The sequence below is a fragment of the Thermobia domestica genome, chromosome 8 (assembly GCF_964235325.1).
Source record: "Thermobia domestica chromosome 8, izTheDome1.hap1.1, whole genome shotgun sequence".
NCBI lineage: Eukaryota > Metazoa > Arthropoda > Insecta > Zygentoma > Lepismatidae > Thermobia > Thermobia domestica.
In genome coordinates, this window is record NC_137461.1 from 43,176,605 (window position 1) to 43,693,674 (window position 517,070).

At 35.7% G+C, this 517,070-nt stretch overlaps 6 protein-coding genes and 1 pseudogene across 14 annotated transcripts; 3 read left to right on the plus strand and 4 right to left on the minus strand.

Annotated features, from left to right (window-relative positions):
* Nucleotides 1–7,143: 7,143 nt before the first annotated feature.
* LOC145692112 (odorant receptor coreceptor-like) lies at nt 7,144–41,450 on the minus strand. Its single transcript, XM_081767405.1, has 6 exons — nt 41,327–41,450; nt 21,095–21,456; nt 16,383–16,482; nt 9,935–10,039; nt 8,462–8,617; nt 7,144–7,185 (listed from the first exon to the last, which is right to left on the minus strand). Exons 2-6 carry the CDS (start codon nt 21,409–21,411, stop codon nt 7,144–7,146), a joined length of 720 nt encoding a protein of 239 aa, XP_081623531.1. The 5' UTR covers nt 21,412–21,456; nt 41,327–41,450.
* An 18,294-nt stretch (nt 41,451–59,744) lies between these two features.
* LOC145691702 (uncharacterized) lies at nt 59,745–61,126 on the minus strand. Its single transcript, XM_081767041.1, has one exon. The coding sequence runs from the start codon at nt 61,092–61,094 to the stop codon at nt 59,772–59,774; it is 1,323 nt and encodes a 440-aa protein (XP_081623167.1). The 5' UTR covers nt 61,095–61,126; the 3' UTR covers nt 59,745–59,771.
* Nucleotides 61,127–84,047: 22,921 nt separating this feature from the next.
* Nucleotides 84,048–164,003, plus strand: LOC145692844 (uncharacterized). Its single transcript, XM_081768353.1, has 11 exons — nt 84,048–84,232; nt 100,313–100,394; nt 108,194–108,501; nt 118,313–118,475; nt 121,824–122,872; nt 125,687–125,777; nt 135,368–135,468; nt 146,553–146,724; nt 149,941–150,039; nt 153,960–154,049; nt 163,617–164,003. The coding sequence occupies exons 1-11, from the start codon at nt 84,212–84,214 to the stop codon at nt 163,679–163,681; spliced, it is 2,241 nt and encodes a 746-aa protein (XP_081624479.1). The 5' UTR covers nt 84,048–84,211; the 3' UTR covers nt 163,682–164,003.
* A 25,828-nt stretch (nt 164,004–189,831) lies between these two features.
* On the plus strand, nt 189,832–258,773 carry LOC145692845 (retinol-binding protein pinta-like). Of its 5 annotated transcripts, none has more exons than XM_081768355.1 (7): nt 189,832–189,943; nt 221,211–221,364; nt 223,682–223,841; nt 232,679–232,937; nt 237,962–238,072; nt 255,341–255,446; nt 258,541–258,773. In XM_081768355.1, the coding sequence occupies exons 2-7, from the start codon at nt 221,226–221,228 to the stop codon at nt 258,690–258,692; spliced, it is 927 nt and encodes a 308-aa protein (XP_081624481.1). In that variant the 5' UTR covers nt 189,832–189,943; nt 221,211–221,225; the 3' UTR covers nt 258,693–258,773. The 5 variants fall into 5 exon arrangements, with proteins under 5 accessions (XP_081624481.1, XP_081624480.1, XP_081624484.1 ...); XM_081768354.1 differs by lacking the exon at nt 189,832–189,943 and adding an exon at nt 212,003–212,184; XM_081768358.1 differs by lacking the exon at nt 189,832–189,943 and adding an exon at nt 214,819–214,867.
* Nucleotides 258,774–268,030: 9,257 nt separating this feature from the next.
* Nucleotides 268,031–306,058, minus strand: LOC145691703 (retinol-binding protein pinta-like). 2 transcript variants are annotated; one of them, XM_081767043.1, is made up of 7 exons: nt 305,995–306,058; nt 285,856–286,001; nt 284,239–284,398; nt 280,246–280,504; nt 277,658–277,768; nt 268,325–268,430; nt 268,031–268,202 (listed from the first exon to the last, which is right to left on the minus strand). In XM_081767043.1, exons 2-7 carry the CDS (start codon nt 285,992–285,994, stop codon nt 268,051–268,053), a joined length of 927 nt encoding a protein of 308 aa, XP_081623169.1. In that variant the 5' UTR covers nt 285,995–286,001; nt 305,995–306,058; the 3' UTR covers nt 268,031–268,050. The 2 variants fall into 2 exon arrangements, with proteins under 2 accessions (XP_081623169.1, XP_081623170.1); XM_081767044.1 differs by having other exon boundaries at nt 285,856–286,015.
* Nucleotides 306,059–318,925: 12,867 nt separating this feature from the next.
* On the minus strand, nt 318,926–370,078 carry LOC145691705 (uncharacterized). Its single transcript, XM_081767045.1, has 7 exons — nt 369,966–370,078; nt 354,401–354,479; nt 347,208–347,269; nt 335,272–335,307; nt 327,950–328,073; nt 320,487–320,551; nt 318,926–319,104 (listed from the first exon to the last, which is right to left on the minus strand). The coding sequence occupies exons 1-7, from the start codon at nt 370,029–370,031 to the stop codon at nt 319,069–319,071; spliced, it is 468 nt and encodes a 155-aa protein (XP_081623171.1). The 5' UTR covers nt 370,032–370,078; the 3' UTR covers nt 318,926–319,068.
* Nucleotides 321,538–480,322, plus strand: LOC145691704 (glucose dehydrogenase [FAD, quinone] pseudogene; annotated as a pseudogene). 3 transcript variants are annotated; one of them, XR_014132501.1, is made up of 3 exons: nt 321,538–321,666; nt 459,593–459,667; nt 478,221–480,322. The product of XR_014132501.1 is annotated as a glucose dehydrogenase [FAD, quinone] pseudogene, transcript variant X2 (transcript). The 3 variants fall into 3 exon arrangements; XR_014132502.1 differs by lacking the exon at nt 321,538–321,666 and adding an exon at nt 394,026–394,172; XR_014132500.1 differs by lacking the exon at nt 321,538–321,666 and adding an exon at nt 438,907–439,036.
* Nucleotides 480,323–517,070: the final 36,748 nt, after the last annotated feature.

Consider the following 517,070-nt stretch of genomic DNA (forward strand, 5'->3'; position numbering starts at 1 on the left):
AAGGAGGTGAAACAGTTCGTGACAAAGTGGCTGAACATGGTAGGACAGAAGTTTTAGCACAAGGGAAGTTCAAACTAATTCCACGATGCAATAAGTACCTCAACCGAAATAAAGACTATATCGAAGAGTAACCTAATGTATGTACTATCTGTTGGCTGTATTGGTTGTATGAAATAATATATACATGTTTCACTGCAGGATTTGTAACCTTACTTTTTGGTCATCCCTCGTATATTCAATTGAATATTGTATGAATAGTTTACGTACCGTCCTTCTTTGATATTTTTAAACAAATCTTTATTTAAATTCTCTTCCGAAAATCTCACTAAGCCCATATCTCGGGCAAGGGCGCCTATCCTGGGGGATCCGGGCCTCCCCAATGCATATGTGAACCACAACATTGTATTTATGAATATACAATATTTGGCATAATTTGAATTCAATTTGTCTTAAAAATTACTCATATATGCCTCATTCTGCAAACAAATATATATCTGAATGCCCCCGAAAAGTTACAAGGAAATCGGTGTCCTTGATCTCGGGAACCAAAAGCTCTCACGCATTTATATAACAGACCAAGATCTACGATCATGCTAAGTTTCATCCAGATCGGATGAGTTCGGATGAACTCGTAAGATACAGTAGATCATGTCCTTGGTTTCCAAGGAAAAATCAATGAAAAACAAACAATATATATATATATATATATATATATATATATATATATATATATATATATATATATATATATATATATGAAGTTATAAGAGAGAAATGACTTCACATCAAGTATATTAATTGTTAATTCAATATGTAAGTTTGGAATACTTACCTTAGAATCAGTTGATGTTGCTGCACGCAATAAGAAAGGACATCGTCAACATCTTTGTTGCTATTATTATTGCTTCTAGGACCAGAAAATATCTCATTTGCCCTTACATTCACTCTTGTATCGTCTCGATATAATGAATTTCTTACGTTATCTGTATTTTCTGAATGATCTTCTGTTTTAATATTCTCATCAACCTTACTTAGTTCAACCAGTTGACCGAGTGACCATCGCAGATGCTGCATTAGTGCAACAATGTAGATAAGAATAGCAACAAAGTGGCTTTCGTAAGTTGCTAATTGAAATGCTGAATACACGGCTCCAATCGTCTGAAAAAATGCTAATATTTCGTACACCGGTGTTTTCATGGTATCGAAAGGATACCACGCGTTTGCTGGCAACACTCTAAAAACTACTTCTTCAGTTGAATTAGGAGCAATATCTGGTTTCCAATCAGGAGGGGGTTGCGTTACTGTCAACGGGAAAAAGCACCACTTGCCAACTAGAAGCAGTGATGACGTCACAATTGCTGAACCAATAATTTTACTATGCTTATGAGCGGTTGCAATTGTTTTGCGTTTAGCGTCTCGGATGTCATTTAGACGATGAAGTTCTTCAATTTCTTGATTGAAGTTTTCTATTAACTCTTCGAATTGTCGTCGACGAAAGGTATAATATACCATTTTGACAAAGGCATTTGTGTTATAGAGAACAATTACTATATTTCCTGTTGCTGCTTCAATGTCAGTGATATTCAAAAGAAATTCAATAAAGCATGTTATGCTGTGGATATCGGAGAACACTCTGATAAAACATCTATACAGGGTGAACCACACTTTCTTTTTGGTAAACCACTTGTGATGGGGCTCTAATCTTAGCCAATGACCCGATATGGTCATAAATATGATATGAAACGCTAAGAAATTGGCAAAACTAATAACAGTATTATCTTTGTTTATAGCTACCATGTTAATCCCGACTGGACAAAAGATTCTGCTGACTTCACTTTGAAAGGACTCCGATCGCTTCCGTCAAGTGTTATTTGCTTTAGTATTACTAACACACAGGATGGTTCTCTTCACGTTACTATTTCAAATATTTGAATACAAACATAATAAAATATTAAATACTATGACGTCACGAAATCAATACACAACTGACTCCTTTATGTAGTTGGTCAAATCATTATCAAATACTGGTGTTCCTTAATCAATGACCAAGGCAAATTAAAATACATCATTAAACAGGAGAAAGACAAACATTTTCTGGACAACCAAAACCGTTTAATCGTAGTTTAGTTAAAGGATTGTACTCAGTTACTAGAACTCAAATAAAACTTTTTCTTTAAAAAGAAAACTCTTAGGTTTGTCAATTATTAAATATTTCCGTTTCTTGTAACGTAAGTATTATCAATGTATAAGAGCCAATGTAATGAATGATATGGAAGACTTGTTACCTAAAAGGGCCAATATAAAAGAATTGATAACTATACTTTAAAACAGCGTTTCCCAACCTTCTTCAACTTGCGGCACACTACAGATGTAACTTGAATTCTCGCGTCACACTCATGTATTATTATTATTATTATTATTATTATTATTATTATTATTATTATTATTATTATTATTATTATTATTATTATTATTTGTAAATATAAAATACCGTGGTAATTTTTTTTCTGTGATTACTGATATCCTTTTCACAGAGAAGAAAGCTCGATCACTTGTTTTCCTCCGTGGTAAATCATTATGCTTATTTTTCATTCTAATTTAAAAATGGAAAACAATTACAATGAATTATAGCACTCAGGTTTTTTAAAAATATGCTTTCTTTTTCGAAAACTCTATCCAAACTTTCATTAAGAAGGAACATCATTAAAGAACAAAGAAACAAATCTCTTGTACTTTTAAAACACAAATGTAGGTCATTTGTATCCATGTTTGCTTTGTCGTCGAAAGGATTGAATGATATTTTAAAGTTTCAAGTTCCGAAATAATCTGCAACAATAAAGAAGCAATAATGGTGATAACAACGATAACAAATACTTTTCTGACATTAAAAATGTACAGAATACTAACAGAGTATGAAACTTAAAATTGTAGATTCATAGTAGAGGTTCATAGTAATGTGAAACACAGATATACATTTTTCCTCATAAATATAATGTGAGACTCAATGTCTTTCAATTTGATTGTAATAGAATTAATAATTTTGTTTCGATTTCCTCGCGGCACACCAGGGGCCCATTCGCGGCACACCGGTTGGGAAACGCTGCTTTAAAACGTAAAAAAAAACTTCATTGCGACCCTAGATGCCGACGTTCACGTAAAACTCAATCAATCAATCAAAACATGAAAGTACAAGAGATAACGGTGGTTTAGTAATGCCGGTTTAATAATGCATTACAATTATCTGAGGCGTTAGTCTGATAATGTGAATCCATTGCTGATTCGAATCGGGGGTATGGTTACTTAAGTGGTAAAGCGTTTACTTCGTGTGTGGGGGTCATTGGTTTGATCCCTGGTCAAGTAAGTTTTAGGTGGACAACATCATGTCCGTGAGTTTTCTCGTGGTTTATCTCGTATCCTCCCACTTTCTCGTTCCACTAATCCTTCCATCATCGTTCACGTGCCTTAATCATCCGTCCCCCTTAGTGTAAAGGGCATAATCATGGGACGTTAAACTGAAAGATTCATTTCATATTATTTTGCTGATTCGAATCTTCACTTTAAGCATAAATCGGATATTTATTTATTTATTTATTTATTTATTTATTTTATTTATTTATTTATTTATTTATTTATTTATTTATTTATTCTTGAAGTTTCCGTGTTTGTATGCCTGTCGTGATGGATAAAGAAGATAAGAGGACAAGACGAAAAAGACTAATGTGCCTGTTGATGCGAATTTAAAAAGAAAAAAACAAATGGTAGAGCGTTTATCTCAAATGCGAGGATTCCCTGGTTCAATCCCCAACCACAAAAGATTGTGGTGGACAATACCTTTACTGTGGGATCTTTCAGAATTTTCTCGTTTCTCTCACATTCTTTTTCTTCTCCCACAATTATTTTGTAATTCTTCACTTGCCATAATCATCCGTCTTTTTTTTTTTTTTCGTTTAAAGGCCATAAGATCGAAGTGTAAAATAACAGTTTATTTTTAATTTTTTTTCATTGAAGTACAATACAGAGGTCCTTGAATTATGACCGCATCAAAATACAGGGTGTTTGAAAAAGAACTCCCTAGTTTTAAGTATAAATTTAATTGGGAAATGAATGAAAACTTACATCAATGAGTACATATCATGAAAGAGAATTCCTTCAAAGTTTGTTCTTCGGGCTCCGAACCCAAGAAACACAGATATGCTCAACAACATCTTCAGAAGTTCTCGGTCTACCTGATGATTTTGCTTTTAAAACACTACCGGTTTCCTTGTAAGACTTTAGCCAATGACGGATAGTTTTTGCTGTAGGTGTTTCATACTGACGTCTAAAATTACGTTGCACTGTTATAACTGACTCAGTTTTCACAAGCCAAATAACACACTGCGCTTTCTGTTGGGGAGTACACATTGTTGCTGAGTTGCTCTGTACTGCACGCCTGCCTGGACTGAACTGAGGAAACAGAGGAAAAACAGCACTTGTGCCGTCTCAAGGTCAAGCAGACCTGCCAACTGCAGGGGAGCCAAACTTGGAGAGTTGATGAATCAAACACCACAAACTAGAATAGTGTATGTCACTTTGTACAGATTCTAGGACACATTAAAACTACGGAGTTCTTTTCAAAACACACTGTACTAAGTTTCGTGTTTATGACTCTCACTTCCATAAAAATCTTGAAAAAAAATGACACGTGAATTTTTTGGCTTACCATATTAGTTTCACACTTATGGACTACCTGATTCAGTACTTCCATTCAGTATTCTAGAGGTTCTTCTGACTATTCAGTTCCTTCTCCCGATAAGTCACTTTCTTTCATATTCAATGTGCAATCAACCACATAAATACGAATTCTTTACGGAAAGAAGCAGTACTACCGTTTGTAGTTGTTATTCAGATTTTTTGTTCTTCAAACTAGTTCTCGCCATTATTAATATATCGTTCCCAGCGCGTCCCCACTGCTGGAATGCAACCTGGAACGCAATTTTCAGAATAGTCTGTATGCCTCGTGGCGAATTCTTCATTATTTCTTCAAGGGACTGGAAACGGGAAACTTCCAGGGTAGATTTTAATTTGGGAATATAAAGAAGTCTGCAGGTGTTAGTCAGGTAAGTATGATGCTTGGGGGTACAATCCGCAGTAAAAAAAAAAAAAAAAAGAAAAAAAGAAAAGAAAAGAAAAGAAAAAAAACCTGCAACATGAGCATGCAAGTTTATTGTGAAACTACGCCTAACAGCGCAGGGAATCAATATAACGTCCAAGTGGCACGAATCATGCCAGAAGAAACCTCGGCGTCCTCACCTGCACACTTATTTTGGAGCCAAAGTTTTCGTCGCTTCACAATAAACTTACATGCTCATGTTACAGGTTTTTTTTGCTGCGGACTGTACAACAGTCATATTGCTTTGCCAAAGACAACCTAATGAGGAGAGCCGAATGATTATAAGCATTGTCATGGTGGAGCATCTATGTTCGGTTTTTCCAAGCTTCCGGTCTCCTTCGTCACTTCTAAATATTATTCTTTATTGATGCTTTAACTACGTAGGGTGTATTTATATTGAACATTATTATTTAATTAAACAACGCTATTTTCAAAAATCATTTATTTTGTATTAATGTGTACAACACATAACTCCTTCTATCCAAGATTGTTTGGTTTCCAAGCCTCTCTGGAATTGTTTATTTAAACTGAACTAAAAATATGTAGTATGACATTACAGCACCCATAAACTGCAAAGAAAAAATGATATATGTTTCGGTTAACATACGTATTGTAAGACCTAACACAAAACCTACAAAGAAAATTGCATACTATAGTATCTTAGATGAAAGTGCAGCAGTAGAAATATTTAAAAACATAAATATTAGGATAGCTAATTAATGGATTAGAAATATAACTAAAAAGAGTAATTGTAACTAAACTAAATCTACAACTTATTTTTTTTCTAAATGACTGCTTATCTTATATGATAGCTTTTAAATCAGTGGCGGATCTATCCAGGGGCCTAGGTCCGTCCCCCCTTGCTTTTGAGTAACAAAAATTATTTAAGATATTATTTATATATTTTAAAAGTGTTTAGTAAACTCATAATCTATCTATCATAGTTTGTGATCTGGCTGCCCCCCTTATTTCTTATCTTCTAGATCCGCCACTGTTTTAAGCATTGTTTGAATAGGATTAGAAGATAGTGCTTTAATCCAGTGGTTCCCAACCTTTTTAACTGATTACACACTTTACCGTACGCCAACGACAGTGCGACATACTTGTTGATTGTTTAAATTAAAATCACATATAAATTATAATAGTCAGTGGCGTACACAGAGTTTCATCAAGGGGGGTTCAAGCGCTCAATCTCATATTCTCTTAGGACATGCATGATTTTGTATATATCCTAACACAACCTTGAAATATCTTCCTCTAAAGGGTGGTTAAAGTCCCGAAACCACACTTATGTACGCCACTTATAATAGAGCAAGATTAAATATCTCTACCTAGGTATAAAATAGTGACTCTATGTAATACTGTGGGCTCGGTGGCTCAGTGGTAGAGCGTTCACCTCCGGTGCTTGTGGTCCCTGGTTCGATCCCAGCTCGCGCCCTATGGACTTTGTGGTGGACAAACACCGTGCTCGCGAGTTTTCTCGGGGTTCTCTCGTTTCCTCCCACTTTCTTCATTCCACCATTTCATTCATTTCTCATAATTACCGTCTCCTTTAGCCTAACCGGCATAACCATGGGACGTAAAACAAAGATTTCATTTCATTTTCTATGTAATACTGGACATTGTTGCTGCCGTTAGAGGCATTAACTGGTACAGCCTACTTCAAAATTGATTCTAATTGATCAGTTCATTAAATTACTCAAACAGCATATCTCATGACGACACGAATAATCAACAAACATGTAGCCCAGCCAATAATCAACAAACATGTAGCCAAAGGAAATGGGTTCGCTACGAAGTATTGCAAATATTGAATCTTACGTATCAATGATGTTTTCTCTTTTGTCAAATTTCGCGCCGTTTTCGTGAAGTAAACTTATTTAGGCTTATTTATATGCGTGTGTGTGACAAATCCTTGTTTGTACGTACAAACGAACATATGATATAAGTAAAATATCCTTGAATTAAGGACAAAAAAGTTTAGAAAGAACATTTCACAGCTGTATGAACATATTTACTCCACTAAATGTTACACTCTGAAAAAACACAATCTCATTACCATTGTTTAATTGAAAAGAGAATCAGCTACATATCTCATCATCTTTGAAGATATTTACTGTGGAATCTACAATTAAATAACTAAATCATTATGTTTTGTCTTAATCAAGATAGAATTTATAACGTTAATTCGCTGCTTGAATAACCAAAAGTAGTCATTGTAAGTATTCAAATTACACAATAATTAAATAACAATGCCTACCAGGGCCGCCCACAGGGGGGATGTATGGCGCAAGCTGCGCCATTGAGAAAAATTTTGGGGGGGATTTTACTCTACTTTCGAACTAGCAATTTTAATGTCGGAATAGCATTAAAACACGATTTTGAGAAGTTAATTTTCAAAAATTTTCCGGGGTGAACCCCCGTACCCCCTGTTTCCATACTCGATGAATGAAGTACCGCGCAAGTAGCCGTATGAAAGGTTGGTTCGTTTTAAGAGAGAAGAGCCGACCACAGGAGGGATGAATGGCGCAAGTTGCGCCATCGAGTAAAAATTGGGGTTAATAAAAAAAATTGGGGAAGAATTTTACTCTAATGTCGAATAAGTAATTTTGCTGTCGACAGAATAACATTGGAACACGATGCGATTTTTTTTAATCTCGAGAATGAATCCCCAAAGTAGTTTGACATAATTGTGAGCTAGTGGTAACAATACAGACAACAGCCAAGTTTGAAATCTAAATTTGAAGTGAGCCAGTGAGTGTTTGTAACTGTTGTCCACCAGAACTTGGCGCCTATTTTTGTGATTTCAATTCTTTTTAAGGCCACTCATACTTGTACTTGGCTCTTTTACAGGAATGTTTTTTGTTGGATATCACTTCTTTTTGTAGGCTAATTTCGAGGATAACATTTTCTTTTGGTATCAAACTCAATAACTTGTAACTTGCGTCTTACTTTTCATGTACAAAAGAATGTAAAAAAAAGAATACCTGTGCCATACACGGTGTGTAGAAGTTTTTATACCCTTCAATATCCTTATAGAACATATTTAGTATTGTACACTACCAAGACTACTAATAAAGTAATGCCATTTTTATAATTACTACTGCCCCTACTGCTACTACAAGCATTCTATAATACTACTACATTAAATGAAAACAACAACAAAAATAACAATTACTAGTACTATAAAAACTACTGCTACACTGGGCAATTGTTTTTAGAGGACTTGAGTTTTGAGGAGGGAAGAGATTATTAGTTTTGGGGGGGAGTGCGCCATCAGCTTTGGGGGGGATGGGCACCCCTGATGCCTACCGTGCCAAGAAAGTCAAAAGAAAGAGTAAAGAACTTGTAACCAGTGAGTTTTAACGGTCTCTGACATTGGACGTAGACAATCTTTATAAACATTTGTGTATCTGCGTTCGCATCGTCCCAAGATGTCTCGTACAAATCTTGCATTATGTTTACACTCTGTAAAGAAATAAAACAAATTATTGTTTTTTTTTTTTTGTTTTTTTTTTTTACTTTAACCTTCCTATTACGTAAGAGAAGTGCAGGATAAGTGTGTCAAAATTGGTAAAAGAAATTCTGGTTTTTCTTTTAGTCAGTTGATATGATAATTTCATATGCAAAGCTTGTAACAACTAATATATGTAATGTGTTTTGACCATTTGCGGTGAAGATTTAGCTTTTGATGTTATAAATCATCATAACATGTATTTACATCATATTTCTCATAGTTAGCCGATTATAAAAATATTCATGGTAATCATCACCCTAGGTAAATTTTAGTCTTTGTTTCTTTTAAAATATCAAATCACAAGAACAGTATATACAAGATTTACAGGTCACCCGATCTTGACCAAACTTGGCATGAAGAAAAATTTTGATTTGCATCGTAAATATGAGAAAGCTGGATTTCACTATGCAGATCTTTAGTTCCCACGTTACAAGTCATCAAAATTATTGTTTGAATTTAAGAGTATATAAGGTACGTGATCTAGTTAGTTCATTCGATGTTGATCAAACGTTGCATTGACATAATTATGACTTGCTTACCATGCATTTCCTGTTCTGATTTTCAGTTTCTAAGTTATTGGTCATCATATTCCCTATTTTGGATCTATACTTAGTCAAGTTTTCGCAAAAATGATAGTAGACCTTAATAACAATCCTAATTATAAAAACAAAAGGTCTTAGCATGGGCGAACCCACGGGGGTAAACAATGCTTCTTTCGTATGTAACCCTATATTACCGCTTTCAATCAAAATTGGACGTATTATCTGGCACAATTATCAAAAAAGGAAAGTTTTCCACTTATTTATACCAATGTTGGAAAATAAATATCGATACTAATAGTGTTTAACCCAAGGATGAAAATAACTGCTCGCCCACTCGCCCGGGGCGAATGGTTCATCGGCGCGGGCGAGTATTTAATGTCATACCGAAGGTAAGTAAATGATTTCTATTGTGGGATTTGGGCTAGTAGTTTTTTTTTTTTTTCTTGGGCGAGTACAATTTTGTTGCTTATTTGCATCCCTGGTTTAACCTGTCACTTTAAACTTTTCTATAATTCTATGAAAATATTTACATCACTTTTTCCTAAACAGTTAACCAGAATAACAAAAATTTAACACAATTTTAAATAAAATATTTGGTGAATACTTTCCTTATTACAAACCCACTTCAAAGACTGTTAGATACATTTTTAAGTTAATTACTAATAGACAATATAGTTTTGAAACACACTTGTAGCGTTGGGTGGGATGATTTTCCGTTATACTTACGGACTGCATAAGTATATCTCCGTAATAACAGAATAAGAAAACTTGTCCTATAGAATGGAGCAGGTAACCTAAAATATTTCCAACCTGAATACCGAGGGTTTCTTCCTGTAAACAAAAGAAAGTTTAATTATTAGTAATTAGTACAAGTAGCGTGCAAACTCTAGTGTATTTTACAATTAAATCACCTAATTACCATATATTTGGTCTAGGAATTAATTCGTGCGGTTCGACAAGAGATGGCGCAACGAACGGAGCGTCCCACAGTTCCGTGTACCCACACATGTGTTGCAAACCCCTGTCATCGCGTATCGTTCGTAGTATAGGGCAGTGGATTAAAGCGTCAACAACACCAGTTTGTAGTTAAGTGAACATGGCGCAATTTGTGCCTGATAAAGTGTTTTTGCGGGGTGTCCACCTGCATTACTTTAACATGCAGAAAAGTGCGACTGAAAGTCATCGTATTTTGGTGGAAGTGTATGGTGACAATGCTCTAGCTGAGCGAACGTGTCAGAAGTGGTTTAGAAGTGGTGATTTCGGCTTGGCAGACCAAGAGCGAGCTGGACAGCCAAACAAATTTCAAGACGAAGAATTGACAGCATTGCTCGAGCAGGATTCGTGTCAAACGCAGGAACAACTTGCAGCAGCATTAGGCGTTGATCAAACAACAGTCTCCAAACGCTTGAAAGCCATGGGAATGATTCAAAAGATGTCACATTGGGTTCCACATGAATTGAAAGACAGAGACGTTGAAAGACGAAAAACCATTTGCGAATTGCTGCTTCAACGACAGAGCAAAAAGGGGTTTCTGCATCGAATTGTTACGGGTGATGAGAAGTGGATCCATTACGAGAACCCGAAACGAAAAAAGGCCTGGGTAAAACCAGGTGAACCAGGTCCATCACAACCAAAACGAGATATTCACTGTGCAAAGGTTATGCTGTGCATATGGAGGGATATGAAAGGTGTGGTGTACTATGAGCTGCTGCAACCGGGTGAAACTATGAATGGAGAACGTTATCGACGACAATTAATGCGTTTGAAGCAAGCTCTGGCCAGAACACGACCAGAATGGGAGAACAGACATGATAAACTTATTGTTCAACATGTTAACGCTCGCCCACATGTCGCAAAACCGGTCAAAACCTATTTAGAAAATGTCGGATAGGAAGTTTTACCCCACCCGCCGTATTCACCAGACGTTGCTCCTTCGGACTACTACTTGTTCGATTGCATGAACAACGATTTGATTGGACAGCGGTTTACTTCTTCAGAAGATATCGAAACATGGGTCTCTGACTGGATCGCTTCCAAGGATGAGGACTTCTTTCGCCACGGAATCCGTACATTGCCTGACAGATGGGCGAAAGTGGTGGCTAGCGATGGACAATATTTTTCTTAAGGTATTTATGTATTTTGTGTTTGTACTACAGCTTCAATGTGTGCGTACCAACCGCACGAATTAATTCCTAGACCAAATATTTTCTTGTACTTGAAAAAGTTAGTAAGGAAATTGCAAGTAATTTGGAAAATAATATAACCTAATTATTTATATTTATAAATTCCTCCTCGATTATTATCTGTTATGTATAAGTGAATATTATTTTCACTTGTTGCCATGAGTTTCAACTTGTCCACATTTGATCGGACCAATTTCTTCACAAAAACAATATTTCACATTACCTTGTATTGATTATGTATCGTAACCTATCAAGGCCCTTTAATCCACGTATACAAGAACATGATCAGTCCAATTAACAGTAAATTCAGTTATTATCTTGTTTTCCTAATCGCATACTCTAAATAAACCCCCCTCAACTGTATTGCGTTGTTGCTATCTTTGGCTTTCTTAATCGCTCATTCTAAACCAAAACCTACTGATCAGTATTCCTCTGTCGCTATCTTTAAATTTCCTATTCGCCTATTCTAAAGCCTATTCTATTCAAATGTAGTCCTCTGTTTCTATCTTTAATTTTTCAATCACTCATTCTAACACAATGGGGCCGCGGTGGCTCAGTGGTAGAGCGTTCACCTCTGGTGCTTGGGGTCCCGGGTTCGATCTCAGCCCCCACCAAGTGAACTTTGTGGTGCACAAACACCGTGTGCGTGGGTTTTCTCGGGGTTCTCCCGTTTCCTCCCACTTTCTTCATTCCACCATTTCATTCATCACTCATCATCACCGTCACCTTTAGCCTAACCGGCATAAGCGTGGGACGTAAAACTCAAAGATTTCAATTTTTCATTCTAACACAAATTTCGTTCAACTCTATTTCTTTGTTTCTATTTTTAATTTCCCTAATCGTGTATCCTAAAGTCGAATCTATTCAACTGTATCCATCTTGATATTTCTAATTTTCCTAATTGCATATTCTAAACCAAAGCTCGTTCAACTATAGGCTTTTGTTACTATCTTCATTTTTCTAATCACCCATTCAACTGTATTCCGTGTTACTTTTCCTAATTGCATATTCTATAGCCATGCACACTCAACTGTACTCCTCAGTTGCTATCTCTAATATTCTTCATTGCGTATTCTAAACCAAGCTAACTCAACTGTAGTCTTCTGTTGCTAGCTTTAATTTTCCTAACAGCCTATTCTAAAGCCTACTCCATTCAAATGTAGTATTCTGTTGTTATCTTTAATTTTCCTTATCTTCCATTCTAAAGTTAAGCCTATTCAATTGTAGTACGCTGTAGCTATCTTTAATTTTCATTCTTCTGCATTCTAGAAAGAAGCCCGTTCAACATTAGTCCTCTGTTGATGTTGTATCATTAGTTTTCCCGATCAGGTACTCAAAAGTAACTGGCATGAGGCTTTCCCTTGTTACACGTTGTTATTAATCCGGAAAAGCTCAGACAACTTCCTTCCTCTCTGTACCTTACCTTTTTTATTCCTTAAGACCTTGCAAGTAATCATTGACTAGGGTCATCAAGTCTAAGAGGCTTAGGTGAGTAAGTCACGTTGCTAGGAAGGAAGAAAGTAGAAATTCTTTCAAAATCTTGACTGGAAGACCAATCGGAAAACGGTCATTACGAAGACCTAGGCACAGATGGGAGGACAATATTAAGATGGATCTCGCCATCTCACAGAAATAGGAATACAAAGTAGAAACTGGATCCACTTGGCTAAGGATAGAAGTCAGTGGAGAGCCTTACTGAACGCGATAGTGAACCTTCGGGTTCCATAGACCATAGAGTTATTCGGTTAGTTTAAGACATAGCAATCATTTTGGAAAAGTCCTAATTGCTCGAAGATATTACGCATATAGCCTATCTCTTATAACTGAATCACATACTTCCTTAAAATCTACGAGTAGTTAGTGAACTGCACAGCCGAGTTCCCATTTTGTTCCTATTATCCGTCCTAACCTATGTCTGAAGACACAAATTTCCAATCTCCCATCATATGGTCTTTATGAGAGTTAACTGCAGTAAATAGAAATTAGTAAAGTTCTTGTAGTTAAGTTAGTTGTAGCGATGTTTCTTAATAAGTGTACCCAAATTCGTTTCATTGCATTTTAAATATATGTACTATTACAGTTTCTTTCTATTTTGGGAGAGTTTTTTTCGATCTATCATACGAAGCAGAGTATTCGTGAGTTCATTTAAATTAATAAGGATTTTTCTACCTCTAGTAGTTTGACTGGAATAGAATCAGAGATTTGTGCTCTTTTAAAAATGTAAAAATACATTCAGTCTTTCGGAGAGACAGCTCCTTAATCCGTGATTACACTTTATGTATTCCCCGTTGTTGTTTCCAATTCTTTTCATGTGTATTTTAACAATTTTAACAAGCTATCGAAATAGAGCTTTCGCCTATCCAGAAGATTTTCCGAAATTACCTACGACTTTTTCATTTCAGGTTGCACCTCATTAAATCTGAACCGATACCCTTTTCAGAGTTCATGTACATCTTACAAGGTATATTCGCGAAGTGTCCCCTCGGGATTCATCTAAAATTGATTTAAATGCAAAGTTCTCCGCGGCCCAAAGTGTATTGTACTAATTTTGGCGGCCCATACGAGTAATTTGCATATTTACGGGCCTTCATATATCCGGAATTCATACACTACTATAACGCTTTGTCACAAAATTGCTTTCAGAGTCTTTAGATATAACTGAACATGAATGTGGGTATATGCAAAACAAATTGCATCAAGTACTGCTTCTCTGACACGTGTTATCCATACCAGCCGCCATTTTGAATTCAACTTTCAGTTTTTCAAATGGGAATAGGTGCATGTGATACATCAAATTCATACAAAATTTTCTTGTAAATTCATTGATGTAGTGAGTTTTACGGTAGTTTGTACCATTTGCAAGATATTGCATGTTAAATGTGAGGCACTTCACAAATTCAACCATTAAAAGGTTGTACAGGGCCCCGTATGTGATCTTTTACGTGACTTATTGTTGACGAAATGATTTCTGAACGTACATACATACAGACACATAGACGTAAATAGGATATGGTAGATCTTCACCAAAATCTGGTTGTATCTAGATTTACATTAGACATTTTGTTCGTAATACGATACTTCCTTGTTATAGTATAACATGGAAGTAATAACAATAACTCACAGAAATGTTGTAAGATTATGACACCAATGCTGTAGAGAGTTTGTTTATACCTACAGCACTTTTCCAGTTAGAAATTATTTTGGTTTCTCTACATCAAAAACGTAAGCGTAACTGATATTACTCTGCAATGTCTATTCGCGAAGTGTCTAGAGGGATTTAACATGTAATATCTCGCAAAAAGTACAAGCTACCGTAAAACTCACTACACCAATGAATTTCCGAGAACATGTTATATAAATTTCATGTATCACATGCACCTATTCCCGTTTGAAAAATCGAAAGTTGATTCCAATATGACGGATCCAAGATGTCGGCTGGTGTGGGTAATACGTGTCAAAGAAGCAGTACTTGATCCAATTTGTTTTGCATATGCCCATATTCATGTTCAGTTACATGTAAAGAAACTAAAAGCAATTTTGTGAACGAGTGTTATAGTAGTGTATGATTGAATTCCGGGTATATGAAGGCTCATAAATATGCAAATTACCCATATGGGCCGCTAAAATTAGTACAATACACATTGAGCCATAGAGAACTTTGCATTTAAATCAGTTTTAAATGAATCCCCAGGAGACACTTCGCGAATGTACCTTGTTGGTACAATCCGCGGCAAAAAACCTGCAACATGAGGATGTAAGTTTATTGTGAAACTACGCCTAACAGCACAGGGAATGAACATAACCTCTAAGTGAAACGAATTACGCCAGGATAAACCTCGGCCTCCTCCCGTGCACACTTATTTTGGAGCAAAAGACTTCGTCATTTCGCAATAAACTTATATGCTCATGTTGCAGGTTTTTTGCCGCGGATTGTACAAATTCCTTATCATTCTTATATTTTCTTCAACATCAACAATCTTTTATATATATATATATATTGTAAAAACGCCTTGCTAAGGTAGAGAAATTGGCACACAAGATTTTGAACTTTCTCCCACAACAATTTAGTACAAAAACCCTGTTATATACAAATATAATAAGAGTCATTATAATTGAGGTCCAAAGACCAATACAATGTTCACTATGCAGATTCCTGTTTGTTAAACGCCTCGTTCATAGGCTCAGTTAACCAAGGTAAGGATACTCCGGAGAGCCAAGCATGTTAGGAAGTCAGGTTAAGAGACCACAGAACTGCAAACAAATAAGTGATTGCGGTTAGGTTCTCCCAGTGCTCCGGGCAAACAAAGAGAGTGGTTTAGGTTTTACATAGCTCGAAGCAAACTAGTTGTGCAAGGAACCTCAGAGCTCCAGTCAGGGTAAGAGGTTTGAGTTAGGTTAATACTCTCAGAGCTCCAGGAAAGCTAAGAGAGGGGAGATGCCAGTCGAAACTGATGTCTTTGGAAGTCGTACGGCTACTTTTATATCCTTTTCGTGGGTGGTGGCGGCTAATGTTCCTCTTCGGTCACGTGTCCTGTTGGTGACGATGATACCTGTCGTCTGTTTACTTGCAGTAGTTGTTAAAAAGCAAGTAGTCTTATTTACAAATATGGAGCGCGTGTATATTTCTTCTTATTCCTTTTCGAATTAGTGCCAATAACTTTCTTACTATCGTGTCATTTCTGTGTTTTTGTTGCTTGGATTATGAAGCTATTGAATCTAATCGTTTCTTTGTTTATTAAAGTGTATACATTTCTCGTTATACCACGGTTTACTCTGACAGGCTTTTCTCGATTACTATTTTCCATTTTCACATCTGTCTCTTCCGCACATTTCGCCAACGCTAACATATCACCACCATTTCCATCTTTGTTATGGTTTTCGCGTTCTATTAACTTCAAATATCGTAACATTCAGCGAAAAATTGCGACTTTTAGGAGGTAGTTCTAAATCCTAATATTCCCTGGATAAGTAATAATGTTTTGACTACTTACCATACTAGCCTCGTAAGCCAGAACGCTGAGAGTCAACGTTGCCACTAGCATATGTAAAGCCAAAGAAATCCCATAAGTGTACTCAACTATGTCCACAAATCTAGAAGAGAAATTACACATCAGCTTTGACAGAACAACACGTTAACAATGAATTTGTACAAAATGTACATGAAACACTTACTAAACTCCACACAAATATATGTTAACTGCAATGAGAACATTAGTAAACAGTAGGGTCAAAAACAATGTCTATGGCTCGTTTCTATAGTATTACGGTTGTGGTTAGATTGGAATGTAGCGTTCCTTTTTGCACCGGGACTATATGAGATGCTGACTTATAGTTTAACGCGGGAACCCAACCACATGAACTTCTACCGGAGTTCAAACCATTGTCTTCACGCTAACTATACATGATAGCTACAAGTGGTTGTTTCGGAATATTATAGTTTGTTATATATGATATAGAGCTAGCGTGAAAATAGAAAAGTTAACTTAAGTATGCTTGTATGATTGTGCGTCATTCTTGTAGGATGTTACATTACAAAGATTTTCATAAAATTTTTTCCATAATATGGAAATAATTTGAACAAGAATAAATGGTTATTGAAACTCTATACCAATACAATTATATTGTAGTACTTTCGACCACATCCTCGAACTATATTTGGTATGGTCGTAGTAGTTTTAAATACTATCGCCAGATGTCAGAGTGATAAGTTGCAATATGGCTGCTTCTGGTGCAGATAAAGCACCTGCAGTCCTACAATTTCACATTAGTTGAACTGTTCTGAATGTTCAAAATGAGTTTTGTAAACAAAAATGTAAAAATCCGCCATCGTAAAGCTCCATTTGCAGGTCGAATCGACAATTCAAGATCACAGGATTCATTTGCAAAGGAAAATCGTCTGGTAAGCCTTCCACGTCTGAGGGAGATGTCGAGAAAGTTTGAGCTTGTTTCCATCGCAGCTCTTAAAAGTCCATAGCATTAGGTAGTCGAGAAGTTCAAATATCTCAAACAACTGTGTGGTGTGTAGTGCACAACCCCTTGCTAAACTATTCTTATCGAGGGTAGTTGTTAAAAATGATTCACAAAATTAAACGTATTTTGCCGCATTTAATCTGCAAAGTGTTCAGACTGTTCTTATTTCCCGAACAAACTGACTACAAGAACATTTGCACACATACTTACAATGTGGCTTATGCCACAGCTTGAACATAACAGTATAGACGTTATTTATCAACAGGATGCAATCTTTGCCACTTTCATCACAATGTTAAGAATTACCTTAATGAGAAAGTATGACACGATTGGATTGGACGAACTGCACACAACGGTCAACAGGTTTTACGTTGGTCACTAAGATCACCGGACATAACCTCCTGCGAGTTTTTTTTTTCCCTGTGGACATCTCAAAGACATTGTGTATAAAAAAGGCACTTTTACCCCTGTAAACTGCAACATTGCATTACTACTGCAGTACGAATTGTTGATCAAAACATGCTGAAATGGAACTAGCGGGAATACGATTGAACGGAATAATGTATGCTGCGTAACAAAGAGGGGTTATATAGAACATTTAAAGTTAGTGTAGTGCATATTTTACCACTGAAACTTGAATAGTTATAGTGCATACATGTAAAATTTTAAATAATTTGCGTTATTAATAAAAAAAATTATAAGAAGTTGAAATCGATCAAATTATTTTCAAAGACTCTATTAGCTATATAGTCGATAAGAATTGCAGGATTTCTAGTACTCACTGATTTAAAAATTGGGTAAGATTCGATAAGTTTATATGATTGCTCCATCCTGCCATTTTTGCCAAGACGATAAAGCCACAAATTGAGAATATTCCATGTATTACGGTCATTAGCTAACCTGTTTCTATCGGCGTAAAAGTCATCTATCTCAATACCAACCCTTCTATTTTTCCTTCCACCATATTTCTATCTAGTTGCTTATGATACAGGTCTTCCCAATCCTCTCCAGTTCGATGTTGTTAATTTTTTTTAATTTTAATTACTTCCAGTGTCACTCTTTTTCTTCCTTACTATTCTTAGATCTTGGTTTTCAGTTTAGCTCATCTAATTTTCCTTCTTCATTCCTACATCTATATTTCCATAGTCTCTTGTTATTTTTCATCGCTTTACCTTGTAGAGTACAATACATTTGAGGATTATTTTTGTTAATGTGTTCATTCAAAGCCATCAATTGTAATTTTTCCCCTAAAGGCTTCTTTCGACATTTATATGCTTTTCTTTCACGGTTGATCTTCATTTGTTCGCTGATAATATTACTTTGGTAACAAATATTATAGTTAACTGTTCAACTTCATCCCCTCACATTATACATTTGAAACAGACCGCTTAAGTTCTATCATCATCATCATAATCACTAGAAAGAGGCAGAATATAAAATTTCATACTTTAAACCATTATTTGTACGGCAATGAAAACAAGGATTTTAATATCTCATGATACTTAGAATCGAAGAAACGTCCTATAAATCCCCATATTTCGTAAATATTTTGTCAAAGGTTTCGTATATAAATAGAAAAAATAATCATATTTCTTGGTATGCTGTACGAGTTTTACGCCTCAATTGAATCTCTAACTTTGTTGCAACAGTGACTTCACATCATGTTCAAGGTTATGGCACTCCACCACCCTGTAAAGGGGTTATTTTCTTATCACCGGGTTATTTTCTTATGGAACGAAGCCAGTTTCCCAGTTACCTCTACTGATGAAGGTAACTTCCCTAGAGAGTGGAAATGTACCTAGATCTCAAGTGTCGGTACCTGAAGAACATCAGACAGTGTGAAACTCTCTTTCGGTGCCAGCAGGCGTCACAATACCACAAGGTATCGAATCCTCCAAAAGTACAAGCTGGCAGAGTTCACAAATGTCAACAAGCCAGCAGAGTCCGACTCATCATCTGGGAGCTCTCCAGAAACCAGCTGGGACTATAATTTCAGCCATGCCTACCTCAGATTATAGTCGAGATACCACCCACAGCACCCATGGGCGTCCGAAGAAAATTGTCTAGGGATCATCTCCCTCTTTCCTATATTACGTATGGTATTTTTTCTTATTTGCATTAAGAAAATTTTAAGAAATTTGAGTTGCTTTCGTGAGCTAGGGAGGGCCGAGTTTCCCTGGTTCCCACCCCCCTTTCGGGCGCCCATGACAGCAGTGAAATCAATGATTTGTGCAATCTTTTCAATTAGGAGTAGGACAAACCTCTTCTTTTCTGGGAGGGTGTTTCTTTCTATTTGCCTCAACTTTCTTTATGATAAAGAAAGGTAATGGATTTATTTCTAACCCAACATATTTAACTTACCAAAATTTACTCCACTGTATAAAATGAGGGACAAAGCTGTGTTATGTTAACGCAAAATTGGGGAACTGGGATGGTGACAGTTGAGCATTTCATAATTTGCGTCCCCTTGTTTTATTCTTGTTCTGAGTTCTCTTATTCTTTAAGGTACAGTATTATTAACTACACCAATTGTTAGCCGTAAGCTTTTATTATTAAAATAATATTGTAAAATTTCTTCTGGAATGTTTCAAAAGGTGGAGATAAAGGAGATCAGGATAAAGACATAAAAGTCTTTATCCAGAAGATTCTTCTCTTTTACTTTAGTCTTATAATCATCAACAAATTCTACCCTCATTACCTCCAGTTTTAGCTACTTACCCAAAATGGCGCCCACACCATTACCGCTTCCTTTTACATAAACTGAATAAACCATCCCACGACCTTTGATTGCCACCTCTTCATTACCTTAACTTCATACCGTATCTTCATAAATTTATATCAAACCCAGAGTGTTTTGTTTCATCAAAATTCATCAAATATTTCTCTCTTTTTTTTGTTTCATTAATATTCTTAAAATTTTACTTTTTTGTTTCATCAAAATTTCTAAAACTTTCATTTTTAGTTTAAGCAAGATTCCTAAAATTTTTCTTTTTTGTTTCATCAAGATTTTTAAAAATTCCCATTTTTGTTTCATCATAATTCCTAAAACGTTTCATTTTCGTTTCATCAAGATTCCTAAAACTTTCATTTTTTCTTTTATCAATATTCCTAAAACTTTCATTTTTAGTTTCATCAAGATTCCTAAAAATTTTCAAATTTTGCTTCATCAAAATTCCTAAAATTTTCCGTTTTGTTTCATCAAGATTCCTAAAGTTTTCCAATTTTGTTTCATCAAGATTCCTAAAACTTTTCTTTTTTGTTTCATCAAGATTCCTAAATTTTCTCATTTTGTTTCATCATGATCCCAAAAAATTCCTTTTTTGTTTCACCAAGATTCCTAAAATTTTCCCATTTCGTTTCATCAAAATTCCTGAAATTTTCCAATTTTCTTTCATCAAGATTCCTAAAACTTTCCTTTTTTGTTTCATCAAGATTTCTAAAATCTTCCGCTTTTGTTTCATCAGAATTCCTAAAATTTTTCCATTTTGTTTCATCAAGATTCCTAGAACTTTCCTTGTTTGTTTCATTAAGATTCCTAAAACTTTCCTTTTTTGTTTCATCAAGATTCCTAAAATTTTCCTTTTTTGTTTCATCGGTATTCCTAAAATTTTCCTTGCTATTACATGATATTAACGTTCCATGTTTCTACGCGGTTATTATTTTCTAAACAATTTTCAGTAGCATTAAAATATCTACCATGCAATTATCTCAATGCTATATGTAAGGAACTTACCTTATAATATCAGTATGTCGAACTACCCAACTTTTAATTAGGCTAAACACCAACTTGTTTCTCTCATCGGAATCTGCATTTCCAATTAAGCCAAGTTCAGCACTTGCTGGAGATGTAGAAATCAACTGTTGTGTTCCTTGACTTGATGGCTGTTGAAGCTGAGAGAACTCTTTTCTGTAACGATAAGCTAATTCTTCCAAGAAAAAGTTGTTCTTTTGCTGTGGATATTTTGTAGAGAAATTAACTACAATTCTGGCAGCGTTCCTTAGATGTTCAATTTGTTCAATTGCGTGGATTACCATACAACACAAAAGCATATCCAATGACGTTACCTGCGTAACACAAAGATATATCCAAACAACCTGTAAAGAGCGATGACGTATTAGTTGCAAGATCAATTAAAGTAAAGTAATTAACATAAAGTTGCTAGACTAATTAATATAAAGATGATTAAATTTATTGGATTTCTTTTTCTTTCTTGATTTTCTCTCCCCCGTTTTTTTATTAGAATAAAACCAACCAATTGTGTTGTTTTCGCTTCGTGTGCAGTTGCAGACTTCATCTGGGTGATAACAAGAAATAACACATCCGAGATCGTCCTGTAATCCAGTTTCTGGGAAATGAAATTCAGTATAACGCCCCATGATTATCCCTTTAGGCTAAGAAGCACGAAAATTAATGCTAGTGAGTGGTGATGAAATAATCGGTGGAATGACAATGTACGAGAAAATAGGATTACTTCGAGAAAACTCACGGACATGATGTTGTCCACCACAAACTTACTTGGCCGGGGATAGAACCAGGAACCCAACGCACCAGAGATACGTGTTCTACCACTAAGCTATAGTGACCCCTATCTTAACAATGAGATAGCTTGTGCGGAATGACCAATAACATAAGGGTTAAATCATGATTGTACACCCACAAGCTGCACCAATACAAGCCCTGTGGGAACGGATCTGGGAAGAATTATATTACCGAATTGGTGTATGCAGAGTAACAAAAGGGGATCACTTTGAATATTTGTGAGTTACTCTATTACAGTTTTTAACACTGAAATTTGGACAGTTAAAGTACTTATGGGTAAAACTTTAAGTAATTTGCACAATTAATAAACAATTATAAGTTTAAATCGTTTAAGTAATTTTGAGACATCCTATATTACACAATTTCTTTGAATGCTCGAATGTCATACATGATGAGCCATTTTATTCTCATGTTATGTTTTATGTGTAACATGAATGCTTCAATCACTTAAGACAAATATTAAATCTGGCCTCTATGCTAATTCTACCTAGAATCTAAGGAGAAGCGCTAGGTGATGCCATCGATTGTACTCTACTTGACACCATTACTATGAACTATCGCTCGACATCAAAGTTTTCATGTCCGGTGAAGTACTTGCAAGTGAATTATGTCCTACTCCGTCTCGCAACTGGGTGCGCTGACGCAACGTTAGAGATGTCTCCTCAACAGGCGAAAGGTGAAGAAGTTCATTGGATTGGCATCAGGACTGTTCACATGTGTATCTTAAAACGAAATGGCAAGAACTCTTAATTCTAATTCCATTTCCTGATTTAGTAAAACGCAGAAATGTTCACGTAGTATGACTTCTGAAGCCTTGTCTAAATAGATTCTCATCGGTTGGCCAAAGCACCATAAAACTCTAGAAATTCCTGTATTCGTTTTTATGTTTCAATCATCCTTGCTTATCAGCAGATTCCCTGCATTGCTGAATCTCATAACAACGAAGAATACCCAACACACGCAGGAAACTTACTCGAAACTATCGAACAAACTTGCAGTGAAACTTTTCATCGCTATCTGGTATGTCAACAGCTAGACGTGACCACCAACCAGTGAGATGGATGTACTCTATGGATCATACATTGTGACTACTGTCTGCACTTTCACCCCATCAGGTTCTCTTCATACATTTCCTAGTGTTCGTTTTTAGTTCTGCAATGTGCTGTAGGAGCAGGTAGTGTACGCAAGTTTTACAGGCACACCCAAGTTGCAACCGCTTACGAATGGCTGTGCGTATATATTGAAGGTGCCATATTGAATTGCTGGCTCATTACACGTTGAGTCAGTGGATTTTTCTGGCACGCCAACCGACTGGTCTCTTGCAGAATTGCGGGGAACGCCTTCATTGGAGTTCTTATATATATATATATATATATATATATATATAGGCAAATGGTTCACTATAGGATTCTAGGTTTGTGTAATGGTCCATAATAGCATTTGCGGTATAACCACTTAGAGTGTAAACTCATTCCACGGACATTGTTTCACTATGCATACACTAAAAATACTAATATTGGAAAGTTAATAGTCTCTCTTGATCTATTAGTGGAACACATAAACAAGTAAAGAAGCAAGTAACGTAATTAATATAACCGTTAGTGGTTCTTTCGTTAGCGCTGTCTGTAGTACACATATAAATAGCACTTCTTCCTGGAATTCACCATTAAATTTATAAATAACATTAATTAAGATTTTTTATCTTCTAAATATCATATTGACGGTACCATCTCTAGTTAACGGTATTGAATACCAAACGTCTTTATATGGAGAAGCATTTATGTTTTACTTGAAATAGACGGTGACTTTAATTATGTAATACTAAACATTTCTTTTTCAAGTATATATATATTTAAATGTCCTTTTGCTTTTATAAAAATGAATTTACATTATATATAAGGTGAATATTACTGATTTCAATTTTTAATAAAGATTGATTTGTAGCAGGAATCACTAGATTCAGGCCATGAAAATTCCACATCATTTCAAAAAAACCAGAAAAATAATTCCCCACATAAATCAATGAACTAGAAAAATAATTTCCCACACAAATTTATGAACTTAAAAAATAATTCGCAATACAAATCATTGAAATTGAAAAGTAATTCGCAACACAAATCAATGAATTAGAAAAATAATTCCCAATACAAATCAATTAACTAGAAGAATAATTCTGCACACAAATCAATAAACTAGAAAAATAATCTCCACACAAATCAATGCACTAGAAAAATAATCTCCACACAAGTCAATGAACTAGAAAAATAATCTCTACACAAATCAATGAACTAGAAAAATAATTCCTCACACAAATCAATGAACTAGAAAAATATTTCCCAACACAAATCAATAAACTAGAGAAATAATTCCTCACACAAATCTATGAACTAGAAAAAGAATTCCTCACACAAATCTATGAACTAGAAAAATAATTCCCAACACAAATCAATGAACTATAAAAATTATCTCCACACAAATCAATGAACTAGAAAAATAATTCCCCACACAAATCTATGAACTAGAAAAATAATTCCTCACACAAATCTATGAACTAGAAGAATAATTCCCAACACAAATCAATGAACTAGAAAAATAATTCCCAACACAAATCAATGAACTAGAAAAATAATTCCCCCACACAAATCTATGAACTAGAAAAATAATTCCTCACACAAATCTATGAACTAGAAAAATAATTCCCAACACAAATCAATGAACTAGAAAAATAATTCCTCACACAAACCGATGAATTAGAAACAATTCCCCACACAGATCAATGGACTAGAAAAATAATTCCCCACACAAATCAATGAACTAGAAAAATAATCTCCACACAAATCAATGAACTAGAAAAATAATTCCCAACACAAATCTATGAACTAGAAAAATAATTCCCAATACAAATCAATGAACTAGAAAAATAATTCCTCACACAAATCAATGAACTAGAAAAATAATTCCCCACACAAATCTATGAACTAGAAAAATAATTCCCAACACAAATCAATGAACTAGAAAAATAATTCCCAACACAAATCAATGAAGTAGAAAAATAATTCCTCACACAAATCTATGAACTAGAAAAATAATCTCCACACAAATCTATGAACTAGAAAAATAATTCCCAACACAAATCAATGAACTAGAAAAAATAGTTCCCCACATAAATCAATGAACTAGAAAAATAATTCCCCACACAAATCAATGAACTACAAAATAATTCCCCATACAAATCAATAGGCTATAAAAATGAACATGAAGTAGGTATTCAATATCGTTAATTGTTTTACTCTCTCTCTCTTTCTTTCTTTCTTTCTTTCTTTTTCTTTCTTCCTTCCTTTCTTTCTTTCTTTCTTTCTTTCTCTCTCTCTCTCTTTCTCTCTCTCTTGTTACTTAGTTAACTCATATAAAACATTCTTTCTCCCTTGTTGCCTGATTAAAACCATTATTTGCTTTAAAATTGTTACATATCCCCTAATTAAAAATCATTAACTTTCATTAACTTAGCAAACCTTTACATCTCACTCTCTTTTTAATTAAATTTTTGTACTCTCTCTCAATTTTATTAAGTGAGCATTTACTTACTCTTTCACCCTCTATTTCACTATAATACTTCTATTTCTTGTCACTTTTATTAACAACTTACCATCTCCATAAATAAGCTGAATATATGTTATAAGTCCTATCTTTATACTGTTTCATTTGCCTTTCTACTTTTTTCGTCTTTTTCTGGTCAGGACAACATTAAATTTGGTTGGTTGATTCGGAGTCTAAAAGTTAATGTAAGTATCGAGTTTATATATACAAGGTGTCTCAAAAGTCCTCTGACATAGGGTATCTCTGTTATTATCAGAGTTAAAACAAAATGTAAGAGGAGAAACCGTCTCAAAATATGATGTTTTCGATCTAAAGTGAAGGAATGTTTTAAATCGGACGAGCCGTTTGGGCTGTACATTCTTTATGCGCCCAATGTTAAATGAGAATGCAACGTCACCATTTACCTGGACCCACAACATCAACACTTTAGTGTATATATATGGAATACACCACTGTCAACCATAGAATGAGAAAAGTGAGTCCTACTTTGATTACGTAGGCAATTAAAGCATTTATCGTTCAAAATATTTCTTACAAAGATATGAGTGCCTAAGGTTTCTTCCACATTACTATACTTAGATGTAGTAATATTTAAACTTACCTGAAACATATAAGCAGCCAGGAAATTTATACTACTCTCAGCTGGATCGAAGGGGTACCACGACTCAACGATTAATCTTTTCTCTTTTACAATAATAGTTTCGTTACCTTCCGTCAGCTCTTTCTCTTTATATTCAAGAAGTGGCTTTATAGCCCAAAATGTTGCATCAAGAACAATAAGCGTAAATACAAGAGTCACGATCTTTTTGGCTCTCACATAAGCTGCTCTATCACAGCTCTCATTGTCAACAGCAAACAGAGGATGTGTCTGAACATGGTCCCAGCAGTGCAGTAGATTTTGAAATGACTTGGGTCTAAAAGCTAAATATAACATTTTGGAGACGCCTTGGAAAGCATACGTTGTGGTAGCTATTGCGTTAATCATTCGACGAAAGTCTGCTCTTTTGTTAACGATATCTACAGTGCAGAAGATTAAATGAAGTGAAGATACAGTAATGCTAAATATGGAGTATATGATTCGGTAAAGCATTCTCCAGAAACCATAATTTTGATGGTAATCATAGAAGAAATGTCCTGCTAGTTGTATTAGATAAATACCACGCCAATATAAACCAGCTAACCCAGGTCGTGTCTTGTAATCGGTATTTTTCTTCATGTTGTTCCTATAAAAATAAGTTATAGACTAGCAGATTATTAACACCATCTTTCCTATCACCGTGTGAAGAAAATATTTAACATCAATACTTCAAACAATTTGATTGAGAGATTCTACAATCGCTTCTAACACTTTTAATAAAAGGTTTCCCAAAATTAGGGAGTATCATAGTCTATAATTAGAGTTTATGATGTGTCGCTTTTAATGCCGATAAACGGGAAATGTTTAATTTAATATGAGAGGAAAGATCCGAGAAGGAGATTAAAAAATCGTTTAGTTGTTGTTTACGTGACAAGGTTGAAGCATAAAAAATGATGGAAGCACCACATTGACCAATCACACAACAAAGCGTTCAGCACCCTCTCTACGAATGCACGGGAAAATCAAGATGGTGGACTTAATAATGCATGATCTTGAGAATACTGACTTGATAAGTATCGCCATCTTTTTTCTAAAATGAAAACCTTAATTAAACTTTTGTTTAAACAAAGAGTAGATTCACCGAGATTCATTCGTCATCTTTAAGCCATTGTTCATTATTTTCGTTAACATTAAATTATTATATAAATAAATAATTATTTAAAACAAATCTCATGATATGGTTGACTGGAACCTAAGTCTGTATCTTAAGAGAAAGGAAGAAAACGAAGGGTAAAAAATAATTTAAGAATATGATCAATTTGTTTATTTTAATATATTTTAAAAGGATGTTATAAATAGAGGATCTGCCCATATGTATCTTCATCCTATTAAATCGCTGAAGCCAAAAAGTAACCGAGCATCGACACGTCTGATTGGCTACTCTCGTTTCTACCATCGTCTGATTGGCTACTTTCGTTTCCGCCATGATTGTTGGCTCAAAACATTGCGATCCTATTGGGCGTAGTGGGCAGAGTAGGGGTGGAGAAACTTTGACGTATGGCTTCAAGATTTTGTTGTAAGAGCACATCCTCTATTTTATAAGATCCTTGATATTTTAGTAATTTCTTATTTTTCAGTGTTTGAAGAACATAGTAAATACGATGTACACTTTGTTTCTCTTTCTTTTTCATTAATTCCAAGTCTACCGTGATAAATGAAATGAAATGAAATCTGTAGTTTTACGTCCCACGGTTATGCCGGTTAGGCTAAAGGAGACGGTGATAATGAGAGATGAATGAGATGGTGGAATGAAGAAAGTGGGAGGAAACGGGAGAACCCCGAGAAAACCCACGAGCACGGTGTTTGTCCACCACAAAGTCCACACGGCGCGAGCTGGGATCGAACCAGGGACCCCAAGCACCGGAGGTGAACGCTCTACCACTGAGCCACCGCGCCCCCCTCTACCGTGATAGTTATGTGTCTGTTTATGACCCAATTACTCTTTTGTTGACATTATATATATTGATATTGTAAAACTCTGTCCCATATAGGTTGTAGGTAGAGCGAGGTAATAAAATGAGTGTCCGGAATTGACTCCCACGACCGGCTTTTATTTTAAAATTCACTGAATAAGAGTATTTACAAAAATACTATAAAGTTGTTGTCCTCAAAATTTGTTAGGTTAGAAATGTGTAGTCCTTGACCGTGAGGTCGTGGACAGGATTTCTACAGAGCCCCGTGGCAGGATAAACAGAGTGGCGATAAGAATCCCCAAAGCTCCGTGGCAAGCAGTGAGGAGGTTAGTAGTCACGGAACCCCGTAGCAGGCTAAGCAACTGAGGAAGGATTCCCAACAGAGCCCCGTAGCATGCTAAGCAGAGTGGCGAAAAGAATCCCCAAAGCTCCTTGGCAAGTAGTGAGGAGGTTTAGTAGTCACGGAGCCCCGTAGCAGGCTAAACAACTGGGGAAGGATTCCCAACAGAGCCCCGTAGCAGGCTAAGCCAGGAGCAAGCGAAAGCTAAGAGTCCTGTAGCAGACTAGAGGCTTGGATTTAGGTTACTCCTAATGTTCCGTGGCAAACGGTAGAAGAGACACCAGAGAAATAGTCCGTTGGTTGCTGCCGAATAGACCTCCAGACGTATAGTCATCGTCTGTTTCGTAATAGGAGCCAGAAGTCGGTCGTCTGCTAGTTGTAGTGGATCTACGTGGTGCGTAGTATCTTGTGGTGGTGTTTGTAAACACAAGTGTGAAGTATTGTTTATACACAATACCACGTGGGATATTAGAACATATATTGTTTGTGTTGCAGTGCTAGAACTCGTAAAGTCGCTACGGAAACGTGTGTAAGGAAACATGAAGCAAACCGACATTAAAAACAATGTTGCCAAACTTTTGAAACATTATATAGTTGAAATGAACATTCAAAGGAAACACAAATTTCTCACCATAAATAATAAACATTACAAAAATACACAAATAGAATAAGAAAAAATATGAAAAGTAGAGACAAGTGAAGCTCTTGCGATATTAGTCCAGAACACCCTCAATATATGCCGAGTCTCCCCAAAGTAAATCTACATGGATCACGTGCGAATTTTATATCAGATGGAACTTAAATTAATATTTTCGTAGCAGCCGTTTGGAGGGGGAGAAGTATCTAGGAATTGCTTCGGACATCTTTATTGATTAACAGTCTCTTTCTGCGTCTGTTTGGCCAATCCATTCTCAATTGGAAAACATGTTTGCAGTACTAGTACAAATCCCATCTATTCTGGTCGTCATAAATACTACTAAATCCTAGGGGCTGGTTGTCTACCACTGAGGTTTTGAACCAAATAGTAAAAATGAATCTACTGATAGCACTAAACCTAGAAAGAATAAATGGATAAAATCTTGTAATCTTGGTGTCCATTTTAGACTAACCTCACTCAAACTCACGCTCACAACATATTTTTGATCTCACACTCACATCGTCAACCTGACATCAAACTCACTCGAACTTAAGCTCACAGCACCCTTTCGACATCACGTTCACTCAACTTCTCGCTTATAACATCATCTCGACATTACACTCACTGCAAATCACATGATCTCGACATCACGCTCAATCGATCTCATGTTTATAACATCTTTTCGACCTCTCGCTCACTCGATCTCATACTCATAACACCATTTCGACATCACGTTCACTCAACTTCACACTTACAACACCATCTCGACATTACTCTCACTAGAAATTACAACATGATCTCGACATCGCGCTCAATCGATCTCACGTTTACATCCTTTCGACCTCACGCTCACATCTTTCTCTCGATCTCTCGCTCACTCGACTTCACACTCATAACACCCTTTCGACATCACGTTCACTCAACTTCACGCTTATAACATCGTCTCGACATTACGCTCACTCCACATCACAACAAGATCTCAATATCACGCTTACTCGACCTCTTGCTCACATCCTTTCAACCTCTCCTCACTAGATCTCGCACTCACATCATTCCGACATCACGCTGACTCGACCTCACACTCACATCATTCCGACATCACGTTCACTCGACCTCACGCTCATAACATCATTTCGGCATCAAGCTCACTCGATTTCATGCTCATAACATCCTTGCGACCTCACCCTCCACTCGACTTCACATTCACACTATTCCGACATCATGCTCACATCTTGATTTGGAGCACGCACTCACTCATCCTAACACTCACTTCGTGAGAGTGAGGTAGAGTGAACGTCAACTCCGAACTCATGAGCGCCTACATAATGAGTTCGAGCACCTTTGACAAAGGTGCCCATTTTGGACTGGCCTCACTCAAACTCACGCTCACAACAACATTTCAAACTCACACATCGTCAACCCAACATCACACAAACTGAACCTCACGCTGAAAACATCATCTCGACATTATGCTCACTTGACCTCACACTCAACATTATCTTGACATCAGGCTCACAACATCCTTTCGACCTCACATTCACAACATCACCTCGGAGCCTCGTTCACTCAACCTTACGCTCACTGTGAGGGTAAGGTCGAATGAGCGTGAGTTCCGAACTCATGAGCTCGAGCACTTTAACAGTGTATTATTTCCTTAACCGTTTATCGGATTAATCGTTCATCTTCCAAGAATTACAAGAACCTTTCATTAACTGTTGCGCTCGGGGCTCCAGAACAATATGTTTTCCTTTGCTTTTTCAGTTTTGTCTTCTTGAAATGAAATCTTTACGTACCATGGATATGCCTCCTAGGCTAAAGAAAACGCTGATGATGAGAACTGAAAAAAGGGTGGAATGAAGAAAGTGGGAGGAGACGGGAGAATTCCGAGAAAACCCACGCACATTGTGTTTGTCCCTCACAAAGTTCACTTGCGCGATATATTTTTTAATATACAGTACTTCGTTCAATTGAGTGTCACTGTAGCAGCTTGTGGTCGAAACTTCGGTACTTTAGAAGTTAAATTATTCAATTAGAGTACTATAAATAATTTCGAAACTACTGTGGAGATGCTATACATTTTTCAGGCACAGTGTAATGGTGATTTTCGTTTTACCCGACTTTTCCGTTATCCGACCAGGGCCCGGTCCCGTAATGCTCGGTTAACAGAGTATCTACTGCACTGCCAAACCAAATGGAGAACTGGCAAAACCTAATCCAACTCTAGTGGTCTTTTGATCTTGTTAGCAAAGGTCCTTACAGAGAATAACCACACACATATACATACATATATATAAAAGGAACTGTTTTAAAAATTGTTGTGCAGTTAAACCTCTGAACTCTCACTGAAAGAAGTTGGGATTCAACTAAATGTCATATTATTGGAAAGGAACTAATTCTCTTTCTTTCATCCTTTGTAGTTCTAACCAATAATTGGTTACGATATCATTAAAAGCTATTTACAAAATTAGTTTTTAGGTTGAAATGTAAACAGAACAAGAATATAGAAAAGAAGTTTGTTTGCTTTTTCATATTGTTGTGAAGCACGACACGGAATGCCATTTCGTTGTTAATGCCTTGTATGAAATAACAATAGCAACGGTAATTGTTGTTTGTAGGAACTGAATTGAAGCATATTCCGACTTCCAACCGAGTGCTTTGATCTTGTTTAAGGGGGCAGCCTACTAAAACTGATACCAAAGCTAATCATTTTTCTTCTGAACGATTTTCGTAAGTGAAAAGAGATAATGAAATGTAACTTACCACAATAATAGATAATGTTATTCTACACCTGAAAATATGAATCAAAAGAATTTTTAGTGTTGCCATCCATAGAAATTACAGTGTGGTCAGAATATAAATTGCCCAAAAATCTAAGTTAAGGCAACGACTAGAAAAATGAAGTCAACGGTAATTGATGACTTATCATGTTGTCTTGGTTCCCTGTTAACTATTTTTTAAATAATATTTGTATTTATTTTGTAAACACTACAAAATAAATAATTTTGTAAGAAACAGTACAAAATAAATACAGGTATGCCCAATTTCGCCACTGTGCTAGTTATCATACGGTCAAACTTACAACATATCCCACAATTCAAACCGTTCCCGACCCAAACTATTAAATCAAGTCACAAGAAAGAAAAACCATGACTACTCTTCATTCCTGCTTAATGTCTTCCCCTGGTCTAGTACATCAATATAAGTAACATGCATAGGTGGCATAATAACACCTTTTGACTCATCATTTATCAGACTTACGCAATTGTGGCGGATGTCAGAGATTTCGTGGGTCAATGAAAACTGGACCCACGACCCACTGTAACCTACTCTAATCCACGACCCACCATGGACCACTTTGACCCACTGTGATCCACTCCTATCCGCCAAAGCCATCGTCATCAACTCTAACCCATGATCAACTCCCTCGTCTCCACTGACTTAAGGATATTACACTTGTAATAAAACAAGATTGTGAAATTATCACTAATCGGAGTTTGAATTTCTACTTTCAATCGCTCAAACACCACTCTGTTAAAACATCAGAAGATCTAACCTTTACGATATAAAATTGTTAAGTGTTTATCATGGTCCAAATTATGATGAATTTCAATTTAATTATCATACATAATTATTTTCTTGTACAGATACTTTTCACTGGAAAAAAGAATGAAATTTGAAAGTCTCAAATCAATGTAAAGTAGACCAACGTAAAGGGAAAAAGATTGTAAGCTTAGCCTACAAACTTAAACTTTCCTGAAAATATGCTTACAGTATAAATTTTATGTCCATTTTTCTCACAACTCTATATAATAAACACAAGCTTCAGCAATTATTATAATAGAAAGCAGTGGATATAAAATACAAAGCACTGTAGTTGTTTCTCAATTAATAATTGTTTTTCAATTACTTTCTCAACTAATAGTGATCTTTTTCAATTACTTTTACAAATCAGCTCACTACCAATTTCCCTTATATAGGAAGCGCTTCCCCCTCATAAGAGAGAGAATTCTAAAAAATGATAGGACACGTTCTGTTTTTTTTTTTTTTTTTTTAATAAAGAATAATATACTGAATTTCAGCTCCCTAAGCTCTTGAGATACGCAATTTTTCGCAAAAATTCGGACCACCACTCCCCCCTTAGGATATGATAATGAAAACGATATGAATGATGAAAACATACCAGTTGGGATTGGGGACTATCTATATACCAAAAGTCATTTCATTTGATTTTGCAATTTAGCTATGATGATCACGCACACATATTTACATTCAATTACAAGTGATTCAATCTTTTTTCAGTAGTTAACTCCTCTAAAATCTCACAGGCTATCTCTCGAAAGCCAAATTGTAAGTCCTATTGCTATTATTGCAATTACAAATATCAATATCCAAAAGTGCCCTGAGCAGAATGGATCGATGAGTCGTAGCGGGTCAGTGGGCTCAGTGTGTCTGAATGAGTCATTATGGGTGGTGGGTCGCAGTGGGTCACGTCATGTTGACCCACGATCCACTGACCCACTCACAAATCTTGACTTACTGACCTACTTCGTTTCTGATACTGACCTCAATAGTCCTGATGAATTTTGTTCAGGCAAAAAGTTATCATTTAAAAATACTAAGAAGTGAGTATGTCGCTCTCAGCTCCGATAAAATAAAATACTTTACTAGTGTATCTCAAGATCAAGGTAGTTTTGCATTTGTTGAAGAACTGTATTCTCAATTTCAAACGTTACAGTTGTAGCTTTACATTTGTTGAAGATTTGAATTCTCCAAGTCAATCGTTACGGTTATACCTTTGCATTTGTTGAGGAATTGGATTCGCAAGGTTAAACTTGACGGTTGTAGCTGCATTTGTTGAAGAATTGGATTCTCAAAGTAAAAATGTTATGGTTACAGCTTTGCATTCGTAGAAAAATTTAATTCTCAAGGTCAAACTTACTGTTGTAGCTTTGCATTCGTTAAAGAATTGGTTTCCCAAGGTCAAACGTTATGGCTACAGCTCTGCATTCGTAGAGGAATTGTATTCTCAAGGTCAAAATGTACAGTTGTAGCCAGAGATAGCATGATCAATAAAAACGTGACTCTCGATCCAATGACCTACCACCCATCTTGACCCACGACACACTAACTTACGACCCACTGTGACCAGGACACACCATGAACCACTCTGACCCACTTCGACTAACCAAAACCAACAGTTAACAACTCTGACCCATGATGCACGTCCTCGTCTCCACTGACTGAAGGGTATTACACTTGTAATAAAACAGGACTGTGACATTATGACTAATCGGGATTTGAAATTCTACGGTCAATCGCTCAAGTATAGGGATGGGCACGAGTCGAGTCAAAGGTAATTTTCTCGAGTTGAGTTCCGAGCCGAGTCACTCTTTTTGAGGTCGAGTTTTGAGCCGAGTCGAGTTTGATAATGCCTCGCTCGTTCAGCTCGTTTTAACTCATTTTGTAATCATGATTAAGTGATTAGACTGGAAAGCGAAAGCTATGAGAAATGTAAGCAATAATATGGAATACTTTTAGTGTTGCTCACGAGATGAGACACTTCTCGCATCTCGCCACAATAACGAGACGACAATAGATTTTTATAACGAGACAGCCTCAAATGTAGTGAGCACCTGTATAGTTCTTAACATCAAGGCTGAGAGTGCACGGTCGAAGTTTCGAGACCAAGCAAAATTCTAACCCGGGTAGTGATGTTAACCGGCTCGGCTTGCTTCAACTGACTGAACAGCTCGAGCCTGCTCGGTTAGGATGAGCCATCGGCTCGGCTCAATTGAGCCGAAGGCTTGAGCTAGTTCGGTTGGGATGAGCTATTGACTGGGCTGAAATGAGCCGATAGCTCGAGTTGGCTCGGTTGGGATGAGCCATCGACACAGTTTGACTTGGCTTAGGTGAGCCATCGGCTCAAGAGGGCTCGATTGAAACGAGTTTACCGACTCAGCTCAACTCAACTCAACTCAATTTCTTTGCCTATTTTCGATGAATTTAATGTATACATATCTTCTGGAATTGCATATATATGTTGTTTCAACCAGACATATAAACAAGACTTTTCTGAACAATGAATCTGTAAATCTAATGATTTTACATTACTTGCTCCTGGAAGGTTGGAGGAGGTTGGAAGTACAAATTTTCGCATCCCCTTTAAATACTCATGATTTGATGTAACTAAATATGTTCGTCTTCTGTTAGGGTTGCCGTATTTGAAAATTAGAAAAGCAGGAGATTCTAAACCGTATGTACAAATGTGAACTTGTATATTACAAATACTGAATTGGATCCTTCGGACGTTTTTTTAAAGTGATTTCTTTGTTTAGTGTAATTTCCAACGCACTTTTCTAACAAAACTAAAGTAAATCAAATTTAGTTTTTGCCTTTAATATTTGTACCTGAGAACATGAAGTGCGTAAGTCACAAAGTGTTGTTTTCCAGAAAACCGCAAAAGCACTTACTTAAGCATTAAATACATACTGGACATACTACATTATATACTTGATTAATTACTTCATCAACACGTATAGAACAAAACATAACCAATATTTGTTGCAGATTTCCGAAAGATATACAAAACTGGTTTTAATTCATTTTTGCCAAAATTGGACTTACGCACTTCATCCTCACAGGTACAGATATTTTCTTAAGTTCATAACACGTGAACTACACAAAGAAAACCACTGTGTATTACAGCAAATTTCTTATTAGCAAACGGCTCTGCGCACGCGCTCTGGGCAAATAGCGCATACATATTTTTGTCATTTTTATCTGTAATAACTGTTATTACCTTCCATAATTTACTAATATTTTAATTACATAATGTAATTTGTTTTCTATAGTAGTCATTTTTAACTTCTTTTATTAATTCTGTAAGTTTATTTCTATACCTTCTGTAAGATTCCTTAAATTCTAAATCGTTTTGTTTTTTATTACTAAACGACTTAATCTATCTCTTTCTCTTATAGAGTTTACTAATCCTTTTGTTATCCATGGTTTTATTTTGCGATATTTACTACTTACGTTTTTATTGTTATTGTTAATACGTGAATTACGTATACAATTTTTCATCATTTGGATGAAATTCGAAGTGGCAATATTAACACAATTACTCTGTATTACCTGCTTCCAGTTACATTTTCTCAATTCTTCATTTAATAAAGTATAATCTATAATTGTTGTTTCATATGACATTTTCCCCTCTTTTGCATTGTAATGGGAACATTTATACTAGTGAGAAATTGGTCAGTTATACTTGTTTGCAGCACAGCTGATGTGACATTCACTGGACTTTGATGTTTTAAAAATATATGATCTATAGAAGTCTTACTATATTCTGTAACTCTAGTGTGTTTATTTATGCATGAAACATAACCATGACTGTATAGTAAGTTTAAATACGTATCTATATTTTCACAGTGTTTGTCACTTAATATATCTAGATTTACATCACCTAAAAGCAAAGAGCAAGTTGATGAATTTTTAAGCTCATCATTAGTGATTGTAGAAATGCTTTCTCATCACCTCTTGGAGTGTGATATATAGCTATTATATACAACCTTCTTCATTGTTTAAATGTAAGCGCATTCCAGTGGCGTCAGCAAGGTTCAGTTCCGTTATCTTGTGAATGTCAACTTGCTCGTTTACAAATATCATGACTCTATCTGCACGTGTTAAAGACCTATTTGTATAATAACAGCGATATCCATTTATGTTAATGTTACAAGTTGCTTCATTTTCCATATTTCTGTTAAGACACTTATATCTACATTTATAGCAATATTTTGTAACAATATTAAAAATTCATTTAATTTTTTTTAACAATTGTAATATTCAATTGAATAATCGAAATCCTCTTTTATCACTAAATAATTCATTAAAAGAGTCTATATTATTACAAATGTTAGTGTTTATATTTTGATATAAGAAAGTTTCATTAATTACCTGTTCCATCTTGAGTTAAGTTGAGATCCTGTTGAGCCACTTAGGTTTGCATGTTTTGCAGATCTTCTAGCTCTTTAATATATTTCACTTTCGTCTTTCCTTAGAAGCACTTTTTCATCACGCACCCAAACAAATCGGAAACTTCTGTTCCTGGCGAATTGTTTTGTTTCGTATAGCACTTTTTGATTGTTTGGTGTTAATTGTTCATTAACAAAAACTCGATTGTTCTGTAATTCAGGTTTGACTTCTGACGCTAGATTGAGGTGATTGCGAGCCCGAGTGATCGCGAGCCCAGTTGAAAGAAATGAGGTCGAGCGCGAGCGAGCCTAGTGCAAAATGTTCATCTACGGTTCTTGCCCATGGGCTGTTTTCGCTCACGCGGTATTTGCATGCACTGTTTCTGTCCTTGCGCGATTTTTGTTCATGCGCTGTTTTTGTCCCCGCGGAATTTGCATGCTCTGTTTTGGTCCTTGCGCAGTTTTTGTTAATGCGTTGTTTTGTACTTGCGCGTGTTTTGTCCATGCGCTGTTTTTGTAAATGTGGTATTTACATGCGCTGTTTTGTACTTGCCCGGTTTCTGTTCATGCGCTGTTTTTGTGCACACGGTATTTGCATGCGCTGTTTATACCCTTGCACAGTTTTTGTCCATTCGCTGTTTATGTCCCCGCGGAATTTGCATGCTCTGTTTTTGTCCTTGCGCGGTTATTGTTAATGCGCTGTTTTGCCCTTGCGCGGTTTTTATCCATGTGCTATTTTTGTCCATGCGTTGTTTTTGTCCTTGCGCTGTTTTGACTGGATACCGTTAAAGTGATGGAGCTACATTCCATGTGGCGGGAAGAGTGAGCAAACTAAACTTTTGTATCTGAGACTCAAGAGCTTCATAAAATTATTGAAATTGCGCACTTTCAAAAAAGTATTTTGAACAAATTTAATCTTCCAAAGTGTTCAGTCCAAGTTTCTTCTCTCCCGAAGAAATTAACTGCAGGAACATTTGCACACTTGCTTACTATGAGGCTCATACCAAAGCTTGAATATGACAATGCGGACGTTATTTATCAACAGCACGCAATCTCTTTCAACTTTCATCACAATGTTAAGAATTGCCTTGATGAGATACTGTCACATCACTAGTTTGGGCGAGCTGCTCACAATGGTCAACAGTTTTTTTTACGTTGGACGCTAGGATCACAGAACATACCCTCCTGCGAGTTTTTTTTTTTCGGACATCTCAAAGACATTGTGTTCAAAAAAGACCGTTTTACCCCAGTAAACTCCAAGAGTGCATTAGTGGTGCAATACGAATTGGTGATCAAAACATGCTGAAATGGATTTGGCGGGAATAGGATTTATTGAAGTGCAGAGTAACAAAGAGTGGTATGCAGAGTAACAAAGGATGGTTATATTGGGCAATTGCAAGTTAGTGTGTTGTAATTTTTACCACTAAAAATTGAGTAGTTATAGTACTTATATGTAAATTGTTAAGTAATTTAAGTAATTCTTTAAAAGAATAAGGAGTTGAAATATTTTAAATTCTTTTAAAACACTTCTGTTAGGAATATAGTCGATAATTTGCAAGGTTTCTTGTATTCACTAATTTAAAAATTTCATAAGGTTGGATAAGCTAATTTGCAAAAATAGTTTTTTTTTCACTTTTAATTACATCCAATGTCACTTTCTTCTTACTTACTATTCTAGATCTTGGTTTTCAGTTTATCCCACCTAATTTTCCTTATTCTTTGCTACATCTATATTTCGATAGTCTCTTGTTGTTGTTTTTTTCATAGCCTATTACACAATGCTTATATTCCTGCCTTGTAGAGTACAATACATTTGAGGATTATTTGATTAACGTGTTCATTCGAGCACATGAATTGTTTTTATTATTTTATTTTCCCATAGAGGCTTCTTTTCACATTCATATGCTTTTCTTTCATGCTTGCACTTTATTTCTTCGCTGATAACATTACTTTTGAACCAACAATGAGTTAACTGCCCAACTTCCTTCCCTCATACCTTCCTCTTAAGTCCCATCATCATCATCATCATCATCACTAGAAAGAGAGAATATGAAATTTCATACTTTAAACCATTACTTGTACGGCAATGGGAACAAGGATTTTAATATCTCACGATACTTAGAATCGAAAAAAACGTCCTTTAAATTTCCATTCTTCATAATATTTTGACATTTTCATTAGTTAGTAAAGAAAATAATTTATCTTGATAAGCTGTGTGTGTTGTGTTCCTCAATTGAATCTCTATCTTCGTTGTAGCCAATGATCTTACATCACTTTCAAGGTTAAGCCAACTCCTTCTCCCCTGTAAAAGAGTTAAATCTTTTTCTTATCAGGTCAACAGCAATGGAACGAAGCCAAATTCCCAGTTATTCGTATTAATGGAGGTAACTCCTTCAGCGAGTGGAAATGTACACACATCTCAAGTATTGGTACCTGTAGGACATTAGTAGTGTTAAATGTCGTTTTGATGCCAGGACATGTCACAATATCACAAAGTTTCGAATCCTCCAAATCATAATCACATGCTGACAGAGTCCACAGTATGACCACAATCCGATTCATGATCTGGTAGCTTCCTGGAAATCAGTTGGGATAGAGCCCTGTCTACCTCGGATTATAGCTGAGATACCTCCCACAGCACCGAAATCAATAATTTATGCAATCCTTTCAATAAGTAGTAGGGCGAACCTCTCCTCTTCTGGGAGAGTGTTTCTTTGTATTTGGCTCAGCTTACTTTATGATTTTAAAACATTTTTCTGACCAGAACAAAATGAATTATTTAATAACTATACTATTTTTGTTACAGTTTCAAGGACCTAACGTCCTCTTCATCAGACATTGAGAAAAGATATGGAGTATATTTATTACTTTATGATAAAGGAAGACAATGTATTTCATCATAGAATATACTTAACTCAACAAAATTTACTTCACTGCATACTAAAAGGGACGGAGCTGTGTTACGTTCACGTGAAATTGGGAGAATTGAGATGGTGACAGGTGAGCATTCCCAGACTTCTGTCCCTTTTTAATAAAATTCTTGCTGTTGTATATTCCTTTATCCTTTAAGGCATCGTACTCGTATTATTTATTAATCGTAACCTTTTATTATTAAAATAATATTGTAAGCCTACTTCTGACATATTAAAAAAGGTGGACATAAAGAAGGACAAATTCTTCTCTTTTACATTAGTCTTGTAATTATCAGCAAATTCTACTCTCATTACCTTCACTTTGAGCTACTTATCCAAAATCGCCTCTAAACAATTACAGCTTTCATAACATGAACAACCCATCCCATTACCTTTGCTTGTCAGCTCTCCATTACCTTCCCACGAATCTTCACAAATATATTCCAATTCAGATTGTTTTGTTTCATCAAGATTCCTAAAATTTTCCTTTTTTTATTTCATGAAGTTTTCTAACAATTTTTCTTTTTGTTTCATCAAGATTCCTAAAATTTTTCTTTTTTTTCATCGAGATTCCTAAAATTTTCCTTTTTTGTTTCATGAAGTTTCCTAAAAAATTTTCTTTTTGATTCATCAAGTTTTATAAAACTTACCTTTTTTTGTTTCAATCAAGATTTCTAAAATTTCCCTTTTTAGTTTCGTGAAGATTCCTAAAATTTTCCTTTTTTGTTTCATCAAAATTCCTAAAATTTTCCTTTTTGTTTAATAAAGATTCCTAAAATTTTCCGTTTTTGCTTCATCAAATTTTCTAAAACTTTTCTTTTTTGTTTCATCAACATTCCTAAAATTTTCCTTTTTCGTTTCATCAAGATTCCTAAACCTTTCTTTTTTGTTTCATCAAATTTTCTAAAATGTTCCTGTTTTGTTTCATCAAGTTTTCTAAAACATTCCTTTTTATGCCATCAAAATTCCTAAAACTTTCCTTTATGTTTCATCAAAATTCCTAAAATTTCACTTTTTTCTTTCATCAAGACCAAAATTTTTCCTTTTTGTTTCAAGACTTCTAAAATTTTCCTTTTTTGTTTTCCTTTCTTGTTACATAAGTTTCCAAAAATTTTCCTTTTGTTTCATACGTTTTATTAAAATTTTCCTGTTTTGTATCGCCAAGTTTCCTAAAACTTTCCTTTTTGTTTCATCTAAATTCCTAACATTTTCCTTTTTTTTGTTTCATCAAGTTTTCTAAAAATTTTCCTTTTTTTGTTTCATTAAGATTCCTAAAATGTTTGTTCCTGTTACATGTTGTTAACGTTTCATGTTTACACATGGATATTATTTTCTAACCTACTTTTAATATCATTAAAATATCTACATGATGGTTAGCACCAAATGTAATTATATCAGGGTCATATGTAAAGAACTTACCTTATAATATCAGTGTGTCGAACTACCCAACTTTTAATTAGACTAAACACCAACTTGTTTCTCTCATCGGAATCTGAATTTCCAATTAAGCCAAGTTCAGCACTTGCTGGAGATGTAGAAATTAACTGTTGGGTTCCTTGACTTGATGACTGATGATGATTGATGATGAGAGAATTCTTTTCTGTAACGATAAGCTAATTCTTCAGGAAATAGTTGTCCTCTTGCTGTGATGGATAGTTCGATTTAATAGAGAAGCCAACTACAATCCTGGCAGTGTTCCTTAAATGTTTAATTTGATGATAGCATGGAATATCAAAAAACACAGAAGCATATCCAATGACGTTACTTGCGTGACACACACATATAACCAGGTAACCTGTAAAGAGCGATGAGGTATTAGTTGCAAGATCAATTAAAATAAAGTAATTGGTATAAACGTGTTAGACTAATTAACATAAAGATAATTAAATTAAATGAATTTATTTTTCTCTTTCTTTTCTTTCTTTTTTTTTATTATTATAAAACAACCAATTGTGTTGTTGGTTTCAAAGAAGTCGCAAACTTCATCTAGTGACAGCAAGAAATAACACATTCGGGATCATCCTGTAATCCAGTCTCTTGGAAATGAAATTCAATTTAACGTCTCACGTTATGCCCTTTAGGTTAAGACTGAAGGATGACTAAGGCAAGTGAATAATGAGGGAATAATCGTTGGAATGATAATGTGGGAGGAAATGAAATTAAATCTTTTAAGTTGTACATTCCACGATTATGCTGACTAGTTTAAAGGAGACGATAATGATGAGAATGAATGAAATGGTGGAATGAAAAAATAGGAGGAAACGGGCGAACCCAAGCACATGAAATATTGCTCTCTTCATGGTGTGGGAAGGTTAGGACCTAATTCCGTTGCTTGTTCTTCACTCGAGCTTGCTTCAATGAAAACTTTGATGTCGAATGATAGTCCATACTAATGGTATCAAGTAGAATACAATCTGTGGCGGCGGCTAGCACTTCTTTTTAGATTCCAAGTTGCACTTACGGAATTAACATAGAAGCTAAATTTAATATTCGTATTAAATGACTGAAACATTCATGTCGGACATAAAAGATACCGTGAGAATAAAATGACTCGTAATGTATGACATTCGAGCATACAAAAAAGTTGTGTAATACCGGGTGTCACAAAAAGATTTAAACGATATCAGCTTAATATTTCTTTTATTAAGTGTGCAAATTGTTTAAAGTTTTACCCATAAGTATTTTACCTGCCCAAATTTCAGTGGCAAAAATGTAATATAACTCACAAATACTCAAAGTGAGCTTTTTTTGTTACCTTGCTTATATCAATTCGGTAATATAATTCTTCCCAGGTGCGTTCTCACAGGGCTTATATTGGTGCATTTTGTGGGTGCACAATCATGGTACAAGGTCGACCCCTATTTTATTGGTCATTCCCCACAATCTATCTCATTGCCAAGATAGAGGGTACGGTATCTCTGTGGTAGATCACTTACCTGTAGTATGTGAGGTCCCTGGTTCATCCCCGACCAAGGAAGTTTATGGTGGACAATATCGTATTTGTTAGTTTTTCGGGATACTCTTATTTCTTCCTGGGGCCATGGTGGCTCAGTGATAGAGCGTTCATCTCTGGTGTCTGAGGTATTTGGTTTGAGCTGAGCTTTGTGGTGGTTATTGCACCGTACAATTACAGGATGTCGATCCAAAAAATAATTTATTTCTGGAAATGTCTTCAATTGTCATGTTCATGTTTCAATCGTGCTTCACTATCAGATGATTCCCTGCATAACTGAATCCGATAACAACGATAAACACACAATATACGTAGAAAACTTCCTCGCAAGTATCGAACAAACTTACAGTAAAATTTGACATCCCTATCATGGTATGTCAGCTGCCAGATGTGACCACTAATAGTGAAATCGATGTATGGTTCATCCATTGTGACTATTGTCTGCCACTTTCATTCCATCAGATGCTTTTTCATACTCGTTCTGCAATATACTGCAGGAGCAAGTGGTGTACGTAAGCTTTACAGACACACATCAGTTCCATCCGCTTACCAACGGCAGTGCACACAATTGAACGTGTTATATTGAATTGCTGCCTCGTCGTACGTTGAGTCAGTGGATTTTTCTGGCACGCCATGACTGATCTCTTGTAGCACTGCATGTGTCACCTTCACTGGAATTCTCTTATTGGTAGACAAGTTTCACCACGAGTTTATAGGTTTCTGTAAGGGTCTATAATAGCAAAATGGCAATGAAATCTTTAAGTTTTACATTCCACGGTTACGTCGGCTAGGCTAAAGGTGACGGTGATGATGCGAAATAAATAAAATGCTACAATGAAGAAAGTAGGAGGAAACATGAGAATCCCGAGAAAATTCAAGCATATGGTGTTTGTCAACTCAAAGTTCATTTGGTGCGAGCTGGGAGCGAACCAAGGACCCTATGCACCAGAGGTAAACGTTCTACCACGGAGTAGCCACTCAGAGTGTAGTAAACCCATTCCTCTGATATTGTTTCACTATGCATAGGTAGGAAATATTAACATGGAAAAGTTGCTATCTATTGTTGGAACACATAAACAAGTAAATAAGCTAGGGATGCACACGAGACGAGACGAGACAGAATTTTCCTGATAAAATTCGAGTCGAGACACAGCTCTTCCAATAGGGAAATATACATTTTTCAAATCGAGACATCACTTTTACAGCACATTTTTGAGACGATACATCCTCAAATCTTGTCTGGTGTGCATCTCCAAAATAAGCAAACAACATAATTAATATAACGGTTAATGGCTGTTCCGTTAGCACTCTCTATAGTACACCATAAAACGTCACTACTCCCTGGAATTTGCCATTATATATGTCAATAACATCAACCCCTTGCTTCTCAGTGGCATTCATGTGGTTGTAATTTCATTTCCCTTTTTCAATTCAAATATTCTCCAATGCAAATGCATTTTATCAGTAATATGAATGTCATTCTCGTGCTTGCACAATAACTATGCCCTATATTATCGGTGTAGGCAGTCTTTTAACGGTAACTGAAACACTGCTATTAAAGCTCGCACATAGGAATATGACACCTGGAACGCAAGGATTTAATTAAGATTTTTTTAATCTTCCCAATATCATCATCATAGAATGGAAAATTATGTAAATTTAACTTATGTAAATTTAACAAGATTTGACCTAAACTTTTAAATGGAATAAAATTATATTTAAGCAACTAAAATACTTTGCGAACATCAACTCGTAAAGGTAAATAAAACCAATTGCTCCTCCGCATTCGATAATGGTGTTACGAAAAGGTAAAATCCATACGAGACACTCAACTGTTAATCCGAGAAATAACCGAGCACAAAAACGAAAATCGTGTCAAATGATCAATATTTGGTTTTGTTGAAACTGAAAGTAAAAGATTATTTGACTCTCGATGAGGACGATGTTAAATACTATACTGAACAAATTAGTCAATTAGAACAAGAAAAAGCTGATTTTCTAAAATTGAGTAAAGAACAGATTATTGTAGACAAAAGTTCATTGTAAACTTTAAATAATACTTTATCTACCATCCAATAAAATGAATGAATGAATGAATCTTTGAGTTTTACGTCCCACGATTATGCCGGTTAGGCTAAAGGAGACGGTGATGATGAGTAATGAATGAAAATGGTGGAACGAAGAAAGCGGGAGGAAACGGGAGAACCCCGAGGAAACCCACGCACACGGTGTTTTGCCCACCACAAAGTTCACTTGGCGGGGGCTGGGATCGAATCCGGGACCCCAAGCACCAGAGGTGAACGCTCTACCACTGAGCCACCGCCCCCTTCCTAAGAAAATGAGCAACAACTCAAAATTGGTCTATAATATTTAACCCGAGAAATAGACAAAACAGAAAAGAAATTAGCTGAAGCTTATATGACATTAGAAATGAAAGTTACACTAAATGAACATATCGAAAAAATAGGTAAACTGTTAAAAGAAATTAGACAAAATTTCGAATTAATCCTTCAAGCAATAATAAACGCCCAAAAAGGATTGATTAATTGATTCATTTTGAGTTTAGCGTCCTGTTCAGAAGCGAGGGTATGTGAGACGTGGACCTACTGATTAACGTGGAATTCAAACCACGAGCTTCCACCGGGAATCGAACCCGGGTCTCCCACGCCAAAGGCACGTACGCTAACCACTTAGTGCCCAAAAAGAAATTGTAATCCCCACATTATTACACCTACCGAAATCTTTCGACACTTCTGAAAAAACTATGTAACCTTGCCATAGGGGAATTCACTAACATTCCCGACCAGTGTCTCTTATGGATACCTTTTGATAAAAATTATGACATTGGATTGGATTTTGAGTTTAACGTCCCGTTCAGCAGCGAAGCTATATGAGAGTGGACCTACTGATTAACGTGGAATCCGAACCACATGAGCTCCCGCCGGGCATCGTACCCGGGTCACCCACGCCACAGGCCGTACGCTAACCGCTTAGCCACGAAGGAGCTCCAAAAATTATGACATTAAATGTATTTATACATAAAAATGTAGAATATGTGATCAGTATACACTTAACTGAACAATTAAAATTTGATGCATATCATGTTTTACCCTTGCTAATTCAATTATCAAATTCTACTTCCAAATACATATATATTCAACCTGAAGAGGAATATATTGTAATAAACAGCACTATACAATATTATGCAAAGTTAACTGAGCATGAATTTTTATCTTGTGAGCAATTAAAAACAAATTGGTATATATGTAAACAAACATTCCCAATCTTGTTTACCATTTGCACGATAAGTGTGAAGCAAGGTTGTTAAAATATATTTAATACATGAAGTGTACCAGAGGATTGTAACAAACGGATTGTTCATCTTGAACAAACCCTTTGGACCCAACTAGATAATAATGAATGGTTGTTTTTTTTTTCAACCCGGAAGAAAAACTAACAATTTTATGTCAAAATCAAGAGCCCTATGATATAATATTATCAGGTTCTGGTAAATTACATCCAAATAAAAAAATGTAAGGGTTACAGAATTCGAAGTCTGATACAGTCGCAAAATGTGTACACTATGAATATCACGAATAAAGCTATTATTCCAAAAATAAATTTAACATATGAGTGTTGTGAGGTACATAGAAAATCTATTAGTATTGACAATATCCAATTATAAATAGATATCTCTCAAAAACATATCATAAACAATTTAAACGATTTGCAACTAACCTCACATAAAATAGAGAAATAGAAAGGGCAATTAGCAAACAAAAGTGGAAACTACATAATTCAAATCAGGTAAATAAACTATCTATATTTGCTTATATTGGTGCATCTTTAATTGTTATAGTTATTATACTATGTTGTTGTAAAAGAAGTTAATGGTGCAAGATCATCAAAAGATGGTGTATCGATGATGATTGTTGTAAATCAATATTTTCCAATCAGCGATCATTAATCGAATACATTCTGACAGAAAAGAAACACAGGTAACACCAATAAACTATGAGTCAGTTAACGCAAATTAAAACCAGTCTTGATGAAGAGGAGGATGCAGCTGAAACCACAACGGGAATCAAACCCAGAAAAGCGTTGCCAATCACAAGAAGAAGCTAACGAATCGCCTGAATGTTGTACCAAATAAGAGAAAAAATCTAATAATACTAGGTTTATTTTCCTTTTTCTTTATGGATGGAGATGATGTACCCCCTGGTGATGTACACCTTAATGTTTTTTATTCATTAATACTGTAATCACCAGGTATGTGCAGTCTTTTGTAAGCCCTGTATATTCCTTTCTTGAACATTTAGTAGTTGTATTACATAACATTATATTGCGTTACATTTTTCTCCTCAAATTTAAAATCCTCGTGTATAAATTGTTGCCAACAAAATATTTATTCTAATTGAAGTTAGTGTGAAAGGTCAAGCTATAATTTGTCAGATAAATTGAAATTCGCGTTCAACCAGAAAACAAGGGCAAAGGATCATTGTGGCAAAGGTGACGCAAACTCGTAATACATCTGCTGATGATCGAATGATGTTAACGTCAGTAAATGTGTTCATCACGAATTAACTACATACAATCATAACCAAATCATGTGCCAATCATGCAATGTATAATGGGATCATGCTGTGAGAGAATGATTACTCAGTAGAATATAACTATAGAAAAAACCTCCTTTCTCAAATAGTAATGAGTTCAATTCCACATCAGTCAATGTTGGAGACTCCCCATGTGTCCCGTCGCTGAGTCACTTTCCACCAAGTTTCAGTATCTAACTCCGTAAAATTAATTCACAGCTTTCTCCGATTTTCAGAGTTCGATTCTCTTAATAATTGGACTGTAATTCTCAAAGTTCGAAGACAATAAACTCTTCAAACTTCAGTGTGATCTTATCGAGAATTTTATATTAGAAGCCTTTTGGTTTACGAACCAAACGTCCTCACGTCTTTTTCCAAAGCGCCCCTAAGATTCTTACCTGCGGTAGACAAGCTCCTTCCCAGGGTGCAACAGTGGGTCGATGAGACGTAGTGGGTATGTGGGTCACTGGGTCTGAGTGAGTTACGTTTGGTTGGTGGGTCTTAGTGAGTCACATCCTGTTAACCCACAACATACTCGTAAATCTTGACCCACTGACCTACACCATCTCTGACACTGGCCTCAATAACCCTGAAGCATTTTGTTCAGACACAAAGTTACCATTCAAAAATACTAAGGAATATGTCGCTATCTGCTCTTGTAAAACAAAATGCTTTACTAATGTGACTCAAGATCAAAGTAGCTTTGTTTTCGTTGAAGAATTGTATTCTCAAGATCTAAGTTACGGTTATAGGTTTATATTTGTAGAATAATTATATTCTCAAGATCAAACGTTAGTGTTGTAGCTTTGCATTTGTTGAAGAATTCAATTCTCAAGGTCAAACGTTACGATTGCAACTTTGCATTCGTTGAAGAATAGGATTCTCAAGGTCAAAGATATGGTTGCAAGTTTGTATTCGTTGAAGAATTGGATTCTCAAGGTCAAAGTTATGGTTGTAGCTTTGCATTGGTTGAAGAGTTAGATTCTCAAGGTCAAAGTTACGATTGTGGCTTTGCATTTGTTGAAGAATTGGATTCTCAAGGTCAAATGCAATAGTTGTGGCTTTGCATTTGTTCAAGAATAGGTAGTGTTGTAAAAAAACGTTTTTTTTTCTGTGAAGTTTTTTTTCAATAAAAAACATCGTTCTTTTTCATGTTTTTTTTTCAAAAGTCTGTTTTTTTTCTAACAACTATTATTTATTGATTTCTGTGGCAGATTATTGAAATAATCAACAGAACTTGAGTCGAAGCCCTCGTAACTTACAAATCATTTGTTTCTTTGTACCTATACGAGCAAAATTGTGCGATTATTCCTTTCGGCCCCAGGTCATTTTTGGCGTTTTCCTACATTTTCAGTTAGTGACTTATTGCTCAAAAACTATTCATTTGATTGATATGGTTAAGGTCTTGTTTTTTAGAAAATAGAAGTGGGTATTTTTTGGTGTAAGTTGCATTGCATTGTTGCCAACGGGTGGGAAATTATTGAGGGAAATGTAGGGGTGAAAATTTACAAAAAATTCCCTAACCGAATTTAAAAATTTTTTGTATCTAGCACCACTGCTGCTATATGAGTTCAAGTCACCTAAACAAATCTTTGGTGTGTTGACAAGGTACAGTGAAATCCTGAAGTCGCTGGCTTCCATTCAAAGAGGGGGGAAAAATTCTGTCATACACATGAAATTTTGACACTTTTTAGGCCTCAGAAGCAAAAGTCAAATATGCCGAGGCTACAGCTTCTCTAATATCCTATTGAAACTTTTTATGGTGCGTTCTGTAGGAAAAAGAGGAAGCTTTCAGGTAGTGATACGTTTTGTTTCCATGTAGCCAGTAAGAGGGTAATAATAGAGGGGAAAAGGGAATTTTTTCGAATTTTTCACCTAATAGTGGGAATTAATTGTTTTGGCTGGAAACGCTGCCATCAGACAGACGAAAACTATCTGGAAATAAACCGTAGTACTCCAAGAATATATCCTACAAGTATCATGGCGATATATAACAAAATAAGCATGAAATTAAAAAAAAATCTCATTCTACCTCACAAATTCACCATTTTCTTACCATTTCCAGAAAATGGTTTATTATAAACCTCAACTGTACTTCCCCTAATTATTCTAGTGAATCTTTTTGTGGTGCGCTGTGTAGGATAAGGATGAGGCTATTATACACTTGTACGTTTGTTCGAATGTAGCCAACAAGAAGGAAATAATAGAAATAAAAAAGGGATTTTTTTTTCAAAATTTGCCCCTAAAATCTGGAATTAAAATTGTCTGTAGTTGGCAACACTGCTACCAGACAGACGTAAATTATCTTAAATTAAACATTGGTTCACCACTAATATATCCTACAAGTATGATGACGATATTTGAGGAATAAAGTTTCTAATTACCAAAAATATATTACGGTAAACAGAAAAGTAGGCAAAAACTAGAAAAATCAAGGGTTAGAACCTAAATACGAATTTTACGTACGCCCCCTAATTGCCCCATTGTAACGATCTGTACTTGCGTTTGTTAAGTAAGGACAAATTTTCTATTGGCGTAAGTTGACTTGCACTCGGACGTATAAATACCGATTTATAAACAAAAATTTCTATTTTTTTTGCCCAAATATAGGAGAATTTAAATTTCCCTAATTGGCAACACTGCACGCAGGCCCGTCCAATTGATGTCAACAGTTAGGTATCCATCCGAGGTATCTCCCTGGCAAGTCTTAAGGATGTCTTTCTATAACTAAGGAAGCTACAGGGAAAAAAGAAGTAAAGGAAATTCGAAATTAGAAAATTCTCGAATTTTTGACTGGGGTGAAATTTGAAAAGGAAATTCGATACCAGAAGAAAAAGAAATTAATATGATAAACTATAGTCCAGCCATATTTTGCAAGAATAATATCCCGATATCTTAATTAGTGTCCACACAGGAGCGGATTAAACAAGTGACACACCCGTGTGTGCCACTTTGGCCACCTGGGCCACCGAATATACATTTGATTAATTTTTTGACTACTAACTCATGTTGTTTTGTAGTTATAGTCTCGACTAATAATAATATCGTTGTAAATAATAACTTTAAGGAAAATTTTCTCTCCTTTTTACATCTTAGTTCCAACACTGTTGGTGAGAAATGCAGGGTGTTTCAAAATAAATTTTGGGGCTTTAAGTCTTCGTAGTACTTATTACATTTTATGTACAATTATAAGCAATGCATGAAGTAAAAGAGCACCTCAAACAGTCTTTGCTACAAGTGTTCGATGTGAGATTCATTCGTCACACGGCACCCATCTTGTCGATAGGCGAGAAAGGCCCATAAAGTTCCTGCCATATGGCACAAAACACATTCAATTTAGGGGAGTCTCGTTTCAACTGTACTATCTCCTGAGGATTTGCTGACGGCCAGATGCAAACATTATGAGTTGAGTTGATTTTAGTTTAGCGTCCCGTTCGGTAGCGAGGCTATATGAGACGTGGACCAATTGATTAACGTGGAATCCAAACCACATGAGCTCCCGCCGGGAATCGAACCCGGGTCTCCCACGCCGAAGGCGCGTACGCTAACCGCTTAGCCACGAGGGAGCTCGCAAACATTATGAGTGTTCACATTAGCTCTTAGGTGAAAGGTCGATTTATCACTGAAGACGACACGATCCAGAAAATCTTCATTGTTATGCAGGAATATTTCACTTGCGAAATTGGCACGTAAACCGTAGTCTGTAGACTTTAGACCTGTAGCAACTGCAAACGATAAGGACGTAGTTGCAAGCGTCTCCTTAATATTCTTCACACAAACGGTTGCACTGTAACTACAGATTCAGTCTTTATTAAAACACAAAAAGCTTTCTGCTCTCTAGTCTCTATCTTTGCTACTTGCTCTTTCTAACGGCAGACAGAAGAAACAATGCATGTACATGCGTGAATTGTAATAGATACTACAAAGTTTCAAAACCCTAATATTAATTTTGAAACACCCTGCATTACTTCAAATTGAGTCATCCTATATTCATGTCTTTTATATACATATCATCAGGGCCGGTCCTAGTCAATTTGTCGCCTCGTGCAATGCCATAATTTGCCGCCTCCCCCTTTCTCCAGAAAGAACAAATCTTAAAAGTCATGATTTTAAGTATGCTACTCCAGCATGAACAACAAAGGTGAGGGTAAGTGCAGTCGCACTCAGAAAGGCTTAAATACTTACTAAAAACGCAATCCCGTCGTGTCTGTTTATTTTTTTTAAATATTAATCTATTATGTTAGTGAAAGATAAAGCAAACACACCTGCAGAGGAAAGATGGTAATCCTTTTTATAGAATTCACTATCGAGCTTCAATCTCAATGTATAAGTTTGCAATTCCAGAGCAACTAGCCCTTTTATCTTTATTTCTTGATTTTTCTTCTATATCTTCTAACATTAAACAAAAAACTTGTTTCTATCTTCAATGATAAGGAACTTGTTTCTGACAAAAACAAGACTAGTTTCATATCAAAACTGTGATAACGTACTACATGGAACAGATATTCACTACTATTCGAGAATTGAATTCTTGCATTTGAAACAATCAAGCAATTTGTGCTCGGATTTATTCGGCCATTTGCTTTAGCATTGTCCATAAAGCCTTAAACTAATGCAACCTAAACTTAATTTATGATTGTAGTATTCAAATAGACGGTTAGCTTAGTAAATGTAACTACCATCCTCATGAAGTCTGTTTCCAACAAGAAATATTTAATTTAAATAATATTGTAAAACTTTGTCTCATATAGGATCTTTGGGTAGAGGAGTTAATAAAAAGAGCGTCCGGAATCGACTCTCCACTACCAGTTTTTATTATAAAAAGTTTCCTCTATAAAAGTATTTTCACAAAATACTATACAAATTGATCTCTCTAGAATCAAGGTGAGTTATAGGTGGTCTTTGACCGTAAGGTCGCAGACAGGATCACCAACAGAGCCCCGTAGCAGGCTAAGAGGAGTGGATTTAAGGAACCAATGCTCCGTAGCAAGCAGAGGCGGGTTAAGTGGCCAACAGAGCCCCGTAGCAGGCTAAGCCAGGAGATGGGATAGGCGTAGTCCCATAGCAGACTAGAGGCCTGGGGTTAGGTTACTCCAAGAGTCCTGTAGCAGACTAAAGGAGGGTCTCCAGAAAACTGGTATCGAGTTGCCTTCGTCCATCCAATTTATAGGGTCCTTTGGGTGGCGGTGGCGCTCTGCTCCGATGTCGTCTTCTGCTCCGTGGGAGGGGCCAGAAGCCGTTGTCTGCATGTGATTACAGGTCCCTCTGGTGGAAGATCCTCTTTGCCGAACTATGTGGAGGTGTTTGTAAACATTGATGTGGAATTGCTTGTTTACCACATCGCATAGGATATTACAATATACTTATGACAGATTTTGCCGGACCATCCAAGCTTGCCGCTCCACGCAAATGCACGTGTTGCATATATGATAGAGTCGGCTCTGCATATCATATATATCTAGTCGACAAATTATTTATATATGACATTTAGAAAAATACTATTAGGGAAATTAGTATTAGTTTTTACCTTTAGACAAGTTATTGGATACTGTTCGTGACATTATTTTTGTACTTATTAAAGGCCTGCTTTCACGAAAAAACAAAATTTCATTTCAACTTTTATTTCTTCGTTGATAGTGATGAAAACTGCTGAAACCCGAATTGTTAATAGGTATGATATTCATGTAAATTGTAAAATATTTGTAGCGTATCAGTATCTAGCGTATAATTTATGTTGCATTTTACGGTAATTACACCTACATAAAAATATTTCATACTTAAATTGACGTAAGATGCATTACAAATGACTATTTGAAAAAAAACGAAATTTAGAAAAAAAACGAGAGGCAATGTTTTTTTCTAAAAAAAACGTAAATTTCTGAAAAAAAACGAACCGTTTTTTTTTTTATTTACAACACTAAGAATAGGTTTCTCAAGGTCAAAGTTATGGTTGCAGGTTTTGCATTTGTTGAAAAAGTGGATTCTCAAGGACAAGTGTACGTTTGTAGCATTGCATTCGTTGAAAAATAGGATTCTCAAGGTCAAACGTTACGATTGCAACTTTGCATTGGTTGAAGAGTTGGATTCTCAAGGTCAAAGTTACGGTTGTGGCTTTGCATTTGTTGAAGAATTGGATTCTCAAGATCAAATGTAATGGTTGTGGCTTTGCATTTGTTGAAGAATAGGTTTCTCAAGGTCAAAGTTATGGTTGCAGTTTTTGCATTTATTCAAAAATTGGATTCTTAAGGACAAATGTACGGTTGTGGTTTTGCATTTGTTGAAGAATAGGATTCTCAAGGAGAAAACGTTATGGTTGCAGGTTTGTATTCGTTGAAGAATTGAATTCTCAAGGTCAACGTTACGGTTGTAGCTTTGCATTCGTTGAAGAATTGGCTTCTCAAGGTCAAATGTTACGATTGCAGCATTGCATTCGTTGAAAAATTGTATTCTGAAGGTCAAAGTTATGGTTGTAATTTTGCATTTGTTGAAGAATTGGATTCTCAAGGAGAAAACGTTATGGTTGCAGGTTTGTATTTGTTGAAGAATTGGATTCTCAAAATCATAGTTATGGTTGTATCTTTGCATTTGTTTAAGAACTGGATTCTCAACGAGAATCGTTATGGTTGCAAGTTTGCATTCGTTGAAGAATTGGATTCTTAAGGTCAAAGTTACGGTTGTAATCTTGGATTTGTTGAAGAATTGTATTCTCGAAGTCAAAAGTTACAGTTGTAGCCGGAGATGGCATGGGTCAATGAAGACTGACTCACGACCCACTAACTTACCACCCATCGTGACCCACAACCCACTATGAACCAGTCTGACCCATCAAAACCAATAGTCATCAACTCTGGCCCATGATCCACGCCCTCGTTTCCATTGACTCAATACTAATTCAAACTCCATGATCACTAGTCGGAGTTTGAATTTCTACGGTCAATCGCTCAAGTATAGCTCTGTTGTAATAGCGGGAATCTGACCTTTACGGTATAAAATGGTAGTGTTTGTCATAGGTCAAATCACGAAGAATTTCAACTTAATTATCATATATAATTATTCCCTTGTTAAATTAGACACTTTAAAGTTAAATATAGAATGACAGTCTCAAATCAAGGTAAAGTAGACTAACATGAAGGCGAAGAAAGGTGTAAAATTTTCCATAGAATTAAGCATACCGCACAAACTTAAAATTTCCATCAAATTAAGCTTACAGTCAAATTTTATGTATATTTCCCTCACAACTTTATGTCTTGATTGCCTTATGCTCTGAACGCTTCATATAATAGACACAAGCTTCAGCAATAATTATAATAGAAAGCAGTGAATGTAAAATGCCAAGCACTATAGTTGTTTATCAATTAATAATTTTCAATTTGTTTCTCAACTACTGTCGATCATTTTGATTATTTTTACAAATCAATCCATTTCCCCAATATAAAAGTTGCCCCCCATAATAGAAAATTTTAAAAATGCTAGGACACATTTTGTTTATTTTTAATAGAGTTAATATTCTGAATTTCAGCTGCCTGAGCTCGTGAGGTACTCAATTTTTCGCAAAAATTCGGACCCCCACTCTTACCTTAGGATATGTATTATAATGAAAACGATTTGGTAACATACAAGTTAGGATTTGGGCCTAATTATATACCAAAAGTCATTTCATTTGACTGTAATTTGGCTGTGATATAATAATTCATATATTACGCGTGCTTAAAATATTTTTCCAGTAGGTCAATATTGACCACGTCAATCTATTCAGCTGTTGGGCTGTGATGCAATCAGAACCAATATTAACCCGTAAGTGCTCGCGTGGAGGTCTCCTGGACCCCCAGCAAGTTTTCTTAGTGATTTTCTTGAAAATGGAGTTGGTTATACTGCTGCCACTTACAGTACGTTCCTGAGAAACATCAATATTTTGCCTTTTATTAATCATTCAGTCGAAAAGAAAGGTTATGAGGAATGTCTCTAGCAATTCTCACCGCAATATTTTAATTAACAGCTAAAAAACAACAAAAAATATGGGGGTCTGTGGCATCCCCACGCGAGTACTTACATTACAAAAAATGGCGCGACTACTTACGGGTTAATACTTTCTGACCCTTAGTTCTCTCACTTATCAGTTTATAGATAATAACGTTTTCCGTAATTATCTAATTCCGTAACTTTTCCGTGAAGCAACTAGCTAACCCTATTATAACTTATAGTTTGCTTAAACAAGTAAAAATAAAGGTAACTGCAAATTTCACACTTCCAGTGTTACAAATAATGTACTTCTTTTATGTAATGCAAGTATGCAAAAGTGACCGCGAAGACTAGGATCTACACCAATCATAGAAAAGCTTTGCACTATGTGTGTCGCATCGGAAGAATTCGGCACGATTCGTGGAGTTGTCTTCCGAACGCACACTTGAGAAAACGTGAAACAGCCAAAGTGCACCAAGAATGTAGCCAAACATAGAAAACATGGCGACGAATGATACAAAAACAGCTCTTGAAGAACTATAACACGAACACTATTACTAGAATTAAACGATAACGATAATAATATCGCAAATATAAAACAAAACAACAACAATAAACAAAACGAAACTTAGCGCCAATAGGAGGGACAACACTGCACCCTCAAGAAATGGTTCTCACTAGAGCATGAGAAACAACACCGACAAAATGTCATGGAAGAGGGCTATCGACCGGGACACACTCTCGTGTTCTATTGTGTGCTGAAGTTCGTATATCTAGATCAAGCTTCACGACTATTTCCGGTCACTATAGTCTGTGTATTTTGTACTATGGTAGAATTATCTCGGGTAGCATCAGCTTGGAATTTGAGTTTTTCTTTTTCGTCCTTGTCCAACATCGAGGAGGTTATGAAGGACGGGGTCTATTGTTAATAGCTTCGCACCAAGACTAAAGCTTGAATTCGGAGCAGTTGGGGAAAGTAGACAATTGAAGAGACCATGGGGAAAAGGGGAGATGTCCATTTTTGGGCAAAATTTAGATTTTCATGCTATCTTGTAGAGTCTGTATATCAAAAAGTTGAGAAAGGTTTACGGTTAGCCTGCTATAGTCGTTTGAAAAAATCCTTGTAAAATGGAAGGAGGGGATATCGTCATCACTTACAGTGGAAAAGGGGGGATGTCCACTTTTGGACAACATTTAGATTTTCATGCATCTTGTTCTGTCACGGATATGTGTGCAATACAGGTATATTCAATGAATTATTATATACTAAATGAGTTAAAAATATATCACTTGCCCAGAACCTGATTTTTGACATTCAAATCTCGTCAAACTTGCTTAAGCAACTGCACTTTTCGGTAATCAATGTCAGGTAGTCATTTATACGATGTTGACTATCAAGTCAACAAAGTCAATGAACCTTTATCCCCCATACTTGTTCTTGCCCCACTCTCCCATACTTATTACTGATTCGAGAATAAAAGTACATTTCCAAAATTTCCGTTGTACATTAAGGTACCAGATTTCATCGGTTGGGAATAGTTAGATATTATGCTATGATCAACATGATAATTGTTGGTAATTTATAAGATTTTTTCCACTTTTTTAAAGGAAGTTGCCTATGTCAGAAAAAAAAATAAGTGGCAGGATCAGCAAGCTCTGAAGCAGGCCTGTAGCCAGCCCAAAAATGTAAGGGGGGCCGGTTGAAGTTAGGGGGGCACGATACAACCATAGTATAGTTCATCACCATATATAGTTCATTTACAAGCCTACGGTGAAAATTGTAGGGGGGGCAGCAAAAATTTAGGGGTGCCCGGCACCCCTATCCCCCGTGGATACTGGCCTGCTTTGAAGGTCTTATGCAACCCAGATGTTCAAACTTTCCATAAAAATATATATGGAACTCCGAAAGAAGTAAAAATGAAATGAAATCTTCGAGTTTTACGTCCCACGGTTATGCCGGTTAGGCTAAAGGAGACGGTGATGATGAGTAATGAATGAAATGGTGGAATGAAGAAAGTGGGAGGAAACGGAGGAACCCCGAGAAAACCCACGCACACGGTGTTTGTCCACCACAAAGCTCACTTGGCGAGGGCTGGGATCGAACCCGGGACCCCAAGCACCAGAGGTGAACACTCTACCACTGAGCCACCGCGGCCCCACTCCGAAAGAAGTAGTTAGCGGAGTAATGGAGAAATATAACCACAAAGGAAGAAAACAATCGATTTTCAATAATATCGTTTAAATTTCTGAGAAACAATCGTCTCTTTTTTCCATTGTTTTGCCTTCAATAGATCCCATTTTCCCCAGTACAAATCAACCTTATGTCAGATTTTTAAGTATTCTTTACCTTACAATAATATACGTTGTGCATAATATTTTGCAAGCTAGTTTCCCATATAATAAAGAACTTATATAACAAATTTGAAGCATTTTCCACGATTAGTTTCGGAATTAAAATGTTTTGAATTTTAAAAATCGTTTCCTGAAAAATTAGTAAAAATGGACATCCCCTCCCTTGTCCTCCAGGACTCTTCAATTATAGAAGATGAATCTTTGCAGTACAGGCCGTTTCCCACCACACTACCTCGACTACAAATGAGCTGTATCACAGGACTATACGACCGGTTCCACGGTCGTGGTGACTTAGTTGTAGAGTACTCACCCTAAGTACTTGAGTCCCAGCTTTGATTCAAAGTTCACCCTAAGTAAACTATGCGAAATGCGAACACCGTGTGGATGAGTTTTCTTGGAGTTATTTCCTTCATTCTCTTCATCACCATCTTTCTTAGGCTTAGAGCGTAATCGAAAGACATTAAGTAACCAAAAGAGAAAAAAAGCGGCCCTAGCACTTTAGTTTTTAGAACAGTGACTCGCGTAGTCCCGTAGTAAGTGTGGCGAAATTTTAGAATTTAAAAATGATAAAGCATTTAATAATAATTAGTTAAAATCAATTGGAGACAGTGTGTATCAATCAACACTTCCAGTGGCACTACTAGCAAAATACTCGTTCTTCGCACGGGAAGAACACGCTTCATCTTGGACATAAAGGGCTGAATTTGAATTTAAAGTGCAACGGAAGTGTCACTATTCGCCTCAGCAATCCCGAAATGTATGGATGTTTACACTAATATCGATCTTTTTCGATCATTTGTATTTATCTTCATCTCCTTCAAGTTGCGGGTATAAATTTGGATTTAAACGGCATCTGAAGTTTCACTGTTCATCTCGTCGACCCAGAAAACTATGGATTTGACACTAATATCCGTACTTTTCGATCATTTTTAAATAACTCCCCTCCACTAAATAGCACCGTCAAAGTGAAATTATGAAAACCATTCCAGACCCGAACCTTATCTATGTTGAAAATTTGATCGAAATCGTACGGGTGGTTCAAGAGTTACTAAGTAAGTCACAATTATAATAACTTTCATTTTTTATATATTTTTACATATCCCCTCCCCCTCCCCTAAGTTGCATCGTCAAAGTAAAATGATAAAAAATACTCCTAGGGCTGAATTTCATTTCTGTGGCACATTTGATCGAGATTGGTCACATAGTTGAAGGGTTATTGAATTTTATTTATTTTTATATACGCTCCTCTTCTCTACGTTGCACCGTCAAAGTGAAATGATAAAAGCCATCCCAAGCCTGAATTTCATCTATGTTGAAAATTTGATCGAGATTGGTCGCGTAGTTCAAGAGTTATGTAGTTACAAACGTAGTCACTTTCATTTTTATATAGACAGATAAAAAGCAAAGGTGTCACGATGTAGAGGACGTTCAGTGGAAAACGTTGGGAACCACTGGTTTAGAGACTAGCCTGTTATAGCAAGAAATCATTTCCTAAGTAATTTGGTTATTCAAAGGAAAAATCTCTATTGGCTGTTTCATTTAAATCTTTTTAAAACCTTTCCTTTAAAAAAAATACCTAAGAGTCCCTATCACTGCTAAATTAAAATACCGCTAATTTTACAGTAATTATGTGATATCTTCAAATAGATAAAATATAATCGAAAAGTGGATCAAGACCTCCCTAGATGATGTTATTTTGCATGACGTACTGTTATCACGAGTCACCTAGTAGCTTTCCGTTTGCAGTTGTTTAGAAACGCGAAAATAAATGCCGATTTTCTAAATGTCTGGAAATCGAAAGCAGATAAATGAGTCTTGATAACGGTATCTCAAGCAGAATAATATTGTCTAGGGAGGTCTTGTTCCACTTTTTGATTATCTTCTATCTATTTGAAGATATCACATAATTACTGTAAAATTAGCGGTATTTTAATTTCGCAGTGATGAGGCCTCTCAATGTCTCATCTAGAGTACAAAGAACTACAACGAGTACTTTTTTATTAGACAATCAAGCCAAACAAGTAAATGGAGATATCTTTTTCAAGAAAAATTCAAAAACAATTATTGAAGACAGCACACGAATATCTTCAAATTCATGAATTAAGAAAGATTGTAAAATGTCTAGTCCACCACAATTTTTGATTATGGATATGGTTGATTCCAATTGGTTTAGTTTCCTTGATGCTGTCAAAATATTTCTGATAATGCATAATACGTCAAAGGCCGCATCCCATTGTTTAACACAAAATATCTTTAGTTCTATTTCCAGAAGCTCTTTATCTTTCTTGTTTGCCGATGCTGTTCCTAGAAGAGGAAGATTCTCTGTGGGAAATATATCAGCTATGATCTTTCCTGGTTGGAGTAAACTCCGTGTTTCACAAGCTCGCAGAATTTGGATTATGTTTCTCAGTACATCCGATCTAATTAATGATTTTACTTGTTCCACTGAGCCTTCACTTATCTTGCGAATCAAATATGTACATCCTCTAACAATACCAAGCATCGAGTGTTTTGTCAATTTAAGCGCATAATACGTAACATTTGACTGTACAAGAATAGCCCTGTGCTCATCGTTACCAGAAGCAATGCTAACAACTGCTATCAGTGTTGCTTCAAGAACTTTTGTGTCTTTGCTGCCGAGTAGTTTTATCAGTTTGGGAGCCAATCCGGCATCAACAATTACTTGAATCCTCTCACTGTTGCCAAATGTCAGATAGAAAATAGTCCAACACACTGCTGTCACAATATCTTTGTCATGATAGTGAATTAACTTTGCTAGAGCTGGTACACATTGTCGTACGCGATGAAACTGTGGTGGAGAATCGTGGATTTGGCACAAATTTCTAATTGTCCACGAAATAGTTTTTAATGTAAATAAATTAGGGTTTTGGTATATTAGTTGTACTAATTGAGACATCCCCTGTGCTTCTAATACAAGATCTCTAGCATACGCACTGCCTTCCGTGATATTTTTTAAAGCCGTAACAATAAACAAAGTAACATCTTCGTACGGAGACTCCAGAAGTTTAATAAATTTTGGAATGACTCCAGATTCAATAACTATTCTTCTCTGTTCTGACGTTCCAGCAGTTATTCTACTTAAAATTCTAACAGCATTAACTTGAGCGTAAGGTCTATAGTACTGGTTTAAGAGTTTCACACATTTCGGCACAATTCCTAACGATATCAAATCTCCAATGGCTCTTGAATCGCTTTCTACAAGTTTTCTAGCTGTTTCTGTAGCAGCTGCTTGAAGCTTAATATTATCGCTTGACATTTGTTGAATAATTTCTGCATAGTCCTGAAGATATGATGAAAAATGTGTACCCATGATTTTGAATTGCGTTCAGAATCGTATCTCGTTACGTCATAACATAGAGTATCTATAGATACAAAAAAAATCATTAAAAATAATCGCTAATTTGTTCTGTAATTACATATATTGTTAAAATTCCAAAACTATCGAAACGAAGATTTGATGCACTTCGATGGTAGTTTTACAAGTATAAAATGATATTATTTATTTATTGTGTTGGAAGAACAACAACGTGCTTATTCTGAATAATTATTTTCAAGGACTTTTGAATAAAAATACGAGGGTAAATCAAAAATTATGCACTATATATATATATATACAGGGTGGGCCATTTTAATTAATCCACGGAAATATCTGAAAAATGATAAAACATAGAAGAAATTTTTGAAGTACACGTTATATATTGCTAAGGGGGAAAACCAATTCCGCCAAAAGTACCCCTCCTCGCCCCCTCTAAATGGGGGTAACGGGGGGTAACTTTGAAATGTCAAATGGGAACATGGGTCGAGTAATACCTCGTTCGAAAGGTCTTGGAAAACTAAGTAACGCTGTACCAAAAGATGTTTCATATTGTGCACCAGTTTCAAAATGGCCGCCATGATATGGTTCGGAAACTCCAGTACCCGTAGTATGAAAACCATGGAAGGTAAATGAATGGAACATAATTGAAATACGTAAATATCATAGGGCATATCGAATGATGTAATCCCTGTGATCCCAGTGGCCTCCCTAAAGGGGTCTTGTGGGCTAACTTCAAAATTTCAATGTCCGACCGGACAACGGTTCGGGCGTACGCTTGACCTACCCAATGCTGTTTGGAAGGCAGACTTCATGCATAGAGAATTGGTGCACTAAGTTAACGCTAATGGCCACAGTTACATTTTGATTAACTATTAGCATTCATGTCATATTGTGAGCTTGAGGGACGAAACGGTGTGTACGTATATCCCCGAAATGCTTTCTGAATAACCAGCACGCATTGCATAAAAGTTTCTCTTTTTTTAGTCACTACAGCGTCATCCCTACAAACAAATGTTTCAACCACACCATACCTATTTGTAAGGTTAGCCTTAATTTACGAATTAAAGTAGAGTTCTCGTTTGAACTTTCACTTTACTTTCCACCCCACTCACATACAGAGTGCAGGGAGAGATTATTTTGCAGGACTTGGATTTCTCTCTATACATTATGGCAATTTTACTCTAATATTTTTATCTCTGTTGTATTATTCTCGAGCCTTGGAACGCCTCCGTGGTTTTCCTATTTAATTTTCGTTATTTTCATTTATGTCTAACAGTATTCATACTATGGGCACTAGACGTTTTCTTAGACACAGTCACCATGTCTTTGCGATCATTTTGAAAACGGTGTCTCATGTCGAAAATTTTCTTACAGAAGCTGTTTGATATTAATTTGTCTATGTAACGTGATGTTACTCGCTTCAAGCTGCTATTTGAAATTTTCAAGTTGGCCCCGGATACCTTTCAGTTGGCCCTTGGAGTCACCCCGACAACACCTCTCGATGTGCCTTACGTCAGTTAGCTACTCCAGTTTTTCTTTTGTCGATTTATCTCCAATCGCTTTCATACTACGGGTACTAAACCTTTTCTCTGACACGAATACTATGTTTTGGCGGCCTTTTGAGAACACTGCCATTTCACATCAATCGTTTTCTCCTGCAATATGTTAGATTTTGCAAGATTTATCGAACGAGGTGCCACTCGACTCATGTTACTATTTGAAATTTTGAAGTTGAGCCCCCAAGACCCCTTTAGGGAGGCCACTGGGATCACAGGGACCACACCGTTCGATATGCTCTATGATATTTACGTATTTTAAATATTTCAATTTTGTTCCATTCATTTACCTTCAATGGTTTTCACACTACGGGTACTTTAGTTTCCGAACCATATTATGGCGGCCATTTTGAAACCGGTGCACAATATGGAACATCTTTTGGTACAGCGTTACTCAGTTTTCCAAGACCTTTCGAACGAGGTATTACTCGACCCATGTTCCCATTTGACATTTCAAAGTTACCCCCCGTTACCCCCATTTAGGGGGGCGGGGAGGGGTACTTTTGGCGGAATTGGGTTTCCCCTTTAGCAATATATAACGTGTGATTGAAACATTTCTTCTATGTTTTATCATTTTTCAGATATTTCCGTGGATTAATTAAAATGGCCCACCCTGTATATATATATTACATTGTTCATACTGTCATACTCACCGCTGTCCTCGTTTATTTTATTGTTATGCTGTTGTGGTCATGCTATGAAACTTTCATCCTAATTCCTCCATTTGTCTTCTTTTTGCTGCAGGTAGATCATGGTAGCTGCATTAGAAGTTTGGTGATCCAAATTTTGTGGCCGAAAGATGTGCTCGTATCAGAGGCCGCAATCCATTCAAGAAATCCATGAAAAGATCAAAAATAGTCGCACAAGGAAGGAACCGGACGACCATCTACGGCTCCTTCCTCATGCGTAACACTTGTATGACCACTTTTTAGAATTTTGCAATCCCTTCGTAGACACTCCATTGCGGTGAGACACTGTTTCTGTGTTGTGCCGAAAGATTTTGATGGATTGCGGAACCTGATACACGTTCCGACCACAAAAATTGGATCACTGCTCGTTGTTCCTCTTTGGTTTAAGTACCCGTCTATTTGAAGCGATCGTAATGCGTTATTTTTATTTTTTATTTATTTTACTTTATTTATTTATTTATTTATTTATTTATTGTTCATGCGTACTCTTGGAATACGCTGACCATGTATTTAAATGTGGATGGCTAATCACAAATGCGAAAGCAATAAAAACGCGGAGAAAACGTCAGCTCGAGTGTGTTTGGTGCAGTTCGAAACAATAGACCGCCTGCTGTTTAAAAGATGTCAAAAGGAAAGGGAGAAAAAGGAAAGACGTGTTGCCAGGCAGCTGCTTTGAAGATGTTTTGTGCAGAGTACTGGAACTCTGTTATTATAGATCTGGACTTGGCAAAACAAGACCTGGAAACCCTGACTATCTCACAGTATGATTTATAACTCTGGCGAAAGTAATACTCACCTTCATCGCGTTCGCTCTAGGGGCTAACGCTTCGAAAACGCATTCTCAAATAGGCATACGCTAAACTTCCAATGGAGTGGCCATGATCCACCTGTAACAAAAGGAAGACAAATGGAGGAATTAGGATCAAACTTTCATAACATGACCACAGCAGCATAACAATAAAATAAACGAGGAGAAAGGTCAGTATTAAGAATGTTAGAAAAGTTATGGCTACATTGCGGATAATTTTTTACTCACCCTCGTATATTCAACAGTATTGAGTACCTATAGCAGTTTTATTTTTTAGCAGAGTACACGGTGACTCAGTGGTAAAGCGCTTACCTCTGGTGCGTGGAGTCCCTTGTTCGGTCCCCCGCCAAGTAAGTTTATGGTAGAAGACATCATGTTCATGGCTTTTCTCAGGATGTGCCCGTTTCCTCGCACATTTCCATTCCATTCCACCAATTCTTCCATCATCATTCATTTGTCTAGATCATCCATCTTCCTTAGCCTAACGTGCACAATCGTGCGATATTAAACTGAAAGTTTATATATACTATATGATCAAAAGTATCCGGACACCTGGATGAAATGACTTACAAGTTCGTGGTGCCCTCCATCGGTACTGCTGGAATTCAATATGTTGTTGGCTCACCCTTAACCTTGATGACAGCTTCCACTCTCGGAGGCATACTTTCAATCAGGTGCTGAGGTTGCTTGAGGAATGACAGCTCATTCTTCACGAAGTGCTGAGCTGACGAGAGGTATCGATGTAGGTCGGTAAGGCCTGGCACGAAGTCGGTGTTCCAAAATATTCCAAAGGTGTTCTATACGATTCAAGTCAGGACTCTGTGCAGGCCAGTCCATTACAGGGGTGTTATGGTCGTGTAACCACTCCGCCACAGGCGGTGCAGTATGAACAGGTGCTCGATCGTGTTGAAAGATGCAATCCCCATCCCCGAATTGCTCTTCAACAGTGTGAAGTAAGAAGGTGCTTAAAACATTAATGTAGGCCTGCGCTGTGAGAGTGTCACGCAAAACAAGGGGTGCAAGCCCCCTCCAAGAAAAATACGACCACACCACAACACCACCACCTCCAAATTTTACTGTTGGCACTACACACACTGATAGATGACGTTCACCGGGCATTCGCCATACCCACACTCTGCCATCGGATCGTCACATTGTGTACCGTGATTAGTCACTCCACACTACCTTTTACCACTGTTCAGTCGTCCAATATTTACGCTCCCTACACCAAGCGAGGCGTTGTTTGGCATTTACCTGCGTGATGTGTGGCTTATGAGCAGCCGCTCTACCATAAAATCCAAGTTTTCTCACCTCACGCCTAACTGTCATAGTACTTGGAGTGGATCTTGATGCAGTTTGGAATTTCTGTGTGATGGTTTGGATAGATGTCTGCCTATTACACTATACGACCCTCTTCAACTGTCTTCGGTCTCTGTCAGTCAACAGACGAGGTCGGCCTGTACGCTTTTGGTGCTGTACGTGTCCTTCACGATTCCACTTCACTATCACATCAGACACAGTGGACTTACGGATGTTTAAGAGTGTGGAAATCTCGCGTACAGACTTCTGACACGAGTGACACCCAATCTCCTGACCACGTTCGAAGTCCGTGAGTTCCGCGGAGCGCCCCATTCTGCTTTCTCACGATGTCTAATCACTACTGACGTCGCTGATAATGAGTACCTGGCAGTAGGTGGCAGCACAATGCACCTAATATGAAAAACACGTGTTTTGGGAGGTATCCGGATACTTTTGATCAGGTCACGTAGCCAGGATGGAAGAAAGTAGGGAAGCTTTCAAAGTCTTGACTGGAAGACCAACCGAAAAACGACGACCATTAGGAAGACCTAGGCGCAGATGGGAGGACAATATTAAGATAGATCTCGCAGAAATGGGAATACAAAGTAGAAATTGGATCCAGTTGACTAAGGATAGAAGTCAATGGAGAGCTTTTGTGAACGCGGCATTGAACCTTCGGGTTCCATAGGCCATATATATATACAGTATTATATGTATTAACCAGTTGAGAATGCTCCAAGAGCATTGACAGAAGAAATTTAAAAAGAATGGAGAGATTTAGCGGGAAGGATAACTGTGACTGTTCCTACATATAAAAGTAATATTTTTATCCGCACTTTCTTCTCTTTCTCGCAAAATACCATCTCTCTATGACTTACGGCTCCCAAGATAGCTCTTTAAATCTCCCGAAATTCATTTTTGTTTTCAATATCTGGGGAACGGTGGCCAGCTAGCCAGTAGTAAGTTGGCCAGTGGCCACCGGTTACTGTTCGGTACCAAAATATTCACTATCCTTTTAGGTATTGATAACACCAAAATGCTCTCTCTATGACTTACGGTTTTCGAGACATGGTTCCTTAAATCTCCGGAAATCGGAATTATTTTTTGACCAATATCTCGGGAATGATTAAGTCATAGAGAGATATATTGGTGTTAATCTCTACCCAGGAGGATTGTATACATTTTAGTACCGGTATTAACTGGGATGGTATACATTTTAGTACCGGTATTGGCCAGTGGCTAGTTACACAGTTGCCACCAGTTACTATTTGATACCAAAATATTCACCATCCTTTAAGTTTTCATCAACACCAATATCATCTTTCTATAACTTATGACTCCTTAAATCTCCGGAAATCGGCCATTTTTGGCCAATATCTGTGGAACGATAGCCTGTTGACCAGTAGCCTCCAGTTAGTATTTGATACCAAAATGTTTACCATTCTCTTAGGTATTGATCAACACCAATATCATCTCTCTATAACTTATGGTTCCCAAGATATTGCTCCTTAAATCTCCGGAAATCGGCCATTTCGGCCCAATATCTTGGGAAGGGTAAGAGTGACTCGAAAAATTCCATCTCTTTCTCAGATAGTTTTTGATGGTCTATCGAATGGAGGCCTCAAAATTTTAAAAAATCAGAAATTATAGACAGACACACAGATATAGAGAATTCAGTAACGCCTGTTTTAAGTTCGTTGAATATTAAAATTGTTTATAGGAAATTTTAACATTAGTTTTTAATAAATAAGAGACATTAAAATAAATTCGAAGAAATCAATAACATCAAAGCATTAAGAAAAGCAACCAATTACAAAGAAAAAAGAAAAAATCCGTTATAAATCAATGGCATAAAAGAAATGAAGATGACATAGGAATCCAGCCCCGTTAAATGAAATTATATGCAAATACATTAATAAATTAAATAAAACAATTATAAAATAAATTAAGAAATAAATCGAGTTTAAGTATTATTTTAAACAGTTTAGTTTATTCCAGAAACTTCACGATATAATCCTTTCTAATCTATGATTCTCATATTTCTAATCTGTTTTTAATGTCCTTTTTACTTCGGTAAATGTATTCGTGTCTGAAGAAATGTTTTGCAAGTAAGAGATGGTTTGCAAGAACGAAAGTTTTTAATAGCATTTGGTATTCTCTTCTCTGGGACCTAATGATATACAGGGTTAGCTTAAATGATTTATTCGTTTTGAGAAGGCTATGTTTTCAAAAGTATTACACATACACACATGAAAGGTACACACCCAAAAAAAGAAGCACAAACTGACCAAGTTTATACACCCTCTACAATTGTTCAATATGTGCCCCTTTGATGATACAACACACGTCCAGACAACGTCCTTTCCTTGACGCCCTCCATTTTCGACAGGTACTAACCTCCTACTGCCACACGCGATCCGAAAGACAATGGGATCGTGCTGCCACCTGCAATTCCCAATTTTAAATTTGCTGAATTTATGGTTCTTTTCATATATCTTTCATGTATGTATACGTGAAATACTTTCGAAAATACTCAAGACGAATCAATCGTTTATGTTAACTTTGTACTCATGTTTTGTCTAAAGCGATAAGGCGTTTTATATATATCGTACGGTTTCATTAAACTTCAGTTTTCTTCTCTTTCTTGTTAAAGGGACAGGGCAAAAACAGAACTTTCTATCCTCCAAAAAATCTAAGGTTAGTGAGTCAGAATGAAATATTGTTTTATCTTTGGGCCAAAAAAAAAATCCAATTGCACTACTATATTTTGGGTACGGGAAAGGCAGAGGTACATTTATCATGCGACTCCTGTAGAAGCAGGCTTCTCTTAGTGTTTTAGGACTGCAGTAACATTTTTTTTTAATGTGCCACGATTATGCTCTGAGCCTAAGAGGGACGGTGAATATGAAATGAATGAGAAGTGTGGATTAAAGAAAGTGAGAAAAATATGCGAACTCTGACAAAATTCACACATATAGTGTCTGTCCATTACAAAATGTACTTGGCTTGAGTTTGGGTCGAATCCAGGGGCGGTCCAGGACCGACTTCTGGGGGGGGCGGTGGGTTGTCATACTGCTACTTAGAGCTACTTTTTAAGAACTTAAAACTCTGAGATGGCTTTTATTTATATATATATAAAATAAGAAAGTTTCCTCTTCTGCGGGAGGTATTGCCCTGATCGCCCCCTTGAATCCGCCAGTGATCGAATCAGAGACCTGACGAACAAAAGATGACCGCTCTACCGCTCAGCCACTGCGAACTTTTATGGTCCTGTTTCTTGTGATTAGCACTTAGCAGAGTACTTGAAAGTTATACAAGTAATGACATAGTAGCCATTTTGGAAGCATCTGGAAATTGTTCCCGATGTTGATTGGGTAGTCGTTCATTGATCCTTTTATTATCGATTCGAAAACTAGTTGTACAGTCACGAACATTAATAAATGGAGGTTGGGGCCATAAGAAATAATGGCTTCAGCCTCCATTTATTAATGTTCGTGACTGTACAACTTGCATTTACTTTGGAATTTAACTGTTTTGAGAACCACCTGCAGTTTACAGTATAACCTGTGGGGAATTACTGCCTATTAACTACACTATGGTCTAATAGTCCCAGGTAGCACACTGACGTATACTATACGTAATATTAAGGGGTCGTTTGTGGAAATGACGTCTTGCAAGATATTCTGACGTTGTTTGTACGCAGCGAATATGGCAGAAGAATGACGTTAACCTTGAGACAAAAGAATGAAAATACACTGTACGGACCATAATAGTGACAAAAATGACTTCAAAAGTGGGATCAACAATAAACGTACACAATACGAACCATAATAGTGACAGAAGTGTCGTCGTAAGAGGGACCAAACTAGTTAATGGAACACGCATGTGCAAAACTCGAGCTTGGCGCCCGCCATTAGAACGGTCGTGTTTGTTTGCATGTTGTGTGTTTTTGTTGTCATTGAATTCTTATGAAGGGTTACAACATTTATTTTAATGTGAAGAAACATGTATGCTGTAGTTGAAGAAGAGACACCTATAGGAGACACCAATCCGATTGTAGTTATTAATGTGGGATTGTTAACGCCGCGAAAATCGGAAGCATTCTGGCCGCCTTAAAAGTCATCATTGAAATTCCAATCAGCTATACAAAACAGCGAACCTCCAAATGAAGAAACGTGGAAATTTTTTGTAGTAAAAAAGATACAATACCATACAGGTAACTAATATATATTAGCTATATTATATATAGTACTAGCAATAGAGTTGTTATGATTCAACTAACTGGTAAGCTATTAATACATTTCGGTAGGCCATGTCTGTAATGAAGAAATAGGCAATCGTACCCTTGGAGATAATATCGTACCTAAATGCCCATAGTATGACGTCCAGATCACGTGCTATTTGGTGACATCATGACGTACCATTGACGTTATTCATGACCTTCATAAATGACGTCCGGTGCTACCTGGGGTATAATCTGTCTTTTGGACTGTTATAAATTAATCTCTTCTTATTTAGTACATCAGCATTAATTATTACCATTATCGTGTTCCCATTTATGTGATAATCAATCATTGGCCAGAAGGTACACTCACGTCCAAAATGATTGTCGCATATCTATAACTGTCTCCTTGTAAGAATACAATTTGATAATGATTTTGCAGGGTACGTTTAATACTGATACTATGTGTATAATCGGGAAATGTATATTTGTGGTAAATTTCATGGGAAAAGAATTATAAATACGAAAATTAGGATGAGTAAAGCAAAATGTTGCTAAATGAACAAGAAAGTTTTATTTTCGTTTTATTGTTCTTATTTGCTGCTCTTTTGACATGAAATTTGCCACATACATATCTTTACCGATTATACACATACTAACATTAAAAGAAATACCGGGCGAATTCGTTATCAAATTATATTCCTACAATAACATTAGGGATGCGCACGAGACAAGATTTGTGGCTGTCTCGTCTCGAAAATGTGCTGTAAAAGTGATGTCTCGACCCGAAAAATGTATATTTCACTATTGGAAGAGCCGTGTCTCGACTCGAATATTGTCAAGAAAATCCTGTCTCGACTTGTCTCGTGCGCATCCCTAAATAACATATTTCTAGACACGCGACAATAATTTGGGGCATGAGTGTACATCTACAGATACGGAGGACAACATCTTATTATCATCGTCTGCCATAGCCTTGATGCATAATCAGAAGGCGTTAAACAAAATACGTGTAGTTTAAACACTTCTTCATTAATTAAGAGTTAGTATGTATCATCCTCGTACTTTTTGTTACTCAGCAACCAGGCAATAGATTACGCATGCACGATAATATTTCGTAAAGGTATCTACAAAGCAACAGAAAAAAAGTAGTGGCGGCATAGTGTACACCACGTTAAAGAGTTTGGTTTATTATAGTGTACACAACGTTAAAATTGAAGTTTGAGTTGTTGCATTACCCTCACTCTTCATTGCCCACTCAAAAATATTTAGTAGGATGAATGAACACAAAAAATACTTGTCTTTACATATATCGAGTAGAAAGTAGTCTAGTTTCATTTTAGCTTTGTGTTCTACGGAAAATTAGTATTTTGTATCCTGAAATTATACTGACTCCCCTAATTATAAGAATACTGCGGGTAATATATGGAAACAGGTGTAAGATTTCTATAATTACTTCAATATGAAAACATTATTTTTTATTGTCTATATCATTGGGGGGGGGGGGGCAGTTCAATGGTTCGTCTGCATCAAAGAATTCGATCCTAACTTTTGACGTTCTACGGTGCCTTCACACTAGGATCCTGTGAGGCGCTCGCGTGAGCTGCAGCTGATAGCTTCACATTGTCTTAAATGTACGCCTTCACACATGCGATTCGGTGCAAGTAAGCCCCGGCTCTGAGCTGCTATGAAGATCACCCCACCAGTAGCTGGCTCGAGTTTACGAAACAAACTGTAAAATGAACATTCTTGAAATCTTGACCGATTTATTGTATGAATCCACGTTGTTCTATATTTTCTTTTCCTTTTCTTCTTGCAAATTATTGCCAAGATTAAAGCTGCAACTTCTTCTGGCTCTAGGATTCGCTGCCATTTTGGCATCATGATCTTTTGATTGGTTCAGAAGTTTCGATGCCTTCACACAACAGGTTCACAATAGCGTCTCACAAGATCCTTGTGTGAAGGCAGCCTACATTCTTGCCAAAACAGAACATTTCTTGAGATTTTTTTTGGTCTCCTGGGTGGTCACACAGACAGACACATAAAGCAAATAAAGACTTTTCTGGTAAACTAATCTATGTAATAATATGAGATTGTATATTAGAAACACAACTAATAATAATAAATTTGGACATTAAGAAAAAAAGAACTGCATTGGATCCTTTGGGCACATTTGTGGTCACTTGCTGTATGTGTCCAAGAAATCGATTTAAAAAAAAAAATACTGTTATTCGGAAGATTGTTTAGAATTATGCTGTGAAAGAGTGATTAAAAAAACAAAATAAAATTAAACTTTAAATGTAAAAATACCTAATTTATGTTTGGAGAATGAAACTAAACATAATATTAGTTAAATGCATTGGATTATTGAAAAATAATTTTGTGTTTCTTTTAGGTGAACTAGGATATACTAGCTACACACAAGGTTTTCTAATTTCTTTTTTCTAAAATTCTTTCTTTCTTTCTTTTTTTCTCTCTTTAGGATCCACAAGGTCTTATATTGTCTCGATGAACGATCGAATAAATTATAAACAAAAGACACTGCGTTTGTAGGCCATAAGTGAATGTTTAAAAATTCATACACGTGAAGATTAAAGACTTTTCTAACGTAATTAATTCTCTTTGAAGTAAGAACGTACTAATTAACCCAATGTTCTGTCTAATTTACAACCATTGCATGCGGACATTTCTTCACAAGTTTTTTTTTTTTTTTTTAGGGGAGAGGGGTGTCTACTACTATAAGGTGTTCTTATAAACATGTCAATGAATATTGCATATATGTTTAATTATTTCTTCTTTATTCATAAAATATTGAATTTATTTACTTATAACTGAGACCCGGATTTAAACGTAAAACATATTTATTTCCAAACACACACAAGCCCAAAACAATGTTTATTATCCCAATTACAAGTGTAAATTACAAGTTTTATTTTTACATAAAAATACATATTTTCTGACAAAAGTTATGTAAATAAATATTTTAGATATTTTTTGTAATAAATACAAATTTTTAATAATTTTCAGTTATTTTATTCTAAATTTCACAATGAATTGTTCTTTTCTTTCTATCGAAAGAAATTAACATCGAGAAAAGAATAAGCTACATAATGATATACTGACACATCCCTATATAAACAGTCCCGAACTCCGAAATGTTCTTACCAAATGTACGAACTAAAGTCCTCCAGATGAGTCAACGCTTCCGAAAAACTATCTACCCAAGTGCTATGAAGAAACATTAACATACATTAGGTCCGTATGTGAAAATGGAAAAATTTGGGTGAGCATTGATGCAACTAGCGATTCTTGTGAATATTAGAAAAGTGGGAAATGTTATAGTACGTGTACTGGAAAATGATGAAATAATTTCCAGACAACATTTCTTCTAAAGCTAGCTTCTAAAGAACTTTCAGTTACGAATCACGTGACGATTGCCAGGCTGTTCAATGAATCTCTGCACATTTTGGTGGCCGAATGCTGTAAAATATGACAATGTTTTCCTTTCTCTGATGGTGCTATACGGAGGAAAGCTGAATCACATTCTATATGCTATCCTAATATGACTCACGTGACATGTATCGTTCATGTCCTACATCAATTGTGTGAAAAAAATCCTAACCCTTTATCATAAAGTAGACATGTTAGTGTCAAATGGGAAAAAAATTTTCGTAAAATTGCCAACTAAAATTCAACCTTTCAAACAAACAAATTGCAATCTTTCACTTTCTCCAACACCTGTAATCACACAAGGGCGTGCCTGGCTTAATGCCGTACTATTTTATGCGAAACATTTTGAAGCATTTCTACCTGTAGTAACTAAATTAAACCCAGACAATGCTTCATCCATTGAAATTGTTCAAACTTTAGTAAGTGATAGTGGTTTGAAATTTGATATGACTTTCACATCTGTTGATTTCGGTTTCTTGACTCATTCTATAAAGGAACTAGAAACTACGGTAGATTTATTGAGTACTTCGGTTAAAGAAGTACAGTGCGTTGAAAGAAAGCAGAATGTTTTTTTTTTCTGCTTCGAGATCTGAAGTCGTAAGAAAAAATTAAGGATTTGTTTGAGAAAAAGATTGGCTATAAAACCCTATGTAAAATATCTGAAGTATTGGGAAAGAAAACACAAGTGAAGCTGATGGTGTGAATATTCTAACATCATATGCTGTTGAACGTTCTTTTTCTCAATATAAGGCATTATTCGGTGACAATAGATATGGCTTTACGATGGACTATCTGGAGAAAACGTTAGTTATTCACTGTAGTGTCCATGGAATTTCGACACCTGAAGAATATTGGCTATTAGTGAAAACCAGTATTTATTTTTCTTATTTTGGGCGTTTTTCCATACTTTTCCTTGATATTTTTGATTTGTTTTTATTTTTAGCACATAAAAAATAAATCTTTTAAAGCTTTTTAGCATATAGAAATTAGGGCCCTGCTTATAACAATTATTCCATACATAATATTCACATCCTACCTGCGTGTTTCACATATTAACTAACTAACTAACTAACTCTATGGTTTATGGAACCCGGAGGTTCAATGCCGCGTTCACAAAAGCTCTCCACTGACTTCTATCCTTAGCTAATTGCATCCAGTTTCTACTTCGTATTCCAGTCTCTGCGAGATCCATCTTAATATTGTCTTCCCATCTGCGCCTAGGTCTTACTAATGGTCGTTTTCCGATTGGTCTTCCAGTCAAGACTTTGAAAACGTTTCTACTTTCTTCCATTCTAGCTACATGACCCGCCCACCTAAGCCTCCTAGACTTAACGACCCTAACAATGTTGGGTAGACCATATAAATTATGTAGTTCCTCGTTATGAAGTTTCCGCCATTCCCCATTGCCGTTCCTCTTGGGTCAGAATATTCGTCTCAGGATCTTGTTTTCAAATACTTTCAGTCTATGTTCTTCCCTCAGAGTAAGCGACCATGTTTCACAGCCATACAGAACAACAGGCATGATTATCGTTTAGTATATTTTAAGCTTCACATTCCTTGACAGAATTCGCGACAAGAGATTTTGAAACGAATAGTAACACTAATTCCCTGCTTTTAGTCGACATTTAATTTCGTCGTGAATATGATTTTCCTCTGTTAATACTGATCCTAGATATTTGAAACTATCCACTTTATCAAAAGTATTATTTAATATTTTAACGCATTTATAATTTGCTGTATTACGGTCCCGACGCACTTCCATGTATTTAGTTTTCTCTGCATTTACTTCTAAACCCATGTCCCTGCAAGCGTTTAATAAGATTTCTACATTTCTTTCAATTGTTCTCCTGTCATCCCCTATTAAATTTACATCATCAGCATATGCCATAACTTGGTGAATACCGTTCAAATCTAGGCCCTGGTTGCTATCTTTGATTTTCCTTATGGCGTATTCCAGAACGAAGTTAAATAATAATGGCGACAACGCATCTCCTTGTTTCTGGCTATTTTCGACGTGAAAGCTTGTGGCCAAAAATTTTCCTACCCGGACTTTACTTTGGGATTCATTTAAACATATTTTAATTAATCTAATTAGCTTTCTCGGTATTCCAAGTTCTATAAGAACGTTGCATAATGTTTCACATATAGTAGTATTTAAATCTGATTTAAACCACTCATTGAGCAAAACAATACCTTTACTGTAAAAAAAATAGTAATATGTAACAGGCCAACCATCGACTTTGGCTTCATCAGACACTTATGAATGCACAGGTAATGATAAGAGACAGCGAAAAATTCCCTGATTTCTGATTGGCTACTAGAGCTAATCTGCTTTCACTAGAAACCAAAATATAAAAGAGAAAGACGAGTGTGAACTTAGCAGGACCACTTTTGAAAATTATAAATGTTTGCACACCATACGTTTGTACTGCGTTTGTACCGGTTTGTACCGTAAAAATTTTCGTTTGTACCGGTCTCAAATTCGAAAAAATCAAAAAATAAAGTGGTCCTGCTAAGTTCACGTGAACTTAGCAGGACCAGAATAAAAATTTCTGCAATTCTTAAGATTTCTCTGTTTGAATCGTTTGTTCTACGTTTGTACCGGATTGTACCGTAAAAATTTTCGTTTGTACCGGTCCCAAATTCGAAAAAATCGAAAAATAAAGTGGTCCTGCTAAGTTCACGTGAACTTAGCAGGACCAGAATAAAAATTTCTGCAATTCTTAAGATTTCTCTGTTTGAATCGTTTGTTCTACGTTTGTACCGGATTGTACCGTAAAAATTTTCGTTTGTACCGGTCCCAAATTCGAAAAAATCGAAAAATAAAGTGGTCTTGCTAAGTTCACGTGAACTTAGCAGGACCACTGAAATATTTCTACAAATTTGATGATTTTTCTGTACGATTCGTTTGTACTGCGTTTGTACCGGATTGTACCGTAAAAATTTTCGTTTGTACCGTAAGTTCACGTGAACTTAGCAGGACCACTGATAAATTTTTACAAATTTGATGATTTTTCTGTACGATTCGTTTGTACTGCGTTTGTACCGGATTGTACCGTAAAAATTTTCGTTTGTACCGGTCTCAAATTCGAAAAAATCGAAAAATAAAGTGGTCCTGCTAAGTTCACGTGAACATAGCAGGACCAGAATACAAATTTCTGCAATTCTTAAGATTTCTCTGTTTGAATCGTTTGTTCTACGTTTGTACCGGATCGTACCGTAAAACTTTTCGTTTGTACCGGTCCCAAATTCGAAAAAATCAAAAAATAAAGTGGTGAACTTAGTAGGACCACTGATAAATTTCTACAAATTTGATGATTTTTCTATACGATTCGTTTGTACTGCGTTTGTACCGGATTGTACCGTAAAAATTTTCGTTTGTACCGGTCTCAAATTCGAAGAAATCGAAAAATAAAGTGATCCTGCTAACGTCAGGTTGCGGGTTAGGTTGAGCATTAACTGAGACAGAAACACGGTCAGTGATACTTCTACAGCCCAAAGTCAACAAAACACTGGTCTTGTAAGATCTTGAGGTTAAAATCTACTAAAACAATAATTGAGCTAGTATCAAACGTTTTAGTTTCAGTAAAACTATTGTTCATTGTGAATAGGATACTAAACAAACAAAATTTTTATTGTATAATATAAATTTGTGATTCCAAATATAAAAATAAGAAAGTAGAGTATTTTTTGAGTTAAACTGGCAGATAATTGCAAGTAGCCGAGAACGTAATGGGTCGCCCAATTTGAAATTTTGGTAGGAACTTTTGGATCAAAAATTGCCCAATACGCTTCTTGTAGCCCAATCTGCCTACACTGCTGAGAAGGCGCACGAATCATTGAAACCACCTTTCCAAAAAAAGCAACTGATTGGACCACGAAGATCGAGAAGCAAGAGGCGATTCGCGAATTAGCAACATTCAGTTAGAAAAATTTAAGGTATAGGTTGGAGGGACCAGTATAAAGAAAAAAAGCTCCAATCTATACTTAATATTGTTACTGACTGTACAAGATTTATATGCTACAAATATTGTCAATCCCAAACTACCGTGTCTTCCTCAAAACCCGTACTCCTATAGAAACCTAACTGCCAAAGACCATAACCCTAGAAGAACCACGTCTCCTTAGAAACTACGACTCCTGAAAATACACGAATCACGAAGAAACAGGACTCATAAAGTACAGTCGATCATTCCTAGTCAGAGACGACAAACTCACTCATCCAAAAAAGTAGTCAAAAGATTCGGCTCAATCGCGAGCGACACATTATTAATTAATCTTTAAATTCGTACCATAGTTTGACACCTAGCGTTTTAGCAACAGATAATGCTATAGAATATAATGAAAATTGTTTCAAAAACTATTACACGAATGTCTCATTTTGTTTTAGCAGAACACTTTCCTTTCCGAGTTTTTGAATTTCACGCCGATACAAACGAAACGCACTACAAACGATTTGTTAAGAAAAAATCCTCAGATTTCTAGAAATTTGTATTCTTGTTCTGATACGTTCACGTGAACGTAGCAGGATCACATTGTTTTTCGATTTTTTCGAATTTCAGACCGGAACAAATGAAATTTTTTAAGGTACAATCCGGTACAAACTCAGTACCAACGATTTGTTAAGGAAAATCTTCAAATTCGTAGAAATTTATCAGTGTTCACGTGAATTTAGAAGGATCATTAATTTTTCGATTTTGTCGAATTTGAGACCAGTACAAACGAACATTTTTATGGTACAATCCGGTACAAACGCAGTACAAACGAATCGTACAGAAAAATCATCAAATTTGTAGAAATTTAGCAGTGGTCCTGCTAAGTTCACGTGAACTTAGCAAGACCACTTTATTTTTCGATTTTTTCGAATTTGGGACCGGTACAAACAAAAATTTTTACTGTACAATCCGGTACAAACGTAGAACAAACGATTCAAACAGAGAAATCTTAAGAATTGCAGAAATTTGTATTCTGGTCCTGCTATGTTCACGTGAACTTAGCAGGACCACTTTATTTTTCGATTTTTTCGAATTTGAGACCGGTACAAACGAAAATTTTTACGGTACAATCCGGTACAAACGCAGTACAAACGAATCGTACAGAAAAATCATCAAATTTGTAGAAATTTATCAGTGGTCCTGCTAAGTTCACGTGAACTTAGCAAGACCACTTTATTTTTCGATTTTTTCGAATTTGGGACCGGTACAAACAAAAATTTTTACTGTACAATCCGGTACAAACGTAGAACAAACGATTCAAACAGAGAAATCTTAAGAATTGCAGAAATTTGTATTCTGGTCCTGCTATGTTCACGTGAACTTAGCAGGACCACTTTATTTTTCGATTTTTTCGAATTTGAGACCGGTACAAACGAAAATTTTTACGGTACAATCCGGTACAAACGCAGTACAAACGAATCGTACAGAAAAATCATCAAATTTGTAGAAATTTATCAGTGGTCCTGCTAAGTTCACGTGAACTTAGCAGGACCACTTTATTTTTCGATTTTTTCGAATTTGAGACCGGTACAAACGAAAATTTTTACGGTACAAACCGGTACAAACGCAGTACAAACGTATGGTGTGCAAACATTTATAATTTTCAAAAGTGGTCCTGCTAAGTTCACACTCGTAAGAGAAAGTGGATTGATTGTAGTAGCCTATAGTAGCCAATCAGAAACCAGGGATTTTTTTTCGCTGTCTCTTATATTAAATCTATCACCACTGTTGCCACACTTGGTACAATTGTGCCAAATTCAGCCCTTTTTGTAATTCATCGGCCTGTTGGTACCACGCTGGCATTTTCAGCCCCTTTTGTGAAAAAGTTGGTACAATTCTATCAAATTCAGCACCATTTAACAAATACTTGTCACATTTTCAAAAGTGTCAGTAAGACTTTTCGTACACCTCACGTTACTCATACTACGTGTTGGACTCTTAAAAAAATGCTGTTGAATATTCATTCTGTGACGTTGCACTGCATAACGCTTCGAACTATACCGGTAAACAAATTACGCTAAATCAGTTCATCCATTGTGACCTAAAATTATTAATATTGTGTTGTGATGTCTTTCAGGGAAGATTCTAGGATCCTGGACCGGTTTTATATTGTTTGTTTACAAATGTCAATTTATTAACCTTCTTTGGTCATGAAATAAGCCTGAATAAAGTGCAATAATTTATATTTTAATATTTTTATTATAACGTAGTTTACACACTAACTCGGAGCAGTGTTAAATTCAGACATTTTCACCCGGGGGGAATGTGAACTCCTCGGGGGACAGGGTTGTTGTTGTCGTTTTTTTTTTTTTTTTTTTTTTTGCATTTTTGCGAGAAAGCAGCATATTTAGCAATTCTGTTTAATGTACTTAACACTAAATCCTTATTTCCTGCTATGGTTCCAGCGTCCAAATACCAAATGTTTAGCTCTGTATTAATATCACTTACAATGGGTTGGAGAGTCAAAGCAAACAGAGCCGGGCCTAGCGGATCGCCCTGTTGCACTCCGCGTTCAAGGGCGCCCATCAGGGGGGCAAGGTGGGGTGCTCGCCCCCCTAAGAGAAAATGGTACTTGGGAATATTGAAAGCCCAATAGAATGTTTACATTAGTTATAGCAAAATTTGAAACAATATTTGAAATCTCGCTTATATCCCCCCCTTGGAAACCACAACATGGGCGCCCTTCGTTATTTCAGTTGATCTCAAAAATGAAAAGGACAGTATCATTCGTTATTATTTAAATTAAATCAGTTTGTTTTAAATTATTTTAAAGTTTTAACATATTATCAATATCTGCAGATTCAATTTATCATGAACATAGTCGAGACTTTTAGAATTGACAACTCTTCAGGTGAAACCACCGTTAATCAGGAAGATAGCAATGAGACTGAGCTTGTGGACTCCAATAACATCTGTGTCTGTGATTCAGATACGTTTAAGCCTAGCTCTGCACTGGAAGTTTCTGACACATCAAACGAAGTGCAATGACAACATTGCAATAAATATTTTCTCAATCAAAGGGATTTGTCCGTTCAGATTGGCAAGTGCCATCGCGATATATTCAAAAATAAACGAATCATCGCAAAATCAAACCACCTCGTCAATTATTTATCAAATTTATTATATTACACGAAGTTCTGGATATCAATTCGCAAGAATCATCAGCCAAACTAGGCGATCTTCTTTGTCACTTAAAGGCCAACATTCCGATCCTTGGTCGAGTTTCACGAGGCGCCCGTTCATCTGTAGAATACTAGTACTAGAAATATACATTTTAGAAAAGATAAGAATAAGCCTAATTGTTTTGCTATTTTATTAAGTCTATTTGGTTAAATACTAATGCATGAACCAAACACTTTTTCTTCAAATGAAGAACAGTCTCTCCTGAAGATAAAATCTGTAAATGATAAACTATTTTGCTTATTCTCAGCCTCATATCATATTTATATTATCATTTAATATTGTAATCTGTTAGTTTTCCAGTTTTCTATCTGGGTAGAAATATAGTGGGAAGCTATTTTAAATTGCGGGATCATCATAATTCACGCAAAGACGATCTCATGAGCTTAAAAACGTGAAACTGAAGATATAAGTTTCTTAAGCAAACAAAAGAGAAAGAAAAGGAAAAAATATTTATTCAGAATAAAAGGTATGGAAAAAGGTGGAAATTATATCTTTCTGGTTAAAAGAAAAATGATAATATGTTGTTAAGGTGTTTTCAAAACCTTAAAATTTAAATTTTCAAGCACAAAATTTCATTCTAAATCTTCAAAGAAGGACAAATTACTTAATTCGTATTTGTTTATGAAAGTCAAAATTCATATTATAAAAGGCAAAACCTTCTGTGAACGTTGGTTATGACACAAAGATTCATGCCCGTTCTGCACAAAGACCCTCCTGCACTTTGTAGAAAATATTTTCAATGATCTTACCCTTAGGAAATTCGTGTTCTTCCTAATCTTTCGAGATAGGCAATTTTATGCAGGAAGGGATTGTTTGGGGGAAAAATGCAGCTTCGAACTACCTGCCTCCTTATATGTTTTCATGCAGATCGGAATCCAATATTTTTTTAAATGGATGTAAAAAGCAGTTTAGTGACTCGAACAGATCCTGTAGGAAAAAAAGGTATTTCTTCAAGTTCCGTGATAAATTTTGATGTTTCCTACTTGTGCTTCACGGAAAAATGACTAGGATACTGTTCTGCTGTTAGCAGTGCTATTCACAGGTACTTTTCTAAAAATGGGTGTGATTTTTTTATTTTTAAATACCTGCAGAGAAATGGAATATTGGTTGACTCAGTTCCAAGGAAGTTGTTTGACATTGCAACTGACACCACCACAAAACAAACTACTTCGGTCTAATATCAAGTCATTTTACAACAAAATTTTACTTAGATTTCCAGTAGTTTATTTACAGCATGCTAAGGCTGGCAGTACTTAAAAGGTGCCACAGCTTACATCTTCAACACATATTTTGCCAAATACTGAATAAACAATGCAAGATGATGCATAAGGCGACGTTTGAAAAAGAGCCTTTGTCTTTTACATCACATCTCCTTTCTCAGTATTATCTTATTAGGTGATTTGTCTTCTGTATGATTTATATTACATGCAATAGTATCATATATACTTCTGTTGTCAATGACATTGCTAATGGTCTAAACATCCATCACCAAACGGTGCTAAACCAGTTAGAGAAAGCTGACTACCAGAAGAAGCTCACGTTTGGGTGCCACATAATCTGACTTTAAAATTTTTACTCGATCGAATGCGTATCTGATAATTTCTACTGAAACGTAACGAACTTGAACCATTTCTGAAGGAATTGATCACGAGCGATTAAAAGTGAATAATCTTCGACAACAACGTATTTTCAAAAAATCGTCTTCGAAGCGAGGAGAATCTACACGATCTGTGGAAAAACCCTACACTGACTCCCAGGAGGGTTACACATATGTTTGATGGGATTAGAAAGGCATCGTTTATTACGACCTGCTGCCGCCAAGCAGAACGATAGACTCAGACCTATACTGTTGACAAGTAGCGCTAGTGCGCCTAGCAATTCAAAAGAAACGGCTGTAACTGGTCAATAGAAAGTTGTCGTATATCACCTGACAATTTCAGACCGCATATACTTGTATCTCTATCGGTCCGCAAGAAATTAAGACAACTTGGCTGGGAGGCTTTAAAGTATCCACCGTATAGCCCAGACCTGTAACCGTCAGACTATCATTTGTTTCGGTCTCTGCAGATCTGCCTGAATGGTCTTAAGAGGCCTTATCCCGGCGAAATTAAAATACCGCTAATTTTACCGTAATTATGTGATACCTTCAAATAGATAAAACATAAAAGATAATTGAAATGTGGAACAAGAGCACCCTAGACAATATTATTTTGCGTGAGGTACCGTTATCATAAGTTGCCTAGTGGCTTTCCACTTTCAGCCGTTTCCAAACGCGAAAACAAATGCCGATTTTCAAAATGGCTCGAAATCGAAAACAGATAAGTGAGTCGTGATAACGGTGGCTCATGTAAGATTATATTGTCTAGGGCGGTCTTGTTCCAAATTTCGATTATTTTTTTATCTATTTGAAAATATCACATTATTACTGTAAAATTAGCGATATTTTAATTTCGCCGGGATGAAGACTCTTAAGTTAGTTTCTAAGGAGGCCTGAGATAACCAGATTAAAAAAAATACAGAAGTTCTACTGGGATGGGATTATGATGTTGAAGGAAAAATGTCAGAAGGTTATTGAAAGAGGTTGTATGTATGTGATTTTTTATCATGTTATTTTGAAGTAACAACAAATGTACAGGGTGACCACAAAGTCCAGTTAGCCCTGAAAATAAGTAACATAAACCACTAAACTACGTAAATAACTACATGGAAAGAACTGAAAGACATGAACAACAACGCCTTCGAGAAGTTTTATTGAGATAGAAAATATTAAGTGTCCAAAGGATCAGTCTGTCGACCGTCATTCTCATGACAAATGATAATACGCCGCCAGGTTCTGTGCGACATTTTGCGGAGCATTGCAGGTGTAACTTGAGTGAAAGCTTGTTTCACAGCTTCTGTCAATTCGGCAGTGGTGTCGTAACGGTTTTGTGCAAAGATGCCCTTTAAGAACCTCCATAGCGTATTATCACAGGTGGTGAGGTCTGAGCTCCGTGTGCGGTTTCTCACATTCTCCAAACAACTTGCAGTAACACGTTCATCAATACCGAAAGTACCAGCCATCGTTCCCACTATCTGAGACAATGGAAAACCTTATAAAGGGGTAACGGGAAAACTTACATTACCATTTATCAAGGGCTAACGGGACTATGTGGCCACCCTGTAGGATTAGATTATAGTGCTGAAGGAAAACGGCACAAGGTTATCGACCAAAGTTCTGTTATATGTGATTTTATAATGTTACTATGAAGTAACAACAAATGTATTCTCAATTTCGACCCAGGCCGGTAGCCAGACCAAAAATGTAGGGGGATCGGTAGAAATTAAGAAAGCCCGATCCAACCATATTATAGTTCATTTGCAAGACTATAGTGAAAATTTTAGGGGGGTCAGTAACAATTTAGGGGAGTCTGGCTTCCCCTAGATCCTCCTTGGATACGGGCCTGTTTCGGCCTCCAAAGGCTCAGTACGTTTTAGCCAGCCTGATATTTGCCTTTAAAAACTGATTCAATACTGTTGTTTAAATAAAAAAGCATTTACAAAGCATGTATGTATATGTAGATAGATATAGATATAGATAGATATTCCAATAGTTTTCAACTCGAAACTATATTCTACTCGTATATCCAGTGATTGCTTTGCTTTAAACAGTTACTTTTACAAAGAGCTATCAAAGAGTGAATGATTTGAAAATCAAAGTTAATGTTTACATTACTTCCGCCAAACCTAACCAATAAACATCTATGCATTTAGATATTTAAAACAGGTTTGGATTAAAGTAGACGAAATTCAAAACAAGAGAATATTGGTGTTACCATGGAATTTAAATAGCTAATAATCATAATTTAGAAATGAATATGTTGTGTTACGAATATTTAGCGTTTAAAGGTTTCTGAAGATTTGTTAAAGTGCATGGTAATTGACAACACGATGGTATGTATTTGGAAAGATATTTTCTTAAAATTATAAACATTTATTTGTAATTTTGTAAATAGTGTGGTTACTTGAGTCTTCCAAAAGTACAAAGGGACGGTATAATTTAATTCATCTAGTAGCCTGTATACTAATATACCTAAGTTGCAAAATAATATTTAAAGCATTTTATACGTTACTGATACAGAATAATCCGTCATAAAAATGGTAATTTTACGTGAAAATAAGTTAGTGTATATGAGATCCTGAGAAAATAAGTTAGTGTTGCTCGAATCCGTTAGAGTAGCTTACGTCCACTTTAGTTCCAATATCAGCGGAGGAGAGAGCCCAAAAGCAAGCCAATGAGGAAGTAATTAATAGAACGAAGCAAAAAGGAATCGATTTCAGCAGAGAAAGCACTTAGAAACAGCAACGAAGGGCAACACATTTGATGGGTTAAGTTTAGAGTTACCCCTCCGCTTTTTATAAAAATCAGGAAAATTTACAAGAGAAATGAGGTAAGAAATGATAATTTGAAGTTTTTATTTGATGTTTAGGAATGTAAGTTCGGCAGGATAGTTATGTTTAATACGAGAAAAGATATGTGGAAGTTAGTACTATTTGCCGGATGCGGAAGCATTCGCAGAAGGTTTCAGCAGCATGATGCTTGTAAAATATGGCGAATATGGCGAACAGGTGTAACGGATGCGCAAGAATAATGAAGAAGACCTTTTAAATTTTTGTGAAGCCCACGGAGTACTGAAGTCAAGTGAAATGTAAAAATTTTTGGCTTGTGTATAGCCCGCTCCCCCCAGTTCTTTGTCACCGGAACTGGAAGAGTAACTAGTACTACTACTGCTGCTGCTGCTACTACTACTACTATTACTACTACTACTACTACTACTACTACTACTACTACTACTACTACTATTACTACTACTACTACTACCGCTACTACTACTACTACTACTACTTATATTGAGAACAGAACCCAACCAACCCCTGCGGGGCTTCTAACCCGTTCCTACTACTACTACTACTACTACTATTGCTACTAACTACTACTACTACTATTGCTACTAACTACTACTGCTACTGCAACTATTACTACTACTACCGCTACTACTACTATTACTACTACTACTTATACTAAAGCTTCCTTACCGCAAGATTTATATCTTACATCTTTATAACATGTGATTCCGGTTCATTATGAACTAGTATGAATCGTTAGAATCACTATGATTCGTTAAAAATCACTGGGGGGAGCGAGCTATACTCAATCCTACTTTGAGCACTGTTTTTTGTATGTTGCAAAGTCCAAGGGCACCTTCAGACTGGAGGGGCAACTCTAAACTTAAGCCCATTTGATTGCAATATGTGTTTGTGCACCTGCTTCAACTGGCTCACTTTTCTATATCGCAGAATGGTTGTTCATTTTGGAGTCGTTGCTAAAATCACAATAAAGGCGTTTTGCTCTATTGACTGTGCATGATTGAGATGAAATTGATAAGTTCACTAACAAATCAGTCATAAATCTTGATGTACTAAATGGGGAGTGGACACAAGCAACAAGATGTGTGCATCCTACTCAACATCCAGGATTATAAAACGAAGGCCTATGGAATGCTTTCTTCGCTTCCTCGACTTTGCCGGGATAAATGCTCAGGTATTTTTTTTTTTTTTTTTTTTACAGTAACCAGACAGATAAGGTAGTTCGAAGGAGATGTTTTCTAAGCATGAACGAACCTTCATAAATGTGCCATGATGAAACACCTTCCTAAGGATGTTACCTTGTCCCTCGCAAAATATAGGGAAGACCCTCCTCCCAATCAAGCAGCTGAGAGAAAAATTGGATCGCGTTATCTATGTGGAAGTCATAAATGCAGGGCTCATGGCGAGTCACTTTTTTTAGTAAAAGTTACTTTTTTTTTCAAGTTGGCCACTAAAAGTTTTTTTTTTTCAAATTTGTCACTAAAAGTTACTTTTTTGGGAGGTAAAGTGACTTTTTCGTGTGATTTATGTTTTGCATTGGCAGTTTTCTAAGAAAATTATTATAAACATAAATGGAAAAAGGCAGAAACCTGTTACTCATTACTCTTCTGAAAGCTTCAGTACTTGCTGCCACATGTGAAACAGTCAGCATTGTTCTCACTTCAGCTTTTATTCTTTCTAAAGCACAGCGGACGATTGGTGGATGCTTAAGCTCTCAAGGTGGGGTTGAGAATCCTTCTGTGTCTATTCTTTCTTCGACCATAATAATCTTTTAGTTTTCTCTCTCGTAATAGTTAACGCTCCGCTCAACGTTGTGTGTGTGTGTGTGTGTGTGCGTTGGTGAACCCGCCAATCTTTGTAGGTCGATCGGCTACAGAGCAGCACTCTGAGCAATTTTTGCAAAGCGAGCATTTTTTAGTGGTTGCTCGAAAAGTTTTTTACTTTTAACGCGTGCAGGACCATTATAGGGGTCCCCCCGCGAGTTCTTTTGCCTCCGCTCGTTTATACGGATACAGCCAGTTTGTGTGTGTAAAGTGTGTGCTCAGACTGAAAAATTTCGTTTCTCGATCGGTGTGTATTCCGACGCAGTGCCATCTACGTGTGTATTCCAAGCAGGAACTAGAGCAATTCAAACTCCCAACGGCTGCGTTCACCATTGTTGCCAATCAAGTATTTGTTGAAACCTTAAAGAAAAATAGCAACTATAGCAAGGAATTTTTCACAGTAAGAAATCGGATATGAATATTACGTAAAAATAACCCTATGCCTAAAATGAGAGGGAGAGGGGAGCTGAGGAGAGGGAGAGGGGAGGGAGACGTGTGTATATAAAAATATATCTATATATATAAAATTGAAAATCACTATGTTTATGATTTTAAATCTGCTGAACCGCTTGATCGATCTCGATCAAATTTGTAACATGGATGAGGTTCAAGGCCGGGCTGGTTTTAGGCTATTCACTTGGATGGTAAAAGTGAGGGGGGAGGGGGAATGGGTATAAAAATAAATAAAACTTAATAACTCCCGAACCACTCAACCGATCTTGATCAAATTTTCAACATAGATTAGGTTTAGGCCTGGGATTTTTTCTATAATTTTAAATTGACTGTGCAACGTATGGGAGGAGAAGGAGGGGGAGGTATATAAAAATCAATTTATATAAGACTGAAAGTGACTATTTTTGTAACTTAATAAATCTTGAACTATCCGACCGATCTCATTCAGAGTTTCAACATACATGAGATTCGGATCTGGAAATATTTTTGTAATTTCACTTTAACGGTAGATTCTAGGGAAGGGGTGGGGAGCGGGACATGACTAAAAATTAATAAAACTAATAACTTTTGAACCACACAACCAATCTCGATCAAATTTTCAACATGTATGAGGGTCAAGCCTTGGGTGCTTTTTATCGTTTCACTATGACGAGCCAGTATAGAGGAGGGGGAGGGGGAGATATATGTAAAAAAATAAAAATGACTGTGTTTGTGACTTCATCACTCTTGAATCACCCGAACAATCTCAATCAAATTTTCAACATGCATAAGGTTCGGATGTGGAAACATTTTTGTAATTTCACTTTAACGGTAGATCCTAGGAAAGGGGGTTGGGAGGGGGACATGAATAAAAACTAATAACTTTTGAACCACCCAACCAATCTCGATCAAATTTTCAACATGTATGAGGGTCGGGCCTTGGGTGCTTTTTATCGTTTCACTATGACGAGCAAGTATAGAGGAGGGGAAGGGGGAGATATATGTAAAAAAAATAAAAATGACTGTCTTTGTGACTTCATCACTCTTGAACCACCCGACCAATCTAAATCAAATTTTCAACATACATGAGTTTTCGGGCAGGGATTAAGGATACTCACTTTGACGATGCAACGTAGGGGAGGGGGAAGGAGGAGAAATTTAAAAATGATCAAAATGACCAATATTAGTGTTGAATCCATAGTTTTCGGGATCGATGAGAGAAACAGTGACACTTCTGATGCTGTAACAATCCAAGTTCAGCCCTGATAATTGAGGAGGGGGAAGTTGCAACGTAGGGGAGGGGAATAAACATTAAAAATGATCGGAAATGGCTAATATTAGTGTCGAATCCATAGTTTTAGGATTTGCTGAGATTAACAGTGACAATTTTGACGCCGTGTGCTGTAGCACGGTTGAGGGGAGGAGGAGTTGTACATAATAATGATTGAAAATGACCAATATTAGTGTCTAATCCATAGTTTTCGGGATCATTATGATGAACAGAGACATTTCCGATCCGGTTTAAATCCAAAATCAGATCCACAAGTTGAAGAAGGGGGAGAAAGTGATATATTAAAAATGGTCGAATATGTCCACTATCAGTAGAATTTATAGTTTTCTGGGTCGCTTAGATGAGCAGTGATACTTTCGATCCCGTTTAAATTCAGATTCAAACCTTCAACTTGGTTGAGGGGAAGTAAAACGTTTAAAAATGGTCGAAAATGACAGATATTAGTGCTCAATCCACATTTTTGGGGTCGCTCAGATGGACAGTGATACTTCCGATGACATAGGCCGCAACAAGGGGGAGGGGGATATAATGATTCGAAATTAGTGTTGAATCTATAGTTTCTGGGATCGCCGAGATGAACAATGACACTTCGTATGGTGTTAATTTCAAATTCAGCCGCGCGTCTTCTGAGAGGGGGAGAGGGAAATAAAAAATAACCCATATTAGTGTCGAATCCATAGTTTCCTGGGTCACTGAGATGACCGGTAACACATCCAATGCCGTGCCGCACAACATGAAAGAAGAGGAGGGGGATATATATATATATATATATATATATATATATATATATATATATATATATATATATATATATAAATGTTCAAAATTATCCGACACTAGTGTCTGATCCGTAGTTTTTAGGGTCGCTGAGATGAAGCATGACACTTCCGATCCCGTTTGAAACCACTCAGCCCCGTAGCTTGGGAGATAATGAAATGATTGAAAATGATTAATATTAGCGTCGAATACGTGGTATTCGGGATCGCCGAGATGATCAATAATCTTTCCGATGCCGTTTAATTCGATGCCATTAAAAACGAAAACAGCATATTTCACGGGTACAGAACACATGAGACACGGAATTGTGCATTTAAATTTTCATTTCACCCAGCGAAGCGGGTATATACTAGTAAAACCTCATAACTTTGGAATCACCAAACCGATCTCATTCAAATTTTCAACATGGATGAAGTTCGGACCTGGGATGACTTTTATCATTTTAGTTTGACGGTCCAATGTAGGGAGGGGAAGAGGGTGTATCAGACCACCAGTCTTAGACATTTTTCTCAGCTTCTAGTGCACGTAGACGCTGGAAACAAAAAATGAATGACCAAATGGTACATGAAGAATCAAATGGTGATACTTCCATATCCAGTGGCGTAGCGGGAATACACCAAGGGGGTCAACACCAAAATTTTTAATGGAAAATGGTATCAATTTCGATTTTTAGAAGTAATATTGAAAAAGAATTAACTTTTACGGGAAACACTTTTCGTCATAATCTACGGTTTGGTATCTACTTATGTTATTTGTTGAATTGCCACTTCAGACCAATTGCCATCTCAGTCATTTTCCTCTGTTCGTAGTACACGCAGACACTTCAAACAACAAAAAACTGAATGACCAAATCGTACGTGAAGAATCAATGGTGATGCTTCTATATCAATTGGCGTAGCGGGGATACATCCACGGTGGTCAACTCCAAAATTTCAAATGGAAATTGGTATCAATTTCGATTTCTTTGGAAGTATTATAGAAATAGAAACAACTTTAACGGGAAACACTTATCGTTAAATTCTGCGGTTTGGGATCTACGTCTGTTATTTGAAGTTGAATTGCTACTATCAGTCCACCGGTACAGGCATTTTTCTCTGTTCGTAGTGCACGTAGACACTTGAAAAAAAAAGGATTCAAACTGGACCAGTAGTGTGCGTTGTATATGCTGACATCTCCATTACTCTTGAAGGTTGCTACATCCGTCCACAGAATGTCCCGGGGGAAACATGGGTTTCCTGGCACTCATCCACTGACAAAACTAGACGGATATGTAAATCTTTTTCTCGGAGTTCCTGATTCAGATGAACATGGTCAAAATGGAGCACGTTGTTGAGCAGAATCCTCCAAACCGTCATGTTGCTTATCGCAGCATCCCTGGCGAATCGTGTTTTCGAGATTTGGGGAACCACATGGACTGCAGCAAGGATGCCGGGAGACCGTTTATCCTAAACACGGCGCCTGATCTGCTGACGTCTTTTGTGTTGAGAAGGGACATGCCCAGTCCTCTGCACACCAAGTGCAAGACGAAGCGCTTTCCTCGACTGCCCAGCACGATTGAGAAACCGTTGATCATATAGCCGCGCAGCCTCGCGATAATTCTCCCGACTTCACTCAATACTATTAACATATCAAAAGCTACGATATTCGAAAACATCGTTTGAGTTCCCACAAGCACACGAAATAATAGGCAATAGGAGCCGAAATCAACAAACATTCAACACTTTATCTTTCAACTACAAACAACAAATATTCAACTGTTTTATATCAGAACTTTTTTCCTTTTTCTTCTCTTCTTCTACTTTGTCAGATGGCACTTCATTAATGTATTTTTCGCTACTAATAACCATCATACAAAAATTTCTCCCTTTTCACTTCTTTTTGCAGCTTCTTTCCCTCTTAACCCCCGTCTTCACCTGTATCTCATTCTTATGTGCAGGTGTAGCTTTGGCGCACGACACTTTGAACTATTTACATGTAAAATTTAATTCTTTGTATGGATAGGCATGTTTATAAGGAACAAATGGCGACAGAATGAAATACAAAGTAATACTCTGTATTATAGGTTTACAAGTGTAGTGTTCTAGTATAAAATGATCACAAGTGATTTACGCCGGATATAATAAGTGAGTGTATATAAAAGATGGCACTATTAGATGTTATTTTCCACTGGCAGCATATTTTTGCACAATGTAAAAAACCTGTATTTTATATGTTCAAGTGCAACGTTACTGGAAAAAAATTACAAGTGCTATTGAAATTCGTACTATTGACAAAACCCATTCCTTTTCATCTTGGCTTGCGCACATATCCCCGACTGCTGACAGACTTGTTCCTTTCGGACGCACTCCCGCGCTAGCGTACGGACCCACCAGCTTTATTCTTCCCTGACCTGAGTGGATAGCATTCGTGTTTTAATGGCCACCTAAGGCAGGTTGGTTTGAGTTTTTGCACTATAATATTTAATTATTCATCCCTGTATTTTATCTATGCCAAGTGAGATATTTTCATGTCGCCAAGGGAAACCTTTTAGGGGATAATAATAAGGAAATTAGTAAAAGAATTATAAGTTTTAACAATTGTTTCTAGTGGTGCGCCAAAAGTAAACTTGTACGTATTCCTTTTCTCTCTGGCTCTCTTTTTCACCTGTGTCTCAACGGTTTGCTTTAATTCTTCAGACTTCCATCCATCATCTTTTTGTATCATTTCTTTATACTTATCCTCTACATCTTTTTTCTTGACTAATCCCTTTATATCTTCTCCCTCTCTTTTATTTTTACACATTCTTATTATTTTACTATCTACATTTCTGTATTGTTTTCTTCTGTTTCTTTCTTTCGTAACTTTATTTTCTGTTCTCACCTGTTTACCATATTTGTTTTGGATTTCTATTATTTGTATTCTTTCCTTCTATTATTGTTGACCTTGTACGTATTCCCTGACTCATACTAAGGTATTCCATTTCTACTACCTGTTTGTCGGTGTGTCTACAGACCTGATTCCTCTGTTATCGATTTTCTGGTTCAAGATTCTCGTGTTTAACCTCTGAATTTCGTTTTACCAATTAAATTCGATTAATTACTAGTGAACATATTTTCTTCTCTGTATTGGCTACCTGAATGGAGCTTAACATAAAATCTCCACTGAACTAAAATTTCGTTCATCTTCCACATTCGTATTTGCTTCTGTCATCTAATTCTTCTGTAATTCAGTAAGGATGAAGATCTTGTCTTCCTTCTGAATATCTTCACCAGGCAACTCACTGATTCTTCTTATGTACCTATTTGTATACCTTTTGGACAATATTGTGCAAAATGATTATATTCGTTGCAATTTCTACATTGTGCACTCCTAGCTGAACATTGATATTCAAAATGTTTCCCACATACTAGTCAACCATATTGATAACATCCATGTTTTCCTGTGATTGTTTCAGAACGAAACCTATTGATTTTATGTAGTTTGTCTTGGTAGATTTTTGTACCTTTCGTTGGTCTGTTGCGGCATTCAGTTGTAGCGAAAAAAAAAATGCTTTTGTACACTGATTTAACAATGCACATCGAATAGATATAGCAAATCATGTAGCATTGCTGGAAAGGGAAGTAACCTTGTTTTGTGAATTTTATCCAAGAGTAGAAAAAATGAATCTAGCTGCTCTCACTCTATTATTGATCTTCATTTGGGCCTAATTATCTGTTCTATACTAGCAGCCTGTGTTAAATGGATACAAAATCTTTGAAAACATGGTCGTCCCTGCATCAGGAATCATAAAATTCGTAGTGGCGTTACAAGACGGAAGAGTGATGTAAGGGAGCACTGCCTCCTCCAATTTCAGGAGGGGAGTTGACTGGAGTCCAACTTTTTGTTTTGCACAAATTAGTACCTAACTCAAGAGTGCTAAGTATTTTCTGAAAGTAAACCTGGCAAGATAAACATGTATTAGTTTACATTTTTATGGGAAAGGAGGTAGCCCCAGACATTTTAACACATTGAAGTGCCTCTTGGTAAAAAGATATAAAATTGCCACGAAATAACCCTGAAATATGGAATGTGAACTTTATTAACAAACTGAAGATATCGGCATAAATGCCAAAATAATGAAATAAACAAATGACAACACAGATCGCTAAATTTAACATATTTGGAATATTGGCGAGCACTAACGAACACGTAAGATAATTGAAAAACATCATATTCTACACATAGAAGGAACAATAAGAAAACCTATCCACGAAGCTAACAATGGTAACGTGTGTAATGATATCTGTTGATTTAATTGAGGTGCCGTTTCATGTACCCAGCCATCGCAGAATTCACACTACACCCAGCCTTCATTGAACGTTTCACCACAAATTATGAATTCAGTGATGCTTTCCTGTTAATATTTTCTCGTAGTCCGTGTGGTGGTTCATTAGCTTCTTGTTACGTTACTTTGCTACTTCGTTTGCTGAAGTCACTTTTTCTTTCAATTTGCCTCATATGGTATCGAAATCTACCCAGTTCTGGTGCGTGACGCTAAATGCCTCTTGCGATTTACCGGCAATGATTATAACTGTTCACTAATGCAGAGCACTTTACTAGTTGATGAACGATAAGATTGATTTCTCGGGCATATGTGGAGAACATAGATTCCCTGCAGACGATAAACAACAAGTACCCCCCTTTTCCTCAACCCCTACCGAAGTTGAACATTGTGGGTGTTCACAGGTAGGTCTAGTGTATCACCTTACGACACGAATCAAGTTTCTGGACAGATAGTTGTGTCTGTAAATATCTGAGGGTTAAGTAAATATATTCCGGTGCACGCAAATCTATTGAGAGCAGTGTCCATGCGACCCACGTTTCAATATGCCTCTGAAACAAGTTTAAAGCCGTAAATTAGTTTGAAATAAATAATTGCTAGCTTATTCTCAGATCAGTGCTATGGTTGCAACGAAAGTAATGTTTTTGCCTCTACCGAAATCGTTGGTGATAAGTAGCTTAAGATTAAAAGATAAAATCTTCTATCCCACAACGGCCTAGGGTGGTGATTTAAAGGATATCTTTCTTACTCATCGTAGTTTCAGGAGATAGTGTAGTTGTATCTCTTTGTTTATTGCAGCCTCTAGGGTAGGTAGTTAAAGAAATACTCCTTTGCCTATTACGGCTTCAGAAGTTGGATTTGAGGAAATCTCCGTAACAAAAAACGATCTCAGGAATAGTTTAAGAAGATTAGCGACAAGCACTGGAATTTATTCTGTCCATTTGAGATCTTCTTTTATGGCTGTCCTCTGAAGGGGAAGTTCGTGAGGAGAGGGTTGACCATCTTCGATTTCCTTCGGAACAACTTCGCGTCTTTCTTGTATCCTCTTTCCACCGTCTGTTGGTGATTATGTTTTCAACAGGAAACACGTGCTCTTTAATGAAGCAGGCTTTATGGAAGTTGCCTACACCTGAGGCACGGAACCTTACAGCTCCAACACCAGGAACAGAATCCATAAGATCATTTGAAAAATACAAATATTGCTATGGAAACATTTGTTAAAAAGATTCTATTTTCATGGCAAAATCCTTGTGCCAGTAAGTAGGAGCATAAGCCCGTAAAACTTTGCAAAATTCTCTTTTGGTGGAATCTTGAATGCTGCTTTTTGGTTTCTTGGAGAGATTTTAATAGAATTGCCTGATACTAAATATCCGAGAGCATTCAGCTCTGACTAAAATAAATTTGTCTTAAGTGAAGCACAAATATTTCTTAATTTTTAAAATAAAATTGCGATAGCTATTGTTGAAAACTAGCCTCTTAGCACGATGTTATCGACAACAAGATCTTATTCGTTAATCAACATAAAATCATCCTAGTTGCAATTAAGAGAACTTGCGTGCTAGTTTTATGACCCATCACACATATGAGAATTTTGTAAGATTTTCTTGTGTGATTGACCTCGAAGGTCATGTATCAGGGGCTTTTCGGATGGAGCAAGATTTGGTGGTAGCTCGAGGAGAGATCTAAGGTCGTTATGTGTTTTTGCCTTTCAAAGTGTTTAACACATATTCAGTTTGGCATGGCACCCATAGATATGTATGTTTTACGCTGCTGTAAATTCAAAAAAAATCTAAAGGCGTTCGTATTTAGTTTCTTGAAAATATTCTGTGGCGAGGTGAAGTTATTATCAACTGTGGGTCGTATAATTCTAGTATTAATGAGTTCTTGAATTTGTCTGCCTGATCTCGAACATGCATTGGAACATGGAGATTTGTTCTGGAACACTGCCGATTTAGGAATTCTTATTTTGTGATTGTAGCCCCTTTAATATCCAATGCCGTTCGGAGTGTATAAAATATTTTTATATTTGTATAATAACTCGTGAATGGCCTGTTTCTGCGACTGGTCTAAATTAGGATATCAAAAACACCAATTTAATTTTATCTATACTTCAAAGAATTGTCAACATCCTCTTTTTCTGTACATTTATCCTTCTATAGAACTCGCTTCCATTGTTGCAAAATATTAGTCCTGACATGCCACAAGATCCACCATTGCCGTACTTTTCCTCCTGTAATTATTCAAGAGACTGAGCTAATATATTTATGTATACACAAGTACAGTGCGACAATAATATACGGAATTGAAGTTTTTGCAAAATAGAAATGAAAACTGCACCGAAAGCAAATATGTCTATGAGTTTCTTCGTGGCTAAGCGGTTATTGCGCGCGCCTTTGGAGTTGGAGACCCGGGTCCGATTCCCGGCAGGAGAACATGTGGTTCGGATTCCACGTTAAGCAGTAGGTTCCGTCTCATATATCCTCGCTGCTGAACTCTAAATCAACTCAAATGAAAGTATATGTCTATCAAGTGCATAGCGCAAATGTCAGTGGTCCAGCAGTAACAGAGTTACACATTATTATTATTATCATTATTATTATTATCATTATTATTATTATCATTATTATTATTATCATTATTATTATTATTGAATAGAATGTTACAGTTGGGTTTTGTTCCCTGAAGTTGGGAAAGTCAACTACGAAATTTCATAGGTAGTTATATAATGCTTATATGAAGCATTGTGTAGCATTTGAGTTCCGCAATACCTGGTAAGGTCAGTGATTGTTTGAAGCATGCCCGTAAGACAGAAAACCGAGAGAAGAATGGTGCACACGTAGAAGGCACGGATCAAGTTTTGTTAGTCACTAATTTTGGATTCAAATCGTCCCGCTATTCTCTCATTAAATTAACAGTTGAATCCTTTGGGAGCAAATGTATGGATTTTATGGAGAGATCGAAGTAGAAAAAATTCTGTAAGAGTACTGTAAGTATGTCAAGACAAACGGATGAGAAAGTTATCAAAAAAGTGAAGGCACAGATTATTGCTAACCATTCGCATTAAAATTGACAACATTGAATATTAGTATAAACTATGGTTTGTTTCATAGTTACTACGGCTAAAACAGTAAAATAGATAAATTGATTGGATTAGTCAAATATGTTACAATATTTCAGAGAAACAGAAATTTTAAGTGATACAAGATTACGACGTTCAATAGTATATTAGTCATAGTATATGAACTAATAGTATATTAGTTCAATAGTATAATAGTATATTTGTGTGTTGTTGCTAAGTGTTAACGCAAGTAACATGATAATGTCTTAACCTTTTAAAATCCTTTCCTTGACAATTTTAAACTTACTGCCTTTTATTGTTTTATATTCTATCTTGTTTTGCAGTATTCTTGTCGTTTAGTACTTCATTTTCCACGTTATAACAAAAATATTAAATTCGATGGTACGAATAATTGAGTTGATTTTGAATTTAACGTCCCTTTCAGCAGCAAGGCTATATGAGACTTGACCTACTCATTAACATTGAATCCAAACCACATGAGCTCCCGCCGGGAATTGAATCCGGGTCTCCCACCTGGTTTGAAGAATGTATCTTGTTTCGTGTTTCTTGTAGGCATATAATATTTTCTCCCGCTGGTCTTGTAGCTAGCATGACCTTCTTTGGTCACATAGTCTCATGGTAGCATTAATAAAATATGAACTATTATTGTGGTTCTGATTCCACCTTCACCTATAAGTCTTCGTCTATTACAGCCTCGGTGCTGAAAAGAAACACTAACCTTCATCGAACAAACAAACAAATATAACCCTACTTTAGTCTCGCCATTCCATTTCAAATGAAATGAAATCTTACAGTTTAACGTCCCACGTTATGCCGTTAGGTTAAGGGAGGCGGTGATTAAGATAAGTGAATGACGATGGAAGAATTAGTGGAATGAGAATGTGGAAGGAAATGGGAGTACTCCGAGAAAACCCATGGAAACGATGTTGTCCACCACAAACTAACTTCTCCGGGGATTGAATCAATGTGCTATTTCATTTGAAATCAAATGAAATTTCTAGTTTTATATCCCTTGATTATACTTTATAGCTTATAACAGACGGGTGATTAATGATACTGAATGATTATGAAATAATTGGTGGAAAGGAAATGTGGAAAGAAACTGGAAGACCCAAGAAAGCCAACAGCATTAATCCATGTGTTTCATTTGCTACAAAGTTAACTAGTGTTTAAAGCAATTGCTCTAATCGCACTGCTCACGTTTACTCACTGAACTCACATTTTACACATTTTACACACATTATCTTTGTTTGTTTGTTAGTGTCTTCGTTTGTTACAGTTACTCGTTTTGCAAATACCCAGTTGGTTTGGATGCTCATTAGTACGCATCCAGTCATGGACGAGATATTGCATTCTGATGCCTCTGGGAACGTAGCTCTATTGCCGACGCAACTTTTGGAAACGTATCAGGAAAGTAGCTTCAATACTAAAGTAGATATGAATGCATTCTCGGTTTTCCTATGGCCCAGCTCGCATACGCCTTTTGTAGGGTAGACAAACAGGGGTGTGTGTGTGTGTGTGTGTGTGTGTGTGTGTGTGTGTGTGTGTGTGTGTGTGTGTGTGTGTGTGTGTTTGTATGGTTCATCATGTTCGTCTTGTGTTATGCTTCTTGTGTGTTCTTCTTACGGGTAGGTGATAAATTTGAATATTTCATGGCTTTGAGAACTGTCAATGCGAAGTTAAATATAATGTCTGGGATGAAGAAATTCGGAAATATGCCAGAACTAGTACCACTTACACAGAAGCTTCATACATCTATTAAGTCTACTTACCGTAAATACAAAGCATACTTAGAAAATCTAAGAAAGGAGAAAGCTCAAAAAGAAGAAGTAAAGAAGAAACAAAACAACAAAGAGAGAGGTGATGGAGAAACTGACAAAGGAAAAAAAGGGGCATGATGAGATTTTGGTTACTTTTTCGTGTGCTTTTGGTCACTTTTTGGTCACTTTTTCATGTACTTTTGGTCACTTTTCAACTATTTACAAGAGACCAGATCACTATGAGCCCTGTAAATGGAATAACACAACAGCCAAATGCAGCAAATATGCCAAGCACAATAGGAAAAACCGTTCTGTTAGGGAAATTTTATGCCAAAACTACATTGAACCCGCAAATGTTGATGACCATGAGGATGTGGTTCATGGACAGCATTGAGGCAGATCATGAACACGTCTTTGTCATGTGAACGAATTACATTTCAAGTTTACTGTATTTCCTTTTTATTTCAATAATCTCTTTTTAAATTTCAATCTGTTCTATTTTTAAATGTTTTTGTTTCAAAGCTACAGTTGTTACACCTTGATCTTGTGCAACACTACTTATTCTATATTGTGTGATACTTGCAGTTATTTTACAGTTTACTTCCTATATTTCATGATTTCATGGTGCTATATGTCATGTATTTTAAAACTTTTCTTAAACGTTTGTAAATTGCATCTTTCAGTCAATAGCTGTGCCACTCAATGTCAGAAAAGTATTCTGATAATCTGTGATGGTAACTAATAGTTTGATAATACGTAATGAATATTACACTAAAGAACTGCGAGTTTCTTATTTATTTATTTATTTATTTTTGTATTTTTTTTTTTTTTTGGTTAAAAATAGTATATCTTGTTTATTTAATCTGAAATCAAAGCAATCTTTCTTTTTTTGTTAAAATTCAGTTGTACAGGGTGATTATAATTACAAGTCTCACTTCCAAAATGCTGTGAAAAAATAAAAAGACAACCAATTGTCAGAATGACTTCAAATTTGAACAGAATATACTTGAAGTAGGGGGAAACGGTATGATATAAGATCAAAAAAGTTCCAAAGTGTATCTATAGATGGAGCTGTAAACGGTCTCCGTATGCAGTTTTTGATCTAAGGATAAAAACCTGAATCATTATATGTTTTTATGCGGTTTTTGGCACAAGGATAATTAAAAACCATTTTTTTCCACCCAATGTGTACGAGTTTGCCGTGGTGGATGGACTTTCCAAGAACAGTGCCACAACTGTTGAATGACTTGGAAGTCATTTTGTCGGTGTAGTAAAAAACCGAAACAATCATGCACATTGAACAGTACGGTTGGTTTAATGTGCAACGCATGCCAAAGCTATATCGATGGCGCTGTATTTCGATTCAAAATGCTACTTGTAGCCGAATCCATTTTCGTTATGCTTCTTATAGCGCCTCACCAGAATTGTGCATCAGCCAACAAACTCGCAGTGCGGTGTTACTAAACCGTCAGGGATGAATCTAATCATCCATAATTTATTTTGTTCGTATTCGTGGACAATTATGAATGATTAAATTTATCACTGAAGGTTTAATAACAGCACATTGCGAGCTTATTGGCTGATGCCACACGCCAATTCGGTGACGCGGACTATAATATATTTTGGAACTTTTTTCTTATGCCATACGTTTACCCCTTCTTCAAGTATATTCAGTTCAAATTTCAAGTCATTCTGAAAACTGATCTTTTTTCTTTACTCAGACTGTATATTGAAACTTTAATTGCATTTTAAAGATCAGACTTTAATTATAATCACCCTGTATATTGCATTGTGACAGTTGAAGCAGCAAATTAAATGTGCAATTATAATAAAGAACCTAATTTCTTCTCTTTAATCGCTTTCTACGAACAAAGAAACAATTTTTTTGCAGTTAATGCGTGCCGCGTCCGCTCGTGTGACCGAAAACGGCGCGCTGGCGGGAAGGTTAAATAGAAGATGACATTATTTAGGAGTAAACTTCTTTTTAATTAAGCAAGAACTGATTTCCAGTGTTATTCAAACTTCGATAAAACGTTTTATTTGTGTTAGTTGAGAAATAAATAGTTCATTGCTCGTGGAATGACTCATCCATTACACATGTTATTAGGAAACAAATTTATTTATCAACATAATTTTCTTTACAGATTCTATCAAGAATTTTGATGACTTTGGGATTTCTCCTGCTATGTCAGGAATATGGGCATTCTCTCTATGTTCAAATCCCAGGTATGTTCTGGCTGGTTGATATAAGAATAAAGTATTGTAACGAGGGTTATCATACGTTCGCGTTTGGAGAGTAAAAAAAAATATGTCTGTTTATACTTTGCGAACATACTGTATATTGCTTTGTTCATATATTATTTTTAAATGGTTAAATATAGGCACATCGTAATTCTGTTTCTTATTATATGCTTTCGATATATCAGTCAGGAAAGGAGAATACTATATTTTAAATAGAATTAGCTAGGTAGAAATGTGACCGGATTTTGGCATTTCAGAATATGATAATCCTAATTGCGCTAGAAAAAATGTTTAAGGGGCAGACTATTAAATATTTTTCAAAAGCCAACAATTTTTCTTTGCCAGTTTTTCGTAAATGAAAAGAGATAATGAAATGTAACTTACCTCAATAATAGATAATGTTATTTTACACCCGAAAATACGAATCGGAAAAATTTTCAGTGTTGCCATCCATAGAAATTACAATGTGACCAGAATTTGAATTATCCAAAAATCTAGGTTAAGGCAACGACTAAAAAAATGAACTCAACGGTAATTGATAACTTATCATGCTATCTTTGTTCCTTGTTAACTACCTTTTAAATAATATTTGTATTTATTCTATAATAACTTATATACGTTACTACAAAATAAAAAAGTTATTACAAAATAAATACAAATATTATTTTAAAAATAGTTAAAAGGGAACACAGACAGTACGATAAATTATCAATTACCGATGACTTCATTTTTCTAGTTGTTGTCTTAACCTATATTTTTGGGTAATTCAAATTTTTGTCGCACTGTAATTTCTATGGATGGCAACACTGAAAATTCTTCCGATTTGTATTTTCGGGTGTAAAATTACATTATCTCTTATTGAGGTAAGTTACATTTCATTATCTCTTTTCATTTTCGAAAAACTGAAAAAAAAATAAAAATTGTTAGCTTTTGAAAAATATTCAGTAGTCTGCCCCCTTAATTTTCATTCATAAAAAGCAACGAAATTCTCTTCTAACTTTGAATATTCGATAAATTTTATTTAAAATGAACTACGAATAATGATCAGAAAATAAAGTTACAAAGCCTGCAGTGAAACGTGTATATATTTCATACAACCAATATAGAAAACAGATAGTATACACACACATTGGGTTATTTTTCACATTGGGTTAGTCTCCATCAGTGGCGGCTAATATTAGTGTTGCAGCGTTGCGCAACGACCAAAGTATTTCAAGAAAAAAATATTATCATCAATAGTAGTAAAGAACAGAAAAAATACTTTTTAATACTCGCATATATACACTTTAAATAACACTTTTTTTTTTTTTTTTTACTTCTGTAACTGTCCGTTCCGTTAATCCGTTTTAAAAAGCGAAAAATAATCCGTCACAGAGTCTCTAATTTATATTGCGTTGCAGCGAGCATACAACGACCAGATTCCTTCAGCGCGGCAATTGGAACGAATGTTAAGTCTCCTTTCCCCTATCCCAGAAGTTAAAGGGACTGGTCGTTGCAGTGCTTCTGCAACACAGCACGGTTTCCAGTGAACGAGAAGGTTTTTCGCGCTAAATAAGATTTCTGAATTTTATTTCGCTAGCAACTAACAAATGGAATTTGTTTTTATGCATTCATATTTTTAAATTACGGGACCATACTGAAGCAAATCAATATAGAGACAATTTTTTAAAAAAGTTATTGCAGAATTACAAAATAAAAAAGAAAATATCTAGTAGAGGAGAAAACAAATGAAAGTAGACCCGCATTTACAAGTTAATTCTTAGCTTATATTGATAATGAAGGCTTCTTCTACAGTAATTTTTGAATCAAGTATTAATAAGTCAGTATGTAGAATCGCTCCCCTCCCCTCTGTAGATAGTATTTTAGTATAAACATATTTCTTTTATAAAATAAGTATATTTTATACTCTTGATAATTTCAACATAAAACTGTATGATGAGGAATGTCACATTGAATTTGGGACTAATTAGCAATGCTCAGGGGCGTAGTCACGAGGGGGGTGCATCGGGTTCGGACCTCCCAAAAATTTCGAAACTTGACTAACATGTGTAGACTTTCTTAACGAACTATACTTGTTTAACAGAGAAACGATTGATGTAGGCTAAATATTTTATTTTACGCCTCATCATGTACTCTTCTTATAGAAATAATCGTTCTATCATTTTTTCTAAAAAAAATATAGGTGACAGTAAGTAAGAATTACTTATTGTGTTTTCGGGTGCAGTATATGACAGGTTCCATATTATGTAGACGTATTGGATTTCCCTCAAATACTTTGGACCCCTCCCAGTTAACATTTCTGGGTGTAGAACTGGCAGTGCTGTTTTGATGTTTTTTGATTTTTGGCTTCTGTTACATGCTGATCCTTCATCTGGCGGGTTTCGAGGTTTCCTTTCCAAAACATATCACATTGGTAAGCATTGTTTCGCCTCATGTGGAAGTATATTGTGTTCATCGTGCATTGCGTAACAACCAAGACGGATGATTTGGAATGTAGTTTTTTTCTTTTACACACATGTGTGTGTTTTGATATATGAATATGTGATATTCGGAATTCATATACCAGTACCTGTTTTGGTTTTTAGTTATTAGGTTTAATTTTATTGTGTGTGCTTTAATTCTGTAAATAACTCACCAAAAACATTGACCAGCTTTCAACTGAGGAAAAACTTGCAATTAAAGCTTAGACAAAACAAGCAAAGGGCAATTAAGGAGAGTGTTCGAAAAAAAAAATCCAGTATAAATTTATAGGATATCTTACCACAGTAGTGTTGTTTGCACCAGAGAATATATTGTATTTTCTCAATTTATTTTAAATTTTCCTGGATAAACTGTGAATAAAGTGTGTTCAATGTACATTTTTTTTTACAAAACTAATCTCTGCTACCAACTTGGTTCAGTCAACGCTGAAGAGGAATTCGGATCACTGTCAGGGACTGAGTTTCCAGAATGAATCGTTCGCAATAATCTAGAAAAAATATTTAGTGAATCTACAAAGCTTCTGAAATTAATATTAACTGTACCTATGGCGTCAGCGAAAGACGAAAAGTGTTCTTTTTTTTTTTCACATGAGAAAGAATTGACACTTTCAAGGAATTGAATGTCCCAAGAAAGGTTATCACCATTGGTTATGCTTTCCATCGAAAAAGACCTGACAATAAGAATACCAGAGTTCAACCAGCATCTATTAGACAGATTTGCTCCAGTCAAGGAGAGGAGAATGAACTTACTAATTAATTAAGGTGATTAATCGGATAAAATGTTCTGCATTTTTTATTATTTAAAAACAGAATTTTATTTAACATGTCACATAGCATTTGCATCTAAAGTTATGCTGATTAGTCAATGCGTCAACTTTATATCTCCTTTCTCTTATCGTTTGTACTGCAACACCCGAAACCACAATCCACCGGCCGCCACTGGTCTCCATATCAGTTGAAGCGCTTGTCGCATCGTGGAATAAGTTTGAAGATTCTCATCTGGTAAAAAAAATGTGTCCTTGTGTGTTCAGCAACGTTATCACGAAGTGTTTCACCTCCTCATCTGAAACGGAGCGATGGCCTCGTAGGCGTACCTTCTAAGTGCGAGAACAGGTGAAAGTCGCTTGGAGCGAGGTCCGGGCTGTAGGAAGCGTGGTCGATGATGTCCCAGCGAAACTTGCTTCAACAGCGTGGTGGTCTTCAAGGGCTGTATGCGGGCTCACGTTTGTCGTGGAAGACATGCTGACAAGACGTAACAGTCTCTTCGTAAACCTCTACCGGTGAATTTCAGTCCCCATTACGTGTTTCGTCGACAGAAATCGTCACTGTATAGATGCAGCAGGAGAAAATTTGATGGCACAAGCATGAATAAAGATGGTAAGTTGTCCTTGTAATTTTTTTTACATCATCATTCCAAAAATTAAATGAAGATCCCTTCTGTGATACTTGATCTGAATTGTTTGAAGAAATATTTTTTTTTTCTTTTTTAAAAAGGAAGTAGAACAAAATCCTTCGAGAATTAATTATTCTTCGTATGTTCAGAAATTAATATTCTTGGATAACCGATGCATTTACATAGAAATGTGTGTGCAGTAAGCTTAGTAACTTAAGAGAATGTTGCCTGTGTAATGGCGCCGACTTTCCAAAATGTATGTGGGTGCGTATCAATGGCGGGACGTGTTATATGTTTCCAAGAGAGTTCCAATATTTTTTGATTGATTTCCTTTTAGTTAAAATATTTTATGAACACTGTCATAAAAGGCTGTGCTGTGGCGCAAACCGAAAATATGCGATTCTATTCACAGTATAGGTCCATTTTTTTTATTGTGGGGACTGCCTTTGACTAGGCCAGAGACAGGCAAGGAAAGGGGAGTGCGTTGCTTGGTTACCTTCGCAGAAACACATTTGAAACAAACAATTATGTTTTAGAGGTTATAAATTATAACTTCCACCTCAATGTTTTAATTGCTTATTATTTTTTGATAGTGGCAAATAAGAAATATTTATTTTATTTTCTGCGGTTGCTGGAGTCCCGGAGCACCTACATAGTCGGTGCGCATGTGCCTATGCTTCCAATAAGAATAGTAACAATTTGTGAAAATATGAGAAGTTGTTTAGAGATTATCGAAGTGTATCCATATTGCAGATATCTCGATTTTTATCTTTTTAAATCTGATGTTATGACAATATATTTAACTATATATGCGAAAACGTTCGTATTGTCACGATAATAAGATTTTGCTTTTCATTAATTGGTTATAAAAGACTTCTATTGATATTCCTCGTGAGGAAATGTTTTGCCTTTACGTAAAGAGATCTACAATAGACTTCTTTCAAAATTCATATAGGAAGCTCAAGATTGTGAATAGCAGACTTCAAGTGCAGGGTTTTTCTAACAACTTTGGGACAATAAATGTAAATTCAGCGTTCAATGAGTAAGTATTGTCTCGACTTTTTATCCTTCTATTCAAATTGGAAATGGTAGTAATTTACGATTTCCGGATTTCAACATTGCTGGTCATACTGAAAAACCAGCAATATACGGGGTGAACCTGAAAGATGTGCACAAACTCCAGGAGGTGATTCATGACATCAAAAGAAGACAAAAAGTCCTCTTGCATGTTGTCGAATGTTTCGTCGTGTACGAGTGACAGGTGTGTCAATTGACAATCGAATCTTGACAATTTGAACGGAACAGAAAGATGTGCACAAACTATCTCTGTCTACTCAACTGCCTAATGTACCATTTTGCTGAGGTTCATAGCCACTCAGGATCAGGGGCGGATCCAGGACAGATTTCTGGGGGGGCGATGGGTTGTAATACTGCTACTTAGAGCTACTTTTAACAGCTCCAAACTCTGGGATATATAAAATAAAAGAAAAGATTCCTCTTTTGGGGGGCGATCGCCCCCTGGATCCGCCACTGGTCAGGATTTGATTGTCGATTCCAAGTTGGCACTTCTGTTACTCGTACACGACGCAGAATTTGACAACGTACAACAGGACTTTTTTGTCTTCTTTTGGTGTCACAAATCACCTCCCGGAGTTTGTGCACATCTTTCAGGATCACCCTGTATATAACGAGAAGTAGTTTTTAAAGTGGATTCAGCACCGTTAAGCTGTCGGTTTCGACTTGATTCCTCCTTTACGAACAGATCGTGGTAGCAATCTAATAGTATTTTCAGTTCCAATATTATTTTCATAGAATGGAAACGGTAACTGTTTCTTGATATGGATTCAGAATCTCAAGAAAATATTTCATCCCAGTTTTTTATTACTCCTGAAACCAAAACTAGCAAAAACTAGTACAATTTCTGATTTCAAAATTCATTCCTATATAGTAATACTTGAAAGAAACAGGAGAAAATGTTCTTAATATGAATTCAGCGTCCAAAATACTAGTCTTATCTCTAAACTTACCTCTCTATTGCAACCAGAAGTTATGTCTACTACTTCCGGTTTCAGTATTGAATTCTCGTGGATAGGACGTAGCATAAGTTCACGCTGTGAAACGAAACTCATTTGCTATAAATAAGGATTTGTTTGGAATAAAGTTATCTAAATATTCAGGTTATGTTTAGATGTGGGGCCCAAAAGTAAGTAAACAACAGAAGATTTACAGGAGAAATGACTTGATGTTATATAAGAACAACTGATTCGTGTGTAATTTGTGAGATCAATGGAATAAAAATACACTGTATAAAAGTGAGATACGCAAAAGGCAGTAGGTACTATTAATAGTTAACGGAAGCGTACGTAAGAGCGTAAATTCTTATTAAACCTAACCTAACCTAACCCGAAGGAACCTAAAATCAGCATAATTTTAATTTTTTTTTAAAGAAAAGGCCCCCCCAAAACAACATATGACAAATATTCAAATAATATTGATACTAATATTATGTTGTCACTAGCAGATTACCCGTTCTTCGCACGGGGAGAATATGTTTCATTTTGGAAATAAAGAGCAACGGGGCTGAATTTGGATTTAAACGGCGTCGGGAGTGTCACTGTTTGTTTCAGGGACCACGAAAACTATGGATTCGACACTAATATCGGTCAATTTCGATCATTTTTATGTATCTACCCCTCCTCGTCTCCAAACGGCGAGGCTAAATTTGGATTTAAACGACATCGGAAGTGTCACTGTTCGTCACAGCGACATTGGAAACTATGGATTCGGCATTAACAATAATTATTTCGATCATTTTTATGTATCTCTCCCACCTCTCCCTCAAAGTTGCACCGTCAAAATCGAATGTTAAAAACCATCTCAGGACTGAACCTCATCTATTTTGAAAATTTGATCGAGATCGGTCAAGTGGTTCAAGAATTATTAAGTTTCATTTATTTTTATATATATCTCACCCTCCCTCTCCCTTCCCAACATTGTACCGTCAAAGTGAAATGATTTAAGCCATCCCATGCCCGTACCTTATATACCGGTACCTAGATATGTTGAAAATCTGATCGAAATTGGTTGAGTTTTTCAAGAGTTAGAAGTCACAAACATAGTCACTTTGCTATATTAATCAATAATATTTTATTATGCAACAAATAGATCATTTGATACATTGAATTGATATATTAAATTGCTGGTATAGATTTTATGAACAAAAGATCAATACATTTAAGGAAAGTAGATAATAACACAATAGAATTAAACTTGTATTCATTTTTGAACAAAGATATGCAGTATGGTAGTAACAAGCTTGACTGCAGATAAACTTAATATTTCTTCAACACTAAAAGGATTAATTATTTGAGTTGAATGGAAAAACAATAAATACGGTACCTGATTTCAATTCACTGAAATTTTTTATCATTGTTCACATTATTAACAACGACTAAGTTAAAAATGAAATGAAATTTTTAGTTTTACGTCCCACTTTTATGCCGGCTAGGCTAAATAAGACGGTGATGATGAGAAATGAATGAAATGGTGGAATGAAGAAAGTGAGAGAAAACGGGAGAATCCGGAGGAAACCGACGCACACGGTGTTTGTCCACCACAAAGTTTACTGCCGTGAGTTGGGATCGAACAAGGAACTCCAGGCTCCAGAAGTGAACGCGCTACCACTGAGCCGCCGCGACCCACGACTAAGTTAAGATATTGGCGGTGTTCTCATTGAAATTTCTTTCAGTGTTGCCAGCACATACCAATAAAATTTCTTAGCTCTTCAGCTTCGTCCCTGCAGAATGTGTTTTAAGAAAACCCAATCGTAAATCGTGTATTCTAAAATATTTAATCAATATTTTAACAGACTTGTAGTCTGTAACTTACTACATTTTCTTTTCTTTTAATAGATCAACTCTTAGTTATTAAAAACGAAGATGAACTACGCAATGATAAAGGTTCTAAGGTGATGGTTGAAACAGCGCGGGAGCCGGAATACATCAGCAAAAACAAACATAAAATTTCCTTTCCACCTGGACTTTTCAAAACTCTTCCAAGGATTATCACCTATCATTATAATTTGGGACATGACTCTGAAACTAAGCGTCCTTTGAATATTATATTGTTTGTTGGAGGACGAAGAAACACAATCTGTAAGGGTCCCAACTTAGATCCGACTAACTCAACTCTGAAAATGATGAACAAAGGTTATGTAAAGGTAAGAACACGTTTCAGTTAGAATTTTAAGGTAACATTTCACTTTACGATATTGGTTGTTTGTAGGCTAAGGTTTTACTCATGTAAACTTATTTGTCTAAATAGTTGACACACATTGATCACCAGAGACGTCACTTAGCGAAACATGGGACACTTGCGTCCCTTTCAAGAAATTTATGTTGGAACATAATCACGTGTTGTATGTGAAGTAAAGTTAAATGGTTGGATTAAACTTATAGTGGGTCAGCCATATTTTCTTTGCTTTTCAAAAATTAACGCAATAGGTACTGCAATAGATTCGAGCAACAAAACATCTGTTTCCTTTATCACTAGAGCTGTCACTGACATCTGTTGGAAGTTGAAAGAAGCTCAGACTTAGATCTTCTATTAACAAATTGACTTATCTAGTTCTGGTTTCTGTGTTTAAGTCTTTCTTTTTGAGAATATAGCTTACATCACCGTAAGTTTAACTTGTCCTAGTGACAGTTTTTTCTCTCTCTTTCTCAGGGTTGAATAATAACTAATGACATATAGGGTGGTTTTTAAGAGTCGTATCAACATGAATTATAAGGTAAACATAATAATTTAAAATTTTGGAATTGACAGCACTGTGACGTCAACGTCTCATAAGCGGAAAACACTCAGTTGATAATAAAATACCGAAGGAATTCCTGATGAGGGCACTCGGTCGAAAAAGTGTAAAACGCTTTTTTCATTCTAGCCATCCTGAATGTGGTTTTCCTCATTCACACCAGGCAAATGCCGGGATGATACTTAACATATAAGTCCCAGGCCGCTTTCTTCCTTCCATTTCCTCGAATAGTGTGCTCACAGAGGGACGTCATCCCTCAAACGTGACATTCTAACATGGACATACATGCCAAAAGCCCAGAAATCTCAATCCTAAATCCCCCCCTACCCCCTAAAATAGCGAGGGTTTAGGGAAAACTGTACTGTGTTCTGTGAATTAAACTTAAGTCGTGTTTCTTGCAGTGTGAAGACAGTTCTAAACGTTTTACAAAAAGAAAGCTCCGGACGACAATAGTCCTAACATACTACAGGATGTCTTATAAGTTCCCATATATAGAAAAGTAAACTTTTCTTTATGAAAATATATATATATATATATATATATATACTTTTATTTAACAATGTTATATTCTTCAGCAGTGGAGAACATACATCGAAAGGTATTTTCAAAACAATGGTAGTCACACAGAGCATATTATATAGATGAAAATAGTTTTCATACAAAAGCACTTCGTATATATAGAAACTTATGGGACAACCTGTATTTGTAAAATATGGTTTAAACTACTGGTTGCACCATACCTATTGTGCCGGTGATGTGCCATCAGTCGTAGTTCAGAATAATCTTTAAAATATTCATTAAATGAATGCAACAAATTGGAGATGAAACTGATGCACAACACGGTACTTAACTGTAAGAGTTATGATTGAATATAAATAAAATTCAAAAGTTTCAATTTTGAGAATGACTAGTTGGGGAAAAGGTGAGAAAGAGAAATAGGATGAGCACTAGCCTGACAGATCCGATGAGACTGGTGTCGTCCTGGTCATCTGGATGATGAATGGTTTTCCCTGGAGGAGTCTGGATGTACTGGAGTCAGCCAACAACTGGATCTTAATCCTGCTGGACTGCCAGGGGCGTCGAATCCTCTTGTCTCGATACGTCTCCAATGATGTTCTCCTACACCTTCATTCCACTAGTCAGATATTGGACTCTATTGAATCTGTGGCGATGAACTAACAGAATGGTACTCCCAAGACATGGAGTTGGTTGTTCTCCAATGGAGCGACGTGCCTCTCACGACGATCCTGCACCTTCCTAAACCTTGTGGCGAATACCCCCTGTCGATGTGTTCTCCGTGGTTTTGCTTAATCGAAAATGATGAGTCTGACATACAGTGAATTAGGAAGTGTCATCTGGACGGAAAGAAGCGCGGAAAAGCAAGAAGGAAACTAGTCGCGTTTATTGACAATTTCAAAAGTGACAATTAACAAATACATGGTTATACAAGCTGTTTGGCAATGTACAACATTAATAAAAGTTTTGTTCCGTTGGATTTTAAATGTTCATAATTCTGTCATTGATAAATTTAATTTAATAAAGTAATTGAATTTAGCGAATTAAGTTAAGAGTTTATACAGTTATCACATGGTCACTTCACATCTAGTACACAGCTACTTCACACTATTATAGATACGTGGACGACGTACTTTTCTTGTACAAGGATAATTTACAGCTAGATTTTTTTACTGAATGAATTGAATTGTATTCATAGTAATTTGAGATTTACATTTGAGAAAGAAAAGCAAAGTAGACTTATTTATTTAGATCTCAATATAAAAAGATATAACAATAAGTCCATTACTAGTCCTCACCACAGGATTACAGCCAGTACACAGTACATATATTATAAATCTGCTCATTCTCCATGTACCAAAGCAAATATCTGGAAGAATTTCTTTTCTTTTTACTTTCTATTCGACTTATCCCTCTAAAATCAAATTTACAGATAGTGATTGACCATTTAATGAAACTAGATAATTTGAATGGGTACCCAGTCCCATTACTACGTAATTAATTGGTATAATCAGGTAAAAAAGGATTTACTTTACGATAGACCTAACCTGACACGAAAGACAAAAAATAGGTAGGATAGCCTGTTTTTCACAGATTGACAACTGCATTGAAAAGATCTATACACAATACGGTTTACATACCCTCCCCCCTTTCCCACAAAGAAAGAAAAAATTAAGAAAGAACATTACCTAATGTAAGAATGATTACACAAATCTCAATAAAAAACCGAGTATTTATGAAATAAAGTACAATTGTAAAACGAAATCTAAAAGTCCGTGTCAAGGAGCATATTAGGGATTCAAAAGCGGAAAATCCCTTGTCAGGTCTGTCGAAATATCTACAAGGAACATAACACAAGGTAGAATATTCAAAAGTTTTCTTCAGGACCAGAAATGAAGTAGAGACTCGTATTCGAAAATTTATTTATTCATTTAAAAACAACAAACTTAAATTTGGACAAGGGATGGTTAAATGATGATTGGGAACCGGTAACTATGAAATTTCCACAGCATTGACACAACAACGAAAATAACAGCATGAGCTGGCAACCTTTCACCAAAGAACAAATGAGTGTACAAATCGACTCTGTCATATTGTAGCTTACATCATCACCATTTGATCTTCAACTGTTGTACCTGACAATGTGTTTTCCAGCACACTCCTTCTCTTGGTATGTCTGTACCATTTTATTCGTTGGTGTTTTTATTTTTCTGCTTCCTGTTTTTATCCTCTGTGACCAAGACTCCAGCGGAGAGTGGAAAGCTCGGAAGTACAAATAATACAGGGTGGCCCAAACAACCCTGCATTGATCAAATGTAACATTCTAGTTTATGGCTTTATTTGTTTCGGCTCTTCCGAGCTTAAGATGTAAGTAAAAATACATTAAGAACAAATAATAAAGAAACTAAGTCTACCTGATAGATAACAATAAGAAATTATATAAAATGCAATGAGGTGATCATTACGGTACTGTATACCTACTTTTGAGCCACCATGTATTCAGAAATTACAGAAATCTGTATGCAGAATGATTGTTAGAATTTCTGAGCGTAGTTTTACATTGTCTGAAGTTAAGCAATTAATTTTTTCCTTACAATAATCGTAAGGCGTCTTCGCGAATTGTGACTACTACGAATTTGCAATGATGATTTCTTTCATCCGTGTAAATAATGTTCCGAGACACGATTTTACCTAGGTATTCTTCATGAATAATCTGTTCTCCGTTTGCTTTCTGGCGTGGAAGTTTAGTTTATTTTCACGATAGTGTTCGTTACTGAAAAGTAGAATTTTGTAAATATCTATAATTATGAACCTAATAATCAATACAAAGTAATAATGACAATATTACAAGAAATTTCAAATCAATGAATAGCAACCTTAGAGTGATTGTATATGCTTTATTATAGTGTGCTAAGTGAGCGATCGTGTTTCATTGTATACCTGTTTTAGTTCAGCATTTTCATTTTTTATCTCGGAAGCCTTAACAACAGTGGTCGAAGTGAGACGGTATGCGGTGGTATGCCATACCGCCTCTGGTTTTCCAGTGATGAAGCATACCGCCTCTGGTTTTGCGGTGATCAAGACATACCGTCACTGGAGAGTAGATGCTAAATGCCTTTAATAAATCTATTTTATACACAGGAATTGATGAATAGCTTTGCACGTAAAAAGATTGTATTTCTTATGTAGAAATAAGTTCTAAGTTGACAACACCGGCATTTTTGTTATCTTTTTCCTACTTTTTTTTTTTTTTTTTTTTAATGAGGTGTCTTAAAGAAGTTTATCTAGTTTATAGTTTGTTGTGCCATATTAAATTGTTTTTTTCGTATGTATGTATGTGTCTTCTTGTCTTAATTTATATAAACGTCGTGTTTTGAGCATGGGCAGATTTAGAGGTTGTCTGCTGTGGAGGCGGATCTTCCGGGGATTTGAAATACCTCCTCATTCGAGTAGGCGGATCCGGAAGTTTTCCGACAGGAAATTGTTAATATAAAAACTCGGTTTCTGAGCATTTTCCTGTATGATACAACACAATGGGATATTTTTAATTTTTTTCCGAAAGTTGTTGGCGAAGGATCAGTCTTTCCATGCCCCAAGTAACTAAAGAGAAGCTCTCCAGTCATTATGTAAATACAAATGTAATCTTTTAGGCAACATTTAGATAGCCGGTACGTCGAGTCAAGAACATAATAAAACATACCGCCTCTGCTTTTTTCCACTTGGAACACCGCTTAACAATACTTAAACTCTTAGACTAAACACAAACACTGGCTGTAATCCAAAAAGGAAAATAAGCAGTCACTTTAAGTGTATTTGATGCAGCAATTGAGGCCGTGTATGTTGCAGAAGATGTATATATATATTTAAAGTTTTGCATATACAGGACAGAGCTAGAGCAAATTATACTCGGGAATCGTTTTCTCTCACTATAAAGTTTTATTTAAAAAATTTCCTTTTTATAAACAGTATGATACAAAATCACTATAATGTAAAAAAAAAAAAAAAGTGTCCTAAGGTCTGAGCAGCCTAAGGAAGGATCTCCACAGCATTCTGAGCAAACTAAGTGGAATGAAGTTAAAATCTTCAATGCTCCACGCAAGCAGAAAGGGAGTAGAAAGCCACAAAGCTCCGAGCAAACTAAGTGGGCAAGATAGGAGGCCTGGAACTAAAGGCTTTGGGTTAGGTACCTCTCAAAGCTCCAGGCAAGCTGGGGGAGTAAAGTTGACCAATCGAAGAATGATACCAGATATAGAGGTCTTCCTGGTTTTGTAGCTACTCCAATGTGGCGATGACGCTGATGGTTCTTAATCACATGTCTAGTGATGTCATTGGTGTTTTAGTCGTCTGCGACTGTAGTAGTTTATAGTAGGACGCACGTGGTGTTGCTTATAAATATAAACATGTGTTGATTGTTTGTAAACACAGTCATGTGCGAGTTATTACTGTATATATAATAGTCAACAATAGGCTTTTATTTACAACAAAAGACGTTCGAGAAGTGGAGGGAAATAGAGTATAGTAACAGCTTTCTGCTAGTTTAGCGTGGTTGTTCAAGCTACAGAGGCAGGATTGTAAGTGAAGGAGTACTGTAGTTGTAGTGTTCGATATTCGTTGTATCCAGTATTTCTGGAACATATAACAACCATGTTAGTTTCCAAGTATTTCAAGACTACGTTCAATCCTTCCTGGTTTTTTAGATAGTTGTTTTTCCATGGTTTCAGAAAGTACTAGGTGACTAATTTTCTGCCCGCTACAACATTTGCCAGAGACTCTTTTAGCTTTGTAACATGTGACAGGACGCGGTAACAAGTCGCATGAAAGATAAAAAACATATTCATGTGTCCGCATGCATCTCAATATTAGGAACAGTTAGTGCCTTTGTGAATCAAGAAAACAAGTCATTACCTTCTGACTTGGATTGTAATCTTGTTTATACCTTACCTAAATAAAACTTAAAGGTTTCTTGTGATGTATGCTCAAATATGGGTTCTACGATGCAAATTGGTACGACTTCGGGAACGAAATAAAGTATTTTACAGAGATTCTTAGTGAAAGATAGCATTAAAAATGCAGAATTATTATTGTGTGTTTAAAATGTAATGACATATATCAATGTGTACTGCTGCTATACTTGTGAAAGTATCGGTTGTGTTCTCAGACAGTGATATTGTCGGAAAAATGCAGCTGTAACGTAATAAAATAGCATACACTTTAGTTATAGTTTATCACCATACTTTAGAAATGAACTAATCTATTTGTTGAAGAAGACACTAATGTGTAATTCTGAAGTACCTTAAAAGGGCAAGTGTGTACGCGTTATTTGACGTGGGCGTTTTTATGGAATTTTATAACTTCTGATTTTTAATCGCTTTCAAAGAGACGCTTTCACCCTTGACCTTAAGAAAGATGATTCAAATTACACTGGGTGGCCTCAGTGTAAAGTTTGCATTTCTGCATATCTTCGAGTCAGATATCAAGATGTCGCTAAATAATCCTGTAATACTGGATATAGGAAGCATTTATATCCTGTGAGTTATATACTTACATGAAACATTTAAAGCTGCAAGTGAAATAACAAACTGGAAAATCGTTGAATTTCTAAGAGCCCCGCATAACTTATTTAAGTTCCAGCACTCCGTACCAAGTATGCTCCTATAGAAGTTCAGAAATGTTTCCAGTGAAGTTTTGTTCTGGGCTGGCTTAAAAATAGTAGTATTGTCCAGCGAACCATTGACATTTATCCTTAGCTTGTGTTGTATATTCAAGGCGTCAGGAAGGACAAGAAAGTTCCCAACTCTTCGAGCCATCAGATCGTTTCAAGTATATTGAAAGAAGGAAAATTACTCATTCCTAACCCTACGATTCTTTAAAGCACTTGCTTCAGAAGTAGAACCTTTCCTTATTGAATTTCAGACTGACTCTCCTTTCAGTCCATTTCTTCACTTTATCGGATGTAATAAAAAAAAATGTGTTGCGAAACAAGTTTGTAAACTCAGAAGCTTTTAGTTCTTCGACTTCAAGAATTTGGATACTTCAGAGTAAAAGGATTTAAGGAATGTTGTTGAAAATGCACTTCGTTTTCTTTCATGGAAACTCAAATCTAGAAAGAGGATTTTTCAATTAATGCAGAATGTGTAGCAGATAATTTAAAAGAACGAACTTTATTACCTATTTGGTACGATTAAGTGGCTTCCTTTGCTAGTCTTAAGAATCTATGTACAAGGAAATCCATGATTCATTTCATACTCGTTTGGCAGAAAAAACAAATCAACAACGAGACGAACAGAAAAAAGAAGCTGAAAATACGAAAATAGCAATCATTCTGAACGAGCTTGATGCTAGGATGACTAAAATAATGGAAGATATGCACAGTATTGATAAGGAAATAAAGCATTTGGAGAAGTGAAATGAACTACATAATACTGTTGATTTTTTTTTCCTAAAGAAATGTTAATATACCGCAGCCAGTTATATACGTCCTCTCTTTTTTGGTGAGTATCCCACTGACTTTGTCCTTACAAAATCACAGGTCAAGTTTTAGGAAAAATGCTTAATTTCTTGCTTTGTGTAGGAATCTTTATTAAGTAAGTGTTCTCTTATTTCGTATCAAAATATATTTGTTTTTATATTGTTCATTTTTTTAGTTGATTAGGAAAAAATATAATACTTATGTATCATCCTTGTCATGCTTTCTTGGTCTTTATTTCCCATGAATATGCGAAAATCTGTATGGATAATTACACATCGGGGAAAATATTAAAAAATGTTCTAGAAAACCGAGAAAAGTCAAGGAATTCTTTCCTGTGATTTTTGTCACCGCCCTGATTTAGCGTCTACGATTATGGACCGACGCTAAGGAAGATAGTGATGATGACTCTGAATAAAATGGTGAGATGGTGATAGAATGAAAAAAAAAATGTGAGGAAATGTAAGAACCTCGGGAAAACCCATTCACACGATGTTTGTCCACTTGGAAGTTCACATGGAACGAGCTGGGATCGAATAAGAAACATCATTCACCGAAGCTAAGCGCTCTAATACGGAACCAATTGTCCTTTCGTACAAACTTGTAGAAATTGTGCTGCAAAAAAGCTCATGTTACTTTAGTTTTTTCCTCATCGAATATTTTTGATCAACCATGTCGTTCACAGTCTTTTACCAGTCCAGTCTTCGTAAATGTTTTACATTATGTCGATTAGAAGAAGGTGTTCTACCTTCCATGTTTCTTCTCTTTTTCTCACTATTGTGGATTCTACCAACAGTCGTATTTTTAGCATACGTCGCTTCAATCTTGATACAATCCAGTCTGTCATCCCTAATTTGCTGGCGCAACCTTTCAGATCTCCTTTGTAAAGTGAAAGAGGAAAATCGCATTTTGGTTAATTTTTCGATTGAAGATCGTGAGTAAGCGATTTTTAGGGACTACGGAAACGGCTGCAAGAATTATTTGTATATCAGTGGAGGACAGATAGAGATCTTGCTTTCAAGAGGTGCACATATCTGTCAAAAATTGAAATTCAAGGGTGAATAACAAATTAGTATGTATTGATTCAACTTTGTGTTTGGAACCTATGTCACTTTCAAATCAGGAAGAATTCAAAGAACACTCACTCTCTATTGCATTAATATGACAAATATTTTTATTTATTTATTTTTATTTATTTATTTTTATTTATTTATTTTCTACCATATGTCGTCAAAATTTCGCCTTCCTATGTTTTAATGTAATACGAGATGCCTCATAACAGTTTTACATAACCTTAAAATCGTAATTCCTGCCGTTTAAATATAGCAGAACACTGTTTTGTCTGAAAGTAAAAGCCTACATAAATAAATAAATAAATAAATGCATTTTGCAAGTTCTATAACTTCAAAATGAATATATGTGATAACGAAGGAAAAGGAATCGGTATGTTGAAAAACAATAGAAACTTTGTGCATGTGCCTTTGTATACAAGTATTTTTGTAAATAAAACTAAATCATTCTATACCTAACATTTCAATCTTAACAAAAATAAACTACTTCAATTAAATTTACACAAATATTCACTTCTTATCTCAAGTTTAATGTAGTATGTTGTACTTGTTCCTTGTTCCTTCTTGTTTCTAGTTATTGACTCCGCGTTAAGTAAATTCGATATACGTAAATTCATACTTATGTAAAAAACAAAAAAAGAAAGAAAGAAAAGAAAAGAAAAGAAGAGGAAAATGTACAAATGGTATTTACATCTGAAGTAAGAAGTATTATTAAATTTCTAAATTCTATTCTGAGAGCCATGTTGTAAATGAGGTACCAACGAATTAGGTAATTAACTATTCTTAACTTCTTATTATTTGTTTAATAATTTCATCATCGGCGTCAAGATTCTCTACCGTATTTTATAAAGCATAGTTATTATGTAATTGAGCTTTTGCATTGCAGTATTATTAAACCGATTTTTTTTTCTATTTTTCGTATGTGTTCATACTTGTTTGTGACAAATATATTAGGTTATGGTGAAAATTATAAACATACATACATTTTGACTTTCGAGGATTTTCTATATTATTTTTCCAAATTTCAATTCTAACTAGACAGTACAGGTGTAAGTGTTAAGCAATTAACCTTCTAGTGTTAAATGATACGATTTAAATATAAAGGTTGGTGTTCAGAAATTTTAAAATGTGTATGTACTATCAATTTTTTTTCTCCTTCTTCTTTCAGGCATGCGATCCCAAAGCCTGGAAACCATCAAAACCTACATTTAGAGAATCTTGCATCACTGTTACGGAAGCTTTTCCCCAGTGTTTTTGGAATTGTAAGGAAGCAATGGAACCTGGGATTTTTATGCTATATTGGCTTGCTCGCTCAAGGAACATGTCTAAAGGTATATTTTCATTACTGTGTAGTATTTGGTTTTATTCATACTTAACGCGGAAGAAAGTTTACTCTGACTTCAGTGATCACTTTTCTATTACGCAGTCATTTTACTTACTTGGAATTCTGATTTCTGAAAATATTTAATATTTTTTTACCTTTCGACTGATTCTTTGGGCCTTGTTCACGGAGGATAAAAGTAGAAAAAGTAATAAAAAACATTAAAAAACGTTCTTTGCATTGCTCTACCCTGGTAGATATAAAACAACATATAGGGAAGAAGAGCTACAAATAAATGATAAATATGGTTCAGGATAGAAGAGGATGACTCTGGTAAATCCGTTTTGTTTTTATTTCCTTAATATTTTCATTACATTTTCTCCTTTTAAGTGGTTTGATGTATCAAAATTCCTTTATATATTTACCCTGTCTGTCCGTGTGTCCGTCCGGAAGACTAAAAATTATCAAGAAGTACTTGATGGACCACCATCAGAGGAATCGAGTTTGGTCATGGATGTGATATTCATACTGGAAATGGTAGAAATAAACAATTTCCAGTTTTTATGTTGATCACTATAGAGTAAAAATCGTAATAGATAGTAAGATGAGGTTTTCTGCAATCGATTAAGATTTCCAAGATTTCATCCTCATCACTACTAAAACCGGAAGTTAAAGAAAGTCACTAAAACTTCCGGTCGCAATATTAATTTACGTAAACCAGAAACAATAAGGGAGAGCGAAAAGAGGTTTCTGGAGGATCGATTTACCGTTCTAAGAATATTTTCTCGTAACTCTTCATTCAAACCGAAAGGGACACAAATCAACTACTTCCGGTTTTATTGTAGATCACTATAGAGCGAAGGCGATAATAAATGGAGAGCAGCTATTTTTTGTAATCAAGTAAGCATTGCAGTTACAAATTTCATTTCCATTATAATCTCTGTACTAAAGCCGGAAGTGGTAAAAATCTACTACCACTTCCGGTTTCAATAATAATTGAGAAAATATCACTCTATACAAATCAAACTTCTTCACGTGGTGTACAAGTGACTCAGTTTTGTTTGTTATTATCCGTGAACAAAGCTCCAGAGTAAAGCCGAATAATAAAAGATGTAAGATATTTTCAGAAATCAAAATATCAAGTAAGCACAAGTGCAGTATACGAAAATACTGTTAATCATTTGTACTTGTAGCAATGTCGTAAATTCATGCTATGTACTTCCTAAGGTAGTTGGTGACTATATGACGTATCCAAATCATATGTATAGTACGTATTCTTGTACTTAATGTATGAAAAAAGGATGAAAATAAAATACAAATACAGATCGTTAAAATTCCAGAACACGTTAACATCATATCTGAAAACTTTTAGAACATAGTTGCAGTTCTCAGAAGCAAAGGACTCCTATCAAAAATATTCTAGTAACGCCCCTACAACCCATTCATTTATTTTTCAATTTTAACATTTTGGCATCCTCGTTCAATGTCAAAGTTAATGAAACGTCAATCCATAACTTATCATGGGCTTGGAATCACATGTTGTCCCACTGAGTTGTAATACTATTATAGTATGTACGATGTATTGAATAATTATCAAGAATATTGTCATAGGGATTCTATCTAAGCTTACCGAATAGGTGTTCATTCGTCATAGTTGAGGGATATCACATACACTTCCTACGTGACGACCCCAGTTATAAGAGGAGAATATGAATGAACCTTAACATAGCAATATCATTTTGTTCGTTGAAGTTTATCATTCCTTTTCAACAATGAGGCTATATGAAACATGACCTAGAGTTTAAGAGGAAATCCAAATCAGCATAATGCTATATGATAGGGATCACGTACACCAAAGGCGCTCTGGAAGACTAACAGGGAAAGCTAGTAATACCTTACAGCAAAAAAGGCTGGAATTTAACCAGAAATTATAGAAAAGTTCTAGCGGGAAAGCGATGAGTTGTGAATCTAGCAATACTCAACGGTTATCATTATTTACTCAACGATCCTCTTAATTGTTTCGTAATCAGACATGTTGCATAATGTCTGTTTCTGTTAGACTTACGATTAAGGAAACTGTCGTATGGCAAATAACTCCCGATCAACCCTGATCGGGGGAGGAACCGGGTTCTATTCACGTTGAGAGCTCATGTGGTTTTCATTCCATATTAAGCTGTAGATCCATGCCTCCGTGCTGAAAAGGGAAGCTTAACTCAAATCCAATCCAAAATCCCTTTTAACTCTAGTAAAATTTTGCATACAGAACATTCACTAACTTTAGAGTTGCCCAGGAAAACAGACGAAACTGAATTTTTATAAGAGATGCCAGCAGAAATAGAGTTCTCCCAATACATATAGTCACACTTTCCAAGACATCACTTTCACAATACCTTTTGTCTTGTATAGGGTGTCCGGGAAATAGGGACGAATATTAAAGTGCTATAAAACTAATATAAAATATGTCGAAAAAGTTTTTTTTTTTTTTTTTTTTTTTTTTTTTTAATAAACACATTGAGTAACTTCTCCCATTTATGTATACATACACATTAGGTAATTTTCTCACATTTATGTATGAAAAATTGTATCCGGCATATGACCACCCAAGGCTCGTTCTCGTTCTACGCTTGTCGAGCCAATATCCATTGAACAAATCGATGTCTCTTTTCATGATCTGTAGGCTTCAACTCTTGTGTAAGTTGAATCTTGTATGCATGCATTATAAGATCTTTCGACAGGATTTCATGCAGTAAACTTGGTGATAAATTCAATTGTTGAGCTCGTCGGCGAACTGATTTCATGGGCTTACGGTCACACTCGGTCACACTGTCACGCACGACAGCAATGTATTCTTCTCTTCGAACAGAACACGGTCTACCAGTTTGATTAACATTTAACACTGACCGTGGCCTCAAACTTAAGGACCAACTTCCGAACTGATGATTCAGTAAGAGCAACATTGCGTCCAAGTGTCACACGCAAATCTCGAACGGTTGCCGTGGGACTTTCCTTATTTTTGTAATAACTTTTAATCACTTAGATGCGTTGCTTTGTTGTCAAATGCTCCATACCGAAATAAACACCAACCAACAATTCTCACCACACAGGCTACTAATCGGAAGAATAGAGGATAACAAACATGGTAAAACCACGACTGCCAACCGTCATATGACAAAATGGTGCGAAATTCCAATTCGTCCTTATTTCCCGGACATCCGCTAGTAAGTGTAAATCATCCTAGACTGCGCAAAACAGATAGTATTATACTGTATAAGTATTGTAGTATTATAGAAGAGATTCCATAATATTTTAAGTGTTCACAACATTTATCTCCCACTTCTGTTTCTTTTCTTGTCCCTAGGCTTAATCGTAGCAAAATGGTCTGGAAATGGAACTTTGAAAAACGCAGCTACTACAGAGTCAAACGTAGTTATTAATCAAACAACACCTCTGGTAAACAACGGATCTACTTCAACATCAGGAGATGATAATAAAGCAACTAAAACAACTAATCACATCACCTCTGAACCAATGTTTAATGTTAAGGTTGCTGAGTTTGATCCCCAAACGCCAGTATTAGGATTAAAGATGAAACTCAAACTCTGTTTTGACCACTTTGTTCCATCACTTGACAGTTCGGCAAGAAGACTTAACTCAGACTTCATCCACATGTTTGGGAACTTACTGAAGAAACCATATAATGATTTACCAATTGCTGAAACCATACCTAGATCAAGGATTTCTGAAGAACAACTGAGGTCTGAAACGTCAAAACTAAATGAGAAAAATCTGATTGATGTAGAAGTATCAAAGCGTTTTATGTGGATAAATGAAACTTCATCTGATTCTAAAGCAAATAGCACGTCAACACATGAAAATACTAACGCACAAGAACAGAAAGTGACTGGCGTAGCAAACGAAAATTCATCTGCAGACAATACAAACAGCACATCAATACATGAAGATACAAACACACAAATAACTGATAGTAAGACGCTTGATATAGAAGATGGCGTTGCTAAAAAAGAGGCTACTCCAAAAATCGAAATAACTTCTCAAACAGGATCTCCATCTGAACAATCAACTACCAAATTCATACACCTCAATTTTAGTCTGGACAAAAAATCAACAAATGAAACATCGACGAAATCATCAACAGTTGCTCCATCCTCGACAGCAGCTGTCACTGCCTTTGAGGAGCAACTGCGTCACTTCAAAGCACAAATGGAAGAACTTCCGAGTACATATCCTTTAAGTTCTTATGCCAAAATTTTAAATCGTTTTGCTTTCGAAAATTACTACGAGGTTGTTGTGGATGAAGTAAAGGAGGCCAAGGAATCAGATCATACAAAGAAATCAAATCTGAAGATAAATGGTTCTTCGGAAAGAAATTTCTCGGACAAATCACAGGTATACTCCTTTATTTACGTAAAATAGTAGAAATAAAGTTGCCTCTTTAAGAGTACATATTTTTTTTCCCCTTTAAGCTTATCATTTTATTTCTCAACCTTTTATTTTTTTATTTTATTCATTTAACAATCACCAGATACAGCTCAGAGACCATTTTATACTGGATATCCAACAACAACAACAACAAGGGAAAGGATTTGGGAAGTTGTCGGCCAGGGTCTGTTTAGTAGGTACCATCCCGGCATTTGATTGGTAGGGCTGAAGAAAACCCTGGAAAACCTCAGTCAGGTTGGTCGGCAGCGGGAATCTAACCCAGGACCTCCCGAATGCGAAGCCAATGCTCTACCACTTGAGCTACTTCGCTCGATTTTAAAATCAAGAATCACCTGAAACCATATTACAATTCATGGGAACCAGAAGTATAAAAAAATATGAGGAGCAGTTTTTCAGAACTCTATAGAGCACAAAACATCATTCTTACAGGAATTGTATTTTTATTATTATACATAACCCTTCATTACAGAAACGTAATTGTAGGTAGGTAGGTAACTATGAAATTTGTAGGTAGGTAGGTAATTGTAGGTAGATAACTCTCAAATTTGCAAGCTTGATTAGTGAAAATAATAAATGTTTCATGATACATCTTGTTTTGCACAGTAGAAAGTTAGATTTTTTTTTTTTTAATGGACAGAATTTATGAAATTTGTAATCTTCTGAGCATCTATATAACTTTAAAAAAGCACAAAGGATATTTTCTGTCCGAACTTTATAAAAGGTTTAAAGTTTTATATTTAGTGGTTTTGAAAGTAAAGTCTGGATTTTAACTACAGACATAGGAAATACCAGCAACAGAAGTATATAAAGTTTGAGATTTCTGACTCGATCATAATGTGGGTTCCACGAACCAACAACCACTTTGTATATACAAAAAAAAAAGTGCTTATTAAACGATAAATGAAATTAGTTTAGAAGTACAGTGGAAGGTAGTTTCGTAAATGTGTGTGTCTATTACCAGTTTTAATTGTTTTAACAAGTATTATTTGTTCAATTAGTCTGCCACAATGTTAATTAGACAAATGTAAATATTTCAGTTATTGAGGATTATATTACACACATACAGTATATTATAGTTATCCCTGTGTAGGGGTACATAGAGCTTGGTATAGTGAATTATAGCCCGGAATCTTCACCCACTACCGGCTTTTATAATAAAAATCCACTTTAACTATGTCGGTCCCGGCGTCCCCCACAGGGACATAAAATATGACGACATTATTATTGCTTTACAACTTTAAAATCCGACTTGGAACACAGAAAACTATTTACTAGGGATGATCCATATATGATTATCCCCTGCAAACAGTATTCAATGTTGCCAATCTGATTTTAAAGCTGTAAAGTAATAATAATAATGTCATATTTTATGTTCCCTGTGGGGAACGCCAGGACGGACATGGTTAAACAGTATTTTACAGAAATACTAGAATGATGTAACTTCTCTAATATAAGGTAGGGAAAGGTGACCCAAGGCCCAAGCACCCTAGAGCAGGATCTCCACAGAGCTCCGAAGCAAGCTAGATGGAGTGGATTACGAATCCCCAATGCTTCGAATCAAGGAGAGAGGGGATTAAGAGTCAAGAGCTCGAAGCAAGCTAATCGACTGAGGTTAGAAATCTCTACAGAGCTCCGAAGCAAGCTAAGCGACTGAGGTTAGGAGTCTCTACAGAGCTCCGGAGCAAGGTAAGCGACTGAGGTTAGAAATCTCTACAGAGCTCCGAAGCAAGCTAAGCGACTGAGGTTAGAAATCTCTACAGAGCTCCGAAGCAAGCTAAGCGACTGAGATTAGGAATATCTACAGAGCTCCGAAACAAGCTAAGCGACTGAGGTTAGGAAACTCTACAGAGCTCCGAAGCAAGCTAGGCGGAGTGGATTAGGAATCCCCAATGCTCCGAATCAAGCAGAGAGGGAGTTAAGAGCCACAGAGCTTCAAGCAAGCTAAGTGACTGAGGTTGAGAATCCCGACAGGGCTCCGAGCAAGTTAAATGGGAGGAAAGGAAGCCTAAAGTTCCAAAGCAAACTAGAAGCCTTCGGTTGGGTATCTCCTAGAGCTCCGAAGCAAGCTAAAGGAGGGATTGGCCAGCCGAGACTGACAGCTGTCCATAGAATCCTATCAGTTATATAGGCGCTCCACGTAAGGTGATGTCACTGCTGTTCCCTCGTCGTCATGTGAATGGTGGTGTCGCTTCTGCCTTCGTCGTCTGCATCTATAGTACTCCATAGTATTGTGCATGTAGTTGTTGTTTATAAATAGGAGTACATGTTGGGTGTTTGTAAACACAAGTATGTGGGACATTACAATATATTCTTGCTTTAAGTTTCATTCAAAACAAAAGTTTTATAAGAGAACAAAATTTGAAAGAATAATGACTGAACTTGTTTCTATTTTTCCACGCTGAAACATTCATTATAAAGAATTTAGTAAGACCAGCAGTGTTTTTTTTTATTATTATTATTGTTAGTGTACCAGATCCTAGCTAAACTAATCTTAAGTACATAACATTGCAAAGTTCAGATGTTGCCGGTAAATGTTGTGTATTCCTCCTTCAATTTGTTACTAGCAAAGCATTTGTTTTTATCCTGCCAGATAAGTATTTACTCTTTACGATAAGTTATGTTATTATAATGAATCGTTTAACAACTTTGCAACTATAAAAATAACGCACAGCATTTGTCAAGATAAGCAAACTAGAAAGTGACTATAGCGTTGATTATAAAAATACTTAACTTATTTGTTATTTCTACTTTCATTTTCAGGGGAAAAGCATTAATTATCCTGATTTTAAAAGGCTAATGGAAGATTTTGACAAATATTTTAAAGGAATGGGTGATTTCATTAACCCCTTTGGTAAGTATAACATATTGAAGGTTCCTATGCTCTTGTACACTAACTAACTGCATTTAAAATTCATAGACGTTAATCAGTATAGAGTTTTCCAAATAATAACAAGCAAGAATTAGATAAAATTAATCATGATTAGTGTTATTATTATTAAATGATTTTAAGATATAAAAGACTTTGTTAATGGGTTCCACTGCTCGTTTCAGAAAGCCCTAGGGTTTTATTACCATTATTAGCTTATTAATATTTACGAAAACATTCAAATTTCTAGAAGTTAATGATGTGATTTACTTCAATAAATTTCCTTAACTTTAAGTTTCGTACTGGTAACATATTTAATTATTATACTGCCATATTACTTATTACTTGCTACAATAGGCAGGAAGCTTTCTTTTTTCGCCTCCAAAAGGAAACTTCAGACTGGCAACCTTTTATTTGTTGTATTTTCATACTTCTTGACAGGAATTTATTACACTTCCATGTTTCCTGAGATTGGAAAGAAATTGCATGATCTTACATTTCCCATTTCTGACCAGTAGATATAAACTTATAATTTTTCTTTCTCTTTCTTTCTTTCTTTTTTTTTTTTTTCGAAATGGACGCTTTAAATTGGCAACATTTTATTGTCATTATCTTCCAAGAGAAGTTTCATATATTTCTTTTTCCATTTTCCTAATTCCTTGTCAGAATAGGAAATTCTCTACAATTATAGAATTGGGGAATTCTTTGCCTATTTCTTTGAAACTTCCATCATCATCTCTTATTCCTTATTTCTTCAGAGGGAAGTTTGAGATCGCCATCGTTGTATTTGTATGCTTCCATATTTTTTGCCTCAATATTTAAGAATGTTTACGACTTTTCTTAATTCTTCAAAAGAAACCTTCAGATTGTCAATCTCTTATTTGTTTTATTTATTATTTATTTATCAACACAATAAGCAGGTGCCAATTAGAGGGTTGAAATACTACAATATATTTTTTACAATAGTTTTTTTAGTCCCTTACAGGACATTGTGCATATAATTTTATCATGTTTTTGACATAATTTATTGTAGATTGAAAATATTATCTAGATTGGTGACTTCAACATTATGTTGGTTCTAGCCTTTCTGCAGTAGATGGGCAATATTACGCGTTTGTTGTAATAGGTAAATTTTAAAAATGTCTACCAGTGTATTATGGTTTTCAAGTGATGGTTCAATTCCAGTTACTTTGTATATCAAATGCCTAAGAAATTTTGATTCAACTTTTGAAATTTATTGGCGATACTTTTGTTACGAGGGGTTCCAAATTACAATAGCATATTCCAATTTAAAGTGTACATATGAGAATACATTTTTAAAAGTGTTCCAATATTACTGAAGTCCTTACCACTTTTAATTATGAATTCTAAAATTTAAAAGCATCATGAGTAACATTTTCAATGTGTTTCATGAACGTTAATTTCGGGTCAAATGTAACACCTAAATATTTAACTGTAGTAGGTCTGCTTATAGAAGCATTATTAAATTTATAATCATATTTAATGATATTTTTCTTTCTGCTGTTCATATATCAATTTTATCATGTTTTTGACATAATTTATTGAAAACAGAACATATTCTCCAAATTGTCCTGACTTCAGCATTGGTGGTTTCTGCTGAACAATGATAAGTTACATTCGTTTATGTTTACTCCAAGTTTATTGACTGAACATCAGTTTGCAATACTCTCTAAGTCGTATTGTAAATCAAGACAATTATGGACAGAGTTCATCTCAGAGATCATCAGCGAACAATAATTTTTCACTGTTGATATGTGATCTGGAAGATCATTGACAAAAATAATAGAAATAGTAAAGGGCCTAGGTTGGAGCCCTGTGAAACTCCTAATAACGCAAAATACTTGTCCGATTTAAATTCTTTATAGACTACTGTGTACTTACGTACACTTAAATATGATGAAAAGAATTATTTCGTACTGTTGGTCAAAATAGGCAGAAACTTGTACGACCTTTTCCTTCTTTCTTAATTCTTTAAAGAAAAGCTTCAGATTTCCAATGTTTCAATTCTTTACACTTCCCTAATTCTTTGTCGGAATAATGAGTAACTTGTGTAATCGTTTTTCTTTCTTCTTTCTCCATGTGAAAACTTCACATTAGCAACGTTCTGTTTGTTATGATTGCACACTCCTTGCCTTAATATGCAGGAACATTGACGATTATTTTCATATTTTTTTTTTTTATTCACTTTCCTTTGGCCCCAACGAGCTAATGCTCACATTAAGGGGCAGTACAATCCACTACGTACATACTTCAATAATAATATAACATGACAATATATGTTTGTCATAGACTAAAAAGAGACAAATAAAAGAAAGAAAAAAATAAAGAAACAATAATGGAAATAAAGTACAATTATATATATATATATATATATAAGAAAAGGAAATACATGGTAACTACTAATACACGGAACAATAATAGAAATTCAAAATATTGCATAAGATGTTAACTTGAATAACAATATCTGAAATACATGAACAGAAACTTTTATAGTTATGGATTATATATGTAATTTACATTAACAACAAATTTAGGGAAATATCATATAGCGTGACAGTTATTCACAATGATCTATAAACTGCTCCCAGTAATGCTGTGTCACCTGTTTCTTAAATATATACTCACTACAACAATTTTTAAGTTTATCTGGAAGGTCGTTATACGTTTTGAGTAGACTGTATTTGACAGTCCTTGTGCCATAGTTAGTTGAGTTCGTTCGTTCTTATATGTAGTGCATTTCTACGTCTAGTATTGTATTTATGAATATTGTTATTTTTTTGAAGCTTGAGATTAATATGTGTCTGGGAATTTATAATTTTGTAGATTAAAATACTTGATTGAACTTTTGCAATTAAATTTAGTGGTAATAATTTAGTGGTAATATAGTGGCACCTGAGGTCATGTGCAAACTATTGCTGGAATATCTGGGAGGTAATCCATACATTGACTTTATTGCTTTCTTTTGGAGAATTGCTAATCTCTTTATATCTGATTGCCTACCATTCTGCCAGATAACCGATAAGTAAGATAGGTGGGATTGTATGAGTGAATAGTATACTGCTCTAACACTTGAATTTGGTACGATATTACGTAAACGACTGAGAACTTCCACAACTGGTGATATCTTCTGTGTTAACATTAATGTATGTTTGTCCCATTTCATATTTTCATCCAGTACCAGACCTAAGTATTTTACAGTACGTGCTCTGAATATAGTCAATTCATCTATCTGTAGTTTGCCAGGGATCCGTGTTTTAAATGAAGGCTTATGAAACACTAGAAACACTGTTTTGGAGGGATTAAGTACCAATTTGTTTTCACAAAGCCACCGACTTAAAATGTTTAAATCGTATTTTGTATTACACAATAGTTCTTGGACAGAGTTTTCAACATAAAGTATTGTTTTGTCATCTGCAAATAAAGCAACTTTGCCTTTGAGGTTTAACTCTTTTATGTCATTTATATAAATCAAAAATAATAGTGGACCTAAAACTGACCCTTGTGACACACCATGAAGAACTGGTAATGCAATGCTCTCTTGACCATTAACATACACATATTGTGTTCTATTGTTCAGGTAACTTTTAAACCATTTCAGAGTCACTCCTCTTATTCCAGTTTTTTCCAATTTTTTAAGCAAGATTGCATTGTCAACTGTATCGAAGGCCTTTTTTAAGTCAATAAATAACCCTGCTGCTAGTTTATTGTTGTCTAAAGCCTCTTCTACTTCAATTACTAAATCAAAAGTTGCATTTAATGTACTGCATTTTTTCCTGAATCCATATTGGTGTTTGTAAAAGAAGTTAAATGATTCCAGATACCTAATTACCTTATTGTATACACACTTTTCTATTATTTTTGACATACAATTTAGAATGGAAATAGGTCTGTAGTTACCTGGTTGTAATTTATCACCCCCTTTAAAAACTGGTACAACTTTTGCTACTTTACACAAAGCCGGAAATGAACCAAGCTCAAAAGAAAGATTAATGAAATCAGCTAAACAGTACTTTAATGTACTTTTACATTTTTTAAAAATTTCATTGGTAAGATTATCTTTTACCGTATTTCTTTTCATCTTTAGTGAGTTAATAACAGCTAAAACTTCATCAGCAGTCACAGGCTCGAAGTAAAACGAATTAACTCTGCTTTGATTACCGTACTCTTCGTCATGTACTTTAGAGATTTGAGATACCAAGTCTACTCCTACATTTGTGAAATATTTATTAAGTGCGTTAGGTACTTCTTGGTCAACTATTTCTATTTCACCAATACGTAATTTAGCCACTTCTGATTTTTTATGCTGGGTTGTGTTTATTAAAATCTCATTAACTACTAACCAAAATTTTCGAGGGTCATTTATATTATTCATAATTCGTTCGTGATAAAACGCATTTTTTAGATTTCGTTTCTCTTTCGTAACTAAATTTCTCACGTTCTTGTACTCTTCACGTATGAAATTATTATTATTTATTTATTTATTTATTATTATTATTTAGTTATTTATTTATTATTATTATTTAGTTATTCTCCAAAGAGAAGCTTCAGATTCACACTCATTTATTTGTTACTTTCCACACTTCTTGCACCAATAGATAGAAACTCGAACGATTGTTTCTTCCTCTTAATTCTCTAAAAAGAAACAGACTTGAAACATTTTACATTTTAGAATTTTCTAATTCTCTGCCAGTAGCAGGAAACTTACGAAATGTGTCTTTCTTTGCTTGTCTTTCTTTCTTTCTTTCTTGTTTTCCCAAAGGGTAGCTTAAAATCAGCAATCTGTAGCTTAGTTTAGTTGTTGCACTTCCCAATTTCTTGCCCAAGTATGTGAGTCCGTTTTAATTTTATTATTCAATCTTTTTTAATTTTCTACAAAGAATCTTTAGATTGCCACTTTTATTTGCTACCACCCATATTTCTGACCAAAATAGGCAGAATCTTCGTACAACATGTTACGATGAAAAGTAATAAATAGTTAGTTGATCAGAAATGTTTCATAAGTAAGTGCAGTGGCGGCGGTTGGACGTTAAAAGTGGGGAGCAAGACATGATCTTAACAATTGTATATCAATGTTAGATTTCCTGCTTGTTTCTAACACTGTTTGATGAAAGTTGTATAACTAATAGGATATTATCTTTTTTCACTTAAAATGCCGTATATCGTATTTCTATTTTATTAAGTAAATTCATAAGAGTAACACAGGTAGGTACTAGCTCTTTATACTCTTAAACAATGAAAGTGTAAGAAGAGATTTGAGTTCTTGCTCATGAACATCTCAAAATTCTGTCTGGAAAATTGTGTGATCAGATTATTTAATAAATTTGCAAAACAAATAAATAGAAGGGATAATATTAATCATAGTAATGAATAATGACGCTTGTTTTGCAGAAGTTATATTGAAACTGGGAATTAATGAACAACTTATACTTTTAATTCCACACATGCCAATAAATTAATGTTTGTATTCTTAGAAAATGAAATACAGTAAGTACTGTAAGTTTATGCTATGATATTTAAAGAAATATGCAATTGCAATATTAATTACCTTGAATTGCAATTAAAACGCAATTCCTGTAGCTTTCTTAACTTCACGGGGAGACAAATAACTAATATGTACTCACGCGACGGCAAATATCATATGGCACCATTTTTTTTTTTTTCCATGAAACAGTAATACATACAAAACCTTTACCAGGATGTCCACATTCTGGAAAATAAGTGAAAGTCATGGAAAGGTCAGGGAAGTAAAAATGTATCAGGTGAAGTCAGGGAAATGGCAGATTGGTCAGGGAAAGTCAGGGAAAAATCAATTTAGGTCCATTGTTCAATTACTGAATTTATGAAATAGTGTTGATTTCTTTACTGTTACTGGATGCAAAATGTGGGTTCATAATGATGATATTGAGGGAGTCAGTGTTTTCTGATATAGTTGTTGAAACTAATTTTCTGCGAAAATACATATAACTGCATCCTGGCATATTTGCTCAAAAGAGTAGACGCTGTTCTAGAAGAATTGCATGGTGCCAAGAGGATATCTGGACAAATGGCTGAGAACATGAAGAAATAGTATCTCCAGCTCACAGTGAAAGCTCAGACTGAAGAATTTAAGGAACACTCGAATGAATTCATAGCCAATGATAGAGATGGTATTGGACTTGATGAGATTTTTACTTAGTCTTAGGAAATGGGAAGAACTTCGTTGATTATGGTCGTTATGAAATTGTGTTTTATCTTCTTTCACGGAAACGCATTTTTTTGAAAGTGGTTTCACAATAAATAAAATTCTCATTGTTGAGAACTTACAAGAAGAATCTCTTGTGGCTCAATGAATCATATATGATTCTGTGATGAGAATAGGTGGATCATCAGGATTAATAATTACAAGAGGTATGATAAATTCAGTGAGAAGTTCAATGAGACAATATCAGGTGTATTTGGAAAAGAAAAGAGAAATAAATGCTGGAGACGAGAAGAGGAGAAAGAAACGGAAGATTCGGCAACAGCTAAAGGAGCTGGAGGAAGAAGAGAAGAAAATTAAGCTGCAGAGACAACAAGAAGGATATTCAGATCAATGAGAAGAAAACTATGCGAGAAAGGATGGAAACAAATTTCTAAGTGGGTTGCATTTAACAACTGCACCAGTAAAAGTACGTAATGTTTTTTTTAATAATCAGTAAAATCATGTATGACCTGTTTATTACTATAGCCAATATTATAATGCTGTGTAATTGGTATTATAATGTGTAGGCATATAATGTGTAATTTATTTTTATATCTTAAGTACTCTGTATACTGCACACTTTTGTTTGTAACTTTACATTTTGTGTAATAGGTAGGCCTAATCAATATCGGCCTAATGCACATATTTGTAAATTTACATTCCTTTGGAAAGAAGATTGAAAAAAGAAAGAAACAGAAGCGGAAGAGAACAAGGCCAACTATGGGGGGTGTGGAGGCTGGAGTTTCTTTCTTTTTTTCTATATTTTTAAGTTATTCAGAGGTCAGAGAAATCTGGAACTTTCGTCATGGAAAGTGAGGGAAACGTCAGAGATCTTTTCTCCAAATTGTGTGGACACCCTGTTTCTATTTCCAAATGAAATTATATAAGAGCATCACTTAAAAAAAGTGTGGGACAACTCCCCTCTCTTGCCCCCTCTAATCGCCGCCCATGAGTAAGGGTCATGTCTTTGATGGTTAAGATTAGAAGAAGTTTAAAAGAAACACTGTGGTTACATCTTGCGCTGGAATGAGGATTTGTATAATTTATATGTATTCGTTTATTTGTATAGATTTTAACTTTTAAAATACAACAAATATATTGTGACAAGAATACATAATGTTTTATATATATTATATTTTGCTTCTACATTATATTATAGATAAATACACATGGTTAATTAAGTAGTACATGTTATGCCTAACCCATCATACATCTTCATTGGCACAGTTTAATTTTTGACTATCTAACACAACCTTTATTTTTCATTTATTTATTTAGTTTGTTTTGCAAAAGAAAGCATCTAATTAGCAAGATTTTGTTTGTAATAATTTTCATTGCTTAGCTTTCGTATTAACTTAACAACATAACGAAAGAGAGAATTCTAATTGTGATTTAAATGAAAATAAATGTGAACCAACCTTTACGTAGCATCCATACTGCTTGCAACCGAGGATGTAACTTTTAGAACCTTGCACTTTCATTGTCGTCACAAGTGACATCGCTAGCCCTTCCATAGACAGGAACTCACATATTATTATTATTATTATTATTATTATTATTATTATTATTATTATTATTATTATTATTATTATTATTATTATTATTATTATTATTAATAGCAGCAGCAGCAGCAGTAATAGTAGTATTAATAGTAGTATAGTAGTAATAGTAGCAGAGTAGTAGTAGTAGTAGTAGTAGTACAGGATGTCCAATATACAATGCAACCCGGAGTTTATGATAGAACTTTTGAACCTGAAGTGATACACTAATAATGGTTATACCAAAATGAAGCCTTGTTCATGCATATATTTTTAAACTAGGAAGCAACGATTGAAGTACACTAGGAACCACACAGTGTTGCCAGATGTAACCGAAGGTGTAAATCAATTTTTTTGCGAAACATGTAAATCGACTCATAACTCATACGTATGAATGTTCTGTCGTTAACTTCCAGTTTGTTTAGTTGGAGGAGCTTAAAAACTATAGAGCAGAAAAAAGAATTTTTCATTTCCACCGATAACTAATCGGATGAGGCCCCTGTAAGGGGGAACTAGGGAAATCGTAGTTTTCATAAATTACCACTCTGAATTGGCAACTTTGCTGATGTTTCAGTGCATCAAAAGGTGTGTTAAGGATCTGTCTACATTATGCAATTCCTGAAAAGAATGAAAAACAAACTTTGAAATTATCATGATAAAATTTTTACTTACATGCACCCGGCAACACTGCTATTCATTTCTATGGGACTATTTAAAGCAAGAGGTATACAAGAACAATTCTCGAACTATTCAAGACCTGGAAACGACCATTCGCAGTGCCATTGAGAAAATTAACACTTCTAATCTTCGTAAAGTTGCTGCTAACCTGGTGAAACGTGTGAACCAGTGTTTGAATCAAAACAGGGGACATTCTCAGCATCCACTGTAGAGCTGGTAACCCATTTCTGATAGTAGCAGTGTTGCCGGGTGCATGCAAGTAAACGTTTTATCATGATAATTTCAAAGTTTGTTTTTCATTCTTTTCAGGAATTGCATAATGTAGACAGATCCTTAACACACTTTCGATGCACTGAAACACCAGCAAAGTTGCCAATTCAGAGTGGTAATTTAGGAAAACTATGATTTCCCTAGTTCCTCCTTACAGAGGCTTCATCCGATTAGTTATCGGTTGAAATGAAAGATTCTTTTCTCTGCTCTATAGTTTTCAAGCTCCTCCAACTAAACAAACTGAAAATTAACTACAGAACATTCATACGTATGAGTTATGAGTCAATTTACATGTTTTGCAAAAAAAAAAAAAAAAAATGATTTACACCTTCGGTTACATCTGGCAACACTGTGTTGTTCCTAGTGTACTTCAATCGTTGCTTCCTAGTTTAAAAATATATGCATGAACAAGGCTTTATTTTGATATAACCATTATTAGTGTATCACTTCAGGTTCAAAAGTTCTACTATCCCAAACTCCGGGTTGCATTGTATATTGGACACCCTGTAGTAGTAGTAGTGGCGTTAGTGATGTGGTAATTGATTTATTTGTTATATTTCCATACTTGCATGATATTTTTCTTATTAATTTTCCAAATAGGTAGGAATTCTTTTCCCAATAGGAAAGAAGTTATTTATGGTAACTTTTTTTTTTCTTGTTCTTCTTTCTTCCTTAATTCTCCGAAAGGCAGCTTCACATTGAGAGCTTCTTAATATAATTTCATACTTCTTAACTCTAACAATAGAGAGGAACTTGCAAGGGTATAATTTTTATTCTTTCCTGTGATTTACAAGAAGCTTCTGCTATTACTAGTTTTTTTTTTAAAATTATTATTATTATTGTTTCAGACCATGAAAAAGGAAGAGACAAGGTCGATGGGCCATTAACTGCTGCAACTCGAAAAGCAATCAGCAAAATGAAAAACAGTCCCAATGGATTTTTCCTAGTTGTAAGTATTAAAAAAGTTATTTAAGAAGCCAAATTAAAGTTGGTCATTAGTCCCGACCCCATTTTTCATTTGTTTTTAAAAATATTGCAGTAATCGTGTTGCTGTTAATTGTGATGTCACTAGACTTCGGTTAGTGCGTGGTGCTAACAGTAGCATTGTGAAGTACGTATGCATCGTCTCTCTGAGTATTCGGTACAGTATTGTAAACTATCTCGAATACTCAGATCTCAGAGAACATTTTAGACTACTTAAAAATCCTAATCAGATTTTTGGAGGATAATGATCTTTAGTTTCCGTATTCTTATCCTTATTAGTGAAATCGGAATACTTAGCGTTTTCTAAGGTTTTCGTTTTTCAGTTTTTTTGTTGTGTTACTACATATTATTACTGCTTTTCAGTAATTTTATTGTTACATATTTATCGGTGTTTTTTCACAATATACATTTTGTGTAACAAATTGTGATACAAATTTCAATTTTTCTATTGCAATTTGTAAATTTTGTATCGCATTTTCTTACTATAGTGAGTAAATATAGAATAATTTATAGAGTCCTTTTGTTCGGGATGTATTTTGAGGTTTGTGGCGTCTCGCAAAGAGAAATCTTGAAAATACTACTGTATATTGGTTTTTTACAAGGGACGTTAATGGGAATCTGGCATATCAGTACTTCAAATGGAAAGCGAAACGAAAAGTGAGAGAAAGACGAGAATATTTTTTCTATATTTCCGGCGCTGAAAAATGCCGGTACTGTTTCAGTGATCTACTGTACGCACTTTGCGTTTTAGTAACCATATGCAAGCCCCATTCATGCTATACCACATGTCGGCTAGGTCCAGTATAGTTTGAACTTATTCTCTCTGCTGCCAATGCACCATTTTCTTTTTCAAGAGACATTTTTTATATTACTCATTCAGAAACAAAGATAGGATGACCCGAAATCTGAGGATGACCCACTAGCAACAAACCGACAAAGAGAAGGAAGGACAGAATGAAAAACGCTTTTGTAACTCAAAGTCGAGTCATTTTTTTCTTGCAGCAGCTGACCTTTCAAAGGAAAGTTTCTTGAAATAATAGTAATACTTTTTCAGCTTGCTCTTTATTTTAGCTTGTGTGGTAATAAGAAAGATGCATCACAATTTGCAATACATTTTTCAATTGTATATATTGTTACTTATTCTTTTAACCATTTCTCATTTTTCGCTTTACATATATATTAGTCTGAACTGAAGAAAATTTACTTTGATTCTTTAATATGCAACATTTATTGGTCATTGGATTTAACGTGACGGAAAGAAATAACCTCGCTGTTGACGTCTCCATTAACCCATAATCAATCAATCAATCAAGTCAGGCCTAGATGACAGACTGAGCAAATATGAAGACCATCTTGAAAGAAATTTAGCTAGTTTATTTGCTTATTTTGCTACCATATGAGAAGGATCTCGCACTTCGCATTCAATGATTTTATTTGATTTATTTTTGTCGTCAAATATGTTATGAGAATAAAGGTAATAGGTAAAGATGTTCGCAATTATTCTACACAGAAGAATTGCTTTGTGTTAATTTGTTGAATATTATTTCCGGGTGAGTGAATGAAAATTATGTTATTAAGCTGAGTAGTATGAGTAGTTATTAATCTGTGATGATCCACCTTTGAAGTAATACTTCAGCAAACTATCAAACGTTCGGCAATTCCGGATTGTTATTTATTCTCAAACACCAAACATAAAATATCTGGGAAAACTTTGATAAACTGAAGTTAGTAGAGAAAGAAGTTCGTTTAATCTAGTTTAGTTTATTGTCATCTTTTTAGTGCATAATGATTACATATTGGTCTCATGTCACAATACTGGTAACAGGAGACTAAGTACTTAGGAGTAGTTGTGCTACCGAGCCGGTTCGCTAGAACCAGTTGCTAAAATATTTTCAGTTCGCAGAATCATCTTTTATACCCAGACGTAACAGTACATTTTACGCAGTTATACCCAGTAACAGTGAATTTTAGTTTAACTATCTTTATTTTTTGAAGTTCTTACAGCTACAGGGTTAAACATATGATCTCTGAGAACAAGGTATAAGCGTTTATTTCTTAATCTCAAGTGCTCAGGTAGGGCCGCGGTGGCTCAGTGGTAGAGCGTTCACCTCTGGTGCTAGGGGTCTCGGGTTCAAACCCTGCTCCCGCCAAGTGAACTTTGTGGTGGACAAACACCGTGTGCGTGGGTTTTCTCGGGGTTCTCCCGTTTCCTCCCACGTTCTTCATTCCACCATTTCATTCATCTCTCATCATCACCGTCTCCTTTAGCCTAACAGGCATAACCGTGGGACGTAAAACTCAAAAATGTCAATGTCATGTCAAGTGCTCAGATATCAAGAATGAGAACTGAGATTACATGAGTGTAGTGGTGAGAGTTATTTATATCTGAAACGTATACATACCATTATCAACAACTGTTGATCCATTCCTGGATTAAGGTCTTTCCAATATTTTTGAGAACCATTTATCTTGGATAATTCGTTTCCAAGATATTCGCAGTGTTATCTAATTTCGCCATACCACCTTCTATTAGGATACTGTGTATGTCACTACTTACCACTTGTGATATCCAGTAAAACATTTGCTTTCTTCTACCTTGTGTATGGTTTGTTTCCTAAGAGAACTATATCTATTCATCTACTATCTCTCTCTCTTTATATATATGTATATATATATATATATATCTATATATATAAAAGAGAACGTACAAATCCTTTGTGAACTCATCACGCTAATACGGCTGAACCGATTTCTTTCATTTTTGGGGGGTTGTTAGGATTTGGACCCTAGATGGTTTTTATCATATCACTTTAATTTTTAATTACCAGTGTCTTGAGATAATGGACCATTCAAGTCTCCATAGTTCATCATAGGTAAAAATAAACGTATGTATATGCAACCCGCATGACCACGTGACTCGGCGGGTTAACATAAATGACAGGCGCTTGCAATTTGAAAGCGAAAAAGTAAAAATTATCTAAGTAACAAAGTTTATTGCGTTCCGGGGTGACCGCAGCGAAGCGGGGTGAACGCTGCTAGTATATATATATATATATATATTATTACCAAAATACAAATAAAAATCCTTAACTTATCAATTGTAGAATATACCGGAAAGAATTAGATTACAAGCTCAGCATGAACTAATGCACATACGGAACCCACTACCTTCCAAATTACAAAACTATCTTTTCCTTTTAAACTATCATTCTCAGCTTTGACGTTAAATATGAACACCATTAAATTTTGAAATTTAAATATATAATTATAACGTCAAAAGAAAAACTATTGTTCAGGGACTAATACATATAAAACTATTCTTATTAGAGTACAATCACCTCATCCAGTTACTTTCCAGGTGGTAAAATGCCAAGGACCGACGAGATGTTACCACGTTGGATAAAAAACAGATATGCGCTGTATTAGATAAGGTGTGGAGCGAACTTCGCCGGAAACACAAGAAATGCGTCTTCCTACCTCCCTAATGAATTCAAGAATTCTTGCACCCCAAGCATCACTGGTTTCAATAGCGATTGGAGTGAAAATAAAATTTTCGAGAAGGTTGTTGTATTTTCTTTGCTTTTCAGCTTCTCTGCGATTAGCAACACCTCCAGCTTTCATTACCGACGGAGGGAGACTTGAATGAGCGTATGTATCAACACATGTGAAGTCCCACAATAAACATTTACCTCTCATTCATTGAACCAGTATCATCCCATCCGGTCGCTTAAAGCCTTTCCATCTGAACGACAGCAACCAGAAGGTTCCCGTATTGAAGGAATTCCAGCTGTGTTAAGGGCTCGTAGTATTACATCATTGACGTAGGAGTGTCGGGCGAATCTAGAATCTACCAACGCTCTTCATACATGAAAGGCCGTGCAGGCCACGTTGGTTAACCTCATCTCCACAAGCTGGACAGCGATGAGGCTCACAAACAGCTAAACCTAAACGTAAGGCAACAGCAATTCGAAAGATTTTATTTGACAAATGAAGCCTAAAGGCGGAGAAGGTATCGCCATCAACCATGTACCCGCTTCGGAAGATGAGGCAACAAGAAGCCTAACTTTATCTTTCGAAACAACAGAAAAGCTAAAATAATATATATAATATATATATATAATATATATATATATATATATATATATATATATATATATATATATATATATATATATATATATTTAGAGAGAGAGAGAGAGAACCGGTTGTTAAAAAACTGCTTAGGAGATGTTAGAAATATATCGGAGATGTTAGGAATTACAAAGCATAAAATGGAAATATATGGTAGTAGGGAAAAATATGAATTTAAAAAAAAAATAATAAAATAATACCAGCATAGATTACACTAGAAATGCGTGCACACTTTATGACTTACTATCTAGATATTCAAAAATGTTTGAGTAACCTTTACCTACAAAAATGTCCATGTCTCATTCTTGAACTTTTTTGTGTTCTCGACGTCCTTTAGATGTCGTGTTAAGTGATTATAGAATCTTGTACAAATGAGTGCACACTGGTTTTTGTTAAGGTATAATTTTGTTGTGAAACATGCACATCCGCAGCTTACCTTGTGAAAGAAAAGAAAAAAAAAAAAAGAAATGAAATCTTCAAGTTTAGACTTCCACGATTATGTCCTTTAGGCTAAGGGGAACAATAATTAAGGCAAGTGAATAGTGATGGAAGAATTGATGGAATGATAATGTAAGAGAAAGCAGGAGTAACTCGAGAAAACCCACGGATACGATGTCCGCCATACACTTATTTGGCCGAGAATCGAACCAAGGACCCCATGCACCATAGGTAAGCGCTCTACCACTCAGCCACCGTGCCCCCTTCCCTGTCTTGTAAATGTGTGTTAGATGTAACGATGAGGGTGGACCTCCTGCCCGTAGCAACGCGGAGGTGAGTTGGTGTCGTATGCCCGGTGCAGCGCGGAAGCGAAAGGAACCTCGTACCCAGTGCAACGTGGAGATAGGGTAGGAAGCTCTCGCCCAGAGCAGAGCAGAAATGATATTAGGGATTCCTTCCTGCCCAGACCAGCGCGAAGAGAAATGTAGAAATATGATCAGCAGCTGGAACTGATAACTTCTGTCTCTCGAGGTGCTCTTTTTTAGCCGACTTTGTAGGCAGAGTCTGTGAAGGAGTTGTAGGGTTCTTCGTGACTCTCCGTGTCTTTCTTCGTACTTCTACGTAGGTGGCTTCTGTAGGCTGCTTGACGATCCTCGTGGAGAATTCCATTTTGTTGCTTACAAATACGTATGAGTGGATATCGCAATATAAAGCAAAATTTAAACTGTATATTTTGTGGTTTTAAGTTTAAAGTATGTTCTTCCAAGATTAGTCTATTTTGAATAATTGATTTTAAGAATTCTGGTAAATATGAATAATTTAAGACTAGAAAATTGTTCTTTATGGATGGTATTTTCGTCATTCTGGATGACAGATAAAAATACAGCGCCTCAGATTTTTCTACATTTATCTTTTAAGTTGTTACTTGGTGCCCATGTTGTAAAACTTTCAACAATAAGTTTAAAATTATTTTCTGATAGCAATATTGTATCTCTTTTCACTAAAATAGTACACAAAAGTGGCCGCGGGTGTGTTTATCATAATCTCAACACGATACGTCAATTTAATATCCATATCAGGTAATTTTGCAAGATAAATTTTACAGTTAAATTCTAACTGTAATAAAAGCTGAAGTAAAGATTGCGAAGTACTTACGCTCTCTTGTTGTGGTTTGATGGTTGTCACTATTGCCGATTTTTGGCTTAAAAGATCCAACATATTTCAACAAAAAAAATTCTTGTAGTCCTTATATCTGAAGAACTACATATAATGTAGCCAAACCCAAACTATCAGTTAACTCACAAAGGAACATCTTATATTGATAGTAGCATTGCCCAATCAAATAATGTGTAATCGATAGACGATTGAAGAAAAGTGAGAAATCAAAAGTTTTACCGGCCGACACCCAAAAACACAGGAGATACAAAGGAAAAAAGGATCTAGAATCATGTGAAGATAGCAATGCAAAAGATACACTGATACAGAAAGAACTTCAAAATCATTAAAGTAATCAAAAAGACATTTACACAGCAGTATAGTAAGTAACTATTGTACCCACAGACATGCTCAATAACATCATATGTAGAGCTCCTCCGTGGCTAAGCGGTTAGCGTACGCGCCTTTGGCGCGGTAGACCCGGGTTCGATTCCCGGCGGGAGCTCATGTGGTTCGGATTCCACCTTAATCAGTAGGTCCACGTCTCACATAGCCTCACTGCTGAAAGGGACGCTAAACTGTAATTCAATTCAATTCAATTCAACATCATATGTAATTCAGTGTTGAAAACTGAGCACAAAATTAAGATTTGTTAAATGGCACGGAACACAAATTATAACATGTATAAAATCTAACTATGGGTATGGTTCTATAAGTATGATCTAAGTATGGTTCTACACATAATTAGATTTTATTCACGTTATAATTTGTGTTCCGTGCCATTTAACAAAACTTCATTTTGTGCTCAGTTGGCAACACTGAATTACATATGATGTTATTGAGCATATTTGTGGGTACAATAGTTGCTTACTATACTGTCGTGTAAATGTCTTTTTGATTACTTTAATGATTTTGAAGTTCTTTCTGTGTCAGTGTATCTTTTGCATTGTTATCTTCACAAGATTCTAGATCCTTCTTTCCTTTGTATCTCCTGTGTTTTTGGGTGTCGGCCCGTAAAATTTCGGATTTCTTACTTTTTTTCACTCCTCTATTAATTGCACATTGTTTGATTGGGCAATGCTACTATCAATATAAGATGTTCCCTTATCAGCATGATGGGCTTATTCCGCAGAAAATACGAAAACTCGATTTAAGGGCCGTTCAAAAATTTTGTGGTTCCTCTGATCCAAAAACTAATTCTTGGCCAAGATCGCAATCTTCTGATCCATTTTTGGTTTTCCTAATTTTCTTGTTATCGAGTTTAGATCAGAGCATAACAGAATTTTGAATTTATCAGATATCTACGGGCAAAAATTTTAGTATTGTTACTTAGTTTCTGTAATATTTTGATAACAGTATTACCGTGAGAACAGAACTTATAAGCGCTTTTAAGATGATCGGAAAAGCTTAAGGTGGAAACACATTTCCATTATCTTTCCATGTAGTTTTCTCAGAGCATAATATTTCACAAGAATTCAGTCCCATTCAAAAATGAACGTTCAAACTTCCCTCAAACACAAATTAAATCAATAATGAGAGTTCAATCCATTTATTTAAAAATAAATAACTTCCTTGTTCAAATGCACTCCAGTTGCAGTAAATTGTTTCAGCAAAACTTGTTGCCTTCGTCGGTATCTGTAGGAAGCTTTAATGAGTTTTTTCGCTTCTCGGAATTTAATTTTCCTCTTTTTCTCGTGCATTTTATCGTATTGTTTTTATTATTATTATTATTATTATTATTATTATTATTATTATTATTATTATTATTATTATTATTATTATTATTATTATTATTATCATTATTATTATTATTTAAAATTCCACTTAGTTTCACACCTCATATTTCTTCCCAGTAATAGAACTCCTTTAATAATAATTGAGAAAGTTTTACTATTGATCTTGAGATAACGGTGCACTTCCAGTGTGCCCATCAAATAATCCTTTAAAAATCTTCTGATACCTCAAATTCCTGGATAAACAAAGATATAACCTTCCGATCGCGTCCATCTTTTTGTGTAAAGGAAGAGAGGGGTTTTAGAAAAGGAAACTTAATAGTGTGTGAAGCAAATATTTAGAAACTTCACGGATTATTATTTAATTATTGACTCCGTTTCTCTGCCCATAACGATTCAATATTCATCTCTTGAAGATATTATCCGATGTAGAAAAAAAAAATACTTTACACACACATACACACTTGCATTTAATCATCATATTCTCATAACCGTTTCTAGGACATTTTAATAATTTTGCTTTGCCACATTTGTTTAAATTTCGCTTATGGATTACAATGCATGATTTTGCAAAGAAAAATATAGATGCTGGCCATGCTTTTTGATCATAAAATATGATAAATAGGAGAAATGCAATGGCATCTAGTGGCAATTAGATCATCTTTATATCTTAACTAGTAAATATTTATTTAGTATTTGCTTTTCTTTATTCAATAACATTAGACAATGTTTCTGACTAAACTCAATGTTATTTTATGTATGTATTTATTTATTTATTTATTTATTTATTTTTTATTTTATTTTTTGTCGCTAACATTACTATATAATCTGTTATTTTCTGTTAAGGGCAATACTGTGGGTCAATACTTGAGTGCTAAAGTTTGACTTTAGGTTATTGAGCTCAGGGTATTTGCCAGAAATTTTCTTCAAGCGGGGTGTAATGAATTCGAGAGGGGGTGTAGATTGTAACGATGTGTTTTATGTTTTAAAAAGGAAGTTCTTAAGCGTATCTTTTCTCAATACTACATACACATTACAAATTACCTCAGCAAAGGATTGCATTATTTGCTTTAATTATGAATAGGAGAAAAGAAAAATACTTTCCTTTCATTTTTATTTGCTATTGTAGGAACACATTTTGTTATTCTTACCCTCACGCACGCACAGACATATACTTACCCTCATGCATGTCTTTTGTACTACCAAAGTTGCGCCACGTTCATTCATTCCTCACGTATCTTTGTGCACAGTAGTTATCTACACATTTCTGTGAGATTCCTTTAACCAGATGTGCAAGCTTTATCTATCAGTTTTTTAGCCTTTGTTTTGCTGAAGGGGGCCTTAAACTCAAAATCAATCAATCAGTAACTTAGTTCAGAGAGAAAATGCAATAAGTTATGTTTCTATCTCCTGTCTAACCAACATCATAGCCTTAAGAATTATTTGGTTTTTGCATCTTAAACCTTCGTCTATCATCCCCGTCTCCACTATATCGCGGTTTCCATCTTGCAAGAATTTTTTGAACATATAGAAAAGAATTTGGGACTCTTAAGATATGCAAAATTTTAAAAGATATCGAAAAGCAATTAAAATACTACAAGGATTTGAGTAGCTTGCTTGGTTTGCTCGATTTGAATTTATCAGTCCTTTCTGCATCGAGGCCATACGAGACGAAGGCCTACAACTTAATGTGGGATCCGAGCAACGTAAGCTACTACCTGGAATTGTAATATACAAGAAATGTTGCCTAATAATTGTGTTTTATTTGCTGATGACACCAATGTTATTATTACAGGTAAGTCATGACATTATATTGAAAATAAACTAAACACTGCATTTTCTCGATTAAGTAATTGGTTAAGTAGCAATAAATTAGTTTTAAACAACGATAAAACTTCCTGGCTAAATTTCTATTATCCTCTTCAAAATAAATTTATTCCTTAGGTAATGATAAATGCCAAAAAAAAAAAAAAAAAAAAAAAAAAAGTAGACTTTTCAATTTCAACTAAATTTCTTGGTGTTACCATTAGTTCGAAACTAACTTAAAATGATCGTATTTCACAACTCAAAAATAAAATAAATTAACTTATCATTATTTCTCAACTCAACTCAACAATAATATTTGTTTTGGCCTTCGTAGACTAAGAGGTAATGTCACAACACAGGCTTTAGTTTCAGTATATTATGAAGAAGTCCATTCTTTAATAAGTTACGGTGTTATTTTTGGGGGTTATTCTACTGAATGTATTGGCACATTTCACTTACAAAAGAAAGCACTAAGAATTGTGTTTGTATTTTTACCAAAGACTTCTTGCAAGCCCATCTTTCAAGGGCAAAAGGTATTACCATTACCTTGTGTGTATCTATATAAAATTATCTTGTTTACCGTAAGTAATAAACACTTGTTTATTGAAAACAATAATGTCCATAAATACAATACTCGATATGTTAATACTTTGCATGTTATCCCCCAAAATTTTTCGTTTTTTTTTTTTCAAAAAGGCGTATATATATATATATATTAACTGTACAAAAATTTCAATAAGTAACCTCACTGTCTAAAGCAAAATAAATCATATTTTGGTTTTAAGTCTGTGCTTCATAAGTTCTTAGTAAATAAATGTTATTACATCGGTAAATGTATTTTCTGAAGGCAATGTATAAATGTCTTTCTCGTTAATTGTACTGTGAATGTGTGTATTTGAAAAAAGACATCGTTATTTAGGTATTTCTTTCATTTGAAAATGTCTTTTTTTATAGCATATATATGATTATTTTGTATTCTGACAACTGTATGCGTAGTCGAGAATACTCTTATTTGTATGCAAAACAGGCAAATAAATAAATATATTGTTTTTTGTTTTATGTGCTACAATTACTTTTAATAAGATTGCCTCAACTTCCAATAAAAATTATTCTTCATTCCTATTTGAAACTATATATATATGATCTTATGTATATCGACAATAAATCGATTTCTGAAAACTAAATTTCTATACCTTTTACCGTTCCTTCTCTGTGGAAATCAGTATTGAAACCGGAAGTAATATTAAATTGGAACCACTTCCGGTGTTGGAACAGTATTCGAGGTAGATATCTGTGGTATCTTTGCCTTGAGACGCTAAATCGTTTGCAAAAGAACGCTTCTCGCTATCTGTTACCGTTTGCGTTCTGTCGTGATAAACATTGAAACCGGAAATGACTAATTTGAACCACTTTCGGTTTGGATAGAAAGTTAACGGAGGAGTTGGAACCTATTCTTAGGATGGTGAATAGATTGTAAAAAACAACATCTTGATATCTCTTACTGTTTTTGCTCTGATGCCTATCGACAGATTCACGGACTGACAAAACCGTTGTGTAACGTTTCTGATACTTATGCATAGCATAGTTTGGAAGTCTAAAAAGGGAACTAGTACATCTCCGCCCATATCTTCTATTGACACCGGAAGTAGTACACTGAAATTGAAATTGAAGTTTCAATACTGGATTTCTTGGAAGTCAACTGTAGTTTTACAATGCAAAATGAAACTCTTCCTTTTAGTTTCTTTTTATTATTAATTAGTAATTGTTTGTTTTTAATTTATTATAGGTAGATGCAGGCATTGTAAAGAGCGTTTCAGATACTAACTGTCCAAATGACAAATATACTGAGGATTTCATACAGGCTATCAACGCAGCTAAGGCGCAGGAAACAACTAAGGATAATACGTTGATTGTTGTTATGGAAAACTGTCCATTGATTGATGTTATACGCGAAAAAGGTAAATTATGCTTTACTGAATAGAAAATAGATACATATTTCAATGGGTAATTTATATTTTTTTAAAGAATTAATTCGATAATTCTTTGTAACCAAGTAAAGTAAGGAAGTTTCAACTTTGTTCAATGTAGTTCCAATAGGCACAGAACAATTAAATATTTAAATGTGACAGTATTACAATTACTCTTAAAAAAATGCCCTGTTCCCTCAAATTACCATATTAACGATTCCCGTATAACACATTCTGCTAGTCATAATAATCTTGGTGTCATCTTTGATTCGAAACTCATATTCTCTGATGACATCTTCTTAATAGTCAAGAAATCAATGCGTATGTTGGGGCTCCTTTATCTATTCACTGAACTATGCGCCGTGGCATCATTAGCAACTTTCTATAAAACTCTAATAGCGCCCAACATCAAATACTGCTCTCCTATATGGCCCATGGCCGCACCTACACACTCTCTCTAGGCTTGATTCTAGTTTTAATTTCTTTATTGCAATAGGACGTTTTCGTGTTCGCACACTTCGAATATTAGCTAAGGAGGAACTCTTGCGACATTTTAATATCCAGACTCCGGAAGTACGTAGAAATAACTCTGACCTGAAATATCTTCATAAGATAGTTAGTGGGAACTTAAGATCTGAAACCCTACTTCAAGAACTATCTTTACGTGTCCTTTCCCGCAAAACATGGAATACTCATCTATCCTATCTTGCCTACCCTAGGTTAGTAATTATACAGAGGTCTCTTTTTCATAGAATACCAAACTATTACAATTATCTAGCAACAGATGTGGACATTTTTTGAGTTACCCAGTGTTTGACAGATCAATTAAACACATACTGGGCAAACAATATTACTTTTGCACTCTTTGTTGACATTGTTGGTGTTGTTGTTGTTGATATTTATTGTTAGTCTCTCTCTCTCTCTCTCTCTCTCTCTCTCTCTCTCTCTCTCTCTTTCTTTCTTTCTTTCTTTCTTTCTTTTCTGCTTGTTAACATTTCCCTATGTAAAATGGCAAACTTATGCTGTATCTGGGAATTTGTTCAATAAATAAATAAATATTTGAAAATCTCAAATGCTAGAGAACAAACAAATATTGATCCATAACTTTTAGGAACATTTAGGCGTACATCAAGTGGCGAAGATATGAGTACATCTTTATTGTCAATATACAACTGGAATTCTCTGCCATGCAAAGAACCGAAACATGATAAACCAAAAATGTAGCATGTAGCATTTCTTTCTCCTTATTTCAACAACAGGTTGGATTAACAATGATGGCTCAGTCATAGAGCACTCAATTCTTATTCAACGGCAATGTGACATTGTGTAGCAGACGACACAGTGCCCGTGAGATCTCTCTGCTTATAAGTTAGTCAAGTAAATAGGTACTTATACCATAATAAATTACTTTCTACTAATGTACTTTAGCCAAGTTTTCTCCCAATATTTCGAGTACTACACTCGGGCACTCATCCTCGAAAACAAACAAAATAAGATTTTTTATAACAGTGGAAATTTGAGAATTCTGTAAATTTTATCAACTATTGGTAGTCATTTGCCGCTCTCAGTAAACAGTTTGCTACTTCTATTATATTACTATATACAACAATTTTTGAATATATGTACAAAGATTACAAGAGAGCACCAGTACTGATAAAATTTACGTAATTCTTCTTAAAATTCCATTGTTGATACACACACACACATAAATATACATAACTCCTAATATTAATCATAAGGTCTAGTATTTCTGCTAAATCAATATATCTTCGGCTAGTTATGCCACAGAGTGATACATAAATTAAATTACATTGATCTTGTATGAGGCGTTCAGCGCACGGAGGATTCAAGTTCACTTTTAATCGTACTGGACACTTTTCTTGTTTAACATTTCTACCAGAAGTTTCATTTCATTCATTTGCCTGTTTCATTAGCTTACAAGAAGCAAGAAATTCTGATGTAAACATTACAGTTGTCAATGAAATACATACAAAATATCTGGTAGCAGAAGGTACACATAATATTATACTTATGCATCCTGCTAAAATATAAAACCGTAAAGAAGAAGATATTATTAAGTATACAAACATGACCATTTACACGTTAATTAGGAAACCATTTATACCACAACTGGCATGTACTGAGCAGTAGTTTCTATTGCCAGTTTTTCATGTAATGAACCATTTAAATATTCCTTAATAGTATAATGGCACTTTACAGCAAGTAGGTTAAATAATGTCTTACGAAAAGCGGTAACTTTAGTCATATTCTATAAGTATATAGGAAGTTTATTATACAACCTAACACAATTCATATACACATTTTGGCTTATATTAGCATATTTTTGATGCATCACAAATATGTCACTGTCTTGTCTTGTATTATTGCTATGAACATTTTTGTTAAAGGTAAAAAGATACCTGTTTTTCACAGTAAAAATAATAGATTTATAGATATATAAGCTGGGAAGTGTTAAAATTGTTGCTTCTATGAAAACCTTTTTACATGACGATTTTGTGGGTAATCCGAAAATTATTCTAATCGCTTTCTTTTGCAATCGGAAAGTGCTTAAACTATTTTCAGCAATTCCCCAATGTATTATTCCGAAGCTAATTAGTGAATTAAACTTGGCAAAGTAAAAGCTAAGAAGTGCTTCTCTTGACACCGTACCTTGAAGTTTATATAAGGCAAAACACACGCTACTTAGCTTTTTGTTTAAAGTGAAGATAAGAGCAGACCATGAGAGATCGTCATTTATGATTACACCTAAAAGCTTTGTTCAGCAAGAATATTGGAGGGAATGAGAACATATTTTTATTCTATGTGATACACGCGGTTTCCTTGGAAAATGAAAATGTAAGAGAATTGATTTGTCATATCTCTTGTAATTAATCTTCTTTTCAGTGCCTAAAAGATCCATGTCCAAATATTTGTAAATAACTTTTATAATGTAAAAAGAAATTTTAAAAAGTTGACTTTCTAGTGTATAATAAAAAGTTGTATTTAAAATACGTGTACAAAATTTATGTCTCTTTTTCTCGGAACTTTGCTAATTGGACTTGAATTGCTTTGCTCTGAATTCCCCATTTGTAAAATATACTTCACGACATAACACGTGATGGCATTTCTAAGTATGGCACTCTATTCTTGAGATTTCAGGTTTAGCATTCAAATTGTGTAATATTATTATTGTTCTGATCATTTCAGACTTCCCAGTTCATCAGCCACCAATGATGGTTAATTACGGAGATTTCGATGAAGTGGACCCGTTAGCCCATCCAGAACTAGTACCTTTCTATGCTACAGGTAAAATAAACATAACTTATTAATGGTATTAAAGTGCAAAATAGAATTAAGTGAATTTATCAGTAGTATGGGTGTAATACACGAATTGCAATTAGCTAATGATAAATTTAATGGAGAGATCATTGGCTGTCATTTCTTATGCACTCAGTTAACACTCATTTAACATAAATCTTAAAGTATAAATGTAATTAACATGAAACCTTAATTTTGTGTCCACGTGGGTCTGTTTCATATTATTTTTACCTTGTAAGCTATAGATGATACATTTCGCGAAATGACGAATCTCCATTTTGCTTCATTTAACCGGTTGTTTTCGATTTCTACATTGATTATGGGAGTATATTCATAGTAATTAACCCCTTAACATTCATGTGGATGTCATGAAAACGTATCCCTTATAAAGGGTCGTATTCATCCTGGAGATGATGAAATTTGTTAGTGGATGCAAGGCAAGACTTAGTTCTACTATTTCTTCTTAGGTGACACCAGCTTACTGATAGAAAAGACAAAAAATGTGTTGTCTCAGTAGATGGCAGGCCTAGGGAAGCATTCCATTAATACTTATAACGACGATGAGTAATTAGCAACTTCGAGATTATTTCAAGATCAGAAAAGGAAAAGCTTTGTCTTTGATCTCCTGTCAGTGTTGCCAATTTGAAGTAGTATAAAATCTCTTCAGAACATCAGAATTTCTCTTTTTCAGTCCAATTGTTCCTCAATGCAAATAATTGTTTTTAACAGTATTACGAATGCTCTCCTCACTCTCGCACAATAACTATGACCTATAAAACGGTCTAGACAATCATTTAACAGTAAATGGTATTACAGGATACACATAGAAAAATGATTTGAAACTCAAGGGATTAAATGTAAACACAATCTGTTACACAATGGTTTGAAAGTGGTTTCGGTTTTTATCAATACTACCAAGGTATTTACTGTATGTAGGGCCGGATTTACGCCAATTGGATCAACTGCTTCGAATCGGGCCCCGTACTAGAATGTAATTCATTCTCAGTTGTCGAACAACACAAGAATACTTTGCAGTATATGCTTTTTTTCACGATCCCAGTAACCATGGCACCTGAAGAAAGTTGTATTTCCAAGTTTAAACTGATCTAAACTTCATTGAAATCAGCAAGAATATTTAAACAGTTTGGTAACTTTGTCCATTGAATTTGAAATTAGCAGGAATTCGAAAAAATCTATAATTTGCAGAAAACAAGAAATAAGAACTTATAACTTTAATAAAAAGAAATGATAATGATTCATTTATAGTTTATCAATGTTAAATGATTTTCAGAAGTTCAAAAATATAATTTTGGGGAAACAGTATTTTCCTGAAGAAAAATACTTTTTTTTTGTCAAAAAATCATTTCAGTCACTAAAAATGTGATATTGAGACTATGTACTTTTCAGGGGTGGTATACAAATATTGTTAGGTACTTGCGACTTATATGTAGGAAGTTGTATAGTTCATTTCAAAACATGACGTCCTCAGCACCAACAAATATTTATAGCACTCATCCGTTGGCATGCCCTTAACATCGAATTAAGTACGGAAGTTTGAAGATCGACCGTTACTTGAAGACCAATGAATATCTTACAATTATATTTCCAACGCTAATATAGCTTCTTTCAGAAGAAGGTTTGTGACGAGGACTTTATGTTTTGGAATAGACTATATATTAAAATTTAGTTTACATCTGTTTGATCTATTAACGCGTTTTCACATTTCAAGCGTATATTTCGATTTTTTTCATTCTACCACAGAGAAATAAAGTATATTCGGTTTTTCTTATTTATATGGAGAAAGATAAATTTAGGAATTCCCTTGAACGGACCCCCTAAAATGTTTCCATATGGAACCAAATTAAGCCAGAAGAAAAATTAGATCCATTGAATAATTTTAAATGGTGCCTCAAGCAATCTAGAGTTTTGAATGTGTTTACAATACATAGTATATGGAGAAAATCTAGAATAAACCCTTTAATTTAGAAACGGCTTAAGGCAATGAGAAGATATCTTGGATAACGGCCGCGTTGGCTCAGTGGTAGAGCGTTCACCTCTGGTGCTTGGGGTCCCAGGTTCAAACCCTGCTCCCGCCAAGTGAACTTTGTGCTGGAAAAACACCGTGTACGTGGGTTTCCTCGGGGTTCTCCCGTTTCCTCCCACTTTCTTCATTCCACCATTTCATTCATTACTCATCATCACCGTCTCCTTTAACCTCACCGGCATAATCGTGGGACGTAAAACTCAAAGATTTCATATTTTTTCAATACCTATTGATTTTCTTCATTTTGCACATTTTTTATTTTACACTTACGGTAATTTCCTTCGTTACTACGCAAAATTGTTACAAATTCCAACATCAGTCATGATCTCGGAAATATCTACATGAAACACGCTTACATATGTTTCAAGTCTCAGGTCTTTATCGTTCTTGATTCAAAAGAAATACGCAATCAAACTTTGGGTTGCGTAACTTTACGGACACACTGTATAAAGTCAATTTATCATTAACGAATAATAACAGATCTTTTGAAATAATTGCATTAATGTATAGTATGGAAATTATCAATAGCATGGATTGTTAAATAAATTAACCAATTCCGGTTTCCTGGCTGCAAACTATTACCAATGTCTACCCTATAAATGGGTTTGAATTTTACTGTATCCAATTAAATTTTGGGGGTGATTTTCGTACATTTCTTTTGGGACGACAGTTGATTACCGTTTCCATTAATTATGCATGGTTACATTTCTGTAGCATTACCATAAGCTTAGCGGTGCCTCAAGACTAGAATTACAGAATTGCTTGCGTTTATGAAAGGAGCTGTTGTTGCATGTTAACATTGCTATGATTTACACTATGATAAAGAGTTTGCTCAGAAATGACTTCCATGTAGTTGTATTCTGTTTCATACTAAGAATATACATTTACATAGGGAGTGATTATGAAATATACATAATAAAAGAAAGATGATAATGAAATAATATTTTATTATCATATTCACCAAACTAAACAATACATACAGTAAGTTTATAAATAATAAACCATATTTTAAATATAACATAATTAATAATAATACATAATGAATACATATGTTGTCTACGATAAAATAAACTAATGAAGGTATCTTATTAATAATATAATAAGCAATTAATAATAATTAATAGCCAAGTTACACGAGTGCATATTAGAATTATTTCTTACGACCCTACATACATTCAACATACAACATGGTAGTTATCACAATTAATACTTAATTCTAAGTAAGATGTATAATATTTACAAATTATTTCTACATGCTTATTAATAATACATATAAATAGTCATCTTACCTACTAAAGCAAGCCAACTAAGATACCGCTAGCTAGCTAACCTGTAAGTAAAGGCACTACCACGGCACTACCACTACGTTACTTTACTAACTAGGACAATTAGCTACACGCTATGTGTCATTACAACTACCTGGTGAAGTAAAGAAATAAAACTTCACATTCCTGGATAAAACCAACACATCAGATGGAATTAGGAGTCTACCTCTGAAAGAATCAAAGAAAATATGTTGTTATAAATATTTATGAAGATCTTTTATACTAAATAATTATGCAATATGTCCTAATCTATTTTGTTTCGTGTATTGATTTGAAAATATAATACTCTAAAAAAAAAAAAAAATAGGTATTTTGTCATCCTTTCAGTTGGCATATTGGCAACACTGCCTCGTAGAAAAACCACGGAGTCAGTCAGCGAATTTCAGTTGGTGATAAAAATAACTTAATAGTTTAAACCTGGAATATGGGAGTTTTAATAAACAACTTGTTATTTATCTATGTTTAAGTGTATTTGAATTTAAGAAACTTACTTCATGTAATGAAACACTTTCTATTGATTGACTGTTATGATTTTGCAGGTCCTCATGTTGATGAATTTCTCGGAGTAAATACTCTTGCCTCGATTCCGGATGTGATTGTCAAAATTATGAAGCAATACGAGAAAGAGAGTAAGTTAAACTCTTCGAAAACATTTATATTTAGATCATTCATTTCCAACTGATACGAGAAAAAGAGTAAGTTAAACTCTTCGAAAACATTTATATTTAGATCATTCATTTCCAACTGATACGAGAAAAAGAGTAAGTTAAACTCCTCGAAAACATTTATATTTAGATCATTCATTTCCAACTGATACGAGAAAAAGAGTAAGTTAAACTCCTCGAAAACATTTACATTTAGATCTTTCATTTCCAACTGGAACCTCTGTGATGTTACAGTTCGCTACTTCCATTCTCAGCAAAGCACACAGAAGACAAGGAGTGAATGAGAAACTTAGCTTTGAAAAAAGACAGTGACTACAGGTTAACAAAGCAGAATGGATAATTTTCCAAATATACTAATTGTATTTCCATCCAGGGCCGGCTCTACCATATGTGTTACACGTGCACTTGCATGGGGCGGCAAAATCTGTCATAACTATATTACTTAAAATAAATTTTTCTTATTGGAAACAGGCTTCATGATGATGGTAGTTAGATTTACTAAGCTGACCTTCTATTTGAATATACATTCATGAATCATATTTAGGCCGCATTCATTTAAGGTCACACTGGCAGTGTTAAAGAAAATTATCAAACAAATCTAGCATAAATTGCTTGATTGTAGTCAAATACAAGAATTCAATTCTCGAACAATAGCAAACACCTGTTCCAATTAGTTATCACAGTTTTGATATGAAAACCAGTCTTGTCGTCGTAAAAGTTTCTAATCATTGAAGGTAGAAACAAGTTTTTTTTATTTTTTATTTTTTTTAAGAGATGCAGAAGGAAAATCTAGAAATAAAGAAAAAACAGCTGGAATTGGTATCGCAAACATATATATATATTTAGATTGAAGCTCGATATTGAATTATATAAAAAAGGATTACCATCTTTCCTCTGCAGGTGTGTTTGCTTTATCTTTCACTAACATAATAGATTAATATTTAAAATAACACACACACACAATGAGATTGTATTTGTAGTTTTTAGGCTTTTTTGAGTGAGAGTACTTTGTCTCTCCTCTTCATTGTTTATTATGGATAGCATACTTAAAATCCTGGCTTTTAAAATTTATTCTTTTTGGAGAATTCGGGGGGGGGGGGATGATGTCATTGCACGGGGCAGCAAATTACCTAGGACCGGCTCTGCTCCATCTCATCACACGTTTTATTCCTTTCTTCTTCATCTCCTCCCTTCCTTTGCTCTCTCTGTCCTAATTCTTATTGTAAAAGCATGCTCGTACGTCATACTGCGGTCAATTGAAAATGACTGATGTACATCATAAGGACGATTTAATATATTTTTGTGCGTGTACCAATAAGAAATTCGAATAACCTAGTTTCATAATATTATCAGTTTATCCTGTCTGGCTGTCTGTTCATTTGGGAGACACAAAATATCAAGAACTTGTTGCTGGATCACCATCATTTTTTTACCAGGATGTAGAGGTTTAAAAGGTATGAATCGAATTTGTTGATGGAGTGTTTCTTCCACCGGAAGTGCTAGAAATCAAACATTTTCGGTTTTAACGTTGATCACTATGGAGGGAAAACAGTAGTAGATAGAAGTGGTTTCATGCAGTCGATTCAACGTCCCAGGAATATATTTCATCTCCCTCCTTAACTCTCTACTAAAACCGGAAGTGATAGAAATCTACTACAACTTCCGGTTTCAATATTGATCTAGAGCAGAGTTACCGAGAAGCAGCTTTATGAAGTCGATTTAACGTTCTAAGAATAGTTACCATCTTCCCTCTTAACCCTGTATTCAAACCGGAAGCGGAATAAATCAACCATTTCCCGTTTTAACGTTGGTTACTATAGAATAAAAGCTGTAATACAGTAGACAGCGAAAAGCGGTCTTCTGAAATCAATTAAGCATACCAAGAATATATCACGTCTTCACTCTAATTTCTCTACTAAAACCAAAAGAGATAAATCTACTAGTACTTTCAATTCCAATATTAATTTGAGAAAATATAATGTCATACAAATGAAACTCCTTCACGTTCTGACTGACCAAAGAAAACTGTCGAAAGCAGTAAATATACTGAACATTAATAAAACGAACATGGATTTGATAAAGTATGTGGCGAAAGCAATAAGACATTGTCAAAACTTCTGTACAGTCCGGTCACGTGAGTTCTCGTAGGTCAGGCTACTAAAAGTAAACTTTAATCTGTTGTAGATTTAGAACTGACAGGCCGTCCCAGGATTTTACAAATTAAATCTTGTAGAGTAAAAGATAATAAGATTTGGACCTGGGTTGCACTGAAAGTGAAACAGTACGCATTTAAAATTGAGAGCAGTTTGTGATGTTAAGGGGATGAAAAAGAATGGATCAAAGTAAGGATATTTGTAGGATAGGTATAACTTACGAAGCATTTGCCTGACGTTTTTGGTGGTCTTTTAACTATGACTCCTCTGATAGATAGTTATTTTTCTACTGTTTTTATCTTTTTTTAGATAATTGGTAGTCAGGGGGATTGACTATTAGTTTGGCGTAGATATACAGAAAACACGCGTTCTAGTGGCGATGAGCTTTGCTAAAATATTTATGCTCTTTTAAATGTTGTGACATTTTCGCCAAATATTTAACAACGTAAGAAGCAGATGTTACCCTTTGTCATTAGGAGTAAAATTCGGACTTTTGTAACTTAAAATTGTGGCCCGCGCGATTATGTCCTCCTTGTAGCAAATTTTGTCTTGAACTTTTCTTTTGTTTCCACTTAATTTTGTTGCTTTTGTTTGGCGTTTTCGGTCATTCGCTTTTAAGTTTTATGAATTACTGCGTGGAAACATAAGCTATGTAGATTAACATTAAATAAGGTGATCGTTGGAACACGTGGATAAAGAAAACAATTTGCAGTTTTATTGATTGAGAAATATATACATACAGAAACAAGTCAACAAAAAATAGAAATTCTTTTGTGCTTGCAATGTAATTGAACAGTTGGTTGCACTGAAAGGAAATAGAAACCAGTTGAGAATGCTCCAAGAGCATTGCAAGAACGAACTTAAAAAGAATTAATTTTTCTTATTAACTTCTACCGGTTTTATACCAATTGTTCTATGTACTTTATTATTACACTCATTAAACACTCCTTGTAATATATCTATCTATTTATAATTTTCTTGGGTACTAAATTTTTTCCACATGTTTTGTTGTTGTGTTACGAAGACACATGCTCAAAGTTGAGGAATTCGCAAAATATCTAGGACTTACAGTTCCCGAGATGTGCTCCTTAAATCTCTCGAAATCGGAACTTTTTTTTTTTTTTTTTTTTTGGCCAATATCTCGGAAACGGTAAGCGTAACGCAAAAAATTCCATCACTTTTTTTAGATAGTTTTTGATGCTGTATCGAATGGAGGGCTCAAAATTCAGAGAGAGAGAGAGAGAGAGAGAGAGAGAGAGAGAGAGAGAGAGAGAGAGAGATAATTCAGCAACAAACTTTTTAAGTTCGTTGATAAAACATAACTTTGACATTGATTTGATGATGAGAATTCAGAGTTTATAATTTTAAATAAATAATGCTTATCATTTTTAGCAGAATTTAAGTTTAATGTGATTTGTGTTAAAAATTTGTAATTATTATTGCTATTGTTATACACAATTTATTGTGAGGTCAGGATACCTGAACACCTCTTTCCAAGTTGTATTAATGTATATTTAGTGCTTTCGGGCAGTTTTGTTTTGTTTTATTAATTCATATTAAATATTTCCAAAACTATAGTGAGTAATATACAGCTTGAAATACTTCTGATTTTGAAAAGAAGAGGAAAACAGTGGAAGGGCAGGAGAAGATAGGAGATATCTAGCATAACATGTCTAATGAAGACGGTGTTACATTGCCGAATTAGTGCTTTTTGTCAGTTTTGTTTTATTAATAGAGCGCTTACCTCTGGTGCATGGGGTCCCTGGTTCGATCCCCCGATCAACTAAGTTTGTGGTGGACAACATCGTGTCCGTGGTTTTTTTCCTCGGGGTACTCTCGTTTCCTTCCACTTTTCATTCCATCAATTCTTCATCATCATTCACTTGCCTTAAACGTCTTTCTCCCTTAGCCTAAAGGTCATAGACTAATTGTGACATATGAAACTAAAAGATTTAATTTAATGTCATTATTTTAATAGTACATGTTCAAAATTTCCAAAACTATATTCAACAATCAAGGGCCGCGGTGGCTCAGTAGTAGAGTGTTCACCTCTGGTGCTTGAGGTCCCGGGTTCGATCCCAACCCCTGCCAAGTGAACTTTGTGGTGGACAAACACCGTGTGCGTGGGTTTCCTCGGGGTTCTCCCGTTTCCTCCCACTTTCTTCATTCCACCATTTCATTCATTACTCATTATCACCGTCTCCTTTAGCCTAACCGGCATAACCATGGGACGTAAAACTCAAAGATTTCATTTCATTTTTTAATTCAACAATCAAAGCTGTATTTAATTAAAATATATCGCTTTCAGTTTCAATGTTGGATTTTCATCAATTAAAAACGGCGAAACCGAGAAATTGTTTTCCTGGTATACAGGGTGTTTCAAAACAACACCGACAAAGTTTGGGAGTTGATTCCTGACACCAGATAAGACAAAAAGTATAGACCAATTTGGGTGCGCAAATGCTTCCTTTCGGAGTTACACGTTCCCAAAAACATGAAAAATGAACTTTAAAGGTTCATAGCTCTAAAACTATTGGACTACTGTAATCGGCTCAAGACTTCACTTAGGAAATAGTATGTGCGCTATCCAAATATCCATGTTTCAGAATCCTATGGTACTTCCGCAACAATTTTTACAGAGGTACTTGTTGAGTACTTCAAATTATATGCGCGTAACCAAACTCCCTCTATAAAAATCGTTGCGTGAGTACCTTAGGATACTGAAACATGTATTTTTGGATAGTGCACATATTAGTTTCTAAGTGAAGTCTTGACTCGACTACAATATGTCCCATAGTTTTAGAGCTATGGACCTTTAAAGTTCATTTTTTCATGTTTTCACCAGCCTATAACTCCGAAAGGAAGTACTTGTGCACCCAAGTTGATCTATACTTTTTGTCTTATCTTTGTGTCAGGAATCACCTTCCAAACATTATCGGTGTTGTTTTGAAACACCCTGTAGATTTAACGTCGTAGAGTGCTTAGGTGCAATCCCTCAAGTACCCTTCTATCCGAGAAAAAGAATTGTGACAAACCAATAATAACTTGTTTTATAATCTAAATTTCATTCAGTTTAGATTTCTTAAAGACAACATTATAATTATTGTTTTATGCAGTGTCGGGGCTAAAAGGTAAAAAGCGGGGAGCCCAGCAAGATATAGGTATATCATGAGTTTAGAAAAGAGTTTCAAAAATATATAAATAATAGCTTGAATTATTTTTGTTGCTCAAAAAGCTCAGGGGAGGCCCCCCCCCCGGATCCGGGCTAGATCCACCACTGGCTTTATCTTATCTCCATTTCAGGGAGGAGGATCTAAGCTCTAGGGGAGACTATATTTATCATCTACATACTGTACCTGTATCTTCAAAACTTTGGGCGGGGGGTTCTAAAGCTTTAGGAGAAAGGATATAATTATATTCTGATTATGCGATTTTTAATGAAAATTATACCCTCAAAAAATCTGTCATGGGTGCAACAGGCTAAAAATCGCCTGTCGGCACCCCTGATTTCTGTTTAGAATGTCATGTATGACTTTCAACGGAAGCATTCCATGAATGATAAATGGACCAATACATATTTAGTTTGCTGTAACAATGTATATAATAATTAATAATTAAAGAATGAGTCAGAAAAAACCTGGCCACTTTCCTCCCTCCATATTTTCTAGTATATAAGATGAACATTGGCAGCACTGTGCATAAGCAAGGGCAGACTGTCGATCTTACTCACGAATAGATTGTCAGTTGTGAAGTGTGCATACTGTGGTAAAGAACGATGAGTCAGTTAGAAAAACGAAAACTAATTGTGAACAAATACCTCGAAAATCCAGGTATGTCCTTAAATAAATTAAGCAAACTCGTAAAATATCCTCGGTCTACTGTGCAAAATGTAATTAAAAAGTACGCACAAGATTTAACTGTTGAAAGAAAACCTGGCTCAGGTAGAAAACCGGGGACTAGCCAACCGAAGCTGGAGAAAAGGGTTACTGCATTGCTGCGTCAAAATCCTTATTTATCGGAAAGAGCAGTTGCTGGTGTGGTCAAAGCGTCCCAATCTACACGATCTTTCAAAGTCCAAAAGGTACCTAACCGAGACGAAAAGCAAAAAGTGACGGCAAAATCCAGAGCAAGAAAACTCTATGATCAGTACCTTACTCAATATGGATGTTGCATTATGGACGACGAAACCTATTGTGTCGCTGATTTCAGTCAAATTCCCGGAAAGGAGTAGTACGTGGCACTGAAGAGGGGAGATTTGCAGGATAAATTTAAACAACGGAAGGCATCCAAATATCCCAAACAATATTTGATTTGGCAAGCTATTTGTTCATGCGGTAAAAAAAGCAAAGCGTTCATCACAACAGGGACAATTAACGGCGAAATTTATACGAAGGAGTGTTTACAAAAACGCTTGTATCCATTTGTGATGTCATACAGTAACTCTGTTTTCTTTTGGCCAGATCTTGCTACCTCTCACTACTCTAAAGCAGCCACTGATTGTTATAAAGAAAAGGGTATCGTCGCAGTTCGAAGAGAGGCAAATTCACCAAATTGCCCTGAACTTAGGCCAATTGAAAAATATTGGGCCCACATTAAAAGAACATTGAAAACATCAAAAGGGAAGGCGGCTGACTTGAAAACTTTTCGTCGCAAGTGGACTGCAGCTGCCAATCAAATAACAGAAGAAGATGTGCGAACTCTTATGAAGCGGATTAAGAGTAATGTACGAGCATTTTTCCATAATTAGTTCTTTATAATATATTTTGTGTGTTTATTTTTTTAAACTTTATAGTCAACTAAAATATGCAAACGACCTTTCTTCTTTTCATTTCTTTACCTACTTTTTTGGTCAAAGTTACTGGCCAAGTTTTTTCTGACTCATTCTTTATGTGAGTAACGAAAAATATGTTTTTGGTTTGCGCCGGGTTCGAACATAGAACCCTTGGATCATAAACCACAATGTTACCTGTGTAGCCACGGTGCCAGTTTTGGCAAGGGCGATTTTTATTATATATGATATGGTTTGCAAACTTTAAGGCGCATATTCTGGAACGCTTGTGGCTAGTGCGTTCTAGACCTTCCCAAATGAACACTACATGTTTGCGTGTAACACTTCAAACAGATAACACAGGCACTGACAACATTTGTAACTTACTGGCATTTCACCTGCAAAATCTATTCCAGTGAATTGTAGGTAATTTTCATGCGAAACCACCTGTTTACAGTGGATATTTTATATGCGTATTTCGCTTCTATCTTGGATACACAAATAGAAATTGTGATCCATTTGTATTATTTTCCTCACCTACTAGTGGTAATGGACCTTTACACCAAATTTCCTTTTTGTACTGCGAGCTGTTTGGTTCAGGATTTTGTTCGGCCATATTGGTTTTTAGATGGCGATATTTTGAACCGTTTAATGCTTTACGTACACGTCTAGTGATACTGTACTTCCAAAGTACAATTCGTTTTCCAGACAGGAGTCGTTGACATACTGATCAGCCATATTGTGTTCAATACGTCAACGTCTTCGAAATTTCAAACCAATAGATGTGCAGTGTTCATAGATATATCAATCTGCAAAACATTAAGTCAATCTGCCCATGGGAAGTGGATGAGAGGTTGCTTACAAAAGTCGATTGGTATGACCTTCGGGCGGCCATATTGGATTTATCCTTTGCTGTCGGCCCGGCATATTTCACCAGTAATCCTTCGTGGCCCTCCTCTATCTAAATATATGCGCAGTTTCCGGATCCCCGATTCTTGGGAGAGAACCTTTACTTGTGAGACATAGCCTCTGACGTGAGAACAGTGTTGCCATATCCAACCTATAAAATACACTGTTAACTAGAAAGTTCTATGTATTTGTGTATGCTCTTTACTGGAATTACACGTATTCTTTACGCACATACAACTTTTTAAATACAGAAAATGATGCATTTGTGAAGGAATGGATTTGCGTGGATAATATTTATTAAGAATACTCATATTTGAATATTTTCACGTAGATATTTGTGCAGATAATAAGTTTTTAATATTTTGTGGTTTACATACCGGCGTTTCACTAAACGTGGCTTTATTAATGAATAGGATATGAATAGCCACTGTTACCACTAAAGATGCTAACGGGTTGACGCTGTTAACCAGTGGTGCCCACCCCCCTTATGTCCATGACGCACCCCCCACAATTGTCTATCCATAGGTATTCTTCCATGAAAAAAAATCTTTTCGATTAATTTTACCCCCCCCCCGCCAAACATATTTATACAGATTTTTAACCCCCCCAAATATTTCAATGACGCAGTTTGCGTCATAGCCCCCTTGTGGGCACCCCTGTGTTAACGAACTCGGCCGAGACAATCGTTCTAGCTATCTATTACAAAAGACAATTTGCTTTCGATTAAGAGTTATTGTGTGGATTAACGGACAGACGGAATAACGTTATAAGCTTATCAGACCCACTAGCGTGATCTAATAACATTACAGTCTTATAAGTCTCTTTAGCGTGATTCTAATAACAGTACAATCTCATAAGGCCTACTAGCGTGATCCTAATAACATTACAATCTTATAAGTCCCTTTAGCGTGATTCTAATAACATTACAGTCTTAGAAGTCCCACTAGCGTGATCTAATAACATTACAATCTTATAAGGTTCACTAGCGTGATCTTAATAACATTACAGTCTTACAAGGGCCACTAGCGTGATCCTAATAACATTACAATCTTACAAGCCACACTAGCGTGATTTTAATAACATTACAGTCTTAGAAGTCCCACTAGCGTGATCTAATAACATTACAATCTTATAAGGTTCACTAGCGTGATCTTAATAACATTACAGTCTTACAAGGGCCACTAGCGTGATCCTAATAACATTACAATCTTACAAGCCACTCTAGCGTGATTTTAATAACATTACAGTCTTAGAAGTCCCACTAGCGTGATCTAATAACATTACAATCTTATAAGGTTCACTAGCGCAATCTTAATAACATTACAGTCTTACAAGGGCCACTAGCATGATCCTAATAACATTACAATCTTACAAGCCACACTAGCGTGATTCTAATAACATTACAGTCTTAGAAATACCACTAGCGTGATTCTATTAACTTTACAATCTTATAAGCGCCACTAGCGTAATCTTAATAATATTACAATCTTATAAATCCCACTAGCGTCACTCTAATAACATTATAATCTTATAATGCCTACTAGTATAATGCCTAATAACATTACAATATTATAAGCCCCATTAGCGTGATCCTAATAACATTACAATCTTATAAATCCCACTAGCGTGACCCTAATAAATTTTATTTTTTGCTTTGAAAAAACTTACAAAATTATCTTTGTTTCTTTTTCTTTCTTTCAGGATCCATGGGACATCGTCGTAAAGGAAAACTTAATGTGTTTTCTCTTCCAGATGTATTTCCTTAACAAGATAATTGTGGAACAGGAATGCAAATTATTTTAGTTTATTTTTTTGAAGATTCTCCTTTCAAAGATGTTTCCTTGTGATAGTTATCCCTTTCTCATACAAAGAAACTACCAACGTGCATTTAATAGAAATTCATTTGTCTTTTTTTCTTTGTAATAGAACATACTTGTAGAGTAGAAGTATTTAGTTCGAACTCTTTAATGTATATGAATAAAATTGTGTAGTTAATTAAAACACATCTATTAAAACTTTAAAAATCAGAAAATATTTACATAAAATTGTATTAGAAATAAATTGTGCTATGTACGTCATGAATGAATTAAATATGAATTTAAATCTTTTAAATTATTATTGTAATTATTTGTGTATATCAGTTGCGAATATAGACCAGAACAGCAGCTCCATTAACTTGGAACGCCACCATCCTAAAATTAATTGTTTTATATCTCATCGTTTTGCACCCATTTTGCACCGTTTTGCACCTTGCTTTAAAAATTTTGTATCCTCACCATTACTGAGAAATTCAAAATTCAAAATGGTGTTCCAAGTTAATGGTATTTCAGCCACTAACTCATTTCCAAGATTAAACAATACCATCATCATCTAGTAGTTTTGCACCGTTTTGCACCCTCTTTCAAAAATTTTGTACCATCACCCTAACCGAGAAAATAATATTTCAAAATTCAAAATTCAAAATTCGAAATTTGCCACAAAAGCAAAATTTAAGTTTCAACCTACCATAAGATAGAGTACGTTTTGCACCTTCCGAAAATATCAATATTTCATTTTGTACCCCCACAGTTACCGAGAAATTTAAAATTCAAAATGCCGAATTACCATTAACTTGGAACGCCACTATTTTGTTCTGAAGAATTAAGAACACCAGCGTCTTCTACGAGTTTTGCACCCTCAGAAAATGTCAATATTTCATTTTGTACCCTCGCCGTTAATGAGAAATTCTGAATTCAAAATGCCGAATTACCATTAACTTGGAACACCACTATTTTGTACTGAAAAATTAAGAACACCAGCGTCTTCTATGAGTTTTGCACCCTCAGAAAATGTCGATATTTCATTTTGTACCCTCACCGTTAATGAGAAATTCCGAATTCAAAATGCCGAATTTCCATTAACTTGGAACGCCACTATTTTGTACTGAAGAATTAAGAACACCAGCGTCTTCTACGAGTTTTGCACCCTCAGAAAATGTCAATATTTCATTTTGTACCCTCACCGTTAATGAGAAATTCTGAATTCAAAATGCCGAATTACCATTAACTTGGAACACCACTGTTCTGTACTGAAGAATTAATAACACCAGCGTCTTCTACGAGTTTTGCACCCTCAGAAAATGTCAATATTTCATTTTGTACCCTCACCGTTAATGAGAAATTCCGAATTCAAAATGCCGAATTTTCATTAACCTGGAACGCCACTATTTTGTACTGAAGCATTAAGAACACCAGCGTCTTCTACGAGTTTTGCACCCTCAGAAAATCTCAATATTTCGTTTTGTACCCTCCCAGTTCATGAGAAATTCGAAATTCAAAATGCGGAATTACCATTAACTTAGAACTGTCCCAACTCATATTGAAGAATTAACATAAGCGTGTTATATGATTTTTACACCCTTAGAGAAGATGTCGATATTTCATTTTATACCCTCACAGAAATTCAAAATTGAAAAAATGTCGAATTATCATTAACTTGGAATGTCACGAACACATTTTGAAGAAATAATAACAGCGGCGTTTCCAATGATTTCTGCTCCGTCAGAATATGCTGACATTTTGTTTGGTACCCTCACAGTTAACAACTAATCATAATTCAACATGCCAAAAGTAATGGTGATTCTACAGTAAAATCTCATATTACAAAAACGGGATAGTTTAGTAGTGAATAATAAATTAAACTGTGCTAATAGGTAGTGCTTGGAGTCCCTGATTCGACCCCACCTCGCTCCAAGTGAACTTTGTGGTGGACAAACACCGTGTGCGTGGATTTCCTTGGGATTCTCCCGTTTCTTCCCACTTTCTTCATTTCACCATTTCATTCATTATTTCATCATCATTGTCTCCTTTAACCTAACCGACATAGCGTGGGACGTAAAGCTCAAATATTTAATTTTTTTCTTTTCTTTTTCTTTTTCTTTTTCTTTTTTTTTTTTTTTTTTTTTGCTAATAGATAATCGTAGACACCTCCGAAAATATTTAATAATATGATACTTGAATATAATCTGTTAAAATGTGACTAAGTATACTGATGATGTACATTATTTCTATATTAGGAGTAAATAGTTGACATTAATGTGGAAATTTGTAGTCAGAAATGGGAGGGGTAAAGTAATGAAACGATATAGGAAACACAATCAAAATGCTGATAATATATTATTATTTGTGTGCAAATACATTACATTAACAATCCATACTCAGCAATAGTAAATAAAATAATACACAACAACTTTGTTTTGGGTAACATTTGAACAAATTGCGAACAACATTCAATAGTTGTTGCAGATAGTAAAACAAGGAATTTTAGCCTCTATTCAAGAATGAAAACAGTTTAATCGAGTTCCTACTTCCTTTGTAAAATAAGATAAAAAGGGTGAGGAGAAAATTGCTGGAGAATTAAAAAATGGAAATGATGCTAAAAAAATAAAAATTATTGAAAAGGGAGCTAATGTGTTAACCTGACTAAAAAGTATGCAAAAGTGCAATACTATGTATTCATTTTGCTTCACTTTCAGACACAAAACGCATACCTTGAAATCTTGCTATGGAAATATGCATACCCTTGGGGAAGGTTTGCATCTTAAAATAACTCTTATCACTTTGTGTTAATATTTTTATTGAGACAATAACCCCTGTTTATTGCATGGGTATATGGAACCATAGCCCATAACATCACTGACAAAATCAAAATTACACTCAAAGCTCTTAGCGCCCTTAATACACATCGAATAGAGGTTAGGGTGAGTAGTATGTAATAAATTTGCTTCTAAAAGCTATTTTTTATAACCGAAAAAATAAAGAAAAGTAAACTTTTTGTTCAAAGCCATGCACTGTTGCATTTACTGTAATTATTTGCTTCTTCTTAACAGCCTAATAGTTAGTTCTAATAACTGTGAGGGTACAAAATTGAATATATAAATTAATTGAGGGTGCAAAACTCGTAGAAGACGCTGGTGTTCTTAATCCTTCAGTACGAAATAGTGGCGTTCCAAGTTAATGGGAATTCGGCATTTTGAATTAAAAATTTCCCATTAACGTCGAGGGTATAAAATAAAATAACGACATTTTCTGAGGTTGCAAAACTCGTATTAGATGCTGGTGTTCTTAATCCTTCAGTACAAAACCCTGACGTTCCAAGTTAATGGAAATTCCACATTTTGAATTAGGAATTTCTCATTAATGGCGGGAGCACAAAATGAAATATTGACATTTTCTGAGGGTGCAAAACTCGTAGAAGACGCTGGTGTTCTTAATTCTTCAGTACAAAATAGTGGCGTTCCAAGTTAACGGTAATTCGGCATTTTGAATTCGGAATTTCTCATTAACGGTGAGGGTACAAAATGAAATATTGACATTTTCTGAGGGTGCAAAACTCGTAGAAGACGCTGGTGTTCTTAATTCTTCAGTACAAAATAGTGGCGTTCCAAGTTAATGGAAATTCGGCATTTTGAATTCGAAATTTCTCATTAACGGTGAGGGTACAAAATGAAATATTGACATTCTCTGAGGGTGCAAAACGCGTAGAAGACGCTGGTGTTATTAATTCTTCAGTACAAAACAATGGCGTTCCAAGTTAATGGTAATTCGGCATTTTGAATTCGAAATTTCTCATTAACAGTGAGGGTACAAAATGAAATATTGACATTCTCTGAGGGTGCAAAACGCGTAGAAGACGCTGGTGTTATTAATTCTTCAGTACAAAACAATGGCGTTCCAAGTTAATGGTAATTCGGCATTTTGAATTCGAAATTTCTCATTAACAGTGAGGGTACAAAATGAAATATTGACATTTTCTGAGGGTGCAAAACTCGTAGAAGACGCTGGTGTTATTAATTCTTCAGTACAAAACAATTGCGTTCCAAGTTAATGGTAATTCCCCACCCAACACAAGTACATACTGGTCATGTGTAAAGAATGTTCCTCGAGGTACATTGGAATGTACATGATAGGTACGTGAATAGAGCAATCATGTGAAATACACATGTAAGGAATAAGGTTACTTCCGCCCAAAAGTACGTGCATGACACATACCGAGGAATGTATCTATTATGTGTATATCACGTACCGTGTATGTACTTGACACATTTACTTGGCATTGGCATGTGCCAGGAATGTACTAGGCATGTCAGTAATGTTCCTTAGGGCAGTGCTATGCAACTGGGGGTGCGAGTACTTAAATACTAAAACCTTAACGCTTCATTTTTACGTTCGAATTTATACTTGTACTTTTAAAAAAAGCCCAGCAACTAACTCTGAAAACATATGCCCTCCTCCGACATCTGTGTGGCAATTTAACTATCTATTAAAATACTACAGTAATATTTACGAGCGACCGAGCTCTAACCTATAATCTTAGCATTCAAACCTTTGATTTACGGTTATTTGTGATTTCACGTTTATAACAAAGACAAATATTTTTAAAAGAGTGTAGTTTAAATAAATTACTGAAATAAATATTTTTCACAAAGTTTATCCTTTTAAATTATTGTTCAAAGGGCTTTGCCTTTAGTAAGCCTTCTCCGAAATACATGCAAATGAATTGTGCTGCCATCTTTGGAGCTCTTTTAAAATACACATACATGTTTCTCGACAATGAGATCTCAGAAACTACAGGCTCTAGAAAGATGACGTTTTCACTGATCGATTGCAAATTTCATGTAGATTGTCCAGTTCTAATTGAATATTTAAAAAACATGGGCACTATTTCTTTAGTACATTTTTACGGGTACATTGGAAGTGTTGAAATTAAAAAAAAAAAAACCATCACATCCTAATCATTATACATTCCAACACCACACTGTTGTATATAGGGGTTGTATATGTCTCCGGCATTTGTTTCATAGCCAAATAATAATGGAAAAGGAAGGATAACCATTTCTCCAGTCTAAGATGAACCTTTCTTGGGAGTGTTTTGCCCAATGAACACCATATATAACTGACATTATATTAATTTTGTATGTAATGTATTTGCTTATTACATACTGCATGCAAGAAGAAAGAAAACACTGGTCATACATGAATTAGAAACTCCAACCGGAAGTAGGCTCAAATCTTGCAAACGGTGCGAGATATTCAGAAAACTAATCGAAAAAGCTCCCCTTTATGATACCCCTTGGCTATTTTTTAATCAATATGTCTTTAACTTGTGTCTGTAAAGAGACATGTACAGATGTTGTAAAGAATGATAAGGCGATTTATGCTCATATGTGAATATCTACATCTACATCTGCATCTATCTACAGGTTTTGAGCTAATTCTCTGCTGTCTAACGTCACAATATAACCATTAATGCTAATTTTATGAGGACAATTCTGACACTGGGGTTTAGAATGTTACAGCCTAGAGAACGCATCAAACGTCAGAAAATTGAAAAATGACACACAGAATATATTAAAATGTGGCTAAACTCAGAAAGTGGCTATAGAAGTGAAAAGCATATGGCTAAAAAAGCCACTATTGGCTCTTTGGAAATTTTGTGACTAACGACGTTCTCAAAATGGCCAGATCTAGTCACAAAGTGGCTAAATTGGCAACCCTAGTCGCAATACGAAGCAACTTACGCACAACCATGCCATGGTACATGGGGTATGTGCCATTCACATTCCTCACATTCCAGTGAAGCATGTAAAAGTACCTTTCAAGTGTCAGAAATTTCTCGAAAGGCACGTACCTAGCGACACATGCTATGTATATGAAATGTACATTTCTCAAGTACCAGGTACGTAAACGATACATATGGAACTTAAATGGCACGTTCCTAGAATGTACCTGGTTGGGTGGGTCGGCATTTTGAATTCGGAATTTCTCATTAACGGTGAGGGTACAAAATGAAATATTGACATTTTCTGAGGGTGCAAAACTCGTAGAAGACGCTGGTGTTATTAATTCTTCAGTACAAAATAGTGAAGTTCTAAGTTAATGGTAATTCGGCATTTTGAATTCGAAATTTCTCATTAACGGTGAGGTTACAAAATGAAATATTGACATTTTCTGAGGGTGCAAAACTCGTAGAAGACGCTGGTGTTCTTAATTCTTCAGTACAAAATAGTGGCGTTCCAAGTTAATGGTAATTCGGCATTTTGAATTCAGAATTTCTCATTAACGGTGAGGGTACAAAATGAAATATTGACATTTTCTGAGGGTGCAAAACTCGTAGAAGACGCTGGTGTTCTTAATTCTTCAGTACAAAATAGTGGCGTTCCAAGTTAATGGTAATTCGGCATTTTGAATTTTAAATTTCTCGGTAACTGTGGGGGTACAAAATGAAATATTGACATTTTCTGAGGGTGCAAAACTCGTAGAAGACGCTGGTGTTCTTAATTCTTCAGTACAAAATAGTGGCGTTCCAAGTTAATGGTAATTCGGCATTTTGAATTTTAAATTTCTCGGTAACTGTGGGGGTACAAAATGAAATATTGACATTTTCTGAGGGTGCAAAACTCGTAGAAGACGCTGGTGTTCTTAATGCTTCAGTACAAAACAATGGCTTTCCAAGTTAATGGTAATTCGGCATTTTGAATTCAGAATTTCTCATTAACGGTGAGGGTACAAAATGAAATATTGACATTTTCTGAGGGTGAAAAACTCGTAGAAGACGCTGGTGTTCTTAATTCTTCAGTACAAAATAGTGGCGTTCCAAGTTAATGGTAATTCGGCATTTTGAATTCAGAATTTCTCATTAACGGTGAGGGTACAAAATGAAATATTGACATTTTCTGAGGGTGCAAAACTCGTAGAAGACGCTGGTGTTCTTAATTCTTCAGTACAAAATAGTGGCGTTCCAAGTTAATGGTAATTCGGCATTTTGAATTTTAAATTTCTCGGTAACTGTGGGGGTACAAAATGAAATATTGATATTTTCGGAAGGTGCAAAACGTACTCTATCTTATGGTAGGTTGAAACTTAAATTTTGCTTTTGTGGCAAATTTCGAATTTTGAATTTTGAATTTTGAAATATTATTTTCTCGGTTAGGGTGATGGTACAAAATTTCTGAAAGAGGGTGCAAAACGGTGCAAAACTACTAGATGATGATGGTATTGTTTAATCTTGGAAATGAGTTAGTGGCTGAAATACCATTAATTTGGAACACCATTTTGAATTTTTAATTTCTCAGTAATGGTGAGGATACAAAATTTTTAAAGCAAGGTGCAAAACGGTGCAAAATGGGTGCAAAACGATGAGATATAAAACAATTAATTTTAGGATGGTGGCGTTCCAAGTTAATGGAGCTCAGAACAGCCAGCTTCGTGTCGGTCCAAGCCCACTGAACCCTTTCATTTGACCCACTTGACCTATTGTTGAAAATTATTTCTGACATAATCTCTTAAACTGAACTGCATTTTGTTTCCCCCTAGATAACTGATGTCCATCTTGAAGATATCCATCGCTTTGCCACATCCAGTGTACCACAGAACACTGAGAAATTAGTTTAGATCATAAAGGGTCAAGTTCCCACTAAAATAGTAAATAAATATATTTTTTCTGGTTTTCTTTAGTAAGTAAATATTTTGGTTACAATAGGCCATAATTTAGTTTTGATGAAGAGTGAATTCCGACTAAAGAGGAAATGAGTGGTAGCACCAAACAAAAGATGGAACATAATCAAGCTAAGAAGAGATGAAAACATGAAAAGGGAATCTGCAAAAGGTAGCTTTAGCACGTGATGACATTGACTCGAAATGGGAAGCCATGAAAGCAGGGATTACAAAAGCTGCCGACGAGCACATAGGAAGAGAAACGAGAACCCAATATAAACCCTGGATAACAGCAGAAATATTGGAAGTGATGGAGCAACGAAGTCAGTTCAAGAAAGAAGAGAAATACAGAAGGTGTAGAAATCACATCAACAGAGATATAAAGGCCAGAGAAAACTGGATAAACAATTTATGCAAAAAAAATTGAGGAAAATGTAGTCAAAGGCAATACAGAAACGGCATATAGAAAGGTTAGAAAACAGTTCGGTGAGAAAAAGAAACGCACAGACATTATCATAGACAAGGACGGATCAACGCTAATAGAAGAGGAGCAGATAACAAGAAGATGGAAGGAATACATTGAAGAACTACAAAGGAGACAGCGTGAACGAAGAAGAGATAGAGAAGGAAGAAGACGTCGATGAAAACGAACTAGGACCATCAATTTTACAGTGCGAATTCGACAATGCTTTGTAGAAAATGCAACATGGTAAAGCCCCAGGAATAGATCAAATACCAACGGAAGTGATTAAGAATCTCGGAACAGCAACAAAGAAGGAACTATTTAATCTCATTATTGAAATGTATACTTCGGGAAAAATACTAAGAGATTTCGAGAAAAGCATATTGGTACCTATCCTGAAGAGGAAAGGCGCACGGAAATGCGAAGAACACAGAAAGTTAAGTTTGCTTTCCCATGCATCAAAAATACTGTGCAAAATTATCGTACAATGAATAGAGAAGAAAATCGAAGAAAGGTTATTGGAGGACCAGTTTGGATTTAGGAGGAAAAGGGGAACAAGGGAAGCAATACTGAGTCTATTGTTGATCATGGAACAGCACATCAGAATAAACAAACCAATCGTGATGGCATTTGTAGATATAGAGAAAGCTTTTGACAACGTAAATTGGAATATCATATTCAGAGCGTTGAAGAAGCTGAGAGTAGATTACAGAAACAGAATAATATACCAACTTTATAGAAACCAGACAGCTGTTATAGGAAGAGATCAGAAGGAAGCAAGAATAAATAAAGGGGTGAGGCAAGGATGTGGACTTTCACCTCTCCTGTTCAACGTCTATATAGAAGAGGCTATGAAAAAATTCTTTAAGAAAAACGAGAAAGGCGTAAAAGTAAATGGTCAGGTTTTCAACACAATAAGGTTTGCTGATGACATAGCATTGATAGCGGAGAACAATGAGGACATGCAGGAAGCTCTTTCAAACTTGAACAACCAACTAGAGAAAACATGCAAAATGAAGATGGTAAGAAGAAAACGAAAGTGATAAAGTGCACAAGAACACACGCACACGTATGGCTATATGAAGAGAAAATCGAAGACGTTAAGACGTTCCCCTATTTAGGAAGTCTAATGTCCTCGGACGGAAGAAGTGAAAAAGACATAAGTTCCAGAATAACACAGGCTAAACAAGAATTCAATAGGAAAAGAGGACTGACTACTAACATCAAGAAATGTGTCGCTGGACGTTCGTAAACGATTTATTAAGACACTGGTATGGAGCGTGGCGCTTTACGGACCAGAGACGTGGACATTGAGAAAAGCTGAAATATCCAAGCTGGAAGCATTTGAAATGTGGTGTTGGCGCAGAATGCTGCACATATCATAGACCGAAAGGAAAAGAAATGAAGATGTACTAAAGGAAGCTAATGAAAGACGACAGATCGTAAAGATAATAGGGAAAAGAAGAAACAGCATCCTTGGCCACCTTATTCGGCACTCCGATTGGATCACCATGCTGATAGAGGGAAAGGCAGAAGAAAAACCAGGAAGAGGAAGACCAAGGATAAAATATCTAGATGCAGTTACGAAGAAGAGGCCTTATCAAAGTATAAAACAGCTCTCCCAAGCGAGATAAGAGAAAAAATTTAAATTAGCTCTCCTAAGCGAGAGAAAAGTTTTAAAATTTCCATGTTGCCCACCAATCTATGGTTGAGGTGAATAAGAAGACAGTATTAAAGTGTCAGACAAACTTGGCGTTCGAAAGCAGTGCTTCGAGTTTCCTGTAAACGGTGTTAGCAAAGGAGAGGACTGCGACGTTGCCACCTCTTTGTATACATCCACGTCAGTCTATTTATACCTTGTTAACCTGTTCGTACTGTAGTTCGTGTACTTAGCCACATCCATTTATTGCATGGCAAGGACACATCACAACCTTGGTTTCATTCGCTTAGACTACGCATCATCAAGTTTGTCCAACACTTTAAATTTTTGTGAAGATGTTATGCAATGCCACGTACAACTCTTAATGCCAGTGCATATACAGAGTTTACCGGTAAAGTAATTAGACTGGGTCTCGTAAAAAGAATTTATCGATCTGATCGGTATATATTGCTAAAAATTCTTCAAAATAGTCTTCTTGAACGTCGATATACCGCTACCAACGCGTTTCCCACACTGCAAGGGCTCCCTGGAAGTCAGCTGCCGTAACCTCTTTCACAGACCCTGTGACAGGCTGTTGGATGACGAGAACATCGTCGAAACGGTGACCTTTCAGGCTTGTCTAGAGCCTTGGAAACAGAAAAGTTTAGTGAGCTGATATCAAGGTTGTACGATGGCTGCGCCAAGGTTGCAACCCGTATCCGGGCCGAGTAGGTTACGACGAAGGGTGTGGGCTGTCGTCTTGCACATGTTGTGGTCTTCGGTGATTAATCTTACACTCAAACGACGGTCGGGGTCCAGGGGATCTTTCACTTTGGCCATACGTTTTCCAAACCACTCGTTGAAGGGCCCCCAGATCTCTCCGTGTCTTCAACCGTCTCCCGTCCATTCTTGAACTCACTGAAACACTGAAAAACCTGAGCCCTTGATAGGGCGTCATCTTTGTAAGCCTCGTTGACCAAGGCAAACGTCTCGGAAGCGCTTTTGCCCAGATGAAAGCAAAATTTAATCATGTAGGACTGCTCCAGCGAATACTGCATTTTACGCGTTTTCTGCTGTGACAAAAACTCAAAAACAGCTTTTGCGTCACGCGTTTTTTTCACTGCGTCAGAGCTCGGACGCGAGTGCCACCTAGTGTATTGGTTAGCTTAGAGCCCCCACCTACCAGGGAGCGCGCTGATGGCAACTGGAGCGCAGAGCGGTGGCCAGTCTCATTACGGACAAATCCTGTGCATGCACTGGAACTCTCTGATTGACCCACCCACTGTTCAGACATACACATGACTGGATAGAACATACCAACTGTTAGAGTGAGTATAGGGAAAGCAATGCTCTTCACCGTATTTTTGAAACATTTTATCAAGATATAGCCCAACATTATCATACATAAAATTTATGTTTAAAACAATGTCAAAAATTGATATGTAGTACATCAGTCGATAGATGGCATGAAGCTGAAAAACAAAATTCTTGTTTGAAGTAAATTGTCATGCGTAGTTTTCGAAAAAAACTAATTTTTATGGCGCTGTAGAAGTGACGTTCATTGCCAATAGTAATTGGAATTTTATTTTGCTAGAAAATATTGTATATTTATTTACAAGGGATGGATAAAAAGTAATGGCACAATTGTTATAATTTACAAATGACTGTATTAGAAGGGAAAATACGTTCTACATTCCTTCAATGTAATCACCCCCCATGTCCACAACCTTCTCCCACACGTATGGAAAGCGCCGTACTCCGTCAGCACGTTGTTCTCTGGCTATGTCTCGCAGCGACCGCCCTACGGCATTGAGGATGGCCTGTCTGGTGTTGTATCGTTGTCCGCGAAGTGGTTGCTTCATCTTGGAAAACAGGTCATAATCGCACGAACTCATATCCGGCGAATATGGTGGATGTTCCAGAATCTCCCAGTTCCAGGCACGTAAAAGGCCCGTCACGGCGGTAGCTGTGTGACAGCGTGCATTGTCGTGCAATATGTACTATCTGAAATGCCCGTTTTTCGCACGGGGAGGATAAGATTTATGCAGTTTATCATATTGAAGATAAATAAATGAGTGAAATAAATAAGAATGAATAACACCTTTCGTCGTTGTTAAATAATTCTCTAACGCAATCATTTTATGTGTATACGTATGTATTCAATACTAAATATTACTACCAATACATTTTTTTTCTAAGAAACAATGTAATCAAAAATTTATCTTCACGGTTTAAATCTTATCAGTGGTTTAAATCATAGCATGTAAGCTATTTGTTAATGGTTCCATTTCTGCTATAATTTTTGGACTTTATATCTCAATCTGTTTCACACTGTTTGGTTTCTCTTCTGTTTTAAGGCGTGTTATTCCACTTGTAACTAGTTAATTTCTATTATTATTTTTCCATTTCAATTACATTGCTCGGTTTCTTACATGTTTAGAACTAAACTAAGTTTCTCGTCTAGTTACCATAGGTTTGACGGAGACATTAACATCATTAGCAGTCTTAGTACCTGTCACGGCAATTGATACATGATCTGCTATTACCGAATAAAGAACACTGACTGATTACCAAAGAAAAAAAAATTCTGGCAATATTTAAGAAAACTCGCGCTGAAGAAAAAACGGAAAAATGCTAGTGACAATCTGACTATAAAAGATTCTAATATCTGAGTATAAGGAAAAAAGGGGATGGGCACAAAAGTAACTCGTGACAGATTTTAGAAATATTTTGTTAAGGGCTTCTCTGAGGAATACTTCATGTTTAGAAATCACAAAATTTTAGGGGGAAGGACTTGAGGGTTGAGTAACATTTGATTTGTTTTATATCTATCTATTAAAATGCTACAATTGCAATTAAGAGCGACTGAGCTCCAACCTATAACTTTAGCTTTCAAAGCTTTGATTTACGGTTATTTGTGATTTCACGTTTATAACAAAGACAAATATTATTTAAAAGTTGTACTTTAAATAAATTACTTAAAGAGATCTTTTTCACAAAGTTTATCCTTTTAAATTATTGTTCAAAGCCTTTGCATTTTAATAAGCCTTCTCCAAAATGAATGCAAATGAATTGTGCTGCCATCTCTGGAGTTTTTAAACTATAGGTTTGTAGACGTTTATATGTTTGTGACAAATCCTTTCGACAGTGAGATCTCGGAAACTACAAGCTCTAGAAAGATGACGTTTTCACTGATCGATTGCAAATTTTGCGTAGATTGTCCAGTTCTAACTCAATATTTAAAAAAAAAAACATGGCCATTATTTATTTATTACATTTTTACGGGTACACTGGAAATGTTGAAATTTAAAAAAGAGCATCATATCCTACATATTATACATTCCAACACCATATAATTGTATATAGGGGCTGCATATCTCTCAGGTGTTTGTTTCATGGCCAAATTATAATGAAAAACGAAGGATAACCATTTATCCATCTAAGTTGAATCTTTATTGTTTGGAGTGTTTTGCCCAATGAACACCATATATCAGTGACATTATAATTGATTGTATGTGTAATGTATTAGCTAATTTTAAAATGTATAAAACGATAATCATGCCTGTTGTTCTGTATGGTTGCAAAATATAGTCTCTTACTCGGAACGAAGAACATAGATTGAAAGTATTTGAGAACAAGATCCTGAGACGAATATTCGGATCCAAGAGAAACGGGAATAGGGAATGGCGGAATCTTCATAACGACGAACTACATAATTTATACGGTTTATCCAACGTTGTTAGGGTCATCAAATCTAGGAGGCTCAGGTGGGCAGGTCATGTAGCCAGGATGGAAGAAAGAACGAACGCTTTCAAAATCTTAACTGGAAGACCAGCCAGAAAACGACCATTAGGAAGACCTAGGTGCAGATGGGAGGACAACATTAAGATAAATTTCGTAGAGATAGGAATACAAAGTAGAAACTGGATCCAATTGGCTAAGGATAGAAGTCAGTGGAGAGCTTTTGTGAACGCGGCATTGAACCTCCAGGTTCCATAGGCCATAGAGTTACTTAGTTTATGCATTTGCTTATTACATAAAAACACAGATCATACAAAAATTAAAAACTGCAACCGGAAGTAGGCTCAAATCTTGCAAACGGGGCGAGGTATTGAAAAAAGTAATAATAAAAAATCTCCCCTTTACGGTATCTCTTGCCGATTTTTTCCAATACTTCTTTCACTTGTGTCTGCAAAAGGGACATGTACAGATGTGAGGAGTAACAAGGAGATTCATGCTTATATATGAATGATGCGCTGTGTAAAGAGTGCAGGCTCAACTAGTAGAAATCTTAAAATTTTGGAGGAGCTCAGCCCCTTCGCTGCCGGCTGAAGGTAACAGTGCAATAACGAGAGTCAAAAATAGTGCTTTGTGCTTAATGTACAATCCATTACTTTTTCGTACAAGTTTGTGCCATCTATTAATTATATCAGAAAATTTGCCTGAACAAATCTCAATTACCGATATTGCCCATAACTGACACTAAATATTTGGTTGCCAGGAAATGTTAGGTCAGGATAAAACAGGTTAGGTTAAAGAGAACAATCTTTGAGAAGACTGAAATTGGGCTATAATGAGAATTGGGAATCTCTGGAAAGCAAACCAAGTAAATCAAGTAATTTATTGTTCAAACATTATTCTAGTAGTTTAAAGATTTATGCATTGCACTAGGTATCCAAATTGCTGGGCCTGGGTATCCAAATGCTAGACCTGGGTATCCATTTGGATACAAAAAGGTAGCTTTAAAATGCCCTGTACTATTGTACTAACAAAAAAGTGAACCTCCTATGTCGGTGGACAATCTTGCCTCCTCCTAGCAAAATCTGAAATTACGGTACTGAATTTGACCCCCCATGGCGAAATTTAAAAAATAGCTTCGTAGGAGATTAGATCTGGTGAAAATGCATTCTGTACCAGATATGGTGGCTCTAGGCCATTCCCTTCTATGTAAAATGCTGATGACAGACACACACACACACATACATACATTATTTTATTACCTTTGTTATTAAAAACGTTCTGTACATAGTATGTAAAATTACACAATTGAATAACGTATGCATGGGCGTCTCTGGCGGGGGGACGAGGGAATGGGTTTCTCCCAATATTTTGAAGTACAAAATATTCAATATTTTGTTGTAATTTAATTTATTTGCTAACGACAGAATAATATAAATAATGCTTATTATATTTATTTGGAAGATAATATTCAGACTGTGCAACGGGTTCTTGATATACCTCACGGGTGTTTATGAAAGTAAGCAGAAAGGTAAGAAATGAAATCGAAGATAATACACAGGTTTGGCTAGGTAATACCATTTAAATAACTTTTTTATGTCTCCCCCAAATTTTACATACCAGAGACGCCAATGATTGTATGTACTTATGTTCTCCCGACACTGACACACATTCACTAACAATCATTTGGGGACGACAGGAGGTGCAATTTCTTCCCTGAATTTGAGAAGTCCATACTTTTTTAAAAAAATCAATTTTGTGTATTAATACAGTAACATAAAACGAGAAATTCTCACTTCGGTGGAGCATTTTGCACCACCCCTGGCGAAATCTGAAACGACGCTACTGTAACAGTTATGCACACTTTACTTGTAATTATTTTGGATCAAGAATACAAGAGGACATGTTGCATCAAAACAGTGTACATGTTAAGAAAAATTCCCTCAACTGACTCAAAATTTCTCCTTTTCTTATTAAAATTTCCTTAATTTGTTAAGTAATTCCTATGACAGAATCCAATTCCTATGACAGAAGCTATGTGATAAGATTAATTTAGCTATATTAAAGGAAGTACCAACCTCGTTTTGTTTTATTCATTTGCTTTTTGTTTCTATTTTCAACCTTTTCATTCACTTTTTTACAAAAAAAAAAAAATACACAATACACCTAGCCAATAATGGTGCAAATTATGCTACTTTGAACACATACACGAACTATTGCTATTACATTGTTTTTTTCTCTCTGAAGAACAAAAAAAAAAAAAAAAAAAGCATTTGGTCAATCAGTCAGCACGAGAATGTCTCTGTATTTTCATGTTTTATTGAAAAATTCCCTTTCCCCTTTTTGCTAAATTTCCCTAGATTAGTTAAATTTCCCTCAAACTATGAACATTGCCTGTAAACTACTTTGGCGTTCGATCGGAGCGAGTCATGTGTAGATCGTATAACGTCACTAATAGAGCCTGCGATTGGGAGATTGCGTAGAATGTTACTTGTTTTATTAGTTTGTGTGTGTGTGTTTTCTTTTTGTTGTATATTTAGGGAAGTTCTGATTCCTTGTTCTTGTATTTATATCTTGAAAACACGTGATATATAAAAGAACTCGCGATACACACTTAAATTGGGGCCATAAATACGAGACACACACAGATAAAAAAGAATAATCGATTTTTAAATCCACAAATTGAATGAAAAGTTAATAAATAATTTTTGTTTAAAAATTTTGGTTCATCGTATATTCACCAGTAGTAAAACGAATATTATACGAAGAACTTTCCTAAAGTACCAGATATAGTGAATTGTTAATCTTATTTCTGCGAGAACTGAAATTATGGAAGGTCAACATGTAAGTCTATTAAGTGAGGACTACAATGAAAACAAAACTAGTAAAGATAGTGCCATACATTTTTGTCTATTTTCTCTGTACATATTAAGCTACTTTCTACATAGTTACCACCAGGGGCGGATCCAGGGGGGGGGGCGATCGGGGCGATCGCTCCCCCAGAAGAGGAAACTTTCTTATTTTATATATATATATAAAACCCATCCCAAAGTTTGGAGTCCTTAAAAGTAGTAGAATGACAACCCACCGCCCCCCCCCCAGAAGTCGGTCCTGGATCCGCCCCTGGTTACCACATTTGTTTAAACATTTATCATGGCGTTCGACAAGTGTTTGCATGTCCATGTCGTAGAAATCATCCGACTATGACTAGAAGAAATACAATCTCTAATAATATGTTAACCTAAGCATATCTAGTACTATTTCTGCAAAATCTATTTTCTAAATTGTTAAAAGCTAATTAATTATTCTTCAAATCGGATTAGGGGTTAAATACTGTATTGCCGGACAAATTTTAGGAAACTTACCGAGTGAATAGGAGAATTTATTTTGGTTTGTAAGGAAGAGTCAGTGAAAGTCACGTGAGGGGGAAATAGTTAAAGTTAAGAAAGTAGTTCTTGTTGGTGGTGGTGGTTGTTTTTGATGTTGTGAACGGCACTGAATGTGGAAGTGGAAGGGACTATTTGACGGAGAGGTACACTTGTTATGATTTACTGGCAGGAGAGGAAATTAATGTGGAAATGACGCGTATATTTCCAAGCCATTGTTCACTGGTTTTCTACTCGAAATTGGAAAAGTTTGCACTTCTCTGTTTCGAAGGTCTAACGTGACCTAATCTAATTTAGTGCATTTCTTAACTAATTTAGTACATTTTGGTACTTTTTCTCCATTTCTCGGAAAAGTTTACACGCCTCTGTTTTGAAGGTCTAGCCTAACCTAATATAACCTAATTTAGTACATTTTGGTACTTTTTCGATATTGATGTGGTCCGGCGATACAACATTAATGCCTTATTAATTACTACTTATTCTATTGAGAGTACAAACTTCCCTTGATACTTACATCATCTGAAGCCTTTTCGTCTGACCTACTAGAAATATTCTATCTATGAAAACTCCTGATATCCAAGCAATATCTGAAAAAAAGGAGACATAATTAATAAGGTCATGTCATAAGGTGGTCATGTGTCCAGTTTGGAAATGCCATTTCCGCTTAAATAACATCTCATAGGATGGGCTTTCTTCCCCATAGACTTTTTTTTTTTTTTAATTTTCATGGATTTGCTTTGCTGATTTTGCTCGAAGACAGGAGAATTTAATGACGCTCCTTGCCTTAACATACAAGGACTTAACTATAAACTATATATCCGAGGGGGTCGTAGTTCGTCACCTTCTAGGTAATTGCAGGAACTTTTCGATACCTCTTCGTAATAATAATAACGTACAATCTTTATAGTCTTATGATGATACGTATACAGTACATTATTGCTGATAGGGCAGGTTGCATTGCTATCACTAATACAATATAAAACAGAAGGTTCTCAGAATAACACAAATTAAGGACATTATTGTAACTGATAAGATGATTCAGAGGTAGCTGACTGTTAGTCTTTAAGCTCTAATGACTTAAATGTCCCATGATTGATATTATTTGCACGAGCTATTATGATTAGACTTTAGTCTTTATATTATCGTTTGAGATAAACTCGTCATTTCTCTCCATATCTTGATCAATATGATGGAAACTACAAACTGAGAATTACATAATCATTTTTTTCTCAAAAAGTATATTATACTGTGTAGCTCAAAACTAAATGCGCTTGAATCTGACTCAAATGCTTTCTTCTCAGTTCTTATCCAGTATCAAGACATAACTGGGAAGAGATTTTTACTTAAAATATAGTGAATTTCTGCTTAGAAAACCAGGAATAAAGCCGGATGTATATTGACCGAAAGCAGCACATTCTAGCCGAGGTTCAGTACTGTGCATAATACAAGAAATGCCTAGTTTCGTATATTCACTTGAGCACATGCTAGGCAAAGGCCTATGCAACGTTGTGACTATGACACATACTCAGGCCTCTCAGCATCCTCTCTTCCTTCCCTCTGCCTCCATTTGGCTGGCCTTTCTCTATTCAATATGCGGCCAGCCTAACAGTTTCGATGTGCTGATCACACTTGATACAACTAAAACCCACCTCAAGAACTATAAAGTTGTAGTTTGTTCCAGTTCAATTTTAGTACGTTATCACGTAACTTCTCTTGCAAGTAAAACTCTTTTTAGAATTTATTGTGGCTAAAGCAAAGCAACATATTAACAGAATGCAACGGCGCAAATATGTTTTCAACATTGGAGGGAGGGGGAGGAGACAGGTAAGACCGTTCCCATGTGTTTTTAAAGCAATTGAAAATATTTATGAAGTTGAAAACCAATGCTGTGGAGGATCAGGGGATGCAGAGTTGTCTTCAACATTGGGAGGCAGGCAGATTTGAGGCTTCTTCTGGGGGTACATCAATTTCATCTCACTTTCCTTTGTGGCAATCGGACACAAATCATCACTTTCTCCCGCTTACCCCTTAAAAAACACATTTCAATCCCGCGGGAATGCGGTGAAGGGGCGAAGTGGCGTAACTTAAAAAATTACGTTTTTGAGTTATGACTACCATTCATATAGGACTAACCACCTCTGTTACCTGTCAAAATTTCGTAGCTGAATTTCTACTGGTTCCGGAGATAAAGCACCTAGCACTTGGCGTATCTTGAAATTTTCGATATAAAAAGAATCTGCGAAGGGGCGTAAATAAGATAAGCCCGTTCGCCATTTTTTGTTTCTTCAGTAGCTGCTAAGAAATAAAACCGCGTACGGGCGTAAGCTTATATTGGTAAAGTCTTTGTCGGCAATGCCGCCACAGAAAGAGAAAAAAACATATTTTTCAAGCTTTGTTGACAATCCGCCAAGGTTTCTTTTGTTTAAAAGTGCGGAAACAATTCAATCAAAGTAACAATAGAATATTTACGTAGTGGTTTTCTTCAGTTTTCTGTACTGATGTATGATCGTATTCCAGTTTTCTTAACTTAGAATATAGAATAATAGCATTGTGCAGCTGGCTTTTGTTGGAGGAAGTTGTTACCAAGATGGATGTGCTAGAAGAGTGGGATACTGAAGGACTGAATGTTGCAGCAAATAAGGAATTGGTGTGTGTTTCAGGGAAGGAAATTACTGTTGGTTGTCGTGTGAAAATGTATTGGTTACCGGATAGAAAGTGGTATTGTGGAATAGTGAAAGACACAGAGTGTTCCGAAGTGTCAATGAGGAAAAATGAAACTGCAACAAGTGGTAACACTGAAAGTGAGAATTCTGAAGATGATGTTCCCCTTATACAATTAATACAAGGAAAGAAAGTAAACGAAAATTTAAGTTTAAATCCCACTGATATTCTATATTGTGATGGGGACGACTCTGACCTTGATCCAACATATAAAGCGGAGTGTGAAGTACGAGGTTGTGAAAAGGAAGTGTTCAGTGCATGTCCATTGTGCAGTATGTTGTTGTGCTGGAGACATTTCGACAAACCATTGCATTGTGAAAATCAGCATAAACTCTTTGAACATTCGTGTAATGTGAAGACACAAGTGAGAAAGAAATGCGGAGGTGATGTAAATGTGGATCCACAGCCAGAAAGTTACGAAATGGAAGGTTCTCTTAGAGAAGAGGAGCATTTATTGAGTGAAGAAAAAGGTTGTCGGAAGAGAAAGAGAAGTATTGCCAAGGATTTGCGAAGCAAGGGTGAATCGTATGTTGGCCCATACACAAAAAAGTTAGTTCCGGGAAGAAATGTGAAAGAAGATGTGAAGAAAAATGTGAAAAGTTTGGTAAAGAATGCTTTAAAATCACAGATGCGGAAAGACAAAAAAATTTGCAGGACTTTTATGCGAGTGGTGACCTTCAACTTCAGCGAGCATTTATCAACAGATATGTAAAGATTTCTGACGTTAAACACAAAACTACGCAAAATGAAGAATCTCGAAGATCAAAAACAAATTATTACTTTTTACCAAAGAAGGAAGAAGAAGTGTCCGTGTGTAAAACCATGTTTTTAAACACAATTTCAGTATCAGAGAAAACTGTGCGAACTGCTCTAGCTAAAAGAAGAGACTCAGGTATCATTGAGAAAGAAGAGAGAGGAGGAAGACGTCAGAGCCAACTGGAAAGGGATAAACTAATAGAGAAAATGATAACAGAACACACAAAAAGATTTCCGAAAGTCGAATTTCACTACTGCAGGAAAGATACGAAAAGACAGTATTTAGATTTGACAAAAAGTAAAATGTATAGAATGTTCATTCAGGATCATAAAGATGAAATCACACAGAAAAATCTTCAAAAGCATGAACCTTTCTTTTCATCGACCGAAAAAGGATACATGTGGTCTGTGTAGCAACTTTCTGGAAGGAGATGAACAGAAGAAAAGTGAACTAGCTGACAAATATCAAAAACATATCGCCGAGAAAGATGCAGTAAGAAGGAAGAAAATGGAAGCTAAATATTCACCGGACTTCCAATGTAAGACTGTTGCTGCAGTGTTTGATTTGCAACAAGTCATTTATCTTCCAATTTCAAATGAAAGCAAACTATTTTATAAAAGACGACTATCAACATACAATTTGACTGTGTATGATCTAAAGACAAGGGAATGTCAATGTTTTGTTTGGCAGGAAGGAGCAAGCCACAGAGGTGCATGCGAAATCTCCACTTGCCTACACAATTTTCTTCGTGAATTGGATGAAAAGCAAGTTGAAGAAGTTTACTTGTTTGCTGATGGTTGTACAGGGCAGAACAAAAATTCAATAGTTGCAGCCATGATGCTCTACACTTACTACAGCGCAGCATATCAGAGTAATAACTCTAAATTTCTTTGAGTCGTACCACGGACAGAATGAAGGAGACTCTGTTCATTCAACCATTTCGACGGCACTAAAAACAGCTGGAAATGTCTTCATTCCAGCACAACTACTATCAATTTTTAGACTTGCACGATCTGCTAAACCATATACTGTGCATTCTCTTGGATACAATGATTTCTTGGATTTCCGAGATGTCGTTTCTAATCTGAGGATCCTATCTGTAAGGAAGGATGATAATGGTGAAGGAATTGACTGGACAGACATACGAGAACTAATGGTGAACAAGGATCAACCAGACAAGATTTATTTCAAAGACAGCCATTTAAATATGGTTTATCGAAGCATCTCGCTACCAAGGAACGTTATATTTACCAAAACTTCAAAGTGTCTTCACTCATATCCCTCCAAGATTCCACCACAGAAGTATGCTGATTTAATGTCTTTGTGTGAAGGAGATACGCCTCTAGTGAGAGTCTTTCTACAAAAATCTTCCACATTGAAAGTTATTTTCAAAAAAACTCTTTAAAATTTGCTATTGTAACAGACTTTACAGTAATATAGTTTTTCTCAGTTTTCATGTTACAATTGTACTAGTGTTATTATATCTTGAATTTCGTTATCCATTTTTCATTTCTGTAGTTTATTCATTTATTTCAAATACTATGTTCAGCAGCACTGGTAATAGATATGATTGTATGAATCGCCAATAAATAAATGTGTGAATTTAATAGAGTTATTATAATAGTTATTACAATAACAATTATAATAAAAAGTTATAATAATAGTAAAAATATATTATTATATTATAATAATTATCAAATGCTTCTTATTAACGGAGAAATTTTAGAAAAAATATCTCTACATGCCAGACCAATCTTATTTTTCACATTATTTGTGGGGCGTAACTTTAATCTTGATCTTTAAAATGAAAAGGCGAAAGGGCGTAAATGATTCCAGCACATTCCAGCAGAGTTTTCCAGTAGAAATTAAAACATTTTTAGCACGTAACTTTTTCCTTAGATGTAACAATAATCATACTCTTATTGTACAAAATTTGAAATTTATATAATAAAAATCAAATGAACACGAAGGTATTACGTTCAACAAAAAACTTTAAATCGTTCTCCTGAAAAATCGTAAAAATCAAGATACGCCACTTCGCCCCTTCACCGACGATATGTCCCCTCCAAATCTTGGAACTGGAGGAATGTCCCCCGAATAATCCGGTTTGAAATGTGTTTTTTGGGGGGAAATGTGATTATTTGTGTCCGATTACCAGAAAGAAAAATGAGATGAAGTTGATGTCCCCCCAGAATAAGCCTAAAATCTGCTCGCCTTCCAATGTTGAAGATAACTCTGCTCCCCTGATCCTCGACAGCACTGTTTTTCAACTTGATAAATATTTTGAACATCGCTTTAAAAAATATGGGAACGGTCTTACCCCCCTCCCCCAATGTTTAAGTCAGATTTGCGCCGCTGGCCAATGCCACACGGTTCCGGAGTGCAAGGAGACCCAACTATTCAAAGCTTACAATGACATTAGAAATATAGCCAAGGTTGAGAGATCAGCACGTTCAGTCCAGTGGAATTTGCATATTACGGAAACATCGCTAAAATTCCTTTGCATACGAAACCACACATGGCACGGAGACACAATTAGGCCACCTTCATTAGCAACAAGCCACAGCACGTTTGGAACCATTTTGCGTTTTCGGGTGAAACAAAATTTTCCAATATCTGAGAGCGTTTGACACTAGATACTTTATAGAAGCGATCTACAGACTACGATTCATCTCAATTTCACCACCTAGTGCTGAAACACTGTACGGTATCGTCGTAAAAGTCATAGCGTAACGTGCAGTTTAGAAAGGTGGTCCTAACAACCTTTCTTTTTTGTCTTTTTTTTTTCTTTTATGAGCATATTAATGCTACCAAACACATCGAGATATTGTGAAATGGAGCGATAGATTACTACCCTTCTTTGAAGCAGGTTAACTGTTACGGGACACCACACAATTCATGCTAACACGGTGCTATGTCACAAGGTAATATTGACGAGAAACAGGTCAGTGCGTAAATTAGTCCTGTTTACCTTAGCAAAACTAATACAGTACTTGTATATTGTAATATAACATAAGACATATAAGCTATAAAATATAAACAGCACTAAACATACAATATAGTAGAGCATGATGATGGTGGCGTTTGCTCCTTTGCTCTAGCTCGAATCCTTGATGTTACATTGAGTAAGAAGTTGACTCTTGAACTGAACAATACCAGAAGTATTTCTCAGAAGAGCCAATCTTCTTGAGAATAGCTTTATTTATTCTTCACTAGTTTTTCGTAAAATTCACTCAGTTTTCTGTGAACTTTACTCATACCAATAACATAGATTTCATTGTTGCAACGTGTAAGGAAGATTTTTCACTTACTCATATGTTATTCATGCTTGAAAAAAACACGCTCGACAGGAGTGGATGTACCAGGCAGGCACAACACCAATTTTACAGCTTTCAATCAAATATCAAACTTTACAATTCGAGCAGTACTGCGAACTATATGAGATTATACCGGCATTTTGTAGGGAACTTGAGTTCAATTCTTGCCTCTTTGTTATTATTAATTATTAATATCTTTATAAGGAGTAAAGGTACTGGGTTTGTTATTTACTTCTTTCACTTGCATTAAAACGGGACAAATAATACTTTTTTTTATCTACTGACGGGATGGCCGGGACTCGCCCCTAAAACGGGACTGTCCGGGTCAAAACGGGACGTATGGTCGCCCTACTCACACACAGGACAAGGTAAAATGAAGTATATACTCCGTTTGTCCCGGACAATCTCCGATCATAAATCCTATAGAAAATGTTTGGCATCATCAACCAAAATTTCATAAATGGATACAAATAACTGGAAACAAACACTAGTTATTTGGAGCGCTATTGAACGAATGATATGATCTCCTGTAGCAGGATGTTATCAAAATCTTACTGAATAGCATATTATGTAGGGTTGAAACTTTATGTAATCCAACACGTACTAACTCCAGCATTGGGCATGATTTCTTCCTTGCACTGGTACTGGTACCAAATTTCACAATAGTAAATCCCCACGTTAAGCGGGTTTGCATATCCAGGCTGCTAACTATGAAAACATTTAAGATCACTCCAACCCCAATGATTTCACAGATTCAACCTGGTGTCTATTTGTTTACGTCAGAGGAGTGTAATTGAAGGGATTTAGGGTTTAGATTTTTCAGCTTTCGGCATCAATGGCTATTTAGCCCGTCACATATGAGGAATGACCCCGCTTCTTGACGACCCGCTCGGGAGAGTAATACTCCTGGAAGTACGTTTTTCCGCGCGCTACTCTAGCCAGCTGTTTTACGCGCTATCTTAGCCAGTTGTTTTAAGTTGGTCACAAAATTTATATCATGAAGTACAAGGGGAACAAAACGAGCCCTATATCATGGAGTACAAGGGCATAAGTACTACAACTACTTATCTGCACAAAAGTAAATATATCACTTTTTTAAGTATTATTTTCATATTATTTTAATTTAATAAGTGCTATAAAAATGTAAAAAAAAAAATTAAAAAACTTTCCTCGGGCCGGGTTTGACCTCACGCCAAAAGGTAATTTTATTACTAGCATATAGCGCTAGCCCACTCGGCCACCAAGGCCGACAACAACAAGTGTTTGATTTCTGCTATTTTAATGCAACGTGGCAAGAAGTAGATAACGCCAACCAATCAGAACTGTGTTCCTCGTTTCTACTTCCGGGAGCATTACTCTCCCGAGCTAATCCTGCTTCTTGCCATATTTTTATCTTTTTTTTTTTTTTTTAAGAACGCTTCTTGCCATATTTTTATCGTTTTTCCTCTATGTAGATTAATGTTGAAACCGGAAGTAGTAGATTTCTATCACTTCCCGTTTAAGTGGAGAATTAAGGTACCATTTCTCGCTACCTGTTACTGTTCTTGCTGTATAATGATAAACTTTAAAACCGGAAGTAGTCAGTTTCTATCATATCCGGTAGATGGATCATCTCCATGAACGAATTCAGTTCCTAACCTTTATCTCCCTCTACATAAAAACCACTTGGCGTAGCAGTCTGTTTGAGGGCCTGAGCCGCTCCAACGCCATCTGTCAGCGACCGGAAAGGAGCTAGCGACCTGCACGGTGCACGTGGTCAGCATGCTGCATCGCCTGTCACTAACTGCCTGCCTATCGGGAGCTTTCTAGACCTAGTGGTAGTCACGTCTTTCATTCACGTGATTCCCCAGTTTGCCTCACAACGCTGGGTAGGAAGCACCGGCCGGGAATCGAGCCCAAGACCACGTGGACATGAGTCCAACACACTAACCAGTACACTATAGTATCTCCCTTAACCATCTACATTCTAATCAAAATTAATGGTTATCCACTATGTAGTTTTTTTTTTATCTCCCGAACGCTCGTACAGACAGGACAAAGGATTTGGCAAACATTAAAAATTGAAACTGTTCTAATCAATTATTGTGATAAAGAATGATTTATTTTTCTTTTTCCTCACGGACTCTCTCCTACTCTGTGTATATATATATATATATAATATGCTTATGATTACGAGAACTTGAACATCTGGTTGCTAAAAACCACGCGGCCTTGAGTGTATGTTCTGCGAAAATGCAACATCAACATCATAAGGTAGATTTCAACAAAGTTATCTGAATCAAGTCCTAGAATTAAGATATACATGATTTTAAAATACTGTCTCTTATCTTGTTATCTTCCATTGCCACAATCCAATATATATATAATCTGCACATTGAAATGTTATAATTTATCAGTATTGTATGTGTACTAACTTACGATAAGGTAATCTCAACATAGTACGTGCTTCGTTGACACAAGCAATCCTGATCGGTCATTTCGTTTTGTGTGAAGCTATCAATACAAGTCGTATTTTTAGCAGACAATTCCTGCAGGTAAGCTACTATGTTAATTTATTTTACCAGAAACAACTAAAGCATTTTTTATTGTAAATCTTTGAGCTTTATGTCCTATGGTTATGTTGTGTGAGCTAAAGAAGACTGTGATGACGAAAAATCAATGAAATACGAAATGAAGAAAGGGTGAGAAAACGGATGAACCCCGAGACAAGCCACGCACACGGTGTGTGTCCACCACAAAGCTCACTTGGCGCGAGCTGGGACCGAACCTGAGAACCCACGCACCAGAAGTGAACGCTCTACCACTCAACCGCCGCGACCATCAAGTGGCATATCTAGAAGGTAAAACCTGGGGCTTACAGAACCCAAACTATGATACGTATATCATAAGTTTACTATAAACTTTCAATAATATATAAACAACAATTTTAGGAATTATCCAAAAAATGGATCAAAAGATTGCGATTTTGACCAAGAATTTTGTGAATGATCAAAAAATGTATCAAAAGCTTATAATGTTGGCCAATAATTAGTTTTTGAATCAGGGACCACAAAATTTTTGAACGGTCCTTAAATCGAGTTTTGGTATTTAATACGGAATAAACACACCATACTGACAAGGGACACCACCCAATTGTCCGTCCCCGATTTCAATGAATATTTTTCTGATAGAGGGCATGCATGCATTATTTATGATGACAGAAATTTTTGCCATGGTGCATGTTTTCTATATTTTTATAGTTTTTAAGAGTTGTGATGTGGTTATTAGAGATTACTGCAAAGGTCCCTTACTACCCTTTGTAAACGGAGTGTTAATGAAAGAACAACCATTAGGATACATATAACGCCTAGGGGGAAGTCGTATGGTAGGTATGACTTTGACGGCAGCCATCTTAAAATCCGCCATTTTGAATTAAGGTCAAGTTTTTAAAATAGGAATAGGGTAATATGATACATAATTTCGGGCTAGAATTTAATCAGAATAAAAAATGGTGAAGTTAGTTTTAAGATACGTACATTTGTGGAAAAGGTAAGGCATATTAATTGTTTATACTTACTATGAACGTAAGTCCCTTACTTCCGCTTCTAACCAGTGTATTAATGACAATAAGTCGCTAAAACTTTCGGTAATACATATTATGCCTAGAGGCAAATGGTACGGTAAGAGTAACCTTGACTGCTGCCATCTTGAAATCCGCCATTTTGAATTAAAGTTTAGAAAAATTAAAATCATAGCATATGACACCTCATTTTAATAGCAAATTTCCCTCCAAAAAAACCAATGGTATGCTTATTTTTGTTCTATAGTTAACCAGTATGAACTTAGGACTACTTCTAATGTGCACCAAACGTCTATTATTCGATCATTCAAATTAGCAATACTCATAATTTTCACCTCATGTTTTAAAATTCCAACTGGCACTTTGGAATTGTTGCCATGGCTCATGTTTTCTAAATTTATTACATTTTTTAATAGTCACGATTTGTCAGTTCATGAACAGTGTTGGGATAAGCATCCAGCAATCTTTCTGAATTTTTGAGGACTCATGCTGGTAGGAATTCCCCTAAGGCAGAGTGGGATATAGGATAGACGCTCGAGCTCCCAGCGAAGTAGCTAACCTCCTAGGTATATGAAACTGAACCTGCTGTTGAAAATGGAGGTCCGGACAACTACTCAGGAAAATTACTTCCGAGTTAAATATACGTATATAGAGGCGCCTAATTAGGGAAGTCATATCAGTAGAAGATAAATATTTTTTGTTTGAAATGAAACCTGAAATCTTTAAGTTTTACGTTGTACGCTTATGCCATGTAGACTAAAGGAGACGGTGATGATAAAAAATAGATGAAATGGTGAAATGAAGAAAGTAGAAGGAAACGGGAGAACCCCGAGATAACCGACGCAGACGGTGTTTGTCCACCACAAATCCCACTTGGCGCGAGCTGAAATCAAACCAGGGACTCTGAGCATCGTTTGAAACTAAGAGAGGAAAATTTTCTTAGTGTACTTATTGTTGTGTATAACAATTAATACGTTAGGTAACCTTTATTTCCTTAATTTCAAACGATAAAATTTTAACTTTTGAATTTTTTATTCTACCATTATTATTTTTTACCAATGAGACTTTCGTTACGAATCGCTTCTGAGTACATCTTACCATGGACACAACACGAGATAACTCGCAATTTAAAAAAAAATAAAATAAAAAAAATTGAACAGTATGGCCTCCACGGATGAAAAACGCACAGACATAGGTTCAAATATCAAATACTACCATATATTACCCGCTTCGCTGGGTTCAAATAAATAATTTAAATGCACATTGATATTGCTGATTTTCAATCATTTTAATGTATGTCCCCTCCCCCATGTTTCGAGCCATGGCACCGGAAGTATCACCGTTCATCTCAGCGACCCCCAAAAAATGTGGATTCAGCACTAATAACGGTCATTTTCTATGATTTTTAAATATCTCTTTCTCCCCTCCTCCAAATTCCGGGTTTGAATTTGAATTTAAACGGGGTCGAAAGTATCACTGTTCATTTAAGGCACCCAGAAAACTATAAATTCGACACTGATAGTGGCCATTTTTGATCATTTTTATATATCTCTTTCTCCCCCTCCCCCAAGTGGCGGAGCTGATTTTAAACTGGATCGGAAATGTCACTGTTCATCTGAATGATCCCAAAAACTATGGATTAGACACTAATATTGATCATTTTTTATCATTATTATATATAGGTCCCCCTTCCCCACCTCCGCGCGGCGGCACAAGGCATCAGAATCGTCACTGTTAATCTCAGCTACTCCTAAAACTTATAGATTCGGCACTAATTTAGTCATTTTTGATCATTTTTAAATGTTCATCCCCCTCCCCTACGTTGTACCCTCCACCTCCCCAACTATCAGATCTGAACTTGGACTGAAACAGCATCAGAAGTGTCACTGTTTCTCTCATCGACCCCGAAAACTATGGATTCAACATTAATATTGGTCATTTTCATCATTTTTAAAATTTCTCTACCCCTCCCCCTCTCCTACGTTGCATGGTCAAAGTGAATCCTTGCCCCCAAACTCATGTATGTTGAAAATTTGATTGAGATCGGTCTGGTGGTTCAAGAGTGATGAAGTCACAAAGACAGTCATTTTTATTTTGATTTTTTTTACATATATCTCACCCTCCCCCTCCTCTACGTTGGCTTGTCAAAGTGAAACGATAAAAAAAAACACCCAAGGCCTGACCCTCATCTATGTTGAAAATTTGATTGAGATCGGTTGGATGGTTCAAGAGTTATTAAGTTTTATATATTTTTATATATCTGCCCCCTCCCCTCCCCCCTAAGATCTACCGTGAAAGTTATATGGTAAGAACCACCCCAGGTCCGAACTTCATCCATATTGAAATTTTTTTAAAGATCGGTCGGGTGGTTTAAGCGTGATGAATGTCAGAAACACGGACACTTTTGTTTTCATTCTTTTTTACATATATATCTCCCCTCCCCTCCCCTAGGTTGTACCGTAAAAGTGAAATAACGAACACATCCCAGGCCCGAACCTTATCTATGATCAAGATAGGTCTGGTATATAGATTTATCCACTCCACTCCCCCTCCCCTAAGTTCTACAGTTAAAGTGATATGATAAAAACCACCCCAGGCCCGAACATGATCCATATCTGATTATCTGAATGAAAATCTGATTAAGATAAGTCAAGTGGTTAAAGCGTGATGAAGTAACAAAGACAGCCACTTTTATTTTAATTCTTTTTACATATAGGCCTACTGTGCCTACTGTATCTCCCCCTATCCCTTCCCTAGGTTGAACCGTGAAAGTGAAATTAAAACATCCCAGGCCCGAACCTTATATATGTTGCAAGTTTGATCGAGATCGGTCGGGTGGTTCAAGAGTTACCAAATTTATTTATTTTTATAGATTTATCCCCTCCCCTAAGTTCTACAGTTAAAGTGATGTGATAAAAACCACATCATATCTGAACCTCATCTATGTTGAAAATTTGGTTAAGATCGGTCGGGTGGTTTAAGCGTGATGAAGTCACAAAGACAGTAACTTTTATTTTTAGATTTTTGACATATATCTCCCCCTCCCCCTCCCCTTCATTGCACTGTAAAAGTGAAATGAAGAAAACATCCCAGGCCCGAACCTTATCTATGTTGAAAGTTTGATCGAGATCGGTCGGGTGGTTCAAGAGTTATTAAGTTTAATTCATTTTCAAAAATTTTCCCTCCTCTCCTCCCCCTCCCCTAAGATCTACTGTCAAAATGAAATGATAGAAAACTTTTCAGGTTTGAACTTCATATATGTTGAAAATATGATTGGGATCGATCAGGTGGTTCAAGAGTTATTAATTCATAAACATAGTCACTTTTATTTTTATATTTATTGATTTTTGTATATTTCCCCCTCCACCTCCTCTCCGACGTTGCTCCGTCAAGGTCAAATGATAAAAAGCATCCCAGTCCCAAACCTCACCTACATTGAAAATTTGATCAAGATCGGTCGGGTGGTTCAAGAGTTATTTAGTTTTTTCTACATCACCCTCCCCCCTTTCCTAAGCTCTACCGTCAAAGTAAATAGCTAAAAACACTCCCAGGCCAGAACCGCATCTACGTTGAAAATTTGATAGAGATCTGTCGGGCGGTTCAAGAGATTTAGAGTCACAAACATAGTTTCAATTTTATAATATAGGTTTGGTGTGTTGTGGTCACGGAACTTGTAAATCCCTCGAAATCTGGAATTCGCTTTCTTTCATGTTTACCATAATATTTTTCTTCTATTGTCGTTCGAAACTGAAAAGAATCTTTTCAAGAAATATTCCTAAAACTTTATTTCCTACAAAATTTCTCTCAGATTTCTCTCAGAACTCACTAGTAAAGGTTCGAGTTTCGGGAATCGAGTTTCGGGATGAGACCTAGTGAACCTGTTAGAAGATGTGAAAATATGTATCTGTGCAAAGTTATAGCGGCTGAGCGCCATAAGAAACGTAGGGGGAGGGGTCAATGTTGGTGGGAAAAGGGCTATGCTATATTATAGAAATATATCAAATAAACTGTTGAATCGTAAAAATAGTGAAAGATAGACAATGTAAACGGTGGTAGTTTCTCATATTGACAAAAGAAGAATGGACAGAGCGAACCTCCGCCGCCGTCTTGAAAATCATTTTGAAATGTGTAATATTTTTTAGAAATGTGTAATATTTTGAAATGTGTAATATTTTTTAGAAATGGAAAGGTAGTCATGTGACATATGAATTAGGGCCAACATGTTCTCAAAAAGTCAATTATTAAGTTTTTTGGTCGCTATCTGTACTTACTTGGAAGATTTAGGATAATCTTTATAGTTATTTACGAAAATCTAGGAGATTAATACTCTTATGTTGAAAGTTTGGACTATCACGAAAACAAATGTACGATTGGGCAGAAGCGAGTTCGAGCGAGTTTTCATTGAAACTCGACTCGACTCGAAACAGACATCTTTGAGCTCGACTCGAAAACTTTCTTCCAACTCGACTCGAATTTGACTCGACTTGATTCTAGTTTATTATTAATATTATTATTATTATTATAACAACACCGTGTAGGAAAATCGGAAAGCAAAATCATAATAAACTAGACAATATTATTTTGCATGTGATACCGTTATCACAACTCATCTATCTGCTCTCTATTTGCAACTGGCGGTAGATTTAGCATTTTTTGCGGATTCTGTCAACACCGGCACACCAAAAGCAGATAGGTGAGTTCTGGTAAAGGCACCACATGCAAAATCATATTGTCTAGTACACTACGTGTTTGCTTTTCGATTATTTTTATTTGTTTTGAAGATATCGCTGAAAAAACTCTAAAATTTGTGGTAGTTTAATTTTTCTATAGTGTAAAAACTCTTAACATACATATTTCAATGAAAGTGTAATTGTAAAATTCAATAAAATAATTTGTTTTGGGGGATAAATTTTAAATCCCCTACTTCCCTTACGATTTCCTTTAATCAGACTTACGTGACTAAAACCCAGCTTGAGACAGATATACTTAATATGTTCCAGAATTCATTTCAAACGTCAAATGGGTCAGCTTTTTTCCGGTTACGTGATCACAAACAACGGATAACGTGAATTTTGGATATTTTATTTTTCATACCCTTCTTATACCCCATGCCAATGGTGTTAAACTTGGACTTCAGCGGTATCAAGAGAATTACTATTCATCTCAGCGACCACGAAAACTATAGATTGAACGCTATCAGTCCTTTTCGTTTATTTCTACATGTAACCCGTTCCTGTCTCACTTTACATCATGAGGGGGATGAACCTGGAATTAAATGGTATCGGGGAGTCATTATTCCTCTCAGAGACCCTGAAAACTATGCATTGGACACTATATGTCGTTTTCGATTTTTTTATTTTTTTTATTACATGCCATCCCCTTGTCCTCAGGAGTGCTGTCGGTGTCTTACTCCCACAAATTATGGGTGTTTTATCCACACAGTACTTTCTTGCAAATTGTGAGCTTTACGAATACATCATTGGTTGAAATTTCTCGAACGTTATGCTGGGACACATAATTTTTTCTCCGCCTATATTTTTCCATAGATACTACACACTGTAACGTAAATTTTCCGTTACATCCCCTGGTTCCAAATATTGAATATTTATAAAGTACACGAGATTACAATGAATCATACAATACAGTTATGTACTTTTGGATACGCGGCGTGGATATTAAATTTTGATTTCTACGCCATATGTATGTAATAGCATACACACCTATAGAGCGAACGTGAAAAAAAGTGCAATATATATATATATATATATATATGTGTGTGTGTGTGTGTGTGTGTATGGAAAACCATACACGAGGCGCTGCATGAAGAAGCCGTGTGTATGGAAATCCATACACATGTCAGCCAACGTTTAAAATCTGTATAAACCTTAAGCTCAGGAAAGGTATGTGTCCCCTGGAGCTCTAATGACTTCCCTAGTTTAACAGTTTCATTGTTTCGCATTTTCAATTGTACTTTCCGATACTGTGGTTCATTTACTTTGTATTAAAGTATTAATTGTTATTCTTGACTGTTTATTTACGCACAAAACATACAATTTTCTGGAGTTTTCTCTTTGAGGTATTGGGAGCAACAGTGTTATTTCAAATTTTGCTTTGAGAAGGGGGGGGGGGTGAGAAAATCTCTACCGACAAAACACTTCTATGTTTTCTTTATTAGTATGTTAGAATACAGTAGATTAAAATATATGTAGGCTATTTCTCAAATACAGGGGAGCTTGATGATTCCGCAAATGACACCACTGATTTCAGGCCAAGAGTCGGCTTGCGAGCTGGACTAGTGTTGTTAAAATTATTCGAACATTTGTTTCTAATTGGAACAGTTATTCGTTATTCGAACAATTGTTCGGTTATTCATAATTGGAAATGTTCGAAGTATAATGAATATAAAAAGAATCCGTTATTCGAATAAAGAACAACTCTGGGCTGCACACTCCGTAGAGCTGGCTGGAAAGGTGCATTTTTTTTTTCTCATCAAAGTACAAAGGGTACGAGGAAAGTTTTACAATACGACGCAACAGCGTGTCGCAGGTGTCTGCTCCTTGGTGCATGCTGAGACATATTCATACTTGCACAATAATCACTGTGCCTTGTCGATGGCTAAGTTATTTATTAGTAGTGATAGTCCAAAATGCTTGCTATGGCATCTTGATCACGAAATGAGATAAACCAGTTTAGGGGTATAACTTCTCGTGTGGTTCAAACGTAGACCCAGGCCCGTAGCCAGCCCCAAAATGTAGGGGGAGGCCGGCTGAAGTTAGGGGGGCGCGATCCGATCATACGATAGTTCATCACCATATTATAGTTCATTTGCAAGCCTACCGTGAAAATTTTAGGAGGGGAACCAAAAATTTAGAGGGCCGGCCCCCTAGACCCCTCCTGGACATGGGCCTGCGTAGATCAGTGCTCTTGCACGGGTGATATCTGTCTACATCGTATGACTATCTTCAGGTGGTACAGAGAATTCCAAAGGGGAAATTTCACTCTGGAGGGCGACTAGAGGGGGGAATCTACTAGGGATGCGCACGAGACAAGTCGAAACAGTATTATCATGACAAAATTCGAGTCGAGACATCACTTTTACAGCACATTTTTAAGACGAGACAGCCACAAATCTTGTCTCGTGCGCATCCCTAAAAGCTACGAATGTCTATTACGGAGGAAAACATTACTGCTGTTAGGAAAATGCTTGACGAAGACAATCGAGTGTTCTACCAGCATATTGAGGATACCTTAGGCCTAAATGCACCAGCAGTTCGTTACGTGGAAAACTTTGTTGTCTTTGAGTGCCGCATAGTCTGACTGAAGAGCAAATGACACAATGTGGGGCATGGTGTGAGATGTTGGAAATATTTGATAAGGGACAATCTCGATATGTAAACAACATTGCGACAGGTGACGAGACTTGGTTGTGCGACTGTTATGATGTACCGACCATACTCAGAACAAAGTTTGTGTTTTTGAAGATAAGGATACACCTGTAGCTGTTAACAAATTCCGATCAACAAAGAAGAAAATGATAACTAATTGTTCAAAATCGAGAGGCATTTTGGAGTGTGTCGTTTTGGACACACGAAAGACAGTCACATCTAAGTGGTATACTGAACAGTGTCTGTATAAATTCATCGAATCTATGAAGAACCAACGACCAAATTTAAGAATGGATACCTGGTTGCTCAATCATGACAATGTTCCAGGTCACCGCGCGAAAACCTGCACCGAATATTTGTCCACTACAGGGCTGAAACTTCGTGAGCACCATCCTTACAATCCAAACCTTGCTCCCTGCGACTTTGCACTGTTCCCATTATGCGAGAATGAAGCTGAATAGGATGCGGTTTTCCAGTGATGAAGATCATCTGGGGGCCTGGGACAACGAGTGTGCCTTACTCCCAAGCAGTAGCGTAGCCAGGATGTGTGTTTGGAGGGGTGGGGGCAAGTGCTGTTATAGGCACATATAGAAAAATTACAAACATAAAAATATATATAAAAAATTACAAACATCAAAGTAGCAAAGTACATTGCCGGACCTCTTTGGCGGAGCCCGGCCCCTCTGCTCCCCCCCTTCTCTACGCCACTGCTCTCAAGTGTAACTCGGCAGATCTGGTTTCAGAGGATGGAGTGGTGTATTCAAGGTGGTGAAATTTATTTTGAAAAAAAAAAAAAATGAATAAAACTGTATTGCAAAACTTTCCTAGTGCATTTTGTATTTACAACGTTGTCCAAGAGATGTCTCTATTTCCACTATCTAGTACTTCTGCCATCTAGTAAGTAATTGTAGAACTGCTTACTGGAGGGGAGTGAATTCATAGAGGACATTTTAGCAACGACAGCAAACGAAAAGTTGCTCTGCTAGTGTGTTTTCGTATGTATGTTCTAGTCTTGAGAACTTATGCTAATAAGAGATTTTATTTATTTATTTTCTTTCTTTCTTTCTTTTTCTTTTTTTTTTACCACGAGTCTTATTTAGGAGACTTGAGGCGTAACAAATGAACACGAAAAGCCACTTTTCTGCTCGCTTTTTTTTTATGACACTCTTCACGGTGTCACGTCAGAAGGGCCCGGACAAAAGGGCGAGGACAAAAAGGCCCGAGTCAAAACGGCCCCGCGTCAAAAGGGCCCCGGTCATAAGGGCCCGAGTCAAAAGGGCCCCACGTCAAAAAGGCCCCGCGTCAAAAGGGCCCGGGTCAAAAGGGCCCCGCGTCAAAAGGGCCCCGGTCATAAGGGCCCGAGTCAAAAGGGCCCCGCGTCAAAAGGGCCCGGGTCAAAAGGGCCCCGCGACAAAAGGGCCCGAGTCAAAAGGGCCCCGGTCATAAGGGCCCGAGTCAAAAGGGCCCCACGTCAAAAGGGCCCGGGTCAAAAGGGCCCCGCGACAAAAGGGCCCGAGTCAAAAGGGCCCCGCGTCAAAAGGGCCCGAGTCAAAAGGGCCCGGGTCAAAAGGGCCCCGCGTCAAAAGGGCCCCGGTCATAAGGGTCCGAGTCAAAAGGGCCCTGCGTCCAAAGATGCCGGGTCAAAAGGGTCCCCGGCAAAAGGGCGCGAGTCAAAAAGGCCCTGAGCCAAAAGGGGCCCCGAGTCAAAGGACCCCGCGATCAAAGGGCCTCACATCAAAAAAGCCTGAGATATAGCGTGAAAGACATGAGGAATATAAAATTGCTTATTAGATTAAAAGTATTCAGTGGACACCACCTGCTTTGTGTTGAAAGAACGTACATGTGGATCTGTATACAGTGTTAGTCAAAGTTATTACGACAGCCCAGTTACGATTCATGTGAACAGAGAAAAGTGTTGCAGGTAGGTATTGATCAGTGCCGTGTCATGGTGCGGGTGAGCGGGGCAACGACCCTGGCTGCCGAAGTAAGGTGGCGAAAAATTCGGGAGTAAGAAATAAAAGGAAAGAAGGAAAGAAAGAGAAAGAGGAAAAATTACTTGGAATATTTTAGATCAATAGCAGATAGTGTTACTCGTGTTAGGAAAATCTATGTACACCCAACAACAAAAGTCTCTCCACCCTAAGTGCTCTAATTCCATAACTTGGGGTCCAGGTAATTTGCAGTTGTGAGAACGCCTGGACAGATGCAACCCAATTTACACGTAACTTTTCTCGGCACTGACAACAGTTGGTAGCACTGAATCCAGTCTTTATGCAAGTAAAATTGTGAGTAGATGACGCACGAAACATTTCTCCATTCTGAGATGAACCTCTCTGTTTTAGAGCGTGTTGTCCAATGAACATCATATGTTAATCTCAATATTGTTGTGTATGTAATGTATTATTTCACTATATACTGTATATTCAAAGAAATAAAAACACTGATCACACATAAATCAGAAACTGCTTGAAAGTAGACGAAAATATCAAATCTAGAACAACTGCTGGAAATAAGTTAGTAAATGATTGCCTTCATTGAGAGACATTCTCCAATTCTCCTCATTCCAATATTTTTTCTTTCTGGAGGAGAGAAAATCTTGGTTGTCACACTATGTATTGAAATTGAAATTGAAACATTTGAAAACGTAAGAAAATGACCGGGATTTGAACGCGGGTCCGCCGAATATAAGTTCAATGCGCTAAAAACTTACCCACCTCGTCACTTCATCTTCCGCCTAAACTATTAGCTAGTTAAAAGCATTGCATGTAAGACTATACACAAAATACCCGTATAAGGAGATGTTCCTTATGAGTGTCACAATGACTTACTCAAGGTTTCCTTCTTTAACTCAAAAACAAGTGATATAGACCTTCGTCAATGAGGAAAATATCGCGAAGCGTTCTTCAAAATGAGGCTACCTCATTGTTTTTAACTGGTCCCGATTTATATTACTGCAATTCTTCCTCACCGTGACTTCTAATTTCTAAAGAAGAAAAGCCGGCAGACATTATTTTCGCATTCTTTGAATTGCATCAACACGTGTAGAAATAGTGTGTGCTATGTTTATGTAACATAGCTACTAGTTTATTTTCTTATCTTTGTATCAAGTGTGAAAGCAGAGAACTGCCATTTCAGTGACTCGGGTTCCAATCCCAGCGTGACAGTTATTTTTCTTTATTCGAAGGTATTGTTTATGTAATTGATATTGTAATTCTGTTATTATTATTATTATTATTATTATTATTATTATTATTATTATTATTATTATTATTATTATTATTATTATTATTATTATTATTATTATTATTATTATTTTGCGTATAACTGTATGAATTTCAATGGCAACTGTCGCCGAATATTAAAAAGTGAATATGGTAGAACTATGAAATAAAGTAAAGAGATGCGCGTAATTTTATCATAAAATTATATGGCGCAACGAATTTTATCTTATCGTAAACGGTTATCGTCCAATATACACGGTTAAAGGAGCACTCTGTTGATCAAATTAAGTATTGACCACCGGCAGAAAAAATACAGAGTAACTGCAAGTCGAGTACGTACTATTGTACAGGAGTATACTCAAAGACCTTTAGAGAACTATCTTCGTGGCTTGGTTCACAATTTTAATTTGCAATCCACGCAAGCAGTTTGAGACAAATGTCAATCGTATTTGGCATTTGGAAAGTTAAGCAAAAATGATAATAAACTTATGTCCAATATAAGTTGGAAGAATTTCAAAACATATTAAAGTAACCAGAATTTTTCAATGTAAGTTCACATACTTTATATATCTGCGACTTGGGACTAAAAGGGCTAATGTCAACACGAAGTAGTTTGGAGTATATATACTATTCATATTAACATTTGCTTTTCTTGCAAAAGAAAATATCCATTTATAGGCGTTAAAATTTGACGAACATCTCATTTTTTTGCCAAAAAGTGACACTGGCCCTTTTAGACCCAATTTAATCGACAAGATATGAAGATTTTTCTTTCTAAGGATTCATGTTAAGTAAGTAATTTTCAAATATAATAAATGTAATGTTTATCTCAAAAATACTTTTTGTTAGTAATGTCTTTTTTCACTCTTTTTATCTTACTGTAAGGCTTTATGCAAGATTGGTACTTCTAAAATATAATGATCATAGTGTAATGTTAATCAAAGTCAAGTTGTTCAAAAAATATACTGTAATGTAAAACAATTATATACGTATAAAATCTGATCAGATACAACAGAAAATACAAACAAATGCTATTTGTTTGTAATGTTTGTCATTTGTCTTTCAGCTGTTTTTAAATCCTTATTATAAGGCTTCGTGTAAGGTTAGCACCGTTAATATATAATAAGAATAATGTAATGTTCACCGAAGTCAAGTTGTTAATATTATATATATATATATATATATATATATATATATATATATATATATATATATATATATATATATATATAATTTGATGAGATTTAGTGGAGAATATATATATAATAGTTTTAGTAAGGATTTTTTGTTTATAATATACTTCTTGTTTCATTATTTTTTATTTGATTCCATGTCAGTAAGGCCTAGACAAAGAACGACGTATAGAGAAGGGGTCCTCCTCAATGCAATATCGTATATCAGTGGCTCCCAATCATGTTTACCTGGCACCCTCAATGCAAGCCCTTAATACTTCACACATTTCTTACCGCTTGTTGGCTACACGTACTTTTTCTGATCTTTTACCTGATTTTAGATACACCATTGAATTTTCAATTCGATAATAATAATAATAATAATAATAATAATAATAATAATCTCAATATATTTATATTTCCTCTAGCAAGACTTCTGAATACCTTTGTAGTCCAATATTATTATTTACCAGCTGTATTCCTAATTAAACCACAGTTCGTATTCAAAAAAATATTTTGCATTCCTACTTTTAATTTAACATATCTCTTATATCATTCGTAATATTTCTAATTAAGAATGTAGTTTATTTCTGTCAGTAGCTTCTGCACTTCTGTTCTTCGAAATAACATCCCATCAATGTGGGTTTTCATCGCTCCAATAGTGATAATTTTTTCGGTTCATCAGACCATATAAGGTAAATATCACTTCATCAAAGAATACCGGAGGGAGGGGCACGGTGGTTCAGTGGTAGAACGCTTAGCTCTGGTGTGTAGGACTACTGGTTCGATTCCCGGCCAAGTAAGGTTGTGGTGGACAATATTGTATAGGTCCACTCCGAATCCACTCCGAAGAGAATCCACTCCGAAATTAGGGCAAAATGTAGGATACGGTGGCTTTTGGAAACCAAAATTAGAAAGATTAAAAAAATTGGTAAAAGCAAGAGAAAAAGTTATCAGGCAACCCTAGAACCGAGGCTCAAAAATATTAGGCTCCAAAATTATAGAAAGATAAAGGATGAATATGAACAGGCGGTATTACTGGAGAAAAAAACGAAGTTGGGAATTGTTTCTGGCGAAAAACATAGAAATGGATCCTTGGGGTTTTCCATATAAATTAATTATGCAAGAGATTAATCCTACAACATTATGCACAATTAAAAATGCAGATGGAACGTATACAAAAACAAGAGAAGAAACACTAGACAAATTAATGCAGAATTTTTTTCCTAAGGATACGGTGGAAGATGATACAATAAGACAGATGCAGCTAAGAAGAAATCATGCAAGAGAAGCAACAGTAGTAGATGTGGACGACTCCGAATTGGTATCAAATGATGAAGTAGAAAAAATTATAAAGAAACTAAAAACAGGTAAGGCCCCAGGCCTCGATGAAATAACAAATGAAATATATAAAAGGAATAAAGATATATGGGTCCCTTACTTAACAAGATTTTACAACATATTGTTAAAGAAACAAACATTCCCAAATGAATGGAAAATTTCGAAGTTAATTATACTACTTAAGAGCCTGGACAGAGACCCCTTAGAAACTGGTGCCTACAGACCAATATGTTTACTAAAGAACATAAGCAAAATTTATGAGAGAATTATAGCTAATAGGATAAACAAGTATAGAAATACACAGAATGACACCCTACAATATGGTTTTAGAGCGGGAAGATCGACTGAGGATGCACTGAATGTTTTTAAAGAACAAATACAAAATAGTAGCTACCAAAAGAAATATGCTCTAGCGTTGTTTGTTGACATTGAGGGAGCATTCGATAATCTATGGATACCAGCGTTATTAGAGAATTTGAAGAAATTAAGGCTTCCACAATATTTGCAAAACGTAATAAAAGATTATTTCCAACACAGAAAAATAGTTATACAAACAGAAATGGGAGATAAAGAAATACAAAATGAAAAGGGCTGTCCACAAGGTTCAATCTTGGGACCCCTGATGTGGGATATACAACTACAGCCTTGCCTGGAGAAAATGGCAAAGAATGAGTTAATAGATAGAATCATAGCCTTTGCTGATGATATTGTAATAATAACCTCGGCAAATTCCAGAAGAGAAATAGAAACAAAAACTAACCAAGTAGTGGAAAGTCTATATAACTGGTGCTCTGAAAATAAATTAAAGCTATCAGCGAAAAAAAACAAAGTTTATGCTTTTTGGAACCAAATTAACTAGGGAACCACAAATAAAAATATTAAATCAAAAAATAAAAAGAGTAACAGAATTTAAATACTTAGGCGTAACAATAGATGAAAATTTAAACTTTGAGAAACATGTACAATATATAGTTGAAAAAAGTAATAAAATTGCCAACAAACTAATGACAACTGGCAAAAATACATACAAGTTACCAATTAAAATATTAAAGCTATACCATGATACAATACTATGTGCGACTATGGCATACGCTTCAAGTCTATGGGTACATCGAATTTTCGAGAACAAAAAAATTAGAGATTCCATAAATAGACCTCAAAGAAATTTACTTATAAGACTAAGTGGAGCCTTTAACACAGTGCCAAATGAAGCATTATATATACTACTACATATAAAACCACTACATCTGGTAATACTACAAAGAGCAGCATTCTACTGGCTAAAAAAGAAAGAAAACGAAAAGCTAATAGATCTTCTTGGCAAGGCAGTAACAACAAAGAAGGAGATCGAAGAAACTATAGAAGAAATATGGAACTTAGAATGGACAAACTCAAACAAATCAAGAAGATTATGGGATATTATTCCAACAATTAATAAAAGGAAAAAGTTAAAACATCTAGATCCAAGTCCAGGTGTCATTCACTTTCTAAGTGGGCACGGCCCCTATGAAACTTACCTGTATAGAATAAAGGCTAAAGAAAATGCAATTTGTGAATGCGGCGAAATTGGAACACCAGAGCACCACATCTTTTGGTGCCCTCTGACAGAAGATGTAATACCAGAGAGAGAAAATATCAGACGTAAAAATCTAATACAAATAATCGAAAACGAAAATGATTTTAACATCTTAAAGCGAATAGCAAACAGCTATTCTGAAATAAGAAGAAGAACTTATTACAATGAAAACGAATAAGCATTGCATAAATGTAAATAGAATTAGAGTGGATGTGTCTTTGAGTGTTTTGAATGAATGAAATCTTCCGGACCGAAGAAAATCTTCAGGATGGCACTGGTATTCCGTGCCCCCCGGGGGAGAGGAGCGAGTGGATCATCGCATCCCCGGTTTACACCGGATGGAACTCCGGACGCGTATGGTCTTGTGTGTGTGCGTCGCATGTGTGCTTTTGTGTTCGTGGTCTCCGGGTTTTCGGTTTTCGGGTTTTTGGGTGTACCTCATTGCGTCATGGACGATAAGTGAAGAGCAGTGTCTCAGAGATAGTGAACTTAGTGACCGCTTCAGTCGATCTCGGCCGAAATGACGGTCCCAGCCTGGGTGTGCGGGCGGAAGGACACAACGGACCAGGATCCACACTAAGTGCTCTGAGTGGGTCCTGGACCTCAAGTCAGCACATACAGGACTGTGATATGGCATGGACACGAAACTGAGAACACTCACAGAACACTACATGAATAACTATTAAATTTATGTCATATAAGAGTGGAAGTTATTAGTGAAGTGAAATGTTAGTGTAAATGTGTTCCGTGACCACAGGAGAGAACCAATCATACAGTGAAAAACGATAGTGATCTGTTTTGCTGTGAAAAGTGAAGAGGAGTGCAGTTTGATAAATAATCATACAGCATACGGGAGAGGAACCATTGTCATACGGTGAAAACCGAAGAAAGAAGATGAAGCAACATATTATTAGATAAAACTTAACTAAATAATATAAAAAATTAAATAATTAATAAAGTAAATATAAAATTAATTAAACAACATCATTAAACACTCATGTGGAATAACAAGAGGGAAAAAGGATAAATAGTAGCCTAATTAATAAATGTATTAATACATGATAATAAATAATATAATAAACCATTAAACAAGAATAGGAAACCATAATTACATTTTTTTAAAAAAAATAAAAATTAGAAACTAGGTAACTAAAAAACACAAGACTATAATCTTTAAAAAAATCTTAATAATTAAGAAAAGAAATCAATCAGTAGGAATTAAATGGTTAAGAACTATAGGGAAATAATATATAAAAATAAACAAATAACAGCAAAATAGAAGAGTAGATTAGTTAGATAATATAGATAGATAAGTAGATAAGAATTAATAACAATAGAATGTATTATTTAAGTATTTTATATCGTATTCCATACTATTACAGTTGTTGGATCAGGAATTGAAATACTAAGTAGTATAGTTCAGGATAGGTGCAGATAGATTTAAGCTGAGTAGCACTTTGCAAGAAAATTGTTATTATTTTTTTTCTCATAGTTTATTCTTGTTGTTCTTTGTTTTTTGTTTGTTTTGTTCTTGTGCTGTGTTTTTTTGTTCTTTCCTTTTTCCCTTTTCCTTTTCACCTTTTTTCTTTCAAACATGGATACCCAATAAAGATAAGAAAATAAATAAATGGCAATGATGATAACCCGTTCCGGTCAAAAGTTTCAGATGCCGGATCTGAAAGACGGGCCTGAGCCAAAAAAAAAAGAAAGAAAAAATATTGTATAGGTGAGTTTTCCCGGGGTACCCTCGTTTCATTTTGATTTCACCCGTTCTTTCATCATCATTCACTTGCTTTAATCATCGTCATCCTAAAGGGCATAATGTGGGACCTTAAACTGACAGTCTGAAAGCTATCAGAGAATGCCATGTCATTTACGACAATATTGCTGTCATCGATATTTCATATCATTACTTCGCAAAACTCAATGCGGTGATTAAAGTCGTCTTCCGTTATTTCATGCACTAAACGCATTCTCCTAGGGTTTCAACTTATACCGCCTTATGCAGAGTCGTTTTGACGTATGATTAGCGTCATACTAAAGGTTTGACTACTGCAATTAACATATGTTAATCGAACTCTTTAGTATGGTACTAATCATACTTCAGAATGACTTTACATAAAGAGCATAGTGTACAAAAATTCATTGCGCTGAACTCTGGGAAACACCTAGCTTGTTAGCAACTCTGGTTATCAATGAATGTGGAATTTCCACAAAAGATTGTAAATTAAAAGAAACTGCCAAATTGCTACATTGTTTCGGCCTTCATGATCGCATGCGGTACCTTTCTGCAAAACATTCAATTGTCTCTTAGGCAGTTGACTTCGAAATTGGGTTATGGTCGGAAAATGTAGCATTAAATAACTGTTGTACCTCTGTATATGATCTCTTCCTATCCTATAACCGGTGTCACGTCAGAAGGGCCCGAACAAAAGGGCGAGGACAGAAAGGCCTTAGTCAAAAGGGCTCCAGTCATAAGGGCCTGAGTCAAAAGGACCCTGGTCAGAAGGGCTCCGGTCAAAAGGGCCCCGTAACAAAAAGGCCCCATGTCAAGAAATCTGAGATATAGCCTGCAAAACTTCAGAAGTATAAAAATACTTATTAGATGAAAAATATTACGTGGACATACCTGTTTATTTGTGTTGAAAGAACATACATGTGGAAAAATATAGGGTTAGTAAAAATGTTACGACAGACCAGTAATAACGATACGCATGGACGGAGGTAAAGTAAATATTGCAGATGATGGATTCTGCGATATTTGATATCACACAATATCTTTTGAATGGAAAGAGGTGGGTTTGACACATCAATTTAGGCTAGAATGTTCCCACAGATGAAAAGAAGAACTCATTTTTTAAAACCTATCTTCATTCGTTTGCGAGATAGGGTGCTACGTTTGACAATTGTATCTAGTAGACCAAAGTATCTGGACAGGCAAAGAGACACGTAGACGTAGAAAAGTAAAAGGTTGCAGGTTGATGCGAAAACTACACTGAGTGAGGGCGTGGACATAATGACAGCCATCCTAGATTCGCCATATTGGATATCACATAATATTTTTAAATGGAAAGGAGTATGTTTAGCACATCAATTTAGGATTGACTTTTCCTACAAACGAGAATATGATTCATTCTTTACCAATCCTCATTCTTTTACGAGGAACGTGTGCTATGTTTGACATTAGTGTGTAGTAGACAAAAGTATCAGGAAAATAAAATAATAATGTGGCGGAGGAAAAGCAAATGTTGCAAGTGTGTGTTGTTGCAAAAACTACATTGAATGGGGATGTGGACACTGTTGATCACATAAATATTCAGATATTATTAAAAAAAAAACTACTATAAAATGTCCTCTAAAATTATTTTATTCCTCCAAGTTAATACAGTTAGTATTTAATAGCAAACACACAATGATTTATAACTTTCTTTAAGCATTTCGGCATCGTTGTTACAATTTTCCTGGTGTAGTGTGGGGAAATATTGTTCCAATCTGTATGTAATGCTTTTCTCAAACCTTCTTTCACCGTAACTCGTATATATTGACCTTACGTTGCAATTCGCTCCAAAGATTCTCTATGGGATTAAAGCCGGTACTGTGTGGTGGGCAGTTTTGCAGTCTTTAGCGAACTTTTGGGCAGTTTTAAAGCAATCTTTTCTTTACAACATATACTTTGTTTGGGATCAATATCTTGATAAAATTAGAAGTCCTTCTAAGAACGTTAAGATATATTTCTTCTGTATTTTAAAGCAGGCTGGAAGTTCTTGACATTTATTTCTGTATTTACTTGTCGAAACACTATTATTCTACCATCATATTCATGCAGGTTTAACTTAAATTCGTCGATAAAAACATTCCCACCAGTTTTTGAGTTTATTTTCAAAAGCCCTAGAAAATTTAAGTATCTTATATTTCTTAATTTGGGTAATACATGGTTTCTTTCAACAATTCTACCATTATATCCTTCCCGTATTAACTCTACATGGTACAATACAATGACCATAAGAAACATCGTTATCACCCACTACTATTTGAACGACGTTGTTGAGCTCTACCAAATATTCGAAACTGCACATTAAAAGCATTCTATTGCTTTATAATCGTAAAGTAACAATTAATCACAAATATACTTACTATTAAAATATGTTATACATACGTGGTAACTTCTTAATATTTTACAAACGTAAGCAAACGAACAGAAACGTTAAGAACACAATGAAGTACTATTTATTAGTTACCTGTCTAAATACTTTCTTCTACTAGAAACAAATGTCAAACTTAGCACACACTATCGCGTAAATGAATAGAGATCGGTCAAAAGTCGACTCAGTAAGGGATGCGCACGAGACGAGTCGAGACAGAATTTTCCTGAGAATATCCGAGTCGAGACAGCTCTTCCAATAGAAAAATGCACATTTTTCGAGTCGAGACATCACATTTACAGTACATTTTTGAGACGAGACAGCCTTAAATCTTGTCTCGTGCGCATCCCTAATTCAGATTATCGTTTGTAGCAAGATTCTAGCCTAAATTTATGTGACACAAGTACCTTTGTCTATTTGAAAATATTTTATGGTATATAATATGCGGAATTCAAGTTGGGTGCCATGATCATTTAACGCAGTTTTAACACAAATACCAACCTGTAACATTTACTTTTCCTTTGTCCATTTGTCTCTTTGTTACTGCCCTGTCATGATACTTTTTGTCTATTAGATACATATGTCAAACACCCTGTCTCATAAACAAATGGTAATGTGTCAAAAATGAGTTCACCTTCACATTTGTGGAAATATAAAGCCTAAACTGAAGTGTAAGATCATAGCCTTTTCCATTAAAAAATGTACGATCCGCAATATAGTGTAATTCAAAATGGCCTCCACGGTGACCACACTCCAAGCCAATGCAGTTTTTGCAATAACACCAATTGCAATTTTTGATTTTCCCCCGTCCACGCGTGTCGTTATTATTGTTCTGTCCCAATACTTTTGACTAACCCTGTATGGAGATCCACATGTATGTTCTTGCACCAAAATTAAAGAAACGTTTTCAAGATAATATTATTCATATAATACGTATTTTTCTACTTTGATTCAGAGGCAGAAATTGAATTTTAGAACTAAGGGAACAGTCATTAATAGATAGTCTGATTGGGCTAGGTCTCGAGAATACAAACTATGATATGATTTTCACTTTAGCATCCCTTTCAGCAGCGAGGCTCTATGAGATGTGGACCTGCTGATTAACGTGGAATTCGAACCACATGAGATCCCGCCGGGAATCGAACCCGGGTCTTCCACGTCTACAAACTCAGAGAGACGCGGTTGAAAGCAAACTTTCATCGAGAAACGACTTAAGCGATAGGGATTGTTGCAGAACAAACAGCAACCAAACAAAATTAAGATCACCATTCAAGTTTTCTTTTTGTCTCTAATAACCACTGATATTCTTCCTTCTATTAGACAATCACTTCTGCTTACTAAAGTGGCACTATCCACTCGTGCATCTTTGATTTCCACTTCTGTTTTGATTTCAGGCTTTCTGGCCGTGGGACTATTTCTACCCGGGCTCTTTCCACTCAAGCCCTTTTTCGCGAGACCCTTTTGACATGAGGCTTTTTTGACTCGGGCCCTTTTCTCGCGGGGCCGTTTTGAGGGAGAGGCCCTTTAGACTCAGGCCCTTTTGTTGCGGTGCCCTTTTGATCCGGGCCCTTTTGACCGGGGCCCTTTTGACGCGGGGCCCTTTTGACCCGGGCCCTTTTGACGTGGAGCCCTTTTGACGCGGGCCCTTTTGACCGGGGCCCTTTTAACGCGGGGCCCTTTTGACCCGGGCCCTTTTGACGCGGGGCCCTTTTGACCCGGGCCCTTTTGACGCGGGGCCCTTTTGACCGGGGCCCTTTTGACGCGGGGCCTTTTTGACCGGGGCCCTTTTGACGCGGGGCCCTTTTGACCCGGGCCCTTTTGACGCGGGGCCCTTTTGACGCAGGGCTCTTTTGACCCGGGCCCTTTTGACGCGGGGCCGTTCTGTCCTCGCCCTTTTGTCCGGGCCCTTCTGACATGGAATCCTCTTCACTTGTTTACCAAAAAAAAAAGTAAAAATTAAAAATACTTGAACAAATTTAATAACGATGGAGTATTAGGTTAGTTTAATGAGAAACTCCGGTGACGTAACTTCAGTATTTTTTAAATAACAAACAACGCGCTAACATGTGTTTGCCCAGGGCGTTTGGAGGGGAAATTCGTTGTTTATAAATCTATTCTAAGAAAAACCGGATTTTTTTCTTTGTTTCCTTTTCTTTAATAGTATAGCAAATGACATAACGTAGAAAGACGTAAACATACGGGAGGAGAGGGGGAAAAAACAAGTTGCTAAATTCGACTGATTTTTTTTTTAAGGAGAGTTTTGCATACAGTGTTAGAAGATTGTGTTTAGCATTTATTTGTCGTCTCGGCTATCTAGTAAACAATCACAGTGTTGTGAAATTTTTGCTGTTGGATGTTTTACAGAATCACGTATTTAAGGTATGAAATATTTGGTAACTTTGTTAGTTAGTCAGTTATTTTTTTTAAAATGGAGCTTCAATTTTACATTTCTTTATTGGACTAAATCCGCCAGTAGTCAGCTGTGTAAGAGTAAATTTTAGTTTGTAAACTGATTACATTTCATATCCAATTTATAATTATGTCAATCCAATGCTACAAGCCATTACGTCTATGCAGTATAGAACGGGTATTATTTTGTATCCGCTAAGTAATTATGAAATACTTCCACCTATATTTTCAGAGAAAATGGTAAAAACTGGATTGTTTTTATGAGAAAAAGAGTACGGATGAAGCGTAAAATCAAATAATGTTCATGCTACATCAATCATTTCCCTGTTAAACGAGTATAGTTTTGTTGAGAAAGTGCACAAATGCGTGTTAAAGGTCTTCACTACAGCGAAATTAAACTACCGCTAATTTTAGAATTTTTCTGTAATATCTTCAAAACAAATAAAAATATATTTGAAAAGCAGAAACATATAGTGAACTAGACAATACGATTTTGCATGTAATACGGTTATCACAACTCATACATCTGCTTTCGATTTGCAACTGTAGATAGATTTCGCATTTTTTTCTTTTTTCTTTTTTTTTCTTTTTTTTTTTTTTTTTTTTTTTTTTTGCGGGTTCTGTAAATAGCGGCATATCAAAAGCAGATGGGTGAGTTGTGGTAAAGGTATCACATGCAAAATCATATTGTCTAGTTCACTATGTTTCTGCTTTTCGAATATTTTTTATTTGTTTTGAAGATATTACCCAGAAAAACTCTAAAATTAGCAATAGTTTAATTTCGCTGTAGTGAAGACCCTAAAGTTAGGAAGTTTTGCGGAGGTCCGAACTCGTTTGACCCTCCTGTAAGTGTTTCCCTAATTCGAGGTCACATTTTTAGCTTCGAAATTCAATTATTAAACCACTCTTTAAAGAATTTTTCAGCAATACTTATTTGAAGTGACCAGTAGCGTATTTACGATTGTATTTCGGTGGGGGGGGGGGCTTTGCCAACTTTGTGTCCTGGAAATGTGAAAATTTCTGCAAGATATTTCATTTACTTTAATATAGTAAATAGCATTTTGGGGGGCTTAAGCCCGGAAGCCCCTTAAATACGCCACTGGACGTGACCCATTTTGTTTCACTGCAATATTATTGTCGTGTACATTTAACAATAAAATGTTCCATATGTTATATACTTTGAAAATTGGAAAAAAGCAATTTAGTGTTGTCCACGAGACGAAAGATTTCTCGTCTGCTTTTCAAGACGAGTTGAGTTGATTTTAGTTTAGCGTCCCTTTCAGCAGCGAGGCTATATGAGACGTGGACCTACTGATTAACGTGGAATCCGAACCAAATGAGCTCCCGCCGGGAATCGAACCCGGGTCTCCCACGCCGCTTTTCAAGACGAGATTCGGGACTTATAATTTATTTCCAAATCCGAGGCGAGAATAGAAATACACACAGACACACATACACACACACAAACACAATATATATATATATATATATATATATATATATATATATATATATATATATATATATATATATATATATATATATATATATAGTAGAACCCCTCTAATCCGTGATCTTAGGATTATCAGAAAATACAGTTAAAATAGGGATTTTCAGTAAAATAAACAATCTCTGAACTGAGTTCAAAAATAACTGTATTGTTCCCTACAATAAAAACAAACAATACGCACTAAAAATTGCACAGCACATTAGTTATAGGAAACACGCACAACGGAAGAAACAATACAAGAGACCACGGAGCACTGAAGCGGATATGCGGTAATAGCAAGTAAATAACAATGCCACGACGGCAGTAAACGACAATGAGCCTAGCGAGTTACTGATGAATCGGCTCGAGTACGGTCGGATCAACCGGAGTGGCGGACCAGCCGAGAGCGGACGAGAGAAGTTCTACTGTATATATATTATTTACTGCACTTCCTTTAAATCGAAATCGAAATTTTGATACGTAATTGGACCACCTTTAACCTAAATACAGATGTATTCGTAGCAGAATTGAGACACGTCAATTGTGAGTTTGTTTTGCATTTGAACAATGAACCATGCTTCAAATAAACAGACAACACTGTTACGTATAGTTTTTTTTTCATCATTATCTAGTTATTCTATACACTAACAATATTACGTAGTACCATTTGAACATAGAAATGGTCTTATAGAGTTGGCAGCCCTGCATTATCTACATCGTTAATGGTAATGGTTTTCGAAAGCTTCTATTGTTATGTGTAACATTAGCAAAATTTCTCATAAATTGCTTAAATTCTTTTGAAGATATTTGAATTTATCTTAAAATGTTACCATTCTCTTAGTTTCGTGTTTCTCAAACCTATCTTGTGCTGCAACTTCATTATCTATGCTTATTAGCAGCTACAACTTTGGATAGGGTATTATAAGTCTGATTTCAGGTTATTGAAAACCTATTTTACAATTGGAAAGCATTTATGGTTACACGCTATCTCAGACTAGTTGATAGGAAAACAAGAAAACTCCCCTACTCTCCTCCTCTTTCTCGCCGCAAGAGGGGAAAGCAGGAATACCACCCCTGACAAGGAAGGAAACGTTTGAGACATTCATATCAGTACTGTTTAAAATCTAAATTTTCCACTCCACTACGCGCGCGCTTTCTGTCAATGTGAGGGAGTTTGCTGTTCCTTTTAGCTACTCTTAACCCATCCATCATTCACTTCAATTAATATGGTTATTTTAAGAAAAGGATATAGCATTGTTTATGTATTTTATAGGACTAGTAAATATTGATTTGACCATTTAAAAAAAGTATAACAACAGTTATTTATAAACCAAATTTGTGCTGATTCTTTTATTTGATGTTAGAAGGGGGGGGGAGAGCTATGAGGAATAGTTGACATATGTTCCCACTGTAAAGAAAGAAACAAAAATAGTTGTATATTCGATTGGACATCGAATACGTGGAATATCGCTGTGAAGATTGTATGAATTTAGCGTGTGTGGGCTCAGTGGTAGAGCGTTCAGCTCTGGTGCTTGGGGTCCCGGGTTCGATCCCAGCCCCGCCAAGTGAACTTTGTGGTGGACAAACACCGTGTGCGTGGGTTTTCTCGGGGTTCTCCCGTTTCCTCCCACTTCCTTCCTTCCACCATTTTCATTCATTACTCATCTTCACCGTCTCCTTTAGCCTAACCGGCATAACCGTGGGACGTAAAACTCAAAAATTTCATTTCATTTCATTTAGCGTGTGTGAACTCTATAGTGTGTGAAAATACTGTAGTGCTTGTATATAGTAGAAAGTGTATTAGTGGATGTATGTGTAATACATACAAAAATATATTTATTTATTTGTAACGTGTTTTTAGTGTCCGTGTTAAGCAAGATTCTAGAATGTCTTCCAGTTCTGTGATAAAACATAAACGCGGAAAAGCTTTGAGAAGTGGTAAGAGGCACTGCGTTTTGAATGTGTTTAATTCTTTGAGAGAACATCATCCTCATTTAAATGTAGAACAATTGGCCGACATGACTGCAAAACAGACAGGGGTGAGACAAGCAACTGTGTACAGAATTCGACGGGAGGCCAAATTTAATGAAAATAAACGGAAAAGTCCAAAAAAGACGCGCAAAAGCACTTCCCTACTTGAAAAATACGACGATTTTACGAAGTCGACTATTCGATCGAAGGTACATCAGTTCTTTTTCCGAAATGAGTTGCCAACGTTAGATAAAATTCTGTCAGAATAAACACCGATGATGACCTTCCATTTTTCTCTCGTGAAACTTTGCACAGACTATTAAAAGTTATGAAATTTAAATACATGTTGCGTAACAGGAAAGGTTTCATAGTTGATAGGGATGATATTGTGATCTGCAGGAGAAAGTATCTCCGCTATCTTCATGGAAAACTGCAGGCCAGTAGCCAGTCCAAAAATGTAAAGGGGGTCCGGTAGAATTTAGGGGGGGGGCGAGCCAATCACATTATAGTTCATCAACATATTATTGTTCATTTTCAAGTCTACAGTGAAAATTTTAGGGAAGCCAGTAAAAATTTAGGGGGGCCGGCCCCCTAGACCCCCTTTGATACGGGTCTGAAAAAGAGTCGACAGAGTTTTTAGTTTTCTTGTCATATGTTGTTATATTTTTGTTGCCATATGTTATGCAGGAATGGGGGCTCAGTGGTAAATTATTTACTTCGGTCCGGTCCTTGGTCATATAAATTCGTGGCTAATGACATCGTGTCAGTGAGTTTTCTCGGGGTTCTCCCTTTGTTGCCACTTTCCTCTTCCATCAATACTTCCTTATCATTCATTTTCAATTATCATAGTCTCCTTTAATCTATATGGCATACGTCCGAGACGTTAACTAAATATGTCCTTTCATTTTTTTCATGCATATGTTAGTGCATTAACAAAAAAGAAACCTGATAAAATCATTGTGCTGATACAATAAATTGTGTTCAAGGTCCAACCCTGCCATCAGTTGTAATGCGCACTCGAGTAGCAGACATAGTCCGCTATTCCAACGCTTCTTCACACCCCCCGCTTTTTGAATTAATGAGCATACTTAAATTGAGCTGACAGTTACTTGTTAACCCGTTTTGGTTACTCTGTTTAATGTGTTAAGAACCAAGAAGTACGTACACGTTTACCTGAGAATTTCAATCCGTTATTTACACACTGTTTTTTTTAAATATCTACATAGCAGCGAATGGGGGTTTGTATTGCTAAAGAGAACAGCAACACAACCCCCGTCTCAAACTGTAGGTAGCTAGCAGGTGGGTGGTGGGGATAGAAGTTCCTATCAACTTGTCTGAGATAGATTTTAGTTGCGTCTGCGTTAACTTGATGCTCGTAAATTGATTATAGATGTTAAATAATTTTTAAGTCAGGAGATTGAGCAGGCCAGTATGATGTTGAAAGGCTTTCTGGTCTGATGTGTATATTAGCGCATTGTTATCATGGAAGACTATTTTTTATTAGATAGCAATATCAGTACTGCAGGATGGATATGACCATCTGAAATGTTCACTGAAACATTTTTAGCAATTATTTTACGAGCAATGGAATATCATGTAATTGTTATCAGCACTATGCTGGCCACAAAAATATGGTTGCCTCTGTCATGTTGAACTGTTATAGGGCCCATACACGGTCCACGGTTTGTGCAAACAAGGCTGTTTGTGCAAACAATTTGACCGTGTGTGGTGCTGTATGAACTGTTTGTACAAACGTTTGCGCAATTTTTTTCAACATCGAACTCGATCAAAAATTGTTTACACGAACATAATGTTTGCGCAAACACGTGGACCGTGTATGGGCATGTTTGTGCAAACACGAGCTTTATTTCCCAGTAAGAGGCCTAGTGTACAGACGCTTATTTCTTGCGATATGGTGTCAATGAATAGGAATCAAGAATTCTGGAGAGAATTTATTGAACTTGATCGAAATTTACCTGAACTGTGGAAGGTAAAGAGTGAAGCTAATTAAAAAACAGAAATCTAAAAAATGCGGCGTATGGGAAATTGGTGGCTAAAATGAAGAAAATAGATTAGAAGGCGGATAGAGAGTCAGTGAGGAATAAAATCAATTTTCCAGTATTTCACCACATGTAGTTGAATCCATTCGTAGATAATTTTTATAGTCCACAGTCGAACTTATCTCAAGTTCGGATATTACCTAGGTAAATTTTGATGACTAAACTTAGACCGTTTCTTGAACCACTCTTTCATCCACACCCTCTTCTTCTGTTTTGGTTTCGCAGGTCTTTCCGCTTCCAAAGCACAAGCAATTACTATCGCTAAACGACATGTTTACGCGATCAAAGTCAAAATTGAATTGAAGTTTGTGCAAACAGTTGAACCGTGTATGGCCGAATGTTTGCGCAAACACAGTGTTTGCACAAACATGATGTTTGCACAAACCGTGGATCGTCTATGGCTCCTTTTAGAAAGTAGAACGAAGCATACGCCATCTGGGTCACCTCTCAGAAATGAATCTAGTTTGTTGTGAAACAAGGGGAAAGATGACTCATCGAATTACTTTCTTCAAAGCATTGGTGTTCCAGGTTTTTTGGTTCCGGCACTGCGCTTTTTGCTTTACCTTATTGACATTAATCAGATGTTTTAAAATCGTCTAATGTTGAGAATATGCAGCTATAGCCAAGACTATAATCGTTGGAACAAATCGTTCCCGATGTTGATTTTTTTTTTTTTTTTTTTTTTTTTTGTGATCATTCCAAGGGCGGATCCAGGACGGACTTCTCGGGGGGCGATGGGTTGTAATACTGTACTTAGAGCTACTTTAAAGAGCTCCAAACTCTGGAATGGGTCTTATTTATACATAAAATAAGAAAGTTTCCTCTTCTGGGGGGCAATCTCCCCCCCCCCTGGATTATTCTCTTCAATCTTTGACGATTCCTCTAACATAACAACTGGCAGTTTTGAATACATTTCCTCCAAATAACTGCGTAATTATAATTTGCCTTCCTTGAAAATGGAAGTCTCCAATTTGGAGGCACAACATTTGCCTTGTTACACACAAAAATTCATAAACACCGCCTCATGTAATACTTACAATTACCCAATACAAAGACAGTCGTAATACACGTATGTTACTAACTCACGAAGATTACCTATTGCATGTCATGGATGTCTTCTTTGTTTTAATAGCTACCTCTATAGATGCGCGGATAAAAGTGGACCTTTTAGGCATTATAGTCTTCCCTCCTGAGTTCCAAATTTACAGTAGATAAAATACTGCTTGATGGTGATTTATCAGATAATTAAACATGACCATGTATAGCATCATTTTACTAATCCTGGATCTGCACCATATGTATACATACACATATAACTTCTAAATAAAGACGAAGAGCTTTACCTAAAAAATGTATGCAGATATTGTTCCGCTTATATTTGACCGATTTTCAAAGATACTCATCTTACGGGAAATCTCGCCATCAACATCGATGGTGTGCAATTGGATCCCTTCACTGTCATTATTCAGTAATTTATTCATTTACTTTATGTCCTTATACAACACGGAGGCTCTATGAAGGACAGGATCGAACTCCGAATTTCGTTCGGTTGCAACTGATGTGTGCACAGATGATCATGGGAGATCTCTCTGTGAGCAAGTCCATGTTGTCAGCAGTGAGGCATGACACACAAACATCTGAAATATTATTCCAGGCGTTCTGCTTAATGCCAAACATATCATTAACAAATCTTTTACAGTGTTTTAGTATACTTCTATTCAGCTCTTATAAGGTAAGTTCAATGGGGTTGAGATCTGGAGACTAGGGAGGCCACTCTATGATACAAATATCTCTTTAATTTTTTTTTTCCTGAAAGCAATTAGAACAAGGTTTGGACGTGCATTTCGGACCATTATCCTGCTAAGGAGAACTCCTCATGAATAGTAATTAAATGGTTATTTGACATTTTATACTGCTTCAATGTGCTTTCCATGTGGAAGAGCTAGGGATTTTACCAGTACTATCTTTTCTATCCTTCTGTCGTTTCAAACTCTGTTGTAAGGTGTTCAGAAATGATACATCTGCATAGTTATTTCATAACGTTGGTCCATAAATACACTTTCACTACGTAGTCTTCTTTTTCACTGAAATTTCAATGGAAAATTAGTGCTCGGTATACAATTAAAAAAAAAAAAAAGAATGGAAAAATAAACTTCATCCAGATGTTACTTGGTTACAATATGAGTTAGGAGATTAACACTTATGAGAAATTAAAGTTACTCTGTGTTTTTTGTCATAAGAATATGTGTTCACTTCGTGGACTGCGTATTGTCAATTCCTCGCTTCTTGATGGCATTTGGGATTAGCCCTTACGCTCTTAACCCTTATTCGGGCAAGATATTTTTGTAACGTAGACGGGCAACTGGGCCTAACCAACTCTATTAGCCTTACCAACTCGATATGTTCATGACTTTAAATTCGACTAAATAAAAGAATTCAGAATTTTATGTCATCGAAATATTTATAATTATTGAGAAATTCGAAAAAATAATGAAGCTACTGGGCCTGGGTGGTCCCGCTTGCTCGTTTAAGGGTTAAGCTCCATACGGACACATTTAAAACTAAAGAACCATCTTAGGCAATTTGTACAATGACAAAATTAGTACTTTCAAGAAATCATTACGTTTCTTTTATCTTGCATTTTATTGTCATTCCTAAAAAATGAATATGGAATATTTCAGTTTAACGTCTCATGATTATACCTGTTAGGCTAAGGAAGACGATGATTAAAGCAAATGAATGATGATGGAAGAATTGGTGGAATGAGAAAGTGAGAGAAAACGAGAGTATCCCGAGAAACCCCACGAACACGATGTTATCCACCACAAAACTTGCTTGGAAGGGAATCGACCCAGGAACCCCACCTACCAGAGGTAATTATCAGTGTTTCTTATATATAAAAATTGTTTAATTTTATTATTTCATGTCGATGAAGAAAGCACAATAAGTAAACAATTTTTAAATTTTTATTGTTGTTGAAAATACTATACAAAACTTATAACTCCTTCCATGTTGACTCTGGAATTATTACTTAAATCATTAATATTTTTTTGACCAAAATATGCTTCTATTACTTACATTAATATGAACATGCATATGCAAATCAACGTCTGAACAAGATAAAAATACGTTATGGCAACTGCAGTGGCGGATCCAGGGGAGCGATCGGGGCGATTACATCCCCCCCAGGAGAGGAAACTTTCTTATTTATATATATATATAAATAAAACCCATCCCATAATTTGGAGCTCTTAAAACTATCTCTAAGTAGCAGTATTACAACCCAGCCGCCTCCCCCAGAAGTCCGTCCTGGATCCGCCTCTGGGCAATTGTTACGATTTTAATACTCTGGTCAGAAAAATATTAATTGTTAAAAAAACATATAAATTGCTAGGACTGAGGATGAAGTATTTAAATATGTTTGTTGTAACACATTACCTGAGCTGCTCTAACTTATTTGTGTATTTATTTTTCAGAAGGGATAAGGAACAATGTCTATACGTCCTTTGAGTCCTGAACTTCAAAAAAAGGCTGAGAAAGAACTGAATGAGGATCCTAAAAGAATACAACAAGATCTGAAATATATCAAAGAATGGATAAGCAAACAAAGTTACTTGAATGCAAGAACAGGTGAGTTACCTCAATATAATTTCAATCAGCATGGATGAGCATTGCGATACAGTACTGTGCATGTGCATGTGTTTGTATTAGTGTAACTGTTGGACCAATACATAGGTAAGTATGCTTGTGGAGGTATCTTATCCTTAGGTACAATTTCATTAACCAAGCCTCATGTTAAAATATACCCTGCGAAAGCAATTAACACTCCAAAATTTGTTTTTTTAATCAAACTTTCCGTTATTACACATCCCGTGAAGGCAATTGAGGCTCTAAATTGATTTCTTCAGGGAAATTTCCCATTATTATACATCCTGCAAAACCAATTTCCTGCAAGCTTTATTTCTTTAATAAAACTTCCTGTTATCGTACATTATCTTAGGACAGTTGATACTGCAAGTATGATTTCTTTAACAAAACATACTGTTATGTACATTCTCTGAGGGCAATTGATATTCCAAACATTATTCCTTTATCAAAACTTACTCTTATCATACAACCTCTGAGGGCAATTTGATACTCCAAACATTATTCTTTTTACAAAACTTCCTGTTATCGTATATCCTCTGAGGACAATTGATACTCCAAACATTATTTCTTTAATACAACTTCCTGTTATCGTATATCCTCTGAGGGCAATTAATACTCCAAATATTATTTCTTTAACAAAACTTCCTGTTATCGTACATCATCTTAGGACAGTTGATACTACAAGTATTATTTCTTTAACAAAACATACTGTTATGTACATTCTCTGAGAGCAATTGATATTCCAAACATTATTCCTTTATCAAAACTTACTCTTATCGTACAACCTCTGAGGGCAATTTGATACTCCAAACATTATTCTTTTAACAAAACTTCCTGTTATCGTATATCCTCTGAGGGCAATTGACATTCAAAACATTATTAATTTAACAAAACTTCCTGTTATCGTACAACCTCTGAGGGCAATTTGATACTCCAAACATTATTCTTTTAACAAAACTTCCTGTTATCGTATATCCTCTGAGGACAATTGATACTCCAAACATTGTTTCTTTAATACAACTTCCTGTTATCGTATATCCTCTGAGGGCAATTAATACTCCAAATATTATTTGTTTAACAAAAATTCCTGTTATCGTACATCATCTTAGGACAGTTGATACTACAAGTATTATTTCTTTAACAAAACATACTGTTATGTACATTCTCTGAGGGCAATTGATATTCCAAATATTATTCCTTTATCAAAACTTACTCTTATCGTACAACCTCTGAGGGCAATTTGATACTCCAAACATTATTCTTTTTACAAAACTTCCTGTTATCGTATATCCTCTGAGGACAATTGATACTCCAAACATTATTTCTTTAATACAACTTCCTGTTATCGTATATCCTCTGAGGGCAATTAATACTCCAAATATTATTTCTTTAACAAAACTTCCTGTTATCGTACATCATCTTAGGACAGTTGATACTACAAGTATTATTTCTTTAACAAAACATACTGTTATGTACATTCTCTGAGGGCAATTGATATTCCAAACATTATTCCTTTATCAAAAGTTACTCTTATCGTACAACCTCTGAGGGCAATTTGATACTCCAAACATTATTCTTTTAACAAAACTTCCTGTTATCATATATCCTCTGAGGACAATTGATACTCCAAACATTATTAATTTAACAAAACTTCCTGTTATCGTATATCCTCTGAGGACAATTGATACTCCAAACATTATTCTTTTAACAAAACTTCCTGTTATCGTATATCCTCTGAGTATCGCACCTCTGAGTGCAATTTATACTCCAAACAAATTCTTTAACAAATATTCTTTAACAGAATTTCCTGTTATCGTAATCCTCTGAGAGTAATTGATACTCCAAACATTATTCCTTTATCAAATCTTCCTGTCATCGTATATCCTGTGAGGGCAATTAATACTCCAAACGTTATTTCTTTAATACATCCTCTGAGGACAATTGATACTCCAAACATTAGTTATTTAACAAAACACTGTTGCTTTACCATACATTCTTCGATGACAATTGATACACAAATCATTCGTAGGTAATAACAACAAACTAACGTCAAAGGAAACTTGGCTAGAGCCTATATAGCAAGGTATTATCTCCGTATTTGTGTGATAAAACTGAAAATATTTAGTCAGGATGATTGGCACTGAATTCAAACTTGTCGTTTGTAAAGCATTTCTAACTACTATCTTGGTCGGAGTAATTGTAACGTCTGGAAATTTGTTTCAATTAAGTTTGATTTATAACTAATGAGTATTTCTGTTTTGATTGAGAATCTATGTTTATTTTTCCCTTTCACTTTCAGATGACCAACACCTAATTGCATTTCTCCGCAATTCCAAATATAGTTTAGAGAAAACAAAGGAGAAACTAGACTTGTACTACACAATGCGCACAATTTTACCTGAATTCTTCTCTCAAAGAGATCCCCAGACACCTGCTATTCAGCAACTACTAGGAATGGGGTGAGTAATTTTTTTATTAGATATACAGTATTAGATATATTTGAAGTAAAATTGCTAGTACTTTATTTGTGTGCCACTAATTTAAATTTCTTTATGCAAAATATATAAGACCGACTATTTGGCAATGCTTCTGTGGCCTATGTAGCTGCGCCAGAACCTTGAAACCGGTGTCATAGTCACTTTGCTGCCTCAGATGGCGGTTGCAGAAGTGTTATCGTGGGGCTATGAAAGTAAACTGTTATTGGAAAGGGTACATGAAGGCTCTTTTCCAACAATATTTTTAGTGAAACCGAATAATGAAACATTGTCGGAAAAATATTAATAATGCTGCAAATAAAAACCCTCTGAAAGTTGTTTTCGTTTTGATAGGTGAATTTAGTAGTCCTTAACTCGCTGATTCCGAAAATGAAATCCGTTTTTTCTGATCACCCTAGGTTTCTTCCGCAAATTGACTTTGAAAATCCAACCCAATACCACAAAATTTGTATGTATATATTATATATGGGAACAGAAATACGAAGGAACTATACAGATGTCTGTACTGAAATGCAAATCTGAATGAATATAAATACATCCACCTACAAAAATATTTTCATTCTTTGATATATATCACATTTTCGCTTTATTTTGACCTGTAGAATAGTGCTCAGTGGTCTGTGGGCGCCATTTTTAGAACACGCGATATATATATATATAACCCTACATCTGATGAATATGTAAGACAAACAATATTTTTGTTGTTTTTCACACGCTTTTTTTCTGTAAGCTTTGATGAGTTTTTTATGCTTTTCTTCCGCCATGTTTATGCTCCAGTAGTAATTCGGCATCATGCTAACACTACTCTGGTATCTATGCTCCATATCTCTCATATTCTAGTAAAATCTCTCATTTTGTTTCTCACTTACTTGATCAAGATTTTCTGGAATGTAATCCAGATGTCAATGCAAGACACGTATCTTAATATTCATGGCGCACCCAAGTTCTTGAAATTTCAACAACATAGTTTCTACAATGTTCTTATAATCTGGACTTTTGTAGTTACCGAGAAAATTCTGTTATACTTTTGAATGCCACCCAGGTATCTCTCTCAGCTGGATTCATTGTTGCTTTAAAATCTCTTTTTTCCATAAGTTGTCGTATATTATGGCCAATAAATATGCCTTCTTTCACTTTTCCATAGGACAAGGATGGAAATGTATTATATATAAACTTGAAACACTGTCCCTGTTTGTCAAGTGCTTTCACAAATTGTTTAATGAGTTACAACTTAATGTCAAGATGTGGAAGTACTATTTTGTCCTAACGAACTAAACGTTTATGTGCAATATTTTTAGATCTTGAATTCCAAAGCACCCATAATGGCCATTCCCTTTTTACCCAATTCTCACTTCTTGCCCTACTATCCCACTCGCAAGTGAAACATGGCATCTTCGTATATCCAGATTGCTGTCCTAGTAAAATGCCCAAAATCTTGAAAATCACCACACACTTCCCACCCATGTTCTTAATATTTCATCGAATTAATTTCATCGTTTCTTTCATTAAAATCGAATGGACAATACGTACAGATGGGTTCTTATTTTCATTGTGTAAAAGGACACATTTTAAACTTGTTTTGTTAGAATCAACAAACAGTCTCCAGGCAGTGGAAAGTAGATGAAAACTTAGCTTATTAAGCACCTTCAACACATCACAACAGTACACAAGAGATTCTTGTACAGAGTCAAAATTCTTTCTTTGTCTGCACCGGGCAAATGTCGTTCCAGGTGCCAGAAGGTTCCTTTTGTGAAGCCTAGAACTAAGAACTTCTGCTGACTTCTTCGACAGATTTAAGTCCGAAACCAAATCATTAAGATCATTTTGTGAAAAGTATAGGCTGAGATGAACCACTAGGAGGTTCAAAGTTGTCATCTTCTATGTCACTTTTCTGGTTTGGCATACTAAAATCACTAACACATTGTACATTGATGAAGGTTTTGGGATAGGAATGTCTGGACCATGACCCACAGGCTCTATGGCTGATTAAATATTTGAGTAACCTACCCTCTTCTTATTTAAAGCATTGAGGCCAACAGTTTCACATCAGCAAAAGTAACAATAGTCAGTATGATTCTTCGGTCCCTACAAACTTTAGGAATTCCAAACGGCATAGACACCTGTTTTTCCTTATTCCAATTTCTCAAAGATTCAACAAAAGAACGGCGCAGTTTATGTGGAGTATGGTTTTGACTGACTACCAAGTTTTATATGAAAATAAGCGTAAAAACAAATTCCGAAGACCATTGTCGTTGTTTCTTAGGAACAAATTCACCTCAAATATAACAAAACACATTTGGACTATATTTACAACCATGACGTGCCATTTCTTCTTTGTCTATAGCACACGAGCACAGAATCACAGAAGAAGTAAATCTAACTAAAATCTTAATGTTACGTAAGTTGATTTGTTCATATAGGGTCTTATGCAGAGTCATTTTGACGTATGATTAGCGTCATACTAAAAACCTGACTACTGCAGGAAACATATGTTAGTCGAACTCTTTAGTATGGCACTAATAACACGTCAAAACTTTTTTTTTGTTTTTGTTTGTTCGTCGTCCCGTTTAAAGGGTTGTGCCCTTTCTTCGGGTAAGTGTTGTACTGTAGATCAAGTGTCTCTATGGAAATGTAGGTGGTCTAAGGGTTGCCAGGTTTATTATTTCTTTATTCATCACATTAATATGAAACATACATGGATTGAAATGATTCCAGGACAGAAAAAAAATATATATAACACAAACACTAATAGGTTAATGGTTAGAAGAGAATATTGGCAGTTATTATTACATAAACACAAAATATGAGAGGAAAAGAAAGTTCAGGGCTGCAGTAATAAAATGAACAACTGTAATGAATGGATGAAATGCAGTGCTTTGGACGTCACATCACAAGGTTATGTTAGTTCAGACGAATGAAGTTATCTTCTGTTCCTGGGGCGATTCAGGAACTGATGAAGACGAAGGAGGCCCTTGTTAATAGGTATTACTGTGCATACGATGGATAGATATGAGATGAAAGTTCATGCGGTCGGTAGATTGTATAGATTTCGGGGTCCAATATGTCATCATCTAACTGTAGATGATATAATGTCATGAAGTGTTGGAGAGGGGTGTCAATGAATGGTGGTGGTGCATCGTTGTCACGGTCGTAGCGGAGTATATCAAGTATCATAGGATGGGGCTGTGCTATACGTTTGCTGATGTAACGTATACGTAGTTGTTCGAGGTGCGTTAATAATGGCGGAAAATCGATCATCTCATAAAGTAAACGTGTTGGATGAGGTAGGCTTATGCGATATGCTAGGCGTATAGCATGGCGTTCTAGTATAGCAAGTTTTTGATAGAATTTTAGGGGCGCAGATGCCCAGGCTGTATGTCCATAGGTTAATGTACTCCGCATGAAGGTTTTATATGTATTGAGAACGGTATGTGCCCTTAATCCCCAGGTTGTGCCCACTAATCGTTTGAGAAGATTAAGTCGATTTTGCGCTTGACCTATGAGTTTGGTGAGGTGTGGAGTCCAGGTAAGATGAGTGTCAAAAATGACACCGAGATACGTAATACTACTTGAAACTGGAATAGGCGTAAGATCAACCTGAAGGCGAAGTAGATTCGGGTTTCGATGTACTCGTGAACGGCGTCGACGTGGTAAGAAAACTATGGTTTGTGTTTTGGAAGAGTTAATATTTAACCTCCAAACATGACACCATCGCACAAATGCATCAATGGCTACTTGCATGGTTTTATTGAGAGATTGTACGGTGCGGCCAGTTGTGAAAAAAGCAGTGTCATCAGCAAACTGAAATATTGTGGTGTTATTAGGAATAACAAAATCAGCGACGTACAGTAAGTATAATAAAGGAGACAACGATGAGCCTTGTGGTACACCAGATTGCAGCAAGATAGGATGAGAGAGCGTTCCATTAATTGAGATATAAGCTAATCGTCCTATTACGAAGGAGTGTATGAAGCGGATGTACGAAGTTGGCAGAAGATAGTTACGAAGTTTATATAGTAAGCCAGGGTGCCAAACTTTGTCAAAAGCCTTTTCCAAATCAAACGTAACAAGGCAAGAAGGAAAACCTGTATTATATTGATTGTAAATAGCTGTGGTGAGACGGAATAATTGATCTTGAGTACTAAAATTTGGCCGGAATCCAGCTTGGTGTATTGGAAGAAGATTATGTGAGTGAAGATGGTCGTGCATGCGACGGACAAGGATTCTTTCCAAGATTTTGCATAGGCAACTAGTGAGGTGAATAGGACGATATGATGTGACTTCTGATGGAGGTTTCTTTGGTTTAGGAAAAAGAAGCACTTTTGAGTATTTCCAGTCGAGTGGAATATATCCAGTTCGCAGAATAAAGGTATAAATGGTGCTAAGAAAGAGTAGAAAAGAGTGAGGCGCCTGTCTGATGAGTACATATATAACAGAGTCAAATCCTGGTGCAGTATTCCGTTTACCTTTAAGTGTATTACTAATAGTTTCGGGTTAAATCGGCATGGTTAGAGGATTATTTGGTTCTAAATCATGATCAGCAGACGGACGAAAGAAAGGAAAAGCTGCATCGGTATGTCGGTTTATAGTTGATTGCAAGCGACCTGGTGTATGCCAACCGGGTATAGGTGTAAAGATATTTTGAAAATAGGAAGCAAAAATATTAGCCTTTTCTGCATCCGTAAGGACTGCTTGATGATTATAAACAATGGGGTAAGGCGTACGAGAGACTCTACCTGTTAATTGATGGAACTTGCGCCAATATTTTGTAGGATGTGTTTCATTAGCTAGTGTGTTGCAAGTTTGAATCCAGTGGCGTCTCTTGAACGCAACGATATAATTATGAGTGATCCTTAGGTACTGGCGATGAAGCCGAAGCGCTTCAAGGTTACCCGTAGCGAGATATTCACGGAAAGCTCTCGCTGAAATAAATGGTAAATATTGCGGAGGTAACTTAGGTTTGTGTAGCTGAACTTCGATTGTTGGAATAGAACGTTGTGCTGCGTCTTGAAGGGCTGTAGTGAGTCCAGTGATTGTTCGATCGAGTTCGTATTGCGTACTAAGCATTGTGAGCGTAGTTAGAGCAGTGTCTAAATCGGTGCGATATTGTTCCCAATTTGCCCTTCGGTAGCAGTAGACCTTCTGAGGAGGAGGCTTCGGCTGAGTGTTGGGAGAACAATGAAGTTCGACTTTGATGGGGACATGGTCGCTACCTATGGAGTCAAGTACAGATATGTGAATAGACTGAGATAGTGAAGATGAAGTTATGACTACGTCAGGAGTAGTGCGACTGATAGGACGTGTAGGTTTCGGTAAAGTATGAAATTCAGCTCGTGTTTCATTCCGAACAAAATCGAGAAAGTTGTCTTTGTCACGTTGGGAACGGCTATGAAAATTGAGGTCGGCCATGATAATGTAATGCCGGAAGTTGGTATCAATATAGCGGAAGAAATCATAGCTGAAAGCTCTGCCTGGACGATAGTAAATAGTAACAAAGGTAATGGTTTTGCCTCTAAAATAAATTGTCGTCATGTTATGTTCAGGAAGGTGAAGAGCAGGTGGAACAGTAACTGCACGATAAGGAAGATTTTGCCGAATACCAATAGCTGTGCCTCCGTAGAGACGTGGTCCCGTTGGTGCGTCATGTCGAAGTAAGTGATACTTCGGTATATAGCATGTTAAATATGGTGCAAGGTAAGTTTCATTAAGAGCAAATGCGGCAATTTGTTCTTCCTGTAGGAGCTGTGTAAAGAGCAGTTGGTGCGTCAGCAGCGATCGTATGTTAAGGAATAGTAAATTGTAACTCATAATGAAAGTGAATATAAGTCCGTAGGTAGAGTTGTCCATATCAAACATAAACTTCAAGTGGTTGGATTTGAAAATGCACTGTTGGTCCGGAATACGTTGCATGTAGTTGTAGATTAAATAACAGTTTGGCTGCGTGCATGATTTGAGTTAGAATATGGTTGCGAAGAAATGGGTGGATGTTCTGTAGTGAAATAGTGAGAAAACGAAGTAGATCTTCGACAGTAACTGGATGGCGCAATGAATTTGCTGGTGGAGTTGGTGCATCGACTGAACGTATGGGGACAACGAGTTCAGGCTTAGCTGGATCAGGCTGAGGCTTAGCTTTACATTTATAGCTGTACGTTGGGTGACGTTCAGAGCAGCGATCACAACGTGGTGGTTCTTCAAGGTTTGGACAGTTTTTTGTAGGATGTTCGCGGGAACAATAGCCACATTTGGTGTTGTTTGTGCATTCAGCTGTTGGGTGTGAATTATACTGTTGACATTTCTCGCAGCGAACAGGCAGAGGTGCTGGCGTGCGAGAGGGCTCAACCTTATATTTGCGTCTATAGATATATGCGCCCTTGGATAGAAGTTGATCAATCAGCTGTTGTTGATCAGTTAGCACTCGTACGAGATAAGTTGGTCCCTGATTGTTCTTGATCCTGATACAACGCTTTATAGGTAGCCCTTCCTGATGGAGTTCAGCGAGAATTTCGTCATCAGTAAGATCGGGTTCTACACTACGAATAACTACAGATAGCATAGGAGGCCGCCGTGGTGGAGGAGTAGTTTTGCGTGTACTCGGTTGTAAAGTAGAAATCTTTGCTTTCGTCCCCAAAATTTCATAAGTTGCCTTGTTGCGAACATGCGTGGCGAAATTTGGGTTAGTGGATTTCAAAATGATGCCACGGCGTGTCTTAACAATTTCACGGATTTCAGGCCGAGAGACGTACTTGACTAATTGCTGGAAGACAGCACGAACAGTGTCATATTTCTGATCGTAGTCGGTTAGCAAGAAGTTATACACGGGATCTGGCTGGTATTGCTGATGATTATCGGCAGAAGTGGATGCCCAATCCATACAATGACTGTCAGTTGTAGTCTGATTAACACTGGGAGTAATTCGTTGCTTCTTTGAATCTAGCGCTTGTTCGCCATCAGAGAAAGATCGAGAACGAATTCTATGTCCTTTGGTGATGCAGTCAGCATAGGAAGGAATAGAGTTACGGTCTGAACGAGGTGTTCCCGTAACAATCCTTGGCTGCGTCTTTTGGCGACCGTTAGGCCCGATGTTAAGCGGTGGAGGTTGTAATCCTACATCTTGACCGATATTCGTAGATCCGTTAACTTTGCCAGTGTCCGTCATCGTGATAGAGGAGCCGAGGGCCAAAGCCCAGATGAAGATGAAAAAAAATGAAAAGGATGTTAGATGAGGTTCAAAAAACAAGAAACCCTCCGAAAGTGAAAACTTTCGTCAGACCCCTAAATGCTGTAATTGTGCTATGCTCGCAAGTACGTATGCTATACTTGGTCCTCGCTGGCACAGTAACTGACACAAGAGAGGCTAGGTTGCTTGGTAAGGTATGCGCGCGTCAAAACAACTCTGCATAAGGCCCATATAAACTGAAAACAATCAATCTATGACCTACAAAAGAATTTATACCAGAGATTGTCTGGAACATTGTTATGCCTGTTATACAATTTAATTTGTAGATAAAAATACATATCAATTATATGGACTAAATTTATAACTAATTTTCTTTCCTCACACCTACATCAGCTGCATAATTGCTTATAAACGCACTGCTGCTATCTAGGGAGCACTTGATCTACTACAGAGCAAACAAATACTATTAGGTTCGAGCGTAATTAGTGAATTGCTAGTAATTCTAGGGTGATAGGAAAAAACTAATGCCAGATTCTGAATGAACGACCTCAAAAACATATATTCCACGTGAAAGTTTCAAAACAACAATACCCATGCGGACCAGTGTAATTGAAGTGACGGTAGCTAAAAGTACTGTGGCCAGGCAAATATAGTTGGAGCCCACATAGAAATAGTTAACAACAATAAAGGACTATCAGAGACTATTACGTTACATTCGAGACTATCAGAGGAAGTGGAAATTCGAGTATGTACAGGCGAGGAGAATCCACCATCCCAACATACATGGCCTAGAGATTAAATCTATCACATACACTGTTAGCCCCAACTTTCTCAGATGTAACATTGCTGAACATAATATAAGCTTTCGCAAACTGTAGGAAAAACATTTAGGGGGAGGGAAGTCAAAATGGAAGACGGCTGTTACACTGGTTGATGGCTACATTTGTATCACACGGAATTATAATATTCTGGCGATATCGTGCAGTGACACCAATGCCAAGGGACGTACCGAGTTTTACTGGGAAGTTCTTCGCATTTGTGATTATTATCGGACATGGCTGCAAGGGGAAGTGGAAGTATGTAAGATGAACTAAAACGTGAAGGTGAATACTTCCAACAATTCATCATGATCTCAACCCAAAGAAAAGACTATACTCGTTTGTGCTGAGCACACAAGAACTAGCCGCAGATCAACATGGATAATGCATCTATTCATTTCCTCGAGTCTTCTTGACATGAAGCAGGATATGGAATCGGTATAATTCCTATCCAGAAACCCTGATGGATGCCCAATTGATTTCTGTACATTTTGACTGTCAAACCTATGTCTACAACATTGTCCTCACTGCCTAAAAACCTCCAGGATAGAATGTGATTGAATTCCTATGCCAGTGCTCCAATCTAGTTTATTGCATTGAAAATTGCAATGATGGGCACCAGTCCACAGTGCTGGCGTTAAAAGGAAGATTGGTAGTGGTAGGTAGGTTTGCTCGTAAGGTGAGTATTCTTAAAGTTGGTTCGGAATAAACCACACAACCTGTATATGTCTCAGTTATTCAACAAACATCAATTCCGTAAGTTTTTCGTTGTTTCATCTTTCTACAATAAAGTATTATTTTTCCAGAGTAATGCTTCCTTTGGACAAACCAGATGCTCAGGGACGTCGTGTGTATATTGTCCGACCAGGAGCCTATGACTCTTCTAAATACAATGTCTTGGATTTCATTAAAGTGGTAGCCATGGTGCTGGATATTATGCTATTGGAAGACGATACAATGGTTATCAATGGATTGGTATCTATTTCCGATCTTGCCACTGTTACTCTAGGACACGCTACACAGATGACGCCGTCGGTATTGAAGAAAAGTACTATTATATTCCAGGTAAACATCCTTCGTACTGATAACATGATAACATATAATAACCTATACAGGGTGGAAGGAACAAGACCGATCGGGAGGTGATTCTACGGCTAAAAGCAAGGAACAAAAGTTCCAATAAGCATAGGTCCAACACGGTTTTGTTTTTAAGCAGCAGCCGGCCTTCTTCTTCTAAATGCAATATTGACGAACAAACAGAGATATTGACGTCGGGTCGAAAGAATGGAAAGGGAGTCATACCCCACCAAAATGATAGCGCAAACGGAAAGAAGCAGAGTACAAGGGGACTCTCCAAAGGGAGAAGAGGATTCGCTAAATGAAATGCAGTAGGGGACGTGAAAATGAATAATACGTACAAACGTAAAATGACCTGGGTATGTTTAGCGTACGTACTGAATGATCGATTAGAACGTGCAGATGGGGACGACAGAATACACCACGAACGAGGTGGTTTGTTGGACAAACCGTAACGCAAGAATAACGGGTTCACTTCCCTTTTCGTCACTCACTTTGTCTTACTAGCAGCGCAATAATCAACAACATCCCTCGATTCCGCCACTTTTCTATATTGGACGTTATTGGAAACAATAGTTATGTGGCACCGTCGATCCAACAAACCACCTCGTTCGTGAATATTCTGTCGTATAAATTGCTCCCCGATGTGGCACTGGGGAATCCTCATTTGTACGTTTCAATCCATTCAGTACGTACGCCAAACATAACCAGGTCGTTTTACATTTGTACGTATCATTCATTTTCACGTCCCGTACTGCATCTCATTTGGTGAATCCCCTTCTCCATTTGGGGAGTCCTCTTGTTCAGTTCGTTCTGCTGCTTTCTGTTCTTTCAATGCAGCGTTGGGAACAACAGCCGTGTGGAGTGGAGCATTGTGATGCAACATGCAAGTTCAACGCGCAGTGACTGATTCAAATGACTGTCTCCAACGACCTGATGCAGCTACACAGTTGATGAAACTGATACACTATTTGACCGAGATAATCATTCTAGATATCTATTGCAATGAAATTATAATTTAAGAATTTGCTCTCATTCAAGAGCTGTCATGTGTAGTGACGGACGGCGTTACTCGTTAAGATATATACAAATTGTTTCCATTAATGAGCTTCGTTCAGGTAATCGCTCTGGCTATCTATTACAAAAAAAAAAAAAAAAAAAAAACACACACACAGAATTTAGGAATTCAGTTCCGTTCAAGAGTTATTGTTGAGAGTAACGGACAGCATTATGTGTTATCATGCTAACGGATTGACTACACTAACAAATTCGGTCGAGATAATTGCTCGTTCAAGAGTATCAAAGGAGTGACTGACGGATGATGCATGTGTATATACCAACTACCAACATTATTATCTTATAAGGTCCACTTGCATGATTTTAATACCATAATATATCACAAATATAAAAAGGAATTAACACAACGTCTGTTGGATGACCTTAGTAAGTTATAGTCTGTAGTTTGTTTAAGTTCCGCGTAAATGCTTCCAGTTTGGCATTCTATCATTTCCAATACGATAAATGTATATATATATATATATATATATATATATATATATATATATATATATATATATATATATATATATATATATATATATATACCAGACTTCGGTTAAGTGTTACCTGGCCCCACGGTGACAGCCACGCAAAACCAGCTTGGCAGCGAGAGTGTTAAATCCAAATTCAACTCACAATACTGATATTTAATTTTAATATATTATTATTTTATTTTCTCATTTTCTGATATATATTATTTTCTGATTTTCCATTATTTTTCTTTGTTTTTATCGATTTAATTTTGTTTAACCCAGTAAAGCGAGTAATTGACGCTGGTTTTACTATAAATCATTTTAAATTATGTTGTGGGTCAATTAAACGATCTCTCTTCAACAAGAAAGCACAAAAGCACATACAACACATTTCTTGTTCTTCAACACATTTAGATAATTAGGAAACAAATCGCAATATTCAGATACTAGCGAGTCCTGAAATAAAGTTCTATTTCCGTATGATTGAAAAATAGGAAGTAAAATTGTTATTTAGATAAAAGAATGGAATCAGATGATTGTTATGGGAAGAAAAGATTCATGGGCGGTCTCAAGGGCGAGCAATGACAGTTGATCTAAGTCTGTGACAAGGACAGTAATATCATATAGGATCCACAGTACCAGATTAGCATGCCAGCTACTCTACCATCCAGTGTTTTACCTCTCATAATTAAGATGTAATTTATTCCTATTGTACTAATTAATACGTGTATCAGTTTCCGTTCAGATCTCAAGTATGATTGTCAAATAGTCCTAACTACACGAAGATTTATTAACCAAAATTTTGAGCTACGAATGACCACGGGAATGGTATATCAGTATAAAGAGAAGAGGTGGAAGGGTGTATCGGAATAGAGAGATAAGGCCTAAGTGTGTGCTAGTATAGTGAGAAAAGGTGGAAGAATGAATGCATCAGCAGAGAGAGAAGAGTTGGAAATGTGTATCAGAATAGAGAGAAGAGGTGGAAGGGTGTATCAGTATAGAGAGGAGGTGGAGGGGTGTATCAGTATAAAGAGAGGAGATGGAAGGGTATATCAGAATAGAGAGATAAGGTCTAAGAGTGTGCTAGTATAGTGAGAAAAGGTGGAAGAATGCATCAGTATAGAGAGAAGAGTTGGAAATGTGTATCAGAATAGAGAGAAGAGGTGCAAGGGTGTATTAGTATAGAGATAAGGTGGAAGGGTGTATCAGTATAAAGAGAAGAGGTGGAAGGGTGTATCAGTATAAAGAGAAGAGGTGGAAGAGTGTATCAGTATAAAGAGAAAAGGTAGAAGGGTGTATCGGAATAGAGAGATAAGGTCTAAGTGTGTGCTAGTATAGTGAGAAAAGGTGGAAAAATGCATCAGCAGAGAGAGAAGAGTTGGAAATGTGTATCAGAATAGAGAGAAGAGGTGGAAGGGTGTATCAGTATAGAGAGGAGGTGGAAGGGTGTATCAGTATAAAGAGAGGAGATGGAAGGATGTATCAGTATAGAGAGAAGAGGTGGAAGGGTGTATCGGAATAGAGAGATAAGGTCTAAGTGTGTGCTAGTATAGTGAAAAAAGGTGGAAGAATGAATGCATCAGCAGAGAGAGAAGAGTTGGAAATGTGTATCAGAATAGAGAGAAGAGGTGGAAGGGTGTATCAGTATAGAGAGGAGGTGGAGGGGTGTATCAGTATAAAGAGAGGAGATGGAAGGGTATATCAGAATAGAGAGATAAGGTCTAAGAGTGTGCTAGTATAGTGAGAAAAGGTGGAAGAATGCATCAGTATAGAGAGAAGAGTTGGAAATGTGTATCAGAATAGAGAGAAGAGGTGCAAGGGTGTATTAGTATAGAGATAAGGTGGAAGGGTGTATCAGTATAAAGAGAAGAGGTGGAAGGGTGTATCGGAATAGAGAGATAAGGCCTAAGTGTGTGCTAGTATAGTGAGAAAAGGTGTTAAAATGCATCAGCAGAGAGAGAAGAGTTGGAAATGTGTATCAGAATAGAGAGAAGAGGTGGAAGGGTGTATCAGTATAGAGAGGAGGTGGAGGGGTGTATCAGTATAAAGAGAGGAGATGGAAGGGTATATCAGAATAGAGAGATAAGGTCTAAGAGTGTGCTAGTATAGTGAGAAAAGGGTGGAAGAATGCATCAGTATAGAGAGAAGAGTTGGAAATGTGTATCAGAATAGAGAGAAGAGGTGCAAGGGTGTATTAGTATAGAGATAAGGTGGAAGGGTGTATCAGTATAAAGAGAAGAGGTGGAAGGGTGTATCAGTATAAAGAGAAGAGGTGGAAGAGTGTATCAGTATAAAGAGAAAAGGTAGAAGGGTGTATCGGAATAGAGAGATAAGGTCTAAGTGTGTGCTAGTATAGTGAGAAAAGGTGGGAAAATGCATCAGCAGAGAGAGAAGAGTTGGAAATGTGTATCAGAATAGAGAGAAGAGGTGGAAGGGTGTATCAGTATAGAGAGGAGGTGGAAGGGTGTATCAGTATAAAGAGAGGAGATGGAAGGATGTATCAGTATAGAGAGAAGAGGTGGAAGGGTGTATCGGAATAGAGAGATAAGGTCTAAGTGTGTGCTAGTATAGTGAAAAAAGGTGGAAGAATGAATGCATCAGCAGAGAGAGAAGAGTTGGAAATGTGTATCAGAATAGAGAGAAGAGATGGAATGGTGTATCAGTATAGAGAGAAGAGGTGGAAGGGTGTATCAGTATAAAGAGAAGAGGTGGAAGGGTGTATCAGTATAAAGAGAAGAGGTGGAAGGGTGTATCAGAATAGAGAGATAAGGTCTAAGTGTATGCTAGTATAGTGAGAAAAAATGGAAGAATGCATCAGTATAGGGAGAAGAGTTGGAAATGTGGTATCAGAATAGAGAGAATAGATGGAAGGGTGTATCAGTATAGAGAGATAAGGTGGAAAGATGTATCGATACAGAGAGAAAAGTTAAAAGGGTGTATCAATATACAGGTAGAGAGAAGAGGTGGAAGGGCATATCAGTATAAAAAGAAGAAATAGAAGGGTGAATCAGTATAGAGAGAAGATGTAGAAGGGTATATCAGTGTATCAGTAACAAAAGAAACACTGACCAAAGATTCAAACTGTATTTTAAACCATAGTTTGTGTTGTAGCTTTGCTCAGTGTTTCTTTTGTTACAATATCCAATGCAAAGCCATGGATAATGTTGTTATAGTGTATCAGTGTAGACGGAAAAGAAGAAAGGAATGGGATGAAGACGCTGAATATGATTCAATATGATTAAATCCATTTTATGAACTATATACTTACATAGATTTCAGTAAAAGTGCTGTCCAAGATTTTTTTTTTTTAAGCATAACAATAATTTACTAGTATTAAAGCTTATCCTGAGATTTAAGATCCATTCTGAGTTTATGTTTCCATTCTGAGTAAGGAATTTTATTAACCTATAAACGTTATAATATATTTTAAAATATCGTTCTACAACGTTTTCAACATGATTTTCTTTACTTTCATTTCAGGATGCCATGCCGTCAGAAATCGAAGAGATGCATTACGTCCGTACACCTGGAATCTTTGATGCTATTCTAAAAATCTTTAAAGGTCTCGTCAACGAAAAATTGAAGAAAAGAGTAAGTTATTGGCTAGATCATATTAGCTAATATATTAGCTATGAATAAATAGATATAGATTATATCATAGTAGGATATCGCTGGTTCTTGATTTTTCCGTTTTAGAGCTTGAATCGTGTAATATTTTTTTTCGTTTTTTTTTGAAATAATGTATGATCTCCTTCTTATATCTTTAAGGATTCCTACCACAGTCATAAGATTCTATTCATGACGCTAGCGACAAAGTTCTGAAATAGATAAGCACGCACACATACGGGCATGAGTATAGTTCATTTTAAAGTTAAAATAGGTAGCACGTTTTTTTTTTTTTTTTTTTTTTTTTTAGAGAAAGACTCTATAGAATCCATATGAGAAATTATGTGCCAGAAAGGATCAATTTCATCGGTATCAGAACGGAACATCATAGTGTTTCAACACACATTCATGAAGTATAGAACATTTTTTTGGACGTGTCAGAACTAGTATTATATTTATTTCAGTGTCAGATCCACTCTCCATATCATCTCCGTTCATATGATGATATTCTCTTATCCTCAATTCTTGATACTGTAAATGTAGGGTCAAAAATATTCCTTTAAATTATACATATGCATACAAAATAAATAATATCTCTTAACTTATAAAATCTGTCAATTTGGCCTTATTTTCGTGATTTTTTCCATAAAACGTGCGTTGCTTATTGCAGTGGAAAGTTAAAGCGTTAAAGCTTTGACATCACTTATTTTATCGAAAAGTAGCCAACTTAAATAGGTGTGAACTTACAAAAAATGTATTATGTTGAAACAAAAGTTGTTATAGATTGTAACATAAACATTCCTAAAGCAGTAACCTACATATTAGTTTGTATCTTACAAATAATATAGTGAAAATTATTTCTGCAATATAAACCATTGCAGAGAATAAATGATCCACTTAGTTCAACATTCGCATACTATGATTTATGTATTGAAATTTCAACAACCTACAAAATGGTGCGGTGTTTTAAGTTACAAGTATTCTAAGTTAAATTAATTCTATTAGTGATATTATGCAATTAATATATCAAAGTAACACAATATTATTAAGATTATTTTATAAAGTAAATGTGTAATTAGCAAATAAGGTACATAATTGGCCAAGTTGTCTTTTAAATTTATTCTCGTTGTCATTAAGAATATCTATACTCGATAAAAAGTATGAACCCTGTAGTAGAAATTAAACGTGCACCATGTAGGAGACTTCTTTAAGATATTTGTTTTATATTTATTATATAAGAACAAAATGTTATTTCGATCTCGCGTGTTTGGATGAGCCCCTTTAAAATGTAACAAGTTAATACATTCAAATCTGTTGCATATTACTTTATCTAAAAACACAAGATCATAAATAATCTCCTCCCTTCCAAGGATGGCAGATTAAAATTAGCATTTAGTTGGGAAGCTGAATCATATTTGGAGGACTTCTGAGTCTCATTGGAACAAAGGAATGTTAAAAATTAGGATTGTGTGTTTTCAATTTTGCTAGTATATTTGATATACTCCGGATTCCATATTTGAGAAGCATACGAGGCCTCGGAAAAGCAATACACTCACCTGACGTTTCATTTGCCCTAATCCCCTTCAAACTAGTTTCCTTCTGCTTCTACGTACAATTTAATAACTTTTCTACTGCTGGAAACAGGCCTGGAATCTCTCATCGGGAAGTGCTACAAGAGCATGCGTCGCGTTGTACTAAATCTCCTCTCGAATGTGAAAGTGAGTTTCTTTCTGGTGCATTTTGATTTTTGGGAAAAAGACAAGCCTCTAACGAGGCTATACCTGGAGAGTACGGAGCTTGAAACATCTAATTTTTTGCTGTGGTGAAAGGACAACTACATGAGCTGCATGAATGGAATCATTTTCCTGATGCAGACTTCAGCTCTTTGAAGTCCATATATCTGGTCATTTCGAACAAAAAACGTCACATAGACGACGAAAAATATCTGAAGAGAAATTCTCTGTATCTGTACGTTCCTCCTGTATGTACTCATTGGTCGAAGAAGACAATCAACATTGGTTTGATTAAGCTACGCACCTGGCTATCTTCTCTGAGTCTTCGCGATCTTTGTCAGGCCTTGGCAAGGTCTGATGTATCCACAGAGTCGATTGTGACTTCGTTCTCGCATCCTATCCGTACACCCATGTCTTTACTTTAGCCGTGCCGAGATCACAGAAGAGCACCCAAAATAACCACTCCCCTACAACAGAAGAGTATTTGAAGGTAACATCCTGAAATCCTTATCAGCTTTTAAAATCCAAATATGTTGCAAATGTCAAATGACTATCAAGTATCATACCATTTCTTCGTTAATTAATGGAGTGCTATCTAACGTGAAGGAGTAATCGAGTCTATTTTTACCACACATGAAGGAAATGGATTCGCATTTGTCAATATTTATGTTTAAATTATTTTCTATACACCAGTTAAATACATTTACCAAGTAATTTCATACAGTCATCAATCGATTTAATTTATCCATATATTATAAGATCATCGGCAAATAGTAATTATTTTGATGTTTTGACAAATTAGTTAAGTCATTAATAAAGAGTATAAACAAAACAATAAAGGTTCTAGATTCGATCCTTGAGGTACTCCACATCGAACGTCTATCAAGTTAGAAATATGTTCACAATAAAGGATAGACGCCTTACCAGGGGCGGATCCGGGGGGGGGGCGATCGGGGCGATCGCCCTCGCCCCAGAAGAGGGAACTTTTTTATTTTATATATATAAATAAAACCCATCCCAAAGTTTGGAGCCCTTAAAAGTAGCAGTATGACAACCCACCGCCCCCCCCCCCAGAAGTTGGTCCTGGATCCGCCCCTGCGCCTTACGATCTTTTAAATATGAAGCTAGAAGCTTTAGAGGAGATTTTGTAGGCTCTAAAGAAAAAACAAAGAGCATGAAATGAAATCTTTAAGTTTTACGTCCCACAGTTATGCCGGCTAGGCTAAAGGAGACGGTGATGATGAGAAATGAAAGAAATGATGGGATGAAGAAAGTGGGAGAAAACGGGAGAACCCGAGAAAACCCACCACATGGTATTTGTCCACCTCAAAGCTCACTTGGTGCGAGTTGAGATCGAACCAAGGATTCTATGCAGCAGAGATGAACGCTCTACCAGTGAGCTATTTCGGCCCCTGCAAAATTAAAGAAACTGAGCTTATGTAGTAATATGTCATGATCGACAGTGTCAAAAGCCTTTGTTATATCAGTGTAGATATATAGCATCTACTTGTTCACCTGTGTGAAGAATTGTAGCTAAATATCTGTAGTTAATGTTAAATTTGAAATAATTGATCTTTGTATTAAAAATCCATGTTGATATGGTAACATGGCAGGACGAATATGACTCATAATTCTATCAAATAAGATATTTTCATACACTTTTGCAAAGGAGGAAAGAATGGAAACCAGTCGGTAATTTTTCTCACATTTAGTGCCGGACTTCGGGGTAGAACAAATAATGGTTTCCTTCTATCTAATCGGAAATGTAGAACTTTTACCTGACATGATGTTATTATATGTGGATAGGAGTTTTTAATATCTCTCCGCAGAACTTTACAACATAACATGGAACAAGATCAGGTCTCAGAGAGCGTTTCGGTTCAAATTTCTTTAAAGTTTTCTGAACCTTCTCTAATGTTACACTAAAAGAAACAAGTGAGTCACGTGAGTCGCATTGAGACTCAGATTTTGTAGTTTCATCAATTTCATATGCTGCCAAAATTTCTTTGTAAACGGATTGAAAGTGTGATGCAAGTAAGTCTGCTACTTCTTCATTACTAAAACTTTTCTTTCCATTATGCCTTAAAAAGTTAGAATTCGCATGCTGATTTTCTTTTTTTTTTTAGGAATTCCCAAAATTTGCTAAGGTTACTTATTATGTCCCGTTCAGCTTGAGACAAAGAGGCACGATAAGCTTGAAATATATACATTTTTAATTAGTTTACGGAGTCTAATGAATTTGCTATAATGGTAGTTGTAATTACAAACTTTTCGCTTAATGTAGTAGTATGATTTATATTTAATGTTTGCAATGATGTTTTTCGGCGGAGCAGTACGGTTTAATTATATTAGCATCATGCCTAATCTACGACAAGAAGAATTATCCCTCCTCTACTTTTTCCAATCGCTTCAGTATTGCGATCCTTTCGAAGAACGTTATATGTCTCGTCAAATAACTCAGAACAATGAATCCAAGAGGAACGGGAATGGGAAACGGCGGAAACTCCATAACGAGGAACTGCATAATTTATACCGTTTACCAAACATTTTTAGAATCATTAAGTTTAGGAGGCTTAGGTGGGCACGTCATGTAGTTAGCATGGAAGAAAGTAGGAACACTTTCAAAGTTTTAACTGGAAATCCAATCGGGAAACGACCATTAGAAAGACCTAGGTGCAGATGGGAGGACAATATTAAGAAATAAAATCTCGCAGAAGTAGGAATACAAAGTAGAAACTGCATTTAGTTGGCTAAAAACAGAAGTCAATGGAGAGCTCTTGTGAATGAGGCATTGGGCGCGGCAGAAATATAATCCGGTATCTTGTAATGTAGATTTTGATCTGGAAAACTTAATGGCTTCGATTATTGCATAAGCACGCCAACAATAGATATAAGAAACAATAAACCATACCATCTTCTCCATTATTTTTGTAGTAACTACAACCACTTTTTTTGTAGTTATTACATGTTTTCCTGTAGTCGCTAACGCTCTCGCCTTCGGTGCAAGCGGTCCCTGGTTCGATTCCCGGTGGGTTCACTCGGTCGAAAAAGTGTAACACGCTTTTTTCAGGCCATCCACCCTGAATGAGGTTTTCCTGGGTTTTCCTCATTCACATCAGCCAAATGCTAACTTATAGGTCCCAGGCCGCTTCCTTCCTTCCCCAATCCTTTGTTCCTTCCCTTTCCCCGGCTTGTGTGCTCGCCGGGGGACGTCATCCTTCAAATCGTGACGGGCTAAATGGACTTAGATGCCGAAAGCTCACAAATCTAAACCCTAACCCCCCTACATCTTTTCCTGTTCTTTTATCATCTCATCTTTATTTTCTTTCTTTTTTCTTTTTTTTAAGCTAGTGCACAATTTCAAACACTTTTCCCTACGTTCTCGTTCGATCCCTGTCCAAGTAAGTTTGTGGTGGACAACATCGTGTCCGTGGGTTTTCTCGGGGTTCTCCCGTTTCCTGCTAAATTTTCATTCTACCAGTTCTTCTATCATCGTTCACTTGTCTTAATCATTGTCTCCCTTAGTCTAACAGGACATTATGGTGGAACGTTAAGCTGAAAGAAAAGATTCCATTTCATTATTTAATATTTTGACGCCATTAGGCCAAAAAGTATTTGCCGCTCCTCACTCCAACGTACAAAGTTTAAAACCAATAGAAATAAATATTTTTAAAAATATTTTATGCATACCTTTGTTTCAAGCAATTATGATATGGTGATGCTATGTTGTGAGGTACACACACGCTCAGGAGCGCTGCGCAGAGTTACTACACGCCCGCCACTACGCAACTATCTACTGGATAATTCTACTCTACTTCAATCATAAAACCAGTTGACTCGTTAAAGGAATCGTTACTTGAAGTATGTTTGCTCTGACTTTAATCATGTTGATTATTATTACTAATATTCAATTTTTCCAATTCTTTCGTCTTCCTGATTAAGTTTTCGTCCAACGTACGCTCCTAAAAAATTTGCGCCCATTTATAAAATGGAAATTAATTCGTGAATCATAACTAGTTACAACATTAAAAAGTTGTACATTACTATTTACAATGTTTTATTCTTCAAAACATTCTTATTTCTGCAAGTTGCCCAGGTATTCAAATTAGCCACTTTTTAATAGAACCGTCAGTCAATATATATTTCATTATAATTGTAATGCATCATACGTGTCAAGTAAACTTCTTCATTCCATTGACTTTTACGTAAAATGGTATCAATAGAAAATCATTATTAATTTATTAGAAGTATGGGATCAATGATTGCATTACCATGTGATATTCTCATAGTTTGCAAATATGCTTCTCAACTTTACTAGACCCGCCAAGTGAACTTTGTGGTGGAGAAACACCGTGTGCGTGGGTTTCCTCGGGATTCTTCCGTTTCCTCCCACTTTCTTCGTTCCACCATTTCACTCATTTCTCATAATCACCGTTTCCTTTAGCCTAACCAGCGTTACCGTGGGACGTAAAACTCGAAGATTTCATTTCATTCATTTCAACTTGACTAGAGTGAAAACTTAAAACAAAATAAACGAGAGATGCGAGGGACAATCTAATGAAAACATGTGACAACGCATAAATTCCATAGATAGAAATTGATAACACTGGCGTTTGTTACGGGGACGCTGACAACTGGTGGGGGCCCTGGAAAACATAGTTCACACTAGTTGTACGTTGAAATGAAAATGAAATGAAATCTTGAAGTTTTACGTCCCTCAGTTAAGCCGACTAGGCTAAAGGGGACTGTAATAATGAGAAACGAATGAAATGTTGGAATGAAGAAAGTGGAAAGAAACGGAAGAACCCCGAGAAAACGCACACACTTGGTGTTTGTCCACCACAAAGCTAACTTGGCGTGAGCTAGGATCGAACCAAGGACTTCATACACCAGAGATGAACGCTCTACCAGTAAACCACCGCGGCCCTAGTTGTACGTTGAGTGTACTGCAATTAGGATAAGCTATACATGTGTTCGTCTAACATCAGAAATGAAGATGGAGAGGCAGAGGGGTATCCAACGATACAACTAGGCTAGTTGTCGCCCGGGACAAGAACTCGTCTTAGCGCCCCCGACCAACCAAGCCAAAACGCTTACCTGATATTGGCATCAACAGTGATTCTCCTATTCCATTTCTTTCTTCAAGTGGTAAAGCTTGATTTCAAAATTGCAGTACATAATTTAATTTTTAGTACAAGATAAAACACCGAAGTAATTAGTATTTGATTGCCACATAATCTGAGAGTAGCATGCTTGACATATTCTTGTAGTCTTATCATAATAACCAAATTACAACGTTTTTGGAATTAATCAGGATGGGTGTAGAATCAGGACTGTCGCTTTAATATAGAATATTTAATTATGACAAACTGTTGTCTCGAGTATTATACTCTACATTTTGCAAATCTCTTAAATAGATGTACGTTAAATGAAAACACAAAAATTTGGAACTAAAATTAAACTTTCCGGGCTCTTTTGGCCAAAGGCTTTTACAATGTCTCAGAAGATAGCTTTGAAGCTTATTACTTATGCTCTATGAATATGATCCTAAAGTTGGTGAGTCGTTGTTGTCCTGTTACGTCTCTGAGTAATATTTTATGACCTTTAGCTTGCTAAAACTCCTTTTCTTGCCTTATAGTGAAAATAAATATTTGCCCAGTTTTGCGCCCCCCAATCCGGCGCCCAGAGCACAAGCTCCGTTTGCCCTTCCTTAGTTATGTCACTGGCGGTGTCATGCTCTTTTCTACTGCTGAAGGAGTTAAAATTCATCATTATATTGTTTCGTAATTTTAAAAAGAGAGATTTGTTACTAATTGGAATAAATGATTATATTATATTGCTTATTGTTTATCCTCGGTAGAAAGACAATACTACTTCAGATGCAGGGTGGAAAAAAATCATGATTTTTTTAATAAAAATCATTTTTGTTGATTTTTTTTATTTAAATCGATTTTTTTGATTTAAATCAAATCTTTCTCCTAGTATAATACAAGGCGCGAATTGAAGATAAAGCATTAGGAATTAGTATTAAATGCTAATTATGCCATTTAAGTGAAAGTGTTGAGGTTGAATTTTGAATTATCCCCAATCGTTAACCTATATCAATCCCAAACAATGTTTCTTAACCCTTTTAAATTATGGCTCTTTTTAAAGGTAAATTATAGACTTTCAGTCAAGCAGCTACATCACCATCCCTATTTATCCTGGGATCATGGTACATGCATCACTCTCTTTAGAATAGAACAGCTTTTGAAACGGTAACATTCACATTTCCTTATCATGTCCCTGAAGCGGGAAATTTTGAGAGTAATCGGCATTTTTTTAAACTTTTTTTTTTAAATTTGGTCCTCTCTGGATACCCCTGTGTTACAGCACGGATCTCAAAATCAACTGGGAAATGCTAAGGGGTGTACTAAATGTGTGTACAAAATTTCAAGCTTCTCTTTTGAGTAGTAAGAGTGAGGAAACTATTTAACAATGAGCTAAGAACATTCCCACAATGCCCCAGATGACCCGGATTTAATATAAAAAATTCCTCAGACATACCTATTTATTCTAAGATCATGATTTGTACATTATTCTCTTCAGAATAAAACAAATTTTCAAACAGTACCCTTCAAGTGTCTCCATCATGTATCTGGGGCGGGTAAATCACGAAAAAAGGAATTTTCTGTTAAAAATGTCTTTTTTTTAAAAAAAAATACCTCTGTGGCCCCCTTCCCCTGTTTTAAGGCAGAGATCTGAAACAAATCTGAAAAATACTGAGGGGTGTACTGAGTAAATGTGCAAAATTTCAATCTTATAGGTGCAAAAGTAAGCCCGTGAAAAATAATATTCCCCAAATACCCCAGATTCCCGTATAAAACAGGATCTCAGGTAATAGTTTCCTGAGACATCCCTATTTATCCTAGGAGCATAGTACGTACATCATTTTCTTCAGAATAGAACAGCCTTTCAAACGGTACCAAATTTCACATAAGTAAATCCCCACGCTAAGCGGGTTTGCATATCCAGGCTCCTAACTATGAAAATATTTACGATCACTCCAACCCCAATCATTTCACAGATTCAACCTGTTGTATATAAGTTATTAGGACATAAAATTGAATGTAATTTATACGAAAAACCCTTTTATGCATTGCAAGACCTGTAACGTCCAAATATTCACCACAAACTTATAGTTGTATCGACATAAACAAACAAACAAAATAAAAAAAAGTGTGGAGCAGGAAACCACTTTACAACACAAAAGTCAAAAGAGGTCATTGAAGGCATACGAACTGGTCGAGCGGTTTGGGTGACTAGTCTGTCAATCAGAAGTTTATGTGTTCAAACCCTGTAGAAAATATTCGTTTTGTTTTTTTTCTTAAAAGTGTGTTCCTATATCATCAGAGGACTGAGAACATTTCTTTGAATAAATCTTTGGAAACTACTTTTCTCTCAAATTCGATTAGAAGCGAACATTATATGAATTGCAAATCTAACATCCACAGCTGAGAACAAAATATTAAGTATGTTCAATATGTCATTATTATCCTTTGATTTGTAGTGAAAAACTAATTATAAGCATTGACAATTTCAGAAGATTCTCCCCCGGTAATGGTCAAGATATGAATGAGAAAAAACTGATAAAACATTATTAGTCCATTTGAGCATGATCGAAGATAACTTATGGCCACGAAGGGGAAATTTATGTCGACAGGATCTCAAATTCTCCGACAGGTCATGCCCTGAAATCTTCACTGTTTGAAAGGTATCCTTAACAAATAGAATATTATATTTATTTCTCCTTCTACGTTTTGAAATGGAAAAATCATAATTTTAAATAGAATTATAATACGATAAGCATAAAGATTTATACAACTAATGAAGTAAATATCCTTGTGTAAGTTATCGATTTCTATTCGGATTAAAACTCGAATATTCGTTTGCATCACATTTTAAAGTAAATCCTCTCTATATATAGTTCCTACTGGAAAGCATGTTTAACTCCAATTACTTAATCAATATTTTTAATAATATATTTTTATTGTAATACTCTTACTATTCAATGTTGTATGCACTTAATTTCCCAAAGCAAAACCTCACAAATGTATAATTGACTAGTAAATATTATCAAATAAATTATCATTTAGTTTACGTAAACATTGCATCGCCTGATTTGAAACTTCGTATTTTAAATAATAATAATAATAATAATAATAATAATAATAATAATAATAATAATAATAATAATAATAATAATAATAATAATAATAATAATAATAGTAGTAGTAGTAGTAGTAAAATCATAGCCATATCTTTATCAGAATTTCAGGCTTAGTCAATAAATGAATTCAACATAGTCTCTATTCGAAGCTCTATTTAATCGAATCAGATAGAAATACGAAGAGGAACTTCGAGAACAGGTAAAAGAAAAATGTTACTTTGGTGGGTTTGAAAGTAACTTTTAAGAGACAATTACAGACAAATGCCTTGGACACTATTTTCTTTTCTTTAAGTTAACTGATTCACCGAACGTATCTGACATATGAGTAACTTGTCTCTATTTTCTACTCGGTTATACACGTTTTACAATCTTTTCCATTAACCTTGAACGACAAGAACACGAACACAAAAACATCCACGTAGGTATGACAGTTAAAATTCCTAACTTCCCCCACGGGGAATCGAACCCGGAACCACATTCACCTGAGGCATACGTGCTAGCCACTAGACCAGCGGGAAGAACAAATAAAATGTATTTTGTAGTGTCTGAAGTTTATAGCTATTTCACCCTGTTGTAGTATGTCTATTGATTTTTTAATGTTTACCGTATTCGTTACTTTGAGGAATGATATATATTATTGATATAGGTTTTATTACATATTCGGCCATAAATATTATATAAATTATCAGAATTATTCATGATCTTCCATGGAAATTCACTGGTGCATGCGCAGTAGAAACAGAAGAACACAATTTTCTGATGTTGGTCAGAACGCAAATTTCTAACAGGCTGTCTGAATTCCTTGGTGGAAAGCAGTAGTTCCCAACCTAGGGACCTGCAGCTTCCTCCTGAGTAAGCATGAAGAGCGAGTAAGGTGGCGAAAGCTACTGGCATAAAAGAATTGTGCAATAAGTAAATAAAGCACTACTTATTATGACTTTCAAATTCAGCTTGACAATTTTATAATTGCCGTTTTACAAAAACATCATATTGCACTAGGAGGGTATGCAAAAGTTTTGCTGGAAATAAATATAAATTCCTGGGATGATGATGATTATTATTATTATTATTATAATAATAATTATTATTATTATTGGTCTCCTACTTCTTGGCCAAGATGTGAAATATTCACTACCTTCTTCATACCGCTAAATCAATTTCTTCACTGTTTTCTCGTCACAGCTCATACCCCTAGCTATCTGAATGGCAATTTGTCTAATTGTTGCTCGACCTATGATTTTCCCTCGCATAGTAACAGATAGTTTTCTACAGCTTTTAGAGCGAGGTATTTTGACAACCTGTAGAAATTTGCATTGTGATTCGTATTAGCAATGACAGTAAAGTGGATATTTCTGTTCCTACTGTGCATCATCAGTATCATTATATCAGAAGTATTCCGCCATTACCAGCGGGTCACTTACCGCAGCTGAGAAGCTGCCATGCTCCACGATCTTCTGTTAACCTCTCCATCTTCACATACGATTTTTCTGTTTTGATATCGCCAATAGCCTAATTCTGTTTCTATATAGTCTAATTCGTCCTCTCCCTCTCTTCCCTGCCACCATACCCTCTAGCACATCCCTCATGATACAGTTCCTTCTTAAGAGTTTCTACAGTTTCGTCCATGTTTATGTCCTATAAATACAGTAAAATACAGTAAACGAAGCATTTTATGAGTATTTTTCTTTACAACTCTATTCGTGGTCCCCTCAAAATACTATTTCCTCCATCCTAAAGGCTCTTTTCGCCATTTCTATCCTTGCTTTTATTTCACGTTCGCATGTCAAATCATCACTAGTAATAGTACTCAGATATCGAAAACTAATCACTTGTTGTTTTTTTCCCGCTCCTACTTCTATATTTCACACCGATCGCTTCGTTTCAATCACCATGGATTTTGTCTTTCTAACATTTATTTTCATCCCATATTCTTCACAAGCCTTTCTCAAGTTTTCTACATCTTATTAATTTTCTTTTTAGATTCTACAACAACAACCATATCAACCCCAAACCGTATACACCTCACCATTCTATCTTCTACGGAAATTCCATTTTCATTATGTAGACTCGTTTTCGTTATCTCTTCTAAATAGTTATTAAATAAAATATAATCGGCGGAATATAGCCCTATAATCTCTGTTGAACTCATCTTCCAATTACACTATCTGTCTACTGCGCATGCACCAGTGAATTTCCATGGAAGATCATGAATAATTCTGATAATTTATATAATATTTATGGCCGAATATGTAATAAAACCTATATCAATAATATATATCATTCCTCAAAGTAACGAATACGGTAAACATTAAAAAATCAATAAACATACTACAACAGGGTGAAATAGCTATAAACTTCAGACACTACAAAATACATTTTATTTGCTCTTCCCGCTGGTCTAGTGGCTAGCACGTGTGCCTCAGGTGTATGTGGTCCCGGGTTCGATTCCCCGTGGGGAAGGTTAGGAATTTTAACTGTCATACCTATGTGGATGTTTTTGTGTTCGTGTTCTTGTCGTTCAAGGTTAATGGAAAAGATTGTAAAACGTGTATAACCGAGTAGAAAATAGAGACAATTTACTCATATGTCAGATACGTTCGGTGCATCAGTTAACTTAAAGAAAAGAAAAAAGTGTCCAAAGCATTTGTCTGTAATTTGCAAAAAAAAAAAAAAAAAAAAAAAAACTAACTCTTAAAAGTTACATCCAAACCCACCAAAGTAACATTTTTCTTTTATCTGTTCTCGAAGTTCCTCTTCGTATTTCTATCTGATTCGATTAAATAGAGCTTCGAATAGAGACTATGTTGAATTCATTTATTGACTAAGCCTGAAATTCTGATAAAGATATGGCTATGATTTTATTACTACTACTACTACTACTACTACTACTACTACTACTATTATTTTTATTATTATTATTATTATTATTATTATTATTATTATTATTATTATTATTATTACTATTACTATTACTATTATTATTATTATTATTATTATTATTATTATTATTATTATTATTATTATTATTATTATTATTATTGTTATTATTATTATTATTATTATTTAAAATACGAAGTTTCAAATCAGGCGATGCAATGTTTACGTAAACTAAATGATAATTTATTTGATAATATTTACTAGTCAATTATACATTTGTGAGGTTTTGCTTTGGGAAATTAAGTGCATACAACATTGAATAGTAAGAGTATTACAATAAAAATATATTATTAAAAATATTGATTAAGTAATTGGAGTTAAACATGCTTTCCAGTAGGAACTATATATAGAAAGGATTTACTTTAAAGTGTGATGCAAACGAATATTCGAGTTTTAATCCGAATAGAAATCGATAACTTACACAAGGATATTTACTTCATTAGTTGTATAAATCTTTATGCTTATCGTATTATAATTCTATTTAAAATTATGATTTTTCCATTTCAAAACGTAGAAGGAGAAATAAATATAATATTCTATTTGTTAAGGAAACCTTTCAAACAATGATAATTTCAGGTCATGACCCGTCGGAGAATTTGAGACCCTGTCGACATAAATTTCCCCTTCGTGGCCATAAGTTATTTTCGATCATGCTCAAAGTAGACTAATAATGTTTTATCAGTTTTTTCTCATTCATATCTTGACCATTACCGGGGAGAATCTTCTGAAATCGTCAATGCTTATAATTACTTTTTAATTACAAATCAAATGATAATAATGACATATTGAACATACTTAATATTTTGTTCTCAGCTGTGGATGTTAGATTTGCAATTCATATAATGTTCGCTTCTAATCGAATTTGAGAGAAAAGTAGTTTCCAAAGATTTATTCAAAGAAATGTTCTCAGTCCTCTGATGATATAGGAACACACTTTTAAGAAAAAAAACAAAACGAATATTTTCTACAGGGTTTGAACACATAAACTTCTGATTGACAGACTAGTCACCCAAACCGCTCGACCAGTTCGTATGTCTTCAGTGACCTCTTTTGACTTTTGTGTTGTAAAGTGGTTTCCTGCTCCACACTTTTTTGTTTTGTTTATGTCGATACAACTATAAGTTTGTGGTGAATATTTGGACGTTACAGATCTTGCAATGCATAAAAGGGTTTTTCGTATAAATTACATTCAATTTTATGTCCTAATAACTTTTATACAACAGGTTGAATCTGTGAAATGATTGGGGTTGGAGTGATCGTAAATATTTTCATAGTTAGGAGCCTGGATATGCAAACCCGCTCAGCGTGGGGATTTACTTCTGTGAAATTTGGTACCACTCATATGTCTTCATCTGAGACGGGAAAATCACGAAAAAAAGCTATTTTTTGTTAAAAATATCCTTTTTTAAACATTTTTGCCCCTCTGGACCCCGCTGTTTCCACGCAGAGATCTGAAAACATCTGAAAATTATTAAGGGGTGCACTGAACGAATGTGCAAAATTTCAGTCTTCTGAATGCAAAATGTAACCCGCCAAATAATAATAATAATAATACCCATAACAAAAAATATCTTTTTAAATTTATGACATCATCACACTATGCCTCAACGCAGAAAGGCGTGGCAGGGTAGGCAAAAACCATGGTTTTTATTGAAAAAAACAACCAAAAAATCAGTTTTTTTGTTTAAACCTGTTTTTTTGGGGTTTAAACCAGTTTTTTTTTAATTAAATAATTTACTCTATGTATTTATATCACATATGAACAGAAATAAGTTTCACTTTGGTGTTATTATGCAACAACCGGGTTGTGCTGGAACGGATCACATAAGCTTAAAGCGGAGTCCAAACCGTTTCTCGTCTCTTACATCCGAAACAAATTGTCCTCCATTTGAACTTGAAAACTGGACTAATTGGCCACAAATGCGATACGTCTGCCGACTCACTCACGAAGGACTCCTGATACGTTGTACTGATCTTTACATACTTTTAATATAATTGTCTAATTGTCAAGAGTCATTTCAGAAGGACAAAAAGATAAACAGTTGCACAATTGAAACCATTATACAGAATTACATATGGACAGTTTCAAAATACTGCGGAGTACAGAACTAATTTAGTCCAAATTAGTTCACTACGACTTTGATTAGTCCAAGTTAAAGAAATACAACGACGTAATTTTCATATCAGTAAGAAAAGTGAATAAAAATAAAAATTATTTGAGTCGACTTTGGCTCTGACCCATTTATACATAAATAGATACCAAAGATATTTCTGATTTCAGTAAATGCCTCTCGGGGGGTTTGTATGACCCCCCTTCCCCAAAGTACGATATTTTGATGTATATTATCAATAGTAAACATTACTAAAACGATACAATATTTAGAATTTTCCTTTGATTGCAATTGCATAACAATAATAACAAACTATTAAAAAAATCACAAAAGAAACATTCATAACCTTACAAAAAAGTTGCTGTTGTAGTATAGGGCTAATTTCTTTGAGTAATGAATGGGGACTTTAAATTTGAATATAATAGGAATAATATGCGGGAGTGACATGCGATAACCCACTAATGTGTGTGTTGAAGATTTTACGAAAACTTACACTTTTACAAACATTTTTCGTTTTTTTGGTTTAAACCAGCCAACCCTGCGTGAAAACATATGTAACGTGTTCTAAAATGCCTCCAGCCTTACAGAAAACGAAGTAAAATGCCTTATTGGTACTTTTTAAATTGAATAATGAAGATTCTACCATATCACCTAAAAATAGGTGATATAATTTAAAAGGTCAAGCATTAAGGAAAAAGTACAGCAACGTTTATCAAAAAGACACTTTTTTTTTCACAAAAGTTACTGATATTTGGCAGGAGCCTATTTTTAAAAACTCAGAACCAGCTTGCGGCATGAAATACATAAATTTCGCCTAAAGTTATAAAATTAACAAAAAAAAAAAAGGGGGGGATAGGACCCCTCTAAATACGACCTATTATCTGAGGACAAACAAACAGACACGCACAAAAAAGAATTTTCGTCTTAAATGTCAATGGTGATTTCCCCGTTGGAATAGTTAACGATTTTAAAGCCCAAACCCAATGTTACGAAAAGAAGAAAGGATTGCTCCGTTACCTGTTCAAAACGGGATTTTCCCTAATCATCCTCTGCATGACACTTGTTTTCATACTATACTGTACATTTGAGTCTCATTGTATTATGATTATTAACTTCCATAATCGAAATAACAGAACAGAAACGGGATTTTACTTATTTTCATTTTAAATTAATTTATTTCGGAATTCGATTTAAATCAACGATTTTTATTAAAAAAATCAAGTGATTTAAATCTTGATTTAAATCGTGATTTAAATCAGACTGATTTAAATCAATCCACCCTGTTCAGATGCATCTTGATTATTATTGAAACAAGTTAAATAGGGAAGGGTTACATAATAATAAATATAGAAATTATAAATTTTAACAATTTACGCCTGTCATGAAGGAAGACCTTGCACGAACTTCTTATATGTTGCTTCTTAGCATAATTAATAAAGTACTTACAGCAAGGTTGAATGGTATAGGCTGAGGTCCATACTGCCAAAGTTCTAATTCAAGTGGTCGACTAAGTATGTTGTTCTGACTGACGGACCGACTGTCAAAGTAACTGACCAAATAACTAACCCTTTGTTTACCATTTGTTTAGTTTAAATACCCTGTTTTTGCCTTTTCACCTGTATAAGTTCCTCATTTTGTTTTTGTATTTTGACATTTTTACTTTCATTTTTAGATTTTACTTCCTTGAAAGTGCGTTTACGGAACCTCAGCCTGTTTGTTTCTTTCATTTTTAATTTAAAAGTTTTAAATATACATTAATGAGTTAAATTTACATTACAATATAACTGTGTGCAGCATGTCACGTACAGATGTGCTAGACTACCATATGAGATTCTGAGAGATATGTTTGTCAGCGCAAGGCGATACTTATCCAGAACAGGCAAATCGTGTCATTTCCTCTAATGTTAATAATTTGACTAGGAAATCCTTCCATATCCTCCTTACAGCCCAGATTTCTGCTCATATGATTTCCGTATTTTTGAAAACCTTAAAAGACACATTCGTAGACATCATTTCGAATGATGTGCATGACAGGGTTAAGATGTAATTCCGTCCGCAATCCACAAAGTTATTCAAGGATAGAATTAACCATCTCATCTCCCTGTGAGATTAATTCGTTAACAATTGTGGAGATCACTTCTGGGGCAATGCATGTTTAATGGCATATTTTGATATCTGACCTGTTTCCATTTCACTGCCCATTATACCTTACTGCACTTCTCTTCTGTGTAATAAATTTTGTCATTATATTATTATATTCCAGTTCTACGTCCATGGAGATAACTTGGACAATCTGTACAAGTACGTGGATAAAGATATCCTTCCAGTTGAGTATGGTGGTCAAGGAGGCACAGTTGATGAAATCATAGGTAAGATTAATAATTGGATCACTGTATGAACAGGGTAATATTAGAACAGAAATTAAAAAGAATAAGGCAAAACTAGCAATGTATTATAGTGGTGGAGAAACGAAAAAGTTGTATGTAAGTATTAACACGGTATTAAAATGATAAAGAAATTGAAAAGGCGTACAGAAAATAAATATTAACAAGGTATTAAAACGGCAGAGAAAGTAAAAGGAATAGGAGTATTAATACGGTATTAAAGAGGTAGAAAAAGTAAAAGGATTAGGGAAATACTTACAAGGTATTAAAACGGTTGAGGTATTAAAAGGAACACGGAAGTGTTAACACGGTATTAATTTTGATATGGAATTAAAAGGAATAACGAAATATTAACACAGTATTAAAGCGATAGAAAAGCTGAAAAAGTATTAAACAATGTTTTAACAATGTATTAAAGGAATAATTTTGACGCCATTACAAAGGATGTGTCTCTGGACAGTGTCGCATGAGTGACTCAATTTGTGACAAGTGACCTCCTTGTAATTGCAGAATTCTTCCGATGTCAATCTATTCTACTACCAATCTTTATATATATATACATATATAAGTCATTGAATCAATGACTAACAAGTCATGGAGCCTAATATCATTTCCTTGGTCTTACTACTTTCTAAATCACATTGTATGTGGATTTCTTACGTCATTTTGTTCAATAAATGACTGTGATACAACTTACACATGGAAACATACCCTCTCTTTTTTTCCTCTCCTAAAGCCATATTTACTATACAAATTGTCATGCTTGGTCTGAAAAAGTTATGTCTTCATACCTACTAACCGACAAATTTTGGCAAATACGTAGACTATGATATAAAATATTAAAAATACTTTCATGGCAGAACAAGCAATATTTATTTCAATATCAAGTGAGAAAAGATTATAAGAATCTGTAATTTTAATTCTGTAATTTTAATAGGCTAAACGTTTACTTTAATATTTGCTAAGTATATAGGGTAATAGAAGGTAATTACATAAACCAAGAGTCGATTGCCCCCATATATGAAGAAAATTTCTAATAAGTGTTTGATATTGAGAGTAACAAAAAGTGCTTTCAAATGTGACATACATATATACTGTTACATAGTTGAAGATAGTGCATAGCATGTACACACAAGCGCATAGATTGATAGATTGATACAAGATTACTTGAAAGATTATAAAAAATTAAGTAAGAAGATTTCGATTATGATGTAAGTTAGATCGTTTGATGGAATACGTTTGACTTGAAGACTCGAGATTATAGTAAAGGCACAGATATAGAATAAAGAAATCAAATAATGATATTGTGTTTTTAGTTGTAGAAGAATTCTGAACGTGGTTGTAATCAGCACACTTTGAGTACTCAGTAAATTTTCGAATAAATTTTAATAATAAGCATGAGTTCCTGATATTAAATGAATTGACAGGACTTGGCAAAATACGATAACACATATTATAGAGCTAAGGGTCTTAAAATCATAGGGAAAGAACATAAGACAGATTATTACAGAGACGGATAAATAAACTAAAAGGATTAAAAATACATTCACAGTACTAAAGTAGTAGAGAAACAATTTAACAGGGAAATATGAACACCATGTGTATTAAAGTGATACCAGACAAAAAAAAAGTTGAGTTGATTTTAGTTTAGCATCCTTTCAGCAGCGAGGCTATATGAGACGTGTACCTACTGATTAACGTGAAATCCGAACCACATGCGCTCCCGCCGGGAATCGAACGCGGGTCTCCCCCGCTAAAGGCGCGTACGCTACCCGCTTAGCCACGAAGGAGCTAGCAGACAAAGAAGAATAGGGAAATATTAGTACTATATTAAGGTAAAGGACTTAAAGGAATAAGAAATTATTTTAAGACAGTATTAAATGGTAGATGATTTGACAGGAATAGGTAAATGTTAACAAAGTATTAAAGCAGTAAAAGTCTTAAAAGAGGATAGAAAAGTATAAAACAATTTTACAGTGAAGAGTAGATGAATTAAAAGCAATAGTATTGAAGCAATCTATATACTAAAATGCTAGCTTTATATATTTGTGGTCAAGTGAAATTATATGTTTGTGGACGTTTATACGTTTATGGCCAAGTATTTAGACAATGTTGACTCGGAAACTACAAGCTCTAGAAAGATGCCATTTTCACTGATCGATTGCAAATTTGTGTAGATTGTTCAGTTCTAACTGAATATTTAAGAAAATGACTGTTATTTCTTTATTATATTTTTAGGGGTACATTGAGAGTATTGAAATTTAAAAAATAAAGTATCATATCCTACGAGTTATACATTCCAACACCACACATTTCTATACTGGGTTAGTATATCTGTCGGCATTTGTTTCATGGCGAAATAATAAAGAAAAGCGAAGGATAACCATTTCCCCAGTCTAAGATGAATCTTTATTGTTTAGAGTGTTTTGCCCAATGAACACCATATATCACTGACATTATAATTAGTTGTATATGTAATGTATTTGCTTATTACATATTGTAAACAAGAAGAAAGAAAACACTGATGATACATGAATTAAAAGCTCCAATCGGAAGTAGACACAAATCTTGCAAACGGTGCGAGATATTGAAAAAAAAATCTCCTTTATTTTACCCGTTGTCGATTTTTATCAAGACGTGTGTCTGTAAAGGGACATTTACAAATATGAGAAATGACCATGAGATTCATGCTCATATGTGAAAGATGCGCCGTGTAGAGAGCGCAGGTTCAGCTAGTAGAGGAATTAAGAAAGCACAGAGAAATATGAACGTGACATTAAAACGGTAGATAAACTAAGGCAATATTAAGAACAGCTGTCTTAGGAAACTTTTATGAATTTGTGTAACTTGCAAACTTCTTAATCAATATTCTATATACTGGCCGACTTTAAACAAGAAAATATTCCTTAAATACGATTGCATCAAATGCTGGAATTAAAGTTTTGTTTGAAATTTTTTTGAAGTGTCAAAATTCTTTTCTGTTACCACTAATGCACAGATACTAGTATGTTCTTTTAAGAATACCCATGAATATTCTAACACTTCTTAATCTTTATTATAATTTCTTTTATGATTACAGCCAAGTGGAAAACGAAAGTCAACAGCTACAGGGATTGGTTCTTGGAAGACGAAAAATACAGAACAGACGAAGGCAAACGACCAGGGAAACCAAAGTCTCAAGCCGAATTTTTTGGCGTAGAAGGCTCTTTCAGAAAATTGGATGTGGATTAGTCTCCTTGTCTATGAAGAATACGTATTTTGTACACTAAAAAGGTTTATTTTATTTGTTAAATACATGTTTTATTTTCAAGATTGATGTTTTTTTTTTTTCATCACTTGTTTCCTCAATATAGACCATGTATTATTGACCAGAGAGTATGCATTGAAGATAGATTTTCAAGTTACCTAAATGAGTAATACCTTCTACGCGAAATTTCTGTAGATTTCTCCAGAGATGTAATGTTAGATTATTTAATGGGTATACACTAGATCGGGTATGTTCAAGTTGGAGTAGGGGGTAGGTCAATCACAGGAGACTTACATGTGCGTGAAACTGGCAGAACCTATTTTCGAAAATCAAAAAATAAACCATAGAAAAATCGCTCGTAAACGATTTATACAAAAAAGGTGATGCCAACTTAATGTAGCAGAATCCTTTTTCGAAATTGAAAATAATCCATGCCTGTTCACGATTGTTCACATGTAGTTTTTGCCTGTTGACGAGTTGTAAATAACATATGTCAAAGACAAAATAGGCGCTACCAACTTGAAGTATCAGAACACATTTTGAGAAATAAAACAAGTGAGTTTCGTTTCATAGTGTACACCTAACCTCGTTTCACAGTAGACCTCCAAACTATACGAATTCAACCCTAGAACTTGGGTATCTAAAACTACAGGTTGCAATAAAGGAACAAGATCAAAGATAGATCATGTTCTACATCAGAAAGCCATTATTTGCTATTTCTGACTGTTTTGGCTTTATTGTGTTTAATGTTAAAACTGAAAGTGACAATTGATATCTCACTTCTAGTTCCAATCAATATAAATGAAAATGAAAGTGACTATGTTTATGACTTAATAACTCCTGAACTATTGGACCGGTCTCAGTCAAATTACAACACAGATGAGGTTCGGGTCTGGAATGGATGTAAGCATTTTACTTTAACGGAGCAACGTGGGCGAGAGGGAGATATTTTAAAATGATCCAAAATAACCTATATTAGTGCTGAATCCATAGTTTTCGCAACTTGGGAGAGAGAGAGAGAAGGGCATTGTTCCCAGTATGTGATTCCCAAAACTTTCAGTGCAACCTCGTAGCTGTGTGACAGTTAGTAGTGAACTTGCAACTTCAGTACTTCCGCGAGAAGCAATATCTTCTATCCAATTGCAAAATACAGCTGTACTCCTATCTTGAGAGATTATATGTAATCCCAGATAGTAAAACTACATTTGTCTTTTATGAAATGCTTTCGAAGTTCTCAGTTTTGGAAAAAACATAGTTTGCTGCAGATCCATGGTATATATTTTTGTAGATATTCTGCTTTTCTATCTTATTTTTGAATATTGAAAAAAAAACTCGGCAGTTACATAAAATTTGTCAACATCAAAAACGTAAGCGTGACTGATATTACTCTTCAATGTCTATTCGCGAAGTGCCTAGAGGGATTTAAAATGTATTATCTCGGAAATGTTACAAGCTACCATAAAACTCACTATACCAATGAATTTCCGAGAAAATTTTATATGAATTTGATGTATCACGTGCACCTATTCCCATTTGAAAAATCGAAAGTTGAATCCAATATGGCGGATCCAAGATGACGGCTGGTGTGGATAACACGCGTCAGAGAAGCAGTACTTGATTCAATTTGTTTTGCATATGCCCACATTCATATTCAGTTACATCTAAAGAAACTAAAAGCAATTTTGTAACCGAGCGTTATAGTAGTGTATGATTGAATTCCGGGTATATGAAGGCTCATAGATATGCAAATTACCCATATGGGCCGCTAAAATTAGTACAATACACATTTAGCCATGGAGAACTTTGCATTTAAATCAGTTTTACATGAATCCCGAGGGGACACTTCGCGAATGTACCTTGTAAGATGTGCTTCAATTGTAATTGTCTACTATTCCCTGAGATATGTTCAATAACCCACAAAATAGTGTATTGTTATATTTTTTTTCCATTTGATAGGCTTAAATTAGTAATACACTACAAAACAGAAATCAGTGATCGAACATGACTTACATGTTTTCCAGAAACTAGTTTTTGTCGCTGTTTAACATGTCCAAAAATGTCTGAAATGTTCTAATAGTGAACAGAAAGTGCCTCCTGATATTGTAAATAGGAACTGTCCAAATAATGTCCAAAATGTTCCTGAATTTCTGATACGTTCAATGAGTGTGTGAGCACAGAAACGACTTTTAAACAGTGTTAAGGCATTTTACACAAGTAAATACCCTAATAAACACTTGTAAGTTATGATGGTCAGACGTTACGTTTTTAACGGTACTGTTCCTTTCTTTTACTAAGTTGTCCGGTGTCCCGTAAAAGTGCAAAGAGGACGCTATACTGTTTCATGTTTTAAAACGCGTCCCGTTCTTGGGTCATAGTTGCGTAGTAGTATAGGCCTACTATTTACGTGTTTTCAAAATCCTGTAGTTGAGTCTTCGTGTGGAAACATGTCGAAACTTTGTAGAATAGTTTCATATGTTTAGAACAAATACTTCTGCAGTATAACCTCATTGCCCGATCTTGTTAAAAGTAAAAAGGAAACATTATAATTAAATTTGGAAGATCAAATAAATAAATAAATAAATATCTGGTTATTTTGAAAAAGCTAGAGAATTTTCTTCAGTGGCATGAATTATAACATAGCAATGAAATGATTATACCTAGATGAATATTTAAAATTATGCCAGTTTGCCGAGTATCCCATTTTTAATTTTCTAACTCTGGTCAGCCTATTGTACGTAGTTTTTGCATGTATACACTCATTGGACACATCAGAAGTTTACGTACATTCTAAATACTTAGGGTAATTTATGTTAATTACTGTTAGGATTCATTCTAGGCAAATTTTGTTCATTAATAGACCAGTTGAGACATTTTTGGACATGTTAATGACGTAAAATCGTTTCTGTAAAATGTTCTTTTTTATTGTGTATTATTAAACCTCCATCAGGGGCTTCACACTAAGAAAGTAAGGCCTTAAAACCGTCGATATTGTGTTTATTTCAAAGTCATGCACTAGAATTCCTTAGACGTTGTAGTATCTAAGATATAATCCTGGAGTGGATGACGCCAATTTATATATATAACCTCGTAAAGGTCCTCAGTTTGTGCATTTATATAACTAAGGCTACTGATTTAACAAAATTAATTTTACACACTGCGTTATGATATTACCTTTTATTGTAGTACGAAACAAGTTAATCGAGTGTTCATGAGATGGATTCTTCGTTTATTTCGTTGCTATGACAACTAAATTCACATCGTTGAATCACTATTATATCAAAATATCATCGCATAACAGAAAAGTAATTAAATCTATTTATCTTTTCATATTCTTCTTCTTTCTTTTTAGAACAGCTTGTGCATAATTTTCAAGTACATTTTGCCCATAAATACAAATAAAGCAAGATGTTTAAAAATATTAAATTACAAGTATCGTTGTGTATCGATAGCTAGTACAAAATTTCAACAATTTCTACAAATGTGTTGCATTTAGGGATCTAAACGATGGTTTTCAGAAATAGAAAGTAAGGTTTTTCGTTTGAAAATGGCTTCAAAACGCACTATCAAGTGTAACTCTGTAAATTATAGTTTTGCGAGTCTAACAGTTAGATATCAAGAACTCTGAAACACTAAATTGTCACTATCATCAGCGATTATTGCTTTCAGTGCTTTGTGGTTGTATAATCCAGTTCGCTTGGAGACAAGATAGTGGAATGAAGAATGGCCAATACTCTGAGGATAGATCTTGTAAGATGGTCGAAGTACCGGGTTTAAATCCCGGTTATAGTTTCGAGCTCATCATCATAATAAGTCCCGTCCTGCATAAGGACGTAAAACACAAGTCAGTACTTGCTACTTTTGGAATAAAAATAGTAAGATGGGCTCAGACTATAGAAGAATAAAGTGGCAAATAATCTACTACGGACACAAGAGTTTGAAAAAATCTGACTAGTCTATCGAATTTACTCGATAACTGAAAACTATCGAATTACTTCTTACTATTCACTACTATAGTCACTTAAGATACGCTATACGTAGTTCTCCAGATATAAGGTCTAGAAGAAAATTTTTGACTGAAATATATTGGACTTTTGATTAAATAATAAAGGCATCACACCTCAGGAAATACCCTATTCATGATAATCAGCCTCATCAGAAATATTCTGGCATTTAGACTTAGGTAACTTGTAATATTGAGAATCTACCTTTGTATTTCTCTTGATGCTCATTCACCTTCACTTTGATCTCAACTCAATATTTCTCTTTCTCCTAGTCATTCCAGTACACACATACTTAACACTCTCACATTCACAATCAATTAGTATTTTCACGTTCGTCTTCTCGTTATCATTTTCAATTAATATTGACGTTTCCATGGTCACTCGCCCTGGCCCTCAAAAGAAAAATTGACACACTGTCTTAGTCATTCTCAAAATTAGAAGAAAAATTTTTAGGCTCATGTTCGCCCTTATCCATAAATAAAATTGTTACCTCGTCTTTATTTATCTTCTTCTTCAATGTATTGTAATCAAGGTAAGTGAGTTAGAATATGGAATAAATCGCAGTGTTCATCACTGCACTACAGTCTTTCTCTAATAGCTTCGTTTCGATGTATCGCCAAAACATTGTTACCTCATTCTTCTACACACACTCGTTTAAGTCTTACGAGGATACTAACGTGACACTGAAATATTGCGCCACTCATAAGCTGTTCGCATCATATAGTGACAGACATCTATAGAAAAAAAAATACAAAAAAAAAAAAAAAACAATGTATTAGTTTCAGCTGTGTAGCTGTGTCAGTTCCAATAATGCCAATCCGCGGGAAAAGTCCCATTTTGTGGGATTTTTTAACATTTATTTCTCCAAAGCGGATAAAGGGAATTTTCGTATAGTAATTGGCAGCATATATGAGAGTTTTCATATATTTAGTTCATCGACACCAATAAATTTCTCTATGGGCGGAAAGTAAACTAATGAGTCTTCTATAAACGTGAAATCAGTGCTAATTGTGAAACTTTGTGACTGTAAAATTCATGCTAGTTAGGAAGTGATTTATAGAGTGACTTGAGAATAAAGCTTCTTTTTCTTTAAAGTCAGGCTAAAGGCCTAAATATTACTACATGAGATAAAAATTAATTATTTCTCATTTTGAGATAGAAACCTTCATCAATGTTTCTCTCTTCAATGTTTCTTTCTTCAATGTACTAAAATTACAAGTATTATGTGTTTTATTGCTTTCTAAAAGTACTGGAGAGGTTTGAGGGAAGCCTTTGGGTCTCATCCTAAACGAAGGGAAAATCCCAACCTACTCCTCCTCACGGGGGAAAGCGGGCAACGTCTTTGGCGGCTAACGTAGGTGGGGACCGACCGACTTCCGGGATAAGGAGTCAGCTTCTACCAAGTGCCAACGGCCTTCTCGGAGGGCGGATGAGCGGTTGGAGGTCAGGGCACCTTCTTGTCCTTAGGAGGGGAAACTGTCCTAAAAGGCGGATGAACCAATAGATTGTCAACGGCATGGAGATGTGGAAAGGAAATGGGAATACTACCAAATTATCTTTTCCCCAGAAAGGACGAAGAAGGAGAATAAATAAATATGATGGTTCTTCCTGAGGTAAAAATTCCGAAGGTAAAATAGTCCCCCGTTCGGATCTGCGAGTGGGGACTACTCCGTGAAGAATCATCAGAGGAGAAAATAATAACTTTCATTTCAACATGGGAACCTGGAATGCACGAACTCTACGACGTGAGGAAAAACTTGAAAATTTAAAAGTGGAAATGGACAAATGTAAAGTGGATATATTGGGCTTGAGTGTAATGAGATGGTCAAGGAAAGATGAGATAGTATCGGGAAATTACAGAATATACTATTAGGGTGGTGATAAGGCCGAGAATAGTGTCGTGATAGCAATGAAGAACGAAGTAGCAAGAAGTGTAGCCAAAGTGGAATGCTGCAGTAACCGCTTGATGTTTGTAAAACTACATGCAAAACCAGTGGATATTGTGGCAATACCCAGGTACAAGTGTATATGCCATCAACCGATCATGATGATAATGAAGAAGAAGTAATGTATGGTCAGATTAGTGACATATTGCATCAGGAAGGAAGAGGTAAGGTCAACGCCATAGTAATGGGAGACTTCAACAGCGAAGTAAGAGAAGGAGCTCCGGGTAAGGTAGTGGGACCATTTGGACTAGGTAGAAGAAACGAACGAGGTCAAATGCTTATCGATTTCTGTAGGCAACATGATCTGGTGGTGATGAACACGTGGTTTAAGAAGAGAAAAAGCAAGCTGTACAGGTGGAAAACTCTAGGAGATAAGAAACGCTACCAAATCGATTACATTCTTGTGAAGCAACGTTTCAGGAATAATGTACGCGACGTGAAGACACTTCCAGGAGCGTACGTTGATTCAGATCACAATCTCCTGGTGGCGGAAGTGCAAACCTGGTTAAAGTCCATAAAAAAAAAAACGGAAGGAGAAATCGAAAATGGAACTTAGAGAGACTAAGAAAAATCGACGATGATGTGAAAGAAAAAATTGAAGAAAAATTCTGTGCAATGGGAGATATGGTTGCCAATATAGAGAATACTTGGGAAAAAGTTAAACAGATTCTACTTGACACACTCCACAATAACATTGGCAGGATGGAAAGAGCACCGAGAAAACCATGGATAACTGAAGCGATGCTTAAGAAAATGGAGGAACGCAGAAGGGCAAGAACACGGACATCAATGAATACAGAAGGCTGAATAATGAATTAAGAAGAGAAACGGACAAAGCCAAAGAAAAGTATCAACAAGGCCTTGTAGTCACTGACCATCAAAGAATTCTTAGAGTTTGGGAAGAGTACATAAAATATCTGTTTGATCAGAAGAATTGCGATCGAAGCAGAGGAAGAAGTGGATGATGATGAAAAAAGACCCAGTATATTGAAAAGTGAAATAGTACAACCAATCATAGACATGCGAAGAAGAAAGGCCACTGGAGACGACGACATACAGGTAGATTTGCTCAAGAGATTAGGAAACAAAACAATAAAAGTACTGACTTCACTTATTAACAAGATCTATCTGAGTGGAGAATGGCCAAAGTATTTTCTTGATGTTACAATGATTGCATTGTCCAAGAAAAAGCAAGCAAAGAAGTACAGCGACCACAGAACCATTAGCCTGATTTCCCACACTGGAAAGATCATTGCACGCGTACTGAACAGGCGACTGGAAAGTAAGATAGATGAGAGATTAGAAGATCAATTTGGATTACGGAAAGGAAAATGCACCAGAGGTGCTATTGGATTGATGAGAATTATATCAGAAAGAATTCTTTATGTAAAGGAAGAGTTGTGTTTGTACTTCATCGACTGGCGAAAAGCTTTGGACGAAACTTCTGAAAATACTTAAAGAAATCGGAGTCAACTAGAGAGATTGACGACTTATTCAAAACCTGTACATAAGACGAGTGAAGTTGCGCTTGAATGAAGGAGAAACCAATAGTGTCGAGATTGGAAGAGGAGTCGGACAAGAATGTAGTTTGTCGCCCCTCAACATTTACAGTAAATGTTTAATGAAGGAAGCATTAATAATAATTGGAGATTTCAAGGTTGGAGGGCAGGTCATTAACAAGATAAGGTATGCAGATGATACGGGTATAACAGCTAAAAACGAAGGAGGACTACAGGAGATGATTGACAAAATAGTTGACACTGGAAAACTGTATGGAATGGAAATTAACATCGAAAAGTCGAAAGTCATGAGAATATCCCGTGGAAACACGCCCTTACGGATCAGAGTAGAACAAAGAGAACTTGAAGAGGTCGACAATTTCAAGTATCTGGGGAGTATTTTGACGAGAGACGTTTACTGCACCAAAGAGATCAGGTCAAGGTTTGCCATGGCTAAAGAAGCATTCTACAAGAGATCACTTTTAACTAGCAGGCTCAATATTGGACTTGTATAGAAGTCAAGTGCTATATATATGGAGTATTGGACTGTATGGTTCAGAGACTTGGACATTAGGGAAGTTAGAGATGAAATATTTAGAGAGCTTCGAAATCTGGTGTTGGAGAAAGATAGTTAAGATAAAATGGACAGAAACAGTAACAAACGAAGATATTTTAAAACGGATAGGAGAGAAGGGAATACTTCTAGCCACCATCCTTCGTAGAAAGGCCAATTGGATTGGACACATCTTGCGAAGAAATTGTCTTTTTCACACCGCATAGAAGGAAAGATGGAAGGAAAACGAGGAATAGGAAGAAGAAGAACACAGCTGATCGATGATTTGAAAGATATGATAAAATATTGGGGGTTGAAAGAAGCTGAAGATCGAGAAAAGTGGAAGAAATATTTCCAGGCCAAAATCTAAAATTGAAAAAAAAAAATCCTCATTAGCCATGTCGGTCCCAGCGTCCCCCACAGGGGACATAAAATATGACGAAATTATTATTTGTTTACAACTTTAAAATCAGACTGGCAACATTGAAAACTGTTTATAGGGGATGATCATAGATGAATCATCTCTTGTAAACAGTTTTCAATGTTTGTCAGTCTTATTTTAGAGTTGTAAACAAATAATAATTTCGTCATATTTTATGTCCCCTGTGGGGGACGCCGGGACCGACATGATTAGTCCCAGGACCTGCCGAAAGACAGAATACTTAATAATAATAATAATAATAATAATAATAATAATAATAATAATAATAATAATAATAATAATAATAATAATAATAATAATAATAATAATAATAATAATAATGTGTTTTATTGTTAGAAGTATGAGTCACCTTTAAGAGTATATGTCACCGTTAGGAGTATCAGTCACAGTTAGGAGTATGAGTCATCATTAAGAGTATCAGTCATCTTTGGGAAACCAGAAACAACAGTAGATACAATATGTTAACAATGATTTTCTTGTCACATAAATAAAACATAGATAAATAAACAATATTATGTAGCAGAATAAACTTTCCGAAATAATATTGGCAACAAATGAGACACTTGCTGGAGCCATAAAATTAGTTTTTTTTTCGATTGTGTGTTAAACTACGCATGAGGCTTTACGTTCTCTCGTATAATTTTGTTCAGCTTAATACGATCTATATATCTTTGGATTATGTTTCAATAAATGCTGATAATATTGTAGAAATATCTAAGCAATACAGAAAGCATTTTTTTGTAGTGTATCTTTAAAATAGTTACGAAATGTTTCATGTAGTACAAGGGGTAACTACTGCATTAACCATGAAGCCTTGGTATTGACACATGAATGAAACAACAGATTTTTTTTTTAATTTAAATTTTTATTTTGATCTTTTTGTGTGTATCCATTTTGTCTACTAGTCTACATTTAGTTGGCGAAATGATCCTTCAAGTCCAAATAGATCATCATGAGATTTTGGTTTTCCCGGTCGTTTTGATTCATCAGACTTGAGATCTTCAGTTTTCAGAAAGTAATCTCGATAGCTTTCCACCTTCTTCTTCCAATGATCTGAAATTTGAAAAAGATATATTTAATAACACAGTATTTGATAAAAAAAATAAACAGTACATTAGCAGTAACTTACTACATCAGACTATAGGATATAAGATATACGAATAGGCTAAACATACCAGTAAGTTCTTGAATTGTATCTCCACTTCCTCCATATTCTGGTGGGAGAATCTCTTTAGGTATTTGCTTATAGAGGGAATCCATGTTCTCACCATGTACAAACAACTAGAAGATAAAGAGAAAAGAAAATAACATTTGGAGTAAAAATACTGAAACAGGAATCAAACACATAATCTTAAGTAAGGTGATAAATTATATTTTTACATGGGAAGCACGGTGGCTAAGAGGTACAGCTGATGTGTGTGGTCGTAGGTTCGATTACCAGCATGGGCGCCCACAGAGGGGGGCGGCGAGAGGGGGCAACTTCCCCTCCCTGGATTTTCGAAAAAGGTTAACATTTATAGGTTCTTCTGGTGACAATTGTATACTTTTAAAGTCAACATTCACTAAATGATTAGAGTAACAAAATTTAGTCAAATACATCCCCAAGATTTTAATCTACTTCTCTCCCCCATGTGCTTTTTCATCTTTTTTCAGTAATAATTATATTCAGCCTGATGCTGCATGCAATGCTAAGTATTTTGAATGATGGTATCCGTCAGTTGGGTTCAAAGATAATTTTGCTCTTTGTTGTTTCTTTTGCTGACAGCAATGAAGTTTTTTGTTTTGTTGAGTTGCATTCTAGCAATTGTGTGTGTGTGTGTGTGTCTTGCCACCCCCTCCCCTTGAAAAATATCCTGCGGGCGCCCATGATTACCAGCCAAGTAAGTTTGTGGTGGACAACATCGTGCCCGTGCGTTTTCTTTGGGTACTCCCGTTTCCTTCCACTTTCTAATTTCACCAATTCTTCCATCATCATTTACTTGCCTTAATCGCTCTTTTTCCTTAGCGTAACGGGCATAATCGTGGGGCGTTAAATTGATTTGTTTTGCCTCTCTTAAATTCAGATCTTATAACACAAATACAGTTATTTGTAAGTTAACTTTTTAATTTTTAAAGAGTTCAATGTACCAAAAATAAATAAATAAATAAATAAAATCCTTTACATCCTGTATATTTACTCTGTCTTTACGTGTATCCATTCGGGATACTTGAGGGATCACCATCAATTTTGAGGTGAGTTTACAGGATCACAAGTAAGGGAATTGCATTCGTTGATGGAGATGATCCTTCTAGTTGATCCAAAGATATAAACAATCAAATATCGGTTCCCCAAACATTTCTTGGGGGCTAAATTTGAAAATTATCCTTACTTAATAGATTAATCGCAATGTTGTTGTGATTAATGGCTTAGTATAATACTCAGAATACAAAAAAAAAAAAAAAAAGTTTGTCCGTAGAATACAACGCTAAAATACAACTAAATTGTTTTCTACTGTACAAACATACAAACTTAAATATTTTCTATTGTCAAGCATTCATTCATCTTAATAAAGGTTTTAAGTAGAGGGTGAGGGAAAATATACCAACTCAAATTTAATGTGTACGTTGTGTGTATTGTGAGAAACCAAACTCATTCACGTGGTGTACATTGACACTGTTATTTGTTGATACTCCTCATTGCCAATCAAGAACTGTTGTACTGCGCCTAGCCTTCCCCATTACAAATATATATATATATATATATATATATATATGTGTGTGTGTGTGTGTGTGTGTGTGTGTGTGTGTGTGTGTGTGTAGGGGTTGGACAAAACATCTAAAACGTTTGCAAAAGTGTGAAAATCATACCTAGTATGGTGTGGGGCCTCCTTTTGCGTCTAAAACAGCTTGGATCCGACGTGGAATGGACTTATATAGCTCCTAAATCATGGTGTGTGGAATTTTGTACCATTGTTCCTCCAAAACATGCTCCAGTTCCTTAAGGGATGCTGGTGGAGGGTAATGAGACCGAACACGCCTTTCTAACTCAGACCACAATGGCGCAATGATGTTCAGATCTGGTGATTGTGGAACCCAGGGGAGGTGTGATAGCTCCTGGTCATGCTCCTCAAACCATGATTTCACCTTTTTGCAGCGTGACAGGATGCCAAATCATCTTGGTAGATGCCATCACCATCAGGGAACAATATTTGGGCCATGGGTAGAACCTGGTCCCCCAAAATGGCCTCACACGCCTTAGCATTCATCATTCCATGCAGGGCTATGATGGAACCTGCGGAAAACCACGATATCACTGCCCATACTGTAACAGAACCACACCCATGCTTTATAGTTGGGAGCAGACAGTCTGTAGCCATTGAAAACATGTGGGATCAAGAATGGAGGACCTCGACTAAATCTAGGAGGTTATTCAATATAATACCAACAGTGGAGATGAGAAGAGAATTAAAATACCTTGACCCAGCATCAGGATTGATACACTTCCTCAGTGGACACGGACCCTACGAAACTTACCTACACAAGATCACAGTAAAAGACAACCCGTTCTGTGAATGCGGAGAACTAGGATCACCTGAACATCATGTTCTTTGGTGCCCAGTGTTGGAAGATGAGTTACAAGAAAGAGATAGTATAAGAACAAAAACGCTGGAACAGATAATCAGCAGCGAAAGGGATTGCAAAATATTAAGCAAAATCACACAAGCATACTCAGAAATGAGGAGAAAAAATTATTACAATGGAAACAAGTAGGAATCAAATATGGATAAAGTGAGATGGATGCGTGTTGGAGAAAGTGGACCCCTCCCCAGGACCGAAGGCACCTTCTGGAAGGCACCGGAATTCCGTGCTCCCCGGGGAAGAGTGGATGAGCCAGTGCATTCCCGGGCTAAACCTGGATCGGAACTCCGAATGCGCTGGATGCGTGTGTGTGAGTGTTTGTGTTCATACTAGGTGTTTCTTGTGTGTGCGCGTGTGTGCTACAGGAACTGTTACCCCGCTAGGGACTGGATGGCAGGAGTATCTCAGACTGGAAAGGTTAGCCGGTGTGCGGATCTCAGTTCGGATATAGGTGGTAGGACACAACGGACCAGGGCCTACACTAAGTGCTCTGAGTGGGCCCTGGACCTCAAACCTGTATCACTGAGATTACTCGACAAGGATACTCGACTGAGAACACTCCTCCATTGGACAAGCATAAACCACTAGGATCAGCTAAAACTAATGTAGCCATAGGGAAATCGTCTATGATTATAACTATATTGGAATGTGTTGAAATAGTGAGAAGAGTGAATATGTGCAAAAATGTATGTGATTGTAGCCAGTGGTAGTGCTTAGTGTTGTTATTCTAGTGTTAATCAGTGTTTACGGTGAAACTAGAAAAGACACACAGGGAAAAACCAAGTGAAAATTGATTAGTAAATTAGTGCATTTTCTAGTGTAACACAGGAGAGAAGCCCAAAACCATACAGGGATTAACCAAAAATCATACAGGGAGAAACCGAAGAAAGAAGAGGAGACCAAAACAAATAAATAATAAATAAATAACAAAATGAATAAATAATATATAATAACATAATTAATGGAAGAAGTATAAATATGGAGAACTAGTACACAAAAGAAGGAAATGAAATGGAAACTAAATAAAAATAACTAATATTGTAAATAAATAAATAAATGCGAAACAACAAATAAATAAAGAAAAAACTAAATATGCATAAACAATCTAAAAAAAAATTTAAAAAATATTAATAAATAAAACCATAGAATATTTAAACACTAGCAAAAATAACAGTCATGTTAGGCTAGGCTTAATTAGGTAAGATAGTTTAGTAAATAATAAACATTAATAAATTTTGATAAACTATTAAGATAGGAATAGGAAACAATTAGGAACTAAGGTAGGCAGTTAAGGGACATGCAAATGAGCACTTAGGGAAATTATTGTTTTTTGTTTGTTGTTTTCTTTTTTTGTGTGTGTGTGTTGTGTGCTGTGGTTGTTTTCCTTTTTCCCTTTTCCTTTTCCCTTTTCCAGAAATATAATGGATAATGAATAAAGAAAAGAAAAAAAATGGCAATGATGATAACCCGTTCCGGTTTAATTTTTCAGATACCGGATCTGAAAGACGGGCCTGAGCCAAAAAAAAAAAAAAAGTCTATATCATAGGCCTGCGACGGTGTTCTCCATACGTAAGCTCGACCGGTTGGTGAAAACAAGGTGAAGGTCGATTAACCGGACCACATTACGTGTTTCCACTGCTCATGAGTCAGTAGTCCTTGCACCACTGGATACGCCTCTTCGCATTTACTGCTGTGACCAGGGGTTTGGCGATAGCGGCCTACCATGAATTTTCATTTTATGAAGTTCCCGTCGCACTGTTTTCGATGAAATCGGGTTCTGTAGGCCGGAATTGAGTTCAGACGTAATTTTCATTGCACTGGTCTTCTTTTTAGCTCCTACAATCCGTTTTAATGCCCTCCGGTATCTATCTGACAGGATTGTCTTTCGACCACTGTTGTGCTTTGCAGACGTCGTTTGCCCATGAATTATGTATGCTCTCTTGACATTGGACACAGTGCCTTTCGATACCCCCACAATGTTCGCCACTGTTGCCACTGAAGCTCCAACCAGACGGGCACCAACGATCATGCCTCTTTGGAAGTCTTTCAGGTCACCCATTTTACCGCACCACTTTCACACCACGACACTCACAGGTGAACGGGTTACTCCTGATGGAAGAGGAAGGTCCACATGACACATTGAAAACAAAAAATGATCGGCAACCGCAACACGCGTTGTATAATGGAGGACCAAACTTACATGTCCTGTATGAAGTCTTTTTAGATTTTTTTTGTCTAAACACTATATATATATAGTCTCCGACGAAAAGATATCCTGTATTTGGAGAGAGCGCTCTGAGAGTTGTGGGGATACGACGGCGGAGGGAGTATCGATTGATAACAGTATACGTGCCATTTTCAGTAGTCGCAATAGTGTGGCGCGGTGAGCATCGTGCGTTTGTTGTGAAGGAGTATATTCAAAATGGTAATTTTGTGATTACTACTCAGCGCGCATTTGGCATTCGGTTCGGACTTGACCGACATGATTTTGTTCCGGATAGGAAATATACATATATTCAAGTTTGGAAATCAAACTTTAGAGCAACAGGTTGTGTTCTGAGAAAACAATCGCCTGGCCGGCCTCGGACCGTAACAACGTAAAAATGTGGCGCGTGTGAGAGCTTCCATCCAGCAATTTCCAAAGCGTTCAGTACTTAAACAGGTCGACCAGGCGATCAAGATTAAAACCGAAAGGAGTTGATTTCTAACACTTTCGGTTTAAATAGAGGATTAAGGGAGATGGTACCTATTCCTAGAACGTATAATCGACTCCAAAAAGAATAAATGATTTCTCGCCATCTTTTATCGATTTTTTTACTGTACATAGTTGAGTATTGAATCCGAAAGTCGGAGTGGATTTCTACCAGTTTCCGGTTTTAGTAGAGAGTTAAGAATGGAGAGAAAATGTATTCTTGGGATGCCTAATTGATTGTTGGAAACTACTTCTCGCTACGAACGAATGAACTCGATTCTTATCTTGAGCTCTCTCGTGGCTAAGCGGTTAGCGTACGCGCCTTTGGCGAGGGAGACCTAGGTTCAATTCCCGGCGGAAGCTCATGTGGTTCGGATTCCATGTTAATCAATAGGTCCACGTCTCATATAGCCTCGCTACTTAACGGGACGCTAAACTAAAATCAACAACAACAATCGATTCTTATCTATTGACCTGATCAAAATGAATGGTGGTGATCCATCAAATAGTTTTTTTGAGGCTTTTTAATGTCCTGGGTAAATTGGCACATGGACAGAGTAAATAAAGGTGTTTTGGTATAGGAAACTCCTCTAAGATTACATAATGTGGTATTCCACTCATACTATATAGACATCTTTCAATGGAATACAGATTAAACATAGATTTCTAAATTGAGTGGGCCTTGTCTATAATGGGAATAACAGTGAAATGCATGCGTATAAAATATTGGGTTAAGTGCCGTATCGCCGTACCAATTTTAGGAAATTTACCGGGTCAATTGGAGAATTTATTTAAGTTTGTGAGAAAGAATGAATACAAGGCAGATAAGGGGAATAGTAAAAGTTAAGAAAGTGGTTGTATTCAGTGTTGCCACAGTCCTAGCTCTGGAGTGGGCTGAAAAATAGTACCAAATTGAAACAAAAAGGGCTGAATTCATGATTTTATACCAGTATAATACATGGCTTCGTAAAACGAAACTAAAAGAGTTTAAGTTCTAGAACACTCGCCCCACCCCCCTCTTCCAAGAGTCCAAATCAAGATAGTGCTCTTTTTAAAAAATATTTAAACAAGAGGACCCCGAACAACCGTGGAAGTAGATGAAACTTTTCTCGCACGTAGGAAGTATAACAGAGGCCGCATATGAAAAGGAAAAACAGTTATATTCTTTACGTATTGTAAGGAAACCAAACGCGCCTCTATTTCAGTGACCAATAAACAAAAACCATTTTGTATTATGGCCATATATGAAAAAATATATATAACGAGGCTATATATGAAACGAGGCACAAATGAATCATCTTCGAGTTAGTGTGTAACCAGTGTGTTATAATAAAATATTACGAATTTTCCACACAAAATTCGTAGCGTTATGCGGTGCAACGTCACAGAATGAACGTTCAACATTTTTTAAAGAGTCCAATGCACAGTGACAAGTATTTGTTAAATGGTGCTGAATTTGGTAGAATTGTACCAACTTTTTCACAAAATGGGCTGAAAAGGCCAGCGTGGTACCAACGGGCCGATGAATGACAAAAAGGACTGAATTTGGTACAATTGTACCATGTGTGGCAACACTGGTTGTATTTGATATTGTTAGCAGCACTGTATGTGGAGGCGGATGGACTATTTCGCAGAGAGGTACACTTGTTTTACTTTACGGATCCATAAATTTGTACAGAAAAAATTGGCAAGTCTTTAATTTGTCCATTTCATGTCAAGAACAGAACCCAACCAACCCCTGCCGGGCTTGTAACCCGTTCCTACTACTACTATTACTACTCTTACTCCTGCTCCTACTACTAGAAAATACTAATACTTATACTATGGATCCGTATTAAAGTAATACTGCACGTCTAATGTAACGTAATCTAACATAACTTAACGTAATCCAACAAAATATAACCGAATGCAATACATTTTGGTGCTTTTTTCAGTTTTCAAAGTAGTCCGGCGATACGGCACAAATGCCAAAATATTTGTTGTTAAAGCTTGTGGGAAGGAAGGCTATGTTGATCAAGAGAAAATTAGAAAGATCATACAGTAAGACGGGGTTATTTTGCACAAGATTTAAGGAATTTTAAAGAAAATCGCATGCAACTTAAAACGTAATGATTTAGAATACTGTATTTTAAACATATGATAGCTAGATATATAAGGAAAACATTAGTGCAAGTTCATTAGTAAACATTCAGTATGGCCATAGTTATTGAAATATAAACTATGGTGCAAAGTAACTCCATAGCTGGGGTTACTTTGCACAACATACACAAAAGTATGTTTGACATACGAACATAACGTTTCTGTGCAATGTTTTATACATTTTTCTTTCTACACAAAACTGCATGCAGTCTACAAATATTGACCGGATGGTACCGGTATCAGTACTTAGTTTGAATTATAGATATTTGTAAAGAAAATTATGTATTTTCTGGTACCGGGACAGAAACCACATTCTAATAATTTAGCATATGTCCCACGAATATGCCAACTCAGAAACAGAAAAAAAAATCCCCATGAACTGATTTACCTTGGTTATTCCTTATATCCAAGAATATTATCCCAACCGTAATCAGTGGAAGATTTACGAGGTTTGGGACTTCCAGGCTGAAGCCCGCCCAAATTGCATGATTTCTTTTTTTAAAAATCTAATGTTAGTAATTTGTATGCGTATAAGCTGCAAGCCCCCCCCTAATTAAAACGAAGCCTTTGTGAGTAAAGTTCCTCTCAAACTACTTTTCTGGATCCGCCACTGTTCATAATTTATTTTCCAACAAGAAATTCCTTCCGGCATCTACCTAAATAGAAAATTTACCTAAATTTAGGATACAGAAGGTTCCAGTAGTAATAATTTCGTATCTAAGCGGTAATTTGGACCTGTGCAACGTAACCCCGAGTAGAGGCTGAAACCGACTTCTCCCAGTTTTACTTTTTTTTAATGACTTTAAAACGTTTCACGTTTCAATTTCAACTATTGCATCAAAGTCCCAACTTTGGCGGAAATTCTTGTACGTGATATCTTTCAAATTTTGTCGGCCTTTACAGTGACTGCTTTCCACACCTCTACAACAGCGAACCCTCCCGGTAACTGAAGTAAACCACCAATATTATGTCCAAAATACAGTTAGAAGTTCTATCTTACGGTGGCAGTTGAAACTTACTCTTTACTGTTCATGGTTTTACCGACAGAGGATTGTGAAACGTTTTTCATATTTTGTGCAAAGTAACCCCTGATGTGCAAAGTCTTACGGTACGAAACTAATTTTTTAAAAGTAGTATATTTGCACGTATAATTTTGATATTGAATAAAAGTGTATGGTGGGCTTTTAATTCCATGGTCATAGAAATCTCCAACTTCCTTAAGCCACAATAGGTTTAATTTTCCACTAAGAAATCGACGGGATTCCAACAGTAGCGGTCGTTTGGAGGGAACGAATCGCCTCTTGGACGAATACTGTAGGCTTGAAATACATTTTATCAGAATCAAGCAGTATAATATTATAATGGGCGATGTTATGCAACAACCAGTCAACCCACAGAATTTTATAAAATGTGTTAACCTTGCTGGAGGGTTTGAACATATGTAAGGAACATACTAAAAATCCTTGTAACGCGTTGGCGATCGGTCTGCCATCTATGAAGAGAAAAGTCAACCACATACAGTAATATCCAAGGATGTTATAAAATAGAGGATGTGCCCATAGAAGAAAATCGTGAAGCCATACGTCACTGCTTCGCCACACCTACTCTGCCTACTCCGCGCCACTAAGATCGCAATGTTTCGAGCCAACAATCATGGCGGAAACGAGAGTAGCCAATCAGACCTGCCGGCTCAGATGATGCTCGGTTCTTTTTTGGCTTCATTGAGTTCATATGATGAAGATACGTATGGGCAGATCCTCTATTTTATAACATCCTTGGTGATATCTTATGGGGTCGAGAAACCCATAACTGCGATTTTCTCAAAACTGACTCGTTGTGGGTTGAATGGTTGTTGCATAACACCGCCCAAGGCCTATAAAAAGGTAGCCTTTGGGGGCAGGGGGACGCAGTTACCTCAAAGCTCTCTCCTTGGATCCGCCAGTGGATTATAAAGTGCTAATGAATACATGTGTGTCAAAAACTTATTTCTTTTAGGATAAGTTAAATATTGAGTAAATGTAAATCGTACATTTAAAAAAATAACATTTATTGTGCTTACCCTTTTCTTAAGTTTTTCCTTCATGAACGATTTGAATAAATTAAAAAGAGTTTCAAACATCGGTGGCGTATGGATATAGTTAATGCCTTTAATTCTAACTGGGTAGCCATCCTGTAATAAAAGAAAAAATAAACTAAAGAGTATTGATCGTGTACTATAATAATAAAAATTATAAAACTTCTTTTTAAAAAGCATTAGCTATTAATGACTTCAAAATGTTCCATGGTCTAACTCCGAAGATTATCATTACGTTGTGATGAAATTTATATGGAGCCACCGGGAAACTATACTCTCAAACAAACGAAGAATATTTCTCTGTAAGGTTTTCAGGTTATATATCGTGGTCCTGCTTAGCGTAGTCACTTACGCTCTCGTCTTTGGTGCCAGCAGACCCGAGTTCGATTCCCGGTGGGGACAGCCGGTCGAGAAAGTGTAAAAGATTTTTCAGGTTAGCCATTCTGAATGATGTTTTTTTCTGGATTTTATTCATTCATACTAGGCAAATGCCGGGATGGTATCTAATGTACAGGTCTCAGGTCGTTTCCGTGTTTCCCTTTCCTCGGATAATGCGATCGCCGAGAGATGTTATCAATTATACCTGACGGGCTAACGTGGCCATAGATACAGAGAGCCCAGAAATCTAAAATTCTAAATCCTTCTGGTTATACATCGTATATTTTAATTCTACAACCGGCGATAGTTTCGCAGACCTTATTGCTAGCCTCTTCAGGGTCAGTCAATACTGACCCTAGCAGGCTGGCAAGAAAAGGAATAATAAAAATCGCTGCATCAAATTTATGCTGAACACGTCCACAACATGCGTATAGTTTGGTTGGTGAGAGTTTAGCATCTTTTTTCAGCGCTAAGACTATATGAAATGCTCATTTTTAGTTCAAGGTGGAATCCAAACCACCGTAATTCGTTCAAAGTTCAATGCTCTCTCCCGCCGGAAATCGAGTCCAACTCGTGGACCAAAGGCGCGCAAGAGAAGGTAAAGTAGACGTTCTTGACATGTTAGATCGTTTCTCATTCTGCACGTGTTTCCTCCGTTATCGATCTCAAAACACCAAACCAGTTTTAGTGCATTTTGCGGCCTTGGAGCAAATACCTGTTTTAAGATCATCAGATGCTACTAATAGCGAGCCCACATAAGTAGAAACATTAACCCTAAGATTTCCACGGGACATTCAATTTTTGTCTGTGTACTCCCCGTGGATGTTCTCGTGAAATGAGACATTCTGCGGATTTCTCTGCAATATGTCATGGCCCTTTGCGAGATAATCACAGGACAACTTTTTTGGATATTCAAATATTACCCCATAACAAATATTATCCCATCCCATTTAAATCCAAGGAAAGTACCGTGGATTATTCCAATATGCTTTAAGTTTCTACTAAGTGTGTGAATATCACGTGATAGGCAGGAACCCGAAATATTTCCCGAGAATGTGTTCTGTCCCGATAGGACTCTCCTACTTTACCACTACGCTACCGCAATGGGAAATCAACAATTAGGAAGACCTATGCGCAGATGGGAGGACAGTATTACGATAGAGCTCGCAGAAATAGAAATACAAAGTAGAAATTGGATCCAGTTGGATAAAGATAGAAATCAATGAAGAAGTTTTGTGAACGCGACATTGAACCTCCGGGTTCTATAGGCCATAGAGTTAGTTATGTGTTCTGTGGGGATTTTCTTTTTATCTGCTAAAATATCTTAAGATAGGCGAGTTAATCATTTGCGGGAATGTAGAAGTTTTACATTAAATTGTATTCTATGCAATATATTCGATTGAGCTGACCGCATGTATACAAACAGTTGATCAAATAAAGAAAACTTTTTCTTGAGTTCGATGTTTTAATATGGCTAAAAAATGCTTTTTCACATTCTCCTTACGAAAGGCAATGCCTAAATAGTATTTCTTCAATTTCCTATCTCCATCTGATGTTTTGCTACCTCAGTAAATTTTTAATAGTTTTTTTTCTTGGATATAACGAGTTTAATATAAATTATTCTTTTTTAATTTTGGTTTTGAAAGACAAATATTCATATACACTCGGAAAATTTGTCCCAAGGGGAAAGGAAAGTGCTTTCTTTCCTAATTTATTGAAGTTCTTAGATAAAACAAATATTTTGTTACTTATCTCTTATCTTAAATTTCGTAACAGAAACCGCAGTGACTCGGTAGTAGAGCGCCCACCTGTGGCACGTCGAGTTCCTGGTTCCATTCTAAATGGTAAAAAATGAAATGAAATCTCTAAGATTTACGTCCCATGGCTGGGATCGAACCAAGAATCCCATGCACCAGAGGTAAGAACTCTATCAGTGAGCCACCGCGGCCCATTTCAACTTGTGTCAAGTGGACTTTGTGGTGGACAAACACCATAGGTGTCGGTGACAGACAGGAATACTAACCAATAGCTGCGTGGAAGCTTACAAGAAAGCATTATGGAGTAGACAACGGAAAAGCTGGGTTAATTCAGGTCGACATAGTTTGCTGTGTTGCCAGCGTTTCAATTTCCACACTGACGTATAACCACATTTTTTTAAAGTATTACACCTGTAGCAGAAAGGACATATAACATACCTGTGAAGAAATCATCATTTTTTTCACAACACTAGGTGCCATCTGTGTAGCATGACCCAACGTGACTTCACCCAAATCAAGCAGTCCAACAAATCCTTTTATCACGTAAGCATCATCTTCCTCCAGAAGAATATCCATCATCATTAAATTTATTTTGAATACATCCGTGACCTTTATTTTGTCAGGATTTGTTAGTCCAGGACGAATGAGAAATACTCTCCGCCCTTCCGAGTCAGGTTTACGTAATGGTAACATTGCTCTGAAATAAATAAAATCAATAAACAATATACATGTTTTATTATTATTATTATTATTTGACGGTACGTAAAACAAAAGAACAGCAAGAAGCTAAATCCTCAGTAATTTTTAATTTCTTGTTTCAAAAGCTTCATTCGCGTTTTTTTCCAACCATATTGCAAACAACTTACAGACAAGGGCGCAGGTTTCTTCGTAAATTGGCGGGGGGTGCATTCAGATGCAGAAGGTATATATATATGAGGATTTTAAGACAAATTGCATTCAAATTATGCCAAATATTGTATATTCATAAATATAATAGAGGCCCACATGAGCTATGGGGGGCCCGGACCGCCCGGGACCCCCAGCATTGGCGCCCTTGCTTACAGAATATACTGGTGTTTCACTGTGGTGGAAATTATGGTCCTGTTCTCCTGCAGTGAGCGTAAACTTTATGTTTTAAAAAATGCCCTGTTGTTCTATTTCGGAAAGAGCCAGATAGAGATGTGGAAGCTACACCAAAATGTTTGAGCTTTTGAATGGAAAGATCTTTTAAGCGATATTCTATAAATTCCTTGTTATTGTAATTTAAAATGCTTGGATTATCCCACTTCCTATTCCCTCTGGTGACGCCTCAGGCTTATTTTTCTTGACTCAAAATGTCTGCCTTTTAAATTAATAAAACATGAGTTTCAGCAGATTTTGCTATTTTAATTTCATTCCTACGTATATAGAATGAGGCGACTGCAATCCTCTGAAGGTTAGAGCCGAAATGAACAAATTTACCAGCCGAAACGAATATCCATGTGCGTGCTCACGTATCCTGCCACAGGCAGATAGCGGGAAGATACGAATACAAAAGTGGAGAACCACAGTATTTTAAGTTTACCGTATATGAGTATGTAGGGACATACACAGGGGTTGGAAACCCTGGGGACCCTGATCTCTGGAATCCCGACTTTTTCGTAAATTTGGTTTAATTTTAAAAGTAATTTTACGAATTTTAATATAATTTATACTCATATTAAATTTGGATTTCCCCAAAGAAATATTTGGAATACTCCGAAATAAAACGAACACGGTGGCTCAGTGATAAAGCGCTTACCTGTGGTGCACGGGGTTCCTAGTTCGATCTCCGGCCAAGTAAACTTATAGTAAACAACATCGTGTCCGGAGGTTTTCTCGGGATACGCCCGTTTCCTCCCACTTCCTCATTCTACCGATTCTTGAATCATCATTCACTTACTTTCAGCACCATCTCTCTTAGCCTTAAGGGTATAAACGTGCAACGTTAAACTGAGATATTTTATTCCATTTTTTCACTCAGAATTAAATTCCTACGTGCATGCCTGTGCCCTAACAGCACAAAATATGCAAGGCATTCGCCATTTAGGTGTTCTAAATTCATCTCCCACATTTGATGCATTTGTTGATTCTTTTTCTAATCGATTGTGCACTAGAAGCAATAAACGTATCAACTTTATTACATGGCAACTATCGCAGATCATTTGAAGGTGAATATGGAAGAATCATGAAATAAAATAAATAGACACTCGTCAATTTGTTATAAAATTACATAGCGAACGGATCTTATCTGATCCCAAACGGTTATAGTCGAATATATGCGGTTAAAGGAGCATTCTGATTAGCCGAATGTAAAAGACCTCAATAATTCTCCCTCTTAATCTCTTCATCGCCTCTGGGGCCAAGTCGGAAGAGCACGCGGCTAGTAATCCAAATGTTGGTGGTTCGCGCCCACCCGAGGATAGCCCTACGCTTTTTTTTTGTTGTTTTTGTTTGTTTGTTTGTTTGTTTAAAGTGTTGTTTAGACTCACCTTAATGTAAACACATTACACATATAGGTGATTTAACATATTTTGGGGGAGTAATTTTGTGGTTCATTGACGCTTACGGCACGGGGAACATACCTAGAACATATTAGGCACATTCCCCAGGTACATGTCCTGGAAGCATGTGCCTAGGGGAGGACATAGAATGTGACACAGACTGTGACTATCACTTGCCATCCATGTGATTTCTTTCTCAGAAGTATATAAGGCACATACTGGACACATTCCCATGTACCTAAGGGAACATGATAAGCATATACCTGTTATGTAATTGTGCTGTTAGGGTGTATACATGTATGTCTATTTAAAAATACTTGTGGTATGTTAAATAATAAAGTACCTTAACAGCCTCAGATACTTAATTCAAACTAATTTTTGCCGGTTTAACAGGACTCTCACGACGTAACACACTAACAACTCTAGTGGAGCCTAGTCCAACAATCCTAGTCCAATCAAGTCTATGCTTTGGTTTATCTGGGATCTAAATTTTCGATGGGCAAAAATAACTTTCCATAGATCATTTTCTGAAATGTATTTGGCTGTCATTTTTAGATAAAAATTATTTGTGACGTACTAGCCTATACTTCCGCCACTGTAACACACGGCCTGGCTCAACTCATTTGTTTACCGTCGCTGACCTGGAAGCAGATGGACTTATTGCTATGTTGCAATTTAACGCAAACCCAGGGCCGGATTAAGGGGAGGGCTTAGGGAGGCTGTAGCAACGGGACTCCAGATGGACAAGGGTCTCCACTCTGATCAAAATCTCATCTGGCTATCTAAATATCATAAAGATGTAATAATAATAATCATCATCAAATAAAATATGACCAAAAATATGAAACACATTCCCTTCACTTTTCTACTATACTTTCATAGAAATGTATTAGGCGAAGTCAGCAGGAGACCGGCCCGTGGCCAGTCCAAAAGTGTAGGGATGTCCAGTAGAAGTTATGGATGCCTGATCCAATCATATTATAATTCATTTGCAAGCCTACAGTGAAAATTTTACGGGGGCAGTAAAAATTTAGGGGGCCAGGCCCCCTGCACTCCCGTGGATACGGGTCTGGCAGGGGCTACATATTTTTCTAGCCCCGGGTCTTCAGATGGGTTAATCCAGCCCTGCGCAAACCCCTGAACTTTCCCAACTGCATGGCTTTTGCAAATTGGCCTGATGTGGCAACACCCGAGTGCTTACAAAGAACATGGAGTGAGCAGTAGTCAAAGACAACTGCTTTAGACTCTACTGTTACGTGATTGGGGAACGGTTCATAGAAAATGAAATTAAATCCTTCAGTTTAACATGCCATGATATGACCTTTCGGCTAACGGAGACGGATGGTTAACACAAGTGAATAATGATGAAATAATTGGTGGAATGAGAATGAGGAAGGAAACGGGAATACCCCGAAAAGACGGACGAATAACGGTTTATAGAGTGTCACGACTTAATTATACCAAATGTTTATCTAGCAAAGACATTCGGTACAATATTATTAAACGATATGCTATTGTGAAATAAAATATTAACATTCAATGGGCAAAAATTTATTTACACACATTGAAATTATGATCATTATTATTTTTATCTTGGCTACTATTAAAGTAAACAAATGTGATTTTAAAAACATGTTAGACAAACAATGAAGTATCTTTTCAAATCATTTCCTCTATCTTAGCGATAGCTTTTCCTCTCCAGGTTTCAACTAGCTTCATTACCTCTCTCTTTCACTAAAAGTACTTTCGATATTTTTTTCCAAAATTTATAATACTACTTTCTCCTTGGCTTATCATTCATTCCAGCTTTTTTGTGTGTATTCATCTGCACGCTTTTGGTACTACCTGGTTTTAAATTGTACAGCTACTGGTTATTGTGAACGTAGGTAATGACTGAAGCAATACAAACCCTAATTTCAAAATTTCTTGTGATATAGGTTTCATTGGATCTCTGTCTGTGAAGAACTCTGGAAGCATCGCCCTCATCGTGTAGTAGAAATCTATCTTCTCTTTCGTCCTCTCCAAACTGTATTTACAGCCACGAAGAAACGTCACTATATGTTGATCATCTGAAAATAAATAGATTATTATAAACTGTGTGTAAGTGTACCATTACGCTCTTTAATAACTCCTCAGGCAGTACACAGAAAAGTTATGTTTGAAATTGTAGTCACCAATAACTAAATATTAATTACGAAATAATTCACGGGACAAAATGCCGTCTTTCTGTAGAATGTGCGTAACGTTTGTCATTATGACATGAAATAAAATGTTTCAGTTTAACGTCCCACGATTATGTTTTTCAGGCTAAGGGAGACGGATGATTAAAGTAATAGAATATGAATTGGTGGAATGAGATTGTAGGAGGAAAGGGAGTATCCTGAGAAAACCCACGGAAACGATGTTGTTCACCACAAACTTACTTGGCCGGGCATTGACTCAAAGACCCCACGCACGCTCTACCACTGAGCCACCGCTCTCATTTGGTATACTGAAGTACATTAAATGTAGACTTACAGGTCAAGAAAGCGTCAGAGAATGATATTCGTACCTGGTTGTAAAGACTCAGGCAGTTCTCATTAATGAGCTGAAAATAAAGTACTCTTCTCAGTAATGAGAACTGCCCGAGTCTTTACAACATCATTCTCTGACGCTTTCTTGACTTGTAAGTCTACATTCGATTTACTTGCACGGCTTATCGACTTTCTCCAATTGATTCTAAACCCGATCCATTAGGTTTAATTTGTTCATTGGATTCTGTTCCATTATTTTGACTAAAATTCAATAGTGCTTGTTGATTTGGTTTCTTCTAGTTGATTTCAAATCTGTTATTTCAAAGCTATTTCAGTAGCATTACGTGTTAGGACCGAACATAACTACAGTTTTAAGAATATTTGTTTATTGGTCGAGTAGCTTCAATTTACAGTATTCTCTCTTAACCTCTTATACACGAATTTTATCTCTGAAATGCACTGAAGGAACTAAAGCTTGTGACAAATATCTTGGCATTTCAGCTAAACGAATAAAACGCAAGCTCTGGTGTGACGTTGCCAAGTGGTAAAGAGGTGTAGCTATGGCTAAGCAGACAAACTACAGCGCGATCAAGTGACGGATGTGTACAAAATAAACTTGGCAATACCGCTGGCCTCTCATTTGCTAGCAGCATTTAAAGGGAACTTGGAGCGCCGCCTTCAAATGCTAAGATGTTTGTCGCGCCGTTTAGTGTGTGTGAATGACATCCATAATTTTAATTTTCATTCTGTCCCTCTATAGTCTCCTATTTCTACTTGTGTATATAGACCTACTTCTTGAATCATGCTGGAAAGAAACTATCCAGCTTCACCTATCCAGCTCCAGCTAGCTTAACGACATTTTGTAGCACTATAAGGTAAACAGTCTGAAACTTTTCTTCAAATAAAATTCCCAAACATAAGAACAGCAATTAGGCTGGTCTACTTTTAATGCTAACTTGCATGTATCGTGAATGCTTTGAGATTATGAACATTTTTTATTGAGTTAGATTTACCTGTTCTTGTTTTTAGATGAGGTTGTTTAGCGAGCCATTCTTTTATGTGTCTGATGTCGTCGGGTATGCGTTTGGGATCTTCATTCAGTTCTTTGCGAGCTGCTTCTTCGTGTTCTGGACTGAGAGGGCGGAGAGACATTGTCAATCTAAAACAAAAACACTAAAAAGAAGAAATCAAATCATTCGAACTTATAATTGAAGAAACTTTAGATCCATGATAATCCACGTTATTCATAATTTGTATTTACAAGAGAACATTTTTTGTACTGTTTTTGTGTGAAATTGATTGCTAATTAGCAGACACGTACAACCATAGTTAGATTAAAGCCACAAAGAAAATGTACGGTGCAGAAGATAAACCAGTTGACGAGTAGAAAAATGTACATAAAACGGCACTCCACAACATATCATCGTCACCAAATGTTGCGTACATAATTAGATCTAGCCATTTAATAATGGTTGGAGCTCATATTAGAGTGGAAAGTAAACATAAACGAGTAAACTTACTACACTAAGCAAGGAGAGAAGGATGCCCATCTACACTCATAATTTTAAGAGTATCCATACAGTGTGGTAAGATTTGTGGAAGTGACCAGGAAAATATCTTAACACTTCATATTAGACTAGAAGATAGCTCTAGATCAGCGTTTCCCAACCTTTTTCAACTTGCGGCACACTACGGGTCTAACTTGAATTCTCGCGGCACACTCATAGGTATTATTATTATTATTATTATTATTATTATTATTATTATTATTATTATTATTATTATTATTATTATTATTATTATTATTATTATTATTTGTAAATAGAAAATACCGTCGTATTTGTTTTCTTTCATTACTGACCTTCTCACAAAGAAGAAAGCTCGATCACTGGTTTTCCTCCATCGTAAATCATTATACTTACTTTTCATTCAACTTAAAAAATATAAAACAATTCCAATGAAATATATAGAGCTCAGTCTTTTAATAAATACACTTTCTTTTTCGAAGAATGTATCCAACCTTTCACAAGGAAGACAACTAAATTACGAACTAACAAACAAACCTCTTGTACTTTTAAAACAGAATTGCGGTAATTTGTATGAGTGTTTGCTTTGTCGAAAGGATAGAATGAGATTTTAAAAATTTCAAATTACAAAATAATCTGTAACAATAAAGAAACAATAATGGTCATAACAATGATAATTAATACTTTTTTCAACATTAAAAATGAACAGATAAGTAACACAGTGTGAAACTTATAATTTATTAACGTGGTTAATATAAGTCACAATTTTAAATATTAATAAAATTCTGTTTTGGAAATACAATCTATGTAATAGGAATGTATGCACAATAATATATTACAATTACAGTATTTTTTTCATTGTAGAGGTTCACAGTAATGTGAAATTTAAATACACATATTTCCTGTCTTGCAATTAGGTTCCTATATAATTAATAATTTTGTTTTCATTTTCTCGCGGCACACCAGCGGCCCATTCGGTTGGGAAACGCTGCTCTAGATGTTGTATCGTTGGCCCTGGCGAAGTTGGAGAGCGCATTACATTACAGTCGTAGTCCATGTCGAGTTCTTCCAGTTTCTTTTCTACGATAAGCAAATGCCATCAATATGACTGCTTAAGATGTGTTCCTTGAACTTAATTATCATCTTAAAAGTATCGAAATGAAATGTAACTTCTTGTTTGTCCTATCTCCTACGGTTATGTCTTGTAGTCTTCAGGAGGCAGATAATTAGAGAAAGTGAATGGTTTTGAAATAATTGGTGGAATAATAATATAGGGGGAAAAGGGGAGAATCCCGGCAAAATTTACGAGCACAACGCTGTTCATCAGAAACTCACATGACTGGTATCAAACCAGAAATCCCTAGCACTAGAAATGAGCACTTTACCACTTTGCATCGTGTCCAACTTTCTTAAAAGTAGTTGGGATAACCATCTGAAGATAGTTTCTGTCCTAACGTGCTGTAATTAGAGCCAGGACTGAGGAAAGGTAAGAAATAATCTACTTAACTTTAATGTTGATGGTTTGGTTGATTACGCCTTGTAATTGATGACTGACATTTGGTAAATATCTCACGATAGTTCTTTCGAATTATACGTGGATGAATATTACTTTCCTTTTCAGCTGTTATCTTGGCATAACTTCTTGTTCATAATTTGATAGAAGTTCTCATATCCTCCTGAGTAGGGCCGGATTAACCCCTCTGAAGGCCCGCGGCTAGAAACAATATCTGGCCCCTGCTGACTTCACCTAATACATTTCTGTGAAAGTACAGTTAAAAACTAAGGGAATATGTTTCATACTTTTGGTCATATTTTATTTTATGATAAGGATTGTATCTTCATGATTCTTTTTAGATAGCCCGTTGAGATTTTGATCAGAGTGGATTCCCCTATCCACCTCAAGGGCTGGGCCTATAACACCCTTAATACGGCCCTGCTCCTGAAACAGTTTTTCAACTAGTGATTCTTGGTTGTTTGAAGAGTGCCAAGTTCTTCGTGTCCTTGCTATCTGTAAGGAGCCCAGAGACTCTTTCTCTGTGAGAACTTTACGAATCCTGTGATACTTGTTTTGAAATGGATTTAGAGGATAGTTGATCCCTAATTTGTGATTACCGTTAACGTTACAGATAACACAAAAATTCTTGTGCAGCTCCTTGAACCATGGTTTATGATGGATTTTACCGCAACGATGGCAAACAAATTTAGTTCTACAATTTTGGATACGATGCCCATAGTGGCAACAGTTCAACATTGGCTAGGCATTTCTACACTTCAATACTCTTAATTAATATTTTCTAATTTTAACAATGTTTCAATCTTCAGTAGACTTAGTGACTTATTGAGGATTACGGTGGTGTAAAGCCAGGTAGAGTTTATTAGGGCCATGTTTAACTTATTTCTGGTCAAGCTTTTCCTTGAGCTTCAAAGATGTTTTTGTTGAACCTCGACATATGTAGTTCATGGCATTCTTTAGATTACGGACTTGAAAGTGATTATTTTCTTCTTTGTTTGAGGTATGGTTTGATTCGCTGTTTTCGTGTTTGTTTTGAGTATGTAGTTATGAGCTTCTGTCAGAGTGTGAAGTGGATAAATTATCTTGTTCACTGTGAATTATATTTCGTTAAAATAGTACATAGAGAAGAACTAGAAGTCCTTTGATATGCTACCACGATTTCATATTTATTGAAATACGATTTATTTAATTATTCTTTATTTCCCTCGTGAACTCTTGATAAAACGTCAAATTATTATTTAATTGCTTTTGATATTATCTTTGTGCTCCTCCTACATACCATCCAATTGTCTATTAATAAACTGTATGATCACAAATGAACACTTCTGGTTAATCGACTTATTTCCAATATTTTGTTCACATGTTATAGCTTTTTGTTTAAATTTTTTCGACAGTTTTCGGCTTCTCATAACGATGGAAGGAAGTATTTCAACACCACTGTTCTATATTTTTTGTCTTTACTTAGTCTAATGAGTCACCTCCTAAACACTGTCATTGTTGTTTAGAAGTACCATGTATAACATATCTGTCTCTCTGTCTCTCTCTATCTATCTATCTATCTCTATCTAATTTTACCATTTTGATCTCTTACTTACTGATAGACGAAGAGGTAGACAGAGGCATTCTGTAATACTTGTACATAACATACCTTGTAAATACATTAAAACATTTTATTCCTCACAAGAAAAGTAAAAATGAAGAAGAAAAAGAACCTTGCTTACACAATCGATTGAAACCCACTAATACTATTATGTAACTTATAGATAAATGATTTGTCAAGAAAATTGTTCCTTATCTTCTAATTGCATGTGTAAACTAGTCACACCTTCTATCAAAGGAAATATATTATTTTTTGTCTAAAAAACCTTACAAGAAGAAAAGATAAGAAATGTATCATCCCATTACTTAATCATATTATCAGTTAGTTATAAGAAGTCCCAGAAGTGTTGTGTAAATTTACATTGAATGACTAATGGTTGGCTGCTGAAAAGTAGGTAAACTAATATAAGATATCAGAACATAATAAAGAAAGAAAATAAGATTTCTTAAGGATAATTTGGAGTGTTTATTTATGCACTGTAAGTTTTCCCATAACTCCAATGATTGACTGGTAAGAACAGTGTTATTTTCTCGTCGGTAATTTAATGTAGACCGTAGCATTCATTAATTCGAGATGGTTTGTCAGAATAAGAATTAGAATTTATTACAGAAGGCACCTTATTAGCTTGCAAACTACCACCACCTATCTGACTCTACCACTAGGGTAAGTCTATAATCAGGATACACCTGGATCGCTGAAATCTCCTGACTTACCAATTAATTGTACGTAGGAACTTCTTGTTTGGATTAAATTACTATTGAGGATTTCAACTTTGACAAGGCATAAACACCACAGCACCATCGAAATGACTATTTCGCTTTCCCTGGGTTAACATCAGACCTTACTTCGGTCGGTACTTTATACCGTTATAACCTCACAGCCACCTATCGCTGAAATTGCTATCCCCATTACTGTGTTTTCTGGGGTTTTGCGCATAGAAACTCAATACAATTGGTACCAGGAGTGATCATTCCTCCCAAGGGTTTGGATAAAGCTCGGCAAATTTACTATTCTTCCACCTAAACTTTACTATTCTCCCCCAATTTTACCATTCCTAGACCCCAAATTCACCATTTCCACCCCAAATTTACCAATCTTCCACCCGAAAGTTGCAATTCTTCTATCTCAAATTTACCATTTTTCCAGCCCAAATTTACCAATCTTTCACCTCAAGTTTACATTTCTTCCACCACAAATTTACCATTCTTCTACCCAAATTTACCATTCGTCTCCTCAAATTTACCATTTTCCAACCCAAAATTCATTGTTTTTCCATCCCAAATTTACCATTTCTCTCCCCATATTTACCATTTTCAACCCCAAATTCACAATTCTTCCATCCCAACTTTACCATTGTTCTCCCCAAATTTACCAATCTTCAACCCCAAACTCACTGTTCTTCCACTCCTAAACTCACTCTTCTTTCATCCCAAAATTACCATTCTTTCATCTCAAGTTTACATTTCTCGCACCACAAATTTACCATTCTTCTACCCAAATTTACCATTCTTCCATCCCAAATTTACCATTCGTTTCCTCAAATTTACCATTTTCCAACCCAAAATTCATTGTTTTTCCATCCCAAATTTACCATTTCTCTCCCCATATTTACCATTTTCAACCCCAAATTCACAATTCTTCCATCCCAACTTTACCATTGTTCTCCCCATATTTTCCACACTTCAACTCCAAATTCACTGGTCTCTCACCCTAAATTTACTATAATTCCATCCCAAATTCACTATTCTTGCACTCCAAATTACCATTTTCTCTCCAAATTTACCATTCTTTAACCCCAAATTCACTATTTTTCAATTCCAAATTTACCAGTCTTCTGTCAAAGTTACAATGTTTCCATCCCAAATTTACCATTCCCCAGTTTGATTGTACAATTTACAATGAAAAATAATCCCCCCAAATGTTCTCATGAGGTTAACCTGAGCCCTACAGACCATCTGTGGAAATTCCTTATTGATAGAATCTAAGATAGACTGGATAATCAGGATACACTAAGTATACGGAGAATACTTTCCTCTCAGTCTCACTGGTGGCAATAATCCAGCTTGAACTCATCACCATTACTCGAGTCTTCAGCTATTTCTAGGGCGGTTGCGAACCCATAAAAGACAACCTAATGAGATATGCCCTTTGCCAGAGTTGGTGTGGATCAATGAAAACTTGACCCACGACTCACTGATCAACCACCCATCGTGACCCACCACCCACCATGACCCACTCTGGCCCACCACCACGTGACCCATTTTGACCCACCATCTATCTTGAACCACTCTCATCCACTGTGATATACTCTGACCCACCAAAATCCATCGTCATCAACTCTGACACATGATCCACGGCCTCTTCTCTAAAGACTAAAGAGCTTACACTTGTAATAAAACAAGGCTGTGAAAGTATCACTAATCGGAGTTTGAATTCTGTGGTCAATCGCTCAAGCACCACTCTGTTATAATAACGGTGGATCTGACCTTTACAATATCAAATTGTCAGTGTGGAAATTGACCATATCGAAGTAAGAGGGAGGGGGGGAGTTAGTGTGTGCCTGAAATATACTTGTACTAGGAGAATATTCTTGAAAGTGTTAATTTCTCAACACATTCCAAAAGAAATTCACAGTAAAATACACCTGTAATATATGGAAAAGGTTATGATTTTTCAGTTCGTAGTACTTTTCTCACAAAGGACTTGATAAATCAGTTTTTCATTGCGTATAAAGATGCTTGGGTACACTCTGTAAGAGCATCTTCACAATGTATGCTCATAATTGCATTGAGCATTTAGTCTATTTCAATATCAGTCATCTGTACTGTAAATTCATAACGGAAAATCCCCGTTCTCACTCTGCCGTGGAAATTGGTAATATTTTTAATTGGCAATACTTTTTGCAACTCCTCACCGACAAACTACTTGTTAGACTTATAATTCCGGAAGTTTGATAACGATATTTCTTGATCAGTTTTGAAATACTCAGCAAGAAGTATCACCACACAACATCTTTTCCATATCGGCCATGTCAGTTGGCCATGGTGAACAGAATCTACCACACCTTCGATAAGGAATCTTGCGCATTATCGATTAAAGCCTGATAAGTTGATTATTTCTTATTTGTTTATAAATTTAATCCTTGGAATTACACAAGAAGGTTTGATGTCATTACCAAGTTCCCCCCTCTTAGAAAGCACAAAGGGAACGAGGTTCCGGGGAAGTGTTCAGAGATGCCTGGGAATTTCCTCCCTTTCCCCCTTAAATTAACACAGTGATGTTTGTCTTGGGCCAAATAATGATGAATTTCAATTAAATTATCATAGTATAATTGAGGGGAATGAGCGCAACAGTGGTCTAACCCACATTTTTAAAAAGTGAGAAAAATCAAGTGAAATTTAAGCACATGTGTTTTTTGTACAATGTATGACACATTCAAACACTTGTGGTTGCTTTTGGTATATTGTACAAAAAACCACATGTGTTTAAGTTTAACTTTATTTTTCTCCATTTTTAAAAATGTGGGTTAGACCACTGTTGCGCTCACTCCCTCAAATATTTTTTGTTGAATTATCGATGCTTTCAGTGGGAAAAAGGATAAAAATTTAAAAGTCCCAAATCAAAGTAAGTAGACCAACATAAAGGTAAAATTTTCCATATAATTATGTGTACATTTCAAACTTAAAATTTCTGTGTAATTAAGCTTACAATACAAATTTTATGTATATTTTTCTCACAACTTTATGGGTTGATTGCCCTGTGTTCTAAGCGCTCCATATAATAAACATAAGCTTCAGTAATTATTATAGTAACAAGCAATGGATATATGAAGCGAAGCACTGTATTTTTTTGTTTCTGAATTAATAATTGTTTCTGAATTTTTTTCTCAACAAATATCGATCGTTTTCGATTATTTTTACAAACCAATCCACTACCAATTTTCAATATATAGAAAGTACATTCCCATAAAGGAGAACTTAAAAAATGCTAGGACACATTCTGTTTATTTTCAATTAAGAGTTAATATACTGAATTTCAGTTCCGTAAGTTTAACGGCTTGCTAGATATTCAATTTTTTTTCGCAAAAATTCGGATCCCCACTACCTCCTTAGGATATTATTATAATGAAAGCAATATAATATCCCAGTTTAGATTAAGGCCTAACTATACACCAAAAGTCATTACATTTGACTTTGTAATTTGGCCGTGATGATCAGGCACACATAGTTACATCCATTTTTTTTAATATAATAATTTATATATTACAGTGATCCAAAAATGTATTTTATCCAGTATTTAGCTTTTCTAAAAACTCACAGACTGTGTGCCTCGAAAGCCAAGTAGTAGTATAAATCCTATTGCTATTATTACAATTACAAATATCAATATCAAAAATTGCCTGAAGTTCTTTTTTCAATTAGATATACTCACCTCAGGTATATACAAATGGAAACAAATGGAAAAGAAAGGGAAATGGAGGCCTTGAAATAAAACGTAGACAAATTTACCAGTCTTCAGAAGATACTGTCTACAATACAGTGAGCAGAGTGGGTCAGTAGGTCAGAGTGAATCGGTGGGTCGCAGTGGGTCACGGTGGGTGGTGGTTCGCAGTGGATCACATGCTGTTGACCCACGACCTACTGAGCCATTCACAAGGGAGGGTCACGAAGTGGCTCCGCTGAGATTCGAACGAGACAATTGTATTTGTATTTGATATACTCTAACTTGACGAATACCAAAGTCATACGTGCCACCGGGCGGAATGTCATGAGTTATAACATATTTTGTAATGTAAAAGCTACAAAAAATTACCTGGCAGAATAGATTGAACAGGGTCATTTGTTCGGAAACGGTTGGGTAAATGGAAAACTTGGTGAATATATATCCCACCATTTTCAAGGACACACTTTTTGGAATAAAAAAAAGTTTGCCCCAGGGACCCCCGCAGGGTCCCAGATGGGGTCCAACTCAAAATTTTCAAACGGCAAGGGGGTTAAGTAGCTCATAATTTGAAAGCTGTTGTAAAATGAAAGAAAATGGAGCAAGTCTCGACTCTCTACGACAAGCCTATGCAAAATGGCAGCGGGTCAAAATGTAAACAAAAGCTTAACTGAAAATCTGTGTTCACTTTGAATCCAAGATGGCCTCTTAAGACCTATGTGATTCATACCAGTACAAATCTAAATCTATTTTTCTCTATTATGTACTTAGAAACAATAGGAAGACTAAAGAACAATGGAATTTCGATTCACGTCAACTATTACTTCATTCCGTAACAACACATACATTATATGTTTCGTTCCTAATGTAAGTTCGTCACAGCTCTCTTGATATCATTTACGTGAATATAACGAATATGCGATGAACACATAACTCTGACTTTCTATTCATACTGCTAAACAAAAGTTGAATACCTTCGGGTATTTTTCTAACTTTGTCTTACGTAGTTCATACAAAAAGGACTTGCTGCACCAATCAGGTTGGGAGCTCTATTGTAACGTATTCGTGATGGTTACATTTGTATGGCATTCGTTGGTTTGATCGCAATATTTCAAACAATACCAAATATACAAATAATAATAATAATAATAATAATAATAATAATAATAATAATAATAATAATAATAATAATAATAATAATAATAATAATAATAATAATAATTTAAAGATTGGCGATCAGAACCAAACTACGTGTAAATCATTTCAGTACATCGAGCTGCGTAAACTTTGTTGGTTTGTCACAATATTCCAAGAAATAGCATATTTATATAAAAGCTCATTTTTCACGCTGGCAACCATATTGGATTGCAGATGATACTCTTTGGTATTTTGTGGATATCTGCTATTAACCATAAACGTATCTATATACCACATTTCGCTCCTGCAACACAAATAGTTTGAGCTGAACATGCTTTCGATACATAGTGCCACATTTTGAACTGAAGATGTCACGTTTTTAAACATTTCTCATCTTTTCGTCATTTACGACCCAAAGGTAAAAGGAAGTATTTACATTTTGCTTGTTTTGAGGGGAAAAAAAAGGATAATATTTGATAATGTTACTGTTAAATACTTTGTTTTCTTTTCGGTATCAATGAACACTAATTATTGATACTAATACGTAGTTGTACTGAAAAATAAAAAATAATGCAACATTTTTTTAAAGCAGTTACTTCTTTTTCATTGCTACTGAACGATGCTTTCAATACTTGACACACCAGTATAAGTGCAGCTATTTCGTTTTACTATTGTTAATGCAAACATCTCTAGATTTCTCAAGAGTAAAAAGATTTTTAAGTTTAATGAATACAATCTTACAGATTCAAAGCACAGGTTATAACAAAAGTTTAAAGAAAAAGTACAACGTATCAAAAAAGATTTTTTAACATTGTGAATTTTGTAATAGTCTAGTTACTATCAAAGAAAAAACGCTTGGTAAGTTTAGGATTTCAAATGAGTTTCTCCATTTTACGGTCTTAAAACACTTCTTTTGATTTTGATTTATTGACATAACACAATAGGCACAGGCCTATTTACAGTGTTACATAGTACAGGCACGTAGCCAGGATTTCGTGAAGGGGGGGGTCCGTGACATGAAATACTGTGGTCATCACAAAAGGGGCTCGATCACTCTAAACTATTTTACTAGAACATATATTGGTTCGTTTAGCCAGGATTTCGTAACGGGGGAGGGGGGATGACATGAAATTCTGAAGGCCCAGGAGCTCGATCAATCTAAACTACTTTACTATCAACATATATTGTTTTGTTAGGACAATAAAATGAGGATATGTTGGCAAGTATTTTAATAACAAACTATGAAGAAATTTCGAGCAAAATAATAATAAAAGAAGTATTGAAACAGATTTTGCAATATTTACGTCCTTCTCCGGTTTATTCAAATATAACAATTTTCCTTTCGTTATGACCTCAATTATTATAAAAAGTTCATACTGAGTGTAAACTATCTTCTAATATAAATAAAATAAAGAGTTTGTTTGTGTGTATGTCTGTCTGTGTGCGGCCTGGGGACCAGACGAGTGGACCGAGAGTTACCAAATTTTGGTCAGGGGTACCCTAGCCAAGGCCCCAAATTAAGACGAAGCGGTTTTTTTTTTAATTTCGAAACAGTGGAGTCTCAGGGGGGCGTTTACCGGAACCGGCTTGGGAACCAGACAAATTGACCGTAAGTTACCAAATTTTAGTCACGAATACCTTGGTCAAGGCTCAAGACCACAGTTAAATGTTTTTGTCGAAATTCGAACCAGGGGGGTCTCAGGGGGGGTTACTGGGACCTGTAAAAGTAGTAGAAAATGATCGATATTTATATATTTATTTAACAATCACCAGATACAGCTCAGAGTCCATTTTACATTGGATATCCAACAACATTAACAATGGAAAGGATTTGGGAAGGTATCGGCCAGGGCCTGTTTAGTAGGTGCCATCCCGGCATTTGCCTGGTAAGACTGAAGGAAACGCTGGAAAACCTCAGTCAGGATGGTAAGCAGCAGGATTCGAAGCCACGACCTCCCGAATGCTAAGCCAACGCTCTACCACTTGAGCTATTAGTGTCGAATTCATATTTTCGCGGTCGCTGAAATCAATGGTGAAACTCCAGTCGCATTAACTTCCAAATTCACGCTATTCGGCTCCGGGCCGGGGGTCACCGGAGGGGGGGGGAGATACCAAGACATATAAAAGTAATCCAAAATGACCGATATTAGTATCAAATCCATAGTTTTCGCGGTCGCTGTGATCAATGGTGATACTCCCACAGGCGTTGACTTTCAAATACAGCCCCTGTGTGAAGCATGTGTATATTCAACTAGTTTTACAATATATGCGTTCCTTTTTCTGTTGAATCAAATGCTAACAGAACTTTCTCTCAACATAATTTTTTGTTTTTATTATTCCGTCAACTACTGTCGGTTCCAAATGACAGGTTAAAGGAGCAACAGAAAATTGTCCTTGAAATAACATGTTTGATACTGCGAGGATGCGATGACGAAAAGTTATAATTAAAAATGTCCACCCTGTTACACAACGGCACTTATGCTTTTGAAACCTTGAAATCTTCCTGACTAGTAGCAGGAATTCTGAGAATTCCATAACTTTTCTTGAAATTTCAAATTCCCTGACTCTTCCAGAATACCTCGCTTACCTCGCCACCATATTGCAAGTAGGGGCTAATACAAATCTCCACATAAGAAAGAGTAAGCAAAAGCTTCCTGTAGTTTTCTTTTTAATTTTTAACGCTGATCCTTCTTTTTGTCATTTCATTTTGTTTAATCCTTCCTTAATTTTTTCAATTCTGGTCTCGAAGGGGGGGTCCGGACCCCCCGGACCCCCCTTGGCTACGTGCCTGCATAGTATATACGTTATACAGATTATATAGGTTAATAAAACTATTGGTAATAATTAGATTTGTCTTACAGGATTAATAGACTTCTTAAAACTACTTACATCCATTGCCAGTACATCCAAGTTGAAATTTTCTTTAACTAACCTGTTGTAGGTTGCACTAACTCCCCATATAGGAGATCTCCTTAAGACGTTTGTTTTCGCTGTCATACAAAAAATGTATTTGTCGAAGCAGTGCGCAATTTAGTGGATGGTACTTGGATACATATTTGTTCGTTAAGATCAGGACAGTCTATTTTGCCATGAAAGAGTTTGTGTAAAAATAATAAATGAATATTTCTTCTCCTGGGCTCTAATGTTTCAAATTTAAAATTTTCGACAAGGTTAATGTAGCTTTCAAATTTTGGATAGAATTTTGTTTTCTTAAGGGCAAGAAATCTTAAAAATTTATTTTGAGTACGCTCAATCAAGAATGAATATTTCTGTATATTAGGGTTCCATATATTACTAAAATATTCTAAAATGAAATGAAATGAAATCTTTGAGTTTTACGTCCCACGGTTATGCCGGTTAGGCTAAAGGAGACGGTGATGGTGAGAGATGAGTGAAATGGTGGAATGAAGAAAGTGGGAGGAAACGGGAGAACCCCGAGAAAACCCACGAGCACGGTGTTTGTCCACCACAAAGTTCACTTGGCGGGGGCTTTGATCGAACCCGGGACCCCAAGCACCAGAGGTGAACGCTCTACCACTGAGCCACCGCGCCCCCTAAAATATTCTAATTTCGACCTGACGTGTGCATAATACAGCACAATTAGAGTTTGGTCATTTTGAAAATCTTTACTGACTCGATAAATATATCCAAGATTTTTGTAGGCTTCTTTGCAAATAGTTTCAATATGTTGAATAAAAGATAATTTTGAATCAAAATAACTCCCAAATCCCTTATAAAATCAAGCTTTTTCAGTTTTTCCCCTAATATTGAAAAATTATATTGAATATATATTTTTCTTTTCTAGTGAATGTTAAATAACTTCATTTACGAACATTTAAGTTAAATTTATTGTTTTTACACCAAATTTCATGATTTTGTAAATCACTCTGAAGTTCTAAACAGTCCTGAATTGTTTTAATTCTGTTGAATATTTTAAAGTCATCAGCAAAAAGTAATTTCTAGAAAATTGAAAGCACTCAGGAAGATCATTTACCGCCAAAATGAAAAGTAGAGGTCCCAGATTCGAGCCTTCAGGGACTCCAAAGGTTGCATGAAAGATTTGAGATTTATGATTACGATACAATACAGTTGGTTTACGATTTTGAAGGTAGGAAGCAAGCAAAGTATTGCAGAGTTGATTTCGAGAAGTTAAAGGATGCCAGTTTGTTTAAGAGAATGCCATACAAGATGACCAGCGGAATGTCGAGCCAGACTCAACAGAATAACGAGCTCCTTCGTGGCTAAGCGGTTAGCATACACGCCTTTGGCGTGGGAAGCCCGGGTTCGATTCCCGGCCGGAGCTGATATGGTTCGGATTCCACGTTAATCAGTAGGTTCCGTCTCATATAGCCTCGCTACTGAAAGGGAAGTTAAAATTCAAAATCAACTGAACTAAACAGAATACTATAGACATCATTTTCCAGAATTTCTTTCTAAGAAGTTTGGTTTATATGGGTCATTCTTCAGAAATTGGGCATTTTGTGATACTAGTTTATTATAGTTATGTTTATATATATATATATAACAAATCATCAGTGGAAGATTTTGGGACACTGCAATTTAAAATTTAACTATTAAAAATTATTTTTGTATATTTATGTAATTACTAGCAGAATACCCGTTCTTCGCACGGGGAAAATAGTTTCATTTTGGACATAAAGGGGTTAATTTGGATTTAAACGGCATCGGAAGTTTCACTGTTCATCTCAGCGTCCCCAAAATCTACACTATTATCAGTCATCATTTTTAAGTATTTCCCCTCTTTCCTCTCTAAGTTGCATCGTTAAAGTGAAACGATAAAAACATCCCAGGCCCTCACCTCATCTTTGTTGAAAACTTGATCGATATGGGTTGGGTGGCTCAAAAGGTATGAAGTCACAAACATAGTCACTTTCATTCTTATATATATCAGTATATAGGATAGAATATAGATAGATAAAGTATATAAAATGTCAGCCCCGTGGACTGTAACTATTAAACTTTCAAGTACTTTGGTACAGTATGTAGTGTTTTAATATCACTGAATTTGAATGTTATATATGTGATCGTATTCTATACTACACTACGAAGCAGAGATAGTCATTGTTCCTAACCCTCCCTCACCCTCACCCTCAATTGACGCCCCTCACCTCACCCTCCATCACACTCACCCTCCATTGACGCCCTCCGCTCACCCTCCCTCACACTCACCCTCCATTGACCCCCTCCCCTCACACTCACCCTCCATTGACGCCCCCACACTCACCCTCCCTCACACTTACCCTCCATTGACGCCCTCACACTCACCCTCCCTCACACTCACCCTCAATTACTTTATCGCTCTCACCGTCAACTACTAAAATAAGGGTGAGGTGAGGGTGAGGGCGACCCTCATGAGAGCAAAATGAGGGAAGATGACCATTTCTGCTACGAAGTTCCTATGCTATCCTATCTTTCAAAAATGATTTTTATCTTTAGGATGAATTTCTAACAACTAACTTTAACATCCACTCAAGGAAAGAATGAAAGTTACGTATATTTTACCAATTTGTAGCTCTGGTTATTAGCAGACGACTCTTTTGGAGGGAAGACGCCATATTACGATGCGTTCTGAGTGAAACAGTGTGGGTGTGTTGTGGGCTAGAGTTCCTGCAGGACATGGAACGTTAAAAAAAAAATCATGGCTCAGTTTTTAATCATCAGCTCCAAGGTTCACTTAATAAGATTAGTTATAGATGTTTTTTATCAATATAAATGTTATCTAATAGATCATATCAATTAAAGATAGGCTAGTGCAGTGTGCATTAGCTCATTGTTGTTTCCTAAGAAACAAGATGCAAGTCTTTGTTATTGACGATTTCCTCAGCTCCATGTTACTAACGTCTACTGTTCACGTCCATGGGGATGATAGTATGGGCTTGAAAGCAACAGTGCCAAATAAAGGGTTAAGCGTCCAAAGAATATATTTTTCTCCCCCCACTCTAATCTCATTAATAAAACCAGAAGTGACAGAGAACAAGGTTTCAACCAAGGATCTTATAAAATAGAGGATCTGCCCTTACAACAAAATCTTGAAGCCATACGTAACACTTTCGCCACCACTACTCTGCCTACTCCGGCCAATTGGACCGCAATGTTTTGAGCCAACAATCATGACAGAAACGAAAGTAGCCAATCAGACGATGGTGGAAACGAGAGTAGCCAATCACACGTGCCGATGCTCGGTTCTTTTTTGGCTTCATCGATTTAAGAGGATGACGATACATATGGGCAAATCCTCTATTTATAACATCCTTGGTTTCAACATTGATTGTTATGAAGTGAAAATGGTAACGGATAACGAGAAGAGGTTTTCTTCAATCTACTACTACTTTTGGTTGCAAAATTAATTGAAGAAACATCACACCAAGCAAACCTAACTCCTTCATGTGGTAAATACGTGGTACTGCTAATTGTCCTTTATTGTGATCTCAATAGATAGTTTTTAGTTTTTCTATTTATGAAATTAATTTTTCAACCTATCTAATAAAAATTAATGTAACGATATCTCATATTTAACTCTTCCTAGACCGATGCAGCGATTTTTATTTTTGGTACACGAGCGGATCCTAACCTAACTTGGATTCTTAATACATTTTCGGCAAGGACTAAGGGACGAGAGAATGACATGTCAAAATAATCGCAAACAACCTATATTTATGTCCAATTCATAGTTTTCGGGGTCACTGAGATGAATTGTGATTCTCCCGATGAGGTTTAAGTCTAAATTTATCCGCAATAGTCTTCGAAACAAGGACTATGGAAAGAGGGTAACATATAAAAGTAATCAAAGGGAACCGATAGTGTCCAATCGATATTTCTCGGAGTCGGTGGGATGAACACTGACACTATTGGTGTAATTTAAGTCCAAATTCATATCTCATTGGTATGGGATGAGGCGTAGGTGGGTGTGCAAATGGGATGACATGTAAAAATAATTAGAGAACTTATGTTTTTTCTCTAATTCACGGTTTCTGGAGTAGCTAAGATTAATAGTGACTACCCGATGCCGTTTTAAGTGCAAATTTATCCCCAATCGACATCGAGACGAGGATGTAATATGAAAAATAATCAAAGAGAACCTCCAATCCATAGTTTCCGACATCGCTGCGGTAAAAAGTAACACTTCCAATGCTGTTAATTCAAAATTCATTCCTCATTGGTGCGGAGGTTGGAAAGTGAATGGCTTGTAAAAATAATCAAAAACGACCAATATTAGTATCCAGTCCATAATTTTTGGGATCTTCGGGGTGAATAGTGGCACTTCTGATACAGTTTAAGTCCACATTCATCCATCATGGTCATCATAAGAGGGGAAGGGATTGAAATGCCCTCCATAAACTATTCTTCCCTGCGAAGAACGGGCATTAGAGCAAATATAAACATATATGAAGAAAGACACAAGAGTCCATTTTATGCATTTAAAAGGTAACACGATTTAAGAGATGAGATCACTTATTAATTTATTCCATTTGTTTAGGTTGTGACACTTGCCTCAGCAGCCAATAAGAATGGCTAGAATTACATATCCACCCTGGATACCAGCATCTTCTGTACCAGAAAAAAAAAAACACTGTATAAAACCATTGTAATTATTGGAATGAATAAGATTTGATTGCAGCCAAGTGAAAAGAGTCACAGAAAATGTATGATTTGGGTCTTTGGCACGGGAGAAGGTTTGATTTCCTGTGGGTTCGGGTCAAGCCGTAGACCACTTTTCATATAGCCACACTGCTGAACGGAGCGCTAAACCGTAATCTCCACTCAATTCAAAAAATTTGTGATGATTTTTTAGTATCTCTAAAATGTGCTGAAGGAAGGCCATACCGAGAGGAATGTGGAGAATAAAAGTTTTCACCTGAGATTATCATGCTTACAGTACACTGACACGGCAAGGTCCCACAAATTGTCGCTGAAATCTGATTGCCACATAGCACATCTGATATAGCATCATGAGAAATGAAAATGGGCAAAATTTAAGGTGCTATGGACCAAAAGGATAATAGGTACGGGGCTTCAAAATTAGAATATCCAAAAAATTATATTTTGAAATTATGTAGGTTTAAAGTAAATATCTTGAAAACCATTGAAGCAATCAAAACAAAAAGTTGCACAATATAATGAGAACAAAATGCCCTATCGAAAACCATAAACAGTGTTGCCATAGGTTAAGCAGTGTTGCCAACTCAGCATAAAAGTGTTTTCTTTGAAATAGGGCCATATACAAGTATGTACAGATTTAAAATGCACTATTATCACTAAACATAACAGTGAAGTGAAGTGGTACAATGTTGCACACTGTTGGAGACGTGTGCTGAAAATGTTCAATGGAGACAGATGGTAATAAAGGAATTCATTAGAAAAAAGTGAAGGTTTTGCATTATACTCTCTGTGAATAAGCAGACAACTCGCAAAAACAAAATGATACACGCGAGGAAAGAAACACGTATTTTTTAATTCTGTAAAATGGTTCTTTAGATTATATTATCAATATTTTGAAGAGTACTTTCTTGGTTTATGTTTTTCGTGTTAAGTGACATTCTTTTACTTCCTCTCCTACATACCATATGATTATGTTTGTACACTGTAATATTACCATTTTCACATTTGTGGATCAGTGGTACAGCGTTCACCTCTGGTGCATGGGGTCACGGGTTCAAACCCTGCTCCTGCCAAGTGTCCTGGACAAACACCGTGTGCGTGGGTTTCCTCGAGGTTCTCCCGTTTCCTCCCACTTTCTTCATTCCACCATTTCATTTATTTCTCATCTTTCCGTCTCCTTTAGCCTAGCTGGCATAACCCTGGGACGTAAAACTCAAAAATTTCATTTCATTTCACATTGGAAATATAATTGTTTTATTACTACCTCATTTCGTCTTTAGTCTTCCCGGATAGCCGTGTGGTCTAGAAGGCTAGACAACAGACATATTAGAGATCATGGGTTCCAATCCCGCCTCGGACATGTTTTTGTTGTACTGTTTACCTTACATTTCATTGTTATCTTTCTCTTTCATAGTAGTTTGGATTCCCCCGTCCTATATAGCTTCGGAGCTGACACAGGACGTAAAAATGGCATCACTCAATTTCGTTTTTCAAATGCATCAATGTTTTGTGACACTGCTGACATTTTGCTATGTTATACTATCGGTGTTATGCATTTAAACTAAATTCATAGTATGAGATTCAGATTCATTTATTACCATCTGTTGCCACATATTAGACTTCTCCATGAACATTTTCAGGACACGTAGGTCCAACAGTGTGCAACACTGTACCACTACACTTCACTGTTATGTTTAGTGATAATAGTGCATTTTAAATCTGTGCACACTTGTATATTGTGCTATTTCAAACAAAATATTTTAAGCTAAGTTGGCAACACTTCTTCACCTATAGCACCACCATTTATGGTTTTCTATAGGGCGTGTTGTTCTGATTATATTGTGCAACTTTTGTTTTGATTGCTTTAACGGTTTTCAAGATATTTACTTTAAACGTACCTAATTCCAAAATATAATTTTTTGGACATTCAAATTTTGAAGCCCCGTAGCTATTATCCTTCTGGTCCATAGCATTTTATATTTTGCTCATGTTCATTTCGTATGATGCTCTATCAGATGTGTTCTGTAGCTATCAGATTTCAGCGACAACTTATGGGACCTTCCTGTGTGAGAGAGGTGAGAAACTGACTTTTAGTTTAGAAAATCCGGAAGGTGAAATTTAGCAGTTCTCTGTATCAGACACAAGATTTTCTGTACCAGAATACGTACAAGGTTGTTATTTAGCCAGGATCAATCTGCACAGCCCACGAATGTTATAAATAGAGGATCTGCCCATATGTATCTTCATTCTATTAAATTGGTGAAACCAAAAAGCAACCGAGCATCGGCACGTCTGATTGACTACTCTCGTTTCTACCATCGTCTGATTGGCTACTTTCGTTTCCGCCATGATTGTCGGATCAAAACATTGCGATCCTATTGGGCGGATTGGGCAGAGTAGGGGTGGCGAAACTGTGACGTATGGCTTCAAGATTTTGTTGTAAGGTCAGATCCTCTATTTTATAAGATCCTTGGCACAGCCGCTAACAGACGGAAATTATGTGTGTCCTCCTTCGATCGTGTAGGGCACAGACAAATATGGTTATGTACTTTGACAAACATTGTCTGATTGTGTACCGATACTACACAGTATAGAACAGTGGTACGGATACTACACAGTATAACTCCCTTAAGTTTGGATCATATGATAAAAAATAAAGTGATTTCAATTTTTTTAAAACCGACAGTTAAAAAAGTTATAGACTATTTTAATTTTCGAGAGGCTGCCACTTTGAGTTATCTTGTATTGTTGTGAATTTGGTACATTGTTGTGTATGTGTTCAGTATCACCAACAAACTCTTAAAAGCAACTTTTTACATTAAAAATTTTGGCAGCAAATAAAATCTCAAACCAAAAATCTACCTTCATTATGGCCAGCTTTCTGAAAAAAAAAAAAAAAAAAAGACTATTCGCTCACACACATACTATACGTGTACAATTCTGGAAAGAACAAGAAAGGATCCTAAACAAAAGTAATCCCTTCTATTGCCGACAGAATAATTATTACATTATTGAAAATGTTTAGTAGACCTATTTTTGTTGTTCTTAACAGTAAGTACAAAAATAAAAATATGCCTATCAGAATAAAATTCAAAATAATACTTAAAAATATTTTCGGGTATTAGATTCTAATTATATTCATCCCTCCCCCTTATCTTCGCGACCCCCATAAAGCCCTGTCTCGACCCAACTAGGTGTCACGACCCCAAGATTGAGAAACTATGCTCTAATAGATTCAATTTACAAATATCTTACATGAACAGCATGTTTCTATTGTACACAGCTACGTCTATAAATAGCAATATTACTAACTTACCTGTGAATTTTTTTGTCCAAGGAGTATTAAGAAGAATACTCACTGTTACATACATAACACCTTGACTCACTTTAGTCTGAAATCAAGTTATGCAACGTCATTTGTCAGGTGTTGGTTGATGGTATCTTATCAAGAGATAACAGCTAATCATCCAAGTTCATGTAAGCAAGGATAAATTAAGATATCAGCTGTACATATAATTAATTCTTTGTCATGATTAAAATTAAATTGAATTTAAATTGATTTCTTTAGCAATAGTACAAACACAGAGTCCATCACACTAACCTCACCGCCCAAGTACAAGTGTTTAATGAATTCGGCTCAACCAGGAACTAACCTCTTTCATAGAAAACTGCGCTTTCTGAATCATTTTGAAAAAAGGGACAAATAAGCAGGGTCGTAATTTGTGGCGGGCAGGGAGCAACTGCTTCCTCAGGCAAGCTCCCTGCCCTTCGAGAGGCCCCCATTTGAAAACATAATTTTCTTACTCCATATATGATACGAACATGAAATTATAAATGAAGCATCAAACAGGCTCACTACATTACATAAACAAAACAGCACATGAAAGGTAAATAAAACAAAAATGAGTCGTGGGCCCACTTCAGTAAAAAATGTCTACTATTAGGGGTCCTAAAAACAATATTTATTCGTATGGCTTTGAGATTTGTCAATATTGTCCCCTTAATTAATTTGAAATATATGGAACGAGACCAGGGGCGTAACTACTGGACCCGCAGATCTTGCAATGCGGGAGGGCCCACAGGCTCCGGGGGTCCATAAGGAGTAAGAGGTAGATGGAAAGAGGGGGCCCAAGAACTAGAAAAACTTTTTCTAGGGGGACCAAATATACGTATTAATGCTTTTCCCCCCAGAAAAAAAATCTAAATTACGGTGCTGAAAATAAGTAAGGACTCATATGATGTTGTTAGACTTCGAAACCATAATATGTATAGTACGAGAAGCCTTATAGAACAACTGTGTCCATCTGTCTATCTGTAGATAGAGTTCTCAGCTAAAACGGTTTCGATAAAGAATGCACCCTTTCCAAAGGCAATATTCTCGGCTCCCCTGATGTAATATTAGAATTTCGTATGTACCAAAAGCAAGGTAATATATCGATTTTTTTTACCTACTTTACAAAAAATCAATATGGATGCTTTTTTTGACTCGGCAAATATCTAGTCGATAGTCCAATTCCTCTCATGTTCAAATCAACATGTCTCTTGTAACGACAGCAAGAACTTATGTCAACCGCTATCGCAGCTCCGTCACATCTCGAGGTAATGGTAGGACAAAGACGAGGTATTTGACAAAGTCCCATAAAAGAAGTCGCATGTTGCCATGTGTAGAGACCTCGGAGGCCATCTCAAAACGCTTCATCATTAGGACCAGTGCGACCTATCCAACGCTGTGGGAGATGTTCATTCAGATATCCTCACGTCATTACGGAACTGGGGTGGATCTCCATCCTGTTGGAAAATGAAATTTCGGGGTCTTCTTCAAGTTGTGATATAAACCACATCTGGAGCATGTCAAGAACCGTGTGTCCTGTTACTATTATTTTTGTCCAAAAAAAAAACTATTGGAACACGAAAACTGATTCTGAAACTAATTTTGGAGAATTAATTTTCCTCTTTAATAATTTACGTAAGAACATGAAACTACATATCCGTCTTCTGTTTTTTAGTGATTGAAAACTCAGATTTGTTACTAAGTCTTGGTAAAGGACATACTTTGGATAGAAACCAGTTTTACTATATGCAAGCATTTTTAAAAATTTAAACTGCATGTTTTCTACTGCTTCAGGATATTTAGTGATACTTGGTGTCCAAATAGTGCAGCAATATTCTAATTTTGACTTCCCACATGAAAAATATAACTTTATGAATGTTGATTCTTTGTAACAATCCTGACATATTCTGTAAACAAAGCCTAGGTTTCTGTACGCACTACTTGTTATTGAATCAATATGATGGGTGAAGATTAGCTTACTGTCAAAAATAACGTCTGTCTTTAATTGTATTTGGTTTAGACAAAGCAGTTTCGCTTACCTTGTAGGCAAAGTCAACACATTTTTTTCCTTTTGAAGGATACGGATTTACATTTGGACACATTTGGAGCTAGTTTGTTTTTATCACACTACATCTGAACTATTTATAAATCTTGTTAAAGTTTAACACAATCATCAGTAGAATTGATTTTGGAATATAACTTGAGATCATCAGCAAATGAAAGAAGTAGAGAATTTTAATTAAAAGATTAAAGAACAAAAAACAAGAAAGGACCTAAATGCGATCCTTGAGGTACTCCCAACAGTGTATTAAGCTTTTCAGTAACACATTCTTTATATGCAACTGATTATTTTCGGTCACGCAAATACGATACAAGACATTCAATTGCTCGCTTCGAAAAAAATTCATAGACGCTACATTAAATAGCAAAATTCGTGATCAACGACATCAAAATCTTTGTGAAAAACCATATAAATGACATCTGCTTCACTGCCTTCATCTAGTTGTACTACAATAAAAATTTGATATGACTGATAAGTTTGTCAAAGTAGCACGCACATATTTTAATTCTATCAAATAAAAATAAAATGCTCCTTACCTATTGTGTAAGGAACCATTTTGATATGTCCATAGAGCATGCTTTACATAACATTCCTGCATAAAGTATACTTTCGAGAATTTTAGCAAACGTCCGCAAAATATCTATTGGTCTGAAGTTTTCTGTTTCTCTCTTATTTTCAGACCGGTATTGGACAAACGAAACTTTCTTTCCATCTGTCTGGAAACGTATTACTTCTGATAGAAATATTAAATATAGAGTGGAGTAGGTATGTAAATATATCAATGCAACATTTTTGCAATATAAGGAGGAAGAATTATAAGATATTTTTGGTTTCAAAATCCTAATACATTTTCAATTTCCTCAAGTTTTTTTTTTTTTTCATGTAGTTAAAACCTGTCTAATATATTACATTCGATCCGATAAGTGAGCAAAGAATAAACGTTATATTTGGCTGATATGTGATGCAAACTGACTACAACTAGTGTGCGAGAGCCTGGGCAATTTCATAGCCATATTTGATCTCCTGCACTGAGAAAAATTCGTTATCCGGACAGCGGTATATTGTAAACATATACGGACTCCTCTTGCTTCCTACAGAAATCAGTGTGGAGCATACATTATCCATATGTTGCATACGCACTGCCCTTAGATGTTACACCATGTAGTTGCAGGATGTCTGACATCTAACAATTTTCCGTATATCACATGCACATATTTATGTTACATTCCTCAGTTGTATTTGATATACGTCCATTTCTATGTAGTGATGGGATTTTTACCGGTAAATATTTTTTGGATATTTACCTTGGGTAAATACCCAGGTATTTACCCAAATTGGGTAAATATAAGGTTTTTTTCCTTTTCAATCATATATGTGATACAGATGTTCTTGAGCAGTACATAAAAATAATGAAAAAGTAACAGTTGATCGAGTAGAAGCTACAACAAATGTCAGAAGGCATTAAATTTATTATTTTCATTAATAGATATGAGTTATGTGGTCGTTCCTGTTTTGATATTTCTTCACAGAGCATATTTTTAAGAACTGACGACTCTGAAAATGACTACATTTATTTTTTCTACAAGTAAAGAAATTAAACAAGTACATGGACAGTGATGAAAATTTTCCGATTCATAAAAACATACTCCACTTATTCCTACATCGTTGTTTAGTCGAGATGTGAGGTGGAAAATTTTCTTCTATATTTTTCCGGAAAATTTTCCGTTCTTAACAAATATCAATGATCAAGTAACAATTCGTCAATATTCATAAAATTGATTGAATTCATATATATAAATGTTAAAAAGTGAAAGATCGTTTAAAGAATCTGAAAATTTTCATGGCTCAGACAATTTCCAGTACGATATAGGAAGTAGTGGAACAATTTTTCATGAATCGAAAAATTGTCTGTCCTGTACAGTGATGCAAATTTTCCGATTCATAAAAACATACTCCACTTATTTCTACATCGTTGTTTATTCGAGATGTGAGGTGGAAAATTTTCTTCTATATTTTTCCGGAAAATTTTCCGTTCTTAACAAATATCAATGATCAAGTAACAATTCGTCAATATTCATAAAATTGATTGAATTCATATATATATAAATGTTAAAAAGTGAAAGATCGTTTAAAGAATCTGAAAATTTTCATGGCTCAGACAATTTCCAGTACGATATAGGAAGTAGTGGAACAATTTTTCATGAATCGAAAAATTGTCTGTCCTGTACAGTGATGCAAATTTTCCGATTCATAAAAACATACTCCACTTATTTCTACATCGTTGTTTATTCGAGATGTGAGGTGGAAAATTTTCTTCTATATTTTTCCGGAAAATTTTCCGTTCTTAACAAATATCAGTGATTAAGTAACAATTCGTCAGTATTCATAAAATTGATTGAATTCATATATAGAAACGTTAAAAAGTGAAAGATCGTTTAAAGTATCTGGAAATTTTCATGGCTTAGACAATTTTCAGTACTATGTAGGAACAAGTGGAACAATTTTCCATGAATCGAAAAATTCTGTCCTGTACAGTGATGAAAATTTTCCGGGAAATTTTGAAACGGAAAATCTTCCGATTCGTAAAAACATACTCAACTTATTCCTACATCGTTGTTTAGCCGTGATGTGAGGTAGAAAATTTTCTTCTATATTTTTCCGGAAAATTTTCCGTTCTTAACAAATATCAGTGATCAAGTATCAATTCGTCAGTATTTATAAAATTGATTGAATTCATATATAGAAATGTTAAAAGGCGAAAGATCGTTTAAAGAATCTGAAAATTTTCATGACTTAGACAATTTTCAGTACTATGTACGAACAAGTGGAACAATTTTTCATGAACCCAATGAATAAGTGGGGTAAGTTTTTATGAATTGGAAAATATTCTTGACTTTTAATAAATTGAAATTTTAAATAATAGAATGGGATATTTGTACTCTACGAACTCGAGGTATGTTCTCTGCACTTTGCACACACACACACACACACACACACACACACAGAGAGAGAGAGAGAGAGAGAGAGAGAGAGAGAGTAGTTGAATTGAGTTGATTTTGAGATTAACGTCCCTTTCAACAGCAACACTATATAAAACGGTACCAACTGATTAACGTGGAATCCGAACTACGTGATCTCCCGCTGGGAATCGAAGCCAGGTTTTCCATGCCAAAGGCGCGTATGCTAACCGCGTAGCAACGAAGGAGCTCGCAGAGCAAGAAAGAGAGAGAGAGAGAGAAATACTGTAAAATTTTATTTCTCAACTTGAAATAGAAAATTTTCCGATTCCCCAGAGATAATTGGAAAATTATAATTTGTTGCTGACTAACTTTCCTCTACTGAAATTCAATTTTATAGCTCTACGTGCAGTTAAATATAGTGGAAAATTTTCCACCTAACATCACTGTACATAATATCCAAAATTGTCCGGCCTATGAAAAGTGTTTTCCACTTGTTTCTACATAGTGATGAAAATTTTCCGATCTATGAAAATTCCTCTCACTTGTTTCTACAGAGCAATAAAACTTTCCGATTCACAAAAAGTTGTTTTACTTCTTGCTTCAAGATGATGAAAACTTTCCGACTCATAAAAAGTTCTTCAATTTTTCCACATAAGGCAGAAAATATTTCGATTCATGAAAAATTGTTTAACTTGTTTCTACATAGTACTGAAAATTGCCTGAGATATGAAAATTTTCAGATTCTTTAAACGATCTTTCACTTTTTAACATTTCTATACATGAATTCAATCAATTTCATGATTGCTGAGGAATTGTAACTTGATTACTGATACTTTTTTAGAACGGAAAATTTTCCATCTCACATCACTATACATGGAACGCGGCTACGGGCTTTTCTTTTAATTTACATTCTGTAAGTGACTATTGGCGACAAGTCATTACAACTGACATGACTTGAAATATACATTCTGTTACATCATACATGTTTTAATAGCTACAAATGGAACACAGTAGGAGTAGGAGTATATGCGAGGACTTCCACACTTCACTACACTTGCTAGCTAGGCATCAACATATAATAAACAATTGAGCTGTCTGAAGCCAGAATGAACTAACTGCATTTTCATGTTTTGGAGAAATTAGCATTCTTGGAAACAAAATAGATAAAATGCCATTGGATAATGGGCTTCACATGACGGTTACGTCAGTTTCTTTAATTAGCTTCTGATTGGGTGGTATCAGAGTCATACGCCTAATTCAAATGATTTCATGCTTTAATTTAGAATTGGGCAAAATTCAGTTAGTTTTCTCTGGTTTCAAACACCTCAATTGGCAGCATCAAGCTAATAAAAGTACAAAAGAATTACAGAACATTCAGGACTTAGTAACGTTCCCGAAATATTCTATACACATAAGGGCAAAACGTTATCTCATTATGAGATGGCATTTCTAGCAAGATTACTCATTAGATTCATCGGAAACATGAAATGAATATATGGAATCATCGCTAGTAATGTCTCCATCTATCTCTCACACGGAAGAAGTGTCACTGTCACTGTATTCTTCAAGGGTTCTCCTTTTTCTTGCTACCATGGTGCATTTCAAGTGTGATGAATTTGTATCTCCCGATAACTTATTTTCTAAGTTTTTTCTGCTGCTCTGACTCCACAGTCTTTTCTGTCTCTTTAAGCTGTGTTGATACTTTTGACTTCTGTTCCCGGTGATGCAACTTCCAGTTATAAGCTATATACGTAATTTTTCCGGCTCTGGAAGCAGTCAGTCTATTCCTTGACTTAGTGTGAATTTTTGAAAAGGTTCTGTGGCGGCTTATGATATCGATGCTGTTAATATCTTCTGTACGACTTCAGATAATGGGTACTTCAACACAAAACTTGCCACCAAATTACTGGGTTCATTTCACCAGAACTTGTTCAAATGAACTTCTTGCCTCACAAACTTTACTTTATCTTGTAATGTGCGAAATCCTTTATAACATTTACAAGATCTGCTTTCATGTTCTCTGCAGCCTTGTGTATGAACTCCAATCCATCGACATATTGTTCTGGAGTCAAGTCAAACCCCTGTGATGATGGATCTAGCAATGCTTCGGCATAGTGAATCGGTTGCAGTGCTGGAGCTTTTCTGCTTTCGAAATTATTAAAAATACTTGTTTCTTCTACTTTGGACAACGGGCATTCGGGAAGAGCCTTTCTTAGTTGCTCTTCGATTTTCTTCGATAACAGGAAAAACTCGATGTATGTTACATTCATCAGATTCTAATATATTTAAACAGGACACTATTGGCTTAAGAACATATATTAGCTTTTCGATTGTCACACAGAAAACCTCATCATCAAGTAGCTTTGCTTTGTGGTCTTTGATAAATGCTGTATATCTTGCAGTGGTTTCATGAAGAGATCGGTTCTGTAGAGTGACGTTTGAAGCTTTCAGACTTTCAGGAGATTGCAAATAGCTTCCCCAGCGGGATTTATATGGAAGAGTAAGGGAAATGTGAATGTTTTTCTCATTGTTAATTGCATGAAAAGTGCATTCAGTACCTGAGTATTTCTAACCATTTTAATGACGTCTAAAACATTTCCCATAAATGATAAAATGGAAGAACACTTCAGAGTATCTGCAGACTAGGTTCCAGCGGCGGCTGCTGAGGGAGAGCCAATGTGCCATGGCACTGCCACAAATAATACAAAAAAATAATATAAATAATATTTGCATCTTATTAAATAAGAAACTTTTTAATTTTATGCACAATACTTTCCTTGCAACGTCATCATTGCTCACGAGAAGCTGCTTTGAGTCGCGCTCAGTGATTGAATGCGCTCAGAATTACTCGCGCGCTAGACCAACATGTATTTCTACTCTGTTGGTGCCAAGTTCTCCCGTGCTCTCCCGACTGTTCTAAAAATGGTTTGTGCGCATGCTCGGTAGTTGGAGACCAGGAGGAAAGTACGGAGAAATAACTACCATTTTGTGCCACGATCGAAGGTGGCTCGAAGCGGGAGATTTGTTTCGTCTTATATTTTGATGCTCTAGGAAAGGGAGCTTGGGTTTGGAGTTAAAGTCGCCTGGAATTCTAACACGTGACTCCTGATTTACTTGTTCCCATTGCAGTGTTTCCAAACTAGTTACTTATTTCATATCAATATGTACCATCTAGATTTGACCCTCCCAAAAATCGATTTGGAGTTTATTTCATTATTGTGTTGCCAACGCAGGTATGATTCCCCCCTGATTGAAACATAAACACATTATGCGCCTGAGTGGTATTGAATGTGGTGTGTGTATGTAACTTGTCAATTATATATATTTTGCGAAGTTTTGATGCTGTGTATTTAAGTGTAGTGCTGTTTTCTTCTTTCTCTATATTTGTAACTACTTTCCGTGAAACCAGGACAATACATTACGATGAATGCGGGAAGTAATATACTGAAATATCCGTTTTCGTCCCTATGACGACAAACTAACTGTTAAAAATTTAGGAAAGTCAATGCCTAATTTAAAATTGTGTGTTACGCAAGTGATCCACAATAAGGAAAGATTACATCAATTTAACATAAACATATATTTGAAAAACAGTTTGAATTTTTGGTTGTGATGTGTGTGTGTGTGTTATTGTAATAAAATAATGTTATTTATGCCTTTACATGTACTTTTTTTTTACGGATATACGCTTTTTTATTGTGTACGTTTTGGCACTACCATATCATATACTTACGAGCCGCCACTGCTAGGTTCAACGTATGTGTTTTACATGACAATGGTTGCAAATGGAGATACGCTTTTCTTGGACAAGAGCAAAAGCCTTCTGCATATTTACTGCATTATCACCAGAACAAAGAACTTGCTGGGGTCGTATTTTTAATGACCTCAAATTCTTGATCTCTAATGCACTGAGCAGTGTGACGGTTATCTTTGGTGTTGATAAAATGAACAAATATTGGATGGGGGTTTGTAATATTGAAGTTGATTATTCCTTCATTACGAACATTACTCCAACTGTCACATTGAAGATTTAGATACTTCGAATCTTGTAACTCTACACACAGCTGTGTTTGCATTTCACTACACTAGGCATCAAGTTGTCCCTAAAAGTTTTAACTGATTTGACCATGTGGCCATTATTTTGCAAATACTTGTAAATTGTTTTACCAATCCCTTTTCAAACATTGTTTTTTTGACTCGATTTACAAGGTTATATGGCAAGTCCTTGAATTATATGAAATAAAATTACTTATATTAACAGGAAACACTTGCACTGGGCTAGGGTAAATGCAATGTCATATATAAGGAACCAATTGTTGAATTTATTACATAAGTAGTTAACTGTCCTTTCCCATTTGAAATTTTTATCTGAACTTTGAGACAACTTATAGACACTGCAAGCCAGCAAACTACTCTCTTATCGCTCAACCCAAAACGTAACTTGATATGTGATGTGTGTGAGAGCTCATTCATTTACATGTGTTACGGTATGCATATATTTAGGTTACTTGCATTTTCATCAGCTGTCATTGTATCCATAAAAATGGTAATGCTACTACATGAACATTGTACATTGATAGAGGAACTCTTCATATATGAAACTCCATCAAAGTTTTATCAGCCACCCTCGTCACTGAAGAGTCATCAATGCTTTTATTGTTACTACAACTTGATGTAGGTTGTTCACTTTCATTCACTTCTTCTGTTCAGTATTTTGCCAACAATCAAACAAACTTCTCCGTTGTAAATCTTTTACAATTGTTTTCTTTAGACTTTCAGGATACCTAAAACATGTATTTACATGATCTGACCTTTCATTTACATTTGCGTGTTTATAGTTTTTACCACAGTACTTGCAGTTTATTGATTTATCACTTCGTACATTATATGCGCTCCAAACATTACTTTTCTTTTACCCATTTTCAGTTTATTTCTCTCCCTGAATAAAGAAAAACAAAAAAATCAACTAAGATAAGAGGCACGTCTACTCTCAACAACTCTAAAATCAGTACCAGTACTGAACTCAATTAGAAAAGGAATTGTTCGAAGCAATGTTACCAGATATAAATCATGTTTGCATCCTTCTTTAGCCACATTTGTATCTGGAAGATTTTATTCTGCTATTTTAGAACCCACTGTGTCTTCTTCTTATGTAATCTTGCAGTTTGTAATAAATACCCATTTTTTGGGTAGGTAAATAAAATGTGGGTATTTACCGGGTATTTACCTAATTTTTATTTACCTACCCAGTGGGTAAATACCCAAGTCCCATCCCTATTTGTATGTGAGATCCTGACCACCTATACCGGTACTGTTTCACACGGAAAGTACGTATAGATGGAACACTTATACGGAAAGTATTATAAAACATGCGTTTTCAGTTATACGTCTTCTGTACGTTAAGTCCAAAAACTACAGGAATTACGCATGTAACCTCCCCTGTTAAGTACGCCACCTACAATATTCTTCTCAGTGTGGCCATTAAATGCAAGGGAGCTTGATGACAAGTGCTTAGTTTTGCTCTTGATAAAACTCCATATTTGACTTGGATCTTTATCGATAGAACATTCAGAATTTAAAATAAGTGTTACATACAGTATTTTTATGTCAGTTTTTATTTCTTAGCGCAACCTCCCAAATTGATCGCAATGATAGAGTGTATTTGTTAACCTCTCTCTCCATTTCTTATAGTGGTATGTCCTTAATTGTTTTGAAAGTAAATCTGCAAGGATAACCACGGTCAGCATGTCTTTTAGAAGCTCAAAAATTCTGTTCATCACTTCGCAGGAGTTTGTTACAGTAACATTTACATTATCAATTTGCGTAAGACAATACCAATTAATTTTATGAGTTTCGATGTACCCTAAAATCTGAAATTAAAATCTGACGTATTAGTAACAACGGAACATTCTTTTACTACAGAAACGTCATTAAAATTTGACGGTACTAAATCTAAGATGTGACCACTCCTATTTTGAATATTAATATATATATATATATATATATATATATATATATATATATATATATATATATATATATATATATATATATATATATATATATTATTTATTTATATATTTATTTATTTTTTACATTTAATCGTTGAATGTATGACGCCAAAATTGGAACACGTTATTTCATTAGTATTAAAATCTCCTATGCAAAGTCTGTTGCTCTCTGTTGAACATTATTATCCACAAATTGGTAAAACTGTTTATATACGTATGTCATTGCACCTGAATTAGGAGAAATAAATACTGTATAAATAAACATCTTCGGTGAATGACTTCAAAGCTTAACAATGAGACATTCAACATTTAAATCAGAGGAAGCTACGAGCTCTTTCATGGCTAAGTGGTTAACTTACGTGCCTTTGGAATGGGAGACCCAGATTCGATTCCCGGCGGGAGCTCATATGGTTCAGATTCCACGTTAATCAGTAGGTCCATGTCGCATATAGCCTCGCTGCTGACCAGGACTTTAAACTCAAACTCAACTCAACGAATTTACATATTTCATATTGTAATTTTGAAGAACTACTATTATTATGGTCCCTCCCTTGCAGTTATTAGATAATTCAAGATACTGCCTTGATGCAAGATTTGGTATTTCTTACCAAAGAATTTCGCATCTGAATTGTTGTCTCTTAAGAAACTTTTCGTGACTGCGATTACATCATAATTATTTGACAACACATTTGTACACAAGACAACAATCTTGGGCTTTGGAATGTAAGTCGAAAGTATTTTGATAAAACACTGAAAAATTATAGCATTCTGTTTTTCAAGAATAGGTCAATGGATTCAAACACAATCATTATTTTTAAAAAGAATGATAGGGAATAACCCTCGGGGCTTGATAAAATTATACAATTTGAAGGAGGTTTTTTGTACAACACATATACTGTTCACTTGTTTTGTGTAGGCTACTTACAATCTGAAGTTTCTGACTACAAAATTTTCATTGATTGAGAAGACACAGTTGCAAGCAGGTTTTCTGTACAAGATCAAACTGGGATATTCTGCACATCTAGCTGTGAAAAACACCATTAATGTAGCCAGTGGCGTATTTGGGGGGGGGGGCTTCCGGGCTTAAGCCCCTCCCGAAATCTTGCTTACTATAGTAAAGTATATGAAATATCTTGCAGAATTTTCACATTTTCAGGCAAAGCCCCCCCCGAAAGTTAGTAAAGCCCCTCCCAAAACAAAATCGTAAATACGCCACTGAGTGTAGCCTACTTGTAATAGAAATTGACATCAACAGTGCATTTAATAAAATAACGCAACAAATGTCCTCTGCTTGATAATTTTTTTGTCGGTGATGCATCATCAAAAAAATTAGCCTCGAGGTCACCGTTTAACAAAATGCTCCATAAGTCCTTTGCAACACTGCAAAAGCAGTCTCCCAGAAAACTGTTCATGTAATTGCAAATGATTGATGGATTGATTGAATTTGAGTTTTACGTCCCGTTCAGCATCGAGGCTATATGAGACGTGGACCTATTGATTAACGTGGAATCCGAACCACATGAGCTCCCGCCGGGAATCGAACCCGGATCTCCCGCGCCAAAGGCGGGTACGCTAACCGCTTAGCCACGGATGAGCTGGTAATTGCAAATGAAGTTAGGCATACATCACCCCACTTGTTTGATGGTTCTGTACAATGGGTAAGATGAAACGTTTGGACTCAGCTATATGAGATAACAACGGTTAACTAGGATCGCTGTGTCCATGCATCAATTGCATCAGTACAGTAGATTGCTCTATCAACAAAGGTGAGCAGTGATCGAAGATTTAACTACGTGGTTCCCAAACTGTGTACGTGCCATCCTGCCGAAACATGGAGTCGAAAGCAATGAATCGACGTCATTTCTTTTTTCTTTTTTTTCGACAAAAATATATATTTATTTACCCATACAACTACCATACAGATATATGTATTACACGATTATATAGATGAAAGAAGTATATATATATATTTATATGAAATGTCTTTAAGAATGATTCTTTCTTTGAGATCAATAAGGACTTCCTGTCATCCCATCAACAAGTAGGTCAACGCATTGGAAACCTGAAATTAAGATAAAAGAAATGAAATTTACACAATGAAATCACCAACAAAATTATAATGACTATATACTAAATATATTATGTATTAATAGACCATTTCTATTTCAAATATGCCCCTACTAGCGCTTCTGTCAATGTCTGTTTTCCCGCACCTGTCTCGCAAGTGGAGCAACAAATTGCCGTGGCCGTAATCTTTCAATTGTTGGATGCGGAAGCGTAAGCACAATGAATTATTTCACGGACTTCGCTGTGCTCTGTCTTGTTAGCCATTCTAAGTAGCCCACAATCTTTACTCGTCAAGACCAAACGATTGAATGACAAATTGGCAACACAGGTAAAGTAATTCACTTCTGTTCCATAAGCAAAGGGAGGGTTTCCTCCATACTCCATAAGATGGTGGCGGAGATAGGACGACCGAAGGATGTTTCACATATTTTCCGAGAGCACACTTGAAACAGAAATGCTCTAGTCGTAGCTGTATAAGTCCGATCGACTTTATTGCTGAAATTGTTCTAAAGTTTAAAAAAAAAAAATATTTTCAAAATTTCCCGTCCATGTGGCGAAATGGCCAGTTTTAAGTAAACTTGTTATAACTAATATTTACGAAATTAGAAGGAATAAGAGGCGCCGAACATGGTTGTTCTATACTAAATAGCTTTACAGTTATACCAAACAGTAAATTGGTCTAAAAGTGAAACTTGATTAAAAATAAATTTGAGAATAAATAAGAGTTTGACGCTCAAATACTTATCTGTCCGGCAGCCATCTTGATTTCCTCTGCAAATTTCTCATTTTTTTTTTTAACATTATTCAGCTATTATCTGGCAACATCAACTGATACAGAGCTATTATCTGGCAACATTAACTGATGCAGAAAAAAATGTGAAACATATTGTAGAGTTGATTTTGAGTTTAAGGTCCTTTTCAGCAGCGAGGCTATATGAGACGGAATCTACTGATTAACGTGAAATCCAAACTACATAAGATCCTGCCGGGAATGGAACGCGGGTCTCCCACGCCAAAGGCGCGTACGCTAACATCTTAGCCACGCTTGTATGGGCAATACGTATATTTTGTTAGATTCACGTGAATCAACATAATAGCTTCAATTTCTAAAGAACAAGAACTATAATTTCAAATTCAATGTAGACGTACAGTAGGTAGGTCCTGGGGGGTACGGACAGCCCCGAAATCCCGACTTTTCATTATATTTAGTCTAATTATAGAGGAGATTTTACAAATTTTAATTTAATTTGTCCTCATATTGAATTTGACTCCTTCGAAACAAATTCCTATTCACGTGTCTGACTGTAATAATTATTTCGCAGTCTTTACACGAAAGTACTTCATGTACACAATTAATTTAGAATGCATTGTACTTACATCAGGAGGTAATTTTCTTACACACGCAAAGAACTTGTAAGCAACTTCACAGAAATCTTCGTTACCTAAAATAAAAGAAGAAGAAAAAAACCGTTAAGAATGCTCCAAGAGCATTGCCAGAACGAATTTAAAAAGAATTAATATTTTTTATTAACTTTTACAGGCTTTATACCAATTGTTCTATGTACTTTATTATTATACTCATTAAAGATTAAACAATTCTTGTAATATTTATGCATTTATAATTTCCTTGAGTACTCAATTTTTTCCACATGTTTTGTTTAAGTTCTGTCAAAACGTTCTACGATATGTTGTTTTACGAAGGCACATCCTCAAAATGGAGGGCTCAAAATTGAAAATTTCGCTAGTTATCATCTCTCTATAACTTACGGTTCCCGAGATAAGGCTCCTTAAATCTCCCGAAATCAGAACTTTTATGGCCAATAACTGGAGAACGGTGGCCAGTTGAGCAGTAACCACCGGTTACTATTTGGAACCAAAATGTTCACAATTCTCTTAGGTATTGATCAACATTAATATGATCTCTCTATGACTTATAGTTCCCGGGATATGGCTCCTTAAATCTCCCGAAACCGGAACTTTTTGGCCCATATCTCGGGAACGGTAAGAGTGCCGCGAAAAATTTCGTCACTTCTTTTCGATGGCTTCGCATGCTCTATCGAATGGAGGGCTCCAAATTGAAAAATTTCCAAATAACAGACACACACTCACATAGACATAGAGAATTCAGCAATGAACTGTTTCTTAAGTTCGTTCAAAATGTGTTACTGCATTATTTTTTTCAAACCAATGGATGGTGATGAGTTTTTACTTCGGTACATAATTATTCCCAGAATGAAATGTAATGCTGTTTGTTTCCGAATGCATTAATGAGTGGTAAGCAAAGGTATCCACATTGGACTAACCTCACTCAACCACACCCTCATGTAATCATTTCGACCCCACGCACACATCATAAATTAAACAGCACAGTCGCCTTCCCCAACTGGTCTAGTGACTAACTGTGTTCTGCTGCTCAGTAGATTGTGAAGGTGCAAAGGCGTGATGAAGACAGTGTATTTCTGACAGCAAAATATTCAACAAGAACCACTTTTCAAAAACTATTTTATAAACATTCAGTATCGAAATCAACTGGATAATAAACTGAGATATTGAAAACGTGAGTAGCACATAGTATTCTTACTTTTAATATATATATATATATATATATATATATATATATATATATATATATATATATATATATATTATTTTAATTTTGTAATTAATATAGCGTGGGAAATTCAAATGCAAAATGTGACTATCCTGCCTCTAAGATAGGATTTAATAGTGTAGAATAGGCATCCATATTTATACAATACCTACAGATGCGATAACTCTATCGCCTTACATGTTGCATTTGCTTCATTTCTGTAAACACGTATGGGCTTACCCACGAGAGAAAGGGCATCCGGGTACGAAACCTCTACCTCCCCCCCGAAATCTTCCTAATTTACATTTGTACACTTTATCAACAAAATTATACTTGTTTAATAGGAAAATGATTGATGTAGCATAAAAATTTGATCTTGCACTTCATCTGTACTCTTTCTCTTATAAAAAGGGGGCGCGGAGGCTCAGTGGTACAGCGTTCACCTCCGGTGCTTGGGGTCCCGGGTTCGATCTCAGATCGCGCCGTGTGGACTTTGTGGCGCACAAACACCGTGCTCGTGGATTTTCTCGGGGTTCTCGCGTTTCCTCCCACTTTCTTCATTCCACCATTTCATTCATTTTTCATCATCACCGTCTCTTTTAGCCTAACCGGCATAACCGTGGGACGTAAAACTTAAATATTTCATTTTTCATTTTCTTTCTCTTATAAAGACAATTTACTTCTATAATTTTTTTCTACAAATATAGGTAGAAGTATTTTACAATTACTTATTGTCTTTTCGGGTAAAGAATAATAGCCGTTCAATACGTACTATAGCTATAGACGTAGTGGGTTGTAGCATTGAATCTCCCCAAAACTTGTACCCCTCCTAACAAAAATTTCTGGGTGCGCGCCTGTAAACACATTGGTCTTTTCTAAAATCTTGACATGGTATAGGTCAGTCAGTAAAATGCCTCTAAGCTGATTGTTACAGTTTCTTCAAAACCTACTCAATTTACAGTGTCCTGTCTAGAGGGATTGGATAAGAAAATATGCATGCAGGTTGTTTTTATTTAAAAAAAAAGAAAGAAAGAAAAATCTGCATAGTATAATGACATCGTCGTAACCCCCGCTAAAAATATAAAATTGATCCTAAAAGACGAAATATAAAATCACCGATTCTCCGAGAATTTAAAACTCTGATAATCATTTTTATTACTTATAGGGGTCCCAGTTGGTATTGAAATATGGGCTTGGCAGCAATAACACTTTATGTTCAGTTCTTTTAGAAATTGTATGGTGGACGCATTCCATGTTTCATAAATTAAATTGAGAGGACAGTGTGTCTTAAGAAATATATATAATTTCTGGAGGTCCTAGTAGTAGATATTTTACTGAAATGAGTCCAGACTAGTGTTGTAAAATTTCCGGAAATTTTGAACCTGTTGGTAAAAAAACCTTTTTTTGCGGTTTCTTTCCGGAAAAATTGAGAAAATAACAAAAATCTTTGTATTAGGTTAATTTTAGTAGTAATGGAAACGTTTTCTTTCGAACGCGTAAAAAATGTAAGTTGAAAAATTTCAATATTGCGAATATTAAAAAAAAAAAAAAAGGAGCATTCGAAAATAAAACTGTTGTAATTATTCCTGAAAATTAATAGTTTGCACTCATTTCCTTTATGTGCTTTTTTAGTCGTTTATCTTGGTTGTATATTAATTACAGAACTTCTACAGTTGCATACACATATACCATCATGAAGCGCTTCTGTTCCAACGAATAGGGCTCTTGAATCAAACTGAGTTCTTAATGTGCTCTTTGATCTGGTGAAATTTTGTTAATTTTAACCAAACTACTTAAAAGAGAAAACAGTATTCAAATTTCATTAATACTCGTTCACCAAAACATATAATTACTATTATTTAATATTCTAATAGGCTATATACTTTTTATAAATTTTATGTACAAAATTCTGAATGTAAACAAACTCTCCTTTTTTTGTGCGACAAATTATCTATATATAAAAAAATGAAAGTGACTATACTTGCAACTTAACAACCCTTGAACCACCAGACCGATGTCGATAAAATTTCCAACATAGATTAGGATCGGGCCGGATTTTTTTTTATCACTTCACGTTGAAGATGCAACTTGGAGGAAGGAAGGGGGAATATATATTGAAAATGACCGGTATTAGTATTAAATCAATAGTTTTTGGGATCGCTGAGATGAACAGTAACATTTCCGATGCCATTTATATCCAAATTCAGCGCCTCAACTTGGGGGAAGGAGAAGGGGTAGATACTTTACTGTCGAAAAATAGTTTTCGAGGTCGCTGAGATGAACAGTGATACTTTCGATGCCGTTTAAATCCAAATTCAGCCCTCATTAGTACTCCTAAAGAGGGAGAGTGACATGTAAAAGTAGACCTAATTAAAAATGACCGATATCAGTGTCGAATTCATAATTTTTAAGGACAGTTCATTGATGAGAGTTTGGTGCCTTTTATGTCCAAACTGGAACGTATTTTCCCCGTGCGAAGAACATAATATATTATATTCTACTAGTCTTTAACAATAATGAAGGGAAGTTTCACATGTTATATTCTTTAATATATTTCTCGCTACTCAAATTTACGCACTTGTGCGGTGTATGTGTTTGTATATAAGATCATCTCTCTTTTTGAGTTGTTCGAAAAATATACAAATAATAAAGAGGCATTTTTACGAGAAATCAAAAAAACTAAAAACCAAAATTAAAACCTGTTGTTTTAAGTATTTTTTCCTGCTACTGAAATACATTGTGTATATATGCTGCAGACACGTTATAGCAAATAAGATCAGCATCAGGCGAAGAAATAGGTTTTAAATTATATTTTCCCTTTTTTCTTTCTTTTCTTTTAGCTAATATTTCCGAAGAAAAGATTTTTTCTAATGGATTCAAAATTTCCAGAAATCTTACACAGTATAAGGACGATACGCATCTCCATAATATATATATATATATATATATATATATATATATATATATATATATATATATATATATATATATATATATATATATATATATATATATATGTTTGATTTTGACATACTGGTATTAACTAAGATGATTCTGACCCCGTTATTTTAACACTTCCCTGCCATAAAGCGGGAACTTCATAAGATTGCTTAAGATACTTAAATGCGTCTATATTAAGTAATGTAACTAGGATTATATTTTGGTGTATTTTGTAGCCATAACTCCATTCTATCACTGTGCTAACTTTAAAGGAGTGGTGCACATATATTTGGTGCCACAAATTTTCCCTATTCTAATACAAGAAACATTACTCAATGATCTTAATTGTAAACTAATAAATATAGAATAGTTTTCATTTCAAAATCATAATGTAGTAAAATATTCGAAAATTTCAATTTTTCCCAATTTTTTTTCCAAACTCGGGAAAAACGGTAAAAAACTGTTTTTTACCCAAAATTTTCGTTATATTTTTTTTAGGCCTTCACAACACATATATGTTTTTCTTTTCTTATGTGGTGTACCTATTTCATGCTTCATTTATAGTCTTGTTGGTAACTAAGAAACTTCCATCATTAAGTGGACTTGAAAATACTTCGGAAGGCATCTTAGGTCCCATCAAGCCGTTTTTCCGTAGAAATGAAAAAATACGAATCACTTTATTTTATGTCTATAGCATCTACCTGCAAAATTGCATGCAATACTTTGCGGATGTTCCATGTTATTACACTTATCACAACTCCACTGCAAATTAGCGTAAGTTTATTCTAATTAAAGTTTCGTTGGTATACTTTGAAGAAAGTAGCTGCTACGTGATTAGAAAAAATCACAAATTAGGTTAAAGTAATTCAAATAAAGATAATATCCTTCATTATTTATTTATGTATTTGAGAGGAGAAGCAGTAGAAATGAAAGAGAAGAATAGAGAGAGAACTATCTTTCTCTTTTTGAGCGTCTTTTCTCCTTTACTTCTTTTCCTTCTTTCTCTAACTTATATCTTCTCCACATTACCCTCTCAGTTTTCTTTATTTACATTTTCTCCTCTTTTCTATCTACCTGTCTATATCTCTCCTTGCTCTTTCATTTCTTCGTTTTCCTTTTCTTCCTTCTCTTCCTAACGACATCCCCTATCTAACCGTTTTCTTCTTTGTTTCTATTTATATCTTTCTTTTATCTTTTCTTTTTCTGTCTGTCCTTATTTTCCTTTCTTTCACTTTTTCCTTTCTGTTTTCATCTTCTCTCTAGCAACCTCGCTTTTTATCACTTTCTTTACTTATTCAGTCTTTATTTCTTTCTACTCTTCTCTTTTTCTCTCTTCCTCCCTTTCTCTGCTTGTAATTTTCATATGCATTGCCCCTCTCCTTTCTCTCTTTGTTCGTCTCTTTTTTCTCATTCTTCCCTTCCTCCTTTCTCCTGTCTGTAGCATTTCTCCAATGTTCTGTGTCGTGTCTTACTTTCTATGTGCCTTCTATCGTTCTTTTTTCCCCTTTTCCTTTCATTTTCTTTGTTCCTATTCTCTCTTTCTCTTCTTCCTTTACGTCTAATTCTCGTTTTCCTCTTCCTCCTTTTCTTTCTTTCTTTCACGAAATCTCCTATTTTCTCTATCTCATAGTACGTTCTCTCTGTCTTGTGTTCTTATTTCTTGATTCTCTCGTATTTCTGTTTGTCTCTATCCTTTCTCTTTTTCACCTTGTTTCTTTCTTCTCTAATACTCTTCTCTCTAATTTTTCTTTTGCTCTTTCTTTTTCCTTCTCTCTGTAACGAACTTTTCTATTTTCTCTATATTTCTTTCTTTGTTACTTTCATCTCTCTCTCTCTTTGTATTTGTCCTGTTCTCTTTCCCCTCCTTCCTTTCTTGGTTTTTCTTTCCTTTTTTACCTCTTTCTCTCTTTATTTAGTTACTCTTTAGGCTAATATACCAATGTTGTACTCATTAGGCTAAAGAAGAAGAAGAGATATAAGTCCTACTAATGATAATGTAATGAATTGTGAAAGGACAACGTATAGCACTCATACCCTGAGCGGGATTCGAATCCTGCAACAGACAATTCTTCCGGATAGTATGAGATAAGTGTGAAATGTAGAACAGAGTGGGGAGGGGACTAATTAATATCTCTAAATTGGTCTCATATGTACAGTACCATTCTTTAAGAAAATTTCCTCCACAGCCTACATTCCAGCATGCTTTCTTGAATTCTCCAGACTGTGTGGCCAGTAAGATCAGTCGTTGAAGTGTTGAGCCTATGATCCAAAATCCAGGATTTCCACATAATCCAGAATTCCGTAAACTTCAGATTTCAAATATTAAGAAAATAAAATCAAAATGGACTTTGCACCTTTGAAAAATCATATTGATTGATTCATTTATCTCACAGACATGGATTTGGTGTCATTTTGTAGCAAAATACATCAAGTTTTGACTCACGTAGTACACTAGTTCAGAAACAAGCTATCACAAGCGCTAGCGGCAGTTGGAGCAATGATGGTTGCTTTTACTGGTCCCGAGCGTGCTAGCTGTGTGTTTTGGTTTGAAGAATCCAAGGCTGCGACAACTGTGCAACGTCATTTAGTACAAAATATGGTCAAGATCCTCCCAATAGGCCTACGATTAATCAGTTGCATAAGTGTTCTATTGAAACTGGATGTTCAGTAAGACATAATGTATCTTCTGGTCGTCCTCGTACGTCTTAAGACGTTGTAGAGCAAGTGAGACTAAAGCTTTGTGAACAGTCCCACAAAATCAACCCGGAGTGCAGTTTGGCGTGTGTTGAGAAAACGGTTGCATCTCAAACCATACAAATTACAAATGGTGCAAGAATTAAAAGACTCTTTTAGAATTGCTAGGAAGGGTTGACAACAAATCGACTTCAGATGAGAACTGTACCGCATCACCAAAGGAATCCACATTGAACCACTTTAGGTAATAAAGTAAAGAAACGTGATGCACTTTGCTACAAAATGACACCAAAACCATGTTTGTAAAATAAATCAATATGTGTTTTCAATCTTGTAAAGTTCTTTTTGATACACCCTGTACATGTGGTAAAGATCAACTCAACGTGAAACCTAATGATAATGTAATATTATTCCTCCTTCTGTTCTCAGTCTAACGGTTGAAAAACTTATCTTCTCTCATAACGTCAGAAAATTACAACATTTACAAAATGTTACCAGCTGTGTCTTCTGACAAAATGTAAGAGAATACATGGTAAGTCAATTCTTAGCTTATTCATTTTTTCAAAGCGTAGGCTGGTAAGTGTGATTTAGCGAATTAAGTAAACGAAACAATTACCTGCAATGTAAACACATTGTTCTATCTGTTGTAATTGTGGCTGGAGAAAGGCCCTCTTGACCAACACTTCGTCCGTAGTCTGTTGAATTGAGTTCAAGCTCTTAATCCTCCCACTTGAATCCTTCTGTATAAAACACAAGTAAGAAGTGTAAAAGCAAAAATATAAAGGAAGACAGACACACACACATACATAGACCCCTATACACAAATGAAAATAGAAATGAACTTAATAGACAACGATAGGGTACAGGCTAAACAGAAACAAATTACAAGCAGAAATGAAGCATGCTATCGAATAACGCTGAAGATTCATCTTAAATGTTAACACGAATGAAACAAATAGCTCCGCATAGCATAGTCGCTAACACTTTCACCATTAGTCTGACAAGGGACCATTCTTTTTTTTTTTTTTTTTTTTTTTTACAATCCGATTTCTGAAAATGATTGCTATCATCGGATGCAGCACCAAAAGAAACAAAAAAAAAAAAAGTTTTTCGCGGCAGACCTTAAAGAGGACCGGAGATAAAGGGATCCAAAGTTCGAATACATAATACAGAAAGTGCATATAAACATCATGTAATTTTGGAACGAGTGGAGGAATTGATATATAATTTGAGGTGTGAGTATTGAATATCAAATTGATAACAAATTTGAAGGTATGAAGCTCTTCGGAATAAGTATATTGCGCATCATATCGGCCATCTTAAAAGTCGCCATATTGGAGTTACCGAAAATAAAGAAATGGAAAGGAAATCATGTGGCATATCAATTTAGGCTAGCTTGTTCCCAGCAATTCAAATATGAAGTTACTTTTTACCAACTCTTATGCGTTGAGTAGTTACGGATCCTGGAAATTTTGAGCAGGCGAAATTAATGGTAGTGTCTTCTTTCATTTCAGTCGATTCAGCGTAAATCAAGAATAAGATCAAAATAGTGTTTGAGAACAGTTCTACAATTATTATAGTTGATGAGAAAATATTGTGTTGTTAAGGTAATCTTGAAAGATGCATGGGAGCAACCGATATAAAACCTTAAGGTGTCAAAAGTTCAGATGTAAGTAGGACAAATCTTGGGTTGACAACAGAATTTATGCACGTTTAATTGCATCTGTTGTGTACCTTAAGAATAATTGTGTGGTTAATACAAAAGTGGAAACAACAGTGAGCACATCGGAAGAACGATAAAGATAAACAATCAGGCTCATCACAGTTTTCACCAGTATTGAGCTTTCCAGCATCCGTAACTACTCAACACATAAGGGTTGGTAGAAATTAACTTCATATTTGAATTGCTGGGAACAAGCTAGCCTAAATTGATATGCCACATGATTTCCTTTCCATTTCTTTATTTTCGGTTACTCCAATATGGTGACTTTTAAGATGGCCGATATGATGCGCAATATACCTATTTCGAAGAGCTTCACACTCGATACTCACACCTCAAATTTGATCTCAACTCCTCCACTCGTTCCAAAATTACATGATGTTTATATGCACTTTATGTATTATGTATTCGAACTTTGGACCCCTTTATCTCCGGCCCTGTTTAAGGTCTGCCGCTAAAAACTTGTTTTTCTCGGTTTCTTTGGGTGCTGCATCCGGTGATAGCAGGCATTTTCAGGAATCGAATTGTCTAAAAGAAAAGAATGGTCCCTTGTAAGCGGTCTCGGTAGGGACTCTCGCGCATAAAAGTGTTAAAAGCACTTTTACAGACCAGTCATTCTGAGTGAGGTTTTCCTGGACTTTCCTTACTCACACCATGAAATTCCGGGATGATACCTTACTCACACCATGAAATTCCGGGATGATTGAATTTTGGTCTGCTACTCGTGCGCTTAAAACAGCGACCACCATGTTTGTACGTCACAAGTCGATACAGGGGAAAAGGTCTGCCCCGCTCACTAGGGAAACGCTTAGCGAGAGATGCGATGCATGTTTTTCAAATGTGTACGTCGTTGTTAATAACACAAAGAGTAAGAAAAGTAACAGAATTTAAGGTTTATTTAAAAAACAAGCTATTTATTTATTTATTACCAATTATTTGAATATACTTAAATATCTTAGAACAAAGGTAAAGCGTACTATTTTGCTACATTATTGACATTGTTTGCAGCCTGAGGTAAGAAACTAATTAATATTCTCATGTTTCGGTCACCCACCGACCTTACGAAGTGAATTTTATTCATTCTTAAGAAAAAAATCAACAATATAAAAGCATAGTTATTTGACAGTAGAGTGATAATTTCTTATATGCAAATGCATCGTGGATTCGATAGTTATGCCCTCAGAAGGATACCCAAGAAACATGAAAAAACATTTCTCCAAATAAAAATAATCTAAATTTTTTTATTGAGTTCAACACAAGGACGCACAAACTTATGATTATAATTACGTTTATGAGCATTCTGATAATTTAAAAGTGCTATTATCGAATTACTTTACACATTAACAATATTATTTCATCATAATATGTTCGCGCTTACTGTCGTTTTCTTTAGCCCATGGAACATACTCGTAAATTGTTTATATTAGTCCATGTGAACATTTACAAATTAGCCGAAGTGTTTAGAACATATGAATTAGCATTTAAACCAACAAATAAACAGATGTGGTCTCACAGTAATGATAACAAAACTAGTTATAGTGGCTTATTACTGAATAAAATAAAATGAAGTTTCTACTTTTATGTTCCACGAATATGTCCTGTAGGCAAAGAGGGACGGATGATTAATAAGAGTGAATGATTATAAAAGAATCTGTGGAATGGTCATGTGGGAGGAAACGTCTGAATCACAAGAAAACACACGGACTCGATGTTGTCCACCACAAATTCATATGGCTTGAGTTCGAACCAGGTACCACTCACATTAGAAGTGAGCTCTCCACTATTGATTCATTGTGTCCTTTGATAATGAATGTTTGTAATATATCATGACGAGTAATGAACACAATATTCTGTTCCAATGAGTGAAACAATATACGAGAAATCAATCTACTGGACGAAACTTAACAAAGGCTGAACTCTTCAAACGTTTGCTTTTATTTATTATTATTATTATTATTATTATTATTATTATTATTATTATTATTATTATTATTATTATTATTATTATTATTATTATTATTATTTACTTATGGACCTCAGAACACAAAACGCAATACTTTCACGATATAATATTTTGCAAATGTACCACTATATTTATACTAAACAGTAATAACCTCAGAGCTGAAGGTAGGCTTGTAGCCACTCTAAAAATGTAGGGGGGCCGGTAGAAGTTAGGGGGTTAATGCAACCATATTATAGTTCATCACCATGTTATAGTTTATTTGCAAGCCTACCTTGCAAATTTAAGGGGGCAGTAAAAATTTAGGGGAGCTGCCTCCCGTGGATATGGGCCTGGCTGAAGGGGAGAAAGAATATAAATAAACTTATGTTTGTATACTTAGAACAATATTTTATGTGAGCTTATTGGAAAGAAAAATCTGAAGTTTCAAAGTAACAACGTAAGTAACATATAATGAATTTCTGTCAATATTCCTCTTGTTCAGGCTCGAGAAATCCTGGACGCCAGGTAGTCAAGGCGATTGGAAATAGGAGTCTGGCTCCTAAATAAGTTAAATCAAAAATAAAATCATGAAAGCCAAGAAAGCCAATCAAAAATAAAGAAGAGCTATAATATGGTGGCCTAGATATTCTCAATCTGCGCATGACTTAATTTGAACTGATATAGTGCTTAGTCTCCAATGTGTTTGGGGTAATACAACAGTAAAGTAATCTTGCTTAAGTGTACAAGTATCTAAAATATTTGTAATGATAGAACATTACAAATGACCATTAATTTATTTCAAGCTAACGTAAGAAAATAGGTCTTATTAATACGTTACGTTCATATACAGTAAGTGTATTATTTATTTTGCCATTTTTCCTTTCACTATTCTACTAAATTTCTTTGTAGTTTGCAGTAAGATACTATAATATGAAAAGATTCCCTGAAGCTTCCAATGTGACTCACAGAGCGATACGGACCTGTGACGTCACGCCAAAACCCTTGTCTGTGTTGCCGGGTTCGATCCCAGCCTCCGCCAAGTGAACTTTGTGGTGGACAAACACCGTGTGCGTGGGTTTTCTCGGGGTTCTCCCGTTTCCTCCCACTTTCTTCATTCCACCATTTCATTCATTACTCATTATCACCGTCTCCTTTAGCCTAACCGGCATAACCGTGGGACGTAAAACTCAGAGATTTCATTTCCTTGTCTGTGTTGCTGTGACGTAAGCAGATCATTTTTTCATTGTTTGGAACGTTTTACCTCCGTAACGAAGAAATGTATTTCTGAGATTTTTGATATGTGGTATATTGAATACTAGTTCTACACAATGGTGTCTTTAAATCAGGAGCGTCATTTCAGATTTTGCTTGGGGAGGCAAGACCCCTTGATATAAGTAAAATTTCGCGTTTTTCACTGATTTACTACTATTCTATTGATAAAATCTATATACATCTCAAACTCAGGGGGGCAAATGCTCCTCCCTGTCCCCCTAAATGACGCCCCTACTTTAAATTACATCCTTTGGTCAAAAAAGAAATGTTCATTCCTCGGGTAGTGTGACCGCCATGGGATAACATGATGGTATCTGTTGAAAGCCCAGACATCTAATTGCTAATCCTAATCCTAACGAATCAATAAAATAGCTTTCAAATCATAGAATATACATCAATATTAATTATAGTCATTGCCCTCGAAGAAACAACTTACTAATAAGATAGCGACAAGGATGTCATATATCACAGAAGATATTAGCTTACCTAGTCTTGAGCAACTATTCTGCCTCAACATGCTTCAACACTGTAAAACTGATTCCGATATGAATTAAGCATCCGAGGAGCAGATTCCAACTCTGACCTTATTCCTCGATTGCAATCGGAAGTTATAGACCTACTACTTCCGGTTTTAGTACTGAATGCGCCTAATGAATGGCTATAGTTTGAAATAGGATTGCCATCTGTTCTAATTTTGGATAAAATGTCCCTCATCCCGACGAGAGTCTGTCGGGACTTGAAAATATCCCGACTTCCATATTTTTTGATGAAGTTGGCAAGTATTATTATTGTTATTATCGAAACTTGAGTTTATTCATTATTGTACAGAGCTTTCTAAGCAAGGGGAATAACCTCTCAACAGAGACAGGGAGGTAACAATGTGCCTGGCAACGGAAAATCTAAGCTCAATTTGTAATTGGTGAAGATAGACTTCTAAGGCAGCAACAGAGTCGCATTAAGGGGGCTTAGGGGGTCTATAGCTCCGGGCCTCCAGGTGGACGGGCCTGCACTGATCAAAATCTCAACTGTCTATCTAAAAAGAATCATGAAGATCCAATCATCATTATAAAATAAAATATGACCAAAAATATGAAACATATTTCCGTAACTTTTCTAGTGTACTTTCACAGAAATGTATTAGGTGAAGTCAGTAGAGGCCACATATTTTTCTAGCCTCGGCCTCCAGACAGGTCCGTATCCAAGAGGGGTCTAGAGGGGCGGGCCCCCCTAAAATTTTCTCGGTAGTATTGCAAATAAACTATAACGTGGTGATGAACTGTAATATGGTTGGATCGCCCTCCCCCTAACTTCAGCCGCCCCCCCCCGTACATTTTTGGACTGGCTACCGGTCTGCCTCCAGATAGGTTAATCTACCCTGGGCAGCAACAAGTAACAAGCAATATGCATTTAAATATAAGAAGAAAGAACAGTGGCAACAGTTGAACCAATCTCAACAAATGGTTCTGTTCCTAACAAAATATGTTAAAGTATTGGGATAGTTAACTATTTCTATTGCTTTATTTTGCAGGTATTTAAGGTACTTAACATATGAAACTATACATTAACATTCAAATTGATCATATTTTTATTATATAGACCATATGTGATTTAAATTGTTTCACTTTCCTTTTATCAGTTAGACATAATGACTTTCACTTCACTATAGAAAAACCTAAATTACATTATTACGGAAAAAAGAACGCTGGTATATCCTCCCCCCATTGAATAGCCGCATAAAGCATCCCTGTATTTTGCTTTGGAAAGGTGGCAAAAAGCATGAAGCGTCCCGACATTTTGCTTTGGAAAGGTAGTAAAAAGCATGAAGCGTCCGGACATTTTGCTTTGGAAAGGTAGTAAAAAGCATGAAGCGTCCAGACATATTGCTTTAGAAAGATGGCGACTCTAGTTTGGAAGTTTGCTGTGGTTAAACGAAGCTTGCCTGTAATTAGTTACATACTATGTAAGTTCGCAACTAATTCATATTTTTTTCCTATTCAAATGACATGTATTCCTAACATAAGGTGTCTCTACTACTACATGTTTTTAAAATTAAAAACGGTTTATTGGAAAGCAATCAGGGTTCTGCTATACGGTTTGTTCTTGGCCAAGCATGTTGCAACTAAGGAATACTTCTCCTGCCAGTGTGGCAGTGTGACGAAAATGGAAACCTCATTACTGTATCTTGGTGCTGTTGAAGAAGGCAGGCAGAAGGAATGGGTAAACTATAATGAATTTAGTGAGCAGTAATAATGCAAATAGCTGGCTATCAAGTTTGAAGCTTAACCTTTTACCCACAATGACACTTATTATCATTATTACTCAGTGCACCAGAGAATAACATTGAAACACTTTAAAATCACTTATAAAATCTTCCGTTTGGGTATTGTACAGTAAGGGACACTTCTGGAGGGTACACCCATATGGAAATTTACGGCAAAAATGTACCATCCAGAAGTGTCCCTTACTGTACTACTATATGGGACAGGAACATTGATATTATGCAAATGGAATGAAGAAAGGCTGGATGTCTTCAAAGTGTGGATGCGGAGAAGAATAGAGAATTATCTGGGTCAAACTAGAAACTAATGAAAAGGTGTTATTGTAGAGGATACAAGAAGAATTTTAGATGCAATTGAAAAGATGAGAATCATTGGTTGAGAAGGAACAGTATAAGATACGTGCTATAGAATGCATGGTGGCAAGAAAAAGAAAGTGGGGTGAAAGAGGCTAACTGTAAGTGAAAGTTAATGAGTTTGGCTTTAGATAAATTTTGAAGAAGTTAGCTGAAGACCTTGATGCATGGAAGTATCTCAGCTGGAACATGTAACTTGCCAATAATGACAACATACATACGATGATGATGATAATGATAATGACAGTTTAAAATCGTTTCATATAAAATACTATATTCTCACTCTCATTACACCAAGATAACATTTTTTTTAGAAACATTATTCTAAGTTACATTACATTATCTCTTTTAAAATAATGACGGGAAACTTACCATTCCTCGTTTCTCAAGTCTGCACGCCAAATAACACTAAAAAGAATCAAAATACCGCATTAAAGAACGAAAGAAGAGAGAGGAAGATTTACTAGGTTATACTAGAAGGATTCAGAATTGCACATATTACCACATAAATAGTACTCACAAAAAAGGGAGAAATAGTTTTTATCGACAAGACGTTGGTAGTTAGCAACTAAGTCGTTAAAAAAATATTTTCCAAAGTTTAGAAGTATACTTAAGTAAAGGAGTTAACCTATCATAATATTCTGCAGGATTCAGGATTGAATAACAAGAAAAATAGCTGTATTTCATGTTTACAAGTGTAGGATTACAATGAGTTGATTTTGAGTTTAACGTCACTTTCATCAGCGATGCTATATGAGACGGGACCTACTGATTAACGTGGAATTCGAACCACGCGTGAGCTCCCACCGGGAGCGTAGGATTACAAGTATAAAACCATTACAACTGCTGTACGACGACTAAAACAAATGAGTGCATATAAAATATGACTTCATTAGATACTATTTTCCGCCAGCGGAACATTTAAAAAGCTCTGTGAACAGAACTGTATTTTATTGATTTGAAGTTTAACGTCCCGTTCAGCAACGAGGCTATATGAGGCGTTGACCTACTGATTAACGTGGAATCTGAACTACATGAGCTCCCACCGGGAATCGAACCCGGGTCTCCTAAGCAGAAAGTCCGTACACTAACCTCTTAGCCACGAAGGAGCTCTACTATACTTTATGTTTACAAGTGTAACGTTACTAGTGTGAAGCGTTATAAGTGCTATACGAACTCTGTCATTGCGAAACCCACATATATTCACAACTCTTACTTACGCGCATAGGTTACCATCACTGACGCGTTTGCTCTCTTCGAATTCACAGCGCGGGGCCACCACCTTCGCCCTGTTCCATCTCGGGTAGATAACATTCGTGCTTTCTAGTGGCTACCTAGCACAGCTTAGTTTTTTCTTTTCACGGACGCTATATTTATACGTAAATCATGAAAGAATTATAATATTTTCAAAAATTACTTACGTGGTCCCTGGGAGCTTCATCTATATCAAGTGGAGTATTGTCATGGCACCCAGCGCAAAACTTTTGTGGGACAATAAGAAGGAAATTAATGAAACAACTATGATTTTTCAACAATTATTTCGAGCGGTGTGCCTAAACTTGATCTGCATTGAAATATGTATCTACAAGACCAATTCACATCACCAATTCGTTAGTTGAATTATAACTTCGGCGCGTAACAAAATAATTTTGCTATGAGATGTGTGATAATTATCATCATTGCGTTGGAATGTCCGTCGCATCAAAGTTTTGGTCATAAAAATCAATAGCATATCCCGTAATCTTCGAATGAGTATTCTTTCTTTGTGTAATAACAAGCATTTACAACGATCTTCACTATTTCGAGTTACATTTTAATGCCTATTTTACTGCCAATTTTTTTTAAATTTTAAGTGCCTATTTTCCCGGTTTTTAGTGCCTAAAAATCCGGTCTCTAATTATCACTCACGATGGGGATATTTTCCGCAGAATGACTAACATCAGGACGCAACAAGGGTTTAATGCCAACGACCTAACCGGTTTCCTCAAATTTAGCGATCAGTGAAATCACAGTCGACTTATTCGGTGCATTACGTTGACCAAACATTCCGCGGAGTTTGTGAACAGTCTCTACATAATAATAACCACATTTGTAATAAGTTTTCACAATTACGCTGTTACGTCGTGAAGCGCTCCATTTCTACTCGCACAGAAAACAGATGACGATCGTGCGCTACTCGGCCCTCCATGACTACTAACCGGGAGATCTTAAGTTGACAAAACCAGAGCACCACACAATATGACGTCACTAAATGTGATAGTAAGTTGAGCAGTGTTTGCAACTGATTTGGTGTCAACTTATTGATTTTATACTAGAGTAACAGATCGGTAAAGAAAATATGTTTAAAAATGATTATCTGTTAATGAAGTAATATACTTAAAGAGATATTTGTATATTTGTATGAAAACATAGCATTTCCACACGCGATATTTGATGATGTGCTCCGCGAAAGATTTGTTGCCACAAAAAATTTGGAGATCCACAATATATAATTGACATAAAAATTAATGATAGGTCTACATCATATTAATATGTGACAGGCCCCTATCCATGGGGTCTAGGGGGGCGGGCCCCTCTAAATTTTTACGGTACTGGTTCCCTAAAATTTTCACAGTATGCTTGTAAATGAACTATAACAGGGTGCAAAATTTTAAAGTCAGACGCACTCGCCAATCCAAAAATAATGATCGCCAGTATCTCTCACGTACAAATTGAGATGTCCCCCCGCCCCAAACGGCCTTTGGTTTGACAAAGAAAGACTTCACATTCCGTGTTTTCTCTCACTCAGTGACAATTATTTTCTTACGAAACAGAAAATGCGCTGCCCTGTGAGTTCAGGCAGAAACCATTCCTACTGAACACTGGTCGCCAGCTCTAAATTTCTAGTCGCCAAATTCTAGTCGAAAATTTGTACGCTGAGCTATAACATGATGATTAACTATAATACGTTTGGATCGGGACTCCCTCCCAAAAATCTAGGGGTAGCCCGGTAGAAGTTTGGGGCTACCCCTAGATTTTTGGGGTGGCTACCAGCCTAGTATGTGATAAGTGGCCGTAACTTGAGGAGGGAGAGGGCAAATGCTTCCCCAAGGAAGCTCCCCGCCGTTCCAGGGGACCCATTTTAAGACAACATTTTCTTACTCCGTATACGATACTAACATGAAATTATAAATGATGCATCGAATATGTCCACTATATTATATAAACAAAACAACACATAAAAGGTAAATAAAACAAAAATGAGTCGTGGGCCCATTTCAATAAAAAAGTTTCTATTAGAGGCCCTAGAAGTAATGTTTATTTGCATGGCTTTGATATTTGTCAATATTGCCCCCTTAATTCATTTGTCATGTATGGAACGGGATCAAAGGTGTAACTAACGACCCGGGCCCATAAAGAGTAAGAGAAAGATGGAAAGAGGGACCCCAAGATTAGAGAAACAACTTTTTTCTAGAAGCACCAAATACGCGTATTAATGCTTACCCCCTCCCAAGAAAACAATCTAAGTTATGGCGCTGGATAAATGGATGCAGGTGTAGAATACATAAACATAAAAACAGTAATTTATGATTAAAATGAATGACTGCGTGTGAAAGAGGACTGTACTACTAATTTTTAAAAATTATAGAACGTTTACTGTATGTAGGAAACGATGGTAGTGTCCTATTTTATGAGTTGGAATTTGCAAAATTTACGAAAGAAATATGTAATATATTTCTCTGGTTCTCTAGGATTACGGGGGACCAAAACCGCGTAAAAACACAATGTTTATAGGTGGAATGAGTTCATGTTGCGGAAAGATAATTGATATTGATATGTGAGTAATTTGTGAACTGAGTAGACTGGAAATGTCGTGTGCGGAATGGAAAATTTTGCAATTACTATTTGCTATTAATTAGAATGGACAAATATAACGTGCATTGCGGCGTTCTAACCCGACTTCGCTTGCTAGCGCTCGCTCGGCAATATTTATTTATTTATTTATTGATACAAGTCATGGCCATTACCGGCATCTATGGCCTTAAGCACGTCTGCTTGGAGGGATGACATCCTCTGCGAGCACACAATCACGGTACGGGGGAGGGATATAAGTAACGGATAAGGAAAGAAGCGGCCTGAGGCCTGTAAATTAGATACCATCCCCGCATTTATCTGGTGTGAATGAGGAAATCCCTGGAAAAACCTCATTTAGGATAGCTAGCCTGAAAAAGCTGTTACACCTTTTCGACCGACTGACCCTGCCGGAAATCGAGCCCAGGACCAAAGGCGAGAGCATTAGCGACTACCCATGCTCAGCAATACTGTCTGAAACTCTTTAGTTAGTGGTATGTTTGGCTTTAGGTTGATTAACCTCAAAAACATTTAAGAAAACAACAATGATTTTCAACAAAAAATGCTGTCTCCCAGTAATCCAACATATGGCTAGTTTTCAAAGCACATACTGAGAAAAAAAATGTAGGTAGCGTACTCCAAATGGTAGGTTACATGCGTAATTCCTGTAGTTTTTGGACTTAACGTACAGCAAACGTATAACTGAAAACGCATGTTTTATAATACTTACTTTCCGTATAAGTGTTCCATCTATACGTACTTTCCGTATGAAACAATATAGGCGGTCAGGATCTCACATACAAATCCACGCAGAATGTCCATAGTAGAATAGAATGTAACATAGGTGATATACAGAAAACTGTTAGATGTCAGACATCCTGCAATGGTATGATGTAACATCTAAGGGCAGTGTGCATGTAGTATACGCTACATACTGATTTCTGTAGTAAGCAAGAGGATTTTGTATATTTGTACAATATACCGCTGTCCGGAGAACGGATTTTTCTTAGTGTGCAGTTCATAAGCAAGGGCGCCCATGTTGTGGTTTGCAAGGGGGGCAAGTATAAGCGACGTTTCAAATATAGTTTCAAATTTTGCTGTAAGTAATGTAAAAATTCTATTGGGTTTTCAGTATTCCCAAGTACAACTTCCTCTTAGGGGGCGAGCGCCCCACCTTTCCCCCTTGATGGGCGCTCTTGTTCATAAGTAATGCAGTTAGACTATGTGGGTGCTGAACCTGTGGGTTCAGTATTTCTTGATAAATCCATTAAATGTTGTGCGTGTAATCCACAACGCACACAGATATAGGCGGGAATTCCTGTCACTTAAGGACCTCCCCATTTTAAGGCAGTAATAAATGAGAAAATTGTCGATAAGTGATTCGCCTACTTTGATTTGCGAATAGTTGGTACTATGTGCGACTTTGTCCATGCGGCGTCTAGGGTATGGTCGACATCGATAAGCTAATAAAACGAAATACTTCAAAAGTTGAAACGTAAACGTAAACCTCCTGTAACTTAGGTATAGGCTGCATAATTACTTTATTACATCAGTGTTAATGTGCATCCTTAAATTGGGATAGAGCAGTTTCCGAAGTTCAGATCAATATGAAATGAAATCTTTGAGTTTTACGTCCCACGGTTATGCCGGTGAGGCTAAAGGAGACGGTTCAGATCAATAATACGTGGACAAATTCGTATTAGTTTGAAACCCACATTTCTCGATGAAAAGTGTCATCACGCCTTCTAGACTGTACATGTGTTGGCGCATACCAGTGATTCACCAGGAGCAGGTAAAATTCAAGGGCACCACAAGAGATAATTGTTCAAAAATTACATTTTAAAAAAATTATGGGTGCACACTTAGTAGTAGTAATAGTAGTAATGATAGTATAGTAGTAATAAGGCAGTAGTAGTAGAGTAGTAGTTTACTAGTAGCCAGGCCCGCAACCAGAGGGGGGCCAGGTCCCTCTAAACTTTTTGTAGCCCCTCCAGACTTCAATACAAAATTTTATTATTAATCCAAAAAACAATTTAGATATTTATAAGATAATTTTAAAGACTTGGCCCCCCGTAACAGATTCACGGTCCTCCCAAACCTTTGTAGCTGGTTTCGGCCCTGGTAGTTGCAATGATAGTATAATAATAGGCTAATAGCAGTAGTAGTAGTAGTATAGTAAGGCAGTAATGGTAGTAGTTGAGTAGTAGTAGTAATAATAGTATACTAGTAGTAGTAGAGTAGCAGTAGTTCGGGTTAGGTTAGGGTAGGTTCAGGCAGCGAAATAGTCATATTTCAAGTCCCTTGTACATTATATTGCAGCCCTGGAATAACGCCCTTATGGAGAGTTTCATAGAATTAAAGCAACATCTTATTGCTGTATCTATGTTCACAGATGACTTACATATTCTGCGCCTTCATAAATAAATTCCCTAAACATTTGTCTTTTGTTTTGAATTAACACCTTTTACCTGTAAATTGTAATTTTAAAAATGTCCACGTATTCTTAATCCCGTTTCTGCCACTCCAAAACACTTACTAAACCTACAAGAGTTCATTTGGTGCTAAAATAAATTGATATATCATGAATGTCAGTACACTTATAAAATAGAACATAACTGAGGAAACGTGAAATTTCGATCTTGATACACGTATCAGTGCGCAGCATGAAATGAGATTTTTTTAAAAATCCCGGCGTTCTTGCCGCCTTTGATGGGACAAGCCGCAATTATTTACGCATTATTCAGTGCATTGTTTGTGTATAATCTTGTTCGTTTGTGGAATGTAAAACGCAACTCACACAACCGCTGTAACATAATGTTTTTTTATTGCCCACCAGTGGACGAACAAATTCCAGGTATGTCTTAAATTATAATCCACCTTGGCATATTATCTCAGCAGTAATACTGTCAACAGAGCTGCCTTGCTTATGGATACACTGCACATTAAGTGCTCCAGGGTAGTGACGACATTAAGTGACGTCATGTCCTGTTGCTGTGGTTATGTCAACTTAAGAACTCCCCTACTAACCACAAAGATAACAAATGAAAATCGTGTAACGTTCAGTGCTGCCAACTTACTAGAACAGAAATGGCGGGCATTTCAAAAGTTGTATTCTTTATGGGACACCCTTTATAAACAAGTAGGAATGTCATGTGTACACCACGTGAGGAAATTTGGTTTGTATGGTATGATACTTTCTCAATATTCAAAACAGAAGTTGTAGTAGATTTCTGTCACTTCCGGCTTTAATATAGTTATTAGAGCGGGAGATGAAATATATTCTTGTGGCGCTTAATTGATTACAGAAAACCATTCTTCACTGTCTATTAACATTCTAACTATACAGCGATCAACGTTAGATCTGTTACTTCGGGTTAGAATAGAGATTTAGGAGATAAAATGGTAAGTATTCTTAGAACACTAAATCGATTCCCAACAAATGCTTCCGGCTATCTCTTCTCACTCTTCCTCTGTGTAGGTCAATATCGAAACCAGAAGTGGAAGAGGATTTCTATCATTTCCGGTTTTAATAGAGAGTTAAGAGTCTTCATCCCGGCGAAATTAAAATACCGCTAATTTTACAGTGATTATGTGATATCTTCAAATAGATAAAAGATAATTGAAATATGGAACAAGAGCGCCCTAGACAATATTATTTTGCGTGAGGTACCGTTATCACAAGTCACCTAGCGGCTTTCCGTTTTCAGCTGTTTAGAAACACGAAAAAAAATGCCGATTTTCCAAATGGCTCGAAATCGAAAGCAGATAAGTGAGTCGTGATAACGGTTTCTCATGTAAAATAATATTGTCTAGGGCACTCTTGTTCCACATTTCGATTATATTTTATCTATTTGAAGATATCACATAATTACTGTAAAATTAGCGGTATTTTAATTTCGCCGGGATGAAGACTCTTAAAGAGGACTTAAACGTATTCTTGAGTTACTTAATCTATTCTAGGAGACTGCATCTCGATATCTATTGTCGTTTCTGTTCTATAGTGATCAACGTGAAAAGGGGAACAGTTGTACATCAAATAATTCTTGATTTTCCCCCTCCCCTTATTGTAAGTTATAAACCAAACTCCTTATTAAATTATACTGGACTTATTTCTAAATTAATTTATTATTACGACTAAATGATAACAAAGCGTTATGCTACTACTTTTTAAGAAAAAAGCGGGTACTGCTATTAAACTGTGTCCATACTGAAATTTCCAGAAATTACGAAACAGAACTTTCTATTTTATTCCGGAGTCTATGTACCAGCTCTAAAGCAGGTCAACAGTGTTCATAACCCTAAAGCAATAAGCAACATGATTCACCAAATTCAATGATCAGAGAGACTTGAGGGGTGTAGATGCAAAAGTGGCAATCTCCACTCGGCCGAATTTTTCAGGACAAGCGATTAATTGATATCTCGTAAACCCCATAAGATTTTAACATACAGATTTTTTTTTTTTTTTTTTTTTTTTTGGCATAGTAGATCGTAGCAATATTAGAGGGTTGAACATAAATTTTACCCAGAGAAAGTCCCTCATCTTTTGTAATTACTGTTTCAAAATTGGAGATTGCAAGTTTTGAAAATGAACCTTGAGATTTTTTCACAAACAATTTCCTTTTGGGGGAATTTTCTCCCCTCAGGTGCACGATAGGGATATGCACGTTATACCGTTCGAAAGGACGATTCATGCCGAAGAGAACGAGGTACGATGCGTGATTTTAGGATGCATAGCGATAATACCGTAGATACTTTACTAAACTCGTTGACTAAAAATGTGTAAATAAAGCAAAAATTCAAACATTGAAAAAGTTCCTGCACATTTGTATTTACTCTAGGATCATGGTTTGTATCTCGCTTTATTCCAGATAAGAGTAGGCTTCCAACGGTACCACTTCTATATGACTATAAATGTCCCTGAGGGGAGAAATTTACAACAAAAGGGCAATTTTCTCCTGAAAAAAACTTTTTTTTTTTTCGATTTGAGCGGGATTTTCCTGCTTCTGGTACATATAGGGAAATTTGAGTTCTACATTTGGAAACTCTGGTTTATAACGAAACCACCGAGGTACAAACTATGTTTCTACGATTAATAGGGATGCGTCACGTGATATTCGCCTTCAGTTTTTACTAGGAGGATGTAGGTTTTAATCCAAATAGACTTCACCGCTCGGTCGGGGACACTTAAAACAATACAGTCCCATCTTTAACTCAATTTCTCAAAAAATTGGAGATTGCCACGTTTGCATCTACATCCCTCAATTATGGCCCGGAGTGAGTTAGCCTGACCTTGACAGACTCGTTGACTCGGTAATCCGAACAGATCAGAGTGACTCGGAGATAAAACATAAATCTAGAATTTTCTTTATACCTTATGCTACCCTGAGTGTGTCCAAGTATTATCAATCAATCAATCAATTCTGTAATATGTAAAACCAAATCAACTGACTCACTGCCATAAAATAACGGGTACTTTCGGTTGACGTGGAAAATCGAAATTTCGCATGATTGTAGCTTTTCGAGACTAACCCAGAGGAAAATTCCCAAAAGTTTATATTTTTAAATTTTAAGGGGTCTAAAGGGGAGATGAAGAAATTCCCCATGTTATTTAAATGGTGCTTCTATTGGACCTATAATTTCATGTCTTCAGTATTTGGAATTGGAATAAAAACTTGAAATTCGGTATGCTTGTACGTTTCCATTTCCGTTAAAGAGGTTACCCAAGTGAATCTCCAAAAAATAAATAAAAATTTCCAACTTTAGAGTGGCCTTATGGGGAACTGAAAAATCTTTTCCATGTTATTTATATGGGACATCTACAACCCTAAAATGTTTAGGCACTTCTAGCAGGATTAGAATGATGAAATTTGGCATGATTGTAGCCTTCCGGGAATAAACCACAGGAAAATTGCCAAAAGTGAATATTTTTAGATTTTAAGAGGTCTGCAAAATCTTATCTTTTAGATAGCTGAAATAGGAAAAGAAACTTGAAATTCCGTAGAAATGTGGGCTTAAGAGGCACGAGGCCGTAGAAGAGGAAACGCGGGAATCTGCGAGCGAAGCCAACATCTAGCCAAAGGCTAGTCAAAGTACAAACGCGTGAGAATCATAGAAATGTTTTTTCTTTATGAGGGGTCATCAAAATTTAGTGAAGCAAACCTGTAATTATTGTCGTGCAGGATATGCGATTGAGTCGAAACAGTTTTACGTTAAATCTTTTTGTGTAATCTACGTTCAAAACTAATGGATTCCTTTTCAGATTGGGAAAACAAATAGTCATAAAATTACATTTGAAATAGTCAAGACATGGTGGACTGTGGAATATTTAAGCTGGAATAGTGGAAATTATTAATCTACTATAAACTTCTGCAGTAATGTTGTACAGCTGTTAGGTGTTTTGGTTGCTTCCATGTGATCGGTTCGGTTTGGGTCACTGGGTCAAGCGGGTCTGAGAAGCGAGTTCTAGACCCAGATGACCCGAACAAAAGTCATGTCCAAAGGGAAATATTACCTGCACCATCACTCCTACATACAATTGGAACAGCATCATCACTCCTACACACAACTCGAATAATCCGGAAACCTCTCAACTGCTCAACTGACTAACGAAAGGGCCTTTGGTTCACGTGATCCTGGATTCGATTCCCAATGTATTAACTTGAACGTTTTACTATGGTTCCGATACCACTTTTAACCGTAGATTCATGTCTCGATACACTGAGTGCTGAAAAGGGTCGCTGAACTTCAATAAACAAACAAATTCAATTCGGCTCCACTCTCGTTCCAATGCTGCCTATAGGTTTAATCAATATCTGTTAAGTGGCTTCCTAGGGAAATATGAGTGAGAAAAGATAAAGGAGAATGGTGCTGATTAGATCAATACCTGTATGTGTCGAAGTCAAGAAAGCATGGAATTTTAGTCCCAGATCGGTCTGCCTTGAATGGCAGACGCCTTCATAATCATAGGCTACGTTTGCAGATGACTAATTTTAATGAATAATACGAGGAGTATTCAGAAAGTAATGTTACAATGACGATATTTCTGAAGTTTTGTCCGTTATACTGGAATGAGTAGTGTGCGGAAATTTTAACTATGGACTTGGCAACTGTGCAGTTTCACTCATCCGTCACCTACAGCGCTAGTTGTATGTAAACGCAAATGGTGACTCGTTTGAAAAACTGATCTCGCAAAGAAGCTCTCTCAGTTACTCGATTTCTGTGAGCGAAACATGTAACCGCGGCTGAAATTCACCGACAGCTGGTAGAAGTTTATGAAGAGACTGTAATGTCTCGTCATCATGTCGCAGAATGGTGTCGAAAGTTTGCAGTTGGTAGAGAAAATGTCACCGACGAGGAGCGCAGTGGACGATCCAGCACGGCATCAACAGATTTGAACACAGCTCTAGTAGAGAAGCTGATTCAGGACAATAGGAGAAGGACAGAATGGGGAATGTTGTTCGAAAGTGTCCGACACATTGTGCACGATATTCTCCAGTACCAGAAAGTTTGTATGGAGAATACTGAACACGCATGGACGGAATCTTTACCAGGACGGAAACTTCGAACTCACCCTACGATGCCACAAGTGCCTCAACTGATATGGACACTATGTCGAAAAATAACCTAATATATGTGATATCTGTTGGATGTATTGGTTGTATGAAATAATATACACACGTTTTATTGCAGCTTTGTAATCTTTCCTAGTAGCAAGAAAGCTTTCGGTTAGTTGGCCCGTGCTTAACTTTTGGTTTTCTACGCTTGCACTTGAAACGCATGCTGTCATACGATCCCCCTTTTGTGGTACTTGCAAACGATGCTTTAAGCCCTTCGCAGAGCGCGATAGCATCATTGGCCGTTCATTGGCTATTGACTTGATTTGACTTGTAAAATACTTGCGTCAAGCTTGAATGGAACACTGAATGTAACTTCGTTACTGGAATCCAGTTTGCAGCATGCTCGCACGTTTTCCAATCAAGCTAGATGCAAGCTCGGCCGACTTGCAATTCAAGCTTACAGGAAGTTGTCTCTGCTACTAGGGTTACTTTCTGATAGCTCCTCGTATTTCACCTAAATATAGGTTAATAACTCCTCGTAATTCACTTAAATATAGGTTAATAGCTCCTCGTAATTCATCTAAATATAGGTTAATAGCTCCTCGTAATTCACCTAAATATAGGTTAATAGCTTCTCGTAATTCACCTAAATATAGGTTAATATCTCTAATTATAAATCTTAGTCTGTTTCATAATTCCTGCTCGCTAATTTGTCTATTTGCTTTATTTTTAAACATAAGAGAAAACAACTGGATATTCCAGCCCTGGAGTACTAGCCTAGTGGTCTAGCTTAACTCCGATAATTACGAAGATGTACTGGGACATACGTACCTTCCGACAACAGTTAATTAAAAACGGCAAATCCACCCTAACGAACAAAATCGAGTATAAACTTATTTTGATCTTCTTAAGATTACTTACCTTTGCATTTTTAAGTTCCGGATCTGAGACGTTTTCACTATTCACTAATTTGTAAACATCGCCTGGAAACATAAATTAAACGCTGCATTAGAAATCTAATAATAAATAAATTTTACTAAAACAAAATAAGAAAATACCAAAAGTTTTCTTAGTATATTAATTAGTTAAAATTATGTAACAGTTATTTGTATGTTTGATTAAAACTGTCATGTGTTGAAAATAAAATGAAACTATAAAGTTAGATTTAATCAGTGGCGTACGGAAAGGGTGTTAGGGGGTTTAAATCCTTTTTTGAGCAAGATGTTGCGGAAAAATCAGGAAAATTCAACAGGTAATATATATATATATATATATATATATATATATATATATATATATATATATATTAATATATAGGGTGTCCCTTATTTTGGGTAATTTCGTGTTGCGATACGCACACCCCTCAAATGTATTCTATCTGACCATAAATATGCATTAGTGAAATAGCAGCTCTCTACGAGAACGTTAACCCGTGACGACTTGACGACAAATTCATGAAATGGCATTTCCACATTATAATATAATTTAAAATTTCCAAACTATAACGGAGAAACTAAACGAGACAGAGAAACGAAACTTTGCACGAAGCAACTCAACAAAGGGCGACATCTCCTCGTGTATTGACAAATAGCACCGGATGAACAGTGTTGTCAACCCAAGACAAGGTTGTGTTTTTGTAAATGGAATGACCCAAATTGAATATCCCCATTGGAAGTAGCAATAAAAATAAAGATAAAAGAGATACTAAAGGCAGATCAGTGTTGCAAACTTTTTGAGAAATAACATGTAATATGTGTTGATGCAAACAGGGAGTGAGGTACTAACGTTTTATACACTTTAAATCAAATATTGACAAGAATTGTTTGCGTTGACTCTAAGTCTAGAAGCATCCGCTGAACAGTGTAGCCATCAACAGAAGGGAGAAATTGAGTTTGAAAGAGATACAATAACTCGAAAAAGGTCACTAGTTCTTTATGCTTTGAAACCTATAATTCAAGGCGATAGAGCATGAGGAGTAGAACCAAGGTTATGTGAGATCGATAACTATACGATATCTTGTAAAAGCTGACAAGTAAGGTTTGTGAAAAGTTGCAACACTGCACAGCGTGTTAGAATCCCAACAACCTGGTTAAAATATGGAAACAGCGTTCAATTTACATGGGTTTATGTGCTCGTGGGCTTTTGAGAACGCTGGTAACCATGATGAAATCAAGAGTAAAAAAGCCGCTGTTGTGCAGCATTGTCATCTTTTACAAACCTTAGTTCTCTACTTTAACAAGATACCGAATGTATCTGTCAGTACGTGAGTTGTCAATCTCACATAACCACGGCGTTACTCCTCATGCTCTTCTGCCTTGCATTATAGGTTTTAAACCATACAGCACTAGTGACTAGTGACTAGTTACTGTATCTCTTCCAAACTCAATTTCTCCCTTCTGTTGATGGCTACACTGTTCAGCGGGTGCTTTTAGACTTAGAGTCAACGCAAACAAATTCTTGTCAATATCTGATTTAAGGTGTACAAAACGTTAGTACCTTACTCCCTGTGTGCGCCAACACATATTACACGTGATTTCTCGAAAAGTTAGCAACACTGATCTGCCTTTACAATCTCTTTTGTCTTTATTTTCATTGTTACTTCCAATGGGGATATTCAATTTGGGTCATTCCATTTACAAAAACACAACATTGTCTTGGATTGGCAACACTGTTCACCCGGTGCTGTTTATCACAACACAAGCAGGTGTCGCCCTTTGTCTAATTGCTTCGTGCAAAGTTTCGTTTCTCTGTCTCTTTTAGTTTCTCCGTTATCGCGGTTGGAAATTTTAAATTGTATTATAATGTGGAAACGCCATTTCATGAATTTGTCGTCAAGTTAACATTCTCGTAGAGAGCTGTTATTTCACTAATGAATGTTTATGGTCAGATGGAAAACATTTGAGGGGTGTGCGGATCGCAACACGAAATCACCCAAAATAAGGGACACCCTAATATATGTACCATCTACCAAAAAGTCACCGGCCACTTCACAACTTTCGTAATGAAGCAAATCATGACCTACCTAATATCGGGTAGGGTCTCCTTTGGATTGGATCACAGCAGGGGTGCCCATCCCCCCCAAAGCTGATGGCGCACTCCCCCCCAAAACTAATAATCTCTTCCCTCCTCAAAACTCAAGTCCTCTAAAAACAATTGCCCAGTGTAGCAGTAGTTTTTATACACTCTGTAAAGAAAAAATAGCGACACCTCAATTCTCAAACTAACTTACACAGAAAACCATAGTTTCAGCCCGTTAGAAGAGGAATAGAAGGAAATGAAGAGTGGGATAGTTCATTTGCGTTATCTGTGACACCTGTGGTGTAGGACATCGCTTGTCAATTGTTTGTGTATCAGTAGTATTTTCGATAGATGGCACTGAGTGCGTCTCGTAAATTATTGTAGTAAGAATTCTGCATTGCATTTGTGATGTATAGGCTGAGGTAAATAGCATTTTATGATTGTTCTTTGCTTTCTCATTGTTTGGATAGTGTGTCAAGTGGCAAAATTTTTGTTGTGCAGTGTTGTTTGTGTGTGATATTGTTGCTACATGTGGACTGTAAACAAATAAGATGGGTAAGAAATGTGAGTTGTGGCCAATCTCTAAAGGAATAGATGGAATTCTGAAAATCCATCATTCTACGGCAGGAAGAGTAATTCACAAGTGCAAACAGCATAACAAATCGTCCCTTCGTCAACAGTGTGAAAGAAAAAAGAAAGCATTACCCAGAGCAGATTGCTAAATGAAATCAATAGCACCGCAGATTTAATGAGTGATTTCCCCAAAAATCGCTTTTGTAGTTTGACATGATCTTGGAACTGCAGTTACTTGTACAACTGTATTGTCTTGACTGTATGAAGAGGATATTACAAAGAAAAACCGCGTAGAAAGTCGAAACTGACAAAACACAGAGGACTTCAACATGTAGTTTTGTGAGTCGATATGCAACTTGGACTTATGACAACTGAAAGCATGTCGTTTCCTTCATTGATAAGAAGTTTAGAATAGTGGGAAACGATAGTGGTGTGAAGTTGTGGATACGAACAAGCAAGGAACTTGACAATGATTTTGTTTAAGAGATTCAAATATTCAGTTACTGAGTGATGATATGGGCATGGTTCACCGTTAAAGACGTCAGAACGACGGATATATGTGAAGGATCGTTTGATGCACGAAAATATCTTCAAATTCTGGCACGTAAAGTTCTTACAACAGCTAAAGATGACTTTTCTGAAGAAGATATGGACTACTTCCTTTCCCAGGACGATAATGCTTCATGTCACCGAGCCAAAATTGTTAATACGTGGTTCAAGAATATGACTATTTAGAGACTCGTGTGGCCTACAAACCCACCCGACATGAATCCAGTTGAAAATTTGTGGATCAATATGAGTAGAAATTTCAATAGACAAATATCTCAAATAGAATGGAATTCAAGGAACAGATAATCCGGGTGTTATTCCGTGATATCGAGGTTGCATTTTGCAATAGCTTTGTTACCAGTGCGGGAAGCCCATGGTGCACATACAAAATACTAGTTTGGTGTATCGTACTTCTCGATGTTTGCACACAATATGTCTTACCCTAAAGAAATTCCATTTCTTGTTTTCTGCTATTGTTGTTGATCTTTTTCAGTTTTATGAATTACTCTTCCTACAAACGATTTTGCTCAAAACACACATAGCTACTTATATATGCATATAAATTCACTAAATTCATGTCAAAAGCCTGAAACTCTGGCGCAAGTATTAAGAATGAACTGCTCATTAGGAATATGCCTTGTAATATTATCAGGAATTCATGTAAAAATTCATATTGATTAAAGTATGTTGAGAAAACCATATTAGAGCAAGTGTCGCTATTTTTTCTTTACAGAGTGTAGTACTAGTAATTATTATTTTTGTTGTTGTTTTTATTTCCTGTAGTAGTATTATAGAATGTTGTAGTAGTAGTAGGGGCAGTAGTAATTATAAAAATGGCATTACTTTTATTAGAAGTCTTGGTAGTGTACAATACTAAATATGTTCTATAAGGATATTGAAGGGTATAAAAACTTCTACACACTGTGTATGGCACAGGTATTCTTTTTTTTACAATTAGTAGTATTATTTTTTCTTTACAAAATATTGATATAATTCCCTTGTACATGAAAAGTAAGACGCAAGTTACGAGTTATTGAGTTTGATACCAAAAGAAAATGTTATCCTCGAAATTAGCCTACAAAAAGAAGTGATATCCAACAAAAAACATTCCTGTAAAAGAGCGAAGTACGAGTGGCCATAAAAAGAATTGAAATCACAAAAATAGGCGACAAGTTCTGGTGGACAACAGTTACAAACATCACTGGCTCACTTCAAATTTAGATTTGAAAGTTGGCTGTTGTCTGTATGGTTACCACTAGCTCACAATTATGTCAAACTACTTTATAATTTTCAACAGACAACATAGGCAAGTTTCAAATCTAAATTTGAAAGTGATTCCTTGAGTGTTTGTAACTGTTGTTCACTAGAACTTGGCGCCATCCTTTCATATAGCAACTTGCGCGGTACTTCATTCATAGAGTTTCTAAGCAGGGGGTAGGGGGATTCATTCTTGAAATTTAAAATAAAAAATCGCATCGTGTTCCAATGTTATTCTGACGACAGCAAAATTACTTATTCGACATTAGAGTAAAATTCTTCCCCAATTTTTTTATTCCCCCCAATTTTTTTCTCGATGGCACAACTTGCGCCATTCATCCCTCCTGTGGGCGACCCTTCTCTCTTAAAACGAACCAACCTTTCCTTTCATACGGCTACTTGCGCGGTACTTCATTCATCGAGTATCGAAGCAGGGGGTACGGGGGTTTACCCAGGAAAGTTTTTGAAAATTAGCTTCTCAAAATCGTGTTTTAATGCTATTCCGACAGTAAAATTGCTAGTTCGAAAGTAGAGTAAAATCCCCCCCAAAATTTTTATAAATGGCGCAGCTTGCGCCATACATCCCCCCTGTGGGCGGCCCTGGATCACAGCATGTATCCTCCGAGAAAGGCTTTCCACCAGTTGCGGATAGATATCAGGTGGGATGACAGCCCACTCCTTCTGCAAGACGGTTTCAAGTGCGGCAGATGAGTTTGCACGAGTTGGTCTGAACCTTAAAAGCTGCTCCAATTCATCCCACAGATGTTCCACGGTGGTCAAGTCAGGCCATTGAGCAGGCCATTGGAGTCGTTGCACATTGTTCTCGTCATACCACGACATAAAATTGGCAGCTTTATGGCAAGGGGCATTATCATCCTGATACTAACATGAGTCCATTCCAAAGTATTTTCACAATGTAGGAAGCACTGAATTGTCCAAAATGTCCAGATAATTTGCACTCCTCATGTTACCAGGCTCAACCACAAGTGGGCCTAGATCGAACCAACAAAATGCACCCCACACCATTACACCGCCACCACCAAATTTCACTGTTGGCACAATGCACTCTGGTAGGAAGCGTTCCCCGGGTTCTCGCCACACTTACAACAGGCCATCTTATATGAAACACGTGTAGCGTGATTCACCACTCCATAATCCATTCCATTGGTTTAGCGTACAATTTCTATTAGCCTTACACTATGCCAACCTCCTGCCTTTGTTTGTTGGAGTGATGTGTGGCTCACTGCTCTATCATGGAAACCAAGTGCATGCAGTTCTATCCTAAACTAATGTGCAGTATGGAACTCGTGCTGGATGGCAGATGCAGTTTCACGGCGATTGCTGGATACCACTTGTTTCAGCAATCTCCGGTCCCTATCCGTCAATTTTTTGAGTCGCTTGAGTCGCCCGGGCCGTTTAGGAACACTAGTGACACCGTGACGTTTCCATTTCAGGATTACATCACCTACCGTTGATTGTGGGTTGCGTAATAGGGCACTAATGACACGATTCGACAAACACGCAATATGACAACCGATAATGACTCCACTATCGAAGTTCTTGTCTGGGCGCCATTCTCAGTCAAACTGACTCCTCGCATGACGCACGATCACTGATAACATATATATATATATATATATATATATATATATATATATATATATATATATATATATGTATAAAGAAAAAGCACGGTTAACCTGAAGTTATAGAGGTTGAGTGCTTGAACCACCCCTTCGATGAAATCCTGCGTACGGCACTGGATTTAGTTGAGTCTGTCATTTTTTTTGGCTCCAATTTTTGTTATTTTTAATTTTTAACTTCCATATCATGTTCTGTATCATTATAGGAAATCTTATAAATTTACTATGACCGTCCGATTCATCAGTCTGTCTGCAGACGTCAGAGCAAAATTAGTAAGAAATAAGAAGAGATTGGAGCAATGTCTCGGATCTGAGCTATCGCCCGCCTAAAATTTGAGGGCATGATACAAAAATGTTCATAACTGGAGAAATTACCATCAAATTCGAGATGCAGTTAAAGATAACGGGCTTTATGCAGAGCCGTTCCGACGCGTGATTAGTGACATACTAAAGAGTTCGACTAAGATATGTTTCCTGCAGTAGTCAGGCCTTTAGTATGACGCTAATCATACGTCAGAACGACTCTGCATAAGGCGGAATATTTCGTTTGTTGGACTTTCATATTCCTCTAATGTAAAAATGGATTGGCAGCAGGGGTGGTGTAAAGGTAGATCCAAAGAAAAATGTGTGATATTCCACCTTTCTTATACAAAAATACGACGAGAAAGTATACACTGTAATTGTGTTAAGCAGAAACATGCATAACAAAGTCTACGCAAAAAAAATGAAATGTCGGGCTAGAAAAGAATGCATAAATGTTGAAGGCATCATGTGTGTATATAGATAGATACATAGATATACTACATATAGAGTAAAACTTCTTACAGAATTAAAAGAGACTTGGAGACTTGGATCCACTTTGGTGCTGGATCCAAGAGTTAAATTTTGCATAAGCTTTCAGTAAAATAAAATGAAATCTAAAGAAACACACTAACATTAACATGGTTTGAATGCTTGCATACGGTATCATTATAGTTTTCTCCTCATAAAAAAATTCTTAACTAGCATTTATCTTTCAGCAAGTATACCATGAAATAAACTGGTAAAAATTTAAAATATTTTAGTGGTTCGTACCTTTATTGAAGGGATTCAATTTTAGGCAGTCAGTTTTCTCTTGCTGTCGTATCTTCATATCAGCCGTGACAATATCTATCTGAAACAAATACTCCTTTGTAATTAACAAATATTAAGACCTGTTTAAATTGAACAGACCTATTTATCCCTATATGAATCGTATTTGTTTGCACATAGAGGGGAAAATACAGAAATAAATAATCTAGTTCGCAATCAAATCAAAAGCGGTAATGTGGCCAAAATGGTTTCATTGGCTATGTAGTTCGGATTTGGCAAGGAACAACAGATGCTATTGACTTCCGGGTAGGTAGGTTAGTGGATGAAAGATTCTTACAGTGCACAAAGGAAAGTACAAGTAACGTTTGTTGATTTAGAACAATTACTTTCAACTGAACGTTCAATAATGTTATAGTTCGCTGGTTCCTTCCCAGTAAGTCACACAGAGAGAAGAAGGAGCTTATAGCTAACTGACAGGAGCTGGCAGGACTTTGATTGAAAAAAAGAAAAACAGTGTTGACAGGCAAACAAAAACTTCGATATCATAAGTCGATGGTTTTCCAGGAATACTACTCATGGATTCATGGCTATACGTATACTACCAACACTTGCTTGTTTCGTTTTCCTATCTTATCTCATCTTTCTACATTGTGTTTCTCTGTGCTCTTGTCTGGTTGTAAGAGAGTGTTCCTACGTCATTAATCGACAAATTGAAAATGACTGACTTAGAGAAAGCTTTTGACTGGGTGAACTATAAATATTGCAATTTCCCCTCATATTTACGAACAACACCAGATATACTCATGTCCAAAATGATTGTCGCGTATTTATAACTGTCTTCTTGTAAAAATATAATTTGATAATGATTTTGCAGGGTACTTTTAATACAGATACTGTGTGTATATTCGAGCAATGTATATTTGTGGTAAATATCATAGGAAAAGAATTAAAAATACGAAAATTAGAATGAGTAAAACAAAATTTTGCAAAATGAACAAGAAAGTTTTATTTTTCGTTTTATTATTCTCATTTACTGCTCTTTTGACATGAAATTTACCAGATACATGTCTTTGCCGATTATACACATACTAACATTATAAGAAATACCGGGCGAATTCGTTATCAAATTGTATTCCTACAACAACATATTTATAGACATGCGGCAATAATTTTGGACATGAGTGTACTTCAGCACTAGCACCAACAAGTAGCTGGCGGATGCCGTCTCCGATGAAATACGAGGAGGACACGAAGAAATACAAGGACCCGAAGAGTCACGAAGAGGGCTCCTTCAATCAAACAGGACTTTCAGCGTTGTTTCCACCAATGGCGGGAGCGGTGGAACAATTGTGTGTGTGTGTGTTCTGAAGGAGCCTAATTTGAAAACGATTAGGTTATGTGTAACTATATTGTGGTAATAAATAGTTAAAACGAAATTCCAGGAACTTTTTGACTGGTCCTGGTATGTTCAATATGATCAAAAGAGGATTTGATACCCTTGTCCAGTGAACGTGTCATAGCTCTTATACTAAACTAGCATTCTTGGGGCATTCTTTGCTGTCACCTAACTTTCACTCTGATAGTTTGAAGATTATAAAGCAATGTTGAATTCTTCTTGATTTCTTTTTTATTCTTGAGTGATATATAGAAATTTTTACAGTTTCCGTTGTTTTCTTTCTCTAACCACTATATAGAAATCTACACGCTCACTTGATATTAAAAGTAGACTATTTAATAGAGAACACAGATACAATATTTATTATACTTTCTAGTACGCGTAATATGAAGTTTACAAACAGAAATGCAATGCTTGTTTGATATTTCAGAACTCAGAGTTGTCTTCATTGCAATAACCTAGTTTTTACAATGGCAAATATTTCAAGGTACTTACTCTCAAAAACGATATGTTGCAATAATGTAAGTACTATATAGGGCTATATAAGTGCATATAATGGATAAATATATGCTATATGCTTGCTATATGCTTGTGCATATAATGGATAAATATAAGCGACGTTCTGAAGTAGCTTTCAGGAGTTACTAGTAGTGTTCTTCGATTTAACTACATCATACCACAAAGTTTACCAAGATTAAAGAAAATAATTGATGGTTAATTGCATAAATAAAAGGAAATAGATCAATTTTTTGTCATAAAATTCAAGTAAAACAATTACTGAGTGTTAAATACAAAACATCGCTATAGAAGAAAAAGAATAAGCTTAGTTTAGAAATTATTGAAGTCTAGTGTATTGTTACGGAACAATAAATTACGAAGAAACTTAAAAACTTAATAAGTGCTACGTCTGGGCTAAATACTTGGCGTCTTCACTTGGTATCGTTATAGAGAAATAACTAACTCTATGGCCTATAGAAACCAGAGGTTCAATGCCATGTTCACAAAAGCTCTCCACTGATTTGAGATCCATCTTAATATTGTCCTTTCACGTGACACTAGGTCTTCCTTATGGTCATTTTCCGATTGATTTTCCAGTTAAAACTTTGAAAGCGTTCCTACTTTCTTCCATTCAGGCTACATGACCTCCCCACCTAAGCCTATTAGATTCGATGGTCCTAACAATGTTTGGTAAACGTTTTAAACTATGCAGTTTCTCATTATGAAGTTTCCGCCATTCCCCATGCCCGTTATTCCAGGGTACGAATATTCTTCTCGCGATCTTGTTCCCAAATACGATATAGAGAAATACGGATTTGATTCCCAGGTGCGAGCTCATTGCTCTTTAAAAAAAAAAAAAACTCCCAAAATAAGTCAACCATCAAACTAAACTTAAATAAGATGCAACTATAAAACTATTTTTAGATTATATCTGAAGAAAAGAAACATGTATATTCTTATATCAGAAAACAAGTTTTCGGAATTACTTTCAAACTATTCTGAGCATAAGTTGTTCTTTGTTTATTGAAATTTAGCGTCCTTTTTTAGGACCGAGACTAAATGTGATTTGGACATACAATTTAAGGCGGAAACTGAACCACCGTAATACTTTCAAATTCCAATATTTTCCCACTGCGGCCATGTCTATCAAAAGAGCTCTGATTATCTGTATCAAACGGGTAGCGGTGACTTACGTCAATCCGTTAGTCCACACGATAACTCTTGCAAAAAGCGAATTTCTGAATTCTGTTTCTCGCAATAGGTAGCTAGCGTGATTTCCTCAACCGAATTATTTAATGAACCGAGTCAATCCGTTATGATCTTCACGGGTTCCGTCAACATCTTAACGGTGATTCTAACTGTAGCTATCAATATTACATTTTCTACTAATAAAACAAAGGTAGGAAAAGTTACGCTTCTCGCCATTAGATGATAACAAGCGTGCTCCACCAATTGGAATCTGCCGAACGAAATTGAAACTTCTATTCGCTGTTCGGCGTAAGCTCTAAACTGCGATAAACAAAACCATGTGAAACTAAATCTAGCTGATTTGCTGTTGGCCAACCAACGCTTGTACTCCTCCGCAAAATAGTTCATATGATTTGATTATTACTTTCACTATGAAGCTCCACATAAAACTACTACGTTATTATAAATGACAAAAATATAATGCAGACTATCTAATAATACTGCAATCGAGTGTGGTTAATGAAACAATACAAATAAACACTAAGCATGCGCAGTAATTATGGCGCCAATTCAACTGTGAAGGCGTGTTCTACTTTTAAAGTCTGAAAGATGGTTGGCATGAATCCCGGTTCCGCGAGTGTTGTGCTGAAACACCAACAAGGTAAACCTTTACTCACTAAGCAACAATTGTTTACCAGCGAAATTCATTATTTTTTAATCTTTCGAGTTTTTTTTTTCTTTTCTCCTGCTGCTATAAGTATCTGGACAACACGAGACAGTATTGTTAAAATGCACGTGTATAATTTGCTCCTCCCCGTGGGGAGTGGGAGTGATACATTACTAGCCAATCGTAATTGTGACAAGCGGAAAGATACAAATATTTTGTTTATCGGAGTTTAGAGCTTACGCTGAACAAAGAATAGTGCGTGATCCTTTCTACAGTCTACAAAATTTTATTGTGTCTTCATTCATATCTGATTGTATTATCTGTACTGAGCCTTTTGGGAACGAGATGGTGTTGGTGTCCCTAATCTCAGGGTATATGAGTCGCAGCGGGATGGGCCTAACATCATTTGGCAGTTGACAGTTGAATCTAGTAGATGTAGAAAAAGTGTTGGAATTGTTAGATTGAGGCGTAAGATATAATGCCGTGAAAATAAGTGAACTTCCTAAACTGCGTTACATTTTACAATTTCATTTCGATAAAAATATGTCAAAGATGTTCCTTGCAGTCACACCAAAAGTTGAGAGCGAATATAAGCAGTCATGACAAGCCAATGACTTAAACCTCCATCACCAAACCGCATTAACCCATTTGGAGAAAATTTGCTACAAAGCAAGCTCGACGTTTGGGTGACACATGATCAAAATAAAAAAAACATTTATTCGATCGAATTTCTATCGGCAAATCTCTACTGAAACGTAACGAACTCGCTATTTCTATGAAGTTGTTTAGTTTCGGATTTTCAGAACAATAGCTTCTATCGATTACATCTTACCTACAAGACAGAAAACAATATGTGGTGTTCAATAAATAAAAGATCTGTTTTGTTTGATGTTTACTCAGGCGTGCCACAAGGATCTAACTTAGGACCTTTATTTTTTGTGTTATTTATTAATGACTTGCCATCTGTTTTCAAAAATTCAAATTGTTTATTGCATGCCGACGATATGGAACTGTATAGGCAAATAAGAGAAGCTAAAGATGTTTGGGAGCTTCGAAATGAATTAAATAGTTGTTATCACTGAAGTCTTGAAAATAAACTGCATCTCAATATCGATAAATGTATGGCAATAACTTTCTCAAGAAAAAGATAATCCCTTTTATTTTGATTGTAGGATTAATAACTTAAATATCAAAAGATCCCAAAAGGTAAATGATTTTCGAACTATCGTCAATATCAAAATGTATTTTAATGTACATATAGAGAAAGTATAAATGAGGCCTTTATGCTGTTATGATTCGTAATAAGAAATACCAGAGATTTACAGAATTCTCATGCTTTAATAACTGTATTTATGACCCTTGTTAGAGGTAGACTTCATTATGCCTCTATAATCTGGGCTCCTAATTGAAAAAATTGTATTAATAAAGTTGAATGTATCCAAAATAAATTTCTGAGATATCTGTATTACAAGGTTTTTAACATTAATTCTTATGAAATAAAGGTATCGTACCAAACTCTTCCGAGTATTTTTGATGGTAATTCATTGGCAACTAGACGCGAGCACTCACAGCTAATTTCCCTTTACAAATTAGTGAATGGAGTTGTCGATAGTTCAGGATGCCTAGGATTATTGAATTTTAATACAAAATCAAAAATAAGAAGAAGAAGAAGAAGAAGAAGAAGAAATCGATTACCTTTTGTTTGCTACAGATCTGAAACTATGACACATTTAAACTCGCCTATTACGAGAGTTTGTCGATTGTACAACATGCTGATACAGGAGAATATCGACTTAGATTTTACTAAGCCTTAGTCTATTCAATCTATGATTGATTCAGTCAATTATTGATTACAAGAGATTTTTAATTCGAACCCGACATTGATTGTGGTGATTTGAAATTAAAAGAGTATTTCTATTACGTGAAAACATTTTTGTCCTTCTCACAGAAATCTTTTTTAAACATTTATATTTTGGATATTTATATTGTTGCTTGCTATGTTCTATTTGTTTGTCTTTCATTTGTGTCGTAAATGGCTGGATTATAATCTTTACGATATTCTATTTGTATATTTGCAAATCTTATTGGTGGAATTACTACAAATAGGAACTTATATCTCTTACTTGTTTTCTCATGTTTGTACTATGTTTACTTTGTACTTTCTCATGTTTGTACTTTGTATGTTTATTTTTAACTTTCTCTCTTGTTGTGTGTCTCAATATTTATAAAGCTTGTAGTTATGTAAGCCTCCTGTAAATTGGAATATTCATTTCTTGTAATAGATGACCAATAAATAAATAAATAAATAAAAAGAATACGTTTACTAATCTTATACCATACGCGTATACCACCACGTTCCAGTGATTTATAAACAACTCTCGCTGCGAATTTGTAGTTTATTGCTTTAAATGAAACTAAATCTGTAGTCTTTATGTTCCATGTTCATGCCATTTAGGCTTATTTTTAGCCTATTGATAGTCATGTGGGAACTTACTGTAAATGAGTTCCCATCTTACTTTACGACATGAAATAAAGATATAAATTATTATTAGTAGTAGTAGCAACATTTTATGTGAAAGTCGTGTTCAAGCTATATTCCCAAACACTACATTATAAACTACTATAACTCTAGGAAAGAAAAAAGAACGATTTCTTCGCATCTATGTAGGTATTCATTTTTGATAGCGTTGGTACATTCACCATGGATTTGTACAGTATATAAATAGGGAATGGAGCAAATAAATCTGTATCTCGTGAAAATTCCGTCCAAAACACAATTTTAAACACATTTAATCTGTATACTAATTTTTTTTTACAGGCTAGCCAGAAGGGCTAGCTGCCTTTCAGAGGGTTACGCCCTCTTTTAGGAACGAGATTGGCGCTTAACATTGGAATGAGTATGTTGGATGGCCTAAGTGATTTTAATCCTTATTAGCAGCAACATTTACATAAATAAATAATTTTGAAGGCGGAGACTTAAGGAATATTAATCCTTAACATTAGGTGCAGGTATAAACACAAAGGAGAAACGAATACGGTATATTTTAAACAAATAAATTATAACAAAATGATAGCAGTGGATAGGTATAGCATTCATGATCTGTACAAGTATAGCAATGAGCGTGAGAGATGTGGTGAGGTGCATTCACAGGACAACACATGGGTGATGTTAATTAAACAAATGAGATTATCTTCAGCCTGGGGGCTACTCTAGGCAATGATAAAAACGAATGATGCCCATGTTAGTAAATAATGGTAATCACTGTGCTGGAAATGATGGATGAATGAGAGGAAGATGTTCATGAATGACGTAATATGTGATTATAAGTAAAGCAGGGTCTAACGGTGGTAGAGTATAATGATATAATGTGAAGAGGAGCGAAAGTGAAGGATGATAATAACGGTGAGGTGTTGGATGAAGTGCTAAATAACGCATTGTGTCCTGTAATAAAGGATGTCGTGTTTCGAAGCGTTTGGTGATAAATGTTAGCCGCAACTTTTTTAGGTAGTATTGTAAAGTCGGAAAAGTGATTTTGCGGTATAGATCCTGTGTAGGACTAGGCAGCTTAATGCGGAACACTGTACGGAAAGCATGGCGTTCTAGAATTTAAAGTTTATTGTAGAACTTAGTTGGGGCAGCTATCCAAGCAGTAAACCCGTAAGTAAGGACAGGTCGTAAGAAAACCTTGTAGGGATTTAGGATGGTGTGTGCTTTAAGGCCCCAGGTGGTACCAGTCAATCGTTTCAGGAGATTGAATCTATTATAAGCTTTGGTGGTAATGTTTTTCAGGTGTTGCGACCAAGTAAGGTGGTGATCATAGGTAATTCCCAGATATGTGAAAGTGTTACTGATTTGAATAGGCACCCCATCAACATACAGAGAGAGATTGCGTGGGTTTCGGTGGACTTTGGAAGTTCTTCTAGGTGGTAAGAATACGATGGCTTGTGTTTTAGCTGCGTTAATAGTAAGCCGGCACTGGCGCACCAGGTGTAAAAGCGATCGATAGCTGTTTGTAAGAGAATGTTAAGCTGCTGGATAGTTGTTTCAAGTGCAAGAAGCGCCGTGTTATCCGCATATTGGAAAAGATGGATCTTATCTGGCACTCGGGGCATATCAGCTACATACAGCAGGTATAGTAAAGGAGACAGGGCTGACCCTTGTGGTACGCCAGAGAACAGAAAGATAGGATGTGACAAACTGCCTCGTACTGAGATATAGGTGATACGATTCGTAATGAAATGGTAAATGAGGCGAATGTAGGAGATAGGGAGCTGAAATTGCAGAAGTTTGTATATGAGCCCATGGTGCCAGACTTTATCGAATGCTTTCTCCAAATCAAATAATACTAAGCAGGAAGGATTGGCTGAATTATAATGCTGAGTAATGAGGGTTGTGAGTCGAAGTAGTTGATCATTTATAGAGAAAGCTGGTCGAAAACCTGCTTGTGTGACTGGAAGTAAGCCGTGATCTGAGATGAAGATAATGTAATCGTTAAACCAGGATACGTTCCAGGATCTTACTGAATGTGGAAATGAGTTGTATAGGCCTATAGGATGCAACATTTTGGGGAGGTTTATGTGGTTTAGGAAACATTAGCGTCTTAGATGTTTTCCAAGCTAAAGGAAAGAAGCCAGTGCGCAATATGAATGTATAGATATTCGCAAGAAGAAGTAATAGTGAAAAAGGACATTCCTTGATGTGTCGATACATCACGTTATCTAGGCCAGGTGCAGAATTTCTTTTATTATGGAGAACTTGAGATATTTCGTGAGTGGTGATTGGGGCGGACACAGCAATATTAGGGGGTAAAATATGAGTAGTATTTGGTTGCAGTTGTGGCGATGAAATATTGAGTCTGTCTGCGGGATGAGGTGCTTTCTCAATTGGCGGTGTGAAAATTTCTTGGAGGTGATCTGCAAAAGCATTCGCTTTATCCTATCGGTACTAACAGGTGTGTCACCCATTAAAATGGGATAGGGTGTAGTAGAGAATTTGCCACACACGCATTGAAGCGAGCCCAGAATTTAGTAGGATGCGATGTTTCAGACAGAGTGTTGCATGTCTTCACCCAGCACCGGAGCTTATAAGCTTTGATGTAATTATGCACTGTACGTTGTGTGGAGATAGTCTCGATAGAGCTGACGTGAACGTTTGACCATGGAGAGATATTGTGGCGGAAGTTTAGGCTGATATGGAACGGATTGTGTTGTTGGAATATACAAGTTGCTGGCTTCCTGAATTGCGGATGTTATGCGATCGACAGTCTGGTATAAATCGTCACTTATGGCGGGTTCTGTTAAATCACTGGTAAGATCTGAAATATGCGAACGATATTGATCCCATTTAGCTTTATCGTATCGCAAGCTGAGTCGAACTGGTAAAGAGGAACGTGGTGTAGCTGAGTGTGATTTGTAGACAAGCTTGATGGGTGCATGATCACTACCAAGAAGGTCAAGAATTTCTATAGTGCAATGTGAAACAAGATTTGAGGAGGCAATGACTATGTCAGGTTTGGTGTTTGAGATTAGGCGTGTAGCTTGTGGAAGATCTAGAATTATCCCTGTAGTGTGGATCGTTATGAAGTTCACGAAATTTGTTCGGTCACCATTGCTGCGGCTGTGCATATTGAAATCGGCCATAATGATGTATCTATTAGTGAAGTATTAGAAATATTGAACGAACTGCTGAGGCAAAGGATGATTTGGTCTGATGTATACAGTTGCTAAGGTGATGACGATAATTTTGAAATAAACTGTGGCAAGGAGATGTTCGGGAAGAGCTGTTGCAGTATACTGATGCTGGCGATAAGGGATGTGAGGGGAAATTCCTATGGCTACTCCTCCATTGGATCGAAGTGCAGGTACGGGATTCGCAGAATGTAACATGGTATAGCGTGGTAAACGGCAAATACGAGAGTTTGTTAGAAAGGTTTCATTGAGTAAGAAACATGTAACACGTTCCTCAAGAAGAAGCTGTTCAAATAAAACTTTGTGTTTTGGTAGTGATCGGATGTTTAGAAAGAGAAAAGTTAGAGCCATGACGTTAAACGAGTAAACTAGCATGGGATTTATGAAAATGAACAGTATTGCCGGAATAGGTTGCAGTAAAATTAACATGAAAAGTGGTTCTTGCTGCAAGAATGATTTGTTGTAAGATATGACGCCTAATGAAGGGATGGATGTTTTGTAAAGCTAGCGTTAGAAACATCAATAGCTGGTCTAATGATATTTAAGCGTCAATTGGATGTGGATTGGTTTGAGCTGGTGCCGGCAGTCGCAAAGGAACGAGCTCGGGATGATCCTGAATAGGGTCCGGCTTTGCCTTACACTTGTAGCTGTAGGCCGATGTTGTTCGTTACAAGTGGCGCATTTTGGTGGCAATTGCAAGTTGTTACAAGTCCGGGTGTCATGTGGACCAGCACAGTAGCCACATTTACTTGAACTTTTACAATCGGATGTATGATGGGAATTGTAGACCTTGCAACGTTCACAGCGGACTGGCATAGGTACTGGTGTTCGTGATGGTTTAACTCTGTGCTTGTGGTTGTAAATGTATGCACCTGATGCTAGTAACTCATCAATGGTGTCTTGATGGTTTGTAAGCACACGGACCATATAGGTAGGCCCGTTATCATTTCGAATGCGTATTACTTTCGTAATGGTGTGGCCCTCGAGGTTGAGCTCCTCTTGGACTTCTTCATCTGTATAAGATGGGTCAACTCCCCGAATAACGACAGATAGCAGTGGTAATCGTTTCGGTGGTGGAGGCTGCTTACGTGTAGAGGAATTGAGTGACTCTTTTTCGCATTTGGACTAAAAGTGTCAATAGGCACTTTGTTTTTTATTGTAGCGAGCAGAGTTGGGTCCAGAGTTTTTAAGATGATACCATTCCTCGTATGAACGATTTCTGAAATAGCTGCTCGAGGGAGGTACTTGCGTAGTTGTATGGCAACAAACTTCGCATTGCTGAATTTTACGTCGAAATGAGTGAGCAACATGGAATGGACTGCAGGTGGAGTGGATCCGTCAGAATGATTTGAAGAAGTAGTTATGTCCATTGGAACTTGGTTTAGATCTGAAGTAGAAACAAGATATTGCTTTTTCGGAGGTGGAGATTGTTGAAGACGTTCTATATAACTGTCAGTATGTTCTGATGGATGTGGCGATCTGCTGCGGACAGAACTAGAAGAGATGACTGAAGTTGCAGAGGCAACTGAGGCTTGAGAATCTCGCCGCTGCTGAGATTTGCTAATATTGGAAGAAGTGTGATTCGGATCCTTGCGAGTCCTGCCCTTCGGGGTGCTATCTGAGGGTCCAGGTAGAACTTGAGGTAACCCTGTATGTTTGCCTTTCATCGTTTTGCCTGTTGTAGAAGGCCGATGCCCTTCTCCATCATCTGCATATCGAAATGCAGATGAGGGGCACATTTGCATATTAACATGTAAATATGATGATTTGTGTGGTATAATTAATTGCTTAACATTAGCATATTCAATGCATATTATTTCTATATTATTAGTAATGAAGTGTACACACCTAGCATAGTACGTAAATATTAATACACTATTGTATTATATTGTATTTATTTCTTTTGTGTTTATTTCATTTATAGGCATTATATAGTGTATAAATGGGTTGCATAAAATTACTGCGTCATTGCATAAAGTATAGCGTACAAGGGATGATGGAAGGAATGATATTAAAAGCAGAGATGAAGGATTAATTAAATAGGAAATGAGAAGATTCTATAGGAATCAAACATGAGTTTTCAGAACGCTTGGAAGAGAGCTAGCACTGAGAGAAGTTTTTTTTTTCTTTCCCGACTTGCTGTCGCCTATACTACAAGATGTGAGGTCTCTCACAACTCAACATGGAAAGAAATTACCAGAATAGGAGCTAAATAAGTATCTCAATACACAGGAAGTAGCCTATGAACTTCCTTGGTGAATCTACACTGAGTTTGATACAGTGTGTTGAAACAGAGCGTTTGTATTGTTTCAAAAGCCATAAACTTTTTCGCTTCTACATGCGAAATTTTAGCTTTCTATAGGTGTGATTTCCAATGCACCGAGTTCAAGCGTCATTTCCTCCCCCCCTTCTCACCAGAGACCAGTAACCTGGCCAGCGAGCCTTTTAGTTAGTTCCCGAAATGCAACACCAATTTGAAAATGTATACTCTGATTTGACTTATTTTCTGTGTTTAATATTAATATTTACGTACTAAGCTAAACACGTTCTTGGAAATACCGCACAAAATTCTGATTTATTTTAACAGCGTGTTTCCCTTATCGAACAAGACACTTGGATCTTGTATTTGTGAAAAATAAATAATTAACAAAGATGTTTCCTTCAATCTCTCTCTAAGCAAACATGGCTGCATTAGTAGCAGACAGTTTTGAACGACAGCCACAGAAATTGGGTGTACTGCTGCTTCTGAGAGAGATGACAGTTCATAAATTGTATATATATGTATTCTCTGTATGTTTACCTTTATTTTGATGTATAAAATCATATGTTTCTCAATTTTATTTGTATGTAACAAGTGAAGAAAAACAACAGTGTGCGAAAAACTTTCATAGTTTCTTCTGCGAGCAAAACTTTCAGTGTTGGCCGTTCCTTAGAGAAGGGGCAGCACGTGTCAGCCAAGAAAGGGTGAATTTGGCTACGGATGGTAGCTGAACAAGTGCATTGTGCAGGTCGGACCACACGCAAATCGCCTCAGGGCAGAGAACCTTTTGTCAAAGGTTGCTTGAGGAAGCGAGTTTCTTCGTTTCCTTGTTTTTACCAGAAACATATACTCGTTCTCCTGAGAGAACGTGGTAGTTCAAGTCAGATTCGTGAAGCAACAACATATAGTTTTTCGGTTCGAAGGAAGTCACCTGACTTCTCTTACAGAGTGTTCGATACCCAGGACGAGGTGTGAGCAATTTGTTATCCGGCTCCCCTGGATTTGTCCTGTGAACAACTGAATACGCGAGTGCGTAGAACTCAGTTTTTTTTTATGAAGCTATAATCATATTCCTAAAATGTGTAAGACCTACACATATCTGCAGTTTGTCATCAGTGGTGCTTATTACATATAGTGACAATGGAAGATTAAATTTGAGATCATCAGTTTCTAATCATTCATTCTCTGAGTGCAATGGACGCTAAATAGAGACAACATAATTTGAATCTCGTCGCACCTCCCAATTTTAATATAGGAAAACCCAGTTTTTCAAACATGGAAGAAATACTTACTTTACGATATCTCAGTTAGAGATACAAAACCTAGGCCGGTAACGCCTTTAAGCCGTGCCTGTCCTTGGACTTTTAGCACAAGGCTTCCAGCAATTATTTTGCTTGGTTATAGGAGCTACTAAAGTTCCTTCATTGAACGTGTGAAATCCAGCTTACCATCTCTCCTACAGAACATTTTACATTTCAGTGGAATGGGAATCTAGGAGGACACTGTGTCATACAACATAGAACTTGTGAACAGCGAGTGAATATCGGAACAGTGAACCAGTATATTAAATTGTGATTATTTTTATCTTCAATCTGTGTATTTATATCACAGATATTGAAATATGTTTCAGTGGAATACCTCTCTCCTCTAAAAACTGTTAGAGACAAGAAACTCAAAATTATGAGGAGATAAAAGAATGTTGTAAATATCTCTATATATATTTTTTTTCTTTCTTTTTGAAAGGTCAAACAGACCTTTTTAACTTCAGGTTCATCCTACCTTCTCCTTTTTGTTATTTTTATAATGATGAAATAGTTTTAAAAAATTATCAAGCATATCCATATATCTAAAAAGTGTGTGTGTGTAGTGCACTACAAAAAGGTGATAAGTATTAGTGTATCAAAGTGTGGATATCAACACATTCACCCTATTTTATGTTCCTGATTCCGTTGTGGAAAATAAAACTGCCAGCTCTTACCAGAACAACTGTCTATTCAATTTGCTGTATGGTGAGTACCTGTGCTAATGATATGTTTGTTTTCAGGAGTGTGATTCAAGGAGGCAATTTCCCCTTGACTGTGTATGTTTGACCACCTCTCTGTATGGGGCTCAGAGAGAATTCTGCCCAAGGAACCAAATAACAGTCATGAAATAGTGAGATCACATACAGGCTGCTACCTGAAAATTTTAATGTCAGATTAAATTTTTTTTTTTTTAACATTATTTGAAATCTATAACTGACTCACTATTGTAGCATCTTTGAGCATGGCTGTTATGCAGATGGCCCTGAGATCTGCTGTTCCACAAAACATAAATAATATTGCTCTACCGACTTCATAAGGGAGTGGCGGCCCTTCCAGGAGAGAACCTTATCTCCAAGAGGGGAATAAATCTTTTTATATTTTTGTTTTTGCATTCTATGTAAATATTTCAGTTAATTACGAATATTCCCAGCCACTCTCCTTCATTTATTTTATTTATTTGTGTTGGTGTTCTTAGGTAAACAGTTGTTTCGGCACTGGCTATCTAGCACCTCACACTGTTCCTAGCCGTGGGTCCGCCATCGAAAATCCGCCCCTGGGCTGATGCCCAAATGTAAATGCGAAGATGTGTGCCTATAAATGTGTGATGAACGATTTGATGATACGAGATGGAATGATGATGATAGTTTCACCGTCCAGCACTGAAAAGCGCTGTCAATCCCAATGAGAGCGTATGCGTGCTGGTCTCGATTGTGCGTGTGCTACACAATGTTCTCGAAGGCACGTTAACACTTCTCAGCTAGGCTAGGCTTTACACAAAAGACAGCTTATGACGTTTGGTACTTGACTTGAACCACAAATCACTAAATAAGTTACAATTTTTTCAAAGATCTGTTCATGTCAAAAAAATTTTAAAAAAAAAAACACTCTGTACCATATTTACGTCCTGTAGGCTAAGGGAGACTATGATTAAGGCAAATGAATGATTATGGAAGAATTGGTGGAATGAGAAAGTAAAAGAAACGGGATGAAGAAAACCAACGGATATGATGTTCTCTACCACACTTGGCCAGGGATCGCGCCAGGGGCACCACACACCAGATAAGCGCTCTACCACTGAGCCACCATGCTGTTCCTCCCCCACCCCCCACTCGAAAGAAAAGAAAAAATAATTTATCTAATAAATCAATTTACAATAACACACTGAGCAATGCTGTGAGAATATGTAAAAAAAAAAAAGAAAAGAACACTATCACGTAACAGTTTCAACACAATGGGCCTTATGCAGAGTCGTTTTGAAGCGCGATTACTGTCATATTAAAGAGTTCGACTGACATAAGTCTCCTGCAGTAGTCAGTGTTTTAGTATGATGCTAATCATACGTCGTAACGACTCTGCATAAGGCGGAATAACTCTAACGGAGTTATTATGTTGAAACTGTTACGTGATTTTTTTTTTCATATCACAGCCTTGCTCAGTGTGTTATTTTGTATTAGTATAAATCAATTCACTATAGAACCAAGATCAACCTGGTACTCAAACGACGTAAAATTCTGTAAAATCCATCCTTTTAAGTGTACAGTACCATAATAGTTACTCAGGAAAAAGAGTTATTCATTTCTTTTAACAAAATTATTTATAAAAAATGCTACAATAAATACTTACCAGGTATAGTCGTAAGTCTTTCAATGATGTTGATCCTTTAAAAAAAATCTCAGTGCACTGTTACATACACTGTTTAGATTTTCACTCAATGCAACAGCGATAGCAACCGATAACATTAATAACATGATGTCAAAAATGAAAAAAATATTAGAACAAAACTATATTAAATTCTAAGAAGTAAGAATGGAAAAGCATACTCAAAATCAAAATTTGTATATATATACCTCTAAATCTTCATCCGTTGTAACTGATTTGAAGAAATGTAAAGAGATTAATAACAAAGCAATCATTACGTTCTTTTGAATTTCATGAAGAAATATAGTTTCTGTTAGCGACAGACGAGAAAAAAAAGCAACAAACGCGATCTACGTAAGCTTAGGTCTTATCAACACATTTTGTTTTTATTATTATTATTGAAGAAAATGCACCAGCATTTGCGTGTTATTCAGTACGTTAATATACTACGTATATATTCAGCTGATATCAAACACTTTTTAAGATCTCGATTTCGTTGACGAAATGCTCTTACGAAACGTTTTTTTTTTTTATTGTTAACGTTTCACTACATGAACACGTTATCGACTACGTAAGATCGCTTTGTTTTGGTTATTTTGAAGTTTAAACTTTCTAGTCTTTCCAACTATGCTCTGTATAAGTGTATGAGCAGTCTTATAGAAAGGCAGTCATCTTTTATCTGTTTGTCGACAAGTATCAGAACCAAAATAGCAAGAGTTATTAAGAAATTACTAATTCGATATGAACTCAGTGTTCTAATAATATTATATATATTTCATCTCCTCCCTTAACCCTTTTAGGATTTCCACTTTTTGAGGTAAATTTTAGACTTTCAATCAAACAGCTACTGCTTCCTTACTATTTATCGTAGGATCATGGTTCATACCTCGTTTTCTTAAGAATGAAGCTTACTTTCCAACGGTACCACTCGCTTGTGCGTATTATACCCCAGAAATGGGAAAATCGGGGGAAAACCGGGAGATTTTTCGGGAAAAAAATTTGCACCAATCTGAGCCGGGCCTGGGTTCACATACTGTGTCATTACTATTTGACCTCGAGTCATGATTCAATCACCATTTTCTTCAGTATAGCGAGCCCTTTCCAACGGCACCACTCATATGTCCGTATCATACACCTGAACCGGAAAATTCGGGGAAAACCTGGATTTTTTAAACAATTCCGCCAAAACACTTTGCCTCTCGGAACCGGGCTTGAGTTCACGTAGGGATCTGAAGTTTTTTTTTTAAATACGTTGTTATGTATATACATAATACGTATGCAAAATTGCAATCTTGTATCTTGAAAACAAAGGGCGGAAAAAATTGTTGAAAGTCTGAATTCAGATCCTATATATATACATATACATATCATCATATCATAAAAAAAAAATGCGTTATTACTATTTGGCCTAGGGTCATCATTCAAACGTCATTTTCTTCATTATAACAATTCCTTTCCAATGGCTGCACTCACATGTCCGTATCATACACTTAAACCGGAAAAATCGGGAAAAATCGAAATTTTTCTGAAAAAAATCACCCCCTCGGAACACTTGCACCCCTCGGACCCGGCCTCGGTTTCAGTTAGGGATCTCGAAAAAAAATTGAGAAATACCCAAAGGTAGACACAATCCGTATGCAAAGTTTCAATATGATATCTTGAAAACTAATGGCGTGAAAAATTTTTGAAATTTGCCTTAACACGTTCGCTGCGGCAGTGTAAAACTGAGTTTGGATCTCAGTGCTATCCAAGTCACCGTGTGTCTCGTTGAAGATATGTCCATGGATGTTAGTGATGTTCAAAATCTGTACAAACAAAAATACCACAAACGAAGAGAGGTAATAGAATGCATAAAACGGCACAGCAAAAATGAAATATTGCACGAGCCATCGGTGACCCGTAACGCAGCGAACGTGTTAAGAGAAAAAAAAAGTCACGCCACTCCGCACCCACTTGGCGCCGCCAAGTTGATAATCCGACTCCACAATCCAATCTGAATACTCCGAAAATCATCTGGAGTATTCTTTGGTCCATCCTTGACTTGATCAATAAAAAAAATCCGGCTTAAATACCTATCATAGAACCTAAACAAGCGGTCAAAGATATTCCGCCATGGTAACAAAAGTTACCAAAAATCCTAAAAGGGTTAACATTGTACTCAAACCGGAAGTAGAAAATCTTACTACTTCCGGAAGTAATATCAATCTGCATAGTTCGAAAATTGAACTAGATAGTGAGAAGTATTCATATATATCAGTAATCGCAAAACCATAGATCGCGAGCTACTAGTAGCTCGCGGGAATATTTTCGGTAGATCGCGTTAACGCTCCGGTTGGCTGACCTCGATTTCTCTACTGAGCTGACGCTAAGGACAGGGGGCGCTGACTTCAACAACTGCTGTTTCTCCTGCTCAACTGCTATTATTCAGCCTCATCTAACAGTTGATGTATACACATGTAGTTGTGTATTATCTGTCAGAAAAGTAAATGTACACCTGTTTTTCGAGTCTGGCATTCCTGCTCTCCATCCGTGGAGAGTATGAGAATTAAATCAATCAAATGTTTACTGAGGGGCAAAAAGAAAAGTTTAATCTGAATAAGACATTGCAGAGGGACACAAGCTGTGAATACGAATAGTGCATAGTTAAAATAAATAACGACACCGAAAGAGAAAGCCAGAAACAGCTGTTAAACTTAGGAAAAAGAGTAAAATTTGTTGAAGTGGGAACATAAAACAAAAACACAACAAATACGCCGAAAACTAAATGTTCACCATGCCATGATCTTAGTGTAGTGGTTAAGGTGCTGGCTTACAAATGCAAAGGTCGCCAGTTCGAATCTTCGATGAGGACATTTTTAAAAATTTTTTGTTTATAATACATGCAGCTCATGAGAGATGGTAAAAGAGGTCGTATTTAGTCTTTCGTAGCAATTATTATTGGTAAGGTTTAGTACTGATAATACTTTTTGTCTTTGCGTATTGCTTTTATTCATTTCTTCATTTCAAAAGACAAAAATATCCGAACAAATGCCACCAAAATTCCTCATATGTTGAATGTAAACGCCATTTGCAATTAGTAAAGAATAAAAATTGAACATTCCGATGTAGCTGCAAAAAGTAAAAAGAAAAACATGGAAGTAGACCATACTCATGGTTATTAAAAATACAATTTCTACATGCCTTACACCTCCCGACCACGTTTCTACGTTAGCAAGTAAGAGGTTTGTGTTTAGGTTAGGCTGGTCAATACGTTTTGCAAAGGGGCCCGGTTTAGCTCTGACGCACCACAGGTGCGAGAAGGGAGCAAAACACTTTTTCTCTCTCCCTCTGTGTGTCTGTTTATCTATCTATCTGTATATATATAACACTACTTGTGAATGCCATAACCACCCTAATTTTCAGCGGATTGAGATGAAACTTGGCACAAACATTAATTGTTGAAATATCTTCAGTTCGTTAACCAGAATAATCAGACGAAAGTGTTCAAAATGGCGGTCCTTTAAACTCTTAAAAACTTCCAAGGGAACCAAATTTCGCCCATAAATGGGTATTCAGAAAGTTTGAATAACTTTCCCTCTTTTACTGAAATATTTGTGTGCAGAGACTTATTGAAATATTGGACCCGATAAATCGCATAAAGAATGTTCACGCCCTTTTCGCTACGGTCAGGCTTTTTTTTTTTTTTTTTTTGCAGGAGGGGGTTATTTTCGTATCGGAACAAGATGATTGTTAGTGATGATATGAAATTACACATTGAAAGTGAAGCGTGTTATTTGAAAGAATAATATAATAAATGTGCTTTCCTCTAACACAGAGAACTGTAAATCATGTAATTCGAGTTCGGGAGCCTGAATGGCGAGGAGTGTTATTTGATTTGCTTTTTAGTAACACATTGCATTGCAAATAAAGGTAGGCAACATTAGTGGTAACTAAAGCAATAATAATAATAATAATAATAATAATAATAATAATAATAATAATAGGTGTTGTTTGTGGCAAGGCAATATCTTCCTCAATTCTTCTTCAAACGTAATAATTGTAGCGCCATATCTCCCTTACAAACAAAATATTAACAATTTATATCGAGAGAACGGGAAACTGTTGAGTGATGGGAGCAACGTTGGACAGTATGCACTCATAGTACTCAGAAAAATAAGCGATTTCAATGAAAAATGAACGAAGAGTCATTGCCGTGGGTAGTCATGGAGCCAAGCAGAGCCCTCTTTAGGCAAAATGTCGATAACTTATATCGAGAGAACAGGAGGTGATAGTGAGATGGGACCAACGTTGGACACCGTGGACCCATAAGGCGTATCGAAAAAATTAGGGGAGGGGCGGGCACCAGCCAGCCTTACTTATTTCCACATAATAATATAAAATTATATTGTCGAAATACACACACGACTTAGCTAGTAATATTTCATATTATTATTATTATTATTATTATTATTATTATTATTATTATTAATAATATTATTATCGACAGCGTCTTTTCATTACGTGTGCATGTTTGACATGAAGCCAAAGAGAAGATCCATCATTCGTAGAAAGAATAAGAATAGCCAGTTACTTTAATTGTGAACGATGGCGAAAAATACGAAGAGTGTGACAACCTTAGCGAAAAGAAATAATACTTTCTCTCAATTGGATAAAAGATCAAGCCGAGATAAATTCGAACTCGCATGGACGGTGCGAACAGCCTGTTCATTGTCCACTTTTTTTTTTAAACTGACTCCCCGAACATGTTTCAGTGACTTACTTATTGCTAATTTTACTTGCTTCACTCGTTTAACTAGCTTTTTCTAATAACTTATAACGACATGGACACTAACACAGAAACATCGAGGACAGTTAAAAATCATAGATGCTCTCCCGCCAGGAATCGAACCCGGGACACCATACACCAAAGGCGCACGTGCTAGCCACTAGACCAGCGGGCAGGGCACTGCTCACTCTCTGTATCGTTAGGGATTACGACCACTGTATTGCAAGCTATCACTTCTGTGGGTTGTATACTATGATCACATGTTTCTTCTTTGCTGGAAGAGTTAAACCTACATTCTATGTAATACATGAGGTATTTAGACCTACATCATCTTCATATAATGTAATAAAAGGGCCATGCTGGGAATAAGAAAAAGAACATTCCTTGGACAAAACGGAAACTATTGGCATTAGAAATATTTATCTACCAGGCATGCGCAGTAGTATATTTCAGAATAGTTACTGTTTAGTTCAGTAAACGAAGAAAGGGGTATAAAAAAGCAAATATGTCGAGTCAACGAGATCGACCAGAGTTGACAGAGGCGAAAGCAGATGTGTAGTAATACAACAACTTCGTTAAATTGATAATTGGTTCTTTATTCTGTAGTAGATCGTATCACAACTTTACGGGAGAGCAGAGAAAGACTTACTAACGCTGTCATATATTAAGCTTTAGTATCACGATCATACAGACACAAATGGATGTAACTTTGAGTACTACAACTTGGATTTAACGAAAGCCGTTTAGATTTTCAGTGGTTTGCATGGTTGTATAAGACACAAAAAGTTAAGACACAATACAATTCTTCATACCTCAGCTTCCAGTAACTAGATGCATGCAATTTCTGGATAGATACTGAAACTGCTGTCGGATTTTAATACATGACGCATTGCAGGATACAAAATGCTTTGCATTACTTGTTTGTTTGTAGACAGCTACTAGCTTAGTTTTCTGAAAGGTTGTGTATAAACTAGAGATAGCCAATTCCGGAATTATTACTTTCCGGACTCCCAAAGGTAAAACCGGACAAATTCCGGAATTCGGAAAATTCCGATTTTGGAATAATTCCGGAATTCGGAAAAATCCGGAATTTAGAAATTTCTGATTTCGTTAACATTCCGGAATTCGGAAAAATCCGGATTTTTTCGAAATCCGGAGTTTTTCTCAATTCCGGAATTTTCTAAATTCCGGATTCTTCCCGAGTTCCGGAATTCTTCTGAATTATGGAGTTTAACTGAATTCCATAATTTTCCGAAATCCGGAAAATGAAAGTTCCGCTTCCAAAAAATGAATTTATTTTGGTTAATATGAATCGTGGTGGAAATGTCTTTGACCAGGTAATGGCGACTCCTTTGAAAGAAATAGAGTATGAGAATTCAATCTGTCATATTTGTAGTTTCGTGTGGAAAAAATATAAACTTGTGAACCAACGGTTTAAGGAAAACTCAAGTTATTAATGTAAACTTTTCGGACATCATAAAAGAAATACGAAAGACATTTTGAATCGAAAAAATATAACATACAAGTTTGCAAGCGGAGACAAAGAAACCTAACGTAACCAGACTAAAGACGAATCGTTTACCGCGTAGCGATCAAGGTCAAGCTGTTTTCCAGGGCGAGTTTCGCGTTGAGTCGAGTTTGATAATGGCTCGCTCGCTCGTTCAGCTCGTTTTAACTCTTTTTTAAATAATGGCCTGATTAGACTGGAAAGCGAAAGCCATCAGAAATGTAAGCACTAATGTGGAATAATTTTTAGTGCTGCTCACGACAGGGGTGCGTCTCGTCTCGTAATTTTAGTGCATCTCGTGGGGCAATTTTTGTGTATCTCGTCTCGTCTAAATAACGAGAAGACAAGGGTTTTTTTATTATTACGAGACAGCCTCAAATGTCGTAATCACCAATATAAGTATATACTGTTGTTCTTAAAATCAAGGCTGAGACCTGCACTGTCGAATTTTTGAGCCCAAGCAGAAGACCAACTCGGGTAGCTATATCAACCGGCTCGGCTCGTATCAACTGAGCGAACAGCTCGAGTCGGCTCGGTTGGGATGAGCCGATGACCCGAGCCGGCTCAGTTGGAACGAGCCATCGACTCAGCTCAATTGAGCCGATGGCTCGAGCTTTCTCGGTTGGGATAGGTCCCCTACTCGGCTCATGTGAACCGGTTCAAGCCAGCTAAGTTGAAATTAGTCCATCGGCACGTTTCGATTCAGCTCAACTAAGCCGATGGCTCAAATCGGCTCGGTTGGGTGAGCTGTTGCTCGGCTCACTTCTTGGTTCGGTTCGATAGTGAATGAGCTGTAAGCCGAGCCGCTCGAGCCGTTGAGAAGCCTAAACCCGGTCCCAGCTGTTTTGAACATGTTTGGCTGAAGCCTATAACTTTTAACAATTTTTGGCTCGAGCCCGAAAACTTGTCCCTTCGGAACTCAAACCCAGAACGTGACCGATGTCCTTCCCTCCTGAAGACTTCTCGACGACCGAGATCGACAGTCAATTAGCTTTTACTATTCAGATACAAACCGTATATCTTTTAAAGATTATACACGGTGTTGATATAATAATAATAATAATAATAATAATAATAATAATAATAATAATAATAATAATAATAATAATAATAATAATAAAAGTTTTAAACTTGCCGTTGAAATTTGGCAAAACTTACTTAAAAGTAGAGATTTCGGGGAAAGGGTTCCGTACCATCAAGACAGAGGCGTAGGGAAGGGGGGGCCGGAGGGGCCGCTCCCCCAAAGAGGTCCGATAATGTACTTTGGTACTTTGATGTTTGTAATTTTTTATATATTTTTTGTTTGTAATTTTTCTATATGTGCCTATAACAGCACTTGCCCTCCCCCCTAAACACACATCCTGGCTACGCTACTGCTTCAAGACACACCTCTGCAACTACCAACGTTCCATTGAAGTTTCATGTAGAAAGTATTCTACTGTATGTTTTAAGGAAAATACCTAAAATAAATATAACTGAATATCACGCAACAGTAAGGCATATAATAAACTAATTTTTAGGATATGCAGAGGTAAATATAAAAGATTTGCTACAAAATACCTACACAGAGCATAATTCAATGAGCTCTGAAATATAATGTAACGAAATAGCCTATGAGATTCAGTCTACAGAGCAATTGTTACTTAAAGAATGGACATACACTATTTCGAGAATCGAGACAAGAAGGGAAATGTTTACGATACTTTTCGTCTCGTCTCGATTCTCATCTCCAAAGAGAGACGAAAATTTTGAGTTAGCCTTGACCCGTCTCGAATGTAAAATGTTAATTCTCATGTTATTCTATTTGTTTTAGAAACGAGATGAGAAAGTCCTCTTGTGAGCAACATTAAACCAAACCTAAATATTCTTTCCAAATGTCACGCTTCTGCTTGTAATGGTATGACCTGAGCGATAATTAGCTCCTAGCTTTTAATCTTCTACGAGATAATAATAATTATTATTAGTTTATTATTATTATTATTATTATTATTATTATTATTATTATTATTATTATTATTATTATTATTATTATTATTATTATTATTATTATTATTATTATTATTAGATTTGATAGTTCAAATATTGAAACATCCGAGTATTCAAATATCTGAATATAATGAAACATATGTTATCGCTGATCAATCGCAATCAAAAATTCTAAAGTAAAAAGTAAAAAGTAAAAAGTAAAAAGTAAAAAAAAAAAATCACAATGTGCATTCGCACAAGCACCTTGACCACTCAACCGCGATCGTTATGCGGTAAAAGATTCGTTTTTAGTCTGCTTACATAAGGTTTCTTTGTCTCCGCTTGCAAACTTGTATGTTATATTTCTTCGATTCAAAATGTCTTTCGTATTTCCTTTATGAAGTCGGCAAAGTTTACATTAATAACTTGAGTTGTTCTTAAACCGCTGGTTCACAAGTTTATATTTTCTCCACAGGAAACTACAAATATGACAGATTGAAATCTCATACACCCCATTTCTTTCAAAGCAGTCGCCATTACCTGGTCAAAGACGTATTTCCGCCACGATTCATATTAACCAAAATAAATTCATTTTTTGGAAGCGGAACTTTCACTTTCCGGATTTCGGAAAATTATGAAATTCAGTTAAACTCCGGAATTCAGAATAATTTCGGAACTCGGAAAGAACCCGGGATTTAGAAAATTCCGGAATTGAGAAAAACTCCGGATTTCGAAAAAAATCGGATTTTTCCGAATTCCGGAATGTTAAACAAATCAGAAATTTCTAAATTCTGGATTTTTCCGAATTCCGGAATTATTCCAAAATCGGAATTTTCCGAATTCCGGAATCTGTCCGGTTTTACTTTCGGGAGTCCGAAAAGTAATAATTCCGGATAGTGATAGCTTGCAATACAGTGGTCGTAATCCTTAACGACACAGAGAGTGAGCAGTGCCCTGCCCGCTGGTCTAGTGGCTAACACGTGCGCCTTTGGTGTATGGTGTCCCGGGTTCGATTCCCGGCGGGAGAGCATCTACGATTTTTAACTGTCCTCGATGTTTCTGTGTTCGTGCCCCTGTCGTTATAAGTTATTAGAAAAACCAAGTTAAACGAGTGAAGCAAGTAAAATTAGCAATAAGTAAGTTACTGAAACACGTTCGGTGAGTCAGTTAAAAAAGGTGGACAATGAACTGACTGTTCGCGCCGTCCATGCGAGTTCGAATCTATCTCGGCTTGATCTTTTATCCAATTGAGAGAAAGTATTATTTCTTTTCGCTAAGGTTGTCACACTCTTCGTATTTTTCGCCATCGTTCACAATTAAAGTAACTGGCTATTCTTATTCTTTCTACGAATGATGGATCTTCTCTTTGGCTTCATGTCAAACATGCACACGTAATGAAAAGACGCTGTCGATAATAATATTAATAATAATAATAATAATAATAATAATAATAATAATAATAATAATAATAATAATAATAATAATAATAATATGAAATATTACTAGCTAAGTCGTGTGTGTATTTCGACAATATAATTTTATATTATTATGTGGAAATAAGTAAGGCTGGCTGGTGCCCGCCCCTCCCCTAATTTTTTCGATACGCCTTATGGGTCCACGGTGTCCAACGTTGGTCCCATCTCACTATCACCTCCTGTTCTCTCGATATAAGTTATCGACATTTTGCCTAAAGAGGGCTCTGCTTGGCTCCATGACTACCCACGGCAATGACTCTTCGTTCATTTTTCATTGAAATCGCTTATTTTTCTGAGTACTATGAGTGCATACTGTCCAACGTTGCTCCCATCACTCAACAGTTTCCCGTTCTCTCGATATAAATTGTTAATATTTTGTTTGTAAGGGAGATATGGCGCTACAATTATTACGTTTGAAGAAGAATTGAGGAAGATATTGCCTTGCCACAAACAACACCTATTATTATTATTATTATTATTATTATTATTATTATTATTATTATTATTATTATTATTATTATTATTATTATTATTATTGCTTTAGTTACCACTAATGTTGCCTACCTTTATTTGCAATGCAATGTGTTACTAAAAAGCAAATCAAATAACACTCCTCGCCATTCAGGCTCCCGAACTCGAATTACATGATTTACAGTTCTCTGTGTTAGAGGAAAGCACATTTATTATATTATTCTTTCAAATAACACGCTTCACTTTCAATGTGTAATTTCATATCATCACTAACAATCATCTTGTTCCGATACGAAAATAACCCCCTCCTGCAAAAAAAAAAAAAAAAAAAAAAGCCTGACCGTAGCGAAAAGGGCGTGAACATTCTTTATGCGATTTATCGGGTCCAATATTTCAATAAGTCTCTGCACACAAATATTTCAGTAAAAGAGGGAAAGTTATTCAAACTTTCTGAATACCCATTTATGGGCGAAATTTGGTTCCCTTGGAAGTTTTTAAGAGTTTAAAGGACCGCCATTTTGAACACTTTCGTCTGATTATTCTGGTTAACGAACTGAAGATATTTCAACAATTAATGTTTGTGCCAAGTTTCATCTCAATCTGCTGAAAATTAGGGTGGTTATGGCATTCACAAATAGTGTTATATATATACAGATAGATAGATAAACAGACACACAGAGGGAGAGAGAAAAAGTGTTTTGCTCCCTTCTCGCACCTGTGGTGCGTCAGAGCTAAACCGGGCCCCTTTGCAAAACGTATTGACCAGCCTAACCTAAACACAAACCTCTTACTTGCTAACGTAGAAACGTGGTCGGGAGGTGTAAGGCATGTAGAAATTGTATTTTTAATAACCATGAGTATGGTCTACTTCCATGTTTTTCTTTTTACTTTTTGCAGCTACATCAGAACGTTCAATTTTTATTCTTTACTAATTGCAAATGGCGTTTACATTCAAAATATGAGGAATTTTGGTGGCATTTTTTCGGATATTTTTGTCTTTTGAAATGAAGAAATGAATAAAAGCAATACGCAAAGACAAAAAGTATTATCAGTACTAAACCTTACCAATAATAATTGCTACGAAAGACTAAATACGACCTCTTTTACCATCTCTCATGAGCTGCATGTATTATAAACAAAAAAATTTTAAAAATGTCCTCATCGAAGATTCGAACTGGCGACCTTTGCATTTGTAAGCCAGCACCTTAACCACTACACTAAGATCATGGCATGGTGAACATTTAGTTTTCGGCGTATTTGTTGTGTTTTTGTTTTATGTTCCCACTTCAACAAATTTTACTCTTTTTCCTAAGTTTTACAGCTGTTTCTGGCTTTCTCTTTCGGTGTCGTTATTTATTTTAACTATGCACTATTCGTATTCACAGCTTGTGTCCCTCTGCAATGTCTTATTCAGATTAAACTTTTCTTTTTGCCCCTCAGTAAACATTTGATTGATTTAATTCTCATACTCTCCACGGATGGAGAGCAGGAATGCCAGACTCGAAAAACAGGTGTACATTTACTTTCCTGACAGATAATACGTTATGTTTATCGTGTGTATATTAGACATCTGCTAAACTAGGATAGTTTGATATAGTATTTATTAGAAATGTAAGTTTATAGGTAATAAACCATATGGTGTGACGAACGGAAAGAGGTGATTCCTCACACCAAATTAAGAAAAAAAAAGTAATATTGACCTGTGGGGAAAGTGCATAGTTTCAGAGCTAAGGCAGTACAAAATCATGGGAAAGCTCAACTTCAGCACGTGGTATTTGGAATTGCTGCAATCCATATCAGTGTAAAGGAATTCATACGACCACAATTCAAAAATCCAAATTTCATCAATGTGCACTGGGTGTACAAGGGATTTCCTACAGACTACAATATTCTCAGACTTGCTCTCAACAAGATTCTTACATATGCTCTGATTTCAAACGGGGTTTAAAGTAAACAGAAGATAAGCCTTGACAATAGTGAATACAAAGCTTTGGTGTCAAGTCGAAAGTGTTAGGGATTGCCAGCTCCACGCTTCCTAGTCTGTGACGGATCTATCCCAAGGCCAGGAAGGAGGGGCTAGGCCCCCAGTCTTTTTGAGTGCTAAAAATTATTGAAACAATCATTTATATATTTTTGAAAGTTTTTAGCAAGCTTTGATTTTTATTCATTATTGGAAACTTGTTTGAAACATTAGATATAATTTCAGTTGCAATTTTTCTGTCATGGAATGTGTAAAAACAATAATTGAGGTCCAAAATGTCAACGCCCAAAATATCCATAGGAACAGAGTTAAGCTGAAAACTTCTACAGGACCCATGAAAAATTGTAAATCAATTTGCAAATACAGGCAATGGACAAATTAGTTCTTGAATGGATCACGATTATAAGTATTGTGGCACTGTGTGCTGGTAGTAAAATATAAGAAAATGAAGACAAAAAGTAACGAAGGGACACGAAAAGCCAAAATTAATTGTTACAATTTCTTGCTATTTCCTTCAAAGTTTTATTCAATAAATACAGGTACACATTATTCCTAATCGGAAAAAAGAGTATTCATGTATATACAATTAATATCCACGTTAGCCTATTCACAAAATTTCACTTCTTTGTATGTTTTCTGTCAATTTTTTACGTACGAAAAGAAAGTTTTTGAATGGGAGGGCTGAGTCAAAAACCCAGACAAATCTTTTTAAAAATTACTAGTTGGGATACATTCTTAGAGTAGAAAACAGTTTCCTGTGACTTGTTTCACCTGGTGACATTTTATTCAACTGCTTAAACAACCGTTAACTGGGAGATATGCATCGAGGAGATATAAAATGATTTGTGTAAACCTATCATACTCTGGGTTCTGGATGCTCCTCCCAACTTTTACCTTTCAGATCCGCTGCTGTTTCTAGTATTTGAATAACGTGTGCTGCAACGTATTTTGTCACGATACATTTCACGTTTTTTTGCACATATAAACGTCACACAAAACATCGCCCCACACGTTATTCTGAGCACTAACGGGCGTGGTGTTAGCAGTTCCTAACATTTCCAACTTCTTCCAGCGAAGTTTTCCGCATCCGCTGTTGTCAAGGCTTACCTTTTGCCTACTTTAAACCCATGTTGAAATCAGAGCATATCTGAAAATTCTCTCGAGAGCATTTGTGACAGGAGCGGATCCAGGGGGGAGCGATCGGGGCGATCTCCCCCCCCCAGAAGAGAAAACCTTCTTATTTTATATATATATAAATAAAACCCATCCCAGAGTTTGGAGCCCTTAAAAGTAGCAGTATGACAACCCACCGCCCCCCCCAGAAGTCGGTCCTGGATCCGCCCCTGATTTGTGAGAGTTATACCCACCGCCCCCCCCCCAGAAGTCGGTCCTGGATCCGCCCCTGATTTGTGAGAGTTATATACTCTATAGGAAATCTCTTGGACACCCATTGCACATTGATGAAATATGCATTTTTGGATTGCATATGTATACAAAAACTGATATCGATTTCCACTCTACGATTTCATTGATTCAAAATAGCACGTGCTAAAATTGAGCTTTCTCCATGGGTTCGGACAGCCCTAACTCTGAAACTAAGCACTTTTCCTCCCAGGTTCATATGAACCTTTTTTTTTTTTTTTTTTTTCTTATTTTGATGTAAGGAATCACCTCTTACAGTTTCTCTCAACTATCAAGCCTCCGAACAGGCACGTAGTCAGGATTTCGTAATGGGGGGGGGGGGGGAAGATCCGTGACATGAAATATTGTGGTTATCACACCAGGGGCTTGATCATTCTAAACTATTTTACTAGCAACCTATATTGGTTCATTTAGCCAGGATTTCGTAATGAGGAGGAGCGTGACATAAAATACTGTGGTTATCACACCAGGGGCTCGATCAACCGAAACTATTCTTATCCATATTTTTCTTTATATTGTCTTCCGAAGTCACTCGAACTCGGATCTTCTTGTCTTCTTTCTTCCTCTTTTTTCCTATCTTTGTTTACAGAGTTAAGGATAGCAATGAGATCTCTTTCGGCAGTAAAAACATCCTATAAAATGGATCAGTGTTGACACGAAATTAAAAATTTCTTTAACAAGCGTAAGCGGAACCTACGTCAGGCTCATATTATTGGTGGTTGTGGACGTTTCTTAAGTTCTACCTGAGAGTCTATCTGATAGATCCGGTTTATCGATCGTCATTTGTAGTCCATAGGATTAGTATGGAGGGAGCTTGTTCGTGGCTAAGCGGTTAGCGTACGCGCCTTTGGCGTGGGAGACCCGGGTTCGATTCCCGGCGGGAGTGGTTCGGATTCCACGTTAATCAGTAGGTCCACGTCTCATATAGCCTCGCTGCTGAAAGGGTCGCTAAACTAAAATCAACTCAACTCAACTCAGGATTAGTATGGAACTAGATGAAATTCGGATTGCTCCGTCGTTACAATAATATCAATTTTACCCCCCCCCTTTCCTCAATACAAAGCTCCTCATGAGAAAGAGTAACGAAGCGCTTGCTGTAGGTTTTTATATATATATAACGCTGATTCTTGTTTTTCTCGTTTCTTTTTGTTTCATTATTTCTTACTGTTTTCATTTCTGATTTCGAAAGAGTGGTCCCGACCCCCGGACCTCATCTTTGGCTACGTGCCTGCTCCGAACTATGCTAGCTTAAAAATAAAAGGCGTAACAAATTAGGATTTTTTTAAACGATCTACTCGACCTTTAACCTGATATCATCTGCTTCTGTAAGTAGAGACATTACATCGCAGAATACGGTTAAAAGGATAAAACAGTCATCTATTAGGATTTTTTTTTTTCAAATACTAAATCTGTAAAGTAAGTTTTGACTCATTTTATCTTACATGTTAGGCCCACTTTTTCACAATTATATAATGCTATATCAATGAACAGTAATATACATACAATTTTAAATTACTTCTTATGATGTTCTACACCTGTTAATGTTTTGTTTATTTTAAAATCTAATGTATTCATATTGGTCATTTTATGTTTCGTGCAGTTAATTATTATTATTATTTTAAGAATTGTCCCATGATTGTGCATCAAGGTTAATGCAGAATTCCTGCAGTTAAGTTACACATAAAATACAAATCTTAGAGTGCATACAATGTTGTAATTCAAGGACTTCCTTTTCCTGTAATTAATTTTTAAAACGTACAGTAGAGGACACAAAAAATATTTAGAAAGTACTGGTGTGTAAGGTCAGGAAATATACATAAAAGCTATTCTTGAACTTTATATTCTGTTTTCAACGGTATGGGTGGAACAGAAAGTACTGTAATTATAAAACCTCGGTCTATTCAACTTTTCTTTTTTTTTTCCTTTTTTTTATCCAGCCTGCCCTACCACCACATTCGTCGGCAAATCCAGAGCCGACTTTGTATACAATGGGGTGTTTTAAAAATGGTGGCCACAGAGCACTACTCTACAAGTCAAAATAAACCAAACAATACAGCCTATATATTTGTATACCTTTCAGGTCCTCGTCTGGAGACGCGAATTGCACTATGTGGCAAGGTCGCAGACCAAGAACCATAGATTAGATCAACCAATCCGTCAAGAATTTTTGCCAGATGACAGTTAAAGTCAATATACATTGACAGTAGCATCATTTATTACATTAACAATCGATGTAACTGTTTGATGAAGTTTGTACAGCAATGTTAATGGTTCCCGGTTAATATGCGATGTTACGATAGACTATAGTGGAGGAGGATCCAGGGGGGAAGCGATCGGGGCAATTGCCCCCCCCAGAAGAGGAAACTTTCTTATTTTATATATATAAATAAAACCCATCCCAAAGTTTGGAGCCCTTAAAAGTAGCAGTATGACAACTCCCCCCCCCCCAGAAGTCGGTCCTGGATCTGCCCCTGCGATATAGTCAAATTTTGATTCTCCATAGCGGCTGAAGGAGACAACGAAGGACATTGCGCCATATAGCATTTTCGCTTTATTTTGACCTGTAGAATAGTGCTCTGTGGTCCCTGGGTGCCATTCTTAGAACACCAGATATAATAGATTAAGTATTGCCAAAATAATTTTATGAATTCGTATCTCTATGTTTATACCTGTATTTAAACCAGAACTGAATAAATCCCTTACCACTCCTGGTTTCAATTTCTACTTCTACTAAAATGGTAACGGGTAGGACCCGCAGGGTGTCATTTGGGGAGGGGAGGGAAGGCTTTGACCTTTCCGCTTGACTTTGAGAAACAAATATTCTTTGATAAATTATATATAAGTATATTAATAATTTTAAAAAAAACATGATTTTTTTACGTCGGTGGACAATCTTGCTCTCCCTCGCAAAATCTGAAATAACGTTACTCTAGCGGGGAAGATTACATATCTATACAAGGTAGAAGGGAGGCGTGTGCTGAAGCTGGTACGTGGTGTTGCAAATTGGAAAACCTCTCTGATGGTAAGCTTCAAAGAGGTCAAATTGTTTTTGCGAGTATGTCTATATATATGGGTTCAGAATCGAAAGGATATCCCTTCTCAGCTACAAGAAATTTTCCTCACGCACTGACAACACTGCGCAAATCTAACACCCTAGTCACATTGCTCTAGCTAATCGCCCAACAACGGTTTGGCCTCTTTGAAGTTTAGAGAGGATCCAATTTGTAACACCACCACCTGCTATTTTCATCTCATGTCTCTTTTCTATCTTGCATAAGTCAACTATAATACACCAGTAAAAATGTCCAGGTGTTGCACACGCATCTTTAGTATTAACATTTCACACATTTTACGTGTGGCAAATTATTGCTGTTATCATTATTTTGTTAACCATCTATATATAATCCAGCAGCACAGGCAGTAGGGCCAATAGTGGGAAACAGGGTGTAGCCAACTACCAACGTTGGTCCTATATTGTAAGTGGCCACTATTCTGAGCATTTGCCAACGAACTTAATTATCTAGGTGAACTTTATGAAAGAAGTAAAGTCGTGGTTGGGAATGCGAGGTCGGAACTGTTGGATAAATGGCGCAAATTGTAGGATGGCCATCATTCATTTCAAACTATGCTAGGCCAAACGTATTTTGCAGATTTATATTGGTAATTGTCAATCCCCAACCATGCCGACCATTAGCCAATCTAGGTCCCCAACAGTGCCGATCACTTGTCAACATAAGGCACCACCATGTCAACCTTCAGCCAAGTATTTTGATAGAGTACAAGCTGTATAGAATTGTATATCTCAACTGAGTGAAGAACTAATAACAAGTAAGTTTCGTTTCACAGTGTGAAAGGACAGTAGATATCCAAAGTATCGAAATGCAACTATCAAACTTGAAGTAGTACATCTGTGACTATTGGTTGCAATAGATTAATAATACCAATGACAGAACCTGTTTCTCGGACTCTGAATCCATATAAAAAATCCATCACTCGCTATGTCTTACTTCTTGGTACTATGACGGTAAAAATTGAAACAGAAAATCGTTAGCTTGAAAAAAATCGGGATTGAATAGATGGTTAAGGAAGAAGATAAAACATAATCTTAAGAAACTGAATCAATTGCAAAAAGAAACTGCAATTTGATATCTCTTACTGTTTTTGCTCTATGAAAATCTGTATTGAAACCGGAAGTAGTAGGCTAGCGAAATTCAACCACTTCCGGTTTGAATAGAGGATTAACGGAGGAGATAGAACCTTTTAGGACGCTGAATCAATTGCAAAAACTTCATCTCGACAGCTCATGCCGCTTTTGTTATATGAAAATCAGTATTAAAACCGGAAGTAGTGGTAAATTTCTACCACTACCGGTTTATGAAGATTGTTGTGGGTTGGAACAATATGCTCTTTTGAGGCACAAAATCCATATAGCAGAAAACCACTTGTGGCTATATATTACCATTTTCGTTCTACGGTAATAAATGTATTCTTGGAGAGCTGAATCAATGGCCCAAAAAAAAAAATCGATATCTCTTACCGTTTTTGCTATATGGAAATCATATTCAAACCGGAAGTTGTAATCAATTTCAAGTATTTCTAGTTTTGGTAGAGTGTTGCGGGTTGTGGTAGTATGTTCTCTTGAGACTCTGAGTCGTTTGCAAACAACTGCCTGCCCTTATCTAACACTAATTTTGTTGTCTGGCGGTACATGTTGAAACCGGAAATTGCTAAGTTAAACCACTTCCAGTTTGAATATAGGGTTAAAAGAGAAGATGGAACAAATTCTTGGGACACTGAATCAATACTCAATTAGATGTTATCTACTTTGATCTCTCGAAGGCCTTTGATTCTGTCAGTCATCATCATCATCTTCTTCATAAGCTCTCCAATAGATTTAATGTACATGGCAAATTTCTCTCTCTAATCACAAGCTACTTGAAGGACCGTAAACAGAGAGTTGTTCTTTCAGGGGCGACTTCTAACCCCCAACCCGTGATCTCAGGGGAATGTACTTGGGCCTCTGCTGTTTGTCCTGTATATGGATGATCTCTACACGCACTTCGTGTTCCTTCACTTCGATTATTATCTAAGAAGGAACTCTTGCGACATCTTAATATCCAGACTCCTGAAGTACGCAGAATTATCTCTGACCTGAAGTATCTACATACAATAGTTAATGGAAACTTAAGATCGGAAATATTACTTCAAGAACTATCCTTACGTGTCCCTTCCCGCATCACCCGGAATACCCACCTATTCCATCTTGCCCGTCCTAAGTTGGCTATTATGCAGAGGTCTCTTTTTTATAGAATACCAAACTGTTATAATCAAGTAACAACTGATGTAGACATTTTTTCGACCTACCCAGTGTTTGAAAGAGCAATTAAACGAGTTTTGACGGAATAGTTTTACTTTTACACTCTTTTTCTATGTTGTTGTTATTGTTGTCTTGTTTTCTTTTTTCCTTTTGTTAGCATGTCCCTGTGTAAAATGGCAAAGTTATGCTGTATCTGGGAATTTGTTCAATAAATAAATAAATTACAAGAAATTTCATCTCAATATCTTAAACCGTTTTTGCCCTACGAAAATCACTATTGAAACCGGAAGTAGTAGTAAATTTCAAATACTTCCGGTTTTCGAAATGTGTTGTGAGTTGTAATGAAATACTCTTTTGAGATACTCGATCTATTTCAGAAAACCACTTGCCGCTATCTATTTCGATTTTTGTTCTATTTCGATAAATATTAAAACTGGAAATAGCTATTAGTATCATTTCCGGTTGGAGTAAAAGGTTAATGAGGAAGATGGAATTTATTTTTGGGAACACTGAATCCATTGCAGGAAACCACATTTCTATACCTGTTACAATTTTTGCTCTGTGGAAATTAGTATTGAAACCAGAAGTAATAGTAAATTCGAACCACTTCCGGTTTCGATAGAGTGCTCGAGATAGTCGTACAACGTTGCCTTAAGCCGTTAAATGTTAATCAGAAAACCACTTCTCGGTAACTGTTCCCACTTTCGTTCTATCGCGATAATCGTTGAAATCGGAAATGACTAAAAATTTGAACCACTTTCGATTTGAATGGAGAGTTAACGAACGAGATGAAACCTATTCTTCGAACGCTGAATCGATTACAAAAGTCCAAATTTCGATAGTATCTTACCATTCTTGCTCTGTTTTTCCGTCCACAGACGGACAGTCAAAGCCGTTCCGACAAGCATGCATAGCATATTTTGGAAGCATAAAAGTAAGACACTGGCCTTACACAACAACTGACTGACATCTACCTTCGGAATTACTCTTACCAATATGTGCAGAGGTAACTTAAACTACGAGGGTTGGGGCAAAAGTCATGGCAACTATTTTTTGTCTTGAAGATACCAGTCCGGTTGGAAAATCTGACATATACATACGAAAGGACAAGGTGTTAACTACATGTGTGGACAATGAATACCACTGAAATATCGTAACACACTAATTTATTACGGTAGTATACAGGGCTATATGACCTTCACGGTGCAAAAGAATGACAACACAGTACGCATACAGTTGACATGACAAACCTGAGCATAGAAACCCTCAAAGTAGTCCCCTGCTACTTGCACTACGCGCTGCCAGCGATGTGGGAGGCGTTGAATACCATCCGCCTCAGCATTTGCCACACCATGTGTGAATCGGGTCACCTGTTCGCGCACAGCATTAGCAATGTCCTCGCGTGTTGTAAACCGCCTACCACATAGTGGTTCCTTAATCTTTCGAATGAGATCAAAGTCACCGGATGATATGTCAGGAGAGTACGGTGGGTGGATGACGACACGTGCCACGTCGGTCCGCACACTGACAGGTCGTCCCGAACATTGCTCATCACTGATTGACACAAGTCCTTGCTGAAACTTTCCTACCCACTGTGCTACTGTCCGGTATGGTAGGGCATTATTACCAAGCGCTTCCACTAATTCACTGTGACATTCCATCGCATTTCACCCTCGGAGAACGGCTATTTTGATGGAAGCGCAATGTTCAACACGGGTTACTTCCATCTCGCACGACACTCACCAACTGACTGATTTCACAGGCCTCGCTGTGCTACTACCAGCTATCACAGAGCCATCTGTTGTTCTGCATACACACTATGCTTGCAGAACTTCCACACGACACATAGAAGTTTGTGATCCGCTCACGTATCTGCAAGAAAAAAAATAGTTGCCATGACTTTTGCCCCAACCCTCGTATTAACACAGGAAGCTAATCTTCCACTTAACGGTGAAAAACAGGCGCGTACCCAGAAATTTTTGTTGCAAGGGGTTCAAGCCTTGGGAGGAGGGTAGAATCCTACAAGTCACTACTTTTTGTATTATTGAACGGAAATTTTTCCGTACCCGAAAGGATCATAAGTAATTGTAAAGTACTTTCATCTATGTTTTCAGAAACAATGGTAGATGTAGGTTTATATATATATATATATATATATATATATATATATAGCCTATATATAATAGAAAGAGTACAAATGAAGTGTAAGATCAAATTTTTATTCCACATAAATAATTTCTCTGTTAAACAAGTATAGTTTGATTGAAAAAAGTGTACAAATGTTCGAGGGGAAGTCAAAAAGTAAAGGGACTCGAGAAAAGGTGCATTTATTCTGATGATAGAAAACTGAAACCTACATTTTTTTTTTTTTAATACATAATCTCCCTCCACTTCAACGCGCTTTTCCCAACGTTTTTGATTCCGACGGAAGAAAAAAAAAAGTTTTCGGTTGCACCTGTAATTAATTTTGCACCGCATCAATGATTTCTGCATCGGTACCAACTCTTTTTTCCCTCAGCGCTTCCTTCAATATAATACGTTGAACCATGGCTGATATGTAAAGCGTTGGCGATTTCGTCCACTGTGATTCGTCTGTTTTCCATCCCCATACCCTCAACGACTTTCAAATTGTTCTCAGTCGTTGACGTCGGTGGCCTGCCCGATCTTTCCTCGTCATATAAAGTTCTTCCTTGTTCGAAACGCCCTATTAAGGGTCTTCACTCCAGCGAAATTAAACTACCGCTAATTTTAGAGTTTTTCTGCAATATCTTCAAAACAAATAAAAAATATTGGAAAAGCAGAAACGTAGTGAACTAGACAATACGATTTTGCATGTGATACCGTTATCACAACTCACCTATCTGTTTTCGATTTGCAACTGAAGATAGATTTAGCATTTTTTGCGGGTTCTGTAAATAGCGGTATACCAAAAACAGATAGGTGAATTGTCGTAAAGGTATCACATGCAAAATCGTTTTGTCTAGTTCACTACGTTTCTGCTTTTCCAATATTTTTATTTGTTTTGAAGATATTGCAGAAAAACTCTAAAATTAGGGGTAGTTTGATTTCGCTGTAGTGAAGACCCTTAAGTCGTAGGTCTTGCTTCGTGATCTGTCACCACACTGCACTTGCATTCAACGAATAATTTCCTCCTTGCTGCAGATTGACAATGGAGCTACCATGTTTAACGGTCTTGCTACGCTCCAATGACTAACGCGGGAATAAGAGTGACAGGTTGCATAAAAGTTTAGCAGGCAACACTAATTCAGCGCTAGACAGTGTTGCCACACTTGGTACAATTGTACCAAATTCAGCCCTTCTTTGTCATTCATCGGCCCGTTGGTACCATCGGCCCATTTTCAGCCCCTTTTGTGAAAAAATTGGTACAATTCTACCCAATTCAGCATCATTTAACAAATACTTGTCACATTTTCTAAAGTGCAGGTAAGATTTCTCCTGCATCCCACGTTACTTATACTGTGTGTTTGATTCTTAAAAAATGCTGTTAAACTTGTATCCTGTGGCGTTGCACTGCTTAACACTCAGGAACTTTGTGTAGAAAATTCGTAATTCGAAGTATACTGGGATACAAATGACGCTAGGTGTGCGCATGTGCGCCATGCTTGAAGGAGACGAGAAGGAAGCGGTGTGGTGGAAATATTATCTTCAAACCTTAAAAAGAAATAGAGCCACACAAACACGTTGAATCAAGTGTTGAATATTCTGAAGAAGACCAGCATGTGCTCAAGTAAGTCTATAATTTATGTTATTGCAAAGATTCTACACCAAAAGATAACACGAAAATTACATTGACATAATTGCTGGCTTAGAGGGCTAAGTTGTTTATTAGTGACGCCATATTCACGAATATAAAGATATCCGAACATTTCAGCGTTTTATAGATCTATATCCACACGTTGATTTGTGCTCTTGGAAGAGGGGGGTTGTTTTAGAACATTACCTCTTTCAGTTTCGTGTTATAAAGCCGTGTATTACACTGGTATAAAATTCAGCCCTTTTTGTTTCAATTTGGTACTATTTTTCAGCCCACTTCAGAGCAAGGACTGTGGCAACACTGGCGCTAGATATCTCAATGTTACCACACTCTAGTGCGAGAAATTGCAAGTCCCTTTACTTTAAGAGTTTCCCTTGTATTTTGAGTTAGGAAGTTTTGAAGGACTCCGAACCCACCCCTCTTCTGCGTCCCTGGTGGGGAACAGAATATTTTCTCTCAACTCACTACATTTGAAATGAGATACTTGAAAAAAGAAGAAGAGAATTAACCGCTTAATGTACAGGGTGTTTTAAAACAACACCGACAACGTTTGGGAGGTGATACCTGACACCAAGATAAGACAAAAGGTATAGACCGACCTGGGTGCGGGGGGCCGCGGTGGCTCAGTGGTAGAGCGTTCATCTCTGGTGCTTGGGGTCCCGGGTTCGATCCCAGCCCCCGCCAAGTGAACTTTGTGTGCGTGGGTTTTCTCGGTTTTCTCCCATTTCCTCCCACTTTCTTCATTCCACCATTTCATTCATTACTCATCATCACCGTCTCCTTTAGCCTAACCGGCATAATCGTGGGACGTAAAACTCAAAGATTTCATTTCAACCTGGGTGCACAAATGCTTCTTTTCGGAGTTATAGGCTGCCGAAAACATGAAAATATGAACTTTAAAGGTCAAAGGCTCCAAAACTATGGGACCTACCGTAGTCGGATCAAGGCTTTACTTAGGAACTAATATGAGCACTATCCAAAAATACACGTTTCAGAATCCTGGCGGTACTCACGCAACAATTTTTATAGAGGGAATCTGGCTATGTTCATATAATTTGAAGTACTCACCAACTACCTCTATATAAATTTTTTTCGGAAGTACGGCAGCATTCTGAAACATGGATATTTGGATAGGGCTCATTCTAGTTCCTAAGTAAAGCCTTGACCCGACTACAGTAGATCCCATAGTTTTGGAGCTATCGACCTTTAAAGTTAATCTTTTCTTGTTTTCGGCAGCCTTTAACTCCAAAAGGAAGCATTTGTGCAGCCAGATTGGTCTGTAGTTTTTGTCTTATCTTGGTGTCAGGAATCACCTCCCAGACGCTGTCGGTGTTGTTTTGAAACACCCTGTGTATAATCAAGGGTCGTGTTACTAAAATGAAAAATGAGAAACATCCTCATGTAAATATTAATAGTAATGAATAAAAGAAAAGACATGGACGTGGAACACGAATTAAGAGTTCAACTAACTTGAGTTGAGTGGAGAAAGTATTTGCTGTCAGGAAAAAGAAAGTGATGATGGGCTGGACAACCTGTTGAAAGTGATGATGGGCTGGACAACCTGTTGATTTGAGTGCGGGGAATTTGTGAGGAGAGATACGTAATCACGGCAATATCTCACGAAGGTCAATACCTACTACGAAGAAAATGGAAAACACATGGCAACTTCAAAGATTGTGTATGTGAAACTTTGGATCCTGGCTGTACAAAGGAGAAGCACATCTAGATATTATTTCAGGTAAGTACACATAGATTATGGTTCGCTATTTGTTTTCTAAATAGCAGTTCCCCATTCATCATTGACAAATAAAATATTCTTAAATGTTAGTAATCAACGAACTTAAAAATTTCGTTACTAAATTATCTATGTCCGTGTGTGTCTGTCTGTCCGTCTGTCTGTTGTTTGCGATTTCTTTTTTCAATTTTGAACAATGCAGTCGATAGAGTACCAAAAACTATCTGAGAAAGTGGTTAAATTTTTCGCGTCACTCTTAACCGTTCCCGAGATATTGGCCAAAAAATGGCCGATTTCAAGAGATTTAAGATCTCGGGAACCTTAATTCATATAGAGATCATATTCGTGTTGATCAATACCTAAGAGGATGGTAAATATTTTAGTGCCAAAAAGTAACCGGTGGTCACTGTAAAACTGGTCACTGATTTGGCCAGTGGCCACCAATTAATATCGATACCAAAATATTCAACATCCTCTTGGGTATTGATTAACACCAATATCATCTCTCTATGATTTACCGCTCCCGTGATACTGCAATAATAAAAAAAAAAAAATAGTTCCGATTTCGGTAGATTTAAGGAGCCATATCTCGGGAACTGTACATCATAGAAAGATGATATTTTGCGATTTTTGCGAGAAACAGAAGAAGGTGCGGATAAAATTATTTATTTTTACATGAAGGAACAATCGCAGTTATCCTTCCCGCTCCATCTCTCCATTCTTTTTAAGTTCGTTATGGAGATGCTCTTGGAGCATTCTCAACTGGATTTACTATGTATATGTTAGAAACCTCTAGCAGTTTTTTTTTAAAAATAATAAACTATGCAGAAAATTAGAATCAAGTATACATTAAATAAAATTACCGCCAAATTTAGTGTCTGACTGTTGCGGTAGCTGATCGAGTTTTTATTATTTCCAAACTATGCAACATATAAATAGCGGAAGCCCTATATGTAGAACGACTATGTCCAACCATTGATCTGCAGACAGGTATCAGAACGAAATCATCTACAATTTCCAATTTCTATGGTAATCGCAATAGAACAAAAACAGTAAAAGATATTGGAAACAGTTTTCTGACATAAATTCAGTGTCCAAAGGATGGCTCCATTTTTCTCTCTCTCACTCTCTGTCTTCAAACCGGAAGTGGTAAATATCTACAAATTTCCGGTTTCAATGTTAATCGTAATAGAGGGAAAACTATAAAAGATAGTGAGAAACTGTTTTCTGATATAGATTCAGCGTTCAAAGGATGGCTTTGTAATTCTATCTTCTCTATGACAACATACTGTTCCGCCGTGAAGCGCTCCTTTCCTATCCGTACAGAAAACAGATAACAACCATGCGCTATTCGGCGCTGCGTGACTACTAACCAGAAAGACAACAGATGAAAATAATGTAATACAGTACAACCCCTCAAATCCGAACTAATTGGGGGTGAAGTCTGTTCGGATTTCGGGGGGTTCGGATTACCCGGGAAATAATATTACGTACTTATTTCGTCACTGAATTGGCGGTAAAACAACGACTGAGGTTAGACAGGGTGGCCCAGTGGTCGAAAGGGCAGTGACCTTGACTGGCGGGTGTACACTCATGTCCAAAATGATTGTCGCATATCTATAACTGTCTTCTTGTAAGAATATAATTAGATAATGATTTTTAATAAGGATGAAGTCTAAAAATGTTAAAACCTTAAAAAAAACTAAATTTGAGTCATTAAATCTATTTTTTTTTTCATTTTCCATCTGTAGTTATTTTTTTTTCTCCTGAGAACGTGTTCGGATTTGCCAGGTTTTCGGATTTCCGGGGTTCGGACTTGAGGGGTTGTACTGTATTCAGTGCTACCAAGTTACTAGAACAAGAATGGCGGGCATTTCAAAAGTTGCGTTCTTTATGAAACACCCTATACATTGATAAAATGCTTCAGGAACACAATAATCACCTTTTATCAGTGTTCAAAAATATATAAGTTATTACACAATATACTCCAATAATAAATATAGTTTGAATTTAAAGCCTGTGACAAACATCTTGGCATTTCAGCTAAACGAATAAAATGCAAGCTCTGGCGCGAAGTTGCCAAGTGGTAAAGGGGTGTGGCTATGGCTAAGCAGACAAACTACAGCGTGATCAGGTGACAGGGGATAGACATGGATGCAGGGCCGGATTTCCTAATAGGCCCGGTAGGCCCGGGCCTATGGGCGCACGGCCGAGAGAAAAAAATAAAAAATATCTAGAAATAAAAATAAATAGCCATAACTTAACATATTTTTTGAATTGATTTTAAAAATCAGGCTAATAAAGCATTCTGATTTTGAAGTTCATTGGAACAAATAATTGTTGGTAAAGTTAAACTATTTTTCAGCATTATGCATCAACTTCGTTACAACATTGATCTCAAACACGGGAGAACTGGCTGTAGATGTGTCGTTGAGCGGTAGGCATCGTATTGCCACTGCCACTAGGCTGGCTACCGCTACTGCTCGGAGTGATTAGGAGCGCATGCGCCATGTGCGTGCCAATGTTCAAATCACTGCTCCAGACTAGTAACTTTAGCCAGACTAGGGGGCGGAAAAAATTATTGGGCCTAGGGGCGCCAAAATGCTAAATCCGGCCCTGCATGGATGTGTACAAAATAAACGTGGCAATACCGCTAGCCTCTGATTTACTAGCAGTATTTCAAGGAACTTGGTGCGCCGCCTTCAAATGCTAAGATGTTTGTCACGCCGTTTAGTAATTTCACATTTTTCGTGGATCTCTCACAACATGCAAAAATTCTGATAACTTCTAGATAAAATTAAAGGAAAAAAAAACGGGGCATAAATTTTGTACCTAAATTTACAAAATGAGATATGAAAATTTTCGAGATGAGACGAGACTAGAAAATATTTTGATAATCGATACGTGAAAAGAAATAATTCTTTGACAATCGAGACGAGACGAGACTTTTACAAAATTTGCGAGCTCGTCTCGTACCTTCGACGATACTACTTTTTACTCATTTTTCAAAAGAGAGGTATAAACTTCTAAAGCATTATGAAGTAAATACAGTTGATAATACCTAAGTACTGTATATCCTTGATTGACAGTATGAGGTACTAGTTTGAAATCAGTTCAGAAATATTATAGAATTTTAATGAGTGAATACAAACTTAATGGTTAGATAATGAAAGAACACAGAAAGAGAATAATAAACATAGAGACAAAAAAAAAAAGTTAAAAGGTAGCTCTTACTGAAATAACCTTAATGTTACCAAACTTTTTATTTATTTATTTATTTTTTTATTTTTGTGCACATCTAAACTAAATCATAACTACTAACATCGGTAATAGAATGCATCTTGTTAACGCATTGTCACAAACCACATTACCGCAAACAACAAAAATTCGGGAGTCAAGATTAGGACATTTTACGAGTAAAAGCTATTAATGAAGATAGAAATACTGATTTCTTATTTATCCAGGTGACATTTCTCTAACTGTGGTAGTACTTAAGGTAGATATAAGTTATTTAAACATTAATACCATGTAATTCTTCATGATAAAAATACTGTACGCAAAATACTTTCGGTATTTACTTAAAGCTAGTAAATCAGATTCAACACCAAGGTCATTTTACACCAGCATCATGACTATAATAATTCTATAAGCTCGGAAATGAACAAAAGTAACGTTTTATACTCTATACAAGGCAAACTGGTAAAAAAAAAAAAAAAACTGTTATTGTATTCAGTGTATTCAACATTCTCTGACTTCAACATCTGGAGAAAAGTGCTTACAAGAATGTTTCAACTTCCGGAACAAGCATAAATGTTTCAACTCTTTCACGCTCTGCACCTCAGAGGTGGAACGATTTTCAATTTTATCTCATGGAGGGTTTACAACTAGATAGCGCTCATGTCCAAGTGTACACCGTATCGCTGTTTGGCTCAAACTGAGAGGATCATACATAGATTAGAGTGTGTGCTATGCGTCACATTCCAGTGACTCTTCTTTCCTCGACAGCATTTTCCCACTGCTGATAATACTCAAATACGCTGTCATCAGGGAGGGAGGTTGAAGGCAGGGCATCAAGGTGGCTCAGTAGTAAAGTTCTCACTTATAGTGCGTGGGGCCCCTGGTTCAATCCCGGTCAAATAAGCTTGTGGTGGGTCCATGGGTTTTCTTGGGGTACTCCAGTTTCCTCCCACATTCTCATTCCTTTATTTCTTCCGTCTCCCTTATCCTAACGGACACGTCAAACTGAACCATTTCCTTTCATCACGGTTGGCTGATTAGACGTTAAAAAAAAAAGCTTTCTACGTGACATAAAATACTATATTGTTATAAATGATTGAAGCGATTTCATAAATTCACTGTAGCTCTAGTAATTGAGATATTGTAACAAAATTCAACAGTAACGTAGAAAAACTCAAAAGAGTTTTGTTTGTTGCAGGTGTACTTCAGATTTCTCCCACGAGAGCGCAGCAGTGAAGTGAGGCAAGATGGCGACAGGCGCCGAGAAAGCATTTCATGTCATGGAATCTACGCTCTCTTGACCTAACCCCATGCGTAGGCCTTTGTTCTTTTGTGTAGGGTTATGTGAAAGATTCAGTGTTCACACCTCTTCTACCAGCGAGCCTGCATCAACAATGCTTTTGAACTCATTGATAGGGACATGTTGCGCCGAGTATGGGAAGAACTTGATTTTCGGTTTGATGTCTGTCGAATCACTAAGTGGGCACAAATCGAACATTTGTAATTGTTAACAATCGCAATATACAGTTATTATAAAGCTGTGAAATCGCTCCAATCATTTATAATAACCCTGTATGTAAAATATGTGAAAAACTAGAGGCAAGTCGGCAAATTTTAAAAAAGAAATCCTTTCTGTGTGCTGGTTACTATTTAGTTCGCGATAAATAAAATGGCTTTAAAGATTCCTCCCAAATTTAAATGGGCTCTCGCTGGATTTATTTATTTATTTATTTATTTATTTCATAAGGACAACACAACAGGCTTAATGCCCAGTTATAGTGTCGTATACAGAATTATTTAAAATACACTATTATACATACACAAATATACGTTATCTAGTTATACGTAAGTTATTACATGATAATTCTTTTGAACTTGTTCTCTGGCATACTAAACACATCTATTACATGAAGTCTAATCATTTCATTATAGGAAGCACACATTCTCCACAGAGGAGACTTATGTAATATTTTTGTTCTTGCTTTTCTACAATAGAATGTCCCAGCGTTTGCTGTTCTAGTCTTACCTGTTGGGACACGTAATAATACTTCTGAAACTAATTCTGGACAATCAATTTTACCATTTAATAATTTATGTAAGAACAACAAATCAAAAACACATCTCCTTTTTTCTAATGTTTGAAAATTAAAACTCCTTACCAAGTCTTCATAGGAGACATACTTTGGATAGAAACCGGTTTTCTTGTATGTAAGCATCTTTAAGAATTAAATTGTATATTTTCTATTGCATCAGTGTATTTAATGACATTTGGTGTCCAAACAGTACAACAGTATTCTAATTTTGACCTCACATATGAAAAATATAACCTTATAAATGTTGATTGTTTGCAGAAATCCTGTCCTATCCTATAAATTAAACATAGGTTTCTATATGCACTACACGTTATCGCGTCAATGTGTTGAGTAAAGGTTAATTTGCTATCAAATATAACTCCCAGATCTTTGATAGTATTTGGGGTAGACAAGGAAGTGCCATTTATTGTATACGTAAAATTAATTTGATTTTCTTTCCTCGTGAAAGATACAGATTTGCATTTGGAAACATTCAGGACTAATTTATTCTTATCACACCGGATTGAGCAGTATTATAAACTGCCATATTGATTTACGTAAAGTCTTGGATAAGAAATAAATAGTAGTTTTTTTCCGCGCATGATTATGTTTTAAAAACACTCCGTAATGTTTTACGTTTTAAATCCTCTGCAGAAGACAAGTTATTCCTCTGCAGTGGAAGCCATGATGATTAGGGTGGGCCGAAAAAACCTTTTTTTTTTAATTTCGATTGGCCGGGTTGCGGAAAAGTTGCCTCGTGTTAGTGGTAGTCAACACACAAAATTTGGATTTTTTTGGTCAACTCCTTCCTTTGACTCATCGGACTTAAATATTTTTATAACTGCAGCTATGCAACCCGCATGACACTACGAAGAAAATTGTGCTGCACAGCCATTTTTGTTTTGAATTTCGATTGGACGGGTTGTGGAAAAGTTGCCTCTTGTTAGTAGTAGTCTACACAGAAAATTTGGATTTTTTTGGTCATCCCCTTCCTTTGTCTGATTGGACTTGAATATTTTTATAGCTGCAGCTATGCAACCCGCACGACACTACGAAGAAAATTGTGGTGCACAGATATAATCTTTGGCTCTTTTTCACACTGAAGCATTCTGAGGCTGAATATAAAATGCAAGATAAAAGTGAGATGCAATATTGTTCCTATGTGGTTAAAAATGATAATCAATTAGACGAAGAAATTGTATTGATGTTTTCGAAGCACATTATGAATATAGGTCATGAAAAATTGTTGATAAACCTTCCCTTATATCTTTAGATCGTCTTGGCACATACACTCCGAAAATCCCCAGAATTCGCCATGAGGAGGTGGCTGCAAATTGATCTCTACCCGCCCACCCACTTGCTTCCATTTTTTGGCTCATTTACATTTGATATTCCTGCTGGGAGTTCAATTTTTGCATTTTTTCGAGACTAATTTTGCCATAATAAAGGCTTCTCTTCGATCCGCTCCACACACTAACGCTGACGCTTCTGGAACTAGTTGTATCATCCTCTCCACCGTTTGCGTACAGGGGTGCTGATCCTAGGGGGCCAAGGTGGCCTAGGCCCCCCCAAAGCTCATGTGGGCCCCCTTATTGTATTTAACAGTGTACAATAATTGGCGTACTTTCAAAGCAATTTGTCTTAAAATCCTCATTTATGCCTTCTGCATCTGAATGGGCCCCCCAAATTTACAGGGAAATCAGCGCCCTTGCTTGCGTATGGCACGGGAAACATCTAATATCCTCAGAAGCTGTAGCCACCGTTATAATATGTTCTTCTCTCTGGCTCGAAAAAAATTTCCTTGTTAATGGTGGCTTGGTGATATCCGTTGAGAAACAATCGATCATCTCATGATATGTACCTATTTGCGTTAGTTTACTTTCGGAACAAATTCATGTAGATTTGATCTCTTTCTTTGTCGATACTTTTTATTATTATTATTATAATTACTCTTCTCCATCCTAAAACTTGTGTAAATGTTTTGCTGACATACTGTGCAAGCTAACGAAATGCTTCTTCGGGATCGGAGTGCAAATATATAATCGGAGAATGCGAGAACCTGTCATGGACCATCGGGACATGACAATTGGCCCAAGCTTTTCCTTCAGAAGGTCTGGCGGACACAAACCTTCTGAAATGGGTCGACAAATGTCCAAAAGGTATTGCTGATCATTACTCAAATCTTTTAACACCATTTTGTCAGGTCAGGCCAGCGCCGAAACACACAGACCGCTCGACTGTGTATAAAATTATAATGTCTCCGACTTATTATAAAACAATGCTTTACGTATTATTATCATAATTGTGTACAACGTTGTAGATAATGTATTTTCTATTATAGCACAGCCGATTTCAAAATTACTTCATATCAGATTACTTGTTTAAAATTTTCTTTACAATATAAACAGGTCTAAAAGAAATTGTTCACGATATACGCGAAAAAAGCTGCAAACCACATAGGAACAATATTGCATCTCACTTTTATCTTGCATTTTGTATTCAGCCTCAGAATGCTTCTTTGTGAAAAACAACCAAAGGTTATATCTGTGCACCACAATTTTCTTCGTAGTGTCGTGTGGGTTGCATAGCTGCAGCTATAAAATATTCAAGTTCGATGAGGCAAAGGAAGGGTTGATCAAAAAAATCCAAATTTTCTGTGTAAACTACTACTAACACGAGGCAACTTTTCCGCAACCCGGCCAATCGAAATTCAAAAAAAAAAAAAAAAAAAAATTACGGCTCTTCCTAATGATGATATTAGAGACGATTGTACAGGGTGGCCCAAAAGTAGGTAGACAGACCTACATCGATCAAGTATGACATTTTAATTGATTAAGATGAATTTATTTGCTTCGGTTTGTTCCGAGCTTTAAGGTATAAGTGAAAATAAATTAAGAACAGATAAGGAAGAAACTAAGTCAACACCTGTATAAATAACCATAAGTAAATGATATAAAATGTCATGATTGATCAGTACGGGACTGTATACTTACTTTTGGGCCACCTTATATACAATTAAGCTGACCATAGGGAAAAAATATTTATGGAAATCCTTTTTTGCGTTTCTATGGGTATAAATGATTTTCAAAAGAACAACAAGAAATGAATATAATCCAATTCTGACACTGTCGTTACGCAGTGGCATAATAAAGAAATCGCAGATGTGAACATCTAATTAGGCAAATGCAAATATAAAAATTCCATTACACAGCCACATAAAAAATAAAAGTTCTGTGCACCAGATCCCACGTTATGGATTCAATAAATTTTGTTACACAGAATCCAAATTTCGAAACCATAGGGACATTGACGACCAGCTCAATTTTGTATTATGGGCCGAAAGCGTGTGTCCTCCCTATCTAAAATCGCTTATTTTTTCGCCTATAAAATACTTGAAACGATCAATCAACCTGGGGTTTCGAAATTTGAATTCTGTGTAGGAAAACACATCGAATCCATACCCAGAAATCCACTGCACAGATTTTTTTTCTTGTATTGCTGTGTTACACGTAGCCTCCTTATCCAAAATTACTCAATTTTTTCGCCCATAACAAAAAATTGAAAAGGTCGATCGTCCTGGGGTTTCGAAATTTTTAACCTGTGTAATAATATACATCGAATTCATACCTTAGGGTTCACTGCCAGATCTTTTTTTATTCAAAATCACTCAAGGTTTTCGCCCATAACAAAAAATTGAAAAGGTCAATCGTCCTGGGGTTTCGAAATTTTTAACCTGTGTAATAATATACATCGAATTCATACCTTAGGGTTCACTGCCAGATCTTTTTTTATTCAAAATCACTCAAGGTTTTCGCCCATAACAAAAAATTGAAAAGGTCAATCGTTCTGGGGTTTCGAAATTTGGAATCTGTGTAATAAAATACATCGAATTCATACCTTGGGGTTCACTGCCAGATCTTTTTTCCTAATTCAAAATCACTCATTTTTCGCCCATAACAAAAAAATTGAAAAGGTCAATCGTCTTGGGGTTTCGAAATTTGGAACCTGTGTAATAAAATACATCGAATTCATACCTTGGGGTTCACTGCCAGATCTTTTTTTCTAACTCGAAATCACTCAAGTTTTTCGCCCATAACAAAAATTTGATAATTTCAATCGTCCTGGGGTTTCAAAATTTGGAATCTGTGTAATAAAATACATAGAATTCATACCTTGGGGTCCACTGCCAGATCTTTTGTTTAATTCAAAATCACTCAAGTTTTTCGCCCATAACAAAAAATTGAAAAGGTCAATATTCCTGTGGTTTCAAAATTTGGAATCTTTGTAATAAAATACATAGAATTCATACCTTGGGGTTCACTGCCAGATCTTTCTTTTATTCAAAATCACTTGTTTTTCGCCCATAACAAAAAATTGAAAAGGTCAATATTCCTGTGGTTTCAAAATTTGGAATCTTTGTAATAAAATACATAGAATTCATACCTTGGGGTTCACTGCCAGATCTTTCTTTTATTCAAAATCACTTGTTTTCCGCCCATAACAAAAAATTGAAAAGATCAATATTCCTGTGGTTTCAAAATTTGGAATCTTTGTAATAAAATACATAGAATTCATACCTTGGGGTTCACTGCCAGATCTTTTTTTTATTCAAAATCACTTGTTTTTCGCCCATAACAAAAAATTGAAAAGGTCAATATTCCTGTGGTTTCAAAATTTGGAATCTTTGTAATAAAATACATAGAATTCATACCTTGTGGTTCACTGCCAGATCTTTCTTTTATTCAAAATCACTTGTTTTTCGCCCATAACAAAAAATTGAAAAGGTCAATATTCCTGTGGTTTCAAAATTTGGAATCTTTGTAATAAAATACATAGAATTCATACCTTGGGGTTCACTGCCAGATCTTTCTTTTATTCAAAATCACTTGTTTTTCGCCCATAACAAAAAATTGAAAAGGTCACTATTCCTGTGGTTTCAAAATTTGGAATCTTTGTAATAAAATACATAGAATTCATACCTTGGGGTTCACTGCCAGATCTTTCTTTTATTCAAAATCACTTGTTTTTCGCCCATAAAAAAAATTGAAAAGTTCAATATTCCTGTGGTTTCAAAATTTGGAATCTTTGTAATAAAATACATAGAATTCATACCTTGGGGTTCACTGCCAGATCTTTCTTTTATTCAAAATCACTTGTTTTTCGCCCATAACAAAAAATTGAAAAGGTCAATATTTCTGTGGTTTCAAAATTTGGAATCTTTGTAATAAAATACATAGAATTCATACCTTGGGGTTCACTGCCAGATCTTTCTTTTATTCAAAATCACTTGTTTTTCGCCCATAACAAAAAATTGAAAAGGTCAATATTCCTGTGGTTTCAAAATTTGGAATCTTTGTAATAAAATACATAGAATTCATACCTTGGGGTTCACTGCCAGATCTTTCTTTTATTCAAAATCACTTGTTTTTCGCCCATAACAAAAAATTGAAAAGGTCAATATTCCTGTGGTTTCAAAATTTGGAATCTTTGTAATAAAATACATAGAATTCATACCTTGGGGTTCACTGCCAGATCTTTTTTTTATTCAAAATCACTTGTTTTTCGCCCATAACAAAAAATTGAAAAGGTCAATATTCCTGTGGTTTCAAAATTTGGAATCTTTGTAATAAAATACATAGAATTCATACCTTGGGGTTCACTGCCAGATCTTTCTTTTATTCAAAATCACTTGTTTTTCGCCCATAACAAAAAATTGAAAAGGTCAATATTATTGTGGTTTCAAAATTTGGAATCTTTGTAATAAAATACATAGAATTCATACCTTGGGGTTCACTGCCAGATCTTTCTTTTATTCAAAATCACTTGTTTTTCGCCCATAACAAAAAATTGAAAAGGTCAATATTCCTGTGGTTTCAAAATTTGGAATCTTTGTAATAAAATACATAGAATTCATACCTTGGGGTTCACTGCCAGATCTTTCTTTTATTCAAAATCACTTGTTTTTCGCCCATAACAAAAAATTGAAAAGTTCAATATTCCTGTGGTTTCAAAATTTGGAATCTTTGTAATAAAATACATAGAATTCATACCTTGGGGTTCACTGCCAGATCTTTCTTTTATTCAAAATCACTTGTTTTTCGCCCATAACAAAAAATTGAAAAGTTCAATATTACTGTGGTTTCAAAATTTGGAATCTTTGTAATAAAATACATAGAATTCATACCTTGGGGTTCACTGCCAGAACTTTTTTTTATTCAAAATCACTTGTTTTTCGCCCATAACAAAAAATTGAAAAGGTCAATATTCCTGTGGTTTCAAAATTTGGAATCTTTGTAATAAAATACATAGAATTCATACCTTGGGGTTCACTGCCAGATCTTTTTTTTATTCAAAATCACTTGTTTTTCGCCCATAACAAAAAATTGAAAAGGTCAATATTCCTGTGGTTTCAAAATTTGGAATCTTTGTAATAAAATACATAGAATTCATACCTTGGGGTTCACTGCCAGATCTTTTTTTATTCAAAATCACTTGTTTTTCGCCCATAACAAAAAATTGAAAAGGTCAATATTCCTGTGGTTTCAAAATTTGGAATCTTTGTAATAAAATACATAGAATTCATACCTTGGGGTTCACTGCCAGATGTTTTTTTTTATTCAAAATCACTTGTTTTTCGCCCATAACAAAAAATTGAAAAGGTCAATATTCCTGTGGTTTCAAAATTTGGAATCTTTGTAATAAAATACATAGAATTCATACCTTGGGGTTGACTGCCAGATCTTTCTTTTATTCAAAATCACTTGTTTTTCGCCCATAACAAAAAATTGAAAAGGTCAATATTCCTGTGGTTTCAAAATTTGGAATCTTTGTAATAAAATACATAGAATTCATACCTTGGGGTTCACTGCCAGATCTTTTTTTTATTCAAAATCACTTGTTTTTCGCCCATAACAAAAAATTGAAAAGGTCAATATTCCTGTGGTTTCAAAATTTGGAATCTTTGTAATAAAATACATAGAATTCATACCTTGGGGTTCACTGCCAGATCTTTTTTTTATTCAAAATCACTTGTTTTTCGCCCATAACAAAAAATTGAAAAGGTCAATATTCCTGTGGTTTCAAAATTTGGAATCTTTGTAATAAAATACATAGAATTCATACCTTGGGGTTCACTGCCAGATCTTTTTTTATTCAAAATCACTCAAGGTTTTCGCCCATAACAAAAAATTGAAAAGGTCAATCGTCCTGGGGTTTCGAAATTTTTAACCTGTGTAATAATATACATCGAATTCATACCTTAGGGTTCACTGCCAGATCTTTTTTTATTCAAAATCACTCAAGGTTTTCGCCCATAACAAAAAATTGAAAAGGTCAATCGTTCTGGGGTTTCGAAATTTGGAATCTGTGTAATAAAATACATCGAATTCATACCTTGGGGTTCACTGCCAGATCTTTTTTCCTAATTCAAAATCACTCATTTTTCGCCCATAACAAAAAAATTGAAAAGGTCAATCGTCTTGGGGTTTCGAAATTTGGAACCTGTGTAATAAAATACATCGAATTCATACCTTGGGGTTCACTGCCAGATCTTTTTTTCTAACTCGAAATCACTCAAGTTTTTCGCCCATAACAAAAATTTGATAATTTCAATCGTCCTGGGGTTTCAAAATTTGGAATCTGTGTAATAAAATACATAGAATTCATATCTTGGGGTCCACTGCCAGATCTTTTGTTTAATTCAAAATCACTCAAGTTTTTCGCCCATAACAAAAAATTGAAAAGTTCAATATTCCTGTGGTTTCAAAATTTGGAATCTTTGTAATAAAATACATAGAATTCATACCTTGGGGTTCACTGCCAGATCTTTTTTTTATTCAAAATCACTTGTTTTTCGCCCATAACAAAAAATTGAAAAGGTCAATATTCCTGTGGTTTCAAAATTTGGAATCTTTGTAATAAAATACATAGAATTCATACCTTGGGGTTCACTGCCAGATCTTTTTTTTATTCAAAATCACTTGTTTTTCGCCCTAACAAAAAATTGAAAAGGTCAATATTCCTGTGGTTTCAAAATTTGGAATCTTTGTAATAAAATACATAGAATTCATACCTTGGGGTTCACTGCCAGATCTTTTTTTTATTCAAAATCACTTGTTTTTCGCCCATAACAAAAAATTGAAAAGTTCAATATTCCTGTGGTTTCAAAATTTGGAATCTTTGTAATAAAATACATAGAATTCATACCTTCGGGTTCACTGCCAGATCTTTCTTTTATTCAAAATCACTTGTTTTTCGCCCATAACAAAAAATTGAAAAGGTCAATATTCCTGTGGTTTCAAAATTTGGAATCTTTGTAATAAAATACATAGAATTCATACCTTGGGGTTCACTGCCACATCTTTTTTTTATTCAAAATCACTTGTTTTTCGCCCATAACAAAAAATTGAAAAGGTCAATATTCCTGTGGTTTCAAAATTTGGAATCTTTGTAATAAAATACATAGAATTCATACCTTGGGGTTCACTGCCAGATCTTTCTTTTATTCAAAATCACTTGTTTTTCGCCCATAACAAAAAATTGAAAAGGTCAATATTCCTGTGGTTTCAAAATTTGGAATCTTTGTAATAAAATACATAGAATTCATACCTTGGGGTTCACTGCCAGATCTTTTTTTTATTCAAAATCACTTGTTTTTCGCCCATAACAAAAAATTGAAAAGGTCAATATTCCTGTGGTTTCAAAATTTGGAATCTTTGTAATAAAATACATAGAATTCATACCTTGGGGTTCACTGCCAGATCTTTTTTTTATTCAAAATCACTTGTTTTTCGCCCATAACAAAAAATTGAAAAGGTCAATATTCCTGTGGTTTCAAAATTTGGAATCTTTGTAATAAAATACATAGAATTCATACCTTGGGGTTCACTGCCAGATCTTTTTTTATTCAAAATCACTCAAGGTTTTCGCCCATAACAAAAAATTGAAAAGGTCAATCGTCCTGGGGTTTCGAAATTTTTAACCTGTGTAATAATATACATCGAATTCATACCTTAGGGTTCACTGCCAGATCTTTTTTTATTCAAAATCACTCAAGGTTTTCGCCCATAACAAAAAATTGAAAAGGTCAATCGTTCTGGGGTTTCGAAATTTGGAATCTGTGTAATAAAATACATCGAATTCATACCTTGGGGTTCACTGCCAGATCTTTTTTCCTAATTCAAAATCACTCATTTTTCGCCCATAACAAAAAAATTGAAAAGGTCAATCGTCTTGGGGTTTCGAAATTTGGAACCTGTGTAATAAAATACATCGAATTCATACCTTGGGGTTCACTGCCAGATCTTTTTTTCTAACTCGAAATCACTCAAGTTTTTCGCCCATAACAAAAATTTGATAATTTCAATCGTCCTGGGGTTTCAAAATTTGGAATCTGTGTAATAAAATACATAGAATTCATATCTTGGGGTCCACTGCCAGATCTTTTGTTTAATTCAAAATCACTCAAGTTTTTCGCCCATAACAAAAAATTGAAAAGTTCAATATTCCTGTGGTTTCAAAATTTGGAATCTTTGTAATAAAATACATAGAATTCATACCTTGGGGTTCACTGCCAGATCTTTTTTTTATTCAAAATCACTTGTTTTTCGCCCATAACAAAAAATTGAAAAGGTCAATATTCCTGTGGTTTCAAAATTTGGAATCTTTGTAATAAAATACATAGAATTCATACCTTGGGGTTCACTGCCAGATCTTTTTTTTATTCAAAATCACTTGTTTTTCGCCCTAACAAAAAATTGAAAAGGTCAATATTCCTGTGGTTTCAAAATTTGGAATCTTTGTAATAAAATACATAGAATTCATACCTTGGGGTTCACTGCCAGATCTTTTTTTTATTCAAAATCACTTGTTTTTCGCCCATAACAAAAAATTGAAAAGTTCAATATTCCTGTGGTTTCAAAATTTGGAATCTTTGTAATAAAATACATAGAATTCATACCTTCGGGTTCACTGCCAGATCTTTCTTTTATTCAAAATCACTTGTTTTTCGCCCATAACAAAAAATTGAAAAGGTCAATATTCCTGTGGTTTCAAAATTTGGAATCTTTGTAATAAAATACATAGAATTCATACCTTGGGGTTCACTGCCACATCTTTTTTTTATTCAAAATCACTTGTTTTTCGCCCATAACAAAAAATTGAAAAGGTCAATATTCCTGTGGTTTCAAAATTTGGAATCTTTGTAATAAAATACATAGAATTCATACCTTGGGGTTCACTGCCAGATCTTTCTTTTATTCAAAATCACTTGTTTTTCGCCCATAACAAAAAATTGAAAAGGTCAATATTCCTGTGGTTTCAAAATTTGGAATCTTTGTAATAAAATACATAGAATTCATACCTTGGGGTTCACTGCCAGATCTTTCTTTTATTCAAAATCACTTGTTTTTCGCCCATAACAAAAAATTGAAAAGGTCAATATTCCTGTGGTTTCAAAATTTGGAATCTTTGTAATAAAATACATAGAATTCATACCTTGGGGTTCACTGCCAGATCTTTTTTTTATTCAAAATCACTTGTTTTTCGCCCATAACAAAAAATTGAAAAGGTCAATATTCCTGTGGTTTCAAAATTTGGAATCTTTGTAATAAAATACATAGAATTCATACCTTGGGGTTCACTGCCAGATCTTTTTTTTTATTCAAAATCACTTGTTTTTCGCCCATAACAAAAAATTGAAAAGTTCAATATTCCTGTGGTTTCAAAATTTGGAATCTTTGTAATAAAATACATAGAATTCATACCTTGGGGTTCACTGCCAGATCTTTTTTTTATTCAAAATCACTTGTTTTTCGCCCATAACAAAAAATTGAAAAGTTCAATATTTCTGTGGTTTCAAAATTTGGAATCTTTGTAATAAAATACATAGAATTCATACCTTGGGGTTCACTGCCAGATCTTTCTTTTATTCAAAATCACTTGTTTTTCGCCCATAACAAAAAATTGAAATGGTCAATATTCCTGTGGTTTCAAAATTTGGAATCTTTGTAATAAAATACATAGAATTCATACCTTGGGGTTCACTGCCAGATCTTTTTTTTATTCAAAATCACTTGTTTTTCGCCCATAACAAAAAATTGAAAAGTTCAATATTCCTGTGGTTTCAAAATTTGGAATCTTTGTAATAAAATACATAGAATTCATACCTTCGGGTTCACTGCCAGATCTTTCTTTTATTCAAAATCACTTGTTTTTCGCCCATAACAAAAAATTGAAAAGGTCAATATTCCTGTGGTTTCAAAATTTGGAATCTTTGTAATAAAATACATAGAATTCATACCTTGGGGTTCACTGCCAGATCTTTTTTTTATTCAAAATCACTTGTTTTTCGCCCATAACAAAAAATTGAAAAGGTCAATATTCCTGTGGTTTCAAAATTTGGAATCTTTGTAATAAAATACATAGAATTCATACCTTGGGGTTCACTGCCAGATCTTTCTTTTATTCAAAATCACTTGTTTTTCGCCCATAACAAAAAATTGAAAAGGTCAATATTCCTGTGGTTTCAAAATTTGGAATCTTTGTAATAAAATACATAGAATTCATACCTTGGGGTTCACTGCCAGATCTTTCTTTTATTCAAAATCACTTGTTTTTCGCCCATAACAAAAAATTGAAAAGGTCAATATTCCTGTGGTTTCAAAATTTGGAATCTTTGTAATAAAATACATAGAATTCATACCTTGGGGTTGACTGCCAGATCTTTTTTTTATTCAAAATCACTTGTTTTTCGCCCATAACAAAAAATTGAAAAGGTCAATATTCCTGTGGTTTCAAAATTTGGAATCTTTGTAATAAAATACATAGAATTCATACCTTGGGGTTCACTGCCAGATCTTTTTTTTATTCAAAATCACTTGTTTTTCGCCCATAACAAAAAATTGAAAAGGTCAATATTCCTGTGGTTTCAAAATTTGGAATCTTTGTAATAAAATACATAGAATTCATACCTTGGGGTTCACTGCCAGATCTTTTTTTTTATTCAAAATCACTTGTTTTTCGCCCATAACAAAAAATTGAAAAGGTCAATATTCCTGTGGTTTCAAAATTTGGAATCTTTGTAATAAAATACATAGAATTCATACCTTGGGGTTCACTGCCAGATCTTTTTTTTTATTCAAAATCACTTGTTTTTCGCCCATAACAAAAAATTGAAAAGTTCAATATTTCTGTGGTTTCAAAATTTGGAATCTTTGTAATAAAATACATAGAATTCATACCTTGGGGTTCACTGCCAGATCTTTCTTTTATTCAAAATCACTTGTTTTTCGCCCATAACAAAAAATTGAAAAGGTCAATATTCCTGTGGTTTCAAAATTTGGAATCTTTGTAATAAAATACATCGAATTCATACCTTGGGGTTCACTGCCAGATCTTTCTTTTATTCAAAATCACTTGTTTTTCGCCCATAACAAAAAATTGAAAAGTTCAATATTCCTGTGGTTTCAAAATTTGGAATCTTTGTAATAAAATACATAGAATTCATACCTTGGGATTCACTGCCAGATCTTTCTTTTATTCAAAATCACTTGTTTTTCGCCCATAACAAAAAATTGAAAAGTTCAATATTCCTGTGGTTTCAAAATTTGGAATCTTTGTAATAAAATACATAGAATTCATACCTTGGGGTTCACTGCCAGATCTTTTTTTTATTCAAAATCACTTGTTTTTCGCCCATAACAAAAAATTGAAAAGGTCAATATTCCTGTGGTTTCAAAATTTGGAATCTTTGTAATAATATACATAGAATTCATACCTTGGGGTTCACTGCCAGATCTTTCTTTTATTCAAAATCACTTGTTTTTCGCCCATAACAAAAAATTGAAAAGGTCAATATTCCTGTGGTTTCAAAATTTGGAATCTTTGTAATAAAATACATAGAATTCATACCTTGGGGTTCACTGCCAGATCTTTCTTTTATTCAAAATCACTTGTTTTTCGCCCATAACAAAAAATTGAAAAGGTCAATATTCCTGTGGTTTCAAAATTTGGAATCTTTGTAATAAAATACATAGAATTCATACCTTGGGGTTCACTGCCAGATCTCTCTTTTATTCAAAATCACTTGTTTTTCGCCCATAACAAAAAATTGAAAAGGTCAATATTCCTGTGGTTTCAAAATTTGGAATCTTTGTAATAAAATACATAGAATTCATACCTTGGGGTTCACTGCCAGATCTTTCTTTTATTCAAAATCACTTGTTTTTCGCCCATAACAAAAAATTGAAAAGTTCAATATTCCTGTGGTTTCAAAATTTGGAATCTTTGTAATAAAATACATAGAATTCATACCTTGGGGTTCACTGCCAGATCTTTCTTTTATTCAAAATCACTTGTTTTTCGCCCATAACAAAAATTGAAAAGTTCAATATTCCTGTGGTTTCAAAATTTGGAATCTTTGTAATAAAATACATAGAATTCATACCTTGGGGTTCACTGCCAGATCTTTTTTTTATTCAAAATCACTTGTTTTTCGCCCATAACAAAAAATTGAAAAGGTCAATATTCCTGTGGTTTCAAAATTTGGAATCTTTGTAATAAAATACATAGAATTCATACCTTGGGGTTCACTGCCAGATCTTTTTTTTATTCAAAATCACTTGTTTTTCGCCCATAACAAAAAATTGAAAAGGTCAATATTCCTGTGGTTTCAAAATTTGGAATCTTTGTAATAAAATACATAGAATTCATACCTTGGGGTTCACTGCCAGATCTTTTTTTATTCAAAATCACTTGTTTTTCGCCCATAACAAAAAAATGAAAAGTTCAATATTCCTGTGGTTTCAAAATTTGGAATCTTTGTAATAAAATACATAGAATTCATACCTTGGGGTTCACTGCCAGATCTTTTTTTTATTCAAAATCACTTGTTTTTCGCCCATAACAAAAAATTGAAAAGGTCAATATTCCTGTGGTTTCAAAATTTGGAATCTTTGTAATAAAATACATAGAATTCATACCTTGGGGTTCACTGCCAGATCTTTTTTTATTCAAAATCACTCAAGGTTTTCGCCCATAACAAAAAATTGAAAAGGTCAATCGTCCTGGGGTTTCGAAATTTTTAACCTGTGTAATAATATACATCGAATTCATACCTTAGGGTTCACTGCCAGATCTTTTTTTATTCAAAATCACTCAAGGTTTTCGCCCATAACAAAAAATTGAAAAGGTCAATAATTCTGGGGTTTCGAAATTTGGAATCTGTGTAATAAAATACATCGAATTCATACCTTGGGGTTCACTGCCAGATCTTTTTTCCTAATTCAAAATCACTCATTTTTCGCCCATAACAAAAAAATTGAAAAGGTCAATCGTCTTGGGGTTTCGAAATTTGGAACCTGTGTAATAAAATACATCGAATTCATACCTTGGGGTTCACTGCCAGATCTTTTTTTCTAACTCGAAATCACTCAAGTTTTTCGCCCATAACAAAAATTTGATAATTTCAATCGTCCTGGGGTTTCAAAATTTGGAATATGTGTAATAAAATACATAGAATTCATACCTTGGGGTCCACTGCCAGATCTTTTGTTTAATTCAAAATCACTCAAGTTTTTCGCCCATAACAAAAAATTGAAAAGTTCAATATTCCTGTGGTTTCAAAATTTGGAATCTTTGTAATAAAATACATAGAATTCATACCTTGGGGTTCACTGCCAGATCTTTCTTTTATTCAAAATCACTTGTTTTTCGCCCATAACAAAAAATTGAAAAGGTCAATATTCCTGTGGTTTCAAAATTTGGAATCTTTGTAATAAAATACATAGAATTCATACCTTGGGGTTCACTGCCAGATCTTTTTTTTATTCATAATCACTTGTTTTTCGCCCATAACAAAAAATTGAAAAGGTCAATATTCCTGTGGTTTCAAAATTTGGAATCTTTGTAATAAAATACATAGAATTCATACCTTGGGGTTCACTGCCAGATCTTTTTTTTATTCAAAATCACTTGTTTTTCGCCCATAACAAAAAATTGAAAAGTTCAATATTCCTGTGGTTTCAAAATTTGGAATCTTTGTAATAAAATACATAGAATTCATACCTTCGGGTTCACTGCCAGATCTTTCTTTTATTCAAAATCACTTGTTTTTCGCCCATAACAAAAAATTGAAAAGGTCAATATTCCTGTGGTTTCAAAATTTGGAATCTTTGTAATAAAATACATAGAATTCATACCTTGGGGTTCACTGCCAGATCTTTTTTTTATTCAAAATCACTTGTTTTTCGCCCATAACAAAAAATTGAAAAGGTCAATATTCCTGTGGTTTCAAAATTTGGAATCTTTGTAATAAAATACATAGAATTCATACCTTGGGGTTCACTGCCAGATCTTTCTTTTATTCAAAATCACTTGTTTTTCGCCCATAACAAAAAATTGAAAAGGTCAATATTCCTGTGGTTTCAAAATTTGGAATCTTTGTAATAAAATACATAGAATTCATACCTTGGGGTTCACTGCCAGATCTTTCTTTTATTCAAAATCACTTGTTTTTCGCCCATAACAAAAAATTGAAAAGGTCAATATTCCTGTGGTTTCAAAATTTGGAATCTTTGTAATAAAATACATAGAATTCATACCTTGGGGTTCACTGCCAGATCCTTTTTTTTATTCAAAATCACTTGTTTTTCGCCCATAACAAAAAATTGAAAAGGTCAATATTCCTGTGGTTTCAAAATTTGGAATCTTTGTAATAAAATACATAGAATTCATACCTTGGGGTTCACTGCCAGATCTTTTTTTTATTCAAAATCACTTGTTTTTCGCCCATAACAAAAAATTGAAAAGGTCAATATTCCTGTGGTTTCAAAATTTGGAATCTTTGTAATAAAATACATAGAATTCATACCTTGGGGTTCACTGCCAGATCTTTTTTTTTATTCAAAATCACTTGTTTTTCGCCCATAACAAAAAATTGAAAAGTTCAATATTCCTGTGGTTTCAAAATTTGGAATCTTTGTAATAAAATACATAGAATTCATACCTTGGGGTTCACTGCCAGATCTTTTTTTTATTCAAAATCACTTGTTTTTCGCCCATAACAAAAAATTGAAAAGTTCAATATTTCTGTGGTTTCAAAATTTGGAATCTTTGTAATAAAATACATAGAATTCATACCTTGGGGTTCACTGCCAGATCTTTCTTTTATTCAAAATCACTTGTTTTTCGCCCATAACAAAAAATTGAAAAGGTCAATATTCCTGTGGTTTCAAAATTTCGAATCTTTGTAATAAAATACATCGAATTTATACCTTGGGGTTCACTGCCAGATCTTTCTTTTATTCAAAATCACTTGTTTTTCGCCCATAAAAAAAATTGAAAAGGTCAATATTCCTGTGGTTTCAAAATTTGGAATCTTTGTAATAAAATACATAGAATTCATACCTTGGGATTCACTGCCAGATCTTTCTTTTATTCAAAATCACTTGTTTTTCGCCCATAACAAAAAATTGAAAAGGTCAATATTCCTGTGGTTTCAAAATTTGGAATCTTTGTAATAAAATACATAGAATTCATACCTTCGGGTTCACTGCCAGATCTTTCTTTTATTCAAAATCACTTCTTTTTCGCCCATAACAAAAAATTGAAAAGGTCAATATTCGTGTGGTTTCAAAATTTGGAATCTTTGTAATAAAATACATAGAATTCATACCTTGGGGTTCACTGCCAGATCTTTCTTTTATTCAAAATCACTTGTTTTTCGCCCATAACAAAAAATTGAAAAGGTCAATATTCCTGTGGTTTCAAAATTTGGAATCTTTGTAATAAAATACATAGAATTCATACCTTGGGGTTCACTGCCAGATCTTTCTTTTATTCAAAATCACTTGTTTTTCGCCCATAACAAAAAATTGAAAAGGTCAATATTCCTGTGGTTTCAAAATTTGGAATCTTTGTAATAAAATACATAGAATTCATACCTTGGGGTTCACTGCCAGATCTCTCTTTTATTCAAAATCACTTGTTTTTCGCCCATAACAAAAAATTGAAAAGGTCAATATTCCTGTGGTTTCAAAATTTGGAATCTTTGTAATAAAATACATAGAATTGATACCTTGGGGTTCACTGCCAGATCTCTCTTTTATTCAAAATCACTTGTTTTTCGCCCATAACAAAAAATTGAAAAGGTCAATATTCCTGTGGTTTCAAAATTTGGAATCTTTGTAATAAAATACATAGAATTCATACCTTGGGGTTCACTGCCAGATCTTTCTTTTATTCAAAATCACTTGTTTTTCGCCCATAACAAAAAATTGAAAAGTTCAATATTCCTGTGGTTTCAAAATTTGGAATCTTTGTAATAAAATACATAGAATTCATACCTTGGGGTTCACTGCCAGATCTTTCTTTTATTCAAAATCACTTGTTTTTCGCCCATAACAAAAAATTGAAAAGTTCAATATTCCTGTGGTTTCAAAATTTGGAATCTTTGTAATAAAATACATAGAATTCATACCTTGGGGTTCACTGCCAGATCTTTTTTTTATTCAAAATCACTTGGTTTTCGCCCATAACAAAAAATTGAAAAGGTCAATATTCCTGTGGTTTCAAAATTTGGAATCTTTGTAATAAAATACATAGAATTCATACCTTGGGGTTCACTGCCAGATCTTTTTTTTATTCAAAATCACTTGTTTTTCGCCCATAACAAAAAATTGAAAAGGTCAATATTCCTGTGGTTTCAAAATTTGGAATCTTTGTAATAAAATACATAGAATTCATACCTTGGGGTTCACTGCCAGATCTTTTTTTATTCAAAATCACTTGTTTTTCGCCCATAACAAAAAATTGAAAAGTTCAATATTCCTGTGGTTTCAAAATTTGGAATCTTTGTAATAAAATACATAGAATTCATACCTTGGGGTTCACTGCCAGATCTTTTTTTTTATTCAAAATCACTTGTTTTTCGCCCATAACAAAAAATTGAAAAGGTCAATATTCCTGTGGTTTCAAAATTTGGAATCTTTGTAATAAAATACATAGAATTCATACCTTGGGGTTCACTGCCAGATCTTTTTTTATTCAAAATCACTCAAGGTTTTCGCCCATAACAAAAAATTGAAAAGGTCAATCGTCCTGGGGTTTCGAAATTTTTAACCTGTGTAATAATATACATCGAATTCATACCTTAGGGTTCACTGCCAGATCTTTTTTTATTCAAAATCACTCAAGGTTTTCGCCCATAACAAAAAATTGAAAAGGTCAATCGTTCTGGGGTTTCGAAATTTGGAATCTGTGTAATAAAATACATCGAATTCATACCTTGGGGTTCACTGCCAGATCTTTTTTCCTAATTCAAAATCACTCATTTTTCGCCCATAACAAAAAAATTGAAAAGGTCAATCGTCTTGGGGTTTCGAAATTTGGAACCTGTGTAATAAAATACATCGAATTCATACCTTGGGGTTCACTGCCAGATCTTTTTTTCTAACTCGAAATCACTCAAGTTTTTCGCCCATAAAACAAATTTGATAATTTCAATCGTCCTGGGGTTTCAAAATTTGGAATCTGTGTAATAAAATACATAGAATTCATACCTTGGGGTCCACTGCCAGATCTTTTGTTTAATTCAAAATCACTCAAGTTTTTCTCCCATAACAAAAAATTGAAAAGTTCAATATTCCTGTGGTTTCAAAATTTGGAATCTTTGTAATAAAATACATAGAATTCATACCTTGGGGTTCACTGCCAGATCTTTCTTTTATTCAAAATCACTTGTTTTTCGCCCATAACAAAAAATTGAAAAGGTCAATATTCCTGTGGTATCAAAATTTGGAATCTTTGTAATAAAATACATAGAATTCATACCTTGGGGTTCACTGCCAGATCTTTTTTTTATTCAAAATCATTTGTTTTTCGCCCATAACAAAAAATTGAAAAGGTCAATATTCCTGTGGTTTCAAAATTTGGAATCTTTGTAATAAAATACATAGAATTCATACCTTGGGGTTCACTGCCAGATCTTTTTTTTATTCAAAATCACTTGTTTTTCGCCCATAACAAAAAATTGAAAAGTTCAATATTCCTGTGGTTTCAAAATTTGGAATCTTTGTAATAAAATACATAGAATTCATACTTTCGGGTTCACTGCCAGATCTTTCTTTTATTCAAAATCACTTGTTTTTCGCCCATAACAAAAAATTGAAAAGGTCAATATTCCTGTGGTTTCAAAATTTGGAATCTTTGTAATAAAATACATAGAATTCATACCTTGGGGTTCACTGCCAGATCTTTTTTTTATTCAAAATCACTTGTTTTTCGCCCATAACAAAAAATTGAAAAGTTCAATATTCCTGTGGTTTCAAAATTTGGAATCTTTGTAATAAAATACATAGAATTCATACCTTGGGGTTCACTGCCAGATCTTTCTTTTATTCAAAATCACTTGTTTTTCGCTCATAACAAAAAATTGAAAAGGTCAATATTCCTGTGGTTTCAAAATTTGGAATCTTTGTAATAAAATACATAGAATTCATACCTTGGGGTTCACTGCCAGATCTTTCTTTTATTCAAAATCACTTGTTTTTCGCCCATAACAAAAAATTGAAAAGGTCAATATTCCTGTGGTTTCAAAATTTGGAATCTTTGTAATAAAATACATAGAATTCATACCTTGGGGTTCACTGCCAGATCCTTTTTTTATTCAAAATCACTTGTTTTTCGCCCATAACAAAAAATTGAAAAGGTCAATATTCCTGTGGTTTCAAAATTTGGAATCTTTGTAATAAAATACATAGAATTCATACCTTGGGGTTCACTGCCAGATCTTTTTTTTATTCAAAATCACTTGTTTTTCGCCCATAACAAAAAATTGAAAAGGTCAATATTCCTGTGGTTTCAAAATTTGGAATCTTTGTAATAAAATACATAGAATTCATACCTTGGGGTTCACTGCCAGATCTTTTTTTTATTCAAAATCACTTGTTTTTCGCCCATAACAAAAAATTGAAAAGGTCAATATTCCTGTGGTTTCAAAATTTGGAATCTTTGTAATAAAATACATAGAATTCATACCTTGGGGTTCACTGCCAGATCTTTTTTTATTCAAAATCACTTGTTTTTCGCCCATAACAAAAAAATGAAAAGTTCAATATTCCTGTGGTTTCAAAATTTGGAATCTTTGTAATAAAATACATAGAATTCATACCTTGGGGTTCACTGCCAGATCTTTTTTTTATTCAAAATCACTTGTTTTTCGCCCATAACAAAAAATTGAAAAGGTCAATATTCCTGTGGTTTCAAAATTTGGAATCTTTGTAATAAAATACATAGAATTCATACCTTGGGGTTCACTGCCAGATCTTTTTTTATTCAAAATCACTCAAGGTTTTCGCCCATAACAAAAAATTGAAAAGGTCAATCGTCCTGGGGTTTCGAAATTTTTAACCTGTGTAATAATATACATCGAATTCATACCTTAGGGTTCACTGCCAGATCTTTTTTTATTCAAAATCACTCAAGGTTTTCGCCCATAACAAAAAATTGAAAAGGTCAATAATTCTGGGGTTTCGAAATTTGGAATCTGTGTAATAAAATACATCGAATTCATACCTTGGGGTTCACTGCCAGATCTTTTTTCCTAATTCAAAATCACTCATTTTTCGCCCATAACAAAAAAATTGAAAAGGTCAATCGTCTTGGGGTTTCGAAATTTGGAACCTGTGTAATAAAATACATCGAATTCATACCTTGGGGTTCACTGCCAGATCTTTTTTTCTAACTCGAAATCACTCAAGTTTTTCGCCCATAACAAAAATTTGATAATTTCAATCGTCCTGGGGTTTCAAAATTTGGAATCTGTGTAATAAAATACATAGAATTCATACCTTGGGGTCCACTGCCAGATCTTTTGTTTAATTCAAAATCACTCAAGTTTTTCGCCCATAACAAAAAATTGAAAAGTTCAATATTCCTGTGGTTTCAAAATTTGGAATCTTTGTAATAAAATACATAGAATTCATACCTTGGGGTTCACTGCCAGATCTTTCTTTTATTCAAAATCACTTGTTTTTCGCCCATAACAAAAAATTGAAAAGGTCAATATTCCTGTGGTTTCAAAATTTGGAATCTTTGTAATAAAATACATAGAATTCATACCTTGGGGTTCACTGCCAGATCTTTTTTTTATTCATAATCACTTGTTTTTCGCCCATAACAAAAAATTGAAAAGGTCAATATTCCTGTGGTTTCAAAATTTGGAATCTTTGTAATAAAATACATAGAATTCATACCTTGGGGTTCACTGCCAGATCTTTTTTTTATTCAAAATCACTTGTTTTTCGCCCATAACAAAAAATTGAAAAGTTCAATATTCCTGTGGTTTCAAAATTTGGAATCTTTGTAATAAAATACATAGAATTCATACCTTCGGGTTCACTGCCAGATCTTTCTTTTATTCAAAATCACTTGTTTTTCGCCCATAACAAAAAATTGAAAAGGTCAATATTCCTGTGGTTTCAAAATTTGGAATCTTTGTAATAAAATACATAGAATTCGTACCTTGGGGTTCACTGCCAGATCTTTTTTTTATTCAAAATCACTTGTTTTTCGCCCATAACAAAAAATTGAAAAGGTCAATATTCCTGTGGTTTCAAAATTTGGAATCTTTGTAATAAAATACATAGAATTCATACCTTGGGGTTCACTGCCAGATCTTTCTTTTATTCAAAATCACTTGTTTTTCGCCCATAACAAAAAATTGAAAAGGTCAATATTCCTGTGGTTTCAAAATTTGGAATCTTTGTAATAAAATACATAGAATTCATACCTTGGGGTTCACTGCCAGATCTTTTTTTTATTCAAAATCATTTGTTTTTCGCCCATAACAAAAAATTGAAAAGGTCAATATTCCTGTGGTTTCAAAATTTGGAATCTTTGTAATAAAATACATAGAATTCATACCTTGGGGTTCACTGCCAGATCTTTTTTTTATTCAAAATCACTTGTTTTTCGCCCATAACAAAAAATTGAAAAGTTCAATATTCCTGTGGTTTCAAAATTTGGAATCTTTGTAATAAAATACATAGAATTCATACTTTCGGGTTCACTGCCAGATCTTTCTTTTATTCAAAATCACTTGTTTTTCGCCCATAACAAAAAATTGAAAAGGTCAATATTCCTGTGGTTTCAAAATTTGGAATCTTTGTAATAAAATACATAGAATTCATACCTTGGGGTTCACTGCCAGATCTTTTTTTTATTCAAAATCACTTGTTTTTCGCCCATAACAAAAAATTGAAAAGTTCAATATTCCTGTGGTTTCAAAATTTGGAATCTTTGTAATAAAATACATAGAATTCATACCTTGGGGTTCACTGCCAGATCTTTCTTTTATTCAAAATCACTTGTTTTTCGCTCATAACAAAAAATTGAAAAGGTCAATATTCCTGTGGTTTCAAAATTTGGAATCTTTGTAATAAAATACATAGAATTCATACCTTGGGGTTCACTGCCAGATCTTTCTTTTATTCAAAATCACTTGTTTTTCGCCCATAACAAAAAATTGAAAAGGTCAATATTCCTGTGGTTTCAAAATTTGGAATCTTTGTAATAAAATACATAGAATTCATACCTTGGGGTTCACTGCCAGATCCTTTTTTTATTCAAAATCACTTGTTTTTCGCCCATAACAAAAAATTGAAAAGGTCAATATTCCTGTGGTTTCAAAATTTGGAATCTTTGTAATAAAATACATAGAATTCATACCTTGGGGTTCACTGCCAGATCTTTTTTTTATTCAAAATCACTTGTTTTTCGCCCATAACAAAAAATTGAAAAGGTCAATATTCCTGTGGTTTCAAAATTTGGAATCTTTGTAATAAAATACATAGAATTCATACCTTGGGGTTCACTGCCAGATCTTTTTTTTATTCAAAATCACTTGTTTTTCGCCCATAACAAAAAATTGAAAAGGTCAATATTCCTGTGGTTTCAAAATTTGGAATCTTTGTAATAAAATACATAGAATTCATACCTTGGGGTTCACTGCCAGATCTTTTTTTATTCAAAATCACTTGTTTTTCGCCCATAACAAAAAAATGAAAAGTTCAATATTCCTGTGGTTTCAAAATTTGGAATCTTTGTAATAAAATACATAGAATTCGTACCTTGGGGTTCACTGCCAGATCTTTTTTTTATTCAAAATCACTTGTTTTTCGCCCATAACAAAAAATTGAAAAGGTCAATATTCCTGTGGTTTCAAAATTTGGAATCTTTGTAATAAAATACATAGAATTCATACCTTGGGGTTCACTGCCAGATCTTTTTTTATTCAAAATCACTCAAGGTTTTCGCCCATAACAAAAAATTGAAAAGGTCAATCGTCCTGGGGTTTCGAAATTTTTAACCTGTGTAATAATATACATCGAATTCATACCTTAGGGTTCACTGCCAGATCTTTTTTTATTCAAAATCACTCAAGGTTTTCGCCCATAACAAAAAATTGAAAAGGTCAATAATTCTGGGGTTTCGAAATTTGGAATCTGTGTAATAAAATACATCGAATTCATACCTTGGGGTTCACTGCCAGATCTTTTTTCCTAATTCAAAATCACTCATTTTTCGCCCATAACAAAAAAATTGAAAAGGTCAATCGTCTTGGGGTTTCGAAATTTGGAACCTGTGTAATAAAATACATCGAATTCATACCTTGGGGTTCACTGCCAGATCTTTTTTTCTAACTCGAAATCACTCAAGTTTTTCGCCCATAACAAAAATTTGATAATTTCAATCGTCCTGGGGTTTCAAAATTTGGAATCTGTGTAATAAAATACATAGAATTCATACCTTGGGGTCCACTGCCAGATCTTTTGTTTAATTCAAAATCACTCAAGTTTTTCGCCCATAACAAAAAATTGAAAAGTTCAATATTCCTGTGGTTTCAAAATTTGGAATCTTTGTAATAAAATACATAGAATTCATACCTTGGGGTTCACTGCCAGATCTTTCTTTTATTCAAAATCACTTGTTTTTCGCCCATAACAAAAAATTGAAAAGGTCAATATTCCTGTGGTTTCAAAATTTGGAATCTTTGTAATAAAATACATAGAATTCATACCTTGGGGTTCACTGCCAGATCTTTTTTTTATTCATAATCACTTGTTTTTCGCCCATAACAAAAAATTGAAAAGGTCAATATTCCTGTGGTTTCAAAATTTGGAATCTTTGTAATAAAATACATAGAATTCATACCTTGGGGTTCACTGCCAGATCTTTTTTTTATTCAAAATCACTTGTTTTTCGCCCATAACAAAAAATTGAAAAGTTCAATATTCCTGTGGTTTCAAAATTTGGAATCTTTGTAATAAAATACATAGAATTCATACCTTCGGGTTCACTGCCAGATCTTTCTTTTATTCAAAATCACTTGTTTTTCGCCCATAACAAAAAATTGAAAAGGTCAATATTCCTGTGGTTTCAAAATTTGGAATCTTTGTAATAAAATACATAGAATTCGTACCTTGGGGTTCACTGCCAGATCTTTTTTTTATTCAAAATCACTTGTTTTTCGCCCATAACAAAAAATTGAAAAGGTCAATATTCCTGTGGTTTCAAAATTTGGAATCTTTGTAATAAAATACATAGAATTCATACCTTGGGGTTCACTGCCAGATCTTTCTTTTATTCAAAATCACTTGTTTTTCGCCCATAACAAAAAATTGAAAAGGTCAATATTCCTGTGGTTTCAAAATTTGGAATCTTTGTAATAAAATACATAGAATTCATACCTTGGGATTCACTGCCAGATCTTTCTTTTATTCAAAATCACTTGTTTTTCGCCCATAACAAAAAATTGAAAAGGTCAATATTCCTGTGGTTTCAAAATTTGGAATCTTTGTAATAAAATACATAGAATTCATACCTTGGGGTTCACTGCCAGATCCTTTTTTTTATTCAAAATCACTTGTTTTTCGCCCATAACAAAAAATTGAAAAGGTCAATATTCCTGTGGTTTCAAAATTTGGAATCTTTGTAATAAAATACATAGAATTCATACCTTGGGGTTCACTGCCAGATCTTTTTTTTATTCAAAATCACTTGTTTTTCGCCCATAACAAAAAATTGAAAAGGTCAATATTCCTGTGGTTTCAAAATTTGGAATCTTTGTAATAAAATACATAGAATTCATACCTTGGGGTTCACTGCCAGATCTTTTTTTTTATTCAAAATCACTTGTTTTTCGCCCATAACAAAAAATTGAAAAGTTCAATATTCCTGTGGTTTCAAAATTTGGAATCTTTGTAATAAAATACATAGAATTCATACCTTGGGGTTCACTGCCAGATCTTTTTTTTATTCAAAATCACTTGTTTTTCGCCCATAACAAAAAATTGAAAAGTTCAATATTTCTGTGGTTTCAAAATTTGGAATCTTTGTAATAAAATACATAGAATTCATACCTTGGGGTTCACTGCCAGATCTTTCTTTTATTCAAAATCACTTGTTTTTCGCCCATAACAAAAAATTGAAAAGGTCAATATTCCTGTGGTTTCAAAATTTGGAATCTTTGTAATAAAATACATCGAATTTATACCTTGGGGTTCACTGCCAGATCTTTCTTTTATTCAAAATCACTTGTTTTTCGCCCATAAAAAAAATTGAAAAGGTCAATATTCCTGTGGTTTCAAAATTTGGAATCTTTGTAATAAAATACATAGAATTCATACCTTGGGATTCACTGCCAGATCTTTCTTTTATTCAAAATCACTTGTTTTTCGCCCATAACAAAAAATTGAAAAGGTCAATATTCCTGTGGTTTCAAAATTTGGAATCTTTGTAATAAAATACATAGAATTCATACCTTGGGGTTCACTGCCAGATCTTTCTTTTATTCAAAATCACTTGTTTTTCGCCCATAACAAAAAATTGAAAAGGTCAATATTCCTGTGGTTTCAAAATTTGGAATCTTTGTAATAAAATACATAGAATTCATACCTTGGGGTTCACTGCCAGATCTTTCTTTTATTCAAAATCACTTGTTTTTCGCCCATAACAAAAAATTGAAAAGGTCAATATTCCTGTGGTTTCAAAATTTGGAATCTTTGTAATAAAATACATAGAATTCATACCTTGGGGTTCACTGCCAGATCTCTCTTTTATTCAAAATCACTTGTTTTTCGCCCATAACAAAAAATTGAAAAGGTCAATATTCCTGTGGTTTCAAAATTTGGAATCTTTGTAATAAAATACATAGAATTCATACCTTGGGGTTCACTGCCAGATCTCTCTTTTATTCAAAATCACTTGTTTTTCGCCCATAACAAAAAATTGAAAAGGTCAATATTCCTGTGGTTTCAAAATTTGGAATCTTTGTAATAAAATACATAGAATTCATACCTTGGGGTTCACTGCCAGATCTTTCTTTTATTCAAAATCACTTGTTTTTCGCCCATAACAAAAAATTGAAAAGTTCAATATTCCTGTGGTTTCAAAATTTGGAATCTTTGTAATAAAATACATAGAATTCATACCTTGGGGTTCACTGCCAGATCTTTCTTTTATTCAAAATCACTTGTTTTTCGCCCATAACAAAAAATTGAAAAGTTCAATATTCCTGTGGTTTCAAAATTTGGAATCTTTGTAATAAAATACATAGAATTCATACCTTGGGGTTCACTGCCAGATCTTTTTTTTATTCAAAATCACTTGGTTTTCGCCCATAACAAAAAATTGAAAAGGTCAATATTCCTGTGGTTTCAAAATTTGGAATCTTTGTAATAAAATACATAGAATTCATACCTTGGGGTTCACTGCCAGATCTTTTTTTTATTCAAAATCACTTGTTTTTCGCCCATAACAAAAAATTGAAAAGGTCAATATTCCTGTGGTTTCAAAATTTGGAATCTTTGTAATAAAATACATAGAATTCATACCTTGGGGTTCACTGCCAGATCTTTTTTTATTCAAAATCACTTGTTTTTCGCCCATAACAAAAAATTGAAAAGTTCAATATTCCTGTGGTTTCAAAATTTGGAATCTTTGTAATAAAATACATAGAATTCATACCTTGGGGTTCACTGCCAGATCTTTTTTTTTATTCAAAATCACTTGTTTTTCGCCCATAACAAAAAATTGAAAAGGTCAATATTCCTGTGGTTTCAAAATTTGGAATCTTTGTAATAAAATACATAGAATTCATACCTTGGGGTTCACTGCCAGATCTTTTTTTTATTCAAAATCACTTGTTTTTCGCCCATAACAAAAAATTGAAAAGGTCAATATTCCTGTGGTTTCAAAATTTGGAATCTTTGTAATAAAATACATAGAATTCATACCTTGGGGTTCACTGCCAGATCTTTTTTTATTCAAAATCACTCAAGGTTTTCGCCCATAACAAAAAATTGAAAAGGTCAATCGTTCTGGGGTTTCGAAATTTGGAATCTGTGTAATAAAATACATCGAATTCATACCTTGGGGTTCACTGCCAGATCTTTTTTCCTAATTCAAAATCACTCATTTTTCGCCCATAACAAAAAAATTGAAAAGGTCAATCGTCTTGGGGTTTCGAAATTTGGAACCTGTGTAATAAAATACATCGAATTCATACCTTGGGGTTCACTGCCAGATCTTTTTTTCTAACTCGAAATCACTCAAGTTTTTCGCCCATAAAACAAATTTGATAATTTCAATCGTCCTGGGGTTTCAAAATTTGGAATCTGTGTAATAAAATACATAGAATTCATACCTTGGGGTCCACTGCCAGATCTTTTGTTTAATTCAAAATCACTCAAGTTTTTCTCCCATAACAAAAAATTGAAAAGTTCAATATTCCTGTGGTTTCAAAATTTGGAATCTTTGTAATAAAATACATAGAATTCATACCTTGGGGTTCACTGCCAGATCTTTCTTTTATTCAAAATCACTTGTTTTTCGCCCATAACAAAAAATTGAAAAGGTCAATATTCCTGTGGTTTCAAAATTTGGAATCTTTGTAATAAAATACATAGAATTCATACCTTGGGGTTCACTGCCAGATCTTTTTTTTATTCAAAATCATTTGTTTTTCGCCCATAACAAAAAATTGAAAAGGTCAATATTCCTGTGGTTTCAAAATTTGGAATCTTTGTAATAAAATACATAGAATTCATACCTTGGGGTTCACTGCCAGATCTTTTTTTTATTCAAAATCACTTGTTTTTCGCCCATAACAAAAAATTGAAAAGTTCAATATTCCTGTGGTTTCAAAATTTGGAATCTTTGTAATAAAATACATAGAATTCATACTTTCGGGTTCACTGCCAGATCTTTCTTTTATTCAAAATCACTTGTTTTTCGCCCATAACAAAAAATTGAAAAGGTCAATATTCCTGTGGTTTCAAAATTTGGAATCTTTGTAATAAAATACATAGAATTCATACCTTGGGGTTCACTGCCAGATCTTTTTTTTATTCAAAATCACTTGTTTTTCGCCCATAACAAAAAATTGAAAAGTTCAATATTCCTGTGGTTTCAAAATTTGGAATCTTTGTAATAAAATACATAGAATTCATACCTTGGGGTTCACTGCCAGATCTTTCTTTTATTCAAAATCACTTGTTTTTCGCTCATAACAAAAAATTGAAAAGGTCAATATTCCTGTGGTTTCAAAATTTGGAATCTTTGTAATAAAATACATAGAATTCATACCTTGGGGTTCACTGCCAGATCTTTCTTTTATTCAAAATCACTTGTTTTTCGCCCATAACAAAAAATTGAAAAGGTCAATATTCCTGTGGTTTCAAAATTTGGAATCTTTGTAATAAAATACATAGAATTCATACCTTGGGGTTCACTGCCAGATCCTTTTTTTATTCAAAATCACTTGTTTTTCGCCCATAACAAAAAATTGAAAAGGTCAATATTCCTGTGGTTTCAAAATTTGGAATCTTTGTAATAAAATACATAGAATTCATACCTTGGGGTTCACTGCCAGATCTTTTTTTTATTCAAAATCACTTGTTTTTCGCCCATAACAAAAAATTGAAAAGGTCAATATTCCTGTGGTTTCAAAATTTGGAATCTTTGTAATAAAATACATAGAATTCATACCTTGGGGTTCACTGCCAGATCTTTTTTTTATTCAAAATCACTTGTTTTTCGCCCATAACAAAAAATTGAAAAGGTCAATATTCCTGTGGTTTCAAAATTTGGAATCTTTGTAATAAAATACATAGAATTCATACCTTGGGGTTCACTGCCAGATCTTTTTTTATTCAAAATCACTTGTTTTTCGCCCATAACAAAAAAATGAAAAGTTCAATATTCCTGTGGTTTCAAAATTTGGAATCTTTGTAATAAAATACATAGAATTCATACCTTGGGGTTCACTGCCAGATCTTTTTTTTATTCAAAATCACTTGTTTTTCGCCCATAACAAAAAATTGAAAAGGTCAATATTCCTGTGGTTTCAAAATTTGGAATCTTTGTAATAAAATACATAGAATTCATACCTTGGGGTTCACTGCCAGATCTTTTTTTATTCAAAATCACTCAAGGTTTTCGCCCATAACAAAAAATTGAAAAGGTCAATCGTCCTGGGGTTTCGAAATTTTTAACCTGTGTAATAATATACATCGAATTCATACCTTAGGGTTCACTGCCAGATCTTTTTTTATTCAAAATCACTCAAGGTTTTCGCCCATAACAAAAAATTGAAAAGGTCAATAATTCTGGGGTTTCGAAATTTGGAATCTGTGTAATAAAATACATCGAATTCATACCTTGGGGTTCACTGCCAGATCTTTTTTCCTAATTCAAAATCACTCATTTTTCGCCCATAACAAAAAAATTGAAAAGGTCAATCGTCTTGGGGTTTCGAAATTTGGAACCTGTGTAATAAAATACATCGAATTCATACCTTGGGGTTCACTGCCAGATCTTTTTTTCTAACTCGAAATCACTCAAGTTTTTCGCCCATAACAAAAATTTGATAATTTCAATCGTCCTGGGGTTTCAAAATTTGGAATCTGTGTAATAAAATACATAGAATTCATACCTTGGGGTCCACTGCCAGATCTTTTGTTTAATTCAAAATCACTCAAGTTTTTCGCCCATAACAAAAAATTGAAAAGTTCAATATTCCTGTGGTTTCAAAATTTGGAATCTTTGTAATAAAATACATAGAATTCATACCTTGGGGTTCACTGCCAGATCTTTCTTTTATTCAAAATCACTTGTTTTTCGCCCATAACAAAAAATTGAAAAGGTCAATATTCCTGTGGTTTCAAAATTTGGAATCTTTGTAATAAAATACATAGAATTCATACCTTGGGGTTCACTGCCAGATCTTTTTTTTATTCATAATCACTTGTTTTTCGCCCATAACAAAAAATTGAAAAGGTCAATATTCCTGTGGTTTCAAAATTTGGAATCTTTGTAATAAAATACATAGAATTCATACCTTGGGGTTCACTGCCAGATCTTTTTTTTATTCAAAATCACTTGTTTTTCGCCCATAACAAAAAATTGAAAAGTTCAATATTCCTGTGGTTTCAAAATTTGGAATCTTTGTAATAAAATACATAGAATTCATACCTTCGGGTTCACTGCCAGATCTTTCTTTTATTCAAAATCACTTGTTTTTCGCCCATAACAAAAAATTGAAAAGGTCAATATTCCTGTGGTTTCAAAATTTGGAATCTTTGTAATAAAATACATAGAATTCGTACCTTGGGGTTCACTGCCAGATCTTTTTTTTATTCAAAATCACTTGTTTTTCGCCCATAACAAAAAATTGAAAAGGTCAATATTCCTGTGGTTTCAAAATTTGGAATCTTTGTAATAAAATACATAGAATTCATACCTTGGGGTTCACTGCCAGATCTTTCTTTTATTCAAAATCACTTGTTTTTCGCCCATAACAAAAAATTGAAAAGGTCAATATTCCTGTGGTTTCAAAATTTGGAATCTTTGTAATAAAATACATAGAATTCATACCTTGGGATTCACTGCCAGATCTTTCTTTTATTCAAAATCACTTGTTTTTCGCCCATAACAAAAAATTGAAAAGGTCAATATTCCTGTGGTTTCAAAATTTGGAATCTTTGTAATAAAATACATAGAATTCATACCTTGGGGTTCACTGCCAGATCCTTTTTTTTATTCAAAATCACTTGTTTTTCGCCCATAACAAAAAATTGAAAAGGTCAATATTCCTGTGGTTTCAAAATTTGGAATCTTTGTAATAAAATACATAGAATTCATACCTTGGGGTTCACTGCCAGATCTTTTTTTTATTCAAAATCACTTGTTTTTCGCCCATAACAAAAAATTGAAAAGGTCAATATTCCTGTGGTTTCAAAATTTGGAATCTTTGTAATAAAATACATAGAATTCATACCTTGGGGTTCACTGCCAGATCTTTTTTTTTATTCAAAATCACTTGTTTTTCGCCCATAACAAAAAATTGAAAAGTTCAATATTCCTGTGGTTTCAAAATTTGGAATCTTTGTAATAAAATACATAGAATTCATACCTTGGGGTTCACTGCCAGATCTTTTTTTTATTCAAAATCACTTGTTTTTCGCCCATAACAAAAAATTGAAAAGTTCAATATTTCTGTGGTTTCAAAATTTGGAATCTTTGTAATAAAATACATAGAATTCATACCTTGGGGTTCACTGCCAGATCTTTCTTTTATTCAAAATCACTTGTTTTTCGCCCATAACAAAAAATTGAAAAGGTCAATATTCCTGTGGTTTCAAAATTTGGAATCTTTGTAATAAAATACATCGAATTTATACCTTGGGGTTCACTGCCAGATCTTTCTTTTATTCAAAATCACTTGTTTTTCGCCCATAAAAAAAATTGAAAAGGTCAATATTCCTGTGGTTTCAAAATTTGGAATCTTTGTAATAAAATACATAGAATTCATACCTTGGGATTCACTGCCAGATCTTTCTTTTATTCAAAATCACTTGTTTTTCGCCCATAACAAAAAATTGAAAAGGTCAATATTCCTGTGGTTTCAAAATTTGGAATCTTTGTAATAAAATACATAGAATTCATACCTTGGGGTTTACTGCCAGATCTTTCTTTTATTCAAAATCACTTCTTTTTCGCCCATAACAAAAAATTGAAAAGGTCAATATTCGTGTGGTTTCAAAATTTGGAATCTTTGTAATAAAATACATAGAATTCATACCTTGGGGTTCACTGCCAGATCTTTCTTTTATTCAAAATCACTTGTTTTTCGCCCATAACAAAAAATTGAAAAGGTCAATATTCCTGTGGTTTCAAAATTTGGAATCTTTGTAATAAAATACATAGAATTCATACCTTGGGGTTCACTGCCAGATCTTTCTTTTATTCAAAATCACTTGTTTTTCGCCCATAACAAAAAATTGAAAAGGTCAATATTCCTGTGGTTTCAAAATTTGGAATCTTTGTAATAAAATACATAGAATTCATACCTTGGGGTTCACTGCCAGATCTCTCTTTTATTCAAAATCACTTGTTTTTCGCCCATAACAAAAAATTGAAAAGGTCAATATTCCTGTGGTTTCAAAATTTGGAATCTTTGTAATAAAATACATAGAATTCATACCTTGGGGTTCACTGCCAGATCTCTCTTTTATTCAAAATCACTTGTTTTTCGCCCATAACAAAAAATTGAAAAGGTCAATATTCCTGTGGTTTCAAAATTTGGAATCTTTGTAATAAAATACATAGAATTCATACCTTGGGGTTCACTGCCAGATCTTTCTTTTATTCAAAATCACTTGTTTTTCGCCCATAACAAAAAATTGAAAAGTTCAATATTCCTGTGGTTTCAAAATTTGGAATCTTTGTAATAAAATACATAGAATTCATACCTTGGGGTTCACTGCCAGATCTTTCTTTTATTCAAAATCACTTGTTTTTCGCCCATAACAAAAAATTGAAAAGTTCAATATTCCTGTGGTTTCAAAATTTGGAATCTTTGTAATAAAATACATAGAATTCATACCTTGGGGTTCACTGCCAGATCTTTTTTTTATTCAAAATCACTTGGTTTTCGCCCATAACAAAAAATTGAAAAGGTCAATATTCCTGTGGTTTCAAAATTTGGAATCTTTGTAATAAAATACATAGAATTCATACCTTGGGGTTCACTGCCAGATCTTTTTTTTATTCAAAATCACTTGTTTTTCGCCCATAACAAAAAATTGAAAAGGTCAATATTCCTGTGGTTTCAAAATTTGGAATCTTTGTAATAAAATACATAGAATTCATACCTTGGGGTTCACTGCCAGATCTTTTTTTATTCAAAATCACTTGTTTTTCGCCCATAACAAAAAATTGAAAAGTTCAATATTCCTGTGGTTTCAAAATTTGGAATCTTTGTAATAAAATACATAGAATTCATACCTTGGGGTTCACTGCCAGATCTTTTTTTTTATTCAAAATCACTTGTTTTTCGCCCATAACAAAAAATTGAAAAGGTCAATATTCCTGTGGTTTCAAAATTTGGAATCTTTGTAATAAAATACATAGAATTCATACCTTGGGGTTCACTGCCAGATCTTTTTTTATTCAAAATCACTCAAGGTTTTCGCCCATAACAAAAAATTGAAAAGGTCAATCGTCCTGGGGTTTCGAAATTTTTAACCTGTGTAATAATATACATCGAATTCATACCTTAGGGTTCACTGCCAGATTTTTTTTATTCAAAATCACTCAAGGTTTTCGCCCATAACAAAAAATTGAAAAGGTCAATCGTTCTGGGGTTTCGAAATTTGGAATCTGTGTAATAAAATACATCGAATTCATACCTTGGGGTTCACTGCCAGATCTTTTTTCCTAATTCAAAATCACTCATTTTTCGCCCATAACAAAAAAATTGAAAAGGTCAATCGTCTTGGGGTTTCGAAATTTGGAACCTGTGTAATAAAATACATCGAATTCATACCTTGGGGTTCACTGCCAGATCTTTTTTTCTAACTCGAAATCACTCAAGTTTTTCGCCCATAAAACAAATTTGATAATTTCAATCGTCCTGGGGTTTCAAAATTTGGAATCTGTGTAATAAAATACATAGAATTCATACCTTGGGGTCCACTGCCAGATCTTTTGTTTAATTCAAAATCACTCAAGTTTTTCTCCCATAACAAAAAATTGAAAAGTTCAATATTCCTGTGGTTTCAAAATTTGGAATCTTTGTAATAAAATACATAGAATTCATACCTTGGGGTTCACTGCCAGATCTTTCTTTTATTCAAAATCACTTGTTTTTCGCCCATAACAAAAAATTGAAAAGGTCAATATTCCTGTGGTTTCAAAATTTGGAATCTTTGTAATAAAATACATAGAATTCATACCTTGGGGTTCACTGCCAGATCTTTTTTTTATTCAAAATCATTTGTTTTTCGCCCATAACAAAAAATTGAAAAGGTCAATATTCCTGTGGTTTCAAAATTTGGAATCTTTGTAATAAAATACATAGAATTCATACCTTGGGGTTCACTGCCAGATCTTTTTTTTATTCAAAATCACTTGTTTTTCGCCCATAACAAAAAATTGAAAAGTTCAATATTCCTGTGGTTTCAAAATTTGGAATCTTTGTAATAAAATACATAGAATTCATACCTTCGGGTTCACTGCCAGATCTTTCTTTTATTCAAAATCACTTGTTTTTCGCCCATAACAAAAAATTGAAAAGGTCAATATTCCTGTGGTTTCAAAATTTGGAATCTTTGTAATAAAATACATAGAATTCATACCTTGGGGTTCACTGCCAGATCTTTTTTTTATTCAAAATCACTTGTTTTTCGCCCATAACAAAAAATTGAAAAGTTCAATATTCCTGTGGTTTCAAAATTTGGAATCTTTGTAATAAAATACATAGAATTCATACCTTGGGGTTCACTGCCAGATCTTTCTTTTATTCAAAATCACTTGTTTTTCGCTCATAACAAAAAATTGAAAAGGTCAATATTCCTGTGGTTTCAAAATTTGGAATCTTTGTAATAAAATACATAGAATTCATACCTTGGGGTTCACTGCCAGATCTTTCTTTTATTCAAAATCACTTGTTTTTCGCCCATAACAAAAAATTGAAAAGGTCAATATTCCTGTGGTTTCAAAATTTGGAATCTTTGTAATAAAATACATAGAATTCATACCTTGGGGTTCACTGCCAGATCCTTTTTTTATTCAAAATCACTTGTTTTTCGCCCATAACAAAAAATTGAAAAGGTCAATATTCCTGTGGTTTCAAAATTTGGAATCTTTGTAATAAAATACATAGAATTCATACCTTGGGGTTCACTGCCAGATCTTTTTTTTATTCAAAATCACTTGTTTTTCGCCCATAACAAAAAATTGAAAAGGTCAATATTCCTGTGGTTTCAAAATTTGGAATCTTTGTAATAAAATACATAGAATTCATACCTTGGGGTTCACTGCCAGATCTTTTTTTTTATTCAAAATCACTTGTTTTTCGCCCATAACAAAAAATTGAAAAGTTCAATATTCCTGTGGTTTCAAAATTTGGAATCTTTGTAATAAAATACATAGAATTCATACCTTGGGGTTCACTGCCAGATCTTTTTTTTATTCAAAATCACTTGTTTTTCGCCCATAACAAAAAATTGAAAAGTTCAATATTTCTGTGGTTTCAAAATTTGGAATCTTTGTAATAAAATACATAGAATTCATACCTTGGGGTTCACTGCCAGATCTTTCTTTTATTCAAAATCACTTGTTTTTCGCCCATAACAAAAAATTGAAAAGGTCAATATTCCTGTGGTTTCAAAATTTGGAATCTTTGTAATAAAATACATCGAATTCATACCTTGGGGTTCACTGCCAGATCTTTCTTTTATTCAAAATCACTTGTTTTTCGCCCATAAAAAAAATTGAAAAGTTCAATATTCCTGTGGTTTCAAAATTTGGAATCTTTGTAATAAAATACATAGAATTCATACCTTGGGATTCACTGCCAGATCTTTCTTTTATTCAAAATCACTTGTTATTCGCCCATAACAAAAAATTGAAAAGGTCAATATTCCTGTGGTTTCAAAATTTGGAATCTTTGTAATAAAATACATAGAATTCATACCTTGGGGTTCACTTCCAGATCTTTCTTTTATTCAAAATCACTTCTTTTTCGCCCATAACAAAAAATTGAAAAGGTCAATATTCGTGTGGTTTCAAAATTTGGAATCTTTGTAATAAAATACATAGAATTCATACCTTGTGGTTCACTGCCAGATCTTTCTTTTATTCAAAATCACTTGTTTTTCGCCCATAACAAAAAATTGAAAAGGTCAATATTCCTGTGGTTTCAAAATTTGGAATCTTTGTAATAAAATACATAGAATTCATACCTTGGGGTTCACTGCCAGATCTTTCTTTTATTCAAAATCACTTGTTTTTCGCCCATAACAAAAAATTGAAAAGGTCAATATTCCTGTGGTTTCAAAATTTGGAATCTTTGTAATAAAATACATAGAATTCATACCTTGGGGTTCACTGCCAGATCTCTTTTTTATTCAAAATCACTTGTTTTTCGCCCATAACAAAAAATTGAAAAGGTCAATATTCCTGTGGTTTCAAAATTTGGAATCTTTGTAATAAAATACATAGAATTCATACCTTGGGGTTCACTGCCAGATCTTTCTTTTATTGAAAATCACTTGTTTTTCGCCCATAACAAAAAATTGAAAAGGTCAATATTCCTGTGGTTTCAAAATTTGGAATCTTTGTAATAAAATACATAGAATTCATACCTTGGGGTTCACTGCCAGATCTTTCTTTTTTTCAAAATCACTTGTTTTTCGCCCATAACAAAAAATTGAAAAGTTCAATATTCCTGTGGTTTCAAAATTTGGAATCTTTGTAATAAAATACATAGAATTCATACCTTGGGGTTCACTGCCAGATCTTTCTTTTATTCAAAATCACTTGTTTTTCGCCCATAACAAAAAATTGAAAAGGTCAATATTCCTGTGGTTTCAAAATTTGGAATCTTTGTAATAAAATACATAGAATTCATACCTTGGGGTTCACTGCCAGATCTTTCTTTTATTCAAAATCACTTGTTTTTCGCTCATAACAAAAAATTGAAAAGGTCAATATTCCTGTGGTTTCAAAATTTGGAATCTTTGTAATAAAATACATAGAATTCATACCTTGGGGTTCACTGCCAGATCTTTCTTTTATTAAAAATCACTTGTTTTTCGCCCATAACAAAAAATTAAAAGGTCAATATTCCTGTGGTTTCAAAATTTGGAATCTTTGTAATAAAATACATAGAATTCATACCTTGGGGTTCACTGCCAGATCTTTCTTTCATTCAAAATCACTTGTTTTTCACCCATAACAAAAATTTGAAAAGGTCAATATTCCTGTGGTTTCAAAATTTGGAATCTTTGTAATAAAATACATAGAATTCATACCTTGGGGTTCACTGCCAGATCTTTCTTTTATTCAAAATCACTTGTTTTTCGCCCATAACAAAAAATTGAAAAGGTCAATATTCCTGTGGTTTCAAAATTTGGAATCTTTGTAATAAAATACATAGAATTCATACCTTGGGGTTCACTGCCAGATCTTTCTTTTATTCAAAATCACTTGTTTTTCGCCCATAACAAAAAATTGAAAAGTTCAATATTTCTGTGGTTTCAAAATTTGGAATCTTTGTAATAAAATACATAGAATTCATACCTTGGGGTTCACTGCCAGATCTTTTTTTTATTCAAAATCACTTGTTTTTCGCCCATAACAAAAAATTGAAAAGGTCAATATTCCTGTGGTTTCAAAATTTGGAATCTTTGTAATAAAATACATAGAATTCATACCTTGGGGTTCACTGCCAGATGTTTTTTTTATTCAAAATCACTTGTTTTTCGCCCATAACAAAAAATTGAAAAGGTCAATATTCCTGTGGTTTCAAAATTTGGAATCTTTGTAATAAAATACATAGAATTCATACCTTGGGGTTCACTGCCAGATCTTTTTTTTATTGAAAATCACTTGTTTTTCGCCCATAACAAAAAATTGAAAAGGTCAATATTCCTGTGGTTTCAAAATTTGGAATCTTTGTAATAAAATACATAGAATTCATACCTTGGGGTTCACTGCCAGATCTTTTTTTTATTCAAAATCACTTGTTTTTCGCCCATAACAAAAAATTGAAAAGGTCAATATTCCTGTGGTTTCAAAATTTGGAATCTTTGTAATAAAATACATAGAATTCATACCTTGGGGTTCACTGCCAGATCTTTTTTTTATTCAAAATCACTTGTTTTTCGCCCATAACAAAAAATTGAAAAGGTCAATATTCCTGTGGTTTCAAAATTTGGAATCTTTGTAATAAAATACATAGAATTCATACCTTGGGGTTCACTGCCAGATCTTTTTTTTTATTCAAAATCACTTTTTTTTCGCCCATAACAAAAAATTGAAAAGGTCAATATTCCTGTGGTTTCAAAATTTGGAATCTTTGTAATAAAATACATAAAATTCATACCTTGGGGTTCACTGCCAGATCTTTCTTTTATTCAAAATCACTTGTTTTTCGCCCATAACCAAAAATTGAAAGGTTCAATATTCCTGTGGTTTCAAAATTTGGAATCTTTGTAATAAAATACATAGAATTCATACCTTGGGGTTCACTGCCAGATCTTTCTTTTATTCAAAATCACTTGTTTTTCGCCCATAACAAAAAATTGAAAAGGTCAATATTCCTGTGGTTTCAAAATTTGTAATCTTTGTAATAAAATACATAGAATTCATACCTTGGGGTTCACTGCCAGATCTTTTTTTTATTCAAAATCACTTGTTTTTCGCCCATAACAAAGAATTGAAAAGGTCAGTATTCCTGTGGTTTCAAAATTTGGAATCTGTGTAATAAAATACATCGAATCCATCTTCTGGAGTCAACTACCAGATCTTTTCTTTTTATTGAAAATCACTCAAGTTTTTTGCCTATAACAAAAAAAACTGGCACAGTTGATTGGCCTGGTGTTTCGAAATTTGAATTCTGTCTAACACAATGCATCCAATCTATATCCTGGTGTTCGGTACACAGATCTTTTTTCATGTGTTATTAATTTCAGTTCTTAAGAAGTACTTGAACGTTCGGTGGGTTAAGCTTCGTAACGTTGAGGTGGTTTAAAATTATTTTTTATTATTATTAATTTGTTGTAAATATTACAGACTAACCCTATATTGAGGAGGAAGACCGTTTAGGTGGCTCGGGCCCCCATCTGCCATCCCGCAACTACACCCCTAGTGACAGAGTATATTATTTAAAACCTTATAATTCACCTACGTATTTCCTAAGTTTGTTCCTCTCTGCGACTATGCGATCCACACACACATTCACACACACACTGAAGTGTATTTCTTATATTTTTATTGGCGGTAAGACACATAATTAGAAGTCACATGACTAGTAGCCATTAGTTTTTTGTGACTATAATTTTCTGCTTTCTGAATCAACTTCTTTTTTACACGAAGCTCTGAAGGTCATCAGTTGCTTCTGCTATTTCATGGGTGTCTCACTTGGGATCCACGAAATCGTAACAAAAGCAGGATATGAAGAATTATTACGTTCACGCTACTTGTTTTTCTTAGGTAAGAATTTATTACTTTTTTTTTTAATACGAACATTTTTTATTATTTTAGTTTCCGAAAGAAGGATTTTGGAGTTAGATTTCTGGGCTTTTGCTATCTAAGCCATATTATGCCGTCACGTATGAGAAGTGCTTCCTTCCTCAGCGATCCCACTATCCGAGGAAAAGGAAGGAAGCAAGGACTGGGGAAGGATGGTAGCGGTCTGGGACCTATATGTTAGGTACCATCCCGGCATTTTACCTGGTGTGAATGAGGCAATCCCAGAAAAACCTCACTCATGATATTTTCCTGAAAAACAGCTTTTACACTTTTTTCGACCGGGTGTCTCCACCGATGTATTACTTTAGCTTCTGACTTGTTAAAGGTCTGACTTTTTGACTTTAAAGTTCAAAGAAATTTATCCAATGATAAACAATTAACGTTTCCAAGTAAATTTCTTAATAATGTAACATTCTCAACATTACTTGTCCTCCCCCCCATCCATAGCAGAACATTCCTCGATCTGCGATATGATCGCAGAAAATTTTCCGCGCCTGTGCAGAAAAATTGCCAGAAGAAAAAAAAAATATAGCCAACAGAAAAGTGTAAAAACATGCCTGCTATGTGTAGATGTCCTAAATGCATGGATGACTCGCACAAATATAGTTTGAACTGTTTTCTGTCGCGTAAAGCGTATTTTTAACAATAACAAGTGTTTCTTCTGCAGAAAATTTTTGAATAATTCCTTCAGAAAATTTTTGACTCTACGAAAGGCCGTCGCAGAAAGACAAAGAAAGTTGTGCCATCGGGTTTGTTCCCCCCGAATCCAAGTGACAAATGCAGGTGGTTTCTGCGCGCATGATTCCGGGTTCGATTTTAGGTGTTAATACTTGCGTGGGATACAAATTCATATCGCACTTAAAATAATTGGTACTATCTCACGTAGCCTCGGTGCTGAAGACAGATATTAATCAATCAAACATAAATAATTCCTTAACTAGAGTTCGCTAATTTTTTTCTTTTTTTTTTTTTAGTTTTAAAAGGTACAATATCAAAATTACGTGTCGTTTTCTCTCCCGCAGTTTTCAATTTTCCAATTATACGAGGTGTGTTCAATTTTCCAATTATACGGGGTGTGTTCAATTTTCCAATTATACGAGGTTTTGTGAACCTTTGGTTGGCAAAAATGCATTTATTGATTTGGAAATCTAAAACGCTGAATCCCTTCAAAGTAATCTCCTTGGTAATGATCACACTTCTCCCAGTGCTTCCGCCATTGTTGGAAACACTTCTAGAATGCAGTTTTTGGAATGGTGAGCAACCGTACCGCCAACATTCCACATGATTTCTCTTGACTCAAATCAGGTCCTTTTTTAGTAGCATTTTCAGCTCGGGAAATAACCAGAAGCGACACGAAGCCATGTCGGGTCAGTAGGCATGTGGGCGATGAAAGCCTAAATCAAATTTCGCGGACACTCTCTTCATTCCCAAATCCTCGTTCAAAATTGAATGTACCGATTCGATTGAATGGTTTCCGCTTGGTTCGCCAAGTTTTGGGGGAAATTTTGGTGTACTATCACTGCTCAAATTTTTCTGTCATTTTACAACAAACTTAAACCCGATGACCGCTCACTGTACGTCTTCACTCGTTGGTCAACTGCCAGGGAGTGATAGTTTCTGCAGGCAGGAAAAATTCACGACTGCGCATGAGTGTCTCCTCTGCATCAACACTGAAAAAAGTATCCCGCGCTTCAATGGTTTTACGCGGGGAAAAATATTTTTTGAACACACCTCGTAATATTTCTGTAACTTTTCAACATAATTTCCTGTCCACATCTTTAGCAATTGTAATCTTTGTATCCCACTATGAAAATCATCAGAGAAATGTTTTTGAGGGATATAGGGTGGCACTGAGCTGACTCACACGGCAGGGTATCAACTAGTGGTGCGCACAAAAACCGGTTTTTCGGTTTTCTCCAAAACAGGTTTCGGTTTTCTCCAAAACCAGTTCGGTTTCTCACTGTATCCGATTTTCTTCAAAAACCGGTTCTAGTTTTTTTTCCAAAATGTGTTCTATTTCTGAGCAGAATAGTGTTTCGTTGTTCTCCGGAAACCGAATTCGTTTCCACAGAAATAGTTTTATGTGTTTTCCAAAGGTTTTCACCGAAACAAGTTTCGATGAAAACTGAGCCGGTTTTTGGAGAAAACCGAAACCGGTTTCGGTAAAAAGCCGAACCGAACCGCTTTTTTTAGAAAACAGAAATGTCGGTTTTTCGGGTTTCTGTTTTTCTAGAAACCGGTTTCCGGTTTTTATAAAAACCGGTTTTGCCCATCCCTAATATCAACCGAAAAAGGAAAGAATGCCACGTTATATGCTCAGTCGCAATGGAGCGTTGAAGCACAGAACATCATATTACCTCAGTTCGTCGTTATTACACACAAAAAAAAAAAAAAAAAATGTGACAGAAGTGCAACGTTTTTGTAGACGAAACTTTAGTGTTGGTTTCTCCGCGTTCTCAGGAGTTCACACTGTTCTTGGAGCTCCATGTTTCACATCCAACACACTACCAGTCTCTTCAAACTTCTTCATCCAACCTAATATGTTACTCCGAGACGGAACCGTACTATGTCGACCAACATTAAAGTTCACTAAAAACAACACACTAAAAAGAAACGTGCGTGGGATCCTCGTTACAGTTCGTCACAACTCATTCTGTAAATTGCATTCTCCTTAAGATCAAAGATAGAGAACCTGGTTCCTCGGACGCTGAATCTTTATCAGAAAGTCATTACGTGTCATGCCTTACTAATTTTGTTCTATGTCGATAAAAAAAAAAGTTGAAACCGGCAATGTTATTTTGTACCACTTCCGGCTTGAATACAGGGTTTAACGGAAAAGACGGAACCTATTCTTAGGAAGCTTAATTAATTACCAAAAAACTGGATCTCGATCTTTGATTTACATGTCGACAAGCGGGGCCTACGGTTGCTCAGTGCTAGAGCGTTCACTCTAGTGTGTGGGGTCCTTGGTTCGATCGCCGCTTACGCCAAGTGAATTTTGTGGTGGACAAACACCGCGTCCCTGAGTTTTCTCGGGGTCCTCCCGTTTCCTTCCACTTTCTCCATTCCACCATTTCATTCATTTCTGATCATCATCGTCTCCTTTACCCTAACCGGCATAACCGTGAGACGTAAAATTTAAAGATATCATTTCATTTTTTCCTGTCGACAGACGGACGGACGGACAAAGCCGTTCTATAAGATTCCCTACATTTATACATAGCATGGTGTGAAAGTTTTTTTCAGATAGTATATGTTAGTGTTTTCCTAACGTTGACATAGGTATGCTCGTACATACGGCGGCTCAAGTGACACACATCTCTACAACTTGTAAACTTCTTAAGTGCATGAGGTCCTTGGTTCGATCCCTCACCAAGTAAGTTCGTAGTGGACAACATCGTGTCCGTCAGTTCTTTCGAGGTACTCCCGTTTCCTCCCACTTTCTCATTCCACCAATTATTGCATCATCATTCACTTACCTTAGTCATCATCTTCCTTACCCTAAAGGGTAGAATCACGAGACGTTGAACTGAAATATTTCATTTCATTTTAAACTCCCTAATTTTAGATAATAAATTTTGTAAATGGTATTCAATATTCATCACCCATACGGCCAGAGACGACCTTGAACCTCCGAAAAAAAATCTGTCCTAAGTGCAACGACCACCTAACTGCCTACAGCACCTTGGCTTGTCCTTGAATACGAAACAATAATCTTATTCGCATATAAGAGACATAATAAAGAATAAAAACACAGACACTCAATGGAAAATAAAAACACAAAGTGGTGGGGCAAAAAAAAATTAGAAATGTGACTGAATATTTATTGACTATTATGAATTCTATTGTACAAGGAAGGGTTGCTCAATCTGGGGGTCGCAAAAGGAGGTGAAAAATATAAATGTAATTAGTGTCTGTCTTTCTTTCGGTTTAACGTCCCATCCGTATATCCTTCACGCTAAGGGGACCGGATGATTAAGGCAAGTAAATAATGGTGGAACAGTTGGTGGAAACGGAATGTGGGAGGAAACGGGAGTACCCCGAGAAAACCCACGGGCACAATGTTGTCCACTACAAAATTGCTTGGCTGGAGATCGAAGCATGCACCAGATCTTCCCCCCAGGATGTCATTGAAAAAATGAAATGAAATCTTTGAGTTTTACGTCCCGCGGTTATGCAGGTTAGGCTAAAGGAGACGGTGAATTTAAGAAATGAATAAAATGGTGGAATGAAGAAAGTGGGAGAACGCCGAGAAAACCCACGAACACGGTGTTTGTCCACTACAAAGTCCACATGGCGCGAGCAGGGATCGAACCAGGGACCCCAAGCACCGGAGGGTAACGCTCTACCACTGAGCCACCTGAGTATAATAATAATAATAATAATAATAATAATAATAATAATAATAATAATAATAATAATAATAATAATAATAATAATAATAATAATAATAATAATAATAATAATAATTTCATTTCATACCACTTGTAGACTTTCTAATTTTAGATAATATATTTTGTAATCTATGCAAAGGGCTTTCTATATTCTTGAAGAGCCTAGTCGTACTTTAATATTCACCACCCAAATGGCCAGAGATGGCCTTGAACGTCCAAAAACAGCTGTCCCAAACAGAACGAGCAACTTCTGGCATCCAAACATCTTGGCTTGTCCTTGAGTGAGAAGCAATTATCCTATTCGTATATGAAAAACATAATAACGGATAAAAACACAGACACTAAATAGAAAAAGATACAAAGTTGTTGGGAAAAAGCATAAATTACACTGAATATTTATTCACTGTAATGAAATCGACTGTGCCTTAATCCTGACAATAACACGTTACTAAATATCGCTTCAGGTACACCACACGATTTCAAGACGTGTTATAGAAATTGTTCTCCATAAATGTTGCATTTCGGTCAGCGTTATTCTCTAGAACTAGTTCGTGGCAATAACAATCTTTTTTGATTTCAATTACTTCAATTTACGATAAAACGAAATGATTTAAATAAGTAGAAAAACTGCTTTTGGTAGCCTAATTTTATTACCAGTGAGGTAAAAGTGTAACGTATATTGGAAATCACCATTTAAAATGTAATGATTAATTTACGTTATATATTTTACGTTACATTCCAGCCCACAGTCCCTGTAAATTTTAAAAAATGTTAAAATGATCCAATCACATTAAATCAGGCACAACAAATTATATCACTATTACCTTTAATCTCCAAAACTTCATTAATTATACTTTTCTTTTTCGGTTGTCATAGCAACGTTTTAAACAAGTAACTATCTGCTGTTATGATAACTATAAATGCAGATTACACCTATAAAACCAACATATACTTTAACTATTGAGATTAAATCTTATTTCCTTCTATTTAGAATCAACAATATGTATATTCTTTTTCTTCTTCTTCTTCTACACGACAGATTGTGTACTTTTATGCACCCTTGCCCAAAATCAAGACATAAAAATAGAAGAAATTACAAAATAGATGTACAATATCGTTGTATAAATGTGCTCCTGACGAGGACTTCTTAAATTGGTTACAATTTAAGAAAAATCCTGGGCCGTTACATAATTTTACATATAAGATTACATTACTTTTCGAATAACCCTCGTATATATATATATATATATATATATATATATATATATATATATATATATATATATATATATATATATATATATACATTACAATACATATATATTAATTTCATTTTATCTCATGTTTATGTGCATTTAACAATTAATTCCATTTTAATTGTATAAAATTATCGACGAAGAGGACTATTTCAAAAAAATAATATGATCAATTTATTAATTATTTAGGTCCTAAAATAGATTCTTCAAATCAATATTATGGGAGCTCATTAACAAATCAACTAAGTATATGTTGACATATTATATAACTTATTTCTTCCATTTGGGCATAATTAACATAGCTTTGGTAAACAATATTTGTGTCGAGATGTAAATAGCATAGAATTCAGAAGTACGAATTACAAAGAAATTATAACAATATTCAAAGTGGAATAAAACAAAACTTGATACATATCATTATCAGGAACAGTCTATATTAAGAATCAGCAAAGTTTTGTGGATTAGAATACCGTATAACATGTTTTATTTATTCAAGCATATCTATCATAACTTTTAGTAAACGATATTTGTATTCATATCGCGACGTGCTGAAATCTAGTATCCATCATTTTTATTATTTGCATAAAATTCAAACAAAGTACGAATAACGAATGAAAATATAATTGTATTCAAAGTAAAAATAAACAAAAATCAATTGAATACGTTTTGTCGGACGCCACAACATTAACTTAAGTTATATTACCAAAGAGTTCGGTTAGGTTGCATTGAATTACACAATCATGAATACAGTACGGCGTGTCCTTTACTTCAACAGTAATTTGGTTTCTATTCCGAGAGTTTCTGCCTTCTAGGTAACTATTACGAAATCCAATTCGATGGAAATTAGATCTATTGTTTGACTGATTCCTAAATGTTGTACGATTAATATTTCTCTTGCTTCTGAAATTAGGTTTGGTTACATTACCGGTACAATTGATAATGCACTGCTCCGTATTCGGTAAATGCTCGAAGCATTTTCGTGTTCGTGATTTCAAATGAGGTAAGCTGTTCATACATGTTTCCCACAATGAACGAATCAACTTAAGATCTTTCATTTCTACATCCTCCTCTTCAGTGTCATTGTTCGATAAATGTTCCTCATCAGTCCAGCAGCATGAATTTGTGAAGATCCTGGGCCACGTTGTCTAGAAGGAGCTTCATTATTTTCCTTATCGTTATCTCGGTCTTCCTCCAACTGAATGTCTAACGCTGCTTCAATTAATGATTCAGTCGAACTAACGGCGATCCTGTTTGTTCCATTTTCTGACGAAGAGCCATTTTAATTCTTGATGGATCCAATCCTATTTGAAGAGTAACCACAGCGGGCTCAGTGTTCATCAGGCCTTGCACTTCTTCATCCGTTACTTCTCGAAGTTGATGACTGGAAACAGGAGGCACTACTGGGTTTTCTACAGGACGTTCTCAACATGCTACGTGACTTGGGGGCTCAATAGGTGGACGTTCTCTGATCGCCTCCTTCGTAAATTCTTCACCTTTCACCAAAGCAACAAAGCCACAATTGGGAAACCATCGTGCATGCACTTGCTATGGTTTATCTCCCTTCTCCCAATGCCTAAGTCCTCCGTCACAATGGAAGCATCTAACATTTTCACTTACACCAACATAGTAAAACTCAGACTGGGCCATTTCTTCTGGAGTTTCTACCACTTCCATAGAACTTTGTACAATTGTAAATTTGGTGTTGATTTGCTGTGTTATCTGATCTAATTTATTATCCATTCGCTGAATCATAACCTGTGTAGTTTGATCAAATCTAGTATCTATTTGTTGAAATCGAGTATCCATTTGCTGAAACTTTTGTTCAAATTTAGTGTCCATTTGTTGTGTTATTTGATGTGTTATGGATTGAGTTATTTGATGGGACATTTGCTCTAGCTGAGTATCCATTCTTTGCTGTTGCTGCGATATTTGGTGGGACATTTGCTCTAGCTAAGTATCCATTCTTTGCTGTTGCTGCGATATTTGGTGGGACATTTGCTCTAGCTGAGTATCCATTCTTTGCTGTTGCTGCGATATTTGGTGGGACATTTGCTCTAGCTGAGTATCCATTCTTTGCTGTTGCTGCGATATTTGCTGACCAAGCTGTCTTATAAGATCAGCCACGTTTGTTGATGAATTCGTACCTGGTAGCTCTACATCATCACCTTCTTCATGCATATTTTCATTTCCAGAAACACTCATTTTTATGTTTCTATAAATTATTTTCCCACTTCTGAGTAAAGTATACTCTGTGTTGAACACTATGCTGAGACTGCTTTACTATACTTCAAACTAATCTCAAGGTCCTGGTCGGTAAACCACCATCTATAAATGTAACGTCCTGGGCGAGATAACACCATCTATAAATGTAACGTATATTGGGAACCACCATTTAAGATGCAATGATTAATTTATATTATACATATATTTTACGTTACATTCCAGCCCACAGTCCGTGTAAATTTAAAAAAATGTCAAAATGATCCAATCACATTAAATCAGGCACAACAAATTATATCACTATTACCTTTATTCTCCAAAACTTCATTAATTATATTTTTCTTTTTTGGTTGTCATAGCAACGTTTTAAACAAGTAACTCTGCTGTTATGATAACTATAAATGCAGATTACACCTATAAAACCAACATATACTTTAACTATTGAGATTAAATCTTATTTCTTTCTATTTAGAATCAACAACATATCTATTCTTTTTTCTTCTTCTTCTACACGACAGATTGTGATCTTTTATGCACCGTTGCCCAAAATCAAGATATAAAAATAGAAGAAATTTCAAAATAGATATACAATATCGTTGTATAAAGAATCCTGAGACAGAACAACTCAAAAGAGTTCACGATCATTACAACCTGCATAAACGTTAATTTGCTTTATTTCTTCTCTGTTGTTCTATATTGACCTATTTGTATATTTCAATTTCATCAGTCAATTATTAAAAAAAAGAAGAAGAAGAAGAAGAAGTAATAGCTTCGTTGTTAGAAATGGCTGTAATAAGTCTGAATCTATATTAGCCAAACAAAATATAATTTCAAAAATATAAACAAAGCAAATTATTATGGCTAGTTGTTTAGAAATATTAGAAGTAATCTAATCTAATGTGCAAGGAATACCAGTAGAGGGGAGGACTCCCTTCCCCTCCCTTTGACTTCTGGAAGAAGTTGATTGACGCAACACGTCAGAAAAGCGTAGGTGTTATCGTCAGGGTTAACTGTGCCCAAAATTTAAAACAGAAAGATTATATAAAAAAGTGTTCATCCTCGTGTTACCATTGAATAAAGGTTAAACTAAAATTAGAGAAAATAATACTAATAATAATCCTTTATAAATTGTATTGACGTGTGCCTATTTTACTACGACATTCCGTCTTTTAAAGTGTAGTGACAAACTTCAATCTTATGCAGTGGTGTAGGAGGAAGGTATGCAGTACCTGTGTCTGATTATTGCAGTGGAAGCCAGAAGCTTATGGAATGGAGACAACCGAAAAGCCTGAGAAATGGCAATATAGGCAATTGTGACTGTAATTTACCATCATCATCATCATAGGTATTCTGCCATCAGTAACAGATCACTTGCTGCAACTGAGAAGCTTCCATGCTCCACGGACTTCCGCCAACCTCTTCGCCTTCACGCAGATTTCTCTGTTTTAATATCGTCCATTAATTGTAGTCTCCTTCGCCCTCTCCCTATCTTTCCTGTCACCATAAATTTATGGTATTCGCCAATTTAATTTTACTTATCGAGCATTCAAAAACAAAGAAACAAAAAAGAAAGGAAAGAAAAAATGATTGTCCTGAATGGTCATTCAGGTTGTCCACTCTAAAATGTAAACAAATATTCGAGATTTCAGTATTAATTTACATATTGGTAATTCATGTTTATGTGGTAGCTTTTCTACAAACTATGTTCCAGGCAGTGCGGGCGCGGAATTAAAACTCCTCTTTAGCAAAATATTATGGATTAATAAATATTTACCATCTTAATTTTTTTTATATATATACCAGAATCACAGTTGTCCTGAAAGAATATGAGATTGAATGTTTAAGCCACCCTTGACGAAATTCTGCGTACGCGATTGATTGTCGGCATTGTCTACTTTTCGGATCAAAAGATCCAATATATTCCAAGCACAAATTTTCTTGTAAACCTTATATCTGGAGAACTACAAATAGTGTAGCCAAACCCGAACTATCAGTCAACGCAGTATAAAGTCCTTATTCCGTTTAAAAAAAAAAAAAAAAAAAACGAAAATTCGATTTGCGGACAGTTCAAAAATTTTGTGACTCCTGATCCAAAATCTAATTATTGGCCAAGACCGCAATATTTTAATCATTTTTTGGATCATTTCTAAAAGTCTTGTGAAATGAAATGAAATCTTTGAGTTTTACGTCCCACGGTTATGCCGGTTAGGCTAAAGAAGGCGGTGATAATGAGTAATGAATGAAATGATGGAATGAAGAAAGTGGGAGGAAATGGGAGAACCCCGAGGAAACCCACGTACACGGTGTTTGTGCACCACAAAGTTCGCTTGGCGAGGGCTGGGATCGAATCCGGGACCCCAAGTACCACTGAGCAACCGCTGTCCCTCCTAAAATTCTTGTTTCGAATAACAAGAATATGTGGAAGAATGAAGGATATAGTTTTATGAGTAATGTACACGAAGCTTTAAAAAAGAACAACCTTTCTCAATTTCATCTGCAAGCAATAATTATTAAAAAAAAAAAAAATGGAAAATCCAGGATTGACTATATGCGTGAGGAACAAAAGAAAATAAACGATCAACAACATCAGAGAAGTACGCAGGAATCTATTTCAGTAGGGGTCAAAGCATCTTCGGAGGACACATTATGAAACGCTTAAATGATGTTTGTTTTCTGGGAAAACAAGAACAGGTTTTCAGGTAGTCATAATGAGAATACTTCTTCAGAGGATAAATACGTACAACTGCTAATTTTCTCATTATGGCTTTGGAATTATTCAACATGTATCAACGAAAGAAAACTGACCAACTCAAAAAATATTTTGCTATGACTTGTGTAACTCTTTCAGCAATGTAACATCGAATTCATAAGACACGTTACGGAAGCTAGATTAGCTGATTACACTAGTTAACAAATTTAAACTTTTTGTTTGTTACATGAGAAAAATCACCTGATCTTAGAGGAACTTTTCGCGCTGAATTCGAATATGCACTCGGTTTCTCTCCATCACGTACAGTTTTCCCGTAACAGAGGGATTTTCGGGAAATTCCCTCAAAAATTTCCTTTTTTCAGATATTTTATTCCCCTAGCTCCTGTCCCCTTACATATAGTAAAATAGAAATTATACCTAAGTATACCTTGATTTATATTTAATAAACCCTAAAAGTTTCGTAAAAATCGCTTTGTTCTTTCTAGAGAAATAAATATATTTGTATGTATACTGTGTGCACTGTTTATTGCACCTGATAGTAATGCTTTCAGATCTCCTGAGTTGGGGTAAAAACGATTTGCTTTATTACTACAAACACAGACATAAAAATGAATATTTACAATAGTCAACAACACACTTGTATTGCTCTCTGTAAATTAGAAACTTGTATAAAAATAGAATGTACTTCCAACGTATATTTTTTTTAAACGTACAGTATATGTATATCTTAATACATATATATACAATTCTCCAAGTTTTTTCGTTTTGTTCATGAAATGGTTATCAATATTTGTTATCAAATGTAACAGAATGCAAAAGAAAGAAAGAATGGAATACAGACTCATGACAACAATGAACTAATGCAGTCTGAATTTTCCACTACGGTATCGTTTTCCCCCTCCCCCCTTGCATTTCTTTCTTGTGTTCTTGACACCTGGTGAGGGAGTTTTGTACATTTTTATATTGACGTGTGGTTTAACACTACTTCACTTTCAAAGTTGTCTTGCTGCTAAGAGTGCTTTCATGTTTGATCTTAACGGCATTATACCCAACTAAGACCAGAAGTTTAGTTTGTGATCAGTACAATGGCGTCAAGAGGACGGCGTTCGTGTGTTAACTCACCAAATAGTTTTTGTTATGTGTGTGGCCAGTTTGTAGTTAAAGGACAGTGTAGATCCATTACGCCATCGGTGAAATAGCATATTATATATATTTCGGATGTCGTGTGGGAGATCAGGACAAAACTTGGGCACCCAACATAATTTGTGCGTCGTGCTACGTCACTTTACTTGCATGGGCCAAAGGGAAACCGAGGTTCATGAAATTTGCTGTACCAATGGTGTGGAGAGAACCCACCAACCATCTGGATGATTGTTATTTTTGTCTCACAGTAGTTAAGGGACATTCTAAAAAAAAAGCAAATACACAATAAGTTATCCCAACGTTAAATCCGCAATTAGACCTATTCCGCACGGGGATGAACTTCCACTTCCCGAGCCCCCTACCAACTGGGAAGAGATATGGCCAAAAGACTCTGATGATGATCATGACCTTGATGAACCATCGACATCAACATGTACATCCAAGGATCCAACGTTCATCCCTGACTGTGTTCGCGAGCCACATTTCATCCGGCAATGTGAACTTAATGACCTAGTCCGTGATTTGCACCTGACAAAACAAGAGGCGGAACTTCTGGGATCAAGGCTCCAGCAGTGGAACTTATTGGATGCAGAAACGAACATATCAGTGTACAGGAAAAGGCATGTTCAATTTTCAAACTATTTCTCAATGCAAGATAATGTGTGCGTATGTACGGATATAAATGGGTTGATGGCGGAGCTAGGAATTCCTTACGTTCCAGAAGAATGGAGGTTATTTATCGACGCGTCAAAGGTCAGCCTTAAAGCTGTCCTTTTACATAATTGAAATAAAAAAACCTTCTATACCACTTGCGCACTCAGTGAAGATTAAGGAATCCTATGACACCATGTCAACTTTGCTAAATCTTATAAATTACAAGGACCATTGTTGGCAAATATGTTGTGATCTCAAGGTAGTTGGTATTTTATTAGGACTGCAGTGCGGTTACACGAAGTACCAATGTTTTTTTATGTTTATGGGATAGCCGAGCTGATGACAAACATTATGAAGTGAAGGAATGGGAACCTAGAGTGAATTACGTACCTGGAGCATGCAACGTCAAATACGCTCCTTTGGTAGATCCTAATAAGATATTACTACCGCCACTTCATATCAAGTTAGGACTTATGAAAAACTTTGTCAAAGCCATGGACACATCTGGTAAAGGTTTCAAGTATTTGCGAGATAAGTTCCCTAACCTGAGTGATGCTAAGATTTCAGCGGGAGTGTTTATTGGTCCCCAAATTAGAAAATTAATGCTTGATGATAGCTTTGACAGCAAGTTAAACAGTGCTGAGCTAGCTGCCTGGACAGCATTTAAGTGTGTTGTGCGCAACTTTCTGGGCAATAACAAAGCTGAGAGTTACACAGAAATCGTACAGGACATGATACAGATATACAAAGAGTTGGGTTGTAGGATGTCTTTAAAAATCCACTTTTTGCACTCCCACCTCAGCTTCTTTCCTGCTAACCTAGGTGCTCTCAGCGACGAACAGGGGGAAAGATTCCACCAAGATATAATGGCAATGGAGAAAAGGTACCAGGGACGATGGGATCCTTCAATGATGGGGGACTATTGTTGGGGTATTGTTAGAGAATGCAACATTTCTTACAAAAGAAGGAAGTAGTGTACGTTTTTGTAACCCAATGGAAGTTTCATATATTGTGATAGTTTTGATTGTCTTTTCATGACCTTTTGGTACATTTGTATTATTGTTTATTGTAAATTGTCACACTTGTAAATTATATTGTATTATATTTTATATATGTGTTTGTGGTAATAAAGCAAAACGTTTTACCTCAACTTAAGAGATCTGAAAGCATTACTATAAGGTGCAATAAACAGTACACACAGTATACATACAAACATATTTATTTCTCTAGAAAGAATAAAGCGATTATTACGAAACTTGGAGGGTTTGTTAAATATGAATCAAAGTATACTTAGGTATAATTTCTGTTAGTATATGCAAGGGGACAAGATCTTGGGGTGTAAAATAAACGAAAAGGGAAATTTTTGAGGGATTTTCCCAAAAATCCCCCTGTTACGGGAAAATCGTACGTGATGGAGAAAAACCGAGTGCATATTCGAATTCAGCGCAAAAAGTTCCTTTAAGAACAGGTATTTCCTTTTATGTAACAAAACCTTTGTTAACTAGTGTTATGGATTAACTGCTATCAGGAACTATTAAATGTTTCTGAAATTTAGAGAAAAGAGACTAGCTAGTTTCATACCATTCAGTGGCGGCTCGTGATGGAAGACATGCTAGTAAAAATTAAAGTTACATCGCTTGAAATTAAGGCAATACAGGTTGAGTAATACATTAATTGCTGTACGCAACAATTAGTACATTGATAAAGTTTCCTTCTCTTAATTTGAAGAGAAAAAAACTTTAATTTTGCCGGTTTGATGTCCCTCACGAGCCGCCTATGATACCATTGCTAACGCAAAGTAAAATTTCACCACAGCCGTTGAAAAGGAAGTATGATTATATCCATGGCACCTAGATTCTGGTATATATATATATTGTATGTCACATGATAAATAAATGTGTTGGTAATTTAATTATAGCCAATATTGCTATTTATCTTTCAACTACCGCTTCTATATAGATGCCAAAATTTAAAGGTGTAGGATTCCTTGGCTTGCCATAAAAATAAAATGAAGGTTTGAAATAATTGAGAATCACTGCCTTAATGAAATAGAATATGCGTCTTTCTTTACTTACACTTATTATTTCAGAAGTATAACAATTGGTTGAAGACATTTTAGAAATAGGACCTGCATACAACTCCATTCACAGCAAAAATGTATCTTTTTTTATTAACTTACTTTATGTTTGTTAAAGTCAAATTTTACACTTAAATTTCACACACTTACATACTAAGTAGAGCTCTGATATTTTGTATAAGCATTAGTACGTAAACTCGATAACAATATAACATTTTTATTTTGTTTTCTATTAAACTTATCGTTTTTCTCGGTAAAATTATTTATTTACAATTAATTATCGAGCGCTTACTGCTCATACAACTGAAATAGTCACAGAAATGTGGTTTGCTACAGACGATTAGGTGCTATGTTCACTTTATATCAACAAGTTGAGCATTCACATTCTATATCAACAACAAGTTTGAGCACTTACTCTTTTATCAACAACAAGTTTGAGCACTCACTCTTTTATATCAACAACATATTTGAACATTCACATTTTTATATCAACAAGTTTGAGCACTCACTCTTTTATATCAACAAGTTTTAGCACTCACTCTTTTATATTAACAACATATTTGAACATTCACATTTTTTATATCAACAACAAGTTTGAGCAGGGGTTTTCAAACTTTTTGCAGTTGCTGCTCCTCTCAACCACCAAAAGTCTGAACGCGCCTCCCCTGTCAAAAATGACATCTGTCCCTAAAAGAAAGACTATCACTATGATAAACTATGTTTCATTTATTAATCACTAATGGAAATATCTCGTTAACACACTGACTACACCTTTTAATGTTATTAGCAGGTTACAAATTGTGGTAAGTTAGATATTTATGTCAAAATTGAAAAATACGAGCAAAGAGGGAATTTACATAACAAAAACCGACACATTTAAATGTTGAGCAAAGTCATGGGATGTATGAGCTTGTTTTGAGTCACACAATTTATTAAATCTCGGCACATATTTTGAAACGACAAGACACATCTCTTTCTGGAAATTTAGTTTTGACCCATATTTGGATTTGATCACCGCCATGGCTGAAAATACGATTTTACAAGGACAGGAAGTTGCAAAAGGAAGGAAACTCGCAAGGCCTTTTTATAATTCCGGATACTCATTCCTTACTGAGCTTCAAAATTCAAAAACGATGCAGAGAGAAACTTGGTCTTCAATGTACTGTCTGAAGAGAGATCAATGAGCTGTTCCTATTCTTGGGTGGTGAAATTTGGTTGATTCTCAGCGTTGAGTGGATTCATGACCCAGTTGTGCTGTGTGTCCTCTGGAAAGTACTTCTCAAATTGGACATAAAGTTGTGTTAAGAAAACATGATAATTTACAGACATAAATAGAAGATAATTAGTAGTCATTTAACAAGCATTATATACGTTTAAGCCAAAGGTGAAAAGGTCATCCCTGATCGTATGCGGAACAGAGGTGATACAAAAGTTTAGTTCACTATGTATTACTAAAGAAGAAGGGTGCAGACTCAAGTATGCGTGTTGCATTATAAACATGCTTCTTTGTAGGATTTTTAAACCTTTGGCGCCTCCCCATTGTGGCGCGCCGCACAGTTTGAAAACCCCTGAGTTTGAGCATTCACATTTTATATCAACAAGTTTGAGTATTTATATTTTATATCAAAACAAGTTACGGCATTGACGTTTTTATATTCTACTGCAAATGTTTGAATACGCTGTTGTAAGAGTAATATGTTCTTGTAAAATAAAATATGTAAGCTCATATACTTGAATCATGTAGTATTTTTAAGTTAAGGTAGTTATTACTAAAGAAATGATTGCAGGATTAGATTTTTTCTTAAAGTTCTAGCCCTGTTTCATATATATTATGACCGCCTTTCTACTTAAAGTTTTTGAACGAGATTCAAAATGGAGGACAGCAAGATGGTAGTCGTTCACCTGACACGCACCATTAAGATTCCCCCTCGGCCTAACGTATAACGACAGTTATCAATTCCGGCTATCTACACACACTTTGTATAGTAGAAAATATCAAATTAATCATCATGTCTGTACAGATGATAATACAGTACTTGTTGTAATGGTAAATTAAAGAATTGTAAAAAGAATAATCTTAAAGATGTTAAAAATACCATATATTGTCGATACATAACCAAACTAGAAAACGTCTGGACGGGTATAGTCCTTTCGTAGATTTAATGACAGGGAATAATTATTATTACTTTGCTTAACTATTTATTTGTAACTTCGTTATACTGCAGATTATATCAACGCCTATTGATCAAGTTACTGTACATGTCCTCAAAACTAACGCGCTATATCATTGTTCGCTCATGTTGAGTGGTTAGCGTCCTCCAGAGTTGGCGTGGGTCAAAGAAAACTTGACCCACGACCCACTGACCCACCACCCACCGTGACCCACGACCCACTGACCCACCACCCACCGTGACCCACTCTTACCCACGACCCACCATGACCCACCACCCACCGTGACCCACTCTGACCCACCACCCACCATGACCCACTGTGAACCACCATGACCCACCACCCACGGTGACCCACTCTGACCCACCATCCACCATGAAACACTCTCATCCACTTTGATCTACTCTGACTCACCAAAATCCATCGTCATCAACTCTGAACACGATCCACGGCCTCTTATGAACTGACTAAGGAGTTTACACTTGTAATAAAACAAGACTGTGAAATTGTCACTAATCGGAGTCTGAATTTCTAGTCAATCGCTCAAGCACCACTCTGTTACAAGAATGGTGGATCTGACCTTTACGATATAAAATGGTAAAGTGTTTGTCAGTGAGGAAATTGAAACAGTTCGAGGTGGGGGGAAATTAGTGTGTGCCTAAAATATACTTGTCCTAAGAGAGTATTCTTGCAAGTGTTAATTTCTGAATTCCAGAAGAAACTTCTATTCGCAGGAAAATACCCCTGTACAATATGGAAAAGGTTATGGTGTCGCAGTTCACAGTATTTTTCTCACAAAATACTTGAAAAATCAGTTGTTCGTAGGGTATAAAGGTGCTTGGGTACCCTATGTGAGAGCATTTCCATAAAGCATGCTCATAATTGTAATTTGTGTAATCACTAAAACACCACGTTAAATTTAAGTTACAAATATGCATAATTGCAATTATTATGAATATTTATTCAAAGTAGTTTACCTAAAGCAAAGAAGCTAATTTGTTACTAAAAATTAGGTACAAAGTTGAATAACACAAATAAGCCATTAGTAATACAAGTATACATTTTCCGTAACTCGTAATTTTCCACCTTAAAACAAATTTGAAATCGGATTTATTTCCTGTTGGTAATTTTTTGGCGGTAAAACATCCGCAATGGAATGATGTCCATCCTTCAGCCAAGAAATAACTAGCTCGTCTACTTTGAGCATGTCTAGCGGTGCGCCATTAACATTGATGAACAACAAGTTAGACAATGTTTGAGCACTTAGTCTATTTCTAATATCAGTCATCTGTAAATTCATAAGGGAAAATCCCCGTTCGTACTCTGTCGTGGAAATTGATAGTACATCTACCCGATTTCTGCAACTTCTCATCGACAATCTACTTGTTAGACTTAAGTCTGATAACGATTTTTCTCGGTCAGTTTTGAAATACTCAGCAAGAAGTATCATCTCTCTATCACCATACAACATCTTTTCCATATCGACCATGTTAGTTGGCAATGTCGACCCATGTAGAACAGAAACTTCATCTACCACACCTTTGATAGGGAATCTTGTGAATAAATTATCAATTAAAACCTGATAAACTGATGATTTCTTATTTGTTTATAAATTTAATTTTTGTAATTACACATGAAGGTTTGATACCATTACCAAGTTCCCTCCCCCGCCTAGAAAGCGAAAGGGAACGAGGTTTCTGGAAAGTATTCAGAGATGAATGGGAATTTCCCTCCTTCTTCCCCTTCAATTACGACACTGCTGTTTGCCATGTGCCAAATTACGATGAATTTCAATTAAATTATCATAGTATAATTATTTCCTTGTTGAATTATCAATACTTTTCAGTGGAAAAAAGGATGAAATTTCAAAGTTCCAAATCAAAGTAAGTAGACCAACGTAAAGGAAAAAAGTGTAAAATTTTCCATACAATTATGCGTACAATCCAAACTTCAAATTTCCGTGTAATTAAGCTTACAGTACAAATTTTATGCCTATTTTTCTTACAACTTTATGGGTTGATTGCCCTGTGCTGTAAGCGCTCCATATAATAAACATAAGATTCAGCAATAATTATAGCAGAAAGCAATGGATATATGAAGCCAAGCACTGTATTTTTTGTTTCTGATTTTTTTTCTTAAATAACATCGATCGTTTTCGATCATTTTTACAAACCAACTTACTACCAATTTTCCATATATAGAAAGTGCCCCCCCCCCCCTATAAAGGAGAATTTTAAAAATGCTAGGACACATTCTGTTTATTTTCAATAAAGAGTTAATACACTGAATTTCAGCTCCGTAAGTTTAACGGCTTGCGAGATACTCATTTTTTTTCGCAAAAATTCGAATCCTCACTACCTCCTTAGGATATTATGCATTATAATAAAAGCAATATAACATCCCAATTTGGATTAAGGCCTAACTATATACCAAAAGTAATTTCATTTGACTTTGCAATTTGACCGTGATGATCAGGCACACATAGTTACATTCATTTTTTTTATATAATAATTTATATATTACAGTGATTCAAAAATGTATTTTTTTCCAGTAGTTAGCTCTAAAACTCACAGGTGTCGAAAGCCAAGTTGTAGTGTAAGTCCTATTGCTATTATTACTATTAAAAATATCAATATCCAAAAGTGCCAGAAGTTCTTTTTTCACTTGGTTAGATATACTCACCTCAGGTAAGTAGACACAAACAAGTGGAAAAAGAAGGGAAATGAAGGTCTTGAAAGTAAAACGGAGACAAATTTACCAGTCTTCAGAAGATACTGTTTACAATGCAGTGAGCAGAGAGGGTGGTAGATCATACTAAGTCGGTGGGTCGCAGTGGGTCACGGTGGGTGGTGGGTCACAGTGGGTGGTGGGTCACAGTGGGTCATGGTGGGTGGTGGGTCGCAGTGGGTCACGGTGGGTGGTGGGTCACAGTGGGTCACATGCTGTCGACCCACGACCCACTGACCCACTCAGAAAACTTGACCCACTGACCCACTCCATCTCTGGCGTCCTCGTCTTCTGTTTCTGAGAGCTAGGTTTGATTCCTGATGGGAGTTCATTTGGTTCAGTTTCCAATAGTAAAAACTGTAAATCCATGTTTCATATATCCTCAGCTTCTGAAATGGGACATTAAATTCGAAATATATTCACAAGAATTAACACTACATATGCTTGCGATGTAATTAATAAAAAATATATAAAAAAGAAAAGAAAATCTATTTCGCAACCAAGATTAGTACAGTATAGGCCTATTGAAAATCAAAATCAAACATGCGCATCACATCAGAGAATGGTGGTATTTCGTAGGTAGTAAATACTTTTTTATTTTGTAGTCTGCAACTTTTGTTTAGTAATTTTGAAGAGAAACGAAGATAATGGTTTGGACATAAACATTACTTATTATTATGAAAGAATTTGCTAGCGAAGAGAGTTGAATTTGTCGAACAGTAATTGGGTCAAGAAAAATATTTTTAAAAGTACAGAGCATTGTCCGTCCTTTATTAAGGGACAAATTGAATAAAGTATCCATATACACTTGTTTTTTCCGCAAAGTGACAATTACGTATATACCATTTGTAAACACTATTAGTGCGGTAAATTCTAGAATGTTAGAATGTTTTCAGCAAAGTTAAAGAAAACATTACAAAAACAAGCTGTTCGTTATAGCAATTATCGTTTTACAAAAATGTTGACATTTTTTTTTCCTTACCGAAACTGTTAATATACACTTATTAAGCACTCTTTATAGAAGATGGAATGTATATACTCGTGTAAATATAGGCCTATATATATAGTTCAACATCTTTTGTTGTTAAAAACTGTCACTAGTTGGAAAATAAATCATTTACATAAGATCTCGCCGTTTGGTAACAGTATCTTTCTCTCTCTCTTCAGATTTATGTTTAGCTGTAGACTGTGATCTACCAATGCTGGGATCCTGATGATACGAACAGAGAGCTTCCAAATGCAGTAAGTTTTACAACTATTAAATTTATAATACTGTTATTATTTATTTACTTAATATAGCTTTATAAACATGCTGAATTTTGTTAGGTAAAATACTTAATCAGAATCTTTATATGGTATCTAGATCACTTTGTTGGTATCTAACTTACTACAACTGTAATCTAATCAAAATCAATACTTCATATATCCTCTTTAATTTGGTTTATTCTCTATCTGTACCTTTATCTTAGCTTCATATAAATCTCTTAAATCACATTTCTCATCATGGTCATATCTTCTTGTAATCTTGAAATCCTAAATAATATCTTTCATAACATCAATGATCTAAATCTTCATTATATCTTATTTCTTACTATTTGCACATACTCATGCCCAAATCATCTTAGAAACGGTTAGTGCACATTTTTCAAACACTTTCTATCTATGTACTCGTATATTCCAACAGATGCAAGGTAATTCACAATGGAATGAGTAATAAATCAGCAGGAAGGGGAAAGGAAGTGAAACGAAGATGCCCAGTGGTGGATGTAGTCTGGAGCTGGGGAGGGCAGGTTTTTACTGAAAAAATAATTTAAAGCACTATTTATAAATGTATTTGGAAGTTTAAAGTAATCTCATGATATGCTCAGAAACGCAACTAAGCTAGTTGTCACCCGGGGCAAGAACTCGTCTTAGCGCCCTCCCCCCTGACCAACCAAACCAAAATGCTCCCCAACTACATCTGATATTCGTATCACATAGTAATTCTCCTATTCAATTTCTTTTTCTTCAAGTGGTAAAGCTTGATTTCAAAATTGCAGTACATATTTTAACTTTTAGTACAAGATAAAACATCAAACTAATTAGTATTTGATTACCAAATAATCTGAGAATAGCATGATTGATATATTATTATAGTTTTATCATAATAACTGCAAATCACAATGTTTTTTTGGAATTATATCGAGATGTGCAAACGTCTAGAATGAATCAACAGTCTGTTGTTTTAGAATAGAATATTTAATTACGACAAACAGCCAGGCTGTTGTCTCGAGAATTATACTCGGTCATTTTACAAATCTCTTAAATTGATGTAAGTTAAATGAAAACACAAAAATCTGGAAGTAAAATTTAACTTTGCGGTCTTTTTTGGCTGCAAAGATTTTTACAATGCCCTCCAAAAGATAGATTTAAATCTAACTTATGCTCTATTTATATAATCCTAAGGTTGGTGGGTCAGTTTTTATGATCTTTTCTTTGCTAAAACTCCTTTCCTTACATTATAGTATTTGCCCAGTTTTGCGCCTCCTCCAATACGGTGTCCGGGTCACAAGCCTCGTTTGTCCTTCCCCCTTATTTGCGTCACTGGATATGTCTGTCATAGTCTGGATTCAGTCTGGTCTCTCCAATTTTCACCTTCTAGATTCGCCTCTGAAGACGCCACAGTTTATATTTAAAGGTCACATACTAGTATTTGTTCGACAAAATTGAGGGAAAAAACCTTAGTCAGAATGGCTAGTAGTGTTGCCCACGGGACGAAACGAGAAACATTACAATTCTCGTTCGATTTCGAGACGAGACGAGAGATTTCTCGTTCGTTTTCGAGACGAGACCTGAGATTTCTCGTTTCTAGTTGCGACACTAGTTCATCCTTAATGCTCAATGTTTCAGACTTTCGGTGCTGCTAAATTATTCATAGGATGAAATCTATAAATGATACGAACATGTACCAACAATGGTTTGCACTGTACCTAACATATACATAAAGATCCCAAGCCGCTTACTTTCTTTCTTCCCAACTTCCGTGCGTAGTGTGATCGCCGAGTGGTGTCATCTCACATGTGACATACGAACATGGCCATAGATGCCGAATACCCACAAATTTAGTTACTAATCCTAATGCTATTACATTACACTATGTACGCTTTTTGTTTTACCTTTTTATCTTTAGTCGTTTATAATTTATAAGCATTGGACGTTTTATTTCACCGTACAAAAAAAATGAAATGAAATCTTCAAGTTTTACGTCCCACGGTTATGCCGGTTAGGCTAAAATAGACGGTGATGATGAGAGATGAGTGAAATGGTGGAATGAAAAAGTGGGAGGAAACGGGAGAACCCCGAGAAAACTCACGAGCACGGTGTTTGTCCACCACAAAGTCCACATGGTGCGAGCTGGAATCGAACCAGGGAGCCCAAGCACCGGAGGTGAACGCTTCACCGTACAAGAGCTCACATTCAAATGGTAGTCATTTCGGAAACGATGCCCCACATAAAAATAAAGTTTTTCCTACAAAGTTTTTTTTTTATGATATTTCCGATGATATATCAAATAACATTCCTTTTAAAGTTTTCGAGTGACCCCCAGTGCCTCACGATAGGGGGTCTGTGGGAGAAACAATAGTTTCTATTCAACACTAGACCCAAGCTCTGATGTTATATCTCCTTTAAACTTACTGTCTACATTTTAAGGGACTCTTAATTAACAGATATCTTTAACATTCAATAATTAAAATGCAAGTTTAACAACACATAAATAACAAAAAGCAGACTGAATCCTTCTGTCGAACACTTTCTTAGTTTATTCCTTCTTTCGAACACTTTCTTAGTTTATTCCTTCTTTCAAACACTTTCTTAGTTTATTCCTTCTTTCAAACACTTTCTTAGTTTATTCCTTCTTTCGAACACTTTCTTAGTTTATTCCTTCTTTCGAACACTTTCTTAGTTTATTCCTTCTGTCGAACACTATCTTAGTTTATTCCTTCTTTCGAACACTTTCTTAGTTTATTCCTTCTTTCAAACACTTTCTTAGTTTATTCCTTCTTTCAAACACTTTCTTAGTTTATTCCTTCTTTCGAACACTTTCTTAGTTTATTCCTTCTGTCGAACACTATCTTAGTTTATTCCTTCTTTCGAACACTTTCTTAGTTTATTCCTTCTTTCAAACACTTTGTACGATTATTCGTTCAACAGATTGGTAAGTTTCGCAATTTCCCCCACCTCTACCATACCCTCTAAAATGTTCGTTGATTTTAGTAAATACAGTATTGTCTACGGAATCTGAACGCTCCAGAGCTCAAACTACTTGGAATACGAACGAAGCAAATTTTGCCTCGGAATACGAACACTGGTTTAGAATCTGAGCGCCCATCTCGTATTCCATGTGTGATTTTGCGTGCGTTCCCACTGCGCGGCCATGGTTTTCTCGTTCAGTTTTTTATGGAAAGCCGGAGTAAATGAATTTTGTGTGATTTTTTCGCTACTAATGTTATGTCTTTCTACTTGTTTTCTGTTATTTTGTTGTATAGTATAATCGCCATTGTCCTAAAAGGTCCATTTTTATTCATGTATTCTTTCTCTTCTTCTAAGCCTTTCGTTCCAATTGGCTGGGATTGGCTTTTCGGATTATTATCCTCCAACTGTTTCTATCTTGTGTCATATCCACTGTGACACCACACTACACCATCATATCATTTCTCACTCAATCTCTCCTCCCACCCCTCCTTCATCTTTGGCCGATTTCACTCTCGTTTCCCATTCAGTATTCATGTATTGTTATTATTTGTTAATTTTTACCTTAAAATTAAGTGTATTTACTGATAAAAACATTCGAGTTCATAGGACCATAAGGAACGCACAATTCAGTTTATGTTATTTTAAAGGAAGAAAAAGTCTTGAAACTCGAACAGGGTTCTCGAAAGGATTTAGTTCATATTGCAATTTATCACTTCATTTAATGTAACTAAACTCGGCAAGTCGGCGTTTACTTAACATGTAATTGGTTAGTGTTCAATCTTCAAGTGTCACTTAACAGGTTTTTAACAGAATTATTTAATGTAATTTGTCGTAAATCTTGTTCTAAGTAGGAATTCGTGCAGTTTTTTGATAAATTTCGAGTAAGCTCCTAACCCAGAAACCAAAGATCTTGATTGAAAAATATTTCGTATGCGTACTAAGTGAATGAAGATTTATCTCCATGTCAAGTTTAATCAAAATATATTTCTAATCTAAGTTTGGTCAAGATCTATTTCCATGCCAAGTTCGATTAAAATCTATTTTCATGCCAAGTTTCGTCAAGATCTATCTACAATCTAATTTTGGTCAAGATCTAACTTCATACCAAGTTTGGTCAAGATCTATTTCCATGCCAAATTTGATCAAGATCTATTTCCATTCCAAATTTGGTTAAGATCTATCTCAATATCAGGTGTAGTGAAGGTCTATCTTCATACCAAGTTTGGTGAAGATCTATCTTCATACCAAGTTTGGTGAAGATCTATCTTCATACCAAGTTTGGTGAAGATCTATCTCCAATCTAAATTTGGTCAAGATCTACGTCCATGCCAAGTTTGGTCAACATCTATTTCCATGCCAAATTTTGTCATGGTAATTTATTCAGAACAAATAATTTGTCATAAAATCAACGAGACGTTTCCGTTGCCAGAAACAAAGAATCCGATAATTTACAGAACTTCTGCTGAATGTTTATGCCATTGAAAGTGATTCTACGTATTTTGCAAGTCGAAAACCGAATTTTGATTAAAATGTCGGACTCATACAGTAGCTCAATACATACGTACCTTGCTCAATTTACAGTATTTATTTCTACTACTAATTAATACACACAAAACTTACAATGAACAGAAAAGCTATTGTTTCGCACGTTAACTTAATTTTTCCAATAGTCAAGGAGGTTCCTTTGTTTTGTACAACCGATGTTTGTTTGCTCAACTAAAGTCTTTCCAGCCTTAGAACAAAGTAGACGTAAACAAAGCAAAATGAATTACTCCGCGGCTCACACGTGCTTCGGCAGCGAGAAACGTGAACAACAAGATCGTCTGATTACTTACCGTCGTCGCATAATTTCCAGACTATAAGGCTACAGTTTGTTGGTAAATAATTAACGGACTGACACTGACTACTGCTATGTTGAAGATATATATTTTCTTAAATCCTTATATGAACGAGATATTCCTGTTGTCTTTTGTGTTTTGTAACACGAGACGAAAATTGGTTATTGCCACACATCGTCGCCATGAAACTCTGCATTCTACAATAATTTTAAATGAGTGGGGAAGGCGCGTGAACGCATACGCATGCGCAGTAAATACTGTGTGTCCAGATACGGGTGAGGTTGAAATAAAGCCACATCTGTTGTTAAATATTATATATATATATTGCGCTTATTATCACAAACTGTAGGATAAATTCAGATATTTTTATTTGAAATTATTATTTTAGTAGGGATTATATTGCGGTAGGATACTAGTGCACTGAGACCATCAACCAATCACTGGGCATCGACAAACTGGTAGTCAGGTGGATTTGTTTACATCTATTTTTTTCTAAGGCTGGAAAGAGAATAGAGACTTTAGCCTGGGAAAGCATAGTAAGCATATCAGTGTCATTTCAACATAAGGCAAATGTTGCAGTTCCTTTAAACTTTTGACAGAATCTTGATAAGTCTGTAGCCTACTCTCTCCTTCCAACTCAATGCTTTATTTCTCTTCTTCCTCCACCTCCTCTTCTCCTTTCAGACTTTCCGTATAATTCTCAATTAAAGCATGTATATCCGTCATATCTGCTTCGGTTTGAACATCACTGTCTGTTTTACTAAGAGTACATCTAACCTCTCATAGGATGTCTAAAATCTTTCTAAATGCTGCACTCTTCTAGTTCATTACTCTTCAAATAACTTTCAGAGAACAGCGAAAGGAAACTTTAGACATTTTCCAAAACTCAATTGTGAGTAATTGATGTTTTTCTTTATCTGTAAAAACTGCACTGAGAAAACAATGTAGGTGGCGTACTTAAAAAGATAGGTTACATGCGTAATTCCTGTAGTTTTTGGACTTAACGTACAGCAGACGTATAACTGAAAACGCATGTTTTATAATACAGTACAGCGTCGATTATCCGAACGTCGGTCAACCGAACGACCGCTTAACCGAACTGTGTACTCGCTCGCACCTGTTACTCTCCCACCCTACCGTCCATCATCCCCCTCACTCCCAAACCAAGTTTCCCACAGTAGTCGCCGCACTGAGCCACCGCTGGCGGAACATTGCTTCTGATGGGGCCTTCATAAGGCGCTGCTGACCGGCCAAGCCGCTAGTCGCTGTGTTTCAACAATCAGCACACTTCTTTTTATGAATAAATTTACTGTACAGTACTTCTTTTTGGCAAATAAACATGTAAAGTTCGATTATCCGAACAAACCAGTTTTCCGAATACCCATGTCCCCCAATTACTTCGGATAATCGACGTTCTACTGTACTTTCTGTATAAGTGTTCCATCTATACATACTTTCCGTATGAAGCAATGTAAGCGGTCAGGACCTCACATACAAATAGACGTATATAACATATAGCTGACGAAGGTAACACAAGTATATGCATGTGATATACGGAAAACTGTTAGATGTCAGACATCCTGCAACGGCATGATGTAACATCTAAGGGCAGTGCCTATGTAGCATACGGAAACGTATGCTCCGTACTGATTTCTATAGTAAGCAAGAGGATACCGTATATTTGTATATACAATATACCGCTGTCCGGAGAACGGATTTTTCTATGTGTACTATGTAATTCCGTCTTTGAATTTGTTTCCAAGTACTGAAGTCACCTACCTCACAAAATTCATTGTGTAAGTTCATGCATTGAGAAATATGATGAGAGAAGTATATTCGTGGGTAGACGTAGGCCTACTTAACTATTTCACCACGAGTACAGTAAGTGCATGACCTCTGCATGAGACGAGAAACAAAACTACTTCGCTTTCCAAAGTCGAGAGTAGTTGTGACTAAAAACTCAAAGAAGAGACCATCGTATAAAACATTTTGGAGCCAATTTCAACATTAGAGAAACACAGAAATGTATCACCTACTGCAGGGCCGGTCCGGTTGGGGGAGGCGAGCGGGGTGACATGCCTCAGGCGCCGAAGTAAGGGGGCGAAAAATTCGATAGAAAAAAGGAAAAAAGTAGGAAAAATTGCTTGGAATATATGTATGGGGACGCCGTCGTATACTTTCGCCCCGGGCGCTGATTTTCCACGGCACGGCCCTGACCTACTGCACTTCTATTAGACCATCAGTTATAAATCTAAGATATGCATTCGTTTCATATTTGTCAATGTCTAGTCATGAGTCAGTACTTGGGAAATCTCAACAGACACGAATGAACATAAAATTACACACATTAAAATCATTCCCCTAAACCTCTATTCTTTTATTTCGCCATAAAGAGAATGTTCATGAGTATTGGTATATAAACTATCTCTGTCTAGATTTCTAAGTTGGTCTAGTTTGTTACTGCTATGACTATGATACCTCTTGCGTACGTCCCGACCTATGTTAATCATTAGTATAACCGCATTTCGTAAATTATTCACTGTAACTATAGAAAATTCAACATTACTAATAAAATTCCAACTGACCAAAGCAGTATATATGTGACCAGTATATACCAAGAAAGCACAATGTGTCTGAGGAAGGCTAGGTTACATAGCCGAAATTGTAACACAACTATATAATTTTAAAATACTTATACTGATTTGGTCAGTTGGAGTTTTATCAGTAATCATAACCGCATGGTCGAGGCTTGAACTTTTGAAGAAAAACTTTACATTTTTTTTACTTTTTCATTTATTTAATTGTCTTAATCTGGCATCGATCCCATCACCACCAGAAATGAAATAATATGTCTTAGTTTTTGTGGTTTCAAGTTAAATAGCATTTATCAATGGCATGTCTTTTCGGAAAGTAATTCAAAAGCAAACACCAACTATTAATTCAGATAATTCCATGTGTAACTCAGCCTAGACACTAAAGAAAAATAAATAGAAATATAAAGTCATTCATGTTTCTGACACAAATGTAAAATTTACATGATCAATTAGTTCTCGCAACGCAGATAAGCAAAGTTAAACAAACATGCAGACAAATACAGTTGATGTTAATGTTCAGACTGAACTATGTATAAAAGTAACCAAGAAAGTTCTGTCGCGTTTTTACCCACCACCTTCGAACATAGAAATGTCACTTAAGACGTACCTAGAAGATCAAAAATAGTCCCCATCAGCATCCACGACCTAATGCCAACGTTCTGGAAAGCCATGAATTCCATCGCGGTAGAACTTCATGGGCCGTGAAGCCAAGAAAGTATCAAGTGCATTTTGCATCTCTACTAGGGATTTGAACTGGCGTCTTCGAAGGTGATCGTCCCCATCCAAGCTGTAGAATGGTGTCCCGGGTCATCCTAACCACGTGGGGCTTAGTGTTGTCCTGTAACAGAAAGACGCCTTTGCGATTCAGAAGTGCTGGTTTCAGTTTTGATTTTTTCTTAAACACAGCTCAACTGCTCACAGTACATAGTTGCATTGATGCTTTGACCAGCTGGTGGCAGTTCCCGATGCACGATGCCGCGAGCAATCCACCAAACCTTCTTCTGATGCAGTGTTAATTTCGGCTCTTTTGAAATCGGTTCATGGGATGCTAACGAATAATGATGGCGCCGTGAAGCTTCGTATAGGACCCACTTCTCATAACATGTCAGCACCCTGTCCAGAAATGGTTCCTTCCTCAGATGAGACACCAAAGAAAGACAGGTGTCTGCTCTCGTTACCTTCTGGCCCGGAGTCAAATCATGGGGGACTCATCGACCCAACTTGTAGCGCTTCTCAAGTTCATAAGGTGATATCGAATAGTTTCTCCACTCACACTGCATTGTAGTCCCAGTTCCTCACATGTCTGGACACTGTTCGCCTCAATTACTGCCTGAAGGTCTTCATTTTGTACATGTGTTGGTCTTCCGGCCTGTGGTGCGTCTTCAAGTGTTTCGTCACCGTCCTTAAACTTACTAAAGTACCGCTGTACTGTCCGCGTAGTAACGACACCCTCACCAAAGGCTTGGCATATTTTTCGCCCAGCTGCAGCGGCGTTTGACCCCAGTTTGAACTCGTACAACATACACGCCCTTATGACGCTCTGTGGAAGTCTCATGCTCAATCTGTTCTCACGCAAGCTCACGGTGTAACTGTACTGCCACAATCAGGTAGTATGTTGGATATATCCACACCAACAACTGACCTTCGGCTTATCTCCTTTCGCATTCAACTCACGCTGTGAGAGCCAATTGAACACAGACCACCAGAAAAAGCGACAGAACTTTCTTGGTTACCTTTATAAATCCGGAAAGAATATCTTATTTTTTCAGGACTTTGATTATTGCTGTGAGATAAACAGATATGAGAATGATACGAAAAAGCATTATTACCAGTTGTATTTAAAGGTAGGAGTAGGCAGTTGATTAAGATTTTTCTAGATAGAAAGAATATAGGCGAAGCATCATACAATAAGTTGAAGAAACAGTTAATAGATGAATTTCGAAATTCTAGTTTTGTTTTGGACATAGAAGAGAGAATTAGAGATAGGTTACAAAAGGAAGGTGAACCTATAATAACTTTTGTTCACAACATGCTACCGTCAATACAGAAAGTTGATAATGACACGACACACGCTAAAAAGATAGCATTAGGTTATAACGACTCTATAGAAAAGCGTCGTCAACCTGGTCCGTCTGGTAAAATATAAGTTACGAAGCGATAATAACTTTTCTTTATGCAAGAATCAACTCAGATATTCAAAGATTATTAGTCTCACCTTTATTGCTTGATATGTCTTAAATATTCCTTTTAAGACCGTAAAATACATAAATTTACTTGACTAGGTCAACACATAACATGTACATAGCCACAACTATCCCATAATAATCTCTTACATATATTAAAAACATTCTTCTTTTCTGTTAATTTTAAAATGAACATTCTACTAAGTATATTACATATTTATGAGCACTTTTTGCCCACGGTACAGGTAAATATTATACAAACTAAAGTATTTCGTTATAGAAAATGTCGCCCGACAAAGGGACTGAATATAAAAGTCATGAGTAGGCTTGGCTTTTATATTCAAGAACCACTGGTCTGATTAGATTAATGTTCGTACATTACATATGTTCTTTATATTTTGATCACACCTCGTATATATCTTCATTACTTTTTTTGGTTAACCCTCATATATATATAAAATATTAGTTATTATCATTCACATAAATACATTTACAATAAATCTTTGATTTCATTAATATTTCTCTTTTATTACATTATTATTTATTCTTTATCATTAAAAAAACATCGTCGCTTAGAAATATAATTAACGAGGGTGAAACACAAATTATCAAGATTACTAGTTTCGATCATTATTACAAACGATGATGTGACAAATAATATTTATTCTTTTCGGGCGCATTGTATAACAAATAAGTTAGATGTTGCAATTGTAATGTATACATAGTAGCACTAAGATGTCGTAAATAAAGAAGAATTTCATTCAAGGTAGTTATTGAATAATGGATTTTATAGAATGGATCTTATTCTTAACATAATCTTTGACAATTAAACACAAATCAATCTGATATAAAGTAATTTTTTTGCCTTTAACTAATTATAAATTGAATTATGATTCTTCACATTAATAAGAAAGAATAAAAATTAAACATAACCTACGTTTGAATAATCAAATGGAAGTAAATAAATTTATTTTACAGAAACGTCATAGGAAAGATCATTTTCATAATTAGCATGAACCGGTAAATTGGAAGATAAATGTTCATAGAAATTATCGCTTAAGTTTTTAGATAAATGCTCATGAGAACCTACAGCTGACATGGGTTTAACCCCTACCATATCAGCCGCAATTAGTTTAAATTCATACTCGAGTAGGGTTCCAATAGGGTACACTGTACAGCACAATCATGATTATGTCCTGTATTATTGTTTTGTACAGAAATTACTTCAATACCTGGATCTTGATGTGAAGTGCCATCTCTTATCCTTCCATTACTTCTATCCACGTAGTTCGCTGCGTTGGTGGAATTTCTCCATACATTTCGTCTATTTTTAAACCTATTTTGACTATATGGTCTAACATAGGAATTATTACGATTAATTAGGTTAGGCGGATTCCCTACATAACCTTGTCTATTTTGTTCATTTTGATTGCTAGAGTATACTCGTCTTAGGTTCGGTTCATTATTATTCACACTTCGGATATTCAAATTCCGAACAGGGACCAAATGATCTGAATTATTCTTATTTTTACCCATTCCTGGTTGTGTTAGATTCATAGCATGGTATTGAGTTTCGTAGCATTGTACAAGCATTAATAAATGACTGAAACTCATACACTGTGTGGAAAATAAGATCTGCTGTAATTTAAATGGAAGCAAATTGCGAATCGATGCAATTATTCTTGATTCCGATTGCAAGGGATTAACGACCTTTAATTCATTATAGACATTTACAACAAACTCTACAATAGATTTGTGCAATCGAGGATTGAAATGTTGATTTCTAAGGGTGGCATCTCTGTTTGCCAGCAAAAAGTCATTTTCGTAATTCGCGATCAATGCCGCTTTAAATTCCTCATATGTACTAATGTGATCACGTATTGCCTTAAACCATAAGGAACAAGGTGGGAGTAATACATGGGGTATTAATTTCATGTATTGTGATCGGTCGATAGACATTATACTGCATTCGTCTTGGAACTTCTCTAAGAAAGAACTAGCATTTTCATTGCACTTACCACTAAATTTACTCATGGCTTTGATTTCGCTCATCTTGACACTTAACTTTACCTTTCTTTTCTCACTCCTTGTTCTTGTGGTGTGATTGTTCAGGTCCGTAGCGTGCTGTGTCATGATACCATTTATATTTCGTTCATCAGTGATCTTCGGACAATTTTCCTCTAATATAATATCCTCCTCAGATTCCGGCGAAGGCGTATTTATATCCGGTGATTGGGGAAACTCGAAGCGATCACTGCCCAGATTATTGCGATAAATGGTGTCTCTAGCCTGTAACGTTTTAATTTCTTCCTGCATAGTAGCCAACTGGATCTTTTGATGTTTAACGGAAGATTCTATTAACGTTAAATCCTTTTTTACAGCACAGATTTCATGATTTTGATGATCGTGCTTTTCTTGACACTCATCGGCTAACCTTTTTAACTTCTCTTCAAACTGCGAGGATATGTCGTTCATCACCTGGACGATTGTTTGTTTCGTATCGTCTGATTTCAGTTCTATCCGTTCTATTCGTTTACTTAATTCTTCATACTGCTTGCTAGCTTCATTAAATTTCAGTTCTATCTTCTTTTCCATGGTCTGGTTAGCTTCATAGAACTTCTGTTCCATGGTCTGGTTAGCTTCATAGAACTTCTGTTCCATGGTCTTGTTAGCTTCATAGAACTTCTGTTCCATGTTTGTGTTAGATTCATTGAGCTTCTGTTCCATGGTTTGTTTTATCTCAGTCGTCATTTGCATAATTTGTCGCTGCACAGCTAACAAAAGTCGATCCTCAGATGACAAACTTGGTGTTGCACTAATTTCACCTGGATTACTGGTATTAGATTCCTGTTGCACTATTTCACTATCCATTTTTCTTTTGATGACCTTACCGCTTCGTAATACGGTTAAGTTCGTATTCATAAATGGTAATATCCAAGTAAATTCAGCCCTACTTTCCTTCTTCGGGAACTGAATTTTCAAAAGTCCCGGGTTTGGTAAACCAAATTTTTATAACGACTCTATAGAAAAGCGTCGTCAACCTGGTCCGTCTGGTAAAATATAAGTTACGAAGCGATAATAACTTTTCTTTATGCAAGAATCAACTCAGATATTCAAAGATTATTAGTCTCACCTTTATTGCTTGATATGTCTTAAATATTCCTTTTAAGACCGTAAAATACATAAATTTACTTGACTAGGTCAACACATAACATGTACATAGCCACAACTATCCCATAATAATCTCTTACATATATTAAAAACATTCTTCTTTTCTGTTAATTTTAAAATGAACATTCTACTAAGTATATTACATATTTATGAGCACTTTTTGCCCACGGTACAGGTAAATATTATACAAACTAAAGTATTTCGTTATAAGGTGTATCAGGTCTTTTGGCACACTACATAGATGAGGTAGGGACAAAATCCTATAATAATATAGACCGTATTCGTAGAAGATTTACTGAAGATTGAAAAGAATAAATACAAAATTGAACAGAGACGACAACGTGCTAAAGGTAGAGAAAATTTCAGAATCAATTTCAGTACAGGAATTGATAAGCAGAATTAGGAAACCAGTGAAGGTAGCTGACTCGTCAGATAGTGATTCGGACGATGATGTAGTGGTATCGAAAGAACATAAGAAAAACTCGCAAATTAGTCTAAAACCAGATGAAAAATAAATTAAAATAGAACCATCGACTAGTACACAAATGGCTAGGATAGAGAAAACTCTTAAAGAGCTCAAAGGATTTAGGATTTAGACTTCTGAGCAAGGATGTTATAAAATAGAGGCTCTGCCCATACAACAAAATCGTAAAGCCGTACGTCATAGCTTCGCCACACCTACTCTGCCCTCTCCGAGCCAACAATCATGGCGGAAACGAGAGTAGCCAATCAGACGTTCCGGCTCAGATGATGCTCGGTTGTTTTTTGGCTTCATTCAGTTCATATGATGAAGATACGTATGGGCAGATCCTCTATTTTATAACATCCTTGCTTCTGGGCTTTCGGCATCTATGGCCATTTAGCCCATCACGTTTGAGAGATGACGTCGATCGGGGAAAGGGAAGGAATGAAGCGGTCTGGGACCTATAAGCAAGGTACCACATAGGCATTTGCCTGGTGTGAATGAGGAAAACTTCATTGAGAGTGGCTGGCCTGAAAAAGCGTTTTATACTTTTTCGACAGAGTGCTCCTACCGGGAATCGAACCCAGGATCGCCCACACCGAAGTTAAAGAGCTAAAACTATCCATGACATTTCAGATGCAGGCAGGTGATAATAGTAATAATACCAATAGTCAAGAAAACAACAACAAAATAGTGCTCGCGGGGGGAAGTAAAAGAACTTCCGAAATCAAAATGGTAAGAACGGACAATATTGGAATAAAGGTAGAAATTCAAATAACAAAGGAAGAAATAGAGGAAATCATATTCCGAACAGAGATAGGAGTAGAAAGTACCATAATAATACCGGAAGACAAAATTGAAATAATTGGTATGCACAAACTTTTCCAATGTACGGACCAACAGAATCAACCACTTCAACCTCAACCGAATTTAAACTACAATACAGTGCCTCTTGTTCCTATAATGAAGGTATTTCAGCATGTCAAAATTATCAAGGACAAAGTCAAACACACAATTAAACTAGGAATGGCTACCAGTGGGCGGTGCACATTCACAGCGTGTAGGGCACTGAAATTGAAGCAAATGTTAGCCTCAATTCAATGCGAAAATGACATTGTATTTTTAACTGTACCTACATATAGAAAATTGGAGCTATAATTGATTCTACGAGCGAGTTATCAATTACTAATAAGAATGTAATTCCTCCAAGAGCTATGGTCAGAAATATAGAGACGAGAATTAAAGGAATAACTCAGAATTCGATTTCACTAAGAGAAGAAATAAAAAGAAAGAAAAGAAAAGAAAAGATAAAGGGAAAAAGCTGTAATTAGATTTTCTATAGCAGGGAAAGCTTTCCATCACACTTTTAGAGTTATTGAGGACTTTTCACACTCTTTATTGATTGAAAACGACTTTCTACTTCCACCCGAAGTAAAATGGAGACAAAACAATTTTAAAACCACTATCCAAATTATCACAAGTAGAAAATGTCACAGTGTATATGTCAGAAAAAGTGCATAACATATTAAAATCTTACCTAGTACCTAAGTTTGTAGTTAGCAAAACTGTCTATTTTTCACCCAGACAAAAGCGTATTTACCAGTAAAATTGCAACATTCTTGGTCAGGGAATGAATACTTGTTAGAGCCTAACAGAACATTAGAGGATCAGTACAAACTTTTAGTTCCTAAACCATTGCTTTCAAAACATCAAAATTTGTTAGAAATAACAAATTCATTCGACAAGAAAGTAATGTTAAAAATAAACACAATAGTAGGCTATGATGAAGATTAAATTATTCGGAAAGAATGTAAGTATCGAACACAGCAGAGTCGGAAGACAAAGAACTAGAAAGAGAAAAGTTAAATTTGACTAAAATAAATTGGTTATAGTAGAAAAAGTAGATCCAGAAGTTAGGAAGAAATTGATACGAATACAAATCAACAATACGAATAAATTACAATTTATAATTAATTATTATTATTTTATTTATTTATTTATTTTTGTTTTGATTTTTCTTTACGAAAATTTTACTATTTAGGTTGATACATAATTCCGTAGAGTATTAAATATGTGTTTGTTATGTTTGTTTGTTTAGTATTTTATTTATGAAATTCAGTTAAAATTCAGTAAAATTCTGTTAAGGTGGATCACTGGGCGTTGTCGGTGCTATGCTAAACACTGCTTGAATAGTGCCGCGTTGCCAGTTAGTGTCGATTGTTTACTGGTCTCAGATAATAGAGGAAGTAATCATGGAATTCTGCGTGGATATTTACTGGACAAATTAGTTTTCGACCCTTACTGCAATTCACAGCTAAGTTCTGCTTCTCGAACTGCAACGCTAGAATCCAGGAATTAAACGTACAAATTTGGCAACTGGCACTATGGCGTTCTGCGTAAGTTTCTTCTCAAAATCCTTAAATATGAATTAATATTTAAATAAAATGTTAAACATAACACGAAGAACGGTCAAACAATATATCTATTTCCTAATAAGATCGTTACTTTTAAAGTACTTTACATATACAAATAAACATTTCATAGAATTGAGCACTTCTAGTAAGATCTAACAGCAAGTGCCATCTTGTGTGCTCATTGTAAAACGAATCAAATATTTTCTTTTATTTGTTGCCTTTTTCGATATCAGAAGACACAACCAAATGAATCAGTATCTTGTTTTGTAGCTGAAACATAACTTTATCTTATAGTACAATATTTATAATATATAATGTTTCACTGCGCAGTAGTTAAGGGAATGAGCTAAAATATGTACTGACTTCCGGGTGGTGATCCACCTTAAAAGCTTGACATAGGCCTATACACACCATTTTTCATCACCAGTAACAATGTGTGATAGGAATGATTGATGTGCAATGGAAACTCAATGACGAGACAACAAAGAAGCACAAATTGTCAAACGATCACTTTTGTTTCGTTCACTAAGCACGTACGATACCCATGAACCCACCTTCTGGATCTTTTCCATGTAATGTAAATGTCGAACGATGGTCACACTAGCCAATGCTCTGGTTGTCTGGTGTGGATTTTTGCAGATCAAATTGTTTAAACGTTCCTTATCAAAATCGGATGGTCTTCCCAGGGGCAGATCCAGGACGGACTTCTGGGGGGCGGTGGGTTGTAATACTGCTACTTAGAGCTACTTTTAAGAGCGTCAAAAAATAAACTATATATTTTATTTATGTATAAAATAAAAAGTTTCCTCTTCTGGGAGGGGGCGATCGCCCCGATCGCCCCCCCCCCTTGATCCGTCCCTGGGTCTTCCTGTGAGTCTTCCATCTTGCAAATCAAACTGATTTCCTTTAAAACAAGAAAATCATTTCCATGCTGTGCTTTTACCGACGGCATTTGTTCCGTACACTTCACAGAGGTCCCTAGCCACATTTGCTGCGCTTGAACCTCGGTTAAACTCGTACAGCAGAATGTCGGAAATGTTCTTTTTTCTCGACCTGACATTCCATGTTCAACAGCGAAGAAATAACAATCGTTTGTAAAACCTCGCTAACAACTCGTACTCCACAAGACAACATTCCAAAGTAAACAGTGACAATGTGAAAACTGTAAACAAATTAACAGCATTGCAATGTTGCCAGGTCAAATCAGAACGCTACGGAATTATGCCTCAACCCAATACTTCCCTATTTCAGCTTTGATGACCAATAACTCGTGACCCATAGGTCTACATATAACCATGTTTTCACATACATACCAATAAGTCAAGGTTCACTTCCGTGCTAAATTTAGTTAGATTGGTTCTAAAGATCGTATACGATATACTATATATCAGTGCTATTCACAAAAAAAAAAAAAAAAAAATCATTAAACTGTGATTGAACCTCTCAGCATATCATTTCAGGACTTCTGTATATATTTTAGCGTGATAAATGTAATGTTTTTTCATAATATTTTGTTGTATGGGGCTTAAAATCCAGAAACTCCCCCTTTTTGTACGCCACTGGCATATACTGTTGTTCTGATTGATTGCAAAAATAAGGGGACGCGGTGGCTCAGTGGTAGAGCGTTCACCTTCGGTGTTCGGGGTCCCTGGTTCGATCCCAGATCGCGCCGTGTGGACTTTGTGGTGGACAAACACGTGCTCGTGGGTTTTCTCGGGGTTCTCCCGTTTCCTCCCACTCCCGTTTCATTTCATCATTTCATTCATTTCTCATCATCATCGTTTCCTTTAGCCTAACCGGCATAATTGTGGAACGTAAAACTGAAAGATTTCATTTTAAAAATGAAATGTAAGACGAAATTTTAAAAATAAAAATTATCTCACCTATTTAATGCTGTGAAATTAGTAATTAAAGGATTGCCTAACAGATTTTGAAACCGTGTAGAAATGTCTTTGTCAGTTTTAGGTTTTCTTCAGCCGTTTTTCAGCCAATGTCTACCACGAAACTGATAAACATTTCATCAAATGGTTCAAAAATGTACCAATTAATGGGGGAAAAGAATGAATAGGATTTGTAAAATTAATTAATCAACTTGTTCCACTGCTCAACAGATTTCCTTTCACACTAGAAAGAGAGAGAGAAAGAAAAAAAGGACTATTATATGAATCTGAGTCAGCATTAGAACAAGGATTATCACTTTTGATTCATAATATTTTAAGATTCATTTTTCTTGCTGATCATGACGAGGATTTTTTTTTCGTAGCTCATTCACAATCACACACATCAATCGAATGAATTAATTGTATATTAAATCACACTAGTTCACTTCTTTGAGTTATTTTATGAGAGATGTGGATACAGCTGAAACTATTATTAGTAAACTGTTAGAAAAGTTGTAAATATGGGAATAAAAAATTTGAAATTATTTCCAACCCTGTTTGAGCTACCACTTTTTTCTTAATTATCTGATAACACTAACAATTCTTAGTTTAAGATGGTAGTAAAAACATTTTATTAAATATGGTTTAAATAATACTTTCCATGTTTTTTTTTTTTTTTTTTTTTATGTATCAACAATTCATACCAAGGGTCTTATAAAATAGAGGATCTGCCCTTACAATAAAAACTTGAAGCCATACGTCACAGTTTCACCACCCCTACTCTGCCCACTCCGCCCAATAAGATCGCAGTGTTTTGAGCCAACAATCATGGCGGAAACGAAAATAACCAATCAGACGATGGCGAAAACGAGAGTAGCCAATCAGACTTGCCGATGCTCGGTTGTTTTTTGGCTTCATTAATTTAATAGGATGAAGATATATATATAGGCAGATCCTCTATTTTATAACATCCTTGATTCATACATTCTTTAAAATATTTGACTTCTTTCTCATTTCAGATTGTACTTCCTTTAATCAATGCTGTCATATTTTTTGATGGCTGTCCTTACTGAGTGTGATCTCGTAATTGCTAGAAGACATGGCTCTTATAACTCACTTGTGGCTTCTGGTAACATTGTCAACAGGAGTCAGAGCTTACGTCCGAGAGAGGAGAAATATTTTGGATGAGTACGACTTCATCGTCATTGGAGCTGGTCCTGGAGGGTCAGTGGTAACCAACAGACTCACCGAAATACCAGAATGGAAAGTTCTTCTTCTAGAAGCAGGCAACGATGAAATGTTTATTACTGACATCCCATTGCTCACTAGTTACTTTCAATCGACTGATTATAATTGGGGTTACGAAACACAACCATCCAATTCAGCATGTCTTTTAATGGAAGAGAAACGTTGCAAATGGCCTCGTGGGAAAACCCTCGGAGGAACTTCCGTCTTGAATTATATGACACACACTAGAGGGCAAAGACAAGACTACGACGACTGGGAAAGTATGGGAAATCCTGGATGGGGCTACAAGGATGTATTGCCATATTTCATGAAGTTCGAAGACATGAGAATACCAGAACTCATTTCATCTCCTTACCATTCAACTGGAGGTTATCTTACCATTACTAATGTTCCATGGCATACACCTCTTAGAGATGCATTTCTTCAAGCAGCCGTCGAAAGAGGGATGTCCATAGGTGATTATAATGGGAAGAGCCAATCAAAATACTCAGCAACTCAGACAACTACAAGACAAGGGTCTCGAGTTAGCGCAGCAAAGGCATTCCTCGTACCAATAAGCTCGAGGCCAAATTTTCATCTTGCCAAGCAGGCCAGAGTGACGAAGATTCTTATTGATCCTGAAAACAAACACGCGTATGCGGTAGAGTATTTCAAAGATGGTAAGAGGCGTGTAGTAAGGGCAAAGAAAGAAATAATCTTGTCAGCTGGGGCTATTAATTCGCCGCAACTTCTTATGCTTTCCGGAGTAGGTCCTCGGAAGCACCTTGAAGAATTAGGCATAACAGTTATAAAGAATCTTAAAGTAGGACATAATTTACAAGATCACATATCAGCACTTGTTGCTGTATTTCTAGTGAACGACACAGTTTCCTTGCACGAAAATCGACTCTTCAATCCGCGGGTAATGTTCGAATATTTTGTTAGTCGCAGTGGACCTCTTACGGTTCCCGGTGGCCTTGAAGCTGTTGGGTATGAATCTACGAAATATTCAGATCCAAAAGATGATCGTCCTGATGTTGAAATCCTTTTCACCAGTGCTTCAGTTAGTTCAGAACCAGGAGCCCAAAGCATTCGGAGAGGAGTAGGCCTTACCGATAAGGCTTATAAGTCTATCTTTGGACCTATTGAGGATAAAGATGTATGGTCGGCAATGCCATTCACCTTGCGATCTCAAAGTAAAGGTATTGTTAAACTAAAAAATAAGAGTCCTTTCAGCAAGCCTGTAATGTATCACAATTATTTTCACGTTCGTCGAGATTTAGAGATTATGATTGAAGGTGTGAAAAAAGTTATTGCTCTCAGTGAAACCAAGGCTTTCCAAAGATACAATTCAACACTTTATAAACTACCTTTACCAAATTGCCTTCAATACGAATTTAAATCTGATGCATACTGGGAGTGTGCTATTCGCCATCTTACTTTCCCCTTTCACCATATGTGTGGAACGTGCAAGATGGGACCAGTTTCAGATCCTGACGCTGTCGTGGATCCGGAACTGAAGGTGTACGGTGTTACAGGATTGCGTGTCGTTGATGCATCCATTATGCCATCTATACCAAGTGCTCATCTTACATCTCCTACTTACATGATTGGAGAAAAAGCAGCAGATATGATTAAGAAGTCATGGGGTAAGCTATAGTTCTGTGCTCGACATTTGGTTTTCAAATAAGATTTATTTCATAGTAGTTCTTACTAAGAACAATCTGTATTTAGATACTAACGTTAATTTATAACATTTTATATCCATATTTGTGCTGATACGTAAATTTCTGATATGCATATATATATGTACTAGACTGAGTATCTGTATTTATTTAAATCAAAAACTACTAACTATTTGAATGAAAGTTTCACCGATATCATAGAAGATATATATATATATATATATATATATATATATATATATATATATATATATATATATATATATATATATATATATATATATATATATATAACCAACAAATAAGTATTAAAATAGGGAAAGATAAAGGAGAGTGCAATTAGAATGGAATGTTGTCTCTCGTTAAACTTATTTCTTGTATATTTACAAGAGTGAGTGAAGATAGGATTGCTTAATGAAGACGGTATTGAGGTAGGAGGCAAAATGGAATAGTGTATACGATTTTCCAGATCGCTTGTTCAGGAATCCTTAAAAAAAAAGTGTTTGAAAACTTGAGGAAAGGCTGCAAAGATTATGGAAAGAATACAAATGTTAGAAAGTCAAAAGGAAAGGTGTTTAGAAGGAAGATTGGTATCACATCTAGAAGTAAAAGTGGAGAAAGTCGAACAGGCTACTGGTCTTCGATACCAGGCCAGTAATATAAGAACGCGAAGTGCGAACATAAAATAAAGACAAGAACAGGAACACCAAAAGTAGTACTTGGGAAGAAGACAAGGTATTTTGAGGCTCAAGGAGTGTTCTAACTTACATGAAGTTACGGGTAAGAAGTGTATGGATATAAGTTGCTTTGTGAATTTAAATAAGAGAGTGTGCCATGAACACAGTGAACATAATAAGGATGTATGTGTAATATAAAAAAGAATAGAAACAAACAATAATGAGAGAAGTACATATTTATTTAAGTAAAGAAACTTATTAATATTTTTAAATTGTGACGACAGGAGGTGGATGTTGAGGAATGATAAGTGTGGTGTTTGTACCTAGGTATATGGGCCAGAAGCGCTTTAAACGGTGATACATGTCTTGAGAGTAGGTAGTCCAAACAGGACTAGTACGGGAGAGCAATGCTCCCGGAAGTAGCAACGAAGTACACAGTTCTGATTGGTTGTCGTTATCCATTTCTTGCCACGTTGCATTCAAATAGCAGAAACCAAACGCTTATTGCTGCCGGTCCTCGTGGCCGAGCGCGCTAGAGCTATGTGCTAGTAATGAATATCGCTTTTGGCGTGAGTTCAAACCCGAACCAGGGAAGCTTTTATATTACTTTTTACATTTTTATAACACTTTTTTAATTAAAATAAAATGAAAATAATACTCAAAAAAGTGATTTACTTACTTTTCTGCAGATAAGTAGTAGTGGTAGTACTACTAGTACAGGGTGTCCAATATATAATGCAACCCAGAGTTTGGGATAGTAGAACTTTTGAACCTGAAGTGATACACGAATAATGCTTATACCAAAATGAAGCCTTGTTCATGCATAGATTTTTAAACTAGGAAGCAACGATTGAAGTACACTAAGAACCACACAGTGTTGCCAGATGTATCCGAAGTTTTTTTTTTTTTTTTTTTTTGCAAAACATGTAAATTGACTCATAACTCATACGTATGGATGTTCTGCCGTTCATTTTCAGTTTGTTTAGTAGGAGTAACTTGGAAATTATGGAGCAGAAAAAAACAATTTTTCATTTCCACCGATAACTAATCGGATGAGGCCTCTGTAAGGGGGAACTAGAGAAATCGTAGTTTTCATAAATTAGCACTATGAATTGGCAACTTTGCTGATGTTTCAGTGCATCAAAAGGTGTATTAAGAATCTGTTTACATTATGCAATTCCTAAAAACAATGAAAAACAAACTTTGAAATTATTATGATAAAACGTTTACTTATATGCATCCGGCAACACTGCTACTATCAGAAATGAGTTACCAGCTCTACAGTGGATGCTGGGAGTGTCCCCCGTTTTGGTTCACACGTTTCACCAGGTTGGCAGCAACTTTACGAGGATTAGAAGTGTTAATGTTCTCATTGGCACTGCGAATGTTCGTTCCCAGGTCTTAAATAGTTCGAGATTTGTTCTTGTATACCTCTTGCTTTAAATAGCTCCATAGAAATGAATATCAGAGTTGGCGGGTGCAAGTAAGTAAAAAAAAATATATATATTATGATAAGTTATAAACAGAACGGAAACGAAATTTTAATCCTATTTAAAAGTGTCCTTTAATTCCACCTGGGATCAATGGCATTACAGTATGTTCTTAGAATTATAACAAGACAACAACACATTGCCCACAGTTTGGACACTGACTCAAAGTAAACTGATATAAAAGAACTTGGGTTTCGGAGGGGAACAGCCCCCAGGACCTCACGCTGGATACGTCCTTGATTCAGTGTGGTGCATTTATTTGTTATAAAACATGATTATTAGATGCGTAATATGTAAAATTAGTCTATATCATAGTTTAACTTTTAATAGGTCTTTTCTTAATATTCATATTATCCGGCGCTCTGCCTACCTCTACTGTATTTTCCGGATAAGCAAAACTCTACTGTATTTTCCGGATAAGCAAAACTCTACTGTATTTTCAAAGATAGCATATACATGAACTAGAATTGTATCGTCCTAGAACAGACAATAGTGTGAAATGCTTATATTAAAAGACTGGAATTAAGAAAAAACGTCGTAAGTATTGTTTTGGTAGCTGAAAACAAATTAAAAACAATTCAATATATTTCGTATATATTCACCTAGGTTTCAGGTTATCATCTTGTGTATCGATGTGTATTCTTTTTTAGACATAGTTTTAAAAGTCATACCATTCGCAAAATTCCTAAGGAAATCGAAAGAAAAACTCCCATGTGCCTCTTGTAGCAAAGCGGCTTAAGTGTATAGTCCGAAATCCGATTCCCACGTTAAAATATAGATAACAAATCGGTGAATAAAAGGAGTGTTAAATAAACCAAGCTAAATAAATCAATCACTCAAACAAAGCATACAATATTAGGAAGATATCAAATCAAGGATATATTATTTAAAAGAGGTTGGAGCGACTTAAATGTCCATCTTAAATGAGTCACTTTCAAAGGTAAAAAATAAAAACTACAATACCAGGTTTAGTCACCAGTTTCTAGCTAAAGTTACCCTGCCAACAAGTTACTGAAATATCAGAATAGGTAGTAATCGATGATAGAGATTAGGATAATATTGTAAGTAGGGAAGGGTTTTATACTTCAAATCATAGATAGTATATATCATCCTTTGAGGAGTTATATTGAAATCCATACCGTTAATGAGCCTTCAAAAAGTTCCGTGTAAAAATTTTGCTCAAAGTATGATTTTTACAGATGTAGGTGCAGTTTGGTATTGAACACATACCTACATCCCTGCTGACCGCACACCACCCCAAAGTCGTGAGTGCCACAAGTTCTCTTATACGCCTTGGCACAATAAGAGCTGTTGCGTTCATTGAGAGAGAGAAATAACTTAAGTCCATTGCACTTACATGCGTTAATGAATGTTCAGAGCCGTAGCTAGTGATTTTTGCGCCCGGGGCGAAGTAGAATTCAGCGCCCCTACACTCACTTTAGCAATCATTATATATATATATATATATATATATATATATATATATATATATATATATATATATATATATATATATACATATATATATATATATATATATATATATATATATATATATATATATATATATATATATATATATATATATATATATATATATATATATATATAAAAGAAAAGCAGCTTTTGTTGTTACGCTGAATTTTTATTAATCTTCTTGGAAAGACCATTACAACAGCCAAAAACGATCATTATGTATCCTTTTCCAAATAAGAGCTGTTTTCGAGAGTCTTATTTTGGACTTTTTGTTAAACTTGACAAAACTACCTTTGGTTGTATACGAATTCGCTAGGAGAACAGTTATGGAAAGTTACTACTATTTACAACATTTCATACTATTGATAAGAAATGAAATTTTAATACATTAAAAATTATGTGCTTTTAAATTGTTCCAAATGGGTGACAGTATTAATTTCCAGTAATAATTGTAAACTTTTTGATTTTATTCTGTATGTGACCACATCAATAGTATGTTAATTTCGATCTCTTAACGGTAAAAAAAAAAAAAAAAAAAAAAAAAAAATTGTGAAATGTAATGGAAATTCAGAAGGATCCTTCTTTGTGAATTTCTAAATATTGATCGATGGAGGTGAAGAATATGTTCAATGTTTGTATTTAAAATCCAAAATATACTTTGGCTACTACATATGTCTGAAATTATAGTAATTACTTAATTTCTTAATGAATGAAAGTTCCGAATTTAAGGTGCTTATTATTAATTAACATATTAAAATACACTAACACGTACATATATGAAGAATGTGTGTACTTATGTTTTGTATGTATGTAGGTAGATAAAAACATCACACAACTAGACACGCATACACAAAATAATATGGTGCCGATATAAAAAGTTGATGAAAAATGACCTCAATAAATTCCTCCAAATTGGAAGCATTTGATATGTCAATGGAATTTTAAAATAAATCATTGGTAGTGATTAGTGTGTGTAAAAAAGTCGAACTTCGTCGGGCTAAGTTCTGATCCCTTAAACCCTTATTCTACAACTGCTTGAAGTTCGAAAATGTTATTGTTTCCCTCGTTTACTTTTATTTTTAATATTCCCGCGCAAACAGCAGCTTGAATGTGTCTCTTCACTCTTCTCACTTTCATAACTTCATTCTCAACGTCGCACAGTGGGGCCAAACCAGGCAATTCTTAGCAAAAACTCGAAGAATGAAGTAAAAGATTGACTTGATATAATTTGCTATAATGAAACCTTAATAGTGTACACATAAGATAGTGTGCAGGAAAAGAAGTGATAGCTATTTACAATGAATTCATGGGACGTGTAAATTTGATTATCCACCGAAGCAGGAAAGGTGCTGCTTAGTGACAGAAGATAGGAAATTGACTTTGAATGTGACTATTCCTACATTGCGTGTAGATATTCCGTGACTGGTAAACATGGTGACACGACCGACATGTATGTATCGTTTTGTATATTTAGAATGTTGAGGTAATGTGTAATCAATAATCATATTTGGAATGATGTTAATATCAGTATCATATCCCTATGGTAATCCCCTACTTAATATCATATTTGGAAAATGCTGTGGTACTGAAAGCATATAAACTGTAGTCAAACGATAGAATGGCATTTTAGTAGAAAATATGGCATAATAATAATATATCTGTGAGTTTTTAATATATCGTAGCGGAAACATTGTTCTTACTGTATGCAAAGTGAAAACCTGCACATATTTGCACTTTTGGGAAATATAGCGCATGAAAATGAGGAAAACCGCATTTTGGATGCAATGCTGCTTTTGAATTGAGGTGGGATGAATGTGAGAGCAAGTGTTAGATTATTAGACGTGTGATCCCCATGCACGCAGTGACAAAGTTGAATATAGATCGATTCTGGGAATTTTGCCGCCAAACCTACTTGGTGCTTCGCCCCCTAGGACCCATCTTGTTACCAACATCCAATCATACTTCTCTGGCATTCGCCAACAGAACTAAACTCTAGTCAAACATGTGTGATTAATGGTGGCGATATTTTGAAACGTCAATGTTTGCCAAACAATCTATGGACCATAAGGTAGAACCATATTTAAAATGGTGTTGATCAATTCAGTATTGCGTTTTTTTGTGATGCGATGCGTGCACAGAAGTGACATTGGAATCAACTGTAATGAGCCTCCGCTCGCTCCAGCTCAGAGTGTTCCAATCAAGCCCTGAAATCAGCCCACGTAATGCACGATGCAATATATGAAACAAGCTGAACAGGTTACTGATGCTTGTAAATCATAATATGTTTAATACATCTGATAATATATCGAGAACTTGTGATGAGATAATTTTTATGTATTGAAGCGTCCTTGCATCTTCATTGTCATAACGAATCCTCCACAACTTGGAAATAATTTTGAGAAACAAGAACTTTTCTTCAATTTTATTACTCTTCAGTTGTAAAAAGAATAAGTACACTTTTTCCTTTCATGCGTAAGAATGTAAGTCAATCGTAAGTTGCCAAATCAAAGCATATTGTCCACGCGTTTGTTTATACCAATCATATAATCTGTTATATTATTTAGGCGCGAATATAAGGAATATTTCCTTTTATGATGTAACACTCTATGTTTTTGATAAAATAATGTCGAAATAACATTATTGTAGCCACTGCACACACCAAACTAATTGGTTTTCTTTCAATTTTCTGCTTCATATTGCGAATTCTTATTTTTGCCAAGAATTCAGTGCCTTGGCTCCACTGTGCGTCGTGATTAATCGGATTGGATAGTAAAAAAAATGAAATGAAATCTTTGATTTTTACGTCCCACGGTTATGCCGGTTAGGCTAAAGGAGACGGTGATGATGAGTAACGAATGAAATGGTGGAATGAAGAAAGTGGGAGAACCCCGAGAAAACACACACACGCGGTGTTTGTCCACCACAAAGTTCACTTGGCGGGGCTGGGATCGAATCCGGAACCCCAAGTACCAGAGGTGAACGCTCTACCACTGAGCCCCCAGGGGTAGAGAAACGTTTTGAACTAAGCAAACTCATCACTATCAAAACGCCGAACACGACTTTGCTCGTTTCTGAGTTTGAAAATGCTCCTGCGTACACTATAAGTCATTACTCGGCACCTTGTATACCACATGTCATTAAGAAATCATCTATAACTCTTTAAGTAACAAGTAAAAACTTGTTGTGACTTATTTAAACCTTTGGATTGCGAGCGAAGCGAGCAAGAAAATTTTTAAGAAATCTACGTATTTCATTGATAACCGACAGCAATATTGATCTAATAGGGCGCCAATGCTTTCTGGGGGCGACTCGTCTTTTATTCATGTCCAACACAATTTTTTCTTTCTCCTTGCTCGTTTGGCGCCCCCTTGTTGTCAGCGCCCGGGGCGGACGCCCCGCTGGCCCCCCCTTAGCTACGGCTCTGTGAATGTTAACTTATGTTTATACAATATGTAAATGATAGTTTCGTTTTCTGTTTATTATTATTATTTTTAATTCTTATTATTATACATTGCTTAACACGTTGACTGCCATGTGTATGAAATTCCATAAATGCAGCTCTTCCATGCAGCGCTGCGTGTGTGATTTTCCATACACAAACAATATACCAAGTTTGTTGTGTTCCTTCTATAGGTGTGTATATAATTAGATACGTATGGCGTAGAAGTCAAAATCTAATGTCCATGTCACGTATATGCAAAACCATACACAAATAAATTTATGAACAAAGACGTTTATGGGGCAAAAACAAAGGCGAAAACAAAGAATTACTGGCGAATTGTTGCCCGTGGTGCACAGGTGATAACGGTCAACAGCTTTTTAATTAAGCACGAATGTAACTTATAGTGTACAGTGAGGAAGGCTCAGGAGTTAGCTAGGATCGTTACAATATCGAACCCCGTGACATGTACTGCAAATCTGTCCGCAAGCCCTCAGCAATGTTAATTTCAATGCAAACCTATATACGAACTTGAATTCTCGCCCTGAAACGAAGGTGCAGACTATCTATGATTAGCAGTATTATTATTTTTTTTAATAAAATTCTCGCTAATCGTATTTCTAAATCGAAGGGTAGGGAGCCTCTCTCTCTCTCTCTCTCTCTCAAAGGGTACCACTGTATTTTCCTAACATGTCTCCCAGTGATTACAACTTTTTTGGTATATCAATCACTTATTAATAGGATAGCTTTACCTAGAGACCACTGATTAATCTGGTATTTTTCCCTTTTTTCCCTTTGGAATTGACAATCATCGCTTGGACATTTCAGTCGCACCTACCTAATATTAACAACGTTTCTTCGATAATTTCGTAACATTGTATTATTTCTTTGTATTATTGGTTAGCTTGGTGAGGCTTATTTAAACACTTTTTCTTCTTTGCACCGACGGGTCATCTCAATTGCGATTACAAGTTGCTTGCTCGTTGTTTGAACAATAGACTCCTACCATATATTGATATTCTTGCTGGACCATTTCAGTATGCATGAGGAGATGAAAAGATAATTTACCATGTGCTACAAACTGTGCGTGACTTTATTGCAAATTACCAGTCTCAAAATACTAGTCATGCTTTGCTTGCTTTAGATTTCAACCAGGCATTTGATCGTGTAAATCACAATTATTTGTGATCTTTGTTGCAACACATGGGTGTCGAAGATTTATTTATTCGTTGAATTCGAGTTTTCTATGATGCAGCACAGTCGAAACTAAAAGTTAATGGGTTTCTGACAACTCCTATTGCTATAAAACGTAGTGTCAGGCAAGGCTGTCCATTAAGTATGACTCTATTTATAATTTCTATATGTCCTTTACTATACAACATCATTCAACGTATACAAAGTCTTCGTATCTGTACTGTTCCTATCAAAGTATGAAGTTTTGCTGATGACGCCAGTGTGTTTCTGCGAGACCCATAGGATTTAGAACTTGTTAAAGACTGTGTTCAAAATATTCTGAATATTCAGGTGCACTTCTTAATCGAGTGAAAACTAAACGCATGCCCTTAAGAAATGGTTCTACAGATTCATATGAACATTTTCAGAAAGTAGTGCCGGTTATGAAAATATCGGGTATTTACTTTTCCCGCAACTTGCATGACAGCATATCAAAAAATTTTGAAGATGTTTTTCTGAGGGTGAGATCTGTTTTACATCAACACCAATATCGTCAACTTTCGTTGATATCTCGTGTATATTTTGTGCATACATATGCTCTTTCCAAATTGTGGTATATCTGTCAAATTTTGCCAATCCCTAAACCTTATATTCACAAATTTACAAGCATAAGTAACTGGCTTTTGTGGGCAGGTGATTTTACGAGTACGCTATCCAGCTACATGTTTGCCATATCATGACGGAGGACTGAACTTGATATATGTTGAAAGTAAAATGAAAGCTTTATTTTACCACAGAGGATTCCAAAACATTCAAGGCATTGGAAATAAACTCAGCACTACATTACTTTCATCTCTTGTCGCTACCAATGATAAAGCATTGCCAGTGCCTTTGCCTTTCATCCCTCCCGGATTTTAGTATTTTACAGACGTTCTATGTACTTACTTTTATTTGTCTGCCAGTGGCGCGCAACATCTTCCTCAACGTGTGAAACTTCTTTATACTCTGCCTTTATAAAAACAAAACAGCCGCTGTCATCACATAACCTTCACATTACCAAATGAGAATTGGAAACAGATCTGGAGGAACATTTCCTTCAATTTTATATCAACTTCAGCTCGTTCGTTATGGTACTGGAAACAGATCTGGAGGAACATTTCCTTCAATTTTATATCAACTTCAGCTCGTTCGTTATGGTACTAGAAACAGATCTGGAGGAACATTTCCTCCAATTTTATATAAACTTCAGCTCGTTCGTTATGGTACTGGAAACAGATCTGGAGGAACATTTCCTCCAATTTTATATCAACTTCAGCTCGTTCGTTATGGTACTGGAAACAGATCTGGAGGAACATTTCCTTCAATTTTATATCAACTTCAGCTCGTTCGTTATGGTACTGGAAACAGATCTGGAGGAACATTTCCTCCAATTTTATATAAACTTCAGCTCGTTCGTTATGGTACTGGAAACAGATCTGGAGGAACATTTCCTTCAATTTTATATCAACTTCAGCTCGTTCGTTATGGTACTAGAAACAGATCTGGAGGAACATTTCCTCCAATTTTATATAAACTTCAGCTCGTTCGTTATGGTACTGGAAACAGATCTGGAGGAACATTTCCTCCAATTTTATATCAACTTCAGCTCGTTCGTTATGGTACTGGAAACAGATCTGGAGGAACATTTCCTTCAATTTTATATCAACTTCAGCTCGTTCGTTATGGTACTAGAAACAGATCTGGAGGAACATTTCCTCCAATTTTATATAAACTTCAGCTCGTTCGTTATGGTACTAGAAACAGATCTGGAGGAACATTTCCTCCAATTTTATATAAACTTCAGCTCGTTCGTTATGGTACTGGAAACAGATCTGGAGGAACATTTCCTCCAATTTTATATAAACTTCAGCTCGTTCGTTATGGTACTGGAAACAGATCTGGAGGAACATTTCCTCCAATTTTATATCAACTTCAGCTCGTTCGTTATGGTACTGGAAACAGATCTGGAGGAACATTTCCTTCAATTTTATATCAACTTCAGCTCGTTCCTTATGGTACAGGGTTGTTAATAACATCATAGACACCAAGGCAAAACGACATCATCTCCAGATTACCGACGACAATCAATGTGATCTGTGAAAAAGTAGATACGTTGGAACATTGTCTCACGCTCTACAACAGATCAACACCGGTTTGGAAAATCTATTGTGAAATGATTCAATACCTGTATAAAATCAGCTTCGACTGTATTACTGTCCAGATGCTCCTGTTACCTGATTTCAAGTATTTTCCAAACCAGAAACATCATTCTGTCATTTGGCTGAGTGCAAACACAATTGAATTTATTCTGTCTCCTTGTTCTCTTGAAGCACGTCACACGTGCGAGGACTTCCTGTGTTTACGATATGGTAAATTCTCCCTGCCAAGGAAGAAAATATTATTTGTTAATTATCTGAATTATCTCTTCTATGGTCAATCCTTATAATTGTCAAGTCTTTTTTATGTTACATATTCTTTACTGAGAATGTAATTATAACTATCAATTATGTAACCTTATCATCGTAATTAGACAATAATGTAAAATGATAATAATAATAATCAATACAAAACCAAAAAACCCTGCCCAAGGAGAGTTTTTTTTATTTTTTTTACATTTTTATAACACTTTTTAATTAAAATAAGATGAAAATAATACTAAAAAGTTATTTACTTACTTTTGTGCAGATAAGTAGTAGTAGGAGTAGTAGTAATAACAGTAGTAGTAGTAGTAGGAACGGGTTAGAAGCCCCACAGGGCTCGTTTTGTTCCACGTTGACCCCCATGAATAAATTTTGTAACTAACTTAAAGCAGCTGGCTAGGATAGCGCGTAAAACAGCTGGCTAGAGTAGCGCGCTAAAAAACGTACTTCCGGGAGCATTACTCTCCCGAACGGGTCGCCGTTAGTGTATATTTCTTGGTATTAGCATATGGTGTACACTAAAACATATTTTGTCTCCAATTTTTATTGTGAATAAAATGCTTGATTTTGGAAAGTAATATTGGTTTTAGCTGAACTAACGGTGAGTTAGGTGAAGAAATGTTGAACTCTTTTGTGAGAGAGATTGACTCTTCCATTTAGTTTTTGAAAAAGATAAAAATGCATGTTCTTTTGAGTCAACGAACAAGTAACTCAAGCTAACGAAGTAGACAGAAAAAAATAATATATCTTAAATAGGTGGAACATGACAAATAATGTGTAGGTAAGCATTTTAGGCATTTTATATGCTTAATTTATAGCATTTAGTAAGTAGGCATTTTGTATATTTAATATAAAAACCTTAATTTTGTGAAACTAACGATATTAAAAAAAAAAAACAACTAACTGAAAAATGTGACAGGAAGGAACGTTGAAACTCACATGTGAATTCAAAACCCTTTAGCTAGCTTGCCCGTTTATTTTTTTAAACTTTATTTTTGTGTAACTATCAACAGTTAGCAAAATTAACGTGAACTAATTACAAATTAAGGAACTAGCAGCAATAAACATGCGCTGGATGGTCAGCACATGACATATAATGCAGGGGTAAAAGTGAGGAGGAACGCGCGGGAACATCGTCATGTCATTTTCAGAAAATATCTGAGGCGTCCCCCCACTTTCTAAAAAAAAAAATTACAATAGGGAAAGATAGGCACGGGGGACCGGCGTAACTTCAAGCGTCTCTCTACCTTTTGAGATCCACTTTTACCCCTGATATAATATAGACATTCATAAAAATGTATTAATCTATAAAATGCTTAATTTAGCAAAACTAAAGATAGTTGTAGCTAAACTAATGATATGAGGCTGTGGAATGATGAAATTCATTTGTAATTTTCGGAGTGTGTAGCTTTCTTCTCCATTTACATTTTGAACGAAAGTGTATTTTTGCGAAACTAGCGATAGTTTTAGTTAAATTAACGTAAACTAACGACATACTGACAAAGACAAAGTAGATACAAGAAATAAAAAAAAAATACATTAAATGGGCCTGATATGACACACAATGTACATAAAAATGCATTTTATGTTTTCAATTCATATTTCCTATAAAATGATTAATTTTGAGAAAGTAAAGATAAATTTAGCAAAACTGACCATATGAGGTAGAAGAATATTGAAACTCTTTTATGAGTTTAAAAGCTTATAGCTTGCTCGGCTTTTCTCTTTTTCTTTTCTTTTTTTTTTTGTTTTTCTTTTTTTTTCTTTCTTTTTTTTTTTTACGAACCTACATGTTTAGCGAAAGTACCAAGGATAACAGAAACTACTGACAAGCTAACTGAGTAGATACAGGAAATAAGCTAAAAATTTAGGAATAATGAAAAAAAGTATCAAAAATTTCGATCTTAGCCAAGAATTTTATGAATGATCCAAGAAAATGAATCAAAAGATTGTGATCTTTGTCAATAATTAGTTTCGGATCAGGGACCACAAAAATTTTTGAACGGCCTTTAAATCGATTTTTTGTTTTTCTACCGAATAAGCACATCATACTGAGTTAACTGATAGTTTGAATTTGATTACACTACATGTAGTTCTCCAATATAAGGCATAAAAGAAAAATTTTAATTGAAATATATCAGATCTTTTGATCCAATAAACTACGTTCGAAGAAGAGAACTGCCATAGAATTTATAAACCTACATAAAAATGAGTTTTGTGACGAATTTATATCTCGAATAAAATGCTTGATTTCACGAAATGAACGATAGTTATAGACAAATTAATGTAAACCAATTATATGATATAAAAGATTAAAATTCTTTAGTGGACAGGGAAGCGTGAAGTTAAGCCTGCCCATATGTATCTTTTTTTTTTAAATAAAGAAAAGTATATTATTGCGAAACTAAAGATAGTTTTAGCAAAATTAACGTAAACTAACTACGTAGATAGAAGAAAGAAAGATACATTGGATGGGCAAAAAGTAAGTACACAAGTCTGCCACCTTGCGTAAAACAACGAGTATTCAGGTTTTCATTACCAAACTGATTTTTGAAGATGATCTAATCCCCAATGACCTCATGACAACCTTCTGTCATGACTTTTAAGCTTCATAATGAAATATTCACTTGCAAAGTCTTTTTTTTTTTTTTTCACGAATATATTCCCATCATAACTAGAATTACTCCCAAGAAGGTATATTCGTAACATGTTGTACTCCTATACTTTGATTACTTCGAATTGAAGAAAACAAAGAATTGTGCTTATTGATAGTATTAAAGAATACGTCATATATTTCAGTTGTTTTTTATATATATTTTATCTTTTTTTTCTGATATTAAGCTGTTACATAACCGGTTCGTCCTTGGGTGCTACGATGTCCACTCTATAGAAAGAAGGTCAGCAGGTTGCCATCGGCAGACTAATGACCTGGATTCAACATTACTGTGCATCCAGTAACTCTCGTATTGCTTATTCCGCAATGTTTAGACATTGTTAGCACAAGTAGACACGTTTCCGTTCTTTTTCTTCCTTCGTGAAATGAGACAAAAGTATTTTTTACACCTTTCACTTTAACGGCAAGTCCACTTGTAAGTTTGAAAACAATAATATTTTTTTACTAAGTATAGTATGGGGCAATATAATGTGTTCGTTTCAATTTGTAGATCACACCATTATACAATTAATTAAATCTGTTACACATCAATTACATTTGAACGGGAAAGGAATTTCAAATTCTTTCCGCATCACCAATAATGTCAATTTAGCTCAGATGGGGCCTTATGAAAGGTGAAAAGACATCACACTCCAGTATTCGTACCTTTTCACTCATATCCAGAAGTTAAAGGATACATTAGGGAAGTGGCACACGAATAAAGAAGGGGGGACGGATGCCGATTTGCAGAATCAGATGTGTAGGGAAAATACCCAGGGACCAACGTATTCTCAAACTGTGGATTAGGTTTCAGTAGATCTAGATCATATGGTAATGAATCCCGCTCGTTCACAACCATCTGTCGGAAGTCATCTAGTTCCCGAGGTGGTGGATTTGGGGTTGCAATCCGATGTCCAGGAGCGTCCCAGATATGTTCAAACAGATTAAGACCCGGTGAGTGTGGTGGCCACTCCAAACACGTGATATCCTTGTGTTCCGGCACGACATACGACGGACATTATCGTCCACGTAGCGGACGGGTAACGTACGTAGCGGAGCGACGACTGCCAACTAAGTCATTAGGAGTTAGTGTTTATCACACACTGAGATATCTTTCCGTTTATAGTAAGGATATATTATTGACCTATCCTTCTGTATCAAAGAATAATAATTAAACACAAAGAAACTAAACATGACAACATGCTTACCTACTAGATTCAATGCTTCAAGTTGTAAATCGCTGGTAGCGTTAAAATACCCTGACTTCCAAGAAAATTTTTCCACATAACGGTAATCCACTTTATTTTAACAAACTCATCCCTAGTAGCAAGAAAGCTTCCGGCCAGTTGGCGCATGCTTGGATTTTGGCTTTCTACGCTTGCACTAGAAACGCATGCTTTCATACAATCTGCCTTTTCTTGCACTTACAAGCGGTGCTTTAGAGCGCAATGGTATCGCTGGCCGTCCATTGGCTATAGACTTGACTTGACTTGACTTGTAAAACGCTTGCGTCAAGCTCGAATGGAACACTAAATGCAAGGTTGCCCTCATGTAACTTCGTTACTGGAATCCAACTTGCGGCACGTTTGTGCGTTTTCCGATCAAGTTAGATGCAAGCTTGACCGACTTGCAATTCAAGCTTACAGCAAGCGGTTTGTAAGTTTTCTTTGCTACTAGGGATGATTTTACGCACAATTTCTAATTTCTTTCTCGATTTCATATAGTTGTTTGTTTATAAGGATGACAGTCGGATTGGTATCTGAAGCACTTCCACGTTGCCTGTTACTAAGTGTGCCAGTGTCTTCCCCACTTAACATTCCGTAATGGTCACATTCACTATCAGCTACTATACTAAAAACATTATTTCCCCATGCATAGAAGGGCATCACCCTTTTAATCCGCGTATTCCTTTTTATATATTATTATTATTATTATTATTATTATTAATAATAATAATAATAATAATAATAATAATAATAATAATAATAATAATAATAATAATAATAATAATAACAAAAGCAGGGAATTCGTGTTACTATTCGGTTCAAAATCTCTTGTCGTCGCGAATTCTGTCGAGGAATTTGAAGCTTGAAATATATAAAACGATAATCATGCCTGTTGTCCTGTATGGTTGCGAAACATGGTCACTTACTCTGAGGGAAGAACATAGACTGAAAGTATTTGAGAACAAGATCCTGAGATGAATATCCGGCCCCTAGTGGAACGGGAATGAGGAATAACGGAAACTTCATAACGAAGAACTATATAATTTATACGGTTTACCCAACATCGTTAGGGTCATCAAGTCTAGGAGGCTTAGGTGGGCAGGTCATGTAGCTAGAATGGAAGAAAGTAGAAACGCTTTCAAAGTCTTGACTGGAAGACCCATCGGAAAACGACCGTTAGGAAGACCTAGGCGCAGATGGGAGGACAATATTACGATGGATCTAGCAGAGACATGAATAGAAAGTAGAAACTGGATCCAATTGGCTAAGGATAAAAGTCAGTGGAGAGCTTTTATAAACGTGGCATTGAAGCTCCGGGTTCCATAGGCCATAGAATTAGTAAGTTAGTTAGTTAATAATAATAATAATAATAATAATAATAATAATAATAATAATAATAATAATAATAATAATAATAATAATAATAATAATAATAACCTAGTAAAGTTCGTTTGACACAGTAGATTCGTAGTAACCTGAGACTCAGTGGCAGAGCGATCGCTTCTGTCGCGATGGGTCCCTGGTTCGATACCAGTTCATATGAGTTTGTGGTGGACAACACCGGGTCCGTAGGTTTTCTTGGAGTTCATCTGTTTCTTTCTACACTCTCACTACACCAATTGTTTCGTCAACATTCAATTTCATTAAACGTCCGTTTCCTTTAGCCTTCAAGGCATAATTGTGGGACGTTAAATATTATAAATTATAATCGTAGTAAACTAACACTTATTAACTCACAACAACGTCTATCATATGTCGCTTTACCCGATTAGAGTATCCGAAGGAATAATGGCCACACAGCCAATCTCGCCGTGGACAAAATCGTCGAAATAAATTTTCCCAAACTCACACCTACATGAAATTTTCTAAAACATTATCCTAAGTCGCGACTCGCACTTTGTAACATTCGCACGGAAAGGATACATCCATTCTGCTTTGTAAAATTGTTAGACCCTGCTCTCGAAATGAATTTAACAAGTTCTGTTCTAATTCCGCCCCGTCCTCACCCCCATCCCGAAAGAAGTTGGGGACCCCAGAATGTCCACACAACGAAGAAGAAATAACGACACAAAGATATGTTTAAGGATGAGGTGATCAATGTACTTCCAAACAGTCTGTCTACAAATGGTTGTATATACAAATACCGGAGGTTCTGAAAGATGGATATTTGGATGGTTCACATACTAGTTCCTTAGTGATGACTTGACCCGACTACAATAGATCCTATAGTAGTGGAACCATGGACCTTTAAATTTCATTTTTTCACGTTTTCGACACTCTATCGCTACGAAACTTTCAACCACAGGTCCATATGAACTTTTTTTTCTTATTTTGATGTGAGAAATCTATACACAAAATATTGTGGCATTTTTGTAACACCCTGTATACAGGGCCGAATCTTGAATCCTGTGAACTACGTGTTCGCAGAAGGCGCCAGTTGAAGAGGGCGCCAAACTGGAAAAGGAATTTTGTGTTTCAAACGTGAATATTCATTAGAGAAAATGTTATGATGAAAAATTTTCCAAATATCTTTTAAAAAATATTGTACAAACTGAGATAAAGATAAAATACATCAAAAGGACAATAAAGTCTAATCTTTGCGTGGTTGGCTGTAAAGCACCCCTTTACAATTGAAATGGACCCGTACATCAATTGTCGCCAATGAGACATTCGCAACTGATGCTACTTTAAGTTTGAGGAAAATTTCCCGCGGTGCAGGGAGATTTAGGAAAGTTTTTTTTTTTTTAAGAGGAGAAAGAGTAGATTTTACGAATATGAAATAAAATGTATGGAAATTTAGCTTTTCAATAGATCTTATATTAAGCACTACGGCAGTGCGACTAAAGACAGTGGCATTCCACAATCCCACCATATAGCTACACAAAATGCAAATGTGACAGACTCTTCATTCTTCTCCCAAAAACACTTCCGCGACCTTGCTAGACAATATACACTATGTAATCAGAAGTATTTGGACACCTGGCTGAAAATGACTTACAAGTTCGTGGCGCCCTCCAACGGTACTGCTGGAATTCAGTATGGTGTTGACTCAACCTTAGCCTTGATGACAGCAAGGTTTCTTGGGGAATGGCAGCCCATTCTTCACGGAGTGCTAAACTGAGGAGAGGTATCGATGTAGGTCGGCGAGGCCTGGCACAAAGTCGGAGTTCCAAAACATTTCAAAGGTGTTCTATAGGATTCAAGTCACGACTCTGTGCAGGCCAGTCCATTACAGGGATCTTATGGTCGTGTAACCACTCCGCCACAGGCCGTGCAGTATGAACAGGTATTCGATCGTGTTCAAATATGCAATCCCCATCCCCGAATTGCTCTTCAACAGTGGGAAGCAAGAATGTGCTTAAAACATCAATGTAGGCCTGTGCTGTGAGAGTGCCACGCAAAACAACAAAGGGTGCAAGCCCCCTCCAAGAAAAACACGACCACACCATAATACCACCACCGAATTTTACTGTTGGCACTACTCTCTCTGACAGATGACGTTCACCGGGCATTCGCCACACCCACACCCTGCCATCGGATCGCCACATTGTGTACCGTGGTTCGTCACTCCACACAACGTTTTTCCACTGTTCAATCGTCCAATATTTACGCTCCTTACACCAAGCGAGGCGTCGTTGACATTTACCTGCGTGATGTGTGGCTTATGAGCAGCCGCTCGACCATGAAATCCAAGTTTTCTCACCTCACGCCTAACTGTCATAGTACTTGGAGTGGATCCTGATGCAATTTGGAATTCCTGTGTGATGGTCTGGATAGATGTCTGCCTATTACACTTTACGACCCTCTTCAACTCTTGGCGGTCTCTGTCAATGCAAAAGAATGTTGTTACTCAAGATACTACTTAGACAATTGATCAGAGATCACGTGGTCCAACTTGATCTCAATTTGAATACGTTTTATCTCAAAACTACACAACAGAACTTGCTTTAAACAATGAAAGCACAGTTCCCAAAATATAGCTTTAATTCACAAAGATGAAAGAGTAACAAGTACACAAAATTATTTGCATTTTGTAGGCTACTCCGAAAAATCTTCAAACCTTAAAGAGAAATCTAGGGTGCACCACTGCTTGTGTTAACATTGCGTTACTCATTGACTGATTTCGAACGTCTGAGTTGGAAAGAGACATGAAAGGACTGAATTGCTTTATAGGTCTAAGCGGCCCTGGAATGAATTGTTTCGGCGATAGGTTAAGAATTATTTTGCGGGGAAACCTGATTTTGAAGTTCTGCCCTAAATCGAAGACAAATTAAATATGGATTAAGGCATACAGTTTTGTCATTTGTTGTGTATTAAAGAAGTTCAGCTAAAATTAATAGAGAATTATTTGAGATCAACTATATTTCAAGAACGATTAAATGGACTAGCTTTTATGACCATTGAAAATGACATACTGTATGAAATATATACGAATGCAATAATACGAATTTTTTTCCAAATTGAAAGCCAGAGAAGTGCCTTTATAACATGAACTTTTCAGTAATAAAGAAAACGAAAAATTAAGCTAATTACCAGAAGATACTATGTAAATATGCTTTTAATGAAGCAAAAGACCAAACCTCTTTGTCAAAATCAAACCTGTGTTAATGTTAGACTTGAAGCTCAAGAGTTTTATTTTGTTTCGACATTTACATTTCAATTGTACCTGTTAAAATACATCTTATAGTTAGGTATATATCTTAGTTATGTATTGTGCTTATTTAATAAAAATGATATTAATAATTAAAATTGGAACCTTGTTCAATATTCATTCACAGTCAATTACTAATAATTTCACCATTTTTCGTTATTATTCACAAGGAAACTATAGAAATTGAAAATATTTGCAATTGTAACAATTAATGAATTTTTGTCCATTACAACTTTTTACTCGTTTATTATTATTTAGGTGGAGGCGCCGAAATATTGTTTGCTTACATTTAAGATCTAGAACTGGCCCTGCCTGTATAAGTGAGTGTAAACCCTCATGTGTAGCTTTCGACAAAGAAGAGAAAGATATGATTTTCTGTAAACCTAAAAAATGATTCTGTAAAATAAGTACGCCATCTATGAAGATGATACTGGTACTAAAATGTACCCTCGTCAAGCATACCGTTATGACTCGGGCAAAATGATAGTGTATATAGTATGGATAATGAGAAATAGACCAAAATTATGACCACGACTTAAATTTTAATTTAATTATATTATTGCCCAAAGAAAGGACATGTTCAATCGATGGATCACATCGACCTTAAACAATGACGTGGTTGACATGGGCGGAGTTAAGGGAGGTATCGGGGTATTGCCCCCTCCAACTTTTTCACAAAAAATAACAATGCCACCTATAAGATGACCACATACCAAGACCTCCGAGACCGACCAAAAGGTCTGCCCCCCAGCAGACCATTCCTAGCTCTGCCCATCATGGTTGAGAGTAAAATATTGTGCGTAGTTTAAGAGGAAATCCAGAAAAATTCATTTCTATGGTGCTATAAGTTATGTTGTTTTGTTCCCAATAATTGGAACAGATTCTTTATATGTATTGTATATGTTTAAAAAAATAAAAAAAAAGTTATCAACTACAGATTGTATCATTTGCTTTTCGTTTTCTTCTAACAGTGACAAATATACTCCTAACTATGATACTAATTGTAAGTTTACACGAATTTTGTATCTATAGAGCTGCCAAAATGTCTTGAGCCGTGGCAAAAATGCGAACTACAGCTCACACCCTCGACACATCCATGCGTTGAGCCTATAAGGGTTCAGCTGCATCTAAGCGAGAGAGCCTTACCAAAAGAGAGTGGAATTCCTTCAGCCGATAGCAGCGGCTGGAACGGAAGACCAGGTGTCAAGTGATTATGGTAAATCTATAGCTACAACGCTTTTTGAGTGTGTGTTTGAGAGGGCACGGTGGCTTAATGGTAGAGCACTTACCTCTGGTGTGTGGGGTCCCTGGCCCAAATAAGTTTGTGGTTTCGTATCAGTGGGTTTTTCTCGGGGTACTTCAATTTCCTCCCACTTTCTCATTCCACCATTTTTTCATGATCATTCATTTGCTTTAATCATCCGTCTCCTTTAGCCTACGTTATACTGAAAGATATCATTTCATTTTCAGTTTGTGTCCGTGTATGCGCACGAAAACAGTATAGAAAAAAATATTCACTTCATCTGAAGCTAACGCTGGAAATGAGGGAGGACTCGAGGGAACGGCTTCTTCTTAGTAGGCTGAAGTGTTGCTCAAAAGAAGGAAAAATATCAATGGTTATTAGCAGGGCCCGGATCTTGTTGACAAGTCAACTTTTTTCTGTTACGCATAAGACAAGGCAACTTGAAATAAAAACGTTATCCGTCAACTCATGGTTCTAAAAGTATATTGTTTTAGGGTCAACTTTTGGTCACTTTTTGCCTTTTTGAAGTTTCAGGTCATTTTTTAATATTTTAAGGTAACTTTCAGGTAACTTACGGTCTTTTTAATCGTTCTTCTTATACATAAAAAAACCTCTTAAAATGAACACTGTTTACGGATTTGAAAATACAAAGTTATATTTTTTTTCCTGCTTCCTGACTATTGGGGTGGAAAACTGCATTTCTAAAAAGCTAATGAACACTAAGCTGTAACTGGTTGATTAGGGATAAGGATTGGTACGTGTCCAAATAGATGGCTTTGGATTATTGACCACAAAGGATGTGATCACGAGAATAACTAAAAGTGGATTAGAAGACTTACAGAGATTTTAAACAGTTTTTTTTTTTTTTTAATCTATTATTCTCATGTATTCAGTCTACACTTGCGAACTTCTATTCTTTAAGTGTGCTCTTAGTTTCAATCCGGGAGTGAATTGACGCTTTCAATACGTAAAATGCCGTACAATGGACTGATCAATAGACTGCAGCTAACTGAAACAAAACTTTTGAGAATGAGTAAGAAATGATAATTAAAATCCAATAGATATTCAAAAAATAAATGAAGGGCTCGGTGCAATAAGGAGCTAACCCTCACTTTTGTCAAAATTGAGATAAACAGTGTACTACATTAGGCATGAAGGTCTGCTTCATTCATCAACAGATGGTGCTTGTGCTGTGTCGTCATCGCGCGCAATCACGTGATATCCTTCTTGAGAAGAAACGTACAAGCGGAAAGTTGTGTGCAACAAGGTGTTAAGCCACAGGAAAATGTCAGTTATCGAGAATGTTATGCAGAGCACCTCCGCACATATTAGTGTTTCTGATGAAGAAGATGGCCCCCTACTCGGTGAAAACAGCTTTGATGACCCAGAGTATGTGTTTGGAGTGTCAAGCAACAACAGCACCGACTCTGAGGTAAGAAACGAGTTTTATTTTTGTTATTTTGTTAAAATGTTGGTTAACACCTTATTGCCTCAGATATAGGCTTGTAAAAAACGGTCTTTAAGTGTGAGTTTTTACGTGCATCTTAATACGCAAATCAATTCCCTATGCATTCGTCAGGACTCTAGCGAGTTGGTACAGAAAAATCTTGAACTTTTTCTGATGACAACAGCTGCTAATATAATGAATGTTGGTTAGCGCCATATTGCTGAAATAATTAACCACAAAGAAAGCGACATTACACATGTACATTTTTCTCTGATTATGACAAATTCTGACAATGTAGCGTCAAGAACGGTGCTGTAAATGCTATGAAATGAGAAAGGTAATAAAGCAATCATGTCAGGACAGTGTTGCCACAGTCCTAGGTCTGAAGGGAGCTGAAAAATAGTACCAAATTGAAACAAAAAGGGTTGAATTTATTCCAGTGTAATACATGACTCTGTAACACGAAACTAAAATAAGTAAATTTCTAGACCTCCCCCCCCCCTCTTTCAAGGGTCCAAATCAACGCGTCGATACAGATCTATAAAACGGAGAAATGTTCGGGTATCTTTATATACGTCAATATGGCGTAATTAGAAACAACTTACCGCGGTAAGGCAGGAATTATGTCAATATATTTTTCGTGCTATTTTCGTTTGGTGTAAAATCTTTGCAACGACGCATAAATTATAGACTTATTTGAGCATAGGCTGGTTTTCTTCAGAATATTCAACACTTGGTTCAACGTATTTGTGTGTTATTATTATTATTATTATTATTATTATTATTATTATTATTATTATTATTATTATTATTATTATTATTATTTTAAGAATATATTTCCACAACACTGTTACTTTCTCGTCTAGTTCATACGGGGCTCGGATGCGCCAATGTATCGTCATTTATTTCCTGGTATAGTTTCTAGCGTTAAGCGATGCAACGTCAAAGAATGAATGTCCAACAGCATTTTTTAAGAGTCCAACACACAGTATGAGTACTGTAAAATGTAGGAAAAGTCTTATTGACATTTTTGAAAATGTGAGAAGTATTTGTTACATTGGGTACAATTGGGTACAATTGTACCAACTTTTTCACAAAAGGGGATGAAAATGGGCCGTTGAATGACAAAGTGCTGAATTTGGTACAATTGCACCAAGTGTGACAACACTGTGTCACGATAAATGATCAGAATTGTTTTGTCATTTTCAATAATGAATTTGTTTCGAATATTTATGATTTTCGAGTGGATTGTACAGTCAGTGACAAAAGTTCTTTCCATTTCGTAAAATTATTTTGGGAATAATGCTAGTGTGGCTGGAATATACAGAAAATTACAGTCTTTTCAATTTGCTAAAAATGTATTCAAATTTCCCTTACATTCTGAAGTTATTTACGAAACAATTTTCATCAAATGGAAATAATTTTTGTTACTGACTAGGATTTTTGCTAAATTTCGCGCACGCAGAATAGCAGTGGGGTTGAGACGTCATATCGGTTTAGAAATACAGTAGATTCAATAGCACTATGGCCAGAATATTTTCATTAGGTATTTCTAATTTCCTGTTGTAAAGAACCTAGTGTGTATTTATTAAAATCGTACTCTTATCCTTTTCAGAATGACCTTCACATCACAAGGACGACAGAGGGATCTCCAATCAAACGTCCTCCAGCCAGAAAGAGACGATGTGAGAGGGATAACTGGGAGAGAGTGAAGCGTAAGAGAAGAAGAAATAAAGGGGAGCAATATACCTCCAGTCATTCGAAGGATGTTGTTTCAGCCAGGAAAGTGGGTGAACCATGTAAATGTCCAAAAAATTGCTGGAAAAAAATTAAAGGGGACATAGAGTTTATTTTTCATTCATTCTGGGACTTGGCTGATTATGCAACACAAAACACCTACCTCATGCAAAATATGAGAATTCAGAATACGAAACGTTCCTACACAAAAGGACAATCTTCGAGGAGATCATTCACGTTTTCTTATAATTTGAAAATTAATGGTGTAGATGTTAGTGTGTGCAAGAAGGCCTTTCTTGCAGTTCATGGACTTCACCGCAGCAGAAAACGAATACAGCTACTTCAGGAACAAATCAAGGGTGGAAACATCACAGCCAAAAGTGATGGAAGGGATAGGCATCACAACCGGCCAAATGCTTTTACAGAAGCCAGTTTGGAATCTGCAAGGAAGTTTATAACATCCATACCGAAATATGCCAGTCACTACAGCCGGAGCCAAAACGCGAACAAGCAGTACCTGGACTGCGATCTCACGATAAATTCTCTATATGAGACAAAGTATATTCCGTGGTGTGCATCTCAGCAGACAACGTCCATTAGTTCTGACAAATTCCGAAGGCTTTTTTGTGAGGAATTTTGTATAGGGTTTAAATTACCTAAGTCAGACACTTGTTCCTTTTGCGACTCGAATAAAATAAATTTGGATCATGCTAAATCTGTACATGACGAAAACGAAGCCAAACAGTTAGAAGCCAGTAGAGCGCTACACCTAGCTAGGGCAGAAGCCGCTAAGGAGAAACTCACCTATCTCTCACAGCTTGCTTCTTCAGATCCTACGAAATATCATGTAATCTGCGTTGATTTACAAAAGACCCTCCCAACTCCAAAATTAACGGTTGGTCCTGCTTTCTACAAAAGAAAACTCTGGAGTTATAATTTCGCAGTTCATGATTGTGGCTCGGACATTGGCTTTATGTTTCTCTGGAGTGAAAATATAGCTAAACGCGGTTCCTCTGAAATTTCTAGTTGCATACTTAAATACATTATGGGAAATAACGTGCAAAGTGAAGAACTTCATATTATTAGTGACAATTGCAAAGGGCAAAATAAGAATTGGACCTTGATTGCCTTATATGAAGCACTGCTTCGGTGTGGACGATTTAAGAAAATTTTTCATCATTTTCCAGTCGTAGGCCACACACAACTGCCATGCGATCGTGATTTTGGCCGCATAGAACTGTACGCACGTAGGCATCACCCCATTGTGTATACAACAGATGAGTGGGCACATGTAATCAGCAGTGCCAACAGAAAGAAGAAATTTCATGTAACTCGCATGCAGCAAACCGACTTCAAGGATTTCACACCACTTGTGTCATCAATTTCCAAGAAAATAACCACAGACACCAAACAGCCTCTCAAGTTTTAAGATGCAGCCGTGTTTAAGATGGAATCAGCTACTCCCTATGTTTTGCATGTAAGCTATTCGTACCAGAAGGAAGCACCTGTATGGACTACGTGCAACCTAAAGAAACGAGGCCGCCCACAGCCAGAAGTGAACCTCAACGATTTGCCATGCAAGTACCAGGAAGGAATTCCTATAGATATCCGGAAATACTCTGATCTAATGTCTCTGTTGGAATGGATCCCCCCAATATACCATAATTTTTATCGTAGCCTTGTTCCGACGGAAGTAGCTGGAGAAGAGTGTGTAGAAATGTTGGCTGGACTTGATGATTGATGCATAAGAAGGGTCAACCTTGGTTGAATTCAATGTAATTTGTGACCTGCAATAATATGCCACTATTTCATGTCAGCGCTAAGAGCATTGTGACTGACTTACATATTCATTAAACTTGTAAAGTATTTAGTTTTCCTTACATACTTCAGTTTGATTTTTCATTATTATGTATATTTTTTGTTCACAATATAATTCTTGTGCATTTATGTTAGTTGTTATCCCACAGAACTGACTCCTAAAATTCTGATGCAATAAGGAGCTAACCAACAATGAGTAATATTGAATTACAAAAAGAACAAATTCAACCTATTTTCATTTTAATTGTACATAATTGTATGTCTTTATATAAACTAGAAACTTTAGTGAAGCTTTTCGAATGAACTGCACAACATAAAAATAATAATTCCGATTTATGGATTTTTTCAAACTTTCAAAAGCTATTATCTCGGAAACAACTTTTTGAGGGTTAGCTCCTTATTGCACCGAGCCCTTCAAATGTTTAAACGTTTAACGAAATAAACGTTTTTTTTTAAAAAAAAAACGTAAATTTTAAGGTCAATTTTTGTGGATTTTAGGGTCATTTTACAAGAATTTTAGTGTCATTTTATAGGTCACTTTTTAGAAAATTTTAGGTCAACAAGATCCGGGCCCTGGTTATTAGTAAGAAAAATGACTATCTTGACTTTGCTTGGTTGTTGATTGTTCAGCATCAATCGCCTTCGTTTTAATGTCACCCACGAATGTACACTCATGTCCAAAATTATTGTCGATGTCTATAAATATATTGTTGTAGGAATATAATTTGATAACGAATTCGTCTGCTATTTCTTATAATGTTAGTATGTGTATAATCGGTAAAGACATGTATGGGGCGAATTTCATGTCAAAAGAGCAGTAAATAAGAACAATGAAACGAAAATAACTTTCTTGTCCATTTAGCAACATTTTGTTTTACTCATTCTAATTTTCGTATTTATAATTCTTTTCCTATTAAATCTACCACAAATATAAATTTCCCGATTATACACATAGTATCAGTATTAAAAGTACCCTGCAAAATCATTATCAAATTATATTCTTACAAGAAGACAGTTATAGATATGCGACAATCATTTTGGACATGAGTGTACGTACTTGTACTCTCGCCTCCTGGGCTTGTCTTATAGTAATTTTGCCCGATAAGACTGTATCTATTAATAGCTGCTCTCTTAGTTTTGAAATCTCGTTTTCACCTCTCATTTGAAGGATATATTGGACTGATTCACTAATGAACTTGATTGGACACTAAATTTCAACTTGCGGAAAGTAAGGAATCCAAAGATATGGTGGGTCAAAATTTTGCTATATATATATAGGACTTTTGATTTTTTTAATTTCAAGATCGACGTTATTGGATTCTACACATCTTTATTAATCTGCACACCAACTTTAAGCTTGCGTAAAGTAACGGAGTAGAGGTTATGGCGGGGGGGAGGGGGTCAAAATGTTGCACCCAAAAATCCTGCTTGTGCAGCCATTCTGCACGTGAGATCAGATGTCAATAGTAATGATTTAACTCGAAACGGCCATAACTAGTGACAAGTGGTTTTCGGAAGTCTATTTAGGGTCTCAAGGGAACAAACCACCTCTACTCTTGTATTTCTACTAAAAACGGAAGTGTTGAAAATTATGATGTTTAGTAGGACGTGTATAATGAAACAACATCAAATTCGAAGCCAAAAAAAAAAAAAAAAAAATCAAAAGTCGTATAACTCCCTATATTTGGGCAAAACTTTGACCCTCTTAGTTTGTGCAAGTTCAAATTTCGCGTGCACACTAAAGATACGTACAATCAAATAAAATCATTTTGAATTGTAAATTAAAAGTCCTAAAAAACCCCTATATTTTTGTCAAAATTTCGATCACCTATAACTGTGAATCCCTTACTTTGCGCAAGTTGAAATTTGGTGTGTAGACTAATTAAGATGTGTAGAATCGATTAATATAAATTTTGAAGTGAAAAAATTATAAGTCCTATATTTTGGCCAATTTTTTACCCTCATAACTGTGGATCCTCTAAATTGCGCGGGTTCAAATTTAGTTTGTAGACAAAGTAAGACGTCGAATAACATTAATTTTGAAGTGAAAAAATCAAAAGTCCTAAAAAACCCTATCTTTTTGGCAAAATTTTGACCCTTTATAAATTTGGATCCCTTCGTTTGCGCAAGTTGAAAAATTATTGTCTAGACTAAGTAAGAGATGTAGAATCGAATAACAAAACTTTGATATGTAGAATCGAATCAATTTTGAAGTCAAAATATCAAAAGTCGTAAAACCCGTCTCTGGCCTCATTTCACTGTAGTTAAGATTCTTATCCTGCTGCTCTGCATCATCCACTGAATTCATAGAAGTGAAAAATAGATTTGTGTTCAAATGTTTACTGTTCGTATTATCATAATCGAAATATTTGTTTACGCACAGTTACAACATAAAATAATACTAGCTAAAGTATGCATTACTAATGCATTCGTTCCTCTTACAAAGAGGCAATTCGAACTGAAATGAAGTTCCTGGAGGGATGCCAAAGTTCCCAGTACCGTATTCTCAAACCGTATTCCCCAATCCGCCACTGATTAGTAAAACAGACAAACAAAAAATATGTAGGTCTATTAATATAGCAATAGCGTTTCCAACTCAGGGATCCAAGATTTTAATAGAAAGCGCTCAGAAATGTCAGTATATTTCAGACAATATCTTTAAAATTAATAAAACGAAGATCCAATCTACATGTATGTTAATATAATTTGTCAACAATTTAATTAAAGAAATTTGCGTGATATTGTTTAAACCCACTGCACACACTTCAGGGTCGTCATTCGGGGAGAGCAGCGAGGCAAATCACCTCCTGAGTTTGGGATGCATATAATTTTAATCCATAGTATGATAATATACTAATGAAAAACGTGAAATATTATGCATTTCGGGCAGTCTTGTCTCCCCTTCCCCCCGCAAAACCTGAAATGACACTGCAGACCAACTTAGACTATGTCTTATTCTAAATTACAATGAGACATCTTTTCTTGTCAGTGAATACTTAAGGTTTGTCATGGAATAAGTCCCAACACCTTGTTTTGAAAATATTTATGTTTTGTGTCCGAAAGTTTATTGACAGTAGAGAAGCCTCTATAATAACACCAAAACACTTGTTCTATATCAAGAAGACATTGGGGTTTCTATAATTTTACCTTTTCGACTCTACTTTTTAAGGGCTCAGGCTTTATGTAGCAGTCAAGAATGGTTGTCATGGAAGCATTAATTTTCATGCGTAAGAAGAAAATTTAGGAATATTCACCCCACATCGACCTGTCAAAAATTAGTGAATATATGCAATACAAAATCAAGAAACTGTAAAAACAGAGTTTGAATTTGTTGAGAGTATAGAGTTTCATGTAAAGGTCTCTTATTCTCTGAAGAATCACTTTTACAGCTAAAAGCCTATCTTCTGTGGCTCTTGGGGTAAATATAAGGATATTTAGGCCTATCCATTTTCTTTAAATCCTTCAATAGATCAATAGGGAAGCTGAAAATTCAGATGTACTGGAAAATCAGTAGGGTTGGTAACAGCGTATAGCAATACCAAACAATTAATATACATAAAAAACATATTACGCAATAAATACTGGTATAGGCAGGTTTTCAAATCATCTACATTCTGTCAAAACTGGTTTTTCAATTCCATTGCTCAAGACTTCAATTATGATCTATGTTTGTAGTGCGTTTTTTTTCAGGAAGTGATTTCTCTAAAAATAAATGCATTCTATATGATATCGTGCAAAAACGACTGTGTAGTGCAGGTTGATACTTTTACTACGTATTTATTAACTTACAACTATCGCAGTTATTTTCGTATGTGCAATCAGCTCTGAATTATACACTAAATGTGGAATAAAAAAAAGCAAGTAGACCCTATAGGATTGGCGAAAGAAGCATTTAAGAAGAACCTATTTTGTGGGTGCTTGAATACAGAGTTGAGAAAAAGACTGTAAGCGCTTTCCGGATCTGCTCCCCCTGCTCAGGGGCGGATCCAGGAGGAAGGGGGCGATCGGGTCGATCGCCCCCCCCCCCACACACACACAGAAGAGGAAACTTTTTATTTTATATATAAATAAAATATATAGTTTGTTTTTTGACGCTCTTAAAAGTAGCTCTAAGTAGCAGTATTACAACCCCCCCCCCCAGAAGTCCGTCCTGGATCCGCCCCTGCCCCTGCTGTCCCACCAATAAGTACATTCAGGAGAATCTGAACTTACCTGGTTAAGACATCAAAGAACATTTCCAAAAAGGGATTACAGAACTTTTCTCGGATCGCCCTTCGGTCTCAATAATAAGATGAGTATTAAGCACCGAGAGGTTCGAATGTCTTGTCTCGAAATCCTCACGGACGTTCAGATTTTCACTCAGACCAACGCACACTCAAACATCATTCATACATGCAATAAAAACACATTGAATAAAATGACACTATGCTTATTTATTAAAACACTAATTTTAAAAAATGTAGAAGAAAAAGATAATCACAACATTCAACACTGAACATTTAACTATTTCCACTTATAAAATTGCACTTCACTTTTTCATTATATTATAGCCCTTTGTATCACGTATATGTATATATAGGGTGTTTCAAAATAACACCGAGTGTTATTGGTGAGTACTTCAAGCTATGTGCCTGTAGCCAAACTCCCGCTATAAAAATTGTTGCGTGAGTGCCTCAGGATTCTGAAACATGTCTTTCTTGGTAGCTCACGTATTAGTTCCTAAGCGAAGTCTTGACCCGCCTACGGTTGATCCCATAGTTTTAGAGCTATGAACCTTAAACTTTATTTTTTTTCATGTTTTCGGCAGCTTATAACTCCGAAAGAAAGAATTTGTGCACCCAGGTTGGTCTATACTTTTCGTCTTATCTTGGTGTCAGGAATCACCTCCCAAACGTTGTCGTTGTTGTTTTGAAACACCCTGTAAATATATGAAAGATTATGATTGAGATTTCACTACAAATGCTTTTCTCACACCACTAATACACATGAGGGATTAGCACTATGGGGGTAACACTGGGGTAACCCCACGAAATAGTTCTGTAGCTGCTGCGAGAATCTTCAATAGTCGACGTTAATCTCCACCAAAAGAATGCATACAGGCTCAAAATGGAATTTGAATATTGGAGGGCGCGTTTACAACTGATACGCACTGGGTTTGCAAACCCGGGACTTCAGAGTAGGAATGCGCACGAGACGAGTCGAGACAAGATTTTCCTGACAAAATTCGAGTCGAGACACGGCTTTTCCATTCGAGACGAGACAGCCACAAATCTTGTCTCGTGCGCATCCCTACTTCAGAGAGCCGATATATAAGTCCTTGACCGGCTAATTAACGTATGCCCTTTTATATAATGTTATGCTCAATCCAACGACGTGGTGGTTGCTTGAAGATGCGGAGTAAAACTCCTCGAGTTGAAAGGTTCGAGGTACGAGATGCATTGACCGACTGGTCAATATTGGCAGTTCATTTTAAAATGTGATCAGGTTAAATCACCTGTATGTATATGCAAATTAAATATTAAAAGAATTGGCGTTACTTCTCAGTTCACTGGCCAGCTAGGGCTGTGCGATATGTCGATATATCGATATCGTCGATATCGATATCATCTTATATCGATAATCGATATCGCAAAAATATCGATGCCGATATATCGATATCGTCGATATTCGATATCGATATCCGATATTGTCGATATTCGATATCGATATTCGATATCGATATTCGATGTCGATATTCGATATCGATATCCGATATCGTCGATATTCGATATCGATATCCGATATCGTCGATATTCGATATCGATATCCGATATCGTCGATATTCGATATCGATATCCGATATCGTCAATATCGATATTCGATATTGGTGTTTCACGCTTCCTCGAAAAAATTGCGGCGGGTTTTGTTATATATATATATAACGCTTTTTGGCTCGCGATAGTAGCTGCATTTGCATTTCTTAACCGAATGAAACCAAACTGCACGATACTCGTATGAGGCAGAAAAACGTCCCGTTTCATGAGTCAAATTAATGTAGGGCTTGGGGACTATGCTTCCCAACATTCCATGTTAATATTTAATTTTCTCTTTTGACTTCATTTGTTAACAGAATGAAGCCAAATTTACAGAGGATTAGTATGGGTTAAAAATTTGGTTCCTTTTGAAGATAGTCCAAATCGGCGGCGGTGGGGTAGGGATGTTTCTATGTCTACTTAATTCACCTAAATATTGTGTATTTAACTTATATTATCGGCTACACTTCTTCACCGAATCAAACCAAACTTTGTGCAAAAATTGTATTGGGCAGAAATGATGTTCCTCTCGAAAAGAAAGTCAAAACCAGTGCAGAGTTGGGGAGCTATGCCCTCCAAAATATTTCTCATCATTAACATGGCTGCATTCCTTAACCGAGTCAACTTCATATCCTCACTACAATTAATGTTTGTGCTGTATTGCCATTGCGAGTGAAGAATCAAATGCCTATGCTAAAATTTGCTTAAATCTAAAGAGACAGGGAAACAAGAATTTACTGCAAAGTAGTAATTTTCCGTTTATTTGTATGTGCTTCCTAGATGTAAGTTGAGCCACATAACTCAGCCCACTAAAACAAACAAAAGCCTCCATTCTGTCATTTCACTACACAGACCTACATATTCTGTTTAGGTAGTATTAACACTTCCCTATTTCTTTGGATTTGCTTAAGTATTAGAATATGCATTATTAGGTGCACTGTTATATTAGGAATGACTTAGAACCTTTCTAAATTGATTTCATAAGCAGAACTGAATAATGGTATAAGACTTAAGGTTTAGCCTAAATTTAATGAAAACATGAACACTTTTAGATATGAGTTTGCACAAAACCAATAACAAGAAAGCTCTTAAGTTCATGTGGGAGATGTCACGTCTTTGCGTAAAGCTCTTTAACACAAAAAGATTATCAATTTAATAATAACATGAAAGAGATCTCGATTGATCGCGTGCTTTTTGTAATTGGATATTAAAATGGAGTCCAAGCGTTAAATTTGTAAAGCCAACGGATTAACTTAGAGGAACACAAACACACACATCACACATACAGAGAAAAATGAACAATAACTGTCTTGTTTAGAAATATGCCTATTAGCACTGAGTATTCAACTAGAAATGTATGATGCATTGAAGTTCATGACACTGCTATTTAGTAAGAAATAATTTATAGTGTTAGTATAGTGGTTAGTATCCCGCCTGTCACGCGGGAGACCGGGGTTCGATTCCCCGTCGGGAAGCCATAAGAAATAATTTAAAAAATGATTGAGTGAGATTGACATTAAATAGATGATTGATTAAGATTGATTGATTGTTATAGGGCAGGTAGTATAGAGTTAGAAATTTACTTTTATAGGCATGATATAAAGAAAACTAATTTATTATAATTATATATATATACCAAAGTGAATATAAACTTAACCATTACCAAAATGCCTTACAAAATGAACAATGGTATTATGATATTTTAAGAGGTTCACATTTTTGTTTATGCGTTAGGACTGTCTTATGTGGTTTTTACTAAAGTTACTAACAGAGTTTTTGAGAGCGTACTTACACTGTTTTAATGTTTATTGCAATTAGAAACTGCACAACACTTTTTTAAAGTTACTGATCCTGACGAAGCAAGAGTGGTCACTAGGAGGTGTGTGGTTGATAGATCCTTTTTCACCCTTTGACTAAATTGTTTAAGGTTTTTATAGTACTTTTATTTCTACCTTTCACGGAACTGAAAGTTGGAACTAGGATTGTTTTCGTTTTCACTTTTCTAAATTTATCCGTGTTACCAACAAAACATGTTGTTAGTTTTATTTTAAAACGTTTTTACTCTCCTATATTGTTTTTAAAACTTGGAAATGATCCGTTAACTGTATACTTTTATATTATAATTTTAAAATTTTAAAATGAGGAATGTTTTATTAGGAACGAGCTCTTTTGTTCATAGAAAGAAAATCAGTTGTTTCGCATGTTCTGCACTAACTGTAAGTGAAGTATGAGCATCAGTTACGATATTGCATCCACAACTAAATACTCTTTCCGATAGAACGCTGGTACCTACACATATACTTACGATCCAGAAGAGCTAATTTTGGAAATTCACTGTCATGAGATTTCCTCCAGTGAAGGAGGTTTTCTTCCATATCTGTAGGCAGTGGTGCTATTCTAATTTTTGGTGTCTGGTTATATATACCGTATATGAGAGAGAGATAGTAGATGGATACATAGAAAGATACCTCTCTCCAGTGGCGTAACTAAGGGCTTGGGGGCCACCCCGCAGACAACGTGGAATGGGGCCCCTTTTCTACGTCCTACATCACAATTTGGGGCCCCGTGATGGCCTGGGCCCCCCACAATGCAGGGTCTGCGGGGCCCTTATTTACGCCCCTGTCTCTCTCCCTCTCTCTTAGGAAGCAAATCATACAAGATAGACAAGGGCAAGTTTTTCACTGGATGCCACAAGTGACAAGTAGACACCTACACAGCAACCCAGTATAAGGTGTTGTGACGAAATTAGGTAGCACTGCGAATATCTTGGAAACGAATTATCCAAAATAGATGTTTGTCAAGAAGTATTGGAAACACCTTAACCCAGCAATGGATCAACAATTATTGATAATGGTATGTATGCGTTTCAAATGTAAATAACCCTCACCACTGCACTCATGTGATCCCAGTTTTCATTCTTGATATCTAACCAACCCATTTGAAATTAAGAAAAAATCGCTTATACCTTACTGTGAGAGATCATATATCTAACCCTGTAGCTGTAAGAATTTCTAAGAACAAAGCTAAACAAACTGAAACTTGCTCGTTCTTGGGTATAACTGAATAAAATTTACTGTTATGCCTGGGTATAACAAACGGTTTAGCAAACTCGAAATATATTAAGAACCGGTTCTAGCGAACCGGCTGAATAGCACAACTGTCTGTAGATGGCAATGAAAGATATGCATCGATTTCCTATTGCAGTGAGGCATCAAATGATTAGCACAAAAGAGAAACGGAGACTCCCCGATTTTGCTTTTGTTGATCGGGTACGTCATTCGTCCATATCTGAAATGAAATGAAATTTTTAAGTTTTACGTCCAACTATGCCGGTTAGGCTAAAGGAGACCGTGATAATGAGAAATAGATGAAAATGGTGAAATGAAGAAAGTGTGAGGAAACGGGAGAACCCCGAGGAAACCCACGCAATGGTGTTTGTCCACCACAAAGTTCACTTGGCAAGAGCAGGGTTTGAACCCGGGACCTCATGCACCAGAGGTGAAGCCTCTTCCACTGAACCACCACGGCCCCTATCGTCCATATCTGGATCAAGTATTGTTTGTGCATGAGTTTAAAATACAACACACGCACGTGTTATGCTATAGAAAGAACTTCTCTCTCCCTCTCAAATGCATACCGCACATTCACAAATGCATATACATGTAATAAACACCTACACATAAATAAAACACGCATATTTTATGTCACCGTGTTTCACTCTCGTTATTTCCGCAATGATGACCAATATAACTGAGAAAAACAATTCAATGAATATTTTTTATTAACTTTTTCGGAGAAAAGAGTGGTAGATTAGAAGGAACACAAGTCTGTTTTCTGTGACTAACAAGTATTCTGAGATATCCCCCATTGAAACGTTTTGAGACCAGATTGTTTATATCAACATGAATGAAATGAAATGAAAGCTTTGAGTTTTACGTCTCACGGTTATGCCAGTTAGGCTAAAGGAGATGGTGATTATGAGAAATGAATGAAATGGTGGAATGAAGAAAGTGGGAGGAAACGGGAGAACCCCGAGAAAACCCATGCACACGGTGTTTGTCCACCACAAAGTTGACTTGGCGGGGGCTGGGATCGAACCCGAAACCCCAAGCACCAGAGGTAAACGCTCTACCACCGAGCCACCGCAGCCCCCCAATTCAACATGAATATTCAAGACCAATCAATATGTTGAATATCCATATTTGATGTTGTCGATATCAATATTGGATGTTGTCGATATCGATATTCGATATTATCGATATCGATATTCGATATTATCGATATCGATATTCGATATTGTCGATATTCGATATCGATATTGTCGATATCGATATCGATATTCGATATCCGATATCGATATTGTCGATATCGATATCCGATATTGTCGATATCGATATCCATATTGTCGATATCGATATATCTATTCGATATCGATATCAGAAAAATATCGAATGTCGATATCGAAATTTCGATATCGCACAGCCCTACTGGCCACGATACATAAAACTTTGTCGTCAGAACGTTTAGATAACGAAATGGTTGAGTGCCATGGTCGACGACGCTCTGGCGCGGTTGCAGCTGGTCTGCAATATGTCCATAAATGATTGAAGAATGCACTTAATTTAGTTCCAAATAACTATAGAACATAGTCTTTGCATATTAATAAGTAAGGAAGAAACACTGAGGACCAAGTAGGAAAAATATGACTATCATACGTATATCCTATATATAGTTCAGAAAATGAACAAGTTCTTTGTCTCTTACTAAAATTCTCTCACAATGAAAAAACGTTTCATATGTATAGTATATATGAGAGAACGATGAAAGACTCTTTTGTCCTATTGCGTGGGAAGAAAACAATTCCCACCAAAGAAAGAAATTATTTGCGTCGCAGAAGTAAAGAAGTAAAGTATAAATCGAAGAATGATTGCTGTCTTTACGAAATATACAGAGCGTCCACAAAAATTACTTCTATAATCTGGTCACGGTTATAAGACTCATAAAATGCTTCGTGTGGAATATTGTACTAGATGGATTAGAAACATGAACATTATGCAAAAGTTATGAAAAGAGATTATTATAAACCTTCAAAATGTGGATGTGGAGAAGAATGAAGAGAATCGGCTGGGTCGAACGGAAAATGAATGAGAGAATGTTAGAATTAGGAGGGGAGTGAAATGAACAATTGAGGAGTTTGATGCAATAAGGGCGTAAGTCTGAAACATGTAGTTGGAGAAAAACGATGTTGAAATTTTAAATAATGTTTTCTTCTTACTTAAAGAATGTAATATGCAGCATTTTATTCCGATATTGAATTGAAATGTTACCAGGAGGCTAAACTAGCATGGCAAAATCCATAAATGCGTTTGATGCAAAAAGGGCATAAACTCTCTTACGCCCTTATTACATTAAACTCCTCAATTTTAAATGTAATTCATAAAAGGAAGAGAAACTGGGTTGCGGCATTGGATGAGAATGAACTGTGTCGTGAAGGATGAGTTAGAGAGTGTGATAGCAGGGGGGAGAGGGGCGAAAGGGCTACAATTGATGGACGTTATCAAAACAGAAAAATTGTATGCGAAGACGAGAAGGTAAGCCAAAGACTCTGCTGCATAGACGCTTCTCAATTGCGGAAGTTATCTGCCAATTATGACCTACCGTACTTATGTTGAAGAA

Bases quoted from the DNA above. Each gene is read 5' to 3' on its own strand.
- LOC145692844 (XM_081768353.1), top strand. From the start codon at position 84,212: ATGGTAATTGACAACACGATG. The intron at 108,502-118,312 runs GTAAGAACACGT...TTCTTCTTTCAG, and splicing joins TGAACAAAGGTTATGTAAAG to GCATGCGATCCCAAAGCCTG. The intron at 135,469-146,552 runs GTAAGTATTAAA...AATTTATTATAG, and splicing joins CCAATGGATTTTTCCTAGTT to GTAGATGCAGGCATTGTAAA.
- LOC145692112 (XM_081767405.1), bottom strand. From the start codon at position 21,411: ATGCTTTTGTGTTGTATGGTAATCCACGCAATTGAACAAATTGAACAT. The intron at 10,040-16,382 runs GTAAGTAGTCAA...TTTTGTTTACAG, and splicing joins TGGCTTACGAGGCTAGTATG to GAAGAAACCCTCGGTATTCA. The intron at 7,186-8,461 runs GTAGGCATCAGG...GTGTTTTTTCAG, and splicing joins CTTTTGACTTTCTTGGCACG to AGTGTAACATTTAGTGGAGT.
- LOC145691703 (XM_081767043.1), bottom strand. From the start codon at position 285,994: ATGTCTCTCCGCCCTCTCAGTCCAGAACACGAAGAAGCAGCTCGCAAA. The intron at 284,399-285,855 runs GTAAATCTAACT...ATTTATTTTCAG, and splicing joins TCATCTAAAAACAAGAACAG to ATGATCAACATATAGTGACG. The intron at 268,431-277,657 runs GTAAGCACAATA...TTTATCTTCTAG, and splicing joins AGGAAAAACTTAAGAAAAGG to TTGTTTGTACATGGTGAGAA.
- LOC145692845 (XM_081768355.1), top strand. From the start codon at position 221,226: ATGTCTATACGTCCTTTGAGTCCTGAACTTCAAAAAAAGGCTGAGAAA. The intron at 232,938-237,961 runs GTAAACATCCTT...CTTTCATTTCAG, and splicing joins AAAGTACTATTATATTCCAG to GATGCCATGCCGTCAGAAAT. The intron at 238,073-255,340 runs GTAAGTTATTGG...ATTATATTCCAG, and splicing joins ACGAAAAATTGAAGAAAAGA to TTCTACGTCCATGGAGATAA.
- LOC145691705 (XM_081767045.1), bottom strand. From the start codon at position 370,031: ATGATTGCTTTGTTATTAATCTCTTTACATTTCTTCAAATCAGTTACA. The intron at 354,480-369,965 runs GTATATATATAC...TATTTGTTTCAG, and splicing joins CAACGGATGAAGATTTAGAG to ATAGATATTGTCACGGCTGA. The intron at 335,308-347,207 runs GTAAGTAATCTT...GATTCTTTTTAG, and splicing joins CGGAACTTAAAAATGCAAAG to TGTTATTTGGCGTGCAGACT.
- LOC145691702 (XM_081767041.1), bottom strand. From the start codon at position 61,094: ATGGGTACACATTTTTCATCATATCTTCAGGACTATGCAGAAATTATT.